Source organism: Pararge aegeria, chromosome 14, assembly GCF_905163445.1.
Source record: "Pararge aegeria chromosome 14, ilParAegt1.1, whole genome shotgun sequence".
Classification (NCBI taxonomy): Eukaryota; Metazoa; Arthropoda; class Insecta; order Lepidoptera; family Nymphalidae; genus Pararge; species Pararge aegeria.
Window position 1 is genome coordinate 945,935 of NC_053193.1, and position 576,716 is coordinate 1,522,650.

At 36.7% G+C, this 576,716-nt stretch overlaps 14 protein-coding genes and 2 non-coding genes across 24 annotated transcripts; 10 read left to right on the forward strand and 6 right to left on the reverse strand.

Annotated features, from left to right (window-relative positions):
* Nucleotides 1-70,146: 70,146 nt before the first annotated feature.
* On the reverse strand, nucleotides 70,147-118,839 carry LOC120629228 (monocarboxylate transporter 4-like). Of its 2 annotated transcripts, none has more exons than XM_039898096.1 (6): nucleotides 118,462-118,839; nucleotides 75,985-76,150; nucleotides 74,050-75,581; nucleotides 73,539-73,772; nucleotides 71,668-71,950; nucleotides 70,147-71,249 (listed from the first exon to the last, which is right to left on the reverse strand). In XM_039898096.1, the coding sequence occupies exons 2-6, from the start codon at nucleotides 76,037-76,039 to the stop codon at nucleotides 70,996-70,998; spliced, it is 2,358 nt and encodes a 785-aa protein (XP_039754030.1). In that variant the 5' UTR covers nucleotides 76,040-76,150; nucleotides 118,462-118,839; the 3' UTR covers nucleotides 70,147-70,995. The 2 variants fall into 2 exon arrangements, with proteins under 2 accessions (XP_039754030.1, XP_039754031.1); XM_039898097.1 differs by lacking the exon at nucleotides 118,462-118,839 and adding an exon at nucleotides 89,899-90,741.
* Nucleotides 112,049-113,385, reverse strand: LOC120629229 (craniofacial development protein 2-like). The gene has a single exon (XM_039898098.1). It carries the CDS (start codon nucleotides 113,064-113,066, stop codon nucleotides 112,122-112,124), a length of 945 nt encoding a protein of 314 aa, XP_039754032.1. The 5' UTR covers nucleotides 113,067-113,385; the 3' UTR covers nucleotides 112,049-112,121.
* A 1,540-nt stretch (nucleotides 118,840-120,379) lies between the features above and the next one.
* LOC120629555 (baculoviral IAP repeat-containing protein 5) lies at nucleotides 120,380-122,225 on the forward strand. Its single transcript, XM_039898515.1, has 2 exons — nucleotides 120,380-120,814; nucleotides 121,746-122,225. Exons 1-2 carry the CDS (start codon nucleotides 120,509-120,511, stop codon nucleotides 121,878-121,880), a joined length of 441 nt encoding a protein of 146 aa, XP_039754449.1. The 5' UTR covers nucleotides 120,380-120,508; the 3' UTR covers nucleotides 121,881-122,225.
* A 188-nt stretch (nucleotides 122,226-122,413) lies between these two features.
* Nucleotides 122,414-146,474, forward strand: LOC120629556 (cilia- and flagella-associated protein 52). Its single transcript, XM_039898517.1, has 16 exons — nucleotides 122,414-122,986; nucleotides 126,469-126,731; nucleotides 127,462-127,666; nucleotides 128,578-128,713; nucleotides 129,316-129,464; nucleotides 130,089-130,234; nucleotides 132,094-132,287; nucleotides 136,200-136,348; nucleotides 137,595-137,740; nucleotides 139,655-139,806; nucleotides 140,600-140,744; nucleotides 141,038-141,130; nucleotides 141,949-142,092; nucleotides 142,932-143,087; nucleotides 143,701-143,842; nucleotides 146,063-146,474. Exons 1-16 carry the CDS (start codon nucleotides 122,941-122,943, stop codon nucleotides 146,122-146,124), a joined length of 2,328 nt encoding a protein of 775 aa, XP_039754451.1. The 5' UTR covers nucleotides 122,414-122,940; the 3' UTR covers nucleotides 146,125-146,474.
* A 1,107-nt stretch (nucleotides 146,475-147,581) lies between these two features.
* On the reverse strand, nucleotides 147,582-152,818 carry LOC120629403 (autophagy protein 12-like). Of its 2 annotated transcripts, none has more exons than XM_039898339.1 (4): nucleotides 152,721-152,818; nucleotides 152,517-152,635; nucleotides 151,840-151,976; nucleotides 147,582-147,905 (listed from the first exon to the last, which is right to left on the reverse strand). In XM_039898339.1, exons 2-4 carry the CDS (start codon nucleotides 152,623-152,625, stop codon nucleotides 147,783-147,785), a joined length of 369 nt encoding a protein of 122 aa, XP_039754273.1. In that variant the 5' UTR covers nucleotides 152,626-152,635; nucleotides 152,721-152,818; the 3' UTR covers nucleotides 147,582-147,782. The 2 variants fall into 2 exon arrangements, with proteins under 2 accessions (XP_039754273.1, XP_039754274.1); XM_039898340.1 differs by having other exon boundaries at nucleotides 152,701-152,782.
* A 1,386-nt stretch (nucleotides 152,819-154,204) lies between these two features.
* On the forward strand, nucleotides 154,205-160,810 carry LOC120629576. Its single transcript, XM_039898545.1, has 4 exons — nucleotides 154,205-154,566; nucleotides 155,864-156,012; nucleotides 158,235-158,335; nucleotides 159,732-160,810. Exons 2-4 carry the CDS (start codon nucleotides 155,868-155,870, stop codon nucleotides 160,779-160,781), a joined length of 1,296 nt encoding a protein of 431 aa, XP_039754479.1. The 5' UTR covers nucleotides 154,205-154,566; nucleotides 155,864-155,867; the 3' UTR covers nucleotides 160,782-160,810.
* A 9,128-nt stretch (nucleotides 160,811-169,938) lies between these two features.
* On the forward strand, nucleotides 169,939-174,938 carry LOC120629432 (monocarboxylate transporter 3-like). The gene is made up of 4 exons (XM_039898375.1): nucleotides 169,939-170,731; nucleotides 172,202-172,420; nucleotides 173,184-173,466; nucleotides 174,729-174,938. Exons 1-4 carry the CDS (start codon nucleotides 169,949-169,951, stop codon nucleotides 174,914-174,916), a joined length of 1,473 nt encoding a protein of 490 aa, XP_039754309.1. The 5' UTR covers nucleotides 169,939-169,948; the 3' UTR covers nucleotides 174,917-174,938.
* A 1,634-nt stretch (nucleotides 174,939-176,572) lies between these two features.
* LOC120629529 lies at nucleotides 176,573-183,885 on the forward strand. Of its 4 annotated transcripts, XM_039898484.1 has the most exons (8): nucleotides 176,573-176,713; nucleotides 177,376-177,432; nucleotides 177,664-177,850; nucleotides 179,902-179,993; nucleotides 180,175-180,316; nucleotides 181,467-181,620; nucleotides 182,385-182,446; nucleotides 182,723-183,885. In XM_039898484.1, exons 3-8 carry the CDS (start codon nucleotides 177,712-177,714, stop codon nucleotides 182,878-182,880), a joined length of 747 nt encoding a protein of 248 aa, XP_039754418.1. In that variant the 5' UTR covers nucleotides 176,573-176,713; nucleotides 177,376-177,432; nucleotides 177,664-177,711; the 3' UTR covers nucleotides 182,881-183,885. The 4 variants fall into 4 exon arrangements, with proteins under 4 accessions (XP_039754418.1, XP_039754419.1, XP_039754420.1 ...); XM_039898485.1 differs by lacking the exon at nucleotides 177,376-177,432; XM_039898486.1 differs by lacking the exon at nucleotides 182,385-182,446 and having other exon boundaries at nucleotides 182,723-182,890.
* Nucleotides 183,886-188,322: 4,437 nt separating this feature from the next.
* Nucleotides 188,323-225,539, forward strand: LOC120629538 (solute carrier family 23 member 2). Of its 2 annotated transcripts, none has more exons than XM_039898495.1 (15): nucleotides 188,323-188,500; nucleotides 190,949-191,006; nucleotides 195,855-195,965; nucleotides 196,754-196,874; nucleotides 199,982-200,215; nucleotides 200,689-200,824; nucleotides 208,341-208,461; nucleotides 210,005-210,146; nucleotides 211,416-211,529; nucleotides 212,700-212,839; nucleotides 216,862-217,009; nucleotides 217,985-218,139; nucleotides 219,767-219,833; nucleotides 224,157-224,274; nucleotides 225,321-225,539. In XM_039898495.1, exons 2-15 carry the CDS (start codon nucleotides 190,956-190,958, stop codon nucleotides 225,406-225,408), a joined length of 1,746 nt encoding a protein of 581 aa, XP_039754429.1. In that variant the 5' UTR covers nucleotides 188,323-188,500; nucleotides 190,949-190,955; the 3' UTR covers nucleotides 225,409-225,539. The 2 variants fall into 2 exon arrangements, with proteins under 2 accessions (XP_039754429.1, XP_039754430.1); XM_039898496.1 differs by lacking the exon at nucleotides 188,323-188,500 and adding an exon at nucleotides 194,941-195,043 and having other exon boundaries at nucleotides 190,973-191,006.
* Trnaa-cgc lies at nucleotides 198,991-199,062 on the reverse strand. The gene has a single exon. It is a non-coding gene; the product is annotated as a tRNA-Ala (tRNA).
* Nucleotides 225,540-237,498: 11,959 nt separating the features above from the next.
* Nucleotides 237,499-346,540, forward strand: LOC120629298. Of its 3 annotated transcripts, none has more exons than XM_039898202.1 (6): nucleotides 237,499-237,630; nucleotides 332,189-332,230; nucleotides 334,175-334,341; nucleotides 337,664-337,830; nucleotides 342,908-343,046; nucleotides 345,197-346,540. In XM_039898202.1, exons 2-6 carry the CDS (start codon nucleotides 332,191-332,193, stop codon nucleotides 345,251-345,253), a joined length of 570 nt encoding a protein of 189 aa, XP_039754136.1. In that variant the 5' UTR covers nucleotides 237,499-237,630; nucleotides 332,189-332,190; the 3' UTR covers nucleotides 345,254-346,540. The 3 variants fall into 3 exon arrangements, with proteins under 3 accessions (XP_039754136.1, XP_039754137.1, XP_039754135.1); XM_039898203.1 differs by having other exon boundaries at nucleotides 334,202-334,341; XM_039898201.1 differs by lacking the exons at nucleotides 332,189-332,230; nucleotides 334,175-334,341; nucleotides 337,664-337,830; nucleotides 342,908-343,046; nucleotides 345,197-346,540 and adding an exon at nucleotides 314,363-315,368.
* Nucleotides 272,208-276,734, forward strand: LOC120629433. The gene has a single exon (XM_039898376.1). The coding sequence runs from the start codon at nucleotides 272,208-272,210 to the stop codon at nucleotides 276,732-276,734; it is 4,527 nt and encodes a 1,508-aa protein (XP_039754310.1).
* A 19,029-nt stretch (nucleotides 346,541-365,569) lies between the features above and the next one.
* On the forward strand, nucleotides 365,570-369,770 carry LOC120629371. The gene is made up of 2 exons (XM_039898301.1): nucleotides 365,570-365,832; nucleotides 369,105-369,770. The coding sequence occupies exons 1-2, from the start codon at nucleotides 365,670-365,672 to the stop codon at nucleotides 369,575-369,577; spliced, it is 636 nt and encodes a 211-aa protein (XP_039754235.1). The 5' UTR covers nucleotides 365,570-365,669; the 3' UTR covers nucleotides 369,578-369,770.
* Nucleotides 369,771-398,400: 28,630 nt separating this feature from the next.
* Nucleotides 398,401-544,611, forward strand: LOC120629103 (protein winged eye). The gene is made up of 14 exons (XM_039897865.1): nucleotides 398,401-399,013; nucleotides 488,627-488,712; nucleotides 490,070-490,141; nucleotides 500,104-500,227; nucleotides 500,995-501,142; nucleotides 502,230-502,428; nucleotides 504,928-505,029; nucleotides 522,373-522,492; nucleotides 536,813-539,316; nucleotides 539,894-540,116; nucleotides 541,124-541,815; nucleotides 542,243-542,434; nucleotides 542,906-543,064; nucleotides 543,890-544,611. The coding sequence occupies exons 2-14, from the start codon at nucleotides 488,655-488,657 to the stop codon at nucleotides 544,121-544,123; spliced, it is 4,827 nt and encodes a 1,608-aa protein (XP_039753799.1). The 5' UTR covers nucleotides 398,401-399,013; nucleotides 488,627-488,654; the 3' UTR covers nucleotides 544,124-544,611.
* LOC120629665 lies at nucleotides 483,200-483,318 on the reverse strand. The gene has a single exon (XR_005658998.1). It is a non-coding gene; the product is annotated as a 5S ribosomal RNA (ribosomal RNA).
* A 6,716-nt stretch (nucleotides 544,612-551,327) lies between the features above and the next one.
* LOC120629230 (senecionine N-oxygenase) lies at nucleotides 551,328-570,421 on the reverse strand. The gene is made up of 8 exons (XM_039898099.1): nucleotides 570,252-570,421; nucleotides 564,656-564,850; nucleotides 561,034-561,172; nucleotides 559,881-560,064; nucleotides 559,247-559,522; nucleotides 558,256-558,419; nucleotides 557,390-557,533; nucleotides 551,328-551,814 (listed from the first exon to the last, which is right to left on the reverse strand). The coding sequence occupies exons 2-8, from the start codon at nucleotides 564,847-564,849 to the stop codon at nucleotides 551,623-551,625; spliced, it is 1,293 nt and encodes a 430-aa protein (XP_039754033.1). The 5' UTR covers nucleotide 564,850; nucleotides 570,252-570,421; the 3' UTR covers nucleotides 551,328-551,622.
* Nucleotides 570,422-576,716: the final 6,295 nt, after the last annotated feature.

Below are 576,716 nucleotides of genomic sequence, written 5' to 3' on the forward strand. Positions count from 1 at the left end.
GAAGGCTCAGAGTCACTCAGCAATGGAGAGAGCTATGCTAGGAGTATCTCTACGTGATCAAATGAGGAGATCCGTAGAAGAACTAGAGTTATCGACATAGCACAGCGAGTCGCGAAGCTGAAGTGGCAATGGGCAGGGCACATAGCTCGGAGAACCGACGGACGTTGGGGTCTTAAGATACTGGAACGGCGACCCCACACCGGTAAACGCAGCGTAGGTCGGCCCCCAACGAGGTAGACGGATGACATCGGGCGAGTCGCTGGGAGCTATGTCCAGCAGTGGACGTCGATTTGTTGACATGATGATGATGATGATGATGAGGTGATACTACGGAAATGCGTACCCATCCACTGACCAAATTTTAATATTTTAGTAATTAACTAAGCAAAAGGTATATAAGTAAAAAAAAACAATCGAAAAAAAAACAGACAAATAATTAAAAATACACCAATAAAACACTAGAATACTACTAAACTAACTAAATAAACCCACAACTATAATAATAATAAAATAAAACTAACATCTTTATCTTGTGTGCGTGTGTATGTCACTGAACTCCTCCTAGACGGCTGGACCGATTTGAATGAATTTTTCGGTATGCGTTTGGGTGGTAATCTGGATGGTTTAGATTCACAGATCAGCCCGACAGATGGCGCTGGGGTCAGCTAGTATATTTATATAAACTTGAAAATAAAAACTTTAACAATGCTGCTTGGCAACAGAAATTAGCATGGCGGTAGTACTTCCCCGGAAGAGTTCCTTCGAAAAATCTCTAGCATTTTTCCATTTAAAAATCTTCCATATTTCAACTGCTTCAGTTGCTCAGTTTCTGCAGGATGAGAGATCCGACCAGGTGAATCGACCGAGGCAGGAATATGTTCGGTACGAATGAATAAATTAGCTCTATCAGCGGTTACTGGGTAATCTCATGATTGCGAATGCAAGCTAGCTAGGACATAGTCTAGAATCCTGCCGCGGTGAGTTCCCATTGTATTTTTTAATATCGGTAAATTATCTATCTCATTTCAGATTTTCATTTTATATTTACACTAGCTTTTGTCCACGACTACGTCTGCATTTGTTTTTGTTTTCAAATAATGTTTTTAAGTTGTACATTGTTGTAAAAAAAATCATAATTCAAATATACGTAAAATTTTAAAATATACATTATAATATTTATATCTAAATATATAGAAGCGGTGATAGCGCATTGGGCAGGAGCTCTACTTTCCTTTAGTGGGGCCGAGTTCGAATCGCACGCACCTCTTTCTTAGTTATGTGCGTTTTGAGTAATAAATTTATCACTTGCTTCAACGGTAAAGGAAAAACGTGAGGAAATCTTTGAGTGCTGGTAAACCAGCGCTAATTCTGAAATCTGAGACCTCCCACTTAAACAAAACTAAAGCGCATAATTGCGCCAGGGAGGTCGAATAAAGACGAATACGATTTAAAAGAAAAATGACAAATTCCGGTAAACTATGATTACTTATCGGAATCCGACAAAGTCACCGGCACTGTGCAGTGAAAACGGGTCGCATTATGCACTAAAACGGCCAGAGTGCGGTATAAATAAGACAAGATATTATCTACTGGAGCCCCGCCAGCCGCACCTGCCTTTAGCGCAACCGGCTTGAAAGATAACCTCCACTGTATCTACCCTTTCAGGGAAATAAACAGCCCGCCTAAATACCTGGGATTTCAGGAAGATCAAATTTGGTCAATAGGCGTGAAATAGAAACGCCGAGGAAGCTTATATGAATGTATGTATGTTGGTTACCCTTTTTTATAGTGGTAATTGACAGACTAAGATGGCCCACGTAGTAAGTGGAAAAACCATCGCCGATAAACAACAAAACTTCGCAGGCCCGACCCGGAGATCGAGTTCAGAGCATCGTGATGTGACAATTAAGTAACAAAATTGAAAGACTCTTTTTATTTTTGATGTTAGGTAAAAACTGAGTTTTTTTTTCAAACCGAATGAGAGGAGAGTACATCTTCTGCCAGCTCACTTTTAACGATGCGCACAAAAAACCGACACCCTGAAGTTAGCTATAAGGTTTGACAGTGTACAGTTTCCATTGTGAAAGTCTGCGGGCCAGTGATTTAATTGATTCAATTGTACAAAAATCTCAAATTTTAAACTTGGTGGTCCGATCATGAGATAACGAGATAATGCGTTATAGTAAAATATCCAATGTATTAAATACCATTTTTCAATTGTTAGTGTCGTTTTCTCTACATATGTAGAATAAGGCGTAACTTAAGGGACCAATCCCCGTTTCGATTAAGACCAATGTCTAGCAGTGGTTGACATGATGATGTTTATATATGGCGGCGTAAGTTGGATGATAGATAGAATAATAGTGATAAGAGTAGAGTGAGTGAGTATTTGTTGGTAAGGGGATACCTATGGTTTAAATACCTAACAAGTGGCAATAAAAGTGCTCCCAAGTAACCAATAGCTTTAAACAAGACAACTGGGTTAATAAGCTACCCGAATATTTAACCCGAGCATCAATCACAAATCGCAAAGCACCCGCGGGACGCAGTTGTGAATTGCTAATATGGAGTTCACAATAATTTATATGCGCCACTCTCCGCGGGGAGCATTCGCTGTTATTTCCAACGGCACTGTTTAAATAATTCGACGTATAATAGCTGTCTGCCGCGGTTGTTTAGTGGTTAGAAGGATTGATAGCTGATCAAGAGGTTCGAATATTGTCGGTCCAGAAATTTTAGGTATATGATTTGTCGGGTACCGTACCCAAAGGAAAAAACGGGACCACATTACCAAAACTCTGTTTTCCGTCCGTCTGAGCGTCCTTCTGTCTGACTGTTCAAAAAAAATCATTTATTTCAAGTAGGCCTAATATAACCACTTTTGAAACGTCAAGTATGTCTGTTTGTAGTGACCGTACCACCGGTTCGGAAGGCAGATTCTACATAGATCATTTTACAATTTAACAAACATTGTTGTATCTTGTGTGAGATGTATGTTATGAACCGTGATGTAAACTGAATTTATTGCCGTTTTAAGAACAAATACAAAAGAACAGAATAAAATAAATACTTGGGGGCCAACTAAAATTGTATGATTAAAACTGGGCGAGCTATAAAGTATTTTGGCAATCAAATAGCCATCCAGGTTTGGAAATAGATCGTCGAATCAAGTAACCCGCTCGTTATACACGGAAGATACATGCGCGGTCGAATCCACAAATCGCACTCGAATGCTTTGCCTTGATTTATCGCTTTGATGTACCGCACTCGCGCATTGTCACATCGTAGTTTAAGAGGTTTACCATTCTCTGTGGGGTAAAAACTTAAATATTATATCCCCCCCTGACGCAGTGGTGATCGCTGAGGTTTAAATTTCGAAGTACCGCGAAAAATAATAAAAAATAAAAGTATCTTAGTTTTTAGGACTTCGGCTTCACCTTCGGGGGAGTTCGAATCTCATCCTCTAAGTTTTCTAAGTTATGTGCGTTTTAAGCGATTGAATTATCACTTGCGTCAACGTTAAAGGCAAACATCGTGAGGAAACCTAAATGCCTGATAGTTCTTCATAATGTTCTCAAAGGTGTGCATTGAACAGTTATATTCAATTTACCACACTTGATTCATAATGTACTATTTCCACCTATTGTACATGTTGCTACGAAAAAAAACATTTATAAAGACAAAAACCCCGCTTACCATGCTGTACTACAAAATTCCACATCGCTACATCCGAGTCAATACAAGTGCAGCGACCGGTTATTTTATCGCTGGTTAACCAAATTCAATTAATTTAAATTACAGACACACAGGCGCCCCGTGTAAATATATATTCAATTAACTACCCGTACTACACAATATTAATAACGATTTGTATTAAAATACATATTAATACAATTTAATTCAGTACTTTGTTCGTAATGATTTTCGACGCAATGGCGTTCGCAAAATAATTTATGATCATCAACGGGATTACATAAGTTATGAAATAGCTTGGAAATTTTTCGACCTACGTACTTTAAAGGCACTTTGTATTAGACCTTCAAATCGTTCTGTGGCCATCCGTTTGTGACGTCATCATCTTTGGGTGGCGCTGTTGTTCAAGACGATGTCCAGCACACTAAAGTATTTTTTTTAGTCCACTACACGTTAGTTCTTGTCTGAAATCTTACCTGGTGCTAAGTAATGATGCAATCTAAGATGGTAGCGGGCTAACTTATTAGGGAGTATGGTCATCCCCTAATCGGTTTCCACGCGACATCGCACCGGAACACTAAATAGCTTAGCGGCACGTCTTTTTCGTAAGCCTCCCATCAGACATCTGTTTTTTACCTCCGACCATGTGTTTTTTAATAGTTTCATAATGCTCACAAAAAATGAAATGAATTTAAAATGAAGATACACTTTGTTGTACACCTTACTTAGTGAAACTAAAAATATGTATATGCAAAAACAAAAGGTACAATCCACAGCTTTATCTTTAAAATGTGACCATCTATTTGCACGGTAATAATTGACGGACTTTTATACCATATAAAAGGCATTAAATTGGTTGGTTTAAAAAGTCAATTATTTTTGATCAAAATTTTTTTTCACGCTTTTTAGTGGTTAGGTTTGTATACCTAAGTTTTCATAACTTTAAACAAAATTTTGCTTTTCCCGAAGCCGGGTTAATGGTACCTTTCTTGTCCATAGCATACATCGCTTACCTACTTATTTACCATAATTTATTGTTATTATTGTATAGGTTCGGTAGCCAAACTAAGCACCATACAAGGTTATTTAGTTCAAGCTATAAAAATTACCCTTTAGTTTTATGTTTTGAATGTTTTGTACATCACATGCCAGTGAGCATGGCAAAATATAGCGTTCATTTTCGTACATACTCTCAAATGACAAAGAGTAGACGTCTTCCAAACAAAGCAATTAAGTACAAACGTTGCAATCAACTAGCTCCACTGCTCTACGGACTCACCTCCTCATAACGAGGACAAACGAAGCCAGTAAATTGCATTTTCTTGTCGTAAAATTGAAATTTTCAAACTGGCGTCAGAAACAGATTGTGGCTCTTAGTTGCATTTACGTCTCCATAAACAAGCATAGTTGAAAAGAGGTTCTATATCTATACAACTTTCCCATTTATCTGTATTCTGAGGTACGGTGTATGAATAACTTTCGTTCTAGAACTTTTCCTGGAGTCACTACTTTTTAAGAGAAACCAGTTTTTGTTGAACTCCCTGGTTAAGTGCTGTCTTATAAATGGAGGTAAGGGGTTGGATACTCGACGGAGGCTTTTCGGGAATTTACAATTTCCGAATTTCCTCTAGTCTGGTCTAAAAAGACGTTCTGCCACGCGTTTCAGTAAGATACGCGTAGAATCCAATTGGGGTACCATACATGTTCATTATATTGTCGACTATTAATAGCAATCTAACGCAAATATCTATTGTATGTTAAATTGTTTAAATATTTATGTATTGTTAATATAAAAACATACTAATATATATATTAGTTTGTTTTTATATTTCTTCATTAAAATTATGTTAAATGTATTTGTGTAAACTAGTTTATGTATAAGAATGTAATTATTCGCAGGTTGTATTTTAATAATTTGTACGTATTTTGTATGTGTGTGCCGTGCTTATTCTCCTGTTTTTTTTCCTAATTCAAAGTTGCCTGGCAGAGATCGCCATTAAGCGATAAGGCCGCCACTTCATGTTTCTGTTTTTATTTTAAGTTTGTATATGTTAATGATGTGGTATACAAATAAAGAGTTAAAGTAAAAGAAAATAAAGAATAAAGCATGGCCCGCTACCATCTTAGACTGCATCATCACTTACTACCAGGTTAAGTTGCAGTGAAAGGCAAACGTGGAATTAAAAATAAAAAGAAAACTAATTACAAATTTTCCATTAAAAATTACTCTGTGATAACCATAACATTAGCTGTGTTTACATTAAAGGTCAAATGGAGTATCTATCTTATCCCACGTTATGTTTGGTTGAAAGTTCAATACTAAAACGTGACGGTTTACGATTTATAAATAATCCTTTAGTTCGAACAGTTTTGAGGGTCTATGACAGCCTAGTAGACGACGTAGATTTATCTAGGCCTCTATCAACCTATTATGTAATTTTTCAGTTACCAAAAAGACTTCTGCTTAAAGAAATAGGTACTTATCCTTAAAGAAGTATTCGTTTGAATGTGGTTGACATGTTAGCTACCTGAAGCGGTGATAGCCCATTCGGCAGGACTTTGACTTACCTTTCGGGGGTGCGAGTTCGAATCCCAGCACGCACCTCTAACTTTTCAAAGTTATGTGTGTTTTAAGTAATCAAGTATCACTTGCTTCAACGGTTAAGGAAAACATCGTGAGGAAACCTGCATGCCTGAGAGTTCTCCATAATGTCCTCAAAGGTGTGTGAAGCCCACTAATCCGCAGTGGCCAGCGTGATGGACCACGGCCTTAATCCCTTCTCATTGTGGGGGGAGACCCGGGCCCTGTAATTGGCCGGTAATATAAGTTGAATCATATGTGTATCATACACCTGTTTTTATTTGGCGTGGTGGAAAAGCTTTATTGCTGCCTCCGATCCTTGGACAGGAAGGAGGTTATGTGGGACTCCCCCCTCTAAGGGGGTATACACAAACTATGTGTATCATATACAAGAAAAAGGCTATTATCATATGTCAATATATTACATGTAATTCTGTTGGTGGTGCTTTGAATAAATAAATACATTGATACATAGTTGTATTAAAATCATTAACCTTACTGCAGGGATATCGGAACACGTCATACAAAGTGCTGTGTCCATCAACCTTAGGCATAGTATAGATCGGTAGAATCTGCCTTCCGAACCGGTGGTAGTGTCGCTACTAACAGACTGAATTGACGTTTCAAAAGAATTTGTAAACTGGGGCTTAATACTTGAGATAAATGAATTTTGAATTCTTTTTAATAGGCGTTAAGTCTCAGTGCAATTAATAACACTGATTCTGCTCTTGGTGCTGTAAAAACACCGGCAACCACGCCTTTCATACTTGTGATAATAATTCTCAGAACGAGCTCTTAGAGAGCCTCCTACGAGTAGTAGCTGTCTCTAAAAGTTAAGCTTGTAAGGTATGCGACTGGCATGAAACGAAATTACCATTGTATTAATGGTAGAAAAAAAACAATGATTTGCAATTCTAATAATACTTTGCAAGTGGAAAAAGTTTTAATTGAATAACTTATCGACAAATGCATTATTCATTTGTGATTCTCATAGTGGTAAATGAGAAAATACAGTTTTAGAGTTTTTCAAAATAGTTTGATTATTATCATATTCTTGAAAATATCAGCCATCTTAGTACCCATAACTAGATGGCGATGTGTGTATTGACGGAATATATTTATTTACCTATATAAAACAAGTTTTGGCCTGACCCGGGATTCGATCCAAGGACTTCGTGATCTGCTGATGCTGACAGCAGCTTAGAGGCAATAAAAGGTATCTAATATTATAATAAAAAGGCATATCTGATATTATAATTGATCGATAAGAACGAATCCAACAAAATCCGCTCGGATTCCACCATCAATCGTGGATTACTGTCGTCCTTAGGGGGAAAGTTATAAATAGGTAATTTTCGCGCTCAAAATTTATGCTCCTGGTTTCCCGCGGGTACGGTGAGTGTACATTTTGAAGCTTAGTCTCTGCATAGACATTCTAAAAGTTTTATAACATCGTATATCAACGCTGCAACTAGCGGTTAAGCGCATTGGGTAGAAACTAAACTTAACTCATCGCTGCATCAATTCACTGGCGCTTAACCGCTAGTGATTGGGTAGGAGCTCAACTTACCTTTCGGGGGTCTGAGTTCGAATCCCAGCAAGCACCTCTAACTTTTCTAAGTTGTGTGCGTTTTAAGTAATTAAAATATCACTTGCTTCAACGGTGAAGGAAAACATCGTGAGGAAACCTGCATGCCTGAGAGTTCTACGTCATTTATCCAAAGGTGAGTGGCGTCGAACAATTCACACTGGGCCAGCGTGGTACGGCCTTAACTCCTTCTCATTGTGGGAGGAGGTCCTTGCTCTGAAGTGGACCGGTAATGGGTTGATGAGATGATGATGATAGCTTAATGGGTAAGGCTTCAGCTTCGCTTTCGGGGGGAGCGGGTTCGTTCCCAGGCACACATAACTTTTCGTATATGTGCTTTTTTTATGAAATATAATTACATCAACAGCTTTTTATAATTACACCACTGCTCTCTCACCACTCTCCCAACACGAGCATTGGCCCATAATCACAACACTGGGCAGGCGGGTTAGTGAACTCAGTAGACGGTAGTAGTAGCATGGAGGACTACCTTATATTCCCTCGCTCTCCCTTATATTCCCTTAATAACCTTGTACGACACATGCGGGTGGTGACAACTATTAAATTTAAAAAAAATACTTGGAATTACACTTTCTACATTCAAACATTTATGCTAAGCAAGGATACTTGTTAAAATAACTTGTCGTCTTTCTAACTCCTTGAAGTAACGATGGCAAACTCTTTTAAAATTTACTTTAAAGATGATTAAACGATCGTATTAACGGTAACATTTTGAAATCCCATCTATAAAGTGTGAAAATAATTTATTACAGGTAAGTCATGAAAACCTCGTTTCTCTTCTTGACTCAATTTACTTCAGTTATTTTCGAACTTTTACGTTGGAAAACTCTTTTGCACCGAGGTTTTGAAGGTATAAGTTAGTACCAACATAAACCAAGGCAAACGTGCCTCTATAAACTTCTAAGTACACCTACCGCCTATTTATTAACCCTATGTGTGTCTTTGCGTCTATGTCTGTGTGTGTGTGTGTCTGTGGCATCGTATTTCCCGAAAAAATTAACCGATTTTGATATGGTATTTTTTTTTTTGAAAGGTGAATCAGTCGGAAATGTTCTGAGCTATGTTTGATGAAATCTTCTTCTCTATCTAAGATGGCCGCCGCAACAAAATGGCGGATTACATTTTTCAGTAAAATAATGTACAGTGTACACTATATTGAATGTCGGGGGTTTTATTTGATTTTTTATACCTATCTCAATTTATGTTAACTACCTTAAAAATACGCATGTAGGTACGTGAAAAAGTATTTTTTTATTTCATCATCATAATTTCAACCAATAGAAATGGATAAGTACTTCCACCAAATGTGTCCAGCGAATCCCTATGACGTTTGTCCACCTAGATTTTAACAATAATCCTCCTAATATTATAAACGTGAATGTAAGTTTGTTTGTTTGTTACGCTTTCGCGCGAAAACTACTAAACCGATCATCATGACACTTTGTACACGTATTGTTCGAGGTATCAGAAGTAATATAGGATACGTTTTATAAAAAAAAATATATTTTTTACGAAAGGTAAAAAAATGTTTGTCGAAAATCTCATGTATGACTATAGGTGTAGACTATGTACGCTGCGTCTTGAAATTTACGCGGGCGAAGCCGCAGGGCATATCTAGTAATCTATATATATATAAATGAATAACTTAAGATAGAGAACAGCTCTATAGATTTAGCTAATTTAGGTACTAAAGTATTCGTGGAAGTGCATGGAAGGTTTAAACGGTTAGATCAATAAAAAAAACATTGTTTACAAAGAATTATTAGCCACACGTTATCCTGTTAATGATATAGTATTTGCTGCCTGTTTTTTAAATCTGAAAGCTAGTGGCACTATTATATACCTATATACATCTATATATATATATCTTTGCTGTCTGTACTATCATAAAGCTGAATAGTATGTTTGTATAATTCAAAATTCAAAATTCAAAATTCATTTATTTCAAGTAGGCCTAATATAATCACTTTGTCAAGTCTGTCTGTAGTGTGTAGTGACTCTACCACCGGTTCGGAAGGCAGATTCTACCGAGAAGAAGCCGGCAAGAAACTCAGCAGTCCTACCTTGGGCGGGACAGTCCCACTTTCAAGCTGTCTCTCAATGTCCCCAGCGAGAACTAAAACGTCCCGCTTTCTTAAACCAACCAGACTATAGCGAAAATTAGGTACTTATTCTTTACCTCGTGGCAGTCCAGAGTTTTTTTCTGTAATCAATATATTATGAACGAGTAACCTTTAAACATAGACAACATATACAGTGTTCAGATTTAAATGTACGCCAGGAGTGAAAAACTCTTACTTGTTATTGAGGTAACTCTAGAAGTTTTATTAAATTTGTATCAACTTATAAATATTGAATAGAAGCAGGTGTTACTTTGCGGAAATCCATGATATATTATGAAAATTAGCTTAGCTTATCAGTCCGCGAAAAGTAGGAGATTTGTATGGTGTACTTTATAATTTCTTCATTCCTCTGTTGACTAAGAAGATGTTGTTTAGTTAACAATTATTCATTTTAAAGTCAACATCTCCTGAGGATGTTCCGGTTTCGGAGCGAAACGTGTGTTAAGGGTACATTACCGAAGATCTGTTTGGTGTGGAGTATACGGATTGAAGGAATTATAAATTACACCATAAAGATTCTCCTGCTGTTCGCGGAGTATAGCAAATTAATCATAATTTTCATAATATACCAACTTATAAGGTTATTTTTAAGAGACTAACTAAGACTAAGAAACCACTAAAAAGAAAGACGAAATATGCATTTTACTAATTATGGCCCGTGACTTCGTCCGCGTCTTTGTGACAAAGTTTATTTTTTTCATCCTACTAGAACGCTTTTATGGTAGATAGATAGATAGATAGATAGTAGTATTCTAAACCAGTCTGCGGAAAGGTAAAAAACAGACACCTTCGCATATATATTAAGGCTTTTAAGGACTGACCCATCGTCATGTCTTTACTTATGCTTTTGCTTTGTAACACCATTTGAAAATTATTTCAGTAGGTGTAGAGGAGTGAAACTATAAAGAAGTGTAATATTGCGCCAGAGTCCACAGAGTCCGGTAATGCTATAAGGTTATTGAGTCAGCGCTCGCAGGCGGCGAGGGGACAATTATTGGAAATCCTGTCTTCAAAGGACATTATATTTAATACCTACTCCACCCAGTTTCATTTCAGCGGCACTCAGTACAAGAAAGTTTACAGTTAGTTGTTAAGAGGATACATTTCAGTACTTTGTAGTTTTGCTTCAAATTTTAACATCAGCCTTACCATTGCCTTCCTGGATAAATGGGCTATCCAACACTGAAAAAAAAATCAAATCGTACGGTTATTCATTATATCATCGCTTTTTTAAGTAATCAAAAAAACAAACTCTATCTTAATATATATAAATCTCCTGTCACGATGTTTGTCCGCGATGGACTCCTAAACAACTTAACCGATTTTAAATTAAATTTGCATACCGTGAACAGTCTGGTCCAACTAAGAGATAGGATAGCTTAGGTCTTTAATTATAGTCGCAATTTTATTTATTGCAAATTATTTATCTATAATAAACCCTCGTAGCTTTAGTTTTAAGTTTACGATTGTAGTTATCGCCATCACTACTCATTGCTATGTACACATTTTGTATATAATAACGCATCAAAAGTGCCATCTATGTGCCTATTTGAATAAAGAAATATTTGACTTTGACTTTAAATTGACAGTCACGTGTTATATATATACTACTATACTCATTTAAGGCTTAGCGATACTGAATACTTTAAAAACATAATCAAACACAGACGAAATCGCGGGCAACAGCTAGTTGCTTTATATATTAATATACAAGATTTTAGCGCATATTTGCAATATTAGATTAGTAGGAGCGATGATAACCTACTGGGTAAAGCTTCGACTTGGCACACACATCTTACTTTCTAGAGTTATGAGCGTTTTTAATGTTCAGCAATTAAATATCATTTGTTATAGTGTGTGTAAGTATAATACAAAAGTATAATACAATAGTGAAGGAACACTTCGTGAGGAAACCTGCATGACGCATTCGACATAATCTTCTCAGCGTGTAGCCTTCCTGTGTTCGGGTCTGAAGTTTTTCCCATAAAAAAGTATATATGAAAAGGTAATGTAATTAACGGGCCCTAAAGATATGATTTCCTCCCAATTAATTATTTATTGGAACTAAAAGTTCAAACAGAAACATTGAATTTTGTTTATCAATATTTGCTTGTTTGTTTTCAGAATTTGTTTTACTTTAATTTAAATTGGTATACCGGCAATGAAATCATTGAAAATGCACTATACTGTATTTAAAAAATTTGTTACATTGAGGTTTCGATCATTTTGTAAAGAGAAGAGGACTCCACTTCTTTGGTTTTTCGGACTCCCTTTTGCAGTGGTAAGCGCATTGATCTTAAAAGTGGGAGGTCCCGGGTTCAAGCCCCGGCAAATTATCTTGCAAATTTTTTTCTTATCTGGTCTGGTGGGAGGTTATTTTTTTTTTCTATATATTCTGATATATGGGAGGCTGTGCCTGGTTACCTGAAGGTTAAAATGAATCCCCAGGTGATTTACCGTTTCGCGTAAACCACCTAGAATCCAGTCATAAGCTATTGTGAATTGAAAATAACTTCACAAAAATTTGTGTTTATTGATGTGAAGCGTTTGTACACCTAATTGTTGGCGTGGCGATACAAGCCGTGGAGACGCATTGCCACGACTACACGTACTCCATACGTAGTAGTATGTATAGTGCAAATAGTATATGTATAGTGTATTGTTTACTTAATCACATATGCGAGGATATTAAGGAATATTTTTATAAGTAGCACACATGTAGGTATAAAAATATTTTTAACCTTGAAACTGCACTTATATTACCTTACTCTACTACTACCTATTCACGCTCCCAAGGTTCTTGCTCCTTTTGCGCCTCATTAGTTCTCGGCAATCATTTTTAATTCGAAATTTTATACTATAAAGGAGCTATGAAGGCTATTTTCCAGGAAAAGCAAGGCTGCGTTGCTCGAAATTTAAAGAAACTAACACAAATCCTATTTCAAGTAGGCCTAATCAAACAGATCTTCGACAATGACCCTCTACGCTGTTTGGTATGGAGTATAAGGATTGAAGAAATTATAAATTACACCATTTAGATTCTCCTGCTTTTCGCGGAGTAAAACAAATAAAGCTTAATTTTCATGGATTTCCGCTAAGTAACGCCTGCTTCTATCCAATATTTGAAGTGAAAAGTATGATGAACAATTTTGTTCTGGCGATCCTTCCTAAAATATATCCTCCCCCGTGCCTTAATGAGCATGTGTAAAAGTCAGTCCTGAATTTCATCACTAACATCTTAAAAGCCAGCCAATCAATTAGAGAAGCATGGGATATCTAATCCCTCAATCCCTTCTTAATGACATCGTTTTATAGATTAGCTTCGCATTTTCAACGCTAACGCGCAAAGCTTCCGAAGAACGCAAGCCTAAATAAAACTTACCTGAATGTAAAGAATAATCAAGATTCGAATCAGCCTGCTTTTCAAAAGAAAAAGGAAAAAGTTTTCTAAGCATTTTCGTATAATAGAGTACCTACATATAAAATCCATATTCCGTCCGGTATCAGGTTAATATATGAATGTGAATCGTAAATCCGACGATATCTTGAGCGAGGAATAAAATTTATGCTTTTTATGAACGGATTCGCTATTTTTAAAACTACCAAGAGGCAAAAATATTTTTATATTACTTGTATCTATTCATCATCATCTTTAACTTCAGAACATTTATATCCAACCAATCTAATTAAGTTCAGCCCACATTATCAAGTCACTACCGGCCCACTACATGGCACTGTATCTGTATCCTGTCAGAATGAGATCAGTTTATGCTTTAGTCAAGTACGGAGACAGGCCTTTTGAGAACATTGTGGAGAACTCTCAGACATGCATGTTTCTTTAATATATTTTCCATCACAGTTATTAAAGCAAGTGTCATTAAATTACTAAAAAGGATAACTCGCAATAAATGAATATCTTTATCATCATAATAATACCAGCCCAGCTCTCAGAATGAGGGTTGGTCCAGTCTTGAAAGGTAGACTTCACGTGGCTTTGAATACATCATTACGGTTTCCTCTCAATGCTTTCCTTCTGCAATAAAGAAAGTTACATTTCGTTTCTCCAAGGTTTATAGTTTAAGGTTTAAATGAATGAGCGTATTAAACAAGACCAACCCAAACTAGACCGGTGCGGCGTGATGGTCTACGGCGTGAATCCTTCTTATGTGTGGGAGACCCGTGCCCAGCAGAGGGCCATGATATGATGATTATGATGATTGAACAAGTGGTAGTTTTGGTAATAGTTAAATATGTATATATTTTTATAGTGCTTCTGAAGTCTGTTACAAGGTCTTTTCCGAGAACTAAGATAAATAAAGTAAATAGATACTAAGTACCAAGTTGAGATAAACATGTGACCGAACAGACAGAATTTAGAATGGCTACTGAATTACGAAATACGTTTCAGCTGCCCCTAGCTTGGCAGTCGGGGGTAGGGGTAGATGGGCAGGGGGTAAACTAGAGAGGGTTGTAAAACTTGAGACTGCAGTTTCCTAAACATTTTATCGTAAATTCGCTGGCTTGCTGTTAACAATATCACTTCGTGACTTAGCTTACGAGTTTTGTTACAGGATTCACAAGGATGCCTTCAATTATTTATTCTATGAGTAACTCAGTTATCGAACCCACAACCTCGAAAGCTGTAGTCTAACATGCTAATTGTTGAGCTAGTGCGTAATTGGCAACCTCACCTGCCCGTGGTGCACCCTGCCAACTTAACAACGAAGCTCTGGCGTACTACCAATGGTAGCATAATTATTCTGAAAAAGTACTCGCAGTGAAGACATTACCTTTTCTAAGAGTATAAGCTGTTGAACGACCCTGGTCCGTTTTTCTCACTTAAATTAAGATTAATTTTCTGCGCGAGATGGAAGCCGATCATTTCGTAGGCTTACAGCTTCCAAGAATTAAAGCATGAAAATACGACGAGATATAATAAGACGTTTCGAAATTTAGGCCTTTATTATTATTATTTATTTATTGGTTTTCTCTTAGTTATTTATTAAACCATCAACATTATTAACCAATTACCAGCAAATGCATGTCACAGATCGCCTCTCAGAAAGAGGAAGTTCCTCCCTGGTGCAGTCGTGAGTGATGTGATTAACTTAAGTTGGAGGTCCGACTTGAAACCGGCAGGGGCAATTTATATTTTCTCTTGTCTGGGCAGATGGGAGGCTTCGGCCGTGGCTAGGTACCACCCTACCGAAAAAGACGTGCCGCTAAGGCCTAACTCCCCATTAGGTTAGCCCGCTAGATCTGGGTCATCAAGAGCACGATAAGATGTCAGTCCAAACCATTGTCATTAGTAGTTGATAAAAAAGGTCGGTCCTAAACCTATAAGGTTAAAGCGTGGTAGGCTTTGGCTCTATATAACTCTCTCCTATTACAGAGACCAGTGCTTAAGTGGAAACAAATGGTTTATATGTCACTCTATGTGACAAAAATACAACTTTTCCCCCTACGATTTTGTAGTAAAATAAATACGTGAGATATTGTAGTACAGTGGTTTGAGGCAGTCGATAAATTCTCAGTTTTTTGGCTCGGCCGCTCGCATAAAACGCAGTCGGCACTCGGTTCCCCGCGGGCCCCGCCGAGCTGGTCGTCCACCGTCCAAAATATAGCGAGCTTCGTGGGGCAATCACTATTGATGATATCTATGAAGTAGCCGCATACCTTGAGGCCTTACCTTTAATAACTCCTATTTTGGTTCATGTGTACACCAGCAAACCTAGCGTCATCATCAACAACCTATTATCGAATCCACCATATCGGTTTAACCATAGTCCACCACGCAGGCCCAGTGCGTGTACTGTACATTTCCTGTACATTTCGACCCATTACAGTTTTATTACAAGGATGTTTGTGCTACACACTCTACTACATACTTGTATCTAATGTTTCACGTAGATGTCCCCCCCCCCCCCCCCCCTCCGCCAGAAGATGGGTACGCTCATGACATGTCACCTTCTTGCGAACTTGTATTTATATATTATTTTTTTATCTCTAATATATATGTATATTTGTATTATGTGTCTTCAAATAATAGTTTTGCCACACCCGTACCCATATTTTCTCGCACGTCTCAAGGTTGGCTGGTAGAGAGTGCTTTAACATTAAGTCCCCCTTTTTTTTCAACCATTTTGGTGTGCAATAAAGAGTAAAAAAAAACTTGGTGTTGAAGACTAAGCGTAAATGCCTGCAGAGATCTGCTTCGTTTTTCTAGTATATTATGTCAAGATATCCTAAACGCGAGCCCATTGTACAAAAATACTACTTCTACACCCGTGCGAGGGCATTTGTCCTAGTTATTAACAACACTTACCTGCGATAGCTATATTAGACCCGGGCGGGCTAAAACGATTATAATCGGAGCAACGTGAAGAGTCTGTGAACATAGTTACACAAAGATTTGACGGCCGACTGGCGCAGTGGGCAGCGAACCTGCTTTCTGAGTCATGGCCGTGGGTTCGATTCCCACAACTACAAAATGTTTGTGTGGTGAACATGAATTGTTTTTCAGTCACTGGATGTTTACCTGTATTTTATAAGTTATTCTGTGTATTATATTCATAGAAATATTCATCACATCAAAAGCTACGCTTACTTTGGGGCTAGGTTGCGATGTGTGTATTGTGTAGTATATTTATTTATTTATTAGATTATATAAAATTTAAAAAAAGAAAACCGATACAAATTTAAAAAAACTTAAGCTTAGACATTGTAGGAGTTATAACAGCCTACCCTTCCGATTTTAGAACTCGTACTGGAGATTTTCTTCATTTCATATAATCTGCACACCCTGCATATTCTCTAAGCACGCCACGGCATAGTTATTGGTGTCACAAAAAGTGACAGTAGATTAATATGCGCCACAGCCGCCCGGTGAACGCTCAGCTTAGCGCGTTCGCGGCCGCAGCTTGGCAACCTTTCACGAATATCCGACTCTTTTGCACTTTGAATGCTTTTAAATTTATGATACGATCCAATGGCATATTATAAGCACGTAAAATACCTATATAGATATTATTTTCATATTTCCATTCTTATTTAGATTTATGTAATTTGACGGCCGATTGGCGCAGTGGGCAGCGATCCTGACTTCTGGGTCCATGGCCGTGGGTTCGATTCCCACAACTGGATAATTTTTGTGTGATGAACATCAATGTTTTTCAGTGGGTGTTTATCTATATGATATAAATACTTATTACCGTATATTATTCATCAGTCATCTTAGTACCCGTAACCCAAGCTACGCTTACTTTGGGACTAGATGGCGATGTGTCTATTGTCGTAGTATATCTATACATATATTAGGTATTGCGAATTGATATGACGCAAACTAGCAACCCCGTGTATCGCGCAATGCACATAATCCATGCAAATTGATTGTACTGACAAATTTAATCCTCGTATAACACATTGGGCTTATTATCGTATCCATGGCTTAATAGGCTTCTGCCAGCAACATAAGCTATATCCACACGTATTTTGAGGGTATTAAACTGTCATTTTTATTTAAAAAAACTAAAATTCGAATACAGTTCTTTATTAGAGAAAAATTAAATTGGAAAAAAAATATTGTGTAGCGTTATAGCATGTAGTTTATTCTTGTTATATGTAGTAATAATATGTATTATACGAGTATGTATATAATAATTGTGCATGTAGTATTAGAATTTATAACCATGTAGTTATTTTTGTAAAAAAATTATTGCCGCACCAACCCGTTCCTCACTAGAATTACGCAATCAATAAAGCAATCTCAATCAATAGCTAATCTCTCTCAGACAACCTTTGCTGAAACCTTTGGTGATTAACAAAAGAATAATGAATATAAAAATAACTAGTACATATTTATATATAGGATAACTACTAAAAGGACAGATTTTAAATTAAGATTAAGATTTGGTTTAAAGATATAAATAAAAAAAGTACCAGTTAGCACGTCTGGATTATGAATCAAAATGATTGGTTGGGTTTTTCTGTTTATTGCTCGGACCCGCCATGTTATCCCAACTCCCATTACCTTCCATAGATAAATGAGAAAAAATAGATATAAAAAAGTATAACATATAATAATACCAAACGCAAAATTGTTTTTTATTATTTTCGTAGCCAGCGACCTTTCTAACCTAACCTAACCTAACCATTCTACTACACTTAAACGACGGTTATGGCCGAGAACATTTGTGTTAGTGGCTATCTAACCTCTATTTTGGAGATGTCTCTTAAAAAGTTCAAAGTTTGGATTAAACGTAAGCTTATAGAAAAGTCCTATTATAGTATTTATACTATAATAGGACTTAGTACTTTAGTACTATGTAATCGATAAAAAAGCTTGGGTGTGAATTATTGCTCTAACCAGTTTGCTTTTGCATTTTAAATGACAATGTGAGATTGTGATAACGAAAAACACCCGGCTAAGTTTGTTGTGGGCTTCTTCTTAGACCAGGACGTATTTGGAACCTTCGTAGCTTTAATTTTACGTTTAATTCTCATCAAAATTATATAATGTAATATACGCATCAAAAGTGCCACCTATGGGGCCTACTTTAATAAAGATATTTTTGACTTTGACTTTAAGCCCGAAAATAGCACAGGCTTTTTAGAATGGGTGGCCACCCACTACATCTTTGTATTATACAAACTTAAACCCTCTATCATTAGTTTTATTTATAAACTTACTAGCTTCGCATTGTTTAGCATTGTTCTTCGACCGCGATTAGAACGGTTTTTTTTACACGCGGGAACCGTTTGTTTTCCCGGGATAAAAATAGCCTATGTTACTCTCCGTCCTTACAAATAACTCAATGTCACAAATCAAATTGATTATTTAATTTGTGAAGAAAGGACAAAATAAACAAACATAAGTATTATTTTTATTGAATGTTTTATTATACACAGACAGACAGACTACAGACTTTACAGAAACTTACAAACTAGTTAAGGTGTGCAAATGCTTTTTTTAAATTTATTTATGTAAAATTTTTTTTTTTGTTTCTCAACTTATTCCTACTTATAATATAATAAAATTAAGAGATCGTCCCAAATCCGGACATAAGACTCTCATCTGTTCTTCCAGGATTTTTTTTTGTGGCTATGCATGCCCAAAGTACCCCAAGGCCATCAATGCTAACTGATATTACTAACGAGGTAATAATATCTTGATTCGTTAATAGCAAATTAAAGCTCAAAGCATCGCTAACTGATGCCAACTCAAGGCTCCCATTACGTGGGTAATTCAAAGGCTGTACGTGTTATTTTAAAAAGCGCTCGCTTCAAAAATTGTAGCAATTTAATTAATTTCATTAAGTGGAAATGCTATGATAAATTAATTTCGTTTAGACGTCACTGGGGGCCGGCCAATGATGTTATACGCAAAAGAGGTTGGTTTGACTTGAGTTGACCTTTGCTGATTAGCCAACCTTTACTTTGCAGTCATAGTCTCTTTTACGGTCAACGAAATACACTCTATCCTATATTCACCAGTTGTAAACCTTTTCATGTCAGTTTTGTAGAGATACAATGTTGTTTTATACAGGATTTAAATAGTTGAAAATTTTGATTATCCCGCTAGATTAGGTACATTTTGTTTCAAAGAGATGATCCTGCATTATTCAGCTATGTGCTAAATTTCGTTAAATTTTTTCAACTGTTGATGCTCGGTCGAGTAACAAAAAAACATTTTAGTATCAAAATAAAAAGTCATTAATGTTGCCATAATTCTTAAGATAAAGATATGATATATAGATATATAAAGTAAAACGTGTTGCTTTGTTAGGTTTATCAGATCATATCTGGCTTTTTCATACTTTTAAAGCATTTAGTACACAACTTTTAGCGAATTGCAAATTTAATAGCGTAAATTTTAGCATTATTACCTATGTATGTGGCATTTCCTTTCACTAATTCAAATTAATAAAAAAATCCCATCTATTCACTTATAACATCATCGGGGTTTGCCACGTTTCTCTTTACTAAGCGGAATTGCGGACAGCTTTTGAATGTATGCTCTAAATATAGTTGCGAATTCCAGCTGGCATCTGGGTCGCGGGGCTCGTAATTAATATTATATTACCCGCGAGCTAGTTTCACCTAGCTGGGAACGTTTTCGAAGATATTTATTCATATACTATCCGATTCATGTCTAAATTTATTATTTAATTTTTTACTAGCGGACCTGCGCGACTTTGTCCGCGAATGCGATTTAAAAAAATAGTCGTATGTCCAATATAAATCCGAGATTCCAATATAAACGAATACTAGCTTGATCAACTTATCGCCCCCGAAACCCCCTGTATACTAAATTTCATGAAAATCGTTGGAGCCGATTCCGAGATTCCATTTATATATATTTATATATACAAGAATTGCTCGTTTAGAGATATAAGATAAGATTTAACCTCTTTGGAGGTTGAATCTCCAATAACACATTTCTAATGTATATCATGGCAAAGCTGTTTACTAAACTACTTGCTAAAGCTTTAATTGAAAGAGACCTAGGCCGTGGGTTCGATTCCCACAACTGGAAAATGTTTGTGTGATAAACGTGATTATTTTTCAGTGTCTGGGTGTTTATGTGTATATTCTAAGTTTTTGTGTGTATTATATTCATAAAAATATTCAACAACTATCTTAGTACCCATAACACAAGCTACGCTTACTTTGGAGCTAGGTGGCGATGTGTGTATTGTCGTAGTATATATATTTATTTATACAGAGAATGTATATTACAGAGATTATGTAAAAACCATAATAAATAATAAATTATATAACATTATCATTTAGCATAGTAACATTAGTACGAATGCGTATATAGCTTCCGTTCAAGCTATTCGTCATCAGAATTCTATTTCAATGCAAATTGGATTCGTAATAAAGCGAGCTGTTATTATTTATGAGCCGACGTCACATATCATATTATATTCATAGCGTTTTTGGAACACTAAATCACATTTGGTTAGTTGATGTAGCGTGAGGCTTAACGGGTGAACTAGTTAAATAATAATAATGGATATTTATTGCTGACGTTTTTACATATTGCATTAGTAAGGGGGCGTTTATAAAATACGTGAGATTTTTAAGGGGGAGAGGGGGTCGAGTCAAATCTCATCTTATCTTACATTGGAGAGAGGAGGGGTCTCGGCAAATATCAAGCATTTTTTCTGATTGAACCAAAAAAATATATACTATTTTGGTCCTTTTAATTTTGAATGCAATCGTAATACGATTAAGATCATTCACTAATTCGTTCGAAAGAAAATAATTTCATTCATACTTCGACGTTATACATCTACTGTCAAACCACCATATTTGATATTATTTCCACTTGTGCGCCAGTGCTCTGAGAGTTAATAAGGCTGTGGAAGGAGATAAATTTTTACACTTTCCCCGGGGGCATAATTGTCCCCTGCCCATTATATCCGTGTTGTTATAACTATTAGAAAAAAAGCAATAAGAGATCTAAGTTCTAAGTAGGCTTTAAGCAATTAATTTAAGATAAATATCGACATTATTAAGATACTTTGGATCTATAAAAGATTTCGTCTTCGCAGAGTGAGGAGGAAGTATTCGTAAGTAATTCATGTTGGGAGGAAAGCCCTTTACCTTTTTGATAGGTATTTTAATATTCTACGAGCGAATGTGAGAGTGAGCAAGATAGTGCGAGAGCTAGTGTCGTTATGAAAACAAAAAGTTTCAATTATCTCTCTGGCGTTGTGGTGGGCGCCAGAAGTGAAAAGTCGCAGGTTCCATCTTTGGCAGGGCCAATTAGGGAACTCACAATTTCGGAATTTCCTCTGAATTTAGCTGTGGTAAACCGTCTCCTTACCGACAAACACGTGTTGCCAAGCAATTATGCGCTCCAGGGGCAATTGTTTCAAGCATACGGGTAGCAATACTCTCGAGATGGTCCTACTTGGCCCTTGTCATCAAGTCAAGATCTGATGAGGGGATCCCAAGAATATTTCTAGCTTTTAATAGATTTGACATTGAGTCTGAAAGTCATTGCAGTTTTCTTTATATATATTTCTATGCTATTTCGTGTGGTGACGAGAGATCAGAATACAGTTGGCAGCACCACTTCTCTTCGGAGAGCGGACAACCGCATCCTCTGTGTTAGTTATACCATCTACTGCGATCTCCGACCTGCCTTCTCAGCTGGATGACCATGGAAAAACCTACCCGTTGGGAGAGTCCTTTAGTCCAGCAGTAGACTTGCATAAGCCATTAATCGAATGATTTATATTTGACGATATTATGGCCTATGCGATGCTTAGCCAACGAGGTTTAGATTTTATTCCATTACTTTTATGAACTGTGTTCAACGCTTCACTTATTTGTTTATGAAATTGGTCTACAACACTTATCTTAGAATAATCATTTAATGGATTTATAATGAAAAATTATTCAAAGACAAAAGGAAAGGAAAAAAAAATTACCTCCTGAACGTATAGACCTTTGCTAAGTTACACTGCAACACTGCATTTGCTAACCGTTACTATTAATAATAAAAGTAAATAATACACCAATTTAAAGTCAAAAGGTGCACTAGACTTCACTTCAAAATAAAGACTTTTAAATGTAGGTTATGCTCTCTTCAAAACGTCGCCAGCTCTTTGACTAGTTGGTGTGAAGCATTGAATAACACTTTGAGTTTTACTACCTAAGGATTGTAATAAGACGGGAAGATAAAGATATTCATTAACAAGTAACATGATTAAAAATTTTGACAAGAAAACTACTACTCCTAAATCCTGCGGGCCTTTAACCTTATAACTTATCGGGCCTTTACCGCCTTTAGCGTATCCGCGAAATCCAAAATATTAGAAAAGAAGGTGTATTTGTATGATTAAATAAAGATTCTTTTGCAATATTTGTTTTTGTGATGGCTTGATGTAGTGCGAATCAACTGTGGAAAAAAAGAGTACAAGTCTAACTTATATAAATATCCTATAAATAGGTTTCGCACACTTTTTATCAAGTTCAGGTAATATTATGACATCCCAGAAATGAGTATAGGATACTATTTAAATAGAAGCAGCCCAGAAGTATAGTTTCCTATAGGATTAAAAAAACACCAGCTCTTTTGTTATAGTAATAATAAGCGGACCAGGCAGATGGCCCACCTGATGGTAATTGGACAACCATCGCAACCAACCACTGCCCTGTGTCCATTAAGCCTCATGTGCCAGTAAATACACCGGCAACCAGCCCAAAAAGCTTTACTACCGATCCTCTCAAATTTTGCTTAGAGATCTTGCATCCTACAGACGTAGAATACTTCTATCCCGGGAAAGCGAGTGGTTCCCGCGGAATTTCCAATCGTCATTAAAACATGAAATATTAATGAGTATTATTAAGACGAGAATGTTATGTAAATAAACCTTGTCCTTTAAAGTATGTTATTTGGCCTCATTGTTTGGAAGATAATGAAATAATTTATATAACGGGTGGAAGTTATCTCTTAAGCGAAGTATCCGCGTTGCGAATATAACATTACGTTACGACCTTTAGTAGAATACGTGCTAGTATGAATTAATTAGTAGCTGAGTTTTTTGTGACAGAGCTCTTCCGGAGAAATACTCTCGCCATGATTATTTCTGCCGTTAACTAAAACTGAAAACCGAAATAATACTTCATAAGCGTATTTACTGTCTCTGAGTCTTATCTGTGAAACCGAAACGCTAATAGTTATTTAGTAAACCACTGCCATAGTTTTTACTAAAAGAACTCAGATACAGTCCAATCATCACATGCTAAAGTAAAATTAAATAAATAAATAAATATACTACGACAATACACACATCGCCATCTAGCCCCAAAGTAAGCTTAGCTTGTGTTATGGGTACTAAGATAGCTGATGGATATTTTTTTTATGAATATAATACACATAAATACTTATAATATACAGATAAACATCCAGACACTGAAAAACATTCATGTTCATCACACAAACATTTTCCAGTTGTGGGAATCGAACCCACGACCTTGGACTCAGAAAGTAGGGTCGCTGCCCACTGCGCCACTCGGCCGTCAGACTCCTCACACTTATTTAATCTATTATTAAGGTATACGTCGCGTAGCGTGTGTCGGTCTTTTATCTTCAATAGAGTTTGCATAAGTAAACATTTAAAGTGTTTTGAATTAATTTGTATGGAATAATAAATTTGCTTCTTTTGATTGAATTTTTTACAGGGTTACTCCTTATGAAATATACTTATCCACCTTTCAACAGTCACTTTGTTACGTACGCATCGCGTAGCGTAGGTTCTATTCAATTGTCGGTCTTTTATCTTCAATAGGATGGTCATAAGTAAACACTTAGAATGTCTTGAATTAGTTTGTATGGTAAAATAAATATGCTTCTATTGAGATTCCTTATGTAATTTACTTATGCACCCTTCAACAGTATTTCGTAATTCCGTTACACGTTGTATGTAATGCATAGACAAACACACACGTCATTTTCAATCCACCCTTGAGCTGACGTACTTTAAAAAGGACGACCAGATTTCAGTTCGTTAGTATAATTCGTCACCGCGCAAAAATTTCTTTGTATCGCATCATTCACGACGAAAAATGCCCGTGTTATTCCTTGTTATCTTTAAACTAACAGCGTAAATAAAAATGTTATGTACCCTACGTTTTGTTAAGCAAAATGCCCAATTACTTAAACTAAACATAAAACTACTTTACGCCAAGTTCTCCAATATTCTTGTCTACAATAGAGAAGTTTCAAAGGTCATAGCAATAGAAACAAATATAAATTCACCATTGACATGAATACGGGCTCGTTGGTCTAGTTATTAGCATGTTCAACTACAGTTCACGAGGTCGTAGGTTCAAATACATGGCGGGACCAATAATTGTTAGGTATTGTGTTTTTTCTGTTAAAGATTTTTGAGTATTTTAATTTCATTTTTATTTATTTTAATTTAATTTTAATATAATTAATATACAAAGTATAAATGAAAACCGAAATATTACTTCACAGGCTTGCGAGGCCTATTTACTGTCTCTGGGTCTGTTTCTGTCAAACAGAAACGCTAAAAGTTTTTGCGTAAACGACTGCCACTGTTTTCACGGAAAAAGTCAGATACAGTCCTAACATCACATGCAAAATTAAAATCAGTGACTCCTTACACTTATTTAATCTATTATGAAGGCACGCGTCGCGTAGCGTAGGTACTATGCGGGTGTCGGTCTTTTATCTTCAATAGGGTTGTCATAAGTAAACATTTAAAATGTTTTGAATTAATTTGTATGGAATAATAAATATGCTTCGTTAGATTTAATTTTTTACATGGCAATTTCTTATGAAATATACTTATGCACCCTTCAACAGTATTTCGTAATCCGGTTACACGTTGTTTTTTGTGAATTTTATGTATACTTTAATAAAAACTTCATTATTATTTTTATAACTAGAACTATTTTTGAAGTACCTAAACATCGCGGACGAAGTCGCGGGCAACAGTCAGTTATTTATAACAACATTTTTAGGTCAATAGGAAAGTTCGCAGCTACAGTAATTCGTAGATAAATGAGTCCCAGCGGCCACAACTTGTGGGCTCCACATCGGACGCCATTCATTATAAAAGCTAACGAAGCGAACGCTTATGCTGTACATTAAACTAATTGAATACAGCACTTACGGGGCAGCCTTTTTTTTAATTCTTCATTAGATCGGACCATTAAACTAGTTGTTATAGTTACAAAATAAATATATATACAAGTTTTGTTAGTGCGTATTTAATATATAAAATCAATATTTAAAAAAATCCCAAATTTCAATAATGTATATTATTGTACTAGTGACGCCCTTTCATATTTGTATGGGCATTTTTGGTGGCATCAATCTTGGATTTGAATTCCCGATTATTTCACCTTTCAAATAATATAAAGTCGAAATCGGTTTATCCGTTCGGGAAAAGTGTAACTTCTGAAAAGTAGCCTACGAGAGATTGAGGTGGATGTATATATAAATGTAAGGTTTATTATTTAGTTTCCATGGTAACTAGAATAGGTAAAAAATGTATAATGTTTTCTATCTCACAATGTCCTATAGGTACATTTATGTGTTTATATCTTTATCTAGATATTATTCGGTTTCCTTGGTAACTTAAATAGGAAAAAAACAGATAAAATAGTATGTATGTTTCTGTCTCATTCTTTGCCGACTTCATCCTACACATTTTTGTATTGGTGTCTCTTCCCTGTCGTTTTTTCCGTTGCATCCGGTTTGTAATCACAACGAAAGTTTCTTAAGTTTCACTTCAAAAGATTGCTTTTTAGCGATAAGCCTGTCTGTTTTGTCGTTAATTTATCTTAAACTAGCTTCTGAGCCCGACTTCGTCTGCATGGCCTTGAGAATTGTCTCTCAACCCTCGCTCGTTAACAATTTTTAGTCCTACCACAGGAAGTATTTGAGAGATAGAGGTAGAGGTATAGGAAGTAAAAATGTTCTTTTCCATAGCACAGGTGGCATGCGTACCAAATTCCAAAGCTGTCTCACCGCGGCTCTTGATAAAAAGTAACCTACGTTCTTTTCCATGTCCATGGCTACATGCATGCCAAATTTATTGAAAATCCGTTCAGCCGTTTTTGTGTGATTAAGTAACAAACATCCACACTTTCACATTTTTAATATTAGTAGGATAGTAGGAAGTAGGATAGTAGGATTGCTAGTACTTATCATTTTCATATCATTTCTAATTGCACCACGAACTCCGAGTGTCAGAACTATAGCTACATCTATACGACCGACCAATGGCTCTTAGTTAACCCCCCGGGAGGTGAGAATAGATGATGTAATATAATCATGAAAGGTCTCTCTTCCCGCAGCGTAATTGAATATTAACACAGTGGGGTACAGCCTGCTATTAATAACAGGCCGGGGTTATGTTTTACGTGTTTTATTTTTGTTTGCGTCGTTCACAACACCCGGCGCTAGATGGCGTCACATTGAAAACGGTGACTGCAATCTGAACACACCACAGAAATAAGAACAAACAGAAACCGTATACACGACTAAAATTGAAGCATCGTATAGTATAGTATGCTGCTATAATGGCTGAATGAGGGTTCTGTTTATGCTTAATTCTGTGGAAGCCACATATTTTTGCCGTAAATTTGAAAAAAGCAGTTCGCGATGGTAAAGCGCAACTGCGGGAATAGACGGGAGACAAGATATTAAATTATCATCTCCACCTGTCAAAGCACGTCAACTGGGAATAGGAGAACTTTACCCCCGTTTATTATACAGCAAGTAGGCCCTTAGACGGCAGTAATGATGCGTACATTATATGAAAAATGTGTATACGGTAGTGAGACGATGGCGATTAATGCAATAGACCTTTTGCATTCAAAAATGATAATTGTTTTCAAACAAATAGAAACAGCAGATCAAAATGATAGTGATTTATTTATTTGTCAACTTTCAACTTACAATATAGACATCTCTATGTAGTGTGATAAGGCTGCCAAATTTTAAGCATTGTGTAAACATATTATTTACTTATTATTTTTATGTGATAATAAAACTGTATCCACATTTTACATTTCAAAAATATATACAACGTGTAAATTAAACTTTACTGGCTTTAGGGGTACCTACATTATGTTGTGTCTCTGAGACTTATCTGTTCTAGATATTTATCTTTATTATAAACCTAATAGTTTTTGAGTAAACCACTGCCATAGTTTTTACTTAAAGAAATCAGACACAGCCCTAACAGCACATGCAAAATTAAAATCAAGTGACTCCTGTCACTTTATAAGGTACGCTCCAATAGGGTTGTCATGAGAAAACTCTTAGAATCTTTTGAATTCGTTTGTAGAGAAAAATAAATGTGCTTCTTTCGATTTAATATTTTTACAGGGTGATTCCTTAGGAAATATACTTATGCATCCTTCAATATTATTTCGTAATTCTGTTACACGTTGTATATAAATATACATATTATATGAGCTGTAGCATGTAGGAATAACAAGTGTAATTACCATTACCATTTAACGTCAAACATATTAATAAAGAAATAAAAGTAAGGATAGGTTTAAAAGTGATAGATGAGACTTTTTGAAGTTATACTTCTTTTGGCGCGTTATGGAAAATTATGAGAGTAAATTTTTACGATGCACAAATTTTTGAAATGAAAAAAATGAGTAATTTTTTTTTTACACCGTCACATAAAACCGACACCATGAAGTTGGCTTTAAGGTTGGACAGTTTACACTTTCAATTGTCAAAGTCTGCGGGCTCATTCCGGTGATTCAATTGTACAAAAATCTCAAATTTAAATGTTGAGTGAAACTTGGTTGTCCGATAATGAGTCTATTAGTATTCCCAATTTAATCCATTTCAGATTATAGACTGAGGCACACGGAATTGAAAGAATCATTTTCTATCCCGTGCACCAATTTTGTGTTAACGTTTTCGGGAACATGTCAGCAATGTGGGGCACGTCGGAAGAAGTAGCTTGAATATTAATAGCTTCCCATTGTCTCGTTGGCTTATTTTTTACAACTTACCTACATCTCCAAGTAAATAATTTGTGAAAGTCATTATTTATGAAGCCGACCAACTTAGAGGCTCCAAATTTGGCATTCACCTTTTCCCCGTGAAAACACAAGGTCCTTATTCCCAGCATCTAAATATTATGATATGAAATCTCTCCTGTTAAACCTAGGAAACGCCTTATTCGGATTCTTAGCGATTAAGGTGATTCCTAGATTGTGATTCGACGTGTAACGACGTTAGGTGCTCTCTATGGTCTAACGCATAAGTAAGTAACGCGTATCAAAAGAAGATTCCTTCATTAAACTTACACAAATCGAGTTACTAGGCAACCTATATAACTATGGTTCTTGTCATGTCAGCAATAAAGCTGTCTTTGTATATGTACAACTATCTGTAAGAGACAAACTTATGTGTTGTTTGTATTAATACGTGTGTTGCGTGTTTATAAAGTCTTATTTTTCTTATTACCTCTTCAAGTGATAGCCTAGTGGGTCAGGCTTCGGCTTTTCTATCGGGCGGACCCAGTTAATCTCCGCCACGTACCTCGAAATTTTCGGAGTTATATGCTTTTATATCTAATCAATCAAATATCAATTGCTTCAACAGTGAGGGTAAACATCGTGCGAAAACTGGCATGCCGGAGAGTTCTCCATATTGTTCTCGAGGACGTGTAAAGTCTCCCAATTTACACTTGGTGGATTACGACCTTTAGTGGATTACCCCTTACAATAATGCTTTACTGTAGGCGGCAATTTCAGTCTAAGACGTGATCGTCACGTGAGAACTTAGCCTAAAATATCATCGGCATCAAATAAAAAAAACGGAATTGATTGCACTCTTGCCACCGAAGCGACTCAGCTCTGACAGTCAATTATGGGAAATGTATGACACGTGAGGGATGCAGCGATGTGTCACTCGAACTATAAATCATGAGGACGTGGGATCCCTGCCTCGTAAATCCACATTCGCCATTTTGTGTCGAACATTCTCATTTTGTGTTGCCGAAGTACCGATTATATTATATTGTTATTAAATTTAAAAATAAAGCCTGGCAGATGTGAAAGATCGAAATTATTTTGTACGAGTAACAGGCACTAAATATGACATGATAAAAAAATACAACATTACTAATTTTGTCCAGAAAATGATGACAGTTTATTTAATATACATTTATTTTCTTCATATACGAAAATTTTAATTCAAAAATTCCTTTAAAATCGCAACAACTCAATTACGTTCATTAGTTACTTCTAACACGCTATTATCAAAAGACATATAGTAAATATATTCCATCATATAACAATCAGGCGACCCACCTCATCTGTGGAAGTACTGCCAATTGATATTTAATTGGTCAAATTTAAAACGCACACAATTTAAAAAATTTGAAAGACGTACGTGCCGGGATTGGAAAGTAGGAAGTATTGTATTTGACGGCTGATTGGCGCAGTTTGAAGCGACCCTGCTTTCTGAGCCCAAGGCCGTGGGTTCGATTCCCACTACTGGAAAATGTTTGTGTGATGAACATGAATGTTTTTCAGTATCTGGGTGTATTTATGTGTATAATTCATAAAAATATTCATCAGGCATCTTATTACCAACACACAAGCTACGCTTACTTTAGGGCTAGATGGCGATGTGTGTATTGTCGTAGTATATTTATTTATTTATTTTATTGTGCCATTTTGCCTGAGGTGACTAGCACTTGCGCTCAATAACTTTTCTCATTTTCCTAATCTATGGTTAATGTTCAGACTTCACACACCTTTGAGAACATTATAGAGAACTCTCAGGCATGCAGGTTTCCTCACGATGTTTTCCTTTACCGTAGAACCAAGTGATATTTGAATGTTAAAAACGCACATTAGTTATGTAAAAGTTAGAGGTGCGTACTAGGATTCTAGCTCGGCCCCCGAAAGTGAAGTCGAGGTCCTACCCTCTTGCCTATCACCACTTCAACTTCTTAATAGATAACTTATGGGCCCGACTTGATTATTGAACTTATGACCTTGTCATCTGTAGTCGAACCTGCTAACAACTAGCCATATAATCAGTAAGCTTATCTTGTCAGACTACGTTACTCTAAGGCTGAGATTAATGAATGAATACACTTTTATTGTACACCACAAAAATACAGAAATACAAATACAACAGAACAATAATGTAGAACGTACAATTTGGCGGCCTTATCGCTAAATAGCGACCTCTACCAAAGGCATAAAAGAAAATGATATACGAAAATAGTAGGTGGTATAACAAACATTAGTGAAATATTAGAATTTGAACTAAATTAACATAAAATAAACATATAACATATTACATATTACAGATCTATATAGGCTTAGTCTTATCTCGAATCTAAGAAAAAGTTAAAAAAAACTAGTTTGCCGCATTAATCTTTCTCGTTTTAACACCAAGTTTGACTGAGCAAAGTCAATGCACGCTCCATAGAACTGTACCTAACAGTAGAAGTCGAATGAAAGAGAATGAGGCAATAATAAAGTTGTTTTTAAAAATGCTCACCCGCCGCGACTTGGTTAAATTAGTCACGAAGCCACAATACGCAGGCGTTTTAACGAGACCGACGTAATTTAATTGTAAACTTCCAGCAGACGTCATAATTAATTTACCGAAATAAAGTAAAGAAACGAGTAAATTAAACTTGACGAATTGTAGCGCGGTCCGCCGGCATATTGAATACAGTTTATTTACGAGATGTCTCTTGGAAAACTACACCGATTTTTTGCAATTTATGCTAATTCAAATTATGCTTTCTTTTGTTTCACTTTTATTTCTTTTAATAATTTATATCAGGGGGCATTTTGGGAATTTATAATTTCTGAATTTTCTCTGTTCTTTTAAGAGGCTTCGGCCGTGGCTAGTTATCACTTTACCGACAAAGTCGTGCCGCTACGCGATTTAACGTCCCGGTATGATGTCGTGTAAAAACCGATTAGAGCTGTGGTTTTTGTATAACTGGCATTCTCCCTAACGGATCTTACACTGCATCATCTATCATCAGCAAAATCAAGGGCTAACTTGTAGTGGAATATTAAAAAAAAATCATCAACAACCCATTACCAGCCCACTACAGAGCACGGGTGTCGTCTCAGAACGAGAAGGGTTTAGGCCGCGTTCCACCAAGCGCGGATTGGTAGACTTCACACGCCCTTGAGAACATTATCGTTGTTTTCCTACACCGTTAAAGCAAGTGATATTTAATTGCTGAAATTAAAAACGCACATAACTACAAAAGGTTACAGAAAGGTACGTGCCGGGATTATATATAACTAGTCAGCGCCATCTGTCGGGCTGATTTGTGAATCTAAACCATCCAGGGTGCCACCCAAACGCATACCAAAAAATTCATTTAAATCGGTCCAGCCGTTTAGGAGGAGTTCTTCAGTGACGACACACGCACACAAGAAATATATATATTAAGCAGTTCAAATGATATATATATATATGGAAAACTGCATAACAACTGCATGAATATATATATATAGTTTTCAAATGATTGTCTCATTAAATTGGGTAAGTGATCTTTAATTAATTTCAAAGCAATTTAGACAGTAAAATGTATAAAAACGTTTTTTGTTTTAAGATATACCGCTGGATATACCTGCCTTTCAAAACTATAAAGAACATTTCAAAAAATTAAGAATATACTTATCCTCATTCAACCGTTATTGCATGAAGTGCATTCAGTTTAAAAACAGTGAAAACACCCCGCGTACGTTTGACGTCAAACCCGTGGAACGTTGCTAGCTCACAAACTTTTCCTCATTTTCCCAATTGATGGTAAATGTTCAGAACATTAGAGGTTAAATAATTACTGTCAACTGCTAAATGGAACGAAGTGACTAAAAGCCTGTTCCACTACTAAAGTGGAGTGGTTTTTTATGATTTAATATTAGCCGTGGACACGGTTTCTGTATGTTCTTAACTATGAGGTCCATCACAAAGATGAAGCTATTCATCGAAATCGCTGCAGTCGGTTACAGAACAAAGATAACAACGAAAAAATAAAAGTAAAATTTAACAGACTTAGTTCTGCAGAATACGCGGTTAATAATTCGTCATATCACAAATATAGAAACTGTTAGGCTTGTGTATTTTAGTAATTTTCACAGCATTATGTCCTACGGCATTTTATTATGGGGTAATGCTGCTCTCGCTGATGTTTCTATTTTCATCCTGCAGAAAAGGGCAGTTTGTGCGATATATAAAATGGGCCCGAGAGAGTCATTAAGGGATAAATAAATAAATATACTACAAAAATACACACATCGCCATCTAGCCCCAAAGTAAGCGTAGCTTGTGTTATGGTACTAAGATGACTGATGAATATTCTTATGAATAATATACATAAATACTTAGAATATACATATAAACACCCAGACACTGATAAACATTCATGCTCATCACACAAACATTATCCAGTATCCAGAATCGAACCGACGGCCTTTGACTCAGAAAGCAGCTGCAAACTGCGCCAATCGGCCGTCAAGTTCGTGCGATATATACTCGTAAAATAGGCCCAAAAGAGTCATTAAGGGATAAATTTAAAGATGTTAAAATAATGACGGTGCATAGTCAACACATATTTGAAAATTTAATTTATGTCCATAAAAATATAACAAAATTTAAAAAGAAAATGGATTGTAACAATATAAATATTAGAAGCAAAAATAAACTTGTTGTGCAGTTTACTAGGCTACATAAAATTGTTAATTCATTTAAGGGCAATTGTATATTTTTAGTAACAAATTACCAAATGAAATCTTTGAGATGTCTCTCAATAAGTTTAAAGTTTATATAAAACGTAAGCTTACAGAAAAATCCTGTTATAACGTTGAGGATTACTTACTTAAACGATAAAAAAGCTTGGGTGTGAATTGCTCTAACAACTTCATAGCTTTATAAAAATTTACTGTGAGATGGTGATAACCAAAAAACAAAATACCCGGCTAAGTTTGTTGTGGGCTCTTCTTAGACCGGGGCGCGTTTGAAACCCTCGTTGCTTTAGGTTGAAGTTGGCGAACGAAGTTATCACCATCCCCTAATAATTATGTAAACATATTATATGTATGAACGCTTCATAAGTGCCTGTGATAGGCCTAAATGAATAAAGAAATTTTGGATTTGGAAATAAACAAACAGACAGACATAGTTACAATATTGTACTAGGGTACCAGATCAAATTGCTAGTTGTGTGCTAGTGTTAAGCGTAGGAAATTAAAATTCAGGTTAGCTGGACCTGAACTTCCATACCTATTTATTCTATGCCACAAAGAAACTGCGCTAGGATTCAGTAAAAGAGACTATGGCTTCGTTTTACGATATTTTTTGTTCAGAAGCGCTGCTATTTCGTAAAATAAAAAAGAAACAAACCGGGAGCGGGAGCTAAGGGTAGGGTAATTACCCTTTCTGGAGCAGGCTTAATTAGACATATCGTTAATGATAATGAAATCCTAATGTAATTAAACAAAACTCTCGCGTTGTTTTGAAACGCGAGAGCTCTGGGGTCTGCCATCTTTTAAATATTACAGTTCCAATTAAGGGGTTGATATTTCTTAATAGTCTTTTAACCCAAGCGTTTGCGGAATATCTTTTTAAAAGGCGTTTAATGTATCGCTTATCTGGCATCTAAAGGCGCGGCTAGACCTGCGCACACACATAAACTGGGCGGTTTTATTTTTACTTTATTGCACAAGAAAAAAAACATTGTGGTAAAGGTGATCCTTATTGGTAGTAGCTGTCTGTGATAGAGCTCGTCGGAGGAAATACTACTACACTGATGGCGAGTGGCGTGCTATGAGTTTCTTACCAGGGTATGCAAACAGCAGGAAAATTGCATAAAACGGCAAAAATACAAGACATATACTCTTACAAGAGTTATATATAAATTTTAGGGTAGGCAGTGCTTTTGTGAATGTATGAAGTGCACGCCACTGTATTGCAATGATGTTTTCCACTGTGAAGGGTGCGGTTGCCGGTGTTATTACAGGCATATTTGGCTTAATACCTACGCCTCAGGTTGATGGACACAGGGCGGCACGTCGCGGGATGTATTTTTTTTCCTGCCCGGTTTATAGAAGATAGTTTTCCACTTACCATAAGGTGAACCATCTGCTTAGTCCGTCAATTATTACTATTAAAAGGCACAAACAGACATTGATTCTCGATTATTTACTGTCTCGTATGCTCATACCTAAAGTTATTGTTCTTCTGATTAAATATTCTCATAGTACGCTGTACCTTATTGTTATACATAATTTTTAAAGCTTCTTTCTGTTTAAAAGATTGTCATCATTATCGTCAGCCCATTTCACCACCAGTCCACTATAGCACGGATCTCCTCTCAGAATGACGATGTTTTAGAGACTTCAAATTTTTTTTTATTAATTCTCTCAACCACACAAAAGTAAGAGGTACCAAAATAACATTAGCTTCACATCATCATATGAACCCATTACTGGTCTCCCACAATGAGAAGGGGTTAAGGCCGTCGTCCACCACACTGGCCCAGTGCGGATTGGTGGACTTCACACGCCATTGAGAACATTATGGAGAACTCATAGGCATGCAGATTTCCTCACGATGTGTTCCTGATGAAGCAAGTGATATCTTAATTGCTTAAAACGCACATAACTTATAAAAGCTGGGATTCGAACTCTGCCCCCCGAAAATGAAGTCGAAGTCCTACCCACTGGGGCCACTGCGCCTATCACCGCTTCAACATATGAACATTAGTTTACCGAGGCGGAAATTAAGCCTTTACAGTTGGAATTACTATTGTATAGTCATAAATTATTTTACGAACTTACCAAATTATATTAATTTACTACTATTTTTACATGTTGATAAAAGACAATTTAGACACATAAATTTATCTATTTATCTTATGATTTTAATTGTAGCCGTTGTTTAATTGTAAAGTAGTAGCTTAATTTACTTTTTTACTGTTATTATTTGGAAGTGGTTAACGACACAATATAAATGTGACTCATGATTGATTAGCTGATTGGTTGGTTTTTCCTTCACCTTTAAAACAAGTGATCTTTAGGTAACTGCGTTGATTAAAAGAATAACTCCGAAAAGTTAGAGGTCCGTGCCGAGGATCGAACTCGTTTCCCCCGAAAGGAAACCCTTAGCCTTACCCTTAGCCTTACCCACTAGGATATTTTTTGGTTATGTTAATACGAATGTAGAAGGCACTCGATCCGACCCGGTTTATTTAAGCTTCAACGTCTTCTATTCGAAATCCTTTGGTCAATATATCACACACTGCACTCAAGGTAGGCTGTAGCGAATACGTGCCTCCTTCGCCCGCCGCCGTGCCAGCTATATCGTAGCGTCACGTAGGCAATGCCTTGCGTCACGGTCCACTTGATTCGCTTTGGAGTTCTACGTAAGGACTAGTCTTGTATAAATAAGCTCCGGCTCAAATGATGGGATGAACCACTTCCAAAATAATTGATCATTAAGATATACATACTTGGGTATTAACACGTTATAATAAAAATATTTTCAAAATAATCTAAATAAAAAGAATAAAATAAATATACTACGACAATACACACATCGCTATCTAGCCCCAAAGTAAGCGTAGCTTGTGCTATGGGTGCTACGATAGTTGATGAATATTTTTATGAATATAATACACGTAAATACTTATAATATACAGATAAACACCCAGACACTGAAAAACATTCAAGTTCATCACAAAAACATTTTTCCAGATGTGGGAATCGAACCCACGGCCTTGGACGCGGAAAGCAGGGTCACTGTCCACTGCGCCAACCGGCTGTCATACAAGCTAGACGCATAATCTTATTTAAATTTTTACACAACCTGTAACCGAATTACTAAGTACTGTAGAAGGCTGCATGAGTATATTTCATAAGGAATCACCCTGTGAAAATATTAAGTCAAAACAATCAAAACAGTCGCTATAAGACTGATGTGAAAGGCATATACTAATTTCGGCATCGATGGTAGGGAGAGGCGTAGCTTAATTGGAGAAAGCGCTCAGGCCGTGATTGCCAGAGAGTCGCAGGTTCAAATTCTGGCGGTTCCGAAAATTTTTATATGCATTTAAATTTATAAAATTAAATCAAAATAAGCATATTGATTTTTTCATACAAAATAATTCAAAATTCTAAGTGTTTACTTGTGACAACCCTACTAAAGATAAAAAACCGACACGCGCAATGTTATGTATCATGTTATGTGATCCTGTTACGAACGGCTTAACAGCTGAACTGATCCTGGCGAAATATTGCTTATAAATAATTTACACCCTGAAGACGGACATCGATAAAAGGATTGAAAAAAAAACTAAATATTGGATATTATGAAAATTAAGCTTCATTTGCTATACTCCGCGAACAGCCGCAGAATCTGTATGGTGTTATTTATAATTACTTCGATCCGTATACTCAACACCAAACAGATCCTCGGCAACCTCTACGCACGTTTCTCTCCGAAAACGGAGCATGTTGACTTTACAATGACAACAATTATTCATTGTAAAGTCAAGATAGTAATTGACGGCTGATTGGTGCAGTTTGCAGCGACCCTGCTTTCTGAGCCCAAGGCCGTGGGTTCGATTCCCACAACTGGAAAATGTTTGTGCGATGAGCATGAATGTTTTTCAGTGTCTGGGTGTTTATATGTATATTCTAAGTATTTATGTATATTATTCATAAAAATATTCATCAGTCGTCTTGGTGCCCATAACACAAGCTACGCTTACTTTGGGGCTAGATGGCGGTGTGTGTATTGTCGTAGTATATTTTATTTTTTATTATTTTATTTTTAATTATAAATTACACCATACAGATTCTGCTGCTGTTCGCGGAGTATAGCAAGTTAAGCTTAATTTTCATAAAAAATAAAACTAAAAAAACACGGGCGCAATCTAGCAACACCTAGTAATAAAATAAATTCTTCAGTTTTCCAAACTTGATTTCTGCTTACGTTTTATTGGCCAGTACCCAGTACAAATCAAGTGAGGTGCGACGCGATACATATTGCTGGCACGCTCACTAGTGGAGACATCACGTACCTACTCCTAAGCTTACTTCATCTTTATTGAGCTCTCTTTGATACATTGGTAAAGGATTTGCAATAAATAATAATAATAATAAAATTTTATTTCAGGCATAGCCCATATACAGTGCACTTAACATATAAAAAAAAAATAACATAAAAAGAAGCACAAATTAAATTAAAAAAAATAATAATAATAATATAAATAATTAAAAATAATAAAATAAAGCAAACGGTACCTTAAATATATCAATTACCGGCTGTCGCGACAATTCTGTGTTGTTTTCGTACCGGTACGATGTCGCGGAGAAACCGATTAGGGGTGTGAGTAAATAACTGCCGTACCTCTCACAGGTTATCCCCTTACCATCTTAGACTGCAGCATCACTTACCAGCTGGTGAGATTGCTGGAAAAACGTCGATCTGTGCCTACGTGACAGAAGGAGCAAAGGTACTTACTTAGGATACTTTTCGTTGGTCAGCAACTTATATCGAGTGACGCGAGACACGAGTACGCGACGCGTATTGCTGGCACGCTCGCTTGTGAAGGAATCACGTTCTCCGAAACTTACTTTGTCGTTGTTACTTACTTCTTAACATTTGCTGTATTATCAATTATTTCTAACCTAGAACTATCTTGTATAAAACCTCTTTCAATATTCGACTAAATTGATATTCTTCCATTTTTCAATATTCACACTTTTTTAAACCTAAAAAGAAATTCATTTCAGAAATAAATATAGCATTTCATTTAATAAATAGAGTAAGTGACAAGTTAAGTGATTAACGTTACCATAATAGAAGATGTAATAAAAAAATATAAGAAATCACATAATCCGTTGCTACGTGAAAGGAGCTCAAGCTAAAGAAACGCTTACTTTTCGTTAAACAGCACCCAGCACAAATCAAGTGAAACAAGGTCGCTAAGCGTTCCGTGTCTCTCGCGTTATTACGGCACGCTCGCTCAGGAAGGAATCCCGTACTCCTGAACTTTAGCACTTTTGCCGTATTGCTAAAAAGAGTTGAAATTTGACCTCCGTCTCAAGACATAATATTTATATCAAATATTTCTGATCTCTACTAATATTATAAATGTGAATGTAAGTTTGTTTGTTACGCTTTCACACGAAAACTACAGAACCGATCTTCATGAAACTTTGTATACATATTCTTGGAGGTATAAGAAATAATATAGTATACATATCATTGAAAAAAAAATTACGTAATATAAAAAAATGTTTGTGAAAAATCTCAATATGACTATTGGTGTCGACTATGTAGCAGTACGCTGCCTCCCAAAATTACGCGGTCGAAGCCGCAGGGCACAATCTAGTAAAGAATAAATTTGCTTCAATTGTTGATAAAATTTATATTGTTCCAATTATAAAACGTCATTCACTTCTGGAATACAAGCAATAAATAGAGCAAGCGACCAGGCTATTGTAAGTAATTACCGAAGCCTATGTATTACACAAGATGCAATCAGAATGCAAGGAATCACTAAATCCGTTCCTACATGAAAGAAGGTCAAGCAAAACGTTAAGAAATGCTTACTTTTCGTTGAACAGCACCCAGCACAAATCAAGTGAGGCGTGACGCGAGGCGGCAGGCACGTGACTCCCGCAATATTGCGGCACGCTCGCGAAGGAATCACGTATTCCTGAGCTTCCTTCGTGCCTCTATTGAGCACTAGTGATATATTGGTAAAGGATTTAGTATAAAAGTTCTGCCACAGAAATATCATTGGTCAACATATATAAACACGTAATGGCGGGTGAAAGGTCAGAAGTAGTTTTAGAATAAATTAGTTTATAGCATTTATTCTTGCATTTGATGATGTCATTTTGCAAATTAAGCTTAATTTGCTCTCCGCGAAAAGCAGTCGAATCAGTATCGTGTAATTTATAATTTCTTCAATCTTTTAAAAAAGGGTGAGCTTGACCTTCTATCCAATATTGATGATGTTATTTTGTTCTGTACATTTGTGGCGTAAAATGCTAATGTCAAGTATATTCGTTCATTCAACAGTCGACGTAGAAAATACAAAGAGGAAAGAGTTTACAATGGAATATATATCTACTATTATAGTCTGAAAGTATCTTTAGTTCACGGACATTACATCGTTTTATATCGGAAGCCCTATAACATAAAATATGTTATGTCCACTTAACGATATTACACTCGCCACAATATCCTTATCACAAACCGACTATCTGGCTATTATGTCAAATTATTCATAGCCGAGTCTTGACCGAAACTTGGCCGAAAGAACATTTTCTTGTATTGCCGAATAAACGGCCGGATACAGGCTTTGTATCGCCGAGTTTTCGTTATGCCATTCATTGTCCTCTGCTCTTTTTCCTTTTCGCAAATAAAATCATATCTAAACAACAATACACATCGACGTTTTTGTTAATATGTCTTTTCTTCAAGCCCTAATAAAAACGGTATTGTATGTCGAAGTGAAGAAAAAGTTGTAATACAAAGGTTTGTTTTTCCCACAACATATACGGTCTGCGGTCAAGATAAGTCGTATGAATTGTATCAGAATTGGCCGTGGTGTTTATATTGTCCGATAGACCTTGATATAGAACCCTAAAACCAAAGATATACAGATGAATAGAAATGGTTTTTGTATTATATCGCGCTATAAAAAGATAAAATTAAATGCAAAAAATTATAAATGTATATTATATCAAACTTATGTACTTTGATATTTTGTTTGCACCAGTCTCCAGAAAGCCCGCATTGGATCAGCGTGGTAGGTGGTAGACTCTAAAACCGTCTTTCCTATGACAAACAAGGTATGTGTGTAGCAAACATTAAGAGGCTCCGGATGATGATGAATCTCCAAATTTGAAAAGAACAAAACTAACCGGACAGCGCGTTAACATATAAATTTTACCTTAGCTTGAGCGAGAGATCCAATTTGCAATGGGGAGAAGTTTCGCACTGCATTTTGCTGTAAATATCTTACACATGGAGAGATCGTATAAGAACCACAGTTCAGTATATCAATGTAGGCGACAGACATTCGCCGGCCATTCGCCAAACAATCACTATTGTTGGGGCGGAATAGCTTTCCCCTCCAAGCAGTTACGTATACGATACTTTTATTTATTGTACTTTTCTTGATATCCCTAATTATTAACTAATAAAACTCCACTCCGAATTGGACGTTATTATGGAAAGAGGATCAACCCTACAGATTTAAATAAATTTAAAGTGGTATTATGGATCCAATCGTCATCATCACCACTGCCCACTACAGAGCACGGGTCTCCTCCCACTGAGAAGAGCCGTATTAAGGCCTTAGTCCACCACGCTGCCCCAGAGTGGATTTGTGGACTCCTCACACCTTTGAGAACATTATGTAGAACTCTCAGGCGTGCAAGTTTCCTCACGATGTTTTCCTTCACGGTTTAAGCAAGTTGTATTTAAATTGCTTAAAACGCACATAACTTTGAAAAGTTAGAGGTGCGTGCTGGGATTCGAACTCGCCACCCCCGAAAGTGAAGTCGAAGTCCTACCCACTGGGATATCGAACTACGTCGTGTGATAGCCCAGTAGGTATATATGTGTGTGTGTAATAGCAGACTTGAAGCCGTGACGTGGGAGGTAAGCCGGTTTCAAGTATCGTAAGATAGAGCAGCCTCCAGGCGGTGTTTGTGTCTCTAGTATTAAGACTTAACACTCGCAGAATGCTTACGCTATAACATTGCAATGTTTAGCAATCATACAGTTCCAATATTGTTGTTTTGGATTGTACACATAATCCGAAACAATAACAGTGGGGTAAAGCTCGGCTGGGGTGTAAGGCGAGCGAGAAGCTTTGCAAAGGATAAAAAAAAACTTATTTAGACCGACTTGGATGTTAACTGAGGGCCCCTAGAGCAAGACTATATTGAGAAATTGTGTTCCTTCTCCGATGAAGCTCGGAACCAGTGCCTGGTTGCAGTTTTGTGGATATGGTTTTAGGCGGTGGATAAGGCCCGGGTGTGGGTAATCTGGGACCTTGTCATTGAAGATGCTGCGCAGAGGTTGCATCCATGTGTCCTTCTTAGGTTTCGTATCTTAAAGAACGTCTCCTAAGTTAAGTGGCATTGAGGTTAGCATTTTGAGAAGGCGTCGTGAGCACAAGCAGATTAGGAAGGTGGTATCCACTGTACAATAATTATACAAATTGACGGCCGACTGGCGCAGTGGCCATAGACTCAGAAAGCAGCGACCCTGGTTTGTCAGTCTACGGCCGTGAGTTTAATTCCAACAACTGCAATATGTTTGTGTGATGATCATGGATGTTTTCCAGTGTCTGGGTGTATATCTGTATATGTATATTATAAGTATTAATATATATTATATACATAAAAATATTCATCAGTCATCTTAGTACCCATAACACAAGCTACGCTTACTTTGGGACTAGATGGCGATGCGTGCACTGTCGTAAAAAAAAATGCATCGCTTGTAGATTACTGAAGTACAACGGAAGATTCGAGGCCCCAATACAGATGCGGTTGCCACAAACCGCATGACACTACTATAAGTACTACACAGCTATAAGTTTTAACTCTATACAAATCAAAACCAACTGTAGTATTACTTAGCTGTGTATATAGTATGGCGCTTGCTTAGTTATAATTAGTTTTGAGCCGCCGCTTAGTTCGGTAAAGAGCTACTACTGGATGCTTTGAATTAAGATTCTATAAGTACCTTATTGGTATACTTACTAGCAAGTTTGACTACGGATCACGAACTCCTAGGTTTGATTCCCAGGTCGGAATAGAAAAATTAATCGGTATTATTAAATAAAAATCTGACTACACACACACACACACGATGATTCATGATTGACTCGTTCAAGTAGTTAGCTTGTAGTTACCAAAAAAAAGGTCTTGACAATTATTCATTGTATAGTCAACTGAGGATGCTCCGAAACTTGCATGGAGAGTACATTGCCCAAGATCTGTTTGGTGATACAGATTCTCCTGCTTTTCGCGAACTATAGCAAATTAAGCTTAATGTTCATAAAAAAACTATATGGCGAGCTTTTAAAATGTCAAGTAATAAAAGGTGAAAATGAAAAAATATTTAATAACTTCAGTAAGAAAAGTTTAGTCGGTCCGCATCCTACGTGTCGGCGCTGGTTTAATACCCGGTTAAACCCGCTGCGGCGGACTAATACCCGGTATTAGGTGCGAGCAATATCTGCTATATTGACTTCTTACACTTCTTAGTCTTAGATGGCACAGCATACAATTATTAAAAGTTTATTAACATAGCTAATGTTATAATTTACCTTATACTGTAATTGTATAAGTTATGTATCTGCGGAATGCCAAGAATGCTCGAGCTAAAGAGCTTTGCGCAAAAAAATAAGCCCTTATTTGAATCGGGCAATCAAACACGCTGTAATGTCTCGCAAGATTTTTTATGCACATGGACTCTACAGTATCTCCATGGCATACAGAACAGATAATTACGTAAGTCTATATTATAGAGTTGTAGGTACATACACCTTTTACCGTTATCAGCCATCTCAGCTACACTACAAGTTAGCCCTTGACTCACGTGGTAAGTGATGATTCCGTCTAAGATGGTAGCGGGTTAACCTGTTTGGGACGATGGTAGTCACCATGGTACCTTTAAGAGGTTTCTACGCGACATCGCACCAGAACACTAAATCGCTTAGCGGCACGTCGCTGTAGGGTGGTAGCCACGGCCAAAGCCTCCCACCAGACCAGACCAGAACAAATTCAGGAATTATAAATTTCCAAATCGTTTGTGTCGGAATCGAACCCCAGACCTCCTACCTACTTGAATTCAAAGCACTCACCGTTGCGCCAGGGAAGTCGTCAATACAATTCCCTGCAGGGCTAGCACTTTTGAAACGTCAAGTCTGTCAAGTGTGTGTAGTGAATCTTCCACCGGTTCGGATTCTACCGAGAAGGAGCCGGCAAGAAACTCAGCAGTTGCTCTTTTCCAATATCAACAATTTACATTTTAAAATTAATTTTTCTATCTTGTGAGAGATGAAAGTGGAGCCTGATGCTTCCAAGCAACCTTGTCATTAAGAAATTCATCAATTGTACAATAACCTCGCTGTAATGAATTCTTTTAACCTATGCATTGGTAGGTCCAAAATTACCTTAGGAATCATATTATAAAAGCGTATACTCAATCCCACAAATGATTTCTGCACCTTTCGCAAACGATATGCAGATGTCACTAATTTATGACTATGATTTACCATCGCTGTACAACAACATCTTAATTGTGTGCGATAAATGCGGAGATTCGTCTTGGTATTGGATAGTCTGGTGTGGTGGTGTTATTTATAATTTCTTCAATCCGTATACTTCACACCAAGCAGTTCCTCGGCAATATACACTCTACGCACTTTTCGCTCCGAAACCGGAGCATGCTCAGGAGATGTTGACTTTACAATGAACTTATATGAACTTATATATCATAAATAAATGGATTAAATCTCCAGTAAGAGTTATAAAAAACTTAAGGATAGGCATTGTAAGAGTTATTAAAAGCCTACCTGTAAGTTTTTATAACTCGTACTCGTTCTTCATTTTATATCATCTGCATACCCTGTGCATACCCTCTATGCACGCCACTGACTATACGGTAAACGCTACGCCGACTTACGAACATTAGAGGTAAAATGATGACTGTCAAATGCTATAGAAAATGAAGTAACTAGTCCGAGTAACACTACTAAAGTGGAGTGGTTTTTGATGCTTCAATATATGTCGCGTACACGATTTCTATCTGTGCTCAATTCTGTGCGTATGAATATACCTACCGATTTAACGTGTATCTGAAGCGACAACCTCCTCAAAGTAATCAAACCCCCAAACCAGCTTATCTGTAATTTGCAGCCGCGAACGTATCCCGTCTATTGGAGGTTCACTAAAAAGTTCATTTATACCTCGGCGTTGCGAAAACCCACTAGCGGCGGCCAAAGTTAACCGATTGCTGAAAATCTAGTTAGTGCCATTGATATAATAAACTTTAAGACAGTGTTACTTTTGACGATCTCCATTTGCGGTTATTGTAAAGTGCGTTTTTGAAGTAAAACTTCGCGCGACTAGGAAGTAACTCAGATTTTTTGACGTAAGCGTTACTTCCGTCAGACATCTGTGTAGTTTCCGCTATTTAAAAATAATAATTTGGATCGGTCGTAATCGTGGCATATACTCCAAAATTCTTGACTTATACGCCAGCTTGTGGCAAATATCATAATCAATTAGGGTTATTTATTTTAAATTTTTTCAAACGGATCATTTGTGAATAAAAATTTTACAGTGTTAAAAAATATTTTAAATTGCAAAGTTTTTTAAAATCTCGGAATATAGTTGTTTATTTATTACTTTTGTAATAAATTAACTATTAATAAATTTTCTGACGATAGGCTATCTCGCTTCACTAGGCTATCACCTTTTCGTTAGGCTATCTCGCTTCACTAGGCTATCACCGCTTCGCTATGTTATCTCGCTTCACTAGGCTATCACCGCTTCGCTATGCTATCTCGCTTTACTAGGCTATCACCGCTTCGCTAGGCTATCACCGCTTTACTAGGCTATCACCGCTTCACTAGGCTATCGCCATTTCGCTAGATCCGCTTCAATATTACGATAATATGTTGTAATTGTGTAAGTTTTAAGAGAACTGACATTATTTTGTATTCTAGTAGTTTAGTAGTTGTGACAGATTTTACAAAGCAAATTCGTTTAGTTGTAGGCTCTACGTCTGGGGCTTAGTAAGATAGATCTATGGTCAGGACGCGATAAGGGTAAAAGTCGAAGTTGGTAAAAATTTAACTTTAAAAGTGCTTCTGCTATAGCAGTTTTCGGTGAATACACCGAATACGCCGGAATTAACTTTGCTGTTTTTGCCAACGACAATATTCGTCATCCGGGCCGGTAATGGATAAAGAATCAACCCATTTGGTAACGGGTCAATGGCCCAAGGAACCGCCAGAAAGGGGCTCCAAATATATTTTGATGCGTACATGAAAAATTTACGTCGTTTTATATTATTCCTATACAAGTTAATCCTAGACGGCAATACCATCTGATAAGTGTCACAGACAGTCGGAGAAGGAAGTTAGACTACCCTATTAGTGGTATAGCAGTTGTATAAAACCAATACTTCTGATCGTATCAAAACGCTTATTCCACCAATGCCCCCCCCCCCCCCCCCCCCAGACAAGCCAAGTGGAAATTCAGAATTAAAAAATTATAACATAACACATGCTACGCTTACTTTGGGGCTAGATGGCGATGTGTGTATTGACGTAGTATATTTATATTTATTTATTTATTCCCACTATAAGACAACAGCGTTCACTTACACAGCGCGAACGAGGTCGCCAAATGACTTAATATAATCAAACTCATAGTCAAGGGGCTGGAGTGATCCCCAAGGCTGGAAAACGCTGTATTGTTAAACACCCGGCAAGGTGGACAGATGACGATAAACAGGGGATTCGCTAGATACAAGCGGGAAAAAAAACGGTAGCGTGTATATTCCATATAATTGTAATAGTAGGCACTTTTGATAAGTACAGACAAATTTTTACGTAGCATTGATGGGTATAGCCCATTAGGTAGGACTTCGATTCACTTTCGTAGGGCGAGTTTGAATCGCAAATCGCAAATCGCAAAATCGAATCACAACTGTAACTTTTCAAAGTATTGTGCAAATTATTAAAATATCACTTAGTTCAACGGTTAAGGAAAACATTGTAAGGAAACATACACGCAACAGTTCTCCATAATATTCTCAAAGGTGCGTGGAGTCCATCAGTCCGCACTGTACGGCCTATACCCCTCCTAATTGTGGAAGGAGACCCGTGTCCTGTAGAAAGCCGGTAATGGGTTGGTATGATGATGATGATGATTAAAGGGTTTGGCATAACCCATAAAGGCTATACTAGACCAAGAAGGGTTCAGAGTGTATTTAAATAAGTAAGTTAATTGATGATCGCGAACTTTTCCGATTGAAGCCATAACGAGAAACAATCCCTTAGAAGAAGTAAAGTGATTATTCAAACGACCATCCATTTGTAAGGGGCTTTTTACACTTACCGTTCCATTGTCTAGATGAGGTGATTAGGCGCCCTATCTGTCAGTTTCACTGAGAATAGGATACCGTCCCATTTTCTGCATATTATTAGTTCGTGAACTGTTGGGTAATTCTAACGTGGTATCTAGGTAACGTGATATCTTCTTCTAGTTATTCGGGTTGGTGGCCATTATTCATCATCATATACACCCTGCACCGGCCCACTATAGTGTACGGGTCTCCTCCCGAAGAGGAGGAGAAGGGTTTAGGCCGTAGTCCACCACGCTGGCCCAGTGTGGATTGGTGGACTTCACAGACCTTTGAGAACATTATGGAAAACTCTCAGGCACGCAGATTTCCTCACGACGTTTTACCGTTTCAGCAAGTGATATTTAAATTGCTAACAAACGCAGATAACTTAGAAAAGTTAGAGGTGCGTGCTGGGATTCCAATTCGTCCCCCGAAAGTGGAGTTGAAGTCCTACCCACTGGCTATCACCACTTCAATCATCATTTTTACAAATGAGTGATAATAACTGGGACACGGGGGTGGAAACCGATAATTTTCTAACTTAAATCTGGTAGGCTGCTTAATTTCTTCAAGCAATTCGTGACCTGGGAATCGTAAGCACGGCCTCGTAATCTGTAGTTAAACACCCTAATTAACAGAACTAGCCAGTCATGAATCAGTCAGTCAACAGGTTTTTATGACTACGACCTAAACCCTTCTACCTCTGAGAGTACGGAAGGACAGAATATAACGAAGAACGTCTGTTTTTGTCATTGAGGTCCCCAAACCGACTCTACAAAATGCGATTGGGAAATCGAAATTCGTTGGAAGATAACGAACCTTAGTTTCAATAAAATAATGCTCACATTAAACGCGTCATGTGTAATGTCCTTAATAGCACAAGCGGAGCGTAAAGTGGAAAAATTGTTTAAACTCGGAAACTCGGTCAGGCTTACACTTGGGACAATGCAATCAATTGTTTACCATTCCGGATATAATAAGGATTCAGGAAAGAATTGCGTATTACGCTAAATTTTAAAGCACGGGGCTCACACGATCGTTTCGAAACGTTTGGTTTTTGAAGTGAAACTTCTTTAGAATCGTTGTGATTTAAACTCGATGAAACGAAAAAATAAGTTCATAGAGGCAAACATACAAATGTATGGGACTAAGGCTAAGCTATCCTAAATAAATAAAATGCTGCCACATTTATGAGGCACATGTCTTTCGAAAAACAAAAACAAGCGCAGACGAAGTCACGGGCAACAGCTAGTACACTATATTTTATACTAAATGCCCGCGTTTGTCATCCGCGTTCATTACGGTTTTTACAAATACAAATGTACTATTGCCAGCCTCTTAGCTTCCACCCCATATAGGGTATATAAGTAGAATAAGCGACCAGGAGTCCAGGTGGTAAGGAAAAAAAAATAGGCCATTATGCGTTTTGAGATGTGTAACTTCTAAATTTAAGACGGTAATTTTGATTTATAATTTTTATTAGTGTTTTTACCTACACTTTGAGGAGTTACCAATTTTTTATAAGCCTTTTATATCAGTCTTAAAGCGACTGTAGCGCCATCTAGTAGGAAACATTGCAGTTTCGATCTACAAAAGTCCATATAACAATGAGACAAGCAGGTTCAAATCCTGTCGGTTCCGAAATTTTTTATATGCATTTTAAAAATGATTTTGTTTGTCATCACTACTGACCAGTTATAATTTTAAAGACCGATAAGTTATCATAAAATATCGTCGGTTTCAACAGTTTTGCCGTGAAATAACTCGCAGTGGGCTCACGTCACAGATAATTGTCGTAAGCGAAGTGCACAATCAGACCCGCGCATTACATCCGGATTCACTCGGCACGTGGCGGAATTAATTTTAATAAGGCCGCCCGGCTTAAGTTATGAGCTTTTGTACCTAAGTGGTAGAAATAACATAAATAAAGAAATAAAGGAAATACATTTATTCTTGTTAAGTGTTACAAACAGTACATCTTATAATAATATAGTAACAACATAGTAACAATGTCTGGTGTTAGTCTGGTGTTGGCTCAGCATTTGCCATGCAATTTAGGTACATGCATGCCGCTGGTTTCTCAGCTGAGACCCAAATGACGACACGGCAAATTAAATATACAGATAAATAAAAATAATTAAATAAATAAATAAAGTGAAGCACAGGTTATTCCCATTAAAGTAATTAAAATAATAAAAGCATCAAAATTATGATTATACTAGCTGACCCCAGCGCCATCTGTCGGGCTGATTAGAGAATCTAAACCATCCAGGGTGCCACCCAAACACATACCGAAAAATTCATTCAAATCGGTCCAGCCGGAGTTCAGTGACATACACACGCACACAAGAAATATATATATATATATAAAGATTAAATAATAATAAAAAATCAGAAATACTGCTAATTACATAATAAATAAATAAAATGTTTCAAGTATATATTTAGTGTTAATATAGTTTAATAGGTATAATAAAGTAGCATACATCATCTATAGACTATAAGTCTACTGCGGAATAAAGGCCTTTCCCATCGGAAGGGTTTGCCCATAATCACTACACTGGACGGGTTGGTGGTAACAGTAAGTTGTAGTAGTAGAACAAAGGATCTTGCTGCTACAGGAGACTTAGGGGATTTAACGGAGAACGCCGTTAAATCCCCTTAGTCGTCTCGTACGACATCCGTAGGAAGAGGTGGTGTCAACTTTATTTTGATGTGCCGTCACAACATGGCAGAAGTACTATACATACTAATATTAAAAATGCACCAGTGGGTCTGTTTGGTTTTTGCCTATATTAAATTCGGCTCAACTAATTTTGAAGAAATTTGGCATAGAGCTTGCATTATGGAAATGGACATTAGAAACTTTTTATCCCGGAAATCCACCAGAGCCTTAACCCCTTCTAAATTCAAAATTTCTTTATTAATGTAGGCCTATCACAGGCACTTATGAAGCGTTCATACATATATGTTTACATAATTGTAAGGGGATAGTGATAACTTCGTTCACCAACTTGAACCTAAAGCTACGAGGGTTCCAAACGCGCCCTGGTCTAAGAAGAGCCCACAACAAACTTAGCCGGGTAATATTTTTTTTGCTATCACCATCTCACAGTTTATTTATATTAAGCTATGAAGCTTCTTGTGCGAGGAGACCCTCTAGTGGGCCGGCAATAGGTGAATATGATGATGATACTTTTAATTATATTTAATTAAGGTGAAACAGCTGTTTACAATATAATAAACAACAGAACCTTCTCATCTCTTTATACTTACACCCCTGGCTTGTATGACACTGGATTACCCTTTTGGGGGTACAAGAGCAGTTTTTGGGGCAGATTTTAATAAGCACTGCCTGGAGGACGATTTAATTTAGCGCTGTCGCCGGCACTGCCACATGTACATAGTCATAAACGAAAATATATTAACAATACGCGCTCGCGGTGCTTTTTATCTGGTTAATTTACTAAAAACTAGCAGTTTAAAATTGTTTATATAAAATAATAGTTTCCTCTCTCAATGGAGAGTTCTAGAACATAGACTCACCACACTGCTGGAATGCGGTTTGGGGGGCTTCAATGATTATTATCATATATTAGTGTTGATAGCCGGGACAGAAGCGTTAACATACACTCTGAGGCACGGTCCGACTTACTAGATATTTGTGATGTCTTTATATCGTATGAGAAAGAATAGAAATCTTTCGTGAGGTAGGATATAAACTTTTTTAACGTGATTACTAAGGTACGAGTAGATGATATAAGATTTAGCTTGTCCTTAGTTAAAACAATGAATTAAAACAATTGTTTTAAAGATCGTCTTCTTGAATGCAGGCCACTTCGGCTTCATCTCTCCTAAGATAGAAAAATGATTGTTAAACTCTGAAATTATTTTGGAAAAGAATAATTGCCGAGTTGCTTGACAGCATATTCTCTGTGGCATCCGAACCTGTGGTATAGTCACAAATGACAAACAGACTTGATTTTCAAAACTGCTTATAAAATAAGCCTTCTTGAAATAAATGTAGTACTGCGAAAATGGTGTAATACTTAACAATTTTTGGCCCATCCCGGGAATCGGACCCAGGACTTCGTGATCCGTATTCGAAAATGCTAACCACTAGATCAAGAAGTTAAGTTTATTTAGTAGCATTGATACTTTTGATATCTGATCCAATGTGATATTTATCTTTCACACTAATATTATAAAGACCGATTACGCAGTGGGCAGCAACCCTGCTTTCTGAGTCCAAGGCCGTGGGTTCGATTCCCACAAGTGGAAAAATGTTTATGTAGAATTGATACTAGTTGCGCCTGTAAAACAATCCATCTTTGGCGCTTTGTCTATGGCATAGACAGGACCTGTATTTTTATAGACAATGAATTCTTCCTTCCGTCTACTTGTTATTATTGCAACCATGTTACTCGTATATACATAATACTTTCAGAGTTTAATAATTAAGTATCTAAATAATTTCTTATTGTGTTTCTCTCCACCACGAGCGATAGAATTCTACAGTTATATACATGTAATTACAGTAAAAAAAATACTTGTAGGCACCTAGAGACTTATTCACCGCAGGCAAACACGGGACGCTAGGTACTAGATAGTAAGGGCGTTCATAAAATACGTGTGATTTTGGGGGGGGGGGGGGGGGGGAGGTGTGTCTCAAATATCACAAAATAAATTATACTATTTTGATCCATTTAATCTAGATTGTACATGCTTAAGACTACATTTTAAATGCAATTAAGATCATTCACTAATTCGTTCGAACGAAAATAATATCATTCATTCTTCGACGTTATACATCTACTGACTGTCAAACCACCATATTTCATTTATACCATTTTTTTTTCTTTTTACAATAAAAATCCAACGAGTTTACGTAAGAAACCTACATTTTGAAAAATCTCACGTGAGATTGGTTGATGTAGGAGGGGGTTGATAAAATCTCACGACATCACGCGCGCGGGGCGCGGTACGCTTCAGATGTATAACTGAGTGCTGTTCCCTAAATAATTAAATTTATGTAGAAAAGTAACGTATTAGTTAGCAAAGTTTTGTATATAAGTGGATATATGTAAAATGAACTACAAATAAGCAAAAGTGTACATGGACGTGGGATAAAAACGTGTAATTATATCAAAAGAGTTTTTAAAATAATCGTTTAAGAGTGTCAATGACCGAGCAGTTTGTGAACAGTGCAAGCGAAGTGATTCATGCGGCACGGATTACTCATCAGCTGATCAATTGCATTTCAAACAAATATTGAAAACGTGAAGAGACTGACTCTTTAATTTGCCTTCAGAATAAAAGCGACTGGTAGCGCAGTTAGAGCATATCAAATATTTACAAAGCTTATGATTGAAAAGCCCCAGTATCGAATCCTATCCCAAACCATCAAACATATATATATTTTATTTATTTATTTTTTTATCTTTTTTTAATTTTTAATTTTTAATTTAATTTTATTTATTATTTTTTTACAACATGGAAAACGACAATATTACTATTCGAAAACCTCTTCAAAAACATAATTCTCAGAGTAATATTTCAAACTTAAATGCAACATTTTTGGATACATCAAGTATGAGTTTACCAGAAACATCGCTGGATGAGACCTTCATCGGCCTACATGGGAAAATAGAGTACTTAAAAGAGGAGCTGCAGAGTGCCCACCAAGAGATTGAGAACGTCTGCTATGAAAACATGCAATTGAAGGCAGAAGTAGAAAAATGTAACAAAATTATACAACTATATAAAAAATTGGGACTTGATTTAGACAAATATGATACCCCAAACGTAGGACGGAAGAAGATTAGAAAGTGTTTGTCAACGAACAATACGCCAATAAAATTAAGTTTCGGAAAAATTGAAAAACATTTGAATAAGTCAACAAGTAATTCTGAAGAACAGAGAAAAAAATAAGATAATAATAAGATTAAAAAATAAACATTTAAATCTAGAATCAGAGGTTAAAAATAAAAGTCGAAGTGTAGTAAATACCACGAACGTCAATCAGGAGATACAAGATATATCGGCAAACTCACCAAACCAAAGACACGATATACACAATGTTACTCACAATAAAACGGACGGGGTGAATTTTGAACATAGGAAAAGAATTGTTATTTTGGCAGACCAACATGGTAGAGGGGCACGAAGCTACCTACAAAATCTAGCGGGGCATATGTATGAAGTAACGGCTTTTATTAAACCAGGGGCAAAATTATCCAACGTTCTTCGCTCGGAATCACCATTACTCAAAACATTTAACAAAAATGATCTTGTAATCATAATAGGCGGTACAAATGAAAATGATCCGTATGAATGTCAATTAGCTTTAAATAGATTTTTCTACAATAACATGCACACAAACATTTTAGTGAGTGAGATTCCATATAATAGAGCCTTAAATGAGAATAAGTTAAATTACGATTTAAGATTCATGTGTGGAAAGTTTGAAAATGTTACATTTGTCAACATGGATTACAGTAGAAAAAAACCGATTCGAAATATGTACTTACGTAATTTGTGCCAATTTCTTTTAAAGGATATTTTACGTCTTGAATACAAAAACAAGATAATAAAGTATAATAATCAATTAAGGGACTTGAAAAGCATTAAAACAGAAGACAGAGGTACACAAACCGAAAATTTAGAAGAAGATGAGGGTAAGGAGAATGTAAGAATACAGGAGAGTGATAATTTTAACGACAACTTACATACAGGCGAGGCAGACAATCAAGATGTTATTGAAGATAAGCTTGAAACAAATAGAGACTTTTTTCGTCTCCCAAAGGTTGCGCATCTTACATCAGAACATTAATGGTCTTTTAACTAAGTCTGAGGAACTAGCGGTACACCTAGAGGACTTAACTAACCAAAAAAATATGGTAGATGTGCTTTGTATTACAGAGCACAATTTAATAAAAGGCGATTGTAAATTTATTAAAATACCTAATTTCACTCTAGCATCTGCGTATTTTCGTAACAATAGAAAGGGAGGGTCGTCAATACTCATACGTAAATGTATCAGGTTTAGGGAATTATCGGATGTTATGAGTTTTAGTGTACCGGGTATTTTAGAATGTTGTGGTTTGGAATTACCAGACCAAAACGCTGTAGTTATTTGTATGTATAGGCCGCCAAAATATGATAAAGGTACAATAGATACATTCTTTAACAAATTGTATGACATACTTAGGAAACATAGTTTTAAGAAAAAGAAACTTATTGTTTGCGGTGACATAAACATTGATATTTTAAAAAATAATAAAATAACACAACAGCTTATGGAAGTATTAGATGGTTTCAACCTCCAATTAGGGCTAAAACAACCAACAAGATTAGCAAGTGGCACTTGCATTGACAATTTTATCAGCAACATTCGTAGTTACAGCTGCGGTATTATAGAGTTAGCATTATCAGACCATACGGCACAATTTTTTGACTTTGCTGTTAAAAAATTTTGCCGTGTAACTCACTGGTACATTATAAGACGAGATTTCTGCAAGGAATATATGACTAAATTTAAAGAATGTATGCGGAATATAACATTTACAGAAGTATATGAAACATCTGAGCCAAACGAGGCTTTCAATAGATTCTTTGAATTGTTTACGTTGTTTTACTACCTCAGCTTTCCGCTCATAAAAGTAAAAATACATTCGCATCAAAAACAAAAATGGATTTCAAAGGGCATAAGGCAATGTTGTAAAAATAAAAGAAAGTTATTGTGGAAATGTAGAGGAAAAGGTAGTTATATACATAAAAAAGAATTTAAAGCATACAGAAGAAGGCTAAAGAATATTATAAAATTAACTCAAAAAGCTCAAAACGATTACAAAATTAAAACTGCTAATAATAAATCTAAAACTACATGGAGCATTATAAATGAATATAAAACTAAAAGTAGTGAAAATAAAATATATCAGATTAAAAAAGAAGGCCTAATTGTAACAAACCCTAAAGATATAGCAGAGGCATTTAACGAGCATTTTCTCAATCGAAAAAATATTAAAACAAATAAAAAAATTAATATTGTTTGGAATAAATATAACTCAATTTTTTTGAAACCTTCATCACCCAAGCAGATACAAAACATTATTAAGCTATTAAAGAATACAAATAGCTGTGGGTATGATGAGATTAATACTAAAGTAGTTAAATATGTGTCAGAGTTAATATCGCCAGTGCTAAGTTACATCACTAATTTATGTGTAGAGCATGGTGTTTATCCGGAAAAACTTAAAGTGTCTATAGTGAAACCGTTATTTAAAAAACACGATACAGAGGATATGGACTGTTATCGACCCGTATCTTTAGTTCCAATTTTTTCCAAAATATTAGAAAAATATATTTATAATTGCTTAAATGATTATTTCGAAAAAAATGGTGTACTCTCCGATGTTCAAATAGGTTTTAGAAAGAATAAATCGATCAATTTGGCTATTTATAACCTTCTTAAGGAGGTTATGGTTAATAGGGATAAAAAGAAGCTCGTATGCGCGTTGTTCATGGACCTTACTAAGGCATTTGACTACGTTGACCATAACATATTAATAGATAAACTTAGTGTATACGGCATTAGAGGGAACGCACTGGCATTGATCAATTCATATCTGACAGGTAGGCAGCAAATGACGCAGATTACAAGTTTAGTCGGGTACAATAAAACTGAAACTGCATATTTATCAGAGTCAAAAACTGTAATAACTGGAGTTCCGCAGGGTAGTATATTGGGTCCACTGCTATTTATAGTATATATTAATGATTTTCCCAGGGTAACCGATCATAAGATGGTTTTATTTGCTGACGATAGCACAGTGATCTTTGTGGGTGAGAATAAAATAGAATTTGAAAATGATATAAATGATACAATATGTAATATTATTAATTGGCTGACATTTAACAATTTAATTATTAATCTTGACAAAACAAAAATTATGACATTCATGAATAAAGGTAATAGTATGGCACTAGACATTAAGTATTTAGGTAAAAAAATTGAGGTAACAACAAACACAAAATTTTTAGGCTTGCAAATTGATGATAGCCTTAATTGGAAGAATCATATTGAGAATTTGTGTTTAAAATTAAACAGATTTTCGTTTGCATTATATATGCTGTCGAAAGTGGTTAATCAGACAGCGGTTATAATTGCATACAATGCGTATGTCACAGCAAGTTTAAGATATGGTATAATATTTTGGGGTATTTCGTCTGATAGAGAGCGAATATTTAAATGTCAAAAGAAGTGTCTAAGAGCTATATGTCACTTGCGTCCCACAGATACGTGTAAACCGTATTTTGAGAAAATGAAAATACTAACTTGTCCTTGTTTGTATATTTATGAAGTTCTGATATTTATCAAAAAAAACAATCACTTGTTTACATATAGTGATAGCGAACGCAGGAAAAATAAATTATTGTATAAGCCACATTCCACAGCGTTATTTGGGAATAGTATTTTCATTATGGCGCCTAAAATATACAACAAATTGCCAGCGTCGCTGGCCAACAGAAGCATGAATCTTGTGGATTTTAAAGATAAGATAAAAAAATTACTTATTGGGAAATGTTATTATACCATCCAAGAATATTTAACAGACACAATATTATAGGTTTGACATTTACAGTGATTATAATTTGACATGAATAATAATATTTGTACTTTTGATATCACTCTTAAATTTTATTCTTATTTTAATAATATCGATTGATTTAAGATAGTATTATTATTGTATAATTATTGTACGATCATATATATTTTTTGCATGCCATCTAAGGCGGATTGTTTGTCCCTTTGTTTTGTGTACTTACCAACAATGTAATACCAATCTGCAAATAAACGATTTGATTTGATTTGATTTGATTTGATCTCACCAGGGGGGAGGGAGAAACACAAAATTAAAAAAAACACCTCACGTAGTTTATCCATGCCCCTAATAAAATAAATGCGTTTTGAATTTGATAATAGTGCCTCCTTACGACCCGTGGATAACGAAGTACCTCTAAAACGGTGTAAAAGTAAACGACATAGGAACGTTTTACGACTCACACAAGTACGTTGGTACACGCAATTTACTATATTGGGGCACTAAAAGTTTTAATACTGATTGCACTCAGACCACATTAAAGCTAGAATGGCATCAATAATTTTTATTAAATTATTTCAATTCTCTATTAAAACGACAGACGGACGGACAACAAACTCCTTAATTCAAAGTGGAAGTTCTTTACCCAAGCCTAACCAATCCCAATTCGGATCTAAGCGTTCAGATAGGGGTTTGGAGCTAAGAACGACCCAAGTAAGTACTCCAAAACTGGGCTTGACTTTGCTGGTTTTACCGATTATTAAATCTGTTGAATTTTTATTTAAAACTTTATTTCGTATCATATAAGCTTTACCTATAAATAATTTTGTTTAGTTTTTAGCAAATAATAATCAATACAAAGTGGTGGCCGATGCCAATTTCCTGACGGTTAGTATCGACGGAGTAGGTATAGGTAGGTATTTCGTGTGAGAAAACCTAATAGTGGCCAACAATTCTGGCCTCCTTACGATAATTGCAATAACTCTGGTTTCAGGCCTCAATTTTTTTGACGGCCGATTGGCGCAGTGGGCGACCCAAGGCTGTGGGTTCTATTCCCACAGATGGAAAATATTTGTGTGATGAACATGAATATTTCAGTGTCTGGGTGTTTATCTGTAGGTAAATTATAAGTATTTATATATTTTATTTAAAAAAAATAATATCATTCATCTTAGTACCCATAACACAAGCTATGCTTACTTTGGAGCTAGGTGGCGATGTGTGTTTTGTCGTAGTATATTTATTCATTTAATTATTTACATGCTGGCAATTAGGCCAAAGAGTCAAAATCAAATTGGGTCTTGTGTGAATTACTAAAAGGTATTTTATTTGCAGTGATCCCCTAGGCGGTAAAGCTTTGGCTTCGCTTTCGGAGGGACCGAGTTCTTTACCCGGCACGAACCTCTAACTTTTCAGAGTTATGTAGGTATGTTTTCAATTAAAGAAATTAAATATATCATGTTTTAAAGGAAAACATCAAGAGAAAATGCCACCATGCCTGAGAGTTCTCCATAATATTTTCAAGGACGTGTGAAGCCTATTATGGGGATTACTGTGTAAGCAAATTTTATATCACACATGTCTTTATATATTCAGTGTAACTACACAGTGCCTCACAGGCGGCGACGTTAACGGGTCGCGCACTTAATAAATATATACGTCGCAATTAGTTTTTAATTTGATTCCAAACGGTCACCCTCTCCAATCTCCAGTTTAGTTTACATTAGTAGAGAAAAGACCCTACATTGGTGACCGCGACGTGATATGAAAACGCAACCTTCTGATATCCGCACTTGGCCAGCGAGGTGGACTACGGCCTTGACCCTTCGCATTCTGACAGGAGACCCGTGCCATAGATGGTTAAGGGCTTAATGATGACGAGGAATTTGAACGCATTACATTCGAATCGCTCCTCCTATCAACATAACCGAAGCTAAAGGGTTAGTCGAAAATGGAAAACCGATACCAACATTACATCCCACACCCGGTATCAAACCATTAAACAAATTAAATATTTTTAATAGAACACGGCGCATTGCAATCAATAATATTATATATAATCATCAAAATTAAGCTTAATTTGCTATACTCCGCGAAAAGCAGGAGAATCCTGTGTGGTGTAATTTATAATTTCTTCAATCCTTATACCCCACACCAAACAGATCTTCGGCAATATACCCTCTACGCACGTTTCGCTCCGAAACCGGAGCATCATCAAGAGATGTTGACTTTACAATGAATAATTGTTAAGTGAAAAATTCGCCAAATGTGTCGCCTTTTATACATTTCTGACCCCCACCTAATCTATCTAAGCCCCTCCCACCTCATTAGTGCCTCTGAATATGTTCAATAGAGGTGAAGTTGATAAATTTATTTGTTCGTTTAGTAATTCGAACCTCCCATTCCTATGTTTAATAATTTCTAATTGTTCCCTCAAATCAAGTCTCAACCCTTTGTCGCAAGCATGTAATATTTCGTATCTGATACGAAATATTACATGCTTGCGACAAAGTCATCAAAGTCAAAATCATCTCTTAGTAGATAATACATAAATACGCGTAATTTTTTTTATTGCATAGCTTTTATCGCGGGCTTTGAGCGCTGCGACCGAATCATGAAATTCTGTAAATAAAACCTAACACCCCCCACTTCGCCTGCCATGTAGCTCGGCCGAGCGTTCGCTAACCGTCGAACGTCGGGGCCGCAGCCGGGCTACTCCGCCTAAAGTGTCGGGCCTCTAAAGGGTAATAATATTTCCGAATACCCTGATCATGAATTCTCTTTATGACGGCTTTGTTTTATAAAATTCGCGTATAAACTGTATATTATTAGAAAGTATATAATATTTCCAATGCACTATTATAACCAAATTAGTCTTTTATCATTTAACTACAACAAAAATAGAGATTGAAGTCAATACCTATTCCAGTTTCTTCTACCTAGTACGCCATCATTATTGTCCCTTTACACATTAAAGAAAACAAAAAGAAAAGTAATACTGCATGAATAAAAAATAAATAAAATATAAATATAATTGAATAGGTTGATAAAAAATGCTATGCAATAGCTTTACCGCGACAGTCCCCGAGCGCTACACGTTTTTTTTTATATTTCTACAGTCCCGACTGTAGAAATATAAAAAAACACAGACAGACAGAGCTCAGAAATGGCAAGCTTATAGGTATAAATTATAGTTAGATATCTATAGTTGATATTCAAAATAGGCACAGTCGTCAACTCCCCTGCTTTCCCCGCGGGTGTCAAAAGTGACTACGAAGGGAATCCTCTGTACTACTACTACCATCTACTGCGGGTTTTTTTATGTTTACAGACGAGCACTTGACTTCAATCACATCTGATGGTAAGTGATGATGCAGCTTAAGGTGGAGCGCGCTTGCCTAGAAGATGCCTATTCACTTTTGATTTGAAGGCACTCATATTGTAGGTACTGGGGAAAATGGAAACTGGAAGGGCATTCCAGATCCTTGCGGTGCGAATCAGAAACGAAGATGCAAAGCGCTTCGTACGCGTCCGCGGTATATCAAACACGTAGGGATGCAGATCCTTACGGAGCCACGCGGGTCGATGGTAAAAAGTTGAGTTGAGTGGGAACAAACAAACAGTTCTTGAGCAAACTCTCCGAAATATATCTAATAGAATACCGCAAGGCAGGCAACCTTGCGATGATGCTCTGATGAAACTCTGAAGTTTTTTTTACCAACTCGTCTCCCCATTATGGCCTTTAGGTCCCAGCAGTGGACTTTTATATTCTATCATGTTAAATGTGCTGTCATTCGTATAGGCTATTGATTTTAACTGTGTGTTATTCGTGTGGTATTAAGTAATCTAACACTATTATGTATACTTGCATTTAACTTGTTATATTTGTTTCTGTATAACATTTTAACCATCCAAATAAAGATTAAAAAAAAAACAATTTAACCACTTTTTTTCGTTAGCCGTTAAACTTGACATTCCACACATTCCTTAGTTACCTCTGTTTGACACACAGACTGACTCAGATGTGTTCCGTTCTTACAACATCTCTCGTTTTCCATTATACTATAACAAATCTTACTTAATCTTGTTCTACGCTCCATTCACAATTCGTTTAAAAACGGACGGACGTCTACTACTGAACATAGGTCTTTTAAAGGGAGTTCCAATTCCACAGAGTAACAGATGTGACTCGTTGGGAAAAGAAAACCACACTAATTTATTTGTATGTCAAGTCAAGTCAAAAATATTTCTTTATTCAAGTAGGCACATACCTAGATGGCACTTTTGATGCGTTCATATGGGTGATGTTGATTACTCGTGGCAGCATTTTTCTACTTATAGTTCCCAATGAGTGACACCAAGGGATAGAGTGACATGATTGGAAAAAAATTCCCAACGAGTCAGTGTGACATGATTGAGTGCGACTCGTTGGGAACTCAACAAAATTTGCAGTGTCAATTGTCAACCCGTGCCTTGGAGACTAACTTGTAATAATGTCGTAAAATCCTACCAGCCCACATTAGATCAGCGTGGTGCCTCTTTACTCTTTAACCCTCTCTCAGGGGAGAAGCCTTTTACCAGCAAGTGATATTGATAATAGCCCACCAGCCCACTTTGGAGCAGTATGGTGGGTTTATCCTCTAAAATCCTCTCTCCTATGAGAGAGGAGGCCAGTGCCTAGCGGTGGGTACAACGTGTATGAGGGAAGTGGATGATGAAGATGTAAATAAAACACCAGCTTAATTTAGTGATAATTTTACTAAACGCACACACGTAATGTAAAGTGCAACAACAAACAGTAATACGTTCACATACCCGTTTTGCGTTGGCGTCGCCATAGCTGCGCAATATTACACAAATTAACATACAAACTAAATATACACGTAGGTATTCATTCCCAACCATTATTTCTATCTTGAGATGAGTGCTGGGGACTTCTACGCTACCATAGTTTATATTAGTAATAGGGCAGTATTAGTTTAATATTGTTAGTGTTTTTTTCTCAGAATTTTAATCCTTATTTTAAGAACGTCAAAGTGCGTCATTTAAACTGTCATATCGAAATGATACTGCTACAGCAATGGTAGGAAGCCCCAGTATTAGATTTGTACTCGCAAATAAATTCTCTTTGGAATATCGAAACATTGAAATTCAAGGTAAAATATATCTTATTCTACTTGCTTTAAAGTTCAATTTCGTCTATGCATAAGTAGTCAGGGGCTCAGGGCGGAACGTTTGTTAATTAGAAATCTGTTGTACAGAATCTCTCAACCGTGTAAAAGAAGGTACATTTTGTTTTGATGCTACAGTGTTCCGATTCTCGAGAACAACCCCACGTTTGTGAACGTGCAATTCTCAAAATTTTGGTATATAGTTATTGTATGTATGTATAGTTGCACATTCTGTAAGACTCAATTTATTCACAAAAGTTCCGTTAAGTGCGCTAAAGTATGAAGGAATTTAAGCTTTAAAGCGGGGCCATTTAGTTCCATTTCACTTTGACGTAGTAGTGTTTAAAAAAATATTTTTTTTGCAAGCGAGTAAATTTCTTTAATACTTAGGTTTACAGGATTCGATTTATTACCAACTGGGAGGCCATTACAACATCGTATCGTTAAAATCGACGCATGTGAGGTGTAACGATATTGTACTAGTTGTATTAATAGTTAGTACGTCTAAGAATTTCTAATTTTATCAAACAATTTTCAAAATCCTGATTCAATAACCTGTGTCGGAATATCCAAATAGTAAAATGGAGCGGATTTTTGTATGGCCTAGTCGCATGACATAAAAATCATTTCTAATTTCAATCGGGTCACAGTGCCAAATGTGAGATTTTGTACCTACGTTCACTTTTTCCAGAAATCCACACTTGGCACTCAGAGTAATATCTTGTGTGAGGGTCGTTAATCTTACATTCAATTAACTTATTCTACATTGTATCACAATAAAACCAGTGTTATTATTTTCTATGAAATGTACAGTCACCATCAAAAAATTCCTAGCAAAAGCATTCCAATCAATGACTAAGGAAAGTTGAGGAACTGGAATAAGAAACAAAACTGTTATATAAAAAAGCGTGCCCACTTTGAATGAAGTTTATAATAAAATGGCGACTTTTGTTAGTGCATCCCATTGCTGCAAATTGTTTTCATACGTCATAAATAAAATTGCACTTATTATAATTATGCTCAGCAATGAGCATTTTTAATTCAAAAGCATTCATAATAACAACAAAACAGTTTAACCTGTGAAGACACTTACTCAGAAAATAGGGATACTTTTATGACGAATGAACACGCTGTAGCTATATGATTATAGTATCTTAGGGCCGTTCCTGAATATTCCTTATCATTGATCCCAATGGAAGAAATAAAACAAAGTTTAAATAAAAAATTAACTTAAACATATAAAAATTATACACAGTTTAATTTTTTGCTCAAACAAGCATGTCAAAAGAAATAAATAAAAAAATGGGCATTTCAACAAACATATTTTTGTATCCTCTTTTGTTAATAAAACATACTCAATATAAGTACTTTTGATGTCGACTATACCTTAGAACATAGGTACATAGTACATACTCGAATGGTGTCGGCTAATTCAATTTTTTTACAAAAAAGAGATAGTTTATTGGAAGATTTTTATTAAATACAAAATGTTTCATGCATCAAACTTACTATATTTTATATTTAACATTACATACGTTATAAATTCAAATACGTAAATATTGAAATACGTAATTAAATTGAAATAATGGGATTATATGTCGAGTTAATTGAAAAATAGTGTGCATTACTTTTAAATTCTGATTCTAGTAAAAACTCAAATTTGTATATACAATTTCAAAATACTAAAAGTTAATATACGTTACCTTACATAATTGAAAGCAGTGAGACCTTATAACCTCTAAAATGTACTAACCCTAAATCAGAGTGCCTAGTGTGAGAGTTTCTAGTAACAATACTAGCACAGTATTAACAATAGATGGCGCTCTTTCGATTTCATATAAAACTTTATAAACTTTCACCCAATCGAAGAAGTAACGGTAGAGAAACTCACACTATGCCCCCAGCACGGCTGGCATAGATAGGAGACATTTTTCTTCAAAATATTTATCTTCTCCTACATATTTCTCGACATCCTAGTCGGCGCGCGAGTGAATATAAAATACAGATCATATACGTTTAATATTAAAGGGGATAAACTTCTACTTGTCTCCCTGCTAGCGCAGGTCTAATCGAAAATAACCTTTTTTGCCTAACTACGCTAGCCGTGTAAAATGTAAGTTTTTTTGAAGTATAGGGTTAAAAGGCTATAAGTTTTAAGCAATATTCTTTGAACAATAGGACACCACAATATAATAACGAATTAAAAAAAATATATATCTAATATCGACTCTACTAAAATGAAAGATTTTTGTTATGTGACATCAAGTAAACCTTTCAATATTTTCGTGGTAGCAGTCTGTGGTATGCACTGCATACATGCGCAAATAAATAGCCTACCCTTTATATAACTCATTTAGGTTTTTTTTTTAATTTTTGTAATTGTTAAAACCCTGCTAGCTATATAAGTGTGGGCCACTTGTTGCCCATACTTCAAACAACTCTTAATGCAACATAAAGCTCACATTTTCCGAAATATCGCTTAAAAAGAATAACCTTTTAACCTATGTATTATTTATAAACCCCAATTATCCCCAAACAATAATATACCCATTTTCTTATGTTATCTTATATTAGTAGAATGAGAATATGGTAGACCTAATAAATATCACACATTAGCCGCAAACATTTTTTAATATCTTATGATTTATTTTTAATAATGTACTAATAAAGAGCAGTGATGTTCAAAGAAATGTACGCGCACGCCAAAAGACACGCGTTTGACAATAATATCGTATTACTTACATATTTTAATGTATTTTCGAGGTTTCTGTACTCAGATATCTCAAAAAATCAATTGGCGTAAGGCATTTTCAAATATAAAGTATTATTAATCATGATTCACTTTACACTCGCAACTAACTCTAGGTACGTTGTACATTATTGCTGTTTCTCTTGAACTTTATAAATCTTAATAAAGGAAAGCTATTCATAAAAAATGCTTCCGAATCAAAAATGCTTTAATTATATATGTTCTTTCTAATACTTAGGTTAATTTAAGGGAAGTAATTTGTATAATGTCACCATTCTTAATCTAATAAATATTCGTAATGTGATCTCAATAAATATTCTAAATTGAATTTGTTTATTGGTTTATAGTTTTAGGCTCGCATCTTAATTGATTATGTCTTATCTAAATTAATTATGGAGTATAGTTAAAGTCTCTAATTTCGGGGAAGACCCACTATAGTATAATACTGGTGCCAATTTTGTCGCACAGAAATCTCTGAACTCAACTACTTTTGGTTAAACTCTAGGCTCGATCTTCGTCGTAAGGTAGTCAGTTTGTCGGTATTTTATAGGATACAAGCGGACCCCAGCGCGATCTGTCGGGCTGATTTGTGAATCTAAACCATCCAGGGTGCCACCCAAAGGCATACCAAAAAATTCATTCAAATCGGTCCAGCCGTTTAGGAGGAGGTCAGTGACATACACACGCACACAAGAATTATATATATAAAGATACTCCGGGGAGTGTTCTCAGGAACTGTGCGATCTCGTTCCCTCTTCATCTTTTAACCATCGCACCGCAAGACAATGGGCGGGTTTACATCCGTATGCTGTCATTATATCAAAAACTCGCACACAGTGACTTGCATCTTATTTAATGTACTAAGATTTGGAACGAGTTCACGAGTTCTGGGTATATTTAAAACAAGACATCTTCTAGGCAAGCGCGTCCCATCTTAGGCACATGTGCACTTTCGATCAGGTGAAGCGCTAATAAAAAAAATTTAGGTAATAAAAAATACAGGTGTAAAAGTAGTACTATCCTTTTCTACAGGGCTCGCAAACGTGGGGTTGCTTTCGCGTATCGAAACATTATACCTTCATAGTAAAATGGGCTTTATGTTACTCGTTTTAGTTTTAGTTAGTTTTAGTTATAGATTTGAGATGCCTGTTCAACAGAATTGGCAACACTGGATAACGTTCGATATGAAATAAGAAACCTTGATACTCTTTCAGCCTAGTCTTTAGACTATTCGTTTTTTACATTGTAGCCTTTAATAATTAATATACAGGTGAGGTGGCCCTTTTTTCGTCTTACAACAAAACCCCCTTATAAACCGCGAAACAAATGTCCAATATCTGCTATAGATTGATAAAAAAATATTAAATTATTACTTTTCTCTAAGTCTGTATAAGAATTATCCGTTATCGGGTGTCAGCGGCGCGGTGCGACGGCGGTATCAATAAATATAAACAATTTCTATCGTTTCTTACAGCGGAAAAAAATTGAATCTGTACTTAATTTGGTTGCAAATATTTAAATGCAGTAATTAATGTTTTATTCTTTTCATTGGTGTAGTAAACTTCAAAATTGTAAATCGCTTAGAGTTTCTGTACATCTGATGGATTAAAGGGCTGTAGATTTAACACCTAATATTATATCCAGGGCAGTCTTTGGTTATTTTATGTCCTTATTATTTTTGTAAATAAGTTTTAAATCGGCTATAAAAAGTCGGTTTCCGAGAATCTAAATATAAAACATCTCTCTCTGTATCCTTCAATAGGCTGATTAAAAAATAAGTCGATTCCCAAGCATTCGGTAGTCAAATCGGTCGTTCGGATCTGTTTACCGTCTAATCGGTCGCATCTACGCGGATTTTAGAATTTGTACTTACATAAAAAGGTTAGTCAAATCAAGCCCTAAATATCTTTTATCACACCATCTTGATTATATAATATTCAAATTCAAAAATTCAAAATTCATTTATTTCAAGTAGGCCTAATACAAGCACTTTTGAAACGTCAAGTCTGTCCGTGTGTAGTGACTCTACCACCGGTTCGGAAGGCAGATTCTACCGAGAAGAAGCCGGCAAGAAACTCAGCAGTTGCTCTTTTCCAACATCAAAAATTTACATTTTATATTTTAACATTCATTTTTCTATCTTGTGAGAGATGAAAGCGGAGCCGGGTGCTTCCAAGCAACCTTGTCATTATTGTCTTATTCTTTATAGTAATATCTAATACAGCTGAAGAGTTAGATTTTTGGTTTGTTTGAACGCGTTAATATCTTGAACTGCCAATCGGATTTGAAAAATGTTTTTTTTTTGCATTTGAAAGCCCAATTAGTTAGAAAGGTTATAAGGCTTTTAAACTCCAGGCTACGACTATTTGAAAGCGAGCAAATTAAGTTGGCCGGGCAGTACGCCTCGGTCGGTCGGTATATTGCGTAATTATGTAGAAAATAAACATATCAGAAATTATATCCGAAATCGCGGGATACCGCTAGGTTGTAATATTCGTGAATACTCTATATACCTGCCAAAGACTATTCTATTCATAAAACTTACGTTAAAATATATAAATATTCTGTACTTTCATAATATTTCATAAATAATTAATTGGACTTAAACCCATCCGTGTTTTGGTCGCGTTCAGTGTTGTCAAAAAAATATAAGTTTCTAATAGTTAAAAAATATTCTTTAGGAGAGCTGAAAATAGTAATCTCACGCTGCCGACACAAAATGGTGGCTAACACCAATGATATACATTCCTTTATACTTGTTTCTATATTTGTAATACAACGACTTGCTATTTCGTTAGAATAGTAACTAGCCACGACCGAAGCTTCCCAACAGACCAATTTTGCCCCCACTGGGTTTCAACCTCATGAAAGGATGTGCCAGTGTTTGTCATAAATGCCCGAATTACGCAAACAGCGGTGAAAACTAGGATTCGTCCGGATCAAGCTATCTCCCTCGGCACTTAACTACTCTTACAGAGCCTCATGCCTCATGCGAACGAGCTCATGACTAAAGTTCCCTGACGGGTTCGGAACTAGTCAAGGCCTTACTCCGACCAAAACACGCAGGAGTTAAGCCAATCTATTCGTTTATTATATCTATTACACCCGAAATGTTACACAAAGCCTTATTTTATTAGAAACTTGCCATAAAATGGCTAAATTCAATCGCATTCAACTAGAGGTGCTGCTAAACAGCATATTGACATTGCAATATTTTGCTGCAGAATATGAAGACAAAATCTTTCGAATAATATACGCTTGTTGCGTATAGCACAAAATGAATATTTTAACATTAACTTTAATATTGAAAAGGAATAAAAAGGAACATGAATTCTTGCTAGCGTAATTGTAAGAAATGTATGTATAATAAAATATACAATAGGTGTATTCTGATAAGCAAAACTTAACATATTATTGCTGGCCATTTTCCTCGCAATACTATTGCAACAATTTATTGCATTGAAACGACAGCGTTTAGAAGCACCATAAGATGTACCTTACAGACAGACTACTCTTCTACTTATATCTAGAATTTTCTATTTAATTCCTGCTCATAGTTTTGATACACAATACTTTCAATTAGATTTAGGTTAGTCTTATACTATAAATTAATATATAACGTTATTATTATATAATCAAAATTACATATAAAAAAGGGTGTAGTCTTGTAGTTTAATTGTATCGTAATATATTCAAACATCGCATCGTGTAACGTATTAATATTGGAGAGTTTTACAATAATTAACTATTGATGTGCTTTGTTTACATAAAGCTAAATGGCTGACTGATTTTAAGTAGATTAAAAACCTATTTACAGTACTACCACTTTTATAAAAGTTATATCGACAAATGTTAGCGCAGAAATGATTAATCTAACGCCATCTATAATTGAGGTAAAAATATTGAGATGTAGGCCTTAATTCTTTTCACCAACAGCTAAAGACACTTGCTAGTTTTAAAAACGCTTAGCATTAGCAGTAAGCCTGTGTGTACCAAATGTCACATGTGTCAATAAAACCGTAAAATTTGATATTCCGTACTATAATCTTTGGAAACACTGATCTGTTTTAAAATAAAAATATATTTATTTTGTTCAGTACTTTAACCGGGGTTAGATACACTACTAACGGACAACACTGGACGTTCCAAAAGTGCTTATAAAGTAAGCTTTACTTTATATCGATAGAATCTTCCTTTCAAACCGGGGTAGATTTTCTGCTATCGGACAAGACTTGACGTTTAAAAAGTGTTTATAAAGAGACTCGAATTAAGTTTTTTAATATAACTTTTGTGAATATAACTTTTGAATAAAACTTTTGTTACATGCAAAAGTGGTAGTATTGTACTGGATGCCCTAATGCTGATTGCACATAATAACCAGGCGGTATGTGACGAATTTAACACACTACATTCGTAATAGATCAGAGTAAAATGTAAAATGAACCTAATACTACTAGTTTTAAAGCCGTATATTTTTTACTACAGGTAATTTTTCATGTTGCTACCAACGTTGGCAGACGAACTTGAGCGTTAAACAATTAGTATAGGGTCCATAACAAATTGTACCGCCACGGTTGCAATCTAGTATTGAGGGTACCGTTAGACATTTTTTATTAATATTTTGTCGAATATTATTAATTATTCCCGTAATTATTAATGGCAGATATTGACTTATGCTATGAAAAGGCTACTCAATGGTTTCAAAGGAATACATATCAATGATAAATAATATACATATTGAGACAGACTAAACTAGTCTTTGTTACTCGCGAGCGTGCAATGTCACAATATGCCTGAACTGTGTTTACTGTAGTGAATCTTTTTTAGTATCGTTGTGATTTGAAACTCGATGAAACGAAAATGCGTCACACTAGAGAAAGAAACACATAAATGCATGGGAGAGAATGAGATAGAATACATTAAACCTTTTTATGTTAGTTGCCATGGAAACTGAATAATCTGTATTTATACTAATATTATTAAGACCAAAGATTAGTTTAGTCTGTTAATTTGGCTATATATACCTGTCTAGATATAAAAAATAAACGTATAAAAACTTAAATTACATAATGAATGTTGACAAAACGCGTCAAAGAATGCGGCATATTCGAAGCACCGCAAGAACTTAATGTTAAAATTAATATTTGTTTCATTGATTTTACATCTTATCTTCGATTTATGAACTCGAGAAAAGAGTTCTTTACATTTGTTTAATGTAAAAAATGTTACTGTGGTGGAAGACCGTAAACTTTTTCTTTTATAACCTATTTAGACAGGTATAATGGTGCGTTTTCGCTGAAATAGTAGAACCCGTGCGTGAAAATACCATTCAGATTATGATGGTCAAAATCTATATGAGAGGTTAGGTGCGATTGGGTAAGAAAATTTTATTCATTTGACAGTTTTATGGGTATTGGTCCATTTGATCGCTAAAACGTATTACCCATTTTCAACGTACAGCTGCATTTACCAACTTAAAACGGAAAGTTAAATTTAATTGCTTTAAAGGTATAGTTTAATTTAACACTTAAACCTTGGCTTCATTTGACACGCTTTGAGGTTAAACGTGTATATTACACTAGCGCCGTATCAGCCGTTATACAGGATAACGGCTGATACGGCGCTAATGTTTAGCTTCGCTTATTGTTTTTAGGGTCAATGTCAATGCACTCGTAGCGTCGCGGCTACGGTATATTATGAAGTCTTATGAAAACAATATTTTTGAACGTAGTACAAAAAAATAAGGAACATTATACTAAAATATTTTCTATATACGGAAATCGGTTTATACAGAACCACTGAAAAAAAAACATTGTGGTCAATTTTTTATCCTGTATTAACGATTAATGAACGACCAGATATAAAAGCCTTGCTGATTGATATTTTCCTATACGGGTTTACATTTTTTTTAAACACACCTTCAAATCCAATGACTGGGATTCATTTACCTTATATCCTATTATACGTAACCTAAAGAAATTTTACTAGAACTTTATAAATATAAAAGTGTATTTTATCACACAAACTTTTTGGAATCGTAAAGTGCTTCATACGGCAGACAATTCTGTCTTTTTCAATATACAAAAAGAGTTTTCTTTAATTGTTCTTATCGAATTTGACTTATAATTTTGACAATTCGCGGGTTTTTTTCCTTTCACTTTTCCAATAAAACGCAATTTCCAAATACAAATGTATGTGTAGGTTATCTTTAATGTGCACAGTGTATTTTACAGAGCCGTTTTGAGGGGAGAAAACAGCCCCAAGTCAAAATTCTACACGAGTGTATTTCGCTTCACAACAAAGTGTCTTTTCGACCTAGCTGTCTAACCATTGTCCTCGTGCTATATAAGTTTTTACTCTGTCTATGTCTAACGCTGTAAACAAGACAGAAATGAAAAGATCCTTAGAAGAATCAGTCACTCCTTACATCAGTTAGGGGGTCACAAATTGAAAGCCTGACCAGGAAATTAGAAAACGTCACCATTTTATTGCGTTATAAGTTAGCCCTTGACTGCAAATCACCTGCTGGTAAGTGATGATGCCTTCTAAGATGGTAACGGCCTAACCTGTTAGGGGTATGGCAGATATATTTAACCCATTCCCGTAACTAGCCACGGCAGAAGATTGTAGATAAAAGTGGAACTAATTTTTTCCATACACTCTGTCGAATGTATTGCCATGCAAAAGTGGCGCCCTCAGAAGAGCTTTTCTTTTCTGGTCAGGTTTCAAGTTGGTTGCGAGGAGACTCTTGTTCTTATGATGGCAGTTGTCGATGTCTACATAATCAACTTTCCATTCTGTTTGACCTCGCCGTTGATATGCTTCTGCTCTGTAGATTTTTCGGCGGTTTTGGTGGACATGTCGGCGGTTATGTCGGTGACATCGGCGGGCTTCCGTTTCCGGTGGCCGTTGTATCGGCGCGCGCAGTTGTACAGCGGCAGTACGATGAGGATCAGCCCGGAGACTCCGATGAACACTCCAGCTAGGTAGAAGGAGAGATCGTAGCTGCCGGTGATGTCGTACCCCCAGCCTGGAAGAGAGTTAAGAGTCAGTCAAGTTCAGTAGCCTTAGTATTATATACGCCCAAAATCGTAATGTCAACCAATGGACGCGCACTGCGTGACATAATATGTATTTTGTAGGGAGGTTTAAATATATAGATAGATAGATATGCAAGGCGGTCTCATCACAAAAAGTGATCTCTGCCAGGCTACTTTAACTAATGAAATAAGGCAATGAGAAAATGTTTATCTATATATTATAAGTATTTATGTATATTTTTCATAAAAATTATTCATCAGTTATCTTAGTACCCATAACACAAGCTACGCGCTTACATTGGAACTAGATGTTGATGTGTGTATTGTCGCAGTAGACATATTTATTTATTTATTTATCTATCTCTCTATGTTCTGAAATTTGTAGTAGAAACACTAGTGAAGACTAACCAGCCAGCGAAGGTCCAATTAAGTTGGCCAGTCCCTGCATCAGCAGGAGCAGGCCGTACGCGTTGGTGAACTTCTCCAGCGTGATCTGCTCCACGAGGATGATGCTGGTGAGCGAGTAGTTGGCCGCGATGAAAGCCCCGAAGGCGCCCGACGCGGCCGCCAGCCCCAGGTACGTCCTCAGCAGCGGCATTATGGTGGTCACTATGCCGCAGAGCACCATGCACACGGCGTACACCAGACTCGGGTTCACGCACTCCCAGTCGCCCACCCAGCCTAGGAGGATCTGGAAGCGAGAGGAATAACATCAAAAACCAGCGTTACTTGTTTTTTTTATACAAGACTTTTACTAGGACGTGTGCATTTTAAGCAATTTGACGCCGATTGGCGCAGGGGGCAGCGACCACGGCCTTGGACTCAGCTTTCTGAGTCCAAGGCCGTGGGTTCGATTCCCACAACTGGAATATGTTTATGTAATGAACATGAATGTTTTTCAGTGTCTGGGTGTTTATCTGTATATTATAAGTATTTATTTATATTATTCATAAAAAAATATTCATCACTTATCTTAGTACCCATAACACAAGCTACTCTTACTTTGGGGTTGGTGTGTGTATTGTCGTAGTATATATTTATATTAATTAAAATATAACTTGCTTTAACGGTGAAGAAAAACGTCGTGAGAAAACCTGCATATCTGTGAGTTCTCGGAACTCACAGATATGCAGGTTTATGCAGGTTATGCAGTGTGCGAATTCCACAAATCTGCACTGGGCCAGAGTGGTGGACTACGGCCTTAACCCCTTCTTATTGCATTCTTATTGCAGTAGGAGACCTGTGCCGACAATGGGTTGATTTGATGATGACGATGATCACGTTCCGCCTGAGCCGAGCGTGCAAGCGAGAGCAGAACGAGCGATTGAGAGGCACGATAAGGCGTACTATAGGCGTTCGGTTTATGACGTATCTATCTCCCTTCTACTAACGTTATCACAAAATTATCGGTTCAAATGCTTTAAAACGAGCTATGAGCGTAAGGATTCCTTATCAATAAATAAGAAATAAACTTTAAAATTCCCTATTGTTTACCTCCTTTTATAATATTATCTACAAATACGTCGCATCACACGTGGATTTATTACATAAGGGAACTGACATGTGGTAAGCTCTATCGGCCAGATCAAAATAGGTCAAGTCACTTCAGAGAGTCTAGAGACTGGACTGATAACATTGTTGCTGTTATCTAGTAAGTACAAAACAATGTATACATACTTTGTACGACACTTCACGTGGTTATTTCCCGTTCTTACTCAGTTGACGTTACTGTGCGTCAAAAGGCGACATCGTGTGCGCAATATCTTGCGATTGACTTAGCTCAGCCAAAATTAGTGTTAAAACGAGACCGATTTATGCCAACATCCAGTCACAAAACTTTGCCTCATTGTTTCTTAAATCAAAATACACTCCTAGTCTAAAATTATACACCACTATAAAGTCAAATTAATAAACATTCGCTGTTTTAGATATACAGTGATAGTTACTTGTGACTTCGGTTATTAAATCTAATGAGGATCACTTAACCAAGCAACAATAAGCAACTTACTTCAAAATTCTCAGCTAATACTGCTTAGCAGAGGCCATTTCTCGCATAGGCGAAAGAGATTTGGAGCTTACACCTGGAGTAATGCTGATATGGCAATATGGACTAATTTGGCGCAAACAGAACCATCTGAGACAGTGTGGAAATCTCTGTAGGAGACCCATAAGTGAGGACAAGCTTATGCAAAATCAGAATAATAGCTATGACTATGATTAAGGAATGTGGATGGGGAAAACGTATTATTTGTCATAAATTCCATGAAAAACTAGCTCACCTCTCCGAACATATTCAGTATCCCGATGACAGATATCAGCATGGACGCCTGCGACTCGTTGAAGCCCATGCCAATGCCGCTGTCAGCGATGTACACGTAGGGCACGTCGTACCACATGTACAGTAGGAAGTTGGATATGCCGAACACGAGGAAAGCCGGGTTGCGGAAGTGCGAGAAGTCAAGCACGTCCACCACCAGGTCCCAGAAGTCCCACAGGCCAGCGTACCATTGCAACTGGAATGTGTACAGATAAAACTATACCCTTAGAACCCGTGAAAACAAACTACGTCCTTATTACCTTGAACATATCTAAGCACCTACTCTGAGAAATGTAATAATGAAGTATTTGGTTAATGCAAAGTTTTGGCCAGGAATTTAGTTCGGAAAATGGTAGTAAGAAATTTATAGCACGGATACAGTGTACATTGAGAACTTTAATGTAGTTTTTCAGGTAAACGCTAAGAAATAAACAAACAACCTCTTACGTCGTAATTTCAAATAATATTCGTACCTTCTCTTTAGCAATAGTAGTCATGGAATTCCTGAAAATGTTAGGACAAGACGACGCTCGAAGCCGGTATCTATTGATATTCAACATAGCACCCCTATATGTTAGAGAGTGCCTATGTATCCTTAAATCTTTGAAGAAAGCTGGTGGCTTCTTCGTCGAACCGTGTCCTTGCCTTCTCATCCATAGCGATAAAGCTGTTTTGTCATTTAATTGTCTTGTCTCATTACTCTCTGGGGCACTTGGAACTGAACTAGGTGACATTGTTCCTGGAGAAGTTGTGCCAGGGGACATAAAGGTCTTTGGTGGGGACTGTTCGTGCAACCGTCCACTATCGCTGAAACTTCGTGAAGGTAACATAACTCCAGGGTAATTTTGGGCTAAAATAGCATAAGCACGACCTCGGGTTGACATGAGTTCGAAAACTTCTAGTGAAACACCTTCTCCTCCAGTCATATAAGTAGGCAAGTCGACCAGGGAGCTAAATTGTGGTACTATCGACGAAGTAACAGCTTCTATATCAACAGTGTCAGTCACCTTCGTAGACCCAACAGCACTACTTTTACTGTCCGAGATACTTTCTACTGATGATCCGAAACGTTTGTTTCTCTTTCTCTCTCTTTTTCGTTTTCTCTCTTTAGCTCTTTCCTCATTCATTGTTGCCGTCCAGGGCAGATCACGGAACAATAAACCGCATACTGCCATGTTCAGGAACAATCCTGCTAATATCAATGTCGTGCCTCTCCATCCATATTCGTCCAGCAAAACATATGTCAAAGGAGCAAATATGAATGTACCAATCCCACTTCCGCACACTGAGATGCCAGTGGCGAGGGAACGTTTCTTCTCGAAGTAATACGCCACGATGACAACTGCTGCTACATAGCATAAGCTAAGGCCAAATCCAGCCATGATTCCGAATGTCAAAAACAACGTTTCCATGTTGTCAACAAAAGCAGAAATGACGAATCCTAACGCTGCTAAAATCGAGCCGAAAATCGTCATTTTCCGGCAACCGTACCTGTCTGTTAAGAAACTAGCGATCGGACCAGACAGAAGTGGCATGGCCATAAATATGCCGGCAATCCAAGCCGTTTTCCCTTTGCCCTCCCCGAAGTATTCTAGAAAATGGGGGAAGAATACTCCAAAACTAAACGTGATTCCATCAGCGATTAGGTTGACCATGAAGGAGGCGAACACGACGACCCAGCCCCACCCTCCGTCGGGCGGTCTCGCTTCCGTGATCGACACGTCCTCGTCGTCGGAGCTCGACGAGCTGGAGCTGGACACGGACACGGGCGCGGGCGGCGACTGCGCGTCGAACTGCACGTGCAGCGGACGCGCATGTCGTCGCGGCACGTCACTGACACTGGCACTGGCGTGGACACTCGCGGCAGCACTGAGGCTGGCGCGGCGCGGGTCTTGGAGCAAGGGCTCGCTCTCGGGGATGGGTGTGAGCGCGCGCGGGGGGCGCATCTCCGGCTCGCCTAGGGTCTCCGGCGCAAGGGGCGCGTCCGGGGCTCCGCTGGGTCCTCCTGAAAATAGCAATTACAACATCATTCATAACTTAGGACATTGGAGGAGGAACAACCAAGACGTTATATATATTAAGAGCAGTGCAAAACAGAATGAAATTTGGAATTATGCTGATCAAACGCGATATTAATTGGTGGTCAGATAATACTTTCTCGCCCACACACCACCGCTGTCTGCTCACTGTCAGTCCAACTTTTATCCACTCCGATAAAGCATGCAGTCTGATGCGCTGCTGATTTAGATTGTGTACTACTATAGGTCCTACTTGATCATCACATAGTGACTAGGAAAGCAAATAGCTTCAAGGCCTCTCCAGGACTCACTCCCAGACAGCGCATTAGCTCTCGCAGAACTAACTTGCCCGGTCAGTTCAGATTGGCTCTGCGAGAGAGCTCCTCGTACCTTGGAGCGGCCGACGCAGCGGGTCCGGCGGCGGCGAGAGGCGCGGGCGGTCCATGCCGGCAGGGAGCGACGGCAGGGGCGGTGTTGCGCTCGCAGCGAGTGCAGCGCGGGGTCACCACTCCGCCGGGCTTCCATGCGTACCCCGCACCGTCGTCGTGACCTCATGCTGCAACAAACAAACAATATTCATTGTTTTGTAGGAAGTAAAATTAATATGGAATGGACGACTTTCTGGAGTTTCTGGTAACAGTGGGAAGCGTCGTGAGAACAACTCTCTGATGGTGGCCGATTCTCGAAGCTAATCTTATTATATAACGTACAACAGCTCTTTGCACTTGAGCGAGAACCCTACTGCGTCGTCCAGCTTGCGACCAATCATATAAGATGGTCGCACGCTGGACTCAGGTTGGATGCTGCGATCTGGCATCGTCTTTACACATCCCTTCGATAAGAGGTGTTATAATTATAATGCTTGCGGAAAAAGGTTCAACTCTTCGTCCATTTCTGAAATTTGAATTAATTTGCGTTATCAGTCACTTCGAACCATACCTGAGCTCCTTATGTGTCGGACCCGTTTTGTGGCGCATTTAATACTGATCACTTTATTTGGCCGAACCATTTTATAGATGAGCTTTAATCACGCGTTCTAAACTAGGAGTTCACGGAGTTCTAAACTAGCAAGCGACATTATAAATTCGTCTAAGAATTCTGGAATGGTTGGTCTGCCAAGTGTGATAAACTCAAACAACAGGATTAAAGAGGTCAAAGGATGTATGCTTGATTATCTAAGCCGCGTCGATTGGTACACAATGACGCCCTGGGATGTTTTCCGGCCGAGTATAAGTGCCTAACCTGCGCTGAATTCGGTAATACATTTATTACTACTTTTTTATAATTAAAATGAAAAAAGAGCGGATATTTTAACGAAAAATATAAGGTTCCGAACGAAGACCCACCCCACATAGATTTGTGTTATTTTAAAATAACGAAAATTGTTAAGATCACGTCTGTTCTGATCCGTTGTCTGGCCTTCCGATCGTGTTTCACCCCCCTTTTTCTGAGATGGCAGATCATATTAAGCCGTATAGATTTTTTGCCAGTTGTGTTTCTTCCTTCGAGGATGGTTATAAGTAATATATTTTAAACTTTAGATAGATATTTATTTAACAATCCTTACTAATTAAAATGCGTTTGTTTGCTTGTTTGTTTGTTTGTTCTTCATAAGCTTTTTATTTACATATATTTTTTATTTTAATTCTTAACCCAGGAAGCCAAATATTTACCACGGTATTTGTAAAAAAGCGAAAAAAAGCTCTGTTTTATTAAAATTAAAACGAAGAAATTAATTAAGGCAGAATATAGTTGCGCAACTGAAATTGTATTAAAAGCTCTTCAAGGTAATGAACTCTAAACGATTCGCTATCAAGTGGCATAAAACAGTAACCACACCCTTGGGGACAATGTGAGCAGCAATTTCCCTTGATCCCGAGGGAAATTAAAAATAGACAATATCAGTGCCGTGTAATAAAATTGGTTTCATTACTTTCTTTACATAAATGCATTGGATTCTGAAGATGATGTTTAACCGTCGACGCTACAAGGGGTTTAAGGGAGGTTCTTAAGTTTTAATGCTAATTACGCCTAAGATTTTATCATTGTGTCGTTTTGGGTGAATTTTCAGACGATTCGAATTATTTATTTCCGAAATAAGTATTCAACTTATTTTCCAGAACATAATCGCAATGTTCTATGCTTAGTTAACATAATTTGTTAAGATATTTATCTATATGTTCCAAGTATGAAATTATTTACTTTCGACTTCAATAATCATTATTCCATGAAGAATATTCAAATTCTTAAATTCGAAAATAAAATAATCGACTCTAATTATAATAGATATCTTTTTTAAAATTTAATATTAGGTCATCATCATCATCATATCAACCCATTACCGGCCCACTACAGGGCACGGGTCTCCTTCCATAATGAGAAGGGGTTAAGGACGTAGTAGATAACTTAGAAAATTTAGAGGTGCATGCTGGAATTTGAACTCGGCCCTCCGAAAGTGAAGTCGAGCTCCTACCCACTGAGCTATCACCGCTTTCAAATTATTTGGTTCTAGTTCTGAAAGTTTAGCCTCATTTAATTTATAACGCCAAGCAATGATTAATGGATAGACAATTCTTGATCTCTTTACCAAGGTTGTAAAGGCGAGGCAATTATAGTAAATTTGAATAATAGTTTCCGCTTGAACGAGCGCTGCTTAATTCTCTTCGACAACTCTCATAAATTAAATTCAGCACGCTTAAAAGAATCATGAGAAACTCCATTTTATTAATAGACCCTGGCGTAATCCTGAACGCTGTGGACTTATTATAGGGCGGTCCCGGATTCTATCTCCTGTAAAGCGTTCTGGACTGGGGGATTCGGGTGTGGGTAGGTACCACCCTACCGACAAAGAGATGACGCCTAGCTATTTTGCGTTCCCGTAGCTACAATGCCGCGTAGAAAGCGATTGGAGATAGTTATGACTTACATAAAAAGAAGGCTCTAGGTTTAGAATGCCGAATCTACAAATATCAACATTATTTTTTTATGTTGTGAGAGATGAAAGCGGAGCCTTGTCATTAAATATAATAACATTAAATATATTTTCTATACGATGTGGTGTACAAATAAAGAGTTAAAATAAATAAATATTTGGTTGCAGAGTTATGAAGATAATAAAAATTAATATGACGGGACGAAGGGGTGGGGTAGACTACTGAATATGGTATCCCCGTGGCCTTTTAGTTAAGGCGAGTGAAACCGCGGGGAATAGCCAGTGATAGGATAATCGTGATTTTTATAATGACGTCAGCGCGTTGTTTGAGCAGTTGGTCTCTCGTAAGCGAGCGTGAAGCGTGTAAATAAATATACTACACAGCGTTGTGCACAGGGTGTTCACTGTTCAACTAGGATAGGCATTACCCATGTAAGTCAAAGTCAAAGTCAAATATTTCTTTATTCAAATAGGCACATAGATGGCACTTTTGATGCGCACATTACATTTAAAATATGACATAGAAATGAGTTGATGGCGATAACTAAATTCGTCAACTTAAAACTAAAGCTACGAGGGTTCCAAAATCCAAACGCGCCCTGGTTTAAGAAGAAGCTGTTAAGTGGATAAATCGTTCTGCAATTGTTCTTAACCGATAACTTTAGGAAGACTTAGTGTTTCTCATGTTTGGTTTGATATTTCTTTAAATCCCGCTATTTATTTTTATATTTTCGGTCTAAAAATATCCTATCACTATCACCGGGAGGCTTATTATATTATTATTCTGTTTTCTGAGCCAAGGCCGTGGGTTCGATTCCCACAACTGGACAATGTTTGTGTGATGAACATGAATGTTTTTAGTGTGTTTATCTATATATTATAAGTATTTATGTATATTATTCATATAATTATTCATCAGTCATCTTAGTACCCATAACACAAGCTATGCTTACTTTGGGGCTAGATGGCGATGTGTGTATTGTCGTAGTGTATTTATATATTATTATTTCACGGAGGCAGATTATATTTTTATTGCTATATGTAAAATTTTATCAATATTGGTTTTTCTGCTTAACTCTGCATAGGAAACAATTTTTGTTATTTTCGTTGGAACGGTTCACGGCCGCTTTTTCAACTGCAGTCAAATGTTTTCCATATATTATATTGTTTTGTTTTAACATACGTAGGTATCAATATTATAAATTTTATGGCATCCCGGCTTACAGTGGCGTGCACTTTTACTATTAACCAAAACGTTTAATTTAACTATTACTATTAAAGGGTTTCGAATAAACGTCACTTCTTAATTCATGCCTTAATACTTGTTTACCCTTTGAGTAATATTATGTTCAAATCAAGACACAATATGCCATGACAAAAGGCCATGGAAACAATGCCACGGTCCACATAAGGCTGATGGTATCTACAATTATGGCTTTATTTGCACTATCACATTATATATCAGAAACTAGTAAAACTATGACAAATATATATATAAGATTAGTTTCTGAATATAGTTTAGTATTTCTTGTGTGCGGTGTGTATGTCACTGAACTCTTCCTAGACGGCTGGGCCGATTTGAATGAATTTTTCTGTATGCGTTTGGGTGGCACCCTGGATGGTTTAGATTCACAAATTGTTCACAACTTGTGATAATAGCCTTTATCCGCATAGGAGCAGAGTCTATAATATAAAAGAGGAGGAGAAGAGCTATATTTCGTGTCGACTGAGATACAAAATCGGCCTGCAGTTCCCACGAATTTTTATTTAATGCTGAAGTTTTCCCACTGAAATTAAAACCGAGAAGTCAGTGTTAATTTGAGTTCTCGGTTAAATCACAATTTGCATCAAATTCATGTTTATGCGATCGAGAATTTTAACTTTGCCTATCAGCGCCTGAAACTTTAAGCCTTATTAAATCGTTTCGGATCTTTAAGAGTTCTCTACAATTTTCCCTAATAAAGTTATGTCTATAACCATAACCATATTCTATACAAAGAAATAAAATTGAAGAGGTATTTCTTAGCAATAACAGAGAGACTAATTTTTAGCATCTACCTCTTATTGATTTTATCATAATTTGATAAACAGCGTTTGCTTTGTTCAAACGTTCTTAAATTTATGTCTGTTCATTTGCCTTTGCGCAAGTAAAAATGCTGTTATTCAACCCCTTTTTTAAACTATTTCTACGCAACTGAAAGTAGTCAATTACTATATTTTGATACCTCGCAAAAAATTATAACATATTTCGTTAGTTTTCGCGCGTGTTTGCAAGACCTTCGTATGCGAAGCGTCGACATACTGTCTAGTAACATTGTTACTAGATTGTAACGTACAACTATTTGTTGCGAGCCTTATCACATAATACGCTGTTTTATTTGAACAATAATTTATTATTTTCTCAAATATTACATGTTTGCACACCAGATTGTGCACGTAAAGTATTAAAATTACAGTATATTGTTTAATTTTTTCCGTATGTCTCCGTGATTTTAGCTTGCGTTGGGTGTTGACCGGGCCCCTTATAAGCATAGGGAAATAAATACCTTAGGTATGATGAATTATGCTTTAACCAAGGCACACCAAAATATTGGCAATAATTTTCATCAATACTTCAATCCTCTAATACGTACCAGGATGACAATATTTACATTTATCATTTTATCATTGTATATTATTGGCATCATTTTATATAGCATAAATGCGGTTTGCATTAGGTTACTACAATATGCTTGTTTTGAAATTAAAAAAAGTATTGATACTTTCTACTTTTTTAATATAAATGTTCAAGAGAAATCAAATTTCTTTAGACAAAGACGAATACACGGCCATCATAAAAAAAAATAAACAAAAACTGAGTGCAAAAATTGCTTAACATCTTATCACTTTGCGAAAGAATGTCTAAAAGGATTTTTTTTTTAATCTATGAAACTCTCCCAATCCAAAACCGAAAATGGCGGATGATAATGGACGAGAAGTCCATTATCATCCGCCATTTTCCGCAGATGTAAGATTATTAGTCATTTACGACACATCCTGTAGAGCTGGCACCCTCATTAGACCGATATTGTTAAACGAAATGTTATGTTTAATCAAGACTGAATCTAGGCAAACGCTTCCACCGTCGAGGCTGATTTTAGTTTTGTTATTTTTTTCATTTTTTAATTTGCGAACATTCCGTTTTTTCCACTCGAATATGCAATTTAATTAAAGCCGCCAAATTGGCAATACCAGTGCAGCAATTTACATAATTCAAGCGATGTCCTTGCCAAAACTCCGCACCAAAATGCAATTTCGGATAAACCGCAACGCACATCGGACAGGCGCAACGCACGTGCGGATGATGGACGCAGTGACGTTTGCACTTTGGCAAGCTTTCAACTTCTTACGTCAACGATAATTTTGTAAGTGATATATTTCTGATATAATATATTTTAGTAATCATATTCGTCCGCGATTGTTTCGGTTTTTTGACAAGGGACCGTTTATTTTATCCATCTCCTATTAATAACGCAACGATTCGCAGGGCAAGCAAAGATCACGTTTTCAAGTGCTGCTCTGTGTGTATCAATAAGCATGCTTATTTCTGCCGCTAAACAGCATTGTCGCATTGCTATGTTCCGGTTTTGAAGGGCGTGGTTGCCGATGTAATTATAGGCACGTGAGGCTTTAGATCTGCGCCTCAGATTGATGGCCACAGCGCGACATGTTGCACGACGTGCTCCTTGCATATCCTGCGAAGTGTGGTCAGCTTGGCGATCTGCTTGGTCAATCAATTATTAATTAATATTAAAAAATAAAGTACGCCTAGCAAGGGCATGATAAATTGTACGTCCCAGGGAAAATAAATAATGTTATCTTCTCCCACAGCTCCAACCATACTCCGAGCAAAGGCGGCAAGTGTGAAACTAATATCCAAATGATATACTCGTAGGTACGTATTTGGGTTTTGTTTATACATGTGACAGACAGAAACTTTAATTTTATTTATCTGTATGGATAGTCTAGTGAAGTACAGCAGACATGTCGGGAGACGTGCCCGAAATAATTTATTACGCGCGTAAGACGTAAGACACTGTAAATACCCGCACCTATTTCTAAACTTCAATGAGACAAAAGTGGAAGATTCTCCAATATCGACCCTGAATACCACAGCTTAGTACTTACACCAATTAAAAAGACGGTTTTTTCTTAACTTGATTGATTCTCGAAAAAATATTTATCTAATAACCAACAGATCAAGGCTGTTGGGGCTACCTGGACAAGGCTGGCGAGAGAGAGAAATAGATGGAAAAGGATGGAGGAGGCCTATGCTCAAAAATGCGCATTCCAATTGACTTAAAATACTTAACATTGACATACAACGATTTTATAAATGACAGCCCGCAGCTTCGCTCACGTTAAGTTCAATTTTTGATTTGGTCAATTATAACTACAAAGGTTAAAAAAAAGTCTTACTGCTAATATAAACGTAAGATACTTGAAAAATTAGAAAATTTCATATAAATTTTTAAAATTTGTTAAACACGTATTTCCTTTATTTTCAATCAAAAACCTAAAATTAAAGTTTCATGGATGTAACTTAAAAAATAAATTGATAAATGAAGGATTTTATATAAACTTTCTTCCCCCATTTAACCTTCTTAGGGTTGGAATTTTCAAAAATCCTTTCTCAGCAGTGCCTACGTTGTAATAACTATCTTTGTGCAAATTTCAGCCCGTACCGTCAATTGGTTAGAGCTGTGCGTTGATAGATCAGTCAGTCAGTCAATCAGTCATCTTTGCCTTTTATACATATATAGACAAACTAAAATAGCAAAAAAATAATTACTGACTGACTGAAATAATAATAAGTAAATGCAGTACAGACAAGCATGGGAATTTCTATCTTTCTACAGTCTTTTTTAGGCCTATCTCCACTATATCTGTACCAAACATCAAGTCAATAGACAGATTTGATAGGACGTGCATGAAGTACGCTGTTTCAGGTAAAAATACGAATATTCCTTGAAAGTTGAAACCACGCTTTGGAATTTCGTGTTTTTCGGAGATCAAAATTAGCCTACGCTACTCTCCATCCTTTAAACTCTATGCATAAAATCTAAGTCGTTTGTTCGCTAAGTTAGGGTGTTAAGGAATGACAAACATCTGTTTGGTGTGGAGTATAAAAATTGATGAAATTATAAATAACACCATACAGATGTTCATGCTTTTCGTGGAGTAGGTAAAGCAAATTAAGCTTATTATTCATAATATAGCTGAACTATTAGGAGTACGACTAACATGCCACCTAGTAGGTTAGCCGTCTAGTATTGTAGACTGCATCATCACTCACCACCAGGTCTGGTGGCAGCTAAGGGCTAACTTGTAGTGCAATAAAAAATATATTAAATAACTTTGAAGTCGATTACCTTCTTTTATTTGTTTACTAAGAAAATCTTAATGAGAATGGGCAGCAGAGTCCACGTGCTAATACTACGATCTACTGTAATTACTGACCCTTCTGCCCAGCAGCGTGGTGATTATGAACAAACCCACCCATTGGCCATTCTAGTCTAGTCTAGCAGTGGACTTTAACGTCTAATAGGTATATCTCTGTCCCTTTAAAACCACGTCAATTTTGATGCCACTAATTGATGCTCAGAACAATGGATAATACATTAATAATTGTTCTTAGAATTGCAGTTACCGAGTAATACGATTTTGTTGTCATCTAAATCCACTCAGATTTTACACGTTAAAAAGATTTAATGATATTGATACAAACTGATAAGATATTGCAACATTTCATCTTATCGCAATGTCAATATTAAATATATATAAGTTTATAACTTATTCAGAATCTCGACATTTAAACAGATAATAATATGTAAACACAATGTCATTAGCCATGGTTCGCTTCGTACTACGATCTCGGGATGTAGGTACCTAAGGCAAAAGAATCTTCTGTATCTATGGCCGATCTATAATCTCAAGGCATGACGTGAGCGCGAAAGTGTGATCGAGTGCGAGATTAGAGTTTTTGAAAATTGAAAAACAAGATACCTCTGAATAGAGCTACTTTGATCGTTCCCCGATTTGATTAATAATGAAGGTAGAATTTAAAAAAGCGCTTTAAAGAGCTTTCCGATGATAAACCAAACTTAAGTAATTTTTTTTATAAAAATTGCATTATATCACTAATCATTTATTCTCTGTTCTTATTTTTAACAACGTAAACATACTTTTCAGCGCCGTCTGTTGGCGTATACCATTAAAACATCAATAAAAACCTAGGTTCTATGCATGCTAGGTTCTAGGTTCTAGGTACCTTCTTATAAAATGCAAAAAACCGCATCTATATTGGCCCATCATTTGAAGCATTACAATATATTCAGACCAACAATAATCTTTTTCTGACAGGAATTGACAATATGGGACGTTAAGAGATTGGTCAGTTTAGTTTGATGATAAACTGCGTCTTGTCGAGCTATCGGATGTCACAAACGATCCATCATGTCCTACTATCGGCCCAATTTGACCGATTATATTTTCATGTAGTGTTTGTTTTGGAACTTGAATGGTTCTTCAGTAGATTACACACGTGCAACTGTATGGAATGTTTACATACTCAACGGATTAGTAAACCATTTTATATAATACAAGATCAAAACCATCTTTTATCTCGGACGTTTATTCAACGAGCCAAAGGCGTAGGTAGTTAGGTTTTGGTAGAAGATAATATAACGTATTTTCTGTCCGATTAATACACAGCATTTCACTTTTATTGGAAATGAAATAGTGAAAAAGGACATCTAAAAAATTCAAGTCTTAGACTCAAATCAGTGAGCTTAAGAGCTTACACATTCTAGTTAAAGACACTCTTACGGGGCTTTACATTTGAGGATTTCCCTCGATTTCTATAGGATCTCCTTATTAGATCATGACTTTGTGACGATGGCACCAACTCTTAAGAGTGCCTACCTACCCAAAAACATAAGAAACGGTCAACAATCGACAAGGAAATCGGTTAACAAATATAAAAAATACCCTTTTTTAATTAAAAGTTCCTGTACGTCTTGTACCTTCTGGTATTAAGAAGTTAAGATATATTTTTTTTTTATATTTTATTTCATTGAAAAGAGCTTTAGTCAACCTAATAACAACAAGACGAGTATACAAATATATAGGTATTTAAAAAAGGAAATCGGCATTAGGTACCGAACATTTTGAAATTTATAAATTTTTCTTGGAAAATTATTCCACCTTTCTGCACTAAGTGGGAATAACCGTGTTTGTATCCTCTGTGGGCATGACTAACGCCGGCGCTAGGCGCGTGTCCCCTACATTGTCTGTGGCCATTATCCATTTATTCAATAACAACAGCTTGTTAAGTCGCGTTAACCTGTTGTTTTGTGGAGCAGAAGTGCCCATTACTACTTGTTAGGAAAATTGGAAATTGTTAGTTAGTATTGCAAGAAGTTTCCTAATGTTTACCACCTTCCTAGTTCGTAAATCATCCTACAGTGCTTTGAGAAAGTTCACATTAGCATAATCCTCTCAGGATTTGGCATAATCTAGCAAATTATTATTCTAAGGATTTCAATATTAATTATCTGTGATAGGCTATTCATAGCCTATAACAATCTACTAAAAGCCTCTTGTCCATGCTGGACTGGCGTGGGTTACTAAGTCGCCTCGTAAGAGACCCGCGGGTGGAGTAAAGGTGGCGACAACTGTTTTCCAATGTGCCGTCAGCAACATTTGTCCAAAAACATTTTTATACCGCTACAAGTTAGCCATGTTACTAAAAGGTCTTCTAAGTGTGATGCAGTCTAAGTTGGTAAAGAGCTAACATATAAGGGATATATATTAAACCCATTCCCCTAATAACCCGAATAATCAGTTTCTAAGCGGCATCGTACTCAAACTTCAAATCGTCTATATCTTTAGGGCGGTAACTAGCCTCAACTGAAGCCTCCCACCAGACAAGACCAGAAAAAAATCAGGAATTATAAATTACCAAATTACCTCCTGCCGGGGATAAAACCCGGGACCAACCCTCATAAGACCACAGCGCTCACCACTACACCAGGGAGTTACTCAATAAAAACGTCAACGTAAGTAATCATCAATTTTGGGAGTACATTGGAAATTGCAGTCCTCAGTGCCAAATCTTAAACTTGACCTGACACCTGCACAATTCACGATATTCTTAGCAAGAGATAAACAACTTTCAACCTTTAAAACTTAACCAGTCAAACTGAACCTTACTACCCGGTAACTTAAGGCTTAACAAGCCAAATCGCCGGAAGTAGACATAAAAGGTAAAACCGACTTTGTAACTAAGATAACAAAGCTTATTCTAGCGGAATCATTCTATGGCAATGTTTCTGTAAAGGTTAGCGGAAAAATCGACTTTGTGACTACAACAATAGGGTATATATGAAAACAAATCGTCTCATGGCAATATTGGCGGTGTGCCAGATACTGCGGAACTGTGTCGTAACAGGGTTACGTATATAAGCTAGTTTGAGGTTCAAGGGTTGTTCTTTTCTGAGCAACGGTGTTCGAACTTTCTGAATATTCCATTAATGCCGCTTTAAATAGGTCATAGTTCTAAATATGTGAGACATCGGCGTGCAGGGTTCAATACTAAAGTAGGCACCAGGCAATAGGCAACAGGCAAAAATTGTTACAGCGTGGAGAGTGTAAGCTCTATCTACGCTCTCTCTCTGTATTTTGCACTACAATAATAATAATTATGTTCTTTTCCTAGCGCTGCTTCCAAAGTATTGGATAGAAAGGGGTAAGAAAGGTATAAAAGGCGACACATTGACTAATTTTTCACTTAACAATTATCCATTGTAAAGTCAACAATTCCTGAGGATGCTCCGGTTTCGGAGCGAAACGTGCGTAGAGGGTACATTAGCGAAGATCTGTTTGGTGTGGAGTACAAGGATTGAAGAAATGATTAATTATACCATACAGATTCTCCTGCTTTTCGCGGAGTATAGAAAATTAAGCTTAATTTTCATAATACTGCTTCCAAAACTTCAAACTGCACAAATTACTTAAACAGTGTAGTACAGAATCGATATCTACGCTTGCAACTTCGCCTGTGAACTATACTAATAGGCTTCCCATAACATATTCTACCTTGTACAATAATTACATTGAATATTTCCGATCAGATCAGATAATGAACCGTGCACTATTGACAACATAAACAGCCAACAGAAACACTTTCGCATTAATAACACTCTATACCATTTGTACGCACTATGTATGATTCATCAGGGGTCCCTGAATGGAGACCCCTGATGAATGGTTAAAAGTAAAAATGTACTAAGCTGTATTTAAATTAATAATAAATTTAAATTTCATCTTACACATAAAATATGTTAAATTAATAAAAACTAAACATACACCATTGAACTTGTATGAACAATGCAAAGGTCATTGTTCAAAGATAAATTATTATCGTCAATGAATAATCATAATTAAATATAAACAATGAAATAACTATAGAAACAAAATTATTGTGATAAGCATACCTTAAAATAAAATAGTGGATATATTCGTTGTAAGTATGGTAAAGTTATATATTGATTTATAATTTATTGAATCATAATCGAATTAAGATAATGACATAAAAAAAAAATTATGGTATGGTAACATTTCATTTTCACTTTTATCCTATTTAATGCTTAAATAAAATTGTAACAATGTAAGCTTCGACTATTACTTCTTCAAGAAAAGGAGGATAGAAAAAGCAATAGGCCTCAGTAATACATTATGATCTCATGTATTTTGTACGTTCTTCGAAAATCGAAGGACCACTAATTTGCTGTCAGTGATATCGGTAAAATAAAGGTTGATTATTCAATCGTCTTTACTGCTATCAATAATCTTTAACTAAGGAATGACGTTTAAGAAAGATTTGCCGTACGAAAATTAAATGAATATTCTTAAAGGTAAACTTCAGATAGATTCCTTAGTAAGTTAAAAAAAAAATCAGCTTAAAAGTGTATCACTGTCAATTGTACATACACCAAAGCTTTTTTTACATACAAGCTAATATAAAATTAAAAGTAGAAAGTATTAGAAGTTGAGACACAGTCCAGTTTCCAACCGATATTCAATGTCTATGATGCACGATGCATATTATTATGTGGTTTTACAGTTAATTGATGGAAACAATTCATAATTTCCAACGTTATTTAATACTCACCGAGATACAGAATACCTAGTGGCCAGACCTCAAGACCTCTTTGTAAGGTAATTATTATTTATTTGTTATAAAACCGCAACGTATATAATCCGAGAAATAGCCAACCGTTTATTATGCCTTCTGTTTACTATTAGTTTGGATTACCTGTCTATTTTTAGCCAATCGTGGAGTTCGTCAACTTTATTAAGTAGAATACCAATATTTGTGTACCGTGCCACTCCATAATCATTCGATAACTACTGTTTATGTTAAATAAACACATTCGTGATATCTAATTCGCTTTGGTATTCGGAGAAGAAAAGTCCTATTCATACTAATATCATAAAGCTGAAGAGTTTGGTTGGTTGAACATGCTGATCTCATACTGATTCAAATTAATAATAATATAATATAATAATATACTACGACAATACACACATCGCCATCTAGCCCCAAAGTAAGCGTAGCTTGTGTTATGGGTACCAAGATAGCTGATGAATATTTTTATGAATATGATGCAAATAAATACTTATAATAAAACAGATAAACACCCAGACACCGAAAAACAATCATGTTCATCACACAAACATTTTCCAGTTCTGGGACTCGAACCCACGGCCTAGGACTCAGTAAGCAGAGTCCATGCCCACTGCGCCAGTCGGCCGCCAAATTGGAAAATGTTTGTGTTGGATAGTCCATTTTTAGAGAAAGGTGGCTAAAAAATGGGCTATATAACATCACCAACCAATAGAAGCCAAATCAAATAAAAATGTTGCAGAACGGCAAAAAAATATTCCTTTTGAGCTGCGTGCGTTGCGTAAACGGTTGAAGTTACGCCGAAACAATCTATGACGAAATTGTTCCTCTTTTAATAAATCTAAGAAAAGTCCGGTACAGCATACTACGTCCTTTCGGTATCTTTAACTGATAACAGTGGTCACCTTGGAAGTATGCAATTTCAAACAAATTAAGATTTTTTTCATATAGGTTAACAATTGAAAAAGTTCTGAATAAACATAAGAAAAAAAATCAACACAATTAAAAAGCACCTTTTTTTTTGAAAATTAAATCCCTAAACCAGCTGGTAAAAACTGATAAGTATAATAAGGTAATATTTGCAAAATTTTGGTTAAACACATGATCACAGATACTGCTCGTTAATAAACAATAACAAATTCACCTGTATTCGTAGCGTCATTTTGGCACGTCTAGTGTTGATCATCCGGTTGCCAAGACTTGACTTGTTGCTCTTCGAATAACACCACCATCGCAGTGTTGATGATAATAATAGTCACAACATATAGAGAGCACTTACTAATGTCACTGAAAACACCACACTTTTGAACGTTTTTTTTGTTTTAATTCAAGATAGTGTTTACTTAAAAAGAATTAAATAGGAGTGTAATAGGAAAGAAATAAACTTCTTAAAGTATAAATCAACGATATGGGAATTCGTGGATAGTGGATACGTTAGAAGAGTTTAAACTTGTTTTAAGAAAGAAATTGCGAAAGCTTACGTAAAATGCACAACAAAAGAGAAATTGACAAGTTTATGTATATAAAACTAAGTATGGAATCAAACTACTGCCATGTTCACTTAAAATTAATTTAACAAAACACTTAACGAGAGAAACACTTTAAACACTTAACATAAGCTAGGCTTGTAATCTAACACAAAGTAGTGTACAATTAGAGAAACGATATAATTAGATACGTTAATTCACTTAAAAGAAAGTTAGTTATAAATGTTATTGAGAAAAATGTCAAAACTCTAACACTACAATAAAACTACACTTGGTAACTACTGAAGAATGCACTCAAACCGATGATCCAGTTAACCACGGTACTTCAATTTAAAGGGAAGTTAATAAATGTTATGGAGAAATTATCAACACATTAAAACACAACTAAAACTACACTTGGGAAAGAACTGGAGAGTATAAAAAAGGTGACGCTATAGTTAAAGAGATAGTGATTCACTATGAAAGTTAATGAACGCATAGGGAAAAGAATGGCCAAAACGTCTTCGAGGAAGACAGTAGCGATATTATGGACAGCACAGTCGTGGAGTGATTGGACACTGAGAGAAGTGGCCGACGCGAGCCGTGGCCGCCTCATTATTTAATAGTCAGATAAAAGATTATCTATTGAGACGGCCTCGGTCAATACGACACTAAATTACGTATTTATCACTGAATGGCGAATTGGTAAGACGATTGTCCGGTTGGAGCGAATTCTTGATAAGGTTATTGAAGTTCATATTCATATGAATCTGCGACAATAAATTCTTAGCTGTACGCATTGAGAGCTACTCGTTAACCTTTCGGACGTCGATATCAAACTATTCCGCATGGAAACACTAGCAGCCGTCAAATATATGTTTATATAACTAAATATGTAAAATCGGGACCATCCAGTCAAAATAGAAGTTCACAAATTAGGGTCCCGTTTTCTTAGTCCCTCGTAGAACAATATCGATTCAGGTTTTCCTAAAATTAACCAGGTTTGGATTTATTGTAATTTTGTTTAACTATAGTCCAAATAATCATATGAGCTTAATTAAAGACAGATATTTCATAATCATAAATAGGCAGACTAACCAGTGTAGAATTTATATGTTATTGGGGTTTAATATAGTCCAAATAATCTCATGATAGATATTTCGATATCAAAGTTATATACAGACAAACCAGAATGAAACTTACATGTAATAGAGTTTTACCCAAATAATCATACTAGCTTAATAAAGGACATATATTTCGAAATCATAGATAGGCAAAATAAACAGTGTAGAATTTATATGTAACTGAGGTTCACTTTAGTCCAAATAATCTCATGAACTTAATACCAGATAAATATTTCGATAACATAGTTATGCAGACAAACCAGGATGAAATTTTTAAATAATAGAGTTTTACTCTATTGCATAGAAGCAGGCGTTACTTTGCGGAAATCCATGAAATATTATGAAAATTAAGCTTATTTTGCTATACTCCGCGAAAAGCAGGAGAATCTGTATGGTGTTATTAATAATTTCTTCAATCCTTATACGCCACACCAAACAGATCTTCGGCAATGTACCCTCTGCGCAAGCTCCGAAACCGGAGCATCCTCATGTTGACTTTACAATGAATAATTGTTGATTCTTAACTTACACCATACAGATTCTCCTGCTTTTCGCGGAGTACAGTAAATTAAGCTTAATTTTCATAAGTTTTACTATAGTCCAAATAACCATGTGAGCTTCAAAAAAGACAGATATTTCGATGTCATAAATTGGCCAGCCTAGCCATTTAATTGTAATTAATTTTTAAATACATAAACAGAGAACAAGAGTCAGCCTAACGTAACCTTTTGTTTTAATAACGAAAATAATTGTGATTAGAACAAAGAAGAAATGGATACTGAAAATGTACTAGCATAAAATAAGGCGTGTTAGTCTGCACTGAGTTTTATCTTCTTTTTGGTACAGTGATAAAGTTTCCGTAGTTATGATAAGTAACAGTCGTTAAACGCTGATATGAACACGGCCAGTGCGTGACGCGTCTAAGGTCTGTAACCGACACACATTCGAGAGATAAAGCCGGCGACAAAGATATAAGAATTATATGAAACTAGTTTCTGCCAGTGTGAAGTTCTGTTTCCTATAACTGTAATACTTATTGGTATACAAAGTATTATTTATTTAGGAAACGACCCCTCTATTTTGATCAATCCTCAAATAATATAAACCTATTAGTTTGAATTCAAACCTATTACTTTATATGAAACTTCAATTCCCCATCACTCTACAGATATCATTTAAGGAAAAAAAAAAAAAAAAAAGACTTGCAAATCATGGCAGATTCTAAGGAGAAGAAGCCACAAGGAAACTGCAGTTGTTCCTTTCCAACAATAATCTACAATTATATTTCTAACTTGTGGGTGACGAAAGCCAAGCCACTTGCTTTGTATAGGGTGGCCCAAAATTAACGAAGGGGTTTTTGTTTTCTTTCCTTTGAGTATTTTGTAAAGAAGACTGGGGGAATTTAAATGGAGCAGTTCTCAATTGAACAACGTGCCCAAATTGTTGAGCTTTATTTTTCAAATCAACGATCCATTGGTTTGAATCAGCGTGCATATCGTCGTTACTTTAATGTGCGGATTGTGGACTCTCACGAGTCAACAATAAACCGTCTGGTTGCAAATTTCCGACAACGTGGGGCAGTAAGGAACCTTCCTGGTGCTGGCAGACGACGAACGGTGCACACGTTATAAATGACTAAGAAATTATCAGTTGTATAGTAGTAATATGGAAACTATATAATAACCTATTATATGATATGCAGCCCTGTGACGGACTGAAGCAGCGTTGGCTTAGTAATAGCGTCCTGTGGTCATTTTTGGGGTACGGAACCTTAAAACACGAGACGAATGAATTAAAATTATAAGTATGAATAAGTTGAGACGTAATCTTATTTCCTTGAATTGAATAGTAACCCGTCACCGCTCACCACATGTTGCTTATCGGGGTAATATTTTAGAAGTGGTCAGTGAGGTGAGAACTCCATCTAATGGTGATAATAAATGTAGTTTCAAGGAAATGTAAAGCTGGGTTAGTTGCCCGTGACTTCGTCTGCGTTTGTTTTTGTTTTTCGAAAGACATGTCGCATTTAATTTAGGTGTAATTCTACTGAAATTTTTAGGTTGTGTATTCTTATATAAAAAAGATTTGGAGTAGTTAAAAAAAACCAAAAAAATCTCATAATAAACAATATCTAAAAAGAACTTCATAATTAATCTCAGCTCCTCCTATCACTTACAAAGAATAGTAATCGTTAAAGGAAGAATTGAAATCGCATTATTAGTTGATTCATATGCTAAACGTAATGAAGAACATTTCTGACAACTTTTATTTAGTCCTAGCACTGAGGGCCTCATAAATGTGGCAGCACTTTGTGTATTTAGAATGGCTAAGCCTTAAGGGCGGGTTTGCTGCTGTCTGCTGAGGAGTTCTGTCCTCTATGATCCCTCTAGATCTGATGAATGTCATCAGAATTAAACAGACATTATAACCTCTAAAGTACAAAAGTTATTATTTAAGTCGGTTATCATTTGACGGCGTTATTGTGTAAAATCGTCAAACACTTTCGTCCCCTCTCCCAAAAGAACTGAGCTTAATGTCGGGATAAAAAGCATCCTATATTACTTCTAATACCTTCAGGAATATGTTTACAAAGTTTCGTGATGAACGGTTTAGTAGTTTTTGCGTGAAAGCGTAACAAGCAAACTTACATTCACATTTATAATATTAGTAGGGATAGGGATAGGGATAGGGATAGGGATAGGGATCGGATTTGACGGAACTAGCAGATAGCCCACTTGATGGTAAATTGAAAACCATCGCCTAAAACAGAACAACCGTTCGCAGGGTATGCAAGGAACACTTCCTATACAGTGCCGCCATGTATCCATAAAACTGAGTCGTCGGTGTTAAGCCTCATGTGCCTGTACATTACATCAGAAATCACTCCCATTTAAGTGGTTAAAATGTTTCCTCCATCACCAGGAAGTAGTTATTGGCATTATATAACGTTCAGCGCAAAAACTTCTTTTAATAAATACTATAACTCGGGCATGTCCAATGCTCGAGTTTCCATGGCATATCTTCGCGATGCGGATGATTTTAAGAGAAATTGCAATAAAAATCATTTTTTTGCTTACTGTCTATTTCAGTGCTGGACACTTGGATAGATTTGTTTTTATAAATACTGTCTGTTATCAACTTTACTGTGTATGTCGACACCGGTAACTGACGTTTCTGGGGCAGTTTACATAGGTACTTAAATGCTGTTCATAATATAGTCAGAGCTGGAATAAGTAAGTATGTTAACACAAAAACGTTGGTTAAAATTGGCAAATTTATACTATTTAACAAATACTCGACCGTAAGTATACCATCGAAATTCTGATGACGTCCGTTTTTTCTGCTACCAACAACTTTAGTATGTACTTTCAAATCAAGAATTGAGAGATTGGCATGGACAAACTTAATTTTATCATGGCTTTCCATCGAACATCATTGTCGATAAGTGTCTTTCTATCTTGAATAAAAGCTTTACAGTTAAACTATGTCGATCATTGTGCCGTGTTGTGGCAGAAGATAAGAATACCGTCGATACCACCCCTTTCTCTTGCGAAGGGTGGCGATTAAGGGAATATAACGGAGACAGGGCAGTAGCGTCCTCTGTGCTAATACTACCATCTACTGCGACGCAATTATTGGCAAACCCACCTGTTAGGAGAAGCTTTAAGTCCATCGGTGGACTGTTATGGGCAATTATTACCTCGATCGTTATACGGCGTTGAAACAATTGTAAAAACAAAACTTGGGAAGTAACCTATCTGGCTTCGGAACCGAACGAAAGTCACTAAAACCACTTTCCCAGAAATACATAAATTTCGAATCTTTAAATCTTTACTGTAAAAGCCACGAAATAAAATCCAATCAATTACTTTCAATATTATTACCATTCGCCGAAATCATCGAACGTGACCAAAATAAATAATTATCGTGTTTGGCTTAAGAGTGAAGGCGACAGGGTGACAGTTACATAACGCCAGGCTAAAGATATTGGAAGGACTAGAGTCGCTAGTAATAAATGCTTTCATTTAACGCATGTTTCAGTAGCCCAGTAGCTGCTGGTAATAACAATGACGTAAACCAGGCATTGAGATCGTATTCCAGTTTCGACAGTGCATCGTATTCAAGTTGTAAATATACACCGTAAACACAGGGGCAAAAGTAAAAAAAAAAAGTATAATTGTTGCAAATGAATAAAAAACTGCTATATTAAGTTTAGTGTGAAAAATAAAATTAAATCATTTGGTTCTTAATCTCCAACCTGCAAAAACATTAGGTTTTCTCGTTGAAGCAGAACTTCAACGTAAAACCGTCTTGCTGACAATCTTTTCATATTATGAAGTTCCTTTGTAAGTATAAGGGCATGTTTCACCACCTTTAGATAAGTGGCGGATAACTTTTTTAAATAATAGGTATGTTGTCTTTTTTAAATGACATAAAGTAAGAAAGTGAAAAAACTTACGTTTAGGCTTTCCAACACTTCTCAGAGGGTGGTGAGACAGGCCCTAAGATAAGTATCCAAAGAGTTGAAACTATTAATCATTTTTGTCATGTCTGTCGGCCATCATTTGTTTTATATAAAATGCGCCCCGGGCATGGTTATATGAAGCTAGCCCGGGGAAGGTCAAGGTCTAACTTAGCGACTGAAGAATGCTCAAAGATTTCCTTAGGCGTACACGTCTAATTACGAAATATGGGACATCTCTAGCTCCCTATTTTTGGACCTCTTTTGTGGTACCTTTTTTTCATACATGCGAACCTACAAATGCAGACTGCTATCGAATTAAAAAAAATGAGTAGTTCGCAGACTGATCTCTGTCTTCATCAGTCGGGCAAACTAAAATCGCGCGTATTGCACACAAGTATAATTTTGTATTATGCCATTTCGAGGCGTGTCTTAATATTTTGAAAGTAAACCTATTTGTATAATATTTTTTGAGTTTGCATTTAAAAATAAAATCTTAATGCTGAACTCGTCCAGACTCTTAATGTAAAGACTTTCCCTCAGGTGTCTCAGGTGTAATCTATTTCGAACGTGGCGTTGTTTTGAATATTTCAAGTTTGTCTTAATACGGCCTTTGATTCAATAAGAGCTTTATTAGTAACTTAACTATTATTAACTAACTGATTTTGTGAAGGAACGTCTAGGCTAAGCAGACTTTTAATTGATTACTATTTGCCAAGTTGGGCAATAAATCACTTGAGCCGTAACAAGTTGCGGGAAGTTTCTCAACAATGTTTAACTTCTATGATGCCGACATTTAATCATGGCATAACTTATAAACAATGACTTTCACTTTGAGAACCACATCTCATGCCTTTCTTTACGCAATGTATGCAAAACAGATGAAATCAAAAATTCTTCATCCATTGGCCTATCACAGGCTCTTGAGAATTGTTTAACTTTAAACATAGGTGCGCTGATGGTAGTAACCACATTCGCTAACTAAAAACTAAACCTAAGACGGTTCCAAACTCCCTTTACGACTAGAATGGGCAGGAGACATTTTTCTCCCCTGGGAAAGAACAAAATATTTATCTCCTGCCATTTTTATCCTATCTCACAGCAAAGGCGCATGGGTCGAAATAATATTAAAATGTTATACGTGTCATATATGTGTACATGTGATAGCCTAGTTAGTGGTCAGGACTTTTAAGGGAGGCTTCCCTTTCGGGGGACCGATTTAGATCCACGGTACGTATCTCTAACATTTCTAAGTTATGTGCGATTAAATAAATTAAATATCACTCGCATTAACGGTGAAGGTAAATCGTGAGGAAACCTGGATGCCTGTGAGTTCTCCATAATGTTCCCAAAGGGTAAAGTTTGATGTGGTTCTCTCTGAGTGGCGACCCGTGCCCTATTTTGGGCCGATTGTGGATCGATATTAACGGTAATGATTATTGAACCGAGGTAAACTTCTCCATTTCTCTTATCGTGGTTTGGCAGGTGGGACGTAAATTTTATCTTTCGTCAATGTATATAATCAGGGTATGAAATGTTGTCTTCTGCCAACTACCAAGGACCCACATTATAGTTAGTTTGTTTTTTTTCGTTCACTATTTCACAGTTTTGCTCTTACGTAGCTACCTTGTTGGGGCCAACTCATACCCAAACTTTTTCTTCGTTTATTTAACCTATTACGCTATACTTAATAGGATTTTAGAGTTTTTTGTAGGCTTCTAAGCCCGCGGATTGATTATTAAATTAATGTCAAAGTGTAAATTTGGGTTAAGCAAACGTTTATCAAAGCTGCACGCTGTAGATTTAAGCTCAGTTATAAGTTTCCTTGCTTATGTTTAATTGATCTTTTATCTATTTAAGTATTCATCGTCATCATGTCAACCAATGGACGTCCACTGCTGGGCATATGTCTTTTGAAGACAGTTCCAAATGTTACGGTCTTGCGCAGCTTGGGTTAAAGGGCTCCCTGCGACTCGCTTGATGTAATCTGTCCACCTCGTCAGGGCTCTACCACCGCTGCGTTTACATTTGCGAGGTCGCCATTGCTGCACCCTGGCACCCCAAACGTCCATCGGTTCTCTGAACTATGTACCCCGCCCATTGCCACTCCAGCATCGAGAGTTGTTGAGCTATGTCAGTAACTCCGGTCCTTCTACGGACCACCCCATTTATAATTTGTTCATGTAGATTTGTTTACTCCAAACATAGCTCTCTCCATCGCTTGTTATTTTGGTAATGTTTAATGAACGGCTACGTAGCATGCTCGCGTTTTAGATAGCTTATTTGGATCTACATATTGTGGGCTTTTTAATCGCTCCACTGCCAAAATTTCCACTATCGTCGAATCTGTTCCACGAATCTCAAACACCGTAACAAGGTTTCGGAAAATCTCCCGGCAATTTCACACTAAACCGTTACACAATCTCGTTTACGAACAATGGTCGTTTTAGCCGCATCGGGTTCTCTTTTCGTGGAAATTGAGTACTGCTACGTTCAAACTCGAGAGAATTCCTGGCGCATTATAACTGAAAGTACATTTTGTAATGTCTTACTTTTTAATCATTTAATTTTAAGAAAGCGAAAACGTTCTTTGTTCACCCCCACAGACATGTCAAAGTCCTTTTACAAGCTCGTGTAAAACTTAACCATGTTTTGCATTACTGAATGAATTAATTAAATACTACAATATAATTTTATTGTACACCAAATTAGAATCGAGGAAAAAATATTTAAAAAAAGACTAGTTTACACGATGTATACGATATTATGAGGTGAAAGAAGAGAACAGCTACAATCTTTAATTTCAAGCAAGTCTACGTGAGTTTTCTGACACTGTGATCGGTTTGCTCTATAGTCGGATTAATACATTTCTTCACAGCTGGTAACTTATCAGTGGTCACTCGTCTACTGTAGATGTCCACAGACAAAGGTAGTCTATTAAGGTGACTTGCTTAAAACCTTGCTCGTCTGCCCGCTATTTATATTTTTAACATCATAAACTCAAAATTTCTAAGAGGCTTATGTTATTGTAAAATTTTAATAAATAAATAAATATACTGCGACAATACACACATCGCCATCTAGCCCCAAAGTAAGCGTAGCTTGTGTTATGGGTACTAAGATGACTGATGAATAATTATATGAATAACATACATAAATACTTATAATATACTAGCTGTTGCCCGCGACTTCGTCTGCGTTTGATTTTGTTTTTAAAGTATTCAGTATCGCTAAGCCTTAAATGAGTATAGTTGTATATACATATAACATGTGACTGTCAATTAATTATAGACAAATAATTTGCAATAAAATAAAATAAAATGTGTGACTTTACTTAAAGATCTAAGCTATCCTATCTCTTAAGTTGGACCAGACTGCTCACGGTGTGCCAATTTAATTTAAAATCGGTTCAGTAGTTTAGGAGTCCATCGCGGACAAACATCGTGACAGGAGATATATATATATTAAGATAGATAAACACCCAGACACTGAAAAACATTCATGTTCATCACACAAACATTGTCCAGTTGTGGGAATCGAACCCACGGCCTTGGCTCAGAAAGCAGGGTCGCTGCCCACTGCGCCAATCGGCCGTCATAAAAACAACATTAAAAAAATAAATAAAAAAACTCAGAAGAAAGAAAGTTTGTTAAAACAACATTAAAAAATAAATAAAAAAACTCAGAAGAACGTAATTCCTCATATCAACTTCATAACCGGTCCACTAAAGTGCACGGGTCTCCTCTCACAATGAGAAGAGCTACGGCCGTAGTCTATCACGCTGGCTAAGTGCGGATTGATAGACTTCACACGCACTTGAGAACATTGTGGAGAACTCTCAGGCATGCAGGTTTCCTCACGATGTTTTCCTTCACCGTTTAAAGCAATTGATATAAAATTTACTTTGAAAAGTTAGATGTGCGTGCTGGCATTAAAACTCGCCCCCGCGAAAGTGAAGCCGAAGTCCTAACCACTGGGTTATCACCGCTTCTCACTGCAATTTGGCGTTCTTTTTCTAAACCAAAGATAGCGAACTTTTAATTAGTTATTACAATAGTTGCATAAATAACTATAAATTAAACTATTTCACGGATTGTTCACCGCTGCACGTTGAGGAGTTAATATGATATCAATTCGGTTTATATACCCACTCTTACGACCCGAACGACTTAAATTCCACCACATTCCACATTCCAATTCACGTCGAATAGAGAACATCCACTTCTGCAAACTTTACACGGTTGCCAGTAATCCAATTACTAATCTGTTTTATGGCGTGCGCGCATTGCAATAAATCTTGCCATTGTAATTATAACTGTTGACATTGCAACCTCGTGTGTATGTGATAACAGGACACGAGTGGAGTCATTGTGTAAGGCAACATTGTTCTCTTCCCATGTATGACTATTGTACCGCGCAACAATGTTTTATTATCTCTTTTTTTTTATTATATAATCACAGAGCATGGCTGGGTAAGGACGAAGGTTTCAATAGCCCGAGCACTATTTACACGCTTTGCTGCGAGCAAGGCTATGTACAACGTTTGATTAAAATTAGTGCTTATGGTCCACGACTGTAAAATAAGCTAAATAGATTAGAGAATATGTCACCTGTTTGCCGTTATCTTTTTTAAAATATTTCAGTCATTTACTACTTACTAACGTATGCACGTACACGATTTCTAGATTTTTTTATGTTACGGGTCGTGTGTAAAGCTGTTTTAAGGTTACGTTATGTAAACTCAGGACGATTGTAATTAAATAAAGTTGATAGCCGCACACTGTTTTCAGAATATGAAAATTTAATACGAAAGAAAACACGTTATCTTAATATTAAAAACGTTGCGGTGCACATTTTCCAGACAGCGTAAGTGCAATGAACTCTATTATAGCAATTTCGAAGCGACGACTGGGGACGATCGTACATTGCCGTAGCAGTTGCATTTGCTTTTTCAATGGCATTAACTAAGGTGGAACGCATTTTACAGATTTCATTCTTTCCAATAGGTAGGAGGCTTTATCAACTCTCAGAGCACTGGCGCACAAGTGGAAATAATAGTGTGGAAACAAGAGTCAGTCGACAAGCAAAGAAAAATAAACAATCAGGCCTGATAAAAAAAAACCTTACGACCATCTTTCCCAGATTGTCCGGTATGATGGCCATAGGAGTTGGGAAGAGATAGACAGTCTCTTTCCTTTTCTCTTTGCCCTTATGTACTTTCAACTCCTTCTTTTTCTAGTTGCCGCAGCACATGTCCTCAAACTCCGTACAATTTTTATACAGCCTGAGCATTAAAAATTACAGTGCAGCTTACTAACATTCGACGAGTCGGATCTCATGATAATTCTCTCCATGACCTCTACAGTTATCTTCTTCTTTGTCTTCGTTCTCTTTTTCAAAAGTATTGCAAAGGGGGAACTTCTTCACAGCTACTGTCTGTGATGGTTCGAATTGCTTTGCTTTTCTAAAAGCTTTTGTTTTCTTTATACTTGTTTTATCTTCTTTGGTTTCTACTCTTACCGTGTGTTTCTTTATGTTATCACATAATTTATTTTTATCTTTTAAGGTTGACTTGACGACGCCGCGAGGGACCTCTAGTTCATATATATACATATTCTATTAGGACCTGTTTAACCATTTTCGATTAGGTAACAGACCCCTCTTTAATCGGTGTCTTGCAAGTGGTCAAAGACATTTCTCAATCAAAAGTTAAAAAAAAAGTATAATTATAAGTCCGCGCGTTCCACACACTTCCTGCATCATCACCTAGATGCTGGGCACAGGTTTAAGAGCTCCACCATGCTGCTCTTACGCCGTTTGGTGGAGTTAAACAATTATTATTATCATATGCTAGTGTTTATAACCGGAGACCGACGAATTAAAGTTCTCTCCAAGCCACGGGGATGGAAACTAACAAATTCCTGCCTATATTTCCTTCCTGAAAATTTATTTCAGGTAAAAATTAATTTATATAATAATAGCTGTCTCGGCGAATTTCGTACCGCGGCTCATTTTTAATGTTTGAATGTTATATTTTAATACTTATTATCCTATTCCGGTCTAAGAGGAATCCAAAAAATTCAATATCTTAAAAATTTGTCCAGCCGTTGTTGAGTTATAAATGGTGTAACTAACACAACTTTCTTTTATATATATATATAGATAGTAGTTATGTAGAACATATTTATTTAAAACTGCGCCAAAAGTTCCAGTTATAATTCTATGCGACACTGAACTATCTTCTTCCCTTCAGTTTAAAATAGCTCGCTCCCAATTGATCACTGTTCCAGATTTTTCTGTCTCCACGAAACAGCTTTTTATTTTCTTAATATAAAAATCAGTGGTTGCAATCACACCTGAGGGTAAGTGATGCGACCAATGATGTATAGCGCACTTGGCTAGAAACGTCTATTCACTCCATATGTTAAGAAACCTAGAGGTTGCCAGGCGGATATGAAAAAACATACCACGCTACTCTAATGTGGGTTTGTGGGCGCTATTATCAAAGTTGGATGAAAAGTGAAAGTTTATAACTTGTTCTCAAAGTTCGTCTGCTTACAGATAACAGAGTGATCCTATTAGGTTTCGATTTTATTTATTTTCGAAAGTCTAAATTAAAAAAAAATACATTCCAGCAAATAAAGATATTCTAGTCTCATACGGAGACATTCCTGCCCCATTACTACAATCGCTTAAAGCAATATTATTTAATATCGTTGACATATTGCTACAGAATCCCCTTTTTCATGAGGTCAAGACACGGTAGGTAAGGTCATGTCAAATAAGTTAACAAAAATACTACATGCGATGGTAGTCCGAGTAACCACGCTAAGCGATATCGCGTAGAAACCGATTAGGGTTATGACTACCATACTCCCTAACATGTGAGCCCGCTAACATCTGTGACTGCATCATCACTTACCACCAGGTGAGATTGCAGTCATGGCTAACTTGTAGTGGAACAAACAAAAAAAAGTCCAAAACTTACGTAACAGAGATAGGTCACGATCGGAAACTATTTGTATAGCTAACAGGTGTGTCTAGGCGCAAAATGCTTAAATTGTATCTATCGTCGGAGACCGGTGACCTAAATATCATGGACTCGGTAACAGAAGCAGACGCTCCGTTTTCATTTACCTGCGCCCGTAAGTTGGATTTACATTACGAAATTATTTGAATACTTGAATTAGTTTGATGACATTTTTTTCATCAACCCAAATATGTACTTGAATTAGTTTGATGACATTTTTTTCATCAACCCAGTACACGCGTTTAACCCTTCACTTTGAATGACATCACGAATGTAGCACGACCGAATTGAATATCTCCATCAAGGCAGTTATGTGAGAACATTGAAAGATTTTTTCATTTGTAAGACACACATTTCCGGGTGGTGACGGCGAAGGACTATCACAGGCAGGAGACTAAAACTATGTGTCCCGATTATATCCCCTTACAGGGAATATTCCTACCCCTTCCTGGAATTGGAGCAGTTTATCCCTGTTTATTTATATATTACTTATTGTTTATACATATATTATTTCCTCTTGTGCGCCAATGCTCAGGAGGAGAGATAAATTGTATTATATCAAAATTACAAAGCGTTTACGTGTAAATTACATACAAACAAAATACGAGGGAAACTCGCTGTAACAATACCTGTAATGTATTAAATTTTGGATGAGTATCTTAAGTGTATTTCAATAATCTGAGGATAAAAACTTCTTTAATAACGTAGACTTAACAACGTATTCCACTGTTATAAAATAAAACGAAAGCCCATGTTCTCTAGATTAAAAGATTATTACTTTTAATCTAGAGAATACAGGCTCAAGCACTCGGTAAGAGAGCCTCGTCTATGTATCGAAAAAAAAAAAAACTCTCGACCGAGATATCTATGAAATGGTCTTCATTAAGTATTTTTCCATTAACTTTAATATTTTTTTCAAATTTTACTGTCCTGAACAAAAGCAAGCGATATTATAGTGTATGCCAGAAAAGTTCGGGCAGCTCATAAATCATTTGTCAGACTCAGTATAAATATGTGCTCTTAATTAAAATAACGATAAAAACGCTTGGCGTTTACGATCCACATGAAATAATATAACATGCATGCCATCCATCCATAATATACTGGGCAGATATTTTGTATGTAGAAACTTCCACATGAGAGACTTGAGGAGGAAGCCATGACGTCAATTTAAGAGAAAAGAAAAACCGCAAAATGAATTTTCGTAATTTTAAAAGCAAAAATTACTAATTACTTTCTGAACTTTCTGAATGAAACTGAAATGAAATGTTCAGAAACTCCACCAGTGAAATAAGAAATTCGGAACGTTCTGAATTCGAAATCCTTTTCTGCACTGCGAGAGAAAAATTTGTTAACTGTTTTTAAAACAAAACAAAGCCGCCTTTTTTTAACTACCGAGGTAAAAAAAGCAACCAATACCGCAACACCGTACAAGTGTATATATGTACTAGCGGTCAATCTTAAAAGATGACATACGCTGTTGCATGATTATACATGATTTTATTAAAACCGTTTACGCAGCGAAGGAAAAAAAACGATTTAGAAACATTATTCAGTGGTGCTATGCTCATTTTGATCTTAGCGTGATGATAACCTATAGATGAGCCTATAGATTTCCTCGATAAATGGGCTATCCATATCCAACACGGAAATAATTTTTCATATCGGACCACATCCTCAGATAGTCGCCTTCAAGAAACCAAACTCTTCAGCTTTATATATTAGTATAAGATATACTTGGTGTGCGACACCGTCTTGCACTTTACGAATTTTATATCTTTATTTCTATATTTGTTAATAAGTAGTTAGTTGGTATAAGTATATATTTATTATTGCGGCAATAGAAACACTGTTTAAACCTTCTTCGTATTATGATTTATGAGATACTGCCCGCTAACAGACTTAGTCATTATGAAAATTAAGTTTAATTTTCTATACTCCGCGAAAAGAAGGATAATCTGTATGGTGTAATTTATAATTTCTTCAATCTTTATACTCATACACCAATCAGATTTTTGGCAATGTACCCTCTACGCACCTTTCGCTCCGAAATTGGAGCATCCTCAGGAGACGTTAACTTTACAATGAATAATTGTTAAGTGAAAAATTCGCAAAATGTTACTTACAGTCACACTTACAGTTAGAAAGATCGATGGATGGACTGACAGACGCACAGAAAGCAAACGTTTAGTAAAAGGGGTCGGTTGGCACCACTCAGGTACGGAAACCTAAAAAGCGGTGTCTCCTCTGTGAGGTATGGCTACATCGCACAGCGGCCACTAGGTTAAAAAGTGACATCTTCATTATGTTTGAAGGTAGCTATGTTAACATTAAAGCTATTGAAGCTAATTGAACGCCCGTGTTATTGCCGAGTATTTCATTTTCTTTGTAATTTAGTCCCTTAAGTTAAACCAATGAGGTTTTATTTTGTTATATTACTGCATACAGTTTTTCTTAAATTTTTTCTTTGTTTCTGACCGACTTCAAAAAGGATGAGGTTATCACATCGGATGGTTTTTTAATTATGTTCAGGCATAACTATGTCATTGCATTTGTAAATTATGTATTGTTCTAAAGGGGGTCCAAATTAATTCCACAACAGTTGGTAAAAAATAAAGTGAGTGCACATAGAATAACCTATGTATTAAATATATTTAACAAGCTTGTATTGATAATAAATTGAAAATGTAAACAGGCCTATTTGAGTAGAGAAAGTTTACCCTTAGACCGATCCATAGACTCTACCGCTAGAAGCGAATGGACGTCTTGTATTAACCTTCGAGGTTATTTCGAAATATCGCAGACAGCTGACGATTGCGACCTAGCGAGCAGCGATCTTTCATAGAGAGTTCCCGGTTTCAATTCCCTACTCGAGTCAAATTGGATGTTAATATTTTATTATTCTTATTTTATTACACTACAATTAGCAAGTGTTAGCGGTTACCCAGCTGGCTGATACCTACGCTACGCTATAAACATGTTGTGACGTCACTACAAGATTCATTAATATAGAATTGCTTTAATAGTAATATTTTGCTTTATATAATTCGTAATAATACTTATTTGAATATTTAATATTTTCCAAATATAATAATAACAATATATTTTGTGATTTAACTTTACGGGAAACTAATATCGTAAAATATTATTATTGGTTCGTTTTGTTGTCAACATTGTAAACGGTACCTGAGCCGTATAAAAGTAGCAGCATTACCTTCTCAAGCATTCATTCTGTATCAAGTAATTATAGGGGAAACTCTGCTCGATTATATGTCAAATGTAATAAGTGAAAACTAGTATTATTCCAAATCCTATCCCCACTTTCTCCAACACAAGTAAGTAACGATGCAGTTTATGATAGTAGCGGGCTAACCTGTTAGGAATGTGGCAGCTATGTTAGAGTTTAAACCTATACTCGTTTCTTTGCGGCATCGTTCCGGAACGCTAAATAACTTGGCTGCACGTGTTTGTCGGTAGGCTGATAAGTCACGGCCGAAGCCTCCCAACAGATAAATAATAAATAAAAAAATAAAAATCGTTTATTTCGTTTCTTACATTGTAAATGATACTTGTTGTGAAGACCTCCTAGTAAGCATCAAAATACCTGTGTCAGGCCTTACTCTTCCATAGCAAAAACAAGATAAAATAAAAATAAAACGATTGAGTAGTGTCTTGGTGTGTATGGTGTGTTTGTTTGTGTGTGTGCGCGCGTGAGTGTGTTTGTGTGAGTGTGTGTGTACATGTTATTAAGTGCGTCTATATCCATTGCATTTTACATAGAAATAAACTGAAGAAGCGCCTCAGTTTCTTCATAGGTTAGTGTCTTCAGCCAGGCTGTCAATGTTTTGTTACATTCATAAAACCTTTTTTGGTATATAGTAAATTAACAGACACCCTTATGACTTCAAACTTATAATTTAGTCTGGGCTGCTATTGCAAAGGTTGTGGTCTGATGCAAAAAGCATATAAAGCTACTTTGGGGTCCCTATTAAAAGAAAACTTATCCATATATATAAAAATGAAATGCTGGTCGTTAGTCTTATTAAAACTCCAGAACGGCTGGACCGATTTGACCAATTTAAATCTTGAAATATACGTAGAAGTCCAGGGTAGGTTTAAACGGAGGGAAAAATACTAAAAGCGACAGCAATATGCATAACTCTAATTGTACTTACATAGCTGGACCGATTTTGATGAAAATGTGCGTGTGTATTTCAAAAGTTTTAAAGTTCGAAATTATTCTCCAAGTGTGTCAGAAGCTCTGGTTTCTAGAATCATATCCGAAGCTTTTCTAGTAATATTAGAGACAGGAAATCAGTCGTAGCCTATAAATAGCTGAATCGCCTGTCCACATCAGTGTACAAAGTACCGCGCGTCCTTTTCTCGAACGTTTCCGAGCCGACCTGAGCAATTGGCCCTAATTACCGCGGACCATCTTGTGACATCGGCGATGATAGCATCATTGATTTTTAACTGGTTTCGAAATACCGCTTCATCGTCTGCCAATTAACTTGCTACAACACGGATGGCATAGGATACCATAGATAGGATACAAAAATTATATCCTTTGAGAAGGCACGTAAATTATTAGGACATTATTTCCGCTTATGCGTTAATTTTCAGAGAGTTCATAAAGCATCCTGTCTCCTACTCATGCTAGCAGTAATATGTGCGGGGTCAAATCTTATACCTTGGATTTTGGGAACCCTCCTTTCGCTTCAACCACTAGCAATCTTATGTAAGGTCTTATGTAAACTAATAACAACGACACCATGGGGTATCTTTGCGCCGTCTGAGGCAAAAAGACTGAGTGTATCGCTAATGCGCCTGTATTAAATCAAAAAACCCACAGATATATTGTCAAGTAGGTTAGCCTAAATCTGTCAATTTTAATACAGGAACGAACATCCAAATTACAGATATTTACTTTAGTCCAACTCTAGAATTGTTAACTTCATACTTTACACCGAACCTGGGCAAATTTACAATCTGTTAATTCCTTAATTAAATTCATTGGAATTCGATCCCATAACAGTGCTCCAGAAAGGTGTTTTTGAATTCTAAAATTACTCCCTAATGCAAGGTTAAACTGACTGAAGCCATATTAACCGCGGGAATCCCATTATGTTAAATTTAACTATTCCCGTTACCGAACCGCACTCACTTCTCGTTTACAGTCGACTATTTACGGGACTGTGCCATGAGCATATATTCATGATCATAAACATCATATCAACCCAATACCGGCCCCCTAAAGGGCAAGGGTCTCCTCCCACTATAACAAGGGTTTTGGCCGTATTGCACTAAGCTGGCCCAGTGCGAATTGGTGGACATCACATGAGAACATTATGAGAAGAAGTAATTGTTTATAAAGGAAAGTAAAACGAACAACCAGTATAATTACGAGTCGTTGAAAAGTTCTTTCTTACAAATCACAAGTTGCGAACGAGATTCGAGATGAGTATATAACATTTACATTAAACCTAGTTGCTAGCACTATAATAAGCGCTACTGTGACTAAATAATAATAAAGGTTAAAGTTTAGGCCTAGTAATTATTTGCTGAAGCTTTAGAAATACCTACCTATTAGATCAACGAAATATGAATAAAAATCTATACAAACCTATTTATGAATGATATTTGCTTCTAGTGTAGGTAAATCACTATTAAACTTTATAAAACTATTCAGACCTATTAAGTCTGCAGGTACTATGATAAATTATAAGTTCCTGCTTTAAATAAATCGAAAGTAAAGTATTAGTATGACAAATGTTTACCTATTAGGTAACTAAAATAAATATAGAGGTTCAAAGTAAATAAATAACTTCTGAACTGTATTTTATTTATGTGAGCCTAACCCAATATTTCTAACAGTAGTGCTTCCCTGGACGAGCTTTATCACAAAAAACTCTACAGATACTAAAATATACTACGACAATACATACATCACTATCTAGCCCCAAAGTAAGCGTAGCTTGTGTTATGGGTCTAAGATGATGGATAATATACATAAATATTTATACATATACTGAAAAACAACACTGAAAAGCCCAGACACTGAAAAACACACTTGTTCATCACACTAACATTTTCCAGTTGTGGTAATCGAACCCAATGCCTTGGACTCAGAAAGCAGGGTCGCTGCCTACTGCGCCAGATGGCTGTCAAATATTATAAATGTGCAGTTTGTTTAGTTTTTTGTTTCGTACCTAGGGTCATTTCGCCTGTTTGCGTCCACTTAGTGGAGTTTTTAGGTTTGAACGTGAAAAAAAAATGTCCGTGCGGTAGTTTTTAATCAAATATGGTTGTAATGTAGTCCCTATATAGTCTTGTCAAGTTTAATGCACAGTTTTGGACAACGCATCTGATGTTTTATTCTACACAGGTACAAATAGCTGAAACAGGCGATTTTCCCATTTTGCGTCCACAAAATCCAGATTGCGTCCGCCTGTGGACCAATTGGCGTCCACCTGTTTAGAAATAATTAGGAAGGGAAATAGGAAATAAAAAGGGAAGCTTGTGATTTTAATCAAAACATTTATTTAATACCTAATTGCTGATATCATAAAAGTTAACATATATTGCACTTCAGGATATTTTTTTTTCTCCTCCAACTAACTCCATTAATAGATTCACTATTATTTCGAATATCATGTCGATGGCTTTATACGATTCTATTTTACCATTTCGGTACAAAGCCTTTAAAATTGGCCAAGTGCGAATCGGACTCGCGCGTTCCGTGTTTTATTTTATTTTTTAATATTTATTGTTATAGCGGCAATAGAAATACATCATCCATGAAAATTTCAACTGTCTTACTATCACGTTTAATGAGCTACAGCCTGGTGACAGACGAACAGCGAAGTCTTAGTACTGGGTTCCTGTTTTAACCCTTTGGGTAAGGAACCCTAAAAATGGAACAAAATTCAAATATTGGCAAATACATAAAATAATTTTCGTATAATAATTGTATATTTTTAGGAAAACTGTGCGTCCAAGTCAGATTTTTGACATTCATTATCTTTTTTTATATTTATAATAATATGGACGCAAATCGGCCATCATATTATGCATGTTAATGTTGTTAAAATTGATAGGAAGTTTATATTGTTTTTCCCATGTTATCGTATTTAATTAAACATCTTACTGAGAAATAGTTAAGAGTAATCTGCGTCCACAGCGGACGCAAAGTGGTTTTTTTATAAATTTTATGTACCAGTTCGCGTCCACCTTATATAAAACTGTCAGTAGAAAAATATAAGCACAAACATCGTTATTCCTATAGTGTGGTTCACAATTAAGGTCTAGGGATAACAAAGTATTCTAAATTTCACATAAATACCTTAAATACTTACCGTGAAAAGTACAGCTGCTCACTTTTTTTTTTACAACACATTCGCGCGTCAGCACTTGTTGGTTGCACACGCAAGATTAGTTTAAATAAAATAAAATAAATAAAATAGCCTTTTATTTCAGAGAAGAGTTACATTAACTTTTTACATTTCATTTTATCATTAAATAAAGTCCCTTAGCTCTGTGTGCCTCACGGCAAAGGCCTCCTCCAGCTCTCGCCAGTGCTTACGATCCTGTGCCACCCTTCTCCATAGTGGACCAGCTGTAAGTTTCAGCTCGTCTTCCCAACGTCTTTGTTGCCGACCCTTTTTTCTTTGTCCATCTCGTGGATACCAATGAGTTACTAGGGTACTCCACTTTCCTTGGTTGTCTCGTAGCATGTGACCCGTCCACCTCCACTTGAGCTGATCCATCCTGGTTAAAATGTCTGTTACCCCGGTTTTGTCTCTAATATCGGAGCTCCGGATTTTATCTCTTCTCTTTACACCCACCATGCTACGTTCCATTGCTCTCTGACATCTCTCAAAACTTTCTCTGTGGGATTTGTTTAGCGCCCAGGTTTCACAGCCATATGTGATGCATGGAAGGATGCATGTATTAAAGACTTTTTTCTTCATGTTTAGATTCATCTCCTTGCTTTTTAAAATTTCCTTAAGCGACCAGTACTTTCTCCAGCCTAGGGCTATTCTTTTGTTTGTTTCCTTAGTTGTTTGATCCTCTGGTGAGATTAATTGCCCCAGGTAGGTGTATTCTTTAACATATTCAATGACTTCTCCTCCTAAAGTGATTGGTGTTGAGACGCTACTTACGTTAGTCAAAACTTTTGTTTTGTTTTTGTTTATTTCTAGGCCAAAATAGCTACTTTCAATCGCCAGCTCTTGTATCATCTTTCCCAGTTTTGATGGTGATTCTTCAAACAGCACTATGTCATCTGCAAATCTAAGATGATGAAGTCTTTGCCCATTTACGTTTAACCCGTTTTCGTTCCAGTTTAGGTTTCGGAAAATACTTTCTAGGACAGCTGAGAATAATTTAGGGGACATCGGGTCACCCTGTCTGACACCTCTGTTTATGGGGAACTCATTTCCCAATACTTCCAGCTGTATTCGTGCCTTGCTATTTGTATAGATACCTTTGATAATATTAATATATGATCTACTTATACCTTGTTGTTCTAGGCTAGTCCATATGCGACAATGGAAGAGACTGTCGAAAGCTTTCGTATAATCGATAAAACCCATATAAAGGCATTTATTATACTCATTATACTTTTCCAGTAGTTGTCTAACCGTATGGATATGGTCGATTGTCGAAAAATTTTTGCGGAAACCTGCCTGTTCATTTGGTTGCTGTTCGTCAAGCTTTGCCTCTATTCTACCAAGAATGACCTTAGAAAAAATCTTGTATACATTTGACATTAAACTTATGGGTCTGTAGTTGCTTATATCCTCTTTTACCCCTTTCTTATGGATCAAGATGATGTGCGATATTCCCCATTGTGTGGGTATTATTCCAGTTGCTAGGATTTCGTTAAATACTGAGGTGAGCACTGGTGCCACCTCATCCATCGTACCCCTTAAGAGATCATTACTTATTTTATCCGGTCCTGGAGCTTTGTCCGTTTTCTGGCTTTTTATTGCTTTCACTATTTCGCTCAATAAGAATTTTGGTTCAGAGTTTGTTTGTATTATTTGTACCGGCTCATTTCTTGAGCAGTTATTTGAAGAGTAAAGTTCGCTGTAGAAGCTTGTAGCAGCCTTGTATATTTCTCTCCTTTTCGTTATGGTTTTGTTATTTTTCTTTATTTTCGCTATCCACTCCTTTCCTGTCTCTCTTAGTTCTTTCAAAGCTTTTCTCATTCCGCCTGTCTTTTTTATGTGGTGCTCTAATCTCTCGAGCCTCCTTATTTTTCTGTCACGTCTCATGCTTTCTCTAATTTTTTTGCTGATTTCGGCCACCTTGCGGAGGTTTTTCTTTTTTGTTTTGGCCTTGTAATGCAATCCTCCTTAATTTTATCAAATTCTTAGTTTTTTCACTTAGACTACTAGTTTTAGCGCTTCTTAACTTTATTGGTATTCCTTTCAGTACTTTCTCTATCTTATTATATTTTTCTGATACACCTAGAGATTGGTACGAAGTCTGAATGATTGTCTCATGTAGTGATTTATTTGTTTCTGTGATTGCATCGTTAGTATTATTTAATTTAATATAGTTCTGGTGACTGAAATTTTTCCTTGACGTTTTTGGTTGTCGTACATTTATTTCCGCTCTAACCATCCGATGGTTTGTGTTAAAGTTTAAGTTTTGTATAACACTTACGTTAGTAAAGGCCTTACGGTAGTTACTTGTAATATAATCAATTTCATTTTTGTATTTTCCGTCAGGTGATACCCAAGTCCATTTGCTCTTAATTTTTTTTTTAAATATGCTATTTAAGAGTATCAGGTTATTTTCTAGTAAGAACTGAATTAATTTCTGCCCGTTCTTACTTCTTTTACCGAAACCATATTTTCCTAAGACAAATTCCTCTGTGCTAATCCTATCTCCCACCTGGGCATTAAAATCTCCCATCATTACTAGATATTTATTTTGATGCCCCTTTAGAATTTCAGATAGGTCATCATAGAATTTATTTATTTCCATTGGGTCTGATTGTTCTGTGGGAGCGTAGACTTGTATTATCATCCAATCTTTCTTGTAGTGAGGTACGTTTATGAGTACTGCGGCTATCCTTTCTGAAATTCCAATGAATTCCTTTATGTTAGGTTTAAGGTGCTTCTTAATCAAGAATCCAACTCCTTTTTGACCCGCGGTTTCTCCTTTATGGTAAAATATGAAGTCATCTCGTTCTTCTATTGTTTCCCCTATTCTTCGCATTTCACTTATGCCTATAATATCCCAGTTTAGGTCTTGTGTTGCTAGTATCAGTTCTTGCAGACTTTCTTCGGTCCTGAGGGTTCGTGTATTGAGTGTTGATATATATAGATGTTTTTTTGTGGTTTGCTTATTTTTGTTTGTGATGATGGAGCTTTTGATTTTAGATTGACCATTTTTCGTGTAGAAGTAGTCAGTTTTTAATGTTGCTGAAGGGTTTTGGTCTTCAGGCACTCTCGCGGGGACCAGCCGTGGTGGGGGCCTTTTGTTTCGTGTAACATGTTCATGTATGACTAAGTTTAGTGTCTGTGGTTTGAGTGTTCGTTGCTCTTGTTCGTTCTGATTTAAGATTCCTCTGTTTTTTTTCAGTTGATCTAGTTTCGCCTGTTTTTTTGTTGGTTTTGTTACATTTTCCTGTGCAGGTGGCGAGAACTGTTGCTTTCTCTTTTCTCTTTGTGTTGGAATGCCTTCCTTTACAATCAATTTATTGAAGTTAAAATAAGCAATTTTTCCCTTTTTTCTTTCCTCTAGTAGTTGATCTTTAAGCGCTTTTCGTTCTTCAATAACTTCCTTTGGGTAATCCTCAGTAATATTAACGTTTCTTGCCTTGAGTGACTTTTTATTTCTTAGGATCTCATTTCTCTTGCTCACTGTAGTAAGTCTCATTAGAAGAGGACTCGATTTGTGATCCCCCAGCTTCCTTATAAAGTCAATTTCCTTCTCTTCCAATACAATATTCATGGATTTTACTAATTCTAAAATGCTTGTTGTTTCTTCCCCTTTCTTGCATTGTAATCCGTGGAAAACAAGGTTTTGTTGTCTGTTTGTTCTCTCAAGCTGAAGTACCTTGTTTTCTAAAGTTGATATTTTTTCCACTGCAAATTCAAGTTTCCCTTGTATTTGTTGTAACTCGGCGTTAACAGCATTGATAACGTTACGTGTTATGCATTCTGTTTGAGTTTCTAATTCTATTTTTAGTTTTCCAAGAATTTTTTCGATCGCATTTTCCGAGATGTCCATGTTAATGGTATACTCAAAGTTTTTTGATACTAGATGTTGTCTATGCTTCTTTTTGAGGTACGACAACACTCTCTATGTGTCAAATTTGAAGTATCGCCGGATGTTTATTTTGCTGTTGACGTTCTTGTCTATTTGAAATGTTCGTTACACATATAAGCATAGGTAGGTACTTAATTATATTTACCAAATCGTGGATTTAGTGAAATTTCCATCCAAATTATAATTATTTGTCTTCTGGTTTGATATTTCTTGTAGCAGGTAAGTTATTCGTTCGTAAAAACGATAGAAACACATTGAAATCACGTTTTTAGTAACTATTTTGGAATTAAAACTGTCGCAGCAAAACAAACGAGTGTTCCCTTGACAGCTGTCAACCACAGACTTTTTAGATTAGTTTATTTTTCATTAAATTTGGGTTGCACGCACAGATCTTTCTTTTGTGTGTGAGTACCTGTCATAGGTCCGAACATCAATAGAAGCGCTCTTGTTTAGATTGGTGTGTCGGTATTGCTATTTTTCACTGTTGTAAAACAGTGTACCGTCGTTTGGACGCGAATTGGGCGTCGGACGCGAAAAGGCGAAAAGACCCTATTTGCTAAACTAACAGCTGTGGTGGAAACTAACCATAACGATTCGACTCCGTCCACGAAGGCAAATAAATATAAACGTCCTACTTAAGCTTTTTCCCAGGCGACAGGTCAGGATTCCGCAGGCTGCGAGCAGACTAGCGGGATAGCGGGATCAGCCGCACTGCGTCACTGAATCGATACCCATTCGTGGCGCCACGACCCTTAGCGTAAGATTTGCTCTTGCAATCGATCTGTCGTTTTCGAATAGTCGGTCATTCTTACTTCCACTTAGTACTGATATAATTGTATACAAAGTTGTAATAGCCTAGTGCTTAGGACTTCAGCTTGACTTTTCAAGCAGCTTTGCTAGTTTCAAGCAATTCAAATATTACTAGCTTTAACGGTGAATGAAAATATCGTAAGGAAGCCTGCATGCCTGAAAGTTCTCCATCGTGTTTTCAAACCGTGTGAATTCCACCATTCCGCACTGGGCCAGCGTGGTGGACTACGGCCTAAACCATGCATTATGGTTTGCCGGTAAGAGAGAGAGTTGATAATTTTACAAACGTTTATAAACCGATTTTACCCAAACCCAAGTTACACAAGTCGAGGTCCAAGCCTCACAGAAGGCCCCCTATGGCGTCTATCAATTGCATGAGGTCACGACCATAGGTGATGTCACCTATGGTCGAGAGGAGTCGACGTGAACGTCACTGGAGGAGGTTTTGTTTGCAAGAAACTAAGTTAAATTACGTAAAACATGTTTCTGTACTTAAGCAGCTAAATCCTACACAATAATATTATTCGCGGTTATGAGGCCACCACAAACTAACAAAATGAATGAATGGAATGATATATTCAGGGTACCGAACCCAAAGGGTAAAAGGGTATGTTGCTTCTATAACAAATACAGAATAAAATAAATATTTAAGGGTTATTTAAAGGTCCCAAAATTACCATCCAACAGACCAGATATTTTTGCGGTTTTTATAGATGCGATAGAGTCCGACTCGCACTTGGACGGATTTTTAAATAAATCAAACACAATCACAGATTATTTATTGAAACATGTCACGTGTGATTAGGGCTCACCAAAATCATCTCACGTAATTAATAGACGCTCTACCCAGTCGACGCTATTGCAAGCTAGCAGCGAAAACGAGAAGTTTTCCGTACTATGGTAGGGTTGCCTGTAGAAAAGTGCTAGTGTGAAAATACGAAATTAGATCATCTAAGTCATAATATTTACGGTGTTTAAAAGCAGGTGCCGGGGGGGCAACCCCTACTCAAAGACGAATCAACGATTGCCATCGTTATCTCACACTAAGGGTTGGTCTACGTAGATACAGGCGCGCCGCTTAATGCCCCTTGATTAATGTGAAATGAGATTTACCGAACATCTACCTTGACGGGCAACATTTTGATTACAAGATGCGGCTTCGATTCCCATTGGTTCCTATCGAAGCCGCATCTTCAAACTTTTTTGACTAAATTTATCTACATATAAATTACGATTTATATGTAGATAAATTTAGTCAAAAAAGTTTGCGTTACTAACTACTACGTTAAGTTTCAAAATAGCGTTAAGCAAATAATTTCCGACTGTTTCGGACCAATGCTTGACAAAACAACTTGTATCAACAGTAAATGACACAATGCGATTTCGGCCAGCAGATCCCAAATCTGTAGGAAAAATTATTATCGCCTTAAGTAGTAACAAAGCTCCCGGAGTAGACAAAATAAAAACTATTGACATCAAAATGTTATGTGATAAGAACAAGAAAGTTCTTTCAAGTTTTAGAAATACTAGTGTAGATACTGGGAAATATCCCACTACAGACCGGCATTGTAAGGCCAATGTATAGTCGAGTGGAATAAGGCAATATCAGGCATAACTATTTTGCCTACTATTAATAACATTGCTGAAAAATACATAAGCAAGCAATTCCTACATACGTTTTATGAAAGTAACAATATTAGGAAAAATAACCAGTATGTATTCACGCAAGCTTTCACAGACAGCATAAATAGCCACATAGACAACAGAGAGCCTGTATTGGCTGTCTTTATAGATTATAGTAGGGCTTTTGACACACTTAGATATACTGGACTACTACAATGTCTATCTGATAGCGGAATTAGAGGGAAACTGCTTGACTGGTGTAAAAATAACCAACAAAACAGATCATACCAGGTGAGTGTTAGCAATTCTGACAGCGACACAGTTCCAGTCACGGAAGGCACAGCCCAAGGCTCAGTTTTGGGGCCTTTGCATTATCTGACTTAAATCAATAGCCTGTCCAGTGCAATTAAGCGTTGTGAAATATACCAGTTTGCTGATGACACTTCTTTAATTGCCGCGGGTTGTAATATAATGGAGGTAATTGTGAGACAATAAAACGATTTTGACGCCTTATGATGACGGATTAGTCCTCAATGGTAACAGAACTAAATTAATGTATATAAGCACTAATCACAATAGAAAGGGGTCAACATAATCTAGACAGTACTCATGATAATTTTTGTATTATTATTTATTTATTCTGATTCAAAGATATGGAGTAACATACTAAATAATATCTTTTAACTTAATGTTATAATGTAAAACTTTAATGAAATATAGTTCTCGAATAGACAGTAGTCTTTTAAGAACTACAATGTCCTCGATAGAAGAAAATATGTACATGTTAGAATGATGTTTTGGCAAACCATCAAGAAGTTTGACATATTTGGTGCCAAAACATGGCTAGTGAACGTGTTTGTGGTTATTTTAGAACTCATTCATACTTAGAAAATTGAGAAATTTAAAACAAAACCTAATCTCTGCACAGCTAGCATGGGCAGGAGACAATTCTCAACCCGGGGAAAGGATAAAATTTTATCTTCTCCCACAACTTGTTCATCTCTCAGAGCACTGGAGCGCAAGTGGCAATAATATACAGATAATATATGTGTTAAATAATAAACAGGGTAAACTACCCTATTGCCTGTTCCCGTGCTTTAGCAGGTGGACCAATTTATTATATTCCTTCATCGCTTGTCAGGGGATATAATGGGGGATAAAACTTTTGTCTCCTGCCTGTAACTAGCCCTGCTCATATAATGCTCTTGTTTCTGACATCAGTATTTACTACTCCGTAAGGTTAACACTTTGTTAGGGCTTGTTCTGCCAACTCAAATACCAGATTTCTTTTTTTTTTTTTTTTGATATACAGTCAAACCTGGGTAACTCTATAAGTGAGAATAATAGCCAGGACCCGTCATTTTAAGCTCCCAAAACCTCTATTAGCGAGAAACAGAAACCGTTTTTCCCTCACGGACCTCCTTAAGTGAGACTACTTATCTATACCTCTATATGCGACAGTCGAGCAAGCAATATTCGACAAAATTTATGAGTTAGAGAAACACATTCAAAATACAAAAACAGAAACCCAAACGAAATTCACGGATTTTTTTAAATGTAAATAAGTTCTAAATAAAATTAAATTACATAGTGTATGAATATGTCTTGTTATTGCTGCGTACCTCTATAAGAGAGAAACGCTACCCATGTACCTGCATTAGCGAGAAACTCGGGTTAGTGAGAAACCTCTATAAGCGAGAATGAGATTGTGCTCCCTTGAACTCTCGCTTATCCAGGTTTGACTGTACTTAGAAAAGTAGTTAAAGTTGCTATTGAAAAGTTAATAAATTTTGTTATTTCTTAGAGCGTGATAAGTACATTTAAATCTAACTAACAAATAGCTTGACAATTTTGGTAATTTAATTACCCTGGATGTAAAATGTAGTTATAAATAAATAAAACTTACCAAAACGTTAAATGTGACTGGAAAATGCTAGAAAACAGCTCGGACCATTGCAGATGCCGCGTAAAACATTAAACACTGGGGGATAATTACGAGACGATTAAATTTAAGAATAACAAAAGACTTGTACTAAATAGGCACTTGTTTCGCTGACTTTGTAATATATATTTTACTTGTACACTTAATACTTTTTGGCACCGTTAAACTAACTTTAATTTTATTTAATAAGGTTACCGTATGTCAATAAAACGGTAGATTAATTGAAATAGGGCATACATAAACTGTAAACACACACACAATAAATACTTTCTAGGTCGAAAACGTGGTGATAGTCTATCATGGAAAGTTGGAATTCGTGTTTCCGACTTTGCTCAAATTCGATTGGTGGAATCGTTATGGGAGGCTATGATAAAAATGAATGAAGAGTGAATGAAAAAAATTAAATGGATGCAGACTATAAAATATAATAGGGCTGTAAAATGTGATTTTATGTGGTAGCAATAAAGCCTTTTAGTTTTACTTCAATTATATCATAAGATTGTTCCTATAAGCTAAACTGAATACCTCGTAAATTTGAACTAAGTTATAAGATTATTTTCTCTCAACTATTGAAATTATTCAAAACTAAACAAATAATAAAATTGAAATTTCCATTCGTTTAAAAAAAACTATGAATAAGGGTTGCAAAGCAATAATTAAAAAGGATTGTTTGTCTGTGATATGGAGGGTAGAGGTAAGGAGAGTCATCTGTGTATATGAAAAAGTGTCGTCAAAATGTATTAAATTAGGATGGCGCCACATTTGCATCAGGGTAACTCTTAAAAGAAGCGCCAAATATAAATATTGTTAGAGTAGGCTTGAAAAATAAACAAGGAAGTATGGAGATAAAAGGAAGTAAGGTTATATTTACCACAATATTTTGTACAACGTAAGTTGTTGAAATTCTCAATAATTAACTACTTTAGTCGATAATGACATTAAATTTTTTAACTCGGTATACTTCAATTCATCTACGATTGCTACATTCATACCATACCCTGTGCATCCACCAGCGCCATTGTGGAGGATTTTTGAACTGTTATTTAGGGCATACACTGGACACTTTTTCAACTTTTCTCCCATATAAGATGACTCTCCTTACCTCTACCCTCCATAGTCTGTGATATGTCAGTTGTCAGTTTTTTCTTTTCATTTTAGTGACACTTGAAAGTTGTTAAGAGCTACCACATCTATCAGAATAGACGAGCAACTGTTCGTTAGAAATTTCATTTTTCGGAAGGACACTTGCCGATAACCACCTGAGGGGTTGCTACGGCGTCATCGGGGGAGTGGGGCGAGCGCGAAAGCTCGCCATGAGAAGAGCCCCAGGGCTCGACGACACCAGAGGACTACTAGCTTTTTTAGTCTATTTAATGACTGCAAAACTACTGACCGAGTGAGAAAATCACAAATGCTTGATTTAATTTTTAAGTTTCAATTTGGCCAGTCCACTGCGGGACCTAGGTCTTTAATCTACAAAAGGATGTTCCAAAACCCACGGTGGGCCGCTTGTTTCCGGTATCTCCCAACGATTCGTTTAATAATGTCGTCCGTTCAACTCGTTAGGGGCCGATGACTCTAGCTTAACCGGTGCGAGGCGCCCTTGCCATTGCAGCATCTTGCATTACGTATATCGATGTTTTAGTTTGACTATTAAAAATATTTATCTAGAGATATATAAACATACAATCTAAAAACAGTATCTCAGAAACTGAAAACACATGAGCCTTGTTATTCTAAACGAGCAAACTTGTTTGATCATATCGGATGGCTAGTGTGGTAGCAACTTTTTTTAGGTTTAAAAAGGCAAAAACCCAGAGCCTGAGCTGTAAGTACCAACCTATCCTATCCTTACAAAAATCTAAAAATTGTCATTTGACACTTGACACGGTCGTTTCGTTTATTTCAAATTCAAAAAGCATCAACTTGAAAACTTTTACAAAACACAAGTAATCATAAAGAACTTTAAAAATAAGCTTCTGTAGTCTTCTGTTTCTTAATTCCAACAAATATGGTTAGAATGGAAAACATACTAGATAATGTTGAAAATCCTCCGCTATTTTTGGTCGAAGAGCGTGTTAAAACATTTAAAAACTGGCCATTTAGTGATAAAGATAAGTGTAACGTGCGTAACATGGCAGAGGCGGGTTTCTATTCCGTGGCCACTGGGGACGAAGACGCGGATGCAGCGAAGTGTTTCCTGTGTGGAAAGGAGTTGGACGGCTGGGAATCGTGTGACGACCCCTGGGCGGAGCATAAGAGCCACGCTGCCAAGTGTGCGTTTGTTCAACTAGGCAAGAGAGAAGATGAATTGCTGGTAAGATAACTTCATATGAACAGTGAATACTTTGTGGGCTTTTGGAACCTTTGTAGAGTAAGTGTTGAGTTGGTTTCTCATCACACAGTAATTAACCAAACATACAATGCAATCTAAAAGAGTATATGAAGCAGGGATTTTGCCTGTGCTAAAGGAGACCAAATGGAAACACATTCAGCACATCCATGGCTCTTATATATGGAACAAAAGTGTGTTCTTTAGTGTACACAAAGATGTTTTTGTTTTACAAATTTACAAGTGTGTTTGTTGTGTTTGTGTCCTTCCTTCACACCATAACTAAGAAACCAATCAACTTTATTTTTGGCATTAAGTTAGTTAAAAAGATGGAGAGTAATATAGGTTTCTCTTTATACCAGAAAATCAAACTGTTCTCACAGGATTTTTAAAAATCTTTAGTTAACATGTAAGGTACGTTGGCAACATCTAGTTACATATTATATTTTAATAAATAACACAGCTTAAAAGACTTACCCTTAATCTGAGTAAGACCGGTTGGATGTGAGAGTTAATCTATATTTGCATTTTATGGTTTACTTATGTACATTTGGCATTTAATTCTTTTTTTATAGGTATATCTTATTATGGTAAGCCTAACACTTATATTTTCTCACAGAAGCTACTTGATAGTTTTTGAGACATGAATTTTGAAAAATGGGATTTTTATTACCATGTAAATTCAGACATAATCGATTATGTGTCATTTGTCCAACCATTAGGTACCCCATACTTGCTCTCACCTAGAAACCAATCTCAGCATAAAGAAACCAATACCTAATATATTATTGTGACTAGGCTATCTGTTATTTATATTCTCAACTGCCAGTCTGCCAATGAGTTATACTTTTACTTCATTCTCTTACTTTGTAATGTACTCCACAAAATATATAACTTTTCTTTTTTTTTGTTACAGCTTTCTGAATTCCTGTCAGTTATTAAACAGTACATGATCAATGACAAGAAACGTGTAGCTGAGTTTGCCAAGGAGCTCATTGATGAAAGAGCAAAAAGAGCAAAACAGTTTAATAGACATCTGGGCAGAAAATAATTTATTTAGTGAAGACTTTTCTATTTTTGAATCATAGTCAACATGTGAAAATGTATGTAACATTGGAATTGATAGTGTTTTATTGATAACTTTAAACTGAAGATCCAAAAGCTGCCCGGTTACAGTCAATATTACTGTCAAAATTTAATACTTCAATTCTTCTATATGCCCTCTACCCAAGCAATATTATGTAGAATATAATAATAGTGTCCTATGGAAAAAAAAACAATTAAATCACCAATAGGATACCAGACCACAGAAAACTTAATTGAGTTTTACTATCATAAAATTTTATTGCATAACTGTTTTTGAGAAGATATACAAAAGTACACCAAAGTGAGATTTGGCTTGTTGTTTTAGTATCAAGTCTGCAATGCAAGGTTTTCTTGTATATTTAATATAATAAATTTGGTCGGTCAGCATTCTCAAGAGATTTTGACTTAACCTGTTGAATTAGTGTTAATTTAGTTTGTAAATAAATATACTATTAATAATATTAAAAATTAAATGTCTGAAATAGATAATAAATTTGATTTGGTATTTTTTTTAAATATGTATTTTCATCACCTATTCATTTTCATTTTCGTAATTTAGAAGAAATCACTTTAAAGTTATACTGCAGCCAAATTGTATACAGTGTTTTGTTATACTTTTCTTTTTTGAATGTAGTAGTTGTGCAATGAAAGTATTTTCATTCATTCATTCAGTACCCTTCAATTAGTGATCCTGATATAACTAAAACCTATTTAAATTATTAATGTCACCACAAAGCTCACACCCACCCTGAAGAATGGTGGGTCTAGTCTCTACAAAAGCAGAGAGCTGTACCCAGCAGTGATTTAGATGATGCATGAAAGATTCAAAACAAATGAAACCTGTTTGATGTTGGTTAAAAAGCTAAGTAAACAAGGAAAACATAGTATATCACCATAGCAACTGTGCTACTTCCTAGCAACAAGTCAAAACAAACAATCCTGTCAAGCATCATCCGAACTGTCACTTATTGTTTTATAAGTTTATATTACGAAATAGAAAGTAAGACTGAGTAATATTAAAAAAAATGGATGTTAAAAACTTGGAACCCTATGCTATTATAGGTTTTGACGGTAAGATAATATTTTTTTCCTTAAAATCTCTTTTAAAGACTTGAGCACGCACCACGCTTAATGCAGGGCCGATTCTAGCGTTTAGAATTCATTAGTTTGCAGTAATGTAATTAGGCATTAAAAATGTGCCCGTTTTCACTAACAACGAACAAGTCAATGCCTTAATGAGTAACGGCCAATCTAAGGAGATTCCTATAGCATACATTAACTTTTTCACCAAATAGTTATCACCTCACATTTGGTGAAACGTTTATTTTTCTATGGACATTGCCTAAATCGCCACCTAAAAAAATTGGCAATTTCTAGGTTTAGTGCAAACGGGCAATAATCAAAATCGATAGGCTGGAACCCTAGATCACGGAACACTAATTCACCTGTAACTGACGATGTATATGAATAATTGGAAAGACGCAGGATAGAAATTAGGCTTAATTTGCTATACTCCGCGAAAATACTTTTCTTTATAATACTCTGAATAAATACTTATTTAAAGACTTTTCCTTTCGAGCAGCATTAAGCAAATTAAGCTTAATTTCCCTAATATATGAATATTATTCATATAGGGTCTTTTCGCCTTTTCGCGTCCGACGCCCAATTCGCGTCCAAACGACGGTACACTGTTTTACAACCGTGAAAAATAACAATACCGACACACCAATCTAAACAAGAGCGCTTCTATTGATGTTCGGACCTATGACAGGTACTCACACACAAACAAAAGATCTGTGCGTGCAACCCAAATTTAATGAAAAATAAACTAATCTTGCGTGTGCAACCAACAAGTGCTGACGCGCGAATCTGTTGTAAAAAAAATAGTGAGCAGCTGTACATTTCACGGTAAGTATTTAAGGTGTTTATGTGAAATTTAGAATACTTTGTTATCCCTAGACCTTAATTGTGAACCACACTATAGGAATAACGATGTTTGTGCTTATATTTTTCTACTGACAGTTTTATATTAGGTGGACGCGAACTGGTACATAAAATTTATAAAAAAACCACTTTGCGTCCGCTGTGGACGCAGATTACTCTAACTATTTCTCAGTAAGATGTTAAATTAAATACGATAACATGGGAAAAACAATATAAACTTCCTATCAATTTTAACAACATTAACATGCATAATATGATGGCCGATTTGCGTCCATATTATTAGAACTATAAAAAAAGATAATGAATGTCAAAAATCAGACTTGGACGCAGTTTTCCTACATAAGAAACCTTTTGCGTCCATCTTTTTATCACACGAAAATAATAGAGTAAAATTTATATAATTTTATTTAAATATACTCTTTATAACCTACCTAACCTAAAAATATACAATTAATATACGAAAATTATTTTATGTATTTGCCAATATTTGAATTTTGTTCCATTTTTAGGGTTCCTTACCCAAAGGGTAAAAACAGGAACCTAGTACTAAGACTTCGCTGTTCGTCTGTCACCAGGCTGTAGCTCATTAATCGTGATAGTAAGACAGTTGAAATTTTCACGGATGATGTATTTCTATTGCCGCTATAACAATAAATATTAAAAAATAAAATAAAACACGGAACGCGCGAGTCCGATTCGCACTTGGCCAATTTTAAAGGCTTTGTACCGAAATGGTAAAATAGAATCGTATAAAGCCATCGACATGATATTCGAAATAATAGTGAATCTATTAATGGAGTTAGTTGGAGGAGAAAAAAAAATATCCTGAAGTGCAATTTATGTTAACTTTTATGATATCAGCAATTAGGTATTAAATAAATGTTTTGATTAAAATCACAAGCTTCCCTTTTTATTTCCTATTTCCCTTCCTAATTATTTCTAAACAGGTGGACGCCAATTGGTCCACAGGCGGACGCAATCTGGATTTTGTGGACGCAAAATGGGAAAATCGCCTGTTTCAGCTATTTGTACCTGTGTAGAATAAAACATCAGATGCGTTGTCCAAAACTGTGCATTAAACTTGACAAGACTATATAGGGACTACATTACAACCATATTTGATTTAAAACTACCGCACGGACATTTTTTTTTCCACGTTCAAACCTAACAACTCCACTAAGTGGACGCAAACAGGCGAAATGACCCTATCATTATTATTATCAACCCAGTATCGGCACACTACATTTCTCAGGTTTCCTCTCGAAATGAGTTTCGGCCGTATTCCACCACGCTGGCCAAAACCCATTATGCCAATAACATTATGAATGACTACGGCATGCAGGTTTCCTCGCGATGATTTCGTTCACGGTTGATGCAAGTGATATTAAATTACTTAAAACACACAACATTTATTCTCTTAAACGCAAGATAACTAATAAACTTTATTTTTTTAGTTTTAATTATTTTATTTGTTCTTGAAATTTGTAATTGTAGTTTGTTGATGTTTATTCAAAATTTAAATTTTAATATTGTTTTTTTTTTTTATTTTGTTTTAATTTCTGTCATTTTTGTCATATGGGTATTTAGCCTGAATTAAAAGCATTTATTTATTATTTACTAGCTGTTGCCCGCGACTTCGTCCGCTTTTGTTTTTGTTTTTCGAAAAACATGTGCCTCATACATGTGGCAGCACTTAATGTATTTAGGATAGCTAAGCCTGGTGTAAAATCATCAAACACTTTCGTCCCCTCTCCCGAGAGAACCAAGCTTAATTTCGGGATAAAAGGCTATCCTATATTACTTCTTATACCTTCAGGAGTATGTGTTTCGTAATGATCGGTTTAGTAGTTTTTGCGAGAAAGCGTAACAAACAAACTTACATTCACATTTATAATATTAGTAGGGATTATTATTATTATAACAAGTTTATGTGCGTTTTAGATAAATGTTAAGAGGTGCGTGCGGAAGTTCGAACTCGGTCCCCGCCTAAAAGTGTCGGAAGCGTTCACCCACTAGGCTATCACCGCTACATACCTACTCATATACCTACATATAAATGTAGGTATATGAGTATTCCTTGTTTGCTTTCTTCGAATAAGCCGTGAATGAATGACGTGGACAGAGTGCGAATTCCAGCACGTACTTCTAACTTTTCTAAGTTATTTAAATATCAGTTGCTCAACGGTGAAGGAAAACATCGTGATGAAACCTGAATGCAAGAGAGTTCTCCATACCGTTCTAAAAGGAGTGTACCAAGTGAGTCCACCAATACGTCCGGGGCCAGCGTTGTGGACTACGGCCTTAACCCCTTCTCATTGTGGGAGCAATGCGACAGGCGTAAATCTTGCAATAACTGCTGTCAAACGTCACTTTTCCATTCAATAAATAAACAAAATTACCGTTTGACAGCAGTAATTGCTAGATTTACACCTGTCGCATTGCTGTCGCGAGATACGTAATCAACCTGCCGTGCTCTGTAGTGGGCTGGCAATATGTTCATATGATGCCATCATCATCAAGCTTTCATCCGGCACTTTACAATATAGTCTAAAGGTCTAACTGCAAGCACGGTAACAAGAAATTGGAACTTGGTTTCATAATAATTACAGGTTCAGCAATAAAAGGCTTAAAAATACACCCCGATGGGGAATACATCGTGTACCCGATGGGGAACAAAGTCTGCGTCCAAGAGTGGAAGACCAAAAAGATGTTTTTTCTCAGCGGTCACACAAACAGCGTGTCTACAGTTGCCGTGTCTCCTAAAGGCACCTTTATAGGTTCCGGTCAGATCAACCACATTGGCTTCAAGGCATCTGCCAAGTTGTGGGACTTTAAGAAAAAGATTTGTATTGGCAGCCATGAACTACATAAGGTATGTTATTTTCATTGTTTTCCATCGTTTTCTACTCATCATCATCCCCAGCCTATCAACAACAAATTGCTGGTCATCATACCTCCTCTCTAGTGGGAGAGACGGTTTTAGAGTAAACACCCACCACTTTGCTTCAATGTGGGTTGGTGGGCTTAAACGACTAATATCTGCAATTGATAATAACCATGACTAACGGCTTATCGTGCTCTGCGAGGCACAGTTGTTGGCACCGCCAATTTCTTAACTCTAGCTGGTAATGAAAATTCTTTAACTGAAAAACAATACCAGAACCTTTTTATTTAAGTATGTATTAGGTTTACTTAGAAACACTTACACTAATACAAACGTTTTTTTACATTTACTATTCTATTTAAGTTTAATGTTTACTTAAAGTAAACACGGCATATGAAAATAAGTATACAATAAGTTAGTTATATTATAAACAAGTAATAATATATATGAGAACATACCTACCTGTGAAAAACAGTAGAGTACTAGTACATATAGGTAGGTCTCTGATCTGGTCGGTCATCTACTAGGTGTATGTAGGTACTCGTACTAGGTGTATGTAGGTGTCGTAGAGGTATTTCTAATTTCTATGGTATCGAGCTCATTGCAACTCGTGTGATGTTGCTTGTGCATCCAGACCGTCTAGAGGGTCGGACCGGTGCGAAGTCACCACCCACTCTAGCCACTCCTTCTGCTGGTGGTTTAAATCTCACGATTTCAGGTGCGCGTAGAAGCTTTAGCGTTCTCATCGGACGAGCGCTACATGATATCGCTGGGCGGCCGCGACGACGGCTGCGTGGTGCTGTGGGACTGCATCGCGGGCTCCGCCACCGGCACCGCCGCCGCCGCTCGCCAGACGACGGGGGACGCGGTGACGCTCTCGCCGCTGAGCTTGAGAGTTAACTCCTTCGTTACTGGCGGCGACTGTGAGTACAGGGCTCACTCCCTCTTACCAACTGTGAGACTGTATAGACTTCATAGCTTAATATTTATTTACTGTGAGATAGATGGTGATAACAAAAAAAAATGTACCCGGCTAAGCTTGTCGTGGGCTCATCTTAGAACAGGGCGCGTTTGGAAGTGAAAATACAAGTATATTAACGTTGTGGCAGCCCAGGTACTTGTTAGTTTGAGGCTGTTTCGTTTGTTTTTAAAGGCCCTTTTTCAAGGCCAGTCGTTGAAATTGTTATTGCTGTTGTTTTTGTTATTTTAATTGTTATTATAGATTTAATAGGGATAGGGGGATAGTCAAAAGGCCCTTTTTAGGGCCACAGGTTGTTACTTCTAAATCTTGTTTTGTTTGCTGTTGGCTGTTGTTACTTTTTGTTGTTAATTGTTAAGTGTTGCTGTCTCTGATTGTTGGCCTGTCTGGCTTTACAGACAGGTGGCCCATTAGAGATGGCGGATGAATTGTCGTCGGGAAGGGGTGAAGCTCCAGGACCGCAGACGCGTTGGCGCCGTAAGGCGGTTGCAGTAAGAGGCGGAGCTTCGGCCTGTACCCCTGTTGTTGCGAGGTACTTTCGCGGGGATGATTCGGTTTCGCCAAGCTCCAGGAACACGTTGATGTCGCGGGGCTCGACGCCGAACGAACGAACTATGGTGTAAGAAACGCTATGGCAGAGTTCAGGGTGGGTCGAAAGGCCAGGGCCAAAAATTCAGCGCTCATACGTATAAGTCTACATTATTATGAGGCGACGGCGTTAACTAAAAATAACATAATCGTAATAAAGCATTTGTCAAGTTAAAAGAAAACTAGCTTCCTAGTAACTTCGCACTCAAATACCCAAAAAAAATTCGCAGAATATAAGGTCTCATTTAAAGTATAAAACAATTGCAGCTAACCTCCGAGTGTGGAACATCCGCGCGGAAAGCAAGAACCTCGACGTGGTGGACGTGTCACTCGGCAAGTTACGTCGCTGCGTGCGGTGCATCGCCGTCAGCAGAGACGACCTGTACGGCTACGCCGGGACCACGTTAGTAGCCTCTAGTGTCTAAACCCCAGCATGGCTAGAACCACCCGCTAAAGCGTGGGAACATGGAATAGGAGAAGTTTATCTCCGTTTATTATCACACACGCCTATATTATTTCCACTTGTGCGCCAGTGCTCTGAGAGTTGACAAAGCTGTGGGATAAGATAAACTTTTATCCTTTCCCCGGGGAGGTAATTGTCTCCAGCCCATGCTAGCCGTGATGCTGGGCTTAGCTAAGTGGATCCGTATCTAGAACAACGTTGCCAGCGTGCTAATCTCGTACTAAGGCTACAAGTACCCTTATTATACGATTCGTATCGAAATGCTTGAACATCAGAGAAAAGTTGATCTTATGCGTATTGTATTAAAGCTCAAATTTGCATATAACTCTTCAGCTCGGACTTTTGACAGAACTGAAGAGCGACTGTAAAAAAAGTAGCATTAGGTCCATTTTACTTTGATGGTAAAGAGTTTGAATTCGAAACGACTCCTCGATTGCGAGAGCAAAAAAATCTTATACTAAAGTTTCAGAAATCAGAAATCATGAACTCCCAAATACTACACGGCAGCTGAAACTTTTATGTATTGTTGTTCTAATTGTCAGTTCGGGCGACATGATAAAGTTCTCCATCAACTACCCGGCGGACCCCGCGGCCTCGGTCGCTGACATCAAGCCCGCGTTACTCGGCTGCCTCGCCAAGTGCGGGCCCTGGAAGAAGGGGAAGCGGCCGGACTCCGTATGCTACAGTCAAGGTGAACATTACTGGCTTGGACGCCACAATCCTTACAATCAATGTACACATACATTACTAGCTCCGACGCCGCAATGCTTATTTCTGCCGCTAAGCAGTGTCTTTTTTTTCCTTTATGTATATAGGAGGACACACTCAGCGGCACTAGGTAGTGCAGGACTTATAGTCGCTAAAACCATGTGACACCTCGTTGAACGTTGACTTTAGGCCTGGAACACGACAATTAAAAAAAATGTCAAGGTCATGTCTTTCTTCTCTTTTCTTCTTTCTCCTTTTACCGTATAATAGTCTCTAAATAGTCAGCCAATTACTTTCTGGCTGTGTTTCGGTCTCAAGGGTGTGTTTGCCGTCGTAATTACACTGAAATTACCGCATGTGCCTAAATAGGTGCAGAAAAACCGGCCGATTGGGGGCCCGAGCTTCCTTACCCACGTCTAATAAATAATTTCCATAGCAATCGTGGTAAAAAAGGTATCGCATCACGATTCAAAGCTAGCCGTCGGAATTCCCTGTTCCAACGTTGGTTAGCAAGCATACTATTGCCATCCCGCTGGTATGCCTACGTAAAATGCGTGTGGGATAGCATGGTTTGTCTAATGATTTATATTGTTTTGTTTTTTATTAGGTGTAGAATCGATACTGATAATGTCGGACGGCTGTCTGATAGTGGGCGCCGGGGATGGAACAGTAGACATTTTGGATGAAATCAACTGGAAGGGAGAATTCCCTAAAGGGAAGATCTTGGATCCGAACCGACCACATTTTAGAGCGGTAAGTGACGATGGGTTAAAATCTTTGTAAGATCGTTTTTCTACGTATACTTAAACTAGACTGGGCTATACTACGTGTAAATAAGAACCGAAATAATACTTCACAGGCTTTAGAGGTACATTATGTACTGTCTCTGAGACTTATCTGTGAAACCGAATATCTAATAGTTTTTGAGTAAAACACTGTCATAGTTTTTTCTGAAAGAAATCGGATACCATAAAACCACATGCAAAATTAATCGTGTAACTCCTGTCTCTTTATAAGTACGCGTCGCGTAGCGTTGGCACTATGCACGTGTCGGTATTTCTTCATCAATAGGGCTGTCATAACTTCAAGACACTTAGAATGTTTTTAAATTTCAGTTTGAATGTTTGCATGGAAAAATAAATATGCTTCTTTTGATTTATTAATTTAAGAAGGTGATTCTCTATTGATGAGGTCTTATGAATAATAATTATGCATTATTCTATATTATTTCGTAATTTTGTTATACTTTGTATATAGAGCTGAAAGTTCTCCACAACTATACACGATAGTCTTCGTTCTAGCCCCAAAGTAGGGTACTAAGATGACTGGGGAATATTGTTATGAATAATTACATTAAAACTTTAAATATACAGATAAACACCAAGAAACTGAAAAATATTCATGTTCACACCGCCCAGACAAATTACAAAATGGTTTTGTTGTAGTTATATATATCTATATATATAAAACAAAGTCGCGTTAGTTACACCATTTATAACTTGAGAACGGATGTACCGATTTTCATTATTTTTGATTTGTTGGGTTTCTTTTAGTCCGGAATAGGATAATAAGTATAGAAAAATAATATTTAAATAAAATATACGATAAAACAATATTTTTAAAATCTAAAGAATAATCCAGCCGTTAGTAACAAAACACAACTGACAGCGCACGTCAGTTTGTCTATAAAACGTAGAACGGTTGATGTGGCCTAAAGAGAGCTACATTAATACGGAGTAAGATGAGCAGTACGTATTGTACTTTACAAAGGAATTGTGATGTACAAAATATTAAGGCGTAATGTAATTCGCGGGGTCAGCTAGTTATATATATATATTTGTTTTAGTAATGAAATATTTTTTACGGGTACCTATATGTATTTATGCACCACCTACCTATTTTCTGTACCTTGAAGTTTTATTTGCTATTGGTTATCTGGAAGAAATTGCTATGAAGCGATAAGGCCACCATATTGTATATATTTTCTTTTTATGTACTTTTGTGGCGTGCGATAAAAGTATATTTATTCATTCATTTATTCAAACATTTTCCAGTGGTAGGAATCGACCCCACAGCCTTGGAATCAGAAAGCAGGGTCCAATTCCCAACCGGGCATATATGGCACTTTTGATGCGTACATAAAGTTGTATATTAAACTCCACGTAGGGCTGCCTGGACGCAGAAATTTTAATTTTTAACTTTTTTTTTATATTGTATATTAATATTTTATAAAAGTTTTTTTTTATTATTTAGTTTTTTTTTTAATTATTCTATTTATGTTATAGTGTAGTGCGTAGTGATGGGTCATAGATACCAAATAAATAAATAAATAAATTACATGTAAAATATCACATATAAGTCAGTTGATAGCGATAACTAAATTCGTCAAATGAAAACTAAAGCTACGAGGGTCGCGCCCTGGTCTAAGAAAAAACTCACAACAAACTTTGTTTTTTTTTTTGTTATTAACATCTCACATTGTCACTTAAAACTTTTAAAGAAGCAAACTGTTACACCACCAATAGTTTTCCCACAAGCATTTTTATCCTAAATACTATAATAGGAATTTTCTATAAGCTTAATTATTGGCAGTTAGCCTTTTCCACTTTCAGCTAAAATCCACTAAGCTCATGGCCTGTATAACCTCTCTGGAGCTGATGGAAACTGCGTTGCTACAAGGTGACAAGAGGATCCTGCTCGTTGGCACCAGAACCAGCGAGATATACGCCATCAACGTGGCTACATTCGACCCCGTGCTCGTGGTCACTTGCCATCGATGCGCCATTAATGATATATCTTTTCCAAGGTACTACTGGCTTTCCGTATACGAGACGTACTTACCTTGCTACAGCGGCACCTGCTTTCTGTATACAATGCGTACTAAACTTGTATATAAGACACTTGCGACCTGCATACCAGACGTACTTAACTTGCATAAACGACACTTGCTTTCCGTATATGAGATGTACTTAGCTTGCTAAAACGACCCTTGCGACCTGCATTCGAGACGTACTAAACATGCATAAAAGACACTTATCTTCCTGAATACGAGACGTACTAAACTTGCATAAAAGACACAGGCTTCCTATATACGAGACGCATTAAAGTTGTATAAAAGACACTTGCGACCTGCATTGGAAACGTACTAAAATGCATAAAAGATACTTGCTTCCTGTATACGAGACGTACTAAACTTATATAAAAGACACTGGCGATCAGTATACGAGACGTACTAAACTTGCATAAACGACACTTGCTTCCTGTATACGAGACGTACTTAACTTGCATAAACGACACTTGCTTTCCGTAAATGAGACGTACTTAACTTGTTAAAACGACACGTGCGACTTGTTTACGAGACGTACTAAACTTGCATAAAAGACACAGGCTTCCTATATACGAGACGTATTAAAGTTGTATAAAAGACACTTGCATGCTGTATACGAGACGTACTAAACTTACATAAAAGACACTGGCGATCAGTATACGAGACGTACTAAACTTGCATAAACGACACTTGCTTCCTGTATACGAGGCGTACTAAACTTGCATAAACGACACTTGCTTTTCGCAAAAGAGACGTACTTGACTTGTTAAAACGAAACCTGCGACCTGTATACGAGACGTACTAAACTTGCATAAAAGACACAGGCTTCTTATATACGAGACGTATTAAAGTTGTATAAAAGACACTTGCGACCTGCATTGGAAACGTACTAAAAATGCATAAACGACACTTGCTTCCTGTATACGAGACGTACTAAACTTGCATAAAAGACACAGGCTTCCTATATACGAGACGTATTAAAGTTGTATAAAAGACACTTGCATGCTGTATACGAGACGTACTAAACTTACATAAAAGACACTGGCGATCAGTATACGAGACGTACTTAACCTGCATAAACGACACTTGCTTCCTGTATACGAGACGTACTAAACTTGCATAAAAGACACAGGCTTCCTATATACGAGACGTATTAAAGTTGTATAAAAGACACTTGCATGCTGTATACGAGACGTACTAAACTTACATAAAAGACACTGGCGATCAGTATACGAGACGTACTAAACCTGCATAAACGACACTTGCTTCCTGTATACGAGACGTACTAAACTTGCATAAAAGACACAGGCTTCCTATATACGAGACGTATTAAAGTTGTATAAAAGACACTTGCATGCTGTATACGAGACGTACTAAACTTACATAAAAGACACTGGCGATCAGTATACGAGACGTACCTAACCTGCATAAACGACACTTGCTTCCTGTATACGAGACGTACTAAACTTGCATAAAAGACACAGGCTTCCTATATACGAGACGTATTAAAGTTGTATAAAAGACACTTGCATGCTGTATACGAGACGTACTAAACTTACATAAAAGACACTGGCGATCAGTATACGAGACGTACTAAACCTGCATAAACGACACTTGCTTCCTGTATACGAGACGTACTAAACTTGCATAAAAGACACAGGCTTCCTATATACGAGACGTATTAAAGTTGTATAAAAGACACTTGCATGCTGTATACGAGACGTACTAAACTTACATAAAAGACACTGGCGATCAGTATACGAGACGTACCTAACCTGCATAAACGACACTTGCTTCCTGTATACGAGACGTACTAAACTTGCATAAAAGACACAGGCTTCCTATATACGAGACGTATTAAAGTTGTATAAAAGACACTTGCATGCTGTATACGAGACGTACTAAACTTACATAAAAGACACTGGCGATCAGTATACGAGACGTACTAAACCTGCATAAACGACACTTGCTTCCTGTATACGAGACGTACTAAACTTGCATAAAAGACACAGGCTTCCTATATACGAGACGTATTAAAGTTGTATAAAAGACACTTGCATGCTGTATACGAGACGTACTAAACTTACATAAAAGACACTGGCGATCAGTATACGAGACGTACTTAACCTGCATAAACGACACTTGCTTCCTGTATACGAGACGTACTAAACGTGCATAAAAGACACAGGCTTCCTATATACGAGACGTATTAAAGTTGTATAAAAGACACTTGCATGCTGTATACGAGACGTACTAAACTTACATAAAAGACACTGGCGATCAGTATACGAGACGTACTAAACTTGCATAAACGACACTTGCTTCCTGTATACGAGACCTACTTAACTTGCATAAACGACACGTGCGACCTGTTTACGAGACGTACTAAACTTGCATAAAAGACACAGGATTCCTATATACGAGACGTATTAAAATTGTATAAAAGACACTTGCGACCTGCATTGGAAACGTACTAAAATGCATAAAAGACACTTGCTTCCTGTATACGAGACGTACTAAACTTACATAAAAGACACTGGCGATCAGTATACGAGACGTACTAAACTTGCATAAACGACACTTGCTTCCTGTATACGAGACGTACTTAACTTGCATAAACGACATTTGCTTTCCGTAAATGAGACGTACTAAACTTGCATAAAAGACACAGGCTTCCTATATACGAGACGTATTAAACTTGTATAAAAGACATTTATCTTCCTGTATACGAGACGTACTCGTACTTAACTTGCGTAAACGACACTTGCTTTCAGACGAATGTTAACTTATTTTGTAAATATATATTAAGTATAATGTATGTTTTACACTTCATTTGTAAAAAACATTATGCGCCCTCAAGACGGAAATAACTTAATGTGGTGTACCCAAGGTATTCCTATGATTATACAACGTTTAACCGCATTACGAAATACTGCTGAAGGGTGCATTATAATAATAATATTTATTTTTCAAAACATTCTAAACGTTTACTTATGACAACCCTATTGAAGATTAAATACCGACACGGGCATAGTACCCACGCTACGCGACGCGTACCATACAAAGTGAGAGGAGTCACTTGGTTTTAATTTTGCATGTGATGTTAGGGTTGTATGTGATTTCTTTCTGTTAGAACTATGGCAGTGGTTAATTAAAACACGATTAGCGTTTCGGTTTTACAGATAAGTCGCAGAGACAGTTAACAATGTATCTTTAAAGCATGTGAAATAAAATTTCGCTTTTTATTTAAATAATTTGAATATCTAAATAAATATACAAACCTACATCGCCATCTAGCCCCTAAGTAAGCATAGCATATGGACGTTTGAAAAAGTAGATCGAAACTGCAACGTTTCCTACTAGATGACGCTACAGTCGCTATAAGACTGATGTGAAGGACCTTTGAAAAAGTAGATCGAAACTGCAACGTTTCCTACTAGATGACGCTACAGTCGCTATAAGACTGATGTGAAGGACCTTTGAAAAAGTAGATCGAAACTGCAACGTTTCCTACTAGATGACGCTACAGTCGCTATAAGACTGATGTGAAAGGCATATACAGATTTCGGCATCGACATCATCCTGTCGGTTCCGAAAATTCCTCCAAGTGTTGGTAAAAACACTAATAAAAATTATAAAATCATAGCTTGTGTTATGCTTAATGTTAGTGCTACTAAAAAGTAATATGACTGATGAATATTTTTATGCACTGGATACATAAATATTTATAAAATACTTATATGTAAAATAAATGTTTGTATACTGTCACCCAGACACTGAAAAACTGTTGGAATCCCACGGCCTTGGACTCAGAAAGCAGGGTCGCTGCCCACTGCGCCAATCAGCCGTCAACTTTACACGTTGTATATACATATGGATGCTCTTTTGTAGGGGTATGTCCGGCGTGTTCGCGACGGCGGGCGGGGGAGACGTGCGTGTGTGGTGCGTGGAAACTGCGCAAGAACTGCTTCGTATCGTGGTGCCCAACTTTTCGTGCTCCGCCGTGCTGTTCTCTGCTGATGGGAAGTCCATTGTTTCCGGTGAGTGCTTCATCATCTCATCAACGACCCATTTCCGGCACACTTAAGGATACATACATTTTCAAGCAATTATAAATAAGTATCACTTGCTTCAACGATAAGGGAAAACATCGTGAGGAAACCTGTACGCCTTTGAGTTCTCCATAATGTTCTCCAACGTGTGTGGAGGACAGCAATCCGCACTGGGCCAGCGTGGTGGACTGCGGCATAAACACTTCACATTAGTGAACTGGTAATGAGTTCAAAATTCAATATTCATTTACTTCATGTAGGCTAGTTTATAAGCACTCTTCAATGCCAAGTCAGTGTTTGTAGTGACTCAACCACCGCGCCGCCGGTTCGGAAGGCAGATTCTACCAAGACGAGCCGGCAAGAAACTCAGCAGTTTGCCCTTTTTAACATCATTTTATAGTTTTAACAATCTTTGGAATTATTCTATCTCGTGAGAGATGAGAGCGGAGTAGCCTGCTTCCAAGCAGCCTTTTCTTGAAGGAATTCATCTACGATGGGTTAAATTTGTTATAATACATTGTTTAAACTTATGCATTGGGTTATGCATAGTTCAGAAATTACCTTCGGAATCATATTATAAAAGCACATACCTACTCAATCTCACAAATGACTTTCGCAAACGATATGCAGATGTCACTTACTTATGTCCATTTCGAGTAAGGCTGTTTTTTATATCCACTTTTCGTTTATAAAGGGTAATGTTTTGTCTTACAAATACTATTACGTTATAAATATATTGCGAAGCTACGGCAACTATGGCTATTTCTTTGAATTTTTCACGGAGTCATTCGCGTGATTTAAGTTTATATATTGACCGTACAGCTCTTTTCTGCGATATGAATATAGTTTCAATATCTGTTGATAGCGATGATGAGAAGGTTTCTTTGATCGTTCGAAGGCCGATTGGCGCAGTGGTCAGCGATCCTGTTTTCTGAGTCCAAGTACGTGGGTTCGATTCCCACATATTTGCGATGAACATATTAGTTTGTCCGTGTCTGGGTCTCTTTATATTAAATGTTTATTATTCAAAAAAACATTGATCAGTTATCTTAGTACTCATAACACAAGCTACGCTTACTTTGGGGCTGGATGGCGATGTGTGTTTTAATAATAAATAAATTAATAAATGTGCTACGACAATACATACGTCGCTATCTAGTCCCAATGTCAGCGTAGCTTATGGATGCTAAGATGACTGATGAATATTTTTTTATTTTATTTATCGTTTGAACAGGTTGGAACGACGGTAACATTCGTGCTTTCACTCCGCTCACCGGCCGACTGATATACTGCATTTACAATACCCACAACAAAGGCACTTCTGCTCTCGATATGACCAAAGATGGACGTACGCTTATATCGGGAGGGTGTGAAGGACAGGTGACTCCAACTATTAGAACATAGAATTGGGTATAAGTAGTACAACTTTTAGTTCTTATTCTATTTATCTCGTTTAATAATTTATTATATTAGTTATTAGTAGTATGTACTTAAGTGTGTAAATTTATGTATTGTTTATTGTAATTGCGATTTCCCGTCTCTCATGTATTATTCGTACAATCGGTAAGGTTACCTGGCACAGATCACTTTTAGTGATAAGGTCGCCTTTTGCTTTTAATTTTTAAAGTATATTTGTAATTTCTCCTTAACTACGCAATAAAGATGTTTAAATAAATAAATAAATAAACTTTTTGAGACAGAGCTCGTCTGGGGAAGTACTATCAAAATTCAAAATTCCAATTCAAATTCATTTATTTCAAGTAGGCCTAATATAAGCACTTTTGAAACGTCAAGTCTGTCTGTTTGTAAAGAAAGAAAGAAAGAAAGAAAGAAACATTTATTTTTTACATTGCGCCACACATTACAATATTCACAACACCACATATGTTATGTGTGGCACAACCTAGAAAAAAATGTAGTGATTCTACCACCGGTTCGGAAGGCAGATTCTACCGAGAAGAAGCCGGCAAGAAACTCAGCAGTTGCTCTTCGAACATCAACGATTTACATTTTGCATTTTAACATTCATTTTGCTATCTTGCGGGAGATGAGAGCGAGGCTGGCTGCTTCCATTCTACCTTGTCATTGAGGAATTCATCAATTGTATAGTAACCTCGCTGTAATAAATGTGTTTTAACAAATTCTTTAAACTTGTGCATTGGCAGGTCCAAAATCACCTTAGGAATCATATTATAAAAGCGTATACTCAATCCCACAAATGATCCCTGTACCTTACGCAGACGATATGCAGATGACACTAATTTATGACCATTCTTGTAAGTCAACTGTTTATGTCCACTTTTTGTTTATAAAGACTAATATGTTGTCTTACAAATACTATATTGTTATAAATATATTGTGAAGCTACAGTAAGTATGCCTATTTCTTTAAACTTCTCACGGAGGGATTCGCGTGATTTAAGTTTATATATTGACCGTACAACTCTTTTCTGCAATATACTTAAATATAGTTTCGATATCAGCTGCTTTACCCCATAACAAGATTCCATAGGACATAACACTATGAAAGTACGGTATCGTCAAGCTTATTTCTGCCGCCAAGCAGAATTGTTGCAAAGCTGTGTTCCGGTCTGAAGGGCGTGTTTGCCCGCACAAGTATAGGCACATGATGCCTCAGATTGATGGACACGGGGCGGGGTGTTGCAGGACGTGCTTCTTGCACGCCCTGTGAAGTGTTGCTCTGTTTATAGGCGATGGTTTATGAAAGTGTTTGTTTGTCCTTTCGTTAAGCCCTAACTAAACTATTGATCAATCTTGATAACATAGAGTTAGTTGAAAGGAAGGAGATGGCTACTATTCATTCCAGGAAACTGCTGGTTTCCACGGGATTAGCAAAAAACCGTATTACACCCGGGCAAATAACACGGGCAACCGCCAGTTTCAAATAAACTGTCATTTCAAAATAATAGGTACAGCTTTAAACAATGGTAGTCAGCCCCCAGATTTTCATAGATAAAATAAATTAATCAATAAAAATGCCATACAAATAAATATAAACGACACTACACACATCACCAACTAGCCCCAAAGTAAGCGTAGCTTGTCTTATGACGAGTTGTTGAATAATTCTTCTGAATAATATACATAAACGCTTACAATGTACATATTATAGGTACAAAACTAAATCTTTATTGATTTTTTTTTATTTTATTGTTTCTCCATTTCCGTCCGTCCGTCTGTAGGTCTGTACGTTTGAGGGCTGGTTGAGAGATTCCAGTACAATCAAAGTTGATAATTTGAGGTAATGAAGATAATATTTAAGTTTCTGTGCTAGGTGCGCGTGTGGGACATTCGCCCGCAATGCCAGAGCTTGAAGAAAGTTCTGAAGGAGCACAAGAGTCCGGTGTCCGCCATCCAAGTGTCGCCCAACGACACCGAAGCTGTCAGCGCGGGAACTGATGGCTCCTGCATTATATGGGATCTTGTGTGAGTAGTGCTGACAACCGCACTCAAATGGAGTCTTGTAAATACTATATTTTATGCAGGTTTACTTAAAATCTATAATACTTATACAATGCGTATATGCTTTTATAACATGATACAGAAGGTAATATTAGATCTACCTTTACCTAAGTTTAAATAATATACCTATTAAAACACATTTAACCAATCGTGGTTACTACGCGATTGATGAGTTCCTTAACGACAAGGCTGCTTGGAAGCAGGCCACTCCGCTCCCATCTCTCACAAAACAGAAAAATTCCAAAGATTGTTAAACTATAATATGATGTTGGAAAAGAGCCGGCAAGATCTGCTGAGTTTCTTGCCGGCTCTTCTCAGTGGAATCTGCCTTCCGAACCGATGGTAGAGTCACAACAAACTTTAACTAGGCCTACTTGAAATAAATGAATTTTGTATATTGTGATAAATGTATAATGCTTATATACTATTTTTTCACACTTATTATACCGATAGCAGTCATGCACACCCATGTCTTAGCAAAAAAAAAGCGCCAAATAGAATTTATTTACAAAAATACTGTTCATATTCGTAATGCAATAAGCTTATTTGGTGTTGACTTCTACAGTGGTTAGCTAAATTTGGCGTCAACTGAGATACAGAGTCGACCTGCCAACGTGTGTTTTGAATCCTCGTAGCTCTAGTTTTAAATTTACGAATGTAGTGATCGCCATAGTTGCGTGCGTTGGGTGCGTCGGGCGTGTGTGCGTTGCGTGCGTAGGTTGCGGTGCTTCGGTAATCGTTTGGGCGACTTTCGCAGCTCGCTGTCCCGCCGTCAAGTGATGTACGCGAACACGTTGTTCATGTGCGTATGCTTCGAGCCGCTCGGCTGCCAGCTGCTGACGGGCGGCACCGACCGGCGCGTGGCCTACTGGGAGGCAGGCAGTGGGAACCTGGCTAGAGAGGTGAGAGAACACTTCTCAAGTTGATGGACTCCTGGTGGCACTTTGTAGGACGTTACTTGCATGCCCTACTACGAGTAAATGTTGCTATGTTTATACGCCATTCTTACACTTGCCTTCAGTCTTCAAGTCGGATCTGATTGGCCCTTGCATTAAGACTATATAATAAGCCATGTAGACAGCCAAGTGTGAAATACATATTCTATTACACAGCAAGGTTAGTGAAAGCGAATGAAAAATTAAATTAGGTACTAGAAGGCGAATGTGTTTAATTAATCTTGAATTTTGTTATTCAGCTAGAAGCTAGCAAGTTGGGAGCAATCAACGGTCTGCATATAACACAGGATGGACAGCTTTTCGTGACGGGAGCCAACGACCAGGTGGTCAAAGTAAGTCGGAAGAAATCGTTCTTATCATTGCACATATACTTAGACGTCAAACTTAATTATAACAACTCGTAGTTTTTGCGTCGGAAGTTAAAAATGAAACTGAACGAAATAGGGGTTTCTTTGTTGTTGTATACTTACTGTGCGAAGTTTTTTTTAACAAAACAGAGGCTTAATACTTTGGGTTGATCAGAAAAGGAAGTTTTACTCTGACTTAATTAAGACGAAATGCAACGAAATCGTATCTCTCACACCGCATATTGCTTCATTCATATCTTCTTGAATGTTTACTCTCCACCCGAAACAGATCAGTCCGCATGGGTGTACCTAGCTTCTGGTCTGGGGGAGAGTGCGATTTTTTCAAGGTCAGATGGGCCGGGGCTGTTTTGTGATTATTTTTTTAGAGGGCCCTTTAGAAACGATACCAAAACTGTTTTTTTTTTTATCTGTCTGTCTATCAGTATTGGCCGACATACATTTTTAAAGAGAGCTTATACATTTTCTGCAAGATTTCTGCCCTCTCGGGAGAGCTTATGTCTGAGCGCAAAGTACGTAAGTAGCTGCGTAGAGAGCGCCATTTCGCTCCGAAACTGAAGCTTCCTCAGGAGATGTTAACTTCACAGAACGGTGACAGAGCGAAACGTGCATAGGATAGAGTAGCAGAAGTTCTGTTTGGTGTGGATTATAAAGATTGTAGAAGTTTAAATAAATCACAACGTGTAATGTCTTTCGTATGTTATGGAATTCCGCAGAATTCCTAGTTCTATTCCACATTCAATAGTACTGTATTGAATATGTTTTTTTTCTGTTGGTTGCTTCAGCTGTGGAAGTACCAGGAGGGCATATACACGCACATGGGGCTCGGGCACGCGGGCGCGGTCACGTGCGCGCGGTTCAGCCCCGACGCGCGCCACATCGTCAGCGCCTGCGCCGCTGGCTCCATCATCATATGGAAAATGCCCGAGGTTTTACACGCCGGAAAAATATTGACTTATCTTTATATATTTATATTTTGACCACAAATAAATGTTTTTTGTTTTTTTATATAGATTATTATGATTTAAAATATCAAACCTGATATTTTAAATCGAAATAATCAATTTTAATATATCGAAAACGTATTAAAAACGATATTCTTACATTGAGTGAAACCCGAGTTTAGTAAAATAAATAATAGCTCTTTTGCGCTAAAGAAAATGGCGTAACGCTCTCTTTTGTGAATGTGCGCGTGTAGCACAGTTATACTTTGTTTATGATATGTTATGACATGGTTGCAGCACTCAGGGTTGACTCCCGACGAAGAACTCCTCAGCGGTTAAGAGCACAGAAAAGCAATTTTGCATACGCGCTCAATTTTGACAGTCAATTTTCATTACGATTATGACATTACTGCTGCACTCAGGGTTGGCTGCCGATGAGGAACTTTTTAACGGCTAAGAACATAGACGAAATTCTACATTAGCATTAAATAATGTCTATTTTAAGTACCGCTATGACTTGGTCGCCGTACTCAGGATTGACTCCCGACAAGAAACTCCTCAAAGGATAACAACACAGGCACAATTCTGCATACTCATCCGAATCATGGCAGTCCATTCTACGTACCACCATTACATGGTTACTGTACTTAGTGCTGGCGCCTGATAAGTAACTCCTCACAGGCTAACAGCACAGACATGGAATTTCGTATGTGCGTTATGTGTTCAATTCCAAGTGCCACCGTGACATGGCTGCAGTCAAAGTTGGCAAGACCCAACGCTCTGAACGCCAGGTCGTCATTGTTCAGGATATTTGTTTGGTTAAGGTGTACCTGCAGAACAGTCAGCCGGCCTCCGGGCGTCAGGGCGCGGTGACGTCACCAAAATTGTTACGAGACGATCTGCGCCTGCAACTCGACGACAGGCCGGTGCGCAGAGCGGCAGGGGACCGGCCCAACAAACTGCCAGCCGCACCTTCCAAGGTAGGCTTACAAATAAAATAGCTACATTTTATAAAGGAATGATTAAGAAAACTTCTATTATACAGCATAAAAAATAGTTAAAACCATCTCGGATTAGGTTCATAGCCCGGGAATTTCCAACGAGAATCGAAAACTGCACACAGATGACGTACAGCGCGATTGCTAGTTTGAATTGTACTTGCAGTTTACTGTTAAATTATTAATTAATAAAGTAAAGTAAAGTAATTCTATGTAGCCACATAGAATTGGTAATTCGTTCAAGGGAAATTTTATATTACTTATTTCATAACAATCAAATTACCATATGAAATCATAGAGATGTCTGACAAAAAGTTCAAAGTTTATATAAATGTAAGCTTATAGCAAAATCCTATTAAAATAATAAGGATACATTAAGGAACGGTAAAAATAATTGGTTATGAATGCTCTAACTTCAAAGCTAAAATATATTATTGGCCTGTTAAATGGTTATAAGAATAAAAACTGCTGCTTTGTTAAGGACTCTTCTACACCAGCGATTGGAACCCTCCTAGCTTTAGTTGTAAGTTAACGAATGCAGTTATCACTATCACCTACCATTAGTGTTAACATGTTAAATGTATGAACGTTCCAGGTGGAAAAAATAGAAGCCATGGACACGACCAGAAGCAGTGTTCACTCTTGCTGCCCCTGCGATACAGCAAAGTCCAAAAAATCGGACAGCTCCAACAAAACCCCGCCCAAGGCCGGCGGCGTCAAGTGTTGCAAGCCGTCTGGTGAATATCAAGTTTCTTTTTGTTTTAATACGGATATAATTATTTTCCAGCACCAGTACGGGGCTGCCATTCCAGCACCTTGGGACCCCAACGTCTATCCTTTCTCCGAACTATGTGCCCGGCCCATTGCCACTTAAGCTTCGCGACTCGTTGAGCTATGTCGGTAACTTTGGTTCTTCTACGAATCTCCACATTTCTGATTCGATCGCGTAGAGATACTCCGAGCATAGCTCTCTCCATCGCCCGCTGAGTGACTCTAAGCCTTCTTATGAGGCCCATAGTTAACGACCATGTTTCAGAGCCATAGGTCATCACTGGCAACACGCACTGTTCGAAGACTTTCGTCTTCAGGCACTGAGGGATTTCTGACGAAAAGATGGCACGGAGTTTCCCGAACGCTGCCCATCCGAGTTGGATTCGGCGGTTCACCTCCTTCTCGAAATTGGACCTACCTAACTGGATCGTGTGTCCTAGGTATACGTATTCGTCAACAATTTCGAGTGCAGTGTTCTCAACGATTACTGGTTGAAGCGGAACATGAGCATTAGACATAATCTTCGTCTTGCTCATGTTCATTCGTAGGCCAACCTGTTGAGAAGCTCTGCTGAGGCCATCGAGCATCGTATTTAGGTCTCCCAGAGTCTCTGCCATTATGACTACATCGTCGGCAAACCGAAGTTGAGTGATGTACTCGCCGTTAATGTTGATGCCAAGTCCGTTCCATTCCAGAAGCTTAAAGACGTCCTCCAACGCAGCGGTAAATAGTTTCGGGGAGATAACATCTCCCTGTCGCACGCCTCGCTGCAATTGGATTGGTCTCGTAGTCTGATCTTGTATACGAACTGACATAGTGGCGTTTTTGTACAAACACTGCAACACTTGGATATACCGGTAGTCAATTCGGCATCTCTGCAGTGACCTAAACACAGCCCAAGTTTCCACCGAATCAAAGGCTTTTTCATAGTCCACAAACGCTAAGCAAAGTGGCCGGTTATACTCTTCAGTCTTCTGTATAACCTGCCGCAGCGTATGAATGTGGTCTATGGTACTAAAGCCCTTACGGAAACCGGCTTGTTCGGGAGGCTGGAAGTCATCAAACCTACGAGCGAGACGATTCGTAATGACTCTCGAAAACAGCTTGTAGATATGACTCAGCAGCGAGATGGGTCTGTAATTCTTCAACAAGGTATTATCACCTTTTTTGAAGAACAGAACCACCACACTCCTGTGCCATGCCTCTGGCGTTGTGCCTTGGTGAATAACGGAATCAAACAATCGCTGAAGGACTCTCAGTATCGGTTTTCCACCTGCCTTCAGGAGTTCTGCCGTTATTCCGTCATCACCCGGCGCCTTGCCATTTTTAAGCTGCTTGAGAGCCACACTAATCTCGTATAGGCTGACGTCTGGGATATCTTCGGTATAGTGTCGAGTTAATTTGGCTCTAGGATCCTTAGCCAAATCTTCAACAGGCGTCTGTAAATGTCTGCTGGAATGGCAGCCCCGTACTGGTAAGCGCAGCGTTGGTCGACCCCCAACGAGGTGGACAGACGACATTAAGCGCGTCGCAGGTAGCCGTTGGATCCAAGCGGCTCAGAATCGTGGAACTTGGAACTCCCTACAAAAGACCTATGTCCAGCAGTGGACGTCTATCGGTTGATGTGATGATGATAATTATTTTAAAACTTTTGCCGAAATCGTTGTTATGGCTTCGAGCTATGTGCCCCGTGCATTGCCATTTCAGCTTCGCGACTCGCTGTCGGTAAATCTAGTTTTTGTAAGGATCTCATGATTTCTGATTTTGTGGGTATATTCCAAACATAGCTCTCTCTATCGCTCGCCGAATGATTCTGAGTTTTCATAGGAGGCCCATAGTTAGAGACCACGTTTAGGAGCCTTAAAACATCACCGTTAACAATCATGCGCAGCAAATAACTGTACTGCACGGTAACCTATAATTAATGGGAAATAGGTGCCGGGTTTGATACTCTGCATGGGTATTTATAATTTCAGAATTTTCTGAATTATCGACAAAAACATGCCACAAAGCGATTTAGCGTTCCGGGACGATGTCACGTAGAAACCGTTTAGGGTTATGGCTTCAATATTACTGCGAAACCCCCAACAGGTTAGCCCGTTACCATCTTAGACTGAATCATCACTTACTACCAGGTGAGATAGCATTCAACGGCTAATAGGAGAATAAAAACTATTATTTTTCAGATAAACTGCCTACAAGGACGACCAGTAAGGACTTCATCAATAGTAGCGGTGATAAGAAGTAACGTTTTCACACCGAAAGGCTCGTTTTCATTGGTTGTTAACTCCCCATTGGGGTATTCCCCGCAAGCGGCCTAACGACCAATGATAATCATCGGTCCAAAAGCGTATGACTTACGAGTGTTATTAATAACTTATAGGTTTACCAGCAGAATAAAATGGCTGATCATTTTACGGAGTTACAAATGACAATATTCCAAACAGAAAATATCTCTCCTTGGTCCTTGCATGGTATCATTATATAAATACATTTCTTGGCCTGCGACATATTTTAATTCGGCGCATATTGAACATTAAGGGCTTAACTATGCCCTCCTACAAGGATTTATATAATGTTATTTCTATTTTTATAACTATTTATAATTAAATTAAATGCTTTTATACAATAAATATCATTTTATTTACATACATTTTATATCATAATATTAAGCAAGTAGTTTAAAAAAACAAACTTAACTAAAGCTAAAGCCCATCTTTATAATATACAGAACAAATACGCTACAAATAGGGCTATGCGAGCCACAAGATAATTATCTCTACCCGTTACTCCGCTTTAACGGGATAATGCGTAGACATAATTTGCGCATGCGCATGCTAGACCGAAAAGGTCGCATTTAAAATTGCTAAATAAATTACTTTTATCGTATTTGTGTACGCTAATCTCCAAAATAGATATGTGTTTTTTATTTTATTTTGCTGTGAACTTGAGCTCACTTTCATTTTAATTTATTGGAAAATAAAAAAACATCGATTTTATATTGCTTAGATGAAAGGAGACGTTAGCGTACTACGAAATCGCAGTTTTGTCCAGCTTTATAATATGTATTTCATTGGGTAATCACTCTTATATTGCATCAGATTATTGTAGATGCGTAAGTCTCTAAATATAATTAAATGAATTGATTTACAACTAGTGCTATCCTTTTCTACATGAAACATTGTAAACTAGTTGTAAACTTTTAGACATGTCAATTCAGTTTACAGATTTGCTTACAACAGAATGGCACCAATTTTGATGTAACTAAAAGTAGTATTATACATTGTGTGCACAGTATTAAAATCTATTCTTGATAAAAAATACATGGCGACTTTTTTGTCGTCTTATCTATGCGATCATATGTATCTCTTAGTGTATGTTTATGTGATTGCATCAGTTATAGAAAATAGGTGAGCACTTCCAACAACAAATGGTTCTCATTACTTATTTATGGTGAAACAGTGATAACCTAGTGGGTCAGACTTGAATCTTCTTATACACCTCTCAACTTTTCAGAGTTACAAGTATGTTACTTTATTGTATAAGGAAAACATTGTGATGCAAACATGCAGCATGTTTGACTGTTCTCAAAGTTGTGCATAGTATACTGATTAACCTCAATCTGAGGAGATTTGTGCCCTATAGTAGGCCAATAATGGCTTTATAAATATGAGCATGACGAGATGTATGGCTGAATGAAATATAGAATGCTACTTGTTCGGAAACTCATTTAGAGTGAATATCAATATTGAGCTAACCTTGAGCTAACCCTTTACAATAAGCACTGTACATATTGAATTAGCTGCTGTCTTGGACGAAAAAAATATCACCATGTAATATATTATTAAAAAAAACTAATATTATTAAAGCCTCATACTTGACTCCTTATAAAATTACCCATAAAATTCAGCCCCATGCTTGGGTCTTGCAGTAATGTAACACCAGTTTGCCGTCCGTACCAAAGCATTCATATAAATTCTTGATTATTTGATCTGGTGATGGAGCAAATGTCTGATTTACATAGAGGAACTGCAAAAGAAATTTATAAATATTAACACACTTTTTATAGCTGTTTAATGCTGTGGAAACAAAATGCACAATATGTTTGGACCATTGGGATCTCTGTTTCATTAAGATTGGTGTAGTGGTTAAGCCTAAACTGATAACATACAAACAGACACATTTCCAAAAGACACAACCTGCTAAATTTTTATTATATTTTTCGGATCATAATCATTTGATTATGATCCGAATTACACAACAGAACATGGTTTTCCTTTCAGAATTGAAAGTATTTAGGCTGTAGTCCACCAGGCTGGCCAAGTGCAAAGTAGTAGACTTCACACACCTTCAAGAAGGTTATGGAGAACTCTCTAGCATGCATGTTTTCTTTTGTTTTGCTTCACCGTTTAAGAAAATGATGTTTAATAAAGAAGAAGAAGCACATAACTTAGAAAATGTAGCATGCCAGGATTTAAACATGGCCCACAAAAGTGAAGCCAAAGACCTAACTGCTAGGCTATTACTGCTTAGATATCCTATACAACCTCAATTTTGTTTTTACTGGTATGGTGTCCTTGGTGTCAATATATCAAAAGTCAAAATATCATAAGTAAATTAGATTCTGATCACTGTGGTCAATTAATCCAGTTCAAAAATTGGGAAAAAACATTGTCTAAACATAAAATAACTTTTGTGCCTGTGACATCAGACCGACTGGAGAAAATGAGAATAGGCCTTGTTAAGGACCTTCCTTTTTTATCATCTACAATTGGCCCTAACGCAATGTACACTACTTTCTTCAGTAAATTTATTACAATATTTAATTCCATTTTCACTAGTAAGTCTGTCATGATTACTGATACACTAGTTTTCAGTGAGTGGGCTACGACTGAATTGCATAAAAGTAGACAAAGGTTATATGATCTGTACGCGATACGAGAATATAACACCAGTGATGAGTTCAAAAAAAATGTGCAATTGTTTTCCAAACAATTTAAACGTGAATGCATTTTGGCTAAATCTATATTCATACAGAATAAAATAAAAAATAGCAGTAATGTTATAAAAACAACTTGGAACATAATTAATCAGGAGACAGGAAGAGTAACACCTCGAACTATTGACATCAAACTTGATGTAGATAACAAGTCAATAACGTCAGCTTTCGAGGTTGCAACTGCTTTTGAAACGTTCTTCACCAACATTCCTGTCTCCACAACAAAATCATTGAAATCATCACCGGACACCGCTCTCTCTTTGTTGAAGTTTAATGTGCCTGAATGTAACGATACTTTTAAGTTCAGACACGTTAGCAGCTCAGACGTTATAAAGGCATTTAAATTATTAAATAATAAGAAAACAAATGACTTGTGGGGCATTTCCGTTAACGTTGTAAAGTCTTTGATTGATTTAATTGCACCTGACCTATCATTCATATTTAATAATTGTATAGACTGTGGTGTGTTTCCTGATTTAATGAAACATAGCAAACTATAGTCGTAAAAATGTAATAGGCCCGTTTTGACATTTGTCATCGCAACGTAACTAGTTATGGAACCATAAGACTGTACTCGATACTCACGATAAATCAATTCAAGTTTGTATCAGTACTTGATTGATATTATTATGTATTGTAAAGTGTTCGTTCGTTCAAAGTATTCCTTTAACTTCACAACCAATACGCGTGACTAGCTGTTGATTATACGTCCACTTTTCAACATGTTGAAACAGAGTTAGTACTATATAACCACAAACACAAAAATCGAGTCAAATCACTATGTTTAAATTAATGTCCAAAATAGAAGAGCCATAGTTAACGTAATAGTAAACAATATATATCAAACTTAAACGAGCGCACAGTCAACTTTACAAGATGAGTAACGAAAAACTGCGCAGTGCGCGCGGGGACGCTTCAATCATGTGCCGATTGGTCAGATACATCATCTCAGACTCATTATTTAGAACCCATTTTGAGAACCAAGCTCATTCTTTGCAGTAAAGATAACTACACAATATTTAATTTCGATATTCAGTAAAAAAATGGTTACAGCTCTAGTATAAAAAAAAAAAGACTGAGAACGTAACTGTTTTCGGAACGTTTCGCAACAATTATAAATTGCATGCTACTATGAAGTAAGCGCAAAAAGAATACTCGCGATATATTCTTTCATATTATTTAACGTACCAAAAAAATTTACGTATTTTTTAAAACACTGTATGTAATTGATTTTTATTTTTTTGTTTCTTTCAGTTTCGTTCCAAGTTACATTCTATGGTCTTGCACAAATGTCAAAACGGGCCTATTACATTTTTCCGACTATAGTTCCGTTGTTCAAATCGGGTAGTACTACCGACCCCTCTAACTTTAGACCAATATCTGTACTACCTACTCTCAGTAAAATCTTTGAAAAACTTATATTAAATCAATTACTTCACTTTTTTAATAAGAACGATTTATTGCACGGGCAGCAATTTGGTTTTACACGGGGTCGCTCAACAACCGATGCTGGTGTTGAGTTAGTAAAAAATATATTTGAAGCCTGGGAGAAGTCACGCGACGCACTTGGCGTCTTCTGTGACTTGTCCAAGGCTTTCGATTGTGTACAACATGAAACATTAATCAGGAAACTACACCACTATGGAATTCGGGGCATAGCTCTAGATTTAATGATTTCCTATCTTAATGATAGAATTCAAAAAGTTGACGTGAACGGAAAGCGGTCTAACGGGTCATTTGTGCAAATTGGTGTACCCCAGGGATCTATATTAGGACCCTTCCTATTCCTCATTTACATGAATGACCTTCCTTACCTAGCTGAGGACAATCACGGGATAGTATTGTTTGCTGATGATACATCATTGATGTTTAAAATTAAACGTCGTGAAAAAAATCTTGACGATGTAAACATATGTCTCGCTAAAGTAGTACAATGGTTTGAGGCTAATAACTTAGCTCTTAACGGAAAAAAAACGAAGAGTATTAAATTCACACTACCGAATGTTAAACAAGTAAAAACCATTGTACAACTTAATAATGAGGAGTTGGATTTGGTGGATACGACAATCTTTTTAGGAATAACTTTAGATGCTAAGCTTCAATGGGGCCCACATATAAATAATTTAGCGAACAGACTTAGTTCTGCAGCATACGCGGTAAAAAAGATTCGTCATATGACAAACATAGAAACTGCTAGGCTTGTTTATTTTAGTTATTTTCACAGCATTATGTCCTATGGCATTTTATTATGGGGTAATGCTGCTGATATAGATTCTATTTTCGTCCTGCAGAAAAGGGCTGTTCGTGCGATATATAAAATGGGCCCAAGAGAGTCATTAAGGGATAAATTTAAAGAAGTTAAAATAATGACGGTGCATAGTCAGTACATATATGAAAATTTAATTTATGTCCATAAAAATATATCAAAATTTAAAAAGAAAATGCACTGTAACAATATAAATATTAGAAGCAAAAATAAACTCGTTGTGCAGTTTACTAGGCTACACAAAATTGCAAATTCATTCAAGGGCAATTGTATATTATTTTATAACAAATTACCAAATGAAATCTTTGAGTTGTCTCTCAATAAGTTCAAAGTTTATATAAAACGTAAGCTTACAGAAAAATCCTATTATAACATTAAGGATTATTTAAACGATAAAAAAGCTTGGGTGTGAATTGCTCTAGCTTCATAGCTTAATTTAAATTTACTGGAAGATGGTGATAACAAAAAAATAAATTTACCCGGCTAAGTTTGTTGTGGGCTCTTCTTAGACCAGGGCGCGTTTGGAACCCTCGTAGCTTTAGATTTAAGTTGGCGAACGAAGTTATCACCATCCCGTTACAATTATGTAAACAATTATGTATGAACGCTTCATAAGTGCCTGTGGTAGGCCTACATGAATAAAGAAATTTTGAATATGAATTTGAATTTGGTGTTCCTTAAATTATAATAATACACACCAGTTTCTCTTCAGGCTCCAGCTTGAGATATTTCTTGACAAACTCCATTATCCAACCTATGGGTTTTTCTGCATCCACCGCCCACTTCTTTTTCTTCATTATAGGTGCATTACCAGTTGCTTTCAGTAAAATGTCAACTGTGAAGACACAAAACAAACAAAATTTGAATTTGATTTTTTACAAGGATTGTTAAATGTAGTACCTCTAATCCTACTTTGGTATTTATAAGAATGGCCAAACTGAAAAAACAAGTCTGCCGTACCACAAACCAAATTTGGATAGAGGGAAGGAGAAGAAAATATAATAGCTAAGTATGGACTTGATAAGAAAGATGAGAGTTAAAACATATTTACAAGTAAACATTACAGTATTATTAATGTTCACAAATAATATATGCTGTCGAACTATTCACATATGTACCCAATATGCTGGCACTATTGCCTCTTTGATTTGCCTAAAAAAGCACCAGCTCTTGGAGACCAATTTTTGGTTCACGACATTTTAATGAAATAATTCGTGTTCGGTGACCGTGGGTTATAAACATAAGCACTGCAAAAACGTAGTCATAAGCAACAACCGTGAATTGCACCCTTTAAACATCTGAGCAAATTTGGGGGCGTACATGGTAACGTACGTGACGCTGCAATATCTTTTAAAAGTGGTAATATAATTCTAACCTTTAACTTTATCTGATTTAACGCTATCTCCATTTTCTTTTTGGTCTACCTCTTTTGTATTATCTGAATCTGCTTGAGAAATGTCGTCAGGTACCTTTTCATCTCCCATTGTGTAAAACCTATTTGTTAATTTTAAAAATAAAAGCAATGAAAACTACAGTACATTTATACAATAAAAACAAACCAATAACATATAAATTGTACGTCAAATGTCACTTTGCGTCTGTGGTAGGTCCTGTGTCTGTCGTGTATTTATGCTTTATTGACTGTGCGGATTTAATTTCTACTTCCTACTTTCTTTGTGAACTATAGTCGGAAAAATGTAATAGGCCCGTTTTGACATTTGTGCAAGACCATAGAATGTAACTTGGAACGAAACTGAAAGAAACAAAAAAATAAAAATCAATTACATACAGTGTTTTAAAAAATACGTAAATTTTTTTGGGACGTTAAATAATATGAAAGAATATATCGCGAGTATTCTTTTTGCGCTTACTTCATAGTAGCATGCAATTTATAATTGTTGCGAAACGTTCCGAAAACAGTTACGTTCTCAGTCTTTTTTTTTTTTATACTAGAGCTGTAACCATTTTTTTACTGAATATCGAAATTAAATATTGTGTAGTTATCTTTACTGCAAAGAATAAGCTTGGTTCTCAAAATGGGTTCTAAATAATGAGTCTGAGATGATGTATCTGACCAAGCGGCACATGACTTAAGCGTCCCCGCGCGCACTGCGCAGTTTTTCGTTCCTCATCTTGTAAAGTTGACTGTGCGCTCGTTTAAGTTTGATATAAATTGTTTACTATTACGTTAACTTTGGCTCTTCTATTTTGGACATTAAATTAAACATAGTGATTTGACTCGATTTTTGTGTTTGTTGTTATATAGTACTAACTCTGTTTCAACATGTTGAAAAGTGGACGTATAATCAACAGCCAGTCACGCGTATTGGTTGTGAAGTTAAAGGAATACTTTGAACGAACGAACACTTTACAATACATAATAATATCAATCAAGTACTGATACAAACTTGAATTGATTTATCGTGAGTATCGAGTACAGAGTCTTATGGTTCCATAACTAGTTACGTCGCGATGACAAATGTCAAAACGGGCCTATTACATTTTTACGACTATAAAGATTGCCTTATGGAGGGTAGAGGTAAGGAGAGTCATCTGTGTATATGAAAAAGTGTCGTCAAAATGTATTAAATTAGGATGGCGCCACATTTGCATCAGGGTAACTCTTAAAAGAAGCGCCAAATATAAATATTGTTAGAGTAGGCTTGAAAAATAAACAAGGAAGTATGGAGATACAAGGAAGTAAGGTTATATTTACCACAATATTTTGTACAACGTAAGTTGTTGAAATTCTCAATAATTAACTACTTTAGTCGATAATGACATTAAATTTTTTAACTCTGCATACTTCAATTCATCTACGATTGCTACATTCATACCATACCCTGTGCATCCACCAGCGCCAATGTGGAGGATTTTTGAACTGTTATTTAGCGCAACAACTGGACACTTTTTCAATTTTTCTTCCATATAAGATGACTCTCCTTACCTCTACCCTCCATAATGTAAACATCATTTTGATCTGTCACTGCTCTGCACAAAATAATGATTTAGAGTATATTTAACGAAATACGTAATAAGTCACTCGTTAATGTGTAGATTCTGTGGTATTGTTTATATTGTAAAACTAATCATTATTCCTTAATCTGTGATCTAAAAAAACCTAAAAAGTACTATTTTGCACAGACCAGTACATTTTGTAGCAGTGATTTTAGTGTGCACTTAAATTAAATTCAATGAACTTTGGTGTACCAACTGTAGTTGTTGCAGCTGTGCACTTGGCACTTAGAAAGTTAGAATTGCTCACTTCAAGTAACGTCATGTTCGATTTGGTTTGGTCACTACATTTGTGATTTTCACACCAAAACTTGAGTGACTTTTTGTGTCGTGAAGAAGTTTATTATTTTTAAAAAGAAGTTTAGGACTAAACACTATTGCATTGAAAATTTAAGACTCTCCTATATAATGTGAGTTGACCTACTTTATTTTCATTTTTCGTGTTTTTTATTACTTTATTTCTGTAAAAATTAAAAAAACTATTCCGTCTTTAGAAGAACCTTCTGATAACACTGATCAAACAGGGTTGGTAAGGGGCATTTTTCGCGCACCGGATGTTTGATGTGACATTCGATTTAAAATAACGAAGTTTAAAATAAATAATTAAGTTATGAATACACACTACCGAATACTCTATGAAAACAGCAAAAGAGGTTTAAACACATATAAAATGAACAAAAACATTTGCTTTGACTTACTTATAATAATGTGTTTAAAAGGAAATTGCATACAATTCTACAATAAACTACCCATTGTCACCTTGAAAATTGTTTTAAACGTAAGCTTATAGTAAAATCTTATTATAGTAATCGATAAAAAAGCTTGGGTGTGAATTATTGCTCTACCCAGGTTGCTCCTCTAATAATTTTAAATGAAAATGACATAGTGATAGCCAAAAAAATAACCAACAACACCTGGCTTAGTTTCTTGTGGGCTTCTTCTTAGACCAGGATGCGTTTGGAACCCTCGTAATTTTAGTTTTCAGTTAACGAATATGGTTATCGCCATCATCTCACTACCGTGTAATTCTCATGTAATGTACAAAAGTGCCACCTATGGGCCCACATGGATGAAGATATTTCTGACTTTACTGGGTGTTAAATAGTAATCCATTTAACCAGATATCAAATCATATTGCAATGCGTTTATGATTGTTAATATGATACACAAGACACAGAGAGACCCTAATTCTTAGAGTGAGAAGGATTGAGGCTGTAGTCCATCACACTGTCCTGGTGCGGAATGTTAGAATGCACTCGCCTAAAGGACTCAGGCATGCTAATGCTAGTTATATTTTAGATAAGCGGTGATAGCCTAGTGGGTAGGAGCTCGACTTCACCAGCATGCACCTCTAACTTTTCTAAGTTATGTGCGTTTTATGTAATCTAAAAATTCCTTGCTTCAACGGTGAAGGAAAACATCATGACGAAATCGGCATGCCTGAGAGTTCTCAATAATGCTCTCATAGGAGTGTGGAGTTCACCAAACCGCATTGAGCCAGCGTAGTGTACTACGGCCGTAACCACTCTCCATTGCGGGAGGAGTCCCGTGTCCTGTAGTGGCCACGGTAACTGGTTTATATGATGATGATGATGATATTTCAATTGCTAAAAACGCGCGTAAGTTAGAAGTGCGTGCCGGATACTGAACTCTGTCCCCAGCAAGCGATATTTGGATGACTATTAAAAAAAAAAAAAACTTTTTCAGCAATATGAGTTACGAAGGATGGTATTCCAAGAAGGATGTACTCAAAGACTTGAGGAAGGCTACCGGCAAACGTGTCCTGGACATTGACGAGAGATCAGTTCTAGTTGGAGAGCAGCCACCACCTCAGCGGTACAACATGCTAGATGAAGGTTAGCTTTTTATGCAATTAAGTAGTTCCTGAGATCATTGCATTGAAACAACCAAACAAACTCTTCAGCTTGATACAACGTGTAGCCGAATTACAAAGTAATGTTGAAGGGTGTATAAGTATATCTAATAAGGAATAACCCTGTAAAAATATTAAATAAGCATTTCCATTTATATTTCCATACAAACAAATTAAAACATTCTTTAGTTTTTAGTTATGACAACCCTATTGAAGACATAAGTCGTCGGCCACAACTTGTTATGTTAAAATAACGTCCAGAGAATTGATCTTTTTGATTAGGTACGCTAAAAATACTTACAGCATTCTTTATAATGCAACATTGTTATGGAATGGGGGAAAATTGCTGACCAATTTGGGTCATCTTACATTGGTATTGGATGAGCAGGATTAATTAAACAATAAACAAATTGTCTTAATTAGCTTATTACTCAAAATATGGGACAGCTTTGCAATCGTACATTTATTATCATAAACCTGTCAATGTTGCACAAATGCAGTTTGGTGGGCTTCAAGATTAATTATTAACTCACGGACCTCTCAGTAGGAGAATTTTAGAGGGTAGACACACCACGCTGCAATAATGCGGGTTGGTGGGCAATACAGATTAATTTTTAACTCGTGTGCGTATTAAAAAACGGGTTTAGGGTGTTCTCAGAGGTAAGGCGTGGAGCTCGCCAATAACGTAACTCCGTGCCCACCACTGCCGTTTTGGAGCAGCGTAGTGGGTCTATGCTCTAAAACCGTTTCTCCTATAAGAGGCCTATGTCCAGCAGTGGGACAATAAAGGGCTGCGGATGATGAAGCTATAATGCTGATGTGCTATTGGGAACTTACCAAACAGTACTTACATTTTATTTTTGGGTATGTAAAGTACAGTACTTTACATGCAATGTACGCATCAATACATATTTGAATAAAGAAATATTTCACTTTAACTTTGACGACGCCTCAGGAGGATGGTATGTCCATGTTGAGAGAAAAAGTTTAAAGATGTTAAAATAATGACAGGTCTATAGCCAAAACATATTTGGAAATTTAATGTATGTTCACAATATATTATATAAATTTAAGAGAAATTGTGACTGCAATAATTTGAACTACAGCAATACATTAGACTACACAAAATAAGCAATTCATTTAAAGGAAATTGTATACAATTTTACAATAAATTACCTGTTGATATCTTAGGGATGTCTCTAAAAAAGTTTAAACTTTGCATTAAGTGAAAGCTTATGGAAAAGTCCTATTATAGTATACTAGCGTACCAGCCCGCGTCGCCGGGCTAGATTTTGCTTTATTTTATTTAAACAATAAACTTACATCATTAAATTTTTAATTTAAGTCTCATAATATATTAAACATATTTATTTCTATCCGTATTCATTCTCTTCTATTCGCTTTTCGAACGGGTGAAGATCATTATCTACACCCATGTACACCCAACAATAGAATATCATCATAGTAAATAAAAGTGTATTTGACAGTTTGACATTTCAAAAATGCTCCGATCGTCACCAAACTTTATAGAATTACTCGCCAGGTCAATCCGGAGATTCCCCGAAAGTTTCATTGAAATCGGTCCAGCCGAGCCTATACGGAACATACCCACACACTTTCTCTTTTATATAATATATAGAAAGGATAAACGTAAACGATAAAATAGCTTGGGTGTGAACTATTGCACTAACCAGGTTGCTTCTTTAATATTTTCAAATGAAAATGAGATTGGGATAACAAAAAGAACACCCGGCTAAGTTTTTTGTGGGCTTCTTAGGTCAGGGCGTAATAATGGTTTCTAACGGGCATGATTGTCGTCAAACGCTGGCCTATCGTGAATAAAAAAAAAAACTATGTACACATTGTGTATGTTATCAATATCAAAAGTGTGCCTATTTGAATAAAGAAATATTTGACTTAAACTTTGACTACGCCTCAGGTTGATGGCAGGGGCGTGCACTTTATACATGCACAAAAGCACTGCCTACCCTAAAATTGACGATTTCTGCCATTTTATGCAATATTCCTGCTGTAGGCATACCCTGGTAAGAAACCCAGTGCACGGCACGGTATTTTGTAGACCGTGTTCTTTACGTGAGTAAGCCTAGTGGTAGTAGGTACCTATTCGGACGAGCTCTGTCTTAATAAGCTCTACGACTATATCTGTGTATTTATTGAGTAAAAGGTTTTTTTTAAATTCTCCAGAAGCAGAGTTGCAGTTGCTGCGGCTCTGCGGTGGGTGCAAGCCGGCCACTGAAGGTGTATGCACGCCCGACCTGGTCGGCATCACGCAAATGCTACGGATGGTAAGTAATAAAATAATAATAGCTATATTTAATCTATAATGGGGAAAATATTACAAAAACCATTTTTATAAAATTTATCTAATTATACAGTTTTAGTGAAGTTTATATAATTGTTAATAATTATCTCTCTCTCTTTTAATTGTGTTTGTTTTAATATTTTAACCGACTTATTAAAAAGGAGGATTTATTAGAAGAAGGTTTTTTTTATGATTGTTAGCTTGGAACTCTGTCATTTATAAATCGATTTGTAAATTTATTTGGGTTGGTTGGTTTGGACGGTATACTTCCCATGTGGTCCCATTTACACAAATCAAGATCTGATGTAAGGATCTTGGAGAAATTGAGGGAACTCTTCAAATATTATATGGACACCTATGAGTATTTATTCAAGTAATTAGAGCATTCGAAAAGCACTACTTGGTTAAGTGAAACTGATGAAGACCACTGATGGCCAACGGAACTACACGATAACAAGTATTACACTGGTTGCGATTCGATTATGGTATAATAGGTAATAATATAAGTAGGTAAGCAATTGCAAAATATCATTAGGATCGCGATTTAGCTGCATAGTTATCTTTATCATTTTGAAATGTACTTAATTCAAAAAAAATCAAAATTCATATATTTCAAGTAGGCCTAAATAATGAGCGCTTTAAAACGTCAAGTCAGTCTGTTTGTAGTGACTCTACCACCGGTTCGGAAGGCAGATTCCACTGAGAAGAGCCGGCAAGAAACTCAGCAGATTGCTCTTTTCCAACATGATTTTAAAGTTTAACAGAGATGAGAGAAGAGTGGCCTGCTTCCAAGCGGCCTTGTCGTTAAGGAATTAATCAATCGTGTAGTAACCACGATTTGTTAAATGTGTTTTAATATATTGTTTAAACTTAGGTAAAGTAAGATCTAATATTACCTTCGGTATCATGTTATAAAAGCATATACCCATCCCCACAAAGGATTTATGTACTTTTCTCAGACGATATGCAGATATCACTAATTTATGTCCGTTTCTAGTTAGTCGACTGTTTATATCGACTTTTTGTTTATAATTACTAATGTTTTGTTTAATAAAGATTGTATTATTATAAATATATTGCGAGGCTACTGTAAGTATACCTATTACTTTAAATTTGGTACGAATGGATTCGCGTGATCTAAGTTTATATATCGATCGCACCGCTCTTTTCCGTAGTATAAATATAGTTTCTGTATCAGCAGCTCTGTCCGATAACAAGATCCCATACGACATTACACTATGGAAGTATGCAAAATAAACAAGCCTAGCAGTTTAAACATCTGTTAACTGCTAATTTTTCTGACAGCATAAGCAGCTGAGCTGAGCTTACCCGCTAGTGTCTCGATACGGGCAATAATGAAAATGTTATCATTGTTTTAGGTTGACGGCTTAAGCGAAGAAGAACCAAAACAAGAAACACTCAAACCAACAAGAGCGTCTAAACATATAATAACTAAAAGCGTGCTAAATCCTGAGGTGGGCGAATTTGTGCCCATTAGTAGTCATATTAAACATGGTACGGAAACAAAGAAGGAAACGAATTCGAAAAAAACGGCTAAGACTGACACTTGTGATACATTAAATTTAAGTCAAGGAGGTATAGACACACATCAACTTACAGAGATAGAGATTAAGGAAATGAGAGATAAGCTCAAAACTAAAATTAGTGAAACATCCAAAGCTGCCTGTGTGAAGGTAAAACGCGACCGAAACATGGCGATAGCGACGCTACTCAAACTGTATTGCCAAGCGCCTAAACCAGCAGACGAGCATATACCCAAATTGATATCACCAGCGTACTTTGAAAACTCTATAGAAAAATTACGCATAGCAAGAAATTCTACGAAACAAAAAGAGATAGAGACAAATACTATTGAAATACATCAAACTTCTACGGAAAAACAGCAAAGTGATTCTATCACAGACGATATAAAAGTGAAAGAACCGCATATATCAAACATAGCAGCCTCTGTGGATAAGGTGCAAAAGTGGTTGCGAGATACGGAGAATGTTGAAATAAAAATTGAAAAACCAAAGTTAACAATGAAAGTAGATGATCTAAATAAGAAAAGCGACGTTAACAAAACGAATGGCCACTTTAAACAAACGGACAAAATGAAAGGCTCTATGTATTTAGGCGCTATAACTTTTAAAAGAAAAGCCTGCAACAGCAAACCAGCCTCGCCTACATCTACCGATTCCGCGGAGCGGAGGAAACCGGAAAATGGGAATGTTCCAAAAGGCGCTGTATACAAACCATCTCCTTACGCCGCGGAGCTCAACAAGAAATATTTAGAGCGCAGTAAAGTACAAGAGTCCCTTAAAGAAGACTTCTGGGCGGTAGTAGAAACTAAGCTTAAAGCCAAAGACGAGGAAATAAAAAACAAGCAAGCGAAGCTGGAAGCACCATCCGAGAATAGCATAAATTAATTGTTATATAATAAGACATTTAGAACATTTCTTTTAATATCACATAAGTCGAGAATTCTTAGACAAAACTATATTGAAAGCACTAATATAGTTAGTGTTTAAATAACGACACCACTACATTGATATCTGCCAGTATAGTTTTGAATTAAGCGCCATTTACATTGAGATAGTGCTCGCGCACGTTTTGCGTTGAGAATTTGCTTTTATAAGAGAAACGCTCGTAGATTATCGCCTAGAGCTATAAAGGATTTACTAAAGTATAAAAAACCCTAAACTCAGCGATATTGAGAGCACTAAAATTAGTTAATGTATTTTAATAAGGAATAGAAGGAAAATAAAATGGCGTTCACGCACCAGTAAACGCAGCGTTGGTAGACCCCCGAAGAGGTGGACGAATGACATAAGGAGAGTCGATGTCCGCTGGACCTAAGCGGCACAAGACCGTGGTATTTGGAACTCCCTACAAAACCTACACCTAAACCTGACCTATGCCCAGCAGTGGACCTCAATCGTTTGACTTGGCTGGGATGCGTAAAATATTAGTCTGGTAAAACTTAACAGTTTGTTAAAAATTTAAACTGTTTAAGACTTCGTAGTGCATTCATTGACTTGAAATTGCCTTATCGCTTGAAAGTTAACTACGATTTATGTGGAATCGAAGGAGCGCCATCTGTTTTCAATTCTGGGAAACAGTACTGTCACTAGATGGCGCTTTTCGAAAGTTTTTTATTATTATAGACTAATTTGACATATTATGATAAGCTCTTGAAGTAGAAGCGATTCGATCATTTATTAGAGGAGAGGTTCTTTACTCTATGTTAGCTTAACATTGACTTAATGTTGACATGTAACGGCCGACTGGCCCAGTGGGCAATGACACTGCTTTCTGAGTCCAAGGCCGTGGGTTATTATATTCCCACAACTTGAAAATGTTTGTGTGATGAACATGTGTGGTTTTCAGTGGCTCGGTGTTCATTTGTATATTATAAGTATTTTTGTATATTATTCATCAGTCATCTTAGTACCTATAACACAAGCTACGCTTACTTTGAGGGTTAGGTGACGATGTGTGCATTGTAGTGTATTTATATGTTATATATTTATTGACACTGTAGTGTTGGTAGTGTCAATCAGCGCGTGAGTAAACTAGTGGTTGTGCCAAATATAATATGGTAATGTAAACAAAGTAAACGTTTCGCAGTTAAAGACTGAGTTACGTCATAGGGCTATATTAATTGTAACTTATAAATAAGTACAATTTCTTATTGTGAAAATTAAGCTTAATTTCCATACTCCGCGAAAAGCAGGAGAATCTTTAAGGTGTAATTTATAATTTTTTAAATCCTTACATTCCACACCAAACAGATCTTCGGCAATGTACCCTCTCCGTTTCGAGAAATAAAGAAAGGTATAAAAGGCGAATTTTACACTTAACAATTTTGCATTGTCATCAAACATCCCGTGGGAATGCTCTGGTTTCGGAGCGAAACGTGTGTAGAGGGTACATTGCCGAAGATCTGTTTGGTGTGGAGTGTAAGGATTGAAAAAATTATAAATTACACCATACAAATTCTCAAAATTAAGCTTAATTTTCATAATATATCATGGAATTCCGCAAAGTAACGCCTGATTCTATCCAATAGTACAATTTTATGACATAAAGTAACTTATTAGTCAAGTTAGTGAGCTGGTTCGTAACCAATGAAGCATCTTACTTGACGGCGACTGGCGCAGTGGGCAGCGAAACTGAGTCGTGGCCGTGGGTTCGATTCCTACAACTGGAAAATGTTTATGTGATGAACATGAATGTTTTTGAGTGTCTGGGTGTTTATTTATCTATATATTATAAGTATTTATGTATATTATTCATAAACAAATATTCATCAGTTATCTTAGTACCCATAACACAAGCTACGCTTACTTTGGGACTAGATGGCGATGTGTGTATTGCCGTAGTATATTTTTTTTTTATCTTACTGATGCTTCTACATATAGCCTATAGCAGTCCACCGCTGGACTTAAGGCCTCTCCATAAAGGAACACCACGCTGGGCAGAGGGGTTGGTGATCGCAATAGATGGTAGTAGTAGAATAGAGGGCGCTACTGCCCGCTCTCCATAACATTCCCTAAGTCGCCTCGTACATTTATTTACACGAGGCGACTAAGGGAATCGTATGTTTGTTTTATATTGTCTTTTATGACATTCATAACGCAGTGGATGGGCCGTGATCCTTATACGTAAAAATCCCTGGGTTCGATCCTCGTCAGGGGAATTTTAAGAATTAAAAATTTTCGGCCGTGGCTACGAGTGCCGCCGCATTGCGAACAATTAGGCTGCCAGTCCACCGGAGCGGAGCGAGGCAGCCGAGCCGAGAAACGGAGAAATATTAACCAATAGTTATATAATGCACAAAATCTCCGCTAATCTTAAGTGAACCAGACACAGTACGCAACTGCGCTTCGCTCGCTCCGCTCTGGTGGACTGGCAGCCTTAGGGACCTATGGGCTTAGTAAAACGGCCATACCACAGTTTAGCCCGCTAGAATCTCAGACTACATCATCAGGTTAGATTGCAGACAAGGGTAACTTGAAGTGGGATAGAAAAAAAAATTCAATTCAAATTCAAAATTCCTTACTTTCAAGTAGGCCTAATATACGTTCTTTTCAAACGTCAAGTATGTCTGTTTGTGGTAACTCTATTACCAGTTCGGAACTCAGATTCTACCGAGAAGAAGCCGGCAAGAAACTCGGCAGTTGCAATATAAGAAAGGATATAGGAAACTAGAACACTTCTTTTTTACTTTATAAGTACTGATTTTAAGATAAATGTCCTACATTCTTTAAGGGAGTGTGTTCGTAACTGATCACTGAGGGAACAATTAATAAACTATTAATATACAAGTTTAAAGTTAATTTTTATTTTAGGCACGCACAGCTGTGGCCAAAAATATGTATGCAAAAAATGTTAGTCTAGTAAGGAAATTGTGACAATACGTGTTACGTAATCGCTTATTAACTAAATAACTATGTCAACGTGATTTTGTATCAATACATATGTGATGTTTGTTTGTTATTGCACACACAAAATAGACATTATACAAAAAAAAATAGCACATTTAATAAGTGAATAACTTCCTACCGCTTCTCTGTTATTGCTATTCTGTTTCGCGTTTCTGTTATTGCATATAAGCGGGACAACGCTTATATGCAATAACAGAAACTTAAGCTGCTATCTTTTCTGTGGCGTTTCATTTATAGTTACAGTTAAATGTAATAATATGGCTATTAAATTTTAATTTGTTACTCAAAGAGTATGTAAACATTAGCTCCACACAGTAATTAATATGAAATTAACAATTTAGCAATTAAGTTTATTTCATTGTTATATGGTAACACTAAATAAGCATGAGACGTGTAAAACTATTCAACTAAGGTATATTTTTGAAGTGTGCGTCCACAGTGACCAGGGCCTACGACAGGCCTCCGCTTACCGGTTTTGTATGAATTCTTAAACTATCTCGTAAGTCCCTGTTTACTTAAGAGCAGCGGAGAGTTTGAGCAATCCTATCGGTTAATATGTCTCCGTTTCTCGGCTCCGCCGCCTCGCTCCGCCCCGGTTCACTGGCAGGCTAAGTCACTACAACGTGAACGGCAACGGCGTTTTTTATCGTCGTCGCAACGCTAGGCTGGCAATGTGGACGCACACAAGTAGAATTTAAACATTTAGTTTAGTATAGCAATTAATATCAAATAAATTATTATCTTTATTTCATAGTTAAAATTAATATGGTAACACTAAATAAGCATGAGACGTGTAAAATTATGCAACTTATGACAGTTTTCACTAACGCAACAGGGCAATGCCTAAATAAATCTAATCTAATGATATTCCTAGGCATTGATCAACTGTTCACGAATAGCTATCACCTTAGAGTTGGTGAAACGAGGGTTGGTGAATCGTAATATTTCTATAGACATAGCCTAAATCATTAGGCATTCGATTAAGGCTATGTCTATGTTTAGTGAAGACGGACATAAGGAATATTCTTGCTCAAAGCTAAAGTGTACATTACACTTTAGCTCCTAAGTATCTAATAGTATTGTGTAGTAGATTTTAAGTACGTAGTAAGATGTTAGAAGTAATATAATCAACGGTAACACTAAATAAGCATGAGACGTGTAAAATTATTTAACCATGGCCCGTTTTCACTAACGACGAAAACGAAATGTCTAAATAAGTAACGCCTGGTCTATGAGCTTCCTAGGCATACACCAACCGTTAACCAATAGTTGGTGAAACGTTCTTTTCTATAGACATCTAAATCATAAGGCATTCGATTAAGACGATGTCTATGTTAAGTGAAAACGGGCATAAGGAAAATTCCTACTCAAAGATTATGTACACTATAGTCGGAAAAATGTAATAGGCCCGTTTTGACATTTGTGCAAGACCATAGAATGTAACTTGGAACGAAACTGAAAGAAACAAAAAAATAAAAATCAATTGCATACAGTGTTTTAAAAAATACGTAAATTTTTTGGGACGTTAAATAATATGAAAGAATATATCGCGAGTATTCTTTTTGCGCTTACTTCATAGTAGCATGCAATTTATAATTGTTGCGAAACGTTCCGAAAACAGTTACGTTCTCAGTCTTTTTTTTTTTTATACTAGAGCTGTAACCATTTTTTTTACTGAATATCGAAATTAAATATTGTGTAGTTATCTTTACTGCAAAGAATAAGCTTGGTTCTCAAAATGGGTTCTAAATAATGAGTCTGAGATGATGTATCTGACCAAGCGGCACATGACTGAAGCGTCCCCGCGCGCACTGCGCAGTTTTTCGTTCCTCATCTTGTAAAGTTGACTGTGCGCTCGTTTAAGTTTGATGTATATTGTTTACTATTACGTTAACTATGGCTCTTCTATTATGGACATTAATTTAAACATAGTGATTTGACTCGATTTTTGTGTTTGTTGTTATATAGTACTAACTCTGTTTCAACATGTTGAAAAGTGGACGTATAATCACGCCAGTCACGCGTATTGGTTGTGAAGTTAAAGGAATACTTTGAACGAACGAACACTTTACAATACATAATAATATCAATCAAGTACTGATACAAACTTGAATTGATTTATCGTGAGTATCGAGTACAGAGTCTTATGGTTCATAACTAGTTACGTCACGATGACAAATGTCAAAACGGGCCTATTACATTTTTACGACTATAATAGTATTTTGTAGAAGATTTTAATTTACATTTTTGTCATTAATTGGGCCTAGCATTCAAATTAATCAATAGTGTGGAAATATAAAATAAAAATAATAATAGTTGTTTTATTATGTTTGAACTCTAGTGTTCAAACATAATAAAACACCTTTTCTAAATAAATATGTCAAATTAAAATACATACATATTCATTATGATAGTTATAACATTTTTCCAAGAGCCATCTATTAAGTTTACTTCGAAACCTGAAATATGCCACATAGATTTTTGGACATCGAGTCGATTTATTTTAGAAGGATTGTGGATGTAGTTAAACAAACATACACATATCTGTTATGTGTATACATGGCAATTGAAGAATCCCTGATCTTTTGAAAAGCGGCTTGCAACTTTCTGAAGGTTCCGCATTACATACATCCCTCATGCATTTTTTTTGAAGTAGTAATGCTCTAATGACTTCAACTGAACCCCCTAAGTGTCAAACCATGTGTAAATCAGATGATACATATAACTGATGAGCTTAAGGCTACATTTATTGAAATCGTCGGCACGAGACGCCATAGCGCTTATGCAAACTTTCAAATTTTTACAAATATGGTCAATATGAGCTTTCCAGTTGCAATTATTGTCATAAATTATACCAAAAAAATTTAATGTATCAGTGTAGTCTATTTTGATATTATCATATTGAACACTTATTTGAAATATTTTAGAATTATAATAACTAATTTGCATACATTTTGTTTTCCTTCAATTTATATTTAGATCATTTTCATTTAACCAATAAATTACATTTTTTAAAGCATCATTTATTTCTTGTTCCTAATATTCTAACATATAACAAGTATAGTTGTATCATTTGCAAAATATACCAAGGATTGGTTATTGCTGCAGTTATGTCATTAATATAGGTTAAAAAGAGAAATGGCCCTAGTATACTGCCTTGTGGCACTCCTTTTTTATTAAATTTGTATTGAGATTATAAATTGTCTTTATATGCATACTTTCATTAAAATAAGATTATTCAGCTATGAGCTGTACCCCTGACACCATAGCTTTCTAACTTGTCCAATAATATACTGTGGTACTAAGACAAACGCCAGACAATAAATTAAATTGAAGTAAAACATTAAATTCGATCACACGAATTTAATGTTTTACTTCAATTGTATAGGAGGGGCGTGTGTATGTTTCTTTATTAGTATAGGAGGGGCGCGCGGGGCACGAGGCTGCGCGCCATTCAGTTCTGCTTCAGCACCAGAGTTAAACGGACGTTATACTTAATTGCTGTCCTTTTGCATATCATTTCATAAGGTTTATAATTATTAAATGTTTTCTTTAGTTTTGTTTTCTTTAGTTTTGTTTAATATTTGTTTCTCTGTTTGTTGTTCTGTTAATAGTTAAAATAAACCGTAATTTCGTACTATATGTTATGTGTTAATATCATAATAGTTTTTTCAATCTGGCCTTCCTGCTTAGTGCAGCATTTCCTTACTCTCAATCGAGAAGTCGATCTCCCAGTCGTGTTAAGAGTCGCAAATCCTGTACTTCTGATTTTCTTTTTCTGTCTGCAAAAGCTAAAGAATTGTAGATAAATTTGAACTTTAACTTAATATAAATGGGATCTATTTTACACTAATGCTTTAGTATTTTGATACTCGAAAAGGACTCCTATATTGCTAGAAACCAAATCGGATTAAAATTGATCTATATTGTTATGATATTAAAACTTAAATTTACTTACGAAGCTTCGTTCAGCTCGGTCTTTCGACAAGACTTGTAAAATGAAAAACAGAATTACAGGATTTTTGACTCTAAAATGATTTGTATTAGGTCCATTGTACGATACAGAGTTTCATATGCAAAAACGACTCATCGATTGTAGGTATTTCGGCTACTGCTCGTTAATTTGGCACGTCTGTCTTTCAATTCTTAATCAAAAGGACAGTTAAAATGCGCTAAAAAATTATTATCATGATTATTATAAAGATAGACCCAGATTCTTATGACTTTAAGCGAAATTCAAAGTTTATGTCGTCCGATTCAAACTTTATGTCGTCGTGGAAGTTAGTCAACTGCACCATCCCGCTGGATTGGCTACCGAATACTGAATTCGGCGCATCCGACAGCACGAAGTTCGAGATGGCATAAAGTTTGATTTTAACTAAACCTTGTTCATAACATTCATAACCAAACATAGAAACAGTGATTGGTCAGTGTTTTCTGTTTTAACTTCAACTCCATTTCTTCTTATATCTCTTATTATGTAAACAATCTATAAAAATTAAAAAAAAAGAGTTTTAACACATATCTCAATGGTACTTTTATTAAAAATCTAATCTGAAACTCCACTGTTGTTTTATTTTTAGACGCCTAAATAACGGGTGTTATCAGTTTCACCTTTGTCGTTTTTTTTGTTTTATCTTTGCTAGCCCGCTTTTAACTCTGTCTTTGCTATTACGTATATATTATTTATGTTTGTTTAAATATATATATATATATATATATATAGACATCGGTGGTTACGCTTGAACAGAACAACGGTCCAGGGAGATCGTCCGATGGAAAACGCCTGAGTTTACGCTAGGATAAGCTTTAGTCTCAAGTCGTACAGCGGTGAGGGAATTTGTGTGTCTGGCGTAGTGGGTCGTCAACGAGTGGGATGTCGTCCCGTGTCAGTGCAGTTGTAGCAGACTGAATACAGGCACCACTACTTGAAAACGCCTGTCTTGTAGAAAAGAGGACAGTCACAGTCAAACATATCTTTATACAAGTAGGCCCATAGGTGGCACTTTTGATGCTTACATAAGAATTACACGGTAGTGAGATGATGGCGATAACCACATTCGTAAACTTAAAACTAAAGCCACGAGGGTTCCAAACGCGTCCTGATCTAAGAAGAAGCCCACAACAAACTTAGCCGGGTGTTTTTTTTTGTTATCACCATCTCACAATGTCATTTATAATTATTAGAAGAGCAACCTGGTTAGAGCAATAATTCACACCCAAGCTTTTTTTATCGATTACGTAGTCCTTTATACGGTGCAGTAGCCTCGGAGTGCAATGGTGGAGTGTTCGGTACGGAAACCAAACTGTTCTTTGAATAGCTTCAGCTGGAGCATGATTGGCAGCAGTAGCAACTCCTCAGAGGCTTTCAGGTCGTCGACAGCAATGTGATAGAGCGATAGCTCCCAGCAGGCATTGTGCAGGCAGAAGACAAAAATTATGTCCCCCGATATTATTTGGATATTATTTCCACTTGTGCGCCAGTGCTCTGAGAATTGATAAAGCTGCGGGAGAAGATACATTTTTATCCTTTTCCCGGGGAGATGTCTCCTGCCCATGCTAGCCGTGCTGGCATCATATCCACATTAGAGTAAATCTGTGATTTATGTGGAGAGCCAAACGTTATAATTTTACACATTTATTTTAAGCTTTAAGCAGTTAATTTAGCTAAAAACTTATTTGGCTAATAACTTGATTAGTTATTATACTATACTACTGATAATGAATTGTAGATAACAAGACGGCCAAACCCGCGGATGACGGCCACTACTCTCAGTGTCCAATCACACAAGGACTGTGCACAGCGTATATAATTAACTCCGTTCTCCACGATCTTCCGTAGTTTTTCATTTCCCTTTTAAGTGCTGCCTTTTTCTAACTATATCGTCATTTTTTATTGAAGACTGCTGTAGTTTTATTTACGTTAAGTGTTGAAAGAGCTATAGTTTAAAAGTAGGTACGTTATGGAAGGATGCGGGCCGCAGGACGCGTCTATCGGGCTGGAGATCCTTGACGATCCGGAGACACGCCTCCCGTGTGCTGCTAAGCCGAACCCGGAGATTAAATCTTTTCCCCAAGGCCAGCCGAATGCCAACACCATTGCCTACGCTATTGCGAGTGCTCCTGCAACTGGCAGTACTAGTGACATGCATGTGCAGTTCGAACCGCAATCCGCACAAGTTTTCGTCTCAAGCTCTGACACAGCGAGACCCCCCGATGGAGGATGGGGCTGGGTAGTAGTTTTCGCTTCGTTCATGGTGAACCTAATATCTGTGGGAATCGTGTCATGTATCGGATTTTACTACCCGTCAATCTTTAGTCACTTTCACGAACGCAGTGGAGTAGTTATGTGGATCCTTCATTTATTTTACGCCATGCCACTTCTATCTGGTCGGATCGCAGTTTTCTTAATAGACAAATACGGTTGCCGGATTATGACCATTATCGGATCTATTTTAGCAGCGCTAGGATTATTTGTTTGTATTAATGTAAACGGTACGGTAACGTTGCTTTTAGCGTTCGTAATCATGACCGGATTTGGCCTGAGCTTATGCAATGTGGCAACAGTTGTCATCGTCGCTTATTACTTCGAGAAGAAGCGTTCGCTGGCCACCGGCATCTCAGCGTGTGGAAGTTTGTTTAGTGGGTATCTTTTTAGTCCTTTGATACATTTTCTGCTGGATCAATGTGAAGTTCATGAAACACTTCTTATACTGGCATTATTGTTGTTAAATCTGGCGATATGTGGTTTGTTCTTCCGTGACCCAGCCTGGACGGCTGCAATGAATGAGGAAAGAACGAATGAACATAAAAGAAGAATAGAGAGGAAAAAGTTCGTATTATCAGTCAGTAAGAGTAGTGCTGCTGAGTCTGCGAAAGTGACGGACAACACTCTTGGGAATTATGAGACTACAATTGTTAAAGAAAAGGTACGAATATTTGTCTTTCTTACAAAAATATTGGTTACTGCGGTTTTACGATTTTGTTATCCGGGATCTAAATCCCTGGAATCGCAATCGAAATACTTGAACATCAGAGTAAAATGGCTTCTTGTTCCTATAGCTTTAAAGTGCAGATATGCCTAAAATTCTATAGGCAGAACAGAGCAGGCTTGTGGCAGAACGTTTGCAGTCTCACCTGGTGGTAAGTGATGATGCAATCTAAGACAGTGGTAGTCAGACCCTTAATCGGTTTCTTTGCGACATACCGGACCGCTAAACAACACGTCTTTGTCGGTAAGGTGACTGCCTAGGCCGAAGCCTCCCACCAGACCAGACCAGAGAAAATTCAGAAACGATAATTTGCTCCTGCTGGGAATCGAAAGTGGGATTTCCAACATTAAACCACAACGCTCACCGCTACTAACTAAAACGAAAACGATGACTCTACAACGCACAATTGCCAAGTAATTTTGACGACCTCCCTGGCGCAACGCTGCGAATTCAAGCAGGAGATCCCGGGTCCGATTCCCAGCTGGGCCAATTTAGGAATTTATGATTTCTGATTTTTTTCCTGTCTGGTCTGGTGGGAGACTTTGTCCGTGGCTAGTTATAACCCTACCGATAACGACGTGCCGCTGACGGTTAAGTGTTCCGTAGAAACCGATTAGGGGTTTGACTTTCACACTCCCTAACATGTAAGCCCGCTACTATCTTAGATTGAAGCATCACTTACCACCAGGTGAGACTGCAGCCAAGGGCTAACTGGTAGAGGAATAAAAAAAAATCACTTATTATACTTGTACAATTGCCTCGTTGGTCTAGTGGTTAGCATGTGCAAATACGGATCACGAGGTCCTGCATTTGTACCCCTGGTCGGGCCAAGACGGATTGTTAGGAATTTGTATTTACTGTTAAAGAATTTTCAGTACCAGCCCTGTGCCTCAGAGAGCAAGTCCCAGGTTATTATTACTTGCTCGTGATGTTAAAGCCCACCAACCCGCATTGGAGCAGTGGGACGTAAATACACAACATAGAACGCTACGGTTTATGATGTTTTTTGAAATATTAATAGCGAGGGGAACGAGCAAGTGGGTCACCTGATGTATGGGGTCCAGTAACATCTGCAGCACCAGAGGAGCCGCCGAAGCGTTGCCGGCTTTTAAGGAATTTATTTATCCGCCCCTTGAATAACCCTAGATTGTAGTTTGGAGGGAACACATCAGATGGGATATTGTTCCAAAATTTGCAAGTGCGCGGTAAAAATGATCTGGAATGAAATGAATGATCAGATGATGAGGATAAAGTTTATTTCTACGGCGTGAGTGCGGTTACAGAACAGGGAAGGAGGGATCAATGCAAACAACTGTTCAGAACACTCTCCGTTATATAGTCGATAGAGCACACAAAGAGAGCTAACATCTCTTCTCTTGATTGTGATGATACTTGTATAACTTTCAGTCACAATGGCTCGCGGGGCTGTGGGAGGTCTTAGTGGAATTGCTGGACTTTTCGCACTTCCGCAAACCGGCGTTCCTCGCGTTCGCCGTGTCCAACTTCCTACTGTACACATGGTTCAACACTTTCTACTCGCACAACGACATTTTACACAAGGGCGTGCCCATGGCAAAGGTGTCGATGCTGCAATTCGTGGTGATGATGATGAATTTGTTTTCGGCGGTGAGTTAATACATTCACAAATTCTTTTTTCATGTAGGCCTATCACAGCGTTCATACATATATGTTTACATATTTGTAAGGGTATGGTGATAACTTAGTTCGCCAACTTAAACCTAAAGCTGCGAGGTTTCAAACGCGCCCAGGTCTAAGAAAAACCTACAACAAAATTAGCCGGGTATTTTTTTGTTATCACCATCTCACAGTAAATTAATATTAAGCTTTGAAGTAAGAGCAATTAATACCTAAGCTTTTTATCGTTTAAGTAATCCTTAACTTTATAATAGGTTTTTCCTGTAAACTTTTCTGTAAGTAAGTAATTCATACGGTAATTTGTTATAAAATAATATAGGTATAGGTAAAATAATTGCCCTTGAATTATTTATTAATTTTATGTAACCTAAAAATATATAAATTTAAAATCTAAAAAACCACCGGCTTTTATAATGAATACAGTATTCTACTAGTGAGTTATTCTAGCCAGCCATATTAAAGGAGTTGTAAAAACTATGGAAGTACTCCGTCATTTTGTGACGGCACGGCGGCCATCTTGGACCCGATATTCATCAAACACAGCTAAGAACACACGGACTTATACCTACAGTTTCGAGGGTTTCGGTACGACAAAATCAACAAAAAAACGGTTCATCCGTGCGGGAGCTACGATGCAAAACACGCACGCGCGCACAATCGCACACACAGAAACGACAAACATATAACATTCCCTCGTTTTGCGGTTGGGGGTGAAAAACTGTCTGTTTTCTAGATCCTTATAGGTTGGGTGGGCGGACAGGAGTGCGTCAACCCGAGTCTACTTAACGCCGTGTGCATGGTGCTGGGCGGGACTGTGTGGGCCATCGTGCCTCTGCTGACCACCAGCCTGGGGCTCACGGTCGCCTTGGCTGCCTTCGAAGCCTTCGCAGCGGTCAACTACACTCTCACGAGCACCATCCTTGTCAAACAAATCACGCTAAAGAAGTTCACTAATGCGTATGGCTTGCTGCTGCTGATTCAAGGACTGGCCCGGCTTATTAGACCTACGCTGGCTGGTAAACAGATTTTTTTTAAATTTCCTCTCATTACACTGCTCAATAAAGTAAGTAGCTCATTTAAAAAGCTGGTATATTATCATCAATAGCCTATAACAGTCCACTACTAATGTCATATGGGAACTTGTTATGGGTCAGAGCTGCTGATATAGAAACTATATTTATACTCCAGAAAAGAGCTCTGCGATCGATATATAAACTTAGATCACGCGAATCCCTTCATGCCAAATTTAAAGAAATAGGTATACTTACAATAGCCTCGCAATATATTTATAATAATATAATCTTTATTAAACAAACCATAAGTATCTAATTATAAACAAAGTCGATATAAACAGTCCACTTACTAGAAACGGACATAAATTAGTGATAGCTGCATATCGTCTGAGAAAATTACAGAAATCCTTTGTGGGGATGGGTATATTCTTTTATAACATGATACCGAAGTTAATATTAGATCTACCTTTACCTAAGTTTAAACAATATATTAAAACACATTTAACAAATCGTGGTTACTACACGATTGATGAATTCCTGAACGACAAGGTTGCTTGGAAGCAGGCCAATCTGCTCTCATCTCTCACAAAACAGAAAAATTCTACAGATTGTTAAACTTTAAAATGATGTTGGAAAAGAGCAATCTGCTGAGTTTCTTGCCGGCTCTTCTTAGTGGAATCTGCCTTCCGGTGGTAGAGTCACTACAAACAAACTGACTTGACGTTTCAAAAGTGCTTATAAATTAGGCCTACTTAAAATAAATGAATTTTGTTTTTTTTTTACTGGTCTAAAGCCCTCTCCTTGTAGGAGTATTTGCCCATAATCACCACGTTGGGTACACGAGTTTATAATCGCAGTAGACAGTAGCAGTAGCACAGAGGAGGCTGCTCCGTTATTTTCCCTTAATCGGCTCGTACGACTCCGCGTGAAGAGAAGGGGTGGTGACAACTGTATTCTGATCTGCTGTCACACAACACAATCCATCTATCTATCTTCAAATCATACAAACCAGTTAGTTCTTACAAGTGCAATATTAAAACGTTAATATCGAGGCAGAAAAATAAGATTTTTTCCAAAGTTTTATAAATGGAAATGTTAGCCAATTTGACCAAAACGAGCGTACATTTTTAATGTTATATTTATAAATAATTAAATATTATGTATATTTTCGTATGTTTACATAATCTGAGAAGCCTTCCGGGACTCTACGAGGCATTATGTTATTTCCAGGCTGTTATTTGACTGACGCTTATTCTTATTTCTAGTCACGATCGCCTGGCTCGACATCAACAGCAGCGACGATTTAGTCTTTTACTTGGGTGGAGTGTCCATTGGGGCTTCTGGGCTTATCCTCATTATTGTGCAGTGTTACAACGTCGTGCGACGATGCTACAACCACCAAACACGATACGACGTAACTATCAACACGTCCACATTCAAAACGACTAACTAACTCAACTAGCTAGATGCTTCAAATATGGTGGTTGACCCACTGACGTAATATAAGAAATATTACGTCAGTGGGTTGACCCTATAGTTGACCAGGCAAGGTTGAACTTGCAGCATTAAGTGTAAATATTAAGAATTCCCGCCGCTACTTATCAATCAAGTTGACGCTAGAAGAGTAAAAAATAAAGCCTACAATTGCGTACTGCGGCTTTATAGTGTTACTATAATAGTAATACTAGCCGTTCGGCTGCAATGGTGTTTTCTTTAGTTTGGCCCACATAATCACAATTGTTACCAATTGTGAATTTGTCAAAACTGTTACAAGTGTATATTATAATAAAATGGATTAAAAGTTTTTCTATTCGTACATAACTCTAAATTATATCATGTAAATAAAAGCAATAAAACAGTAGTGAACATCGAAAATATTTCATTTAACGACATTTCCAAATCCTTTTTAAAACCCTAATTGGTTTGAGACTGACTGGTACATCCTACTTTTGTACAGATTCTAACAGTGCAGTGAACTATATGATTGGTGCTTACATCGTGTTTGAACCAGGTCTGAACCAGTGAGCTTATCGATAATTCATTGGGTTGTACCCTGTGGTCTCATCGCATGAAATCATTTCTGGGTCTGTGATTGAGGGTCTAAGATTATCTGACATAGGTCATTTATCTGAGGCGATCTTATTATTTTAGGGTTCCCTACCTGAAGGTAAATCCTTCTAGGATCAGTTTCTAATTGTCATGGCTCTTTATTTCGGGAACACGTGGAAGTACAGTTGAAATTAAAACGATATTATATTCAGGTCTAAGATTACATTAAAAAAATACGGCCTTTTATACGCCCCAGAGAACGTTTATTTCGACACTCTCAAGGGAATTTTTAAGCTACATTCCTTTGACCTGGAACTATGGAGGGTAGAGGTAAGGAGAGTCATCTTATATGGGGGGAATTTATTTACTTGAAAATTCAGCAAATCCAATGGTTGTTACAGATTGTTTGTAAAAAGAAATGATGTTTATGGTTGTTTATTATTCTATATTACTTTCAGTTACAGGACCCAATTTTACTCTGCCTGCAGGTTCACTTTGCTGATCAGTCACAAACTAATGTCAGTGATTATTAATTTACTGATCTGTAGCTGTGTCACAGACCAGTAAATAAATACTCTGGGTTATGGAGGGTAGAGGTAAGGAGTGTCATCTGTGTATATGAAAAAGTGTCGTCAAAATGTATTAAATTAGGATGGCGCCACATTTGCATCAGGGTAACTCTTAAAAGAAGCGCCAAATATAAATATTGTTAGAGTAGGCTTGAAAAATAAACAAGGAAGTATGGAGATACAAGGAAGTAAGGTTATATTTACCACAATATTTTGTACAACGTAAGTTGTTGAAATTCTCAATAATTAACTACTTTAGTCGATAATGACATTAAATTTTTTAACTCGGCATACTTCAATTCATCTACGATTGCTACATTCATACCATACCCTGTGCATCCACCAGCGCCATTGTGGAGGATTTTTGAACTGTTATTTAGCGCAACAACTGGACACTTTTTCAACTTTTCTCCCATATAAGATGACTCTCCTTATCTCTACCCTCCATACTCTGGGTCAGTGATCAGTTGTAATGTTTACGGCTCCTTGGAGTAATATTGTTCTGTGGTTTACAGAGTAGTAACTTTTAATTATTATCACATAACTTAATTACTTTAGGAGATTATTATCAACTTTAATAACACTGGAATTTGTACTTATTGAAAATTATATTTAAGACAAGCTCATTAAAGGTATGGGTTGAAATGGATAGGTTTTAACTATTTTATTATTGTTTGGTTCCAATAGTAAAATGTGGCTTCGCCCACAATAAAAAAAATCATTATATTATGTAGTTGTAACTAAAGTATATTATTTCCTCACAGGCAGATCTGGGTGCCAAATTTCATTAGAATTCATTGAGATGATTAATTGTGATTTATAACGAAACTTTTAACGATACTAAGTAGCTTATTTTTACCTAATGATTTAATATTAATTTTAATATAGCTTTTCTTTTATACAAGTCTTTGTTATACCTTTTTTTTTAAACTACAAGATAGCCCTTGACTGCAATCTCACCTGATGGTGATGATTCAGTCTAAGATGGTAACATGCTATATATACCTGTTAGGGGTATGGCAGTTATGTTTAACCCATACCTCTAATCAGTTTCTATTAGACATAATACGGGAACACTTAATGGCTATATAATAGCCATAGGGTGGTAACTAGCCATGGCCAAAGCCTCCCACCAAACCAAAGTGGAGAAAATTAAGAAATAATAAATTCCCACTTTTCTTCTGCCGGGTCAAAATAGGACCTTCTATTTATAATCACAGTGCTCACTTCTGCACCAGTGACGTTATCTTTTAAAATTGCTCATGGATTTATATAGCAAATTTGTCTATTGTAGTGACTTTTACCGGTGTGAAATGCATAGTTTACTGAAAAGAAGCAAGCAATACTGCAGGTACCTACTACTATATAAAATCACTATTCCATCTTGTGTTCTGAAGTGAAATAGGGTATAAAACTAATTTGGTTTTTAAATTACAATGTATCAATTAGGTATTTCTAATAGCTTTTAGCTTTGCCCATAGTTTGTGTAGATAATTTCTTAATCTCACAGGACATCAGAAATGATTTTATAGAATTGGAAAACTCGAAGTGGATTTAATATAAACATTGTTGAATTTTGCAGGTTCAAAAGGATTAATTAGGAGATACATAAATATAAGAAACAGTTCAAATGGCCAACCATTGGACAAACAAGTATGCCATATGGCAGGACTTGTCTGTTGCGCAGGGCAGGGAGGTACCAGTAGAGATCGACAACACAGTTATAGTGGCACAGGATGAAAGACCTCCACCTTTGCCCATCATTGAAGGTAAGAAATAGTATTTATAGATCCACTGGAAATCAAGGTTAAGAGGCTTTAATCCCTAATAACTTATATCATGGATATCAGTGTCCTTAAAAGCACTTTCTCAGTAACAGACATCAGTCATCATGTCAAATTATATGATGGATTGTTCCAAATACAGTGTAAACTCTATGTAACGACCCTGAAGGGACTGTGCATTTTATGGCGTTATAAAGAGTTGTCGAGAGTAGAAAAATCTGAAATAAAAAGAAAAAAAAAAATTCAGACAAGTGTTAGTAGTTATGTACATATAAAAAAGAATCTTATTTGAATGCTATTGCGTATAGTCTGTTATTTTTGTCTGACGTCTTTTGCTGCACCAGTAATCTTGTTGAATATTTTTTGATATCTTGCGATATTGAGGCATCTCGCAAGCAATCCCGATTTGTAAACAAAAGAATGAATTTCTTAGAAAGTTCGTATGGATGACGCCGACAATCGAGTTTATTGCGGGCTAGGATAATAAAGCGACAAAAAAAATCGTAGGTACACAGAATCGCAGTTTTTAGTAATTTTAGCAACTTAAAAAGTACTTTATTACTCAATTGTTGTTGTTATTGAGGGTGGGCGTAATGCTATGTAGAGTGTATCATTGTATGGAAGACAAGCTAAACCTACCAAAACCTATTAATTTCGACGCTTTAGGTAGTTCGTCGTTAAATCGAGGGACTTTACATGGAGTTTACACTGTATTATGAATTCAAATATTTATGCCTTCTTATCAGTTTTATAGGTCAATTTGCGCAGTGTGCAACAAACCTGCTTTCTAAGTCAAGGCTGCCGGAAAAAGTTTGTGTGATGCACATGAATGTTTAACATTATCTGGGTGTTTATTTGTATATTATAAGTATTTATGTATACATATTATTCATCAGCTATCTGAGTACCCTTATGGGTACAAGCTACACAAGCTAAGATGGCACACAATCTACGCTTACTTTGAGGATGGTGTGTATTGCTGTGGTATATATATAATAAATATATATATATTACATCTTAATATATATAAATCTCCTGTCACGATGTTTGTCCGCGATGGACTCCTAAACTACTTAACCGATTTTAAATTAAATTGGCACACCGTGAGCAGTCTGGTCCAACTTAAGAGATAGGATAGCTTAGGTCTTTAATTATAAAATTCAAAATTCATTTATTTCAAGTAGGCCTAATATAAGCACTTTATAGTCGCAATTTTATTTTATTGCAAAATATTTGTCTATGATTAATTGACAGTCACAACTCACATGTTATATATAAATACTACTATACTCATTTAAGGCTTAGCGATACTGAATACTTTAAAAACAAAATCAAACGCAGACGAAGTCGCGGGCAACAGCTAGTATATTATATATTGAGAAATTGATCATCTTAATAGGTTCCAAAATTCATTTAATACTATGCATTTTAAATAAGGTAGGTTTTGTATATTATTATTTAATAATTGTTACCCCCATTCTTCTACCGTGTTTATTACGGTTTTGGCAAATCTCTTGAGAACCGTGTGTTTTCTTGGAATAATTAGTAGCCTATGTTACTCTAGGTACTTTTAATTAACTCTATGCCAAAATATTAAGTTAATTGGTGGAATAATTAGTAGCCTATGTTACTCTAGGTACTTTTAATTAACTCTATGCCAAAATATTAAGTTAATTGGTGGAATAATTAGTAGCCTATGTTACTCTAGGTACTTTTAATTAACTCTATGCCAAAATATTAAGTTAATTGGTGGAATAATTAGTAGCCTATGTTACTCTAGGTACTTTTAATTAACTCTATGCCAAAATATTAAGTTAATTGGTGGAATAATTAGTAGCCTATGTTACTCTAGGTACTTTTAATTAACTCTATGCCAAAATATTAAGTTAATTGGTGGAATAATTAGTAGCCTATGTTACTCTAGGTACTTTTAATTAACTCTATGCCAAAATATTAAGTTAATTGGTGGCTTAGTTAGGGTGCAAAGAATCGACAAACAAACATACTTTCGCATTTATAATATTAATATTTTTCAGACACTGAAGATGAATTTTACGCTAACTATGTTGGTGCAGGAGACAGTATCTGTGGACCGGACCTGGATTTAATTTCAAAAATGCTTCAAGAGGTGACATTGATATATCTATGAATACTTATAAATAAGGCTGTAGAGGTTTTATTTCTGTTTGCACACGCTAATTCGATCGCGAGAAAGAGAACTACTAATGTTTGGAATCAATAGAGAGCCATCTAGTTGTAATACTGGTAAACTGTACTGTCACTAGGTGGCGTTTTATGTCTAATGTCAGGTGAGCCGGCCAACAGATGCAACCCTCACTGAAGAACCCCCCACCTTGTGCCCAGTGGGAAATGCAAGCGTGAGCATGTTCAAAAGGAAGGAGAAAAAGAGAGATCTGGAGAATGGCCTAACGTCTACACCTAAACCGTCTGGTACATTTCTTCATATTTATCATCAAGAAATTGCAGTAAAAATACCATAATCATCCTTTTTTTACACGCTTTTTATTAGCTTCACTTGTATGTATGTTTGTATGTTTGTAACCGATTTCTTTGGGCGCGATTTTGTCCTACTTTGAACGATCAGATTTGATTCAAACTTTGTAGACATATCGAGGACCGATGACAATACACTAATCTGAGAAGATTATTCCAATTTTCAATATAAAAAAAATAAGATTTTTTAGTTTTTTTTTTAGTTTACTCTACCTTATGCAGCAGTGATAGCCCAATGGGGCGGACTTCGACTTCACTTGCCGAGGCTGAGTTCGAATCCTAACACGCACCTCTAACTTTTCTAAGTTATGTGCGTTTTAGGCAATTAAAATATGACTTGCTTCAACGGTGAAGGAAAGCATTGTGAGGAAACCTGCATGCCTGAGAGTTCTCTAAAATGTTCTCTCAAGGTGTGTGAAGTCCACCAATCTGCACCGCCAGCGTAGTGGACCAGACCGTGCCCTGTAGTAGGCCATTTATGGGCTGACTTTATTGTAGAGTTGTATTAACTATATAAATATATTGACAGTTTATTTGCGCAATGGGCAACGTTCCTGTTTTCTGAGTCTTTTGATTGGCTGGCTAGGCTGTGGGATCGATTCGCACAGCTGGAAAATGTTTGTAGGACGAACATTTATGCTTTTATAAGTATTTATGTATATTATAAATATCCATCAGTTATCTAAATACTCGTAACAGAAGCTACACTTATGTTATGATGTATGTATTGTCGTAGTATTTTTATTTCTTTATTCATAGAGAGGTAAAGAGATATAGAGTGCTAGATAAGATGATTTTACTTTGATACTACTTTTTTTTATATTGATCATATTAAATTCTAACAAATATTTTTCAATAATATCAGCAATCCTTTTAGATACTAAATTAACTAAGGTAAGGGCTTTATACAAATAAATTAAAATTTTATAGTAAAGGGGGCAAGACTTGATAACAATATAAGGTGATGTCTACCAATCCGCACTTCTCCAGCGTGGTGGACTACGGCCTTAACCCGGTTCCCGGTGGTTTGCCGGTAATGGGTTGATAGTAATGAAGCGATGGTAAGCCCCAGGCTTGTCCCCGTCAGACCCGGAAGCGGAGCAACCCCGTCCGTACGTGCCGTCCGCCCGCGCCGCGGACTACTATAGCAGGTTCCACGAGCAGAACAGAGCCCGCGAGCTCCGAGAGGAGAGTATCTGGACTATAGCGGAGCGTCAGATGAAACAGCTCGACGTAAAAAGGTACAGGTAACAGAATGGTGTAGTAATTTCGTGAAGTGGGTCAATAATTTAACTTTTGAACTGATTCATATAAAAAGAAACAAGAAAAAAATTTGAATAGCTTTTATATTCACTGACTAAAATCAAAATTAAATATTTCTTTATTCAAGTAGCAAGTGCATTTAGACCAATGAGGGACGAATTAATATGCAATTTATTTAGATGTGAGGATTTGGCAAAGTATCGTGGCGGCACCTTATTCAGAGGTAGCCAGAATGCTATTAGATTTTAAGCTAAGATAAGAGAAGTAGGAAGTATTAATTTTCGTAAAGGGAACGATGGGGTTGACATTCTTATTGTTAATAAAAGTCCAGAATAAATAAAGAATTAAAAAAAAAAAAAATTGGCACATAGATGACACTATTGTTCAGTGTCTGTGTGTATGTTTTTCAGTGTCTGGGTGTTTATATGTATATTATAAGTATTTATGTATCCTATTCATAAAAATATTCATCAGTCATCTAGGTCCCATAACACAAGCTACGCTTACTTTGGGGCTGGATGGCGATGTGTGTAGTTTCGTAGTATATTTATTTATTTACTGTTTTATGTGGAGTATAAAGATTGAATGATATAATGATAATAAATTACACCACACAGATTCTCTTGCTTTTCGCGGAGTGTAGCAAATTAAGCTTGATTTTCATAATAATAAATTATGCTGTCTAAGATGGTAGCTGGCTAACTAATCTTAATGAGGTCAAAACTGTGAATCTGATTTCCAGGAAACTTAATGCATTTTCACGTACTGGAAGCGAACCTGACTCAAGCAGCTTCGGGGCACAGGGTATGTGAAGAATGTATCTATCTATACTATAATGATATACAGTGCCTCGGAGAGCACATAACGCTGCCGGACTTGCTGCTAATCTCTTCAGGTCGGAGCTGCCGTCCCATCGGACTATGAAAGCGAGGGAATAGAGAATGCACCTTAAATATTTAAAAATAATAATAATAAAAAATATAACGTCGTTGTCAGTTTTAATGATAGGAACCACAACGCCCAGAGCTTTCTGATAATTTTTTTTTGACCCTGTATAGAAAAATGTTTGTACTTCCTCAGGTATGGATCTGGTCAGACTGCCGATGCATCGCCACGTGTACACAGATGTTTCGGATTGTGTAGTGTGCGAAGTGTTTTGTAAAAATAAAAAAGCTTTTCAAAAAAACATTATAGAGCCCCAAAAGTCTGCTGGTTGTGAACGCCAGTCGGAATCGTAAATTTTATTCGAAATTATTATTTTAAATTATAAATTAGAGAAAAGGGTAAAGTAGAAGTAGAACTTTTCTTAGTAATATATCTACATTTTGTGAGAGAACTCGTAGTAAGGGGAAGTATTACAACCTTGCTTATTTCTGCCGCCTAGCGGTCTGAAAGAAGTGGTTGCTGTTGAATGAATGATTGAATGAATATACTTTTATTGTACACCACAAGTGCATTAAACAAAAAGGCAATCATAGCGATCTCTTCCAGTATTGAATTATAATTTATGGAATTCCAAAAACACCATGCTCGAAGCATGTAAAAAATTATTGTGATAATGTGCGTTAGCGTACACCAAAACATCTTAGATGATAATATATTATTTTAGAAAAAATGTCGTCATAACAAAAGTTCGAAGTAACTTTTTAAAAGCATAACACAAGCGGTTTATTCGGTTTTTTAAACTCCCGCGGCAGCCGTTGGTTTCTTGTTATTTCCTACAGTTTATTTTCACTTGTGTTATCATCATATTATATATGCCCATAACCGGCCCACTACAGAGCACGAGTCTCGAACGATGAGAAGTGTGAAGGCAGTAGTGCAACACCCTGGCTCAGTGCGGATTGGTGGACTCCAAACGCCTTTGAGAACATTATAGAGAAGGCACGCAGGTTTCCTCACGAAGTTTTTCTTCACCGTTGAATCAAGTTAGATATTTAATTACTTAAAACGCACATAACTTTGAAAAGTTAATGGTGCGTATTAGGATTCGAACTCGGCCTCAAGAAAGTAAAGCCGAAGTACTCACCACTAAGTTATTACCGCTTTACTTCCATTGTATTGTAATGTAAACAATCTTTTTGTTAATTTTTACCGACGATTTGTTATCGACTTGTATAGTTTTTAAACAAGTCAGAATGAGCTATAGAATTCTATTAACATACTGTTATTCTAATTAAGAAAATTTGTGTTTACAGAATAAGTGACTGTGGTAATAAAATATATTATATTTTATTTTTATACATTTTTGAGTTTTATTCTGCGTAAAAGTATTGAAAACTTGACCCGCATCTTTGTCCAAACCAAAATTCTATTTGTGATATATGACCAGCCCATAAAGTACCTTTTTAGAAGCTCCATTGAGCAGTGAAAACTTACATTTCTTCCATAACCCACTGCAATTCACCTTCTTTTACCGTTAAAATATGTGATAATGAATTGCTCAAAACATGCGTAACTCCGAAATGTTAAAAGGTACGCGCTGGATATCGAACTTGATACCCCAAAAAGAGAGGCCGAAGATTTAACAACTATAGTCGTAAAAATGTAATAGGCCCGTTTTGACATTTGTGCAAGACCATGGAATGTAACTTGGAACGAAACTGAAAGAAACAATAAAATAAAAATCAATTACATACAGTGTTTTAATAAATTTTTTTGGGACGTTAAATAATATGAAAGAATATATCGCGAGTATTCTTTTTGCGCTTACTTCATAGTAGCATGCAATTTATAATTGTTGCGAAACGTTCCGAAAACAGTTACGTTCTCAGTCTTTTTTTTTTTACACTAGAGCTGTAACCATTTTTTTACTGAATATCGAAATTAAATATTGTGTAGTTATCTTTACTGCAAAGAATGAGCTTGGTTCTCAAAATGGGTTCTAAATAATGAGTCTGAGTTGATGTATCTGACCAAGCGGCACATGACTGAAGCGTCCCCGCGCGCACTGCGCAGTTTTTCGTTCCTCATCTTGTAAAGTTGACTGTGCGCTCGTTTAAGTTTGATGTATATTGTTTACTATTACGTTAACTATGGCTCTTCTATTATGGACATTAATTTAAACATAGTGATTTGACTCGATTTTTGTGTTTGTTGTTATATAGTACTAACTCTGTTTCAACATGTTGAAAAGTGGACGTATAATCAACAGCCAGCGCGTATTGGTTGTGAAGTTAAAGGAATACTTTGAACGAACGAACACTTTACAATACATAATAATATCAATCAAGTACTGATACAAACTTGAATTGATTTATCGTGAGTATCGAGTCCCGAGTCTTATGGTTCCATAACTAGTTACGTCGCGATGACAAATGTCAAAACGGGCCTATTACATTTTTACGACTATAGGCTATAATCCATTCGGCTATGCTATCCTTCATTCTTTTCAGGGTTTAGAATTAGTATATTGTGCAACAAGTGCGACAACGTCGCACTAGTCGCACATAATATTTTGTATTACATATGTGGGCACAAACCGGGGTCCAGTTATTTAATACTATTATTAAATTAAACTGTCAGACGCGTCAACCTCAATTCAGTTTTAATATGTCGATTGTGTTTTTTTTTGTTATTATTTTTTTTTATTTTAGCAATTTTGTCTAAATTTGCGTGTGCCAAGAATAATTTACGTGCGACAAATAAACTTGTCGCACTCAAATAACAGTTTTATTTAAGAAAAATCTCACGCGTAATTTTAAAATGGGCAAACGGTTCTTTTTCAACCGCAACAGCGAGCGTCAAGATACTACTTTCCCCGCATGAGTAATACAAACGTGTATTATGCCAAAGTAGCTATTGTTTTCGGAGGTTGTTATATTTGAACCCTTCAGAAATAATATTTTTTGACGTAGGCCGATATATTGCTGATGCCTAGAAGCCAGTTTTAACTCACAGAAGAAATTGAGGTTTGAACAGGTAGGTATCATGATTTAATTAGTTTTACTAGACATCATAAACATATCAACCCATTACTGGCCCACTACAGGGTACGGGTCTTCTCTCACAATGAGAAGGGTTTAGGCCGTAGTCCACCATGCTGGCCCAGTGCTGATTGGTGGACTTCACACGCCTTTGAAAATATGAAAAACTCTAAGACGTGCAGGGTTCCTCACGATGTTTTTCCTTCACATATAAAGCAAGTTTTAAATTGCATAAAACGCAGATAAATTAGAAAAGTTACAGGTGCGTGCTGGGATTCGAACTCGGCCCCCCGATGTTGAAACCCAGCACGCACTTGTAACTTTTCTAATTCATGTGCGTTTTATGCAATTTTAAACTTGCTCTAAATGTGGCCCCCCGAAGTTGAAACCAAAGTTCTAACCAAAGGCTAGTAGCTAGTTCACTTCGCATCTACTTAAACTTTTCCCAGCAAATCAGGTCCGCCAATCAAGGCTTTACCTGAAAATCAGCGCTGCAGTAGTCAAATACTGCAGCATCATGCTGAGGTAGCAGCCTTTTCAGCTGAAGAACCTTTCGGTAATGCATTTAGTTTGTAATACAGTGTAAAATTAGTTTTTAATGTAATAAGTAAATAGTTTTCATTAGTTTACTTCTGTGTGGAAGCTGTATAAAGTTTATTATTATTATTGACAACGTAAAATGACTCCAGTCCAAATAAAAAATCAATTTCAGAATCATTCACTAACATATAATTTGTCGATTACGCTAACAATATATACTTCCACTTTAAACTCTTAAAATAATTTATCTTTTATTAATATACCTATTCCTTTCCCTTTTTCCTTTTCTCTATTAAAATCTCGCCAAATAATCCCAAACGCCCGATGTCACTTTCCGCGCCATCTTTTTTCTCCTCTCCTCTTTCTTTTTTTCCCCGTGTCGCTTAAGTCGCCAGTCCTACTAAGTTTCCAACGTGGCAGCACCGTCTTATCAAATATTAATACTCCAAATCCAGGACTGTTTTTATTAAAAGGACTAAGTTCTTTTATAACTTCTAGATTCATTTTATTGATTTGCATATCATCTAATATTGATAATCTAGCTTAGAATGGCATTTATCTTTGATGAAAATTCAAGTAACCTTAAAACAGCTATGTTTTAATGTAGAAAGAATATCGACAATAGATAACAGTCAGATTGACGTCGAACCGAGCCGAGGTCAGAGTCCTCGCAGAAGGCATCGTGTCGTCGAGCCCTGGGGCTCTTCTTATGGCGAGCTCTCGCGCTCGCCCCACTCCCCCGGTGACGCCGTAGGAACCCCTCAGGTCGTTATCGGCAAGTGTCAATCCGAAAAAGAAAGAATATCGAAGCATCCCAAACAGTTCTGGATTAGCCAAAACAAATGGAAATATTTATTGTGCATCACGATATATGTGACGTATAGATAGACGGCGACAATAACGGCACCAAAATATTTGCTGTAGGTAGATGAAAGCCAAGGCGTCAAGCAGCTGTAAGTAAGTGAAACAGATTGACCTGATTTTTTAATTAAAATAATCATTAGTCTAAGCTCGGATTGTGAGATAAACTACTGTTTCAACCGACATATAAAAAGGGAGTCGGTTCTCAATTCGGTTTTTACACATCGTCAAGTCGGTGCCAAATAAAATGTAGGAAATTACTGGTACTTTTCTTGCTACTATATAAAAAGGATACGAAATATGATCTGTCCATAGAGAGTGAGACGTGAGAAAATATTTTATTATTTAATTTATTTATGTTTTATTCTTTTTAGTTGTATAATAAAGTCGGTTCTGTCTTTATCTCTGCAAAACACCTACATGGTTCTGCTGAGATTTATTGTTTAATAATATTGAAGCTTTAGATCTAGCCCAGCTAGTTCAACATAAACATAGTTCCTAACTTTACACGCTGAACTGGCTGAACCGATCATGTAGAAATTGGTTACAAGGTGTGTTAAGTTTTGGTATGTATTTCTTTCACGCAGCAACGCTGATGCGCATTAATGATCCAACGGAAGACTCCATTCAATCAAATATATGACATCCATAGCCATCCCGTAGTATGTATTTATAATATAAATATAACAATAAACACACACATACTCTCGCACACCCACAACTCATACACATAAAATACCTACATTAAATCTAGTGGAACATATTATGTATAATTGGTGAATTAATACTCTGAGGTGGGCGGCGGTACATCCAGTTTTTACTTTTGCATTGCCACCCTTGCTAATAATTTAAGTACCAGCCACAGTAATTATACTAAATAAAGATTTTTCATTAAAGTTATACTCATTTGGCACGTTACGGAAAAATGGTGAGACAATTTTTTTACGATGCGCGCGCAAACCGTCACAAAAAATCAACACCATGAAGTTAGCTATACTTAGTCAACATTTTAGTTTTCTAAAAAAGGTTTGATAGTTGACTTTCAATAATTGAAACAATACCTTTTTCTATTGTTAGTGCCATTTTTTCTACAAACGTAGAATAAGGCGAAAGATGAAATTTTTGATAAGATTTCTATCTTGTTACGCCAAAGAAGTATAACTTCTAACGCGTACATAAGTACTTTTTTACTTATTATTATTACCTAAATATAAATTACCATTAGTAGGGATATTAAGGTGGCAGAGTATTTAAATTAAAATACAAATACCTTGGTATTTCCTCAATGATATCTAAGCGATACAAAAATTAAACATGTCAATAAACGAAGGCAAATAGTAATTTGTTAAGAGTTAAAGGACAGTCAATGTTCCAACACAAGTCGCAATAGTCGTGCGTTGTGTTGATACATTCAATTAGATGGCTAGCGGCAATTGTAGGTACATCGCATGGTGTAGTTATAGTGAGACGCTCGCTTGGAATTTGCTCTGATTAACTGGTCTCAGAATACGATAGATAGACAAATTTACCGGTAAGTCAATTAATATACTCAATCGACTTAAGTTTCTTTTTACAGCACAGCTTAGCATGGAGATGAGACATTATTGCTACTCCCAAAAGGCCAAAATGTTTATCTTCTTCCACAGTTTGAACTCTCCGAGGCCAGGGCATTGGTGGAAATAACATCCAAATAATATATTGGATAGAAGCAGGCTTTACTTTGCGGTAAAAAATGATATATATGAAAATTAAGCTTAATTTACTATACTCCGCGAACAGCAGGAGAAATATGTATGGTGTAATTTATAAATTCTTCAATCCTTATACTCCACACCAAACAGATCTTCGACAATGTTCCCTCTACGCACGTTTCGCTCCGAAACCGGAGCATCCTCAGGGGTTGACTTTACAAAGAATAATTGTTAATTATTAAGCTTAATTTTCGTAATCCAAATAATATATCTACACATACATATATTTATAAATATAATAATAATAATAAGCACAATCTATTTTTCGTCTTGAGCAGTGTTTAACACCATCGGTTGCCTGGAAGAGATCGCTATGTAGCTATAAAGCCGCCTAATTGTATACACCTTGTAAACTAGCTTTTTTTCTGTATTTTCATGTGTTGTACAATAAAAGTCATCATCATAATCATCATCATCATCAGCCATTGTGCGTCCACTATAGGCCTCTTTCAAGCAGCGCCAACTTTTCCTATTTTCGGCTTTCCTCATCAAGTCGACGCCTGCCACTTTTCGGAGATCGTCGCTCCATCTAGTTGGGGTCCGACACTCCGTTTACAGACACGCGGTCTCCACTTGAGGACCTTTCGACTCCAACGTCCATCGGTCCTCCGAAATGACCAGCCCACTGCCACTTTAGTATGCTAAAACGGAAGGCTATGTTACTTTAGTTCTATGGCAAATCACTTCGTTACGGATGTTATCCCTCAAAGAAATACCAAGTGTAGCTCTTTCCATAGCACGCTGAGCGACTTGAAATTTGTGAATCAGCCTCGCTGTCAGTGTCCACGTTTCGGCACCGTAAATCATGACCGGCAGGACGCAGAATAAAAGTGTATTCATTCATTCATTATTCATTCCTTTTCCTTGTTGCCACGCTTTGCCAGATGAACAAGTAACTTTTGTCCCTTGTCAGTGGAAATCATCGGGGGATAAAATTGTTGTCTCCTTGTGCTAGCCGTGCAAGAGAGTAATTTATTTAAAGGTAGGTAGGTATACAAACGAACGCGTTGTTAAAGTTGGTACCTACCTACCTACCTTTCGGGGAAACTGAGTCCGCACCTCGGCACGCACCTCAAATTTTTCGCTTAAAGGTGGCTTAGGTTTTGCTTTAAGGTGAAGCAAAACAGCTTGAGGAAACAGGTACAAGGTAATGAGATACTGGCGATAACCATATTCGAAAACTTAAAACTAAAGCTACGAGCGTTCCAAGCGCGCCGTGGTCTAAGAAGAAGCCTACAACAAACTTAGCCGGGTGTTCTTTTTGATGTGAAACATTTACAGGCGAGGGTAAACCTGTTTTCTTGGGTGGCGAGGTTAGGTTTAATATTATATACTTTGAACTTTTTAAGAGACATCTCCAAGGTTATGGGTTGATAATGATAAAATGGCTACCTAATAAAATGAATAAAGACATTCCCTTATGTTCTTATCTCATTAATGCGATGAATCAATAACCTTACTTTTGTTTGGTAGGTAGATTTGTATTCTATACATATAAATCCATGTGTCTGTCTGTATTATAACTAAATCTATCACTTGTGAAGTACGAACTCGCAAACTGTGTTTAGAAAGTCGTGGGTAAATATTATTAAAGTCAAAGTCAAAATTTTTCTTTATTCAAATAGGCACATATATGACACTTTTGATGCGTATATTACATGTTAAATATAACGATGAGTTGATGGCGATAACTAAATTCCTCAACTTAATACTAAAACTACGAGGTTTCCAAACGCGCCCTGGTCTAAGAAGAAGCCCACAACAAACTTAGCCGGTTGTTTTTATTTTGTTATCACCATCTCATATTGTGACTTAAAGCTATTAAAGAAGCAACCTGGTTAGAGCAATAATTAACACCCAAGCATTTTTATCGTTGACATAGTCCTTAATACTATAATAGGACTTTTCTATTAGCTTACTTTTTACACAAACTTTGAACTTTTTCCGAGACATCTCCAAGATATCAAATGGTAGTTTATTGTGAAATTGTATACAATTTCCTTTAAATGAATTACTTATTTTATGTAGTCTAGTATATTGCACTGCAAGTTAGTATTATCAATAGAAATTTGAGTCCCACCTTAGTTGCAGGGCTCAGCATAAAAATGATCGCGTTAGCTATATAGGCATCCTATAACTTATAAAGGTATACAGTCTAGGTATCAGCTTACTTTATGAGCAATCAAGTTTAATGGTCATTTGTAGCTATAACAATATTTTTATTACAGGTAAAAAATGGTGCATCACAATATTCAAATCGGACTTGAAAACGTTATTAGTGATTTGGTAAGTTTAACATTATTTATGCATAAATAAAATAAATTAAAAATCTGTCTTGTTACCACGTGGCTAGTTACCACCTTAAGGAGTACCGACAAAACGTGCCATCAAGCGATTCAGAGTTCCGGTACGATGCTGCGTAGAAATTGTTTACGATTATGGGTTTAATTAAAGCGGTGATAGCGCATTGGGCAGGAGCTCGACCTCCGACTTTTTTTAAGTTATGTGCGTTTTAAGAAATTAAAGTATCACTTGCTTCAATGGTGAAGGAAAGCATGCCTGAGAGTTCTAGATAATGTTCTCAAAGGTGTGTGGAGTCCACCAATCCGTACTAGGCCAGTGTGGTGGACTACGGCTTTAACCCCCTTCTCATTGTGGCAGGAGACCCGTGCTCTGTAGTGGGCCATTATGGGTTGATGTGATGATGATGATGATTGGTTTAATATAACTGCCATACCGCTAACAGGTTAGCCCGCTACCATCTTAGACTGCATCATCGCATACCTTCAGGCTAGAATGCTGCCTAGCTGTTGCTCGTTTCATGGGGAAAAAAGCCTATGTTACTCTCCGTCCTTTCAACTTACTCCGTGCTAAGAATCTTTGTAAAGTAATGACAAGAACGAAAACCGGAGCATCCTCAGTATTCATTGTAAACATCAAAATCTCCTGAGCATGCTCCGATTTCGAAGTGAAACGTGCGTAGCGGGTACATTGCCGAATATCTGTTTGGTGTGGAGCATAAGGATTGAAGAAATTATAAATTATACCACACAGATTCTCCTGCTTTTCGCCGACTATAGCAAATTAAGCTTAATTTTCATAAAGACAATTTCGCATTTAAAATATTATGAAGGATTCCATTCCATTAAGAAGATGACAGTAATTATTTTACCTCTGAAATTCTAAGCGTTTACCATAAAATGGGGAAAATGGGAAAAAGTTTGAGAGCTTGCAACATTCCGCGGGTGTGAAGTGAGACGTGCGCGGGGCGTTTTCACTGTTTTTTGACACAATGCACTGCATACAATAATGGCTGAATTAGGGTTATGTATGTTCTTAATTCTGTGTTATTATCATGTTTTATTGAAAGACTATGGATAGTCAAGAAAACCCTGTAACAATTTGCGTTGGAGCAAACTTTGAAATTTTTATCTGCCGAGAAAAATTATAATATTAGAACAACAAACAAGACAAGACAAGGTTGCTGGTTCGAGCTCGAATAGTGTCCTGAATATGTTAGCGGGAAAGTTTGATTCACCTATCTTGCAACACTTCATGTCTGTGCTTGTACGGTGAAGCAAACTGTCTTGAATTTATCCTAAAATATAATAAAATTCTTTTATATTATTAATTAATACAACTTAAACAGTTGTATTACTAACAAAGGTGGACCTTAGTTGTCTTAATAAAGAGATTATTATTATTATCATTAGTAAGAATAAATTGTAATAGGTACCCCTTCAGTACGTACTTCCTTTCCGGTTAGACTCGTACAAGTTCAGTGTACGATTTAAGTGGTAGCAGCTGGAAAATCGAAACCGCGCTGAATTTAGATTGCCACATTCCCTGCGCGCTGAGCTCAACCGACTCACGAGATGCATATGATAACTGCTTATGCAAAATGCATGGAATTAGTGCCTTTAACGTAAAACAATGTCTTAGCAGAGCGTACCTATAACGCCTTGCAATTAAGATTTTATAGATCACCAAAACGTCTGGCCAGCGAGGAGATAAAGGGCAAAACCTCCCGTGGGGCGAGGCCTTTAGTCCAGCAGAGGACTGCTATAGCCTATTGATGGTTGCTGATAATTAAAGCGGCGATAGCCCACTTTCGGGGGGCCTTGTTTCGTCTTACTTAAAGTATTATGAAAATTAAGCTTAATTTGCCATGAGTACTCCGCGAACAACAGGAGAATCTTTATGGTGTAATTTAAAATTTCACAGACAAACAGATCCTGGGCCGAGGATCTAATTGGTGTGGAGATTCTCCTGCTGTTCGCGGAGTATAGCAAATTAAGCATTATTTGCATAATATATTATGGATTTCCGCAAAGTAACGCCTGCTTCTATTCAATATCTTACTTAAAGGATATATCTGAATCTGTAGGTCGCTCAGGTGAATTCCTTCGTACCTACTGCAAGGAAACTTATCTTACTGCTTACACATAATTCTTCTTTATTGTACAAATATTTCGTGAATCAGGTTTTTAAGCTTTGGAATGCCATGCCTTTAACTATTAGAAAAGCTAAATCAGTTAAAGTTTTATAAGCACCTAACTATCGGTCTCTCGCGAATTTTTTTTACTTTTAAAGGGGAACAACTTTGAAAGCCGACTGGCGCAGTGGGCAATGACCCTGCTTTCCCCTGGACTCACCAAGGCCGTGGGTTCGATTCCCACACCTGGAAAATGTTTGCGTGATGAACATGAATGCTATTCAGTATCTGGGTGTTTATCTGTAGGTAGATTATAAGTTTTTATGTAAAATATTCATTAGTTGTCTTAGTACCCATAACACAAGCTACGCTTACTTTGGGGCTAGATGGCGATGTGTTTATTGTTGTAGTATATTTATTATATTTCACTTTGTCATACATAATTCTATCGAAACTAACCATTTACGCAGCGCACGCAGCGGAAGCTCTCAGGAGGAAAAAATTTTAAAACATTATTCATTGGTGCTATGCTCCTATTGGTCTTAGCGATATAATATATATTACGCAGGACTAGGATTATAAAACACAAACGCAAAATAAAACAAATATTACTTCGGGCAGAGTAGCACCCTGGTTGAATCTCACACGTATAATGTCCGCTTATTTATTCTACTACCCTATTTATAGGTTTTTTCATCAATGTATCAAATCAACATTTAATATTTAGATAGCTCATACTATTTCATTAATTAGTGTAATGATTTTTGAATACATTAATAACCAATTATTGGAATATCAATCAAATAATTAAATGAACATAAAACAGTATCTTGTAATAAATAATAATGATGGGCCAACTACGTCACGGCCGTCGGGTGCCTATTAAGTACTTGTTAACATATACTATAGCCTAAAGCCTGCGTCGGTAAATGGGCTATGTAATACTGAAAGAACTTTTCAAATCAGACCACTAGTTCCTGAGATGATCACGTTCAATTAAACAAACAAACTCTTCAGCTTTATTAATTAGTATAAGATTATATATAGTCAGAATTTCAATATTATTTCCTTGCAATAGATATAGCAAACTACGTCTAATTGTCATTATTAAATTACCATACCGTATCAGAAGGATATTATGTAGGAACAAATACCAATATTACCTTCGCACCGAGATTATTTATGGTGGAGTTGTATGGTTAGTTTTTATTAGCAAGTCTTCTACAATCTCGATTAAGGAGGCAGCGAGTACTATACCTAAACGAATCGTTGATTTTATAGCATTTATTTCTTGGATCTCGGTAAAATCTGCCTTTCGAACCAATATAAATAGAAACTTGACGTTTCAAAAGAGACTTTAAGTTAGCCTACTTGAAATTATCTAACTATTTTATAATTATTATACAATATTATTAGATAATAATAATCTAGCCGCGGCCGAAGCCTCCACCAGACCAGAGAAAATTTGGAAAGAATAAATTCCTAAATTGCCTCGGCCGCGGCCCAAGACCTCCAACTTAAACAACGCTCACCGCGCGCCAAGAAAGGTCACACAAGAAGGCCCAGTAAGGGGCCGAGTTCCAAACCCAACACGCACCTCTTTACTAAGTTATGTGCGTTTTAAGCAATTAAAATATCACTTGCTTCAACGTGGAAGGAAAACATTGTGGGGAAACCTGCATGCCTGAGAGCTCTCCATAATGTTCTCAAAGGTGTGTGGAGTCCACCAGACCGCACAGGGCCAGTGGGGTGGACTACGACTTTAACCCCTTCTCATTGTTTAAGGAGACCCTCTATTGGGCCGGTCATGCTTTGATGTGATGTCGATGATGATATTTTATACGATCTACAGCCGGTCTAAGTTCACGTCTCCTTGGGTATGTTTTTGGTAGGTAGAAAATAACGTTACAACCACATTTTTTTTTTATATACCACGACAATACACACATCGCCATCTAGCCCCAAAGTAAGCGTAGCTTGTGTTGTGGGTACTAAGATGCCTGACGAATATTTTTTATGAATTATAAACATAAATACTTATAATATTCATATAAACACCCAGACATTGAAAAACATTCATGCTCTTCACACAAACATTTTCCAGTAGTGGGAATCGAACCCACGGCCTTGGGCTCAGAAAGCAGAATCACTGCAAACTGCGCCAATCGGCCGTCAAAAAAGGGCCGTATTTCAGTCAATACCATTTAATCGCAAATTCCGTCAGACTCTTTGAGCAACCGCATATCAGAACCCTTCGCACAAGTCCCTCTTCGTATCAAATTCAACAATTAAAAGTATCCCTTATCGTATCAGATAATTTGTGAACATTAAGTTATTATTTTCAATTATTTCATATGAATATAATATTTATAATTGTGAACTACCGCCAATATCTAATTCGTGCAAAGTCGAGGGTAGATGCAGTACTTTGTGTCCAAAAACAGAGAAAAAGCCCCGCGCACGTCTCACTTTACACCCGCGGAATGTTGCTAGCTCACAAACTTTTTCTTATTTGCACATTTTATGGTGAACATTAGAGGTAAAATAATAAGTGTCACCTGCTAAATAGTATGAAGTGACTAACCGTTTGTTCGAGAAATCATTCCAAAGTAGAGTGGTTTTTGATGGTTCTACACGGTTTCTGTATGTTCTTAATTCTGTGGGGACATCATAGCATAATGGAATGTGTTTATGCCCAGAATCCCAACAGCGTGCCCAATGGAGCGGCCCCGGATGAGCGCAAAGGCAACGTCACATACGGCATAGACGATAACCCGTCATGGTACCTCTGTATATTCCTGGCTTTGCAGGTAAATATTATTATTTTTAATAATAGTACATACATTTATTAGCAAGTGTGTTAGTAAACAATACAGTCAGTTTAGAGGGCATAACGTTCTACTAAATTAATAGTGTGCAAATTTGGTTTAAATTGGCGAAATTGTTAAAAATAAAATAAAATAAGAACCTTAATTAAATGTCAAATTATATTAAAATAAACTAACTACAATTAAAACTTGCCATACAATAAAATAAAATAAATTAAAAACCAATCCAATTTAAATTAAGAATGAAAATTATTTACATTATAATAACATTTTTCGAGAAGCATTTTACTTTATGTATTCGTACTATATTAAGATAATGTTTTCGGGATCGGATATTATATTTTTTTTATCGGTGTACAAACACGAATGTGAACCATTTGTTTGGAAACAGAAGAAAGATGTTAGATAGTTAAGAATTAACGCTGATTTCCTAATTGAATTCGGCAATTCAGATGACAGCGTTGGGAAGCGAAACGTTTTAAACCAAGGTATATCAGTGCCTCAAAACTAAACTCTTCGAAACATTTTATTTATACTCTTTATATACACACCACGAGAATGCATTAGGATACAAAAAGCAGCCTTATCGACCAGCGTGGCGGTCTATGGCCTACACCCTTTTAATAAAAAAAAAAAATAAGAACCCATGACATCTGAAATAAGTTTATTAACTATTTCAGTTAGATGTAAGTTTTAATGTATACATTTAATTATAGATTTCTTTGTGTTTAAGAATGTCGAGACCCTAATAACTAGTATTTGTTCCTCAGCATTACCTGACAATGATCGGCGCCATCGTGGCGATCCCTTTCATCCTCTGTCCCGCGCTTTGTATGGAGGAGACGGATCCGGACAGATCAAACATCATCTCCACCATGATATTTGTCACAGGTAATGTATATCTTTGACGGAGAAAGTTCAGACCGATGTTATTCGCCGAATAGCTCTTAGAGCTAGCTGGCTAAAGTGGCGTAGGTCTGGTTTTAGTGGCAGTAGCTCTTAGAGCATTACATTTCGATGCCAAAGAAGTACAGCTTCCCTGACTCTTTACGATATTAAAATGAACCCCGTTGTGCAAACTTTATCTTTTACTGTTACTGGTACCTACTGTTTGTTCCCATGAAAAAGCTAATAAACATTAAACTAAAACGTACAAATATATCTGCCTTAGACACTTTTCTATAGTTTAAAATAATAAGAAATATTCCATGGGTATAGTTTAGTCAATCTGTTACAAAATGAACATGTTTGCTAACACAGATAAAACGTGCGTTTCCGAGATAAATACACATAGCTCTACAGTAACTTATCTGTCATAAAATGATCTCGCCTCAACGTGATCCAGTCATAAAAATCGTTTACTTTTACAACATGTTTACATTAACAACTATAGCAGATATCACAGTGCCAAGTGTAAGATTATCTACCTACGTTTATTTATTCGATCGCGTGAATTTTAACTACGATTTATAATATGGTACTGAAAAAGCGCCATCTAATAACAATACTGGGAAACCGTACCGTCGCTAGATGGCGCGCTTCATACATCATCATCAGTAGCCTTAGTACAATTATTATGAAAATTAAGCTTAATTTTCATAATATATTATGGATTTCCGTATAGTAAAGCCTGCTTCTATCCAGCCTTAGTACAAATTGCTCGCTCGCAAACGAGACCTATCGTCAAAGCACAATTAAAGTCACTCGTTTTAGAGTCGCAAACTTTGTACTACTGATTTTTGTTTTACAAACGATCTGTCAAAGCCCGATCTAAAGAGTCGTAGACAAATTTGAGCTTAGTGGGTAGGACTTCGACTTGACTTTCGAATCCCAGCACGCACTTCTAACTTTTATAAGTTACTAGCTGTTGCTCGCGACTTCGTCTGCGTTTGTTTTTGTTTTTTTCGAAAGACATGTGCCTCATAAATGTGGCAGCACTTTATGTATTTAGTATAGCTTAGCCTTAAGTGACGGGTTTGCTGCCGTCCGCTGAGGAGTTCAGACCTCTATCTCCAATCACATTCATCAGATCTACACGAAATTTGGGCAAAATTAAACAGATATTATAACTCTGAAGTACAAAAGTAATTATTTAAATCGGTTATCATTTGATGGCGTTATGGTGTAAAATCGTCAAACACATTCGTCGCTGCTTCCAAAAGAACAGAGCTGAATTTCGGGATAAAAAGCATTCTACATTACTTCTAATACCTCAGGAATATGTGTACAAAGTTTCGTGATGATCGGTTTAGTAGTTTTTGCGTGAAACAAACTTACATTCACATTTATAATATTAGTAGGGATGTGCGTTTTAAATAATTTAAATATTATCTTTTCATTGCAATAACTTACAGAAATCTTGACGGCTCACACGTTTTTTTATGAATAATTTATATAAAATACAGATAAACACTCTGAAACTGAATAACATTCATGTTCATCACACACACATTTCCCAGTTGTGGGATTACGATTCCGACCACCGCTTGGTGATGTTTTTAGTAGGCTTAGTTTATAAGCACTTTTAAACGTCAAGTCAGTCTGTTTGTAGTGACTCGATCACTGGTTCGGAATGCGGATAGCGTAGTTGTTAGGGCTTCGGCTTCGCCTTCGGGGCGACCTAGTTTCATCCTCCGTTATCGGACGTAGCAATTAAAATATCACTCGCTAAAACAGTGAAGGAAACCTGCATGCTCGAGAGCCTCTACTATAACGTTCTTAAAAGGCGTGCCCACGTCTACCAAACCGCAGTTGGCAAGTGTGGTGGGCTAAGGCCTTCACGTTATGGGAGGAGAACCCTGTCCAGTACAGCGTGGAACCCGACAAAGCCCGAAAACAAAGTCTCCCCCAGTCTCGCGGTTCCACTGGCTGGTCTAGTTTATATTAATATTATATGAAGTCATTTTGAATGGGACTAATATTAAAGTTTTTTTAACATAACATAATTTAAAATTAATAAAATAAAACAAAAACGTTTGATTTGAAAAAAAAAAAAAAAAAGTAGATTTGGAGGTGCTGGGATTTGAACCCAGGACTTTCAGCATGCGAAGCAGACACTCTACCACTGAGTTACACCCCCGATATTAATGTTGTCTAAATTACTTTACGTTCTGTACGTATCTCCAGAGCATAATACGAGATTCTCAAATTCAATCATTTATCCTACTACTACATATTATGATGTTCTTCTCAAATATCTTAATAGTAGATTCTTAACGTTTCAGACAAACAAAATAACAGATTTAAGTCCAGTAACAAGCAAAACTTTAATTTACAAAAAATATAGTTTCCTATTTAAAAAAATAGTTTGTCAGACCCGATGGCCCGGAAGGTCATTTGTGTGGGATGCAACTTGTGTCGATACCCTAGCTGCATCAGACATCCAGGCCACCTCGTCAATGGTGGGCGCGGCTGCTACCAGTGCCGATCAGGGCAGAGCTTCATTTTTGTGCCTTTTGGAGTAGAGACTTTTAGACCGTGGGGTCCGGAGGCACAAGCTCTTTTCAAAGAATATTTGAAAAGGGTTATCTAGTGTACCGGTGATCCTAGAGCGGGCAAGTTACCTTGGCCAACAAAATAGTTTGGCCATCCAAAGGGGCAGTGCTGCCAGCATCTTAGGAACTGTGCCTCGCTGCGGTCGTTTCGAATTAGATTTTATTTAGTTTTACATAGTTTACTTCGGTTTAATTTATAAAACAAATATTTTAAAGAATACTTAAATTTAGTATTTTTATAAAAAAATCGACTTTAAAAATAAACTTCGTTTCTTATCTATATATAAATATATATCTTAATAATAATAGTTTAGAGAAAATTTTAAAAAAAAAATCCGAAATTGCCCCTGCTGGGAATCGAACCGGGAACCTCGTACTTAAATTTAGAGCGCTCACCGTTGCGCTAAGTAGGTCGTCAAGAGGTCTCTTTATCGCCAGCACTGAATCATAGTCAGCGACCACGCTTCGGAGCTATAAGTATCATATACGCTTATTTAATCGCAGGTCTGATAACATGGTTGCAATCCACGTTCGGTTGTCGCCTGCCAATAGTACAAGGTGGTACCATCTCCTTCCTCGTACCGACCTTGGCCATCCTAAATCTGCCGCTATGGAAGTGTCCGGCGCAGGACGTGCTAGCAGCGATGTCCGCGGACGAGAGACGGGCAGTCTGGACCAGTAGGATGTGCGAGTTGTCCGGGGCAATCGCTATCTCTGCTCTGTTTCAAATCATTGGAGGTAAGTACCTTGCGTACAGTATCCGATAGGTAAGTAATTTTGTTCCATACAAACTTTCATCCTACGACCTATCGCGTCGCATCACCCGCCCGTTGGTAGATTGTTAAGAGTGGCCTCTGATGTTTCACCTCCCTCAAGATTGCACAGTAATTAAATGTTATTTTTTTTTTTTTTGATTTGTTTTACAGTTATTTTATAAACTGGATACATAATTAAACTTCGGATCTATAATTTAATTTATGCCAGAAAATTTATTAAATTGATTAGCATTTTAACAAACGTGCCGATATTTCTTATTTAATTAATAAATAGTTTTCAAGAAATGATTAATATTATATTTGATTCACAGCCATGTATATGACATTGTGCTGGTTTGATATAATATATACGGATGCATTTTCGATACACTTTAGTCCTGTATGGAATCGAACGATATTTGGAAAGTAAGCGTACATATTGTTTTCTTTCGCCAGGATATTTCGGCATAATAGGGTCATTACTTCGTTTCGTGACTCCGCTGACCATAGTGCCCACAGTTGCGTTAGTGGGACTGACTCTGTTTGATCACGCGGCCGAGGCGGCTTCCCAGCAGTGGGGTATAGCAGCTGGGTGAGTGAGGTTTTTAATATTTTTTTCTGCTTGTGTTCAAACGCTTAAAGAAAATGTACGTCGTTTTCACTAAAGACGGAAAAGGCTAGGCATACATTAACTTTCACCAATCGATTTTTATTAGTGTTACAGTAATTTTATAATGATTTAATTATTTATTATTTAATTAATAAATAGTTTGCAAGAAACATATGAAATTATATTTGATTAGCAACCAATGTTCACGACATCGAGCTGGTGGGTGTTTTGATATAAATTCGACTGCATTATCAACACACTTAGTCCTGTATCGACTCGAACGATGCAAAGATTTATTTATTAATTAATTAATTTACTTATTTTACTTGTTGTAATTACGGCAGTGCCACTTACACTAACTAGATAGAACTACATAATTTATGGATAACTATAACACAAATGAATGAAAGATGACATTAAACATTATTAAAGAAATTATATTAATGTAGTGTACTAAGATACTTCCCGGTGTCTGAGGCAACTCACAAGGTGTGGTATTTTATATTTGTGTTACTATATTTTCATTTCTCGTATGGATTTAAAGTTATTACAAAACCCGAATTTATATTTTGTGCCGTAAATTTAGACGGCACCTAATGTCGTCAGATCACATAAGAATTCGTGAAACGTTTTCTCTGGGAATCACCTAAATAACTAGACATTCGATTAAGGCGATACCTACTTAGGTTAAGTGGAAACGGGCATAAGTGCACACCAAATTATGTATTAAAAGCACGTTGAATTATTTTGTAGTGTTTTCTTAAAACCAGCTTTGAAGCCTAATTTGGTGACAATTTGCTGCATATAAATACTACACACATTTTTCGACCTCCATAGCACAACAGTGAGTGCTGATTGCTGTGGTCTTATTTAGGTTTCTGATTCGATCTCAGGTAGTTCTGTAGTGGGAGGTTTTGGCCGTGGCTAGTTACCACCCTACCGACAAGGACAGCGATTTAGTCCCGGTGCGATGTCTCGCAGAAACGGATTAGGGGTATGATAACCATAATCCGTAATAGGCTAGTCCGCCACCTTCTTAGACTGCATCGTCACTTACCACCAGGTGAGATTGCAGTCAAGAGCTAACTTGTATTAAAAAAAAAAGAAGTTGATTGGTTGCTAAGTTAAGGCTCACGCCTTAACTTAGCAAGCTTACGCCCACTTTCGCGCTAGTTTCAACTGTGACATCATAGTTCAGAACCTGTCACACTAATTGCTTCCCCCCGCTCTGTATAAACCCCCCCCGGAATCGAACCTAATTGCTCAGTTAACGCTGCAAGATACCTGACCTAATAAGGTTTTAGAATAATTAATACGGAGACGAGAGGCGCGTTTTCGAGCTACAGTTTAGTAATAATATAAAGGATGATGCGGAAGTCATTTGGTGAAGGCAGATCGGAATACAGTTTCCACCACCCACCTTTTTATCGGCTTCGCACGCTCAGGTTGCCTTTAAAAGATAAAGATTCCTTTTGAAGTTATACCTACTTCTTTTGGCGCGTTAGGGAAAAAGGTTGAGAGTAAATTTTTACGATGCGCGCGCACCCCGTCACGAAAAACCGACACCCTGAAGTTAGCTATAGTCAAAAATTTTGTTTTTCAATAAAAGGTTTGACACTGTACATTTTGAATTATCAAAGTCTGCGGGCTCATTCCGGCGATTTCGTTGACAAACAAAAATCTCAAACTTTAATGATAGAACTTGATTTTCCGATATTGAGATAACTAGATAATGCGTAACAATAAATCTTTCAATGTATTCAATACCTTTTTCTACTGTAAGAGTAGTTTTTTCTACAAACGCAGAACAAGGCGAAGGACACAATTTTTGAAAATATTTTTACCCTGTTACGCAAAAGTAGTATAACGTCTATCGCGTGTACATAAGTACACACACTTTTTTTTTAGTGATAAGGCCGCCTTTGCACCCTAGCACTAAGTACTATTACTGTTTTCCTTGTGCTTTTCCTTTTGTATTTTTTTTAATGTACTATGACATTACAAACATCGCCATCTAGCCCCAAAGTAAGCGTAGCTTGTGTTATGGGTACAAAGATGACTGATGAATATTTTTATGAATAATATACATGAATACTTAGAAAATACATATAAACACCCAGACACTGGAAAACATTCATGCTCATCACACAAATATTTTTCAGTTGTGGGAATCGAACCCACGGCGTTTGACTCTCAAGCAGTGTCTTATAGAGCTTGAAAGCAGGGTCACTGTCCACAGCGTCAAACGGCCGTGTTGTGCTGTGATAAAGTTTTTCTATTCTATACCATTCATACAGACCAAATAATTCATTGACGGCCGATTGGCGTAGAACCTAAATAATGTTCAAACTCATAATTTTAATTAATTTTGGTCGAGTGTCGATCTGTGGCCGACCTCTAGTTATTATAAAAGGCAAAGGGAGTTTTGCAAAGGTCGTACGACACCCGCGGGAAGAGGAGTCTTCTTGCGGGTGTCGTACGAGGTGACTAAGGGAATATAACTGAAAACGGGCAGCGTTTTACCAGCTGGTTTCCGCGGCTTCGTACGCTGTTTTCTGTTTTTCATAAATCCTGCTGGAACCGTACATTTTCTCGGGATAAAAATTGCCGTTTTGATAATCCAGCGTATAATCTATCTTCAATCCAAAATTCAGTCAAAATGGTTGAGTAGTTTTTGTGTGAAAGAGTAACAGAAATCCACCTATCCATCCATCCATAAAAACTTTCGCATTTATAATATAAGTAGGATTGATTGATTTATTTGATGCAGTCGTGATAACCTAGCGGTTAGGACTTCGGCCTCCCTTTTGGGAAGGAGTTTGATCCTCAGACGCCACCATATTTAAAAGAGCGATTCAACTTTCTTGGTAGCAATGTTCAGTGCTATTTGAGGGCTAAGGATGACAACAGGTTGCATGTTCCTGCCAGTCACTCGCATGCGTATGGAAATTCTTTTACAGTCAAGGTGGTTATACTCTGGAATGGATTGCCAAGAGACATAAGACAGTCTAAATCATTAAGTAAGCATCTTCAAAAGTCGTTTAAAAGAATATTATTTATCTACGGAGTCATAAACTAATATATTTGCTCTGTATGTATTTGTGTATATTTATATTTATTTATATATATATATATATATATTTATATGTGTATGTATTTATTTCTGTATTATTTGTATTTGTATTAGCTGTTTATGTATTATTGTTATATATAGTAGATGTAGTTTATGTTATATATTTTTAAAATTGCACTATCCCGTTTCTATACTCCTGTTCTTCTTTCATTAAGGGTTGTCTGGAGGAGATCGCTTAAAGCGATAAGACCGCCTTTGCGCATTTTTATTCTTCTTATATTTATGTTTTCAATTTATATTATAAATTGTGTGCAATAAAGAATGTATCTATCTATCTATCCCAGGCAGACTTCCTTAACTTTTCGAAGCTATGTATGTTTTAAGCAATTAAATGTCACTTGCGTTAAACTTTGTGAGGAAACCTGCATAACTGTGAGTACTTCATAATGTTCTCAGCGGCGTTGGAACCTACCAATCCGCTCTAGGCCAGTTGAGTGGACTACGATCTTCACCTTTTTCATTCTAAGAGAAGAACTGTGTGCCTATCGTCCCTATTATAAGTTATAATAATGATGCAAAATGCTGTTTCAATTTGGTGCCATAATATAAATGTTTAAACACAGAGCTTTTGTACGTATTACTAATACAGCCGCCTATGTTCCTGAATACCACAGCCAGTCTCGCACGAATAGTGCGTGTTGCCAGGAATAACTAATGACTCCAAAACAAGATGGTAAGTTATGGCCTTCGTAAGACAGTTCATGCCAATTTTCACTAACGGCTAACAAGGCAATCCTACTGATCCTACTATTCTACTAATCTACTAATATTATAAATGTGAAAATATGGATGTTTGTTAATCAATCACGCAAAAACGGCTGAACGGATTTGGATGAAATTTGGCACTCATGTAGCCTTTGACATAGAAAAGAACATAGTTTACCTATTATCCCGATTCCTTAAGTAGTTCCCGAGGGAAAATTCAAAATTATTTACGAGCTAAGCCGAGGGCAGCATGTGAGATTGTGACTTGACCATCTCATGAGGATGCTCCGTGTCGGAGCGAAACGTGCGTAGAGCGTACATTGCCGGAGATATGTTTGGTGTGGAGTATAGGGATTGAAGAAATTACACCAAACAGATTCTCCTGCTTTACAATTAATGTATCATGGAATTATATATCATGGAATTCCGAAAAGCAACGGCTGCTGCTATCCAATATTCGAAAAACCTTTTGCAACAATGGGATACACTAGCGTAAGTCGCCGTATTTAGCATTGACTTCATGTCTAATTAGTTCAGGTTTTTTCGCTTTTTTCTTAGTTCAGGTCCTCGGATTCCTTCAAGCACTATAAAAGTACTTTTCTGCCTTTGAGTCGGTGTCACGGAATTAGGCACATACAGAACCCTAATTCAGCCATTATTGCATGCAGTGTCGAAAACAGTGAAAACGTCCCGCGCACTTCTCACTTCACACCCGCGGAATGATGGTCACAGACTTTTTCCATTGTGCGCATTTTATGGTTAACGTTTAGAACATCAGAGGTAAAATAATTATCGTCAACTGCTAAACGGAATTAAGTGACTAACCTGTTCGAGAAACACAACTAAAGAGGAGTGGTTTTTGATGCTCCAATAATAGTCGTGTACACGGCTTCTGTATGTTCTTAATTCTGTGGTCGGTGTTGTCTAGTATCGCGTGATCCAATTACGTGTTATCGGTTTGGCCAAGATTTATGGATTCAAGGCATTCAACCTGTGGACGTGTGTAGGACTTTGAATAAAATCAGTTTCCGCATCTGGGACGTGAGGCCGTTGCCATGCCGACCGGGTCGCGCTCAACAAGTGACTATCGATTCATCTGCATCCAGCATCCGGCGTGCATTGCTAACTTTAGATCTTGCCAGTCATTTATATGAAGCTACGAGTAATATTTTAGAGATCTATGTTCAAACGTAGTTTATTTTTAACCGATTTCTTATTTTGGTTACATTTTTTTTATGTTTGTTAGCTCAGAACTCTGTCATTCAGAGTGCGAAATGCGAAATGATTTTTTTTTGTTTGAGACGGTATACTTCCCATGTGGCCTCATTTTCAGCAGTATAACGATGTCGATTTTTTACTGTGAGATGGTGATAACAAAAAAAATACCCGGCTAAGTTTGTTGTGGGCTTTTCTTAGACCAGGGCGCTTTTGGAAACCTAGCTAGCTTAGCTTTATGTTTATGTTATCACTTTAGGTAACCTTACAACTATTACATAAATAAATTACAAATGTTATGCGTTATTTTTTTATTCTTTTCAATTTTAATGTATTTTTTGTGGAGTGGAATAAAAGTACATTCATTCATTCATTATCTAAACATATATGTATGAACGCTTCATAAGTGCCTGTGATAGGCATACATGAATGAATAAATTTTAAATTTTAATTAGAATTTATTCTTTTAGTCAAAACATTAATTTTCCCCCCCGCCCTCAAATTGATCTCACTTACAATGTTATTGATCATTAAGATTTTAGTCATGCAATTGAGGTCTACGCAAACGTTACTTTTTTCCCACTGTAAATTAGCCCTTGACTGCAATCTCACCAGGTGTCTCACCAAGTGATGATGCAGTCTAAGGTAACGGGCTAACCTGTTAGGGAATAATATGGTAGTCACACGCCTAATAACTAGTCTATAAGAAAGTACTCTGTTCATTCCACTTTCAATTTCCTACGTAATACATCAAAAGTAACCACATTATATCAAAGTAGACACTTTTCATTTCACATCGCAGTCTGAAAAATGGCGGCTTTTGTTCGCTCTACAAAGTTCCTTTGTGATGTCAGCCAATCATCCGCTCACTCGCTCGAAGCTCGATACAATGCAGCGGACTCAAAGCGTTCGTTCACTTCATTCAACTGCACAGTGAATTATGTTCAGGGATTTATTGCATTGTGTAACACTTATTTCGCGTATAACATTTTATATACTACGACAATACAAACATCGCCATCTAGCCCCAAAGTAAGCGTGGCTTGTATTATGGGCACTGAGATAGCTGATGATTTTTTTTATGAAAATATTTAATACACATAAATACTTATAATATACAGATAAACACCCAGGCACTGAAAAACATTTATACACATTTTCCACCTAGGTCGTGGGAATCGAACTGTTATCGGGGGTTACACAATTTAAGTTTTAAAAAAAAGATTTATTACTTGCCATAGAAAACTTTAATAAAAAAAAGGAAATAGAAAAATTAAACAATATGGTATTGGTCAATAAAACACGAGTATTTCACTTGAATGCCGGTGGAAGACTAACTGTCCCTTTCCATTATATTTTACATGCAATAGGACTGGGGCATCACTGTCTCAGCATTATTGCTAGCATGGGGAAGGATATAACAGAACCCACGACCTTGGACTCAGAAAGCAGGGTCGTTGCCCACTGCGCCTCTCGGCCTTCATAACCGTCTAATCAAACTTCATGTGAAGCGGCTTTAATTTAATGGAAGCGGTGATAGCGTATTGGGTAGGAGCTCGACTTCCCTTTCGGGGGGCCGAGTTCGAATACCAGCTCGCACCTCTAACTTTATTAATGGTATGTGCGTTTCTAGTAATTAAAATATCACTTGCTACATCGTTAGGAAACCTGCATGACTGAGAGTTCTACATAATGTTCTCAATGGTGTGTGGAGTCCTCCGATCCCCGCTGGACCAGCGTGGTGGACTACGGCCCTAACCCCTTCTCATTGTAGGAGACGTGCTCTTTAATTGATGACTTATTTAACTGTACTGACTGCATTTTAATCTAGTGGTTAATGTTTAACTATTAGTGGCTGTAAGAAGTATTTTTTTTTTTTTTTATAAATAAATATACTACGACAATACACACATCGACATCTAGCCCCAAAGTAAGCGTAGCTTGTGTTATGGGTACTAAGATGACTGATGAAAATTTTTATGAATTATTTATACATAAATACTTAGAAAATACATATAAACACCCAGACACTGAAAAACACTTATTGCTCATCACACAAACATTTCCCAGTTGTGGGAATCGAACCCACGGCCTTGGACTCAGGAAGCAGGGTCGCTGCCCACTGCGCCAGTCGGCCGTTAAATATAGAATATGCTTGTGTAGCATGGCGGCCGCATTACGCAACGCACATATTAACATTAATACGTATCCAAAAGAGATTTCTCTAGTATTTGGACAAGGAAAGGTTTAAAATGCAATACTTTAAAATGTACTCTTTAGAAAAACGCATGGGAGATTCCCCACCGATATCGATCGAGCTATCCACAGATGTGAACGCACTCTTACATGTTACATACGCGATACACCGGTAACATCGTTTGCGCGGAATGTAGCACGACGTAACTTCCAATTAAAGAGCACTTTGAACACGTAATGTTGTTCCAGAACTTTCATCCTGCTCACCATATTCTCCCAGTGCATGGGGGAGGTGAAGATACCCATTCTCGTGTGGAGGCGTGGGGTTGGCTGTACTGTGATATGGTTTCCGCTGTTCAAGCTCTTCCCGGTAAGTTATTAGTTCACTAGGACCAAATGTCCGGCGTTAGGCAAGCTGTATGGTTTTTTACTACTGCAATCTCACCGGGTGGTGGATAATGCAGTCTAAGATGTTAGCGGGCTAACCTGCTAGGGAGTATGGTAGTCATACCCGATGACGCGTTAGACGGTGTCGTGTCGAAACTGATTAGCAGTTCTTAAGTATAGTTCAACGGGTACACACCACCACTTAATATACTAACTACGATATACTTAAGAAATGTTGATTAACCACGACAATTTTAGTTTAAAATCTGATCAGCAGTTTCGACGCGACATCGCACCGGAACATCAAATCGCTTAGCGGCACGTCTTTATCTGTGGTAAACAGCTACGGCCAAAGTCTCCCACCAGTCCAGACCAGAGAAAATTCAGAAATACCAGTGCCTCTGGTATTATCTGCTGAAATTATAACAGAACCCAATTTTTAGCACAGTTTTGTAACTGTCCTGGGCTTAATTACAACCTTGTTGTAAAGACTGAAACTCACTTGCAAGATAAAAATAAAAATAATAAATATACTACGACAAAACACACATCGCCATCTAGCCCCGTAGTAAGCGTAGCTTGTGTTATGGATATTAGATAGATGGCTGATGAATATTTTTTTGAATATAAATACATGAAACTTATAATAAAAATCTAAACACCGTGGAAACCGAACCTACAACTTTGGACTCAGAAAGCAGGGTCGCTGCCCACTGCGCCAATCGGCTGCCAATAGATTGGGAGCCAGTCGAAATAAACCATCAACCCATTTTTAGTATTATTTAAAAATTCCTATAATCGAATACTGCTTGATATAAAAAGGTATCTTGTAGAGTGAGGCAAGATACCTTCTACGCTTAACGTAAGAAGGTGTCTTGCCTCACTCTGCTGTCTAAAGCCAGCGACTTCTTGCCACTCGCTAGATATTGTGAGGGGTTTATCATCAGGATGTTTGCTTTGTGTACAATTTTGAACAACCAAACACATAAGGTAGCTTCAAAATGTATTTATAATAATATTGTGATTGTGAGCCAAAAACTACTCTTTATAAACAATAAGCTGATATTGACACTTGACTTACTACAAACGGGTATAAATTAGTGTGACTTTGTGTGGTAGAGTATACGCTTTAACAACATTATTCCTAAGGTAATTCTGGACCTACCAATGCATACAATCGCTTCATAAGTGCCTGTGATAGGCCTACATGAATAAAGAAATTTTGAATATGAATTTGAATTTGCATTTAAACAATGTGTTATTACAGCGAGGTTACTATACAATTGATGAATTACTAGCTTGGAAGAAGCCAGCAACGCTCTTTTATCCCGAAAGATTGAAAAAGGATCATGAATGTTGATTTTGGAAAAGAGTCTGCTCTTCTCGGTAGATTCTGCTTTCCGAACCGGTAGTAATCAGGCACATTTGACTTTTCAAAAGATCGCCTTATAAAGGAAGCCTTCTTAAAATAAGTGAACTTTGAGTTTTTCAATTTTGATACCTATTACATGACTTTGTTGTTTCAGGTACTCCTCACAATAGCAATAATGTGGGCAATTTGTGGTATACTCACCGCAACTGATGTGTTCACGTCAGGGCACCCAGCGAGGACCGACCTCAAACTGAACATCATCGAAGATGCACCGTGGTTCCGGATACCGTATCCAGGTTTGTTTAATTTATGATGAAGGAATACGGTGAAGGAAAACATCGGCTTACGTGTCTGGTAGATCTTCATTATGTTCTCAAAGACACTATTCTGTAATTGGTCGGAGCCACGTTTCTTATTCTGAGAGGAGAACTGTAACCAGTAGTCAGTGGCGTGCATAGAGCGTAGGCACTGGGTATAAAATGAAGGAAATCTTCAGTATGCGTTTTAAAAAACTTAAGGATAGGCATTGTAAAAGTTATATAAAAAGACAAACTTAAGTGTTTCTAACTCGTACTGGAGACTTTCTCTATTTTATACCATCTGCATACCCTGTGCATACCCTCTACGCACGCCACTACTTGTTTACTAGTTTGTCTCAATTAACTTTTATTAGTAATCCATTTCCATCAAATTCAACTTCTACTTGTCATCTTGTCCCGTTTCCTTCAACGGGATTCTTTCACGACTGGTTGCAAGCTTTTCAGTATTTGTAACCGCTGTCGCAAAAGCGACAGGGTGTTATAAGTTTAACGTGTCTGGGAGTGCGTTTGTGTCTGTCTGTAGCATCGTATATCCCAAACGGATGAACCGTTTTAGATTTAGTTTTTTTTTTGGTTGTACTCCCTCAGTATGGGCATCAAATGAAAGGGCTTCTTGACTAGTAGAACACTATACCTAAACTATACTGTCTGATGAATTCAAATCCAAGATGGCCGCCATCACATAATGGTGAACTAAGGTTTTTTTTGACAATTTCCTCACTATGGTTATGAAATAAAAGGACTTGACTAGTAGAGTCAGTCGGGATATTTTAAATTATAAACTTACACATTTTTATATTATTTTGATCAAAGTATTCGTCTCATGCAAAATTATATGCAACAACCTATACTAACCTACATACCTTATTCTAAGTTTGCAGTCCCGAAGAACTATACCGCTGAGTACTTTGATGTCTTCAAATTCCTTTACTCCAGGGACTTATGCTTCATCACCTGAATATCGGCGTAGATACTTCCCTGACTTCGCAAATAGTCCGTGGGGTATTAACATTGTGTAACGGTGCAGATCCTTGCGATGCCTCGCGGAATAGTTTAGCCAGAGCATTATCGAAAATATATGTATACCTTGTGATTCTATTGATTCTGTTTTTAAAGTAAAAACTTCTATGTTTCTCTGCGTCCTTTGAACTCTAGGTCGAAACTCAAGTTAAAAGGTTACTAAGTTAGAGCGTGAAACAAGGACAAACAAACAGATAAACACACGTTCGATATTTTGTGTCGTAGGTCAATGGGGTCTGCCAACGGTGAGTGTAGCTGGGGTGTTGGGCATGCTGGCGGGCGTGCTGGCGTGCACCGTGGAGTCCATCAGCTATTACCCTACCACCGCGAGGATGTGCGGTAGGTTTCGTTACTGTGAATTCAGGTTTACTTACATCTTCATTAACATTCGTGCTCCTCTCATACATAAGTATCATCAACATCATCATCATATCAACCGATAGACGTCCACTGCTGGACGTTTTTTGTGAAACGCTTAAATCGGATGCCTCTGGATATAGGTGATTCCTAGAGTAGAAAAAACGTTTCACGAAGTCTTATGTGATGTTTAACAACGTTAGACAACAAATAGTCTTAAGTTGCGACACCGATTCGGCGGATCGTAAAGTTAGAGGACTCGTAAACTAACAATTGAAAATCAAAAGCATTTTTTTAAAACTTTAAATTCATACGAAAATGAAAAATATGATAATTCAAACACAAAATACCACACCTTGTGGCAAGAACCATAGACAACTTAGATTACATGAGTTGCCTAGCGAAAATTGATTGGTGAAAAGTAAATGTACTCCTAGAAATCTTCTTTGATAAGCCATTATTTACTTAGGCATTGCCTTGTCCGTCGTAAGTGAAAACAGACATGAGCGTTGCTATGAGGCCCATAGTAAGCGATCACGTTTCACATCTGTAAGTAATAAACTCGTTGTGCAGTTTACTAGGCTACACAAAATTGCAAATTCATTCAAGGGCAATTGTATATTATTTTATAACAAATTACCAAATGAAATCTTTGAGTTGTCTCTCAATAAGTTCAAAGTTTATATAAAAGGTAAGCTTACAGAAAAATCCTATTATAACATTAAGGATTATTTAAACGATAAAAAAGCTTGGGTGTGAATTGCTCTAGCTTCATAGCTTAATTTAAATTTACTGGAAGATGGTGATAACAAAAAAATTAATTTACCCGGCTAAGTTTGTTGTGGGCTCTTCTTAGACCAGGGCGCGTTTGGAACCCTCGTAGCTTTAGATTTAAGTTGGCGAACGAAGTTATCACCATCCCGTTACAATTATGTAAACAAATATGTATGAACGCTTCATAAGTGCCTGTGATAGGCCTACATGAATAAAGAAATTTTGAATTTGAATTTTGAATTAAGTCATCACTGGCAACACGTATTGTTCGAGCTTACTAACTAGCTAACTTTATAACGTACTCGTAGCTAACTGAAAATGCTGTTTATAATATATAATTTCTTGAGAACTAGTTTCTTAAATTCTTACTTATTTCAGCGGCACCACCGCCTCCATTGCATGCTATCAACCGAGGCTTGGGAACTGAAGGCCTGGGCACGATGCTCGCCGGGTTATGGGGTTCCGGTAATGGCACTAACACTTTTGGAGAAAATGTTGGCGCTATTGGAGTTACCAAGGTAAGTTAGTACATGTTAAAGGACAATTTTTTATTTTAAATTGCTGGTAGGGCAGTTCCTCTATCTAACATACATGCCATAGATTTTATGTGTTACTGCTACCAGCAATAAGTACAAGAATTGAAGATATAAAATCAATTTTCAAATCCAATGTTTTAATTTAAAAACTAAATTCTAATGAAACCTTTTCGCAAGCATTATACTGCCAGATAAAAAGTAAAAACGAGAGTGGAGCACTTCAAAAGAGGTGTTCACATTTATGTGTTCCTGGTATAAAGTTATACCAGGAAGAGTTCAATATGAGGATAAAAACCTAGTTAATGCAAATAATTAAATGAATTAGTAACTACATAAATGGTTGGTTGATTTATTTTATTTATTAGATTCGTGCTTGAGAATAATCTCTGTTGATAGAAGCCCTTGCTATGAAGATTCCTACTCACTCTGACTTTGTACGCGGTACGCAGCTTTTAAAAATCAGGAAACATAGAATTCTAAAGGGTTTTAGGGATGTAGGGGTGAAAACCCGCCCTGTGTCTTGCGGTGCGATGGTAAAAATGGCGAAGAAGGAACAAGATCGAATAGTTCCTGAGCACATTCTCTAAAATATATCCTGTTGAACACGGACAAACTGGCTATCTTACGACGATAATCACTTTGGAGTTTAGCCAAAAGTGGTGAATCCTCGCCAATAAATCTGCTAATTCGGCTATCCACAGCATGTAAAGCGATAAACTGGTACATAGCTGACTTTATATAAATAAATAAATCGAACTTTATATAAATAAATCAGTTGGTGTGGTACTATAAGCACAGCTTGATTTAATAAAGAATACCATGAAAGAAGAATTTATTAGCTTCTATGTATCTACCGAAGGTGACGTTAGTTAAGATGTCAAAACCCAGGAGATTCATGTAAGCGATGATTGGTACAGATATACAACGAGAGGTCGGAGTCAGTGTGAATTTACTCCATTTGGATATAAGTAGATATTTTAGTAATGTCCAAGTTCACCAAATTGGCATCACCCCAGATACTTCTTAAAGAGTTGATTGAACGCTTGTTGATGCGTTCATCATCAATGCAGACGGGTTGGTGATCGAAGGAGATCGTGGTAGTAGCACAGATGACGCTGCTTTCCGTTCTTTGTTATATTCCTTTTATCACTTCGTACGACACCCGCGGGAAGAGAAGGGGTGGTGGCAACAGTGGTATTATAAACTGTCGTCACCACACCACGGAATCTTGTAAAAACTCTTATACAGTATGAACTGTCATCGTACCCAAGTATTCCGGTTTCAGCAAATTTTATCATCGAGTATTAAATTAAAGAAGATAACAAAGAAAAATTAAAAATAAATAAGGTTTTTTTAAAAATAATCGGACTGAGAAGTGAAGCAAGTATTTTTTTGTGCAATGTGCCTTTCATAACCATTAGTTCACAGCAATTTGTCAATCGTTGTTCAATATTTATTGTAATTTACGTATTTCCCTTAACGTTCGTTGTTTTGTCGAAATGTTATTTCAGTAGAAATGTTCCCACCGCCGTGCCTCGTGTCATAATATTATTGTTTACGGAATTTATTAGCGAAATAATTGGTAGATTTACGACAAGTACTCATAAACATGGAATAGAAATAATTTCCTCAATAGCCATTCCGGCTAACGGTAATTAGATATTTTGCTAAAGGTTTTGTATTTCAATAATACGCAAGTAGTACTTGTAGGTACTTACCCAAAATAAGTTATTAGGAATAATGTATCATCCATATGACCGATAGTGAACCAAATATATTAATTTGATCTAACTTGATAAATACATGTACATTCCGATAGTAACTTTCGGTGATAAGCTTGAATGACATTTAATTACTTCGCGCCTAGGGTTTGGGTCCCGGTACTTTCGTGTCTCAAAGTCGACTTTTCGTAATTTTAGTGGTCTCGAGTCCAGAGATTTACAGTGACTCGGGACTTTTATTAATAATTGTAGGAGCCTAGCGCTTTCAGTTAGTTTAATGAAGAAACAGATTATCGGGTAAAGCTTTTGACGCTCTGATTTTTTTAAAAGTTTTAGTTGATTATTTAAACCACTGATTTATTTCTATTTATTATTTATACATATTTGGATTATTTAAATATGAAACAAACCTGTGATTTTGAGAATTAACAATGTCGTGATTATGACCAATTATTAAGTAGGTACATATTAGAATTAATAGATACAAGTAAAGTTAGTCAAAGTCAAAGTCAAATATTTCTTTATTCAAATATGCACATAGATGGCACTTTTGATGCGTTATTATATGCAAAATGTGTACATAGCAGTGAGTAGTGATGGCGATAACTACAATCGTAAACTTAAAGCTAAAGCTACGAGGGTTCCAATCGCGCTATAAAGAAGAAATAAAGAATTAGTATGATTTTTTACTAAGTTCGTTTTATAACTATAACATTAAACTGCTTAGAATTATGTAGTTAAAAAAAATAAAAGAAAGCAATTATTAAAACAGAAAAGTTATAAAGATTTTATTTTCTGTTTAGTAATTGTTAATTTTTTTACAAAAATTGCTTACTAAATACGTTTAACCAACAATAAAATCCATTGAAATTCTTAAAAAAAAGATTACTCCTCTTAAAGGTTTATTTAAAAGTATCAAAGTCTCGAGGTCGTGGGAATTCTCGGGACTTTTATTGTAGGCTGTCTCGTGTCTCGGGACTTTGTCGGGAATTCCCAGGCCCGATACGCGCAGTTACCTATTCAACTGTAACATGGCATCTCGCTTTTTTAATTTTAAGACCCAAGTTTTAAATCACAAGAAATACCTATGTCACAACACAATATACAAACAAAATAGTAAAAATTAGAGGAGGTTCTGAATTATTTGGAATATTTGTAAATTTCGCACATAACTCCTTGTTTATAATTAGTAAACAAAAATTTTTTCTCTTTTTTTTCATTTGTCTTCATCTAACTGAAGCGGTGATGTGTGGACGCATTCCGTTCGGTACGAGTTCATCCTCAATTTCGGGGGGTCTAGTTCGAATCCCGGCACGAACCTCTAACTTTTCTAAGTTATGTGCGTTTTAAGTACTTCAAATATCGATTGCTTCAACGCTGAAGGAAAACATCGTAAGGACACCTGCATGCCTAAGAGTTCCACATAATGTTCTCAAAATTTTGCGGAGTACATTAATCTGTACTGGGCCAGCGTGGTCGACTACGGCCTAAATGCCTTCTCATTGTGATAGGAGATCGGTGCTCTATGGTTGATGTGATGATGGTGAGTGTGATTTTTGAAAACTAAGCTATATATTGTGTGTTACCATCAAAAGCCTCCAGTTAACTTGCTTCGTTTATACGTCTGTCTAGCGCATCCGTCGATAACATCTAGTTGGTAGATCGGTTGAAAAAACTGAACTTTTTTACGACGATTAATTTTACGTCTATCTTTCCGCCGGCACGTTTTCTGTGTAAAGGTACTAGGTCTCAAGTTGAAGCTTCTTCTGAATACTAATTTCACTGTTCGTACTACTATGAAAAGTTGAAGTTATACGCAATTAAAAGATACCGCCTGTCAAAGCGAGTTTTCATTAAAAGTCTCACTCATTTACTTAATTCAAAACGAAACTACCCTCCTGGCACAGTGGTAAGCGGTGTGGTCTTCTAAGAGGAATAAAAAAGTGCTCTTACTCTTATTTTTAACGTGATTTGTTAAGTTTATTGTAATTAGAGTAATGAAAAGAAAAGAGCACTGGAAGAGAGGAGTCTTCTGACACACCGTCGACTGGGACCCTTCGTATAATAATTAAATAATTATTTGGTGAAATAATAAATTTTAAAACGATATTTTAACATCATGCGCATTTGCAAAGTAAAAGATTTGCGAATTAAATATTTGTAAAATGTTTAGTTGTGGAATTTGTGATTTGATTAGTTTTTAAAACGCTTTTGGTGAAATGATCATTTGTTTAACGTTTTTGTTAATCATTAGTGAACCGGTTTCTCTGATTTTTTGGCAAGGTGGGCTCCCGGCGCGTCATCCAGTGGGCCGCCGCGCTGATGGTGCTACAAGGTGTGGTGGGCAAGCTGGGTGCCGTGTTCATCATAATCCCGCAACCCATCGTGGGGGGGTTGTTTTGCGTCATGTTCGGCATGATCTCCGCTTTTGGTAAGTTGTGCACGGCATATTTTAGGACCTTCATCAACACCATCATCATATCAACCCATTACTGGCCCAGGAAACGGGTCTCCTCCCATAATGAGAAAGGGTTAAGGCCGTAGTCCACCAAGCAGGCCCAGTGCGGATTGGTGGACTTTACGCACCCTTGAAAACATTGTAGAGAACTCACAGGCACGCTGGTTTCCTCACGATGTTCTCTTTCACCGTTCAAACAAGTGTGTTCCGTTCTCCAGATAACGAAATTATATCTACGACATTCATAAATCACCTCGCTGGCACAGTGGTGACCGCTGTGGATTTATGACTGGAGGTCCCAGGTTAGTTTGTCCGCAGTGGCAATTAATGCAATTAATGTTATCAAAGGTGTGTGGACTACACAGACCTTTGAGAGCATTATGTAGAACTTTAAGATGTAGACCTTAATTACTTGAAACGCACATAACTAAGAAAAGTAAGAGGTGCTTGCTGAGATTCAAACTCGGCTTCTAGAGAGTGAAGGCGATGTCCTAACCACTGGGCTATCACCGCTTCTTCTCTATGACCTTGCGTCTTCGTCACTGCACACTTCCACACTTCCACATTAGCTATATGTATACTTTCCTATGAACACACGTCGATTGCAGTGGCGTGCATAGAGGGTATGCACAGGGTATGCAGATTTTATAAAATGAAGAAAATCTCCAGTACAAGTTATACTCCAGTATATGTTATACTTAAGGGCAGGGTGTTTATAACTCTTAAAATGGCTATCCTTTAGATTTTTTATAACTCGTACTGGAGAATTTCTTCATTTTATATGATCTGCATACCCTGTGCATACCCTCTATGCACGCCACTGGTCGATTGATATGGTAGAAGTGATAATGGAAGCCGAGTTGTAGGCTGGTTGACTACAACACCGAGTGGATCGTCTTACGACAAGTGGACGACTGGTTTACGTAATACACGGATATCTCACACCAGGTCTATCAGCACTCCAGTACGTAAACCTGAACAGCTCGCGGAACCTGTACATCATCGGCTTCAGCCTGTTCTTCCCGCTGGTGCTGACGCGTTGGATGTCGGCGCACAGTGGGCTCATCCACACTGGCGTGGACGCGTTGGACGCTGTGCTACAGGTTTTTTTTTATTTCACTATATCTTACATATACCCCTGACTTCAAGTGATGACGCAGTCTAAGATAGTAGCGGTCTATCCTGTAAGGGAGTATAGCTCAAACAAATCAAAACCAAATCGCTTTCTACGCGACACCGCATCGGAACGGGAAATTGCTAAACAGCTCGTCTTTGTCGGTAGGGTGGCCAATGCCAAATGCCATGGCCGAAGCCTCCTACAAAATAAAACCAGACAAAATTCAGAAGTATTTATGTATATTATATTGTTAGTATTGAAATATTGTTAAGGTATATCCCCAAAGCACAAGCTACGCTTACTTTGTGGCTTGATGGCGCTGTGTGTCTTGCCGTAGTATATTTATTTATTATATACTAGCTGATTTTCGCGACTTCGTTCGCGAGGATTATCATTTTTTATTGCCGCGGTAACTCTCTTATTTCCCGGCATAATGAAACTGCAATCTATTTCTGTAACAAATTTCAGCCAAATTGGTGGTGAAGTGATTGAGTAGCAAAAATCGGCAATCACTAAAGGAATCGGGATAAAATGTTCTTTTCCATGTCAAAAGCTACATGCATACCAAATTTCATCCAAATCCGCTCAGCCGTTTTTGTGTGATTGATTAACAAACATCCACATTTATAATATCAATAGGATTATAAAACTTAATAATTAATTATTTGTATTATATATTAATTTGAACTAAGATACTTAAAATGAACTTAGATTAATTTACAGTTACCTTTGATTTCCAAAACAGTGTATTTTTATATAAAGTTGTTCGTATATATATATACCTGTGGGTCGCAGGGAAAGAAAATACGTCTGCACGTTTGGACTGTCTGTTCTGGTCTGTCTGAGTTTTGGAATGCATCATAGCCACAGACTAATGCACCAAAGACTTGGATTTTTAGTATATTCCAACAAAAATAAAGCTGATATATACTCGTATATACACCCAATGCGTACTTCACGTCTTACATTGGCGAGTATAAATAAATAAATAAATAAATGAATATACTACGACAATACACACATCGCCATCTAGTCCCAAAGTAAGCGTAGCTTGTGTTATGGGTACTAAGATAACTGATGAATAATTTTTATGAATAATATCTTAATATATATAAATCTCCTGTCACGATGTTTGTCCGCGATGGCCTCCTAAACTACTTAACCGATTTTAAATTAAATTGGCACACCGTGAGCAGTCTGGTCCAACTTAAGAGATAGGTTAGATCTTTAATTATAGTCGCAATTTTATTTTATTGAAAATTATTTGTCTTTAATTAATTGACAGTCACATGTTATATACTCATTTAAGGATTAGTGATACTGAATATTTTAAAAACAAAATCAAACGCAGACGAAGTCGCGGGCAACAGCTAGTACATAATATATATTATAATACGAAAAATAAATACTTATAATATATAGATAAACAGCCGGACACTGAAAACATTCATGTTCATCACACAAATATTGTCCAGTTGTGGGAATCGATCCCACGGCCTTTGACTCAGAAAGCAGGGTCGCTGCCCACTGCGCCAATCGGCCGTCGTAATAAATGTATTATACAGTATGTAATAAATGTATACACGACACATTATACCTGCATTGCTTTGCAGGTGCTGTTATCTACATCGATACTTGTCGGAGGTATAATAGGCTGTTTGATGGATAATCTGATACCGGGTAAGATTTTAATCGGATGCATCTTTATGTATCATACACCTCTTTTACCACGCTTTTTATTGGTTTAAAACTTCTCCACGCTCATTTCATAAAGTGTGTATTTTTGCTTATTTCATTACTAGCTTCTGCCCGCGACTTCTTCTACGTGGACTTCAGAATTTGGTCTTACTGGGTTTACAATTTTTAATCCTACCACGGAAACTATTTGAGAGATCGGTATAGAAAGTACATATCATTTTCCATAGCATAGGTGACACGCATGCCAAATTTCAAAGCTGTCTGCCCGCGGCTTAGCTCGTAAACAATTTTCAATTTTTCCTCGGGAACTACTTAAGAAATCGGGATAAGGTAGCCTATGGTCTTTTCCATGTCAAAGGCTACATACATGCCGAATTTCATCCAAATCCGTTTAGCCGTTTTTGCGTGATTGAGTAACAAACATCCACACTTTCACTTTTACAGTACTTTATATTTATATACTAGCTGTAGCCCGTGACTTCGTCTGCGTTTGATTTTGTTTTTTGATGTGGCATTAAATTTAGTTGTAGTTCTAAAAAAATTAAAGTATTCAGTGTCGCTAAGCCTATCGCTGAGGGGTTTTGCTGCTGTCCTCTATCTCCAACCACAATTTGGGCAAAATTAAACACATATTATAACCTCTACAGTACAAAAATAATTATTTAAATCGGTTATAATGTCGGAGTTATGGTGTAAAATCGTCAAACACTCATCCCCTCTCCCAAAGAAACTGAGCTTAATGTCGGGATAAAAAGTATTCTATATTACTTTTAACACTTCCAAGAATATGTGTACAAAGTTTCATGAAGATCGGTCAAGTAGTTTTTGCGTGAAAGCGTAACAAACAAACTTACATTGATATTTATAATATTGGTAGGGATAGGGATGTTTAGTAGGATAAGCAATGTTGCAGGTAATTCAGAAAACAGTTGTCACAACCCTTCCTCTTCCCGCGCGTATCGTACGAGGCGACTAAGGGAATATAACAGATACCGGACAACAGCGAACTTTGTACTACTTCTACCATCTGCTACGATCACCAACCCGTCTCCCGCAAGCAAACCCTCCAGGGGGAGGCCTTTATTCCACCAGTGGACTGTTATAGGCTATTGATGTTAAAGTTGTTAACTCTGTGCATCGAAGCACGTCGAAGTTCGCCATTCGGCTCTCCTACCGTCGCTGCCGAAAATTAGTATATGCCTTTCACATCAGTCTTATAGCGACTTTAGCGTCATCTAGTAGGAAACGTTGCAGTTTCGATCTACTTTTTCAAAGGTCCATATTACAATTAGACACGTTGGAAACAAGAGATGTTCCGAAAATTTTTATAGGCATTTTAAATTTATAAAAAAGCTATTATATAGGCCTCCTTATTAATATTATAAATGCGAAAGTATGTTTGTTTGTCTGCGTTTATTTTCCCGCAGGAATCCTTTATTTACCTTAGATTTGATGTATTCTTTGGGCTGTATCCAGGATACAGTCATCATCATCATCACATCACATCACATCACATCATTCGCACGCTAAATCACACAGTATTTTTTAGGCTCGTCTAAAGAATTATTATTTAACACTATAAGTTTGATTATTATATTCCACATTTACTTTCTGTCCCGATAACATTATTATATATAGTTTTAATATTAGTTATTTTACCATATAGTATTTTATTTTATTTTATATATGTACTGTTTTTGTAATTTTTGTAATTATTAATATGTATGTATAATGTATATTCTTAGAGTTTTGCGCACCGCTATAAGGATTCATATGTGAGCCAATTCCTTATAATGGTTGCCTGGAAGAATTCACTATAAGTGATAAGGCCGCCTTTGTTACACAAATTTAATTGTACCTTTGTTATTTTTGTCTCTTTTATTTTTATTTTTTTTCTTGTGTGCAATAAGATGATCAATCAATCAATTCAAAAGTATTTTTGATTGATTGATTGATCGACCCATTACCGGTCCACTACAGAGCAGGGGCTCCTCCCACAAAGCGAAGTGGTTAAGGCCGTAGTTCACCACGCTGGCCTAGTGCGGATTTGTGGACTCCATGTACATTATGTGAGAATATTATCTACAACTCTCAGGCATGCAGGTTTCCTCACGATGTTTGCCTTCACCGTTGAAGCAAGTGATATTGTAGTTACTTAAAACGCACATAACTTAGAAAAGGTAGAAGTGCGCTCTGGGATTCGAACTCGGTCCCCCGAAAGGGAGGTCGAGCTCCTGCCCAATGCGCTATACATGATACAGTTATTCATAGGTACCTAATTTTTTTTTTAAATCAGGAAGGTAAGTTCTAGCTGCAGCCTTTTCGGGATAAATATTATCCTATGGCCATCTCCAGGTTGCTAGCTATATGTGTGCCAATTTTTTTTATGTTCAACGGTTGAGCCGAACATAGAAAACAAACAAACGAACAGACGCACTCTAATATAATAAAATAAAAATAAATATACTACGACAATACACACATCGCCATATAGCCCCAAAGTAAGCGTAGCTTGTGTTATGGGTACTAAGATGACTGATGAATATTTTTATGAATAATATACATAAATACTTATAAAAAATAGATAAACACCCAGACACTGAAAAACATTCATGTTCATCACACAAACATTTTCCAGTTGTGGGAATCGAACCCACGGCCTTGGACTCAGAAAGCAGGGTGCTGCCCACTGCGCCAGTCGGCCTTCAAACTCTATCCATTTAAAGTATGGATTTTATTTCCCTCAGTAAAATAAATTAATACAATAAAATATTAACTGCATTGGGAATTCCAAAAATGGCGATTAGGTATTTACAATTGGTCACGCTAGTTAATTAGCACTGAAAGCGCCTTTTACATTAAACGCGTCGTACCACAGATGTTTAATAAAATCTTTGGTTTTAGACAGGATAATATAATAACGAATAACAAAGGATGAAAAGCCTTAGTAGAATTATCAATATTTTTTTTACAAAACCATGTTAAATTACAAATGTAAGAAATGCTAAAATATAATGTTTCGGCCCAGTATAACCATTCTTATTTCACACTAGGCTGACGCATCAATTGACCCCAATTGGCTCTTCAGTGACTTCAAAACTGCTATGCATTTAAGACTATAAAAATACATATATTCAATCCGTCATTAAATTTATGCGTGACTTAATGGCCTAGAGTTATTATAAAATGTCTTATCCCCAAAAATAAATTAATTTATATACGCTATGCCATATTTAAATTTTTTTGAAGATTCAGAGAAATTTTCGTGTGATATCCTTAATGGGGTAAAGATTTCCATCGCAGTGTACTTATAACATAACAGCAACAGGGGAATGGACGGTCTATGTTTTAGGAATGGAAATTTATCTCTCGGCCTCATACGCTTTGTTTGCTTTTGTACGGGCTCTGTGAGGGTGGAAACATTCTAATAGCCTTTTAGGGGACCCGAGATACATTTACCTCATACTTAACAATGGGGTGTGGGAATTAGAACAACGCCACAAATGACTCCGTGAAACTTTGAAAAATATAATCCGGTAAATAAATAATATTTACTGTGTTATTTAGTTTAATTAAATAAATAAATAAATAAATAAATAATTAATAAATATACTACGACAAAACAAACATCATGGGCAATATAGCCCCAAAGTAAGAGTAGCTTGTGTTATGGGTACTAAGATAACTGATGAATATTTTTATGAATAATATAGAAAAATACTTATAATATACAAATAAACACCCAGAAACTGAAAAACATTCATGTTCATATAACAAACATTGCAAAAACCAGCTGTAAATTAAATTGTATGTATTCGTTTGACTCCGGTGATAGCTCAGTGGATTAGACTTTGGCTTCACTTTCTGCGTGGCCGAGTTCGATCCCCAGCTATCACCTCTGACTTTTTTGAGTAACGTGCGTTTCTAATTTAAGTTATTTAAAATATCTCATAAAGCTGAATGTCTGAGTGATCCCCATAACGTTTTCAAAATTGCTAAAGTATTAATAAGTGTTTTATTTATCAACAGAAATACTGAGCAAAGCTCATGCGAGTTTAAAATTAATAAAAGCAATATGGGGTGAAATATTGAATTAACGTAATATATTATTTTTTATAATTTACTCGAATATCATAATAACAGAATATAAATACAAAATAAGTAAATATGTGGGAGCGCCGAGGCGCATGAAAGCATAAGAGAGCGTTATGCCAAATGCCGTGACGGCACACGAGTGTGGTTTAATGGTAAGGGACGCCAAAGAAATTTCACATTAAATATTACTTAATGCAATTAAACTTTCAGGTACTGATGAGGAGCGAGGCTTAACCGCTTGGGCCAAGGAAATGTCCTTGGAAGCGATCGGTGCCACCGAGCATGGGGACACGTATGACTTCCCCGTTGGAATGACTTTTATACGAAGGTAATACCCACCTCATTGTTTTATTAGTCTATTTTGATTCGGGGTGACAAAATCATTGTGATATTTAGATCGTTAAAAATAATGACCCAGTCTTGCAAATACATACTGGAAACATGCAAATTTGTAAGAAAACATCCTAAATATTAGAAAAAACTTCAAGACGCGCTCCGGCAGGATGCATTGCGGCGCATGCGCAAACTAAAAGTTAACAGCACCGGCCCAAATCCAATGTGAACAAAAATGTACAACAAAATCCCGGAACAATATGAAAGAAAAAGAAAGTATAAACATATTTAAAAAATCCTTAAAACAATATTTGCTGGAGAATGCTTACTATAAAATAAACGACTTTCTTATTGAGAATATTTAATAATGACAATAATAAGTCCGCCTACCAATCAAAGTCAAAAATATCTTTATTCAAGTGGCACTTTTACACGGTAGTGAAATGATGGCAATAACCATATTCGTAAACTTAAAACTAAAGCTACGAGGGTTCGATACGCGTCCTGGTCTAAGAAGAAGCCCACAACAAACTTAGCCGGGTGTTTGTTTTTGTTGTTATCACCATCTCACATTGTCATTTAAATTATTTGAAGAGCAACCTGGTTAGAGCAGTCATTCACACCCAAGCTTTTTTATCGATTACGTAGTTATTTACACCATAATGGGACTTTTCTATAAGCTTACGTTGAATACAAACTTTGAATTTTTTAAGAGACATCTTCAAGATGTCAATGGGTAGTTTATTGTAGAATTGTCTGGTTACAGCGCCCTCACAGGGTTCTATTTCAAAATGTATACGTTCGATTGACATTCTCTTTTGAAAATATTATAATTAAGTAATTGTAATCGTAATTGAATAAATAAATAATTAAAAAAACCGACTGTGCTCGTATGTTTTTCCAGTACACTCGGCGGTCCCGAGTTCACCCGATCAAGCCTTTTATTCCAGATCGTGACGGTTCTAACTTCCTACATGAGGAAAAAACTGCGTGCGGTGAGCAAAAAGAAGTTTTCACTTGAAAAAAAAACCTTTTTTACAGGTGGAAGTGGACCCAATACCTGCCCTTCATGCCGACCTACCAGGCAGGCAAGTTTACTGCTCTGTTCCAAAGGAAAAAGGACAGCTGAAATATATAATTATCCTACAAGTGCCGTTTCTTATTGTTGTAAAAAAAACAGACTTATTCAAGAAGGTTTACTGCAAGTTATTGTACAAATTGTTATGAATGCTTATATTGAATGTGTAATAAATTATTTTCGTAGACAAAGAAGCATTATAATATTAGCGGACGCCCGCGACATTGTCTTTATTGTGAGGCTCTAAGAAGTTTTTTTGTCCCAGTGGCGTGCATTTCATACATGCACAAAAGCACTGCATACCCAAATTATTTTATATCAGTCGTATTGGAGGGGAATTTTTTCATTTTATGCCATGTACCGGCTTTATGCATACCCTGGTCGAAAACCCTGTGCACGCCACTGGTAGTACCTACCCTGTCTTGCCACCCTGCGCGCCATAACGCGTCCAAAAGTGAAAGTGAAGTCGAGTGAAACTGAGATATCACCGCTTCTTAGAAAAGGTTAATGTGACAAGGCATAATGTTATTAATTTTATTATTATTTATTTAATTAAGAAATGAATAAATATACTACGACAATACACAGATCGCCATCTAGCCCCAAAGTAAGCGTAGCTGGTGTTATGGGTACTAAGATGGCTGATGAATATTGTTACGAATAATATACATAAATATTTACAATATAAGTGCATATAAACACCCAGCCACTGAAAAACATTCATGTTCATCACAAAAACATTTTCCAGCTGTGGGAATCGAACCCACGGCCTTTTACTTAGAAAGCAGGGTCACTGCCCACTTGTTCCTCGGGCGTCTAACAAAGCCAACAAGAGGGACATGCCGTGGTGGTTTTTAGTTTGGGTATACCCCTTTAGAGGAGGGAGTCCCACATAACCTCCGTCCTGCCCAAGGGTCGGAGGTAGCAATAAAGCTTTGACACCACGGCAAAAAAAAAAGGGTCATTGCCCACTGCACTAATCGGCTGTCAATTGTATTATCTTCGTAGAAATGAAATCATGAAGGAATCACTTTCTCAGACAAAATCTTCGACTTTATCTAAGAAAGTGTGATTCATTCATTCATGATTTCATGGAAGTATGTAGGGAATTAAGGGTATTGAGAAGTCACGGAAATTTCTGGAACACTCTGAATAAGTAAATGTATTCCGCAGAAGTTCTTTACATTGAAAGGCGTCTGACGCAATCCTTTTGCAAACGGCAATATGAGAACGACCCTGCATACAGTGGCGTAGGAAGGTAGGCGGTGGGGACGTGCCACCCGCTTGGGGATGGCACCCGTGTGCGAATCAATATGTTATTTTTCATTTTTTTTTAATTAAAAATATCTTGCAATACAACGAGGCTATAATGCCAGCATCTTAACGATTATGTTTATAGATGAATTATATTATATAATATTGGGTATCCTCTATCTATCTATATCAATCCTATATAGTATTGTTTTCTTTGTCCGCATAAAAAAATAAATAAATATTCTATGACAATACACACATCGCCATCTAGCCCCAAAGTAATCGTAGTTTGTGTTATGGTTACTTAGATGACAAATGAATATTTTTATTAATAATATAATACAGATAAACACCCAGATACTCTAAAACATTCATCTTCATCACACAAACATTTTCCAGGCCGACTGGCGCAGTGGGCAGCGAACCTGCTTTCTGAGTCCAAGGCCGTGGGTTCGATTCCCACAACTGGAAAATGTTTATGTGATGAACATGAATGTTTTTCAGTGTCTGGGTGTTTATATCTATATTATAAGTATTTATGTATATTAGTCATAAAAATTATTCATCAGTTATCTCAGTACCCATAACACAAGCGACGCTTACTTTGGGGACTAGATGGCGAAGTGTGTATTGTCGCAGTATATTTTATTATTTTTATTATTATTATATAGATTCCCAACCTGGGAATTGAATTCAGCGCCTCAAGATCGGTATTCGATGTCGGGTGTCAAGGCCGAGAGTAATATAACCCGCGGATTCTATTCATATTTAGTCGACATGGCAGCTCAGGTATGTTTAAATGAACTTCAGCTCTGTGATCGGAATATTATAAAGCCCCATCTACATGCTGATTGTTACGGTCTTAAATTTAATTCAATATGTAACATTACAATAAAACGCAATATTGACCCGCTAGCACTAGATGGCGTTAGTTGTAGGTGCGTGAAATGTAAATCGCGCTAAAGAGATTTTTTTTTCACTAGTACAAGACGGTGCCGCGGCCTACCTACACCTACCTGCTGTGCAGCAAACGCTTTCCAGCAAACGCTTTCCACTCGGAGACACTTGCCGGACGCTGTAGTTAGGAACCTTACTAGTGGAGCCTACAGGACCAGCAATTGCTTCCACTGCGTGGGACGTTAGCCAGGGACACTCTATTTGACTGTCAAGTAACTCTAAGTAAACTCTAAATACAACTTTGTCGCCCCGCCCCTTTTGCTCCGTCACGTAGAATTGGTTACAAATATAATTATAGAGCATTGGAAATTATCAATATATTAATACTAGCTTCTACCCGCGAATTCGACTGCGTGAACTTCGGAAATTTGTCCAAAGATTCGCTCGTTTACAATTTTTATACCGTAATAAAAGCGGACAAAGAACGCGGGCCACAGCTAGTTAAATTTAATTAAAGAACATCGTACAGTGTGATAAAATAGACGTTGGAATATCATTTCATTGAAGTTATCTGAATTTGATTATTGTTTTATTTTTTTAGGTTAGATTTTTCATGACTTTAAATGGGTTCAGAGTTCGTTCCAGTTTTTGAAACTTTAGTAAACACTATAATTTCACATGTTTTTCAAGTTTATGATTATATTTATGATGATGATAACACCACCACAAATAACAAGTAAGTATATTATTTATTATAATTCTATATTTCCATAATGCAATATTACAAAACAATTATCATTACATTATGTACATTCATAAACACATATTACAATTGAAATGTGTATATAAATGTTGGATAGAAGCAGGCGTTACTTTGCGTAAATCCAAGATATATTATGAAAATTAAGCTTAATTTGCTATACTCCGCGAAAATCAGGTGAATCTGTATTGTGTTATTTGAATTTCTTCAATTCTTATACTCCACACCAGACAGCTCTTCGGCAATGTACCGTCTACACACGTTTCGCTCCGAAACCGTAACATCCGCAGGAGATGTTGACTTTACAATAATTAATTGTTAAGAAACAATTATGACTATAATAAATATAATGTATATATTATAAAATATATACGAGTATAATATATATATATATATACAACAACATATTTATATATATAACAATTATTGATTGTAAAGTAATTTAACAATTAGGAAAAGAAATTGTTTGTATTATTAGCAGTGTACGCTTTTTTCTCATATAATTGGTTGGGAAAAACTTACTCACGCAAATTTACTTACCCACGATTACCTAGGGTGTATTATTTAATATTAAAAACAGCTAATTTTTTTATAAGTATGGACTTTTTTGGCATTGATCGACAATTGCAAAAGTCGAATTGGGCCCCTGAATGGTCACACAATCGCGCATCCCAAACATATTATATATTGTCATATGTCCGACATGAACGTTTAAAACAGTAGCAGCTGCCGCTACCTATTTTATTAGTATAATCATTTATTATAAATGTACACCATGAAAGTTACATGAAATTGAATTCCGAATTGCGGTTCATTTACTCGTATATTCGATCAGTTTAAAGGTTTTACCATTCAAATTGTCTGGTAGGCTTTAACCATGGCTTTTTAGCACCCTACCGATAGGCACCAGCCTATAGGCGATTTTGCGTTCCGGTACCATCTTGCGTACATATAGAGTTGCGTGCCGGGTATCGAACTCGGTCCCTCCGAAACGGAGGTCGAAGCCCTAACCACTAGGCTATCACGCTCTTTTTTGATTTTGACGATCTCCCTGGCATAGCGGTGAGCGCTGTGAATTTAAGTTGGAGGTTCCGGGTTCGATTCCCGGAAAGGGCAATTTGCTAATTTATAATTTCTGAATTTTCTCTGGTCTGGTGGTCGGCTTTGGCCGTGGCTAGTTACCACCCTACCGACAAAGACGTGCCGCTAAGCGATTTAGTGTTCTGGTGTGATGTCGCGTAGGAACCTATTACCATACTCCCTAGGAGGTTAGCTCTAAGACTGCATCATCACTTACCACCAAGTGAGATTGCAGTCAAGGGCTAACTTGTAATGGGATTTTTAAAAATACTACTAATGCGAAATACCATGGAATTTTTTATTTTAGAACGCCGCAGCGGCATTTTTCCAGCATCTTAACGCATGGTGTAGAGCGGCCTTAAGAGCAAGAGCTATTAAATATAGCTATACTTGGAATATCCCTGCGAGATTACATCAGAAATAAGAAGAGAGAACTAATTGGGATGGCGTCAGTTGGCATGTGAAATTTTTATGCGAGTCGACTATGCGGCAAGTTGATATATATGCTACAATTCCATTTTCATTGAGCTCGTAATAATAAGGAAAGCGTGGAGAGAAATGTAAGGGAAATCAATCAAATTTCCGTTTTTCCATCCACCCATCCTTTGAGTGGGTGTAATCCGGAATGAAGGGGTGCTCTTCATTGTACTAGGCTAAGGAAGATCGAGCCGGAAACCTACTTGTAACACGCGATATCAAATCAAATCGTTCTACACAATCAGTTAGTGAAAGGTACATCTTATTAAAAGGTATATCGATTATTTTTACAGCCGTTTGGCGCAGTGGTCTGGACCCTGCTTTCTGAGTCCAAGGCCGTTGGTTCGATTCCCACAACTGGACAATGTTTGTGTTATGAACATTAATGTTTTACAGTGTCTGGGTGTTTATCTATATATTAAGTATAAGTATTTATGTTGGTACGAGTATATTATTCATAAAATTATGCATTCCTTATCTTAGTACCCATAACACAAGCTACGGCCATATTGGGACTAGATATGTGATTTTTTTTATTAAATTTCCGCGAGGAAATTCGTTAACGCACTGAGAGAAAAACTTTCGCCGCTTCCTAAAGAGTGTGGGGGACTTTTGGTATGGAAAACCCCGCTGATACTGCCCTACTGTTGCTTTTTTGCAAAATCTTTTTAACACGTTTTTTCATATCCATTAATTTAATATATATCAATTATATCATGCTAATTGTTTGTACAATATTTTGCTTTAATTTTTTTTTGTTTTGTTTTTGTTTATTGCATTATAGGCTACTTGAACTTAGTATAAAAGTAACGAGAATAGAAAACAAGACTTAATCTAAGCTGGCGATTTATGTATTGTCGTAGTGTTTATTTATTCTTAGATTAATTGCTACTTACTTAGTTATTCCCTTGTTCGTCGTTGGTGAAAACGGGCTAATACCTACATAACATTCTTAAAGGGTTCTACGGCCTAAACTCTCATCATTCCAGGAGAGACCCATGCCCTATAGTGGGAAGATAATGGGTTTTTAGTGACTATAATAATGATTATCCCTAGTTTCGACCTACTTAGGTCTAAGGTATATATAAGAGTGAAGCATATAGCGTATTGAGTAGGAGCTTGACTTCACTTGCCGGGGGCCGAGTTCGAATCCCAGCACGCCGAACCTCGTAACCCTTTCTACGTGACGTGCGTTGTACGTAATTGAAATATCACTTGCTTTATGGGTGAAGGAAAACATCTTGAGGAAACCTGCATGCCTGAGAGTTTTACATAATGTTCTCAAAGGTGTGTTAACTCCACCGATCCGCACTAGGCCAGCGTGGTGGACTATGGCCTTTACCCCGTCTCCCTTGCTATTGGTGTGGTGATATAGAAGAGAAGTCTTTTATATCATGACTAGCGGACCCAGCATAAGTCATCCTGCCCGTTAAAGTAGCGCCACCTACCGGCTCCAATTGTATTTCAAACCATACATGTACCCAGTGGCGTGCATACAGGGTATGCACAGGGTATGCAGATGATATTAAATTAAGAATATCTCCAGTACGAGTTTTAAAAAACTTAAGGCATTGTAACTGTTATAAAAAGCCTACCCTTGAGTATTTATAACTCGTACTGGAGATTTTCTTCATTTAATAATGATATTAAATGCAGATGACTGCATACCCTGTGCATTCCCTACCTCTACGAACGCCACTGCATGTACCCATTGAAATATACACACAATATTTCATCTAAATAGATCCAGGGGAGGATTTTTAAGAGGAGTTGGGTGGCAAACACACGTACATAAGAATTATATACTATTACTGACTGTTATGTCAAACGCGCTATCGTTACATGAGAAAAGTTTATATAGTCCTTAATTTTCTGCACAAACGTCTCAATTTTTAAAGTGTTAAAAACTATTCAAAAAGATGAATGAATTTGGTCAATCGTTCTCAAGTTTTGGCGTGACCAAGGGAAATAGGAATTAACTTTTATATATGTAAATATATAGATAATATTATGAATGTTCTTGTTTATATTGTACGTCGGACGCACAAGATAAACAATATAACATCAATATTATCATTTACTTCGTACACATAATGTAACGATGTGTGCAATGCGGTTAAGACAACTGCGAAGTTTCAGCTGTAAAGACCCGTTCATTAGAACGATGTAATGTAACAAAATACCGACTGTTAATGAGCCTACACTCCGACACAGATCGTTGTCGTCGGTGGATTAACATCTTGTTTACAAAATGGAAAGCTTTGTCAGCGGCATGAAATCAACAACTTTCGAAAACACCTCCTTCATTAGAAGTAGCTTTTTGTGACAGAGCTTGTCCGGGGAAGTACTAACGCCATACTTTGTTTTTGCAGCTAAGCAACATAGTTGCAATGCTGCGTTTGGCAAGATGATTACGTATCTCACAACAGGCTTGAGAGAGGCTTATATCTCGCAATCTTTGCCATCAAAGGTCACTTTTGCCTACAAAAAAATACAAAACTCAATCGTGCTTACTATTCTCTCTCTCCTACAGCGTCTACGTCCCAGCCACGGTTCGCTGTGGCACATTGTAATTGATTGGTTGAGAAAAATAGATTTAAAAAAATCCTTGATGCCTATTATATATGATGATAAAATTTCAGCTCGATCGGTGCAGTTTTAAAAGCGTACACAAGTCAACATAATTTTTCTTATATATAATTCAAAAAATTCAAAATTTAAAATTCATTTATATCAAGTTGCTCTTTTCTATCATCATTTTAAAGTTTAACAATCTTTAGAATTTTTCTGTTTTGTGAGAGATGAGAGCGGAGTGGCCTGCTTTCAAGCAGCCTTGTCGTTATAGATTATTATTACTACACAATTTGACAGGAAAGATTGCAAGATATACGCCTCAAGCCTTCCATGAGATACGTAATTTGCCGATCTAAAGGGCGTGGTTCCCGTTGTAATCACAGGCACATGAGGTTTACAACTACGCTTCAGGTTAATGGACGCAAAACAACACGTTGCAGGACGTGTTCATTGATCTGTTTATTAAAGATAGGCCAGCGCTTGACGACAATCATGCCCGTTAGAAAGCAATGATGAGGTCTAGGTTGGAGCACGCTTGCCTAGAAAAAGCCTATTCACTCTAGCCTTGAAGGTGCTCAAATTATACGTGGCAGGAAACACAGTTGCCGGGATGGCGTTCCTTATCTTAGCGGCACGTATCAGAAACGTGTATAAGCTAACCTATACTATCTAACCTAACCTATCATCAGGTGGGCCATCTTCTGAATCCTGCCATTTCGTCGACCTCATTGGTGCAGTGGTGTCTTATAAGTGGGAGGTCCTGGGTCACGCGAATCAATCAATAGCCGATAGCAGCCCACTGTTGGACTAAAAGCCTTGCGCAATCATTTACTCATGGTCACCACGCTGGGCAGACGAGTTGGGGACCGCAGTTGACAATAGTAGTAACACTGAGTACGGTGCTGCCCGCTCTCTGTTATGTTTCCTTGGTCACCTCGTACAACACCCGTGGGAAGAGGGGTGACATATTCCGTTTGCTGTCACGGCACGTTGATACAAATTGAGAATTTATGATTTCAGAATTTTCTCTGGTGTGAACTAGTCTGGTCTCAGGCACTACCCTTCCCACAAAGATGTAATGGAATGTCCCGTAGCGTTGAGTTGGTACGATGTCGCGAAGAAACCGATCAGTGGAATAGGTTTTTAGATGTGGGAAAAGAGCAATCTGCTGAGTTTCTTGCCGCCCTCCGAACCGGCGGTAGAGTCACTACAAACAGACTGACTTGACGTTTCAAAGCCTACTTGAAATAAATGAAAAAAAAAATTAAAATAACTGCCATACAAAGTTACGGCTATCCCGTTGGGTGTGCAAACTTCTTAAAGTGTACATTTCGCCTGGCTTGCGTAAGACAGAGGTACCCAAGACCTACCCAGTTTCCACCCCTTTGAGAGTAAAAATATTCCTTTTGTGCCTTCAACTTTCTTTGTACATTGTTATCATAATAAAAAGCTTACCTTGCTTTAGTAAACCGCTTTGGAAAATTATTTCGTTGCATTTTTCTTTGAAACGTTGTGCTAAACTTTCTAAAACTATATATCTCGTTATAATATACTATGTATCTAGTTATAGCGGTTATCCAAGTCCTCTTACTGTTATTATTTCTGATAATATATTTATTTTGTTAGCACCATCTCACAGTAATTTGATATTAAGCTATGAAGTTAGAGCAGTTCACATGCAAGCTTTTATAGCGCTTAAGTAATCCTTAACACTATAATTGGATTATCTGTAAGCTTACGTTACGTTATATTGTTGCAGTCCATTTTCTTTTTAATTCTGATGTATTTTTATGGACAAAAAATGAAATTTTTAAATATGTACTGACTATGCACCGTCATTATTACGTACTTATGTGCATGTGTGAAATGCACATCACAGGTTAGAGCCCCTCGATATGTCAATATGACGGCCGATAGACGTCATATTGGGTTGGGACGAAGCAATAATCGAAGTCAATGAACTATGTGAAGTGGGGTTGTATTGAATATCTCCTTGATAAAACGTTTCGCAAAAGTATAGCCCATACTTTAGAGGCATGAAATTTGGTCCAAAAGTTCCTTACGTTACTTGAGTGAGCAACTTAAAGAGGGTTTTCAACCAACTTAAGAAAAGGAGGAGGTTCTCGATTCTACTGTGTTGATTTTTATTTTTATGCATATTTATTACGCGATTACTAAGCCAATTATACACCGATTTTGATGATTCTTTTTTGTTAGCTATGTCTTTAGAATCTGCGTTTAGAAAAGGCAGTCTAGGCAGGCAGTCTACTAACAGGCAGAATTGACATTTCAAATGTGTGTATAAACTAAGCCTACTTTAAATAAATCAATTTAGAAATTTTGAATTGTCGTTTCAGAGGAGTTTTATGCCCAAAGTTAAGCACGCCGGGTACATACGTGTTTTTTTATTCATATGTCAGGTTTATTAACTAGTTATCGATTCGTGTGAAATAGGTTGTATCTGAATCTAGGTTAGTTTATTAATCGGACCCCGGTTGAACACTGGGAACGCGCTACATCGGGGTCCAGATTTATGTAGGTCATTCGGCCAATGAACTAGTCTCTTTTCAAGTAAGGGCAGTTTCATACTTATTTGCATGAATAGTCGAATTACGCCTCCTGACGGCAAATAATTGAATTTGAAAAATCTAAGTAAAATTGAGGTTATTACTTGGAAGTTTGTAAAACACTTTCTATGCAACCTACATAAATACGATAATATACCATCACAATTTGGTTAATTTTGTCCTTTATTTAATAAACTATTTTTAATTATGTTGTTTTAAAATTCCAAGCGTTCTAGGTTTTTTTTAGGTCACTGTGTCAACTTTTCGCTCCAACTTGATTTTTGAAATGGTTATTATAAAATACCCTTTTTTACAAGATGGCGACAATGACGCGTTTTTTCTTAACAATTGACAGAATGCAATAAAACAATACTATCGGAAGTCACTCACTATCTCCCGTAAATTGCATACATTCCATTTCGTATTTAATTTTTATATACATCTGGATCACAAATGTGATGTTTCGGAACGTACCTGTCTATATTATTTTATAAAGAATATATTACAGTAGTTGACTTGTTAATTTTTTTTATTATTTTATAGTTTTAATGAAATTGATCATATTAATTCAACATGATATTGTATTTGATATGAGATTGTATGAATATATTATTGTACGCCAGAAATCGTTGGATGTATTTCTAATGTATCTTCAAGAAATAAATAAATAAATAAATTAATTTATTTATTTTTATGATTAATTTATTTATTTATTTCTTGAAGATGGCAGCACATCACTGATTGCTGTTAGGGTAGTGGGTATTAAAAAGTATCTTTTACACTACCAGTGGTGCAAGTCGGTAGTGTCAAGGTGGACCCTTTGATATAGATCCTAAAATATTAGCGACGATTTGACTTTGAATTTAGCACAGAGATCATAAAGAATTAGAGATATTAGTAGAGATTCTACTAACTACGAATCTACTACGTTTCTTTTTTTGAACGTGGGTAAAAAGAGCCTGGATGCCTGAAATAAAGATTATTGTTACTATAAGTTAATAAAGACAATTTGGAAGGATTTGGCCGTAATTACTAACATACCTGGATTAGGGTTATAAGTTTAATACAACTGCCATCTTACCCGTTACCATCTTAGACTACAACATAAATTACCACCAGCAAAGATTACAATCAAGGGCTAACCTATAGTGGAATAAAAAAATAACAGAAAAAGAGACTTTAAAATACAATATAGTGCAACCTTAGATGTTTGATATTTTGCATGTGTTTTAAGACAGTCAGCAGTTAAGGGCTAAAAGCAATCTTACTTGACTAAGCTTAGATCGCTTATTTCTGCCAAGTATTCTTTGGCATCTTCTAGGCATTCCATCTAAGGCTGGGTCATCTGTTACCATTACTGATCGGGTCTGATTAAATTCAGGAACCTGAAAATTATAACGTTGGTGTATTTTCTGCTTAAAGAGTTTTCAGTAACTGCCAGGACTTAGTTAATAGGTGGTGTCAACCCCCGCGCCTCACAGAGCACGTGAAGCCGTTGCTTAACTTGCTGTAAGACCGTTTCTCCTATGATAGAGAAGACCCAGCAGTAGGACGTTAAGGCGTATTATGAAGCCAGGCGCCGGTCTATACAACGTGTAAATTAAAACCGAAATATTACTTCAGGCTTTTGAGACACATTACTGTCTCTGAGACTTATCTATGAAACCGAACCGCTAACAGTTTTTGAGCAAACCACTGCCATAGTTTTTAATCACATGCAAAATAAATTAGATTAAATCAAGTGAGTCTTGTCTCTTATTTAATCTTTTATAAGGGTACGCGTTGCGTAGCATAGGCACTATGCGCGTTTCGGTCTCTTATCTTCAATAGTATTTTATAATTTTTATTAGTGTTTCTACCTACACTTGCGAGGAATCATCAATTTTATAAATTTAAAATGCACATAAAAATATTCGGAACAGGATTTGAACCTGCGACTCTCTGGCAACCGCGGCCTAAGCGTTTTAACCAACTAAGCTACGGCTCCCCGACCGTCGATGCCGAAAATTACCTAGTATATGCCTTTTACATCAGTCTTACAGCGGCTGTAGCACCATCTAGTAGGAAACATTGCACTTTCTATCTACTTTTTCAAAGGTCCATTTTACAATGAGACACATTTGAAACAAGAGATCGGTCGCAGGTCCCAGGTCGCAGGTTCAAATCCAGTCGGTTCAGAAATTTTAATATGCATTTTAAATTTATAAAATTCAATAAGATTCATGAGAAAACACTTAAATCGTTTTGAATTAGTTTGTTTGGAATAACAAATATGTTTCTTTTGATTTAATATTATAACAGGGTAATTTCTTATGAAATATTCTTATGCGCCCTTCAACAGCATTTCGTAATTCGGTTACACGTTGTATATTAAAAGAGGAGCAAAGCTCGCTGCAAGACTTGCGGGGCATTGGACAGTGCAGCGGCCAGGCTGATGTTTACCGGCGGCGCACGCATTTTAACCTGTTGTGTGCTGGAGGGGAAAGGGGGAGGGTATCGATCTCCGGGGCGCGGCAGCAGTCCCGGCCGCGATCCGCCCGCGTACACCCGCGTCCCCAAGTGTTCAGTAGTGTCCGCAAGTGTCCGCGCGTATTCGCAGTGTTCCGTTGCGCTACGGCCAGCAATGCTGCCATCACGCTGGCTGCATTGAATACACATCGCCAGGTAAGCTCAAACAACTGTTACATTCAATTCACGTTCGGTAATGTAATTATTATTTTTTTGTTTTGTCACCTTAGAGTATACATACAGCCTTATATGTATACTGTAAGTGAAACTGCGACGTTTATTAATATATTTTAATTAAAAGTACTCTTTGGCGATAAAGGCTTGAACCAAGAGTATATTTTCTAGGAAGGATTTTTTGCTAATTAAAAACTCGTGAATTTTTAATTCACTAGCTGCGTCTTTCCAGGTTGTAAACTAATCCATTGTAATATTTAAGTTACTCAATAAAATGCCTATTAAAGTACACGCGGGTTATTTTTGGTTAAAAACGCTAAAATAAGAGTGTGTTAAAATAAACTACTTTGTTCTTATAGGGTTTTTTTACACACTTTCCCTACTTTTGTAACTTACTTACAAAAGGTCTTTTCAGGTTTATTTAACCTAAGTAATGAAGTGTTAAGTAACTTAATATTATTTTGGATTGTTTTGTTCTCGCCTGCATTGAAAGTTACACGTGTGTCATGTATGCTAGCTGGAAATGGGTACGCTGTTGTTTTAGGATATTACTTCCACGTGAATGAATTAACATGGCCATTTTTCTGTAAACCTTTTACATTGAAAATGCTTAGTTATTCAGCTTTGTTTAGACTTTTCCCATTCCGTTTCATGTGCGATTCTTTTTTGTTCTAAAACCTTCTTAGGTAAGAAGAAGCCTTAAGGGAAGTAAGAAAAAAACGTAAAAGAATAGACTGTAAATAGAATAAACTTATGATAAATTTCAATGAATAAAACAATACACTTTTATTATACATCTTAATATTATATGTTTTGACACAACGTTCACTACTGTCAATATGTCAATTTCGATTATTTTATATATACTTGCAAAAAATCATATTCATCCTTTACTCCGTTGCTGCGTGTAAGAAAATGAAAATGTATTTCATATATAAGACCGATAAAAGGTTACTAGCACTTGCCAAAAAAGGTAAAGACATCTTCACTTAATAATTTACAAAATAATTCACGAAAATCCCTAATACCTGGTACTCCTACCAGGTATTGGGGAGTTACGCAGACAGTTCGATCACAACTAATTTTCTTGGTTTGAAAATGCGGAGAAAAATGGCGCACAAGTAGGTACTACCAGAAGAGATTCGGAACAAAAGGAAAACAGATAGACGCAGTTCTTCTAACTGTAAATCGATAACAGTGGGTAGTTTGCTAAACAACCGTCCATAAGTAACGTCAGAACGCAAAATATATCGGTATTCGTTGGTTATATGTGAGTGATTGACATTTGTTTACAAAATATTGAGGTAACAGGCCCGATCAAGCTTGCTTTGTTCTCGAGCTTCAGCGAGTTGTGTTTTTAAAATTGGAAATTATAAAATAATGGATGATACGGCGGTTTGTTTTACATACATACATAAAATATTTTTAATCCAAAATCCTACTTTCTATTACTTACTGAGGGCCGGTTGGCGCAGTGATCCTCTCCACGAACGCCGTGGATTCCATTCCCACAAGTGGAAAATGATTCTGTGATGAACATGAATGTTTTTTAGTGTCTGTCTGTATATTATAAGTATTTATTTGGATTATAACCTAAAAAATATTCATTTGCTATCTTATATTATCTACTTTGGGGCTATAGGGCAAAGTATGTGTCTTTTTTATATATGTCTAGTACTCTTTTTATAAAGACAAATTAAAATAACTTTTTTGCAAACAAATGCATTAAAACATTACAAGAAAACAAATATCGTTTATAGTGCTCGAAGGCAATTAATTGACAGAGCAAGCCGATGGCCCACCTGATGGTTAGTGGAACATCATCACCTATTAACAGAACAACACAACGTTATGGGTGACTAACTGATGAACAATAATTGAATACAATGAAACACCCAGACAATGAAAACCATTTAAGTTCATCACAAAAACATTTGCCAGGTGTGCGAGTCGGACCCACAGTCTTGGACTCTGAAAGCAGAGTCGCAGCCCACCGCGTCAGTCGGCTTTCAGTATAATAATAACATAATAAGTATTTATGAAATAAAGCCAATGCAAGGGTGTGTTCTTTGCTTTTATTGTAAGCTTATTGAAGGTCACGAATGGGATTACAAAGTATGTGTAGTCTAACTTACCTCTCTTAACAGTAAAAATAATCTCCTTTAATTTAATTAACTACTTTCGATTTCTTGTTTAATACATAGTAATAATAATAAATATAATACGACAATATACACATCGCCATCTAGCCCCAAAGTAAGCGTAGCTTGTGTTATGGGTACTAAGATGACTGATGAACATTTTTATGAATAATATACATAAATACATATAAACACCCAGACACTGAAAAACATTCATGCTCATCACACAAACATTTTCCAGTAGTGGGAATCGAACACGCGGCATTGGGCTCAGAAAGCAGGGTCGCTGCTAACTGCGCCAATCGGCCGTCAAATGTATAAGGAACAGGTCTCCATAAATTAAGTGTCACTTTAATAAGCGTGGAAACATCTCGAAGGTTTTGATCGCACATTGCCGGTGCCGCGCAGGCTTTTTAATATTTCGCTGTACAGCCTTATTTCATTTAGCTTTAAGATTTCAATCTTAAGCTTGCTGCAAATTATATAATGTTGCCCGCGACTTTGTCAGCCTTTTTTACCCGCCTTTAACATTGTAGTAAATTCCTTGTACCTTTTTAAAAAGGTTCTTGAACACTGCCTTGTAAGTTTTCGTCAATAGTTATCGTTTTAATTATCGTCCGAAGGTTTTAATCAATCTAATCCAAAGTGTTCAACAGGGCTACCACAGCCACTGGAGACCAAAATGATATCCCCCTATTATGACAGGGGATATAATTAACGTGTCCACCTGCTAAAGCACGGGAACATGGTTTTTTTTTTATATATACTACGTCAATACACACATCGCCGTCTAGCCCCAAAGTAAGCGTTGATTGTGTTATGGGTACTAAGATGACTGATGAATATTTTTATGAATAAGTACTTATAATATACAGATAAACACCCAGACACTGGAAAACACTTATGTTGATCACACAAACGTTTTCCAGTTGTGGGAATCGAACCCACGGCCTTGGACTCAGAAAGCAGGGTCGCTGCACACTGCGCCAGTCGGCTGTCAATTGGAGAAGTTTACTCCCGTTTACACACTACACAGATATATATTATTTGAATATTATTTCCACTTGTGCGCCAATGTTCTAAGAGTTGATAAAGTTGTGGGAGAAGATAAATTTTTATCCTTCCCCGGGGAGATAATTGTCTCCAGCCTATGCTAGCCGTGCAGATGTCAGAGTTGTGTATCTATAGGGAATAAAAGTGTAATAAAAAGGATAGCAGCACTAAATTAAATCTGCTATCTGAAGATTTTGGATTTAAACTTTAATTATTACTAGCGTACCCAGTCCGCTTCGCCGGGCTAGATTTTGCTTTATTTTATTTAAACAATAAACTTACATCATTAAATTTTTAATTTAAGTCTCATAATATATTAAATCATTTATTTCTCTTCGTATTCATTCTCTTCTATCCTCTTCTCGAGCGGGTGAAGATCATTACCTTCACCCATGTACACCCAACAATAGAATATCATCATAGTAAATAAAAGCTGTATTCGACAGTTCAAAAATAAGAGTGCTCCGATCGTCACCAAACTTTACAGGATTGCTCGCCAGGTCAATCCGGAGATTCCCTGAAAGTTTCATAGAAGTCAGTCCAGCCGTTTCGGAGCCTATACGGAACATACCCACACACTTTCTCTTTTATATATATAGATAGATTGTTGTAGTCAACGATAACAAAATAATATGATGCAAAAATTTAGTCTTTTAAATATATTTTAAACCAAATGAACCTTAATAGAGGCGAATAAGGTACAGTTTGTAACAACCAGGTAAAAGGTCTAAAGGTCTTTGGGTATTCATAGCATGTTTTACGAGCTTCACCGTTACCCGTAGCTGGTATCTACGCAACGTTGCTACGGCGTAGATAGGCCGTCTACGCGAAGTAAGCAAGTTTAGTATGATTTATTTCTTGACTACGGAACGGTTTTAACGGTTATGGTTTTAGCATTCTTTGCTTTGGTTTAATATGTTAATACGTTACTATGCATCCGTCTGTATACAGATTGAGTAAATAAGACTGGCATCGTACGACAGATAGCCTAACAGTGAAGATTAGTTGTTTGAATAATCACTCTAATCTTAATATTGCCTCACTGTTTTGCGGACCAGCTATTACGTAACCAGTTCAAGCATCTCGGCAAGCTTCATTGGATCAGCGTGGTGGGTTAATGCTCTAGTGTCTATGCGAGCTTCATATAGTGCTTCATATTAAGTGCTTGTGATACAATAAAATGTTGTTGTATCAAAGTTAAATTTTTAATTATACAGATTATGTTTTGCCTTAACAATATTCTAAACAGTTAAAATAACGAATACAAAATCACATTATGAAACTAAAATATACAATCGCAATTTATATAACGATTAAATTAAGTAGTATATTAGTATTTCATGTCACATCTATGTTCTATTTTTTACTATAATATTCTTTAATTATAAATTAATGTCCACCAATCCGCACTGGGCCAGCGTGGTGGACTAAGGCCTTAACCCCTACTGATTTTGGGAGGAGACCCGCACCCTGTAGTGGGCTGGTAATGGGTTTATATGATTATGATAAATCAAAATTCTTTTAATCTACTAAGTATTCATTTAATTACAATTAGAAATTCTTTCAGATTATGTTTTAGCCTCAATATACTAAGTGTTATAACCTGCTAGTTCTCCCGGTAACTTATTATATGTTATAGGCGCCATATTTGGAATACTTTTTTCCGAATTGCGCAGATGAGTACTTAGTGAAGCAAAGTTTATTTTTCCTTCTTACAGTATCACAAAATCTTGTAAGGGTTTCGCTCGTCCTAATGATTACATAATAATTCTGTGCAATGAGGTGTACATAAGAAGTTTTAGTTAGTTAAACCAATGTTAAGTTGCTACGACATCATAAAAATCTCCTATCTCTTTGAAATGCAGTTCCTTTACATACCTTGCAGTTGCGATAGTAAAAAGCGTTACGGGGAAGCTTTGTCCGTGATACAACGGCATAGACGTGCTGCCAAGCAATTTAGAGTTCGTCCGGGGACGTGTACAACCTTATTTCTGCCGCTAAGCAGCATTGATGCAATGTTGTTTTCCTGTCTAAAAAGCGGTGTTGCCGGTTTAATTACACAATATTCGGTCATCTCAACTTATCTCCGCCTCGCCTCAGGTTGGTAGACACCAAACGGCAAGTTGCAGGACGTGTTCCTTGCATGCCCTACGAAGTTTTGCTCTGTTTATAGGCGATGGATTTCCACTTTCCATTAGGTGGGCCATCTGCTTTGTCCGCCAATAATAAGTATAAAAAAATACTGCGATAAAATACACCTCATTACTCAGGACATAATGTAGGAGTAGTTATGGTTTTTCAACGTGGAATTCAATAAAGTGTTACCATCAAACAGACATACTTTTATATTTATAACATTTGCATGGATGAGATATACAGACAAAGTATTGGCAATTATATATTTTAATTATATATTTGGCTTATAGTTCAAAACAACATTCTTAATATTTCCAAAACTTATACATCTAAATAATATAATAAAGGTAAATAATCTGAATACGTTAAATAACGCTATCTCTATATATACTTGATGTAGATAAAAATTAATAAAAACTCGGCGTCATGAAGAGACCCTAGAAGCGAGGTCTCGGGTAAACTGCGCCGCGGAGAGAACAAAGTATACGTTTCATTTGGTAAATAATTGAGGAACGTTGGAAAAGGTATACCGCTACAAAAGGCAACGTTTCCGGCGTTCCGATGTTAAAATAAATGATAATATTTGTACTGCGTAATTTCAGGTAAAGCATTAATATTTATACTTTCATAAATGTTATTGACTTTTTCGGAATTACCAATGAAATAATCTACTTCATAGTTGACCCCATTTAAATTTTATGAGGAAATATTTACATTTAGACAAATGAAGCTGTGATCGCACAGTGTGTAGGACTTCGACTTCACTTTCGTGGCGCCGAGTTCGAATCAAAGCACGCAACTCTAACTTTTGTAAGTTATGTGTGTTTTTAGCAATTAATATATCTCTTGCTTCAATCTGCATACCTGAGAGTTCTCCATAATGTGTTTGGCGGCCGATTGGCGCAGTTTGCAGCGACCTTGATTTCTGAGTCAAAGGCCGTGGGTTCGATTCCCACTACTGGAAAATGTTTGTGTGATGAGCATGAATATTTTTCAGTGTCTGGGTGTTTATATGTATTTTCTAAGTATTTATATATATAAATCATAAAAATATTCATCAGGCATCTTAGTACCCATAACACAAGTGTATTGTCGTAGTATAAAGTAAATTAAAGTAATGTTCTCAGTGGTGTGCGAAGACCACCAAACCGCACTAAGCCTGCGTGGTGGACTACAGTCTTAACACCTTCTCATTGTCGGAGGAGACCCACGCCCTGTAGGGGATGCAGTGGCGAGCATAGAGGGTATGCACAGGGTATGCAGATGATATAAAATGAAGAGAATCTCGAGTACGAGCTATAAATACTTAAGAAGCCTACCCGGCTTTTTATAACTTTTACAATGCATATTCTTAATTTTTTTTATAAATCGTACTGGAGGTTTTTTTTTCAATTTATATCATCTGCATACCCTGTGCATAACCTCTATAATACGCCACTGAGGTAATGGATTGATAAGATAATGATAAAATAAATACCGGCCCACTTCAGGGCATATTATTATATATTCGATGCTAATTTCTTATATTAATGGCCGACCCGGGGATTGAACCCAAGATGTCGTGATCTGCAGTTGAAAATGCTAACCACTACACTAATAAGGCATCTCCTTTATTATTAGTATGGATAGATAGATGTTTTTTTTGTTATTATCTATGCATGACGCCACCTCGGGCCAGTCGGTGAGCCGGCTCGGTCGGTCGCCGGCTCCTTTATAAAACTTTATGAAGCGAACTTAATTGCTAGCGAAAGCCTGTTGTCGTGTCGTATTCTCTGAATTACCTCGTAAAATTTACTTTATCGTACTCATATTCCATAACTTCCTCTTTTTCAAGTTTTGATTAAAGTAAGTGCAAATCATTGTTGGTAAATGAATGAATGAATGAAAAGTATTTATTGCACACAATATAAAGTACATAAAAAAGAAATAGCGATTTCTTTCAAGCAATCAGTGGCGAATACAACAAATATGGAAAATAGATAGGTGGTATCCTATATACATACCCGTAAATATTAGTATATTTATAATATATATATACAAAAATGGCTGCTCGACTTCACTTTCGAGGGGCCGAGTTCGATTCCCAGCGCGCACCTCTAACTTTTCAAAGTTATGTGCTTTTTAAGTAATTAAAAATTATCACTTGCTTCGATGTTGAAGGTAAACATTGTGTGCATGCTTGCACAATGTTCTCAAAGGTATGTGGAGTCCACTAATCCACACTGGGCCAGCGTGGTGGCCTAAACCCCTTCTCATTGTGGGAGGAGATCCGTGCCCTGTAGTGGGCCGGTAATGGGTTGAGATGATGATAAATAAGTGACATCTGAATATAGTCTGAAAGGTAGGTACATAAGTCAAATGTGATATCGAGTATTCACTTTTATAATATGATTCCTAAGGTTATTTTTAGTGTTATAATATAATTAGTGCTGCGTAGCGTTAAGTTGCTACGACGCGTAGACACAATACAATCGATACAATATCTATAGAACATCCCTATCCCTACTAATATTATAAATGTCAATGTAAGTTTGTTTGTTACGCTTTCACGCAAAAACTACTTATCAGACCCTCATGAAACTTTATACATATATTCTTGGAAGTGTTAAAAGTAATATAGGATACTTTTTATCCCGACATTAAGCTCGGTTCCTTTAGGAGAGGGTATGAGTGTTTGACGATTTTACACATTAACTCCAACGAATTATAACCGATTTAAATAATTATTTTTGTACTATAGAGGTTATAATATGAGTTTAAAAAAAAAAGAACTCCTCAGCGGATAGCATCAAACCCCTTATAGCGACACTGAATACTTTAATTTTTTTCAGATCTATAACTGAATTTAATGCCACATCAAAAATCAAAATCATAAGCAGACGAAGTCGCGGGCAACAGCTAGTCAGCTATAGAATAGTGCATACGATGCGTACTCACAACCTTCTCTATGGCATTATAATGACCCTGATCGTTCAAATCAGGCCGTAAATAGAACGAAACTGTTGAAGAACCATAAATTAACATTATTTGTACAAAACGCACTGTTCATTGAAACAGTCAATATTGAAATAAAATAAATAACTTTAATATTCTCATAAGTATTCAAAATCTCTTTAGCTCCCTCATAAAGCAAACATGGCCGATCAAAACTCGATACCGCGAATGATTCATCGAGTAATAACGTACAAAATATCGATAGCGAATACATCAAGCGGAAAACACTTCAGAGTCGCGCTTGTATCGAGTCTCGAGTGGTGGACTAATTGGGAGCTCTTGAACCGTTTCTCTGTCTGTTTGTCTTTACTTCTACTGTTGCGAAACGTTCTATTGACGGAGGTTCTTGAAAAGTCAGTTACTTTGCTTAATGTTGCTTTGAGAGTTATAAGAATTGTCACAGCACATATTTTTGAGTTAAATCAACGCCAGTCTGTTAATCAAAGAATTAAAATCATACAGAACCCTCATTCAGCCATTTTTAAATCGCTTACTTTAAAAAAAAATACAGCGGTGATAGCATAGTGGGTAAGGCTTCGGCATTCTTTTCGTGGAGACCGCGTTCAAGCCCCGGCACACACCAATGACTTTTCAAAGTTACGTGCAGTAATTCATGTCCATAATTAATTTTACGCAACAATTAAAGAGTACTAACATCATAACGAGTATCAGTCTCGTAGAGAACTCATTTAAAAATAAATCTTAAAATATTTCGACTTGGTTTTAGCAATATTCCGACTTGGATTTAGACGAATGTAATCTGGAATTCGCCGGTATATTTGTGCAGCCAAGTTTCAAGTGTAGTCTACCGCACGAACGTATTTGCGGAAAGATGGCGTAATTCGTGCATCCCCGGATTCAATCTTCTATTTTTCCGGCATTTAGTGACTGTTATGTCCGGTTTCACTAACCTTGGGCACCGCCTATATAGAATATGTTATTCTAGCGATGTCTGCTGTAAAAAAAAGTTTCACCAGCTCTTAGGTGATAAGTATTGGTGAACGGTTGATGTTTGCTTAGAAACCTCCTTATATAAGGTGTTACTTTTTTAGGAACTGCCTTTTCCGTTAGTGAAAAGGGCCTTAGATACCTTGAAATTACAACTCAGTTTTTTAAGTGCAAGCTATAGCCTTTGACTGCAATCTTTAACCTGTTGGTAACTTAGTATGGGATAATAAAGTCTACGATTGTAGCGGGATAACCTTTTAGAGGTATGGCAATTATTTTAAACGTACTTAATAAAGAACGTAATTCTTGAACGACGAGGCTGCTTGGCAGCAGGGCACTCCGCGCTCAACTCTCGCAAGATAGAAAAATTCTAAAGATTATAAAACAATAAAATGATGTTGTAAAATAGCAATGTGCTTAGTTTCTTGCCGCCATTTCGCTTTAGAGCCTAGTTTGTGCATAGATCTACCACGCTGTTTCAATGCAGCTTAAATTTTACGTTCCAACTCTTTTGTATACTGAACTGCTTAATAAACACAGATTCATAAAAAGCATCTAACAGGAACTCGAGAGTTGTGTCATTTCCACGCGGCATCGTACTGGTACGCTCAATCACTTCGTGGCACGTTTTTGACGTTAGAGTGATAACTAGCCACTGCCGAAGCCTCCCATCAGATAAAAAACCCCCGATTACTCTTACGAAGACTAAGAATAACTGTATTATGCCCGTTTTTTTTCTAGCCCTTATCGCACGTTATGTGAGCTAGCACTTGGCACAGTATATCTATTTCATACTTGAAGACAGACTAGACTTTCATCCTCATCATCATGTTAAGAAATGGACTTCCACTGCTATATATACATCCATTGTAGAGAGTTCCACATAACATGCCAGAAGGCTCAGTCACTCCGCGGGCAAAGGAGAGAGACCCGAAGAAGAACCAGAAGTATCGAGATAGCTGAGCGAGTCGTGAAGCTTTAGTAGCCTTGGGTGGGTCAAATAGCTCGGGGAAACGATGGGGTTTCAAGATGCTGGGAAGGCGGCCGGTAAACGCAGCGTTGGTAGACGCAAAAATTTGAGACCAACGAGTCACAGGCAGCCGCTGGATCCAAGCGGCACAAGTTTTTAGCGTGGCGGTCGGGAACGGCTTTCACACGTTCATTGATGAGCAAGGAATCGGAACTTTTACTCCCGGATGCAACATAGATTACGGATTGAGATTTTAAACAGCGCTCAAAGAAGAACGTAGGGTCTTCAACTCTTTGTGGAGCATATTCAATGTTCCACAAAGAGTTGATTTAATAGATACGGAACCACTCGGCCCCTTTTACTTCGACTCGTGGTGGGCAAACGCTGGCTGCGTGCTGCAAGTCACTGGAACGTCACATCGACTGTTCTCGACGGTGGGCTTGTGAGACTACCGTCGCAAGTTAGTTTGGTGTTGGCATAATTTGTACGACCGAGAAACTGTCATCAACTTTCATTAGTAATACTCTCGCGATTATCTATGTATCTACGTATTAGCATAGTCAAAGTCGGTGACATCTGCTTGTATAGGATAATCATGAAATTCATGTCATCCTCGACGTCATCTATCACGCAATGTCACCGCAAATTCAATTTGCAGCGTCATGTTATCCAAATGTACATACTTAATCTTCGTAACATTTATTATATCATGCACTTACATTTGCTGTATTCGTTCTGGAGCTTAGTTATATGTACTTTATGTTTATTAACATTTAATCTACCCAATCTAAAAAACCGAAGCGATAATCAAAAACAGAATTGTTTACCTATGTTTTTATTCAGTTTTGTTCCTCTGCTTTGGCCCTACAGAGGGACAGATAAGAATAAGATTTCGATCTGTCCCCCAGCTCCCAACAAGGAGACAGATGAAACGAATTATTTCCGGCTTGTCCCTTTGCTATTTTCTTGTGGGAATGGATTGAAACAATAAGTTCAATCTGTCACCCTGCTACCGAGAATGGGACAGATCAAACTAATTCTCTAAGTCTGAAAATCCAACGAACTAATTGAAAAAATCAGGAGCAAGGGGGTAAGATCGAAGTTTTTATTCATATCTTTCCCCCGAAGGGATACAGGGGGACAGAATGGAATAATCCAAACATTAGCACCAATATTGATAAAAATCGGCACATATATAACGCGGATGTTGCACCAAGAAGCAGCCGGATAACGTGTTTAAAAGCATATGTTTTATGCTAGTCATGTCGAATTTTTACATAGATGTAGGAAATGGTGATTGCGCAGTGGGTTGGAGCTCGACCTCAATTTCGGGGGTCCGAGTTCGAATCCCAGCACACACCTCTAACTTTTTTAAGTTATGTGCGTTTTAAGTAATTAAAAATTTCACTTGCTTCGACGGTGATGGAAAATATCGTTAGGAAACCTGCATGCCTGAGAGTTCTCGCACTAGGCCAGAATGGTGGACTACGGCTTTAACTCCTTCTCATTGTGGGAGGAGACCGGTGCTCTGTATTAAGCCGGTAATGGGTCGAAATTAAGTTCATTGCTTGCTTACTTAGCGCGTAAAGACAAACTAACAAACAAACACACTTACGCATTTCTAAAATAAGCAAGGATGGTAGATTTCATACCAACCTCGTCGCAGCCACTTAATGTTTATAACTTACTCTACCATTGAAATTATATTTACGCTTTTGCGAAGGCAAAGTTAATCCTCACATAACTGTCACGTGACACCCCGACTAGAGACGTAAATGGACGCCATTTGTATCCGTATACGACATCCCGCATTGAGACATCAGCAAATGTTAAATGTATTGTGGCCAAACGGTCCGTTGTGTCGGGATTGTCCCGTTGTCCACGTGACACAGTGTAAAGTAAAAGTCAGAAATGTCTTCTGTGAAAACAGGCCTATAGAAGCAACTTTTGATCAACACACACACACTTTTACATTGTAGTTATATGAGGATGTTAATAAAATCATTCATGATATACAATGATACTTGTGAAATACTTAGTGTAATACGGGAAAGTACAGTGGAGGATAGAGGAGGTTTTGAGGCCGCAGGTCACTTTATAATTAATATAGTGGTAAAGTCAGGCATGGCAGTTAAGGGTATCCATGAGTTTTCTCCTCTTCATATATATTTATATATATATATAAGACAAATTTTAAGCAAAATTTGCTATACTTACTCCGCAGAGCGCGGAGTTTAGCAAATTAAGCTTAATCTTCATAATACTGGAAGACTGAAAAGCAATTAAAATATTACTTGCTTCAACGGTGAAGGAAAACATCGTGAGGAAACCTGCATGCCTGAGAGTTCCATATAATGTTCTTAAAGGTGTGTAAAGTCCACTCCGCGACCTACGAGGCGTATCGTATAGCGTTCTCTGTACTACTACCGCCATCTACTGCGATTATCGATCCGTCTGCCCAGCGTGGTGATTATGGGCAAACCCTCCGTTGGTCTATAGTCCAGCAGTGGACTGTTATATGCTATAGATGTCAACTCTTATCACAAAAGATAAATCTAAAACTAACTAACGAAGAATTAAGTAAGAAGAAGTAGAACGGAGGTTAAAAATAAGAGACTTCCATTCCAAATTTAAAAAAAAATCGAAGAAAAATAATTAAAGTGGCGCCCCCAACGAGGTGAACAGACGACATCAAACAAGTCGCTGGGAGCCATTGGAAACAAGTGGCCCAGGACCTCTAATTTTGGAACTCCCTACAAAAGACCTATGTCCAGCAGTGGACTTTAATCGGTTGAAGTGACGATGATCGTGATGATGAAGTTAAATGGAAAATATAACTTTGCGACCTTGAGGTTCATAGTGAATTTATGTTTCTCAATCAACTTTGTAACCTGCAAGACATTATTTAACCTGTCCTGCTTTGTCTCGGAAAGACCTGGCCACATCATGTACTCACGTGGAACTATAAAGGTTTTATATTCCGTGCGTCCGTGAGTAGTTTACGAGTCCCTTAGGATCGCGTAAAGACTTTGAACTTACCAATGTATCTTACATTTACTGGTTTGAAATATATGGGTATAATTCTTACTAACTATCAAATGTAGGTATACCTACTTAGAGTCCAGAGTACTTCGTTTTCCAAAAATCTGTTGAATGATAAAGTAATAAAGTATTGTATACTTTATTACTTTATCATTATTATCAACCTTAGCCTAATTTCGTACTTATAGGAGAAAGGGTTTAGAGCATTGACCCACCATGCTGTTAACAACTTTTGGACATTGCAAATGCCTTTAACCGAGTATGACATGGTTATGTACTTATTTTAAAGCCCCTATCCTACAGGATATCCAATAGGCTGGATTTGGATTGGCTTAAAATGGATATTGCACGAAAGTCACAACCGATGGCTTGTACTCATAACCTAGGTCCATTAATTCTGGCATTCTTCAGGGCTAAGTGTTGTCGCCTCATCAACAGCGTCCATTGCTAGGTGGCAGAACAGGTGACGTCCTCTCATCTTCTGGATGCCTGGTATTCTTTTACTATATGAAATCATATCTGCCGCGCACGTTGCAAGTTGTGGAGCAATTATTCATCCACTTAAAACTGTGGGCAACAAAATATAGACGCACCTATATTTATAACAAAGAACACTCACGAGGTGTATATTACGTTACTGCATTCCAAAAATAATAAGAAATAAGTTTATTATACGTAGGAACGGTTCAAATGCAACTAATGCGCAAAAAGAATTTGGCCATGTCTTCCGGTAAAACAATAAAATTATTAAGGAGTGATTTTTTATATTTTTATTTTACTAAAAGTTAACTCTTGACTGCAATCTCTCCTGGTCGTAAGTGACGATGCAGATGACGTAGCAGTATGCGCACTGCAACATTTAATCGCTTAGCGGCACGTCTTTCTCGGTAGGGTGGTAACTAGCCACGGCCAAAGCGTCCCACCAGACAATACACATTTATTTTCAATACAATCAGATTAAGTAATTTCTACCTTTCAGATTGTAGGACGAAGATTTTATATAAAACTGTAGTATTTACAATACATTACAATCACTTATAACGTATTTATACGAGTAGGACAGTAAAACTATAATCGTGCAATCAAAACGGATAACAACAGTTATAAATACGAGCGGGAATCCATAGAAAGTCTTTTAATTGATGTCCGTGACCATACACAATACAGTATGATTGAGCTAAGCGAGCTGGGAGTGTTAGAGATTTCATTTGTGAGGCTCGAGTGGCGACGCACAATCAAATTGAATTGCAAAACTGAATTCAGTTGGCTTTTTTATCCCTACTATTCTATACAAATATTATCAAGAGGACAGATTTTTTGTTTGTTTGTACCACATAAGAGGCTCCTAGACCACTACTCCACCACTAGACGGATTTAAACCTTTTTTTTTATATTTTTCCGAATCATAGAGGTCAGGCACTATACTTACGTCTAACTTATTTTAAATTGATTGAACAGAGCCCTACCTTAAATTAATGCTGCAGTCAATGGTGACTGCAGCGCTGATTTTCAGGCATGACTAATGAGACAAGTATAATTTTTAACTCTTATTTATTGCACCACCTACCTCTTTTCTATGTTTTTTCCTTTCACGCCATTGGTTGCCTGGAAGAAATCGCTATGTAGCGATAAGGCTACCAAATTGTACTCTCTTGCTTTGTATTTATATCTCTGTAAGAACTTTCTTTGGTGTACAATAAAAGTGTATTCATTCATTCATGACCCTTGTTAAAATGCGAAAACTTTCAAAAACGGTTTAGCATAATAATTAAGAACTACAAAATCACAGAAAACTTCATAGTTTATAGTTGTTTTAACTCCATCATTACCATTATGATGATTTTTGGCTATCACGTAGCTCGCACGAACGTGGAGACAGTCGTAATAATATCAACAGTGTCAATATAAAATAATGTACCTACCAAGACTACATAACTTTCAAGAGTTAAATGCAGACGCAGTTAACCTTAGACCACAATCTTGTTACTGTAGTTCAAGAGTTAAGTAGATCATAACAGCCAGTGTTCCATTACGTAAATGTTTCGCTCAAATTAAAGAGTCAAGTATTTATTTATTTATTTTATTTTATTACTTAGCTAATAAAGAAGATAGAAGAACAAGTTAAGTATTGACAGCCGACTCGCACAGTGGGCAGCGACCATGCTTTCTGAGTCCAAGGCTATGGGTTTGATTCCCACAACTGTAAAATGTTTGTGTCATGAACATAAATGTTTTTCAGCGTCTGGGTATTAAACTGTATATTATAAGTATTTATGTATATTATTCAAAAAAATATTCATCAGTTATCTTAGTATCCATAACACAAGCTACGCTTACTTTGGGGCTAGATGGCGATGTGTGTATTGTCGTAGTATATTTATTTATTTAGTTTTTTAGGGAATAGAATCAGGCTTTAATATGCGGAATCCCATGCTATATTATGAGAATAAAGCTAATTTGTTATACTCTGCGAGTAGTAGAAGAATCTGTATGGTGTAATTTATTATTTCTGCAATCCTAATACTCCACACCCAACAATTAGGTACATTGCCGAAAACCTGTTCGGTATAGGATTGAAAAATGATAACTAACACCGTTCAGATTCTCGTGCTTTTCTTGGAGTATAGCTAATTACAAGTTTTCACATATAGAAGTTACTTAAATAAAAAAAAGGAACGCTAGAATATATATATATATATATATAGCAGTAATTAGTTTTATGAATAAATAAATACATTAAAGAATTCCAACATTGAGTGATTGAAAAAAAAATATTACAACATTATACTTTTGTATATTTATGTATTTAAGCAGTTATGTATTAGAACCAGTGGTTAGGACTAAGGTTTCACTTTCGGCCGAGTTCGAATCCCAGCACCTCTAACTTTTCTAAGTTATGTGCGTTTTAAGTAATTAAAATACCGCTTGCTTGAACTGGGAATGAAAATATCATAAGGAAACTTGCCTTACCTGAGAGTTCTCCATAATTTTCTCAAAGGTGTGTGAAGTCCACCAACCCGCACTCGCCACGGCCTGGTGGACTACCTACCCACCTAACCTAAACCCTTCTAATTGTGGGAGGAGACCCGTGCTCTACTTAGTCGGTAATGGGTTGATCATGAAGATGATATAATATGATGATGTCACCATGACGTCATCATCATCATCGTCGGTATTAAAAAGTACTTCTTCGGAAAATGATTTACGACCCTTTGATATTTTCCAATTGATAAAATCTTGATACGGTTTTTCTTGACGATTTCTTGATTTTTCCTTTTACGTCGTCTTTTACAACGTCTAAAATATCTGTCGGTGGGCTTGACTGTTTGTCTGTGGGTGTAAGAATGTGGCTGTGTGTTGAGTTAACTCTTTGCGATATGCGAAAAAACCAAAGGAATGTTATATTATTAGTCCATTTTGTGTTTTAATGTTTGCAATAAGCTAACTGTTTCAGAATCATCCGTATAGAGGATTTAAAGCATGTTAGTATATAAAAAAACAACTATCTTTATATCTATATATCACCTAAGCGAAACGCTTATTGTGATAAAGCAACAATACTACTTTTATGGAGTGGGTTACGCTAAACCCACAAACTGAATTTCTGAACTGACATAAGGACTATCGCGTCCAGACTCTACAGTACGTCTAATCCTGTAATCCTGTCGGACGGTCCGTGCGTCTATTTAATCCCTGCACTCGTATGCAGTGGGTCCACTTTGCTCGAGAGTAGCTTATCGGGGCTGACAATTTAAATATAAACAGTCCATAAGCTTTGCTTTGCGCCATATTTGCGGTATTTTATGGACAGAATTTTGCAACAAGTAACAAAACAACAACAAAACTTGACATAAACATAATTTTGTCGACCTCTATGGTTCAGTGGTAAGCGTTTGGTTCAATGGTCTTAAAGCGGATGGTCCCGATTTCGATACCCGGCAGAGGCAATTCGGAAATTTATCTTTTCTGAATTTTCTCTGTTCTATTCTGGTTTGAGGCTTCGGCCGTGGCTATTTATCGTCCTACTGACAAAGACGTGCCGCTTAGCGATTTTAATGTTCTGGTATGATGCCGTTATAGAAACTATAGGGTTTAAAATAACTTTCATACCTTTAACAGGTTAGCCCTGTTTTCATCTTAGACTGCATCATCATTTACCATCAGATGAGTGAGGAGATGAATGAGGAATGCAGTCAAGGACTAACTTAATGATATATATACAGATATATAATAGATGAATACACAGAGAAAAGAAAAACACGACTTCTACTACGTCAAACTCATCGCAAAACCTGCGCAGAAATGATTTCAACCACGGAAAGGAAAGCACGACAGAAAGGTCTTATTTCATAAATTACATTTCTAAGGTTGAAGATTTCTTCCATTATAGAATTTTATAGGCGGAAATTAAGCGGGAATATAGAAGCGTCGCGTTCAACGTGACAAAAGGTTATCGAATATGGCTTCCGCTGCAGGGGATCTTATCGTGATCTTTTTAAACGGATTCTTTTGTAATATTAGTAACGTTATATTGGGATATGAAAAGTGCCTCAAAACTTCTGCCAGCCTAGTACATTTGTTCGGTTGATTTAATCGATGAACGTCTTTAGTATGTACTTTTGTATTCATACAGAGTTATCTCGCTTACACATAGAAACACTAAAATTGTATTTAAATGGATGGATTGAATACATATTAAGTTTTAGTGTTACCTAGTTCGAATTTGCGAACGTTGCTAAGTTGTTTAAACTCGTATCTAAGCAATATGCGCAAATCTAATTTGCGTAAGTGAGTTTTGACAATTCGTTTACAAAAGAAAAAGTTTTGCGCAAGAAGCAGACTGTGCTAAACTAGATGCAAGTTCTGACGTAAATATTGTAAGTGTAAACCATCGGGCAAGACACAACAAGTTATGTAAGTTTATTATTTATTTAGTATCACTTATTTAACAATTCGTTAGCACCGTTAATGATTATTAACCGTTATCAATACCTTATTTATTTAGTCTGAAAAATAACGCAGAGACCTGTATTGAAAGACATGATGGAAACAGCGGATTTATTAACTATTATACTTTGATATAGTAGGTCATACAATATTATATTCTGAAAGCACTAATAGATCGATGCGACTCTCTAATTTACAAGTTGTATATAAAACTCCACGTAGGGCTGCCTGGACGTAGAAATTTTAATTTGTAACTTTTTTTTTTATTTATATTGCATATTAATATTTAATGTAAGTTTTTTATTTTTTTATTTAGTTTAGTTTTTAATTATTCTATTTATGTTATAGTGTAGTGCGTAGTGATGGGTCATAGATACCAAATAAATTAATAAAAATAAAAAATAAATAAATATACAATAGTTCAGATGATCTTACGCCTTATTATAACCTTCTGCAGTTTTATGTGACACAACGTATAATATTTATTTCATTTTTACACCATAAAAAGAAAAAGACATGGACAGGTTAAGGAAAAACTTAAAAATTAAGATACAATAGGCGACCTCGAAGCTTAGTAGCGAATATACTACGTTGCAATCAAAATTCATTATCTGTGCAATTTAACGACACCTAATGCTATAAACCCACGCAAATTTTCAGAAAACGATTCTGTTTTTGATACCAATACGAAAGAAACGTAAATGATACAAGTACGTAAGTCAACGGAATACGGCCATCGGAAACGGCGTCCGTAAACTCGATTTACAGCCTCTATATGATTTCTGATCTCCTGGTAAGCAATTACATATGAGGCCATGACGGTTGTTAAAAATGACTGTCTGTGATGTTTGGAGTTAACTGGACATAATAAAAAGGTTTTAACAATTTATTTACCTACAACAGAACTGAGATATAGCACAAAGTCTTTGGTGTGAAAGGTTGTACGTGTGTTTGCTGTTATTCTCTTTGAAAAAACGCATCAGTTTTTTTACCAGTTTTTGTATTTAACGGGTTCTTAGGTATCTATCAGGCGTTACGAAAGATTCCTATCACTGTGGATTTATTTTAGTTTTAATTTAATTACTGCCGGCTGATTGGCAAAGTAGTCATGGAACGACTTGTTGTCCAGGGAAAAGTGGAAGGCAAACGGTCACGTGGTCGATCACCCACGCGTTGGACCAACATAATTAAAGCTACAACACAAACCTCCATAGTCCAATGTTCCAGAAACGCTGAAGACCGTGACAAGTGGAGGCGCATCGCGGGGGCTGCTGTAGGCAAAGAAAAAGAACGATCGTCAACCGCGACCACTCTGTCAAGAGTGAACGACTAAGGAGGAGGTAAGGAGGATTGGCAAAGTGGGCAGTGAACCTGCTTTCTGAGCCCAATGCTTGTTACTACCCTAAGTTACGTGCCACTAAGCGATTTAGTGTTCCGGTGCGATGTCGCGTGGAAACCGATTATGGGTATTACTACCATGCTCCCTAACAGGTTAGCCCGCTACCATCGTAGACTGCATCATCACTTACCAGGTAATAGTCATTGCATAAAAATGCCTTGATTAAAAAAAAAATCCTCACCATAATCAACCTAATTTATGTCTCTGCTGCTGGGACTACATAGTGTCTTCTCTTTTAGGACCATGTTGCTCCTAAAACAAAATATTTTGTTTTGATTTTGGACTGTCTTCGCTAATTGGGGGGTAGGTAGCTGCGGCTAAAACTACCCTCGTCATAATGGTTAGATCCTAAACTTTTAGAAGACGTCGAATTAAAATTCATACTAGTAGATCAAATAAATTATTTGTAACAGATGGACATACGGTTTTATATCCTCTCGTAACAGTTTGTTTACAAGAAGAACAGAGACACAGTAAATTTGGTTTATGTCCGCCATTTCCGATCGCTATATTCTGTTTATATCTGAGTCACAAAAGAAGGATTGTCAGATTAAATGACGATAAATCTGAGGGAAGGGATTAAGATCGTGATGATCGCAGTCTTTGAATGGTCTCTAACGCACCTTCATGGTTATGATTTTAGAAGATATAATTAAATAGGTAGATAAAAAAAAAACGAACATGTCCTTTATGATTTTGATAAGTTATTAACAATTGCCGCTTAAACTTGAGCACAGTAACGGTCTAAAATGCACAGTAGATTAACAATCTCGAACCGTTACATTTCTTGGGATAAGATACTTTTACGTAAAACGTAAGCTATATCTGTGATCGTGCAGTGGTTGAGCCGAACTTAGACACAAAATAAACAAACAAACACACGTAATATTAAAGTGTGGATAGACAAACTTATTATTTGAGACTTCTAATAAGATCGAACAATCGGCGTTGACCGACCGAGCGGATGTACAAACGGTCAGCTCTGAAAGCACGGAGCTATTTAGGAACACGCCCGTTTTAGTGGCTTGCTATAGATTAGCTTTTCAAAGTTAGCTACTAAAAATTATAAATCATACAGTTGTAAAATATTGGATTTACGGCTTTACGGATATTGGCGTTACTCTGCAGAATTCTATGATTTACAATGAATATAAGCTTAATAATATAAATTTAATAATATAAGCTTAGTATGGGTCTGATTAGATTCGGAGTCACTCAGCAGGCGATTAAAAGAGCTGTGTTACGGGTATCTCTACGTGATCAAACGATTCAGAAGTGAGGAGATCCGTAAAGAACTAGAGTTATCGACATAGCTCAACGAGTCGCAAAGCTAAGTCAATGAGCGTATATCTCGGAGAACCGATGGAAGTTGGCTTATACGCAGCGTTGGTTGATCCTCAACAAGGTCCACAGACGAACGTCCTGAAACGAGTCGTTGAGAGCCGCTGGAAACAAGCGGCCCAGGATCGTGGATTTTGGAACGCAATACAAAAGAATTATGTCCAGCAGTGGACGTCAATCGGTTGAAGTGATCATAATGACAATGATCAAGCCTAATTTACTATATTCCACGAAAAGCATGAGCAGTAATTGTTCAGTTTAAAGCCAACCTCTCCTGAGGATGTACCGGTGTCGAACGAAATGTACTCAACATTTCCCAAGATCTGTTTGGTGTGAAGAAATTTTATTCATTTTTATTTTTTATTTATTTGGGACAGAAAACAATTACATATTAGAACAATAGCTCTTAAATTTAACATATAGAAAAAAATATGGGGTTAATATGTAATCCACAACACTATCCATATAATATGGTAAGGAGCAGTAGGGCGATACGATGTAGATACAAGTAACACTTATATGACAGATAATATTAACTGCAGGTAACTTAAAGTACCTAATCAAAAATTAAAATTAGCTGACATAGCTATTAGCATTAACTTAATGTCCAAAAAAAAAATCTCTAGTGCTACTAAAAAAGATACAAAACAAAAAAAAAACAACAATGGAATAGAAAAACTTATTTATTGATTGATATAAAAGAAAGAGAACAAACATTTAACTTAGAAGACTAAATGACTAATCAGACAAAATAATATTAATAATATATATTAATTAATATTGATTAAGTTCTCGGAAATAATACGAATATTTCAATTAACTTGAAGAGCTTTTTTAATAGTTCTTTTGTAGCTACCTTCAGACAGAATGAAGATGAAATGATGATTACATCGTACGAATCCTCCTGAGTATAGGAAGTTGAGCTTAATATTCTTTGTACATCATCAACACCCCCCCCTCTACAGGGCACGCGTCTCCTCTCAGAGTGACAAGAGTTAAGGCCGTAGTCTACCACGCTGGTCAAGTGCGGATTATTAGACTTCAAACGCCGTTTAGAAAATTGTGGAGAACTCTCAGGCATAATAAATTCAAATTCAAAATTTCTTAATTCATGTAGGCCTATCACAGGCACTTATGAAGCGTTCATACATATTTGTTTACATAATTGTAAGGGCATGGTGATAACTTCGTTCGCCAACTTAAATCTAAAGCTACGAGGGTTCCAAACGCTCCCTGGTCTAAGAAGAGCCCACAACAAACTTAGCAAGGTAAAATATTTGCCTTCACCATTGAAGCAAGAGATATGTAAATTACTTAAAACGCACATAACTTAGAACATTTTGAGGTGCTTGCTGAGACCTGCATGTCTGAGAGTTCTACATAATGTTCTCAAAGGTGTGTGGACTCCACCAATCTTCACTGTGCCAGCGTGGTGGACTACGCCCTTAACACCTTCCCATTGTTGGAGGAAACCAGTGCCCTGTAGTGGGCCGATAATGGGTTGATATGATGATGATGATGAAAACCGTGAAATAACCTGCGTGAGAGCTCTTCATGATGTTTGAGAACATTGGCGTGGAAACTCTACTAATCTGCACAGGGCCAGCGCGGTGGATTACTGCCGAAACACTTTTTGTTTAAGAAGACCCGTGCCTTTCTTGAATATTTTAGATACTTTGCAAAGCTATGCTTCATAACTTTTTTTTTGTTTTTTTTTTAATTCAGTCAATACAGTTAAGACCAATTACACTAATTGAAAGAGAACAAAAGAAAGAAAAATAACATAAAAAACGTAAATATAACATGATCATTAAAATAACGTTACAATAGTTATACCTACTTGTAACTATATTATGTTCTTACACAATCAAGTTAAGTTAAAAACATGGTGCAATTTCTCACAGAACTGTAGGCAATGGTTAATACATTTGCGTTGGCGACATAGACGTAATTGACAGTCATTTCTAGGAGCAGATACGCGGCACAACTTGCTATGAAGCACTGGACAGTCTGTCCTCCCAGTAAAAATCTTACAAACATTAACGAACTATGGGATTTAATTTGGACTTATGTACTTATCCATGGGATACCAATAACGCAGCGATTTAGATTAACGACGCCCCGCTGTTTTATGGTAGAAAGCCATTGGAGGAACAGTTGTATTGTTCTTGCGCATACTTTCCAAAAGTATTCTTTTCGACTTTTGTCATATCTGAAAGATTCAGCATTCTCATTATTATTTGATAAGGGAATAAAATCAGTTTTAATCTGAATGATACTGTTAGGGAAGAAGCATAGAACTCGTGGACTGTAAACATCAAATCATTCGCACCCATTTCGACGCTCGGGCTTTAGTAAACAGTACTAGAAGTTTTCAATGTGTTTATGTAGAGGTATTAGTGAATTGCTGAATCCATTATCATCACTAGGAAAATATAAATTGATTTTGCTACGCATATTAAAACAATTTAGGTTTAAAGACATTGGTAAATTAAAATTAACATGTTATCTAGTAATATATCTATGATACAAAACTAGCAGCTTAAACTTATAACAGCTTTTAGTAGTAAAAACAATAGAAGTGGTGATAGCCCAGTGGGTAGGACTTCACTTTCGAGGGGGGCGAGTTCGAATCCCAGCACGCTTTAACTTTTCTAAGTTATATGCCATTTTAACAATTAAAACATCACTTGCTTTAACGGTGAAGGAAAACATCGTAAGGAAACCAGCACGCAGCATTTATGATTGGCTAGAATGTGGAAAGTAATATTTCGACTAGTTTTATTCTATGTACATATAGGGCTGTCATGATTCATAGTTTATAGTTCAATCAACGTTTGCGGATTAAACCAATTATTGTACGACGATAGCGATGCTGCATTCGCTGCTTGCAGCCAGCAACTACACCCTTTACACCGTAAAACACCAATGCTGTATGGTGTAATTTATACTATCTCCAATCCTTATCAGTATTGAATCCTTATAAGCATTGAAGAAAATATAATTTTTTTTTTAAATTAGCTTAATTTTCACAAGATACTTGTTGTATATAAGTTTAATGAAACTAAATGAGTTCTGACGGTCGATAGGCGCAGTGGGCAGCGACCAGGTTTCTGAGTCCAAGGCCGTGGGTTCGATTCCCAAAACCGGATTATGTTTGTGTGATGAACATGAATGTTTTTCAGTGTCTAGGTGTTTATCTGTATTTAAATAAGAAAATTATTCATCAGTCATCTTAGTACCCATAACACAAGCTATGCTTACTTTGGGACGCTTAGATGGCGATGTGTGTATATTTATTTATTTAATCATGTGTTCCTAATTATGCCATATGTGAATATATTAAATGAAATTTTGTCGGTGGTGCTTTGAATAAATAAATTATAGATAAGAAGAAGGACTGTTTAATTAAAATTCTAACTTAAAACTCTTTTATTTCGAGCAGTTTTATTGACATTTTTAACCTTATTAAAAGTTTTTACTCTGTTTAAACACTGTAAATGGTTACGGACGTTTGGGAGCCGCTGGCTTGCATTGATTGTTTGTTGACTCACAGCTGCGTCGATTTAATGTGGCCACTGGACGCGCTGCCAAACAACACTGTTTGTGCTGACTTCACTGGTGGGATTCGTGTACAAGCCATAAACATTGCCGGGACAAATAAATATCAGGATGCGATTCCGAATGACAATAAAACTCGGTTACAAATAAATAAATCGATGCTAAACATCGGATCAATAAATTACATATTCACTCGTATGAAATAACCCTATACTATCTACTACAATATATAACGTAGACGTTTTAAAAGTGAAATAATATAAATAAATAAATAATAAATAAATATACTACGACAATACACATATCGCCATCTAGCCCCAATTTAAGCGTGTGTACTGTGATGACTGATGAATATTATTTATAAATAATATACATAAATACTTAGAATATACGTATAAACACCCAGACACTGAAAAACATTCATGCTCATCACACAATTTTTTTCCAGTATTGGGAATCGAACCCACGGCCTTGGACTCAGAAAGCAGGGTCGCTGCCCACTGCGCCAATAGGCCGTCGCGAATTCGGCGTCGCTGAATTTAATAAAATATCTCGTCAATATGAATTTATAGTCAACAAAAGTTTAATTATTTACCCACTTTATAAAATTACTGTAACATAAGTGATGATGCAGTCTAAGGTAAAGCGCGCTTGCCTAGAAAAAGTCTATTCACTCATGATTTGAAGGTACTGGGGATATTATAGGTGCTGGGGAAAATGGAAGCTGGAAGGGCATTCCAGATTTTTGCGGTGCAAATCAGAATAAAAAGGTGAGGGGGGAACTAGATCAAACAGTTCTGGAGCACACTCTCGGAAATACATCTTAAAACATACCAAACGGAATTCGAAATTTACATATCGACTTAAGCTGGGAATTGAACCAGGGACCTCCTTAAAGGCCTCAGTTCACACCACCGAGCCAAGGAGGTGGTAACAAAACGTTATTTATTTCCAAATTTCGGTTTACAAGTTTGTACACTAACACAATACTGTTATGTGTTAATCTCTGCTTTAAAGATCTAAAATAGCTGATACACTACATTTTGTTTATCCCGCAAGACCGACGTGGATCTCCTTACGGCGCTTTAAGACTGAATTCTTAATCGCGCGATTTAACAAAGATACCACTATGAAAATATTAATTTTATTTATTCTTCTATAAACTGTAACAGAAGGTAACGCTGGACTGAACGCCTACTAACGAACGGGAGGGTTTCTCCATAACCTATGGTAATCCCAGAAGATGGTAGTAGTAGCGCAAAGGCAGTGGCGTGCACTGAGTTTTACTGAGAAAATTGCATAAAATGGCAAAAACTCTCCGCCTATACGAGGTATATATCAATTCAAGGGTATGCAGTGCTTTTTTGCATGTATGAAGTGCACGCTACTGCACAAAGGACGCGGGTACTCTTACTCCGGTATATTCCCTCAGTTGCCTCGTAAGACACCCACGATAAGAGGACGGTTGTATTCGGATTCGGACCACATGGCACATTTTGTTTTGTGTTTATTACTTCCGCCAAGTAGCATTGATGTATTCCGGTCTCAATGGCGTATTATTATAGACACATGAGGCAACTTGGTAGAACGTGATACACGCATGCCCGGCGAAGTGTTGTTCCGTTTACATTCGATGGTGTTCTTTCTATCATTATAAATATATAAAAATCGTCTATTTCCATCGAAGAATAAGCTTAGTAAGATAGGAAATAAAATTAGACAGTGTGTAGAAAAATTCATTACTGAGCGTTTTTGTGTGTTAAAGAGTTATTAAAGTAAATTAAGTGCTCAAAATCATAAAAAAACAGCGTCTGAGCGTACACTTACAGAATCATGCATTATAAAAGAGCGATTTTGCTAGAGTACAAATAACAATAATAGTAATATATCAACGGATGCATAAACTCCGCGGTCACGTCGTTAATCTGAAAGGGGTCTTATATTAATAAACAATAGCAAGCCTCAAGTGGCCCGAAATAGCTCTGCAACGTGTTCATAAATAGCCACAATGCGTAACTGTGCTGTAATTTATCATTAGCCAACAGTCATATTTTGTGTCAAAGGTGATTCATGTATTAGCTCCATATATCTGGTGGCTTCGGCCATGGCTAGTTACCTCTCTTCCGACAAAGATCTGCCGTTTACCAATTTAGCGTTTCTACGATGTCGCAAAGAACTGATAGTATGTATAAGCCAAATAAAATTATTATATAAAGAAGGCTTTTCTTGGCTTGAATTCAAATTCAGAATTTCTTTATTAATGTAAGCCTATCACAGGCACTGATGAAAATTCATACATATATGTTAACATAATTGTAAGGGGATGGCGATAACTTCTTTGGCCAACTTAAACCTATACCTACGAGGGTTCCAAACGCGCCCTGATCTAAGAAGAGCCCACAACAAACTTAGCCAGGTAATTTTTTGTTATCACCATTTCACAGTAAATTAATATAAAGCTATGAAGTTAGAGCCATTCACAACCAAGCTTTGTTATCGTTTAAGTAATCCTTATCATTGCAATAGGATGTTTTTGTAAGCATACGTTTTATATAAACTTTGAACTTTTCGAGAGACATCTCGAAGATTTCATTCGGTAATTTATTATAAAATAATAAACAATTGCCCTTGAATGAATTAGCAATTTTATGTAGACTAGTGAACTTCACAACAAGTTTATTTTTGTTTATGATAAATATTGTCAATGGCCTGTAACAGTCTACTGCTGGAATGGGCCTCTACCAGTGGGAAATGGGCCGACTGGCGCAGTGGGCAGCGACTCTGCTTTCTGAGTCCAAGGCCGTGGGTTCGATTCCCACAACTAGAAAATGTTTGTGTGATGAACATGAATGTTTTTTTATTGTCTGGGTGTTTATCTATATAGTATAAGAATTTATGTATATTATTCTCAAAAAATTTCATCAGTTATCTTAATACCCATAACACAAGCTACGCTCACTTTGGGGATGGATGGCGGTGTGTGTATTGTCGTAGTATATTTATTTATTTAATTCACAAAAAGTGTACGAAAACGCAGGGAATCCCTAGTTATAAGAGAGAGACATAAGAGATGTAGCCTTATGAAAACACAAAATGTTAAAGTGCTCACCATTCAAATAAATCATAATCGATGAGTAAATAAATAAATAATAACATAAAGAATATTGGTTAACGTTATTCATGTTCAGAGCGATGCCAATCCGACAACACAAACATACATTAATTAAAGTGCAAATTAGTAAGACGTCAGGATGTTATGAATGAAATAAACAGTTTTTAACAATTTACGAGCCCGAGTGAGTCAGGGATCGGGGCTTTTGGTTTATTAGCTAGTGATGTACAAGATATACCGAGTTTAACAAACTCGTTTTCCTCGTTTCATTGGGCTATATTGGTGAAGCTCTTTTATGTTTTCATAGTGTTCTAAGGTTCTTTTTGCATACTACGTGACTCAGTGGCGTGCAGGTTCATTACGATAGTAGACACAATATGGGATAATAGTGTTAAATGTACAAAACATCCTCCTATAGGAGTTACATAAATTTTTTAGGGTAAGCAGTTCTTTTGTATATGTATGAAGTGCACGCAACGAAAGTGACCCTTTGCTTTTTAATGAGGCACATCCATAGATTCAATAAACACATAGGAATGTTTAGAAATTAAGCTAGTCTTTTTACGGTTTTTTATTCCAAGACGTTAATTTTCAGTATTTGAGTACTAAAAATTGCATTAGACCCTTCCAACTGCCAAGGGACATTGGAAGAGATTCTTGTATTTAACTGCGACTCAGTCTTGCACTATAGCAGTATTATCGAATGTGGGTAACTGTTAATTGAAATAAACTTATTATGATTATTTTCCACTTACTTAAGTACAAAATATATACAACAATATACCAGGTTCCAAACGATAAAAAATAAATAATCTCTTAACATCACTAGTCTATTTATTACATATTGTTTCAGCTATATTTCTGGTGATTCCGATTAGTATCCATCATGTTTTATTGAAATCCGAGCGTCTCACGAAGATCAATCAAAAACGCAAGCATACTGTTAAACAAAAATGTTGTTACATAATTTCTGAGATGGATATTTTGATGATTACAAACATTGATTTAATATCTATATTTGATAACAAAATACATGGCTTATCTTACCACATTCAAGTAACATTTATTTAGATTTTGCTAGAAGCTATCGATTTCAAATTTATGCAATGTGTCCAGCGGTTCACTGAGACTTGTTCTACCATCGTTATTTCGTCAGTAGCTTTGGGCCATCCCCTGAGCTATGTGCTACTTTAATCAGTGTTTTCACCGTAACCGTAGTTTAAGATGATGATCTGCATGTCTGAGAGTTCTCTATACTCTATAATATTCTCCAGGGCGTGGAAAGTCTACGAAACTGCACTAAGCCAGCATTGTGGGCTTAACCCTCCTCATCCTGAGAGGAGAACCGTGCCCTGTAGTTGGCCGGTAATATGTTGATAATGATAACGATGATGATCCCACTTCAAGATGGCACTATCCAGCACCGCTTGAGCATTCCTATAAGGCATAAATATATATTATAAGTATTAATGTGTATTATTCATTAAAATATTCATCAGCTATCTCAGTACCCATAACACAAGCTACGCTTACTTTGGGGCTAGATGGCGATATGTGTATTGTCGTAGTATATTTGTCATTATATTTATAAATGGGTTGATGGGCACAATTTTCTTCTTCTTATGCTCACCCCGCGAATGGGATCGGCACAAGATAACTTCTTCGAACACGAAGACAGACTTATCAAATTCAAATATGTTATATTCATGTAGACCTTATCACAGGCACTTATGAAGCGTTCATACATTTAACATGTTACCACTAATGTTAGTGATGGTGATAACTGCATTCGTTAAGTTAAAACTGAAGCTAGGAGGGTTCCAAACGCGCCCTGGTCTAAAACCTGAACAAAAATAACCAGGTTTTTTAATTTTTTTTTTATTTCACCATCTCACAGTTGAGTTAATCTTAAACTATGAATTTAGAGCAATTAATACCCAAGCTTTTTTATCATACATTTTATCGTTAATATTATAATAGGATTTTTCTATAAGCTTAGTTTTTATATAAACTTTGAACTTATTGAGAGACATCTTAGTATTGTTTTTGTTTTGATATATTTTTTACGATCGACCGGCCGCCTGACGACAATCATCTTTGGGATCCTTAGAGTATTGTCGTCAGTCTCAGGGACGGAAATAAGGGTCCAAAAATTATTTCTTTACTATATTTTGCTAAATTGATAACCTTGGTCATAATATGAGAAACGAAAAATACACACAATTTTAGCTCATAATTCTCCAAGGGACCGAAGAAAATTAGCTTAGCTCAAATATTTACGCCGATAATACGGGCTGAATACCCCCTACTCTGCAAGCAGAAGATTTAGTTAAAATCTTTTTTTTTAAATTAATCTACATGGATTTAAAAAGTCAAAAGTCGAAGTCAATAATAACTTTATTCAAGTAGGCCAATAGGTGGCACTTTTGATGCGTACATTAGGATGAGAATTACACGGTAGTGAGATGATGGCGATAACCATATTCGTAAACTTAAAACTAAAGCTACGAGGGTACCAAATGCGTCCTGGTTTAAGAAGAAGCCCAAAACAAACTTAGCCGGGTGTTTTTTTTTGTTATTACCATTTCATATTGTCATTTAAAATTATTAGGGGAGCAACCTGGTTAGATCAATAGTTCACTACCAAGGTTTTTTTTATCGATTACGTAGTCCTTTATACTATTATAGGACTTTTCTATGATGTTACGTTTAATACAAACTTTGAATTTTTTAAGAGACATATATGAAACACGTGTGAAACGATGGAAACGTTAAGACAGATTAATCTGGTTAAGCCTGTCGAGGCAGTTAAGCAGGCGTTCGCTCGGTTATTGCTGTAGCTAAATCCAAGAGAGACTAGTTCGAGGGTGCAAGGAAATATGAGCAAGGATAAGCGATATAATGCGCTGTAAGCCGGTATAACCAAGGAGTTTGAAAATGTATCAGTCGGGTTCCTATTAACGTGCGTTTTCTATATTCAATCTATCTGTAATCTGTTGATAAGTTGCATAGCAAAGTTTTTATTGGGGGGGTGTTTGTTGAGGACTTAATGAGAAATCAAAATTAATGTAGACCCGGGCCCTATATTCACGTAATAAGTCCACAAATGTACACTGCGGGTGTACAGTACGTACCGGGTCTTTGAAGTAGCCGACGAGCGCCATGAGCCGGCGGCCGCATTCCACGCGCCGCATAAAGGCATGCAGTACACGCAAGCGAGACTACGGGCGGATCGAGCTTCCATGTATAAAATATGTAAATGACGAAGCCAGTTGCCTTAGCACACGATTTGCTTGCCCGAATTCGAAAAGTCGTTATCGAGTATGGTTATAATTTAACATTACAGTAAAATGAATCTTACTGGTTTCAAATTAAAGCTCAAATTTGCATAAGATTAGCGTAAGAAGTAAGACTTGCGTAAGATTCATTTTACTCTAATATACTAAGTACTTTTTCTGTTATGCTTATTTCTGCCGCAAAGTAGTTTTGTTGCAATGCTGTGTTAGTGTTGCATCGTTTATAGACGCTGGCTTTTCACCTAGCATCAGGTATGCCACCTGCTTCGTCCGTCAATTATAAAAAAAAATCTTTAGCTCGGGGATTTTTAGAATGTTTGCATAACAGAAATCAGAAGTACAGGATTTGTGACGCTAAAACAATTAATATTAGGTTAGGTAGGTCCATTTTATATTGACGATATAGAGTTTGAAATTCGAAAACGACTCCTCGATTGCGAGCGAGCAAAACTTGCACTAAGATGGTCTGACGAAGCATACGAGTGCAGTGACCCAGTTCGCTCGGCTGGCTGATCCGACGCGGCAGGTCGGAGGCGTTGCGATAATTTTGCCTCATTATTTAGAATTATTCAGCAATTATTTCTCACGTAACATAAATACACTTGTTAAAGTAGAACTTCTAGGGCGACAATTCAATGGTTTTATAGAATAGAATAGAACAGACAAGCTTTATTTGCAAAACATACATTTTAAACCTATTATACTCGTATATATTTTTTGAATAGGTTACAATGTATTACTGGCGTATACCTGGCGTAATAAAATGCAAAGGATATTACAGGCCACAATAATTGAATAGTAAAATTAAAGTCATGAATGTGAAAAGTCTGATGAATGAATGAATGAATATACTTTTATTGCACACCACAAAAAATACATAAAAAAAGAAAAGTTTAACAAAACAACGTATACGCCTTATCGCTTCATAGCGATTTCTTCCTGATTTTGTCTGATGTAACAATGTGATGTAATTTTTTTGTAAAAATCATTAACAGTATAAAAGTTCTTATCTTCTAACCATTTTTTCAGTTTATTATTTGAAGTACTTTTACGTCCGTAGGTAATATATTAAAAAGTTTAATGCACGTAAGAACAGCGAGACATCGTGAGCGGTGGCATCCTTATGTGATTGATATTCCATCAACCCGTACGAAATGTGTTTTATCCACGTATCTGATACGTACCGCTAGGATGTGGAACACCCTCCCGGCAACTCTGTTTCCTGCCACGTTTAACTTGAGTTCCTTAAAGGCAAGAGTGAATAGTCTTTTCTAGGCAAGCGTCCTCCAACCTAGACCTCATTTGCTTTGTAACGGGCATGATTGTCGTCAAGCGATGGCCTATCGTTATTGAAAAAAAAACAGTTTTCTGATATACTCGTAAGACTGTCTTCGAGAGTCTTCTTCTTTCCCTGGGCTTGTCTCCGTACTTGGTCGGCCGGAACCTTCTTTTGTACATAGTGCCACTGGTACGGCTCTCCGCTGGGTCACTCCAGCCAGCCGAAGACTCCAGAAGCTTAGCTGGCTGTCCAGGTCGCCGAGTGCTTCAGGGAGTGATGCTGGGGTGCCAAGGTATGATGCGCGTTGCTCTGCTACTCCTCTACATCGACACAGAGGACTTTCGGTTGTACCTAAAATGAAAAGGTGTTTGTTTAGTTGGCAATGCTCTTTGAGAATCTATGACAGATAATTCTTTTTTGATTTCGATTATTCATTGTGAGAGTATACAGTTGTCACCACCCGACTTCATCCCGCGAGTGTCCTACGAGGCGACTAAGGGAATATAACGGAGAGCTGGCAGCAGCGTCCTCTGTGCTACTACTACTACATATTGCGAGCACCAAGCCGTCTGCGTAATGATAATGTTCAAGCCCTCCCGATGGGAGGAACGTTACTATTAACACGTGAAGCTAAAATTTTTAAACCCCTTTCACGAAAATTTCTTATATATATTTAACGGCCAATTGGCGCATGGAGCAGAGAGCGTGCTTTCTGAGTCCAAGACCGTGGGTTCGATTCCCACAACTGGAAAATGTTTGCGTAATGAACATGAATATTTTTCAGTGACTGGCTGTTTATCTGTACATTGTAAGTATTTATGTGTATTGCTCATAAATATATTCATCATCAATCTTAGTACCCATAACACAAGCTGGGCTAACTTTGGAAAAAGATGGTAATGTATTGACGTAGTACATTTATTTATTTATTTATAAATACTATTTTTTTAACTAAGCATCACTACATAGTATAAAACAAAGTCGCCTTTTCTGTCCCTATATCCCTATGTGCGCTTAAATCTTTAAAACTACGCAACGGATTTTGATGCGGTTTTTTCCAATAGATAGAGTGATTCAAGAGGAAGGTTTATATGTATAATACATGCATCATATACTAAGGCAACATTGCTAATTTTAGAGGTTTCTAACGTGATGTCGTAAATTAACCTATTTTTTTGGGCTTATTAAGCAATTTAGCAAAAACGCTGCCTGAACCCTACGAGTTAGATCAAATTAATGTACTACAGTATTGTACACCATAAAAAGGTCTACAAAAAAGTCCGCGATGGTATGTGTTTATATTTAAGGCAACATTGCTAATTTTAGAGGTTTCTAACGTGATGTCGTAAATTAACCTATTTTTTTGGGCTTATTAAGCAATTTAGCAAAAACGCTGCCTGAACCCTACGAGTTAGATCAAATTAATGTACTACAGTATTGTACACCATAAAAAGGTCTACAAAAAAGTCCGCGATGGTATGTGTTTATATTTTAGGGATAACCCACATTAACCATTTTTATTGTTTAATTTTTACGTGAAAAAAATGGCTTATTTACGAAGCTATTTTAAGCAATACGGCATTAATCCTTATCGAATTAAGTACCTTAAATACAGTGTGCAATTAATATAGATCAATATGGTTCCTTACAGCATGCAAATTAAACAAATATTTTCGGAGATATTACAAATTTAAAATTTGCGTTTGCGGCGGGCGGTACCGGTCGGACGGGGCAGTGCGGGGAGGCATGCCTATAAATAGCGCGTCGGAGGCCGCGGTTCTCCCTATAGCACTTTGAATTTAGCAGCAATCGGACGCGTTTATTATCGGAGCTCTCTAGCGAGGAAAATAACAGTACTAGATAAAAACGTGCTTTTCAGCGCGACAACGTATCAGTTAATAATTATAAGTTACGATAAATAATAATCAATTAATTTAATAATAAGGAAATTATTTTCAAAAATCTTAAGTAAGTTCAGAAAAAAAACTTAATAGAATATAGCTATCTTTTGTTCTTGATGATTGTAGATTATCTTTTGTTTTTAGTCACACGCATGGCAAATTATTTTTTAGGTGGTTTAAATTTAATTAAAATCGTATTTTAAGTTGATTTCATTAAAATCGTAGTTTAAGTTATTTCAGTAAAAAAAAAGAAAAGAATAGAATAAATATCTTTTGTTTTTTATGATTGTTGATTATCATTTGTGTCTAAATGGTAAGTATTTAGATGTTTTTTACTGCGGCACATAGGTACCAATAATATGGCAATTTGTTCATAGGTTCATAGGTAATCATACATAAGTCTAGAACTGAGTCAACTTTGTTCAGAAATTATAAAGTCATGTCTGGAAGACGTCGTCGTTCGAACATAGGTCGTAGTTCAGTGAATGCTAAAAGAGTACGTTCACAAAGAGATGAAGAATCGTCAACAGAACGTGAAGCTCGACTCAGTCAGCTTAGGGATAGATATAGAGCTGAGGGAGAGAGAGAATCTTCAATAGAGCGTGAGGTTCGCCGCAGCCGGGATCGTGATAGGCATTCGGTTCAGAGAGATAGAGAATCGTCAGTAGAGCGTGAGGCTCGACTCAGTCAGCTTAGGGATAGATATAGAGCTGATAGAGAGAGAGAATCTTCAGTAGAGCGTGAGTTTCGCCGCAGTCGAGATAGGGATAGACATCGAATACAGAGAGCCAGAGAATCATCAGCACGAGTTACTAATTCATGGGTAAATAAAGAAAATTCTGCCATGAATTACGATCCTTCGATTTCTTACAAGGACGATCGTATAGTATCAATAGGTACTATGTCAGTAGTATGTGAATATTGCTTGGCATTGAAATTCAAGGACGAATCAAAAGGCATGTGTTGCTTACAAGGAAAAGTCAAATTAGAAGAAATTCTCCCTCCACCTGAACCACTTCACTCTCTTCTTACGGGTGATCATCAGAAATCCAAACAATTCATGCGCAATATACGCCGTTATAATAACGCATTTCAAATGACCTCTTTTAAGAGTAAGCAAGTCGTTGAGCGTGGGTTCATGCCTACATTTAAAATTCAAGGGCAAGTGTACCACTTAGCTGGGAGCTTGCTACCACTTCGAACCGATGATCACAAATTTCTGCAAATATATTTTATTGCAGATCCAGACACACAAGCATCAACGCGGTGTTCAAGTGTTGCACAACCAATTGATAGAGATTTAATTAGATCTCTGCAAGATATGTTACATTCTCATAATTACTATATACAGTCTTTCAAAACTGCGATTGAGAGTATTCCAGCAGATACTCCTGACTTTAATGTCGTAATCCATGCAAATAAAGTTCCTGTTGGAGAACACAGAGGACGATATAACGCGCCTTCTACGAGTGAGGTAGCAGTGGTAATAGCTGGACAGCAATTTGACAAAAGAGATATTGTATTGCATAGTCGTGATGATAATTTGCAAAAAATTTCAGAGTTACACAGATCTTATGACAGCTTACAATATCCTTTGATACTATGTCGTGGAGAAAATGGTTATGCCATTAATATTTCTCAAGTTGATCCAATCGGTGGAACACCTCTGCGTAAAACAGTGTCATGTATGAACTACTATTGCTACCGTATAATGACAAGACGTAACAATTTCAACACTTTGCTTAGATATGGAATGTTAACAAACCAATACTTGGTTGATCAATATGCGAAAATTGAATCTGAGAGATTGGCCTACATCCGTAATAATCAAACTAAATTGAGAGCCGAAAATTACGTTCATCTTCAGGATGCGTTACAGGCGAATGAACATGTCAACGGCATTGGTCAGTTAGTTATACTACCTTCATCATTCACAGGTGGACCTCGATATTTACACGAAAAATCGCAAGACGCCATGACTTACGTCAGAAATTACGGCAAACCTGATTTATTTATAACTGCAACATGTAACCCAAATTGGCCGGAAATTAAAGAAAATATTAACACTAATTTAAGTCCACAAGACAGATATGATATAGTTAACAGAGTCTTCCATTTAAAAGTACAGAAGCTCCTGCACCTCATTAACAAGTCTCATATATTCGGTCCCCCGCGCTGTCATATGTACACAATAGAATGGCAAAAACGTGGGTTGCCACATGTGCACCTTCTGGTGTGGTTAGTGAACAAAATTAGACCAAACCAAATTGACAAGGTCATTTCAGCTGAGTTGCCGGATAAAGATGAAGATCCTATCCTGTACGAAATCGTAAAGAAAAATATGGTACACGGCCCTTGCGGGACTTTAAATCCGAATTCTCCATGTATGCGAGATTCTAAATGCAGCAAAAAATTTCCGAAGTCATTCCAAACTCAAACAATCACTAGCGATGACGGATATCCCAAATATCGTCGACGATCGCCAGAACAAGGCGGGAAAAGTTCTACCGTCCGAAACCGTGATATTGATAACCGATGGATCGTCCCCTATAATCGGCTCCTTTTGAAAATTTTTGATGCCCACATCAACGTAGAGTTGTGCAATTCGATAAAGTCAATCCAATATGTTACTAAGTACATTAATAAAGGTAGTGATCAAGCTACTTTCAGCATACAATCACCAAATGAAGTGGAAAAATATCAGTCTGGACGTTACATCTGCAGCTCTGAAGCTGTATGGAGGATATTATCATTCGAAGTGCACGACCGGGCTCCCACAATTGTCCACCTTGCAGTTCATTTAGAAAATGGACAAAGGGTATATTTCATGGAGAACAATATACAAGAAGTTGTTAAAAATCCGCGGGATACAACATTGACAGCATTTTTCAAGTTATGTGCTCAAGATGATTTCGCTAAAACACTGACATATGACAGAGTTCCAAGTTACTATACATGGAACCAGAGTTCTAAAACTTTTCAACGGCGAAAACAAGGTACTGCGGTTGATGGTTTCCCCGGAGTAAAAAAAACAGATGCTCTTGGCAGAGTCTACACGATTCATCCCAACAACAGTGAATGCTTTTATCTGAGAATGTTACTGCATATTGTAAAAGGCCCGACAACCTTTGCACGCCTAAGAACTGTACAAGGTGTTGTTTACAATACTTATCAAGCAGCATGCAAAACTATGGGGCTCTTGGAAGATGATTCTCACTGGGAAAATACATTATCAGAAGCAGCTGTTTGTAGTTCAGCTACATCATTAAGATATTTATTTGCTGTCATAGTAGCGTTTTGTCAAGTAACTGATTCTGTTAATCTATGGAATAAATTTCAAGAAAACATGGCCAGTGATATTCTGAATCGACGACGGCGAGAGTTAAACCCAGATGATATACAATATGATCAACACATATTTGACGAAGCATTATTTGAATTGAATAAAGTACTGCAATTACTTTCGGGTAAATCGATCAAGGATTTTGGGCTGCCGATGCCAGCTAATACTACTAACTCAGATTTAACTAACAGTGCCGAATACACAAGAGAAATATCATACGATCAAACAAGACTTTTACAAAATATAGCTCAAGATGAGCCACGATTAAACATCGATCAGAAAAAAGTATTCACTGCATTACTATCAACAATTGATAACAATGAAGGGAAATTGTTTTTCCTTGATGCCCCAGGAGGTACAGGAAAAACATTTTTAATCAATCTGCTTTTAAAAAAAGTGAGATCTACCGGAAAAATTGCGTTAGCTGTTGCGTCATCCGGCATTGCCGCTACGCTTTTAGAAGGAGGTCGAACCGCACACTCTACATTCAAGCTCCCGCTGAAAATCGCCACCGATGACAATATCAGCGTCTGTAGTGTTTCTAAACAGAGCAATACAGGAAAATTGATGCGTGACTGCTCATTAATAGTCTGGGACGAAGCTACCATGTCAAACAAGTCGTCTGTGGAAGCACTGGATAGGACAATGCGCGATTTGCGTAACAAAAATTCACCTATGGGTGGATGTACAATTCTGTTTTCAGGAGATTTTCGACAAATCCTACCAGTTGTGACTCGAGGAACACGTGCTGACGAAATAAATGCTTCCCTAAAAAGATCAAACCTTTGGCCACATGTCAATAAATTAGAGCTTAAAACTAATATGAGGGTTTCGTCATCTTCACGTGAGAACAGGCTATTTCCAGAGATGCTGCTAAAAGTTGGCAATGGAGAATTAACACAAAGTGAGGGAAGGATTAACCTTGAAAACCTTTGTGTTTTGATAGACAACATCCAAGAGTTAGTCAACAAAGTCTATCCTGACATTGATGACATAAGTTACAAGACAATATCTTGGTTTAAACAAAGAGCGATTCTATCACCAACTAATGAACAAGTAGATAAGGTAAATAACTTGATTCTTTCAAAGATTGAGGCGCCGACGAAAATATACTACTCGGTGGATACTGTTCTCGATTTGGAAGAAGCTGTTCATTTTCCTACAGAGTTTCTAAACTCTTTGAACCCGTCTGGACTCCCTCCTCACAAAATGGTGTTGAAAGTAGGTTGTCCTGTTATTTTATTAAGAAACCTGAATCCACCTAAACTTTGCAATGGCACGCGTTTGCTGATAAAATCACTGAAAACTTTCATAATAGAGTGCACAATACTCACAGGATGTGGTACCGGAGAAGATGTATTGATTCCCCGAATCCCTCTGATACCATCGGATTTACCCTTCCAATTTAAACGTTTACAGTTTCCGGTAAAGACATCTTTTGCAATGACCATTAATAAATCGCAAGGTCAAACCTTCAACGTTGCAGGCTTAGATTTGAGCGTTGACTGTTTTTCACATGGCCAACTGTATGTCGCTCTTTCAAGAGTAACCTCAAGAGAAAACATGTTTGTATTGTCTAATGACAAGAAAGCTGTGAACGTTGTGTATAAAGACATCCTGTAATATATAATAATTGTTGTAAAAATAAAATAAATACCTTACCTAGGTAAAAATGTAATGTAATAAAAATTGTAATGTAATAAAAATTGTATGAATTTAGATATTCCAAAGATAGCAGGAAATCTTCATAGTAAGTATAGGGAAAGAGGAATTGTTTTACTCCAAATTTAATGCGTGCAGGCCAAGGGCAGTAATGAATGAATCAAAAATACTGGATCGATTTTAATCATGTTTTCATTGAGTGACATAGGCATATATATTTTATGCCCGTGCAAAGTCGGAGCGGGCCGCTATGTTTTTATATACAACGTTCATAGTTTTTCTGTAGTGTATTTAATTTAGTATCAGCATTGCACCCGTGCGAAGCCGGGGCGGGTCGCTAGTAATAAATATATCAAATCAATAAAAATAACATTTCACACACTATCACGTAATAGACACACGCATATATTATATACTCTTTTTAATATTTTTTTTGGATTATATTTTGTTAGAAAAAAAAACATGACCGGGGAAATCTGTAATTAAAGAGGTATTGTAGTCAGTGGCGTGCACATAGTGTATGCAGAGTGTATTCACTAAGCGGGAAAATGATTTAAAATGAAAAAAAATCACCAGTCCGAGTTAATTTTAAGTCTCTGACTATTGAAAATTAATAAAGTTAAATCTTATTATTAAAATTAATTATGGTCTCATTTTGACCCCTACGATAATAAAATTAGAAGCCCGCCAATCAGCACTGGAGCCGCGTGGCGAATAACGCTCCTCCTTCCTTTATATTTTAGTATAAATTCACTCTTATAGTTTAGTATAAAAGCAATAATATGTGAAGTTTTCGCAGTTCAGTCTATTATCGGTTCAACGGGAGGGGAAACAAATGCTCATCAAATCGGTTACGGTATTAAGTTTATTAGTGGATTCCTTGTTTAACGATCGAAACGCGATACTGTAAGAGCGGGTGAACGTCTTGTATATATACAAAGTCAAAAAAATTTATTCAATTAGGCCCATAGTTGGCACTTATGATGCGTACACAACATGAAAAATGTGTACACGGTAGTGAGATTATGGCGATAAACATATTGGTAAAATTTAAACTAAAGCTACGAGGGTTCCAAATGTGTCCTGGTCTAAGAAGAAAAACACTAACACACACAACAAACTTAGCCGGGTGTTTTTTTTTGTTATTACCATCTCACATTGTCATTTAAAATCATTAGAAGAGCAACCTGGTTAGAGCAATAATTCACACCCAAGTTTTTTTGTCGATTACGTAGTCCTTTGAAATGTAATAGGACTAATCTATAAGCTTACTTTTAATATAAACTTTGAACTTTTTAAAAGACATCTCCAAGATATCAATTGATAGTTTATCGTATAATTGTGTTAAATTTTTTTTAAACGAATTATGAATTTTATGTTACCTAGTATATTGCGCTGCAAGTTTATTCTTAATACTAATGTTACAATTATAGCAGTCACATTTTTTCTTAAATTTAAAAATATTTTTACATACATTAAATTTTCAAATATGTAATGACACTGTCATTATTTTAAAATCGAAACGAATATTTATGTACGATTCATAAGTGCCTGCAATAGGGCTATACTTGCAGGCAGACCTCGTCCGGGGGGTACCCCGCCCCCGCCTGCCGCCATGCTTATATCTACTGCCAAGCAGCATTCCGGTGTTTTAATCTGACGGGCATTGTTGATGCACACAAGGTGACATATTGCAGAAGGTGTTCCTTGCATACCCTGCAAAGTTCTGCACTTTTTATCCACTTACCATCAGGTTTGTAGCGTTCGGTGACGATGACGCGAGTTTCATGATCTTTGTGCACGCAAAAAGAGCTCAACGTGCTAAAAGAAGTTATCACTTTAAAAATCCACGGGGTAAAAAAAAATCGACGGGGGTTATGTCCAATACGACGGCTGATTGGCGCAGTGAGCCCTGCTTTCTAAGTCCAAGGCCGTGGATTCGATTCTCACAACTGGAAAATGTTTATGTGTTGAACATAAATATTTTTCAGTGTCTGGTTGTTTATCTGCATTTTATAAGTATTGATGTATACTATTCAATTAGTCAGTCATCTTAGTACCCATAACACAAGCTGCGCTTACTTAGGGGCTAGATGGCGATGTGTGGATTGTCGTAGTACATTTATTTAATAACGTTTCAGCTCTCAAACTATACGTAGGTGTTGTAGAATGTAATGAACGCGATGGTTGGAATTCCATTATCAAGGAGGCTGCCATTAACACCTCAGCCTTCTCAAGCATTTTGTTTGTAATCAATAGACTGTAGAGTCACTTTACTAGACGTGATGCCTCGAATAGCGGTTTTTGCGATTAATCAGTAGGCGATGAATGAGTAGGTATTTGGCATTCCTCACGCATCCATTAGTATATAATTTTCACGAATAATTCTGCCATTTGCGATTACTATAAGGATACTTCTCATCATCACATGACAAAACTCATCAAAAGCCCACTACTCCTTCCGCAATAGGGGCTAGGGCTGTAGTCCACCACGCTAGCTCAGTGCGGATTGGTGGTCTCCAGACACCTTTGAGAACATTATGTAGAACTCTCCGGCAAGCAGGTTTTCTCACGATGTTTTCCTTCACCGTTGAAGCAAGTGATATTTTAATAAAACGCACATAGTTAATTTTATGTTAGATCGGTGGTCGATTTCACGCTCCAAAAAGAAGAGAGCAGAAGCCAGCAATGTCAATGCTGAATGCATGTCTTGCACAATCAACAACAGCCTTAAATAAGACACTTGCGTCCAATTACCAATACCAGTGTTGGCTATTATCTCGCTAAACATACACACATAGGTACGAGTAGTTACAAAAGATACGAGTATAACATTAAGTGTAAACAAAATTCGGCCTAAGCTGGCTGTATTCGGTAATCGCTGAAGCTTGAGATTTGCTTGACCCCATGAAGATAAGTTACTCGTGAAAGCGCCATGTAGGCTTGGCTACAAGGAACATGAAGGTGCCAATGTCCATTAGGGCATTTTTTAGACTTAGACCTTAGCTCTTGTAAATTGTTAGGGCATACACCACACAGATTGGGAATTGTTCTCTGTACACGTATGCCAATAGTAGAAGGGGCATATCATATCTCTAATACGGCTGAGACCAGCTGAGGGTTCTTCATCAGATACTTCAGACCTTCGTTTTTTGACATCAAATGAAGCTTACCAAGTTGAATATTTTATGTAAAAGCGGTATGTCGATCTCTAATAGTTGGTTTGGGCTCTTTTGTTCTCTAATCAGAGTCACCAGGTACTCCAGATCTTCGATTATCCTAGTTTTTTTTGTTTTCCCTTTAAATGCCCATTTATAGAGTTAGGGTTTACCCTAACTCTATAACAAATTTCAGCTCTTCGAGTTTATGGGAAGTACTTGTTCTATTCTGATGATCATGAGTGAGCAAGTGACTGTCATAAATGCGAAACTTTACTTTCGCTTAACTTCGGAACTAAATGACCAACAGACTGGAAATTTTGGATTTTAACGATATGATTTTATCTAACGAAAATTTCTGCGTTCTGGTCCTATCCAGACGTTCTCAAATAGGGGCCTGAAAATGCTGCGAAATGGTTCCAATAAAGGATGGTGTTTGCTACGCGCTCAACTTTTTGAGATTTGCAAATAAATATAAAACGTTAGTTACAGAAGCATCCTATTGTAGCGTTAAGGATAACTTAAACTATAAAAAAGCTCGGGTGTGAATTGATCTAACTTCATAGCTTAATATGAATTTACTGTGAGATGGTGATAACAAAAAAATATTACCCTGCCAAGATTGTTGTGGGGACTTCTTAGATAAGGGCGCGTTTGGAACCGTCATAGCTTTAGGTTTAAGTTGGCGAACGAAGTTATCATCATTTCCTTACAATTAGGTAAACATATATGTATGAACGCTTCATAAGAGCCTGTGACCCATCACAGGCACTTATGAAGCGTGAATATACATGAATACACAATATATATGAATACAAATGAATAAAGAAATTTTGAATTTGAATTTAAAATGTACAAATAAAGATTATTAAGACAGATTGCGTCCCATATCCTGGGGATGACGGAGTCCGCATTGCGGGGTGGTTAAGCCGAAAAGCGCTATAAAATGGCGGCTCATGCTGTGAATATTTATTGGTATCCGTAATTTGCACTATACGAAACTTTACACGCATTTTGGTATGTAGATAAAGCGGAATAAATACTTAATAACAAAATATTCATAAGTCATTTATATGTCTTAGTAAGTTTTTTTTTTCTTTTATTCCACTACAAGTTAGTGATGACGCAGTCTAAGATGGTAGCGGGCTAGCCTGTTAGGGAGTATGGTAGTCAGAACCCTAATCGGTTTCGACGCGACATCGCAACACTTAATCGCTTAGCGGCACGTCTTGTTGGTAGCGTGGTAACTAGCGTAGGCCAAAGCCTCCCACCAACCTAGACCAGAGAAAATTCAGAAATTATAAATTCAAAAAATTTGGAAAATCCAAAATCCTCATAATCTCATTTTTTTCACAATAAAATTGAAATTTTTGAACTGAAACTTGCAATGCTCATTACAAATTTTTTTTTTCATATTAATTATTATTCATTTTTTGTAAACAAGACACGGGAATTTCATAATGATTGCACATTGAAAGTTACAATTAATATTAGCTAGAATAATTAAATGGAAATTTAACGACAGTGAATTGAACGCTCATATTAACTAAGAAATTATGTCGTGTGTTACTTTAGATAATTAAAAAAAAATTATTCCGATACGATCATTTTTTCGACCAATTTTGATGCCACATACACCCGTCCATACACGGACGTCCAGAAAAGATTATGTTTAATGTTATTATTTACTATGTTAAACAAAAAAATTGTTATTGAAATGTATTTTATGTGCCTGACAAATTATTTGACTTGATATTTGTGTACTCAAATTAACCTGTAAGTGCAATATAAATAACAAAAAATCAATTTCAGTTTCGAGAAAACTGCTTTTTTTGAAATGTCGAGAGTAGAGCACAACCTCAACGCTTCGCTTATGAGGCGTGCAATTGGTCCCTGCCAGGAATCGAACCCAGGACCTCTTACTTAAATTCACAGAGCTCACCGTTGCGCCAGGGGGCCGTCAAAAAGTACCTACCTATATTTTGATTACTAAGATGATGGCGATAACCACATTCGTAAATTTAAAACGAAAGCTACGAGGGTTCCAAACGCGTCCTGGTCTAAGAAGAAGCCCACAAACTTACCCGGGTGAAATGTAAACACATGGGTATTAACTTATTGGGTATGGGAAGACGCACCAAAATTCCACAACTCCTTATCAGTGAGGGGTGTGACACTGACAGTGATAAATGACAGTGGTATCAGATAAGGTGGAGTGTTTCGATTGTCTGTTGGGGACGCACTTGTGTGTGTCGGTCGGCACTTCACTCGTGCGACAGGCTTCGCGTATAATAAGCCCCGAGGGTTTATTACAAGGGCGATCGACGAACTTGACTTGACGTACATATAAGTGTATAAGAGGCCCGATGAATAATTTGCAAAAACCAGTTTTTCTGATGCGAACAATAAAGTTTTAAGTTAGGAAATAGAAATTGTGTAACAAACATACTCTCTCGAATATATAGGAAAGGTAGTTGAGAATAGGTTATACTTTCTAATCTTTTGTCAGTAGTAGTTATATAGAAGCGGTGTGGCGCATTGGGTAGGAGCTCGACTTCACTTTCGGGGGGCGGGTGTTCGACTCCCAGCACGCAACTCTAACTTTTCTGAGTTATCTGCGTTTTAAGTAATTAAAATATCACTTGCTCCAACGATGAAGGAAAACATAGTGAGTATAGCTGCATGCCTGAGAGTTCTCTATGACGTTATGTACAGCGTGTTAAGCCCACCAATCCGCACTGGGCCAGCTTAGTGGACTACAGCCTTTACCCCATCTCATTGTGGGAGGAGACTCGTGCCTCTTGTGGTAAGAATAATAGGCAAGCTAGGTTAAGATCATAGACAAGTTAGGTGAATGACAAAGTTGCTTGGAAGCCAACCGCTCCGTTTTCAACTCACACAATATATAACAATGATTGTTAAATTGTAAAATGATGTTGGAAAAGAGCAACTGCTGAGTTTCTTGCCGGCTTTCGAACTCACTCCCTTAACAAATGTAGGAAGGACCTTTATCATAAAATCAGTACTTATAAAGTACAAAAGAAGTATTCTAGTTTCCCATTTCCTTATGTTGGAAAAGAGCAACTGCTGAGTTTCTTGCCGGCTTCTTCTTGGTAGAATCTGCCTTCCGAACCGGTGTTAGAGTCACCTGTCCTGTCGTTTCAAAGGTAATTATGTGAAGACTACTTGTAATTAATGAATTTTGTATTTTGAGTTGCCTAGTTAGAAAAGTAAATATATGCCTTTTCTTTAATGAGGGGTTACTTACTTATTCATTGCCTTGTCCATGGTAAGTGAAAACGGGCCTTAGTGTTCGAGCTATTTAAAGCGTCTGCACATAAAACGCTCATATCGCCGTGAAACGCAAACTATTTCAAAACATTTCTGTTTCCAAATAAAGTTGCTGAAATAATAAGCTTAGCAGTTTTTCAAGTGAATGCAAGTGACCTAAGTCGCTATTGCAAACTGCAAGCCCCGGCTGTAGAGCGGTCCCAGCTGTAGAGTGTCTGGGCCGCAAAGGGGCCTCGGACCGTGAGGGCCGCAAGCAGAGTAAGCCAGAGGCTCTTTATATTTTAGGGTCTGGATGCCGGTGTAATTACAAGCACATGAGGTCTAACACCTGCGTCTCAGGTTGATTGACACATGGCGGTACTTTGTAGGACTAAAAAAAGTGATATTTTAGTTTGCAATAAACTAATATATTGCTATAATACCCCTCATCGGTTTCAATACGTCATCGTACCGGAACGCTTAATCTCTTAGTGGCATGTTTTTATCGGTAGGGTGAATGAATGAATGAATGAAAACCCTTTATTGTACACCAAAGAAAAAAAGTAATTTCAGAGATATAAATACATAGCAAGAGAGTACAATTTGGTGGCCTTATCGCTACATAGCGATTTCTTCCAGGCAACCAATGGCGTAAAAAATATATTTATATATATATATATAACTATAAATAAGTAGGGTGGTAACTAGCCACGGCTGAAGCCTCCAACCAGACCTCCTAGCGACAAAGACGTGCCACTAAGTTAAAGTATAAAGATTTAGTGTTCCGGTACGATGTCGCGTAGATTAGAGGTATGACTACCATACTCCCTAACAGGTTAGCCCGCATCTTAGACATCATCATCACTTACCACCAGGTGAGATTGCAGTCAAGGGCTAACTTTTAAAAATAAAGAGGCTTTAAAAAAAGTGTTGCCTGTTTATAGACCATCGTTTTCATACGGAGGTTCATTTGTTTGGTACATTAATTATTTCTACAAAAAAAAAACAGTCACGCCGCATTTTAGTTTACACGTGAAAACTAATGTCACGCCTTTAATAAAGACTTGCAGTTTATTATCCGCTTTAAGGTTAGGCGGGGTGTTTCCAAGTTTCACAGCACAAAGGCTTTTAATAAACCGACAGTGTAAGTCCAGACCCGACAGTGTTAGCCCAGACGAAACTGGAGTGGTAACTGATCTCTAGCTAAGAGAACATCAATTAGGGCGATCGAGCGATGTTGGCGAGTGGCCACGCCCTGTCTATACACATTTATATATGTACCTCTATGTAGTCTACCTGGAATTGGTATTACATAGGTAGTCGAAGTAATTGCGTTTCTGTAAGCTTTTAAAGGTCTCGTCGACAAACATGGATCCCGTCTAGTTACGTAATGTAATTATATCTGTCCTATCTATAGTTTTCTTGTTATAGGAAATTACTCGAACAAAGAATGTGGACAACAGCTAATCTCTATCAATTACTGACTTAATATTATAAAAGGAAAGACTTTTTTGTTTGCTTGGTTGAACCGATAAGGCTCCGAAAGTACGGGATCGATTTCAACCAATTATCTCTGGGCACTATCCCGTTCTTTTGCTGTAAGTCCTATCTACAAAGGTTGCCTGTAAGAAATTGCTTGCAGCAATAAGGCCGCCTTTGCGTGTCTACATTGTTTACTGTATAAAGAGTCAGTCTCTTTTCCTGTCTGTATGTCTACTGTCTCATTTCCTATATGTTATACGTGCAAGAAAGTGTTTCTCCTTCTTCTTTTTTCTTCATTTAACATAGGCTATAATTTGTTTAAAAAAAATTGGAGATCCTAAGTAAATTGCAATAATGTAACTCAAAGTAGCAAAATTTTGCCTATAAAATTCATTACATAGCGTGCTCTGAGAAAACTATTGGGGTTACGGAAAAATTATGTACTACATAATTAAAGTATATATTATTATCTACAAAAAAGTCCACGATTAAGTATATCTAACTATCACAGTTAAGTTAGAATAGCAGCTAGAATAGAAACTAAATTTGTTTATATTTGTATCGCAGTATTAATTTTTATTTCAAATAAATAGTTTTGTTATCAAGGGTTAAATACCCTTTATTACAGTAAAACAGTAGCCCAGTGGGTAGGACTATAAATATTACCTACTTCACCGGTGAAGGAAAGCATCGTGAGGAAACTCAAAGATGTGTGGAATTCACCAGACCGCATTGGGCCAGCGTGGTGGACTACCTTCCCCTTCCCATTGTGGGAGGAGTCCCGTGCTCTGTAGAGGGGTTGATATAATAATGATGAAAAGATAAAACTAACTGCATTTTTGTAAGATCTGTGCGCTATATTATTTACTGAAGTACCTACTGCGCGGTTTATAAGCTTACTTGTATGAACGATAAATAAATTGTTATTAATCCCTACTAATATTATAAATGTGAATGTCAGTTTGTTTGTTACGCTTTCACGCAAAAACTACTTAACCGAACCTCATGAAACTTTGTACACATATTCTTCGAAGTATTAGAAGTAATATAGGATATTTTTTATCCCGGCATTAAGTTCGGTTCCTTTGAGAGAGGAGATGAGTGCTTGACGATTTTACACCATAACTTCGACATATTATAACCAATTTAAATAACTATTTTTGTACTATAGAGGTTATAATATTTGTTTAATTTTGCCCTAACTGTGGTTGGAGATAGAGGACAGAACTCCTCAGCGGACAGCAGCAAACATCTCATTTAATACTTAGCGATACTGCATACTTTAGTTTTTTTTAGACAACTAAATTTAATGCCACATCAAAAAACAAAAACAAACGCAGACGAAGTCGCGGGCAACAGCTAGTAATACATAATGTTTAGCTAGATTTGGCAAGCAAGCCCGTGCTAAAATGTATGTATATTAAAAGTGCTTAGCTTCTAAGGAAATTATTGTTAGCACGTATGTGCTAAATGAATATGCATCATTTAGTTATTATATTAAAGCAATCTTGTCTCAATACATTCGTGATGGAATTTATGCACAATCAATATATTGTTAGTATGCTAAGAAAATACCTAGATTTGCTACTCGCAAAACTTTTATGTAAACAGCGGTAGAACGAATTTAGGTAGGAATGCCGCTCTAAATCGCCTAAGTCGTATCTATAATGATCTTGCTCGCGGAAATAACAATATTGATCTATTTTGTCAAAAGCTAAATGATTTTAAACGTGCCATTATTTCTGCTTTGTCAAGCAACCCGGACTGAACTTTTGGATTGTAATTTTTAGTTTTTTTTTTGTTATTTTTTAGTTTTTCTTATTGTAATATTACTTTTGTTTAACTTTTTGTATTTTTATTATAGTTTGTAGTGCAATATCGGACATTTTGTAGTAAATGCTGTGCACGCCTAGTCACACTGATTAGAAACAAGATATTTGTAATTTTCCTTTACTATGTATTGTGAACAAGCTGTTGGTGTTCCTTTAATAAATAAACAAATAAATAAAATATATAATAATAATAATAATAATAATAATGTTTATTTCCAAAAATCTTAAGTCTAAACAATATAGTAAAAACATTTTATATATTATTTTTAGCTTAAATATTAAACATGCAGTTATAATAACTTAATAATAATAGGAATATATATATATATATATATATATATATATATATGCTATATATATATATATATATATATATATATATATATATATATATATATATATATATATATATATATATATATATATATAGCATTAATCTAAACCTCTGTACTTCATGCCTCTATTGTCACTTCATAACACTACTTGAAACTAACTACTACGATTCAATATATAACAGTAAATAGTCGGTATTATCTTCACCTACTTCCACGCAAGTACGTAAAACTAGACATCAGTCAGTGAGTGGTCTGAGGCGTGGGTATACGTTAATGAGCGGAAATTGTAAGTAAACTTAGTGAAACATGTATATACGTACTAGTGCGCCTATACGACGGAAGTTAGGAAATTGGCGGTTTTCACCCACGTGTCTCGGCTTGGCGAGCCCCGCTTATATCAGAGCCCTTGTTGGTTTAGAGGTAAACATGTTTGACTGCAGATCACGAGGTCTTAGATACGATCACAGGGTCTGACCAGTGAATTGTATGGGGTTCTTCTATCAAGAAATTCTTAGTAACAGTCTCTGGAGATTGACCGCCGATATCGGTCAGGGAAACTCTCTTGATAACGGTCTGGGATACTTTCTGTTTATCAGTAAGATTAACATAACTATAATACGTATTTAAAATAATTATTTAGCTTTTATAGAGTTAAGATTGGAAGTCACTTACAATTTTATTAATATTTAAGATGTTATATCATGTAATATGGTGGTGGTTGGGACTTGGACTTCACTTTCGGGAGGCCGAGTTCGAATCCCAGCACGCAGCTCAACTTTTCTGTGTTATGCGCGTTTTAAGCAATTAAAATATCACTTGTTTCAACGGTGAAGGAAAAAATCGTGAGGAAACTTGCATGCCTTAGAATTCGCTATATTGTTCTCAGAGGTGTCACGAGTACGCTAATCTGCACTGGGCCAGCGTTTTGGATAACGGCCTTAACCCCTCCTCTTTGTGGAAGGAAACCCGTGCCCTGTAGTTGATATGATGAAAACCTTGCTAGAAAAATAAATAGTGAGAAACGAAGCTCCACAAGATAGTCAGAGCAACAAATTACTGATGTCAATTGATAATCGGTTCAATCTTTTAGTAAACGGGATACAGTTCCAAGTCAGCTTGGATTTTTTCAAAATCCTATTATTAAACAATGGAAAACAAATCCACTGGTGTTTAGCGAAACATCAGTCAATGGCTGATGTGGGTCAGTTAGTGTATGATTCAGATTAAATCGCGTGGGTGTTACGTTTACGCAGAAATCGTATTATCGAAATTACGTTTTCAATATACGAACTATGTATAAAGCATCAGTGTGGTATTGTGTGATCTCCAAGTAAATGCTACTCTCCTGGTAGCTCCTTTTATAACACAGTCGTCAACGTCATCAAACGCATTCAATTTTGAGCGTAAGGGGAAAGAATTTTTTTTTTTAATTTTTAGTAAACCTATTTAAAAATTCAAATGACGTCACAAGTACGATAGTCTGCAATCAACTACTCACTGGTTTTCTTTTATTATCAACTAACATAATCATTTCTACAGTCTTGTGCTGTGGAAAAAAGCAGGCGTAACCTAGTGGTTAGATTTCCAGCCGTTCTATCGGGACAGAGTACGATGTCCGGAACGCCTAGCTTCTCGGATTTATGTGCGTTTAACACTCAAATACCTGTTTTTTTACCGGTGAAGTGGAGCATCGTGAGAGAAAGACGTGTGAAGTCTACAAAACTTTACTTGGCCAGTTTGTCGAACATCGTCAGTCCGATCTACTGTGATTATCATCATTTCAATCGATAGACGTCCACTGCTAGACATAGGTCTTTTGAAGAGAGTTGAGGGTTGACCAACGCTACGCTTACCAATGCAGGGCTGCCATTCCAGCACCTTGGGACCACGACGTCCATCCGTTCTCCAAGCTGTGTGCCCCACCCAATGTTACTTCAGCTTCGCGACTCGCTAGTCGGTAACTCTGGTTCTTCTACGGATTTATTTTTATATGATATAATTTTTGATTTTTAGAGATACTCCGAGTATAGCTTTCTCCATCGCCCGCTGAGTGACTCTGAGCCTTCTTATGAGGTCTATAGTACTACGATTTACTGTACCAGTTAACAATATTAAAAGTAATTGAAGTTTCCTACACCAGTGATAAAAGTAACATTGACTTCTGTATCTAGAAATTCAAAGTCAAATTAAGAACCTATTCGAATATTTGTAACCCCGCCGTACCGCGTCGCTGACACTCGTTGTAGGGTCCTTCTTAAACACCAATTTATTAATTTATTTTTCATAAAATTTACTATTTTAGTTGTACGATGAAAAATATGTCATCTTGTATAGCTGGTAACATTTGGTCTAGTTTAAGATACTAGATAGAACATTTTCTTTTGTAACTCGGTTTTGGCTGGGCGTGAAACTGGCGTGTCATTATGTCTATGACGCCATCAGCCTACGCGTTCCCGTTACCTACTTATCATGAAACTCTTCACGGCACAAAAAGGACACGTTAAGTCCATTAATTTGTCTCCGTCAAACTTGTGACATACTCTTTATGGATTACAGTTCTAGATAATTATCTAGTAATTCTAATTTTTTGGACTTTGTTGGAGTTTACTCCTTAAGAATCGATTTTCATATATAAGGTATGAGAAAAATGTGAGGAGTAAAATCTACTGATGAATGACCTCGTTACGTTTTCGCTTTGCGACGTTGCATGCGCAAACATGCAACGTCGCTTTCGTTTAATTAACTTATTTTTCCTATTTAAGTTACCAAGGAAACCGGTATCTAGGTAAAGAAACAAACATATAAATATGTGGGACAAAGTGAGATAGAAAACATTATACATTTTTTTTTCCTATTCTTGTTACCATGAAAACTAAATAATAAACATTACATTTATCCTAATAGTTCTTATACTCTACATCCACCTCAATCTCCCGTAGGCTACTTTTAAGAAGTTACACTTCCGCTGTGTGTGAATAAATTGCACAGGATTTTTAATATACCCTTTCATATGGTATTAATCTTTATTCAGTTAAATAATCTCTTTTTGTGTATGTTTCGACAATCGTTCTTAAGGAGTAAACTCCAGTCGTGCGTCGGAGCTGACACACACTTTTTTTAATATATTTTTTAAATTAAAAAAAAACTATCTTCACTAAACACAACACTAAACACTAATAAGACAAATATAATAATTATGTTAAAAATGTAAAGAATATCAATAACCTCTTTCCTATGTAAGACGAGGCCTGTGCCCAGAGATGGGCTGAGAAGAGCTCGTGTTTAGTAACTGGGGTTTTACCACTATAATGTTACCACTAAAAAACAGTTGCATAAAAAAGTATTATAATTCAAACAATAGCTTAAGCAACATTTAAAAATGACTGCTTTATGCAATGTAATAGTCAGTAAATTATTCTAAAAATGTATACCCCGATTACATACATTGACGAGGGATAAAATTTAATTGTCCACCTGCCAAAGCACGGGACAGGATAAGTTTACCCCCGTTTTACATTACACTTGTATTATTTGTATATTATTTTAACCAGTTTCGGAAGTAATAAAGGAATAGACTCCATTTTTACATATATATGAAAACAATCATTTAATTAATCTTTACTGTAAAGATTTTTTTGAAAATAATAAAATCATACATTCATAAAGAATACCTCTTTCTATTTTATCTGGTTTTATTAATTTTAAAACATTTGTTTTATTTCTATTTCCGATTCCGAAGTTTCCGCTAAGCGTTGCCATATCGGCCTGTGCGCAGAGCCTGTACAGCGAGATGCTGGGCTGCGCGCGCGGCCTGGGGTGTGTGTGTGTGTGTGTAAAACTGTGTCTGTATAAATCCTTTGAAAACATACATGAGGCACTAGGCAGTCAACAGTACATCTTTACCTAGATCCATACTATGCGTCAGTTTATTCGTCTGTCTGTTTGTCCTCACTATACGACGGAGAGTAAAAAAAAAGGCCACTTATACCAGGAAAACAAACAGTTATCGCGGGACTTGTAAAAAATAAACACGGACAAGAACGCGGGCAAAAGCTTGTAATTTTATAATAGCAAATTTTTGGGGAGAATGACGCTCACGAGCCGTAAATAGTCGCAACCTATACGGGCTTAAAAATAAACGTCGTATTACTAGTGATTAGACAAACAACGATTCTTCTCTTTCTGTCATCAGTAATTTTGCACTCGAATGAAGAAGAATTCAATTAATGCTCGGAGAGTGGATAAAACCATGGGATATTCATTTTGTCCTTCCCCCGTGAAAATAATGTCTCCTGCACTGCACGAGATAAATGCAGTGCGAAAGACCGGTTTGTTTTACCGGCCCACTACAGAGCACGGGTCTCCTCCCACAATGAGAAGGGATTAAGGCCGTAGTCCACCACGCATGTCCAGTGCGGATTGGTGGACTCCTTGAGCCAGCGTGACATATAGACTGATCTTACACTGCCGCAAAAGCCGCAGTTATTGCGGCAGTGTGCGATCAGCTCAAAAGGGAAAAACGAGATCATTCATCCGACAACGCCATTTGAATAAAGTAGGCATTCGGGGAAATAAATTGGGATGTCACAGTTAAGGCCCACAATCATTTCGATTAAATCTATCTCCTTATTTCCTAATCTATACAAATATATAAAATAGTTCGATCTGTGATTTAAAAATAACTTTATATTCATTCATTAATTATAAAAATCCTTATAAAAATCCACTGCTGGACTAAAAGCCTTTTCCAACGGGAGGGTTTGTCCACAATCACCATACAGGGCAGACAGGTTGGTCGAGGAAAATGGTAGTAGCAGCCAGTGGCATGCATTTTTTATAAGCAGAAATGCACTCCCTTCAAATTTCATATAACTCGAATTGGAAGAGGATTTTTCCAGCTTTATGCCTACGCTGGTCAATAATCTTGTGCACGCCACTGGTAGCAGCATAGAGGACGCTGCTGCCCGATCTTCGTTATATTCTCTTAGTCGGCTCGCAACTGTATTCTGATCCACTTTTACCACGCGGCACGTTAAAGTACCACTACCTTAATAATATTATAAATGCCAAAGTGTTTTTTTTAATTATTGCTCTCATTGCGGGAAGACTGGTATCTTTTAAGAAATTTCATACTCTTAAATTCTTCACCAAACTTAACTAAGCTTAACATATTTAATTAAAAAGAATTTATTTAAAATCGCTTCAGTAAAGTCATTATTTTGTTTTGAACTAAGAGATATCATTGGCTCGTTTGCTCGTTTCAGTTTTTGCAAGTTTTATCCCCATCCAAGTCACGAGGATCCGGAACTTGCATTAATAATTTACGTTAATATTTTTTTTTTATTGTAATAATTGATCCCCCTGCGCCTGTTATTACACCGGCAACCACCCCTTCAGACCGGAACACAGCACTGCAACAATACTGCTTAGCGGCAGAAATAAGCACGGTGATAATACTTCCCCGAACGAGCTTTGTCACAAAAAGCTCTAAAACTACTACTAAATGACTAATATGTCGTAACCTCATTCTTTCTTAGAAATTGTTGTCATTATAAGTTACAGAATTAATTAATGAGTCCGACATAGCGCAGGAGACAGTGCCAAGAACAATTTGCCAGTTATTACCCGGAGTCTCGCTGGCGCGGACACTACGTAAGGCAATAAGTTTCGGCTATAGCTGTAAATCTCGCTTTCCATTTATGGGAATTATTTATTGTACTGGCCTGCGACAAAGTAATAAACTATAGTTCCCATCCGCCTCATTTTGATGACTTTTTTTACCGGATTCAAGAAGGAGAGTTCAAGTTTCAAGTGAACATTTTTTGTACTGGTAATCCTTAACGCACGCTTGGAACTTTTTTGGATATATTATATGTAAATAAATAATAAACGTTTCTCACTTAGAGTGGGAGACCCGTAGTGGGTTACTATGATGGGTTAATGATGATGATGAAATAATAAATAAACTACGACATCGCTATCTAGCCCCAAAGTAAGCGTAGATGGTTATTAAGACGACGAATATCTCTATGAATAATTTACATAGACTTATAATATAGAGATAAACACCCAGACACTAAAATACATTCATGTTCAACACAAAACATTTTCCAGTTGATGGAATCGAACCCACAGCCTAAGAGTAGAAAGCAGGGTCGCTGCTCACTGCGTCAATCGGCCGTCAATAGCGGCAATACAATTAATAAGTGAAAAATTCAACTCTGTAGCTATAGCGGTTCATGAGATAAATCTCCCTGTCAGACAGACGGACGGACGGGCAGATGGACGGCGGTCGCTTTGTAATAAAGCCCCATTTAGCAGAACCCTAAAACTATCATTACAGATGTGGCTACGCGATTTGTAGACGACGTTTCGTAGCATGCTGGCTACGAAGAGGCCCTCTACGACCATAGCTATTTACCAAGCAATTTACAATGCTTTAACGTAGTAGTATTATGAAAGTTCAGTTTCTAGACACACTATATATTTACATCAGGTGTTGCACCGATTCTGTTATACTTTTTGAAAGCGCGGGTATTGGCAATTGTTTAATTATGTATAGACTTTTTTTGTTTTTGTATAGTGGTGGTTTTTGTGTAGTGGAAATCCTTCCGCTATAAACACATCAACTTTGTAGGATATGTTCCTTGTATTCCCGGTGAAGTAAGCGAGGAAAAAGTCCCACAAAGGGCCGCCCTGCAACCTTAGGCGTAGGTGTTAAGTTGCTGTAATTACACCGGCAACCACGCTCTTAGGACTGGAACACAACAATGCTGCTTTGTGACAGAAATAAACATAGCTTCCAAGCCGGTCACTACACACATACGAGTATAGTTAGTATTACTTTGCATGCCGTGGATCGCCAAGCCAGGGGACTTATAGGCGAGGATTCACCACTTTTGGCTAAACTGAATAGTCTTGATCATCGCCGTAAGGTATCCAGTCTGTCGGTGTTTTATAGGATACTAGCTGTTTCCCGCGACTTCGTCCGCTTTTGCTTTTGTTATTTCGATAGACATGTGCCCTTTATGTATTTACGAGTAGGATAGCTAAGCCTGGTGTAAAATCGACTCCTCTCCCGGGAGAACTGAGCTTAATTTCGGGATAAAAAGCATCCTTTATTACTTCTAATACTTTCAGGAATATGTGTACAAATTTGGGATGATCGGTTCAGTAGTTTTTGCGTGAAAGCGTAACAAACAAACTTATATTCACATTTATAATATTAGTAGGGATACTTTGGAGATTGTGCTCAGGATCTATTTGATCTCGTACCCTCCGCACCATTCTACCATCGCACTGCAAAGCACCGGGCGGGTTTTCACCTCTATGTTGTTAATATCCCAAAAACTCGCACGAAGCAATTTGCATCTACTTTTCTTCTACGCGTGGCTGGGGTTTTGAACACCCTTCCGAGTTCTGTGTTTCCTAATTCTTACAACCTGGGTATCCTTAAAACAAGAGTGAATTCGCATCTTCTAGGCAAGCGCGTCCCATCTTAGGCTAAGTCTACACTTTCCATCATGTGATATTGTGGTCAAACGCTATTCTATTATAGTCAAAAAATATATATTTATGTATAAAAGTGCCTATAAACTTTCAAAATTAATTTTGATTTCAAGAAGGCCTAGGGCATAAACATTTTTGAAACGACAAGTCTTTATTTTCTAGTGACCGGTTCGGAAGGCAGAACTAGTATAGTTTAAACACGTGCTTTTTAAATATTTCTCTGCAACTTAAAAATTCAAAATTCATTAATCTGGAGTAGCTCTAGGTTATAAATACTTTTGAGACGACAAGTCTGCATTTTCTAGTGACCGGTTTGGAAGGCAGATTTTACCGAGAAGAAGCTGGATACTCTGCTCTTACACCAACAATTAACATTGTAAATGAATTTTGAATTTTGAGCTTGTAGTCAAATATAAAAAAAGCACCCGATAAAACTAAATACACTATTACTAAGTACTAACTTAACCAATTTTACAAGTTTCCTTCACCGAGCAACCCGTACAAACTGCCGCGAAGTAAACCGCAACACACAAGTTCTGTAAGTCGTAACTTTCAAACACGTCTTCTACTGCAACTGCTTAAGGTGTGCCAACAGCAGAAAACTCATTACCGGGACTTTTTGGGACTCTGGAACACTTTATAATGATTCTACACTATCTTTTATTACCGTGAACAAGTTTTATTTTATTTATTTACTGCTATTATGACAGTTAAGCTTAATTTGCTATACTCTGCGAAAAGCAAAAGAATCCGTATATAATAATCTATAATTACTTGAATCGTTAAACTCCACACTAAACAGATATTCGACAATGTACTTTAGACGACGCTTACGTCTTTAGACATAACAAAAGAGTTCGTGAAACATTTTTCTCTACGATTCAACTAAATCGTTTACATTGCAAGCCATTTAGATGTGGAATGCGCTCCCAATACGGCAGTTTCAATTACTCGAGATATTTAAAAAACCTGTTAAAAATCACTATAGTTTACATTAATAACGACTTGTAGAAAAATTTACTGTAATGTATGTTTTTATGATATGTTAAAGTAAATATTAATTATTTTTTTTTTTATATTTTGTTTATTATGTATAATTTTATTTGTGCAATCTTGTTCAGGTTTAAGTATGTAGTTATTCGTATGTTTTTATTTTATTTTTATCATGTTCCTCATCGTAATGTTGCCTGGCAGAGATCGCTACTAAGCGATAAGGCCGCCTTTTTATACTCCTTCTGTCTGTGTTTTTTTTAACTTGTAGTGTGCAAATAAAGTGTATTTATAAATAAAAATAAAATTAATATATCGCTGTGCATGCGATTAAGATGATTTCTTGGCTTAGTGAAAACGTGCATCTGACTCTTATTAAACGACTTGCGGTTTGTCTGCGTGCCATTTCTGATTTCCCGTGAGATAAGGAAATTTTCGCATGGCAAATTTGAATTTTATACAACATTTTAAACCCCATTTGACCTACTTAAGGGTAGATTTCCGGGATAAAGTTAGCCTAAATGGCTCCCTCGTGTCACGTCTACTATCTGTCTCTAAAAACATTCGACTGAATCTAATTAAAAAAGTAAGTGTGGGTTAAGTTTTCCTACATAAAATCTTATGACCGTCGAAATAGTAGTAATACGGGGTTTTTAACCACATACAGCGGTGATAGCACTGTGGGTATGAGCTCGACTTCACTTTTGGGGGGCAGAATTCGAATCCCATCAAGCACCTCTAACTTTTCTAAGTTATGTGCGTTTTAAGTAATTAAAATATCACTTGCTTCAACGGTAAAGGAAAACATCGTGAGGAAACCTGCATGCCTGAGAGTTCTCGACAATGTTCTCAAAGGTGTGTGGAGTCCACCAATCCGCACTGGGCCAGTATGGTGTACTACGGCCTTAACCCCTTCTTAAACCCCTTCTTGTGTGGGTCCCCCACATTAAGAAGGTTCGATAAGGTATATAATATATTTAAGTTAATAACGTACTTAAGTAAATAATGTACTTAAGTAAATAAATAAGTATATAATGTAAGTAAGTCATAGATGTAAATAATGTACGTAAGTAAATAATGTATTTAAGTAAATAAATAAGTATATAATGTAAGTACGTCATAGATGTAAATAATGTATTTAGGTAAATAATGTATTAAAGTAAAAAAATTAAATAAGTAAATGATGTATTCAAGTAAATAATGTAAATAAGTAAATAATTTAAATAAGACCTGTGTCCTGAAGTGCAAGACATGGTCCCAATAAACATGAATATGCATAAACATGTAGACCTGTCATTTTGAAAATATATAGGAGGACAATATGTTAACTTATTCTTTTGAGCGATTGAATAATAGAAATATTAATTTTAAGAACAATACATTTTCCGGCCCAAAAATCGGGACGTAACGCAAAACCCGGTCAGTTGGTAGCCCTACGCGTAACCTACTTGTAATATAATATTTTCCACTCCAACTTGTCTCGGGCAGAGGCTTTGTTAAAATGAAGTATTCGCTGCAGGCTTGTTTAGTTTCTTATTTCCCACTAAGTTCCACAGCAAAATGTCATATGATTTTGTAAAAGTCTGTACTTGGCGTGCCTTGGCTAGATAACTAGCAGTTTATGCTGCGCTAGTACATTACTGCCATAAAAATGGAAGGGAAAAAGGAAATAAAAAATGTATTCTATAAATAATCCGAATTGCTTGAAATATAATTTAATTGGCACTATGAAAACAAAAATAAGAACCTGATTAAAAACTATATAGTTAAAAAGTTATTCTTCTTGGCGTAACAAGATATAAATCTATTCAAAAATTCCGCCCTATTCTACGTTTGTAGAGAAAACGACACTAATAACGACATATATAACGACTTATAAACGACAATAGAAAAAAGGTATTTAATACATTGAAAGTTTTATTATAACGCAATGTCTCGTTATCTCCTCATCAGACCACTTAGTTTCACTGAACATTAAAATTTGAGATTTAAAAAGTAAAGTGTCGACTATATCTAACTTCAGGGTGTCGGTTTTTTGTGACGTAAAGAGTGAACTGGCGGACGATGTATTCCCCTGACACTCGGTTTCGTAACTACCTTCATCCTGTTAAAATTGTGTAACCATGTGCATTTCGTTACATCGTATAATTTCACTTCCATAGATTTTCCTAACGCCACTAAAGAAGTATAACTTCGAAAATCAAATGCCTTTCACAGACAATCAGGTTTTAAACACTATATCGTACCAATTGTTTTATAAAAATCAAATGAATTTTTTCGAACATGTCATTTATTAATATTTATTAATGAAAACGGCGAAACGACAAAAAGCGGCATACACATAACTCACAAATATAATCAACTGTAATAATAATTACTACAACAGTAAAGTGAAGTGTCCAACTAAATATAACTAACTGCTGGCCACAAAGGTTCGCGAGTTGAAAAGAAAACGAATTGTCTGCTCTTGAAGCGCCATTTCTCAACTTGAGATAACGTCTTGCTTTTCATGATTCCTTAGTATAATAAACGAGTGTATAAATATCAAGAAAGGGGTCGTGAGTTTCTTGGGGCTGGGTATTTCTTTTTTTAATTTGAACGTGAGAAGCAAAAATAAACTTCCAGTGCAATACACTAGACTACATAAAATAAGTAATTCATTTAAAGGAAATTGTAAACAATTTTAAAATAAATAACCGGTAGTTAAGTGAAAGCTTATGGAAAAGTCCTATTACAGTATAAAATATTATTTTTACGATACTTTGGTATGAATTATTGCTCTAACCAGGTTGCTTCTAAAATGACAATGTGAGATGGTGCTAACAAAAAGAACAGCCGGCTTAGTTTGTTTTGGGCTTCTTCTTAGACCAGGGCCCATTTGGAACCCTCGTAGCTTTAGTTTTAGGTTCACGAATGTTGGATAGAAGCAGGCGTTACTTTGCGGAAATCCATGATATGTTATGAAAATTAAGCTTAATTTGCTATACTCCGCAAAAAGCTGGAGAATCTGTATGGTGTAATTAATACTCCACACCAAACAGATCTTCGGAAATGTACGCTCTACGCACGTTTCGCTCCGAAACCGGAGCATCCTCAGGAGATTTTGATATTACAATGAATAATTGTTAAGTGTATTGTTAACAATTATTCACTCCGTCTTTTCGGAGTATAGCAAATTAAGCTTAATTTTTATAATATTTACGAATGTTGTTATCGCCATCGCTACTCACTACTATGTACGTATTTTATATGTAATTAACGCATAAAAATTGCCATCTATGTGGCTACTTGAAAAGATAAATATTTGACTTGACCTGAGGAAAGTAGGGGAAGTATAGTCGAGAGAGAAAATGAGATGGATGGGATATTTGTGGAGCTTTTATGTGACAGAGCTCGTCCGAAAAAGTACTTTCACTATGCTTATTTTTGCCGCTAAACTGCATTGTTGCAAAGCTATGTTCACGTTTAAAGGGCGCCTTAGGTTGATGGACACACGCGGTTTTGCGTTTTAAGAAATGTTTTCAAAAGAACAATATTTACTGACATGAAACTATTACATGATTAGAAGGTTTGCTGACATTGCAAGTCAGAGCGTGCTACACAAAAATAAGGAATTAATTCAGCCATCCGTTAAAAGTATACAAAAATATGAGAGTAGTATGGTGCCATTGAAACAAAATCCCACTATCGCTAGACAGACACAAGCCGCAACGTTTTTTAAAGAAGAAATTTTGGCTTTTTTTATTACTTGTGACGTCATTGCAATCACGAGAGCCAAAAGACCACCCTCATTTGGCTCTTTGGCCTCTTTCACTGCAATTTATTTAAAATACTGAATAAATTAACGAAATTAACATATCGTTACGTTAGGCAATACTCTATTATAGATTTCCATTTAGTAGTATAAAACTGGTAAAAGTTTACTACTCTATGAAATGATAAAAGCGAAATTTTAATCGATTTTTATATTTGTCAAACTACAGTTTGGCATGCCATCGTGTGCTTACGAGTATAATAGCTTCCTAGTATCATATCAAAATGTAGTTAAAATCGCACAGTGTCATTATAGCTGTAGTAATTTCAAATCGACCAAGACTTTTTCTTCTTCTGGCTTCGTTGGCACAGTTTATCCAATGTCAGATGTAATCAAGGATTTTAATTCCAGTAACCAAAATGAAACAGAACTTCTTTACTTAATAAAATAAAAAAAAATCTAAATTCGTTTATTTCGAGTATGTCTAATATAAGCACTTTTAAAACGTCAAATCTGTCTGTGTCTCTACCACCGGTTCGGAAGGCAGATTCTACCGAGAAGAAGTCGGCAAGAAACTCAGCAGTTGCTCTTTTCTAACATCAACAATTTACATTTTAACATTCATTTTTCTATCTCCTAATCTTATGATTGGCACATAGAATACAAAATAGTGTATTCAAATCCAAATATGTATAGGATATGTATGTACGCATCGTTCATAAATAATTGTTTAGATAATACTGATAGAGCAAGACTAAACATAAAACGAATTTCATAAGGCGCCGCATGCCCGTTTTCACCAACGGCGAACAAGGCAATTCCTAAATAAGATTCCTAGGCATACATCAACACCAAAAGTTATCACCTTAGAGTTGGTAAAACGTTTTCTTTCTAAAGACACCGCCGAAGTGTGGTTTATGTTAAACGGGCATTTTCAAAGTTAAAACAAAAGTGCCTACTCTAAGTAATTCTCTTCTAAGTACGCCCACGCCCACCATGTTGCTCCAATGCGGGTTGGTGGGCTTTTGCATTTTTATCATATTATAGTCATTGAGACCGATCTCTTAACTGTAAGGCACGGAAGTTGACCCGCTAATTTCCTGACTTCGAGCTAATACTGAAAATTCTTCAACAGAAAATTCTCGATAGCTAACAATTTAAGGGTATGATGGTATTGCTTACTTAGCCAACCCAACCCGGAGTTAGGAAAGCAAGTGGTGTCAATCCTCGTGCCTCGAGAGCACGTTAAGCCTTGCGTCCCAGTTATTATTACTTACTTGTGGTAAGATTTGTTAAAGCCCACCAAGCTGCATTGGAGCAGCGTGGTGGGTATATGCTCTTAAACCTCTCCCCTCAATGAGAGACGAGCCTGTTTCCAACAGGCATAGTCTGCGGATAACGATTTTGATGATGATGATAACAATTATTGCCCGGCCCTGGATTCGATCTAAGGTCCTATTGAACATTCTAACCACAGGTTTAACAGTTTTACTAACTAACATTTTTACTTCGTATTAGTAACACATTGGTCATTTAATTTTAATCCCTAAGTCGCGTCATCGTCTAACGAAAAACTGTCTAACTGACATGAAGTTAATCGATAGCGCCGGCACTCGACAAGCCCTATATTCACTTACAAAGATAAATGGAGGCTCGTCGGCGATGCAGATGCCATAACATAGGATTATCTGGGCGATAAGGAGGCCATCAAATGAAGTACCTAACTACTTAAGCCAGGCTTTTGATATATCATATTTCCTACTAATATTATGAATGTGAAAGAGTGGATATTTGTTACTCAATCCCTCAAAAACGGCTGAACTGATGTGGATAAAATTTTGCATGCATTTGACACGACATCGAAAAGAAAATAGGCTACCTTTTATCCCGATTCCTTAAGAAGTTCTCGAGGGAAAATTTTAAATTGTTTACGAGCTAATCCGCGGGCAGAACATCTTCTTTCTATACCGATCTCTCAAATAGTTCCCGTGGTAGGATTTAAATTTGTCAAAGAACGAAGCTTTAGAAACAATACTTAGGTCCACGAAGACGAAGTCGCGGGCAGAAGTAAGAATTCAATATACTTTTGAATGTCCAGCTTGTGCAGATTTGAGGTCTGTGGCACAGGAAGATTTAAGTTATCCTCAAAATCGTAATAGGATTTTTCTGTAAGCTTACGTTTTATATTAACTTTGAACTTTTAATTCGGTAATTCGATTTTCTTTGTGGTTTTCACTTTTCAACGAAAAATTTCATTCGGTAATAATATACTATAAAATAATATACAATTGCCCTTGAATTAATTATCAATTTTATGTAGCCTAGTAAACTGCAAAACGAGTTTATTTTTGCTTCTAATATTTATATTGTCCATTTTCTTTTTAAATTTCAATACACCGTCATTATTTTAACTTCTTTAAATTTATCCTTTAATGTCTCTCTACGGCCAATTTTATATATTGCAAGAACATCCCTCTTCTGCAGGACAAAAATAGAATCAATATCAGCAGCATTACCCTATAATAAAATGCCGTAGAACATGATGCTGTGTTTTTATTTGAGATTAGGAATCGAACGTTGTCGAATAAAAATCGCACATTATTTATAATAAATTACGTATATACACATACGCTCATACACATACACTCGCAAACATTGATTTTCATCCTATAAATCGTGATGAGTATAAGGTATTTTTTTCCCCCAAGTCAAAAAAGATATCCTTTGGTGTCAAGTGTAAATTAAGGAAAAGTTGTACTTTTTATAAATAGAAACGATTACTTGTTAATATACTAAACGTTCGTACTTCCTAATACTCGTACCAGCACTACATAAATTATTAAGATGCAGCCCGAGACGTAAACAACTTCGCGTGACTGTAAAACTCGCTTCGTGCTAAAGTGCACTCACCCTATTTCTTCTTGTTTATTTCAAATTATTATGTTTACCTAAAAAGCCTGTTTTAAAGAATAAAATTTAGGCATTTGAAAATCCGGGTCCTTAGTATTCTGATATGTTTGTTACGCATGGATATGGAGGTTTGACTCTTTGCTTAAAGCGGTGATAACATAGTTGTTCAAGCCGAAAGACTGAGGACCTCGCCACGCAACTCTTACTTTTTAGGAGCTATGTGGGTGGGTACATATCGTTATCATTTTGTTTTTAAACAAGAATGAATAGGCATTTTTTGGGTAAGCGCGTCCTATCTTATGCCACATCTACACTTTACATACGGTGAGATTGTGGTGAAGCGCTAGTCTTTTACAGTAAAAGAAAATAACCTTAAGTTACTTAATTAAACATCACTTGCTTGATGATGTTTTCCTCCACCTCCGAGGAAAACGTCGCGAAGATATTTGCATGACTCAGAGAGATATTTTTTTCATCAACATCATCATCGTTTAATCGACCCATTACCGGCCCACTACAGGGCACGGGTCTCCTCTCGCAATGAGAAGGGATTAAGGCCGAAGTCCACCACGCTGGCCCAGTGCAGACTGGTGGGCTTTGAGGACATTATGGAGAACTCATGGCATGCAAGTTTTCCTTCACCATTAAAGCAATTGATATTTTAAACGTTTAAATTAATAACGCACATAACTTCGAAAAGTTGCAGATGCCGGGGTATGGTAGACTCCACATACCTTTGAGAACATTATGGAGAACTCTCAGGCATGCAGGTTTCCTCACGATGTTTTCCTTGACCGTCGAAGTGATATTTTATTTGTTTAAAACTATAACTAAGTTATGTGTGTTAGTGCGTGCTGGGACTCGAACTTAGACCCCCTAAAGTGAACCTACCCACTGGGCTATCAACGCTTCAATAATATGCATTATTACATTATTCTTCTATATTATTAAAATAAAGCTTTATTTGCTACACTCCGCGAAAAGCAGAAAATCTGTATGGTGTAATTTAAAACTTCTTCAATATTCATTCCATTTAATTATTCATTCATAATTGTTAACAATTATTCATTGTAAAGTAAAATCTCCTGAGGATACTCCGGTTTTGGAGCGAAACGTGCGAAGAGGATACTTTGGCGAAGATCTCTTTGTTGTGGAAAGATTGTAGAAATTATAAATTACACCTTTCAGATTCCCCTGCTTTCGCGGAGTATTATATCATGGATTTCCGCAAAGTAACGCCAACTGTATTCGGTCAAACGAAACTTTCAGAGCAAGATACTGCTGTTAGCATTTTATGTTGGCTACAAATCATCATTATTACGAACCTACTATGCAGCTATAGTGCTGTAGAGCGACTTAACTAAACAAAACGTTGCGTGGAGTCGATAAACTCATAAAGCATGGGGAAAATGAGAGCACATTGACTGTAACGTCTTAATAACCCGCCGGCTATAGTTTTATAATATACCACTAACCCAATTTTCGCAATATTAATAGTACATTGAGATACAAGTGCGGTATGTTTGCTTTTACCTTAACGATTGTAAATGAGATATGTTAATTTTGGGAGACAACTGGAAAATTAACGAGTAACTTAATTTTCCAAATTATATATTTGGATACATATATTTCAAATATTCTAAATATATATATATATTTAAGAAGTTGACGATATATAATATATATCATCGATCATAATTTTCCTTAGCTTAAGTAACCCACTACACAGGTTCTATACAGTTCTCTGTCATAGGACAGATGAGAGTTTGGACCCTCCACGCTGCTACTATGTGGGTTGGTGGGCGTTGACGATTATTGTCAGCTAATAGCGCCTAGACTAGAATTTTAACCGACATCAAAGGTTTAACGTTCACGGCACAATTTCTTAACTATGCTGGATGGTACTGAGAATTCTACTTAACAGATATTTTAAGTCTGACCTGCGAATCGGATAGTACAACGTTGTCAGGCGTTTTAAGGTTTGAGTGAGTAAGAGTTAGAGTCCAAGCTATTTTTTTTAAGACGGAACCGATTTTAATTCAACTTTTAGAGTTTAATTGAATACGTCCGAAAAGATTAAGTGTTCCGGTGCGATGTCGCGTAGAAACACAATATTATATATGAGAACCATACTCCTTAACAGTTTAGCGTGCTACAATCTCAGGTTGCATCACTCCCCGGCAGGTGAGATAGCTGTCAACGGCTAAACAGCTAGCTTTTTTAAATTAAGAAAAAAAAAATATCTAAAGTACATACATATTTCCTCCCACGAACATAAATTCTGCTCAGACGTGATGGCTGGTAACTGTTACATAAACATTAAATCCCTTTCCAAGAGGACCGGTTGAGCGAACCATAAATCTAAAATTAATTCTAATTTCTAAAGTTAATTTCATACAAGACAGCGGCTGCGCTTGTAAGGTGTAAAGGTCAGCGTAGATCGAGCGGTAAAACTGCGCTAGAATTCCTGAATCTATCTTAAAGTAATTAATCATTTGATGAATTTCCTCATTTTAAGCTCCAGAACTCGGTTATTTGACTTATGTTACGTAAATCGACCTAATTTTGTATGTAGGGTTGCCTGTCTCTCCCGGGAATATTTTCTCTCGGGACGAGCTCTACATGCGCTGTACGAGGGAGGCACCGCTGCGTTCTTAGGAGATTCCGGAGCTTCCCAAATATGTGCCGAGGATGGCCTCAGAGTAAACGAAAAAAAAAATGGTGGTGTACGGGAGCTATCACGTCGGGGTCACCACTGTGCGGGAGCTATGGTGATACGCTCGACCTTAACAATAGGAAGATTTTCCTCCGAGCGGGTGATCGTGCTCGGGGACCGAGGTCCGAACATTCATTTTTGGAAGTTGTATATATATAGGCTTTCTTTGTGAACACTTCGCTAGCGCGATGCAGGATTTTTGTGGCGTCATCTAGTTGTGTAATATGGAGACCGCTACAGTTGCCTGACTGGATAGGTTGCGACTTTTTATTTTGTTAAAATCTCATTATAAAATATTCATATAAATAAATACAGTTCATTTTATTTAACATTATCATCATCATCAGTGTTATAAATTTCCTATATCCTTACCTACTAATAACATAAATGCGAAAAGGGTTTTGTTTGTTTGTTTGTTTGTCCTTCCTTCACGCCCTAACAAAGCAACCAATCAAATGGATTTTTAGCATAGAATTTCTGGAAAGGTCGGAGAATAAGCAAGGTTATATCCCTGGAAAACGAATGGCTCTCACGGAATTTGTAAAAAACGTTATTAACGCGTTTAGCCGAACGTATTTATAAAACAAACAAAATAACATAACTCTCTTTAAATTCGATAAGGACGATATTTTATAACGTCAATGAAATATAAAGGAATACTATATATCACAATAAATAATAACTTAAATATAAATACGTAAAGCATATGCATCTGAACAGAATCTGTACGATTTTCTGCATAATTTCTTCAATATTTATACTCCACATTATTTACATATATTTAATCCGCAATTTAATCTCCTGCTTTTCGCGGATATAGAAATAAATAAAAATATAACTTTTATTTGGGTATACACACACTAAAATTTAAATACAACTTATAGTCTACACAACAATTGCAGGTACAGTGTGATCCCAAAATAGTCTTCACTCAGTATGTTTGCTGTGTCTGTTAAGTCCCAGCGCTGATATTCCGAGACGTGACGTTTGGACGGTAGGCACTGACAGAGCAACGCTTAAAAACTATGGATATGCTTTAAAATAATCTAACTATAGCAAATTAAGCTTAATCATGCAATTCCGCAAAGCTTACATATATACTAATTATTAATGTAAAGAATAAAGAGCATTTACAATTTATTAATGTACAAAACGGTTATACAGTTTTCTTCGGCCTGCGTTGACCCTTATACCAATTGCCTCGAGACAATTCAAACCCTCAATCAAGGAAAATGCAAGATGGCGCCGATCCAATCCGCCCGCGATAAGTGAATGAGCTGTAAACTTCAATTTATTTATATTTAATTTACGCCCGACATTGGAATCTCGGCCTTTGATTAATGATGGCATGCAGAAGTAGGTAACAACTTTTTATTAATACAGAATTTCGTATTTTTATAAACAAGCGAGTTCTTGGCTTTGTGATTGAAATTGCACTTTGTTCTATCCATCCATCTCGAGTAGTTTTACTGACCGATATCGGTCCGCTTGTCAATCTTTATAGAGATCTAACTAAAATATAATATAACAATATGCACAAATGTCTACGCAAACACAGGTGCATTCTCTATTCTCTCACTCTCATATTTTAACGGGATGGCAGTTCCGATTGGACTGGATATTAGAGATCAGGCACATGATCTTACTACTAGATCATTGGATCAGTTGGATCTTTCCGTTTTTCCATTTGTCAAAGTCAAAGTCAAAGTCAAACACATATATGGCACTTTCGATACGTAAATTACATGTAAAATATAACATAGAAGTGAGTTGATGGCGATAACTAAATATGTCAACTTAAAACGACGAGGGTTCCAAACGCTCCCTGGTCGAAAGAAAAAAGAAAGAAATGGGAATCGAACCCACGGCCTTGGACGCGGAAAGCAGGTTCACTGCCCGCTGTGCCAACCTGCTGTCAAATCACGAAATGCATTGCATTTGCAGGGTTTTCCATCACTATGCTACTTCTGATGACCGCTATTTCGTCTGCGTTTGTGTATTTTATTTGCCCGAGCTTGAATACATGCAACCTTCACGATGCAAGCTATATCTATGGCACATTTTTTTAAAACGAAATCCGGAAGCGTATTCTATCTATATATTACTACCTGAAGCAAAAACTTTGTACCCCTTTTTTACGAAAAGACATTTTACGACATTTCGCACACTTATAGTTTAGATAGAGAAGGAGTGCAGATCATGTATTTTTTTTATTTAATTATGCTTAAAAATACTTTAATTGCATTAAAAACATTACACACACTACCATGTATTTGACCCACACGTATATACCCTTTCGATTAGTCACATAAAACAAATTAACAATCAATGAGACTGTAGCGTAATCTGTGGCTAAAGAAGAATAGTCTTTGACAATAGAAACTCATGTTTTTTATTTAAAATAATTATGGTCGAATATCGAATTACGAAATTCTGTTGAACGGTGCATGAGAATATTTCATAAAGAATCACCCTGAAAAATATTAAATCAAAAGAAGAATATTTAGTTTTCCATACAAACGAATTCTTAACATTTTAAGTGTTTACTTATTACAAGGTAAACAAGGTTGAAAATAAAAGACCGACACGCGCATAGTACCTACGCTATGCGACGCGTACCGAATAAAGGGACAGAGGTCAATTGACTTTAATTTTGTGATGTCGCAAGTAAAACTATGGCAGTGGTTTACTCAAAAACTATTAGCGTTTCACAGATAAGTCTCAGAAACAGTGCATAATGTACCTCTAAAGCATGTTTAGTATTATTTCTGTTTGCACGTTGTATAATATAGTATATTGCGACCATGTCCATCACAGATAATCTGTTCTACTGTCCTATTACGAAATGTGACATTTCCATAAATGTATTAATACTTCTCAGGAAAAATAAAAGTCGATTGAACCCCTTTATTTCAAAAGTCGGCTAGATAAACAAGGAAGAGATTCATAACTTTTATAACTCATATTACGAATAATAACCCAGTTGGGAAGTCCAAACAAATACGTTTTAAGTACGCTCGCGCAGAGATACAAGAGCGTTGGTCCAGATTTATGTGATTCATTCTTTGGCCTGATATCTTGATGAAGTGTAATTGGATGGCTGACTGAAAAGTTAACTGCTAAATGACACTGTAATTCCTTAATTCAGATTCAAAAAATCTTTTTTATACCCAAAATAACTTGTATAATCCTTCTTAAAATTATAATTTGTTTGTGACTCTACCACCAGTTTGGAAGGCAGATTCTACCGAGATAAAGCCAGCAACAATCTCAGCAGAGCTTTTTTTCAGCACCATAATTTTTACATTAATTATTTCGTAATACCTAAAGGAACCATAAATTATTTTTGTTGTTTTGTTTTGTTGTTGTTGTTTTGTTTTTCTTGTTTTCGCTTTTAATTTGTGCAATAAAGACTTTATCTATCTATCTATTGTTTGTTTGATTTTAGTTCCTTGCACCCTGTGGCGCGGTAGTATTTGGTTACTTTGTTAGGACGGACAATATTAAGTGTAAAAACACAAATGTTCCTGTAAACCAACCTTAGGAATTTCATGTTCTTTAAGAACGTAAAGAAGCCTATGTTACTCTCCGTCATTTCAACCAACTTTTGCTTAGTTAGGGCGTACAGGACGGACAAACAAATAAACACATTATATACACTTTAACAATGAATACAGTACTAAAACTATTAAACTGGCCAGCCATCAAACTTGAATGGTTTAATAAAATTTTATACATTGCCTACACTGGATATACTTCTATATTGTTGGTCTAGTTCAGTAGTTGTAAGCTAGTTTAACACTATTTGTTGCATGCGGTGTTACCTATAAGTAGCTGAACATTTTGTCTTCATACAAGCTAGTATAAATTGTTTCTTTGAAATGTAAAGCTGTTAGTAAACCAAATAAAAAAAAAAAGTTCACACATAGCATAATTCGGGAAATCTCGAAAAAGTAAATGGAATGCCATGAATGGCTTAAAACTTCCAGCTCGTGATAGAATGTTAGCTACAAACGTTATAACGGTATAACTGTAGTTATTGATAGAGCTTGTTAATTACTTGTAATAAAGAAAACTATCTACATAATTATCTACATTATTATTGGGAAAAAAATCTTGCTTTACATAGCCCGTATATTGAGAAAATTTTAGGCATCTTTGTAAATGGCTTAAAACTTCCAGCTCGTGATAGAATGTAAGCTATAAACGGAATGTAGGTCTTTAAAACTTTCTGTATACGGACCGTAAACTCGTTGCAAGTATAAATAGAAAATCGATAGCGCTGCGCTTCGGTTCCAAAAGATATAAATGGATTTTCTGACCTTTCTAAACCCAGTAATGTGCACCGCAGTCTTATAATGTGTGAGAGGTCCCTGAGGAATGAGTCAATTTGAGTGTTCATCAATCATCTTAAAAAGCGTTGATAGCCAAGTGGTTAATATTTCAGCCCTGCTTTCGGGGTGACCAAGGTTGATCCCCGACATCTGCAACTTTTCGAAGTTATGTGCGTTATTAATTTAAACGTTTAAAATATCACTTGCTTTACCGGTGAAGGAAAACATCGTGAGGAAACTTGAGTCCATGAGTTCTCCATAATGTCCTCAAAGTCCACCAGTCTGCACTGGGCCAGCGTGGTGGACTACGGCCTGAACCCTTCCCATTGTGGGAGGAGACCCGTGCCCTTTAGTGGGACGGTATTTGGTTAATATGATGATTATTATGTTGACCCACTAAAAAACGAGTTGTGGGTACAAAATAATTAAAATTTATCATCTCATCTCTCACTTCGGTCATCTTATCTCGCTAAAAATTAGCAGTTACCCCTGACTACTGTATATTGGATAGAAGCTGGCGTTACTTTGCGGAAATCCATGATATATTATGAAAATTAAGCTTAATTTTCATATCCTCTGACTACTCCCACGCCAAACATTGGTTTTCCCTTTTTTGCATGGAGTGACCATAGAACAATCTCTGCCACATGCCCGTAGTGCTTGCTTTCTCTTTGTATTAAAAACCAAGAACCTTCTCCGTGCAAAATTGTCTACCTGTCTCTGGAAGTCCCATACTTTTTTTTGGGAAATAAGCACACGAAATTTGCATAACAGTCGCTAGATGAAAATGATGGGAGGCTGTGTATGGTAGCCAGCTCTGCAGTCAGTTGATGATCAGTCGTAGCCCCCAAAAGCAATAATTATATGCGCATGAGGCTTAATGTTGGTGGACACAAGGTGGCGCGTTGAAGGACATGTTCCTAGCATTCAAAATACAAAATTTATTTCAAGGCGGCCTAATGTAAGCACTTTTGGAACGTCAAGTATGTCTGTTTGTAGTGACTTTACCACCGGTTCGGAAGGCAGATTCCACCGAGAAGAAGCCATTTCCATTTTCAACATCATTTTACAGTTTACAATCTATAAAATTTTCTATCTTGTGAGAGATGAGAGCGGAAATTCCTGCCCTGCAAATGTGGCTCTGTTTATAAGCACTGGTCTCCTGTTTATCATTAGGTGGGCTATGAGCTTAATCCATCAATTATAGAAAACCAGAGCTGAGTCAATTAAAACAATCATAAGTTCTTAAACTTACCTACCGAGTCTGTATTTTTGCCTGGGCCATTTAACTTGAAAGGTCAAACGTATATGCCCCGATAGTTATAAAACGTTGCACAACAATAAATATGTTTAAGGAAATCGTAAGTTGCCCGTGAGTCAGCGTCCAAATGCCACTTGGCTTGCAGCCAAGTGTTGGCGACTTGTTGAACTCGCCTGCCACCTGGCGCCGCACGTTTGGCGGGTAATACTACTTGGTTAATGAATGATGAAGAAAGCCCATTAGTTTAGCTACACCGTTTGTTTTGCGATCGTTAAGCGTTTTTGTATAGTCTAAAAACTAAATCGTAATTTAGTATACGGAAGCTTTTTAAGGATGGGATAAAATTCAAAAAAATTAAAGTTGATTTCAGTTTATTGTCATACTGGTAACAAACTGGGTACTGCGCTTAGGGAAATATGCTCAGAGCAAAATAACCTCTTTTCGTTGAGAATTTAGCTTTGACCGATCATTTAACAAACCTGGTGTTTGGCTGCATTGTATTGATTAGTCTTTAAATTTAAAATAAAATATAAATGAATAATTAAAAAACCCCTGACTTTTAATATAATGAACATTATTCTACTAGTCCAGTACTTTCATTTGATACCCATATTGAGGGAGTTGTGAAAAATACCTAATCTGCCATTTTGGCAGCATCCATCTTGGACCGATTTTCATCCATCAAATACGTATAGCCAAAAATTCTCCCGACTAATTCAACTTTCAAACAAACGATGACACACACACACACACACGCACACACATACACACAGAAACTCACACACACACACACGCGTCGTTTTTGCCTCGGGGGTTAAAAAGAGGAATCGACTCCGGGACCTACGCACAGCTCTACACCACGGAGGTAAGTTGGGTAGAGTGCTCCTCAAAACTCCGTAATCAAGTATCGCAATCACACAAATCGAGCGCCACTTACAGGCTGTTCGAGTCGAGAGAGCACTTCATTTGGTTAAACCAACATTAAAAGTGGCGTTTTCGTAAATTGTATTCGGTAACCTTAGTACAAACGAAAACGAGGCGTGTCGATCTATTCGAAGTTACTTACGTTTTTAATTTAAACACTTGAAATATCACTTGCTTCAAAGGTAAAGGAAATCGTCGTGAGGAAACCTGCATACCTGAGATTTCTCCATATGTTCTCCAAGGCGTGTGAAGTTCACCAATCCGCACTTGGCCAGCGTAGTGGACGGTCTTTATCTCCTTCTCACTGTGGGAGGAGACCCGTAGTAGGCCAAGAATGGTTTGATATGATGATGATGTCTATCCACTAAAACACGAGTTATGGTATAGAATAATTAAAATTCAATTTCACCTCAAAAAGCTTCACTCTAAAAATTGTTGAACTGAGCACGTAAATGTTCAGCATAACAGCGCAAAATAAAAGGGTGCGGGTGGAATTTAATCCTATCCTAATAAACTTTTACGAAATAACTTTACTGTCGAATTCGTTTTGTACATTAAAATATGAGGTGCACACTCTGGACGTGATGCGACTTAATGTCGCTAACGACATGTGATAAGACAAAAGATCGTATGCGTGTAGTCCACCACGCCGGCCCAGTGCGTATTGGTGGACTCCGCACACCTTTGAGCACATTATGTAGATCTCTCAGGCATACAGGTTTCCTCACGATGTTTTTGACTGCCAATTGGCGCAGTGGGCAGAGACCCTGCTTTCTGAGTCCAAGGCCGTGGGTTCGATTCCCACAACTGGACAATATTTGTGTGATGAACATGAATGTTTTTCAGTGTCTGGGTGTTTATCTATATATTATATGTATTTATGTATATTATTCATAAAAAAATTCATCAGTTATCTTAGTACCCATAACACAAGCTGCGCTTACTTTGGGGCTAGATGGCGATGTGTGTATTGTCGTAGTATATTTATTTATTTATTTAATTTATTTCACCGTTGAAGCAACTGATATTTTAATAACTTAAAACGCACATAACTTAGAGGTGCGTGATGGGATTCAAACTCGGCCCCCCGAAAGTGAAGTCGAGCTCCTAACCCAATGCACTATCCCCGCTTCCATAATATCATACAATACTTCGTCAAAATGTTTCCTATAAGATAGTTTAATATTGTATGCTAAAATACATTATAGAATATCTATATATTCTAAAAATTAATTTAAGTAAAAAATATTATAATCAAAACAACTGTCTGGAACTTTCATCTAGGCGGAATCTCCTTTTCTTCAAAAAACCGAAGAAATGTCCTTTACCATATGGTGGGGGGGCAGTAAAATTCAAATTTTCCCACTATCACTTTGAAATGCCAACGTGTTGGTTGCAAGGTTACAATGGAATATAGCGAACTTGTGCCAAATATACAATTTCCGTGTTTCAATCAAAACTAATATTATGAATGCGTAGTGTATATGTTTTCTTGTTATGTTATCTGTTTTCCCCTAAGCCCCTAGGGCCTCAACCGAACAATCGATTGTGATAAAATGCACTAAGATAGCATAAATTAATTAAAGATTAAGAGAGAAAACATCGTGATATAAGAGTGTTTTCTATCACGTTAAAACGAAAAACTTCTTGAATTTACTCTATCCCAACTTCCATATGATAAACATTTCAAAATAATATAAAAAATAAAATAATCCATAGCAAAAATTATCTTAGGTATCCAGTAATTAAAGTAAGAATTTGGTTGGAAAGACCAACAAACTTATTTTCGCATATTTGTAAAAAAAACCTTGTGTGTACTATGTACACGCGTTAGAAGTTATACTTCTTTGACGTAACGAGATAAAAATCTTTTCAATATTTTAATCTTTCGCCTTATTCTACGTTTGTAGAAAAAACGACACTAACAATAGAAAAAAGTTATTTAATTCATTGAAAGTTTTATGATAACGCATTTTCTATTTAAATTAAGTTTATTTCAATTTCACCAAAACATTATATCTTCATAAAGAAATGGATATAATGAACATAATTAAATTTGGAATACTAATAGACTCATTATCGGGCAACCAAGTTTCACTCAACATTAAAATATGAGATTTTTGTACAATTAAATCACAGGAATGGGCTCGCAGACTTTGACAATCGAAAGTGTACACTGAAAAACCTTGTAGCTAACTTCAGGGTGTCGGTTTTTTGTGACGGTGTGCGCGCGCATCGTAAAAATTTACTCTCATTATTTTTCCATAACAGGCCAAAAGTTGAAAAAATTAGGTTTTTAGAATTATGTTTCAAAACTTTACATAGTAAGTTATATACGACTAACTATATCGACTATTGTAGGTAAGATATGCGGGAACGCGACCGGGCAAAACATCGCGATACATTATGTCTGTACTTGTTGTCTGACGAGGCTCTGAATTTACCTAACTTCAAGAACTTTTGCTTTGTTAATGATATTCCTAATGAGGGGCACGCTTTTCCTTTTTCCTTATTGAGAAGAAAGGTCGCCTGAATAATTTTACAGCGGTATTACTCGAATCTCTGTATCCCTGGTAAAAGATTTGGATATAGTCCAATAATTTTCCAAGTTTATTTACCCAAATCTTTGGAACTTTTAACTTTTGGCGAAAATAATTGGACATTTCCAATTTATTTTAGATTTGTAAGGACTTAAGTTTAACTCATTATTTATTAAGTTACAAAATAGAATATTATGAGCGAAATATATATGATTTCATTTATTTTTGCCGACTCCTAAGTTGTGTTTTGTCGCGGGATTCAACAAACATTACAGTTATAATTAGCTAGCGTTTTAATCAGATTGAGACGAACCGCAATGCAACGCCTGTTTCCTGTCATGCGGATTTCTACCCGCGGTCCTATAATATCATATACCTTTTTCCTATTACACGGGCTGCACTCATGTGGTATGCGTTAAACTAAAGGCGCGCTATCATAGGCACGCGGGCAGACCACCGCGTGACAGGAAAAGGGGCCTTAGTTGGCAACGCAGTCGATACGATGCGGCACGGCACGGGCACGGGTCCCGCGCCTGCGTCGATGTCTCGCGCTAACCCGTGCCCGTGCTTGCAGGATGCACGCTGTGGGCCTGCACTCCGCGCTGGCCATCCGCCGCGAGCGCAAGCGCCGCGCCGAGCAGCAGCGGGCCCGCGAGCGCCGCTACTCCGTGCAGTCCACCGAGTCCGGCGTCACCTCGCCGCACTGCTCCACTGGCAGCCTCGAGCACCGACGCAAGCACCCACACGCGCCCGAGAATGAGGTCGTCTCCTCCGTCGGCATGCTCCACCTCGGGGTCGTATTCCTCGTCCTCGGCGTGTTCCTAGTCGCGTCAGGTTGGTTGCCCGACGACGTCACTTCCTGGAGCAGCATCGGATCCGTCAGCTGGTTCAACGAGCTCGTCTGCTCTGGACTGTTCGCACTCGGAGTCGGCATATTCTTAATAGCGTTGCACAAATACCTGACTAAAAGTGAAGATGATGCTTTGGAAGATTACGTCCAGCGTCAGCTCACGCGGTCTCGTTCGGGACATAGATTGGAGAGAGACGCGGAAACTGGTGGGATGCGAACGAAAGGTGCTCGCAGGGCGAAAGCCACTGAAGTTTTACCGGAGACGGTCACTGAAACTTACACAGAGCCGCCTGACAGAATGCATGGGTTTGTTAATGCACTTGCTTTAAATGGTGATGCGATGAGAGAAACTCCTCTGGAACAAATCGTGGAGGAAGAGATGTCGATAGCGTCCGAGAGCGAGCGGAGGCTGGGCAAGTTTAACAAAGACACGTACTCCACTCCATCCGTCGCTCCGAGCCTGAGTCCAGGGTCTCCGTCTGACACGAAAGAGTTGCTGTCCGACGGCCGCTACATGATCATGTCGAAGATGTGAACGTCCTAGTTCGACAGCTGATTAATTCCGTGCATCTTGCTTCTGCTGGACTTCTCTTTGATTTTATCAAAAATCATATTATTTCATCTTAAATTCTTGGTACATTTAATGTGAATGAAAAATGGTACAACCGATACTTATTCGGAGAAACCAATCAATTAAACAACGAAATATAGTGTCATAGCAATTATAAGGTTCCAATAAAGTCTTAATTCATAATATGAGCTTTTTGTGCTAGTAAGCTTGTATGTAAAGGTCACGGTATTGTATCAATTTTCTGTCTCCTTTGGGCTTACAGTAATCCTTGAGCTTATTGCGAAGTAAATTACTTTGGCTAAATTAATTGTGGCCTTCAGCTATCTGACTTTTGCGGAACCTGTGGAAGTTTAATATTTGAATTCGAATCTACGTTTATGTTGTACTACTTTTCTTTGATTAAAATAATTATTTCTGGGGCATCACCTCCCCGAGCAATGTATATCGATGCCCTTGCTATAAAATTCAATAGTTAGAAACTAATCCTCACACGAAGATATCATTGGACACTAAAACATAAAGATAAATCTACAATATATATAATAACCATCTAAGACTTTAAAGAGAAAAACGACATGGCCTCGACATGATAGTGCCACTTTTCCGCCGAGAGATGCGCCAGTTAGTTCCCATTTGTTTTATAAAACAAAATCATTAAACAAAATCGTTATACATTTTCACCTCTTGTTCCATAAACTGCAAACTAGCTTTTAACCTAAGCTAACTACAGGAGCGTGATGTAACAAAATATTCTATTCTATTTTCAAATTGCCAGTTTAATAATAATCGTTAAAGAGTCTTGATAATTCTTGCAGACTAATAAATTTGTGAAAAATTTTAAAACAAAAACGAAAGAAATGTCATTTCGTCCGATGACATTATAGTCTACAGAACATATAGTACCCGATGATATGAGGATGAAATAGTCATGATAAAAAAGCTCGCGGAGGTTTTGCCTTTTTTTTTGAAAAATATCGTATTAAAACTGAAAATATCCTATCCTCCATCGGGAAACAGGAAGTCCGGCATCAAAGGAATGTCAAAATTGGAAGAGAATCGCCATGCGTTGAAGGCTTTTTGAACGAACAGACATTGTGTGTCGTTGATGTGTCTTTGAACTTTTGTAGTTTCTTTCGTGTTACTAGTAACAGCAGCTACTATGAGTTTTGCAAACGTTTATTCATCTGCGCAAAATGAACGAATGAAAACACTTTTTTGTGGACTTTATTCGTTTATTTATTTATTTGCAAAATTGATAGCTACATCAAAACTAGAACTACAAAAAAAGCAATGGCTTGTTAAAATAAATGTCTTTGTTAAGATAAATTAGGTAAAAGATATTTTAGCACCGCAATATGTAGAGGCAAATTATCCATATATAACGATAACTAAATGATTTCCATTTAGCATATTAGTGTTGGCTTCTTTAGATTTGCAATGAAAATTTTTCACATAAACATCAGAAGTGGGATTCACCGAGTGTCATACGCCTTTAGAACGCTGTGTTGATTTTAATAAAAAAGTGAAATGCTGGAATGTACTATTGTAGGTTTGTGAATAAACAAAGTAATGTCTTGTAAATCTTAAACTTATTTTTTGTTTGACGATTGCGAAACTCATCGTAGCAATATGTAGTTGCATTTCAAGTCGCCACTGCTGCACAACAAACTAAGGCTTTGTGAGTTAAATGTTATTTTTTTTCACTAATGATTTGTACATAAAACAAAGATACATTCAATCTGTGTCCATTAAAGGAATGACAAGCAATCGTTACATAATTAAAAATATAAAAAAAAAAAAAGCGCGCAAATATTTGCTCATAACTTAGAACAATATTCATCACTCCAAAAGCATTGTATTCCCAACTAAAGATTATTGCCCAATTTTCGACATGCTTTACAAAATGCATTAAATTTTAACATATCTAGATTGGATCTTCGCTACGACATATCTGAAGTAAATTTTCGATTTTGGATTCAATAGATAGTTAATTTCGGGCGTGAGCTAGCTACGGATACTTGTATCTTTGGTTTTTAAGAAAGTTTATTTTTCGTTACATTACAGAAGGACCAAGTCATGTTAGTTTTAAGCGGTAAGTTTAGTTCTTTGATCAAATAGAAATTTCCATCAATAAATAAACTACAAGGCTTAAGTGGATGTTTATAATTATAAATTTAAAATTCAACACACGTTTAATGATGCGGATGAAGCCTGTATGGTGTTCTAACTTCTACGTCGAGGCAGTGTTCAAGTATTTTCCTTTCTTCTCGTTTTGCTTCATATATCATTGTAATTTTTCTTTCAATGCTATTGTTTTTCGATTTGTGTGTAGATCGTTGACCATACAGTCTATAAAGAAGTTTTTTTTTTCTTTTATTAACTGGAGTCTTCGAACTCAAATTTAACTTTCCAACTTTTTTAAATTGTTATTGCCAAACTTTTAATGCCAAAAAAACGTAGCGATACATAAAACAGGGCAGTCATGAAATACTCTTGAAATGGCTGGACTGTCAGTATTTACCTTGCACGCACTGCAGACTCAGCCCGTAACTTCGTAAATGTATAACAAAGCCAAGATTTGTTTACAAGAATGGAAATTTGTATTCGAACAAAATCAATCATAAATAATTGGGGATCGAAACAAAGCACAAAGTTTATCGCGCTTTTATTGTGCTGTATCTTAGCAACTGTTTGTATTATGTTCCTAGACCAAGAGCTGGGGAATTATTCGTTCAAACGCTTGTAACTTCGGTAGAAACAACAAATATTTACAATGTTTAAAATTGTTAACCTTGTTTGGCTATCCTTGTATCAACTAACTTGTTAAATGTTATATTCAAGCTATTCGCTAATTTATTACACACAATATAAAAGCTAAAAAATATACGGCCAAAATATCACATTGACAAATATATAATTGCGTAAAAAATAACCAAAATTATTTGTAAGAAAACCCTATTTATTTGGTATTAAGCTTATATTAAAGCTTATATTAATGCAATCTTGGACATAGTTTATTACGATAAGATTTGCATGTCGTAAAAAATATTCGCTATCTAGTTTCTGTATTTATTACACTTTAGCAAAAGTTAATCTGTGTGAACACTTTGAACAAACAGGTTACCAGCTCTCGGTCTACAGTCGTCTATATGCTGTTGATATAAAATATCGGTTACAGCTATAAGCGGCCTGGGCCCTTATTACGAGATGACACGTCGATGGTTTTCGAGTATCGAGACACTAAACCTTAGATTAAAAATAGCCTTATTCAGCTAGTTCTAAAAGCTCGGGTTTATTATTGACCTACAATCAGCGAAGACTTTGTAAAATATAAATTAGTATATACGACTCCAGAATAAGGAGAACAAAGTACAATTTATTTTGACGTCATAGTGTTTCCTCCGTGATGGCTGATTAGTGCGTTACGTTGCGTCGATGCAACGGATCAACGCATTGTAAACACAATTGCGTTACAACGACGCAATGTTTTAATGCGGCATGTAATTTAAAATTCATGGAAAACCAAGCGGCGTCGATGCTACGACAACGCGACACAACGTAACGCAACGCATCAACGAGCCAGAGCTCACTTGAACCAGCGACTATCTCGTACTAAGGGGCAATCTTGTGTATTTTACTAATGAATCGTATTTATTGGCTTGAGACTGATTGGTTGTTACTGTTACTGTTATATTAATACATTCCGTGATTTTGGTAATAATTTTATTATTAGAGTGTGTAATGAAACACGATAGAACGGGACCTCGAGTGTATATTTTAGAGCATTTTCAAACGAATGAATGAACGAATCACATTAATATTTTTTTTTTATATAATATGACCTTTGAAAAGTAGATCGCAACTGCATTTGTGGGAATCGAATCCACGGCCTTGGAGTTAGAATGCAGGGTCACTGACCATTGGCTATTAAAATTAATGGCCTACAATTTGTGACTAGCAAAAACAAGTGAACACTAAGAGTTTTTAGTTTTCTAAAGAATAAAAGTAAAAGGTCATTCGCTTTTCTCAGACAAATAAATATAGAGAGCCAACGATTATGAAATCTGAAGCGAACTGCAAAGTCAATGTTGTACGATAATTCATACAAACCTAAATAGTACACTAAGTTACAGAGCTCACACCACAATTCAATTACAATCACGGCCATGCGATATTGCGAGATCAATAGCGTAGTGCGTTCTTCTTTTATACGTTGAAAATAATTATTACTTTAATCACTATACTTTTTATATATTAGATATTCATTACTGGATTTTATATATACATTTATATTTTAAAAATTTGGTCTACTTGTCCTAGAACACTTGGTGGCCAGGTCACTTCCAATTTATGCATTATGATGCCTTTATCGCCCCACGTAACGTTGCGTAATATTACCTAATTTTCAAAGCAGAGTAACCAACTTAAGTCATTAATTCAACGGCGCCGTATTACATACGAGTCTTATTAAAAGCAACATTTAAAAAAACTTTAATATATAAAATGAATTTTATGACGTAAATTATGACACCGCATCATTCCAGGCCTCACGAATTTTACGTCAAATTTTAGTAAAGATGTGCTTTGATTGAATATAATGGATAATTGTGTTGTCATAAGACAGCTAATTGGCTTGCATTTAAGGTACGGTAAAAGGCATTTAAGGTAAGGCCGTGGATTCGATTCCTACAACTGAAAAATGTTTTTGTGATGAACATGAATGTTGTTCAGTGTCTGGGTGTTTATTTGTATATTATATGTAAGTATTTATGTAAAATATTCATAAATTAATAATTAATATCTTAGTGCCCAAACCACAAACTACGCTTACTTTGGGGCTAGATGGCGATGTGTGCATGGTCGTAATATATTTATTTCTTTATTATTTTATTATTGTTTATTATGTGATATGCATCAATGCTGCCATCTGTGGGTATATGCAAAAATCTACACTCGTGGTTATTCAATAAAATTATTAACTTAATTTGTTATGCTTTTTTTCCTGAAACAGTTGTGCCAAACTTATTTTGTTTGTCGACCATACATATTATAATAAAATAAAAAAGACTTATTATTCATAACCATCTATTTGTATGACCTTTTTGTAATATATTTTTGACAACTTATCAGGAAGAAACTATTTGTAAGACTTAATTTAGTTTGACAGATTCCCTAGGGAAAGGAAGACCCTGGGGATAAAAATTATGACATATAACGTTGATTTGTATGGATGTGTCGATACAAATTCGTATGGATGTGTCGATTATTACATTTTACCATCCTTATATGACAGATTTACGTTGAATCATAAGTCACGTCATTTCTCGGTAACTTACCCTAGGGGCAATACATCTCTAATATAAATTGTTATATTCAATTTCATTCAATGGATAATTATTTAGTTTGCGGCTGTGAAAAAAACTATTTTTAAGGATTTATATTATTTGGCTATAGTTTAGTTTTTATAGTATATTATTCATTATAATTTCTGGTCAATTTATATTTCTCATTCTAAGCTTTCAGTTGGATGGGCAATGTGAAATAAGAACCCGTGAAAGTTTAAATATAAAAACTGATATTACATGTAAACATAAAATAAATTAGTCGTAGAATTTTTTAACACAAGCTAATCTTTGCAATGCAAAAAAAAATTGCAATTTTTATCTCTTTAATATATCTCAACATAACTGATAGCGTTAATTTTACACTGTATCCATACAACTTTAACTGTAGGTATTGTCATATGACTGTTATTCTACTCCGTCTCATTCTAACTCTACATAATGTCATTGTATGAATAAGATTTTATTACAGAATACCTTGAACGCTTACGCAATATTAGCTTTTGGTATTTTAATGTTTCACATTTTGGTCCTGTTTCTATTACAATGTAATCATAATCAAGATTTATATAACGAAGCATATTATGACGTAAATTTTGCCTCCTCTTTATTCTTACGTCAAAAATTGCAGATAAACCTGTGTTATGGTTATTATGTAAAAGATAATCAGCCATTTGGATGTAATTTCTTGTGGTATACATTGTACCTTCTTACATTTAATCGAATTTGCAGATTACTGTAGAATTACTAATTAGGTAATGATGGCTGTATACAACTTCTTAACGAAATTGAAGAGATAAGTCTGAAACTAGTGATATCCTTTTCACGATGATTAAAGTTGAAAAGGATGGCATTACTTTCTTAAAACAATGTATTGGCATTGTTTAGAAAAACTAAGAAATACTATTAGAAACTTTACCGTTAGAAATATATTAGAAAAATTGGAATGCTTTAGACGTTTGCTAACATTGAATAATACTAAAAATGTATGGATAGTATATAATTGAAAAGTTCCTCGTTTTCTAATATTTTCTAACAATTTTTATATTTATAATTGTACTTGTCGCCTCTATGTCTTAGTCATGGCTAGCTTGTGAATATCGTGGGTGTAAGATAAAATGTCGAAGAGATAATGATAAATTAACGCCTACTTACATATTTGCAAAGTAAACGATTCTCCACTTATTAATCCAATATAGTTTTATCTCTTACGCTTAAAAAATTGCTGTGGCATAATGTGTAAGCAAGACTTTCTGAATCGGTTACAGGGACATGATTCTGTATGACATTAAAGTCATTAAAACGTATGGAATACAATTTGTGATGTTGGTTTGTACACTACCTAGAAATACCTTAACTGTCAAAAAATCTAAAATCATATCTGCAAGCTTTTTTTAGTCATATGACAATCAAATAGCCTTTACTAAAATATTGACGTCAATCGTAATAGTAGGAAGAATTGTCAAAATTGACGTCTGAAATTGAATTTTTTGTCAGGTTCTAAACTACAACGTAATTCAGAATCAAGGTCAGGTACCCTCAGCGTAATATTTCAAGTACAAATACAAATTTGTCAGTTCAGACAAAACTTACACAGGGCACCGCAAGGTATCGCAATTTAGGTCATTGGCTACATTTACAAATCTTTGACCAAAATGTGTGTTGAAAACCATTTGGAGAAGTGCGCTAGCCAATCTGAATGATTGTGGCTACCACGTTGATTGTGATTATAGACTTATTATGTACCATATTCGCTTTGTAACTGCCCTGATCCTCTATGAAGTTCGAATCTTAACTTGCGGGTAGCATGCAATTTATGACACAAATTTTGACAGTTATTGTATGAACATGTGTCAAATATCACATCACAACATGCATATTACTCGTCGTTAAAATTTAAATGTCATACAGAAGCTCTGGGCATCAAGTGAAAGTATTTGCTTAAAACCTGTCACCGGACTAATTTGGAAGGGAAGTAGGAGTTCTAAAATTTGCCGCTTGAGTGCCGTAAATTTTTCCATCCCATGGTAATTTTTTCAACGTCAAGTCAGGTTTCACACAAGGAAATTTACTCGACGCTCAGGGTAATCGTAAGTTTTTAAGGTAACAAACGTGACATCATAGTAACTGTCAAGTTTGTATGAATTTTTCAAATAGCGTTGGTCGTCCATACAAAATGACAGATTTACTTTGGAGCTTGGGGTCACGTTTATTTACTTGAAAATTTACACTAGGGGATCAGAAGGATTTAAGACGAGATCTTACAGTCAGCATCAGAATTATATGATGTCATAAAATATATGTTAGTACATAATATTATGATTATTATAAAATACGTATTTTGTTATTAATTAGAAAGACTTTAAGGACAGATTTCCTTATATCCTGCCACTTATAACTGGAGTGCCTTCAAACCTTTATCGTTGCCATAACATCTAGGATCCCAAGAAATTTTGTTAATTTGGGACAATTTCAGCATACCAATTATATAACAAAGAAAAATAATACGCTAAAGTTAATAATTTATTTATATTGTATATATTTCTATATTACACTTTTAAGTAACATTTTCTATTCTTTATTCAAATTCAAAACAGGGTTACTTTATAACTTACATTTGAAACGTCAAGTCTGTCTGTTTGTAGTGACTCTACCATCTAAGCCGGCCAGAAATATCAACATTTTACATTTTAGCATTCATTTTCGGCTCCCACAAGATAAATCTTGTAGAAGCCGAAAACTGAGCCGAATTCTTCCAAGCAACCTTGCAAGCAATCTTTAATCGACTTTGTTTGTGGAACCTTGGTAAATTGTCTGACTGGCTACACTTTGAATTATTAATTAATAACTTTGTGGTCTTTACTCATAGTCAATAGGCTATACTTAGCATGTCATAGAATTTTATTTCATATTTAAAAGAATATTCTATACGAACCCCAGAAATACAACCTTTCGCGACTCAATGTTTTTTGAGGGTTTGAGGCATGATTGTAGCCAATTCCAAGTCTACTGTAAAATAAAATGTCACATAAATCTGGTGCCGATTGTACATTTTTAATTCCCTCGCCTTTGATGACTAAATATGTAAAATGCACTTTAGTAATAAAATGATAGCGTGAATTTGTTTATGCACATATTATAATAATACTATAATTATGAAATTTCTCGTGCCTATACTTTTATAATCAGGTATTTTTGATAGTAAATTTAAGAGTTTAAATTCGTACTCATCACGTGTAAATATGTCACGCGTTTGTTTACTATATTCGATCATTTTATAATAAGAGTCCAAGAGCTAGTGGAAACATTTGAGGAAACACTTGTTGGAAATCGTAAACCAAACGTATCGTAAAAAAATCGAAAAGTGAGCTACAGCTTACTTTAAGCCCAGTATCGAGACTATCTCGAGAGGAGTTGGTTTTTTACAAAGATTGTTCCATAAAAATATTCATTGTGATATACTGTTACAAAAAAATACAGTTCGCAGTGAATCAGTTCTGGCTCCATCTTTGGTTTTAAGTGAATTTTGTAATCAAACTTAATTTTTTTTATTAGAGCCTCTTTTGGAACCCTCAATATATACTCAACAAACATATAGATAGGTAGATGTATATTTTTCAAATACACGAATTTTATCGAGTACCTCCTAAAAATGTCCACCAGCTCTTTGGCTATAAAAGAATGCCTTCATATTTCTAAAATAAATGGCCTGTACTTTTGAAGGCTAAACTAAAAAGTTACATAAAATTCGATTACATATTATTATACGAAAAAGTGAAACTTTAACCGACGTTCAACTTAATACTTTCTCTATTTCGATATAATGAAAGATTTTCAGTGAAATGATTATGATAATTTTCTGTATTTGTTAACTTACGTGGGCTCTAAACGTGCCCTGGGACCCTAGTCTGATTTAAAATTATTTCAGTTTTCATTCAATGACATAATAGTACGAATGAGAAAAAACGCAAAAGTGTGTTAATTCGATTGTTTGTCCTTCCATTACGCCTTAACTAAGCAAACAACCAACTTGGTTTAAAAAAATAATGGTTCCCTCGGGATTCACTAAAAACGCGGATGAAGAAGGCGGGCAACAGCTAGTATTTAAAATAAATGAAACTTTCTTTGGTGCCTACACTGGGCAAGCCTGTACGGTCGGTGTCTATTCAAATTTTGCTTGTACGCTCGGTTACCATCACAACTTGCACACTTATATTCCTAATATACCGTTTCTCATAATAATTGATTAATATCGAAAAAAAATTGTTTATCATCAAAAGTACAGATAGCAATAAAATAGCACAATTCTATTCAAAGCAATACGTAAATACAGGCATGCTTGCTCTAGATTGTAAGAACATTTCTAATCGCACACGGTACTTTTTACACTAGACTAAGAAAAAAAGATAGACGGCAAACTTTGATTATAAATGACAGATATTCGCGGTAGTCATATAAAAAAAATGCCTGATACCTGAACCCTTATTGTTTTATAAACAGGGCATGGGTCCCTACTCAGAATAAAAAAGGCTTAGGCCGATGTCTTACAAGCTGGCCCTGCACGGATTGGTAGACTTTACGCGCCTTTAAGGCGTTATGGAAACTTCAGGTGTGCCGGTTTCCACACGATGTTTTATTCAAATTTTGAAGCAAGTGATATTTTAATTGACATAACATAACACCTAGATGTTAGAGGTGAATGTCGGGGACCAACTCAGTCCCGCCGAAAAGGAGAGCGAAGCCCTATCAGCGCTCCTATAATATAGTGAGTTTCAGACTTTATATATTTATTACTTAGGCATTAAATGTACACTTTTGGATTTACAGAGAACCGCACTGTACGTTGTACCGATATTGCGTGATGGCATTACAGCACGCACAATTTGGTGCACTTAGAAAACAAATTTTGTGTGAGAAGCTTCCGTCTATCGTTTTCACTTCGTCTGTGACATTTTAGCACAAAAAATGAATTTATATATTATACTATATTATGTAAAGAACAAGTTATAGTGTATTTATGTCTAACAATTTAGTTTTTTTAATTAACAATTTTGGTGTCGTGTCGCTCAAAGTTTAGTGTTACCTAGTAATGAATTTTTTTATGCAATTTCGATGTCGTGAAGAGTTTTTATAAACGCTTTTGCGCCTTTTTAAACAATTCTATGCGTGTCGTGCGCACTACTTTAATATATTTGACTGTATTCGCTGTCTTCTGTGGGTTTTGACCTCCTACTTCGATCGATCAATGATAATCATGATCAGCCAATAAATTAAAAATAATAAAATTGGTTGTCTGTTAAGTCGGCTTACTGACGATAGTTGAACGTGACAACGGCGTAAGAAAATACTGATGGAATGGTTGCATTTTTAAAAAGAAAATTTTAATTTTATTTGTTTGATAGATATTATCGTTGCTATAAACAATTACACCACATTCACTTTTCACTGCACTTCATCCTTGCCGAAAACATGTAAATGAATTATTTGTATGGAAGCTGTCAAGTAGGAGAGAGACAGACGTCGAACGCGGAGGCCGACTGTGCCTCTTTATCGCTCGTTCCGCGCTCTCGCTTGCACTTCAAGCCTTGAATGGAACGCCTCAGAGCGAGGTAACTCCGCATACGTCATGTTTTTTCGTGCATGCAGCCGGCTCCATCGAATTATAAGACGTTGTTACGTCAAAATTAAAATAAATTAAGAATTCTTATTATAATCATGAGAATCAAAGCATCAAAAAATTTCCCAAATTGAAATTTAATAATTTTTGGGTAATAATTTCAAAATACTTATGTTAACAGTTAGGAGGCGTCTCACAATTTTTGATTAAGTTTAACATAACCGAAAACCATTATCAAATTAACTAAATTGTTAAAAACTGTTAGGAATTCAGTTCTTAACACAAAAACGAAAAAACAGATAAGTCAATCTGCTATAGGTAATGGGCGAAACCTACGCAAAACAGCGAAAGGTCTTAAGACATTTCAGGTTTGTATTTTTGAATGTGATGTTTGAATCGATATTAATACATTCTCTATAAAAAAACGCTATGAAAATAAAAATGATTTCTTTGTTTTTTTTCGTTCGACATGTCATAAAAGTCTCACATTTTTAATAAGCATTATAGAGTACTAGTATTATTAAATAATAATTCCGAAACTTATTATTCCTATAAATTGTTCTTAATTTTACAATGATTGTGATTTTTAAACTTCATTTGTATATTTTAGTGCATATAATTTATACCTCATTAAAGTACTAACTGCAATGATTTTAAAGTGTCATATAAATAAGGCTACTTTTAGATGACATTTCCCAGTGGGAATACCCACTAGGATATTCGAATTAGCCTTATACACAGACGGTTGGAAAGGATGTAGGGGCTACTGATTGGGTATTCATGATAAAGAAAACATTTACGCGATTGATAATTTTGAGGAAATAACTGCAAAAGTTTTAAGAAAAAACAGGTATAACTGCATATAAATTACGCATCGACATAATCGGTATCTACGCGGCATTGAACCGAAATGCTGCGTAACTTTTGGCAGCATTTTTGTCGATGGGGTGGTATCTATTTACACCGTAAGCATCCCACCGTAACAGCCCAGAGAAAATTAAGAAGAACAAAGAAGAATTTATGAATTCCAAAACTGCCTTCGCCTGCTATTTAACTCGAGACCTTACACTTATATGACGACCGCGCCGGGGAGGTCGCCGTAGCATCTAAAGCCTTGCCGCTGTCTGTCCCAACAGATACATATTTACGTTTCTTTTTGCGGAGTTCTTGTTAGTTTTCTACCTGTTTTTATACCAAGAGTTACTTCCTTTCCATCGTTTTCGGCTATTTCGTAACGTCACTTGAACTCACGAATATTTAAACCTCGCCTTATTTATCAATTGATAAAAACATATTGTAGATAATCGAAGTAGAGTTTATATTTTAATAATCTGAAAACAAAAAGTACGTAGTAACTACAGTAAATAATTTAGAGCATAAATAATTCTCAATAGTTACTGAGTAATAAGATGTGTTTTAAAATATAACATCTACTTCTAAAATAATAAATCCCATTGAGAATAAACTTCACTTATGAAACATGCCCACGTGACGCCACGCGCTTTTTGCAACACATTTGAGGTGGCGTAAAGTGAGGTGGACTGTTGCCACCATGTTTACGACATATAGCTTGAGTACTAAATCCATAGCACAAACCGGTGCCTTCGGAAAACTCTCTTTTCTTAACTCTTCCAAATTTTCTACTTCAATTGTAATTGTACTTAACCATACCTAAACAACGAAAAATTCGTACCTTTTTTAGTGATTATGATAGTAAACATACAATTAAAATATAATATTAATAAAACTTATATGATTCGTAAGCCATGATTGTGTACAAATAAAAATCATGAATGAAATATCGATCATGATTTTTATTAGTACATGACTGCCGCGATAGCAGGTGAAATAAAGTGAACACACGATTTGTCTAAGCATTTATATTCAATTAAATAAAAGCATTTATTTATTACTTTACATTCTCAATTTTTCGCATTACGGCCATTGTTTATACCTAAAAGTTTATATTAATTTTTATTCCTTCTATCTTTTTTCTTGCTATCCTGGATCCTAGTTTCTATACCATTCAAATTGTACGTAATTACTGTGAATCTAAATTGTGATCGCTAATGATTCATGTATGTCCTTCTTAAGAGAGTTAAGTCAGTTAACTCTCTTAAGAAGTCTCTTAATCGTCATACAGGCGTTTGCAATTTGAATGCTATGGATAAATCAACGTGCTCTATATATTTTTCCAGCTTACATTCTATCCCCATTTTTACCTCTTTCCAAGGCATTAAGGTTCTCAAAATAAATGTTGATATAATTACTTCCTACGTTTAAATTGTACGAAATTATCATTTATTGTAAAGTTAAAAATTATTTAAAATAAAATAGATAAATTTATGTAAATTATTTCACTAAAATAAAATAAACTTTTGTAATATTACAATATTTTTACACACGTTTGAGAGAAAATGTTCAACAATTTTTAATTAACATAATAATATTAAAATGCAGTTTAAACATATATTAATAGATCAATTTCTTAAAAACTATAAATAAATAACACTAGACTCTCTTAATAATTTACATTAATATCCAACACAAATAACGATTATCAAATTCATATTTTTTGAATTTTTCTATTATTAAACAACATATACAACGTTTTCTCTGAAACGTGCCTCTTTTGACTTACACCGTTCCACGTTAGAAAATATTTTATTTCACAGAATTTATTACACTTTTTATTATAATAAATTAATAATTACAGAACCTAATTCTTTTATTACCCTTTATTAAAATAACTATCAAAATTTAAAAAGTAGTCAATCTAAACTTAAGTCTACAGATAGCGATTGAGTTATTAGCCTCCCACCAGAACAGACCAGACCCAAATTACCCCAGCCGGGGATTGAACCCATGACCTCCCACTTACAACCACAGCGCCCACCGCCGCGCCAAGGAGGTCGTCCAAAAGGACTAGGTACGTCCTACGGGCTAGACGTAAAAATTAAGGAGTCGAATGCGCAAAAGCGCATGCGAATGATTTGAATCTTTAGTAAGCACTTCAATAAATATAAAAACAGTTCTTTAAATAATTTTCCACGTTTCTGATACGAAACAAATAGTGTCCCACAGCCACAACTACTCCCACTGTCACAGCCATCCCCACTGCAACACCCACTCTCACTGCAACACCCACTCTCACTGCCAAACCCACAACCACTCTCACTGCCACACCCACAGCCACTCTCACTGCCACACCCACAGCCAATCTCACCGCCACACCCACTCTCCCTGCCTCACCCACAGCCATTCCCACTACCGCACCCACTCTCACTGCCACACCCACTTCCACTGCCACACCCACAGCCATTCCCACTGCCACACCCACTACCCTTTTTTTATCTTAAAAGAAGTACTGAATCGTGTGAAACTAGTCAGAAGACATGTGAGAAACTATATAGATAATTATTAATATTTTTAGTTCGTTTATCCTGATTTAGCTGAGAGTGGCACCTAAAATCGGGTTCGAGTTAAACACATCCATATTTGAAGTGATTATAAAAAGAAGCATCAAATTTGGATTACCCTGCAAAGAGTTATTCACATAGAAATATGTAACACGTGAAACCTCGCCTTCTTCGTTGGCTGAAAATGCAAAACAAAAGAGTATTTTCTAAAAATAGGTAATACCGCAGTTTTGCATTCAAAACTTTAGTCTATGCATTAGCGGGAGATGTTTGTTGGCAAAGCACGTTTGGTGTAAAAGCCTAAGTATAATACCTACCTACTGAAGCTGGGAACTAACTTTCAATTTCCATTTTCGACGAATGAAAGCTAAGCCTTTTTTGTCCGATTACAGCTAAGTGTGGTTTTGTATTTAAGAGTTTATTTTTAACTTATTTTCCTTAACTTGTGGTTGGAAACCATGTTGTTCAGAGTATTGATAGATTGTAATATATCCAATACTCTTAATGTTTTTTACCGGACACATCGGTAAGTGTGCTCTGGAACTCCGCAATCTTGTTCTTCCGTCCCCGTTCTACCACAGAGCACCAAGACGGTGTGAGCCATAATGAATATGCTAACCACTAAACCACCGAAGCAGTTCTTTATTTTGGAAGAAACGTTCATAGAATTAAAAACATACAGAGCCCTCATTCAGCCATTATTGCACGCAGTGCATTGTGTCCAAAAACAGTGAAAACACCCTGCATTCGTCTTACACCCGCGTAACGCTCAAAAACTTTTTTCCCATTTCATGGTAATCTTTTAGAACATATGTAATTGTTTATTTTTTACAATTTCAAGCTCTGTCGATTTGTGCGAGCCTAGTAATAAATAATTAAATCCAGAAGCCAAAAAACTCAACCGGAAAGTAAGTCAATATAATTGTACAAAAAGTGCATCACAAGTTTTCATAACGCGCCGCTATAACTCTTCTGGCAGCCATTTTCCGAAAGCCTTCATAAACATCGTGACCCAGTTGACTGTGGGGCTGAATCAACACTCGTTCAGGAACTTTGAATGCGTCCAGGCCATCTTGAAACTACAATTCTATGTGAATGGGATTAAAATAAATATGCTTTTGAAACTGTGAAGGTGATATGATACTTTGACCCCTCTTTTTGTAGGTTTAATTGTGTCAGCGTAGCACCTGGAGGCTGGATGGACCGATACAAATGCGCTTCTTTCCATTACGTGTTAAGGCACATCTAGAAGGCTTGAGGAGCTCAGTTCAGAAACTTAACAATCTAGTCCTTCCATCACCATTCTAGAATAGAACCGTGAGACGCCTTGAGTTGTGGCATCCTTTTTGTTAACTCCACTAAAAGGTCTAAAAGTTAACTTTTTACTGCTATCTCGCGGTGCAGTCAAAGGTGACACGCGGATTACATTAAACGCGGGCTAATCGGCTACTACGCGGCGTATCGTAAGGACAGAGCAGCCCAGAGAAAATTCTTATACGTGCTTGAATATATTATGCCAATAAGGAAACATTTTATAACAAATTACCAAATGAAATCCTTAAGATGTCTGTCAATAAGATCAAAGTTTATATAAATGTAGGCTTATAGAAAAATCCTATTATACTATTGAGATTATACATTTGATAAAAAAGGTTGAGTACGAATTGGTCTTGTGTGATGGTGGTAACAAAAACAACAAGGCTAAGTTTCTTGTGGACACTTCTTGGACAGGGGCGCGTTTTAAGTTAACGAATTATCATATATATATATTTATCACCATCACCTAACATAAGTGTTAGCATGTTAAATGTATGAACGCTTCATAAGTGCCTGTGATAAGGTCTTTTTTGACCTTGATTTGAATTTTCTATGCACGTTTCTGAGAAGTACCGCTCACTTTAGGAACACCCGCCTAGCATCAGTTTTTCCTGCCACGTATAACTCAAGTACCTTCAAGGCAAGAGTGAATAGGCATTTTCAAGGCAAGCGCGCTCTGACCTAGATCTCATCACTGTTTTTCATAAAGATGATGCAATATTTTTGCAGGCGCAAAACTGTCATTTATGAAAAATTACTGGAATTATTTTAAATAAGAATAGAATAGAATAGAATAGAATAGAATTTGTTTATTTATCAGAACAACACAATCAGACTTACATACGGAGTAACTTAAATATTTAGGTAGTACTTATTTAATAATAGCTTAAGTCTAAGATTTGTGTCGTGCCAATAAAAAGGTTCTGACTCAGCTTAATGTTCCGGATACTAATGTACCCACAACGCTGGTATTCTGTTCAAATGTTTCATCATTTTGCTTCCATAGACAAGGACTAGAGAAGACGCTGATTACTTTTGTTTTTTAAATGCAAGTATTAAAGACTGACTAGGAAGGCGGTTCTCTGAATTACTCAGGTATAAATTTAGAGTTTTTGAGTTATGATTTAATGTTCTGATTTCTGGACACCAGCGGTTTAGTTTTGCTATAAACGATATAAAATTCCCGATTTTATTGCTCATAATCTTAAGGTAATATTATGTTGTTGCAATGTATTTAGCGCTAACAATATCAACATAATGATAAAGGAACTTATTTTGTTACAGATATGCTACAGTCTTTATTACAGCCAAGAGAGAATCAACGACGTGAGTAAACTACTTTTAATCAAATCCGTATATTGACGGTGACTTTTAGCGTCTTACATCGGCGATTCGTATCATTTATTCGATAGAAAGCATCATTACCTACTAGTGATAAATAAAGACAATGATTTAATCTACAAAAAGAGAGAGCCAGCGCTTAGCGCTGCTCGCTAACGCGGTAGGGTATACCTTAATTCACTGAATTTTCATTATTATTTAAGATAAAAAATGAAGCTAATATTGTAACTTCAACGGTTTTGGAGCAAATGAGAAAGCCAAAGAGATACCCAAAATGGATGAAAATTGTTTATATTCACTACAGCAGATTAGTGGACTTAACACGCCGTCTAGAACATTATGGAGTACTCTCAGGTCTGCGAGTTTGCTCAGGATATTTTCCTACACCGTTCAGGATAGGTATATTTTTAAAGTATCAGAACGTTGATAATTTTTTAAAAAGAAAATGTTTGTCATTCCTATTTGGCATTCTCTTTTTCTCCAACGAATATTTCCTCATTACATTGCACAACTTTATGAATCGTGCATTAATTAGTTTCAGTAGTTTCCGATTACAGAAAAAGCTTTTGAGTAAAATGGACTTCATATTGTAAAATAATACACTTTATACCATTGTTTTTTTTTTCGCAAATTTTCCGTTACTTGCCTATTTCTGCGGATTTATGTATAACCTCGAGCATTAGCATACGAGAAGAATTAGATCCATTTTACTTGAAATACAATTTTTAACAACATTTTCAAAGCAACAAGTTTCTGATCATCTCTTGAGAGGACAAAGTGCTTCAAAAATGTGGTTATCATTTCGAGTGCGCTTCCATTAGTACAGAGAGTATTCGAGAGTATCGCAGAGCTAGGTATTTGGAGAGAGAGTGGGCTGTGGATGTCACCTCTGCACTTGCGTGAAACCCGCTACTGCACTCTTCTTCTCTACGATCCTCTCCGCATTTGAAGATATCCGCAAAAGGGCCTTACTACAAAGAGGAAGTTAGGACGAGATATGGTTTTCATAACAAAAACGTAATTTTATTTCAAGCGTCTTAAAGGCTAATCTTGTTAGTATCTATTAAAACTTACTTTCTATAATATTATTAAAAACTAAACAAACATATTTAACTTAATTACTAATATAGCTATAGATTATCCTGAATGTACGTGGGTCGAAGATGATCATTCCATTTGCAATGGCACAGCAATGACCCACGTACCTGCAGTCTAACCTACTCAGTATGCTTTTAGTAACGCTCCGCAATCTTCGGACTAGGGATCCACACCTTTCGGGTATAGTGGCTTAAAAGCAGTCGATATGCGCTGTTAAGAACACCCCTCATGCACTGCATCAAGACCCTGAACGCATTGTTAACGCATCTATACATATAAAGGGCAAAGGTGACTGACTGACTGACTGACTGACTGACAGACAGACAGACAGACAGACAGACAGACAGACAGACAGACAGACAGACAGACAGCAACGCACAGCTCTAACCACTTGACGGATCGGGCTGAAATTTTGCACACGGATAGTTATTGCAACGTAGGCATCCGCTAAGAAAGGATTTTTGCAATATCCAACCCTAAGAGGGTTAAATGCGGGTATGATGGAAGTGTCTAAAAAATCCTTCATTTATCAATTTATTTTTCAAGTTGATGAAACATGAAACATTAAAAATAAAGAAATACGTGTTTCACAAATTTTCAAAATTCCATCTCCAAATGCATCAAATAGGGGATGAAAATTTATATGAAAGTTTCTGATTTTTTAAGTAATTTACGTGAAATTAAAGTGAGCGAAGCCGCGGGCAAAAGCTAGTTGTTATTATAAAGATCGCAGTCTCTCTCAGATGAACAACCATATCGGGTCCCTATGCGTCTCCATGCGATGGGAGCGCACCCGAGCTCGAATACCGTTTTGATATCGACCAATTGCAGCGAAAATGATCGGTGCGATGCCAGCAGTAGCGGTCCGGCATGAGCGGCGGCGCAACGAGAAGCGCGGCCGGCGCCCGTCCCAGCTGCCGCTACAGTTGGCGCGCCTGGACGACGCCACGCCCTCGCCCGACCACCGCCTGCGCGACGAGCTATACGTGTGCGGCAAGGTGGGCCATTTTTCTTAATAATCCCTACTTAATATTATAAATGTGATATTATATATTAGTTACGCTTTCACGCGAAAACTAGTCAACCGATCTTCATGAAACTTTCAATACATATTCTTAGAGGTATTAGAAATAATATAGTATACTTTTCATTGAGAAAAAAAATTACGTAAGATAAAAAAATGGTTGTAAAAAAATGACAAAATCTCATATATGACTACAGGTGTAGACTATGTAGTAGTCTGGTAGAAGTACGCTGCCTCCCAAAATTACGCGGGCGAAGCCGCAGGGCACATCTCAGGTTCAAAACTACTTCACCCATAGTTTTATTTTGAAATGCTTAGTTGGAATATTGTTCGGCATACTCAACTACAGATTAAGAGGTCTTGGTTTGAGTCCCAAATCGTTATTGGGATTTTTCTCCCAAGAAATTGTCATTACCACCCCAGAGTATACAAACAGAAGTCAGGGAGTTGCTTTCATAGACATAGATATGTCTTGTGATTTGTCCAGATGCAGCAGTCTATGATTGATAAAAATGGCGATATATTTTGTTACCAACGATGCAGTCAATTGCAGTCATATGTCGGAACTTCGGCAATAAAATTTGAACCACCATTGGGGAGTCAGCTTTACGTGAATCGACATGTGTTTAGACCTTTGTATGCTCGTTCGCGTTATTACTAATATTAATAAATAGTTATAATAATAAAGCCCTTTATGACTGAAAAAAAACTTAATTGTTAAAAACATAAATATTCAAACTATTATTTATTAGAAAATTTTCCTTATACTTTTTGCTACTATTTTTCTTAACCAATTTTTTCATTACGCCCTTTGGAAGAAGGCTCTCCATTCCTTTCCATGCATCTCCATCACGCACCAGTCTTTCCCATCATTTATTCAAAATCATCGCTCCAACTAATTCTCTGCCGTCATCTAGTAATATAAATAATATACATATTATTATAATATTAATATACATAATATTAATAATAAATAGTTAATAGTAATAATTGTGAGGAGGTTCCACACTCTAGAGCCCTGTCCGCTGGTTGCTTGAGCATTCAAAAGCGTCGCAAGCACAAGCAGGAGGGTGCATGATTTTTTTTACCTAAGCATTGTTAAGAATTAAAAAAAATTAAAATCAATAAATTATAGAAATTAATAATACATTGTTTTAAGAACCACAATAAATTACAACCTACAAATAAAGTTAAAAAAAACAAAATTAAAAGAGAACAATTAAAGTATAAGACAGCTTTAAACCATTCTAATAAAATGCAAGCACTCGCTATTTCACTGCCGGTGTATAGGAAGACACAGCTCAATTAGACCGGAGTCTGTGCAGAAGCTAGCACAAAAAAAATCTTATATATATTTAAACAAAGAGAAATAAATTTTAAAAATACCAAAAATATTAAACCCACCACCTTTAGTTAAGTAAGAAACTATATATATATACGTATATATATATGATTGCATTGAATTAAGAACGTGAAGAATTTGCATTCAGCCATTATTTTATGCAGTGCATTGTGGCCAAAAACAGTGAAAACGCGCCGCGCGTTTATACTCGCGTTTAGCTCTATTCACACCCGCGGAATGTTGCTAGCTCACAAACTTTTCCTATTTTCACATTTTATGGTGAACGCTTAGAACATTAGAGGTAAAATGATTACTGTCAACTGCTAAATGGTATGAAGTCACTAACCGCCTTGGTATCAGCAGTGGCGTGCACTTCATATATGTACAAAAGCACTGCATACCCTAATATTGATATATAATCTGTATACGAGGGGAATTTTAGCTGTTACATTCAATTTTCCTGCAGTATGCATACCCTGGTATGGAACCCAATACACGCCACTGGGTATCAGTTATTTCTTTAAGTACCTACTCAGCTACTCTTCAATTTTTCTCACATTTAAGGGCTTCTGAAAGAAATCTCTTAGAGATAAGTTGTCCTTGAGTACTCTGTCCTTTTTATGTTAATTTTTAAATTTCTGGTACTAAATACATAAATAAATAAACTGCTTGGCGGGTAGTCACGAAACTAATAAGTAGTTTTTTTTTTTTAATTCTCAGCTGAAGTACTATTATATGAGATGTGTTTTAGGCCTTTGTAACACAATCTACTGTTGAATATTCTGACTGTGGAAAAGAGAATATTTTAATATTATAAAGCATCGTGATAGGTGGATATTCATATTTTATTGGTCGGTTGATTTCATTGGTCGTTCCAAATGCCCTTTGCCGGCGGCTGAAGTTTATATTTTATGCAAATTGGCCTACGGGCAGTTTGTACAGCCTTTGCACTGACCTTTTACAACATCAAAGAATGTTCCACCAAAAAGTGAACCCACTCATTAAACTTATTAAACATTCACATGTTTATAAATAAAGTGATTAGGAGTACTTTACGATGGCACTGATATAACTGCTTTATTTATTAGCATTCTTAATTATGGATGACGAGTTTCAGTGCATTCTCATTTCAGGCAAAACCTGTAAGATTTCAGAGAAAAATTCTCACGTCGGTTAGAAAACTGGCGATGTTCGCGAACCTTAAAAATTTCAATTATAATCGTACAAAAATTCAATAACAGCTGTGGCCCGCGACTTTGTCCGCATTAATTACGGCTTTTAACAAATCCCGCTGGGACTGTCTTTCTGTCTGTGTGTTCTGACTATTCTCTGAAATGGCCTGACCAATTAAGACGGGATTTTATTGGCAAGTAGCTGATATAATAAGGAGTAATTTTGGCGACGTTTATTTTAGAAATAATATTTTACATCATCGTGAGATTAAAAAAATAGAAAAAAAGGATACCTCAACAAAACTTAATTGAAAAATCCACATCCGATTATTTTACAACAATAGACAACCTTTGCTTCAAGACAAAAACAAAAGCGAAGACGAAGTCGCGGGCAACAGCTAGATTCAAATATAAATAAATATACTACGACAATACATACATTGCCATCTATCCCCAAAGTAAGCATTTTGTAAAGGGTACTAAGATGACTGATGAATATTTCTATTAAGTATTTATGTATATTATAATACATAAATACTTATAATATACAGATAAACTCCCAGACACTGAAAAACATTCATGTTCATCCCACAAACATTTTCCAGTTGTGGAATGCTTAAAAATGGAATGGATATGGCGTAGCTGGAAAGGTGACACGGGGGTTGCTAGCGCGTGTGTTTACATTCATCTTAGTACCTATAACACAAGCTACGCTTACTTTGGGGCTAGATGGCGATGTGTCTATTGTCGTAGTATATTTATTTATTTATTTTATTCCCCAGGTGGCAGGACTGTACGCGATCGTGGGATCTCTCCTCCTGGGCATAGTGGTGCTGGTGGTGGGGCTGGTGCAGCTGTCCCCGGGGGCCGAGGCCGCTCAGCACCGCTACTATCTGATGGGGGCTGGCGCAGCGCTCGTGGGGGCAGGAGTGCTGGGAGCTGTAATGAGGTAACTGAAATTAGCTTGTAAGAATCCTGTTCATTTTTTTTTATTCTACTACAAGTTACACTCCATTTTTTCTAACTTGTCCTAAACTTTTTTCTAACTGTAAGGTATGTTTTAAGCATATAAAGAAACAAGTGTGATAAAACTAATAAGAGCATACAAAATAAAAAGAAATGAAATATAATAAACGTACGCCACCATCGTTGAGCCATAAAACCTTCTCCAAAAAATAGTCTATTTTATCGCAGAATATGTAGTCGTCAAATTCAATAATATACACGTAAGTAGTTGGAAAATGTAGTAAATACTTAAGTAAAACGTACCTAAAATACTAAATCTTGTAAAACGATCAGAAATATATAACATATCCTTCTTTAGCTACGAAAATACTAAGTACATAAATGTTATGAATAGTTTAAAGCCCACATCAACAACTCACCAATAGTTATCACCTAAGAGTTGGTGAAACGTTTTACTCTATAGGAATCGCTTAAACCGTTACGAATTCGATTTAGCCGATGCCTAGGTCAAGATAGGGCATAGCCTCTTTCAATTTCATTTTTAATGATGGAATCCCGCAAAGTTACGCCTGCTTCTATCCAACATTTAAAAAATCTCCTGTGTAAATATTTTAGGTGAGTACAGCTACACGGAGCGTTCCCTAAATATTTAATGCTGGATCGCCGCTTCTCGCGTAATCGCCGTCGGGTTTGCATAAAAGAGCGAATACAGCTCATTTTGCTAATCATGTTATACGCTGCAATGGGCCGCTCGCAAATCCCTGCTTATATTCATCGGTATATTAACGTCATATATACTCGTACCACTGGGCGCAGCTCTCCACTTCAATAGGAGGAAGCATTTAGAGCGTAGACCTACACTGCTCCAATACAGGATTGTCGGTTTTGGAAACTTGTATGTTCAAAACAACAATAAGTTTAAACAATGTGTTAAAACACATTTAATAAATCGTGCTTACTATACGATTGATGATTTTTTTAACGACAAGGCTGCTTGGAAGCTAGCTCCGCTCTCATATCTCACAAGATAGAAAGTTTTGAAGGTTGTAAACTGTAAAATGATGTTGTAAAAGAGCAATCTGCTGAGTTTTGTGCTGGCTCTTCTCGCTGGAATTTGCCTTCCGAACCGGTGCAGTGGTGGAGTCACTATAAACAGACTGACTTGACGTTTCAAAAGTACTTGTAAACTGGGTTAATTTTGAATTTTGTCCGTCCAGCGCAAACCGGTCTTAAATTTTAGGTAGATAGATAGTTTAATATTTTTGTATAGTTCAGAGGTATTTTTAAGTATTTATATAATGGAAGAGGAACGTGCAACGTCCATATAAACTCATAGGAATTTTAAGACTTCAAGATAACGATTGTTTAGTTATAACGATTGATAAATTATAAATAAATAAATAACGATTAATCGGATGGTACGCAATATCGTACCGGTTAGCTTAAACGCCTTTATCGGTGGGGTAGTATCTAGATGCGGTGAAGCCTCCCACTAGTAGTCAAGCCAAAGAGAAGATAACATATGCTGCATCGCTATCTCTACTGTATAATTATAAATGAAAATGAGAAAGTGTGTCTATGTGTGTGTCTGTATGTCCTTCTTTCACGCACTTACTAAACAACCACTCAACTAGATTTTTGGCATAGAGTTAGTTAAAAGGGCGAATAGTAAATAAGTAAAGGCTACTTTGTATCCCTGGAAAACAAACGGTTTCCACGCGGGCGGGGTTTCCACAAACGGTTTTAGACTATGTAGCAGTATGCTGTGGAATGCGTCCTGTACTTTTCGCAGGTGAAACCGCAGGGCATATCTTATTTTGTAATTGTAGGTTTTAAGTTAACTTTTCACATTTCCATTATCTTTATTAATAGTATTCTCTATCAATTATTGATTTTCATTTTTTTGAATTCTTATCAATTCTTAATTATAATAAAAACAACACAATTAAAAACTTATAAAAAAAAAAATATCCACCCTCCGCTTGCGGGGCTTTTGAATGCCAAAGCAACCGGCGGTCAGGGTTCCAGAGTGAGGAACCTCCTCAAAATACGCGCCGTTTCAAGGCCTACTACTAATATATATATTTTTTTTTTACGACAAATTATAACCGATTTAAATAATTATTTTTGTACTATAGAGGTTATAATATGGGTTTAGTTTTGCCCAAACTTGTGTAGATCTGATGGTTGGAGATAGAGAACAGAACTCCTCAGCAGACAGCAGCACCAACACCTCATTTAAGGCTTAGCGATACTGAATACTTAATTTTTTTTAGAACTAATACTAAATTGAATGCCACATCAAAAAACAAAATCAAACGCAGACGAAGTCGCGGGCAACAGCTAGTAAATAAATAAATATAAATATACTACGACAATACACACATCGCTTTCTAACCCCAAAGTAAGCTTGTACTAAGATGAATGAATGAATGAATACACTTTTATTGTACACCAAAGAAAAAAAAGTAGTTACAAAGATATAAATACATATAAAGATAGTACAATTTGGTGGCCTTATCGCTACATAGCTAATAAGATGACTAATGAATACCCTTATAAATAACATACATAAATACTTAGAATAAACATATAAACACCCAGGCACTGAAAAACATTAATGCTCATCACAGAAACACTTTCCAGTTGCGGAAATCGAACCCACGGCCTTGGGCTCAGAAAGCAGGGTCGCTGCAAACTGCGCCACTCGGCCGTCGAATATTATTATACTTTAAAACAAACCCATTCTATGGGATTATTGCCTGAAACTAAAGAATTATTATATAGATATAATATAGATACACAAGGAATGTACACAAAGCCAGTCTGAAATCAAACTGTGGAGCATAATATTTACTTTAGACAAGATGTAAAACGTAAAAACCGCACCATTACATCGATTTGCGCGGCTTTCCAAGTTTTATTGAGATACTTTTATGAGAAAGATTTCTTTTATCTATGAACCGATGCGTGACTTCGTGTGCAAGGAATTTCTGGCTTTACGTCAATCTAAAATAGGTTCCACGTTAATTTCCGCCCATCTCCAATAGACGGCTGATTGGCGCAGCGGCCGGGGATCCTGCCTTCTGAGTCCGAGGATGTGGGTTCGATTCCCAAAAATGGAAAATGTTTGTGTGATGAACACAAATCTTTTTCAGTGTCTAGGTGTTAATCTGTATATTATTATTTATTTATATTATTCACTTCTGCTCGCGAATTCGTCTGCGTGGACTTCAAAATTGGGTCTAAGACTTCGCCCATTAACAATTTTTAATCTTACTACGGGAACTATTTGAGAGATCGGTATATAAAGAACATGCCTTTTTCCATAGCATAGGTGACATGCATACCAAATTAATAACTATATAACTCATCATGGGTGTACGCGCGCTATCTACCTTGCATTTATAGCTATTTTTTGAACCCCGACGCAAAAACTACGGTTTTGTCATCAGCTTGTGTGGCTGTTTGCATGTGTGTGTCTGTGGCATCATATTTCCCGAACAGATGAACCGAGTTTCTTTGCTTTGAGAGTTTAATTAATCGGGACGGTTCTTTGCAATGTTTGATGAAATAGGAGTTCAATATGAGTATCAAATGAAAGGGTGTAACTAGTAGAATAATGTACGCTAGGTATATTTAAGGTCGTCAAGCTGATACTAGGATGACTCTCTCAATCGCCCGCTGAGTGACTCTGAGCCTTCTTACGGTGCCCAGCAACTATACCAATGTTTTATGGGACAACGCTAGGTGTATTTAAGGTACGTTTGAATTTTCAGTTCCTGCGGAAAAATGCGTCGTAGCTTTGTACGCCGCCAATAGCGAACGTTTCATTCCGCTAAAAGTTGGCTTATCTTTTAATTTAGCTAAGTACCGATCGCCCGGGATATACGGTGCCCGGGGACGAGTTACGGCTTGCAACTACTTACTGGGGAACTTTCCGTTACTTGACTTAATGAGAACGACAAGGGCAGTAATGCATATAAAAATAACGGAACTTGTGACTCTCTGAAAACGTGGCCTGAGCGCTTTGACCGCTAAGCTACCGCCGATGCCGAAATCGGTATATGACTTTTTACATCAGTCTTAGCCATCTAGTAGGAAAAATTATAGTTTCGATCTACTTTTCAGAGGTCCATATTACAATGAGACACTTTTGAAACAAAAATTGATACATTGCTTTTTTTTATAATTTTAATTAGTGTTTTTCTATTTTTTTAGTTTTTTTTAATGCATTTATGAACTACGGTACCCAGAGGATTTGAACCTGCGCCTCTCTGGCAATCGCGGCTTAAGCGCTTTGACCACTAAGCTACAACAACTATCACCAATGCCGACATTAGTATATTGCCTTATGCCTTTTTCTTATTATATCAGTCTTATAGAGAATGTAGCGCAATGTACTAGGCGTTATCTAACGACCTATTTGTTTTTTTTTTTGCAATCATAAAAATTTGGGTTCAGTTAATGAATAAAATTTATTGCAATAATGGCGGGCGAAGCAATCAACAAACAATAAACAATGAACATTTTTCTCCACTAAAATTTATACTGCTACAACAGGCACGCACAGGGCTACGGACTAGTGCTAGTGGACGGGGACGGGGCTAGTGGACTACGGCCTGAACCCTTCTCATTCTGAGTGGAGACCCATCCATGCCTGCAGTAGGCTGGGAATGGTTTCATAATGACGATGTTGCAGACTGCAGTATAACTTTTAGTGAAATGTTTATTCTTTATTGTTTGGTAATTGCTTGGCCCCGCTAAATTGGATTCATTTAGTGAACCCTAATTTTTATTATTTTTAACAAAAAGTTGTTTCCTGTTGTTTTGTACCAACCAACCAAATTGTACTCTCTTGATATGTATTTATATCTCTGTAACTACTTTTTTCTTTGGTGTACAATAAAAGTGTATTGCCCTGTAGAGGGCCAGTAATGGGTTGAATGATGATGAAAATGATGATAAGTTGTGAAGTCTTTGATGGTTGATGGTAGTCTGTTAGGGATACAATTGTCACGCTGCCAGCATGTTATAACCGAAACGGTGTCTTGTTCCAGATGTCTCTGCCTGCACTGGTGCAACCTGATGTTCCAGGAGGAGTACGACGTGCGCGTTCGCTCCACGCAGAAGCACTGCGTCAGCGTGGTGGAGAGCCAGCACAACCAGCGGCAGGAAAGGCCTAAGCTGAAGCCGCAGGTACCTAGTAGAAGAACAGCTATTCAAAATTCAAAAATTCATTCATTCAACATTTATTTCAAGTAGGCCTAATATAAGCACTTTTGAAACGTCAAGTCTGTCTGTGTGTAGTGACTCTACCACCAGTTCGGAAGGCAGATTCTACCGAGAAGAAGCCGGCAAGAAACTCAGCAGTTGCTCTTTTCCAACATTAACAATATACATTTTACATTTCAAAATTCATTTTTTTATCTTGTGAGAGATAAAAGCGGAGCCGGATGCTTCCAAGCAACCTTTGCCATTGTGACAGCTTATCCGGGGAAGTACTAAAACCACGCTTATTTCTGTCGCCAAGCAGCCTTAGCGTTATTACAGCACATGATTCTTAACACAATGCACATCGGACGAGCTTAAAATAAAAAGAATGTTCTGCCATACGAGTGCAATCCAGGTTTAAATAAAAAACACCAGAACGCTTTATGCCTGTAGCTGTTTATATTTAATCTAACAGCTATTGTTCTATGACTTTTTTTTACTTTATAGTTTGTGAAATTATGAATTTTCAATATTTTACATAGATACTCTACTTTTTATTTGTTTCTCTGTAATGTAACAGGCCAGCGGTGATGAAACTTCGCCTTCACTTTAGAGGGGCCGAGTTCGAATCCCAGCAACCACCTATAACTTTTCAAAGTGATGTGCGTTTTAATCAATTAAAATATCACTTGCTTCTACGGTGAAGGAAAACATCTTGAGGAAACCTGCTTGCCTAGGAGGTCTCCATAATGTTCTCAAAGGTGTGTGTTCTCATTATGGGAGGAGACCGGTGTCCTGTAGCGGGCCGGTTATGGATTGATATGATGATGAATGTAACATGGGCAACAGCGCGCAAACCACGACTCTATCGTGCGGTCACTGACCCGACTACGCGACTACTTCGATGTCACAGTGTAATGTCACTTTAGAGATCTATTATTATTTTTTGAATGAAATAAATTAATACTGAATTTTGAAAAGTCGTAGAACAAAAGTTGTTATATTTTGTTATAGAAACTACGGGTCAAGAGCTTTCTGGTGTTTTTTATTTAACCCTGTATAACGATTCTATCTGGATACTCATAGGTCTGCCGCGGTATTGCAGCGCGTCTACAATTTCGACGAATCGAAAGTGCCTAACTTGTATTGTATTGTTAGAGCTCATGTAGTATCCTTTTGGGAAAGGCTTCGGAACTCTAACAATTAATACTCAATGTTTTTTGTGAAGGTGCTGACGCTGTGTCCAATTTCAAACTGTAGGCTGTCTGTTCATCGAGACTGAAACAGAAAATAAATTAAGAACCTACTAACGAAAAAACCAACCAAAAAAAAAACCTAACACGCCTTAATAAATTAAGAACACCTACGCCTCAGGTTAATGGAAACAGGGTGATCATTTTTTAGGGCTTGTACCTTGCTTGCCCTGCCTTGCAACCTGCTTGGTGCCTCATTTATAATTATAAGGAAAACTCAGAATTTGAGATTGGAATCGGCTATTTACCTTTATTATTAAAGACGGACCGGCGACTGTCACTTTGCTATTTTCTCCAATAGATTGACGCCATTTTGGCGATGTAAGCGAGACGCAGTAATACGAGCGGAAACCAACATTTAAAATACTACCAGAGACACTCCTATGTCACTTGAGGCATCAATTGGGGAACAAAATTGAAGCTATGATTTGTACATCAGATATATTGAAGCAGTCAGAGTTCTATGTATTTAAATAATCTTGTCCGTTTTGAAGTTGTGTGTTTAAGATATTTCGAAGCAATTCGCATCTTTTTTTCTTGTACGCATGGCTGGGGTCCGGAACTACCTTCCTGTGGGTACAGTGTTTCCATATTCTTACAACCTGGGTGTCCTTAAAAAAAGATTGAGTGGGTATCTTCTTGGCAAGCGGATTCCATCATACACCACATCTACATTTCCATCGGGTGTGATTGTGGTCAAGCGCCAGTCTATTGCCATAAAAAAGTGTAGACTTTTCTCCACGCACCAAGTGTACCTAGCACCAAGCACAAATTTGTTTTTATACTATACCTCGCTCGCTCGTTCCGCTTCTTTTGGGTTTTGTCCGTAAGCGTTATACGAGGGACGAATAATGATTTTTAATGTATCACTATATCTTTCAGATCAGCGTTCAAGATGTGGACCTCATCAGGCAACCCTCAGTCGCAAGCGACACCTAAGCCGACCGACCACTCGTAGCGTAACTAACATCTAGCGATAATATGTCGTGGTACCGCTGGACACAGGGTGTGAATAAAGTTCTTGCTAATTCCAAGAGATTATAATTTAAAATTGTTGGATAAATCGCACAGATAAAAAACTCAACTGCAATTTGTACTACTACGATACTAAATCGTGCCACACTTATAACCTCAACATCTGACAGTTAACTTAAATACAGTTCGCCTATAAATTATAATCAAAATGCACTTTGTGCGTAGTTTGCAATAATAATTCAAATTTGCAATAATAATTCAAATTCAAATTCCATAACCATATTCATAAACCATAGTTTCAGGTGTGATACAATTTGAGTATCATAGTAAAAGTTAGTTTTTGCATATGTCTGTTGTAAGATACTTATTACAACAAAAGTTGCAGGTGAAGATAGTTATCGACTCTTGAAATGATCAAAGAACTTTTAAAACATCCTGTATAATTCGTAGAATTAAAGATATCTCTAGAGTTTTGTTGAATTTATTTTTAATTACTTCTAAATAACTTTGAGAAACATATTGACGTAGAATTTTTTAACATTTACGGACTTTTAGACTTTACCATTGGAAGCTCATAAATTTTGCTTGTATACTTTCGTAACTTTGACCAAATCAACAGGCTATCCCAAACTAATGCAAATTTTCGGCGGGAACACTTGCTTGGTATTTTACATCGATGCATTTAATATTAAATGTCATTGAAACCGTATCACATTGCAATCTATGACTACACTGTTCTTTCAGAACTTTTAGGTTTACTATCACAAATTGCAGTTATAAGTAAATTACTGGTTACCATTTGAATTTCTTAGAATTTCCTAATGAATTCAAATATGATCTGTAGTGTCGCATTACGAAGCATAGTCAAGTTGAATTTTGCACATGTTTGGGTAAGCTCGTCGACTATACTAACTCGCTGAGCCATTTCGAGAAGTAAGTAAAGAATGCCAAGTGTTAGATTTTCTACCTACGTTTACCTTTCGATCGCGTAAAAGTTATCTACGATGTATATGTAATAGAACATCTAGTGACAGTACGGTTTCCCAGTATGGTAACTAGATTTCCTCAGGTAGAATATCTCATACTTGGCACTCAGCTGGCGTCATAAAATTTTAGCGATATCTTATTGACCTACGTAGTTTTTGTGGACAGCGGTCTTTATATTTCGAAGTGATAATTTTATCTCTCTTAAAATATGGAAAATATTTTGTAGTACCTTAATCGTATATTATTGTAGTATCCATACTTGTAAAGGTACGTTTACAACTTTAGGATTTTTATTCAAATCTGTATATTTTATTTTATAGTGAAATATGTTAGGTTAAGTTTCTATTAAATCGATTGTTTTATTTTTAAAAGTAGCTGAGTGCGTTACTGTATGATTGTCTATACTATGTTAGTGTATAATTTGAAATATACATTATTGTATATTTAATGTGTCAAGGGGTATAAGTATTCATTTCATTGTATACATATCTCAAATCCGAATGATATTTTAAACGAAGAATATATATATATCATATAAATAAATTTTGAACATTATAATAGTTTGGTTCGGTACAACTTACCGTTTCTACATATATATTAACGTTTATAAATCATATAATTCATTTACGAAATATCCACATATCATTTTTAATATAACCTTTACCGCAAATCATTCTAGAAGATAACTTATTTTCCGCAAACCATCATACCACCATAATCCTTATCATTATAATATATCAAAATATATCAAGACATATATTATGTTCAATATCATATTTTTGAAGACTTTACAATTGAGATATCCCTAAATATATTTGCTTTAGATAAAAACTATTGAATATATTATTATTATATTACGGAAATTAAAGTTAATATTGTTGAAATATGATTTTAGGTAGCTTTAGAATTATTTCCATTTCAAACAGCATATTGATTATCATTCAGTTTAAATAGTACAACTCAGTATTCATTCTAAAACCTTACCGTCCGATTCATTCAAAACATTATGTACGTATCTAATTCGCTCAAGTAGGTAATACGGGCTTGCAACTGAACTACAAGCATGCAACTACAATACTCGTGTGCAACTAAAATACACGCATGCAACTGAAATATACCAATGCAACTGAAATACCGGTGTGCAACAGAAATACAGATTTGCAACAAAGAATACCCACTCAAACTCATTTTGTGTTAACAAATTTAAATCAATCTGTTTACCGTATAACGAGTTTGAGAATATTTACTGTAAACTCTACTTCAGAGCTTAAATTATATAAAATTGTATTTTTTATACACTTATTTCAAAGTTATTAAAAGATTGAATTCTATTTTTGATTTCTGATTGTAAATTAACCCTCTAAATTCAGTGCTGACTTTGAAAACCCAATTCACGTGGATAAAACGACCCCTCTATGATGTAGTTTTGATTACTTATTTGCTTATAAACTTGTTTAAAATGTATTTAAGTTAGAAAATACCTAGATCTTCATATTTAGGATTAAATCCATGTCAATTTTTTTAAAAATACGACGCTTTATTTTATTAGGTTTCGTGTTTTTTGGTTTGAAAAAAATCAAATTGAACTTGGCATCAATACAAAATATACAATTTTGAATATACAGGTCTAGTCGGGAAGGTCCTGAGAAATATCATCTGCATGCAATAAAATATGTGCGTAGTCGAAGCAAAATAGCAACTATCAACTGACTTAGTTGCTTGTGCAACTATATAGATACAAAAGCAACATTCGTATGAGAAGTGAACACTGATTCAATTAATACAATTGGATACACTAGCGATATAAAAAATTCGTATCAAAAGTATCAATTAAAAAGTTGCGATCAAAACTACTGCAAAAGTTAAGGGTTAAAACACGTTGATGGTTTTTTTAGTTGAAGCATTTTGAGTAGCTACCTTAAACTGCATCCTGTTTATTCCATTACTAAAAAAAAGTATAAACTTATTGTATAAAATGAAATAAAATGACTTCTTTAAATAGGATCTTAAGGCACGTCGCAATCGTAAACACCTTTTCTCAACAGTTTATTTCATAAAATTGATATCAAAACGATCAATTCAAAACTGAATATTAAATATAGGAAACGGGCAACATATTTTACATTACCGGTCAAAAACTAGACAAACATTGATCAAATTTTATATTTTTTAGCGTCTCCGTTTCGCAACGCATGTTTTTTAACACTCTCCATTATATTTTTACCACTCCTAATTACACTTCATTGGGCGACCACAGACTTTAATACGTAGTTTAGATAGGCCGTTTAATTTAACACGATTTAATTTTTCGCACGATTATTGGTTGGCTTCATTGAAAGAGGCCTCCAACTGTCGTATACCATTTGAGCTTAGCACTGAACTTGCATCTGAAATTCCACTTTCCGTTAACGCACGTTAAGAGGAACCTACTGAAATCTGTAAGAACAAATTAATTTTTATTTTATTTATGCAATTTGGTAACTATGACCCATGTACCCTATTACAGAATAATTAAAAACTAAACTAAATCAAAAAAAACTTACATGAAATATTAATATGCAATATACAAAAAGTTACAAATTAGAATTTCTGCGTCCAGGCAGCCCTACGTGGAGTTTAATATACAGCTTGTAAATCGGAGGGTCGTATCGATTTATTAAAATTCGCTTTCAGAATGCCGTTACTGTTTACCCACGTTCTTTTCATCAAGGATGCTGTTTGTTTTCTTAATCACGCTTATCTCACCCAGTCCTAACCCAACTTTTAATCTTTGTTTGAGGAGAAAGGGGTAGTCAAGTTTAAATATCACTCGTAGTGTTCTTTTACTAAAAAAAAAAATTTACGCCACTCCAGTCTACGACCAACAGTAGCCAACTAAAGAACAGTGACAATAAGACCATCGGGTGTCAGCAATAACATGAAGATCGCTGTTTTATGTCTTTGAAATTCGTACTACTCCAAATTTAGACGGGCCCCTAATAACAATGCAATTACTCGAGAGTTAGACTCGCTACATATGTTTAGCATATGGCCTGACACCGACCAATTGTTTAACTGGCCCGTTAAACAATTGATGCTGGGTCTAAATATGCCAGTCTCTGGCAAGTGAGTGAGCTCACTAGCTTCGCAGTGAACACATTTCACCATTATTAGACGAATGTGTGTCTAACTATTTTATTGTCTGCTCGTGAAACACTTAAATCTGAATAGGATTAATCAAATAAATGTGTTAATTAATAAATAAATAAAATAAAAATAATAATCACAGTTTAAAAGTATTTACTACAATATCAGCAAAATTAATAGCTATTGGTGTTTACTAGATGTTGTCTTTTTGGTGTTAAAATAAAGTGTTGTAGACCAATATTAAATGTATTATAGAAAATAATAATTAATAAATTGGATTTATCTCTACCCATTGATACGAGTATATATAAAACTCAATTGCACACAGTGTTTTTTTGTACGGTTAGCCGCAGACTTGTCTAACTTTCTTGGTCAACGTACGTTCACGTTGCGCAATGTGATTCATATACAGTGACCAAAATATACGCAAGTAAAACCAGACTTTTCCTAATTATCTCATGTAAATTATTAAATACCACTCACAAAAGTTGAATTCTGGATTCTGAAACAAAGAACTGTGTGTACTTGGGTTCCCATATCAATGCCTCTACTTCCTAATTTAAGTCCGGAAGTCTTTTAATTACTAGATGGTGTTTACTTTTGATGGAAAAATCGGTACTTTGAAAATTTTAATCATAAGAGACTGACAAGTGTTCTAAAGTACTATTCAAAGAAATAATTATTTAAAGTAATATTTTTTTACTCACACCTCATTTAGTAGATTATTATCCTCTGCATCTTAAGGAATGCTATGAGTTTTGCCAACGACGTCAACAGATTAAAAAAATAAAACGTTTGGTCCATATTATGTAACAGATTAACGGTAACCTCGATGCAATATTATTTTTAGCAAATTTAAAATCTGACTAATCTGAATGACGTAAAAGATCGGTTATAAAATATTGAAATCAAATAGGTGGCAGCCCTGGAATCATCTGTAGGACGACAGCGGTGTGTTGCAGGCTAATAACGGGAGGGGGAGTTCAGGGCATGCACAAAAGAGTTTTTCTTCTATGATACTATAACATTTTTGGTACAACTCATAGTAATCCGAAACATTGGTTACTTTTTATCTCAGTTAACCTATAGTCATTAATTAATCCTTCATACTTAGTCGATTCTATATATATTTTGTATTGACAAATATAATTTTTGTGGGTCCAATATTTTGGACCATGCAAATGAAAACGAAAAAAGTTATTAAAATATAATGGTATAGACAAATTCAATCCGCTAAATGGATAAATTAAATAAAGAGAATTTAAAATGTTTGAGCAAATTTAATTTGGGGTACATTTATTATTAATATAATAATATTTTACTTTTGCGTTTTTGAATAACCGAACAAAAAGTTTTTAATATTAATTATTCAAGTATTTTTTTAATATTTAGCGAATCGACATAACACTGTCTATATCATTTTAGTATCCCTTCTAAAGGACACTTTTAGTCACATAAAAGAAGACAAAATGTATTAAAAAAAACAATATAAATATAGGTAATGAGTATTTCAATAAGTATACAGCATCCGTCACGGAAGTTGAGACATGACAAGCTAAATAATCGTTTAACGTCATTCCCACGAGTCGCAGAAACTTTTATAAAATATAATATGACACTTCATAATAGAACCGTCAAAATTCACGTCACAAATGCAATTAACGGTTGATATGTTTCAATTTGACTGCCATAAGTATATTAACGATTTACATGGAATTGAAATCGTAACAACCCTTGAAATATACTTCATGAAGTCCAATTTGACACCTCTATAGAGAAGAACATTACAAATTTCATTAGAGAGAATTAAAGCTCCCTGATCTCAACTTAAGTGCCGGATACTGTAATAAATCTAAAATATTTACTATTCCATTAAAATATTACGTTATATCCATACGCTAGGTTAAGAATTGATGTCAAAACTTAAATATAATCATAGTTTTAATATGCGACATACGTTTACGTTTAAAAAACGCAGAATATCCTACCCCAGATCTACAATTGTTTAAGGCTGGGGTAAAAAAATACCCTGGCGGTCCACACAACAATCTAAACTGGACAACAACCTCAATTTATCAAATATCAAACTAACAACCGACAGTAGAACGATACTCTAATTATCTATTACATTCTAATCGTACAACTCTCTTCATCTCAATTTGTGAGGCAAAAAATGACAGTCCTTGTATGAAGTGTCGAAACATATGACATATTTTTATTTTTTATTTCATTTATTACGTTGTAATTGGGTAAATTGTAGCAGCGGAAGAAATGCATTTTATGACGTAAATTTCGACACTTCTTCATACCAGCACTGTCAATTTTTTACGTTACTTTTAAGCACATAACAGAAATATGTTTAATCGTTGGATGCAATAGAGAATCAAAGGCCTGAAAATAGTACAATTATTGTTGAGTTGGGTTTATATCAAATCGAACTTTTTTTTTGTATTTACCCTTTGTTTTCGTTATTGCGTTAAAAAATATGATTACTGTGTAGGATTATTTTAGATATAATTCAACGGAATTATTTTAAATGTATTTTCTTTAAAGCCAAAGTTATTTAAGTGCCAAAAGAGTTGTGTGAATTCATGTTTATGTAAGTCTAAGTTATTAAAACTTCATTGGTGCTAATTACGTTGTACACAATTGCTATTCTTTTCCATAAGGAACTATGTAAAAAGAACAGCACTAGCTGTAAAGTTGGTTTAGCAGAGATTTGTGTACAACTTACTAAGGCCACTTCATTGTGCTAATTAGTTCTATATATTTTTCTTTACTGAAATAAATTTTAAATGCACATTTTGGTAATGTGCAAAATTCGTTTAAGTGCCAATTAAACACTGACCTCTTTTGTTACCTCCAGCGGACAAGCCTGTCTAGAAACAAAGTGTCACTTTGTTTATATCTCCAATAGATTGCCGCGATTTTGGCTATGTACACACACACAACTACAATTTGTCCAGTATCTTATATCATATGGGGAGCATGTTATATATGCAAAGACTAATATCATTATAATAGATACTAGTTCCAGAGACACTCGTATGTCAGATGTGGCGTATTCTTTGGAGAAGAGTTTTATTTTTATTTGTAATTTGTGTAGGTTCAGCCAGCAGGCCTAGCACGGGCGGGAGATAAAAATTATATCCCTGACAGGGGATATAATTAACGTGTCCACCAGCTAAAACACCTCGAACATGGAATAGGAGATGTTTACTCCCGTTTATTAATAACACATATATTATTTGGATATTATTTCCATTTGTGCGCCAGTGCTCTGAGAGTTGAAAAAGCTGTGGGAGAAGATAAATAAATATCATTTCCCCGGGGATATAATTGTCTCCTGCCCATGCTAGCCGTGCAGTACAGTGATATTAGGATGAGGAATATAAGAGATCAGTGCAATTAAAGGCTTGCTGTATGTGTAATGTTTAATATGTTACCTTGTTACTTTTGATTAAGTTTAAATTATATTTTACAAGCTGTTATCAGCAGTGTTTTCTCTAAGCTCTGTCTAGTTTTCAATCATTCTTCGAACATAATATTTGACACTTGGTACTTACCCTGTTATTATACTGAGGTCCTATTTCAAATCTTTAGGTTTCTAAGTCATAGATATTTATCATAATAGTGATAGGTAATTTACCGAACAATCTTCAAGGCATTTTAATCACAGAGTATTTGCCTCTGAAGATAGAATATGATTTCTGTCATTTCAGATCATAAATTCAAATTTATGGTCTGACTAAGGGCTGATTTTTCAATCGTCAAATAGTTTTTATTTATGGAATAGACACAAAATAAACAAACTCAATTTTTTCTACCTTGTCTTATAGTATAACAATCTTTTCATTACTCTTTAGTGTTAAAAATGTTTTAAAATATAAAAAAAACAAGTGCGATAAAATAAATAAAAACAAACACAGTAAAAAGTGATTTTCTTCACGCGTCTTAATAACTTACTTAGCGATTTAAAAATAAAATTTACACTAAGAAGTAAGAAATATATTCAATTCAATTCAATTCTTTTATTTGCATAAAACTTTTAGGCATCTTGTTTAGTTAATAATAAGGCAAGTAAGAAAAAATAGGCTTTAGAACTTGTATAATAACTGCCCGAGGTAATATGGTGTGTCAAATTTGTGTCGGCGGTGCAATCTAAGGTTAAGAGCACGGTATTTTAGAGGATAACTCGGCTGTAGTAAATTTGAATTGAAGGTAGAACATCATACTGAATTATCAAACATTCCGCGTTGCTTTGTTTATTATAATTATTATACTCAGACTAAAAGGAAAAACTAAGACAGCCACAGAGTGTGACAAAGGAAGTCGATTGCAGGGAAAGGAAGAGTATGCCCGATGCGATCGAACTTCTGTCCAATACTTGTGGAAGATTTGTAAACGTTTAGATGTTTTCAATAAGTGAAACACTTTTTGGTCTGAGTCAAATTTATCTAAGTATATTGAACGTTCTTTTGAGGGCTATCTTTGTACACATTTCTATAGCTAGCTCTACTATTGAAACTTTTGTAAAAAAAAAAAAACAATATGGACTATGGAGTGTACGGACGAGGTAATATCCATATTTCTTGGGCTCTAAGTGTTTCGATACTCGAGCTATGTTACTTAAGAGAACAGATTGCGTAAAAGAAGCTTTCTCATTTCAAAGGTAAGGTTTTTTTTGGAAATGCGAATCCTGAAGACGCTGGCGATGTAGCTGGAGTCTTAGGACATTTGTGCACTAACTCGTATTCAATTCGTTTTCGATTCCTTTTTTTTTTGAAAATCACATAAAAATCATCATAAAAACTCATCATAAAAATACGAATTGAATAAGTAAGAGCATAAACAACCGTACATTTATCGAGAAGGCTATTTCGAATCTTTGTCGCACGAATTACGAAAACGAATCGAATAAGAGTGCACAAACTACATTATGATATAGTCGCACCCAGAACGAAAACTTAAACGCCACATAAGACGGCAGTGGAATGCCGTGATGTGGTCGTCGTCTTCCAATTTGTATTTCATTCAATAACGGACGCGATGTCTACTGTCGATTGTACTCAGACGCTTCCACCCTCTGCAACTACCGCGTCTATCTTATCCTTTTAGTCTGGATTCTGTATGTATCGAAATAAATGCCAAACGATTTTAAAACGGAACGCATTAAGTTATTAAGTATATAGGCTAGGACGTATATAAATTATTGTAAAATGGATGTGTAAACAATTAATGTTAATACATAATAGGTATGTGTTGTACATCGTTATCATTTGTTCTTTATCTATTCTGGAATTAGGCCCGTGGTTAATGGATATTGTAAGTACTACTATAATCCCAGAAGAACCGGAAACAAGGATATTGGACCAGTTTAATACATGTAACTATTAAGGAAAAGGAGATGAGTTTCTAATGGGACTTATTGTATGACACACAAGATTTTTTTTTTTTTCAATGGCTCTTTTATAAGGACAAGATGTCTGTTTATAAAGACTCTACCATTGTTTTAGATCTAGAAAGGTAGGCGAATGATCTACCCCAAATAATGCTCAAAATATGTATCAGTATTACCTATATGTATAACCTTCTTTGTATTATATTAAATCCTCAGAGGAACTTTGTTTTATGGAGTATGGACTAGATTTCTTCTTGGGTCATTTTGTTCATTTTGAACACAAATAGTTGATTGTTTGCTCAACAGATATATTGCTCAAGCTGCTTTTCGAGCGTAAGAACATTACACATTGAACATGAAGTTGCATTTGATATACTACGCGAAAAGCAGGAGAATCGGTACAGTGTAATTTATAACTTCTTCAAGTTTTATGCTCCACACCAAAACAGATCTACGGCAATGTACTCTATCCATGTGGTGACCAACGGCGGATCCAGGGGGGCGGGGGTCATGGGGGTCATGACCCCCCCCCTGAGCTGGTTCCAGGACTCAGGTGGACCTCTAATTGAACATAATGATTTTATTTATATATTTCGTCACCATACAGATTTTATGTAACTACAAACCTTCAATACTTTATTAATTCCATATAATATAATAACTTTGTATGGTGGCAAAGTTTGGTAATGAGCGCAACGAAAATTTGTATTATCTCGACTACGTAACGTCTAACTAGACCTAACCTCAATCGAAATGACTAAACTTCAACATATTATAACATAGTTCTAAGTTAAAAAACATAAATCTCTTTCTACCTTTAATGTGTTTATAAGTGTACCTTCGTAAGTATTCTTAAAACTTATTGCTGCAAATTCACTAATTACAAGAAATGGAAAGTAGTCACTTTTTCATTATTCCAGTGCGTGTGTTTTAAATGTTAGTTTTGTTAGTACTCTGAATTATTTTATTTGTTATTGTTTGGCAATTGAACTTATACTAAACCTACTTTAAAATTATGTTTTTGTAAATTCAACATCTGTCAAATTAACCTTCATGTTCTTTGTATATCTTGGGATTCCGCAAAGTAAGACCTGATCTATCCTATATTTATGAGCAATTTGTTTGTGAGCAACGTTCACTCATTATGGAGTGACATCGGTATATTAAGTATACCGATGTCACTGGTAGAAATGTACCGTTATAAATCAGAAACCTAATATTATATGTCGGGATTTCTAGGGTTGGCGATCCCTCCGGGCCTTATTCCAGAGTCCCTGTCACCCTATACCTAAGCTCTGTTCACTGTGATAAAATAATATTTATAAGGACTTTTAAATGCTAAAAGAATATTATACCTACCCATCATACGGTTCCCGGATAATGGATCGGTATAAATCAATAACGTTACCGAAATTCAAAAAGAGAATAAAGTTTATTTTTAAAATTATAAAATGTTTTTGCTGTGAGGAGTATTAAGTCCAAAACTGTTCTGGGATAACTCAGGCGTTTGTAAATTCAGATATTCTTGTTTATTATGCACTTTATAAATGCAGATTTGTAAATTTTATCAAGTCGTTTGAAATTAACGTTTCGGACTTTCACAGCAAAAACAATAAATATCACAGTGAATTTATATCCATTTCATCCAAAAAATTTCATCCTGTTATTTTGTTGTATTATAATTTCAAATGCGTCTTTTATGACCGGATTGAATATTAAAATGTAGTTTATTTAAATGTAAATCAACTGGTCTTGACTGACGCATATTTACCTAGTACATACCAACTATGGTCTTTACAGTTAAAATGAAGTTTTTATATTGGTATAGTGAAAAGTTTTAATTTCTTATTACGACTGTGCTGTTTTATATCTCATATATTTTATACCGATGTCTCTAAATAAAATGTGAACGAGAAAAAATTGTTGGTTATTTCATTTTTACCCAGCGTTTGTTCCTGTACCGAGATATTATATAAGAAATATTATATTTTTGTTTTCAATTAATAAATAAATATACTACAGCAATACACACATCGCCATCTAGCCCCAAAGTAAGCGTTGCTTGTGTTATGGGTACTAAGATGACTGATGAATATTTTTATGAAAACTATAATAGATAGATACATTATAGAATAAAGATAAACACTTAGATACTGAACAACTTCCATGTGTACCACACAAACGTTTTCTAGTTATAGGAATCGAACCCACGACCTTTGACTCAGAAAGCAGGGTCGCTGAAAACTGCCAATCGGGCGTGGAATCGACTGTATTATACTGAAACCTGAATGCCGTATGGTGACGGCAGATCAGAATATAGTTGTATACACATCTCCACTTCCCGCGGGTGTTGTACGACAAGACTGAAGAAATATAACGGAGTGCGAGCAAAAGCGTCCTCTTTGCTACTACTACCACATACTGCTACCACCAACCCGTCTGCCCAGAATGGTTATTGTAAGCTGACCACCCGAATGGCGTCGATAAAAAAAGTGAGATTTTTAAGTGAGATTTGACTCGACCCCCTCGGTCGAGTCAAATCTCAACTAATCTTACGTTGGAGAGAGGGGGGTTTCGGCAAATATCACTCAATTTTTTTTTTTATTGAAACTGTAATGTACTTAATAAAACGACGGACTATCGCAGAATGGTTTATTGGTAGAACAACATAATGAAGTGCGGGCTAATTATTAAACTACCTACATTACACTGCTCTTCTCCAAATTTAACTATTGGATTTACATAAAAGCCAATAAAAAAAAAACTAAATATGATGTAATCACTTAATTAATTACAATTTCATCATCTTTTTGACCCGCGGTCTTAATGCCATACGAAGAGGACTATTCGTATTGGGAATCGCTTGAGAAGGTGAAGGTGCCTTTACTAGCTGATTTTCTGTATCTGTTACAGGAGACGAACCGACAACAGAATTATCGAAACTTTTGAACGCTTCATCATTCATCTCTCTTTCTCCCGAGTTTTCATTATCCACCATGCCTGTTAAAGTATACCTAGGTTTTTTATAATTTTTGTCAAGTATTTGATCAACGTGTCTTCTACTAGTACGATTGTCATCGTCTGTTTTGACAACATAGGAGACGGGACCGGTTCTATCCAACACTACACCTTCCTTCCATTTTACTAAATTATTATTATAGTTCCGGACCAGAACCCGGTCTCCAGTGCTCATTTCTCGCAATGAGCCACCGCGACGTTCTTCTTGACTTGATTGTTTATCGCGAATGACATCTCTGATATTCGGTCGTAAAAGATCTAACCTGCCGCGTAACCTGTGTCCCAAAAGTGCCACGGAGGGTTCTTTTTGAGTGGTACAATGTTCTGTATTTCTATATGTAAATAAAAATGTACATAACGCTTTTTCTAAATTCACGTTTTCGATTATAGCCTTCTTTAATACTAGCTTTACAGTTTTAACAACGTTTTCAGCTGCACCGTTACTCGATGGATGATATGGGGCGACTAATATTCGCTTGATTCCATTCTTATTCAAATAATGTAAGTATTCGGATGAAGAAAATGGTGGACCATTGTCGCTCACAATGACCTTGCATAGACCGAACCGGGCAAATATTTTGCGCAGGCAAGATATAACGGTAGCTGCCGAAGTATTTGGCACTGGTTCCACTTCCAACCATTTGGAATGAGCATCTAAAATAACTACATAATATTTATTACGAAACGGACCTAAAAAGTCAACATTCAACCGCGACCAAGGCTCCACCGGCCACTCCCACGAGTGCAGCGGCGCGGGCGGCGGCTGTGCGCGCAGCGCGGCGCATGCGGTGCACTCGCGACACACGCGCTCAATATCGGCGTCCAAGCCGCTCCACCACAGATAGTTCCGAGCCAGCTGTTTCATTTTAACAACGCCTATATGCCCGGAATGTAATTCGTCTAACACAGCGGAGTGCAAACTGGCAGGGATAATTACTCTATATCCCCAAACCAAGCATCCCTGTTCTAAAAAAATATTTTCCCGCCTTAAATGATATTGTTTGTAACGATCCGATTCAATTTGTTCGGGCCATCCGAACTTAACATACCCTACAATTTTGTTTAAAGTAGTGTCTTTAGCAGTTTGATATTTAATTTCGTGAAACGTTATAGGCAATTTGTCCTCTATAAAAAATAAATAACTATTATTTCCGTTATTATTACTTGAAACGATACTTTGACGATTAACGTTTTCTTCTAAAGGCAAACGAGACAACGCATCTGCGAAACAGTTTCTAGCCGAAGAAATAAATTCGATGTCAAAGTTGTACGCAGCTAAGCGAACTGCATATCTCTGTAAACGGCTAGCCGCCGTTTGCGGAATACCTTTGTTTTTACCGAAGATATAGCTTAAAGCCTTATGATCGCTGCGCAAAATGAAATGCCGACCAAACAGATACTTATCATGCCTGCTGACTCCAAACATTATGGCTAAGGCTTCTTTATCTAGCTGCGAATAATTACGCTCGGCCTCATTAAGAGTACGCGAGGCGCAACTGATAAGACGTTCCGATCCGTCGGAGTAGCGGTGCGTGAGAACCGCGCCGAGTCCATACGCGCTACTGTCCACTGACAACAGCAACGGTAACTTGGGATCGTAGTGTGCTAGCACAGGCGAACTACTGAGAATGTTTTTAACTCTTTTGAAGGCACTTTCACATTCGCAACTCCAATACCATTTTACATTTTTCTTTAGTAAATCGTATAAAGGTTTTAATACAGAACTCATGTTAACACAAAATTTATTGTAAAAGTTAACGAGACCAATAAAACTTTTTAATTGCGTTACGTCTTTCGGTGATGGCGCCGAAACAATAGCTTTTATCTTATTTGCATCAGTGTGTAGACCCTTTTTATCAATTTTGTATCCTAAGTATGTTACACTGTCCTTAAAGAATTCACATTTAGACCAATTTACTCGCAATCCGGCCTCTTTTAATCGGGCTAAAACGGCACGTAAATTTTTACAATGAGTCTCTCTGTCTTTGCCAGTCACACAAATATCGTCCTGAAAAGCTACAGTATAGGATAAGCCACACAGAGTTTCTTCGATCAACTTTTCAAAATACTCAGGAACACATTTTATTCCAAAAGGTACTCGCTTGTAAACGAAGGTGCCTATGTGTGTAGTTATAGCGGTCATGGGTTGCGAGTCCTCCGTTAATAACACTTGCTGATAGGCGTGGGACAAGTCTAATTTAGAAAACTGTTCGCCTCCCCCAAGGGTAGCAAATATATCTTCAATTTGTGGAAGAGGATAATGAAAATCTTTTAATAGCGGATTAATAGTGACCTTAAAGTCTCCACAAATACGAATGTCTCCATTTTTTTTTATTATAGGAACAATAGGCGTACCGTAATCAGAACGGTCTACCTTATAAATGACGTCATCTCGCTGCAACCGCTCCAACTCGCGCTCGACCGGCGCGCGAAGTGCGAGGGGAAGCGGGCGCGATTTAACGAAAATTGGAGTCTTGTCAGCTAAATGCAACTGCATTCGAGTTTTAAAAGTCCCAAGCCCATCAGCGAAAACCTCGGGAAATTCTTTCCTTAATAATTCTATAGTATTATCATTTTCGTATCTTTCGGATAAATTATGGCAATTTGTGATATCGATTTGTAAAATTCTTATCCAGGCACGGCCTAGTAAAGGAGGGCCGCCGTTTTCAACAACATACAACGGTAATTTATACAAACGATTTTTACATTGTACATTTACCATAATATATCCGAGAGGTTCAATAACACTACCTGTGTAAGATCTTAACCTTAAATTTTTATGTTGTAAACAAACGCTAGAAAAATGATTATCATAAAAATGCTTTGAAATTACAGAGATCTTACTACCAGTATCTATTTCAAATTTAACTACAGACTTTTCTACGTTTAATTTGATATAATACGGGCCGTCATTACCCTTGCAAATTATATTATAAAAATCTAAAACACTGTCATCGGAATCATTAAAAAACAACTGACCTTTTGTGTTTTTCTGTATAACCGCATCACTACACTTATCAACATTACCGCACACGACCTTCAGGTGGCCCCTCTGCCCACACGAATCACAGCTGTAGAACTTGTAGCGGCACCGGGACGGCGGATGCCCGCTGCGTCCGCAACGCCAGCTACCGCGCCGTGAGCCCTCGAGGCTCAGCGCACCGGCCCTGGCCGCCGCGTCTGCCTGCACGCCACCCGCTCCCTCGCGCCGTTTCATGCGCCCGCGCTCCGCGCGCGCTGGTGAGGATCTGATGCGATGCAGCCCTTCCGAGATGGCGCTGGAACTCGCCCCGGACGCTGCCTCCGCTGCATGTCTCTCCGCTGCCTCGAGCGCCAATGCGAGTTCTATTGCTCGCTTATAATCGATGTTCCGCTCGGCAAACAATCGTGACCTCATATCTTCACTTTGAAGGCCAGAAACAAACTGGTCTCTCAAATTTACCTCCAAAGAATCCCGAAAATTGCAATGTTTGGCGAGATGTTTTAGACTTTTCAAATAATCACTCACTATCTCCCTTTGCCTTTGCTTCCTTTGCCGGAACATATGTCTCTCTGCGATCTCCGACCTTTGTGGCTCCAAGTGGTCTTTGACAATCTTCACTAATTGTTCAAACTTCTTGTCTTCCGGTAAATCCGGGGAACATAAGTCGCACATCAATTCGTAACATGCAATGCCGACATGTGTTACCAACGTGGCCACGTGTAAATCTTCACTGATGTTATTTAACGCAATAAATTGCTTCACCCGACGACAATATGCATCCCAGTTGTGGGAACTAACGTCAAAAGGCTCGATTTTACCAAAAGGCATGATTTTAATTAAAATAACCGACTGCGCCAAAATGTAATGTACTTAATAAAACGACGGACTATCGCAGAATGGTTTATTGGTAGAACAACATAATGAAGTGCGGGCTAATTATTAAACTACCTACATTACAGAAACAAAATGAAAATTATACTATTTTCGCCTATTTAATCTAGATTGTACATGCTTAAGATTTAATTTTAAATGAAATCGTAATACGATTAAGATCATTCACTTATTCGTTCGAAAGAAAATAATTTCATTCATTCTTCGACGTTATACATCTACTGACTGTCAACCACCCATATTTGTACCATTTGTTTTTTTCTTTTCAGGATAACAATCCAACACGTTTACGTAAGAAATCCACATTTTGAAAAATCTCACGTGAGATTGGGGGATGGGGGGATGAGGGTGTTGAACAAAATCTCACGACATCTCACCAGGGGGGGAGGGAGGTACAGAAAATTAAAAAAAAACTCCTCTCGTAAATGGACTTTGAAAACATTCAAAATTCATTATTCTTTTTGCAGTAGGCCTACTTAAGTTTGTCTGTTTTTAACGACTCTAAATGAATGGATACACTTTTATTGTACATCACATTAACATACAGAGAAGTTGTAAATAAAAATTTAACACAAAGTATACAATTTGGCGGCCTTATCGCTACATAGCGATCTCTTCCGGGCAACCAATGGCGTAAAACACAGCTCAAGAAGAGAGGTTTTTTTTTTTATTTAACGATAGGCCAGACGACAATCATGCCCGTTAGAAAGCAAAGTTGAGGTCTAGGTTGGAGCACGCTTGCGTAGAAGATGCCTCACATAGGTAAATAGAAGAACGTAGTTGATGCATATATATATATGTATTTCATATTTGCATATAACTTTACCACGGGTACGGTAAGCAGATCTAGAACTAGTGAGACGTGCCGTCAAGAAAAATCTGTAGCTCTTTTCCAACATCAATATTGACAATTATTTTTCTATCTTTCGGGAGATGAGAGAGGAGCTGGCTGCTTCCAAGCTACGGCTACGGCGTCTTTAAGAAATTCATCAATGTTATAGTAGCCTCGCTGTAGTAATAATAAATGTACATTCATTTATTCATTTATACACTCTATACGTAGTCTACAAAAATAAAAGTGGGCACAATACGAGGAAACAAAAGGCGGCCTTATCGCTTAGTAGCGATCTCTTCCAGGCAACATAATGATTATCAAAACCATGTGAAACCGATTGGTGAGGTGTGTTATTATTATTACATAAACAGTTACGAATATTTACACACTTGAATGAAAGAAAAAAATGTAGTTACAGAGATATAAACATAGAGCACAATTTGGTGGCCTCAACGCTACATAACGATTTCTACCAGGAAACCAACGGCGTAAAAGGAGAAAACATAGAAAAGAGGTAGGTGGTGCAATAAATACAATTTAAATATTACACAAATATATTTATAAAATATATAACGATAATAGGCATATATAATACTTATCCAGATTACACACATCAAAATAATAAACTAATATATCTTACTATAACATACGATTATACAACTTTGTACAACTTAATAATGAGGAGTTGGATTTGGTGGATACGACAATCTTTTTAGGAATAACTTTAGATGCTAAGCTTCAATGGGGCCCACATATAAATAATTTAGCGAACAGACTTAGTTCTGCTATGCTGCAAAAGATAAAAAAGATTCGTCATATGACAAACATAGAAACTGCTAGGCTTGTTTATTTTAGTTATTTTCACAGCATTATGTCCTATGGCATTTTATTATGGGGTAATGCTGCTGATATAGATTCTATTTTCGTCCTGCAGAAAAGGGCTGTTCGTGCGATATATAAAATGGACCCAAGAGAGTCATTAAGGGATAAATTTAAAGAAGTTAAAATAATGACGGTGCATAGTCAGTACATATATGAAAATTTAATTTATGTCCATAAAAATATATCAAAATTTAAAAAGAAAATGCACTGTAACAATATTAATATTAGAAGCAAAAATAAACTCGTTGTGCAGTTTACTAGGCTACACAAAATTGCAAATTCATTCAAGGGCAATTGTATATTATTTTATAACAAATTACCAAATGAAATCTTTGAGTTGTCTCTCAATAAGTTCAAAGTTTATATAAAACGTAAGCTTACAGAAAAATCCTATTATAACATTAAGGATTATTTAAACGATAAAAAAGCTTGGGTGTGAATTGCTCTAGCTTCATAGCTTAATTTAAATTTACTGGAAGATGGTGATAACAAAAAAATAAATTTACCCGGCTAAGTTTGTTGTGGGCTCTTCTTAGACCAGGGCGCGTTTGGAACCCTCGTAGCTTTAGATCTAAGTTGGCGAACGAAGTTATCACCATCCCGTTACAATTATGTAAACAATTATGTATGAACGCTTCATAAGTGCCTGTGATAGGCCTACATGAATAAAGAAATTTTGAATTTGAATTTGATGCATACTTAAATATGAGTAAGAATAAATCACCTAATGTAGTCTTTATTACTTAAGATAATGGGCTTTAACACGTTACATATACCTCTACGCATGTTTCGCTCCGAAACTGGAGAATCCTCAGGAGATGTTGACTTTACAATCTCCTAATCTATGTATGAAACGTGCGTAGAGGGTACATTGCCGAAGATCTGTTTGGTGTGGAGTATAGGGATTGAAGAAATTATAAATTACACAATACATATTCTCCTGCTTTTCGCGGAGTATAGCAAATTAAGCTTAATTTTCATAATATATTATGGGTTACCTCAAAGTAACGCCTGCTCCTTATAATGAATTACCTCTTGTACACATACCTAACACTATTTTAAGTTCGTGTTCTCCAAAAGGGGGTAAGTTGAACAATATGGTAATTTCGATTAGAATCTTTGATTCAGCTCCGCATAGTTTTATATTGTTCTTTCTTATTTTCGTAGCTTGAAAATACGCCCCTTTTAACCCATGGTTCAATAAATACGTGAGACCCTGAGATCCGCTAGCCGAGGTCCACCGGTTTTGGCAGAGTTCCCAGCCTGTAGCGAATAGTCTCCTGGCGTCCAATTAAATAGTTTTACATTACTTATAAGATAGACATAAGTAGGTTTAGTTTGTAATTAAAACTTGTAGGTAGATTATTCGTAAGATGCTCAATTTAGTACAATATAGAAATATTATGGTGATTTGATGTTTAATTTAACCAAACCCGTAACAAAATGGCGCCCAACGTGGGGCACTTGCTTCAACGTTGAAGAAAAACACCGTGAGGAAACCTGCATTCCTGAGAGTTCCAAACGTGTGCGAGGTCCACCAATCCGCACTGGGCCAACGCGGTGGACTACGGCCATAACCCCTCCTCATTGTGGGAGGAGACCCGTGCCCTGTAGTGGGCCGGTAATAGGTTGATATGATGATAATTATCACCGGACGGTTGGTACAGATGGCATACTTTAGTGGAGACGCTGTAACTATATTTTAAAGCGCCATCTATTACAATGTTACTGAACTCTGTTTACTTACAGAATGACATGCTTAGATATGGGAACATTCTGTGTTCACGTAGTTATCATAATAGTCAACAGATGGCACTATTTAGCACGTTTAGAATAAATTTGATATCTCAATTTATTTTTATTTTAAATAATTCATAATTAGAAAATTTGAATGTTTTTATTACGATAAGTATCAATAAAATTTTAGATATGTTCGGGTTAAAAGTTAATTAGTATTTGGAACCACATGATGCGAGATATGAAAAAGTTATAGTTTACTCGCGAGCCGCGACTGCCGATTAGATTAGCGAGCGCAGAGTAGCGAGTGCGAGTGCGAGCGACCAAAGCGCACGAAGCGGCAACATCGCTTGGTCGGTTGACGCGACGACCTACTTCGACATTGATTTTACAAAGTCGCTTGTACGTTAGTCGCCGCGAGTTACTTGTTGCATCTAGTCGCGTTTTAACATAACAAAATGTATGAGAAAACGTAGTCGGTTGCGTCCACGGGCTTGCAACCCCTCCGGTCGCTTTAAAAATGGCAACGAAAACGGTTAGAGTTAATAAGAAAACTTTGTACGAGATAGTGCATGAAGTTCAGCAGCGGCCTTGCCTTTGGAACACTGCTGATGAGTACTACAACAACCGCGGTCGGGTAGCAGTGGCCTGGGAGGAGATCTCCGCGATTTTGAACTTACCAGGTGATCCTTTGACAGCTTTGGTTGCTGGGTGTATCCGATAGATGGCGGCACTACTATTACAGTTAGATTATATATTATATTACTTTATTTCTATACTAGCTGTTGCCCGCGACTTCGTCTCCGTTTGATTTTGTTTTTTGATGTGGCATTAAATTTAGTTGTAGATCTAAAAAAAAAATAAAGTATTCAGTATCGCTAAGCCTTAAATGAGGGGTTTGCTGCTGTCCGCTGAGGAGTTCTGTCCTCTATCTCCAACTAAAGTTTGGGCTAAATTAAACACATATTATAACCTCTATAGTGCAAATAAATTTATTTAAATCGGTTATAGGTAATTTGTCGGAGTTATGGTGTAAAATCGTCAAACCCTCATCCCCTCTCCCAAAGGAACCGAGCTTAATGTCGGGATCAAAAGTATCCTACATTACTTCTAACACTTCCAAGAATATGTGTACAAAGTTTGATGAGGATCGGTTACGTAATTTTTGCGTGAAAGCGTAACAAACAAACTTACATTCACATTTATAATATTAGTAGGGATTTATTAAGATATCTTAACAATTATTAATTGTAAAGTCAACATCTCCTGAGGATGCTCCGGTTTCCGAGCGAAACGTGCGTAGAGGGTACATTGCCGAGGATCTGTTTGGTGTGGAGTATAAGTATTGAAGAAATTATAAATAACACTACACAGATTCTGCTGCTTTTCGCGGAGTATAGCAAATTAAGCTTATTTTTATAATCTATATTTATTAATTATATATTATGTACTTTTGATCTATTTGTGTACACTAGTTTATGTATTAGTACCTATGTAGTTATTCGCATGTTTGTAGTTTATTGGCACTCTATTCTCCTCTTCTTTTTTTTTAATTCAAAGGTTGCCTGGCAGCTATCGCTATTACGCAATAAGGCCGCCTGTTGTATTCTACTTCTTTCTTTATGTCTCTGTTTTTATTACCTATATTTTTGTATATGATAATGTTGTGGTGCAATAAAGAGTTAAATAAAGCCGTTTCGCGCCATAAGTTTATTCTTAGATAGTTAAGTTTATTCAGATAATTCTAATTTTCTCTTGTTAGAGTTACGGTTTAGGATTGACTTTTTAAAAGGATCTAGCTAGGATTCATTTTTAGACAATGACATTTTATTTGTGTTTTCCGGTAATAACCGATTTGGTGCAACTAAGTTGCACGGGTCAGGTAGTAGTAATAACTGACGTACCAAACAGATGGTAAGTGGAAAACCATCGACTATATACAGAGCAACACTCCACAGGGCATGCAAGGAGCACGACCTTTTTTTTTTTATATTTTAATAGCGGGCAAACGAGCAAGTGAGTCACCTGATGGTAAGTAATCACCGCCGCCCACAAACATCTGCAGCACCAGAGGAGCCACCGATGCGTTGCCGGCTTTTAAAGAATTTGTGTTGTTACCCCTTGAATAACCATACATTGAATTTTTGAGGAAACACATCAAATGGGAGATTGTTCCACAGTTTGCAAGTGCGCGGTAGAAATGATCTGGTATTTCGAACAGTAGAAGAATAACCTAACCTAAACTAAACCTGCAACATGTCGCCCTGTGTCCATCAATTTGAGACGTAGGTGTTAAGCCTCATACGCCTGTACACCGGTAACCAAGTCCTTCAGACCGGAACACAGCATTACAACAATGCTGCTTAGCGGCAAAAATAAGCTTGGCGATAGTACTTCCCCGGACGAGCTCTGTCAAAAAAGATAGATAGATAGATAAATACTTTATTGCACACAATTAAGGGATAAAGATAATATATATCGAAATCATAAACACAAGAAAAATAAAAATGCGCAAAGGCGGTCTTTTCTCTTTAAGCGATCTCCTCCAGACAATCCTTAATGAAAGAAAGAAAAAGTAGAAAATAATTATTGAAACGAGATAGTGCAATCCTTAAAAATATGTCATAACATAAACTACATAAATTATATATAACAATAATACATAAATAGCTAATACAAATACAAATAATATAGAAATAAATACATACACATTTAAATATATATACATACACATTCTTAATGACAAGGTTGCTTGGAAGCATCCGGCTCCGCTTTCATCTCTCACAAGATAGAAAAATGAATGTTAAAATGTAAAATGTAAATTTTTGATGTTGGAAAAGAGCAACTGCTGAGTTTCTTGCCGGCTTCTTCTCGGTAGAATCTGCCTTCCGAACCGGTGGTAGAGTCACTACACACGGACAGACTTGACGTTTCAAAAGTGCTTGTATTAGGCCTACTTGAAATAAATGAATTTTGAATTTATATATATATATATACAAATACATCCAGAGCAAATATATAAGTTTATGACTCCGTAGATAAATAATATTACTATAAACAACTTTTGAAGATGCTTTATTATTTAGACGGTCAAATGTCTCTTGGCAATCCATTCCCAAAAAGCTACTATTACCAATTTTCTTGATCTCATATTAAAAATATGTTACCCAATGATAGGATGTTAAAAAAGGGCAACTGCTAAATTTCTTACCAGCATTAGAATCTGCCTTTTGGAATGGTGTAAGACTAACATACTTCGAACAGACAGACTTGTTTCGAAAGAGCTTATAGAGTAAGTCCAATACAAATACATCAATTTCGTTAAGGTATTATAAGAGAATTGTATTACAAAGCGGTGATAGCCTAGAGGGTAACGCTTCTGCTTTCCTTTCGTGGAGACCGACTTCGAGCACGGCACGCACCACTGACTTTTAAGAGTAATGAATGAATGAATGAATACACTTTTATTGTACACCACAAAAACATATAGTAAAATTATAAATAAAAAATTAACAAAAAGTATACAATTTTGCGGCCTTATCGCTACATAGCGATCTCTTCCAGGCAACCAAAGGCGTTAAATACAGCTCAAGAAGAGAGGTAGGTTGTGCATATAAATAAACATATATATTTGCATATATACATATATAATATATATAGAATTAATATCAATATATTTAACTTATGTTATGTATTTGATTTAAGCAATTTAAATATCACTTCCTTTAAACTGTGAAGGAAAACATTGTGAGGGAACCTGCATGCCTGAGAGTTCTCCATAATGTTCTCAACGTCGTGTTGTCGTAGTTGGCCGCTTAGAATAAGAAGGGTTGAGTTACCATTTGGCCAGCGTGGTAGATCACTCAACCCTTCTCATTCTGAGAGAAGACCTGTGCCTTGATGATGATATTGATGATAATGATAGAAATGTACTATTTCTCTTTTCTTTTTCCAGAAGCCCTAATCCGTGCTAAATGGAAGAACATGAGGGACATATTCAAAAGGGAGATGAAAAGGTGCAAATACAACTCGAAGGGCGAGTTCGAATACACAGGCAAATGGCGGCATTTGAAGTTGATGTGGTTTCTCCACAAACCGAAATCCTTACAAGACGAGCACAATCAAAAAGAGAACAGCAGCAGCACTGAAACAGATATTAAAGAAGAAATGCCAATCATAGTCAACAGCCTCAGAGACCAGGAGGAATCGGATGACAATAATATGCAATTTGAGGGTAGTAACATATTTTCAATGGACTTCCAACCGGAGCAAGATCCGTTGCCGCTCAAGAGGCGGAGGTTGTCCGAAGACGATTACGACTTGATGTTCCTGAAGTCTTTGGTGCCGTACCTCAGGTCAATGGATCCAGTCAGGAAGTTGAGGATACGGAACAGGATACAAGATATAATTTTAAATGAAATCAGTTAGTAAGGGACTTTTGGTATGGATTGTGATCGGTGGTTGCTTCAGGATACTGTTAATCCAGGATTTGGAAGTTTGAATTTATTTTTTAGTCGAAGAGAGTCAGTCTCACTGACTCTCTTCGACTCTCATAGGATCTCGGGGCTCATAGAATTAAAAGACAAAAATTCTTTATTCATGATTCATGTAAGACGGTCGAATGGCGCAGTGGGCAGCGACCCACCCTGCTTTCTGAGTCCAAGGCCGTGGGTTCGATTCCCACAACTGGAAAATGTTTGTGTGATGAGCAAGAATTTTTTCAGTGTCTGGGTGTTTATATGAATATTCTAAGTATTTATGTATACTAGTCTATATATAGTTCAGGAAAATATTAATCAGTCACTTTTGTACCCATAACACAAGCTACGCTTACTTTGGGGCTAGATGGCGATTTGTGTAGTGTCGTAGTAAATTTATTTATTTATTTATTACAAGGGGTTTTTAAATCAAAAATAACAAATATCATTTAAATGTACATAGAACTTAGAAGTATGGAGCAACTAAAACGATAGAACACCATCTTTCAAAACTCATTTCTATTATCCTTAAAACAGATAAAGGAAACACTTTTAGTACCGGAACATACTTAGGTGTAAAGGTTAACTCCATATGTGTGTTTTCCTTTTAACAACAGAATTAAGAAGATACAGAAACCGTTTACACCACTTTATTAGTTTTCCTCGAACGCCGGTTAGTCACATAACAGCAGCCACTGTAATGGAAAATTTCATGAAAAAATGGTCTGGTAAGCTTGCCGTGGTGGCTATTTTGCTGATATTGTTTTCCATTATCAATGAAATACCCTTCTAATTACATTTAAATAATCATCCGATCAATTATCTCAGACAATGTATTTTCTTTGAATATCAAAATGACACCTCTTATTGGAAAACATTGATACATATGAGGCGGATCGTAACAACAACGCGGAAGTCGGAAAGAGACAATGTGATGCAGTACTTTCCGATTGTATAACACATCTCCAGTGGCTACAATACACAGTGTTCTCAAGATGAGTAATAGTTTGAGCTTTTGGTGATAGATTTCTTCGGGGGGGGGGGGGGGGGGGGGTACTACCAGTCTACCACTACTACTAATTTCTGCCGCTATGCAGCAGTATGGTTACAAAGCTGTCCGGGCGTGGTTTACGGTGTAATTCCGGTGTGGGTTAACACCTACTACTCAGGATGATGGACACAACGACCGATATACGAGACGTACTAAACTTGCATAAAAAAACACTTGCGATTTGTATACAAGACGTACTAAACTTGCATAAACGACACTTGATTCCTATATACGAGATGTACTAAACTTGCATATAAGACACTTGCGATTTGTATACAAGACGTACTAAACTTGCATAAACGACACTTGCTTCTTATATACGAGACATACTAAGCTTGCATATAAGACACTTGCGCAATTTATAGAAGACGTACTGAACTTGCATATACGACACTTGTTTTCTATACACGAGACGTACTAAACTTGCATAAAAGACACTTAATTCCTATATACGAGACGTACTGAGCTTGTATATAAGACGCTTTCGACCTGTGTACTGGACGTACTAAACTTGCATAAACGACACTTAATTCCTATATACGAGACGTACTGAGCTTGTATATAAGACACTTTCGACCTGTGTACTGGACGTACTAAACTTGCATAAACGACACTAGATTTATATATATGAGACGCACTAAACTTGCATAAAAGTCATTTCCGACCTGCGTACGGGACGTACTAAGCTTGCATAAAAAATACTTCCGACCTGCGTACGGGACGTACTAAACTTGCATAAAAAATACTTCCGACCTGCGTACGGGACGTACTAAACTTGAATAAAAAATACTTCCGACCTGCGTACGGGACGTCCTAAACTTGCATAAAATACACTATCGAGCTGTGTACTGGACTTACTAAGCTTGAATAAACGACAATTGATTCCTACATACAAGACGGACCGATTGATGTCCACCGTAGGACATAGGTCTTTTTTGGGGAGTTCCAAAATCCACTGTCCTGGGGCGCCTGTGTCCTGCGGCTTCCAGCGGCTCGTTTTACGTCGCCGTGGGAGCCGACGAACGCTGCGTTTACCTGTACGAGGTCGCCATTCCAGCACCCTGGGACCCCAACGTGAATTCGTTTCAGCTTCACGAATCGTTGAGCGATGTAGGTAATATCAAGTGCAATTAATTATTATAATGTGATGTTTACACAAACTGTTATTTAATGTTGAGTTATTTTTCTAGATCTTTTTGAATTATCTTCTTATTATTTTGTATTAAGTTTAAAAGTGTACAATATAATTGTATCTACATATTGTAAATGTTTAATTAAATGTTACTTCCTGATTTTATTTTTTCTTGCCTACATCAAAAAAGCGGATGTTGTCAATTCTAAATCGGAAATTTAATTTCTTGTAAAAGTCATCAATTTACAGTATTAAACAGTGTTATTTTTTAAACCGTGGCAATTTTTTTCCCAAATGTGTCAGATTTCTTCGATAATATAATCGTAAAGAATGAATTATAAACCACGTTAATTTCAATTGTTTGAGGTCATTCCCACGCTTAAATACGTAATTTTGGCACCACTAGAAAATTCGTTGTCAAAGGTAGGATACCATGATTAGGTTTAATGCATCGAGCGTTTTGCCTTGCGTCTACCTACCTACACCTAGGTAGACCTAAGAAAGAATTTTTGTGTAAGTTTATAAGTATATTTCCAAAACTACTATTACTTATTATGATATTGTTAAAACACCTTTATACTGATCTTTAAATCCAAATTATAAAATATTGCCAAGGTTCGAAAATTTGCCCAAGAGTAAAAACACAAAATTATGTTTGCTACCTACTAATTGGTAGGTCGTTTTCAGAATATCCATAGATTTAAAACTTATAAATGATAATAAGTACGGCCTACAGCTTCGGTCGTCTTCCGTCGGCAGAAAGCTATTCGAACGTCGCGCCGTAGATACGGAGAAATATTAAAACGAGATAAGTATAAAGTAGCCATTTTGAAGTTTAGAAAAAACATAATTATAACCAATCTCCGGGCTACAACTTTCAACGCACGGTTCACCTCTCAGAATACGGAGGGTTTAGAGCGTCTGCGGTTCTAACGCGCTGGCCAAGAGCGAATTGGTGGTAGACTTCATACACCTTTGACGGCCGAATGGCGCAGTGGGCAGCGTCCCTGCTTTCTGAGTCTAAAGTCGTGGGTTCGATTCCCACAACAGGAAAATGTTTGCGTGATGAACATGAATGTTTTCCAGTGTCTGGGTTTTATCTGTATGTTATAAGTATTTATGTGTATTATATTCATAATAAAATATTCATCAGCTATCTCAGCACCCATAACACAAGCTACGCTTACTTTGGGGCTAGATGGCGATGTGTGTATTGTCGTAGGATATTTATTTATTTACCTTTGGAAAAATTGTGGAGAATCCAGGTGCATGCAGATTTCCTTAGGGCTTTTCTTTAACAGTTAAAGCAAGCGATATTTAAAATCTTCAACTGAAACTTCGGGGTGCGTGCTGGGGATCGAACTCGGTCAAACAAAAAGGGAAGTCGGAGCTCCAGCCTCTAGATTGTCACATATTAGGATCACATAGCCGAAATGTTGTTATAGGGGGATCGTACGTAACTCGGTCCCCCCTAAAAAAGAGGTGGGAGTCCTAACCACTAGGCTATAATCGCTTTGATTTGATTTACAACTGCTAAACGTTGCGAGAAATTAAAGGTGTTGAAGATATAGTACCTAATACCTATATATTTACATGTACCAAGTGTGAGTTGAGTTGAGTGACCCTAAAATTGTTTACAGAATTATCATCATATCAACGCATTACCGGCCCACTACAGAGCACGGGTCTCCTTCCACAATGAGAAGGGTTTAGGTCGTAGTCCAACACGCTTGCCCAGTGCAGATTGGTGGACTCTACACGCCTTTGAGAACATTATTGAGAACTCTCAGTCATGCAGGTTTCCTCACGATGTTTTCCTTCCGCGTTGAAGCAAGTGATAAGCACTTTTGAAACGTCAAGTCAGTCTGTTTGTTGTGACTTTACAGCCGCGCCGGTTCCGCAGGCAGGCAAGAAACTCAGCAGATTGCTCTTTTTCAACATCATTTAGTTTTTTTTTACAATTTTCTATCATGTGAGAGATGAGTGCGGGGCCTGCTTCTAAGCAGCCCTGTCCTTAAGAAATTCATCAATCGTGTAATAACCACGATTTATTAAATGTTACAAAAAGAGATTTCGTACATAATACATAATTGCCCAGTGCGGATTTGTGGACTCTACACGCCTTTGAGAACATTATGGTTTCCTTCCGATGTTTTCCTTAACCGTTGCAGCGACTGATATTTTTATTGCTTAAAACGCACATAACTTAGGAAACTAAGAGGTGCTGGGATTCGAACTCGTCCCCCCGGAAGTGAATCCAAAGTCCTTAGCATAAGGCTATCACCGTTTGATGTGCTAGTAGATATGTGTAATTAAAATAAATAGCCAACATAACGCCAATTTGAAGTAAACGTACAACAATTAAAATTTATTTATGCAAATAGGTCTTTTAACTGCTTTTATTGTAAGATCAGTAGAAAGATCATGATATTCACCAATTTATATGCTAAAGTAACAGGGGTTACGAACGCCCCCTTATCTAAGAAGCCTTCAAAAAGCCAGGTATTATTTTTGTTTTCTAATTACTTGTTAATAAAGCTATTGCTATAAATAATTCCCTAATAGCTAATTGAAGCGGTTATAGCTAGCACCGCTAGTGGGTGGAACTTCAGCTACAGTTTCGGGGGCCAAGTTCGAAACCCAGTGCTTTTGGAAGTGCATTAAATGACCGTCCATGAGTTATCTACCTACCATCATCAAAAGAAAATCACTGTCAATAGATAAACGACTCCATTTAGAAGTGGATTCAATTAAACCATCAATCGCTCTAAGAAACTACGGTAATAGATAAAGGAAGTGGGTTTAAGACTTGAATCAAACCACCCATGAGTTTTTAACTTACATCGCCCAAAGATACCTGCCACGGTAAATAGATTTAAACCTCTTCTTTTATTTTACGACAATACACACACCGCCATCTAGCCATAAAGTAGCTGCGTAGCTTGTGTTATGGGTACAAAGATGACTGATCAATATTTTAATGAATTATATACATAAATACTTATAATACATGAATTCTTATATACAGACACTGAAAAACATTCATGTTCATCGCACAAACATTTTTCCAGTTGTGGGAATCGAACCCACGGCCTTAGACCCAGAAAGCAGGGTCGCTGCCCACTGCGCCATTAAACCATCCATAAGTTAGTATTTATCTGCCATCGCCAAAAGAAAGTATAGTAATAGAATAACTTCTCCGTAGATAAACTTCTCCTTATGGAAATGGGTTGATTCCTTGAACTACATTATCCAACCGATCGTTGCCCAAAGAAACCACAGTAAATAGTTAAACTTCGCCTGCAAGTGAATTGCATTAAACCATCTATGCGTAAGTAGGTACGACAAAAACGTCTATCATGACCAAAAGATACCACGACGAATAGATTAACTTCTACTCCTGGAAGTGGGTTATAAAGAAGGTAAATAAACAAGAACAACCTAAATGGCCATTAGAAGTTATTCAATGCGTCGACCAAAATAAAGAAACGCTAAAACCCAATGGGAAAAGGTCGTGATTTGTTAGAAACTACAAAAAAAAAGAGCGAGGTTAGAACACGTTTTCAATAGATTTTAAATCAGGCCTAACCAGAAATTCGAGGAAATTTAAGGCTGTTTTATTACAAGGCATCGTTTGTGATTAATAGGTGATTAACAGTCAACAGAGTAGGTACAATTAACACCGGCAGTTGTTCTGCAACTATAGTTAGGTAGGTAACCTGTGCACCATCATCATATCAATCTATTACCGGCCCACTTTAATGAGTTTAGGCCGTAGTCCATAACGCTGGACTAGTGCGGATTGGTGGACACCACACGCCATTGAGAACATTATGGATAACTCTCAGTCATGCAGGTTTCCTCACGATGTTTTCCTTCTGCGTTGAAGCAAGTGATAAGCACTTTTGAAACGTCAAGTCAGTCTGTTTGTTGCGACTTTACGGCCGCGCCGGTTCGGCAGAATTCCTTCTAGAAGGCAAAAAACTCATTTAGTTGTTTTTTACAATTTTCTATCTTGTGAGAGATGAGTGCGGGGCCTGCTTTCGTACATAAATTCAAATAAAAATTGAAAATTTCTTTATTCATGAAGGCCTATCACAGGCACTTATGAAGCGTTCATACATATTTGTTTACATAATTGTAACGGGATGGTGATAACTTCGTTCACCAACTTAAATCTAAAGCTACGAGGGTTCCAAGCGCGCCCTGGTCTAAGAAGAGCCCACAACAAACTTAGCCGGGTAGTTCCATAATAGGGGAAATTAAACCTACTCATGAGCGTAAAGTGACCGCCTGTCACGGCGCTTCTTGCAGACATCTTCGTGTTTTACTAAATAGGTCCTATTTCCATGTTTTTGGTCCGAAATTGTGATGGAAAATCATGGCCTAGGTATAATAAGAGCAAAACCTCGCAGGGCATGCAAGGAACGTCCTAAAAGTACCGCCCTGTGTCCATCATGAAGCTTAGGTATTAAGCCTCATTTGCCTGGCAACTACGCCCTTCAGATGATCCCTATCAGAACACACAATTGCTCCCTATCAGAACACACAATTGCTCCCTATCAGAACACACAATTGCTCCCTATCAGAACACACAATTGCTCCCTATCAGAACACACAACTGCTCCCTATCAGAAAACACAACTGCTCCCTATCAGAACACACAATCAACCTCTGCACAGAGTCTTCGCCGGCGAAGACGAGGTCCCCAACTTCTAACGTCACCCGTACGTAGGCTCGCACCTAGTTCTCGGAAGCGTGCGGATTAATCACAGTCCGTAACCCTTTCACTCCAATCGTCGCCTGAGCCGAGGTTCGGCCTCACATGAGGCGCCCCCAGGCCGACGATCGCTCCGCTTCATCGAGCCCTAGGGTTCAAACTCATCCTGGCAGAGCCCCATTCCGAGGCTCGCCAACAAGCCCGCGTTACGCTGTTAAAATCATTAGGGTTAATCAGCTACACACAAGCCAAAAAACAAAAAAAAACGCCCTTCAGACCGGAACACATCAAATCTTCTCGTAACCTGTCACAAAAAGCTCCACTACTACTAAGAAAATCTCTAGCTACGTGTCTTTAAGTAGCTCTAACTCGTTTTTTTCAGTCTTTCCATTTCCGGTTTCCGTGTCTCAGTCAAAACTTAGTCCTCTAACTTTTCCTCTGGGATCGAACTCAGTGCTGACGTAAGGCAACCAATGCTCTAACCACAAGGCTATCGCGTTTAGTTCCATTTGACTGTACATATTAAATGTTCTTAAATCTGTGACCGAAAATGTGACTGCTGTTTATGTTATTAAACTTGCACAGGCCTTTAAAAATGACACAAATATACATCCTGGAGATGAAGTTAAACCAACGCGTTATTTTTTTTTTTTAATTATTTTTTTACACAAGTCTGAGGTAAACATCTTAGATTACAGATATATGGACTTATCAATAGAACCTACCCACCTTCCTACTTGCCTATGGTACTTGAAAAAGATAATTATGATAAGGCATGCCCAACAATAATATTTATTTGGATGAGGTACCTACCTACATACAGAATCCTAGCTAATCCTAATTTATAAGAAGTTAACTAGTTAGAAAATTTTACAAAAACTGGTACCTAGGTAAGTAGGTAGGTGCCTACGTAGGTAAGAATATTTAAAAAATAAACACTAATGCAATAGTCGTATCCGTTTCCTTTCATAGGTAATATACCTACCTAGTTTTACATCGCATCGCAATAATAATAATCTCTATAACGGCAAATTAAATAAAGCGACCACTTTAATTTCTATTCCCATTCGCTCTATTCCAGCAACTTCACAAATTCACAACAACAAATAAGTAATTCAACGTTTTGAAAAGTTTTTATATGACGTTTGGTTTGGCGGTGCGACGTTGCCGCGCGGCGCTGCGGGGCGCGGGCGGCCGGTGCACACAACCCAAACAAAACACGCGCGGAGTGGCAACGTCGCCGCGTAGTGCCCGCATCGATCCCTCGCGCCCGACAGGTTATAGGACCGACGCACATCGTTAATTGGACTGTACCAAACTTTAATGACACTCCATGAATTTAGATAAAAATGTCGCGTTGTAGCTCTTTGATCGTCACCCGATGCCTATTAGTCTCACTGCTGAGCACAGCGTCAGCATAGGAGAAATTTAGTGCTCAGACTTTGTACTGAAAATTGACGAGCTTTTAAAACTTGCGGATAAAAATGTCTAATATCAACTAAATTGACAAGTCTTCTTCCTCAAAGAACATGTGAACATGATAGCATTTAGTTTGGAGATTTCTGTCAGAAACCAAAGACACGCTGCCGGCCGTATTGCAGCTGGCATCTAGGACGTGCACTTTACACGTGCATTACCAGCTAATTTGGCAATAAGTTGTTGGATCAATAGTGTAGTGATAACGTAGCGCAGTGTAAAGGCAGATCAGAATACAGTTGTCGACTAAAGGGAATATAACGAAGAGCAGATAGCAGCTAGAGTCCTCTGTGCTACTACTACAATGTACTGCAATCACTGATAATTATGGGCAAACTCACCCATTTGGAGTGCCGTTAGTCCAGTAGTTGACTGCTGTAGGCTTTTGATAAATATTATGTAGAGTAACAATCAAGTTAAGTTTTGTACGTAAGAAGCGCTTACGTGGTAGGAATATTGTAGTGCAATCCCAAATTGACTTGCTGTTTGGAGTCCCTGGGGCACCGAAGAGATGTTAGCTCCCTTTGTGTGTTATATCGACTCTATAATGGAGAGTGTTCTAAAGAGTTTTTTGCATTGATACCTCACCTCACCTCACGCCGTAGAAATAAATTCCACCCTCATCATCTGAATGCCTGGTATTCTTCTACTATTCGCAATACCAGATCATTTCTCCCGCGCACTTGCAAATTATGGAACAATCTCCCATCTGATGTGTTTCCTCAAAAATACAATGTAGGGTTATTCAAGGGCCGGATAAACAAATTCCTTAAAAGCCGGCAATGCATCGGTGGGTACTTGGGTGCTGCAGATGTTTATAGGCAGCGGTGATCACTTAACATCAGGTGACCCACTTGCTCGTTTGCCCGCTTTAATATAAAAAAAAAAAGTTTATTTAACCGATACCCTTAAGCATCATAGCGGCATATGAATTGGTAAGTATCCTGACAATAATTGTGATGATTATTTTCTTCTCACTTAGTTATTTTTATTATTAATTATATATAAATTACTCGTATATAAAATCTGCAAGTGCAGATTGCCCAAGTTTTCTATAATTTTAGTTTGAATCAAATTAATTCTGCATACAATGAATTAGTTAAGTGTTAAAGAGCCCACAATTATTGTAAGACCTAAATACACATTCCAGCAAATAAAGTAATTCTATGTTATTCTATTCTATTATTGGCCGGACAGCTGAGCATTCAAATGTGACTTTTCGAATAACATTATTTACATCAGTATTTATCACATTGTGGACATGGGACATCGAAATATTAGTGTGGGATTCGGTATCACGTTCCCTACTCAGATAACGTTAACTGGAAAAATTAATCAGATCTTCTTACGTGTAATTATAAATTGGGATTTTTTTAGTAAAGCTGATATAATACAGTGTAAACAACGTAAGTTGCGTCTATCGCAAAGCGTTGTCATCTTAAAATAGCTCCGAAGCTTGTGTAGGTCCGTCGATCGACATGCTTAAGAAACTAAAATAAATCAATAATCACAGGTTTTTAACTTTATAAGTAGGTTTCCGAACCTTACTGACCACACCAAATGTATAAAATAAAAAACTTTTAGGCACTACACTACGTCGTCAGAACACTGGAGTTCTTTATGACGTGTATTTTAGATGTTAAATAGTTTATGTTATTATATTTCTGTAATAAATTGGTGGCTCTTTTGGGGCTGGAGATACTTTATGGGTAGTTTTAGTAATTTATATATTAGCACATACTTGTACAGAGTGACACTATGTTACAGTACGAGCATTTATAGTATTTATAAGATCTTTTTTTTTTATTTATAATTCTAATATTGGATCTAATTATATTTTGTATAGTATTTTATATGATTTATATGCAATGATTATAAGTATAGATTTAGGCAAGTATTTAGATGTAAGAAGCATTTGCCTATAACAATTATCAATAAAAATTGTGTATGAAAAAATGATATAAAATTGTATACGTTGTTTCGTTATACTTTTCTTTTTTTATGTACTTATTGTGGTGTGCAATAAAAGTATATTCATTCATAAAAATCAAGTTTATTACTAATCTTAATAACAAATATCTAAATAAGCGGATCAACAAATTCCTTAAAAGCCGGCAACGCATCGGTGGGTCCTCTGGTGCTGAAGATGTTTATGGGTGGCGGTGATCACTTAACATCAGGCCCCACTTCCTCGTTTGCCCGCTATTGATATTTAGAAAAAAAATCTCTTACAATGGCTAGGCCTATAGAAATCTATGACACACTATTGTGATAACGAGCATGAACTTATACCTGTAATTAATTACCTTTCTGACGATGACGATATCGAAATCACATACAGACACTTAATTTTTCATTACGTAAACTATAGTGTACCGTTATCTGATGTGCGTGCGGCCTTACTTGCAATAGTGAAGCACTAAAAGCTTAATTACCGTAAATTACCGATTTCTTCTTTTTTTTTTTTAATTTTGATGCAACTAGTTTAATCGCTTTGTTGTAATTTTAACGTGTAACCGGTTTTGTGTGTTTTTTATAACTATTTAGTTTCGAACACTGAGAAATAACTTTACTTTTTTATATTATTATTATTGACGGCCGATTGGCGCAGTAGGCAGCGACCCTGCTTTCTGAACCGAAGGCCGTGTGTTCGATTCCCACAACTGGAAAATGTTTGTGTGATGAACATGACTGTTTTTCAGTGTCTGGGTGTTTATATGTATATTATAAGTATTTATGTATATTATTCATTAAAAAAATATTCATCAGTCAACTTAGTACCCATAACACAAGCTACGCTTACTTTGGGGCTGGATGGCGATGTGTGTATTGTCGTGGTATATAAAAAAAAAAGTATATTATATTGAGACTAAGGTTCTCTCAGGCCTGTGCCAGATCTGTGTATACGCAGTTAGTAAGTGTACCTACATCATTGTTGACAGAAAGTTTATAGAGTTAAGTCAATGATAACTGTCGGAAACTGATTGCTCTACGATACAACTATGGGTAGGTAGCAGAGGCATAGAGGGTATGCACAGGGTATACAGATGATATAATAAAGTCAAAGTGAAAGTCTAAAATATCTTTATTCAAGTAGGCCCACAGGTGGCACTTTTGATGCGTACATAAGAATTACACGGTAGTGAGATGATGGCGATAACCACATTCGTAAACTTAGAACTAAAGCTACGAGGGTTTCAAACGCGTCCTGGTCTAAGAAGAAGCCCACAACAAACTTCGCAAGGTGTTTTTTTTTGTTATTACCATCTCACAATGTCATTTTAAATTATTAGAAGAGCAACCTGGTTAGAGCAATAATTTACGTTTAATACAAACTTTGAACTTTTTAAGAGACATCTCCAAGATGTCAATTGGTAGTTTATTGTAGAATTGTATGCAATTTCCTTTAAACGAATTATGAATTTTATGTAACCTAGTATATTGCACTGTAAGTTTATTCCTACTTCTAATGTTTAAATAATTGCAGTCACATTAATATGAAGACCAGTGGCGTGCCTAGAGTTTTTGACCAGGGTAGGTATGCATAAAAAAGAAAAATGCCATAAAATGAAAAAATCCTTCGCACTTATGTGTTATACAAAAATGTTAGGGTAGGCAGAGCTTTTGCGCATGTATGAAGTGCCACTTATGAAGACTAAACTAACTACTTAAAAACTCTTACAAAGCCGATCCTTAAGTTTTTTATAACTCGTACTGGAGATTTACTTCATTTTATATCATCTGCATACCCTGTGTATACCTTCTATGCACACAACTGGTAAGTAGATAGTCGAGCGAGTAAGCCTGTGGCTAGTATCTAGGTATATCCTATAGGCTATTCCATTGCTGGGCTAAAGGTCTCTCCCAACGAGAGCGTTTGCCCAACATCACAACGCTGGCCATTCTACTCTGCGCTACTAGTACCATCTACGGCAATAACCAACCCATCTGCCCAGCGAGGTGAGTATGGGCAAACCCTTTTTTTTTTTTTTGTCGTGGTGGAAAAGCTTTATGGCTACCTCTGTCCTTTTGGGCAGGACAGAGGTTATGTGGGACTCGTTTACCCGAACTAAAAACCACCGCGGCATGTCCCTCTCGTTGGCTTTATTGGACGTCCGGGGAACCCGTTGTATACTTCCCAGACGTCTACCAACCACCCCAACTGATTGCCAGGGCTACTACGCTAAGGAGGAGGGGATCAGGACAGCTTGACCCCCCCTCAGACAGTAGGGAAACTCATATAGGGACGGGTAGCAAGAAGTATGGGCAAACCCTACCGAGGCCTTTAAAAAAAAAATAGTTTATTTCGGTAAGAAAAAAAGTGGTATCAATATATCGCTGAAGCCTTCTTTTAAGAGTCGTATTACTACCCCTGTGTCAGAATACTTCGCTTTTCTATTACAATTAAAATAAACTTAACAAATTACATTAAAATGAAGGTAGGTAAACAAACAAAACAATAGATACAATGATATACCTACCTATACAATGCCTTTAGATCAGCAGTCGTCTGTTATAGGCAATCGATTGAAACAAGTAGCAAGTAGAAAGGTTGTCATAAGATCCTACCATCCATTTTATCAAACAAAGTAAAAACATGTCGATTATAAATAAACGAGCATTAGTAACGTTGGCGCCATTGTTAAAGGTGAAAATTTGAATAAATAATCAATTTTGTGAATAATCAACTCGTTTCAGTTTTTGCTTTTAAAGTTTACACGTTATTTAATATTCGCCTAGAAAAGCTTTTAGCACTGCGAGGTTGAAAAACACATCGAGTAACACGGACATAGGTAGGTATATTTCACCTACGGTATGTCGGTGTCGGGTAAGTACGGATTTTGTTTTAGTGCAAGAGTAGCGACACAGTCTTAAATACCTTAAAGACCCCTGGCTAACTGACTCACTTTAAAATAAACTTTAAGTACACTTAAGAAAGGACAATAGTTTGACCACAGGAGTTACTACATGTTGTCCGAAACATGTAATACAAGAAACAGATTCAAATTCAAATTCAAATTCATTTATTTCAAGTAGGCCTACTTTATAAGCACTTTTAAAACGTCTAGTATGTATGTTTGTGTGACTCTACTACCGGTTCGGAAAGCAGATTCTACCGAGAAGAGCCGGCAAGAAACTCAGTAGTTGCTCTTTTGCCCAACTAGTTGAGTGGACGTCTTACGATTTAAACTGTCAGTAATCAGTTATTACATACTATAAAAGAGGGCTGCAAGTAGTAGATAAATCATGCAAATAAATTAAATTTATTTGAAATTTGAATATAAAAATGTAACGACCAATTTTTTTTTATTTTGTCTGTCTGCTTCGGTTAATTTTCCATACGACTAGACCATTTTTGACAGAATTTTAAAGGTACGAAAACTTATTACTTACCTACTAACCTTTTATGGGATAAAAGTACCTATGGTACCTTAAACCATAATAGGTTAGCAGGAGAATTGGCAGGCAACAGCTACTCTGTAACAAAACCGCATTAAGTCTGCGAACTCTCACAGCCAAGCCTGTATGCATTGAGTTTTTGTGCATTACAGGTCCGACAAACAAACATTGTATGTATATACCTAAGTTAGCACTTAGCTATCTTCATAATTAGTATGCAATAGCGTTCTTTTACTGGTTCGCACATCCCCCCGTTACAACTGGCGCCAAGTGTTTTTTTTTAACTTTTCTCGAAACATTGACTCTGTTTGTATCTTCTTTGATCAACCTACGACCTCGCTGTTGGTGTTCGTGAACTTTACACGTCTTTGAGAACATCATGGAGAATCACTCACACACACATCACTTGGGAATGCAGGTTTCTTCACGATGTTTTCACCGTTGAAGCACGTGTTATTTATTCCGACAGCCAAATGGTGCAGCGACCCTACTTTCTGAGTCCAAGGCTATGGGTTCCCACAACTGGGAAACGTTTATGTGATAAGCATGAATGTTTTTTAGTGTCGATGTTTATCTGTAGGTATATTATATACAAAAAATTCAAAAATCATTCATCCTACTTGAAGGCCTAATAGAAGCACCTTTGAAACGTCAAGTCTGTCTGTTTGTAGTGACTATACCACCGGTTCGGAAGGCCGATTCTACCAAGAAAAAACCGGCAAGAAACTCAGCAGTTGCTCTTTTCCAACATGAAATGTTTTCATTTTAACATTCATTTTTCTATCTTGTGAGAGATGAAAGCGGAGCCGGATGCTTCCAAGCAACCTTGTCATTAACAAATTCATCAATTGTATAATAACCTCGCTGTAATAAATGTGTTTTAACATATTCTTTAAACTTATGCATTGGCAGGTCCAAAATTACGGCGACCTCCCTGGAGCAACGGTGAGCGCTGAGAATTTCAGTACGAGGTCCCGGGTTCGATTCCCGGCAGGGGCAATTTGGGAATTTATAATTTCTGAACTTTCTCTGGTCTGGTCTGGTGGGAGGCTTTGGCTCTGGCTAGTTACCACCCTTCCGACAAACGTGCTGCTAAGCGATTAAGTGTTGCGGTGCGATGTCGCGTAGAAACCGATTAGGGGTATGACCACTCACTACATACTCCTTAAAAGGTTAACCTACTACCATCTTTAAATAGATATTTATGTTATATATTTTATTTGTATTTATATGTAATATATTTATATATATATATATATATATATTTTATTTATATTTATATATTTGTATAATTTTTAAATCTTATTCATTGCACCACCTACCTCTTTTCTGTGTTTTTTCCTTTTACGCCATTGGTTGCCTGGAAGAAATCGCTATGTAGCGATAAGGCCACCAAATTGTACTCTCTTGATATGTATTTATATCTTTGTAACTACTTTTTTTTTTTTTTTCTTTGGTGTACAATAAAAGTGTATTCATTCATCTTAGACTGCATCATCACATACCACCGGGTAAGATTGCAGTCAAGGGCTAATTTGTAGTGGAATAGAAAAAAACCTTGGGAATAATATTATAAAAACGTATACTCAATCCCACAAATGCCTTCTGTACTATTCGCAGAAGATATGCAGATGAAACTAATTTTCGACCATGGGCAATGGTTTGATATGATCAGGAATATTGTTAAAGGGACGAGATAAAAAGTGCCGAATACCTTGCCTTCGAACTAGCCCACGCAAAGGAAGTCAACTGAGATACAGAATCAGCCTGGTTGCCTTAGCCTCCTTCCTGCAAGGCTGGCATGGGCAGGAGACAATTATCTCCCCGGGGAAAAGATAAAAATGTATCTTCTCCCACAGCTTTATCAACTCTCAGAGCACTTGCGCACATGTGGAAATAATATTCAAATAACAAATGTGTAATCAGTGGCATGCATAAAGGGTATGCACTAGGTATACAGATGATATAAAATTAGGCATTGTAAGAGTTATAAAAGCCTACCATTAAGTATTTATAACTCGTACTGGAGATTTTTTTCATTTTCTATCATCTATATACCTCTATGCACGCCACTGTTTGTAATGAAAAACGCGGGTAAACCTCTCCTATTCCATGTAACCGTGCTTAAGTAGGTGTACGTTAATTCAATTCTTTCTCAGGGAATATAATCGGGTGATATAATTTTTGTCTCCGTCTGTGCTAGCCCTGCTTGTGGCGTCGCGTTACGCTCAATGAGTACCTACACGCAGAATATAATTACAGAAACACTACAATCATACGATCAATCAATATGAAAGGCGTGTTTTTTTCCCCGATGACAGGCTTACGCTTGCGCGATCGCACTAGAATAAATAATAACGCTGTCTAAGCTGGATGAGGTATGGCAGTTTTTTTAAAAACTTTCATATAAGCCAGGAGTTGACGAGCAGGCGTCGAGGAAAGCGCTGTGGGAGGTCCCGCGTACAGTTCCCGAAAAATGGGAATTCATTATTTGTGAATTTTCTCTGGTCTGGTCTAGTAACTATTCTACCAGCAATAAGTGTGTAACTTTAGTGGCCTAAAGTGATTTAGCGTTCCAGAACGCGGTCGTGTAGAAATCGATTACGGGTATAGGTTTGACATCATACTAATACGTGAAGCAAATACTTTGTACCCCTTTAATAAATTAATTTACATTTTTTTTTTCATATAGGCACATAGGCACATATATGGAGACGATGGCGATAAATAAATAATAATAAGTAAAAATTAAATATACTACGACCATACACACATAACCATCTAGCCCCAAAGTTCTGAAGTTAGCTATAGTCGACATTTTAGTTTGTCAAAGTCTGCGGGCTCATTCCGGTAATTTAATTCATTCAATTGTACAGAAATCTCAAACTTTAATGTTCAGTGAAACTTGGTGGTCCGATATTGAGATAACTAGATAATGCGATATTGTAAATTTTTTAAATACCTTTCAATTTATTAAATATCTTTTTTCTATTGTTAGTGTAATTTTTTTACAAACGCACAATAAGGCGTAAGATAAAATTTTTGAAAAGATTCTTATCTTGCTACGCCAAAGCAGTATAACTCCTAACTCCTAACTTTCAACAGAAACGCAAAAGCAATTAATGCATACATTTAAGAAGAAGAAGAAGAAGAAGAAGAAGAAATACTTTATTGCACACAAACATCAGAATATACATAAAATATAGAATAAACAACAACAAGAATTGTAGGCATGCAAAGGCGGCCTTATTGCTGCAAGCAATCTCTTACAGGCAACCTCTGACAGAAGGAAAAGCTGCAAGAGAGCGGGATTAATAGTAGGTACCTATCAGATACCTACCTATACTTAACAGATTTTTAAACGGGGATTTACCCGGCGCGCGGGACTGTTTTCCTAGTAGGAAGGTACCGACCATTGAAGCTTCAAGAGGCTGCTATATCATCCTTTGTGCTCGTTTGTCCCCGATCCGTTGGACCCGCGGCCATCTGTCACTCATTGTTAGGTAACATACCTCTTTATCAATAACGTGGCGCAACGTCGGAACACTAGGTAACTTTTATTTTGTAGTAATAGTTGACGGAGTAAGTAGTAGTAGAGCAACTCTTTGCAGGGTATGCGAGGGACATGTACTGCAAAGTGCCAAATGTGTCCATTAACCTACAGCGTGTGGGTGTTAAGCCCAATGGGCCTGTAACTATACCGCCAATGCTGCTTAACGGCTGAAATAAGCATGGCGGTATTTCCCCGGAGCGAAGGAGCTCTGTGACTAAAAGCTTTACTTCTACGCAGTGTTTTGTCATACTTCGACTCACAGCATCTTTTTAATGTGAGAGCGTAAAAAAACTGTTCGTAACAATTCCGACGTTATGCCATGTTTATTAATAAGGTGGTAAAAAAAAAATTTAAATCAATAAATGATAGAATATAATTAGGTGGTAACAGTGATCGGAAAAAATTTTGGTCAACTTAAATAAGGCGCCTGCTCACTTTTGGGGCGGCTAAAAAGATTGGATTAAACTAACTTAGTTACTATAATATCATCATTCATATCAACCTATTACCGGCTCACTACAGAGCACGGGAGAAACGGTTAGGGCCGTAGTCCACCACGCTGGCCTAGTGCGGATTGGTGGACTCCACACACGTTTGAGAACATTACGAAGAACTCTCAGGCATGCAGGTTTCCTTACGATGTTTTCCTTCACCGTTGTAACAAATGATGCGTGCGCGCGCGAACACCGTTGATGCGTGCTGGGATCGAACTCGGCCCCCCGAAAGTGAAGTCGAGCTTCTACCCAATGCGCTATCACCGCTAGTATGTATTATGTAACAATTATCTTTCCAAGCCAACAACTTGCATTGGAGCACCTTGCAGCAGCTAGGTGGGTCTATATTGGATAGAAGCAGGCGTTACTTTGCGGAAATCCATGATATATTATGAAAATTAAGCTTAATTTGCTAAACTCCGCGAAAAGCAGGAGAATCTGTATGGTGTAATTTATAAATTATTCAATCATTGTAATTCAATCGTTTATTGTAGTCAACATCTCCGGAGGATGCTCCAGTTTCGGAGCGAAACGTGCGTAGAGGGTACATTGCCGAAGATCTGTTTGGTGTGGAGTATAAGAATTGAAGGAATTATAAATTACACCATACAGATTCTCTTGCTTTTCGCAGAATATAGCAAATTAAGCTTAATTTTCATAGGTGGGTCTATGCTTTAAAACCATCATCCTAAAGAGAAAGGAGTCTCTGTACCCAGTAGTGGGCCATAAATTTGGTGACGATGGGGTAGTGTACGAAGCGTTTGAACTAATAAACGATGGTAGCCCTATTCCCAGGCGAAATTGGCCCCAACAAAATATAATTACCCGCAGATTTTGTGATTCATTGTTATTCATCGGTTATCCCTAATGTACGGGTGAAAGGAAAACCCTGTTATTATATAAAGAGCGTTTGCCAAAATACTTCATTGTAACGATAGTGGTGACTGGTGGTAATCTCCGCTGTATTTTATTCGGTAATGTGTGTGTGTGTGTGAGATATGTTTTAGGGATTTTGGAACTTTTATCCTATCTATCTAGCAATGTTAAACTCTTCCTAAAATCCTTTCTAAGTAGTTTTTTATGGGTTCGGCAGGTAACTCCACACGTCAAGTTTTTCGTAATTGCTGCAAATAACTTTAAGTATTACTGGTATTAAAAAAAAAACAGTTTGCCTTAACGATTTCCCTCACGGTGGTTAAATTCCATGGAGATTTTATAACTCCGCGGGAGATATTATATTAGCACATAAGTAAAGATAAAGTTGCCAAATTGTATTCTCTATCATCACATAAACCCATGCCCAGTACGGAGCACGGCTCTCCTCCCACAATGAGAAGGGGTTTAGGCCGTAGTCCACATCACCGGCCTAGTGCGGATTGGTGGACACCACCTTTGAAAAAATTATGTAGAACTAACTCCCAGGCATGCAGGTTTCCGATGTTTTTAATTACTTAAAACGCACGTAACTTACAAATGTAAGAGGTAAGGGAGAGGAGCACAGGAGAAACGGTTAGGCCCGTAGTCCACCACGCTGGCCCAGTGCGGATTGGTGGACTCCACACACCTTTGATAACATTATGAGGAATTCTCAGGCTGAGGCGTGTAGGTTTCCTCACGATTTTATCCTTCATCGTTGAAGCTAGTGATATTTTAATTACTTAAAACGCACATAACTTAGAAAAGTTAGAGGTGCGTGCTGAGATTCGAACTGGACCTCCCGAAAGAGAAGTCGGGCTCGTACCTAATGCACTGTCACGTGGGAGTACACTATCTTTTGTGACGTAGCCAAATATATGGGTATTCCGGCCCAAGAGATACCGGTTCAAGTTATTCAAAGTGCAACCGATATTTGAAAGTCAGCTAAGTAAAGCAAACATGCGGTAGGTCGGACACTGCTTGGTTATCACTTCGAATTCCTTGTAATAGTACGAAAGGAAGTAGGTAGGTCAGTTATGTTTGAGAGCGAGACGTTTCAGTTTACTAGGATTAAAATATTAGGCGGAGCGCTGGTGTTTTAAGTTTAAAGTCTCGGGTTCGATTCCCAGCAGGGACAGTTTGGTAATTCGTAATTTATCTGGCCTGGTCTGGTTGGCAATGGCGTGCAAAGCGTTTTTGCTCAGGGTAAGCATAAGCAGGAAGATGGTGTAAAATAGATAAACTCTCATTCTGTACAAGTAATATGAAAAATGTAGGGTAGGTAGAGCACGCCACTGCTGGTGGGAGGCTTCGGCCGTGGGTAGTTACCACCCTACCGGCAAAGACGTGCCGCTAAGCGATTTAGCGTTCCGGTACGATGACGCGTAGAAACTGCCGTACGCTAACCAGTGACGTGCACTGGGTTTCAAATAAAAAAAATTGAAAAATTGTATAAAATGCCAAAAATCCTCCTCTCATACGAGCTGTATATAAATTTAAGGGTTGGCATTGCTTTTGTGCTTATATGAAGTGCACGCCAATGACGCTAACCCGCTACTATTTAAGACAGTTAGACTGCATTATCGCTTACCATCGGGTGAGATTGCAGTCAAGGTCAAGCTTGAAAGGGAATAAAAAAAAAAGACGTGTAGATCATCGATCAGACTAACTTACATCATAGTACTTAAATAAGTTCTCGAGTCAATCTATGCTTAAGACCGGCATTGAGAACCCGCTGTCAGATTGACGTCGGTCTATTAATACACGTGTAATATTTGCCCCGAAACCCGATGTCTTACGTCACCCCTACGTACTCTCCGCCCACAGTCTAGGGGGCGAATGAAATAATCCTCATCCAACCACCCCATTAATTCCAACCCAACGTCACCCTATAAGCCGAGATCAGCGTCTCACAGGGAACTCCATCGGATGACCTCCCTTCTCTTTACTTACTTAGAGCTCCAAAGGTAAAACTCCTTATAGAGCTTCTATCGTGCCGATAACGTTGCAAGAAATATTTATTATACTCTATATATATTTTATTTATACTCTTTATTTGAACACAAATAAAATTACAAAAAAAGAATAAAAGAAAACACAGACAGAAGAAGTATACAAAAGGCGGCCTTATCGCTTTGTAGCGATCACTTCCAGGCAACCTTAGGATAAGGAAAACAAAAGGATAACATACTGCAGGTTGTGCATATAAAAATACATACTAATAACTACATACTAATACTTAAACTAGATTACACAAATAAAATAATACATAATATATTAAATATTAAAAAATAAAAAATAATAATAAACTAATATATACTATAACATATCATAAATACATTAACGACAGTAAATACTATTACAAGTCGTCTTCAATGCAAACTATAGTGGTTTTTGACAGCTTTCTTAAAAATACAAAGTGACTTAGACTGCCTTATGTCTATTGGGAGCGCATTCCACAGCGCTATGGCTTGCACTGTAAACGAGTGCTCATAGAACTTAGTTCTATGAAAAGGCATATTCAGACGCGCGCGACACGATATTAAATCAGATTGCACTCCCAGAAAAGTAAACTTCTCCTTAATATAAGAAGGAGTTTTTAAATGAAATAAAACACAGTACCCTGCAGGCTGCAATGAATGTTTTATAGAAGCTTTATATAGAAGTTACCTTGCGGAATTCCGTATTTTAACATTCAAATTAAAATAGCAGGCCTATAATAGGCACTTAGTTTAAAATTCAAAAAAATTCAAAATTCAATATTCATTTATTTCAAGTAGGCCTAATACAAGCACTTTTGAAACGTCAAGTCTGTCCGTGTGTAGTGACTCTACCACCGGTTCGGAAGGCAGATTCTACCGAGAAGAAGCCGGCAAGAAACTCAGCAGTTGCTCTTTTCCAACATCAAAAATTTACATTTTATATTTTAACATTCATTTTTCTATCTTGTGAGAGATGAAAGCGGAGCCGGATGCTTCCAAGCAACCTTGTCATTTAGAAGCGTTCACACATATATGTTAACATATTGTGAGGTGATAGTGATAACTACGTCCTCAACTTAAACCTAGTTCTAAAAGACGCCAAAACAAACTTAGCCGGGTATTTTTTTTGTTATCACCATCTCACAGTTAATTAATATTTAGCTTTTAGGTTAGAGCAATTCATACCCAAGCTTTTTTATGGATGTGGTGATAGGATTTTTCTATAAGCTTACGTTTTATATAAACTTTGAACTTATTGAGCTTAAAATAACTCCGCGAAAACCGAGGTGCATTATGATTTCCTTCAAACATTTTAATATTAATAATTCTATTGACATCAACGTTCAAACAATAATTATTAACGGCCGACTAAATTTGACGGCCGACTGGCGCAGTGGGCAGCGACCCTGCTTTCTGAGTCGTAGGCCGTGGGTTCGATTCCCACAACTGGAAAATGTTTGTGTGATGAACATGAATGAATGAATGAATGAATACACTTTTATTGTACACCAAAGAAACAAAAAGTAGTTACAAAGATATAAATACAAATCAAGAGAGTACAATTTGGTGGTGATTGACAAACATGATTGTTTTTCAGTGTCTGGGTGTTTATCTGTATATTATAAGTATTAATGTCTATCATATTCATAAAAATATTCATCATCTACCTTGGTACCCATAACACAAGCTACGCTTACTTTGAGGCTAGATGGCGATGTGTGTATTGTCGTAGTATATTCATTTATTTATTTATTTAAAGAATGATAAAAATATTTATGCACCAAAATAACCCACAACTAATATAAATACTTTTACTCGCCCACCCGCATTTGCACAGCGTGGTGGATTTATGCCCTTAAACCCTTCCCAAAATTTAAATAGTCCTATATCAAAATTAGGAAGCAAAAGTAAGTTTTGTAAAGGTGAGTCTTCTTGTGAAGCCATGTATCAGTTACAAAGGTATTATAATTATTATGTATTTTAATATCTTGAAAACTATTGTTGGTATAGAAAGGATTCTAGGTCCGAGGACTAGGCTAATTTCTTGCAGGGTCTTGTCATAAAAGTTTCTTGATCAAAACCCACTACGGAACAATTTTGTTCCCAACAGTAATAAAACCTAGGACCTCACGATATTTATTTCGTCCGTCCGTCAATCCCTATCCCTACTAATATTATAAATGTCAATGTTAGTTTGTTTGTTACGCTTTCACGCAAAAACTTCTAAACCGATCCTCATGAAACTTTGTACACATATTCTTGGAAGTGTTAGAAGTAATGTAGAATATTTTTTATCCCTACATTAAGCTCGGTTTCTTCGGGAGAGGGGATTAGTGTTTGACGATTTTACACCATAACTCCGACAAATTATAACCGATTTAAATAATAATTTTTGTACTATAGAGTTTATAATATGTGTTTAATTTTGCGCAAACTGTGGTTGGGGATAGAGGACAGAACTCCTCAGCGGACAGCATACTTTAATTTTTTTTAGATCTACAACTAAATTTAATGCCACATCAAAAAACAAAATCAAACGCACCCGAAGTCGCGGGCCTAGCTGTTGCCCGCGACTTCGTGTGCGTTTGATTTTGTTTTTTAAAAATTTCCAATATTAGGTTTTGTACCCGGGGCATACTTACAAAACCACAGCGCACAGAGAAGATCTCATTGAACCTGGGGTCTATCGCATCGAACTCGGCTATACGTACCGCTGCGCCAGCGAACTCTCAAAACTTACTAATTCATGGACATGCTGTTAAAAAAAAATAATTGGAAACCTGGATCTGTCAAGCTTTTCTAATTTACAAAATACGCTTGTCTCTTTCACACACCACGTCAGTCACAGTTTATCTAACATGCAGTACGCCGAGTTAAATGTTCACGAAGTTGGCGTCAACTTAACAACTTAGCCTAAAACATCCATACTAATGATATAAACGCGAAGTGTGGTTATTTGTTTGTTTTTCTTTGTTTGTATGAAACCTAACTAAGCAACCAATCGACCATAACTGTTTTTTTGCATACAGTTGAAAGGCCAGAGAGTAACATACGCTGCTTTTGATCCTGGGAAAACATCAATTCGCAGTGGTATTTTTACACAAATATCATTCTCCCTGTACAGTTTTATGAAATGGCCTATATGATAAAGGAATTTTTAAATTTGAATTTCGCTTAGAGATTTGTGCATATCAGATTTGATTGAACATTTTCACAAAGACACATAAAACTTTGCAGTTTTATTTTGTTTTTTTCATGCTAAAATCGGAATTTTATATATTGCTTTATACGGACTAATGATATAATTAACGGTTTATATACCTACTTTCATTTACTTGACTATCGTTTTGTAAAATCTTTTCTCGATTGGCGCCATTACTTTTGGTGGTAGACAATTAAAAAGAGATCGATATGATTAATAAACTACGGCATTGAACCCACGAGGTAACTTGATATGGTAATAAATAAAATATACCGTGCCGTCCCTCTCCAACTCAGCATTCCAACGATCTGGCGTCTCCCTCTAACCCGACGAGGCGCGTTCGGCTCAGTTATCGCTGCTCAAATACTTTTGGAAGTTCCCTTGTAACCTTGAATGTTGGAATTCCATTCTGGTTTCCAGTCCAAATGGGCTTAGGTCAAATGTGACTATTTTTGGAATAAATTAAAAAGAAAGAACACTTGGGCTTTGCATAACTTAGAATCTAAGCTTTATTGGCGTGGATTTTATTTAGCCACCGAGCTTCGCCCACTATTCTGTATTCTGGAACTTTCCTGTTCAGCAACACTAGCGATTAATGAATGAATGAATGAATGGATATACTTTTATTGCACACCACAACATGTACAAAATTATTTTATGTGCATAAAACCATGTTAAGTCAAAAATCTATCTAAAAGTTATGTCCTTCTCTCGCTATAGGAAAATGTATGAAAAGCATGGTGTACACAAAGCCAGTGCTGGCGTTTAATTAATTAAAAGACAAGCCATCGCGGTCCGCGGGCCACTGACCTGAAAAATAGGCGGACACTCTATTCCCGCTAGGACTGGCGGCATTGCCAGCGCTGGCTCGGCTTGGAAAAACGTTTAAACAAGGCCATGCCAGCCACTGGCTTCGTATAAACTATGCTTTATTTATGAATTAGAAACAGAAATTGGTTAGTGACTATAATTAGCTATAATTATTATTTTTTTAAAGTACTTATAAAAATTACAGTTTTTTTGCACTTGGATAGAAGCAGGCGTTACTTTCCATGATATATTATGAAAATTAAGGTTAATTTGCTAAACTACGGGAAAAGCAGGAGAAGCTGTATGGTGAAATTTATAATTTCTTCAATCCTTATACTCCACACCAAACAGATCTTCGGCAATGCACCCAATCGTTAAGTGACTTAAATAATATTTCCTGAGGATGCTCCGGTTTCGGAGCGAAACGTGCGTAGAGGGTACATTGCCGAAGATCAGTTTGTTGTGGAGTATAAGGATTGAAGAAATTACACTTGTTATTTGCAACAATCCGCTCCAGCCTCCACTGGAAGGTTGTAAGGTTGTTATTCAGTCCTAATACATGAATACAGATGGCTTGCAGTCGGTTTGCAGTTTCCATACAATCATTAAATTAACCACACAAAAACTGCTCCATAGCCTCCATTTTGCCTGTATTTCTGGATTTCTGGCTATGTAAAATTCACATTCAAAAATTATTTATTCATCTAGGTCTATAACAGACACGTATAAAGTATTCATAAATATAAATTTTCGTTATTAAGAGATTGTCTAAGCAAGTGGCTTGTCTTCCCGACTATGGCAAAAAGCTGTAGAGTGCAACGCAATGATCTGTTCAGCGAATGAGGTCTCAGCTCGCTCGTTTCACTTCTTACGCCTACATCCCCTTTCTGAAATAGCGCCACGTAAAATTAGTGGACTGCAATGATATAAACTGACTCAGCGATTGTGATTCAGCTGACCACAATTCAAAGAACCGGTTATTGTTTAAAGTATCGTGTGAAACAGATTTGTTTGTTTGTTTGAGTTTTTTTAAACACGTCAATCGGGTCGGAATTGTTAGGTGTTAGGTAGAGGCTTTTTTTAATTTCACTACAAGAACGCACTTGACTGCTATCAGACCTGATGGTAAGTGCTGAAGTCTAAGATGGTAGCGGGTTAACCTGTTAGGAGGATGACAGTTATGTTAAACCCATATCCCTAATCCGTTTCTAAGCTACATCGTACTGGAAAGCTTGGTGGCACGTGTTAGTCGGTAGGGTGGTAGCCAGACACGGCCGAAGCCTCCCACCAGACCAGGGATGTTAATCGACTAATGACGATGACATCATAGACGGTACCCCTAGTACCATATTATGTAGCTCATCGTCATTAAGTCGTTTACGTGTTTTGAAACACTAATGTTAAAGTCAAATCGAACTTATTATTCTTGTTTTAGATTTTAAATTCGTTCGCACCTGTGATTCCTATGAAGCGCCTCTCTAGGTGGATTTTTTTAAAAATTAAATGCCTTACAGTATTTTCGACTGTAACACTAGAAAAACAAGGTTGATTTTTACTTTGATGTAATAGTATTTCGTATAAGATTTGTTCGATTCGTCTATGCTTAGCGAAAGTTTTGCACTCGCAATCGTCGAGTCGTTTGCCAGTATGGCAAAAATTCGGACGTAAAGACAAAACAGCCCTAACGTTTTTCATTTTAGAATTGCAAATTCTGTAATCCTGTTTTTGGTTTACCGAATTGAGCTTGCTGTAGACTTTTGGAATTTGAGCTTTAAAGCAAAGATTATAATTAACATTTTACTCTGATGTTCCTGCCTGAGTCAGTGCCTATACCGTACCCTTATTATAAGATTCATACGCTCGCAATCGTAGAGCGGTTTTCTAGTATCGAGACAATGTAAAGTAAGATTAAACTTATCTATCTTGCACTAAAACTCAAATTCGTCTTCTGGCAGCCTTCCGGGCAGAGTTGTTAGCGACTCTATAACGAGGTAAATAAGGCCTACTTTCCTTCGACGTTTTAAAAAAATAAATGTACTACGAAAATACACACATCGCCTTCTAGTCCCAAAGTAAGCGTAGCTTGTGTTATAGGTACTAAGATGACTGTTGAATATTATTTATGAATAATATACATTAATACTTAGAATATACATATAAATATGATAAACATTCATGCTCATAGCACAAACATTTTCCAGTAGTGGAAATCGAACCCACGGCTTTGGCCTCAGAAAGCAGGGTCGCTGCAAACTGCGCAAATCGGGCGTCAAAATTCAGCTTTTCGATATTCAAAAACGACTCCACAGTTGCGAGCATGGAAAACTAGTACTAAGGGTACATAAAAAACTAGTAGTAACTTCGATTAAAAACATGCAAATCTTACACTAAGGGTCAAGGGTACTGATTGGTTATAGGAAGATACTCACTGAAACCACAGGCCACTGCATTAGTTGTTAAGTCTAAGCCAGTCTTCGTTGACTCGATGTTTTATCGTTGTTTCAACCGATGAACGTCCAATGCTGTAGACAGTATCTCGGTAGGACTCGGTAATAGTGCTTTCCTTGCTAACTTTATCACTTTACTCGATAAGGTATTCAGTATGGCAGTGAGTAATGGAAATCATAATACTATGCTTGATCTCAGCAGAGTATTTTACAGGTGGGCCTGAAAATGAAGCAAGAAACACCAAGAAGTCTTATGTTTATGTTTTGTTCCAAACAGTTGGACACTCTACCGCTTAAAATTGTACACGAATACTAGAAATAAATGGTTAAGTCGTACATGCGTCGAGTGGCGTGCATAGAGGGTATGCACAGGGTATGCAGATGATATAAAATTAAGAAAATCTCCAGTACGAATTATAAAAAACTTAAGGATAGACATTGTAAGAGTTTCAAAAAGCTTTACCGTTGATTATTTTTAACTCGTACTGGAGATTTTCTTCACTTTATATCATCTACATACCCTGGGCATACCCTCTATGCACGCCACTGTTGATGCTTCTGTTGGTTCGGGAAACTCTATGATAATTTAGAAGCTCTATGATAGCTTTTCATTCAAAATCCGATATAGTATCACTAGATAAACAACGGTAGTGCGCGAAAGGGTACACAAGGCTTAGCCACAAGGCAATGTTTTATCACATGGGATTTTACTCAGTACTTCATTACCTCAGCACCTCCTCATATTCTTCAGAATTACCAGGACACCAGGAATCTAGGATCTATCCGAACTTTTAGATATCGCCGCGTAACGATCTCATGTCTTTACTACTAATATCTATACATGCGCTTACAGGAGTTCATTTGAGGTAATTGTAAGTTACATGTGCCATGTACAAGCACCACCTTGACTTAGAAATTTGCCCAAAGATATAGCTTCCATGGATAATGGGTTGCTAAGCCACTGAAGTCTGCTGCCGTTCGCTTGTTTTAGGTTTTGTAAGTAATATACCTATAGCCTATAATATATAGCCCAACTATCCGGGAGTTATAACGCTAATGGCTATATAATTGCTATAAGCCCGGGTTTATTGATATTATAACTTGATGTACGTTCTATAGCGACTATAGAAGTCTTATGAAGTGGTTTTTTGTTCTGTTAATTCTTGATGTTACCCCCTCTGCTACGCCAAGAGTTTTTTTCCGAAAATTTTTAGATAGCCAAACGTGTACGACTAGTACACCTACCAACCTCTAAGCCGTAGGGGTCGTGTCTACTTAACGTTTCTTTGAAAAAGCCTCGCTAAAGGCGAAACCTTATGCCTCGTAAGATAGACCGTTGCCTCGTCGGAAGAATGGCGGAATCCTTACAATGCAGGTTGTATACAAAACTTGTTTGACCAGAATCGAGAGAGAAAAAAAAAAGTGGCGGGCAAGTTCGCCTACAATAGCATTCCGGCGTCGGTCTCGGTAACGCCCTCCGCCTCCCGTCCGCCCGCACCCCGCGTCCCCGCCGCCGTCAGTCCGCGACCAAACGCGACCGCGTGCGTTCAGCCTTATCATGTGGCTAGCAAATAAAAACTATCACAAAAACTTAATCAACCATAACTAGAAATTTTTGCTAGCATTAAAAAAGACAATTATATCTGTAACATAAATTTTAAATAAGATGTATCAGTAATAAAACATAATAGCAGTAGTAGTGAGTAAGCGTTAATTAAAAATTAATAATAATTCATTAATCGTGCGTAAAATAGAAGTTATAAGTGAGGTGTTACGGTGGTTTACGATTCTGTTATCGATTTTCGACGTTACTACTCCCGGACAGCTGTTTTGAGGATCCGAATGGAACACGCTAGAACGCGACTGTTTCGTTAATTTTCCTGTTTAAAATCGATTTCTAGCGTTTAGGGATATGTTAATTTGTCTTTAGAACGAATTTTTGAAGACATAGACTCATTTGGAATACACTTAATTTCGTTTATTTTTAGAAAAAATCGGATTACCAAGTGAAGTGTTGTGAATAACCTGCATAATTTCAGTGTTTACAAAAAATTAAGTGATTTATAATCTGTTTTTAAACAGTGAACGTGAATAATTGGAAAATAATTGGAAAGGGAGGTGTAGTGATATACGAAAAATTAGTTATTACTGTGCCATTATATTTGGATTCTTTTCGTGGATGTGGATTTAAACCTGCTAATAAGGTAAGGGTAGAGTTTAATGAGCAGTATTTACTAGTTATTTTTAAGTTATTTGTTGAAATGTTCCGTTAAATAGCACGCCATGCAATTCTGGTTCCGATAGGCCTAATGCGTTCGACGCCGAAGTCATTGCGCCCGGTAAACTTGGTTCCTATTTCGTAGAACTCCATGCTCTAAATTCAAACCTTTTACGGACTTTACGATTGACTACGTGAACTGTTTTTGATCTTTGCCTTGTTATTAAAATATAAGTGTTTTGAAAAAAACATCAGGACTTTAACTTTTTTGAAGTGAACTTTTGATTGAAATAAAAATCCAGTCTTTGTTAGCTACTTCATTAAATCTACCTCAAAGATTAAGGCAGTTATTACATACAAGATTCAATAAACACATCTTATACTTATCAACTGGAGAGCACAACCAGTATACTATGCAAGTCAGTAGTTCTGATTGTTCAAACATAGAGATAAGAAAATATAAAAATAGAGAAACAACTAACTGCTTCAATATATACTTCAAGCCCAATATAAGCACCTTGTAGGTAGGTAGGTACCTTGCATACTGACAGTCTTTTGCTTATGATATCCATAAAAATCAAGATGATTCGAGAAAAATCGGTAAACAATTAATTACTGTGCATACTGTAATTTTACGAAGGTATAATACCTAAGTCTTATATGGACTAGGAATCCATAAATTTTTAAGTTCTAAAGACAATAAATAAATAATATTGCAATAAATTTAAAAACCATTGCCTCGATAATTTATTGGTGTCTTGAACTTTGGTCACTAGCGCAACTCGAACGTGTTCGCTCTCTTGCTTACTTGGTCATTATTTTGTGAAAAACTTACTGCTTTGAACTCTTAATGACCAAGTAAGCAAGAGAGCGAACATGTTCGAGCGCAACAGTGACAAAAGTTCAGGACACCAAAAAAATTGTGAATGACCAAGTAGAATAGCCATAGGAAGGTTTGGAAGCAAAGCAGAGTGTGTTCTACAAACAATATGGCTTTCGTCAAAACCAAGGACCAGGAGATATTTTAGTACAAGCACAAGCACATTAAAGCGCTTGCTAATTAACTTGATGTGTCATATAGGCTTTTGACCGAGTCTGGCATGAAAGCATTAAGCAATCATGCCGGACCCGGTCAAAAGCACAAGGAAACCCATTAGCCTTATAAACTGGATATCAGATTTCCTTAGGGACCAATCATAAGCCTAGATGGATTCGCGTAAGATCAAATGGTAATCAATTTAGGTGTCTCTCAGAAACCATTTTCCCCATCTTTGCTTTTTCTTCTGTACACGACTGATCTGCTGAAACCCAGTATCTTAGGGTATGTAGAAAAAGCCTCCTATCCTTTGTCCAGTAAGCGTGTGATGAGATTTTTAGAGGTTTTGTTATTGAAATGTATTAATTTGACCTGAAATGTGATTATATGTGAATAGATATACTAAGATAACGTCTTCCGAATCATGTCGAATTTAATTCTACCAAAACGCTAGCCTGTTTACTCAGCGCATAACAGAATCCATCCTTCCTGACTCCGTCTTTCCAAAGTGTCTCCGTTCTGTTGTGTTACTGTTCTAAACATACCGTACACGCTCAACACAGCTGGCAAGAAATGTGGCATCCTCTATGAGATCTAGTGGTACTCCGGAACAGCTTCTCACTTTATATCCAAGCGTACGTTCGATCGTCTCTAGACAAACTGGCTAAACGAAATGGCTCTGCAAAGTACCAGTTCGAAGCATAGGATTCGGTAGATTCATTAGCGACCTAGCAAATCATCAGCTCTGCGAAGAATTTTACCAAATATATTTCGGTGAAAGTATTTGGGCACTAGTTATATGATTTGTTTCTCTTATCACCTTTCCTCTTACAAACTGCGAGACAATGTGCACTGTTATTCTAGCCGAGGCTTGTAAAGAAATAACTTTGTACTTTTTTTTTCATAATGATAGGTTTGCGCTTGACAACTATCATGCCTGATGGAAAGCAATGATGCGGTCTTCATTAACCTTGAATGCGCGAATCTGACTGGCACGAGTGTTTCTCTTCTACATAAGCCTCTCTAGTCTTAGGAATTATAATAAATTAGGGAAATAGGTAGTAATTAAACTAATAGTTACCTTAAATTGTAAGTGGTTTCACGGATACAGTATCCTGTATCCAACTAATAAATAATTGTTAATCACACAAAGTTAACTAAATTAGTTAGGCACTTCCATTCCAAGTACCTAATTAAAAAAAAGGTTATCCTCCCAACTAACAGGTACGATGAATTAATGATAGTACTTAAAAACGTTATTAGAGATGCAGCTGTAGCCAAACTGCCTTACGGCGATGATCAAGACTCTGGAGTTCAGCCAAATGTGGTGAGTCCTCGCCTATAAGTCTCCTGGCTTGACGATCCAAAGCATCTAAAGCGGCCAACTGGTACTTAGCGAAGACATCATGAACACGATTGCAGAACTTCATGCACGACCGAAATTGAGCCTGATATAAAATAACCAGTTTGTGTGGCTTGAAGTACCGCTAGACTTTAATAGACCAAGTTTTTTGGCGGCAATTTGGGTACTGTTTCTGCCGAAGTTTACGTTAGCTGAGATACCAACACCCAGGAAATCAATTTGATTAGATAGTAACGGATATATACCACGAAAGTTGGAGTCAGTTTGAAAGTACTCCGTTTATCTGTAAGCAGACACGCTTGCATTTTAGTAACTTTTAACTTTATCAAATTGGCTTCAAAACAGAAAACATCTTAAAGGATGGAGTTCAAGCGTTCTGTCATCTCTCTGAGATCACGTAGCTTAAGGAAAACTAGGATTAACATCCACTAGATGCGAGCAATGACTATTTCTCGATCGTTTGCTCAAGTAGTTCAATATCCAGTCATGCAGATTCGATAATAGTCTGTTTGCTGGAAGATTGATACGAAGGCTTTCAAGCCATACCCGGTTTTAGAAATATCTAGAGAGGCAGTATAGTGCCTCTCCGTGTCCTCTTCTCCTGTCCTCTCCTTCTCGATGGATTCAGCCCAAACGTTTGAGTTTCACACGAGTAGAACTTAAACAGGCGGAACCGACAATGGCGGCCTGAGAGTAGGTCTTTAGATTCTGCTCTTATTTTCTTTTTTGCTCCGTGCTTTTTGCAGAGTATTGAGGTGATCGTGATTGTCATATAGTTCGCCGAGTCAGTCCGACTCCGTTTTTTGGGTACCGGCTGCACATTAGCTATCTTCTTCTACTCTTAGCAAGAAATGTTATAGGAGTGTCAGAACAGGAGAAATTTTAGGTGTCATATTTAACAGCTTAGCCCACATATTTAACATTCTTCTGCGTATATAATTTTCATCCCTCCTCATTACATTACATATTTACTCATCATTTTTTGTCTCTGGCGCTAATTTCAAACTTTCGCCTATATTTCGTATCTATCTATCCCTTCCTGTCACATCCATATCAACATTATAAGGTCCATTATAATGTCTATTTTTTTTTAATTTAACAAAATTTTGTTTTTGTTTTTATCTTCAATCAAATAGGTACAAATAAATATTTTCCATGCAGAGTAGGTATATTTTTATTTGCGTAGATAATCATAATTTGTAATGTTTGTGGAGGGTTCTTGTTTAAATTGATATTAATTAGTTTATTATTAAAACGACCTGAACCTTGCTAAAACGCGATGCCCTCTTGTTTATGCTACCTTTTGCTGCTCGAAAGCGAATCAATACCGTCTCATATTTCGCTTGAAAGGTCGCTTTAACTTACAGGCATACCTACCATACATAGTAAGTTACTTTTTACTGTATTTACTGCAGGTAAATACTAAGTAACTTACTTACGTACCTCGTAAACTTATGGCTACTTTCACCACCAAAACATTTTGTCTTTATTATATTATCTAGTGAACAATTTACTCGGCACTTGACAGTTGTTGTTTGAGTTTTCGAATAGTTTGCACTTACATTGTCTACCCATGAGTCTAGTTAAAACGACAAAACGAAGAGTCTCTGATATTAAATGTTTTGCTTCATTAATGAATGTCACAGAACTTATTCCTGATATGCAGTGGCGTGCACTTCATACATGCACAAAAGCACTGCTTACCCTTAAATTGAAATATAGCTCGTCTAGGAGGAGGATTTTTGCCACTTTATGTATGAATACCCTGGTAAGAATACTACTGCACGCCACTGCTGTTATGAAGTTGTTGTTTTCATCATTATCAACCCATTTAAGAAGGGTGTAGGTAGAACACTGGCCTAGTGCGGATTGGTAACCAGGTTGCTCTTCTAATAATTATAAATGTGAGATGGTGTTAGCAAAAAAAAAACACCCGGCTAAATTTGTTGTGGGCTTCTTCTTAGACCAGGACGCGACAAGTTCACGAATATGGCTATCGCCATCATTTCACTACCGTGTCATTCTCATGAAATGTACGCATCAAAAGTGCCACCGATGGGCCTACTTGAACAAAGATATTTTTGACTTAGTTGAGAACTCTCAGGCATAAGGGTTTACTCACCATGTTTTCCTTCACCGTATAAGCAAGTGATAATTCATTGCTTAAAATGCACATAACTTAGAAAAGTTAGATGTGCGTGCCGCGGTTCGAACTCGGCCCGCCTCGACAGTGAAGCCACTCCTAACCACGAGGCTATCACAACTTTACTACCTTAAAATAGTATTTAGATATGTCATTCTGCTATCTATCGTTTTATCCTACTATTCTAGTTATAATTATTATTTACTAGTGGCTCCCCGCGTCGTCTACCGTATAGGTACAATTTCTGATAAGTCACCCGTTAAAACTTTTGGCATCACCCGCCTGCGCTACTACTTCGTTTTCTCTGTTCCCTATAGTCGCAGCTTGATGTTTAATAGTGTGTAACCTTTCTTAATTAATTAACTATACTGACATAATACTTAATATCATGCTTTTTAATTTACCTCAATATTTGCAGGTAGATGTGAACGACAAAATATGCGTGAAACACACAAGATGATAACTTCTATAATATAAGTGTTTAGTACCTACCTAGCATATTTTTTCCAAATAAAAAAATTGAATTGAATTGAATTAAGAATTTAAATATCAAATGCAAAAATGATCATTTTAATCCAACAAGTTCTAAAGATTAGCGAGTTCAAACAAAATAAACAAACAAAACAAAAAGCTCTTCATCTTGATTATAAGTGTATACAGATTAATACCTACCTAATATATAACCTAATATAAAAAGGCACCATTAAACCCTAACTAAGCGAACATTTAAATTATTTTTTGGTTTATTGGTTGAAAGAGAGAAGAGAAACAAAGTCTATTTTTTATCCCAGGAAAACTTACGGTTCCTACGGGATTTGTAAAAAACCGTAATAAACGCGGACGAATAACGGATAGCTACAGCAAGATAATAAGAAAACAGATTTTGCATAGAGGTTTTACTTGCATGCCAGAGACTTAGAAACTTTTATCCCGGGAAAACAAGGAAAGAGAACCCGCGGCAAACAGCTAGTCGACTATAAAAGCGGACTCCCACATGACACGGTGCCAGTCCCCGTTTAGACTCGGTGAAATACGAGTTCCTTCCACCGCTCCAGAGCTCGATGACGGAACCATAAACTACAGTCGCGATTAACTGTAACCGTATTTCAATTTTATTGCACTCTACGATTGTCCTGACTCATAGTTATTATAGGTTCAGACAGACATAACATCTGTATATACAACGTGTAACCGAATTACGAAATAATGTTGAAGGATGCATAAGTATGCTTCATAAGGAATCACCATGTAAAAATATCAAATTAAAAGGAGCATTTTTATTTAATATACAAACGAAGTCAAGTGTTTACTTATGACAACCCTATTGAAGATAGAAGACTGACACGCGCATAGTACCTACGCCCAATAAAGTTACAGGAGACATGATTTTAATTTAACATGTGATGCGTGTGGCTGTCTCTGATCTCTTTCAGTAAAAGCTATGGCAGTTTTTTACTCAAAAACTATTAGGTTTTCATTTACACGTTGTATATAAAACAGACAGAAACTGATGGACAACGCTGCCGTTAAGAAAATAATACTTTTTTTTTGTCGTGGTGGAAAAGCTTTATGTAGGACTCGTTTACCCGAACTAAAAACCACCACGGCATGTCCCTCTCGTTGGCTTTATTGGACGTCCGGGGAACCCGTTGTATACTTCCCAGACGTCTACTGTGTGGTGACGGCAGATGAGAACACAATTGTCACCACCCCTCCTCTTCCTGCGGGGGTAGTACGAGGCGAATAGCAGCGTCCTCCGTGCTACCACTACCGTCAACTGCGATCAACAACCATGGGAGAGAGCTTTAATTCTTCGCTCACATAATTAATCACCAAGGTACGGTGAAGTGGTGTGCACTTTATATATGCACAAAAGCACTGCCTATCCTTTTTTTTAATAACACATATTATGAGAAAGGTTTTTGCATATAAGTAATGCACTTTAACTACTATATATACCTGACAATGGACTTTTATAGTCCCTTGATGATGAAAAAGTTTGTAACGGGCTTCTTTAAGACCAGCAGGGCTAAATGTCCAGCCAATATCTCTATCGGCTCTAAAGGCCGCTAAGGTGCAAAACAATTTTTATTTTTTTTTTATTCTGTCTTCGACGGTAGGGTGATAACAACTCACAGCCGAAGCCTCCAACCAGACCAGCCAGAGAAAGTTCAGAAAATAAAAATTCCCAAATTGCCCCTGCCGAATAGTAGAATAGAATAGAATAGTAGAACAATTTCTCGTATTCTTGCGCTTCGTCCAAAACACGGAAAAACCACAGTCTTGCAACTAAGGATGTTTTGGACGCGATTAAAAAGCACGGATTATGAATGACGTTTAAACTGCAAGTGAGTGCAATGACAGAGCAATGTCTGTTGGCCTTAATAGGGTACTGTCAACTAATATATAAACATAGTATGTACAAATAGGCGCTCCACGATACAGATTTATTTTTTACTTATTTGTATCAAGCAAAAAGGCCCGCAAAAAAAACATAAAATACTACTAAGAAACAAAACATTATTAAATAAAAGAACAACATTTACTATGACATACCTACTTAAAAACAAAACAAAAAATACGTACACCTAAAAAAGGTTTTTTTTTTTCAAAGTATATTAAGTGCCTGTCTAGAGGGATTGTATTATTATATGTTACAAAAAGATCAGTGCAGTTGAGGAGAACTTAGGTAACAAACAAACAGACAACCAGACACATTTTCGCACTTAAAATATTAGTACAGATAGATTGAGATTAAAGATACACACTGTATGCGACATTGTACCGGAAGTCGTAAAGCTAAAATAGTTTTTATCCAATATTCTTAAGTTATCAGTTATCAGCAATCTTGAAGTCATTATCACAAGCCGTGTACAGAATAGATACGAAAAAGATATTTACTATTGTATTTGAATTCAATACCGGCAACTACAGAAAAGGAAAAACTGCGAACTGCATTCAAAAGGTATTCAGAAGTTCGCCTGCGATCACTAGGTGGTACGGCTTTGCTCAATGCCTAGACTGTGTCGCAGTTTAGCAATCGTACAGTCAACTAACATGAGTATCACGAGTCGCAGGAAATCGCTTTTTACAGGCCATAGAGAATACACTAATAACATCTAGTACATGCATTCCTCCTTCAGTCGTGCTCCTCATGTCTGAGGGTCATGAATATTAATGACTTTCTTCTTACGATCATTCTATCTCCAGCAACTTTGCGAGCATCGTAGACGGTAGTGTCGAGCAAGCAGCGAATCTGGTCCGACCAACGCATCTGAATGCGGTCGCGTAATCTCTTTCCTTCCACTTTGCCAGAGACTTTACGGGACCATGAGATTTTGAAATCTCTTCATAAGATCAATACCCAGCGATGGATGTCCATTAATTGGAATGATTAGTTTCGTGTCAGCTTATGTACGTTCGCGACTTAGATAACTTGTCTTTGGTCGTGACGTAAGCGACGAGACGGCGCGAAGACGCAATTAGGTCGTGGTCGGCTCAGATCGAGTTTCATTGGAATATTTATTTAAAATAAAAAATACTCACTAGCTTAATTATTTTTGTAGCTGTTCGTTTCCATCAATTGGAAAATGCCACGTGGGTGTGGCTTTCATCACTAAATTGATTTTTACTAAAAAAATATTAATTTAATAAATATTGTAGAAATAATGATGTTATTATTTCTGCAAGATATTGTATTCTCCATACACGCAGCCCGTTTACAATTAGGTGGTTTTAACTTTGATCGGAACTTCTGTGAAATGTATTACATAATTAAGATAGGGTTGGCCACATTATTTTGCGGAATGACGTATTGAAACTTTCGTTTACTACATCTTATTTTAAGTCCGACTGTAAAAGCACCCGGTGAAGCGGGTCGTCACTTACATAATGTGTATTTGTCCTAAAGTTACTTGCTCTACAGTCGTTGCGTTAAGCTTTGCCCTCGCCTTTCTATGTACGCAATCCATAGATATAGTTACATACAGTTTTTTTGTGAGTTGAGGACACTGACCTCTGTTATCAACACACTGAAGTGGTTGTCACTAAACAAATGACGGCTTCAATTTTGCCCCCATTTGAAGCGCCAAATTTGTCATACAGGTGTCTCTGGAAGTAATAATAGTGGTTCAATTCGTATTTGAATTTATTTAACACAATGCATAATGTTAAGTTTAAAATACATGATTTCTAAGTTTAATTATAATGTAACGTATGAATGACAAGTTATTTTTAGAATTAAATACGCGAATTACTAAGACATAAGTAGGACATAGTATAGTAGGTAAACTGATTTGATTGGTGAGGCTCTTCATATCTTAATTAATATCTTTGTTTTTGTTAAAAAGATTAATGTTTATAAGGAGAGCACTGTCGCCTTAAACACAGGTTTATACCTAGCTTAGGGACGGTTGATTTCTGTATATTATGTAAATTATAAGAATTATATAAGTTATACCTTTTGTGCAGAAGTAATGTAAGTTGTATCCATGTTTTATTGAGCAATAAACAATATTATTATTAGTCATTACAATGGTACCACACTACCCTCATATTTTTGTATACTTTTAACGGATAGCTGCATGTGAATTAATTATTTTGGCATGTTGAATTAAGTCTTTTTTTTTTGTATAGCAAGCTCTGACTTGCAATCTCAGCAAACCTTATAATGTAGCTTAAGTTTTCATGTAAGTGAATACTGTTCTTATGAAAACAATAAATTTCTTAAACCGCAATATCATAAAATCATTTATTGAATCAAAACATTTCCCAATCAGGTATATTTTTAATATTTTAATAAATTCATTTTCATTTTTGGTGTTTCTGGTTTCTAGCCATGTTATGTTTAGCAACTTGGTAAGCTTCACGCTGAATGCGCCAATAAATTGGAGGCAAAAACCTAGTGGTTTTAATACGTTGAAGCGAACTTCGGTGCACGCTCGACATTATGTGCAACTCTGCATTTCACATTCGCGTCTGTACTGTACGATTGCTAAGCTAAGGTTTCTGCAGTCTATACATATAGTTAGCTATACCAAGTATTGAAAGCATGACCTCATCGAAGAACGACCTTTTGTCAATTCATTGTACGCTGTATTAATAAATACTAACCTAGTACCTAGTTGACACCGTATAGGTATTAAACATTAAATTAATTTCAAGTAAATAGCTAGGTTTTAAAATTTGATGTGTTTGTTGGTTTGTATGAATGAAAGAATGAATTATATATATGTATATATTTTATTATTATAAAAAAAGAAAAGTATAACAAAACAACGTATACAATCCGGCGGCCTTATCGCTTGATAGCGATTTCTTCCAGGCAACCAATGGAAAATAAAATTAATACAGAAAATATTGTGGTGCATTTATACAGTATATATTATAAGTAAAAAATATTTCATTACCTAAATAAATAAATACATTTTATATTTCAACAATACTTGTTACGAAATAACATAATTTAATCACACGGTCAATTTTTCCATAGAGTCAAAGTCAAATAGGCACAGAGATGGCACTTTTGATGCGTTTATTTTTGATTTCATAGTCGTGAGTAGTAATGGTTATAACTACATTCGTAAACTTAAAACACAAATCTAAGAAGAAGCCCAACAAATTTAGCCGGGTCTTCTTTTTGTTATCACCATCTATCTCACATTGTCACTTGAAAATATTTAAGAAGCAACCTGGTGAGAGCAATAATAGTGTTTTTAATATTAACAGTAAATTGATGTGCCAGAGAGTGATCAAAAAACTCTTTTGCTTCTGGATTTACTTAGACCTACTCTGTTCCTATGCAGTCTGGCTGAATGGAATAGTCAAGATAAGATTCAAAATACGTAGGGTTTTTTTGTCCGTTATTTTTTATTAGCTGAAGCTTTCGGTAGTGTTTTGGTTCTCGGACACAGAACGCAGTCGTCTTTGAAACGGCGAGTTTAGCAAGTGATGATGCTGTCTAAGACGGTAGAGGCTAACTGCCAATCTCGTATTATCGCAGTTATATTAAACCCGTAACCCTAATTAATGACAACCGAAAGTCAAAAACTAAAAAAATATATAATATCGTGGGAATTATTTGTTCATAGTTTCCCACAAATTCTACAATATAGATAGGTATATGAACTATATGTTAATATGTTGTATAAATAGCGGATAACTATGAGCAAGTGTACATAAATAACTTTTTTGCCATTTATATTCGGTGAAATCGCGTAATTGATGGCAAAGAAAGATATATTTATTTTAACATATTCGATTCTAACCTTCTTGAGGTACCCCGGTCATATAGATATTGCCAAATTTCCAAAGCAAATGATAAAAATGATTTCGACTCATGAAAAAGATTTTTATTCGCGCGATATGTTGCGTCGCTTGTTTAATATATTATTGTTCAATCCCGTGTAATTTTTTGGAGCTATATAATATAGGTATATATATATAATACGTTTGCATTAAAGCAATCACTTGCTATAAGAGAGAAGGAAAACATTGCGACGAAACTTGCATGCCTGAGAGGTCTTAATAATGTTCTTAAGACGTGGAGAAGATACCCGTGCAGTGTTAAGTTTATTTATTTGTTTATTTCTTTAATAGGAAGCCAACATCGTATACAATGCCTTATATTATCTAGTATAAATATAATAATAGTATTATAACTTATACCTACTTTGTATACCATACAGGCTAACCCTGCAGTCATTGTGTAATTAAATCGTTCTTTAATAATAAAAAGAGAATACACACTTTAAAAAAATACAAAGGAGGATTACGTAAAAACTGTTTTCTAACACAGAGTGAAAATTATAAAAAAATATCTAAATCCGCTTCTTTAAATGCACAATTCTACGCTGAGGCAATTCTATTAATTTGTTAATAACGATGATGATGATAAATTGAAACGATGTCTTAGAGTCACTAAAACAGACATATTTGCTTTGCAAGTGTTTCTAAAGTAGGCAGTGGCGTGCATAGAGGGTATGCACAGGGTATATAGATGATATAAAATGAAGAAAATCTCCAGTCTAAAAAAACTAAAGGATAGACATTGTAAGAGTTATTAAAAGCCTACCCTTAGTATTTATAACTCGTACTGAAGATTTATTTTATATAATCTGCATACCCTGTGCATTCCCTCTATGCACGCCACTGAACGTAGGCATAGGTACCTACTCAAAATAAAATATTTTTTTTATGCTGAACAAATGTTGTTTTTTTCCTATACACATAAGTGACTACAATTACAAAACTTATTTGACCAAATATTGAATCGATTACGCCAACTCTTGCGTATTCTTTGCCGCATTTTGCCGGCGTCTAGTCTGACCAATCATTAATCTAAGATTGTCTTTTATTAGTGACGCCGACCATAATTGGATATTTCTATTTGACTGGAATATTCTTAGTTATTAAGCAAGGACCGCCCGGGGCTTGAATGGAAATATTTTCGATGGCGCGCAGCAATGTACTTTTGTATGCATAAATTTTGTATAAACATGCAATCTAATGACCCCTCCGTATATTGTTAATAAATTTCTATTAAGACCATTTTTTAAGTGACTTGGAAATAATTTGTCTTATATATTGTTTTATACTACCCTGCTTTATATATGTTCCCGCGATTCGTACGCTTTTGTTTCGGTTTAAAGATCGGTTTTACTGTGAAAATAATAAGAAATATTAAGTTCGCTTGTCGATTAAACTGGTTACCCCGCCCTCATAGGGTTCCGTTTTAAATACATATATATAAATGGGATAGGCATCTTTTTTTAACCGACTTCTAAAACAAGGAGAATATCAGATAGTTTTACATACATATTCGACCCGTATATGTATGTTAAACTATCAAACTTGCATATTTTTCGTACTATTTTGAATCGAAACTTGTGTTGCTAATTTCATAAGTTTATGTTCGTATGTTTGACTACATATCACTAAAGTTTGGTTCGCCATATTATTTTATTCCACTACAAGTTAGCCCTTGACTGCAATTTCACTTGGTAGTTAGTGATTATGCAAATATGGTAGCGGGCTAACCTGTTAGGGTGTATGGTAGTCATACCCCTCACCGGTTTCTACGCGACATTGCACCGGAATACTAAATCGCTTAGCGCTAAGTCTTTTTAGTTTCATTATATATTTACATTTAGTATGTAATCTACATTATGTAATAGTATTTTAACTTACTTAACAAGCCGTCCATAGGTAACAACTAACAAATGAATTAAATCCAGCATAATAAGTTTCCAGATGTTTTCCGACAAAAAACTCAACTTAGGCAGTAGACTTCCTTTCAGATTCGTTGTTACAAACCTTAGAATCCGCGCAATCTTCGATCGTACCCTATCTAATAGAAAAGTCTTATTATAGTATAAAGGACTACGTAATCGATAAATAAGCTTGGGTGCGAATTATTGCTCTTCTAATAATTTTAAATGAAAATGTGAGATGGTGATAACAAAAAATAAACACCCGGCTAAGTTTGTTGTGGGCTTCTTCTTAGACCAGGACGCGTTTGGATCTCTCGTAGCTTTAGTTTTAAGTTTACGAACATGGTTATTACCATCATCACACTACCGTGTAATTCTCATGTAATGTAAGCATCAAAAATGCCACCTATGGGCCCACTTGAATAAAGATATTTTTGACTGTGACTTTGGCTTTTAACAATTCTTGATGCAACCCGGCAATGGAACCCTGGCCTTTATGAACATACGAACCACAAGACCAGTGAGGGTCTAGTTGGGCGTCCATCTTAGAGTCAGATAATTCCATGTATTGCCGCGCGGTGAATGCAACCAAGATCTACCTCGCACGGCCTCCATCCAAGTGAAATGCACAAAATCCATTCGGTTTTATCTCATTAACTTATATTAACACTCAAAAACCTACTCTAACTCAACGCTTTTAAAGTTGAAAATGCTGAATGGCAAACATTTTATTCTGTAGATGACGTGTTTAGTAAAGTTTCAGCGCAAGCAATTTTTAACGTTAACTTGTAAAAGTAGAGTTCAAAATAGTTTAGAGATGCGAAAATAAGGGTCGGATTTGTGTTGCTGTAGTAAAATGGGATGTAGGTGTTGGAAATAAGGTTGTGTTTTGAGTGGAGGGTGTTCTGTAAGGTTTTTTATGGTGTTCGGACGGCAATCAGCTGTTTGGGCACGCGTTGCCCCTCGGGAGCGGATGATGTCAGCTCCCTCCGTAACGTAGCGACGGGTTGTATTAAATTTTCTAAAATTTCACCCCTCGCGGTTTTGCGCTAGATATGGGTACCTACTAGGTACGTACAACCAATGTCAACTATTTATATCTATAATAAAACTGAAGTTTTTTTTTTTGTATGTTTGAACACGCTAATCTCTAAAAGTACCAGTTGGATTTGTAAAATCTTTTTTGCATTTGATAGGCTAATTCTTGAGATAGGTTATTGGGGTATTTTAAATCACAGAACGAGGCTTGGCGTAAGTGGTTTGGGGTAGATTGCGTAGAAGAAAAGACCTATGAGGAATTTATCAAAGTTTGGGTTTCTTTAAAAAAATTATATGATAGGAAATTCACCGGGGCATATTTTTTAAATATCGCACGTATCAAGATCCCATATCTGTACGATATTAAACTCGAAATTCTATATCAAATCGCATTATTACTACAATTCAGAGTTTGTAATTTTAGGAATTCACAATTTATTTATTTATTTATTTATTTAAGGGACAATCAACAGGTTATAACAACAACTCTTAAAAACTAAACAAAAAATGAAAAAACATATAAATGTAATATTGTAGACCCACTTAAAGACTGCCACAACTTGCAAATAAAAACTATATTTTCAGTTATAAGGAGAAAAAACGATTAAGAGAGACATGAGAGTACTTATAAGCTGTAAGATCCATCAGGCTGCGACATAAGCTTGACGAATCTAGCACCGCAAACAAAAACATACATTTAGAATAAATTAAACAAACAAATACCTAAATTATATATAAAATAATATTAAAAATGTTGACAATATATACTATAGAACAAAACTAGCTAAACTAACACAAAAAAGAGTAAAGGAAAAAAAATAAAAAATAATAACTAAGTTTAAACAGTACCACAGTATTGCGATAGGAAGTGGTCCTTTAGTTTTTTTTAAATATAGGAAGACTATCCCCTATTATGTCTATGTCAAGCACTTTATTAGAAAATTACAAACTTACAGTTTCTGTAATTAAATAGACCTATCGCAGGCTTTAACTTAACTTAGCTTAAAACTAAGATGAAGCTACCTAGTAGAGCAATAATATTTCTATTTAATTTTGTGAATTGTTTATATTATGTAGTTAAATGAACTACCTTTATTCATAGCTATGTTCTTCACACATTTAGATCCCGGGAATAGATCGCTATGTAGCGATAAGGCCGCCATATTGCACCCGCTATCTTACCCGTTAACTTGCTCTATGTTTTCTTATTTTCTGTTATTTTTTATCTGTGGTGTACAATATAAGTGTACTCATTCATTCAACGATAGCCAAGCACCTCACTCCCTAAAATTAACAATAAACAGCGTTTGATCGATTTGATAGCGTCCGATAGAACACAAATCATCCCAGAAATGGTGGAGTAATTGTTGTGTGCCGTATACCCACCTCTTAACATAACCTCAATTGCCAGGTATTTTGTTTAACTATCAAGGAATTAACACGGCCCCGATAAGTCGACAATCCTAGCCATAATGTCTAGCATGTAATATGATCATGCATAAAACCCGCCAACCTACGTTGTAGCATCGTGGAGGGTCCAAACCTTAAACTCCTTTCTGCTAAGAGATAGCCGGCCTGTGCCCATCTCTTGACCCACAACTGTACCCCCTGTTCGGATAGCTAAGATCATGACGTAAACTCCTCCTTAAACCCCTTTCTGCTAAGAGGCCTGGGCCCATCACTTGACCCACAACTGCACCCCCTGTTGGGATACAGCTAAGATTATGACGTAGGTAATAACAAAGGAAGCGGTGATAGCGCATTGGGAAGGAGCTCGTCTTCACATTCGGAGACTTCGAATCCCAGCACGCAACTCCGACTTATCAAAGTTATGTGCGTTTGAAGTAATTCACTTGCTTCAACAGAGAAGGAAAACAACGTGAGAAAACCTGCATACCTGAGAGGTCTACATAATATTCCTAAAGGTGTGTGGAGTCCACCAATCCGCACTGAGCCAGTGTGGTGGACTACGGCCTTAAGCCCTTCTCATTGTGGGGGGGAGACTTGGGGACTGTAGTGCGCCGGTAATGGGTAAATAAATAAAATAAACTAAAAGTAACAGACTAACTACCCACAATTATTATAGTGAGTCTCTTTTAAGTATTTCTGTGGCTTATTATGGATACGTCGAGATATTATGGTCATTCGTAACTCCGTACAGGGGATTTTGAATGGCTCTCATTTACCTCGTACACATCATAATGAAACTGCATCCCATTTCTGTAGTTCGCGTACTAATTAGGTGTCTATCTAAACATCTGTACAAAGAAGTCGAGTAGGTTGACATAGACATAAATGTGAATACAGTGTACCTTTTTCTTTGAGACTTTTACTTTTACATTTTAAATATCAAGTAGCTATCTATTGATATGTCAAGTCCGTCTGTTTGTAATGACTCTACCACTAGTTTTGAAAATAAATTATCAGCAGCGGCTCTTTTCGATCAATAAAATACTAGAAGCTCTGTTAGTCGTCAAAACGGTCATACCCAAGCCTGCCAGCCTGTACTCAACGTGCGCAAAAGTGAAAATCATCATAATCATATCAACCCATTACCGGCCCACTACAGGGCACAGGTCTCCTCCCACAATAAGAAGGGGTTAAGGCCGTAGACCACCAAACTGGCAGTGCAGATTGGTGGACTCCACACACCTTGAGAATATTATGGAGAACTCTCCAGCATGCAAATTTTCTCACGTTTTCCTTCACCGTTGAAGCTAGTGATCCCAGCACGCACAGAACTTTAGAGGTGCGTGCTGGGATTCCAACTCGGCTTCTCGAAAGTGAAGTCGAAGTTCTGCCCACTGGGCTATCACCGCTTCAATCCGTCAATTAATACAAAAAAAAACTTATTATGTATAACCGCCGAACGAAAAAAATGTACCTCTGGTTTTGACACTTTGTTTCTTTTATTATTCTATTAAAAGCCCTTGACTGCAATTTCACCTGCTGTTCAGTGATGACGCAGTCTAACATGGTAACGGGATAGATAACCTATTAGAGGATATGGCAGTTATATTAAACCCTTACCCCTAATTTTCGGCTACGCGGCAGCGTACTGGACTTTGTCTGTAGGGTGGAAAGCTACGGCCGTAGCCTCCCACCAGACCAGACCATCTAAATTACCGAAATTCTTAAAAACTGTTTACATGTTACACATATTTTAGTCCGTCCGTGTCGGACACGCTCTGCAGTCATGTAGGTGGTTTTTTTTGAATTCCACTAAAAGTTAGCCCATGACTGCATTCACACCTGGGGGTGAGTGAGGTGATGCAGTCTAAGATGGTAGCCGGCTAACCTGTTACGGAGTATGGTAGTTATACCCCTAATATGTTTCTACGCGACATCGCACCACTAAATCCCTTAGCGGTACGACTTTATCGGTAGGGTGCTAACTAGCCACGGCCAAAACCTCCAACCAGAGCAGACACATAGAAAATTCAGACCCTGGACTTCCCATGTAAAACCACAAAGCTCTCCGCTTTGCCACGGTAGTTAAAAAAGAGCTGCTTAAAAACTGGTCGCATTAGACGGTAACACATGTTTTAGTCCTTGCGAGTCCACACGCCCAGCCATCAGATAGAATTCCGAAGGGATTTTTCCTCAAACGAAAAAAAAGTAGAGGTTACATGTGCTTTACCTACGACACGCGGCCTAATGCATTATGCAACTTACATTCACGGTCTGCCTTTTAACTCCTTTGTCGATCCACTAATTAACTTCCGATGAGCTACGTGCTACAAACCCCCTTTGGATACCCCCACTTAAACATATATTACCTGGCATAATCGTAACAGGTTAGCGCGCTACCGTCTTATACTGCATCATCGCTTACCATCCGGGGAGACTGCAGTCTAGGGCTAACTTGTAGTGGAATAAAAAAATATATATTTTATGGAACTTGTGAACAAAAATAATTAATATAATGTCCTCCTACTATACAATCTGACACAGATAACCCCAAAAATTCCTGCTAGGTTCTAAGATAGGAATGAGTAAAGTCGGTCTTACAATATACCCCTGGCGCAGCGGCTGTGAGGAGGTCTTGGGTTCGATGCCTGGCATAGGCAATTTATGAATTTTCTCTGGTCTGGTCTGGTGGAAGGCTTCGGCAGTGGGTAGACAACACCCTACCGACAATGACATACCGCTAAGCGATTTAGTTTTCTGGTGCGATATCGCGTAGAAACCGATTAGGGTTATGACTACCATACTCCCTAACAACTTAGTCCGCTATATCATCTCTTTCCACAAGGTGAGATTGCAGTCAAGGCCTAAACTGTAGTGGAATTAAAAAAAAAGATTTATATTAAAGTTGTTAAAAAAACATGTTATCAGCCAATGGTAAAACTTTAATGTCATCAATAAACCATAACTTTGACCAACAAACCTATTTTGCCTCTAAACCGGAGTGACGACTTGCCATAAATTCCCGCTTTTACAAGACCCACAGTTTCATATAAATTATTAAGAGCAATAGATCTCGCAATCTGGTTACGTGGGATCGAACCGTCATCCCTTATCCGTAGGAAACGATCCATCATGGTGTTATCTCGCAGGAAACAGGGTTTACTAGTGTTTCCACCTATCTAAGGTTCGCACGCCAATCTAACCCTTATATGATTTGAATAAGGGTGTGTTTTCAGTGGCAGTAACCGACTAAGCACTATTGACATATTAGTTTGAATGACTTGCCAGTTTCAAATTACGAGAACAAATTATATTTTAATATATTTCAGGACTCTATAAACGCGTTAAATGAGACATATTTCTGGCATGATAAAATATTCTTTTTATCTTTATTTTTAGATTAGTTAGGTATCTGTTACGAGTCTATAATCATCATTATCATCATCATATCAACCCATCACCAGCCCACTACAGGGCACGGGTCCCACAATGAGAAGGGGTTAAGGCCCTAGTCCACCACGCTGGTTCAGTGCGGATTGGTGGATACGAATCTATGGCTATGCTTAAATCTGGTGCTTTAATTTACATACTGGTTATTGCCCGCGTTCTTCGTCGGGTTTATTACCGGTTATAAACAAATCCCGTTAATTTCCTGCGATAAAAAGTCAATGTTACTCCCCATCCTTTCAACTAACACTATGCTAAAAATCAAGTCGATCGGTTGCTAATTTAGGGCGTAAAGTAAGGACAAACAAACAAACACACTTTCGCATACAAACACACACAACAGTGCGCGAGCATTGCCTACACACTACTACACCTATTGCATTGCATATAGGTGTATAGTTATGCTATTCGCTTTTCTACTTGGCAGTAAGTACACTTCGTATAACATTTTTTCGTTACTAGTGTTGGGTCAGTTTTGAGTATCGATAAATATTTGTAAAAAAGAGGTTAAGTACAGGAAGACTCCCATGACAAATGTGGCACTTTAAATTAGGACAAATTTAAGCCGTCAGCGACATAACAGCTAGTGTAGTGTTAATAACAAAGACACTACCTCCTTGGTCTAGTAAGAGGTACGAGGTCCTGGCTTCGTATTTCCAGTGTTTAGAAATTGGCGGTGATTCACCTCCGTGCCTCGGAGAGCACGTAAGAAATCTGTCCTGGGCCTGATGCCTTACCGGTCGTGTCAGGGCAAATGAGTGTTGATGATGGTATGAGAGTTAGAGCTAAGAAAGTGCACTTGTCTTATGAGTGTCTGCGCACACACTTGTGCACTAGGTATAATATCTCCCGCGTAGTTGGAAAATCTGTCTGGAGATTGACCGAAACCGAAATCTGTCAGGGAAACTGTTTTTTTTTATAAATATAATAGATGTTAGTGAATAAATCACTATTAAGCGTGGTTGGTGAGAACAGAGGTTATTATTATACGTTGTTGATGCTTTATGTTGACTATATCGTTCTATAACGCGCCGCTCGCGCTTGACTCGTCAATGCGGGCGACTTGATGGGGAAAAGTTTACAGTGCGGCGTAAGTGATAACAGTTAGAGATTTATATTCATTCATTCAATAATAATCCATTATTGAATGAATGAATGAATACACTTTTATTGTACACCAAAGAAAAAGAAGTAGTAAATACACATGCAAGAGCAAGAGAGTTTTTATTGTTTCCTTTTAAAAACCTCGCATCACTAGGTTGATAACATCGTTAGATACTGAGGTTTCCTTTTATGATATTTTCGATACCAGCTAGTTCTTTATTTCTTTTTATTTCATAAAGTACTTATGCAACTTGCTGTTGCCCTCGACTTTGGAGGAGTTTACTAGGGTTATTTACAATCCTAAAAGATAGCGTATGTGCCATTCCAAAATACTTAACCTATTAAATTTATATTAAAAACTAGCTGACCCGTGCACCAAATCGGTTATTACCGAAAAACACGAATAAAATAACATTTTCTAAAAATGAATCCTAGCTAGATCGATTTATCGCCCCCGAAACCCCCTGTATACTAAATTTCATGAAAATCGTTGAAGCCGATTCCGAGATTCCAATTATATATATACAAGAATTGCTCGTAGATATAAAATATATCTCGCCAAATGGTTTAACCAGTTTGTTGGCGAGTTAGCGCTCATCTAATATACATCTTACATGCACCTTAAGCTAATTCTCATCCGTATCTGTCCTGCCGTTCTTGATCTTGAAATCTTTACGCTGAAAATAATAATTTTCCTAATCTTTTTCCACACCACAGATTTTCTTTCTTCAATGTTCTCTCAAGACTCCACGCACCCTTCCATCACCTCATCCTCAGTTGTTGATTTTACAAGTCAGACTTGTATACCGCTATTACCTTAATATAAATATTTAGCTTAATTTGCTATAATCCGACAAAACTTTTTTTTTTTTTTTTGATGATTTCTGCTTCATGGCAATCTGTTTTCCAACAATAAGCCACTTCTTTGTTTGATTTCTCAGTTTATGTTTTCCTCAAGAGCCACACTTGTGTGAAAATTCTTTTCACACGACTCTCTTGTTGTCAAGTGGTAAATCTTTTATGTAGGCTCGGTATGTCACTTCTTTTTAGCCGGGTATACTGAAGAGCATCTTCTCCACTTAGAGCGTGTGCCAGTTTGTTTACATGGACGGTCAGCTTCTCTTGATACTTCAGGCTGTGTTGGGTTATTTCCTGCCGAACTGTTTTTAGGCCGAAGTCGAAGTATATGTATCTATTACTTATACAATGAGGGATGCCAAACATTGTTCTCAGAGCTTTGGTCTGGAATCTTTCCAGGATATCTATATTGCTATTGCTGGCAGTTCCCCACAACTGTATTCCGTAAGTCCAGATAGGTTTTATGGTAGTTTTATACACTAGCATCTTGCTGTTGGGATTTAGTTGTGATTGGCGTCCCAATAACCAGTTCAGTGACCGCAATTTTCCATCTAGTTGTTTCTATCCGACAAAACTAGTTAAATCTTCGGTGAAATTAATAACTTCCTCAAACTTTATACTCCACACCAAACAGATTTTCTAAAAAGCACATTTCGCTACAGCGTAGCATCAGATGTTGACTTCACAATGAACAATTGCTCAGATTTTTTTTATCGCTATTGCTCCTGATTCAAGCCACTCGGCCTTAGTAAATAACTTTAGAGTCCCGGCGGGCAGTAAAAACGACGCGTTGTAAAAACGACTATTCCGCAGCTTTACGACGCTTATTGGCAGCTGCCTTTTGCATATTATTTAGCCACCTCAGCGCTGACGTGTCCGCACTTACTCCCACATGTCCACGGGAGTAAGAACGCTATTCTTTAGTCCCTTTTGTCGTGCTTACGTCATATACTATTCTGTCTCGCTAATGTTATAGGCGACTTTGTGAAAAGATAAAACAGAGTTTCAGAGTTGTCTTGCATTTCCAGACGGAGCTCTACCCACGCATCTAAAATAAATAAAAAAATAAATAGTAAATAAATAAATAAATATACTACGACAATGCACATATTGCCATCTAGCCCCTGATGAATATTTTTATGAATAAAATACATCCGTTTAACATAAATACTTATGTATTACTTAAACGAATAAACACCCAGACACTGATAAACTAAACCATAGCAAAAATGTTTGTGTGTTGAACTCGTATCTAACTCTATTATCTAAATAGTTTCTGTGAGAAAGTGGAAACGGGAACACATAGTAGAGCTTTCTGTGACAGAGTTCGTCTGTGTATATGTTTTAGCCACCTCAGCGCTCACCCGTCCGCACTTATTCCCACACGTCCACGGGAATAAGCACGCTTTTCTTCTTTCGGGTCAATGTCATAAACTATTCTGCCTTGCTAACGATAAAGGCGTCGTTGTGAAATGCTAAAACAGTGCCTCGGTTTTATCCTGCATTTTCAACGGAGCTCTGCCCAGGTATCTCCTAACTTACTCGTTTTTTTCCTGTCTTTCCGTGTCTAGTTCCGAAAAATAATAACTAAGCTTAATTATGCTTTTGCCGAAGCCTGTAACACTGATTTTATTGTTTTATATTTCAGCAAAAAATGAAAAAACGCCTGTTTTTTAATGAGAGGATGCAGTCGTATGATGGTAACGGGCTAACATGTTAAGGGTATGGTTGCTTGAAGTTGAAGTTGTATTGAACCCAAACCCCTAATCGGATTCTACGCGACATAGTACCGAAACGCTAAATACCGCTCGCTTAGCGGCACGCCTTTGTCGGTAGGGTGGTAAATAGCCACGGCAGACGCCTCCCACCAGTCAAAAGCCTAGTATTGAAAAGACGATTCGTCGATCGCGAGCGAGCAAATCTGTAGAAAGAAAAAGTTGATGAAATAAAAGTCAATAGCTAGATTTACGAGGTTTCTTAAATTAATAAAAAAATATATACGTGTAACAGAATTACGAAAAAATGTCGAGATTGCGTAAGTATATGTATTACGTTTTATGTTTTTGCGTGTACTAATGAATTTTTATTATTATATTTAATAAGGAATCACACCGTAAAAGTATTAAATCAAAAGAAACATATTTATTTTTCCATACAAACGAATTTAAAACATTCTAAGTGTACTTATGACAATCCTATTGAAGATAAAAGACCGACACGAGCATAGTACCTAATAAAGTGACAGGAGTCACATAATTTTAATTTTGTTTTATGTTGGTGCTGTATCTGATTTATTTCAGTAAAAACTATGTCACTGGTTTACTCAAAAACTAATAGGTTTTCTAAAGCCTGTGTATTATGTATAAATAATACGATATTGCATAGTAACACGTTTATTGAGCAAGGTAGCAAAACTTGACAGTCTATACATGTGTTAATTAAACTACCCACTTGGTTTTACTTTGTTTAAGAAAAGGTAAACAAATGATGTAGATACTTATAATATGACACTGTGAAGTATTACTTCGGTTTCCATTTATACTTTGTTATACAACAATTTAAGTTAAGTTAAGGTTCAGTAATAAATTTCCTAAATTACCTAAATAAAAACAAATAACTAATATAATCTTGGAATATTTCAAAAAATATTAAATAATAATAATATTGAGTCAATATAAAGATGTATAAAAAGCTGACATGAAAACTTAAGATTTATGTATGTAGGTACTATGTAGATGCATGACAACTGGAAAATAGACATTATATTATACTTATTTACAGTAACCCTATTAATTTAAACTAAATCAATGAAAACTTAATACTTACATTTGTAAAGAGAAATTAAACTTTTTATTTTATTTAAGTATTATTTATTAGTAAAAATTGCGACTCTTTTAAGTACTTTGACGTTGAACTGTTTCGGTTCTCAAAAACTGCTTCTCTTGTAAGACTTAAAGCGTAAACCAACAACGCCGCGCCGCTTAAATGCGGGTTCGTGGGTAAACTTGTTTATTCAAAATTCATTTATTTCAAGTACAAGGCCCAATTTATAAGCACTTTTGAAATGTCGAGACATTATTTTTCTAGTGACTGCCACCGTTTCGGAATGCAGATTCTACCTAGAAGAGCCGGCAAGAAATGCAGCTGTTATATATATATATATTTTTTTTTTTTTTTATTTATTGGGCAGAAAACAATTACATATATTACAACAACAATAGCACTTAAATTTAACAAAAAGAAAAATATGGGGTTAATATGAAATCCACAACACTATCCATATAATATGGTAAGGAGCAATAGGGCGATACGATGTAGATACAAGTAACACTTACTATGACAGATAATATTAACTGCAGGTAACTTAAAGTACCTAATCAAAAATTAAAATTAGCTGACATAGCTATTAGCATTAACTTAATGTCCAAAAAAAAAATCTCTAGTGCTACTAAAAAAGATACAAATCAAAAAAAAAACAACAACAAAGGAATAGAAAAACTAATTGATTGATTGATATAAAAGAAAGGAAAGAAAGAGAACACACATTTAACTTAGAAGACTAAATGAATAATCAGAGAAAATAATATTAATAAATATTGATTAAGTTCTCGGAAATAATACGAATATTTAAATTAGCATGAAGAGCTTTTTTAATAGTTCTTTTGTAGCTGTTTGAGAAACATTGACATCTTCATTCTGTCTGAAGGTATAACTAACTATACCTGTTCTTATTGTGCTTTGAGTTATATATATCATCATAGTCGTAACAATTGTCTAGATACTTATTCCCTTTCACTTTTTACAAGATATCGTTTTAGGTATCCATGTATTTTGTAACTTATAATTAACAGTAATAGTCTTTATCATCTAGTCTTGCTGTCGACTCTTCACTCGCTGGCACGTTAATAATCAGTCTGGGCGTCCTAGACAAAACGTTTCGTAACAGTGCCGTTTGCATAGTAGTACGGAGTTTAAACTTCTCGAAAACTTTAAGGGTAACGTAAAGTTTTCGTAAGTAGGTAACTGTTCAGTTATCATCAACCCTTTACGGGCCCACTACAGGGTACGGGTCCCCTCTCTGAATGAGAAGAGTTTAGGCCGTAGTCTACCAAGCTGGCCAAGTGCTGATTGGTAGACTTACCACGCCGTTGAAAACGTTATGGAGAATTCTCAGGCATGCAGGTTTCCTCACGATGTTTTCCTTCACCGTTTAAAGCAAGTGATATTCAAATTACTTAAATTAAAAACGCACATAACTCCGAAAAGTCGGTTCGTGCCGGGGCTCGAACTCGGTGTCCACGAAAGGAAAGCCGAAGCTTGACCCACTAGGCTATCACCATTAATTGTTCACTACACACGCCGCACACGCCAGCTGTTGCCAAACTAGCTGTCTTTGTGTTATTTTTTGGGCTTTAATAATTCCCAGGTTAAAATCTATCTTACAACCGGTCCAGAATGCAAAAATGTCACCAAGATAAGCGACCAAGTTATGCAAAGGCACTAGTTTTAATTACCGCGGGTAGCTTTACAAGCTATTTTTACGAGATAAAATGACAATCTCCGGCATGCAAGTTACATGTGTAACAAATTTCGTCAATATAGGTTCAACGGTTAAGTTTCCTATTTATACATTACTAGTAGTCCCTAGCGACTTCGACCGCGTTGAAGTCAATTAATTGGCTATGCAAAAAATTTTCGAGAAGTTCCTGAAATTATCGCGCTCAAGTAAACAAACAAACACAAACAAACACTAAAACTTTATATGTTAGTATAAGATTAGTGTGGAATATATATAGCCAGGAAGTATGGATGATTCAGATCAGCAGTTTCATGTTCCGTGGGATACCCTTGACCTTTGTGACTGTGGAACCATTTCGACAGTTAGTATTTTAAAATAATGAAAGAGTTTTCAAAATCCTTTCACAACTGAGTGAAAAATCAGTAATAAAAATATATAACTATAGCCAAACATAGAACCTGCTTTTTCTGAAGTCTGTTAAATTTATTATTTATTTATTCAAACAAAAATATAACATATTGTATAGGTTTTTCGCACCCTTAAACCTTGTCAACTTGTCGTGGTACTGTTAGATGAGTATTATACAAGGCACCATCAAATGGTGATTTCGATCCCAACACACAACTTTAACTAAATATCACTTCAATTTCAATGTATTTTGAATGATATTTGAATGAAGATCAATAACTATCTACAATAACTACCCAATCTACCTAGATTAACTTAAGTAGACCTATCTACGAGTATATCTAGCTATGACTTACGAGGGACGGAAGACCGCCTGTGACCCGTCGGCGGTCTTCCGTCTGGGAGGGTGGCATCTCAGACTAGGTACACAAACAGACAAACATTGACGTTTATATAGACAACGTGATCCATACTTCCGTACTATTCCATATTAACCCGCGCAATTAAAGAATAGATTGCACGACATGCCTATGATTAGCTCAACCATTAAACCGATCTTTATGAAATTTGGCACATAGCTAGAATTGAATTTATTTTTGTCCCAAAAGAGCACCCGTTAAGCTGTTGCCCGCGACTTCGTCTGCGTTTGATTTTATTTTTTCATGTGGCATTAAATTTAGTAGCAGTTCTAAAAAAACATTAAAGTATTCATTATAGCTAAGCCTTAAATGAGGGGTTCTTTTCTCTATCTCCAACCACAGTTTGGGCAAAATGAAACACATATTATAACCTCTATAGTATCTCAGTAGTCTCTATAGTAAAAAAATAATTATTTAAATCTGTTATAATTGGTCGGAGTTATGCTGTATATGTATGTAAAATCGTCAAGCACTTTCATCCCCTCTCCCAAAGGAACCGAGCTTAATGTCGGGATAAAAAGTATCCTATATTACTTCTAACACTTCCAAGAATATGTTTCATGAGGATTGGTGTAGTAGATTTGCGTGAAAGCGTATCAAACAAACATTGACATTTATAATATTAGTAGGGATAGGGATATACGCCTAAATTGTCAAAGCGCTATAAGCGAAATTTTGACATACTTTCAATCCTGTATAAACGAACAGTTCTTGAGGGGTTTTTAACAAAAGCGAAACTAGCATTGTATATGTATAATTTTTAATTTTTAATTCGATGTATATTAGCTAATTCTAATTTTTGCTTTTAATGTATTAATATGGGCTTTGCCTGAAATAAAGAAATTATTATTATTATTATTTTAAATAAAATCATATTTTATCTATATGCATATCTTAATTTCATTTTACCACACGGAATTTATAAAACTGACATTGTAATTCAAAAGCTTCGTTTTACAAACTTTCTCGAAGAAATCCTTTAGCCAAGACGTGCACCATTTCGAGCACCAATCAAATTACTGACAGGTGACGTGATGTTATCACGTTATATCCCAATAATCTGACTGGTCTACAACTACATAACGATCCACCCCCCTCCCCCAATCGTATCTGCTTCAGTAGAACGGCAATCTAGTTGTATGAACGACCGATATTGATGCTGCAGGTAGGCAACACATTATTTCAAGTATTGAGTAAAAAGTTCAAACCAATCTATTGACTCCTACATCTTATTATACTTTCCGAGCAAGCAGACAATAGCAAGTTAGCGGATCGCTGTAACTTTTTCCACATACACCACTTCTGATGAGGAAATATATCGCATATTAAGTTATATATACACATAATACCGAGGTATAGGGATACATAATTTCACTCTACGACTAACCGTACCGCATCACCCACCCCTTGCTCGACTACTAAGGGTCGTAACGAGCTGTTAATAAACCTATAACTTTCCTCAAGAACAAGGCATTCGAAGGCAAAAATTATTTCTGTAATCCGACTTGAAGATCCAGATATATTTGAATACTGATAACAGGACCTATATAAGGACATTACACCTAGGTCTTTAAAGAAAATGATACTGAATAAGAGAGAAAAAAAAATGTGAAAAGTAGAGAAAAGAGAGAAAAAAGGGAAGAAAACTTATGTTATTTAGTCTAAGTTATTTGTAAACTATAAATGGTGGCAATTAACAAATAACACATACACTGCATTTGTAATAGTCGACCTAAATCAGTCTCCGTTCACCATGTCGGAAGAAAAAGGAAGGAACACAAAAAAAATGATTTTTGATAGAGGTTTTTTTTAATATAACTATAAGCTTGTAGCCCTGTTAAGGATAGGTTGTAAGGGACATCTACATTGTATAAAATCACTCAGTCAGCCAGTCCTGATATACAACGTGTAACAGAATTACGAAATAATATTGAAGGATGCCATAAGAATATTTCATAAGGGTTTTCAGGGTGATTCCCTGTAAACATATTAAATCAAAATAGGTATATTTATTTTTCCATACAAATGAATTCAAAACATTCTAAGTGATTACTTGTGGCAACCCTATTGAAGATAAGTGACCGACACGCTCATAGTACCTACGCTACGCGACGGGTTCCTAATAAAGTGACGGTAGTCATATGATTTTAATTTTTCATATGATGGCTCTATCGGATTTATTTCAGTATAAACTATGGCAGTGGTTTACTCAAAAGGTATTAGCTTCTGTTTCACAGATAAGTCGTAAAGACAGAACATAATGTAAGCCTGCGAAGTATTATTTCGGTTTTCATTTACACGTTGTAAATACTTGTTTGGATAGATAAATTAGGAGCTTATGCGTCACAAGGAAATAAAAGTATTACCATGTGAAGAATACAGTATTACTTATATATGATAAATTTTACTTCTAAGTTTCATGTTTATACAACTTAACTGAGAAGTTAACGTCCAAGTTAAAATTAACTTTTCGTTACTTCACATCGGTTCTAATTAGCGCTGTGGTTAGTCGTAAAATTTCATTGTTTATTACTACTGTAAATCTGGTTTAATAATTATTACTTTTGCTCGGTGTGGCGGTGAAATCAAAGTTGATTGTTCCTCACATCACCGCCTATGTAGAAAACTATAATAAAGTTCGAGCATATAAAGAGCATTCAATATAATTTAGTTATAAATATTGTTTACACCCGTTAAAGTTACTCCATTTATTATTATCTCTGTTGGCTTAGTTTCGCCTTGTGTAACAGTTATTTTGTAAAGTGGCTAAATAGTTAAACTTCTGATGACTATTATTTGAAAATGGACCACATTTTTATATAAATAATAATAATAAATATACTACGTCAATACACACATCGTCATCTCGCCCCAAAGTAAGCGTCAGCTTTTGTTATGGGTACTATGATGACTGATGAATTATATACATAAATACTCATTATATACATATAAACACCCAGACACTGAAAATCTTTCATGTTCATCTCACAAACATTTTCCAGTTACGGGAATCGGGCCTTGAACATTTGACAAATGCTGTTTATTTATATAAAATTGTTTGCAAGAAATTAAAATTATATATTCACAAAGAATGCTCATTCCAATGTGTCTGTTTGGATTTGTGTATAAATAAAGGTGCATGAGCGATACAGTCTATTATAGAGACTTAGACGGCACAAATATACTTTCCGGTGCCTTAGTAGAGGGTATCGGTTGTTTATAATTGGATCACTCCTAACAGGTTAGCCTTCTACCATTTTAGACTGTATCGTCATTTACCTCCAGATGATATTGCAGTCAAGACTTTACTTGCAGAATAGAGCTGTTTTATGTTGCGCATACGTCGATGACGTCATAGTTACGCTTTGGATTATCGTCTGCGACCTGACGCGGACGCACCTATCGCCTCACATCTATTCTCTAGCTTTGTGCTAGTCACTGCTGCATAGAACAGAATATTAATAGACATAGCACAAAACAATTATTTGTGCCTAGCATTTAGAATCGCAGACAGGGAGTCTGGCAGAGGATTTTTTGGATGGATTATTGGATGAGCTTGCATATATATTACGTACTACGAGCTGTGTTCCTGAGAATTTATATCGCGTTAATTTTTTTATGTATTTGTTTTTCTTTCATAAACGAGCTATTTAAAATTGAACCGTCAGCTTCTGAGATTATCAGCTCGTTACAATAATTTCACTTCATATATATTATAACATGGGCTGGAATAAAATTGCCTTCTCTCTGATGACTTCGGCCAGTTCTAGTTAATTTACACCCTACCGACAAACACGTGTTGCCAAGCGATTTAGCACTTTAATACTATTTATAGTATTGTTTAGTGTACTAAATTAGGTACACCGATAGGTATATATCTAGGTTTTCTTTTGTTGCTTTTATTAATTTTAATTAAAAAGTTGTTATGAAAGCATGGTCACAACAATATGCTAATACTAATCACAAAGGTCAGCGAAGAACAACGTATAGAATCCCCGGGCGCATTAAACACTGAGGCATAAACATTGTACCTTCTGCGGGGCCGATTAATCACTGCCACATTACCATACAATGGCCTCTGACGAGCTCCGGCACGCTCGGCTGGCCTGATAGTGATGAAGCTTACACAGTTGCCACACTTTGCCAATCGCCGAGACGTCGCCAGGTCGACGGACTGTTGCGTCATTTGTTTTTGAACTTTAGACATCGCTTTCAGTTTGTTACGTCCCTAGGCCGGACACAGGCGTTTTCTGTCTTTGACGGAACGGATTGTGAGCTTAGACTAGACCCACCATGCTGTTCCAATGCGGATTGGCGAGCTTTTATACTTTTATACTTTACTCTACTGCTAGGAACATACCTCTCTTATAGGATTAAAACCCTATATATAACATAGCATACATATAACTACCATGATAGTAGGCTATGACGTGACACCGGATTTATGTCTGGCAATTTTAGCCCAACCCGGTAGTCTTGCCTTGTGCTCTGTAGTTTTATGTGCTATTCACTAGAGCAGGGAGGTTATCATATCATTATCTACGTAGTATGTATTAAATTAAGCGGAGGTAACCATATTTAAAACTGTAATAATTAAGAAAATAATACGCAGTAATGTGTTTTTTTTTTGTGCGAGCAATCTTATTTTGTTGTAAAACATGCAAGTAACGCAGCCTGGTAACAATTTGAACAAAAAATCCTCTTTATCTCAAGAAGTAGGTATGTCCGCACATGTTTTTGTTTGTTTCTACGTTTTATCACATTAATATAAATCATATTAACGAGATACAGCGGCTGGTTAAGACCGGTTGCTGCTAGGGTTTCCAACTTTAATTCACGTAATAATTAACTTACTAATACGTTCAATATAATAATAATTATATATAATATACAAATATTATATTATTAGAGCTATATGAAGCGGTGGCAGCCAAGTAGTTAGGACTTCGGCTTCACTTTCGGGGGGCCGTGATCGAATCCCAGTAACGCACCTCTCTAAGTTATGTGCGTTTTTTTAAGGAATTAAAAATATCACTTCCTTCAACGGCGAAGGAAAACATCTTGAGGAAAACTGCATGCCTGAGAGTTTTCCATAATGTCCTTAAAGGCGTGTGAAGTGACGACCTCTCTGGCGCGATTGTGAGCGCTGTGAATTCAAGTAGGAGGTCTCGGGTTTGATTCCCGGAGGGGCAATTTCTGAAGTTTCTCTGGTCTAGTCTGGTGGGAGACTTTGGCAGTGGCTAGTTACGACCCTACCGAAACCGATTAGGGGTATGGCTACCGAACCCCCTAACAAGTAAGCTCGCTATCGCTATCGCTAGGTGAGATTGCAGTCAAGGGCTTACTTGTAATGGAATTAAAAAAATAAAAAAAAGGCCACCAATCCGCATTGGGTCAGCGTGGTGGACTACGGTCTAAACCCTACTCAATGTGGGTGGAGGCCTGTACCCTGTATTAGGCCGGTAATTGGTAGAGCTATATGCTTGGAGTATCTCTACGTGATCACATCAGGAATGAGGTGATCCGTAGCAGAACCAGGGTCAACGACATTGCTCAAACAGTAGCTAAGCTAAAGTGGCAATAGGCGGAGCTTTCATTGTATATATTGGAATTCCGCCTGAAAAGTTACGCCTGATTCTATACAGCATAAGTATTCCGACGCTATGCCACGTTTATAAATAAGGCCCTAGGGGTTTGTATCGTCGAAATCACGCTTGGAGTTCGTGCTTGAAGGCAAAGGGTTACATGTCCCGTTAATAATTTGAACGCGAACGTATGCACATAATCTTTGCGATAAAAATGAGCGAACGCAAAAAGTCCATTAATAAAATTGACATCCGTCCGAACGAGCGCGTGACTCAGTGATAATACAAGCTACACCTGCCGCCGTGCAACTAGCGTACAGTGCACCTTTTAAAGCAAAGATTTAAAAACGGTGTGTTCGAGTAAAGAAACTTTAACCTTAGCTTCCGAAAATCACTTTCAACCAATTTTTAGATCAAATAAAAATATTAGCTTTCATACTAAAATTGTGTTCATTTACATCCAAGTTGATTATAGCTTAATACAAACGACCCAAACGAAAGTATTTTTATTATTATTCTTTCGTTCTGAACTTACAACGAGTGAGTCTTTTCAATACACCACCCTCTTACAACACTTTTACAATTCGAAGCCTAAACAACTAAAAATATTGTTAACCAAAAATAAATTCTCTATTATTAAACAAAATCTTACCAATTTGTCATGTTGTAAGAAATAAATGCAAATTAAAATTAAGTTGCAGGTTTAATAATCGGCATATCCTGAGAGTAACAGGAGGTAATCTCTTCCACAGATCTTGCTATTTAGTACCTAGTCTAGTGGACTATCAGACCCCATGCCGGAAAAATCAACAATCTTCTTTATTAAACAATCCTTGCTTTATCGATTTGCATAGCTTAGCTCCTTTGCGCGTCACAATTTTAATGTATATCTTTGAAACCACTGTTTAAATGTAAAATAGTTTCACAGTACTTCACCTCCCTCGGTCACTTAGTCTAACTCTCATACATACGTGTTTACAAACTGACAAGAACGAAAGGTCCTATGAAAAACGTCATAATCAACATTCCGATAACTGTAAGATTGCTAACGGGAGGTAAGCCCACAACACATTACCCAGTGCGCAGGCGCAATCGCCGACACTTTCCGCATACGAATGTGGGTATCTAATACCTACACCTCACAAAAACACGGGGTATAGAGCCTGCAGATTAGATCGTACTAGACAGGTTTTGCGCCTGGCTGCGTTTTCACCTGTATGTCTAGCACGGGTGATTATCGTTTTCGAAAAGCCATTAGCACGAACTATACTATACTATACTTACGCAATTGATATTCTATGCGGTTTGCTTTCAACATATATAGCGAGGCGACGATTTTGTAAAATAAAAAATGATCATTAATACCCCAAATTAATGTTGTGCAAACGTTCCCTATAACATTTTAGGTTCTCTCAATAGCGAAAGAGATATTACAACGTGTAACAGAATTACGAAATAATATTTAAGTATGCATAAGTATATTTCATAAGGAATCACATCTCACATCTTTACAGGGTAAAGATATGAAATCAGAAGTAGTATATTTATTTCTCCATACAAACTAATTCAAAACATTCTAAGTGTTTAGTTATGACAACCCTATCGGTCATAAAATACCGACACGCGTATAGGGCGCTACCTACGCTACGCGACGCCTACCTAATAAAGTTAGTTTGGGGCTAGATGGCTATAGATAAGTCTCAGAGACAGTACTTAATGTACCTCTATAGCCTGTGAAGTATTTTTTCAGTTTTTATTTACACGTTGTATAATAAAGTTAAGGTCCACAATGCTGCATACATGCGAGTCTTTAAGCATTGCCGTGGTCTTAGTGATCATGAAGTGTCTGATTTTGGAGCAGATGTTATTCGCTTCACGAGAATAAGCCTCTAAACCCTAGAACCTATTGGCAGATAGCCTGGTAAACTCATACAGGGTGCCTTCCACCTTGCCGCGCACAACAAGGTGCTTTATAGAATGGTTTTCTTGCCGAGACACATTAAGTCATTTTAGACTTGAATAGAGAGACTTGAATTTATTCCAAGTTCTAGGTAATTAAAATTAAGAAAACTCTAATGCCCACTAACGAACTAGGCAATGCCCTAATAAGAATTGCTTAATCCAAGAAGATTCATAGGCATAGATTTACCTTTCACCAATTGACTTTCACTAAGCAACTCATAATTTAACCTAACTTTATAAATTTAAAACGCATATAAAAATTTTAAGAACCGACAGGATTTGAACCTGCGGCTCTGGGGCCTTCTCTCTTCTTCCAAGTGTAGGTAAAAACACTATAAAAATTATAATACAACCTAACTTTTCTATAAATCTTGGATTTGGTACAAGGTTTGGTATTTTGTGTTTGTATTATCATATTTCACTTTTCAAAAAAAAAATTTATATTTTTTCGTCAGTGTCTGTTTACGCGTTCCCTTAAAATAACGCCCCGCCAACTTTGTATCGTAACTTTAATTGGCGCTTAACGTCGTAAATAATGATGTAAGCGTTAGTGAAATGTTTTCTTTCTCTACGTATCACCCGTAATGATTAAGCATTCAATTTAAGCTTTTCGCAGGTTTCGTTAAAACTGGTATAAGTGTACGTGAGTTGATTGATCCTGTATGACCGGAATCTCTTACTTAGAGATACAAAGTGAAAGGCAAAAAGCTCAGAAGTCATTCATTCGAAAAACTAGACTTGCAGACTTGTGCTAGGATACACAGTTCCAGATGGTTAATACTGATGTTGGTTTGGTTTAAGTAGTCTAGACCCCCGCTGTTCTCACCATATACGCTCTAACCCAGGGGTTCCCAACCTTATTGAGCTAGCGGCGCAGTTGCAAGTTAAGAACTTTGTAACGGGGCCTGCGCCCTAACCTTGATAGTTGAAATAGACCGGTACCTACTTGTTAATTATACAGCTATCTGCCTAACTACCAAGCAAAATAAAGTAACAAGCAAGTCTGGGTCTAGGTACCCGAAAAGATAAAACATCTGCATTATGAAACTAATAAAATCATGATAAATAATAAATTTTATCAAAAAATTAAGAAAAATAAAACTGCACCAACAACCAACTGTTGGTTGGTTGCTTAGTGATATACGACTAAGACATCGGGACTTTGCATCGATATTGCATTCGTATTTATATCGAATTACCCACCAACTGAATGTCATGCACGTTGGTTGTTTATCAAATATAATTTTAATTGTTTCTTGAAAACTATCTACCTAATTCAATAACAATTATTAGCGTATTTGTAAAAATTATAATCAATTTAATAAATTATCTTGCCAACATGAATTTATAGTTATCTAAAGTTTAATTATTAACTGTAATATTAGCTTGGTGATCTCCACACAATTTTGTGTGGGACACTCAAAGACTATCGAAAATTATTTTTCTTGACTTTTTGAAGTTGCGCCTCGTGGTGCACGTCTGTACGTTCTACGGCGCCCCAGGTTGGGAAGCCCTGCTCTAACCTATTTGCTGAATTATTTATTAATAGATATAAGTCTATAAGACTTTCAATTCAAAATCATAAATCTTTAAAACAACCTTCCGACACTCATTTTACCCTAGATTTTCATATACATCCGCACCTATGAATTCATTTATTAACTTTCTCAAAATTCTATCTTAACGGATGCCTATGTCCCAAAGGGAGTATACATTCCAAACTATGTACTACATCATTATATACTCATTTTTTCGGTCCAGGGCACAGATCTCCTCTCAGAATGAGAAGAAGGTTTTAGGTTGTAGTCCGAATTGAGTAGAGTAGAGTAGTGTGTGAATTAGTGGACTTTACACGCTCTTGAGGACATGGAGGCATGCACGAAACGTTTTTATCCACGTTTCTGATACGTACCGCTAGGATGTGGAGCGACCTCCCGGCAACTGTGTTTCTTGACACGTATAACTTAAGTAGGCCCATTCAAGGCAAGGTTCAATAGGCATTTTGTAGGCAAGTGACCTTTCTAACAGGCATGATTGTCGTAAAGCGATAGCCTTGCGTTTAAAAAAAAAAAGAAAGTGATTCTTAAATTAAAACTCCGATAAGTTGAAGGTCTGTCAGGTGTCGATGTCTGTCCCCCAATAAGAGAGTATTAAAAATTAGTTTGTGTGTTCCATAAAAAAAAAACAGCTTTATTACTAATAGTATAGAAAAGGTAGAATTAAGTCAAGTCCCTAATTGTGATAAGAAGGCCGTTAAAAAGAAATGTACTTTTAGTGCACGTCCGTAGCGGTAACTAAACCCACCTAGCTAACTTTGTAAAGAGGAGTGAAACTCTAAACTCGCTCCAACTTTGTTGTCGCCGCAACTTGGCCGCAAAGTAGCACTTTATATCGCTGCTGCCGCGAAGATGCTACTTTTACCGTAAACTTTCACAAGCTTCTAAATGTTTATCATTTGTTGTCAACTAAGTAACACTTTAGAAGGAAAACCACTGTAGGATATTACTAAAATAGTCAGCGAGGAGGTCTACACTTTACGAACTAGATGGCGCCACAAGATCTTACATCGCGCTGTCGATGTTTTCATAAAACTCTGCACAACACCAGCACAGCACGGCTAGCATGGGCGGGAGACAATTATATCCCGGGGGAAGGATACAAATAAATCAACTCCCAGAGCACTGGCGCACAAGTGTAAATAATATCCAAATAATATTATGTGTAATAATAAAGAAGAAGTTGACCCCCGAAACTTCTCCTATTCCATGTTCACTTGCTTTAGTACACGTTAATTATATCTCTAGGTATTTATTACAATAACTGCGTTGTAGTAATTTATTTCCGACAACTATCAGAAACTTCTCTTTCGATTGTTCGAAAACCTCTCTATTTCCAAGTCGTTTAAAAGCAGAAGGTAAGCAGGTATATTTTTTATTTATACCTGAACATGAGTGAAAGCGGCAGGTGTACCGCGGCGAATTAAGCGCGAGCGATCGCGACACTACGCACACTAATGTTATTTTTAATACCAATTCATATGCTAATTAAACATGTGAGTGGGCGGGTGTAATAAGCATGAGTCTAGTTAAGTTGCCCACCATCCCTCATTGGTGGGTCTATGCTCTTAAACTATCTCGATATGCAATCGCCTTTATCTAAACTTTCTAAAACAATATTTTTAAAAAAAGATGTCCATTTTAACATATCAACCTCCGCTACTCATCTGTTATATATATTTAACGGACCTATACACCAGCAATTAACTTTAGCGGCCCGTCAGGAGAGATGACTTGTTAGCGCGTGGTGGGACACTCATTTACACCAACAGTCCGTTAAAGCACTTAATGGGTCGCTAAAGTATCAAACATTGATTGGTGAAATCGGCCCTTAAAGCTCTCTCTTCTATGAGCTAAAAGGTCTGTTACCAGCAGTTAAATGGCTGATGATGATGATGCAGCTGGGCCTACGTTATTGACCTCAGCAGAGTTGCCCAACAGGTGGGCCTACGTATTAACATGTCACCGTCATTATCAATTCAAACAATTGAGGTCCACTGCTGGACATAGGTCTTTGGCAGTAAGTTACACAATCCACGGTGGTTGCCTCCAGTGGCACCCAGCGGTTCGCCTGATGTCGTCGGTCCACCTCGTTGGGGGCCGAACTATGCTGCGTTTATTAGTGCGGGGTATAATATTTCTTTTTTCGAATTCTATCTGTAGAAAAACAACGAGAACCGAAATTGCTCCCGCCGGGGATAAAACCCGATTCCTAGCGCTGACCACTGCGCCAGGGACGTCGAAATGTTGGCAGTGGCGTGCTTAGAGGTTATGCACAGGGTATGCAGATGATATAAAATGAGTTATATTAATCCAGTAAGAGTTGTAAAAACTTAGGGGTAGGCTTTATATAACTCTTGCAATGCCTACCCTTAAGTTTTATATAACTCGCACTGGAGATTTTTATCATTTTATGTAATCTGCATACCCTGTGCAACGCCACTGAGTGTTGGTACATGGTTTTGCGATGATAGTTTTTTAAGAATAATCCCAAAAACTTAACCGGGTGTTATCGATATCGATCGTAACTAACTAGACTTACGTTCCACTCGTGGGTCACGCGGACAAGATCATGAATACGGACACCGGAACGGTTCAAGTCCTGTGCTTTGAAGGATATTCCCGTAAGTTCTGCCGTTTATATAATTGACAATGAATTACGTCCGCCATTATTTGATTAATGGCACAGCTATCGCGTGCAGCTTTGCCGATAGATTGGGCGCGAGATATGCCCGTAATCGAAGCTGTACTCCGGTCGCACAGAAACATCCAATCACGTGAACGATTTGGGCCGAGTTCGTACCCTAGCAGGCACCTCTAAGTTATGTGTGTGTTATTTAAAACATAACTTGCTTCAACGTTGAAGGAAAAACATTGTGAGGAAACTTGCGTGCCTGAGAGTTCTCCGTAATGTTCTCAAAGGCGTGTGAAGCCAACCAATCCGTATTGGGCCAGCGTGGTGGTCTACGGCCTAAACCCTTCTCATTCTCTCTTTCGTGGTGCGGCTATGGGTTGATGTGATGATTATCCGGTACACGTAAATATACACTATATCTTCCTCTTCTTCAGCATTCTTCATCCATATTGGTGTCGTGTAGGCCTGCTTCAACTCCTTTAATTTCACGCGACAATTAATTGTGTATAGGCACATGAAGCTTTACACCAGGCCTTTCTTTTTGTTGACGGGGAGATGATCTTTTGGATACCCGATTCAGGAGAATTTGGGTTATGTGGGATTTCCACCCACTAAAACCCCCTCGGTAGCCAGCCTCAGCATAATTGGGAGGCTCCGGGATCTCCTAGGAACGCACTGGTCAACACTTGTATCTCGTCCCGGGAAGATTAATGATTCCAGACTTCATTTAGGTTGGGAGGCAAGGCAACACAGCTGGCTTTGCTTTAGCATTTAGTAGTAAGCGGCTGTCTTTCTGGGGTCGTAAGTAGAGGTGATGACGTGAATGCTATTCCCCGTCGGACCATTCGCGACCTTCGTCTGGGAGTATTGGGCAGGTGAATGAGCGCGGTTAGCACCAGCTCTCCGGCGCTGTCTTCTCCGAACGGGATTGAAAATAAAGAGTTTAAATAAATAAATAAAATAAAATCTCACGCCAGGCATCATCATGTACTTGAGCATGCCAACTGGACCAACGGGGCCGTAACAGTTAACCTGGATTTACAATATCCGACATCGGAATTTTCTAAGTGAGCGGAGCGTACTTCGTAATAATGATCGGCAATAATGGCGCAGTAATTCGGCGCGGCGCAATGTTTCATGCTACGTGAATCGGTATAACGCTTTTAATTGAATCGCGGCGCTTTGTTTGAAGAACACCTCAACTTGCACACCTCATAGGTAGCAACACACAGCAGCCATTGTGGGGCGCCACTGTTACCATTACGGCCGACTGGCGCGGTGGGCAGCGATCCTGCTTTCTGAGTCCAAGGCCGTGTTCGATTCCCACAACTGTAAAATGTTTGTGTGATGATCATGAATGTTTTTCACTGTCTGGGTGTTTATCTGTATATGTTTTAATGTATATTATTCATATATTCAGTCATCTAAGTACCCATAACGTAGTCATTTATTTATTTATTAGTAAGTAACCATTACTTGTAACTAGTGTTATTCGTTATTCATGTAATTCATATCCTTACTAGTCCTTACTCGCTTATAAATGCGAAAGTGTGTTTGTTTGTTTTCCCTTTACCCCCTAACTAAGCAGTCAAATTAATAGATTTTTGGGATAAAGGTAGTTAGAAGGAAGGAGAGTAACATAGGCTGTTTTTTAACCTCCGACGCAAAAACGTCGGGTGTTTTAAGTTTGACTTGTGATAACGAGGAAGACACCGTGAGGTATCTCTGCATCGTCTGGAGTCTCCTACAAGACTGATGAGTATCGTAAGGTCGAATTTATATCACAATGTCATGAACATTGACTGTGAATCAAATATAATTTATATTATTTCTTGAAAACTATTTATTAATTAAATAATTATCAACAAGCTGTGATAGCGGATTGGGCAGGAGCTTGATTTCCCGTTCGGGGGACCAAGTTCGAATCCCAGCTGGGACCTCTAACTTTTCTAAGTTATGTACGTTTTAAGTAATTAAAATATCATAATGTGAGGAAAACTCCATGCCTGAGAATTCTACATAATGTTCTCAAAGGTGTGTGGAGTCCACCAATCCGAACAAGGTTAGCGTGGTGGACTACAGCTTGAACTCCTTTTCATTGTGGGAGGAGACCCGTGCTCTGTTGTGGGTTAATATGATGACGCTGATGATGAATTATCAAAACATATTTTAAAATGCTAATCAATTTTATAAAGTATCTGACATAAATCAAATAATAGTTATCCAAAGTTTAATTACTTACCCACTTTGTAAAATTACTGTAACACTCGTCTGTGTGTGTATGTCTGTCTGTAGTATCTATCTAATCGAAGGGGTGAGTATGGGGAGGTGCGGGGTTAGTAAAAGTACCCTTTCGTTCTTCAGTATGACGTTGTCTGGACGGTGTCGGCATTTACTATAAGATTAAAGCCGTCATACTACTGTATGTCTTATTTCTACTGGTTTAGTGTGATACTCGTCAGCTATTACTATTTACAACCGCAGATCCAATGGGTTATGCAGCATAACAACCCTTACTTGAGTTGAATACCGTACATTTGGCAACCCTAACAACAATTCGAATTTCGAACTCGATCGAGGCCAAACCGGCTCATATCTGAATTTTGCATACCGCATCAACGGAGAGATGTGCAAACTTACTTTTGCCGTCCCGAAACTAATATTACATCAACAACTACCCTTATCACTTAGTTTTAAAGGTGATAATCGAGTGGCTTTCCACCAAGGGTCTGCTTGTGTTATCGATGTTTTGTGGGTAATAGAGCGCATGCGTGTTGAACCTAGAATCGCCACCTGCGACCTTCTCGCACCAGTGACGTTTTAGAAGCTGATGAGGAAACACGTATTTTTTTTCTACGAGTTTTTCTGCCTCTTTTCCCGATACGAAATAGGAAATTGGGCGGAAATGATTCCATCCAGAGTCTTTTATTATTAAGGTCAAATATAATAAAATAGATGAATTCAGAAAAGTAACGAGCATTTGATTTTATATATTTGAGAATTTAAAATTAGAAAGATGGCATTTTATGGCACGGATTACGGTCTACCTACCTAGTTCCAATTTCCTGGCAGTGTTATACTAATAAAACATTTGCCTTTTTTGTCATCATTACCAGCCCACTACAGGGGTGGACAGGTTTCCTCCCACAATAAGAAGCGGTTACGGCCGTAGTCCATTACGCTGGCCTAGTTCAGATTGGTGGACTCCACACACCTTTGAGAACATTATGGAGAACTCTCAGGCATGCAGGTTTCTCCACGATGTTTTCCTTCACAGTTGAAGCGACTGATATTTTAATAAATTAAAACGCACCTAACTTAGTAAAGTTAGGGGATTCAAAATTGCCCCTTCGAAAGTGAAGTCGAGCTCCTACCTATTTGGCTTTTACCGCTTTCAGTATGGACGCGTAATTGCAATAATAAAAACACGTGTAGTAGTATAGACTAACTTGAGGATTTCATGTTTTTCGAGGACTAAAAGTAGCTGTTCCTCTTTTCTTTCATCTAACTCTATGCCAAGTCGATTGATTAGTAAGGGCGCAACATACGAAGACGCTTTCGTATTTATAATATTAGTTAGGATTGTTTTTTTTTCTATCGTTGTTCCTAGTATCAGCTCGGAGTTCCTAAATGAACGCTGTCCTCGTGCATTGTAGAGCACGTTAAGCTGTGTTTCCCGTTATTATAACTTATATAAATGAATGTATTAAAATAATTCGACTATACACACATCGCCATCCAGCCACAAAGTAAACGTTACTTATGCTATGGGTACTAAGATGACTGATTAATATTTTTATGAATAATATAAATAAATACTTACAATATACTAATAAACATGCAAATACTATAAAAACATTGATGTTCATTACACTAACATTTTCCAGGCCTTGGACTCAGAAAGCGGGGTCGCTGACCACTGCGCTAGACGGCCGTTAATATATGACAATAAATCATTTTAAGCCCACCAACCTTCATTAGAACATTGGATCTAAGCTTTTAATCTCATAACTGCCTAATCAGGAACAGGGTTTTCAGAGTAATTTTTAGAACCCTCCCTCCTCTGACTTTACCCTTACCCTGTCCCACCGGTCGGTGTAAAAAGATACGTCTCCCGTTGGCTAGCGCTCCCGTCCTCTGATAGCACTCAGGACGAGGTTATTAAATCAGCGCTGTTTTATAAGCAAAGCAGATTGCTTTGACTCGGCCGCCGCCGCCGCGTGTCTCCCGACCGTCTGTAATTAGCCTAATAGCTATTATAAATGCCATATGGGGCTGGAGGTATCTGCTCTTTGTTTACAATGTATATACAACGTGTAACCGAATTACGAAATAATGTTGAAGGATGCATAAGTGTATTTCATAAGGAATCTTCTAACCGGTGGTAGGGTCACTACAACCAGACATACTTGACGTTTCAAAAGTGCTTATATTAGGTCTACTAGAAACTAATGAATTTTGAATTTTGAATCACCTGTAAAAATATTATAAATATTATACTGTATAAATATCAACCTACCATTTTACCATACAAACGAATTCAAAACTTGCCGATTGTTTACTTGTGGCAACCCTATTGACGATAAAAGACTGACACGATCATAGTACCTACGCTACGCGACGCGTACTTAATAAAGTGGCAGGAGTCACGTGATTTTAATTTTAATTAAAAACTATGGTTTACTGAAAAACTATTAGGTTTTCAGTTTCACAGATAAGTCTCAGAGACAGTACATAATGTTCCTCTAAAATCTGTGAAGTATTATTTCGGTTTTCATTTACACGTTGTATATAATTTACGAGAAACATAATTACGAGTATATTACTTGCGATCCGCTCAGTATAAGGCCGTGCGAGTTGGTGAGGAAAAACGCAACTATGAATTGTCATGTTGGTACATAACACATTAGTATTATGTACAAGTCCTCTTAACTATTATAATATTTATATTATATTATAGATGAAATTACACATATTATATATAATATGTGTAATCATTAAATAAACAAAACACAATAAAGAAACAAAAAAAGTTAAAGAATTTCACTTTTATTAATGTTTCTTTATTTTTTCCTAACTTAACTGAGTGCTGTTTGGTAAAGGTCTCCTCCATTTCTTTCCATTCTTTTATGAATATTTCGAACGCGTCAGTGCGAGTAGACTGAGCATAGGAAAAAGCGAAGCGGTGATAGCGCATTGGGTAGGAGCTCAACTTCACTTCCGGGGGCCCGAGTTCGAATCCGAGCACTTGTTAGAATTTAATGAAAGTAACAACTTGATAATTATCATATTTAATTATGATTTATTGTAAAAGTAAATTTAAAGTTAATATTAATATCCTCACATTAAATATACGGAACATTGTTATATGTCAACATACAATGATGTCACTGTACTTGAAGAATTAATAACCAGGTTGCTTCTTTAATGGTTTTTAAATGACAATGTGAGATGGTGATAACAAACAAAAATAACAACCGGCTAAGTTTGTTGTGAGCTTCTTCTTAGACCAGGGCGCGTTTGGAACACTCGTAGCTTTAGTTTTAAGTTGACGAATTTATTTATGGCCATCAACTCACTCCTTTGTCATATTTTACATGTAATGTACGCATCAAAAGTGCTATCTATGTGCCTATTTGAATAAAGAAATATTTGACTTTGACTTTGGCAATCCGCACTGGACCAACGTGTTGGACTACGGCCTTAACCCCTTGTGCCTAGCTGAATTTGATGTAAACTAAGATACAGAATCGGCCTGCAGTGCCTGTAGTTCACGCTAAACAGATATTAAAACGTCTAGGCGTCCACTAAAAAAGTATTTATGACAATTCATCCTATATAGGTGCTTAATAAATTAAATTTAGAATTACCAATCTAAATATCGAACCTAACGTGTGCGAAGCTGCGGTCAAAAGCTCGAATTTACATACATTCATCAATAGGCTTTCAATCAAGCATAACCGTATTCGGTCACAGCGACTGTTTCGGATTCCGGCTAAGAGCGCCGCTGGTGAGGTCTTAGATGACTCGAATAACCTGACTTTGTGCTAAACGTGCGCCTGCATTCGCTACACGTCAACACACCGGCATTGTAGTTATATTATACGGCCGCTGGTGGTCGTATATATAGTACTCTTGCTCCAGTTTATAGGTATTCAAAACGGTAATGATGCCAACCAAAATGTAGATGATCGATTTAATATAACTTAAAACTTCTAGAAGTTTTTTGGACAATAAATCATAAATATACTTACTCCTAAAACAATGTATCCGGGATGTAAAATAAGCAACAAGTTTGCGTTTGATATTTTTGTATTGGAAAAGCATGAACACGTACAGAATACAATATTTACTCTAGTTCAAGATCTAGTTCAGAGGCTAATACTGAAGTTTTGTTCTGACACCCGTTGTGTCACTCTTGATGTCAGACAACCAATTTCTTGCACTTTAGAAACTGCTCGCGCAGTTCTTGCTCGGCTTATGTTATATCATTGATCTGCTCCTTTCATATTCATGCCCCACGGCAAGAGTCTAAGGTCCGAAGGTCTAGTCTATCTGGTTACTTGTCATCCTGTGGATATAAAGAAGCGAAGCACGACAAGTAGCACAATCACGCGGTAACACAAATAGCCTATACAAGTCTACTGGCCTCAGTACAGGCCTCTCCCAACGCCCTCCCGTTGGGGAGGCCTGTACTTTGCCAATAATCACCACGCTAGGGACGGATTGGTGATCGCAGTATACGGTAGTAGTAGTACAGAAAACGCTGCTGCCCTTTCTCCGTTACATTCGTTTAGTCGCCTCGTACAACACCCGTGGTACGAGGGATGGTGGTGAACACTGTATTCGGATCTGCCGTCACCACACGGAACAAATAAATACATTAAAATCTATAAACTGTTTACGACCGCTTAAAGCGGATATGGCGTAGTGTTTGCTAGATAAGTACGCAAGCATGGATAAACACTTCAGCTGATTATGTTTTTGAAATGATATCGAAAAGTTTCTACGAATTGCGCAAGGCGGTTTACATTTGCGACATCAGCTGTGAGGCGCGTGTACGAATATGTACTTAACGTTATGTATATAATAAATAAATATACTATGATAATACACACGTCGCCATCGTGCCCCAAAGAAAGCGTAGCTTGTGTACGGGTACTAAGACAACTGATCAATACTTTAATGAATAATATACACAAATACTTATAATTTGCATATAAACACCTAGACACTAAAAAACTGTAATGTTCATCACCCAAACATTTCCAGCTGGGAATCGAACCCACGGCCTTGGACTCAGAATGCATGGTCGCCGCCCACTGCGCCATTCGGCCGTCAATGCGTGATGTTGAGGGTAATTTCTGAACATCAGGTGATCCGCCTGCGAGCCTCCTTAGTCGTTCACTCTTGACAGATTGGTCGTGGTTGACGATGGTACATTTTCTTTTGCTACAGCAGCTTCCGCGATGGGCCTCCACTTGTTACAGTCTTCAGCGTTTCAGGAACACTGGACATTGGACTGTCGTTAAAGCAAGTGATATTTTAATCGTTTTTATGCGCACATTACATTACATACATATGTACTCGTGTAGTTAAGTTAGGTAGTGAGTTAATGGCGATAACCATATTCGTAAAATTAAAACTAAAGCCACCGGGGTTCTAAGCGCGTCCTGGTTTAAAAAGAAGCTCACAATAAACTTAGCCGGGTATTATTTTTTGTTATCACCATCTCACATAGTCATTTTAAGTTATTAGAAGAGAAACCTGCTTAGAGCAATAATAAGACACCCAAGCTTTTTATCGATTACTTAGTCCTTTGTACTCTAATAGGACTATATTTTGTAATGTAATAGCTAACGTTTAATACAAACCTTGAACTTTTTTTGAGTTTGTCCAAGATGTCGATGTGTAGTTTATTGTAAATATGTATGCAATTTCCTTTAAACGAATTATGAATTTTATGTAATCTAGTATATTGATAATATATTAAAATGATACACTAAAGATATTACTAGGCTTGACGTATATGTAGCTACATTAAGTTCAGTGGCGTGCACTTCATACAAGCACAAAAGCAATGCCTACCCTAAATCTTTTGTATATCTCATAAATGCAAAGGATTTTCCCATTTTAAGGTATATTCCTTCTATTTGCATACCCTGGTCTAAAATCCTGTGCACGCCATTGATTAAATTATATGTAAATGATAAAGTGTCAGACAATTAGACGTAAACCTGCCTCAGCCAGCCACCTGACCTTTATTCGTAATAGATTACAATAATTTACAAACACCAACAATTACTTCTATAATTCACGGCCCGGCGGCTTTCGCAACGGACCTTAACCCCGATTAACTTTAACTTCGGTATATTTATCCGTGATATAGGTAGGTGTTAGCTACCTGCCTATTATGTAGATTATACCCACAGAATTAAGAACGTGTTGCACGACGTTTTGAAGCATCAAAAACCATTCCACTTTAGTAGTGTTTCTTGAATAGGAGGTTTGTAACTTCATTCCATTGAGCAGTTGACATTAATTTACCTTTAATGTTTTAAACGTTAACATAAAATGGGGAAACCAATTGTCCCAGTTTGTAAGCCATTCTGCGGGTGTGAAGTGAGACGTGCGCGGGGCGTCAACCTGTGAGAAGTATATCCGAGATCCCAACCCTCTCATAGTTGCGGCTTCTTTTTACTCTCAACAAGAGGAGGCCTAAACACGACCCTGACGATCAGATTATTACTGACAATGCTCCCTATCAGGACACTTAATCAACTTCTATTCAGCGTCTTCGTGGGAGAAGACGAGGTCCCCGAGGTCTGACGCCATAAAGATGTGGGCTCACACTACGGCCTCGGAGCCGTGAGAGCTTCACATGATGTTCCCTCAGGCCGACGATCCTTTCGCTTCTTCGAGCTCTAGGGTTCAAACTCTTTTTCCTGACATGCCCGCGTTACGCTGTTAAAATGATTATTAATCAGCTTCACACAATCCGAAAAAAAAACCGGGCGTGTTCACACAGAGCACTGCATGCAATAATGGCTAAAGAAGGGGTTCTGTATTTTCTTAATTCTATGATTATACCAATCATTTATTGTTGGTGTAAAGATTAAGTTGAATTGAGTTGTGGCGAAATGCGTTGGGATATTTAATCGCCTTGAATACAAGATAGAAAAGAAAAACGTACTTCTGTAATTATTGTTATACCTACCAACTAAAAGGAGATCAGGTGTGATTGCAGTAAAGCGCTCGTCTGTAAACATAAAAATAAAAAATAGTTGTTACAAATTACCAAGTTAACTGAAGACAAAGCAAAAGCCCGAAATATTCCGTTACAACTCAAAGAGTATCGCCTAGGCTGTGCATACGATTGTGGAAGCAGCGAGGGTGCTGGTCGGCAGCAATCACAATGACACATGGCCCATTTTATTCCCCGCGGCCCGTCTTAAGCGCCGCAATCATTTCTACTCTTTTCTCACTACGGGAGGCGGCGCAAGCTATAAGCGAAGCGAGGAATACAATTATTCGAAGCGAGGAATACAATTATTTAAACCTGACCCGGACAGTAAACCTCAACATCATGCGGATTATAATTAAACTATTTTAACTTCACACTTACTCTGTCAAACTACCGTGCAATAGTAGCGTCCCCAGACCAGGTTTTTTTTTTCTTAGTTTAGGCGTTAAAAATTATTCTTTCTATTACTACTAATATAAAGCGGAAGAGTTTGGTTTTTGTTTTAACTCTCTTTTGTGCCGTCGTTCTTTATGGCTGTCCAACTAAAATTTCAATTAAATTTCAATTTCAATTTCTTTATTTGCAGATTGAGTTACATAGTTGGTGGGTACAATAATATAATAGTGCTACAATCGCCATCGATTGGCATGCAAATTTGATTTCTTAAAAACTATGTCTTTACAATTCTTTTAAATAGTTTCAGCACCGGCATTATTTGGCAGCCTATTTAGTGTCCAAACAATTTGGTCAAATTTGCACAATTATATACCTATTATGAGAGTAGTTAAAAACAACTGCTTAGCCCAAATTTATGAAATTTTAATGAGACAGATTCGAGAATATCGTGAGAAGTCGTTAAAATCGAAACGTTATTATACAATCTAATGGTTGAAAAGAATACTTCTTACATTAATATTTACACCGTTCTGAACCTTGGTACTGTGTTAACATTATATTCTGAGGCGTAAACATTGACAATCCATATTTCAGGTGACGGTAAATTTACGCCACTACAATATTACAATGCATTTTGCATTTCTTGTATCAAACAATATAAAAATTATTATTTTAACTGCAGAATGGTAAATGCTCTAAATCTTAGACCAAACATGGAAATTAAGCAGACATGGAAAATAGAAAGTGATACATTACAAATTTGAGTTCCCATGTCCCGTGTCCCTTTAAGAACAAGTGAAGAACGTTCTGTAATTACCTTAATATAATACCGATGGACGGGCAGCTTTAAAGCCAAACCTAAAAGAAATGTGGAGTAAAGAACAGAAATACCTGTGAAAGTGGGACAAAGGATCTGTCAGATTATCAAGAAACCTCAGAGAGTGTACAAATTTATAAATTCAAATTTAGAAATAGAAATGCTTCGATTTTCAATGATTTTATTCTAGGCGAGTCGACGTTGCTAGCTATAAATAGGCGACCTCGAGACGACACCGGCAGTTTATAGTACGAAAGCAAATACAGTGGATACTGAGAAGATACAGTGGAGGAATTAGTGTTCGAGGATATTGGTGAAATTGGTTCCTTGTCCAGTACAGTGTGGAAGTCTGTGACGCGTACATCGTACATATATCTACCCAAGTTTATGTTGCATGGGATTCCTACATTCTAAACACTAAAACCTTCATCCACCACAGTATAGTAAGAAGCTTTAAGTTAAGAAGGCATCAAAGGACATCCCTCTTATGCAGCCTTTTAATCCGCCCAAAGATAGAAAAGCGAACCACCTATACTCTGATAGATTTATCTACTTCTACCTACTGATTCTTATCGATCCATCACTTGTTATCAAGTAAGCGCGTTGGGAATTTCTGCGACTTATAATGATTCACATCGAAACTTGAGGAGAGGACTCTTATCAAGTTTTGAAGTTGATCGAGAGATAGACCATATTTTTATAATGCTTCATTTAAGCTTGCTATGTTACCAACACTTTCTCTCGTATTTCGGGCACATAATGCTTCAGGGAAATGATAGCCTGGAGGAAATTATAGTAACAGCACGGCTAGCATGGGCAGGAGACAATTATATCCCCGGGGAAAGGATAAAAATTTATCTTCTCCCACAGCTTTATCAACTCTCAGAGCACAAGTGGAAATAATATCCAAATAATACATGTGTAATAATAAAACGGGGGTAAACATCTCCTATTCCGATTATATCCCCTGTTTGGGGATATGATCGGGGGATATAAATTTTGCTTCCTGCCTGTGCTAGCTCTGCAGGCAACACCGAAGGCAAAAGATTAGAGATCGGTCCCTACCGAGATGGGCTGACCAGTTGAATTAGTCAAACTCGTGCCGGTTCTATCAAATGACTCAAATTGCCTCCAACAGAAGCCGATGGAGACAATAAAACCAGGACCCCGATCTTCAGTGATAAAGTCTCTACTGTAGAGAGAGAGAGAGAGAGAGAGAAGCTTGCTAGCCCATTGGTGCTGGTGTGGTGGAAGGTTCTTTCTTTGAACATGTAATTCGTTTATAACGTGAACCGTAAAATATTGTGCAAGTGCATAATTAGAGTTACTCGATTCCTTCCTTTGTGCCAACCCTTGCATATTTGCGTAGGACGGCGTAAATAAATACGCGAGCGGCGGCATCGCCCGACTTCAAAGGCGTTGCGCAACTGTAGGGATCGTAAAACAGTGGTACCTACTAACCTTTTCGAGCCTACGTAAACAAATCAAACATAGATAATAGATAGATACGGTCTTTCGTCATGATGGATATAGAACAGTAGGTATAGCTGACGGCCGATGGGCGCAGTTGACCGCGACCCTGCTCACTGAGTCCTGTGGGTTCGATTCCCACATCTGTATAATGTTTGTGTGATATAGGAATGTTTTTAAGTGTTTAGGTGTTTATGTGTATTTTATATGTATTTATGTATATTATTCATCAGTCATATTAGTGCCCATAACACAAGCTACACTTACTTTGGGCTAGATGGCGATATGTTACGATGTTTTGCGAAAAGTTCAGTACAGTAAAAAATCCCACTAGGTACCCCACTTATAATTTGCTTGCTTTTATCCTACGCTGTGTTGGTCGGTTCAACTTGCACATAACTAACTACACAATTCATAAAAATATTGCACAGAAGCTATGCGGAATTCCATGATATATTATGAAAATTAAGCTTAATTTGCTATACTCCGCGAAAAGCAGGAGAATTCGGTTTCGGAGTGAAACCTGCGTAGATGTAGAATGTACACATTGCCGAAGATTTGTTTGGTATGGAGTATAAAGATAAAAGAAATTATAAATTAAACTATACAGATTTCCCTGCTTTTCGCGCAGTACCTAAAGCAAATTAAGCTTAATTTTCACTTATAATACCACAGAGCAACTGAACATTTCGTCTCATGGTGCAATTCTATTGGTCGATATTTGGGTCGGAAAAATAATCATAATAATTCATTCACTTTGACTTTGACAAAAATATATATCTTATTTAAGCAGTGAGCTTACAAATATTAATCAACGTATTTAAGCATAATGGACATCCGAAATTTATTGTTTCCTTTTTGGAATTCTGCTTATCTATACTTTCTATACTATGTGTATACTATATTCTATCTATACTAATTTTACAAAGAGGTAAAGTTAGTAAGTTTGTGAGATTGGGGGTAATCTCTGGACAGATTTTGAAAATTCTTTCACCAATATGAAGCTAAATTATTTTTGAGTGCCATAGGCTGTATATATTAAACTAAAAGCTAAAAAGAACTTTTCATGGTAGTCGGATTTGCGAAATAAGTAAGTTGGAGAAAAAACGGTCGAACGAAAACTTTACTTACGAACGCGGCCTTATTATTATTAAAGTAATATGAAAAATTAACCTTAATGCCCACAAACCGGCTTTCTAGTGGCGTGAAGGGCCGAAGCACTATATTCCCCTGAGTTTCTTACCGGATTCTCAGTAGAATCTGCCTTCAGTACTGGCGGTAGAGTCATGACAGACAGACTTAAAGTTTAAGAATCGTTTATATTACCTTATTACCTACTTGAATAATAAATAAATATACTGTGAGAATACACACATCGCCCTCTAGCCCCAAAGTAAGCATAGCTTGTGTTATTGGTGCTAATAAACTGATGAATGATGAATTTTTATGAATAATATACATAAATATTTATAAAATTTATATAAACATGCAGACACTGAAAAACATATTTATCACACCGACATTTTGTAGTTCTGGGAATCGAAAATACAGCCTTGAACTCAGAAAGCAGGGTCGCTGCCCACTGGGCCAATCGGCCGTCCAAATAACTTGAAATATATAAATTTAAAATTTGAATTTGAATTGTGTTGAGCATCTGCCTTATCAGGGCAGCATAAGCTTGTAACTAGTACCACACAGCTCCTGAACGGCAGTCAGCTCGGGGACAAGGCAGCATTACTCATCGGTCAAACGCTCCCTGGGGTGGAGCGAGAAGGCATAGCATCTGTCTCTGTCTGCTTCGTCTGTGTTAGTGTTTTTTTCGATTTAGAGATCGAATTCCAATATCCCCCGCATTGTCTTTCGGACGGGAGCGAAGTGATTTTTGTGTTAAGTTTTTGTTACAATGTTTCATATTGCGTGCTCGAACCGGCACGCCTTATCGACAATGTATGCATTGATCTAAATTCAAAATTCATTTATTTCAAGTAGGCCTAGCTTATTAGCACTTTTGAAACGTCAGGTCTGTCTGTTTATTCATTGGTAAGTCCAAAATGACCTTAGGAATCATATTATAAAAGCGTATACTCAATCCCACAAATGACTTCTGCACCTTTCGCAGACGATTTGTATAGTTGCAATGAACTTTCTCTTTAATCGGGTTAAACTTTAATCCGATTATAATAGGAATACGATAATACCCCATCGGTTCAGTAGTTATTACTCCGGCTTACTTGTTTGCAAATAGCCTTGTATAACAGTCGGAACGCGAAATCAATCAATGATGGGAAAACGTGTTTGTTAAAAAAAAGGACTACTACCTTAAGATTTGTCAGCTGTCTTGTCAGTGTTACTTCAGAGATCCGTATACGGTTGAATATCATCATATCAACCCATAACCGGCCCTCTACAGGGCACGCGTATCCTCTCACAATGAGATGTGGTTTCGGCTGTAGTCCAACACGCTAGCTCAGTGCGGATTGGTGGACACCACACGTCTTTGAGAACATTATGAAGTACACAGGTATGCAGGTTTCCTCACGATGTTTTCCTTTACATTTAAAGCAAGTGATATTTTAATTGTTTAAAACGCAGATAGTTAGAAAAGTTAGAGCTGCGTGCTGGGATTCCAACTCAGCCCACCGAAAGTGAAACCGAAGTCCTAACCACTTAGCTATTACTGCTGTTGAATATCGTAGCCTATTAATGTCCCACTGCTGGGCACAGGCCTCCACTGTCATAGGAGAGACGGCTTTAGAGCGTAGACCCACCACGCTGCTCCAATACGGGTTGGTGGGCTTTAACGATTGTTATCACAAGATAATAATAGTAATCGGGACGGACGGCTTAAATTGCTCTCCGAGGAACGGGGAACGCTACTTCTTAACTCCGCATTGGTAAAATCAATATAGCTACAGCAATTTTTGGCCCGACCTGGGATACGAAACCAGGACCTCTTGTTCCGTAATTGAAGATTCTAACCATTACACCGACGCAGCGAGGCAGCTAAATTAATACTAATGTAATATCACGCATTTGTCGTTATTGCCGCAGCCGACGCCGGGTGTAAAAATAAATGCCGCCATAACGTGCGGGGAATTGTGACCGCCACATGTTGTCGTGAGAATGGCGCGAGCAACAAAACAACAGTCTTCAAATGGCGTCCATTATTTCATTACTTTGCTGTCACTTTCGTTTTCAGTAAATTTTTATAGCTGCTGCCTGCGACTACGTCCGCGGTAACGAGATTATTTATTTAATTTGCCCTTTTTTTTCAAACAAATTATAATCCAAAAAAATATTCAAAAAGTTTATTATATATACGCTGTGGTAAATATTATGTGGTTTAACGTTTTTTTATTGATTTAATGTACATATTTTTATTATGCATAATTTATAAAATAAATATTAGTTTTTCTTAACTGCTATATAAACTACTAGTTGTACCCTGCCACGCTTCGCTGTGGCACATTGTGATTGAATGGTTGAGAAAAATAGATAAAAACAATCCTTGATGGGTATTATATATATCATGCTAAAATTTCAGGCCGATAACTTTTTGAGTTTTTGAAGCGTACACAAAGCAACATAACATTTATATATATATATAGATATGTGTTTTAGCACTAAAGATGTCCCTCCTACTTCCAGAGGCAACCAGTATTATTTGGAAATTATAGATAGTTGCAATCATTGACTGCAAATCTCTCTTCCGCACTTAAAGTTTTAGTAGTAGTACCTATTAAAGCATTTTGTGGCCAAGCTTGTCCAGGGAAGTCCCTACTACCCCCTGCGTCCCAGTCCGAAGGGTGTCATTTCATAGGATGTGTTCCTTGCATGGCATTCAAAGTGTTCCTCTGTTTATGTAACAAATTATGGTTTTTCACTAACCATTAGGTTACCACAGCTTGGTCCATTTATTACTATAAAAAAACCTTTAGGATGTTATCAACAATTATAATTATATAAATAATTTGAACGCCCCCACAATCTCCTCTAGGGCTAAAATTGATCGAAATCGGATAGTAAGTGACCTTAATTTAACAAACATGAAACTTTTAATGAAATTTTTTTTCTTTTTTTTCATCAGCACCCCCCGTAACCGATTTTGTGATTTAAACTTCATTCAATACATTCTTGTTTGCTCGTAACATAGCCCTAAAGTTTTTTATGATTTTTTCTAATCATTAACGCCCCCGCTATACACTTTGGAGATTTAACACTTATAAAAAAGTTAGCCTATCCATTAAGTCAACGTATCCTCTGTAGAGGATGCAAAATTTCAATTCAATAATATTAATAGTTTTAACGGAACAACCGTAAAAAACTCTGAAGATTTATATATTTATATAAGTGTGCGAAATGTCATACTCCTCAACAATTTTCGTAAAAAACGGTACAAAGTTTTAGCTTCTCGTATTATTGTATAGATAATCTATCTCTGTGCTAATTTTCATCCAGATCGGTCCAATTGTTCTGGCGTGATTGAATAGGTACCTAACGATATCCATCCAACCATCCAAACAGTCGCATTTTATACTAGCTGACCCGGTTATAACGGTTTAATATCTTAAAAAACCTAAAACCTATTTGCAGCGCCACCTACCGGGTCCAGTTTTACTTCCAAACTATATAATACGCTCGCGATTATAGTTCCAATTTGAATAATTTAGAAAGGAATTTGCAGGTACATAAACAATCTTAATTATAAAACTATTTATTTTTATAAGGTTGCTTGGAAGCTTCCGGCTCCGCTTTCAGCTCACACAAGATAGAAAAATGAATGTTAAAATGCAAAATGTAAATTGTTGATGTTGGAAAAGAGCAACTGCTGAGTTTCTTGCCGGCTTCTTCTCGGTAGAATCTGCCTTCCGAACCGGTGGTAGAATCACTACAAACAGACAGACTTGACGTTTCAAAAGTGCTTATATTAGGCCTACTTGAAATAAATAAATTTTGAATTTTGAATAAATTTTGAATTTTGAATTTTGAAGGATTAATATCATGATAGGAATGTCACCATCTTTCCATTGTACCCGTGTTTTGATTAACAAATTATAACAAAAAGCGGGTATTGGAAGGTCGACGTATTGCTTTGAATCCACGTCCCAAGTCAAGAACTTATAATGTCGATCCGTTTCATACATTATCGTGATTCCAACGAGTAGGCAGTGAAGTAGGTATTGTCGTAGGGATGTTTAAGTAATGTCGAGCCAGTCAAAACATCCGTCGCTGATTCAAGCGAATTTTTAAAGGCGTGCTCTATCGCTGCATGAAGTCTTAGTACAAACAGCGGAGTTGTTTTGGTACGACAATATTTATTTAACTGTATTTATAAACTGCTCAGCAAATCGGGTACTTGTAATTACTACTCACCTGATTTCGAAAGTGATATGATTCTAGTAGAATTAGAATTATAAACTTAGTAGGTAAGAGTTCGATTCCTGCCACCTCTAACTTTTCGGAATTATGTGCGTTTTAAGATATTCAAATAATTCATTAGTTTTTGATGGTCCCAAGATGGATAAAAAATGAGTTATTGTCATATGGTAAATTTACCAACAACCCATTCTATATATTTTTCGAAACTGAGAGAAAACTGTGTCACATACTTATAATATTATTTGATAATTTTGATGTATATGTAAGTGTATATATACAATATATATATATATATCTGACTTTGTCACAATTTAAACTTCTAAAGAGTAACGACATTAAGCATTTGAACATGCTATGATATTAACTATTAAAAATCACGGGTTATGTTTTTTTTAAATAAAAAACATTAATAATTCATTATTCAAGTAGGCCCATAGGTGGCCCTTTTGATGCGTTCATTACATGAGAATTACACGGTAGTGAGATAAAGGCGATAACCTTATTCATAAACTTAAAACTAAACCTAAAGGATCCAAATACGACCTCGCCCACACCAAACTTGACCGGGTGTTTTTTTTTTAATTCCAATCGGCCCAATCAAATCGGCCATAGACTAACAAACAAATCGGCTTTAAATCTCAAGTCAGCGTGTCTATAGACTCCATTTACCGGTTAGCAGCGGTTTTCGACCACAAAACTAAAGCGGATCGTTTAAACTTTTTCTATTCGTAAAAGAATGCTCTAAAAAGCAACCATTACAAAGGGTGCTGTTCAAAGACAAGGCAACAAAACAGCTCTACGAAACCGCAGGGTAACAATTGACCATTCAGACCGTTTGAAACTAAACAATTGCTTTTCTTTTTGCAGGTAAACAACTGAAAGCTGTTTGTTTGGAGTCTTCGGTGAGAGATAAGATGAAACGATGTCGTGAAAAATGACAATTTAAACCTATTTTTATATATTTTTCGCTCATTTGCGATGTATATGATATTCGATGGAATAACTAAAATCCTTACCTACTAATATTATAAATGCGAAAGTGTGTTTGTTACAATCCACTGGATTTTTGGCATAGAGATAGTTGGAAAATCGGAGAGTAACTTTGGCTAAGTTTTCCCAGGAAAACATTTCCCATGGGATTTGTATAAAACAGTAACTAACGCGGACGTAGTCGCGGGCAACAGCTAGTGATATATAAATTAACAATTTAAATACCTCAGAATTTTAATATGGGTGCATTATTCTACCAGTCAAGCCCTTTTATTTGAAAAACATAGTTTTGAAAAAAAAAAAAATTGCCATTATGTTGTGGCAATTTTTTGGTTGTGGCAAAGTGTATGGTATTCTACTAGTCAAGCCCTTTCATTTGATATAGAGAGTTGTGAAAAAATACGTAAATCGCCATTTTGTAGCGGCGACCATCTTTGACCGATTTTCATCGAACATAGCTAAGAACACTCCCGACTTTCACGTTTCCAAAAAAAACAAAATTCAAGTCGGTTCATCCGTTCGGGATATAAAATGCCACAGACAGACAGACACACAAACACATCATAAACCTAGCTTACAGAATAACTTAATGCAGAGGAAACCGCCGAAGACAGCTGGTATTTTCAAAACTCTTTTTTAATCGTAACATATGTTATACGTTCCACACAAGATAATTGCAGCGGGTAACGCGAGGCATCCATAGAAAAAGCCGAAGAAATTCCGAGTTAATTTTTCCGCGTAGCACATATAATGTAATGCAAGCGTAATGAGTTTCCAAGAAGCGAGAACTGGTCTGAGTCAGCTGCGACCTTAGACCGGTGCAATGTGACACATTTCCGCTGTGTGTTTGGCTGTCCCCTCTAATACCTAACTGGTGTGCGATTCAGTAACTTTAACACCTTGCCAATGGCTTATTATTACTCAAACGCATATAATTGCCAAATATAACTTACAATAAACATTGAACCTTGATTTACCTAATCCTCGAAAAGCAGGGTACGGTGCAATTTAAGATTTCTTCAATACTTATTTTAATAATTTTTTTTTTATTTACAAATATTTAGTATCAATTTCATATATTAACCCACTGGTTGGGCGAAGGCCCTCTCGTTCCCTTTTTCCATTTTTTTGTTATGTTTTCCTATTATTATTTATTTATTATTTATTCGTGTCCTAATAATTTCTTTCATCTTTATTCTTCACACCAAACAAATCGGGCAATGTACTTTACGCACGTTTCGCTTCGACACTGGAGCATTCTCAGGATATTTTGACTTTACAATTACCAATTTCTCAATGACAAATTCGCCAAATTCTCCTTTTATACCTTTAAGTAAAAGTTTCAAATGCACATGATTTTACAGACACATTTGGCGGTGGTAGAGCGATTAACACTGCGGAAAATCTGTTTGGTGTGGAGTATAAAGATGGAAGTATGTTATTGTAAAATGCACCTTACACATCCAGATTTTCACGGAGTCATCATCATCATCATATCAACCAATTACCGGCTCCATACAGGGCACGGGTTGATATGATGATGGTGATGAAAATAAGAAGGGGTTAAGACCGTAGTCCACCACACTGGCCCGGATTGGTGGTCTCCTCACACCGTGGAGAACATAATGTAGAACTCTCAGGCATGCAGGTTATGCCGTGGCTAGTTACCACCCTACTGACAAAGACGTGCTTGATTTAGCGTTCCGGTACGCTTGTGCGTAAAAACCGATTAGGGGTGCGTTTTATAACCGCCATACCAGGTTAGCCCGCTACCATCGTACATGATCACCCACCAAAGATTAAAGTCAAGGGCTAACTTAAAGATGAATAAAAAAAGTTATAAACATGGTGGTACTAGTTTCCCGGACGAGCTCTGCTACAAAAATACCTACCATCATACTACTATACTTCCATCACCTCAGTTCCACAGAAAAAAGTCGCGTTGAATTCATAACTTCTTCCTTTTGGAAGCTGTATGATAAAATGGCTATACCTACATTTATGAATGCTTTATAAGTTACCACCAACGCAATATCCTGATGCCCTAGTCTGAGACTGTCGCCGGGGGCGGCGGGCGGAGGGCGGAGAGCGGGGAGGGGGTAGCAAAGGTTATTGCAATTTATTGCTTTATGACTCGCTCATTTTGCTTAGGGCGGCCGAGCGCGGGGCGTTTCTTAGGAGACTTAGGGCACAGTTGTAATTATAATACAACCAGTGGTATATATAATTGGAGGCAGCCGGCTCGTTACCGTGCCGCCAAGCGATTTAGCGTTTCGGTACGATCGTCGTACGCTCTCGTGGAAACCTATTTGGGGTATGGGGTTCATATAGTTGTCAATGTGAGCTGGTAACGGGTTGATGGTGATGAGGATAATATATCAACTAACTATTTGTTTCTTGGTAATGATAATTGATGAACCAAGCAGATGGCCCACCTGATGATAAGTGAACCATCGCTTATAAACAGAGCAACACTTTATGGGCACATAAGGTGCACGTTCTGGAACATGCAGCCCTATGTCCATTAAATTGATGTGTAGGTGTTAAGCATACTAACTAATTAACTTTCCATATTCTTATATCAGATATTTCTCTCTTGTTTGATCTGGTGGGAAAGATTTAGCTTTCCGGTACGATGTCACGTGGAAACCGATGACAAGAAGTATATCGATAATGCCCCCGCTTTTAATACCCACCGGCACAATGTCAGAAATATTGGCTTTGAATCAAATATAATTTCATTATTTCTCCAAAACTATTTATATTATGAAAATTAAGCTTAATTTGCCATATTCCGCGAAAAGCAGGAGAATCTTTACGGTGTAATAAATATTTTTTTCTGTCTTTATACAAACTTCGCACCAAAGAAGAAGAAGATTTGTTTGGTGTGGAGTATAAGAAGAAATTATAAATTACACCATACCGATTCTCCTGCTTTTCGCGGAGTATAGCAAATTAAGCTCAATTTTCATAATATATCATGGAATTCCGCAAAGAAAAGCCGATTTCTATCCAATAGTCAAAACGATTTATTAAGAATTATCAGCACATTTGTTGAAATTGAATAAAATATCAGGCATAAATCAAATTATAATAAGGTATCCAAAGTGTAATTATTTACCAACTTTATAAAATTACTGTACCAACTATAAGTAATTAATGGATTTCAGTTTCTATGCAACACTTTATATTTATAATTGTTAGGTTAGTTGCCTGCTTATGGAAACCTAGATATGAACCCAACGAGAACACCCAAGCAACGATATGATTTTTTTTTGCATAGAGTCAGTTACACGATAAACTTTCGCATTTGTAACATGACCTTGGTATTTGTATTAGCAGTGAAGCGGACAAAGCTGAGAGCATACAAACGCTTAAGTGTAAATGGCCTTATATGATTAAATACATTCAAAGTGTATTTATTTCTCATAAAGCATAGTTTACTCAGCGTTTTATTAACAATTTTCCACGTATTAAAATACCTTAAGCGTAATATATTGTGTTATTCCGATTACGAGTGTGGTGCAAAGATCATAGTCGCGGTGCTTGCAATCTTTACAATCTGTATAATAACATTGCACAGCTAAAATTACTGACTACACGAACCTTACACGTACTGACGCCCACGAGAGGTGTGAGGAGGCGTTTACCCAGCATTGGGATGTTATAAGGCTTTTTTTTATTCCACTACCAGTTAGCACGTGACTGCAATCTCACCTGTTATAAGTGATGATGCGGGCTAACTTATATATTCCATAACAAGTAAGTCCGCTATAATCTGCATCATTTATTAATAAAATTAAAATTTTATTTATTACCCATTATAATTCGTAATTTGAAATTCGACTGATGAATATTTTTATAAATAATATACATAAATACTTATAATATATATATAAACACGCAGACACTGAAAAACATTCATACTCATCACGCAAACATTTTCCAGTTGTGGGAATCGAACCCACGGCCATGGACTCAGAAAGCAGGCTCGCTGCCTACTGCGCCAGTCGGCCGTAATGCAATAGTATTGAGTTTATTTAAGTGCATTGGCCCGAGCCGGGGATCGAACCGAAGACATCGTGATCTGCAGTCGAACATGCTCACCACTTTGCCAACGAGGCAGTTAAAACATAAACATCCGTATCAAAACCAAACATCCACTTTAATTAAAGATTAAGTTTCTTTACAATGTTATCAGCCATTCCTGAACGTGGGGCATTATACATTATGGGATACACGTAGAGCAGCCTTAGTGCGAAACACACCACACACCTCGAAAACGTAGATCGTTTTCGAGAAACGTTAATGAACGCTGCTTTGTTTTAAAGCTCTCATCCAAATCAAAGTGCATGGTTGCTGAGAGTCAGTGGCGTTCCTAGGGTCTTGAACTTGACCAAGCCCAGTTACCTAAAGGACAAATTTAACTCGTCTTGATCTCTAAGTCTCCGTTCTTGTTGTGCTAAATGACATACAATATCAACTTATCTTTGTAAAACACTACGATTAGGGACAACACGCGAATTATGGTTGGGAATTTCGATTGATAATTGGTTGGATAAAGAAGTTTCTATGCGCTGTTTTATCTAAATAAAAAAAAAATAACAGAACTCCAAGTGTTTCTGTGAATTCTGGTCTGGAAACATAATTGTTTAAAGCAATCGGATATACTACCTCACGTCAATATCTATAGCCAGCGCCTTTTACCTTAACTTTTGTAAATACAAATCAACTCTACTTACATAAACTTATACGAAAATTCAAAAATAGGAGCTTTTTTTTTGGTCAGTTACTAGTTAAGTCAGTTAGCCTAATTAGGTCCCACTGCTGGGCAAATATCTCCTGTATATATATTTTTCCTTAGATAAAGTCCCACACGCACGTGATACAATACAATCTAGCCTTAAGACCAATTAATATTTTTTTTTTAGTTTATATTTAAGAACAAGGTCCAAAGATTTATCTTTGGTGTTCATAATATGGAAGACACTTTGTTCTTGTAATCTTAAAATTAATCCTTTGTCATGAGAGAGGCATTTTGAGAAATAGACCCTCCCCACTGCTTAACCCTTGAGTGGACGCGCTATGGGCATACTGCCGCCAACACAGAACGGAAAATCAATCACAACGCAGCGTATATAAAAATAGGTATATAGAGATTGACAACGCCTATTTCCTCACTCAGGCTTGTTAAAACCTATAATACTTTAAAGTTATACGATAACATTTTATCACTCAAAAACGCTCCACGCTTGCGAAGTTTACCTACAGCTGTACTAAGGGTCTATAATAAAAAATACGATACTATTCGTGGGACGCGCACTGGAGTGGAGGAATAAAGGCAAAAAGTGCGGCAAAGGACGGGAAGCGCGGCCGATAGGCGCGGAAATGAGATGAAATTGAGTTATCGATGTTTCTTGGAACAGATAAATTGTGGGACAAATCGTGGGCAATACATAATAAACTATAATTAGCTTTCTGTAACTTTGAGGCGATTTTGTAACAAAATTATATTAATTTGTCGAACAGTTATTTCGTGTTTCTTAACAACACGAAACAACAGTTAAAGTCGTTTACAATCACTGTCCTATTAATGATGGTTATAAAAAACGACTTCAATAAAATTCAAGGAATTTTTAATAGTTCTAAATATATTATACATTTGCTTATGGAAAAATCCTATTATAATAATATTACGGATTACTTAAACGATATAAATATTAATTATCTATGGGATGGCGATAACAAAAAAATACCCGGCTAAGTTTTTGTGGTCGGTGGGTTTTCATCAGGGCGCGTTTGCAAACCTCGTAGCTTTAGGTTTAAGTTGGCGAACGAAGTTATCATTCCGTCACAATTACGTAAACATATGTATATGTATGAAGGCTTCATAAGTGCCTGTGATAGCATGAATAAATAATATATGAATTTGAATATACCTATGGTAGGTATACTTAAGTTATTATAAATACTAATACTATAAAGCTGAAAAGCTTGTTTGTGTTTTTGGTTGAAAGCGCTAATCAACAGCAACTACAGGTTCAAAATATTGTATTTAGGCAGAGCACGCAACGGAAGCTCCCAAAGAGAAAAAAAAATCACGTTTTTTCAATATTCTTCATTGAAGCATATTGAAAATACGTGAAATTTTTTTCTCTGTGAGAGCTTCCGTTGCGTGCTCTGCCTAAACGGTTTAAGTTACGCAATAATCTTGTATTACGGAATTGTTCCCCTTTAAAAGTTGTAAAAACATATTGCGACGGTAAAATTCTATATTTTAAGGCTAACTGTAACCTTCTTTATAAATGAATGCATTATTTTCTAAGGTGTTTTAATAAATAGATATTACATTAATCCTTATGCAAGGAAACATCATGATATTTTAAAAACCGAAACAATATTCGTTTTCGTTTATTACGCCACTGTTCTTATTAAGATACCCAAGACCCCTTTACTAACATCAACACTCGCTACCAGCTCACATTCTTGATATATCGATACGTATCAGCTCATCGCATCTCTATGTGCCACGTAAGTGCGAGGTAAAAGATACCCTAAACATTCGGCTGTCACTCGACAACGCAATCCCCAATCTCTTGAAAGATCTATACCTTTCCGAATTTGAACATCGACAACGATCCAATGGCAAGGAACAGTTATTTATCGATGTTTTATTAATCGATTAATATAAATAGTTTTTATAACAATAAATATTATTTCTAATTACAGCAATCACTTTGATTAGCTTTCTGCGCATAAAATAAAAGAAAAGTACAAAATTTCATTCTAGTTTTTATCGCTTCGACTGTACATTTCGATCATTCTTTCGTATACATAAATATACCTTGGCTTCAATATTGCTTCTATAGTAACTATTATATGTGAATTGCGCTAAAAATTCAACTTGGTGTCGTTACAAATAAGGTATATTATTGTTTGTACAGAGAATTAATCAGCGTTTTTAATAACCACGATTGCTGTTGTTTTGATTTGATACGCTCTGATCATTGTTGGCATTTAGATATTGAAGTGAAATAAAGCGAAGAAGTAAATAAGCAATAATTTAATGTTATAAATAATACAAAACTGTCTGATTGATTGTTTTTCTTTGAAAATCGATGTTGTGATCGGCTACGCAACACTAGTTGAGCGTGTCACGATTATGATTTGTGATACGGCCAATAAATATCGATATTGCTCTGTACGATACGGTACCTATGTATTAATAATGATAGAAGACTATGGAGCAAAAACCAATAAAGTAGTCATTCTTTTCTTAAGGGTACTCTAAGCAGACAGATTGACAATCATATTTATATAATAGCGCCCCGCAGTTTCAGCCGCTTTAGCTAAGCGTGATTTTATTATAGCATATAGCTTTATTCTATAAACGGTGTAGAGATTAGAGCAAATACAAATAGAGATTATTGGCGGCCGATTGACGCAGTGGGCAGCTACCCCGCTTTTTGAGTGCTAGGCCGTGGGTTCGATTCCGACAGCTGGCAAATGTTTCTGTGATGCAAATGAATGTTTTTCAGTGTCTGAGTGTTTATCTGTATTTATGTATATTATTCATAAAATTATTTATCAGTTATTATTTACTAAGTAGTAATGAGTTAAGATTTGTAACACATGATATTCCTCAAAAAGTTTAAAATTATTTTTTAAGTAGTTATTGTAAAATATATATAAATATATCAAAGTACCGCGGCAGTTCATGGCATGTAAAGCTATCTATGACGTCAATCTTGACAGTTCTAATATGATATCTTGGTTCAAATTCCAACCTTCTTGTACAATTGACGAAAAAAGAACATTGTCATGTGTTAATATGACGACATTCTTTAAAAAAAGAGTTTGTACAATTGACCACAACAACAGTGAAACTCCTGAAAAGTAGCATAATGTATTAATAATGTAAGGATAAATATAAGGTTTATTTTTACACTATTAACTATTTTTTATTTTCAAATGTAGAAACTATATAACATGGTATTTTATATAATAGTCAGTTTCCATGGTAGGTAACTTAAACATAATTTGTAATATTGTATTCTCTCGCCGACTTAATCCTATTCATTTATGTGTTTGTTTCTTTATCGTAACGCATTTTCGTAATATCGAGTTTTAAATCGCAATTCCAAAGAGTTTTACTTAAAAAGTGATCGATATCGATGTTTTGTGTCACGATAGCTTTGCCCCTCACTAGCCGTCGCTACCTGAGCTCTAGGTAGATGTTTCTGGGAACAACCGTCACTTGATAACACGATAGTGAGTGAATAGCTCTCATTTACGACGAAATAGGGACCTACCTACCAAAATATGTATAACATCAGCTATGTGACTGTTTGTTTATACAACTGTTAGTCATCAATTATAGATAAGAGTAAATGCTTTTATATTATGACTAGTTGTTCCCCGCAGTTTCATCCGCGTGAACTTAAGGTCGTTCAAGTGATGTTATATGACCACCTCTTAAAACTGCTATTGTGGCTTAGCTTTGATCATCATCATCATCATCAAATCAACCGATTGATGTACACTGCTGGACATAGGTCTTTTGTAGGTTGTTCCAAACACCACGATTCTGGGCCGCTTGTATCCAGGCTCCCCGCGACTCGTTTGATGGCATCTGTCCACCTGGTAGGGGGTCGACCAACGCTGCGTTTAACGGTGCGGGGTTGCCATTCCAACACCTTGGAACCCCAACGTCCCTCGGTTCTCCCAGCTATGCGCCCCGTCCATTGCCACTTCAGCTTCGCTACTCGCTGAACTATGTCGGTAACTCTAGTTCTTCTACCGATCTCATCATTTCTGATTTGATCACAAATCAATATCAATATGAAAACGTAACATAAAATACATAAAATTCAGAACTTAAAAACTAAAAAAAACGCATTTTATAGAAAACCGAACAAAAAAAAATATAAAATAAATTTAAATTAAGAATAGTGTTAAAAATTTCAATAAATATAAATTACATAATAATAGTGTGAATAAAAAAAAAAAATAAAGCGTGGGGTGCTTTTTAAGATATTATCAAAATAATAATCACTCTACTCATATCTGTCAATAAAATTTTTATAACTATTGACACCATGCACTCCACGATTTTTTTACAATAAAATATTTTTTTTTTTATTCACACTATGTATTATTAATTTATATTTATTGAAATTTTTAACACTATTCTTAATTTAAATTTATTAAAATTTATTTTCTATTTTTTAGTTCGGTTTTCTATAAAATGTGTGTTTTTTAGTTTTTAAGTTCTGAATTTTATGTATTTTATGTTACGTTTTCTCAGCGCGCGCCAAATTATAATTTTTATAGGCAAAATTTTGGCCACTTTGGGTTACACTATTGCAATTTTCTTAAGAATCTCTAGATATTTTGAATGCATAAGCTTAAGCGAGGCTAGGTACTTTGCATTTGATGATATTTAATATTTCCTCATGACTAAGATTCTTTTATCTCCAACAAGCAGTGGCGTGCATTGGATTTCTTACCAGGGTATGCATACACCAGGAAAATTGCATAAAAGGGCACAGATTGTCCTCCTAATCGAGTTATATATATATACATATATCAATGTTAGGGTAGGCAGTGCTTTTGTGCATGTATGGAGTGCGTGCCACTGCCAACAAGGTAGAAAAAATTGAATGTTGAAATGTAAATTGTTAATGATAAAAAAGAGCAACTGCTGAGTTTCGTGACGACTTCTCAATTAGTTCCGAACGTGTCGTTGGTAAGTTACTACAAACAAACAGACTTTTCTTTTTAAAAGTGCTGCCAGTAAGCCTACTTGAAACAAATGATCTTTGAATTTAGGGGTAAAAAAGGAAGGGAAACCTTTGCCTAATGGCTGCAAGTTACAGTAAAAAAATACTGGGAACAATTAGTAGCTACCTACATTTAGGTTACAAGACCGCTTTCATTAACGGCGGTCAAGGCTATACCTAAGTAAATAACGCCTAATCAAAGAAGATGTCTAGGCATGCATTTACCTTAGACCAATCGATTTTCACTTTTTAACTCAAATAACTTAACTTGTCTATGGTTCCTGTGATTGGTGTCGTATTTTGTGTATGTACTGTAATTTTTTTTATTTTTCGTAGATTTAAGGTTATTAGAAAAAACCGAATTTATATTTTTTTCATCTGTCAAGTGTCTAGGATAATTTACGATCCGCGGAATCGGAGTCGTAACTTTAGACGGTGCCTAACATCGTTAGATATCACAAAAGAGGACGTGAAAGGTTTTGTTTTTCAGGGATTACCTAAATTACTATGCATCTAATTAAGGGCATTCCTAAGTTTAGTGAAAATGGGACTGATGAGTAAAGAACTCTCTTATAGGATAGAGAGATTTGAGTACCCATCAAGCTGCAACGGCAGATGGCGGGCTTATAGCGATGGTTAGGAATCTAGACGCCTTAAATAACTAACTTAACAAGATCTGTTCGGGTGTTTTAGACTTCTTCCGTTGTACAAACGTACTAATAACATCTTTCCGCTTTAAAATATGCATAGATAAAATGAACACAAAAAAACTACACCAGGCGTTCAGAACTCTCAAGCAGTCGTGCGTGGGTAGACACATGCAAACCCATCATTACTACTAATAAGTAATAATATCCAATGACAGTGATTACAAGTTGTAGACCAACAAATGGCGGAGTACCAGCTGTCCAAGTTATCGCCAACACTCAATTACGCTGAGCCGTGCGCGCCGCGGGCGGAGACGTGCTGCAGAGCTAGTTTATAAACTGTTTATGTATCTCTTTAGAAAAATATTTATGTTTAAGTTACCTTTAGATTATCTTTAGATTAACTTATTTATTAGGTTCAGAAGAACCTTTAATTTTCTCGCGAAGTGAAAAGTAATAAGTATAGATAATAGATATGATGACTAATTCTTAAAAACTGCCCTGTGTGTTCGAAAGCATCTATTACATACAAAATATACCTTATTTTCTACAAATGAAAGCTTTTCAAATTCAAGTTAAAATTTTCTTCATTATGTAAGCCTATCATAGGCACTTATGAAGCGTTCATACATATATGTTTACATAATTGTAAGGGGATGGTGATAACTTTGTTCGCCAACTTAAACCAGAAGCTACGAGGGTTCCAAACGCGCCCTGGTCTAAGAAGAGTCAACAACAAACTTAGCCTTTTAATCTTTTTTTGTTATCACCATCCACGCTGTGAAGTTCGAGCAATTCTCACCCAAGCTTTTTTATCGTTTAAGTAATCCTTAACATTATAATAGAATTTTTCTGTAAGTTTACGTTTTATATTAACTTTGCACTTATTGAGAGACATCTCAAAGATTTTATTCGGTAACTTGTTAAAAAATAATTAAAGCTATTTTATCTAGCGTAACTGCACAACGAGATTTGATGAAGTAGCAGATTATAATTTTAGCAAAATTATTTTCCGCGAAAACGTTTGCCGGGTGTCTCGGCTCGTGACGTCGTAGGAGCAATTAGAGCTCACAGTCAAATCGAACAAGTTCACCACGTGGGCTAGACTTTTTGTATCATCCCACTTCTGAGTGATAACGACTTAGGCACCGGGAAGTATCTTTGCATCGTTCGAGTCCATATAGGACTGAAGTGTAAATGCACCCGTTTTATATCGAAATACCCACCAACTCAATATCATGAACATTGGTTTTTATCAATCTATTAAAATATCTGGCAAATATAAATTGATAGCTATCAAAAGTTTAATTATTTACCCTCTTTTTAAATTTACTGTAACATGTTTCCTCTTTTCCATTTTTTCTATTTGTTGTGTACAAATAAAGTGCATAAATAAAAATCGTCTTACCAAAACATATATGAGACTCCCTCTGACGAGGTATACACGAGTTCACGCACCGACGTTTTTTTTTTAATTAGGGTGGGCAAAGTGCATACTTTTTAATTTGCTTAGCATCCACTCCATCCCCTATCATTTTACCCCTCTTCCCTGAAATTAGAGCCTAGGCGAGAGATAATTACATCTGCGTGTACTAGGGCGGCATGACGTAACCGAAGGGTGCGCCTGGCCCTAAATAAACATTAGAAGGTACCTACGACGCACGCTATGTGTACTTCTAAATAACAGATATTTAATTTTTTTTATCTTTATTCGTAAAGCGGTGATAACCCAGTGGGTAGGACATTCGGTGGGCCGAATTGGAATCTCAGCACGCACCTCTTATTTTTCTTAAACAAGTAATTAAAATATCACTTGCTTCAACGGTTAAAGAAAACGTCATGAGGAAACCAGTTTGCCAGAGAGTTCTCCATAATGTTCTCAAAGGCGTGTGAAGTCCAGTTGTGAAAAATGATTTTAGTGTTGTTTTGCCCATTTATCGAGGAAGACTCTATTATATCATTACGCTAAGACCAATGAAGAATGTTTCAAAATTGGGGTTTTTTTCTTCCTGAGAGCTTCCGTTGCGTGCGCTGCGTAAACGGTTAGGTTTTGATAAAATCATGTATGACAAAGTTGCTCCCCTTTAAAACTTCTAAAAAATAGTCCGCGACAGGATATGTCGTATCTTTTGAGGCTGACTTATATGCGGACGAAGTCGCGAGGGACCGCTAGTAAGTCATAAAAGTAATAAACTGCTGTAAATATATTACTGCGTCCGTGAACAAACGACAAACGGTTTCCTAACGACTTTTGTAAACCATGTTTCATGCAGTTTTAGAAAAAAATCTAAATAATTAACGCTGAATAAAAGTTAAAGTGCATTGACTTATCTCGCAATATTAAGCTCTATTACAAGGGTCATAGAGAACATAATTTCGCTTTAAAATGTTACTGTAAATTACTTTTCAAACGCTGCACTTTTGTAACTATATAATGTCTTTCCACTTGCAGAACTTGTGTATTAAATGTGAAGTTAAACATTGTAGAGTCAGCATACTAAAGAAAATATCAAATTTATAATTTTAGAGACAATACCGTACAAGTCAAATTGGCATAGTTTTAAGGTACAAAATATAAACAGCTCTCTAACAACTTTATACATATACAACGTGTAAATGAAAACCGAAATTATACTTCACAGCTGTAGAGATATATTATGTATTGTCTCTGAGACTTATCTGTGAAACCAAAAACCGAATATTTTTGAGTAAACCACTGCTATAGTTTACTAAAACAAATCAGATTCAGCCCTAACATACCATGCAAAAGTAATATCAGGTGGCTCCTGTCACTTTATTGGTTACGCGGCGCTTAGTGTAGGAACTATGCGAGTGTCGGTATTTTATATTCAATAGGGTTGTCATAGGTGAACACTAACAATATTTTGAATTTGTTTGTATAGAAAAATAAATATACTTCTTCTGATCAAATTTTTTTACAGGGTGATTCCTTATGAAATATACTTATGCATCCTTAAATATTATTTCTTAATTCTGTTACACGCTGTATACGTATTTTTTTTTTCAGAAATATTGATTTGTTTACTACTGATCTATTGGTGCATATTGGAAGTAAAACAATTCCGTATGGCGTCACGGAAAACAGCATGACGCTCTCTTATTATCGCTGTTTACTTCTTTACAAGATAAGATACAAATATCAATTATGCCCCCATTTTACCCCTTGTTTATAACACAGACCAAATGGAAAAGGTATTCATATAAACGTCATGGCAGTGCTAAAAGCTATTCGTTTACACGGAGGAAGTGAGCGATTTATTTTATTCATGTTCAATAAACATTTTTAATGGCAATTACAAAAAATACTTCAGCCATCATCTTCTGTAGAATATGAGGTGTTTCATATTTTTTTGCTGTTTTATTTATGAAGCTTTATATTGCTAACGGTGTAATAAAATATATATGTACCCAATGATACGTTTAATTTATTTATCCGTTGACGTTACTTATAAGTTGTTTTCTATTTAAATATTGGTAAGTACCTACTAATCTAAGATGAAGGGGACAGGGTAGGAAGTAAATGAAATGTAACTAGGTACTTGTATTATAACTTACTGTACTGTACTGTACTGTAAATCTTACTTTTTTTTTAACTTTTATCCTCTTCACAATAAAGGTATAATAAGTTCAACTCACCGCATCGCACAGTCCGTCCGCATTATTACTTAAACGAAGTATCTTAGCGTTTTGTCTTCTTTTGCATCCGTAATTTTGATTCTTCGTCTATATTCCAGGCACTGTTCAAACATCGATGAACTGATATAAGGCTTACAGGAAAGCTTTTAAAACTGAATACCTCCGGTGGTTCTTAGTTCGGGTATACGAGCCCCACAGCCTCTGTCCTGCCCAAAAGGACTGAAGTTGGTACCTAGCCATAAAGCTTATGCACCACTCCAAAAAAGAGGGTATAGAGCAGTGGCGTGCACTTAGTTATTTACCAGGGTATATACAGTTATATAAAAATTTTAGGGTAGGCAGTGCTTTTGTAAAAAGAACAAATATTTGTAAAGTAACAATTAACTAATGAGACCCGTATCATGTATGCCTGAGAGTTCTCCATAACGTTCTTAAAGGCGTGTGAAGTGTACCAATACTTTACACGAGCAGTTGGCCAGCGTGGTGGACTACGAAACAAATACTTCTCATTCTGCTAATAGTGTAATATGAATTGTATTACAAGCAAATAGGTGCACTGTTGATTTCGAAGCGGTGATAGCGCATTGGGTACGAGCGCGACCTCACTTTCGCGGGGGCCAGTTCCAATCCCAGCACGCACCTCTAACTTTTCCAAGTTACGTGCGTTTTAAGTAATTAAAATATAACTTGCTTCAACGGTGTAGGAAAACATCGTGAGGAAACCTGCATGCCTGAGAGCCAGTGGCGTGCACAGGAACTTGAACCAGGGTAAGCATAACGGAGTAAAATGGCAGAAAATGGCAAAATCCTCTTCCGTTGGCAGTTATATGAAAATGTTTGGGTATGCAGTGCTTTTGTGCATGTATGAAGTGCACGCTCCTGCTGAGAGTTCTACATAATAGTGTGTGGAGTACAACATACCGCATTGGCCCAGCGTGCAGGACTACGGTCTTTACCAGTGGCGTGCACTTCATACATGCACAAAAGCACTGCATACCCTAAAAAATTTGTATTACTCATAAAGGGGAGGATTTTTCCATTTTATGCCATTTTCCTTCTTTATGCATACCCTGGTCAAGAACCCTGTGCACGCCACTGGTCTTTACCCCTTCTCATTGTGGGAGGAAACCTGTGCTCTGTAGTTGGCCGGTTGTGCGTTGATGTGATAATGATGATTAAACGTAATTGCATACTAAGAAACACATAAAAAACAAACAAACGACACATTGAATTAAACTTGCACATTGACGCCCTTATCGCTAAAAAGCGATCTCTGTCATTAAATATATTTTTCATTCAACTTCTTGCAGGCGTGTAACACATACAATAATAGATGTAGCAGAAGCAGAAATTAGAAGTGAAATAAAAAGCTCATGTGTACCAGTGGTGCGGCCAGCATAGTTAGGTTGACAACACGTCGAAAGGTCAGACCAACGTAAAATGAATGACTGTTTCTTTTTACTACAAACAAGAAACGTTTAAGAAAGTTTTGTTTAAGAAACCTGCATAATCCTTTCAAAATTTTGACGGCCGACTGGCTCAGCGGGCTTTCTGAGTCCTAGGCCGTGGGTTCGATTCCCACAACTGGAAAATGTTTGTGTGATGAATGAAAAAACCATCATGGTTTTTCAGTGTCTGGGTGTTTATCTATTTATTATAAGTATTTATGTGTATTATATTTATAAAAATATTGTTGTTGTTTGTATTTTTAATATTATAAAAACGAAGGTGTGCTAGTCAATCCATCCTTTTGCCCTAACTAAGCAACCAACTTATTTAAGCCGGCAACGCATCGGTGGCTCCTCCGGTGTTGCAAATGCTTATGGGGGCGGTGATCAATTTACATCTGGTGACCCACTTGCAAGTTTGCCCGCTATTTTTTTAAATATTAATTTAAAAAAAAAAAAAACTTCATTTTGTGACTCCAAAACGAGTGACGTAAGGCCATTTTACTTTGACGGTAGGTATAGAGTCTGATATTATGCGAAATATCATTAAATTCGAAGAAGACAATATGGTGTGGCAACACCACATACTGTGGGATAAATGGAATGGGAAGAAGAAGAGTTTAATAAAATAAAATATGATAAAATAAGTATGAGAATATTCATAATGTTATTTACAAGCTTTTATTTATCTTGCATCATGGAATAACGGAGCAGCAAAGCGTAAAAGATTAATTACTACGATGTTTGCCTACCTACATTATACCTAACTATTTATAATGCCAAAAAAACTTTAATTAAGTACATTTAATCGGACGTTATGTTTAATCATTATGTTTAGTTAATATTCGTATACATAATTAAAGCTATAAAGATATGCACATAATTAGTAAACAATAGGTTGTTTTGTTTAATACTCGCGAGGATAAAATGCAATCGAATAAATATTGGAATCGAATGATTAAAGACACATTATATTTGTATATAAGTAGTATAAAAGTATGCCGTGCTCGTCTGAGTTCGTAACCCGTTATGTGCGTTTTTAGTAGATAGATAAATAGAATAGATCAAGTCTTCATTGCACAAATTAAAAGCGATAACAAGAAATAACAAAACAATAAAAATATATATATAAAATGCGCAAAGGCGGTCTTATCGCTTTAAGCGATCTCCTCCAGACAAACCTTTATGGTAAATTAAAATATCACTTGCTTCAACGGTGAAGGAAAACATCGTGACCTGCATGCCTGAGAGTTCTACATACCGCTCTTAAAGGTGTGTGGAGTCCACCAATCCGCACTGGGCCAGCGTGGTGGACTACGGCCTTAATCCCTTCTCATTGTGGGAGGAGACTCGTGCCCTTTAGTGGGCCGGTAATGGGTTGATATGATGCTGATGGTAGCCCGGTGGGTATTACCGCGACATCACTTTCCGCGCGACGGCCGATTGGCGCAGTTTGCAGCGACCTTGCATTCTGAGCCGAAGGCCGTGGGTTCGATTCCCACAACTGGAAAATGTTTGTGTGATGAGCATGAATGTTTGCCAGTGTCTGGGTGTTTATATGTAGATTCTAATTATTAATGTATATGTAATATATTATTCATGAAGATATTCATCAGTCATCTTAGTAACCATAACACAAGCTACGCTTACTTTGGGGCTAGGTGGCGATGTGTGTATTGTAGTAGTATATTTATATTTACATTATTTACTTTCGGGGGGCCGAGTTCGTATCCCAGCACGCCTCTAACTTTTCTTATTTATGTGCGTTTCAAGTAATTAAGGTCTACATCTTAGGATTCTACATTATGCTCACAAAGGTCTGTGTAGTCCACACACCTTTGATAAAATTAATTGCATTAATTGCCACTGCGGACAAACTAACCCGCGACCTCCAGTCATAAATCCACAGCGGTCACCACTGTGCCAGCGAGGTGATTTATGAATGTCGTAGATATAATTTCGTTATCTGGAGAACGGAACTCACTATCTGCTCGGAAGTTGATCTATGCCAAATGTCAAGTCAAAATATACTCGCTGGCTGAATGATTTGTTCAAAGCATTCTAATGAGTACTGCTTTTAGTTAAAGGCGGTATTTGCGTGCTATTCCATGTCAGATGTCATAAATGAGCAAACGACGATTCACGTTAATTATTCAGGGATCAAATGTACTGGACCAATGGGTCAAGAAAAAATAACGATTAATAACAGGTGTCATGGAAGTGTGTGTGAAAATGGGCTTTAAGATAAGCATCTCATCAATTGATGAATTCTCGTGACAAATTTCTCACTCCGCGCTCGTTTCGTTTTGTGTCCGTCCGCCTATATACTCTAACCGAAACTTCGTTTTCCTGTACAGAATAATCATCGGGTTGGCACCTTTGATCCTGAAATTTATCGGTCCCTAACAGATCAAAAAAAAAACATTTATTTCAAGTAGTGGATAGAAGTAGGCGTTACTTTGCGGTAATCCATGATAAATTATGAAAATTAAGCTTAATTTGCTATACTCCGCGAAAAGCAGGAGAATTTGTATGGTGTAATTTATAACTTCTTCAATCCTTATGCTCCATACAGATCTGTGGCAATCTACCCTCTACGCACGTTTCGTACCGAAACCGGAGCATCCTCAGAAGATGTTGACTTTAACACGAATAATTGTTAAGTCAACTTCTTAACAATTATTAGTTGTAAGACTGAGGTTTTGAAATATAAAGTGAAAAAAAGGCAAATTAATATAAAGTAGCCAATGCACATAGCTCGGAGAGCCGATGGGCGTTGGGGTCTTAAGGTGCTGGAATGGCGACCCCGCACCGGTAAACGCAGCGTAGGTCGGCCCCCAACGCGGTGGACAGATGACATCGGGCGAGTCGTTGGGAGCCGCTGGAGGCAAGCGGCCCAGGACCGTGTATTGTGGAACTCCCTACAAAAGACCTATGTCCAGCAGTGCACGTCAATTGGTTGAGATGAAGATGATGAGTCAATGCACTGATCTGATAGTGTCGCATTGCGATAATGGCAGATGTTGGAATTGGCTGAATGTATAAAATTTCCATCCCACTTAAATTTTCACGCATTGATCAAATTATTCGCTGTCTAAGTTCCGTGCTGGGTTCTTTTGATGTTAAGTGATTACCGCCTCCGATTAATCTGCTGCACCAAAAGCAAATGGAACTTGTTTACCAGCCCATTGAATAACTATCGAAGCTTTGAGAGGACACCGCAGCAGGAGCTGGTGTAACATTTCGATATTTATTTTAAACATAATATTGCGTTTTAAATTTACCAAAGTGCGCTAATAGTCCAAATTGCAGCAACCGGCGAGACTCTCGTCTTTTTGGCTGTCATGGTTGGAGATTTAGCCGAATCTCTTCTTCTTCTTTCTCTTCTTTACCACCGAATATAAACCTATATGAACACACTATTTTGACTACCTCAGTAACGCAATCGTGAGAGCTGTGGTCTTATAAATGGAGGATGCAGGGCAAATTGGGAATTTATAATTTCTGAGTTTCCTCTGGTTTGGCCGTCGGCCGTGGGAAGTTACAGCCCTGCCGATGAATACGTATCGCTATGCAATTAAGCGTTCCAGTACGCTGCGTGTAGGAATCGATTAGTCGTATGGGTTTGGAACTGGCATACCACTAACAGGTTAGCCCGCTTCTATTTTAGGCGACATCATCACCCACAATCAGGTGAGATTGCATTCAAGGACTGAAAAAATAATAATATACTACGACAATGCACATATCCCCATCCACTCACAAAGTAAGCGTAGCTTATGTTATGGATTCTAAGGTGAGTTATGAATAATAAACATAAATACAAACTCAACACTGAAAAAAAATCATGCTCATAACACAAACATTTTCCAGTTGCGGAAACCGAACCCACAGCCTTGTATTCGGAAATCATGGTCGCTGCTCACTGCGCCAATCGACCGTCAAATTCGGCATTTATCACATTTTCTTGAGTAATTTGCAGTACCTAGTACAATAGTTTTTCTCACTCTGTAGCGTACGGCTCATTGGCTGTCATAAACCTGTCCGGAAAACATTAATATTGTTGTATGATTTGTTGAGCCGAGCCGCGCCCACTCCAGGCTAATTGAATATATTACTGTAATGGCGACCGTGTAAGCAATAACGCTTTCTCTTATTGCCCGCGCTTACAGTGTCCGTTTTATGTCGTTACAGTCGATTTAGGTGTAGCTCTATGATGTTTTTAAACGACTTCAAAAAGAAGGCCGAGGTGTTTATAATGATTGCTACTATTTTTCTTTTGTTTTGTGGACGATTATTGTACTACGTTTTTATTATGGGATGTTCTAGAATACACGTCTCAAGTAATAGTAGCTTACTGTGACAGAGCTATTTGTATTGCATAAAAGCAGGCGTTACGTAATCTGTACGAAACGTGCGTAGAGGTTACATTGTCGAGGATCTGTTATACTGTTTGTGGAGTATTAGGATTGAAGAAATTACAAATTAGACCATACAGACTCTCCTGATTTTCGCGGAGTATAGCAAATTAAGCTTAATTTTGATAATAGAGCTAGAGTACAGTACAATACTACCACTATAATAATTTCTACTGCTTAGCAGCATTGCTGTTATCCGGTCTAAAGAGTGTGGTTGCTGGTGTAACGGTGAAAAGATAGATTACATATTAAAAAAAAAAAAAGGTTTTATAATACATCACTGCAAGTTAACCTAGTAAGTGATGATACAGTCTAACATGGTAGAGGGCTAACCTTTTTCAGGTATGGCAGTTATATTTATTACTAATTACTACCCCTTATTGGTTTCTACGCGGCAAAGTATCGGAACGCTAAATCTAAAACTAAAACTTTGTCGGTACCAGTGAAAATTTAGAAATTATTAATTTCCAAATTGCTCTCACTTAAAAGACCGTTGCGCTCACCACTGTGCCGGGAGGTGGTCATAAGTCGTCGATTAGACCTATAGATTAACTACTTTTTATTTGTTATAAATATTAAAAATCCTCCATTTATAAGAACATTGCCTTTATCATTGGAGGATGCAGGTAATCTAAAAATTCTTGAATGCTTCATAAGTGCCTGTGATATGCACTTATGAAGCACTCACATTCACCGTGATCGTGGGTCTCATCCCACAATGAGAATAGTTTAGGCTGTGGTCTACCACGGTCAAGCGGGGATTGGTAGACTTCACACTCCGTTGAGAACATTATGGAGAACACTCCAACAGGTTTCCTTACGATGTTGTCCTTTATCGTTAAAGCAAGTGATATTTAAATTGCTTAAATTAAAAACGCACATAACTCCGAAAAGTTAGTGGTGCGTGCCGGGGATCGAACTCGATCTCTACGAACGGAAAGCCGTAGCCTTACCCACTGGGCAGTGGCGTGCATAGAGGATATGCACAGGGTATATAGATGATAAAAATTTAAGAAAATAAAGTAGTTACGTAATACGTAAGGGAAGGCTTTTTATAACTCTTACAATACCTATCCTTAAGTTTTTTATAACTTGTACTGGAGATTTTCTTAATTTCGTATCATCTGTATACCCTGTGTATACCCTCTATGCACGCCACTGCCACTAAGCTATCACTGCATTCATATTATACATAGGTATATAAGTTTGCGTAATTGTGAAGGTGATAACTACGCTAGGTTAGGTTCGATAGCTAGGAAGGTTCCGAATACCCTGGCCTAAGAAGAGCCCACAATGTACTTAGAATATAAATAGTTATTTAGTTTGTTTGCTAACGCTACGAAGGTACATACGTTTACGTGAGCGCGGTTCAGCTCAAACGCACTTGTGTGTAGAACCTAGATATAGGTTAGCTCGCACGCCGCCCTAGGCTTTCTTGCTTACGCACAGCCACAGTCAAGCAAGTGTACAGTTAAGAACTAATCTTATTACGCTGACCGCACAGGTTTTTCTAATAGAATCTTGATGTTATATGGATTTAGTAATGATACCTATTTATATTATTGTATTTTATTTACTAGCCGTGGCCCGCGTTCTTCGTCCAGTTTTTTACAAATCTCGTGAAAACCGCTTGTTTTCCTACGATTATGTAGCCTAGCAAAAATACTACGTACCTTCTCAAAAAGACGCTGCCACGGCACCACCACGGCAACTTCGTCTGCCGGCTAAAACGCTGTAGGTCTTACTTGCGATGGATGCGTTATGTTTTTTCGTAGGAGGCGTTCCTTTGCGAATTTCATGATATATTTCCAACAAGTTTAATTTATGAAAAACTGAAAAGTATTACTCGTAGGTCGGCAGTGAAAAAATTCTAAACAAAGTCCTTGTAGGAGTTAATATAAGATTCGAAACGCGAGCCGTAATGTTTATTAAAAAATAGCAACATTGTCAAAGATAATACAAAAAATATATATGGGGTTATTTTTTAACCAAAAAGCCGGAGCCAATACATCTTTAGAAAAAAAAAAAAGAAAGGGGAAGGCCAGGAAGGTTAAGGAGTGGAAAGTGTATTGTTGGATCACTTCTTAGTTCTAAGAGCATTATTAACTTAAGGACTTTGACCAAGTAATTGAATACTGGAGTTGAATAAACGAAGTAATATCAATAGAGCAGTGTAATATTACCATAAATATAAAGCTTAATTTGCTCTACTCCGCGAAAAGCTAAATAGCTTAGCAATTGTTTGGTGTGGAGTATAAGAATTGAAGAAATTATTAATGGTACTGTACATCTTCTCCTGCTTAGCTTAATAGCTTGATATCTGCTTTTGTATATCGAATCCCGAACGGAACTTGCGCATGAACTAATCCCGGAAGACTTGGAGGCTCTATTCAGTGTTGTGAGGATAATGTCCCAGACTTGCCTATCTGTATGGTAGCTGCACTGCGGCACGCATTAGCGACGCACCTCTCAGACATGCGACGCGTTAGCGGCAAATGTAATTGCTCTCTTGCTGCGTGTGTCGATGTACATCAAAGCAAATACTTCAAATGTTTGCTTGTTTACTTTGTTGGGTACCGCTGGCAGGACAAGAACGGATGTACTCAATTTTTGTAAGCATTTTTTTTTAATTCATGCAAGTATAGGCTATGGGGCTATGCCATGTTAGTCATGCTAAAACACACAACCAACAAAGGTTTTAATTTGAAAAAGTCATTTAACAGGACGTTTTTTTCCCATTTTAGTACCTACTTAGGTAGCCGAAATGAAGAGTTTGTATGTTCTAGCATACAGACCTCGTTTTTTATTTCCAGCACCTTGACCTTACTCTTTACTGTGACGTGTTTCTTGCATGTCCTGCGATTGCATGTTCTGTTTTTTTTATTCCACTACAAGTTAGCCTTTGACTGCAATCACACCTGGTAGTAAGTGATAATGCAGTCTGAGATGGTAGCGGGCTAACCTATTAGGGAGTTTGGTAGTCATAATATAATCGGTATCTACGCCATCGCACATCGCGACATCGCATCGGAACGTTTAGCGGCACGTCTTTGTCGCTAGGGTGGTAACCAGACCAGATCAGAGATTCAGAAATTATAAATTACCAAAATTACCTATATTAGACCACAGCGCTAACCATAGCCAATTCATATAGGTTGATATTCTGTGGCATCTTATTCAACTGGTAGGGATTCGGTCGAAATCTCCAATCCACGTTAATTCCTCCAAACAAATTATTCTCCTACTTAAATTCACAGCGCTCACCGTTGCGCCAGAGAGGTATTTAAAATTGTTTGATTACACACATCGCCATCTAGCCCCAAAGTAAGCGTAGCTTGTGTTATGGGTACTAAGATGACTGATGAATAATTATATGAATAACATACATAAATACTTATAATATATAGATAAACACCCAGACACTGAAAAACATTCATGTTCATCACACAAACATTGTCCAGTTGTGGGAATCGAACCCACGGCCTTGGCTCAGAAAGCAGGGTCGCTGCCCACTGCGCCAATCGGCCGTCAAACCTTTTAAAAAACCCATTTAAAAAATAGGCACATACAAATAAATAAAACAATATACTACCACAACACACACATCGATGAATGATGAATATTTTTATGAATAATATACCTACACAAATACTTATTCATGATCATCACACAATCATTTGCCAGTTGTGGGAATCGAACCCACAGCCTTGGACTCAGAAAGCATGGTCGCTGCCCACTGCGCCAGTCGGCCGTCAATATGTTTATCCGCTTCAGGTAAGCAATTTGCTTGGTCTGTATTAGTACTATAAAATACTTTTATTGTATACGTGAGATATATGAAGTAAGATACTTTTTTCTGGGCACAACTACACGAGGTGTCCGGTATCGCAGCGGTTGGTAAACCCTGGCTGCGATAACCTATCACCCAGTTCCGGCAGCGATAATGCTGTGGGAGAAACGCCGACGTCCGTATCTTGCGACTCTTAAACATGGGTTATTAGTACTTTCAAAGAACGCAGTCATTTAGTCGACGGATTCACTCATCTTTATATCGTCGTCATATAGGTAGGTAGATACACTTTATTGCACACAAATTCATTAAAAACAATACAAATACAATTAATATTTATACAAACATCTCTAGCTTCTCTTCCCAGCTTCGCACGGGTGCACGTTACATACGTTATTTGTTTGAGCGTATGTTATTTGTTTTTCGGGAGGGGGCCTGCCCCCCGCTTTTTAAATCTCTGATATCTTCTAAGATATTAATTTTAAAGAACCGTTAGACGGCTAATGTTTTTTGTAAATGTTACTTAATTTGCAATTTTTTTTATTTTTATCCAAATATTTTTCATAGAGAGGTCTACTTAACATTATCATATCCACCCTTTACCGGCCCACTACAGGCAGTGGCATGCATAGAGGCAGTGGCGTGCACTTCATACATGCACAAAAGCACTACCTACCCTAAATGTTATATATAACTCGTAAAAGAGGAGGATTTTTGCCGTTTTATGCAGTTTTCCTGCTGTATGCATACCCTTGTAAGAAATCCAGTGCACGCCACTGCAAAGAGGGTATGCAGATGATCTAAAATGAAGAAAATCTCCAGTATCCCTACTAATATTATAAATGTGAATGTAAGTTTGTTTGTTACGCTTTCACGCATAAACTACTTAACCGATCCTCATGAAACTTTGTACACATATTCTTAGAAGTGTTAGAAGTAATATAGGGCACTTATTATCCCGACATTAAGCTCGGTTGCTTTGGGAGAGGGGATGAGTATTTGACGATTTTACACCATAATTCCGACAAATTATAACCGATTTAAATATGTATAAACGCAGACGAAGTCGCGGGCAACAGCTAGTTAGTTATAAATACTTGAGGGTAGGCATAACTCTTACAATGCCTATCCTTAAGTTTTTTATAGCTCGTACTGGAGATTTTCTTCATTTTATATCATCTGCGTACCCTGTACATACCCTCTATGCACGCCACTGACTACACGGGCCTTTATATATTATACGGATCTTCTGCGACAATAAGAGGGCCGTATTCCACCACGCTGGCCCATATGACTTCTGTACCTTTCACAAACGATATGCAAATGACACTAATTTGTCATGTCCATTTCGATTATGACGGTTATTTATTTCCACTTTTCGTTTATGAAGAGTAATGTTATGTCTTACAAACACTACATTGTTATAAATATATTGTGAAGCTAACTTTTTAAGACAATCATTCAGTGCTGCCATCTCTGGAAAAAAAACAATAAACATACCGATGTTGATATAAATTTTGGAAGTCACAAAGTACTAGGCCTGCAACACATTGAAGATGTCGTTGGAATTGTCACCATCACATCACGCAATCCCACATTCAGTCATATTAAAACGGTGACAAGTAATAATTATATATAATTTTCTGTCGCACCGTCAATAGCTTAATTTACACTTCGGTGCAATTGTTCATTAAATACAATTAGTTAATTGCGCGGACCACTGCGCCATCGCAGACGACGCGGTTAGGGAGAAACTGACAGCCAGTTAAGTTAATCTTAATTAAAGATGATAATTCTGGGGTTTCAACCGTTGCGGACGTCATATTTTCAACTGACTTCCTAAATGAAATAGGCGGAGGTATTAAATTCGTTCGTGTAGCGGTGATAGCCCAGTGGGTAGGAGCTCGACTTCACTTTCGGGGGGGCGAGTTCGAATCCCAGCACGCATCTCTAACTTTTATAAGTTTTGTGCGTAGTTAAAATATCACTTGCTTCAACGGTGAAGGAAAACATCGTGAGGAAATCTGCATGCCTGAGAGTTCTACATATTGTTCTCAAAGGTGTTTGGAGTCCACCAATTCGCACTGGACAAGCGTGGTGAACTACGGCCTTAACCCCTTTTCATCGTGGGAGCCGACCCGTGCCCTGTAGTGGGCTGGTAATGGGTTGATATGATGATGATGATGATTAAATTCGTTGGGTTCTGTTTTCTTATTTATCGTATTATAAATAACATATGAATAACTTCACTCGCCTATGTTGCGTTAACAATATAATATAACTAATACCTTTATTTTTCTATAGTACCTAGGTGTGTAATTGCTCGTAAAACTTCATTAATAACTAAAGAGTATAACTCCTATACAAGAGTGTCAATATTAAAACAATACTGTTTTAAGCGATGGTAGTGAGCTTCCAAAAAGTCGTGTAACTGTTTTTAATTGGAGCGTAGAGTTAACAGTACGAGTCAAAGCGCTTTTAAAGCTTGTAAATGGCCTCTCGTGTGGTCCTCAGATCTGATAAAGTACACTTCTAACATGAAATCCTGTGCGAAAAATAGTATACAATTTGTATATCTATTAGTTTACGATCATAGACATTCTATCAATAACAAAATATCAATCAATAACCGTTTTATTAGGTGTTTAAGCAAGAATTTTTCAAATCGTTAAGGTAAACAAACAAACAAACTCTTCAGCTTTATATATTAGTATAAGATTTCCATGGACTAAGTGTGGATTTGTGGTCTTCACACGCCTTTTGGAACATAGCACAAATCTCTCAGACACACAGCTTTCTTTACGATGCTTTTCAAGTGATCTTCAATTACTCAAAATCCGCTCCGAAAAGTTATAGGATCTGGGCATCAAACTCGCTGCCCCTGAAAGGGCACTGAAGACCTAACCGTTGGACCTAACCTAAATATTACCGCTACATAATATAGATAACTAATTACTGGTGTAGCATATAATTGTAGAGGTATTGATAGATAATAAGGAAGTCTTTATTATTAAACCCGATATCGGAATAGTCCTATGGTTTCCTGGTACACGTGAGGCGAGTTGCGGGAGATTATAGGAGGGCGCTGCTTAGCAACCAGCCCTCCGGCGAATGTCAATACTATCTGTACCCCTACTCCACGGGGCAAGGGGCAAGGGCCCTCTTGACAGGTAGGTATTAAGGGTACGAAAGTTCTCGTTTTACCCTCGACAGAACGGAGCCTTGATTTGATTATGTTTAATTTAGTTTTCAGGTCGGTGACGGTTATCAGGAAAATACGTAGGTACTTTGCTCTGACCTAAGTTTGACGGCCGACTGGCGCAGTGGGCAGTGACCTTTTGAGTCAAAGGCCGTTGGTTCGATTCCCACGACTGAAAAATGTTGGTGTTATGAACATGAATGTTATACACTGTCTGACAATATAAGTATTTATGTATATTATTCTTACAAATATTCATCAGTCATCTAAGTAACCATATTACAAGCTAACGCTTAATTTTCAGCGCTGAAAAAGCCCGAGTATAGTTTTCATGAAAATGGGAATAAGCAAACGAACACCCCTACAAAACTTATACTTCCACCATTAGGCTCGTAACGTTTTCAAAAGCTTGAAACAGTATATAATCAAGAGACAATCTGTATTTAAGAGACTTGTTATTATTATCCTTACTTCCTTAGTTAATAAATGCGTAAGGGTGTATGTTTGTTATTTTTGGATATATAATTATTGATGGGATATATATATTTAGTTTAAAATATTACTAATCTTAAGTTGGTATAGTACGGTGCTGATACCATGCGTCTTAAACTTTGCCAGAACATTAACCATGTTGCATCCGTAACGCAATAAACTCACAACACACACACACGCACATTAAAGCCACATAAAAATATCTTTTCAGTTCCGTAAAAGCTAATAAAATATGAGAAGGGAAAATAAAACTCGTCCCAGTGGAAGTTGGCAGCTAGTTAAGAAGTCTGGGGTCTGGAACTCGAGGCGATTGAAGTTACCAGTCGCGGAGGTCCAGCATTGAATCGGGCAGCTCATAAAAGCTAACAACCTATTCTTCGTTGGCTTGCCGGTGTTACTTTACTGAATTGCGTGGGCAGGTACACTTCAGTAGGATTCTGTGTATTCTATAACAAATTTGTTATAGACTTGTGCTTTGACTGGGGGAGTTTACTTTACCCGATTGGAATATGAGGAAACTTATATGTTTGTAACAAATATTATATTGCTCATATGATCCCCTGGTAGTTAAAGCTTGTATCCTGATTAAAAGGTAAATAAAAAAGTATTTGTGTTGTGTTATTACTACACACGTAAGAAGTGAAACTTCTTTATTACATAAGTAATTCTTTTTTTCTATTTTCATTATATTTAAAACCATAAAAATGACTTCCTTATTTATTTTAGAATCTATTCAAAACAAAGCCAAAAAGCCAACATCACGCGGTGTTCCCAGGCGGTCACCCATCCAAGTACTGACCGCGCCCGATGTTGCTTAACTTCGGTGATTGGACGAGAACCGGTGTATTCAACATGGTATGGACGTTGGCGACAGTTATATTGAATAAGAATATGGCAACCTGTCAGATAATATAAATATCCATCAATGGTAGCGTTAAACGTTTAACGCAACCTTGTTGGAAGTCGCATTAGAAGTTTCACTTTAATAAAACCTTATTAAGTTTGGATCGTGTTTGAGACCTTTACAGGACTAATACAGGAATTATATACTACTTAGGCTATGATCTCCTGGTAGTTTTAAAGCTTTAGTCGATATTGAAAGGTCGTTCGTTCGAATTCCAAATGGACCTTCACTAACCTCTATATATATATCTCTTATATACATATACATAAAAAGCTGAAATTTTTTTTACTTGAACGCCATGATCTCAAGAACCGATTTTAAAAATTATTTCAACGTTGCATAGCCCATTTATCGAGCAAGGCTGATATATCATCACGCTAAGACCAATAGTTAGCACCTATGAATTTTTCGAAGTTGCGTTTTTTTTGGACAAAGCCGCGAGGGATCGCTAGTTAGTTATATTCTTATTCAATCGAGATTCGAATGAATGCGCCTTTAGACCACAAGGAGTGACTACGTTCCGTCTAACCTCATGTCATCTTCCAACGCCATCTAGTATCGGGTAGCTGCCGCATTACTTTTGACAACTGTGATAAAAATATATATGTACTTAATAGAATCTAAACTTCTAGCGAGTCTCTAGCTAAAAATTACTAGTCTCCTAGAATGTCAAAATAGCAATCATCTCTATTTATGTATCATCATCATCATCATCATCGTCACATCAACTCATTACCGGCCCACTACAGAGCACGGGTCTCCAACCACAATGAGAAGGGGTTAAGGCCGTAGTCCACCACGCTGGCCCAGTGCGAATTGGTGGACTCCACACACCTTTGAGAACATAATGTAGGATTCTCAGCCATGCACGTTTCCTGCCTCACGATGCTCCGTCACGATGTTTTCAAGTGATATTTTATTACTTTAAACACGCATAACTTAGAAAAGTTAGAGGGATTCGAACTCGGCCCCCCGAAAGTGAGGCCGAGCTTCTACCCAATACGCTATCACTGCTTACCGGTTATATATGTATACTAGTATGGAATTGAATAGTATACTTTATGTTTGTTTCAACGCGTTAATCTGTGCAACTACCAGTCAGTTAAGATTTTTTTTTTGCATTTGGTGTCCTACTTCTTGAGGAAGGTTATAGGTTATTTAACACTACGCTACGACCCTTAGGAGACGAGTAACGGGAGGGTGATAAGACGCGGTGGTTCGCAAAATAAATTGGCATACACTAATAGGATATAGTAGGTACTGATTGGAAAGCAAGATCAAACGCAATGTCGGTGGGTTTTAAATCACGTCTTTTAATTTTCTTTCGTCCTAATTTCATACTCCAATAAATTAACTACTCGATCTTCGAAAGTTCATAAGTTAACTTCGAATTATAACCAGCCAGCTAATTGGAAAACATAATTCAAAAATTAGAACCCCATTTGCTTTAACTTTTGGACGTGTAATAAAAAAAACACTTCTTAACGCGTTTATTTCGGAATACAAGCTTTATTGTTTATGAAGTTTGGGGTCAGAATTGGTTGTAAGCCTTGTTTGGTAGGAAATCAAAGCAATCTTTGTGCGTGGCAATATGCGGTCGGAACAGACAGACGGACAGACAAAAAACGTCATTGTTCCCTGCTCTATACGGAGGTGCGAGTGGGAATAAATTAAGTTAACCCATTTCAAAGTTTTTTATGCAGGTAACCAACAAGCAATACGCCTGGGAGAAGACATAGCGTAGCTTAGGCGGGGTGTACAGAAAGACATATACGTTGTTCGTCGTCTGCCTTGAACGTTGGGGATTTCTATTGTTACATAATATAAGCCTCTCTAACAATTAATGTATGAAATAATAAAACTGCAATTTTTACAAACCTAGTACTTGCAATCCCCTTCAAACGATGATTTCCTTTCGTATATATATATATATACGTATTTAGAGCATTTATCTAAAATATTAATAATGACACACATTATGCTGTAACAACTAAAGAGGTATGGGCACAACTCTCTTTAATTTGATTATTTGTATCTATAAGCTTATTTATGTGAGGATCGATCTGAAATATATTTCTTTACTCTGTCAGGAAGTCGAATTTGTTAAGTGATTTCGCTCTTTGGAACAATTCTGCTATTTTAGCTTTAATTTAAAAACAAACTTTATAATCATACTGGATGTTTGTGTAGTTAGTTGGTGCGTGTTTTGAAATAAGAAACGAAGATTTTTTTTATTGAATTTAGTTTCAGAGCGCGTTCCGAACCGGTAAGAGTTTTTTTGCAATAATGTAAACTTGACAAACGTACAACTTTCACTTTATTTTATCAAAGACATACATTACAGACGGCCATTAAGTTACTTGCACTGACTATCCTAAACTGTCCTAATAAATCGTATTCACATTTGTTGCCTTAACCTAATAGCTTGATGTTAGCCCTAGTCGGTCAGTGTTTGCTTCCGAGCTCCATATCTGAATTGGGCCGAGTGGTCCGATACTTTAACAGATGAGGTTTGAGTAAAGCTCTTCAACTCGAGGAGGGGTCGCGTTGCTTTTTGGCAGGTAGGGATGGGGCCCACTGCGGGACTGCCTTCTAAGAATTCCAAAGTAGATTATGCTTAGATAGAAACCGTCATGTAGAAATTCCATTTAGAATAATTTTGAAAAGGTTTCTACCCTTCTGGTGCAGCGACGTGAATATATTTACCAAACAAGGTCTAGATTCATTCAAGGTTAAATATTTATAACAAACGAATGCAGTAATAGCCCAGTGGGTAGGAACTCGACTTCACTTTCAGGGGGCAGAGTTCAAATCCCAGCACGCACCTGTAACTTTTTTAAGTTATGTGCGTTTTAAGTGATTAAAATATCACTTCAACGGTGAAGGAAGATATCGTAAGGAAACCTACATGCCTGAGAGTTCAACATAATGTTCTCAAAGGTGTGTAGTCTATCAATCCGCACTGGGCCAGCGTGGTGGACTACGGTCTCATTGCGGGAGGAAACCCGTACCGTAGTGGGCCGGTAATGGGTTTATATGGTAAATGCAGTACCTAGGTAGCGGAGCCGAATAAAGTAACAAACAAAAAGACAAGCTTTTATAATATTAATATGGATATTTATTATATTTATATTTATCGATAGTTGATTATAGTTGTATTAATTAAATATACCCTCAATAATTGTTAAGTCGTATATGCGACAATAACAATTATACATTGTAAAGTCAACATCTCCTGAGGATGCTCCGGTTTCGGAGCGAAACGTGCGTAGAGGGAACATTGCCGAAGATCTGTTTGGTGTGGAGTATAAGGATTGAAGAAGTTATAAATTACACCAAACAGATTCTCCTGCTTTTCGCGGAGTATACCAAATTAAGCTTAATTTTGATAATATATCATGGATTTTCGCAAAGAAACGCCTGCTTCTATCCAACGATTATAGTTGTTTATATTTGTATTATAATAGTTTGATTTATATTTATCAATAGTTTTATTGTATTTGTGTAGTCAGCTTTAAGTATTAGTATTTAGTTACTCGTATGTATGTTATAAACAGTGTACATATTTCCATTTTTCTTTTCCTAAGGTGACCTGGCAGAGATCGCTACTTAGTGATAAGACTTTTGTATCCTACTACATACTTGAAGATTTTGTTCTATTTTTTTGGTTTTCTGAACTTGACGTGCGATACAAATAAAGAGTATTAATAAATTAAAAAAAAAACCTAATAATAAATAACCTGTATCAGCGAAAAGTTTGCTTAAGTTACACTACAGCGACTGGTTAGAAAACATAGACACTTAGTAAACAAAGGTGAAACCGCGGGGTATAGCATCAAAATATGCAAAACAGGGTCTTAATTTAGAACCCCGCGTTATTAATTAACTCGCAAATTATTTAGTTTATTTTTATTTTTAAACCGTTATATTAATTTATTTGAATGACTAGGACTAAATGAATTGCTAAAAGCTTTCAAATCAATTTACATACATATAGTCAAAGAGTGGAGTGTAAACAATGGGACGCAAATGGGCTAACTTAAAAGCCTTTGCATGTAGTGTGTAATAGGTATGGAACTACACTATTTTGTTAACAATGTCATTTGATGTGGTGGTTTACCGGGTCAAGCTGCTAAACCGTGATGGCTCAACGGTTACTCACTTTCATCTCTTTAAGTAAGCATACCTTGTATCTACATTTCCTATCCCTACTAATATTATAAATGTGAATGTAAGTTTGTTTGTTACGCTTTCAAGCAAAAACTACTGAACCGATCATCACGAAACTTTGTACATATATTCCTGAAGGTATTAGAAGTAATATAGTATAATTTTTATCCCGAAATTAAGCTCAGTTCTCTTGGGAGAGGGGACGAAAGTGTTTGACGACTTTTAAACCAGGCTTAGCTTATCCTAAATATATAAAGTGCTGCCACATTTATGAGGCACATGTCTTTCGAAAAACCAAAACAAAAGCGTTCGAAGTCGCGGGCAACAGCTAGTAATTAATAAAACAATTAATAATTATAATACGACAATGCGCACATCGCCTTCTAGTCCCAAGTAAGCGTAGCTCGTGTTATGGGTACTGTTGTTTTTTTTATGAATAATATACGAAAATACTTATATTATAGATATAAACACCCAGACACTGAACAAAACTCATGTTCATCACACAAACATTTTCCAGTTGTGGGAATCGAACCCACGGCCTTGTACTCAGAAAGCAGGGTCACTGTTCACTGCGCCAATCATTTGCCCATTGCCCAATCAATGGGCAGTTATTGACGTATTTTCTATTGCTGTCAAGATTTTTTAAATATCTTTTTCATTCGTTATTAATTTTCCATTCCTTTGTGTTTTCTTCCTTATTAGCACTAAGAAAATTTTGCATTAATTTGCTACGAGAGCTAATTTTATTGACCTCTCAAATTAGCTCTCATAGCAAATAAAAGACCTATGTCCAGCTGTGGACTTCAATTGTTGTGGATTATTTAGATTAGATTTAACCCACTCTTTCTATTTATATTTAAGTGCTATTGTTATAATATGAAATTGTGTTCTGCCCGAAGTTCTACTGGAGTTGTAAGTACCTCTTTGCCTGGGAGAGGAAACCGCGCGTTTATATCATCTTAAATAAGATATAGTGATAAAAAGGTTTATGACGATGATGATAATAAATGCTTTTCAGTACGCCTACTTGTTAAATAATCCATTTCAGAAATTCTACCCACTACGTTATTTCGCTAACATAGTATTTGCATTGTTCGCAGGTGGTGAGGTGGTTCATCACGTGGGGCGATGCTGGGCGGGGCGGCGGGGGGCGCCCGCTCCCGCCCGCCCACTGACCTGCACCAAGGTATGTTTTCCTGGTACATCGCGCGGAATTACATTTGTTTTGCTAACTGGACTCGTTAGTCTTTTTAGTTTATTGGAAACTCCTCATTCATGCTTTCGGTTTATCATGTAGTTAGATTAGTTAGAAAAAACAGCTTGTCAATATAAAAAATGACTATTGACCCCGTTTAGTTCGGGCCTACAAGGAATAAGTTTTCGAATTAAAACTGTAATTGCAACAGTTCAAAATGGATGGATACGCCTAAATATAAAATTACAGATAAGCGCTAACCTTTACGTTAGTTTACTTGACAACACTAGGGATACAGTACTAGCTGGTCGTACTTGATAGCAAGGTCTTGGGTTCGATTCCCGGGTCTGGCCAAGAAGTATTGTGTAGGTATTGATATTAAAGTGGAGAAATTCTTGCGAAGAAATTCAAGCGTTGTTCCAACCGGTCACTAATTTCTGATAATAATTAAAAACCAGTATTAGATCAGGTGAAGCGGTGATTCGGGGGGCCGAATTCGTATCCCAACACGCACCTCTAACTTTTGTGCGTTTTAAATAATATAAAATATCACTTGCTTCAACGGTGTAGGAAATGCCCGATAGTTCTACATAATGTTCTCAAAAGAGTGTGGAGTCCACCAATCCGCGCTAAGCCAGCCTGGTGGGCTACAGCCTTAACCCCTTGTCATTGTTGGAGGAGACCCGTGCTCCGTAGTGGGCCGGTAACGGGTTGATGTGATGATGATTGGATCAGGTTGGTGATCAGGATGCTCTAAATCCGTGTGAGAGAGGTGACATGTACCCTGTAATGGGACTCTAAAGTCAAGGCCACTTAGCGTGCTTGCGAGCAATCAAACATTAAGACGCGCGCACGAAAACCCGAATTTCAACGCTATGATCTGGACTAAAGAATACAATTTCCAATCATCAGAGCTAGGAAGATCAAATCTGACATTTTACGTGTCAACGTTTTTCATAATTATTGTTATAATTGTTGGAACCAAGCTTATAACTTGCTCAGTTGCCACCAAATAACCTGTTAAATCAATATTTTGCATTCTGAAAAATTACGTAATGTTTAAAAATGGTTTGGGCGTTATTTGATGGCAACTTTCCAGAGCGGCTAGCTTGATGTGGTGTCGACTGAGATACAGAATAGCACTGCTGATGGTAGTTGGGTGACCATCGCCTATGAACAGAGCAACACTTCACAGTGACACTTTGTGTGCAATACCACCAGTATCGACGCCCTGGCGTAGTTCTCACCCGGATGAGCTATGTCACAAAAAGCTCAGTCAGAGGCAGTCTACCTCTATTTTTTGGCTTTTCGTTGAGTTTTAGGGTTTTAATTAACCTGTTTGTTCCAGGTGTCACGAGATTTCCGCTCTATTCCTTATTTCCTACGCACCAGGGTGGCAGATCTACACAAATACATAAAGGTGAGATATTTATGCATTACTGAATAATTTCCGCATGCGATTGCATCTGCGTGTAGTTTCTTTTCGCGCCATTTAGCGACAGTACGGTTTCCCAGTATGGTGACTAGAGGGCGCTGCTTCGTTACCATAAAAAAGAATAAGTAAACGAAGGTAGAACTTCCACTTGGCACTCAGAACGCATGTGGCCGGGCGTTAACTCCGTATTGGCGTGACAAGCGAAATTTGTGACGTCATGACGTGAGAGTGGCGTGCGTGAAATCTAACATCGCTTCTCGGATTTGCCGCTAAGACGCGAAACGTTGCGGCTATCATTGTGACACCGGAGAAAGGAAACAAAAATAAACATAACCATTACTTATTTTGATACGAGAGGGTGTGAGAGATTTTAAGGGGGTGTTTAATAAAGCCGTTAAGAAGAGACTTTCTGTATAGGGGTATTGGAAAGTTCCAACGGGGCTAAGCTGTCCGTCTGTCTATCCGTTCGTTCGCCTGTCTGTCCGCAAACTGTATTTCATGAATCTTAATAGGTAAACAGTTGAATTATGCATAGAATGTATATATCCGTCATAACAAAAATAATATAAAAAGTTTCCAACTTTCTATTTTTCTATGTTTTTCTTTTTTCTCGCAAAATCAACCTTATGTTCATTGTCAGAGCTAAGACCATACAGAGAAAATCAGCGCTCTGTGATCTGTACACTGTTAGAGACTTTGTTTACATAGTATCGCTAATAACCGACGTCGTTGACTGCGAAAAAGTGGTTGTAAGAAGGGTGCTTATGGCTAAAGTTGCAGTAAATCGTCTCGAGAAAATCAGGAGGCATCGAAACATACACCGCAAGACTAAAGTGTAATTTTGCACGCCTCCGAAACCAGAACTCTACAATCTCGTAAGCTCTCTAGAAATGATGCGTCGAAATGTGGTGCTGGCGTAAAATGTTAGGAGTCCAATGGACTGCGCTAAACACAAACGTGCCGATCCTGGAGGAGCTGAAGATCCAGATCCGTCTGTGTAGTCTATTAGCTCGAGGACAGCTCGCATTTTGCGGTAACGTCGCAACGAAACGCCTGATTGCTTAGCACGCCTTATTATTATTGGCCGCGTGGAGTTGAAAGAGAAACAGAGGAGGAGTACCGACCCGTAGGATCGACTGCATTTGTAAATGCACCCACGAGAATCCAAGGCTCATTCAGAATGGATCAAGATCGTACCTGGCGAGCCTTAATAAGTAAAGCTGGTATACACGGTACGGTACGGTAGTCACGGTCCTCAGCCATGAGGTCACGACGAAAATGAGTGAGAGAAATTTATGATTTATAAAAATGTTATTTTATATCGGGCCTCTCTTATTAATAATAAGCCTATGTGTCAGCGAAGATTAAGTTGGTGTCATATTCGGGGAAAGTACCGAATTACAAACTGCACACCTTTGTTCTACCACCCCTTCAGAACAGCGTACGCGCTCTCGTAACATAAGTTTGATTGACGCGGGCTTTATCAATACTTCAATCTTTTTATGGTTTAAGCGAACTTAAGAGGGATCTTAAGAATACATGAAATAAAATATTAAAGACATTGGATACGCTCACGGCTTAATTTCATGGCAATGGCAATATATGTCTCATGTGGCATGGGGTGGTTTATGTTTTGGTAACTTTTACCAAAAAAAATCATGTCACAGTTTTTTTTTCGCGATTGCTCTGGTAACCAGAGCTTGTCTATCGATATATTTTTTTAGTAAGTTAGCAAAGTTTTTTTTCATACAATTTAGCTCTGGTAGCGGACTAACCTTTTAGAGAGGCAGTTATATTAAACCGATACCTCTACTCGGTTTCTGCGGGGCAACGTACCGGAACGCTATATCGCTTGGCCGCACCTCTTTGTCAGTCGGTTGGTTACTAGCCACGACCAAAGCCTCTCAGCAGACCAGACCACAGAAGTAATAAACTCCTTCATTTCTCCGCCGGGGACCAAACCGTTTGTGAGGTCCCGCATCACAGTTTTAAAACCAAACCACCACTGCGTTAGGTCGTTAAAAAAATCCCATCTTGTCAGTTAACTGCTCCAACTCAGAACCTGAACTCGCTGGCTAAAGTTTTATACCTTACTAACTAGCGGTGATATAGCCCAGTGGGTAATAGCTCGAATCCCAGCAACACCTCCAACTTTTCAAAGTTATGTGCGTTTTAAGTAATTAAAATATCACTTGCTTCAACGGTGAAGGAAAACATCGTGAGGAAACCTGCATGCCTGAGAGCTCTACATAATCTTCTCAAAGGTGTGTGGAGTCCACCGATCCGCACTGGGCCAGCGTGGTGGACTACAACGTCTTCGTATTGTTTGAGGAGACCAGTGCCGTGAAGGGGACCGGTAATGGGTTGATATGATGATCATGACATATTGTTTAATGAATTGCTTAGTTAGAGCATGATGGAAACACAACCAACACACCAACACACCCTTCTACTAATATAATAAATAAATAATTAATTTCAATGTTGGATAGCCCATATATAGATGAAGGCTTTAAGTAATATATCATCACGCTAAGACTAATATGAGCATAGCACCAATTAACTATGAAGAATGTTTATAAAATTAGTAAAGAATCATAACTAGTAAACGAACATAGAATCTGTATGTTCTATATTAGCATAGCTTCCAGTTCCATGGAACAAAAACGTGGAAAAAATCATCACATGTTTAACCCTCGACGCAATAATGACGGGGTGTTATAAGTTTGACGTGTCTGTTGTATGTGTATGTGTGTGTGTGTGTTTGTTTTGTTTGAAAGGTAAATAAATCGTGGGTGTTCTTAGTAATGTTTGATGAATATTGGTCCAAGATGGCCGCCGCCACAAAATGGCGAATAACATACTTTTTCACATCTTCAATGTGAGTATAAAATTAAAGAGCTCGACTAGTTGCATTATGTACGCTATATTGAAAGTCGGGGGTTCTTTTTTGTGTTCTATGACGTCATGGCGTATATCCATAGAGCATAGAAACAAACCGGTGAGTGATGTAATCGTGGTTAACATACTCCACGTGTGCGAGACGCGGGAGTCGCAGTGTGGAGTGACGCGAGAGTCATTAGGGCCTCTTGGAGACGGCAGCGCTGGTGTAATGACTTACAACTGTGGAGGATATAAATACTTTTTAATTTTTATCTACTCTCGTATCGTAAAATTTGAATTGTGAATTTCAAATCTTATTTATATTGACATACTTTAAAACACAATAGCGATTATTTTTGTAATTATTAATTAGTAGCTGATACCTGCGACTTCGTTCGCGTGGATTAAGGTTTTTTTATTTCCACGGGAAATCTTTTATTTCCCGTGACAAAAGGTATCCTATGTTCATTTCCATGTCAAACGCTACATGCATGCCAAATTTCATACAAATACGTTCAGTCGTTTTTGCGTAGTTGATTAAAAATCATTTATAACATTAGTAAGTATACCTTAACATTTATAGCATTAGTAAGATTATGATTTACCTACGAGATGGCTATCTCCTTGGTATGTCGATTAGGCAACAGTTTTCAACAAGCTTGGCCAATTACTTGGTCCGTCAATTAATACTATAAAAGGTAAAAACTCTCCTACACAGTGTTGGCCATTGATTTAAAATGTTACTAGGTTTTGGCCTACGGATTTCAAAAAGGTAATTGACCGATAGCCTACGGGAGTCTCCTGTGAAGCCGACATACCGACCCACGTTCAGCGCACGGCGGACGGCGACTGCCGCGTAATCGTAAACATTGCTATGGCGACTATTCACGAAGCTAATTCTCACAGGTCTCTTTATTCTTTATGGCACCCTGGTACTTTGCGACGCGCGGTTAACTAGAGTTCCAAAGGTGTTCCAGAGGAAGGAGGAAACGCAACAAAATCAGACCTAATACATTAATTATGCTTTCTAACGTAATCTACTCCTGAATTCGAATCATAACTAAAAAAAAAAAATAACAATTTCACCTATGTGAAATGATTTATGATAATAGCTTTCCTTAGCTTACAATTACATTGTAAAATATCAAAATTGAAACCTTTTTCTTAGGTTTATTTTATTTACGATTTATTATTCGTTCATTAAAATAATAACCTACCATAATAAAACTAAATAATTATATCTAAAACATCTTCTGTACCGTTTTGAGTAAGCGAGAACTATTTGAACTGTTTACATACTTAATAAGAATATGTTTGAACAAATACGATTTTACACTAGGATGTGAAGTTTTATCATTAACATTATTGCAAAAAATAGTTAATTAAAAAAGGTTATTTAATTCTGAATTATAACGATGTAAAATTTGTTACCGAAGCTTACAATATAAAACTGAGTTCCTACATGTCCGAAATATTTATTCATGAAGTATTGATAAGATATTATTAAAACTGTTGTCAGGTTTGTCATCTTCTGTAATATAATAGTAAAGTTTATCAATCATCTAGATAAGATGATTGAAAATAACTTTTAGTTGAAAAATAAAATACATAAAACGCGTTATTGTGGGCTTATCTTAAAGAGAACATTTAGTATTGCATACGCGAATAAAACAATACGTTAGCGCGTTTTAATATAAGGAGTAAAGATTGTTTGTTTGTTTATTTGTTTGTACCCAATAGGCTTCGAAAGCACTGGACCAATTTAAGAAATTTCTAATCCAAATGAAAGCTACACGAAGTAAATTAGGTTATAATTTATTAAATGGAGAGTTTTAAGAAAATATAATGCAACACCAAGTAGCAAAATTATGCCTCTTGATGATAAAAACGTATATACCAAAATGATCAACGAACTCGTACCTACCAAAAAGTCCGGGAGCGTGTCATATATAAGTCGATATAGCTTTTGCGTTCTAAATTTTACAATTTTTCCTTTCCTCGTGAAGTAGTCCGTTAATAGGTAAGATGCATTAAGTAATCTCTCTCTCTCACAGTCTGAGAACGAGTCCTCACGTAATACTGTGAGTCGAATAGTACCAGGCTGCCATAACATATAAAGATATTATACGAAGCACGCGGGACTGCCAACGCAGGCCTTGATCCGAGAGAATAGATAATGAAGTAGGTGGCAGTACTCGTAGTACCTACCTCGTAACCCTAAGCGCCTTTTGTTTTTTAACAATGCAATTTCGTTGTAATTATTGTTAAATCATTACTAGGCAACGCTAATGTCAAGAGAAGAGTGAATAAGGGATATTGTAGTTAAACCCTTCGGATTCCATTTCCATTTATCGCTCTGGACTTTTATAAATTATTGTTTAGAGTAGAGCATAAAAAATATTGTTAAATCAATCTGCGAATAGTTGGCTACAGTGGTCTCACCTTCTTAACGGAGTATAATATTTTTATTTTTGTACTTGATATCAATTTAACCATAATAACATAACATTTTAAAGTTTGTGATTAATTGACATCTTCCATGGAACAAGCAAATCAATAACCGCATTCAGAGTAAAGTTTACCTATATTTTTAAAAACAGATATTGACTAGTTAGGTATAAATTTAACAGTCTGTTATTTGGAAATAAACGATGACGGTGAGTTAAAGTATCACGTAATACTGCGCGTCGCTAAGTACCAGGCTGCCATAGAGTCTTAAGAGATTTAAGAACAACTGCACGGTGAATAATAAAGGCACAACACGTGGGCGGGAGTTATCAACCACAGAATAGATAATACCTACTTTGCATCATTTAGGGAGTAACTAACTAAATAACCAAATAATTAAAAGACAGGTATAGGCTACATATAGAGTCATCATCCGCAGCCTTTTTTCTTCCCACTGCTGGGCACAGGATTCCTTTCACATAGGAGGGCAAAGACCCACCAGGCTGCTCCAATGTGGGTTGACGATATTATCCCAGTGATCATAACCGGGACAACGGCATAACGTGCTCTCCGAGGCACGGGGTATGCTACTAAAAATTCTTAACCTCCAACAGGTTACCATGATATCTTAGACTGCATCATAAAATATCACGCTGGAGCCAAGCTGTAAAACCATACAATTTCTCATCTGCATTTTTTCATATTATTACAAAACTACGTTCCCCGTTCCCCGTTCCCTCGTACGACTGTTTGTCTGATTGCGATTAACTCAAAAAGCCTCGTAACTCATTTTATTCATGAATACAAAAATAATTTAATTTGTCTATCTATGGTCACAAGTTGTTCAAAAAAAAGTTAACTCTATCACAAAAAATGTGGTTAGGGCTCGTTGCGGTGAGAGCGTGCGTATTGGTAGTATTAATTATTTGTACCCGAGCCGCCTAGGTAGGGCTCGCTGTGCATAACCACGTAATACTGCGCGTCGCTAAGTACCAGGCTGCCATAGCGTCTAAAGAGATTTAAGAACGACTGCACGGTGAATAGGTGGCGACGTTAATCATTCATTACGGTTTTCTGTAAATTGGCTGAAATATAAAAATAATCGTCAAAGAGAAATGAAGACGTCAAGCTGAAAGGACGCTATACTAATTATTGATAATAAATTATTATACTACAAGTTTATAGTACTCATAATTAGTTTATAGTACCACAAATAATAAATTAATAGTTCAAAGAAACTAATAAACACGCAAAACCGAACAAAGTTCTACCTTTTAGTTTGGTTTATTTATAAAAGCATGATTTTATTTCTTCTTATACTATTATTCCTATTAGAGAGAAAATTAATCAATAACCCATTTACCATACAATATGTTAATATTATATAAATCGGGTAAATAAATATAAATTAACATCATTCCTGAATTATCGACTATAGATGAAAATTATATATATACATATATATATTAACAAAAATGTTTCTTATAAAATTAGTGTATTGTCATCGGTCCTCGATATATCTACAAAGTTTGAATAAATTCATACAAACACAAACAGACATACACACAAAAATAATAAAAAGCGTGTGAAAAATCCCCCAGGATATTAAGTCTTATTATAACAGTTAAGTAACGAAATTTGTTCAAATTAGTCAATCAAGACGAGGGTGTCGAAAGATGATAACATTGGTATCGTATTAATAATCCTTATCCAAATAAAAAGTTTCTTAATTATGTACGTAATTACTCTTTTTTACGAGAGAGAGTTACGAGGGGCACAAAAATGCTGAAACTAATATACTTCCGAACGTTGTTCACAGAAATCGTAAAGAAACGCTGCGGATGCATTTGGAATTGTTAAAATTCTGCTTTGATACGTAACTCAACTGTCCATAGGAATCGAAAAATATGCGATGGAAGGATTTCTTAAAACAGCATTTGCATTTCTTTCAATACTTTTTTGGTTATTAATCTTTCCTGGAACTGGAGTTAATTGAGATTATAGCACATAGTACGTCAATGATATATAATATTAACTTAATAATATGACTCCAAACATAAAACAAAACAACTGACCAATATATTGGGCGTACCAACATTCATTGAGTTACGATATTTTGTTACGCATGTTCCAACTTCAATTTTATGGGCATATAAATAAAGTTGAAAATGGTCCATAGCTAGGATCACTCAGTAGTTTGCAACGTTATATTACGCGTCGCAAAGTACCAGGCTACCATAACGAATAGAGAGTCTCACGGCCGCCGTTTCAGTTTTAGTATTGAACTGTTGACGAATGCATTTTGTGACGTCATCAAATATTATTAATATCTTGATAGAGAGAAACTATGCTATGATAAGAACTTAAAGGCGTTTCACATTTGAAAACTTTAGTTTTAGAGCCATAATGATTCCGCGGGACAACATTATAAGGTATATAGAATGCTTACCACTTACCTTCATCATCATCATCATCATCATCATATAAACTAATTACCGGCCCCGGACACGACTCTTCTCCTACAATGACAAGGGTTTAGGCTGTGGACCACCCAGTGCAGATTGGTGGACTCCACACGCCTTTGAGAACATTATGGAGAACTCCCAGGCATGCAGCCTTCCTCACGATGTTTTTTTCTTACCGTTAAAGCAAGTGATGTTTAATTGCTTAAAACGCTCATAACTTTAAAAAAGATACAGGTGCGGGCTGGGATCCGAACTCTGCCTCCCGAAAGTCAAGCCGAATTATTTATATTATTAATCTTGCTTTACAGGAAGAGATCTGAAACAAGAAGTAGCCAATGTGCGATAATAACATAATAAAACCATTGAGCTAATCTTATTTAATAATCCGATTAGCTCAGTACGGTTTTTTTAAATAATATTTCGCAGTAAACCTTAAACATATTATTTTCTTTTTAATTAATAGGTACATACAGTTCGTTGTTATTATAAAGATTTTAAAAATAAAGATATTTTATTCTTTCTATTCTATAAGTTGTGTTTATAAAATATGAAAACAACCAAACGGTCGATAACGGCGCGCGGCTGGGTGGGCTTGCCTGGTGGGTGTTTCGAACGCGGGACGGTAACGTAACACTGCGCGTCGCAAAATACCAGGCAACTATAACGCATTAAGACATTTGAAAACTGACCCAGTGAGTAAACCTCGCGGGAGACACCGAACGAAGGCAACTTCCCAGCTCACTTTTGATCCCGTACAATAGCAGATTTGACTAATATAATTTAAATGTGTAAAATTAATCATATTTGAATTCTAGAGTTAGTTGGAGAGCTCGCCAATCTATTCCGGCTATTTGTTATCTACCTACTTTTCCGGCCTCGAAAAATAATATAGGTAGTATTTATGGTTTGTAACATGGTGCGTGGCAGCAGTTTGTTCGACTAACAACTTTGTGGTTCTTATCTTGTCCTTTAATGTTCTTGAAAGTATACTTACTTATATTTTGAATTCCAAGAAAACCATATTATGACTTAGTCGGTAGGTAAGCTACAACACACCTACAACAATATTTTTACGTCCGCAGTACTAATTAATTTTCCTTACAAAGCTTGAAAAGAAAAAAGTAGGTATACAGAAATATTTTTGTAAGTATGTTTACATAATAATTAGGATCGATAAGACGAGGAGAAAATCAATAAATTTTTAATACAAAACGGTGCATAGATGGCACTTTTGATGCGTACATTTACATAAAATATGTACAATAAATAGTAGTAAGATGATGATGGTGGTAACTATAATCGTAATCTTGTCCGGGTCTGCTTTTTATTATCACCATCTCTCATTGCCTGATGTGAGATACTCTGACATTTAGGTAAAACTAATTTAAAGGCTTCCTGCTCAGAGCCAATCACATCCAAGCATTTTTATCGTTTATATGCTTTAATCCTTTATGCTCAATAGGACTTTTCTGCTTACGTTATACTAAGTTTAACTAAGACATCTCCAAGATGTCAACCGGTATTTTATTGTAAAATTTTACTTTAAATTGATTAATTGTGTCTTCTTAGTTTAGTATATCCACAGACAGTTTGTTTTTGCTTCTACATCGGTGGGTAACATATATTCATTCATATTGAAAGAGCGACGCGATTGGGCCATGTTTGGAATACCGTTGGTTCGTCACGTAATACCGCGCGTCGCAAAATACCAGGCTGCCATAACGCGTAAAGAGCTCTGAGGGCACACTGGAGATAATATTGTAATTTATTTTGAAGGTGATTCGTCTGATACATATCAGGGATTCTGCTTTTAGTTGAACTTAAACTAGGATTGTGCTGTCCATTTATAACTATACGATTCTTATAAGTATGATAGCCTAGTGTTTAGAGCTTTTGTCTCCCGGAGTTGCATTTTTATTTAAACAATTAAAATATCACTTTGCTTCAACGGTAAAGGAAAAAAAACATCGTAAGAAAACCTGCATGCCTAAGAGTTTTTCATAATGTTTTCAAAGGCGTGTGACTTCCATTCCGCACTTTGTCAGCTTGGTGGACTACGGCCTAACTGTGGAGTCGTGCCCTGAAGTGGGCCGGTAATGAGTTGATGATATGATATTAATGAATGATACTGATTGAACCGTTTGTCCTCAGTAACGGAGAGTTTGTATTCCACATCGCTGTCGACGTTCGGCGTGCCAACGCCGCCCCCCAACTCTCCTTACTCTCCGCTGCAGTTGGAGCTGCTCAACTGCGCGCAACGCGTGCTTCTCTCCGAGTAAGTTAACCTTTTTTTAAATCCAGATGTTCACATTTTATTTAGGGTTTCTGTCTCACAGTGGCTATCCACGCCATGTCGGGCTTTTGACCAGGTAAGACATAAATCATGAATGCCTATGTTTTTTAGATGCACATTAATTAAGCATGTAGTCAATGCATGATCTGACGTCTAAAATATTAATTGTAGAACTGTAAAGTGTTGCTAAAAATAAATAAAGCAAGATATATGAAAAAAAATCTTCCCGCTATACGACTTAAGAACAAACAGTCCTAACTTATTATTTATAACTAACTTATTATATATATATTACTAGCGTACCCAGCCCGCTTCGCCGGGCTAGATTTTGGCTAGATTTTGGGCAAAGAGATGTCTTAAATAGTTCAAAGTTTGTATAACGTAAGCAGAAAAGTCCTATTAAGCATAAAGTATTAGGTATATAAACGATAAAAAAGCTTGTGAATTATTGCTCTAACCAGGAAGCTTTTAAATTAGTTTTACCTAAATGTCAGTATCTCACATTAGGCAATGAGAGATGGTGATAATAAAAAGCAGACCCGGACAAGATTACGATTATAGCTACCACCATCATCATCTCCTTAATTACGCTTCTTTATACATATAACCCATCTGTGAAAATTGTCTAAATTTGTGAAAACCGGTTTTCGGAGGAGTTAGCAAATAAACAGACAGAGACGGTTGTGTTTTTTATAGTTCTATATTTGTTTTAAATATACATATTTTATTATTTTAATAATGTTGTACAGGGAGTCCAGCAGAATGGAAGAGGCTAAACTGGGCAAGTGTCTCTCCGAACAACTCTGCTGCCCAGACGCGATGATGCAACCACTCACAATCAAGACTGAGCAAGCCAAGCGGTCATGCAACACTTGCCTCACTAACTCGCCAAAAAAGGTGAGTTTTCTCAAAGTCAAACCCTTAACAATGACTTGCATTTATGCAGACAGGAGATTTAAAACTGGTTAAAAGTTGTTGCTTGTATCTATATACCTAATGAAATCATTGAACGTGATTTTCACCCCCTGATTTAATTTGCAACTTTACACACTTGTCAACGACCGATGACACAATAATTTTAGTGGTTTGTCCCGTTATGCTGATAAGGAAACTCAGGATTAGTCTACTTTTAGTTCTACAAAATAAAATATATCTAGGTAGTATAACAAACTGCCATAACACAATAAAAAAACTATTTTTAACTGTTTAAAGCAGTTTACTTTGAATTCAGATGGCGCTGAAGGGTATCTACTTCCTTACTTCCATATTAGTATTATAAATGCGAACGTGGGTTTCTTTGTTTGTTTGTCCTTACTTTACGCCCTAACTAAGCAAACAATCGACTTGATTTTTACACGCTTTTTATTAGCTTCACCTGTATTTTTGTAACAGACTCCCTTGAGCTTGATTTTGACCCTCTTCAAACGGTCTGATTTCGTTCAAACTTTGTAGATATATCGAGGACCGGTGACAATTACTAGTTTGAAAAAAAAAACCTTTTTTAAGATTGCAAAATAAGATTTTTGTTAATTTATTTAATTTTTATATAGTCTATAAGGCAGGAATTATGTTCAATTTAATATCCAACCATTATCTTCAGTCGATTTCTCTAATATTAACAAATTTTATGGTTAATGGGTTACCGATTGATTTGGTTCTAATGAAAAAAAATAGTTTAAGAATATCTTTTATAAATAAACTAAACTATAAGGTAGAAATAAGTTTGGTTTTTTATACTAAGCGTGTTATTCAATTTTTTTGATATATTAATTTTGGCATTTGGCTTTGGGCTTACTTTAAAAACTATTATTGGGCAATTTTTTTTCATATGGAAACAAAAGATTCCCACGGGATTTGTAAATAACCGTGGACTCAGAACGCGGGCAACATATAGTCAGCAAATAAGACCGTTGACAGTAGCTGTTCTTTTTATTTATTTATTTATGGTGATTCGATTCTAAATTACGATACTTTTGTGTCATAGGTGATGCACACAGACGGCGGCTGTAGTCGAACTAACCCCGTGACTTGGGTGGGTGTCGCCGGCCAGAACGTTCAGGTGCAGGTCAAACGTGAACCACAGCACATGCACGTCTCCGAACTAGTGGCTGTGAAGCTAGAGCAAGCTTCACCCGGGAATAAGCCGGAACCGCCGCCCGGTATACCTACAAGTATGAACAATGGTGAGCCTCTTGAATTTATGTTATCCTGGTAGTTGCGAGTCCATTAAAATGTCTCAAAATTAAAAATTAATTTATTTTAAATAAGCTCTCCTTAGAACTTGACTTTTGAAACGTCAAGTCTGTCTGTTTGCAATCTCTCCACCACCGATTAGGAAGGCGACAAGAAACTTAGCATTTACTCTTTTCCAACATTAAAATTTTACAGTCATATTTCTATCTTGCAGGAGATAAGATTGATTGATATTGATAAGAGTTGCTTCCAAGCTAAATTTTCATTGCAAATGAATCAATTGCATAGTATTAGTAACCTCGCTGTAATAGGTTTGATTTAACTCATTGCCTTATGGCAGGTCCAAAATTATCTTCGGAATTATGTTATAAAAACATCCCTGTTTAATAGTATCTTAATCATTGTTTATTTTGTATAATTAGTCTCTTTAGTATGTAGAGTAGTTAAACATAGTTCTAATTTTAATTTTAATCATAACTTCTTTTATAATAATAATTTAGTTTTTTTCCGTTTGTAACTGTTTCGGCTTTTGTTGTTGTTCTTTTTATTAGTTTTTATTGATTCTCTTTGAAAATTGTTATATCGAGGCGAAATTAGCATGTAGTGTTTACCTTTATATGGTTTTGCATACTCTGTGTAATATTTATATGATAAGTAATATTATTTTTATTTATGTAAAATCGCTGGTATAATAAATAAATAAATAAATATTGAAACCCAATTAGTATTTCTGCACTTTTCACAGACAATAATATAAAGATAGCACTAATTCAAGTAGATTGATAAAATCAGCTTTTCGTTAAAAATAAGGAAAATTTTGTTTTAGAAGCACTAAATTATTTTTAATGTATTCCGAAGTTACTGTAAGCGTATACCTATTTCTTTCAATTTTTCACGAAGCGATTCGCGTGATGTAATTAGTATTAGTAGACCGTAGACCGACAGAGGTCTTTAGAAACCATCTTCAGAACATACTTTGAGTCACCGTCGTCCGATTTTATTTTAAATACAGTGAGAGCTACTTCGATTTATGTAACCTTAGTAATCATGACCCACAGTAGATGCATGTCTCCAAACTAAGTTAGGAGGTAAATAAATATAGTAAGTAGTATGTATATACGTAAACAACTAGGGTAGACTTTACCCTGGACACTATATCGATTTCTCGGGTTGGATTCCCTGACTTGGGAATTTGTGCCCTCAAGCGGCAAAAATTCCCAAGCGTATATATATAGCGTTCCATAGCGTACCAGAACGATATCGCTTGAAAACCGATTAGGAGTATACCCCCTTACAGGTTAGTGAGCTACTATAAATAAATAAATATTAGTAGTGAAATAAAAAAAAGTCTATTATATACATACCTAACAACTACCAAACATTAACCAACATGTAAAGTTTAAGGAATGATCTTCTTTCTATTCTTTATATTGTCATAAAAGTCATTACGGGAGCTTTGGATTCAATCAGTATCCAGGAGGGACACTGATTGGATACAAAGCTCTCGTAACATTATAAATTCCTAAACTTCTGGACCAGTGAGCCGGACTCTTTCACGCAAAGGACCACATCACTAACAACTGAGCTAGGAAGGTTTATTAAGAGATTTATTAAAGAGGTCTATTCCGAAAAAATAATTTCAATAATTGACAGACTTAACAACTCTGTTGATAAGGCATAATAAAGATAGTTAGTAGTCCGACCGACCGCTCAAACAATAAATTATGACGTAAGTTACAACTGTAGGTTTCTTCCAATTTATGTTGTCCTAGTAATAAAAGAGACTCAGCTGTTTGCAACAAATTTCGCAATCGCTTTTGTTATAATGGACGTAACGTCCGCAAATACCTCTTGGGGTATTCTGAAAGCGAGAGTGTTCTCTCAGGTATGGAGGAAATAGACTTGTTATATTTACAATTTGCATGAAGTTCTCAAACTTTTTTTCCGAACAGGCAGACAGACGTCTATTTGTAACCCTGACTTAATGCTCCCCAAGGACTTTAATTATAATCGATGGTGTTCCCATTCAGTGCTATCTTTATAGTTTGTAAGAACGTATAATTTGTAAAAGTTAGTCCTGTGCCTTTAACCTGACGAATAGGTTTTTAAAAATATTTGCTGTTTGTGTTAGTAGAAATGAGATTAGGCTATATATAGGTGGATGTATAGTGTGGAATAAAACAAATAGTTCGTTATAATTGTTATACAAAATATACCGATAGCCAACACATTGTTGTAATCTACCTACAACCAACTTAGAAGTTATATGTCCCTGGTACTTGTAGGCAGTAAGATGCAGGTAAAGGTGTGTAAATTAAGGTAGGGAGGAGTTAAATAGACAGGTAGGTTTAGCACTAAGTTAAATAATAATTAATAATATGCCTAGGCATAGATTCTATGCCGATAATTATATACTATTGATGATTATTGGTTACTGAAGGTTTTCTCTTGTCTAAAGTGAATTTACAAGTATTTTTTTGTGTATACAGGTTCGATTCCCGTCGGAATAGCGGTGGCTCGGCAAAGGGTAGGCGACGCGGGCCTCCTTGCTGCGCTTTCACAGAAGGACAGTCAAAGGTTACACGATTTAGGTAAGTGTAGTTGGCATACTATATAATAGTTACTTACGATTATATCATATCCACTAGCTTTGCGCTGCGGTTTCAACTGCCGTAAATTAAAAAAAAGTAGATAAACCTTCCCCAATATCTAAAGGAAGAAAAAATATTTTTATAAATGGACTTCCTAAGATCAGATAATGAATAGACATTCAAACCCTTATTAGTACTCGGTATGGAAAGAAGATTTCCATATTAACTGACGTCTTCGGTAAATTATAGGTCAGAAGACGTGTTATCAACGGATAATCTAACGGACCACGGACAAATCAGTATTTTTTCTAAGCTTTGTTTTTTTCTGAGATAGATGCTAGCCCGTTTAAATATAAGCATTCGTACCTATAAGCTCTTTATCGGGCATTCTTTGAGTAATTAAAAGAAAATAACTTCGGAACACAAAATGTAATAAATAATGAAATTACAAATATTGGACACTTTCAAGTCGCAAAGAATATAGTATTCATTTTTCTCCTATTATTTATAGTTTCCTAGTAATGTAGTCTTCTTATTCATAGAACAAATAAAACCAGAATGGTTAAAGTTGAATATAATCAAATCAGAAATATTTATGGGAATTAAGGTAACTAAAATGACTGACTAATATTTAGAATAACTATTTCTAAAAATATACACTGTACAAAGGTCAAAACTGTTAAAAGTAAGCATCTAAAATTCTGATCTACGTCACTGTAACACTATTCCAATACATAATGTAAATAAATAACTGTATTGTATATATTTTATGTCGACACGGTTATGTGCGGTCACTCTACGTAATTGGTGACCTTATACGGTCCGCGCTGATAATTCATACGTCGCCAATGTTGCGTACAATCTCTCTGACTCTTCTGTAAACCTGGTACCACTATGTATAGACAACCGTTCGATGAATGAAAAACAACATACTAATCTCGCAAAAAGAAATGTAATATATAAAATATAGTATATTATGCATGTATCCATTTAAAACTATACTTTGGGTTGTTGGACAGAAGAACTAAAAGAGGTTGCTCCTTTTTTATTCGCATTACATTTATTTCCTTCTCATTCGCATTTTTATCGTCCGTTACTTTACGTCAGTTTTCATTGATGTAATTTAGATTGACAAAGCGTTATCTTTTCTGGGTACCTATCGAAAATAAACTAAAACATATTTAGGCATACAAAGTTAGTTAATGTTGTGTAATAACTAACTTAAAAAAAATTTGTAAATATAGGTTATTATTATTATATTAAAAATTCTGTTGTTTTATCTAAGACAACGCTATACGACTGTCTATAACCAGCCTGTATCTCTTGAACCGTGATAGTTAGACAGTTGAAATTTTCATATATGATGCATTTACGTGGCCGGTACAAGTTACAACAACAAATAGGTACTAAAGAACCGAATAAAGTAAATATTTAAGGGTGCTCCAATACAGCTAATGATTTGTTTGCCGTTTTTATAGATAGCTGTTGCCCTCGGCTTCTTTTGTCCTTTTTTCTGATTGCTAATAATATTTTGGGATGGTAAATCATATGAAAATAAAAATTTTAAGTGTGGGTCACCCTTATTAATCAGGGATTGAAAAAAAGATTATAACAGATTCGCAGACCTACCAAATATGCAAAAAAAAAATCACAAGAATCGCTATCTCGGAGGAGTGTGACCCCGAACACTATGACACGAGATTTTTATACACCTAGGGGGTCGGTTTTTATTGAGAATAATATTTGATTTTTTTTAATGACATGGATATTCGCAGCTACTTAAAACGATGATATAAACACACCTGTTAAAATATTCTTAATGCGAACCTCTATTGCAAAAGGTGCAATAGTTAGTTAAGTACATACTGGTTAACATTATTAATAGTATTAATAATACATTATTATGTAATAAAGTACCATTAACGGGAGTCCGCCGGGTGTTTCCATGATACATAAAGGTAAATAAGCATATAATTGCGGTTTTCCTCCACGTTTCCTTTAGCCTAGCTGTTAGGGCTGCCAAATACAAACATTATTCATGGGCATGCATGTTTTTAATTTTAGAGAGGAAGCTAAAATATATTATCAAATATCTAATATTTAGATAGTATAAAATCACGGAATGTGCAATCTTATACAAGGTATAGTAAAGTATTTACGGTAACCAAATTCTATGACATGCAAAAGAAACCACAGATACCTAATCTAACGACTGGCCGCGACATCTGCCTTTTAAAGTTTTTCGCCCATTAATATCCTAATAGCGAATTCTTATTTATTTTGCAACGCCATGGACACACAGCTTGATCTTTGCACCAACACTGCACAACTCGAATTAGAGCTCCAGAGGCCTGATGTCAATCTCGTTGGGGCCCGAAGTACGCTACGTTTACCGGGTCGCCATTCCAGCACCTTAAGACCCCAACGTCTATCGGTTCCCCGTGCTATGTGCCCTGCCCATTGCCACTTTAGCTTCGCGACTCGCTGAGCTGTCGGTAACTCTAGTTCTTCTACGGATCTTCACATATCTGATTTGTTCACGCAGAGATACTCTTAGCATAGCTCTCTCCATCGCCCATAGTGAGCGACCACGTTTAGGTTCCGTAAGTCATAACTGGCAACCAGTGGCGTGCACTTCATACATGCACAAAAGCATTGCCTACCCAAATTATTTAACTTTTATTTGAAGGGAATTTTTCCATTGATTTTTTCCATGTACCTGCCTTACGCATACCCTGGTCGAAGACCCTGTGCACGCCACTGCTGGCAACACGCACTGTTCTAAGAGTTTAGTCTTCAGCCACTGAGGGATTATGGACGAGAAGTTGTCACGAAGTTTCCCGAACGCTGCCCATCCGAGTTGGATTCGGCGATTCACCTCTTTCTCGAGCGAACATAGTTACACCAAATATAACTGGCTTTTTCCTATCAAAAAAAATGTCTTCCGCCCTTGCAGTTCAATGTCAGCATCACGATTGCGGTCTTTTTGCTATTGTGATTGTATTAACCCCAAGTTACGTGAACACAGGACTGTCCTGAAAGTGCCACCCATTTGGCAACACCGAGTGATCATTAATTCTGAATGTAAAAAGATCGTTAATGTACACGTCCGGCGCTCTTCCGAATGGGATTTATTGCTAAACAGCTGGAACAAACAATTATATGCTAATCGTGGCTTCGCATGGCGAGTGAATGTATGATACGTTGGATCCCGAGACCCGTGCCCTGTAATGGGTTGATATGATGACGCTATAAAGCGATAAGGCCGCCAAATTGTATATTTTATGTACTTTTTGTGGTGTACGATAAAAGTATATTCATTCATTCATTCACTCATATTTCGTAATGATACTAGCAAATTTCGTTTAGTTTAGGCATTTACAATAGTCTTGTAAAACAAGGAATAATCTAGTAAAATAAGAGTCACGTCATTACTTAGTCTGTACGAAATCGTCTTACGATGAGTATATTTGTGTACTAAGCTACCTACCTACTAATAGATCTTAAATAGGACAAAAATTAATCAAATTATTCAAAATTCATTTTTTTCAAGTAGGCCTAATTTATAAGCACTTTTGAAATGTCAAGTCAGTTTGTTTGTAGTGACTCTACCACCGGTTCGGATGGCAGATTCCACTGAGAAGAGCCGGTAAGAAACTCAGCAGATTGCTCTTTTCCAACATCATTTTAAAGTTTTTCTGTTTTGTGAGAGATGAGAGCGGAGTGGCCTGCTTCCAAGCAGCCTTGTCGTTAAGGAATTCATTAATCGTGTAGTAACCACGATTTGTTAAATGTGTTTTAATATATTGTTTAAACTTAGGTAAAGGTAGATCTAATATTACCTTCGGTAACATGTTATAAAAGCATATACCCATCCCCACAAAGGATTTTTGTACTATTCACAGACGATATGCAGATATCACTAACTTATGTCCGTTTCTAGTTAGTCGACTGTTTATATCGACTTTTTGTTTATAATTATGTACTTATGTTTTGTTTAATAAAACAATTATATTTATTTAAATTTTGCACGAAGGGATTCGCGTGATCTAAGTTTATATTTCGATCGCAGAGCTCTTTTCTGTAGAATAAATATAGTTTCTATATCAGCAGCTCTGCCCCAAAACAAGATCCCATACGACATTACACTATGGAAGTATGCAAAATAAACAAGCCTAGCAGTTTCAACATCTGTTAACTGCTCATTTTTCTGACAGCATAAGCAGCTGAGCTAAGCTTACCCGCTAGTGTCTCGATATGGGAACCCCACTGTAGCTTACAATCCAAGGTAACTCCTAAAAAAACTATGGAATTCTCCATTTTTAATGATTCTCCATTTATCATTACTTTTTTATCAAGTTTCTTTAGTTCAGTAATTTAACATAGATTCCTCGTGACAGACTTGCTATCTATTGCTCGTAGCTTTTGTTTGAAACATATTATCTACTAGCTGTTGCCCGCGACTTCGTCTGCGTTTGATTTTGTTTTTAAAATATTCTGTATCGCTAAGCCTTCAATGAGTATAGTAGTATATATATATATATATAACATGTGACTCAACTAATCATAGACAAATAATTTGCAACAAAAAAAAATTGCGACTATAATTAAAGGTAAGCTATCCTATCTCTTAAGTTGGACCAGACTGCTCACGGTGTACCAATTTAATTTGAAATCGGTTAAGTAGTTTAGGAGGTCATCGCGGACAAACATCGTGACAGGAGATTTATATATATTAAGATAGGGTTAAAAATTGTTCGTGAACTAGTTTACGTAATAACTATTACATACAAATTATTTTAATCGTTTCAGGTATGTAACATTTTTCTCCAAATCATATTTCGTTTCTATATCAAACATCACAAAACGAACTTTTGACGAAGTTATGTCGGTCACTAACTTTCGCTGAGCATACCTACTTTAAACTACGCTTGGCTTGCTTAAAACTTGTTTCAGCTTAAACAAATGACAGTTTGAGATGCTGATAACAAAAATAACACCCAGTATGTGGGCTTTACCAGGGAGCTTTTGGAACTCTCGTAGCTTACTATGTACCTGAATATTTTTTATGTAAAACAAGCTTCGAAATATTTGACTTTGACTTAGCAACCATGTTTTACAAAGCAAGGTCCTATTTTATTTTATAAGACTTCGACTTCACTTTTGGGTCGAGTTCGAATCCCAGCACGCACCTCTTAACTTTTCTTAGTTATGTGCGTTTAACCAATTAAAAAAGTTACAGATGTGTATTGGTATCAGTCCCCCGAAAGTGAAGTCGAGGTCCTACCCACTGGGCTATCACCGTTTCGGGTGGTATATAAATAAAATATATATATATATATATCTGCATGTAAGTCTGTCTGTGGCAGCGTATTCCCCGAACGAATCGGTCAAAGATGGCCACTATCATAAAATGGTGAATTACTTTTTTTCCACAACTCCCTCTTTTATAAGACTGTTCGCTAGAAGCGTGTTTACTTTGGCATACATTGCGTGTTTACATTAAAAATAGCTTAGCTTGAAATCCTCTTAAATTAGTTCGTTACGATAGTTCTAGTCGAGCATTACCCTGTTTCATTCGGGTATCGCGCAATCGTGACTGTATAGTGCACTAGTGGTTTTTATTATCCGCTTTATAAAATTAATTGAATCCGGAGAGCTTTACAATCCTCTCATTGCCCTTGCCGCTCTGGCTGAACACCCCTAGTGCGAGGTATCATCGTTTCCGTAAACGACGTTCGATATCGAGTTACTCTGCATCCTTACCATGAGATTTGTAATCCGGCAATTGAAGGTCATCTTCCATCTATATCCTCATATTTTACCATTACCGGCGCAATACAGGGCACAGGTCCGCAAAGAGAAGGGTAAGGTCGTAGTCGTAGTGTATCACTTGTTAAAGTGCTACAATATTGACATTACAAGTCGACATCGAAGAAAATAAAAATATATACGAGTCTTCACAAGACGTCGTCTGGCCGATGTGGCCGAAATAATTACAACAGGAATCAGATGTTGCATAATGAAAAGATAACGCATTTCAATCATAGTATGATTTTGCTTTCTTTGTAGGAGGCTGCACACTTTCACTTCCTGAATTAACTGTCAGACATATTTTATTGTTAAAAATAGTAACGTAGTAAACAATACTGTATACACACGTATGGACTACGTATAGTACATATAGCGTGGCGATGCGTCGCCACGGCATGTTTACATCAGGTTTACCCTCGCCTACAAATGTTTTACATCGAAAATACAGTTAGACACTAACTCAAATATATTTGAACTAAAAATTAATTTGTTGATTTAATTTGTTTACTAGCAAATACGTTTTAATTTCGTTGAAGGATGATGTAGCAGATGCTAACGTAATGCAAACTGCAAAGAAAACGCCACTCAGATTTTGGATGGATGTAGACTTATCGAGTCGTAGAGACTCAGAGACTCGCACTAGGCGAGAGCACAGATAACATCGTGAAAGCGGGCGGATGTACCTATCTAGCTCGAATTTATTTACACGGCAAAAACACCGGCCCGACCAATTACATGCTAATCAGAGTTTTACAATTACTATAAATTGCGCCAGCGGCCGCTTTTATGGCTTCATGAATATACACCGTCGCGTCGCGTCGCGCAAAATACGCATTTTTTAATTTTAATTATTTTGGAGCACGCTGTATGTGCGTGGTGTTAGATGACAATTGGACACGCAACGTGTTTCTACATAACTTGAAGAAGAACAGATTAAACCTTTGTTTTTCGGCAATAGTTAGGTACCTATCTATCTAGCAACTTAGACAATCTGCCCACTCTCCACTCAACTTTTGTTTTTCTTTAACGTAATTAGGAAAGGGGGGGGGGGGGGGGGGATGTCATAAAATAATTCTTAAAAAAATAATATAATTAGAAGAAGTAGGTCCCAAAGGAGAAGAAGCCAGTACGACAATAATCAAAGATCTTATAGTCTTGATTTCTTGATACTACAGCTACATTTTACATCACAACAGATGATCACAACGTTGTTGGTTCATTCCATACATAACATCCATAATTCCGTAAAAATCTACTCATCAGAAAGAAATAATATTATTGCAGTTAAGAACATAACATTATTATCTACAGAAAAAGAAAAATCGTTAATCTATCAAGGTCTACGTATCGCTCACCCTAAGCGACCCTCCTTTGTCATACTTGAACACTGCAATAAACACATAATTATTATTATATCGCTCAGTCCCTCCCTCCACTTCCTCCCTTCCTTTTCAATATACTTGTCAAAGCAATCTCTACCTAAATGAAGTTGACTTTCAAGTACTAGGGTGATATGAGTTAGAGAAGTATACTCGTTACTTCACTGAAACAGTGCATCACCATGTAGTTATCAAAGAAAAGTTATATTTAGAACAGTAGAGGTTTATATTGCTTGTATAACAACTAAACAAAAGTGAGTCCGATAGATAACAACGCAGCAAGTGGTCTAAAACATTTGGGGGCTTTTGACAGAAAAATAAATTATTGTTTGATTTATTTAGATACATTGTCTTTGAAATTGCTTTTTATATTGGAGCTACTTCAGCGTATGTCAAAGATAAATGTGAATTAAATATAGGTATGTTTACCTAGTTAGCTTAAAAATTATCTGCATTGACTGACACTACATAAGATAGTGCAATCTTTACGACAATTACGAACTATTTCAACCTACTTTCAAGATAAATATTGATTAGTATAGCATCGTATTGACCAATAATAATAAAATATTTTACTCGTAATCGTAAGTATAGGAAAGATATGCTAACGGACTACTTGACACATTAGGTAAATGTATCTAAAAAACTTTCACAACTGTTTGAATATTATTTTTAAACCAGGTAGGTATATGTGACAGGTATTGCGTAAATACCTATAGTCGCGCATATTTCGGACCAAAAATTAAAAAAAAAACACCTTACGTAATTTATTGACACACAGTTATTTCTCGTAAATTATATCGATCTCAGGAAAAAGTTTTGTATAATTTTTATGAGTATTGTAAAACACTATCTCAAAGTCATATCGTCTTTCGATGTAGTCTTGTTTTTTCCTACTTAGTAGTTATAATTGACGTACCAAGCACATGGCTCACCTGATGATACTCGTAAGTGGAAAACCATCACGTATATGAGAGAGATGCAAGAAACAGATTCTGCAACGTGCCGCACTGTCGTATTTTAATAATGCTGCTTTGGGGCAGAAATATTCATAGTGTAGTAGAACTTCTCCGGACGAGCTCTGTCACAAAAAGCTCTACTACTAAAACATACATTGTTTTGTATAGGTAGGTGGGTAAGTCCGTGGTTTAGTTGATATTTGATCGTTTTTTGTTCCATACAAAATGCACAAGCAAGCATTTGCATAAATTAACATGCGCATGTCACTTCGGGCAAACAGACTGAGATAAAAGATCAGCGTGTTGAATGAATCCAAATAGAGACAAGATGATGTCAGAAGCTGTTTTTCTTTTTTGACTTGTATGTCATAAAAGTTTTGTTGATTGACTAATATTGTCTTGGAGTATAATACTTGGTCAACTTTTAGTGTAACATTTAAAGTTATATTGAAAATACTTTGGCATACTGTAGTATAATAATAAATTCTATATCGTTACACATTAGTTTTCTGTAAAGTAATTTTTATTAGTAGAGGCTCCTAGAAGATTATTTCTAAGACTTTTTAGGGGTCACATACATGCATGCATACTAATATTATAAATGCGAAAGTGTGTTTGTCTGTTTGTTTGTCCACGCTATACGCCTTAACTAAACAACCGGTCCACTTTGTTTTTGTCAAAGATTTAGTTGGAAAACAAATTGTTCCACGAGATTTGTAAAAAAACCTCAATAAACGCGGCCAAAGAACTCGGGCAACACGAGTCGTAAAATAAATGAATACCGTAATAATGAATGCACACAGTATTGTAGTTCAATCCCGGTTTACTATCCCGCCTCACATTTTTTAATCTTCCACAACGAAACGGCACGGGAATGTGTAAAGCTACACAGACACCAGTGAGGACAGTGAAGCATTGTGTTATGAAAACATTGTAACCCACAAAGACAATTACGGTGGCCATTATTAAAAGTTATGAGTGGAGACCCCTACTACATTTCCAGTTGTTGCAAACATTTCTGCTAACTAAACCATGATATTATGCACCATTTACAAAAACATGTAGGCATTGATTAGGTACTTTTTTGTTTTCACCATGTTTGCAAATTGCACTTTGTCCAACGATATGTGAATATATGTAAATTTTTATTTCCTTTTTTTTTTAATAAATAAGTTTAATAAAAAATATACTAAGCCAATACACACATCGGCATATAGCCGAAAAGCGTAGCTTGTGTTATAGTACCTATAACTATAGAACACTGATGAATATTTTAATGAATAATACATAAATACTAATAATATACAGATAGACACCCATACACTGAAATGCATTCATGTTCATCACACAAACATTCTCCAGTTGTGGGAATCGAACCAACAGCCTTGGGCTCAGAAAGCAGGGTCGCTGCCCACTGCGCCAGTCGGCCGTCAATAGGTATGCCGATTCGCTAATATGTTTCATCGGCTATCTCAACTCTTTGTATAATATTTTCATTCATAACCTGCGTGTTTAGCAAACTAATAACTCAAGAAATAGTGTTATTCTCTTTAAAGAAATAGTTTTATATTACAATTTGAAATCCTTGCTAGGGACGAATCATTATCTATGTACTCATGCACACACATGTAACTTTTACGCCGAATACAGTGGTGTGTGCGGAGGGCCCGGCAGTGGCCGGTGCAGCGTAGAGTATTTCTAATCACGTCGCGCCAATTCAGGCCCGGCCGCCCGTCACAAACATTTGGCGTACTTCCCGCCGCAGGGCTGACTCTTAACTCCTTTTAAACGTTGTACCTATTTAATTAATTATTTTTGTTCGTTTTTCCATAATGCCCTCCACCTTATTTACAATTCAGTGCGAATTTTCGATACATGTACCACGATTCCATGATGGCCGATTTTCGATACGTTAGTTTAATATATAATAGCACGTTAGACCTTCAATTAAGTTTTGCATGTCATAGACTGTGACATAAACAAAACAAAAAATACATAAATACATAAACAAGACAAAAAGTATGTTACTATAAACGTGCATAATATGTTTTCAACATTACGGCAAATAAATGAATTTAAATTACTGGAATGTTATTGACATTTTGAATAAAGTGCTTTACTTGTGGAGATATTGACTTAGAGGTATTTAGTCTAACTTACTTTACTCCTGAATTATAAGTCATAACGCGACGCGACACAGAATTGCGTCGATAGTCGATACCTGTCAAATATCGTGTAAACAAACAGCCTAAGATAATTTATGTAAAATAGTAAATGTATATTATTCTAACCAAATCGTACGGTATGATAACATCATTATAGGAATTCGACAACCCTAACTAATCACAGGCAAGAGCTACAAGACAAAATTCTCCCTCAACGATGCGGCGACCCTCGGCCTGACGAGGGAGCGCGCTCTTCGCGTCGCTGCGCCTTTGGTACATGCCTTGATGTTTCTATCCACCCCACGAAGAAAATAGAAAGAAATAGGGTACAGGAAATCAAACTATAAATAATAAGAAGTGAGTGCTGACACAGCAGTCGTTATCTTTCCATAAGTGGTTAATACTTCGATCCACGCCTGGATCAACTTTGTTTTTCATAATTACTAAATTCAATTAGCTCTGGTCAGCTAGTTTCCGCCATGCGTCTTAACAGCAAGCCAGACTAAAGTTTGCCCTAAAGCAATTTTCGGGGATTAATATAACTGCCATATGCCTATCAAGTTACAGCACTTTCATCTTAGAATGCACTGTCACCTTACCACCGGTAAAGATACCGGATAAGAGGATATTTTTACGAAACGATATAAAACAAAATACAGAGTGTAAGCACTATTCAACGCTTACTTGTCACAGATTTTTCAAAAGTCACCTGGCGGAGTGTTATTTTCAAAATATAAGTAAATGAACATATAGGATCGGAAAAGTATAATTCGTAAAAACTGAACAGCTGCCTTGTCTATTATAATCAACCCTAACTATATTTTTTGCCGAGAACCATAACGGGGTTATCCGTAAAGGCGTTTATAACCTTACAGTACTAACATATAAAATCAATGTAACCTTACAACTTTACGAATTTGTTAATTAAAGTTTACAGAAACCACAATTCACGTGTAGACATCGAACTAACTGCCTTACAGGATTAGTTTTAGATCTACATCTACGTAATTAATGCATATCATTGTCATTAGTCATAGGTAACTCATGAAAACTTTATTTTATATGATATTCGCCAAAGAACAATTGAGAATTAAATTAAATTTAATCGTGATTATGTAAACACCAAAATAATTGAAACGTTTAGTTAAGGTTTGCTGCATACAATACGCGTTACCAGATATCTTACTGTTAACTGTAAAAACATTACCGCCTTCGGTAAACAATTTGCTTTACAAAATGTGCGCTGTAAAGTTTTCAATTTTGTAAATGCACATCTGAAATTTAGAAAATGAGCAGGGGCTGTAAATATTATTCCAATTTCCATCTTATTTCTTTGCATTAAGAGTGATTTTTGGTTAAAGGGGAAATGCTTGAGGGCAAATAGCGGCTTAGCTCACCCCATGAATGTTTGCGTAAAGAATTTACTATGATGTAGATTGTAGGTATGCATTGCATGTCGACATGTATTGGTGCAGATAAATTATTTTTCATATATATTGCCGGACTCGCAAATTTAATGATTATTTCGTAGTCACAGACCACTAAATAACGCCTAAATGGAAAACAAAAAACCGCGAACCGCAAAACTATAAAACATCATTTTGGGTAAAAATTATACATATACCTATTGTAGTAAAAAAGTGCTATACCCCTGGAATAAGTTACCCCAGAATAATAATTTGTGTTTGTTAATAAAACAAATGCTTTGCTGTTGAACTATCGCGCACGACATCCGTTCAAACAACGGCACCTCTCTTTCTCTGTTGCCTTGGTATTTTTTTTCGTGGCCCTCTCGCTTTTTATAAATAAAAATTTCACTTCCTTCAATATCCAAACTAACTTTCAACGATAAACTTCTAGTCATAGAGTTGAATGTTATTTAACAACATCACGGAATACAAACAAAATGTTAACGAATTAAATTCGTATGCCATCTCTCTCATATTATCAAAAACTCCACAACGCGCACGAATTTCATATATAGGTACATGTATTTATCATGCTATTTCGGCATAAAACATTTCTAGTAATACGATAGGTGAAATGTAAAATTAATAATAATTATTTTGATAAGTAATTTTAATGTTGCTATCGAATAGGATCGTTGCAGATATTGTATCAGTAACGCTATACTGGTTCGCAAGCGGCCGTCATTCTATTTACGCTACGCCTCGCTACACTGACCACGCAACGCGACGTAATTCTATTCTAGGATAGGGACGCTATTTATCTGACCTAGAATAATTCTCAGCGTGAAAATATTAAAACGATTCGCGCCGTATTGTAGATAAATAAACAAACTTCAAACGATTGAAAAACACAAAAGTGCAACAATTGTATTTTATCGATTTTTTTACCTATTTTTTCAGTACATTTTATTGGTTGATTTATCTAATTTATGTGGAAAACTAGCCTAGTTTTGTTTGGTCGGAAAATCTAGGGGCACGGAATGTCATTCGGCGTCGGATAAACCCTTTTCTTCAGCGCGCGTGATACTAGGCTGTCAGCGGTTACTAGGAGATATTACGAGTCGTCGTGAACGCTTACTTGCGAGTGCGAGCGAGATAGACTTATGCTTGGAATGCTGTTGCTGGAACGGTACCACGCAGTGAAGGTCAACTGATACGATACACAGTGTAGTTGAAATCAGAGAGCTTTGTAATTAATATATAATTTAGCTTACAGTGAAATAACAAAGCGTTCCTACTAGAATTATAATATTGGTCGAGCATAGCACCTTATTTATACATTATTGAATTTAAATTTGCTAGTAAATATTTTATTTGTTTAAGGAAAACCAATTTTAATGTCTAAAACTGCGATTCGATTCAGTTTATCATTAATGAGCTCTGTATTAACCCTGCTCTGTGGGATTACGTAGAAATAACAGAGACGGAGCGCTGAGTTAGAGAGAGATCGACATACCAGCACGTGCTTCTAGTTTCGTAATCATCTTTTTGCCTCCTCGCGCGCCTGCCGGCCGCTCCGATATTACATCTCATTGTGGGAATTTGTTTCGTGAGAAAACTTTTTTGTTTTTGTTTATTTTATTTGATCCGTATGCAAATTTCGTTAATCAAGGAAGCGTTTTGTCGCTGTGTTCATTTTATGCCTTTTAATAGCTTTCAAAATACTTAAGAAGTCACTTTCAATTGAAAAAAAAGCTTTGTTTATTTACTTCGTTTCCTAGAAATACGTATTCGTCATGAATAAAATAAGTTTTTCTTAATAACTTTTTGTAGAATTTGTGGTATTTATTTTTATGCAATATGATGTTTAATAGGTTATTTACCTATGTTGCATCTTACATCTGTCGCCTGTAATACAGGTTTTTAGCTAAATCAGGGACAGTTTTTAAATTGCACCTTTTCATACATTTATTGCATACTCATCAAAAGAATATATATGATACTAGCTGTTGCCCGCGACTTCGTCTGCGTTTGATTTTGTTTTTAAAGTATTCAGTATCGCTAAGCCTTAAATGAGTATAGTAGTATATATATAACATGTGACTGTCAATCAATTACAGACAAATAATTTGCAATAAAATAAAATTGCGACTATAATTAAAGATCTAAGTTATCCTATCTCTTAAGTTGGACCAGACTGCTCACGGTGTGCCAATTTAATTTAAAATCGGTTAAGTAGTTTAGGAGTCCATCGCGGACAAACATCGTGACAGGAGATTTATATATATTAAGATTGTACTGTGTAGGTGGGTAACTTTTTGTGAAAGGTATGTAACTACCTAAATTATTTATAACCATCGATGGTAAAAGTTTAAATCGTAAAACTATTTTTGAGGAATTTATTATTACTGTTAGCATCTTAGACTGCACCCACACGTCTTGGAACTAACTTGTAGTGGAATAAAAAAACGTGTTCACTTCTTGAGAATATTACCTATGTGCATGATGCAATAGTGACATCACACATAACAATATCACACAAAATTTACAATAGATATTCTAAATAGGTTTTCAATAAAAATTTGAAAATCGAAGACCATTACGAATTTTTCTTGATGACTTGTATTTTATCTATAATAAATAGGTACTTTTTAGTTTATTAACATGAATTATTTATTCTTCGCTAATTACATTAGCCATTTAGAATTTCGATTTCGTAACTTATATGAACTCGCTCATTTCAATTTATTATACATACCACCGACGTGTGTCAAGTAAAGTAGCGTGTGAAGCATGTGCATGTAGGACGGTTCTAATTTAAATCTTAACCGACATCGGGTTAGCATCGTGTCCGGAAATAAAACCGGTCCGGTCCGGTCACATTTCAAACCGGCGCAAATTGCTGTACCCGCGGGATTACGAATTACGACTCACGGCAACTGTACCAGGGTACCAGAATATGTGAATGATGTCTTATTTTTGAATAATCGGCCTATTAAGGTCGTCGCCGGGCGGAAAGTCAATGACGTCCCACAGACAATATAGTTTCCTACACACCATGCTGCCCGAGTGAAGTATTGTGACTTACTGTAGAGTGTTTTAATTCCATGTATTTTAGTTATCTTGAAATGAAGCTAGATTATCTTACAATAAATAAGTGGCGATGGATTAAGGCTAGAAAATATTAGTAACCCATCCCCAAAAAAAAAACACTAGTAAACCCTGCAATCTTAGAAAAGGCAAGATTCGAAGTCACAGTAAACTGGAACCTATGTTCTTCGATTTAAAGTCGAAAATTTTACTACTAATAGATATTTAATTTACGAATATCCCACTAGGAATGTGTGCGAACTTCAAGCTTTATAATACAAGGTGGATTTGTTTCATTTTACAGTGACGTTAAAGTGATTTTAATACAATAAATCGACTCCACAATTGCGTTACGAAACTCGTACTGAGGGCATTGTTTGCTACAAGAATCCGTTTCCACTCGCAGAAGTAGCCCTAAGGATGACGTTTCCTCGATGTAATCGAGTCCTTACAACATAAATCTTTATCAGAGCTTAAATTTTTCCCCCTTTGACATATATATAGTACCTAAGTAGTAAAAACAACGTCTCGTTCCCATTACACGGTTTGAAATCGTTATCGTTTTCGAATATCGAAACCATAGATTTAAGAACATACAGAAAACGTGTACACGACTAACTGTTGTCCGTTTGTTCGCGCAACCAATCTAAAGTGGAGATTTTAGATTTCGTACTATTTAGCAGTTGACAGTTATTAATTTAACTCTAATGCTCTAAGCGTTCACCATAAAATGGTAAAAAAATTGGGAGCAACATTCTGCGGGTGTTGAGTGGCGTTTTCACTGTTTTTGGACACAATGCACTGCATGCAATAATGGCTGAATGAGGATTCTGTACGCTCTTAATTCAATGATAATAACATTCTAGCTGAACACTGAAAAATATATCAAATAACGCTCGTTTTAAAGTCTGAGTTCCTTTACTAGCGCACAGGTAACATTTTATATCTACAGTCAATTCTCTCTCACACTACAGTCAGTCTCTGTAAATTTTCTAGAAATTAACTTAATCCAATTAATTTGGCAGCTTTAAGGTTTGCCAATATCGATTTATAAGGTAGATAAGGATAGGGTAGTTAGACGGCCGATTGGCGCAGTGGGCAGCGACCCTGCTATCTGAGTCCAAGGCCGTGGGTTCGATTCCCACAACTGGAAAATGGTTGTGTGATGAACATGAATGTTTTTGAGTGTCTTGGTGTTTATATGTATATTATAAGTATTTATGTATGTTATTCATAAAAATATTCATCAGTCACCTTAGTACCCATAACACAAGCTACGCTTACTTTGGGGCGATGTGTGTATTGTCGTAATATATTACATATTGTCGTAATATATTACATTACATTACATATTAGAGTTCTTAATAAAAATAATTACTTTAGCAGGTAAGAGTGTAGCCAACAACAAAAAATTACATTGCATAAATTGTTTTTTAAATATGGGATAGAAGTAGGCGTTACTTTGCGGAAATCCATAATATATTATGAAAATTAAGCTTAATTTGCTGTACTCATAATTGTTTTTTATTTAGTTATTTTCTCATTGAGCTAGAAAAGCCCATTTGGCCTCAATAAAGAAAGTATCGGATCGTAAGTGTGAGGCAATTTGATCTTTATAACAAGTAGCATAGGTTCGATTTTACTCTGAATTCCAATACTCAAAAGCAACGCCAGGGTAAGTTGTTAGAGCACCAAATCTTAGTGTGCAAACACTCATTAATCCCGACACTTCCAGGGTTGCCAATATCTATTATACAAAGTCACTGGTTAAAATAATTTGCTTTTGCTGGAGAGGAAAGTAGTAGGTACCTACGTATAGTATGTTACCACTTTTATCTAAACATACCTATAATGAAATTGAAGTGTCTGTTTGTACATAATCGTTTTTTACTATATGTATACGAATATATATACGATACAAACACCAAAATTACATTTATCACACCTTTGAGAGAGAGCAATGGCGTGCACTGAGTTTCTAACCAGGGTATGCATACGGCAGGAAGATTACATATTAATTTTCGGGTAGGCAGTGCTTTTGCGCATGTATGAAGTGCACGCCACTGAGAGAGAGGTGTGTTATTTTATTATATGGTGTGTATATTTCAGCGCACGGGTTTCCTTCCAATGAGAAGGGGTTAAGGCAGTAGTCCACCACGCTGGCCCAGTGCGGATTGGGGGACTTCACACACCTTTGAGAACATTATGTAGAACTCTCAGGCATGCAGATTCCCTCACGATGTTTTTCTTCACGATATTTTTATTGCTTAAAACGCACATAACTTAGAAAGTTAGAGGTGCGTGCTGGGATTCGAACTCGGCCGCCCGAAAGTGAAGCGAGCTCCTCCCCACTGCGCTATCACAGCTTAGCTGCCACATTAATACAGACCTACATTATTGATCTATATTATTAAATAGTAAAATGCCTTTGCCACAGTTTCCCCATAAAACGAAGTGTTATATATTTTTAATGAGCGGTTCACAGCGCGTTCAATGCAGATATAAAACCTCATTGTTGTGATTGCAGACGCGGCGCAGGCGGCCATGACGGTGGGCGTGGCCAACGTGCTCTGCGACGACCGCCCCGCCCCGCTGGCGTGGCCGACCCCCGCGCCCGCACCCGCGCCGCCCCTCTGGCAGTACCCCGGTAAGACACACCTCCTACAGACTCATGCGAGCCTGGTAACTACGCGCCAACTGCATTGCGAGAGCGGCGTTTTAGCGTTGCCAGCGCTCCGCTCAAATGGAATACACCTCCTGCGGTGTCATGCTGCTTTGGTAGCGGCATTGCAACTGAGTTTGTCCGTTGGGCCTTTTTGCTTGTTTTTTTTTCAGACAGTGACAACACAGTATCTAGTATGAGACAGCCTGTTTTATTTGTACCGGTTATTAAAATTATTTAATGAATTTATTTGTAACGGTTTTTAATGTAACGTTATTTTTTTACAATCGCGGGTATACTTTGCATACATTAAAATTTTATTGCTTTCTTACTATAAAGAAAAAATAGTGTCTCATTTATATTGGTCGTTAGAGTGATGTCAGGCAAAAAACTTGTAACCCAGAATAACTTGAGCTGTTACGCACATTCGGACCCAAATACCGATTGGCGCTTGCAATTTAGCCGTCTGCTAAAATGATGTAATCAGCCTCCCACCACTTTGGGTCTAATTTGTTTTTTAAAAGGTTCAAATTCTCTTTTTGGGCCGACACTCGATACCGTTTATTACGGCCACCGGTTTCTTTCATCGAATCGTTTTATTTTCGTTTCGTAATGAACTAGCCGAGTGCCCACGCCTGCGGTTTTTTCCGTGACTTGTTTTTACGTTTTTTTGTGCATAAATTGTCGTTTTCTATGTTCAATTCAATAACGCCTTGTTAAGTTTTTGTCGCTTATTAGGTTATTATGGAATACGTGTTTGGAATAGAAATTTGAACACAGCTTGCTCGGACGCGTTTATTTATGATTCGATCAATTGAAAAATTTAAGTTTTTTATTTTTAATCATCTAATAGACTGTTAAAGTTATCGGGTTACGATGATTATTTTCTGTTGATTAATTTCTATCACGGTACAAATACCTTGAATTGGGTTTCGTTTAGTGCAACTAACTTCTTTATGTACGTGAATTTTTATTACATATTGTACTAATGTAGCAGTAGATTTATGGTGAATACTCTTATCTTAATTATGGGTTACATAAATAAATATAAAAACAATAGGTTGATATATTTATTTATGTAAAATTTTACATTTCTTTATTAAATAACAATAAATAACATGTCAGTTCATTAAAAAGTTTGGAATTTGACGTACCAACTTTGAAAAAATTAATGTGATACCCATGTAAAAAGTCTTTTAAAACTAGAGACTTTGCAGTTGGCACAGAATATAGTTAATGGTTGGCTCAGATTTAATAGTTTGTTTACGGTATAACGTTTAAGTCTAAATAACCTTTGTTTATTAAATCCAAAACTGAGGCCACTGCAGTCTCTATCATTTAAGGGTTTCTATCACAAAATCTTGAACTGCGCATAAATTAGACAATTTTGACAGACAGAAATATTTTTAAGAATTAATTATTTTTTTAAGTATAAATAATCTGTCTTTTAAAATAACTGAATCAAATAAAATAAAAACTCTTTTTGCTATAAGATTATTATTAGGTAGGTACTATTAGATTATTTAGAATTTAGTAAACCAAAATATTTCCATCGGCCAATGATTGTGACTGAATTTGTTATTGATGTCCGATGAGGAATCATCTATCGCCAAAGATAAATCATCTCTCAATGTCTACTGACTACAAAAGCGTACCGCTACACGATTCAGTGCGGTGCGTTGTCGCGTAGAAAATGATTAGGGGTATGACTACCATACTCCCTAACAGGTTAGCCCGCTACCATCTTATACTGCATCAGTACTTACTACCAGGTAAGATTGCAGTACCAGGGCTAACGTGTAGTGAAAAAAATAAAGTGTGTTTATTACTTCGTCCATCTTTAGCGCAGCAACAGCAACAAATTCAGGTTTTGTGTTTATTTTTTTGGAAAAAATGTATTGTTATACCTAAACGGTTAATTTCGGGATCGGGAAAGTTGACAGAATAATATCTTATTCTATTTTTTTGAAGCTGGTTTGAACATCTAAATAATTGACCCTCTTCTTGGTTAGGATATCATCATCATCATCATCTTCTTCTTCTATAGCCTATAACAGTCCAATGCTGGACTAAAGGTCTCTCACAACGGGAGGGTTTGCCCAAAATCACCACGCTGGGCTGAAGCAGTTATAGAAGTAACCAGTATCACAGAGAACTGCTTCCCGTTCTCCGTTATATTCCCATAATTGCTTGTTAATACACCCGTTTGAAGATAAGTGGTGGTAACAACTGTATTCAGATTTGCTTTTACCACACTTTAGGACATGAAAATGATGAGTGAGAAACTGTGAAAACTGTGTTTACAAATCAAAATGGTGAATTTCAAGTTCATTAAATATCAGCACCAATGTATCGATAACTGTATCTAATTTACCTAAGTATACCATGCGTTGAAAATTATAAAAAAACACATGAAATTTAAAAAAAAAGCACATGAAAATTATAAAAAAAACTGTTTGCTAATTATAATGGTGAATTTCAGTTCATTAAAGATCTGCCTTTAGTAGATACTATTCTGTATATAGTGTCACACTAATGTGATTGTATTGAACAGGTATTTTTTTACCATTGAGGTAAACACAAAATTTGGTATACTAATTTGCTAGTTCATTCATAAAGATGTGTCAAAACAAAACTACAAGGCATTTAAGATTTCCATTCTAATCAATAAGGCTAAATAAATCTGTTTGTTCCTGTTTGTTTGTTATGTTGTATTTTATGGACTATCTGGCGCAATGGTCTTATAAGTTAGAGGTTTGATCTTCGGAGTTAGGAGATTATCTTTGGTCATAGGAGTACTAATTACTGTTGACGAATGGAATCTTTGATGCAGAAAATTAACCTAATTAACTTAGAATATCTATCTATTGTTATTATTTCGTTAAAAGTAAGCACATAAGAAAAGTCTATTAGATACGTTACTCCTATAACCTAAGCGACCTACTTCAATCCCGAGCTTAGGACCGTTTAAATCGCTTATTTTGATATCCGCTACACTTTATGAAGCTCAGGTTATTCACCGAAATATTTAGCTACTAACTGTTGCCCGCGACTTAGTCAGCGTTAATTACTTTTTTTACAAATCCCGTGGGAACTGATTTTTCTGGGAAAAATAAGCTCTCCATCTTTCCATTTAACTCTATGCCAACAAATAAGTGGATTGGTTTAGTTAGGGCGCTAAGCAAGGACAAACAAACGTACTTTCGCATTTATGATATTAGTAAGGAATTAACCGAAAAACAAAATTTATCGATAAGTCCTGTTGTTGTAATACCCCATCTAATATCTATTATAGTTCTCTGTAGACAGTGGCGTGCAACGCGTGGTAAGGAACCCGTAAATTGCATAAACAGGACAATCATTCTCCTTCTATAAGAGTTACATATAAATTTTAGGGTATGCAGTGCTTTTGTGCATCATGAAGTGCACGCCACTGTTTATAGACATACGCTTTTTTGCAGCAAAATAAAGTGGCAATTTGAATTAGACATAAAGTTCGATAAAACAATATCTTCTCGCTTTGGATTTTACTGTAATATAGAAACACCAAACAACTGCCTATTTAACCAATTAACTATTAAGATACCATACAGCATGGTGGCTTCATGCTCGACGCAAAAAACTCATTGATAGCTGCTCTTTTGCTGCGTGAACAAACTAATAACAAATCAACACACTCTCGTACATTAAGAAGATTAATTAAAAAACCCACTATGAATTGTTATAAAGCAGATATTTAGGTACTTTAAACAATAGCAGTGAAGAATTTTCTGCTGTCTTTTGAGGATAAATTCTCCCAAATAAGCAATCAAAATAACCTCATCAATATTTCTATTAAATAATGTAATAAACCTAGACGGTACTCTGCTAAAGTTTAATACATATGGCGTGACATACCAAAAATATTCATGGAATTGCCTACTTAAAAAAAAAAAAAATTTTAACATTAAACTGTATTTACAATGTAGTTCAGTAACTCCTAATCCCATAAAACCCAAGAAACCATAGTCAACCCGCGCAGGGCTAATTCCATCGCTCACCACAATATCGCTTCCCACACGCCAAGCGGAACTCGTGTCACTCCCAACCCATAAATTATCCATCATCCGAAAAACAACATGCAAAAAATAACCGTAAAAAAACTCATTTATCGATAACTCTTGAACTAGGGACAGCCCTAAAACGTGTCTCCCGCCTTCTAAGCTCCGCCTTTGAAACGTCTCAGCCAATCAGGAGCTCGCTCGCTCCAAAGGCCGCACCTAATCAGTGACGTCCTCTCACGTTTTTAGTGTTGTGATTAGTTGTTGTTTTTTTAAACGATTATCGTAGTGAACGGTTCACGGTTAAGAATTTGACACCTCACGCGATAATATCGGGGATTAAAAAGTTAGTTTTTCGAATTATTAGCCCATTTTTATCGATAACATAATGCCTCGATAATTGTTGAGTTTGGATTGTCGATCTTGGGTTGAGGGATTGGATTAATTAGTGGGACGTGTGTGAATTTTTACTAGGGTATAAGAAGGGTTTTGGAAGTTACACTTCTTTAGCGGCGTTAGGAAAAATCATGGGAATGAAATTATACGATGTAACGAAATCAGCGCGCACAATGGCTACACGATTTAAACAAGATGAAGGTAGTTGCGAAACCAAGTGAGTGGGGAATACATCGTCCGCCAGCTCGCTTTTTACGATGCGCGCGCACACCGTCACAAAAATCCGACACCCTGAAGTTAGCTATACGGTTTGACAGTGTACACTTTCAATTGTCAGTCTGTGGACTCATTCCGGTGATTTAATTGATTCAATTGAACAAAAATCTCAAATTCTCAGTGCAACTCGGTGGTCCGATAAAACTTTCAATGTTTTAAATACATTTTTTCTATTGTTAGTGTCGTTTTCGACACAAACGTGGAATGAGGCGTAAGATAAATTTTTGGAAAAGATTTTTATCTTGTTACGCCAAAGAAGTATAACTTCTAACGCGTGTACATAAGTACCTGATGTACCACACATGATTTTAATTTTTCATGTGATGTTAGAACCTGTGTAGTATCTGATTTATTCAACTAAAAACTATGGCAGTGGTTTACTCAAAAACTATTAAGTTTTCGGTCTCACAGTTAGTCTCAGAGACGGTACGTAATCTACCTCTGAAGCCTGTGAAGTATTATTTTGGTGTTCATTTACACACTTATATTTATGGTATCATAAAGTTACAATATTTTTGATGGACAATTTATTACGTACGTACGTACTTAGTAGCAGTTATACCGAAAGCTAGTGTTTCAGGTGTAGGTACCTAACAGAACGCAATAATACGAGTATCATCATGTCTTCTGGACACAATTCTTCTGAAGGGGGTTTCAAATACCACGGTCTAGGGCTCAAAGCGACTCGCCTGATGTCATCTGTTCACCTTACTGGGGTCTAACACAGCTGTTCTTACCGGTGCGGGGTCGCCATTCCAGTATTTATGGACCCTAGAGACTTTACGATATATGACGCCTAACGTCGTAAGACATCACAGAAGAGTTTGTGAAACCTGTGTGTTTTGAAGGCCGCTTGGCGCAGTGGACAGCGCCCTGCTTTCCGAGTTCAAGGCCCCGCAAATCGAAAATTTTTGTGTGTTGAACTTGAATGCTACGGCGATCTAATTAAATTTTAGAACACAAGCGCTACTATTGTGAACTAAATATGGTAGTTAAATATATTCCCTCGCGAAATTTTTTGTAGGTTATAATGAGTCGGTACTTCAATCACGTAGTAGGTACATATTTTTTATGTATCATCAATACATTTTTCAGCGCACGCCAAGTAATGAACTTTATTACTTTAGGTTACATTATTGTTGATTTTTTAATAACAGCTTGACCGATTTCGATAAAACTTAAATGGGACCATCTGGAAAGTATGCCCTTTTAAACAAAAAAAATAACTATTCAAATCGGTTCATGCGTCTTCAAGTAATCGGGTAACATACCTACATAAAAAGAAAAAAAAGTTTCCGACGAATTGAGAACCTAATTTTTGAAGTCGGTTATAAAAGGCTCCACGATTGCGAGCGTGCAAACCTTGTGCTAAGCTAGCTCAACCTGTATATATTAAGTGGATTGCTGTAATTTGCTGAGTCGGCATCCCCTCATCCAAGAACCACTCAGTCAGCTCGCCCAAACATAGATTATGTCATATTATATGCTGTATTTAGGTAGGGCTTCTTAAGCTGTAGGAATTGGGTTTTTTTTTTAATATACTCCGACAATACACACTTCGCACTCTAGCCCCAAAGTAATTGTAGCTTGTGTTATGGGTACTAAGATTATTGATGAATTATTTTAATAATAATATACAGAAATACTTATAATATGTAAATAAACACCCAGATAAACACCCAGACACTGAGTATTTTTATTTGTCTCGACGTTGTCTGACGGCCGACTGGCGCAGTGGGCAGCGACCCTGCTTTCTTAGTCCTAGGCCGTGGGTTCGATTCCAACAACTGGAAAATATTTGTGTGATGAACATGATTGTTTTTTAGTGTCTGGGTGTTTATCTTTATATTATAAGTATTTACATGTATTATATTCATAAAAATATTCAACAGCTATCTTAGTACCCATAACACAAGCTACGCTTACTTTGGGGCTAGCTGGCGATGTGTGTATTGTCGTAGTATATTTATATATTTAGTATTTAATTTGTAATGAAATTTGTGTTTTTTATTTTTTCCTTTTAAACATTTGCACACTGTCTTTGGCAGTTGTTTGTGAAGGGGCTGTTTAATTAGGTAAATGTTTACTCACGATATTATCACTCACCGTCAGGTAAGTATGATTACAGTGTAGGGCTTACATGAAGGGAAATAAAAAAGGGGCCAAAGCCCACCAGACAATTTGAAAATTTTGAAATTATAAATTCCCAAATGTCGTTCGAATCCGAGACCTCCCACTTACCTATATGTCCACAGTGCTCACCTCTGCGTCAGGGAGGATACCTACCTACCTTCTGCTTGTAGACTTGGGTCTTTGCATTCCCGATTCATGAATAATCTGATTTAAAACTTCCCTAAATTCGTGGATAACGTATTCCTTACAACCCGTAGATAATGAGAACGCTAAATTATTCGATTAAACTGGAATCGGACTAAACAAGGGGCATTAATAAATAATTAATCGAGAAAACAATCCATACAAACATCGATTCGTATGCGACGCCGGCACATTACAAAACGCTTTCGGGCCGCTCTATGACTAAGCTGTACATATATTCGAGATTTACGGGAATGTCTCGGAACCTCTCGTATAGCTACTATATATATACGAGTATAATATATATACTACTACGATATCGCCATCTAGCCCCAAAGTCAGCGTAGCTTGTGTTATATGCACTAAGATGACTGTTATGAAATAAAATATCATAACACTAACAGTCATCGGTGAAGGAAACATCGTGAGGAAACTTCCATACCTGAGAGTTCTATACAATGTTCCCAGAGACGTGTAGGACGTGTGAGACGTGTGGGCACTGGGCCAGTGTGAGACTACGACCCCAACCCTAGTATGCGGGAGACCCGTGCCCTGAAGCGGGCTGTTACTATGATGTTGATATGATGATGATGATATGTCATGGCTGTTGCTCAAATCGGCGTAAAACCTATGAAATGTAACTGAATACGGGAGCTGTTAATTAAAAATTCAAAAAATTCAAAAAATTCAAAATTACAAAAGTTCTTTATTCATGTTGGCCTATCACAGGCACTTATGAAGCGATCTTCGATCGATTTCTTAAACTGCATCGTTTCGTATAGGAAAAATCATCATCACCTCGACCGATTGACGTCCGCTGCTGGACGCAGGTCTAATCCACGGTCCTGGGCCGCTAGTTTCCAGCAGCTTGTCTCTTTAACGTACATCTGACACAGCAAATATATTAAAGCAGTATAGAAAGTACAAACAAACGTACGTAGCAGCACTGTCACACGTACGCACCAAAGAGGCCCCGAAGCTAGTACCCCCGACTAAAAACCTGCGAGAATAGCTTATCATAATGCTATAATGTATTTGTAATGTGTATATAATGCTATAATGTGTTTTTTCTGAGCTATGTGCCCGCCCACTTCAGCTTGCCAACTCGTTGAGGTACGTCGATAACTCTAGTTCTTCTACGGATCTACAAACGGTCCCAGGGACTCCAGAACAAACATTAAAACAAATGGTTTAGAAAAGTCCTGAAAATTGAGGTAAAATATATATAAACCCTATCAGTAGTGTTGTCTCCTTTTAGCACACGTCGGGTTTAATTTAACTCTTTCACTCGTATCAAATATGGACGTGGGCGGAATAACCGGCCGTCTCGTATAGTAAGAGACAGACGTCAGATATCTCACTGAGTTAATACAATTCGAAACCAACTTTTTTTCAATTTGAAGCAGCTGGATTATGAGATTGTGGGAATAGAAAATGCGCCTATGTTTGCGAATACACTTTTTCACTATAATATCCACTCCACCTCCGTGGCCGAAATCATACATATTCATATACTTAACAATTGTAATTATAATTCTTCAAGGGCAACCTTACAGAATTTTAGACTAAAATAACTTTATCAGTGAGAATGTTGCGTGGGGTAAGAATCTGGGTTGTCATCTACGTACAAGTTGTAATCGTAAACTTGCTATGTGGTGTGCCGACTACTGATAGGGTTGTGATTACAACTTAGATAAAAAAAAATATAACTAATCTAAACCTTGTCACATAAACTCTTAAGTTGATCAAAAAAAATAAAAAATCTTGACATTCATCTGCGAGCTTTGGGGATTATGAGCGTGTGATGTAAGGATGTAATAGCATCACAGTCTTTATTTTTTTTATTCCACTACAAGTTAGCCCTGCAACCTCATCTGCTGTTAAGTGATGATGCAGTCATGAGATGGTAACGGGCTAACCTGTTAAGGGTATGGCAGTTATATGAAACTTATACCCTGATCAGTTGGTACCGAAACGTTAAATCGCTTAGCGGTACATCTTTGTTGGCAGCCTCCCACCAGACCATCCTATCCGGTAAGATGCTGCGATTATTTTGACGAATTATTGTTTTACCCATTAGAATTGTTACCCAGACTGGCTCTTGGACTAAGAATTTTAATTTTAAATGTTATAAGTATAACGGTTCAGTAATATAATATATAATCATCTTGTCAATTCGTAAGCAAATATTTTAGTAATAAACGGGAATTTAATCGTGATATTAGAGTTTTAAAGTAGCTAATACAGGCACGATTTTGTTTGGTACATAAGTTTTTTCTGAAAGATATCTACGGAAATCCAGCATGACGGTCCAACAGTATTTAATCCCAAGTCATTAGTCTTAGTAATATGACAATATATTTGGTCTGGTGTGAGGCTTTGGCCGTGGCTAGTTACCACCCTACCGACAAAGACGTGCCGCTAAGCGATTTAGTGTTCCGGTGCGATGTCGCGTAGAAAGGGCTAACTTGTAATGGAATAAAAAAAATAAATTTAATTGTGTGTGTGTGTTTGTTTTGTCCTTACTTTACTCCACATCTAAGCAATACACTTTATTTTTGGCACAGAGTTAGTTGGAATAACGGAGAGTAACATAGGCGACTTTGTATCCCAGGAAAAACGTCGGTTCCCACGGGATTTGCATAAAACCTTTATAAACGGCTACATTTATCCGCGTCAAATATTTATAAACGCGTTACAAATAGTAAAATATATACAGTAATAATGAAATACACTTTATTGTACACCAAATAAAAAAAAAAAAACCAGCATTAAAAAAATACACAATTAAAATAAACTTCTTAAATTTTTTAAAGCGATACCTACCAAATCAAATTCAATACATGAAGTTAAGAAGAAGGGTTAGGTGTACACAAAGTAATACTTAAATAATAAACATAAAAGACAAAAAGAAGTAAATAATAACAATAAATAAAACAAAATATACATACTTCATGAAAAAAATATATAATAGAATATTAAAACTAGACGACACCTACATGAAATATCATTATTCAAATACGAAATACAGCTGAATGGTTCCGATAATAGTGACGCGACACTTGTCCGTGGCATCAACTCGATGTATTCACTGGGCTGGAAAAAGTACGGCTGTCTCTTTACCTATAGAGGGTATTAGCGCACGATTATCGCGTTTCGTGTTTTGTTTTCACGCCTTGGTGATTTTTTCGGTCGGTGAGGACTCCGTGCTCGCGTGCTTTAATAATAATTGGTGGGTTTTAGGTATCATTCCTTAAATCTCTCAGTGCCTGAAGTGTAAAGTACTCGAACAGTGCGTGTTGCCAGTGGCCTCATAAGAAGGCTCAGAGTCACTCAGCGGGCGATGGAGAGAAATATGCTAGTATGCAAATAAGAAATGAGGATATCCGTAGGAGAACTAGAGTTAACGACATAGCTCAGCGAGTCGCGAAGCTGAAGTGGCAATGGGCAGGGCACATGGCTCGGAGAACTGATGGACGTCGGGGTCTTAAGGTGCTGGAATGGCGACCCCGCACCGGTAAACTCAGCGTTGGTCGGCCCCCAACGCGGTGGACAGATGACATCGGGCGAGTCGTTGGGAGCCGCTGGAGGCAAGCGGCCCAGGACCGTGTATTGTGGAACTCCCTACAAAAGACCTATGTCCAACAGTGGACGTCGATTGGTTGAAATGATGATGATGACGATCAGGTTTTATTTTACGCACATTCGTAAAGTGGCTCTTATTTCACTGTTGACATAACTTTAAAGTGTACCATTACTGCAGACTTTGCTATAGCGGTTTTACAATACTGGCTGGCAACGTGATATTTTTGTGTATTGTGTTACAGTGACTTTATAAAATGGGTAAATAATTAAACTTTAGATAACTAGAAGTTCACATTGGCCAGATATTTTATTGAATTGGTTAGGATTTATACAAATACGCTGATTATTATTATTTAATTATTAAATAGTTTCCAACAAACAATTCAAATTATATTTGATTAACAACCAATGTTCATGACATTGAGTTGGTGGGTATTTTTATATAAATACGGTTGCATTTTCGATACACCTCAGTCCTACATGGACTCGAACGATACAAAGATACCTCCCGGTGTCTTAGTCGTTTATCAATTGTCATCGGATATTTTTGGGCATAAGACCGATCGGCGCAGTGGGAAGCGACCCTGCTTTAAACAAATTTTTATCTTTAAGTATAGACAGATTTTCCGGAGTACAGTTGCGTCTAAAATTACCTAGAGCTAGGCGGCGCGGTGTTCAGCAGGAAAATTACATAAAATCAGCAGTGGCGTGCATTGGGTTTCTTGCCAGGGTATGCATACAGCAAGAAAATTGCATAAAATGGAAAAAAATCGTGGGCTATATTTAAATTTTAGGGTATGCAGTGCTTTTGTGCGTGTATGAAGTGCACGCCACTGGCGTTCAGCTTTGACAGGCTTATCTTCTCCCACAGCTTTATCAACTCCCAGAGGATTGGTGCACAAGTGGAAATAATATCTAAATTATATGTGTGTATTAATAAACGGGGGTAAACTTCTACTATTCCATGTTCAAGGTGATTTAGCCGGTGGACACGTTAATTATATCCCCTTATCAGGAGATATAATCAGGGGATATAATTTTTATCTCCCGCCCGTGCTAGCCTTGCTTATCAATTTGACTCTTATAAAACTATGTAATAGTTTAAGAAAAACTAAAAAAAAAAAGCTTTTGTACCTAAATAAACTAAACTGAAAGGTAGGCTTTTTTGCCCAAGCGTGTTTTTTATTTTGTGCAACTATTATTTTTCAATATACTCCTTAAGCTGTAGCTATTAAGTCTTTATAGCCATTGATCGAAGGAACCAGTTTAGTATCTCGAAGCATTAAGTAAAGTGTAGCCGATTACAAATAACTTAATAGGGAATGAGCTGGTATCAAGCTGGAATCCACCTTTCTTATTCCCATGCGTGCATTAGCATTCCACCTGGCTACCACCGGAAGCATGGTGGTGGAATACTAATGACGCGATCTTATGCGATGTTTATACGCAAGTGGTGTTCATAGTAGATAGAAGCAGGAACACTGAATTCCATGATAAACTATGAAAGTCAAGCTTATGATAAACGCCTAAGACACCGGGCGGTATCGTTGCATGGTTCGAGTCCATGTAGGACTGCGGTGCATCGATAATGATAAAATAATATCAAAATACCCACAAACACAATGTCATGAACATAAATATCTGGCAAATATGAATCTATGGTTATCAAAAGTTTAATTATTTACCCACTTTATAAATTTACTGTTACACTTAATTTGCTATCGGTACTCCGCGAAAAGCAGGAGAATCTGTATGGTGTAATTTATAGTTTCTTCAATCTTTATACTCCACAACAAACAGATGTTCGGCGATGTTCTACAAAGACCGTACAGATTGTCCTGCTTTTAGCGGGGTATAGAAAATTAAAATTAATTTTTATAGTACACAAGTGGTGTAGACGTGGCGCTGGTATGTGCCCAATCAATAAAGTTTTATTGAGAATTCGCCGTACGCGTCAAACGGATTTTTTGTAACCGTGCTACGAAGTATCCACAGTGGCGTGCACCAGGTTCCTTTCCAGGGTATGCATTCAGCAGGTCAATTGCATAAAAAGGGCAAAATTCACCTTATATACGAGTTATATATTAATTTCAGGGTAGGCAGTGCTTTTGTGCTTATATGAAGTGCACGCCACTGAGTATCCAAGTGACCCCTACATGCCGTGACAAAGCCGTGGTCTGTCAAAAATATTTATAAACTCTACTATACAAATTCTAAATCCAAAAAATTCTAAATTCATTAATTTAAAGTATGGTTAACCTATAACGCTATAAGCACTTTTGAAAAGTCAAGTATGTCTGTTTGTATTGAGTCTATCACCGTTTCGGAAGACAAATTGCCAAAAAGAAGCCGACAAGAAACTCAGCACTTTGCTCTTTTCTAACATTAACAAGTTGCAATTTAACATTCATTTTACCACTTTTTTTATCAACGTTTCTGATACGTACCGCTAAGATGTGGATCGCCCTCCCAGCAACTGTGTTTCCTGCCACGTGTTATTTGAGTACCTTCAAGGCTAGAGTGAATCGACTTCATCTAGACAAACGTGCTCCAACTTCATTATTGCTTTCTAACGGGCATGATTGTCGTCAAGGGTAAAAAAAAAACTGACTTAAGAAATAACATTATTCTTCCTTGCAACAAAGTCATTAAGAAATTAATTGTATAGTCACCTCGCTCTACTAAATGTGTATTAACTTGTTATTTAAACAAATTTCAAAGGTCCAAAATTACCTTACGAATCATATTATAAAGGTATATATGCCTACTCAAGCCAACGTTGATCGCAACCAAAGTAATTGCAGCTTTTGCGGCTCGTAGGAATGCATTAGATGGTATATAATTTACTACAAACGATAAAAAGTATTATTTTAGTATAAAGTATTAATATAGAAAAGTCCTATTATAGTATAAAGGACTACGTAATCGATAAAAAAGCTTGGGTGCAAATTATTGCTCTAACCAGGTTGCTCTTCTAATAATTTAAAATGACTTTGTGAGATGGTGATAACAAAAATAAACACCCGGCTAAGTTTTTTTGTGGGCTTCTTCTGTGACCAGGACGCGTTTGGAACCCTCGTAGCTTTAGTTTTAAGTTTACGAATTTGGTTATCGCCGTCATCTCACTACCGTGTAATTCTTATGTACGCATCAAAAGTGCCACCTATGGGTGGTGCCTACTTGAATAAAGATATTTTTGACTTTGACTTTTGACTATTTATGTCGGATCAGAACCCGATCAAGTAAGTGCCTGACGCGTTCCTAGTTGGCCTCAGTGCTATGTAAATGCTCCCTTAAGAACATGTTTTATGCACCTTGTTACTAGGAATTCATAATTTGCGTACATAGTATTTTTAAATCTACCAATACAAATGAATTTAAACTTTATTAAAAAGGTATAATGTTGATATTTCGTTGCCGCTGTTATTATAACACGTGATAATAATGAAATTCTTTTATTTTGTAGTGTAAATGGATTGTTTGTTTGTAGTTTCGAATTACTCGGCTTTGAATTGGTTAGTCACGGTTATGGTATTATTGATGAAATACTTGTACCCGGTGTACGGAAAGTATTTTAATAAAACAATGATTATTCCAAAGCATATGTCTTATATAACCACACTATGTTACCCCTAAAAAGTGCTAAAGTGAGTTTTTCCTGTTTATAAACTAAAATAATTGTTTCTTTCCAGCCCAAATGTCAATGGAAAGCATGATGGTTGGTGGTGTGGGCGGCGTGGGCGTTGGTTCCGTGGGCGGAGGTGTGTCATCCATGGGCGGCTTCCAGCTCGTCCGCGAACCTTCATCGGGTGCCCTATTGCTGCTACCCGCGCCTCCAGACCTGCCACACGCCGTTGTTTGGGGTGGAGTACCATACTCCTCCGGGCCTCTGCTCTTACCACCCGCTCCGCACCCATCACACCATCTACAACTTCTACCAGGCGACCTCCTCGCGTCTACTGCGACACTGCAACACACGCACACCCATTCAACGCGTCTCGTCACTTTAGCCCCAGCTCCTCAACCTCAACAGCATCCCCCGCATCAAGTAGACAAAAGAAAATCGATGCAACCACTTATAATGCCACACACGTTAATAAAAATCGAACCGGAGCCCCCGCAGGAGAAACCGCCGCCATTCGTACCCGAACCCGTTCAACAGCCAATTCTAACTACTCATCTTTACTACCAGCCCGATTACAACGACCAGGGGTGCAGAAGTCAAGCAACTTCTCCCGCGGCTCCGCCGACGCCACCTCCTGAGGCTTCTGAACTCCCGGCCCACAGAGATGCGTCCAACCAGACGGATCATGTAGACGATGAAGACGATTCCCCAAATCACGCAGATGAAGATGAAAGGGATGTAGCATGCGTTGGCGTTGCGCATTTTCCAGAAGAATCACATGTCATGCAGATGTCATGTCAATCACTACATCCGCAATTGATAGACAGTGCAGAAGAATCATCTTTAGAAGGTCTCGGTGGTTCGGTCAGTGCCGTGGAGAAAGCAATTGACGCAATGGAAAGAGATGAAACAATAGATAACTCGAGTAGCGTTGGTTCACATGACTTGGTTATAGATACGGCCAGGACGTCTACACCGACTCCGACGTTGACGCAACCGCAAACGAGAATGCCCGTCGATGTCAGTGGTTTGGAGCTTTTATCGAACAGCATTGAACAATTCGAACGAACTACACCCGGGAATATTAGTATGCCCAGCTTAGATCCTATGCCTTTAACGATTGATACGAGGACATCTAGCAAGTTAAATATTTTAATCAAAATGTCGCCAAAATCCCCTCCACGCATGGATCTAGAACAGCATAGAAGGTTCGAGTTCCCGGTTGTAGAACAATTGAATGAACAACAGAAACCTTCGCTCGATGGACTTGGACTGCTGTGTGCTTTAGCCGAACAGAGGTTTATGGAGGAAGTTGAGGAAAGTCCACAAACTAATCTGCCTTCCACCTCACGGCCGTTTATCAAATCCGAACTACTGAGTCCTACTACTGACAGAGAGAGGTCGTTGGAATCTAAAAAAGACAAACACAGACACAGAGACGACTCTTCTAGTGAACGGAGGAGAAAGAGAAGCGGTGATAGGGAGGAAAGATTGCGGCACAAATTAGAAAAAATGCGGCGGCATAAACGCGAAAGGAAGGACACTGACGAAGACGGCGGTGAGCTGGAAGCGAGTTTACGACGTGTGACAGCATGCACTTGTGGATTACCAGACTGCACTCACGGGCATGCAGTTCCTTCGGCTCAAGCACTCGTCAATGCTATTGAGAAAGACATGCGAGAACGATTACAGGACTTGCAACGCCAATGTGACGAAAAACGAGCCCAATTAAACGCCCTAACACCACCTTTACCACCAATTTCGACACCTCCAACGCCGTGCACTCCCGCTCTCTCCCCAGATTCAGATAGAGGGTCATCGAAAAAACGGAAGGTTGGCCGACCGAGGAAAGTTTCAAGCCCAGACTCAACCGAAACAATCGTGGCTAAGAAGCCCAAATCCAAAAGCACCTTAGTTGGCTACTTGTTAGCAAAAGGCAAACTGAAAGGCAATATTCTTTACTCGAAAGGCGAACCCTCGAGGGAAGAAATAAACAGAACAAGTAAAGTTCGTCCCAAATTGAAAGCCGAACCTATTGTGAAGACGTATTCAGAAGAAGAGGAACATGATTGGGGCCTTAATAGATCAGCAAGTTCTTCAATGGAGAGTTTAAATGAAGTTCGGCAGAAAAATCGGGAGAAAGTAGACCGACTGGCAAGAAAGCATTCTAGAGACGATATGTCTGAGATAGAACTGGCGATTAGAAGAGCGAGTGCGTCGAGTGATAGCGATAAGGAGCGACGGCGTGCGAAAAAGAGACGGAAGAGCACTAAATCTAAAGAAAGACCTGAAGAGGAAAATAAGGAAACGCCACCCGAACCCGCTCCGCAAACTCAACCTACAGCACAAACTCAACCTCAACCGCAACCGCAACCTCAACCAATTTCTAACTGTACTCTGACCGAAGACAAATTAGATTCATCCCCTAGGGTACTGACCGCGCGGGGTGGTTTGTTCTACGCGGGTAAACTGAGCGCAGTGCAGGCGCCGGATGTGTATGCTATAACTCTTGATGGCGAGAGAGGAAATAAACCGCACATATTGTCCAGAGAGGAGACTTTGAAAGACGCTGTAAGTATTCAAATAATTTAGTTAATTTTTAATAGAAATATCTTCCCAGAACGTTAGTATAGAACCAAAAATAGGCTGACTGAAAATATGTTGATAACGTACTTAGTTTGATGATACATAAGATTGAAATCGTTAGACACTTATTTTCTTATTGGATCATTTATAAAATGTATGTAAATTAGTTAGGTTCAATGAATATTATATGTCGGTCTGTGACATGCGGCTGTACTCAATGACTTTGAATACTTTAACTGATCAATGCCATTCACGGTAGTAAATAGTACCTTACCATTGCAGCTAACTATCATAAACCTAAACAAATCATAAGGTATCATTGTAGTATATACGATATCATATATTGATTATCAATACATAAACACGATAAACGCGATTTTTGGAGCATATAGCTCCAAAAATCATGTTTACGACCACTAACTCAGGATATAAAATCGAGCCTCTATCCAGCTAAATTCGACTTGCTCATCAAAGTCATGCGATTTAAATATACACAGCCAGTTTTAGGCTATGTTAATTAGTAAATCTGTGACAATTTTTCTGACCTTTTATTTTTTTTTAGATCCTGGAAGTGACTCCATCTTCGGTATCTGAACTACCATCTGGTGCCCGGGTCTGCGCATACTGGTCTCAGCAATACCGCTGCTTGTATCCTGGTACTGTCGCTGTGTCATCCCCAGACCCTCACGACGAGAAGTTTGTTGCCGTGGAGTTTGATGACGGAGACTCGGGGAGGATAGCTATCGAGGATATTCGATTTTTGGAGCCAAATTATCCCGTTGTTGGTAAGTTGGAAAAATGCTCCGCTTAAAATTCAGTTTTTAGCGACCAACTGCCCTGGGTTTAGGTGAGGCTTGGTGTAAGTTTTCAAAATAAAAACTGGAATTGAGCTGAAATTTAATCCAATTGGATTGTTGACCTTCCGCGGTATCAGTAGACGCTTACGTCTTTCGTAGGGATATCCAACAACTTGGTCATGTCTTTGGTGCTGTACGAGTCCAAGATCTTTTAGCAAATCGTTATAACATTGCGTTCGTCCACTTGGTAGCTGGGTCTACCAATAGCTTCCAAAGTATGAACTTGTCAAACCACCACTTTTTGCCGTTCATACATAATTAGTCGTTAAAGTTAACTCCAATGTCACGATTTTCATGAAAACTTACACTAAGAGGTTTGGTCTCTGTAATGCTGGTGCTTATACCCTGGTACTGTCGCCGTCTCATCCTCAGAGCCTCACGATGATAAGTTCCCTGCTGTGAAATTTGATGGTGGAGACTCGGGAAGGATAACTATTGAGGATATTAGTATGGAACCTAATTATCCTTTTGGTAAGTATGAATTGTTTAATTATTTTAAGCACAGCCGAAATCCGCTGTGGGACATCTTAAGCGTGAAAAATTAACCAAAAAGTGTAAATGATATCATAAGATTATAAGATCAAGTTATGAACTTAAAATTCGGTGACGGATTTCAAGGTCATAGAGAATTAGGCTCATGATCTGAAAGCCTATCATGACTTGCCTTTTGAAACGCCCAACACAAAAGGCTAAGCGATGCGTTATTAATTGTACTCTTTTATGATTTTGTCGATTGTTATATTGATGGTCATAGTGTCAGTTTAATTAATCCGTACTTTAATTTATTGCTGAATAAAATCGCAACAAATAGCGAAACGTAATCAAGCGTACTTTATCCTTATATCAAAATCACAAACTTCAATATTAAATATAGTAGCTTTATAGTATCTACTTCATATTATGTGACTTATTCAATTTTTCCTGTTTAATTACAGAATACGAAAACACATTGTTCACACTCGGCAAGCGAAGAAGGAACACAAGCGTTACAGAAGAGAAGAAGACAGCTCCTTCAACAAGCACTGAAGTTAAAACGGAACCTCTACCAAATCCACCGTCCCAGACGGAGAGCCAGAACGAGGAAGAGAGACATAGAGATAGGAAGAAACTAAAGAAGCTCCGTAAAGAGAAAATGAGAAGACTAACGAGCGAAGAAGACCCAGCATCGATGGAGTACGTGAAAAAGAAAAAGAAAAAACATAAATGCTGCGAGGAACACTGCAAGCATAGAAAGCATCATAAGAAACACCACAGAAAACACAAGAAGAGACACCATTCTGGATGCAAAGACCACTCATCATCGTCTGGTGATGATCAAAGACAAAAATCGTCATCCGATTACATAGACTCGAATAAATCTAATGAAGATTCCGTGGATTCAAATGATAGGTTATCAACTTTAATAGCAGTCGAAAAATCGCCAGAGGAGAAGATGAAAACAGTTATTAAGAAAGCAGTTTTGTCAAAGAAGAGTTTGGTTAAGAATGCAGTGTTAGATTTCAGCAATTTGAGCAAGATCGCTTTAAAGAAGGACACAGAAAATAAGGATAATTTGAAGGACAGTGGGATTGGGCTAGAAGAGGAAACACCGGCACCGTCTACTTCTGCCGTTGAAGCATCTAAAAAGGTGAATAGATTTTTTGGATTATTTTTAATATCTAGCCTAATTTTTATTTGCTTTATTGAGCTTCCTACTGATAACGCATATGCTATTTCTGTCGTAGTAAAAGGATATATAAAGCTTATTGTCAGTTCAATTATTCCGTACCGTAATTGATTGCATATAGATCTACAAGGACATAATAAATTCATACCTCTTATGTAATACTAAAATCTAGTTACCGGTTTTAAATCAACGTTGTTTAACTCAACGAAACTCCGTTTGCTGATAAAGTAGATTTATCTGCGGGGTCTCAAGGCCACACATTTCATAATCCTCAGAAAGTTTGACATTGTTTCAGAGCACTTAGAATTTAAAACAAATTGCCAGCCAATCGATTTATTTGTCCTTAAGCTGGACTCAATGATAATTACGAGTCTTTTAATTTCTCCAGAAGACAAAAAGGCGGACGGTTTCTTCGACATCATCCGACGGTGGTGGCGGTGGTGGGGTCAGCAAAATGGCGGCCTTCCTACCAGGAGGCGCGTTGTGGCGGTGGCACGGACCTGCCTACCGGCGTACCGCTAAACCAAGACTACGCAAGCTCTTCTATAGGGCTATACAACGTGGAGAGGAGGTTTTGAATGTAAGTTACTCTTGTATGTTTATAGGTTCCTAGTAATAGAAGGAGGTGGTAGGATAGGTTTATGGACGGGCGTCGAATAAGACAAGTTGAGGTTTCTGCCTCGTTCCATTACGAAAGTGCAAAACTTCTTGCATTTTAGTTAGGTACCTACTCTTTTTTTATATGATCCTTAATACGATATGAGTAGGTCATATTGGTGGAGTGATAAAATGACTTAACGCCTTTTTACATTAATAACGATATCCGTATATCCGTGTATGAATGGCCGGTTAGGGGAAAAATAATACAAATCGCTGCAACAAGCTTATGAGCTCCTAGTACTGCATTACTAGAACATCCGGTGAAACTGAGGTGGGAGAAATGGGCAAAATGGATGGTGGACCTGTCTCTAATCTTTGTTTGTTGGTTAGATTGGAACCTACCTTAGCGTTAGAGCAAGTTTTAATTAATTGTTTGTCACTCTTGATACAGGTGGGCGATGCTGCAGTATTCCTTTCAACGGGGCGTGCTGATCGGCCGTATATCGGTCGTATAGCGGCGCTGTGGGAAGCGCGTGGTGCCATGGCGGTGCGAGTGCACTGGTTCTATCACCCTGAGGAGACAGCTGGCTGCGAAAAACTACACTACCCTGTGAGTTATCATTTACTGTATATTTTGGACATTTTGAAATTAAAACATAAATCACTATACATCCTTATAGTTAATATTATAAAGCTGTTAGTTCGGTAGAACGCGCTAATCTCAGGAACTACTGGTTAAAATTGAATAAATCTTTTTGTGTTGGACAGTCCATTTATCGAGTAAGGTTTTATAATAATACGCGATTGAAGTTTAACTTTTATTATTTATTGATGAACGCCGCCATTTCATTTAATATTAACTATTTCATTTTATATTCTTTTTAAAATTGATTAATATTTCATTCAAATTTTATAAATGTAGTAGAAAGTTGAATGTTAGATCAGCACCACATGTCAATATAACCTTGTCATTGAATATTGTAGAATGTGGCAGTCGTCAGAAAATTTATTAATAATTTATTTATTACAAAAGTAATAAATAAACAACTATATTTAGAGATCTTCAAAACACTTTAGATTTTTTTTTATCTGTTGAATTTTTATTCCCTTTTGAATACAATTGATCCCTTTGAAAATATTGGAAATAAATAATCCTAACTGATTATGATATTTGCCACTAGCTGGCGTATAATTCAAGAAGCGTGGAGTATATGACATACTTACGACCAATCCAAATTATAATTTTTAAATAGCGGAAACTACACAGACGTCTGACGTGAGCGTTATTTCCGTCAGAAAAAAATCTGAGTTACTCGCTAGGCGCGCCTAAAGAAGTTTTACTTTAAAAATATATGTTTGTTCGTTTTTGTATATGCATCAGATAACAATGAAAATTTGTTTGTTTGTTCATTTTTTAATTTTCCGTCTCTTTCAGGGTGGTCTCTTTGAATCTCCACACACGGACGAGAACGACGTACAGACGATATCACACAAATGCGAGGTGCTACCGCTTCTGCAGTACAAGGAGCGCATGGGTGACGACCCGGTCAAGTACAGTACCGTGTACGACAACAACGACGTGTACTACCTCGCGGGACACTACGATCCAACGCAGCAATCCCTGAGAATGGAGTCAGACATACCGTTCGCGACAAATCCCACCTCTTAAGGAGTTATTGTTGCCTGGTACTGTGAATGCGTGTCGCACACGACTCACGAATCGCATGGCTGCATTTTTATACGAATGACGTCATTAGTCAAGGTGTCTTTTAAATTTTTATATCGGTAAACGTAGCACGGTGTTAAAATAAAATTATTTTGTATGTATATCATACAAAATGGAGACTTTGCACTGCAATGACACCCATTGTTGCCATAATGCAGTTGTGATACATAAACATCGTGTACACGTTTTTTGGCTAATAATCCCATAGAAATAACACCTAAGAAAAATTTTAGTCCGTGCGATCCGTGCTTGTGCGAATAGTTGGATTAAAGTGTTAAACTTTACACTATTATGAACGAATAAAACGTTTTGTGAATATGAATTTACATTACAAAACTTACAGTGCATTTGAACTGTCTTGATCATTGATCATTTTCTTAATTATTATATGAACTAGTAGTATTAGATTTCTATATTTTATATTAACGCAACTTATTAGTGTGTACATTGAATTAAATTTTAATTTAAAAATACGATATTGATGTAATTTGAGCTGCATTGATGTGTATTTAAATATTGAAAAGCAATAGTGTTTCAACTTTTTCATAAATCTCAGTGTTAGAGTGTTCGTCCCCGTAGATTTGTTTGTACACCACTTATATCGGATGTAGCTTTGAGAATCACTTATACAGGTCTTAAAGTACAATGTAGGTTTTTGAGGCTCAATACAATGTGACAATTTTTTTCATTGGCTCAGGCCGCACCGCATAACGCACGATACGTTTTGTACTGATCCTCTGATGTAATGTATTACGTAACGCGTTACGGCGCGGCCCGCCCCTTTTACGCGAGCATTTATCGTCACCTGCGACGATCTTTACAAACGTAGGTACGTGTTGAAGTTACCCTTGTTACGTTTTAGCGTGTCCTTTTTGGAATGTTACGTTTTCTTCTCCTCGATTTTAAAGCTCCTACACACGGTAGCAACTTCCACTCCAACTGTCGCTCCAATCTAGTTAAAGAAGCCTTTGTTTCCAAACTCAAATGTAGTTCAGTAATACAAGTTGTTTGGATTATCTTTATAACTAGAATTATATGCAATTGCTAACTGTTCTGTACTATTTTCCACACTAGTTAGTAATAACAAATAAGTTGGTGGACGTTTAAGGGCTATCAACACCTTCAACTTACGAGACATGAAGACTTGAAGATCGCGTTGTTTTCAGTAAAGTTAGTTCTGATTTGGGAGTCGACTAGTACATTAACTTAATTATTATTATTAACTAGGGAAGTAAGTAACTATAATGATAACTTTTGAGAATCACATTTCGTGTAACTAATGATGGACTGGCTAGAAAATCAATGCTTCTTCTAGGGGTAGCATATAGCTACCGATAGTTTTCTGTGCCTCAATCTTAAAAGTGCCACTGTTACTAGTTAAGAATAGTGTTTTTTTATCCACTTTATAAACTATTTCCAAACGTGCGATTGCATCCGCACAAGTGGGTCACGAATAACAATAACTAGGTTGGATCAAGTTGCATTGGATGTTGGTCCAGTGTGTAGTGGCTGTTGCACGGGCCGAGTTAGTGTGTGCAGTGGCGACAATATGTCGGGATGTGTGTCGTGGTTGACCACGTGATGCGACCGGATCGGTGATGATATGTGATTTATTCTTATACATGAAACGGTGTAATCTCAGTGTATAGCTAGTTATATATTTGATGTTTATTTTTAATTTAGATTCTATATGTATACCTGCTTAGGTTCTTCTTCATACGTAATATGTCTTGGAATGCAATACTACTACAGCTAGTCTCTCGTTTTGTTCAAAATTGACCAGTGATGATATTAGTCGTGTTGTCTAAATTCGGCAAAAATTTGACTAATATATAAACAGAGGTGAACGAAATTGGACCCAACTTACTATTAGGATCTGGAGGTAATAAATTTGGAAAAAATTCAAATTCTATCTAAATTCTAACTTAAAATATTAAGTATGAAACATGCCCTGTCCAACACGGGCCAGATTTGTTAAAAAACCACGTCCATCGCTTTTGTTTAAAAAAATCGGATCTGTTTGTTATATTATTGTTTTTCTTTAGTTTTTTATATTTTGGTTGATAATATTATGTTACTTGATGTATACCTTATATCGAAATGGTGCTAGATGCTTGACACAGTTCTTATAATTTTGCTATATTATGTAAGCTAAGATTGTAAATACATTTATTTCCAGTGTAGTGAGGTGTAGGTTTTGCCCCGTCTATGGCGATATTCTAAAGTTAATTTTAAGTATGCTTGCTCTGTTGCCATTTTTTTCACTCTATTCATATAAAGTATGTTCATTCAGCATATAATTTCAACAGGGTATGTTCGGAACCCGGTTTTAGTGGTAGACACGTATATGCAACGATATTTTAGAACACGTGCCGAAATCCCAGATGAACCAAGCATTCAGAAATAGCATTTCTGAATTTCAGATTAAAAATGGCGTCCGGAATTCCCATAAATCGCTTTAAGCCACGCTTACCTGGATGTTTGTTACTAAAATATCATTTGAAGCATCATATGTGGCGTGGTGTTTCGTGGCGTGGGGTGTGTTGCATATGTTTCTACCATTCTCTTTTTTTATATCGAGGTTGTATATGGAGGGACTGAAAAGACAGGGATATAGCTAGGTCGACCAAGGATAGGAATGTAGATAGGTTTTGTACGAATGGCCAAACAGTTTGTAATAAAATGTTTAAAAAAAAATTCAGCCGTTAAGATATCAGGCCCTTATTTTCAAACTGCAATTGCCGCCAAATCTCGATCCTTATTCTATATGACATAAAAGGTATCTATAAATGACGTCAAATTTGACAGTTCTTGACACTACAAAGGTTAAAGTCTTCAATTTCTGCAAAATTATGATTTTAATACGAGAGTTAGAGCGTTTATGCTGTATAGTATTAAACTTCATTACCAGGCGCAAGATTCATTTTCTGACGTCAAATTCTACATCTTTTGATACAAGAACTGTTAAGTTTGCAATAACGCGTCTCAATGAAATAGCGCGTAAGGATCTAGAATTGGTAACAATATAATTTTTTCTTAGTAATTTCTTATAGATTTTCTACGACAGCGTTATTTTAATAAAATGCAATAATTGTTTTTAATACATGCTTAAATAAATAATTTAATTATATATTGATTGAAATTATTGAAAAGAATGCGTGCTTTATAGCCCGGGTGCTTTGCGACATGTCACCCAGGCAGGCTTGTAACGCCACGCGTGTTGATTCAAATCAAGTTTTTGCAAATAAGCAAGCAAAACTAACACCCCCATGTAGCGAGTTGACGGATTTGAAATGCCGTATCAACCGTTGCGACGAATATGTTGGCGTGGCGTGATTATTGCATGGCGTGGCGTGTAACTAATGAGACCCGGCTTTACTTTGAAGTTATGAATGTTGGTAAAATAATTTGTTAAATATATAAGTAGAACTAGTAACCCCGCCCAACTCTTCCTTCTTCCAAGAAATGAAATGAAAATATAAAATAGAATATGAAAGGCTAAGCTCTCGACTAAATATTGTTAAGATTAAATAGATTTTCAGTTTTAAAATGACGTAAAACTTTTTAATTATGGATAGGATATAAATTTCTCCTTCCAATGTGAATAATTACGAAGAACGTGAAAAACTGATGAATAATCATTTGTCTATTATAAAATAATTTATGTGCGTCGTACTTTGTCTATATTAGTTTAGTTTTAAGTTTGATAAGTTTTGGTGTAAGTTAATTTGATTCTATTCACAAAATATTATTGGAAAAAAAAAATTATATGAAAGAGAAAAAAAAACAAAATTCAAATTTGAAAACACTATTCAGAGAATGTGGTATTTTTATATAACGGTAAATGTATCGATTTTAATTTTGAAAGTTGTATGAAATAAGTACAAATTTGTTGATGAGCGAGTCTGTACTCGGCCCCGAGTGTGTACTAACAGTTTGTTTATAATTCATCAAAATTGATACAGCCTTAGCGTGCGGTGAAATTTGATAGTTACTTCGCTAAGAGACTTGTTAATTTTATGAATTATCCTCAATTAGAGTGTAATCAGAAGGGAAAGCCATACAAATAATTATTAGATTTAAAGAGTAATAATATATCAGCATTGATAATATAAAGATTATAAATACGCTTAAATAAAATATTTTTGGCTGAACTTACGTGTTTTATTTATATTCACAATAAAAATAAAATAGTAACATAATATTATAACACCCCTTTAGATATAAATTAACAGTACGAAAAAATATTTAACAGTCAGTTGTATTTAGCCATTTTTATTCCGATAACAATGGCCAAATACAACCTGCCGGTTATAGTATATAATAAAATAAAATATGATATACAAAATATTAACAGAAAAAGAAATAATATTTATAGAAATAAGTACATTTAACCGTTTTCGTACAATGATATTAAAATATTAAATCTTAATCACCATCAAGTCAACCAATGAACGTCCAGCGCTGGACATATTATGTGTCATGCACGGAGTTCACAATACAATGCGCTTGCGCGGCTTGATGTCATCTGTCCACCTATTGGGGGTCTACCAACGCCCAGAATTAAGAACCTCCAGAAACCGTATACACGTCTATATATTTAAGCATCAAAAACCACTCTATTTTAGAATGATTTCTCGAAAAAACGGTAAGTCTCTTCATAGCATTTAGCAGCAGACAGTAATTATTACATAAAATGGGAAAGTGTGAAAAAAATTGTCCGCTACGTGTGCGGGGCGTTTTCACCGTTTTCACAATAATGGCTGAATGAGGATTCTGTATGTTATTAAGTCAATGAAGCACCTTGGGAACCCAACGTACATCAGTTCTCAGAGCTTTTTGCGCCACTCAATGCCATATCAGCTTCATCACTGTGGAGGTATGTTGGTAACTCTAGTTACTTCTGCGGATCTTATTTCTGATTTGATATTGTAGATACACCGAGCATATCGCATTTCCTCGCCCGCAGTGACCCTGAGTCTTTTTAAGATGCCCATGGAGAAATCCTTAAAATATCATCACCATCAGCGTATAATTAGTAATAGCCCACTTTTGGGCACAGATGCTTTTACAGAATCCCAGATTTATCCCAGGTTTATACGCATTTGGGTAGCTCTGCAGAGCTACCCAAATGCGTATAAACTTACAACTAAACATATTAAATATCTCTATTTATTCATTAACATTTTAGGAAGATAATTAAGTATTAATGGCGTAGACTATTTAAGTTTCACAATTACGAAATAAACTAAGGTATAATGTATGGAGGGCAGAGGTAAGGAGAGTCATCTGTGTATATGAAAAAGTGTCGTCAAAATGTATTAAATTAGGATGGCGCCACATTTGCATCAGGGTAACTCTTAAAAGAAGCGCCAAATATAAATATTGTTAGAGTAGGCTTGAAAAATAAACAAGGAAGTATGGAGATACAAGGAAGTAATAATACCTAAGAATATAACCTATATTTACCACAATATTTTGTACAACGTAAGTTGTTGAAATTCTCAATAATTAACTACTTTAGTCGATAATGACATTAAATTTTTTTAACTCGGCATACTTTAATTCATCTACGAATGCTACCTACATTCATACCATACCCTGTGCATCCACCAGCGCCATTGTGGAGGATTTTTGAACTGTTATTTAGCGCATACACTGGACACTTTTTCAACTTTTCTCCCATATAAGATGACTCTCCTTACCTCTACCCGCCATAGTATAATGTAAACACTAAATTTAATATTCTGGCAAACATTGACATCGTAGGTATGCCATTACATTTTCCATATTTACTTAATCTGTAAGTAGGTAGGTATACGTTATCTTTAGTACTTTTTTTTACACTTTCATTTAGACTTAACTAAAATGAATTAGAATGTAAATTGGCCCTTGACTGCAAGCTCACCTGATGATAAGTAATGTTACAGTCTAAGAGATAGAAGCAGTCTTAGGTTAGGTTAGGTTATACAGTTATATTGATCCCATACCATAATTGGTTTCTACGCGGCATTGTAGCGAAACGCTAAATCGCTAGGCGGCACGTCATTGTCTGTAGGGTGGTAACTAGCCACAGACGAATCCTCCCACCAGGACAATGCCAGATCGTGACCCAGCACTGAACAGATAATATAAATTGATCAAAAATATTCTACTATTGAATGATTTGAAAAAAATGAACATTATAATCGTCGAACGAGGGAAAAAACAACTGCATTAAAATATTACCCGATAATCTGCGACATATTTGCATGCGTTTTTTACCACAGATCCGAACGTATTCCGTCGCTTTTAAGCAATGACACAACCAACCACAAAGGTAATTTAATAAGAACTGGGCTGTCGGTAGCAACATTTATGTTTGTATACTCCTAGTATACTCTTTGTGATTATAGTCGTAAAAATGTAATAGGCCCGTTTTGACATTTGTCATCGTGACGTAACTAGTTATGAACCATAAGACTCTGTACTCGATACTCACGATAAATCAATTCAAGTTTGTATCAGTACTTGATAGATATTATTATGTATTGTAAAGTGTTCGTTCGTTCAAAGTATTCCTTTAACTTCACAACCAATACGCGTGACTGGCTGTTGATTAAACGTCCACTTTTCAACATGTTGAAACAGAGTTAGTACTATATAACAACAAACACAAAAATCGAGTCAAATCACTATGTTTAAATTAATGTCCAAAATAGAAGAGCCATAGTTAACGTAATAGTAAACAATAAACGATAAACGAGCGCACAGTCAACTTTACAAGATGAGGAACGAAAAACTGCGCAGTACGCGCGGGGACGCTTCAGTCATGTGCCGCTTGGTCAGATACATCAACTCAGACTCATTATTTAGAACCCATTTTGAGAATCAAGCTCATTCTTTGCAGTAAAGATAACTACACAATATTTAATTTCGATATTCAGTAAAAAATGGTTACAGCTCTAGTATAAAAAAAAAAGACTGAGAACGTAACTGTTTTCGGAACGTTTCTTAACAATTATAAATTGCATGCTACTATGAAGTAAGCGCAAAAAGAATACTCGCGATATATTCTTTCATATTATTTAACGTCCCAAAAAAATTTACGTATTTTTTAAAACACTGTATCTAATTGATTTTTATTTTTTTGTTTCTTTCAGTTTCGTTCCAAGTTACATTCTATGGTCTTGCACAAATGTCAAAACGGGCCTATTACATTTTTCCGACTATAAGACATGTTAGGAGTGTGGGCAGATAGAGTAACAATGTTTGGACGTGGAGGTGTGATCATTTTTACATTAATGTGAATATAAAACTAATGTGGGTTTAATTAATATAATACTACAATGACAAGGGTGAAGTTTCAAACATTTCTGGCGTTGTCCTTTAGGCACTATTACAATTTACAGACCGGTTTAAACAGGGCATATCTACAATCGAAATCTTTGCATCCCGCCATTTCAACACAATATCTCCCGTTTGCCATTGCTTATAATTTCATAGGTGTCGTCATCGATGACCTTGTAGACGTCTTGCCGGTAGCTCTGCAGGTTGTGCAGGAACCTGATGGAGCTCTCCTCCCTTATTTTGGTGATGACTGAAGGCAGGTTGGAGGTGTTCGCTTCAGTGGCCAGCGACGCGTAATACTTTTCCTGTAAGTAAGAATTTTTTTATTATTAAACAAAATTGTCCGAAAAAAGTAAATTACTTAACCTATAAATAAAAATATCGAAAGTAAGTTTGTTACTTGTATATCTGCACGCAGCAACGGAACAACGTATTTTACGTTCAAACTAGATTATGAGCTGGAGAGTGACATAAGCTACTTAAAAAAGAATAGGTTCATAGCAGGACCGATTTAAAGCGCAATTAATTACGAATTTTGGTGAAAATAGGGTTAAAGCAATCTTAGGTCTTGAAATTATTTTGTGGCGAACCGTTTAATGTACTTTGCACAGCCCTTCCCTCTCTTGTGAGCGTGGAATTTAGAGCTTAGACGACTCCAGGCTGCCACATTGCTGGTTGACGGGTTTTACCGTCTTTTTATTACATACTAGCGACTACAACATATGTCTATTTTTTAAGTATTTCGTCCGCGTAGTTTGACTTAACCTTAAAAACTAGACATATGTTGTAGCAGACTCTTTTTTAAACTTTTGAAGGGGTTTTTTTTTATTTATGATTTTATTGAAACTTGAACCGTTTTCCGCACACAGCGGAAGCTCTCTAAAGGAAAAATGGGGCTATGATCCTATTGATCTTAACGTGATAATATATAGCCTATAGCCTTCCTCGATAACTGGGCTATCAGAAACTGAAAGAATTTTTCTAATCGGACCAGTAGTTCCTGAGATCATCGCGTTCAAGTAAAAACACAAACTCTTCAGCTTTATATATTAGTATAAGATTATTAATGTACCCAATGAATGTACCAGGTATAAAAATTCTTGACGGAGACTAATTTCTAAAAACGTAAATTGTTAACGACGCTGTCTAAAAAACGGCGTTTATTTAATAAATAAAAGACCATCTCGTTTATTCTAAAGTTAATTAAATGAATTTATTGTTGAATGGGTTATCGAGTGCAATTCAGAAATAAACCAAAACAATATTTAATCTTGGACGCCTATTAAATACATATAAAATATTTTTATTTCTGCTTTAATTGATATAATGAACAGGGCACGATTGGAGGGCAATAGGTACATAACATTTCCACAAGGCTGGTATTTAATGATAACCCCTTTAGAAGCAATTGATCTTGAATGAGCCGTAAAAAGAACACTTGTTACAGTATAAACGTACTTGCTTATAAATAATGTACATAATATACCGATACATTGACTTACTGCAAAATGCAGTTACACGCTTTATATGAAAGGATCAAGACGTAGTGAGCGCAGCAATGGTGCGATATTGAATAGAAACAGTTTCGTGCGCTTTATGATTGCCTAGTACTTTGTTAAATTGAAGTTAAATATATATAACGTTATTTAGTAATTTTAGTATTTTAGTACATAAAAATTAATTATGTTACAATATTTTTTTTCCATAGATGTTTATGGGTACTTACAGAATGGGTATGTTTTATTTATATGAAAGATTTTGTTTTATTTATTTATTAAAAATGCTTTATTGTTGGATGTTTTATTTAGAACCCATACATTTAGTAAGTTAGGGTTTTTTATATAATTCCCACTGACGTTATATTTCTTATTACGTCAGTAATCATTCCTTAAATTTTAATAGAACTTAGGTTGCGTGCAGACCGAGCTAGGAACTGCTAAAGCTGAATTTTGAAACCAATGGATAATGCAGTACCTATACAGTACAAAAATAACTGAAAATTATTAAAACTTTATCCAATAATTATACTCATTATTTGGAGTAAGGTCTTTGGGACCATGTGAAAAGGGGTCTCTAGCGCTTTATAAAGAATCGTCAAAAGAGTTATAGAATCTACCGGTGATCAAAGGGGCAATGCTGACGGCATCTTAAGTACTACGACTCGCTGCGGTTATTTCGAAGACGTTTAAGATTTTATTTAGTTTTATTTTTGTACATAAGTTATTTTAGGTTAATTTTATATAGCTCTATTTGGATTGAATAAGATCGAAATTTATGCATCCGTGGCCGCTTTAGAGGTTAAGAATAACAAATCATTTAATGGCCGGCGCACACTGGACATTTTATATTTACGCGAAGTAAATTTATACGAAACTAGTGGTAACAATACAGAGATCGACGCAAAATCGTCAGAGGGATTTTCCCAAGTCAATAACTAAAGTTTGGAATCTGTATCTTACTATCATGTTACCACCAGTTACGTCCGAATTTAAGTTGCGTTGAAATAGCTGCCGTCGCCATGGTGCGTTTCAGTTTGCCCTAAACTCAATTTATACCATAGATCAAACGTAGTCATTTCTATAATAAAAGAACTGTAAATTTTAAAGTGTGTGACGACGACAGACAACATTTATTGACACGAGTGCCACGACACAATGCCATTCTCTCGTCTTAGCAGTTAGCTCATACAAATAGGAGGAGAAAATAGTAGAGATAATTATCTCTTGGCACGCTTACTAGCCCTGCCTGTTGCTATAAATTACGTTAACTCTGTTATAAATAATATATCAGTTAGTTACCGTAAACCCTATAGATATATTAGCTAGGTTGTTTTTTAAAATGTCACACGAAAATGGAGACAAACAAATAGAACGGAATAGTCTGTTTCCAAATACTGCCTGATAATTTTTCTAGATGATTCGAGCAATAGCATATTTAAAACACTTCGTTCTGCCAAGAGCTCTAGCTGTAAATTCTCTATAGAATATCTATAGAATAGCGTTATATAAAACATTCAATTTACTATGAAGTTTCAGCATTTCGATGCATGCTAATCTCGTACTAAGGCCACGCCAGTAACTTTCTTTGAAGTTCTTCACAGAAAGTTACTCCTTGTTCTACAAAATTTAGTTTTTTTAACTATCAATTTAAACTCAAACCTAATGATAAAGCTATGGTAGACAGAGCGTTGTTTAAACAAAAATGGCGAGTGGAGGGGATGTGGCATGGACATACTCGCAAATCGCAATATATGGATTAAATTGATTAAGTATTCATTTCGTTTCGATAATTGATTCTGGTATACGCGGATGTTATTGAAGCGGTAAGGAACAATTGTTTTTATATGTAAGTAATTTTTTGATTCATAAAGCATGATTTCAATAAATTCTCTATGTGATCTAAATTATAATGTAAACTTTTGATTATTGTTTATATTATGAGAGTTATTTATTTTACGCATGGTTGAAGATATTTGTTATTAAGGTATTGGAATAAATTCAATAAAAATAGAAAAACATTTTATTTTGTGGGTTGTACAATAATTCACAGAAAATACCTAATAGAACGAAACTTTTATGTCATAGGATAATTAGGTTAATAGGATTTAGGATAATTCCTATGGCAGTGTTTGTAAACTTCAATATTATTGTTAATCCTGAACTTTTTAACGTGATAAAATTACTTCAAGAAGTTAAAAAATAATTGAAGAATAATATTTTGTTTAAAGACAATAAATATAGAAGCGTCTATGAATTTTTTATTTACGCACATGGCAGGGATATATACTCAGTAGATAAGTATAGCTTGATAAAATTATATATTTTTTAGCTAAATAAAAGGTAATTAAATCATATGTATCTACGTATTTTTTTAACCGATTTTTAGTTCTTCTTGTTAGGAAAGTCAAGCAAAAGAATATTAAAATACAACTTTTGGACAGCCTCACTTTGTTTTTGTCTACATTATATTTGCACCGTTTTTGCGCTGTACGTGTTACGTATTATACGCATAAGAAACAAAAAATCTATAATATCTATTATACTTTCAATTTTTTATACTTTATGATTTCCTAGTACTTTTTTAAAATAAAAATTCGCTGTTGAATGAATGGTTTAAGCTCGATAACACTCGAAACGTTCGTGGTCGATGAGCTGATATACATCGTTCCTGAAGCTGGAGAGGTGGTCGAGGAACCGTTGGCTGCTGTCATTGTGCACTGCTGTGAAGACAGGGGGCAGGGGTGCGGCGCCGCTCTCACTTGCCAACGAAACGTAATACCCGGCCTACGTTTCCAATCATATTTCTAAGATGAAGTCACAGTACGACAGTGCTAAAACGGGTATTTTAAAGCACTGCATCTTTGAAGTGAAGGCATATTGATACTTGTAAAACATATATGATATTTTTGAGACCTTGAATAAGTTCTTGTCGCAGTTCAAAACACCATTTAAGCATTTTCGAGGCATAAAAATAAATTCAAATAAATCTGTACTTCATATTCCAAAGCAGTGTCCCTTTCTATGAAAAGTACAAGTTTTTTTATGATTTAATTTCATTTTTCCGACACGCTCTTCCTTGATTTCTTTTATGGATCAGTGCAACGTGAAAATTGCGGGCAAAACGAGCAGTCTTTAGTTTGCTCTTTGATGCTCTAGTATGTTTACGAGAGAAAATACGAACGAAACGAAGTAAGTTTTTTTGCGAAATTTCAAGACAAATTTGAAAATAGTTGTTACGGTAGTAAATGATGGCTCTTTTGGTGTAGGAGAAAACAAATAAAGAACGCATGATTACATACAAATCTCGTGAGGTAAAATGAACACAAAGTTAGTTTTTCTTTCATTACTATGAAATACAGTAATGCAAAATTTGTAATTAGAATTACCAAAAACGAATATCGCTGATTCCTTTTTTTTATAGATTATCTAACTCTCTTCTCTAACTCTTCGCAATGCTGCTAGCTTGGTGTAGATACAGCTAAAAAGTTTTAATTATGTTAAAAGTCGACAGATAAATAATGCAATATGTTAAGCATCCTCATAGCTCAAGTAACTAGTCCGAGCACATAAAACTGTCGTATACATCTAATACCGGAACTTGCAGCTAGCCTGTATATGGAACTAGGAAAAGTTCACTGTTCCATGCAACTAGTTAACATTGGTGATGAGAAAACCTGTAGCTAACGTTTCCTTTTACGTCATAGTTTTAAACGTCGTTTGTCTGTTTGCCTTCTTTGGATCTCATCAGTTCCGCATAGCTTTTGATTTGCAATTATTATCACATTAAGTTCACTTACGAGTACACTTAAGACCTCCCTCCGTTTTCATAAAACTAGGATCGAATGAAGAAGAAAGAAGTAGAGTACAGACAGATATTAGTTATACAACGTGTAGCAGAATTACGAAATAATATTGTTGGATGCATAAGTATATTTTATAAGGAATCACCCTGTAAAATTTTAAATCAAAAGAAGCATATTTATTTTTCGATACAAACGAATTCAAAACATTCTAAGTGTTTACTTATGGCAACCCTATTGAAGATAAAAGACCAACCCGCACATAGTACCTACGCTAAGCGACGCGTACTTAATAAAGTGACAGGAGTTACATGATTCTAATTTTGCACGTGATGTTAGAGCTGTATCTGATTTCTTTCAGTAAAAACTATGGCAGTGGTTTACTCGAAAACTATTAGGTTTTCGGTTTCACAGATAAATCTCAGATACAGTACATAATGTACCGCTAAAGCCTGTGAAAATAATACTTATTTCGGTTTTCATTTACAAGTATATAACTTGTTTTTCTTTTTGCAGACTTCACATGCATTTTGTAGCCTCCAGTCAAAGTACTAGGAATACATAAGTAATAAGAAGTATACCTGATCAGGCCCCATCATATGTGCCTGGCGCTTAGTGAAGCCTCGCGCCGCTCGGTCCTGTTTCTCATCCTCCCAATGCGCAGTCATTTCTTCCCGGGACGGTAGTTTGAAGGTCCCGTTCATGGATCGCAGGTAATATCGGACCTGAACAAGGAAATATATAGTTTCAAAAGGGTTTTTCTTAATGAGTTCTTAGGGTTAAGAACAAAAATACACTGGTTATTTAAAGGAAACAAGAAGAAGAAGGACATCATGAAAATTTTCGCTGAATGGTCAGTTATTTTGTGAGTTAACAACTGGATCGAGTACCATCATCAGGGATAATCTCAGCCTCACCAAGCGAATGTGTTATATGTCTTGGACATATCCAGATGTTATTTTGCAGAAGACCATGATATGCAGAAGGAGGGGGTGATAATGTTTGTGAACCTTTACGATCAATTCAGGTGAAGGGTTGATAGAGACAATACCATGTAGGCAGTATTGGTTGTGATAAGAAAGCGAAACTCCAAGCAAAACTAAATCACTTCACAACATTTATGATGGAGTACTTCGGTTAAAGTGATAGCCAAGTGGTTAGGACTTCAGCCTCCCTTTCGAGAACACCGAGTTCAATCCGTTTTAAGCTATTAAATAATACTTGCTTTAACGGTGACGAAAACAGCTTGAGGAAACCCCTATACTTGAGAGTTTTCCACAAGGTTCTAAAAGAACTGTAAATTTGAAAAAATCCGCACTTGGCCAGACTTGTCTTCCAATTCTGAGAGGACACTGTCCTGTAGTGGGCCGGTAATGGGTTGATGGAAGATGATGATAATTTGAGCTTTACCAGGAAGTTATAAAATGAAGAACAGGTAATACTTTACCTGAAGGTCAAACATCGAGTAGGCGCACACATAGTAGGGCACCCCGATGAAGCACATGGTGGGGTGTGAGATGTTGACGAGGTGCTTGTACAGCGGTTCAACACAGTTATCTTCTACCACAATGTCGCACGAAGCGTGGAGGAACGGAAAGTTGTAGAGGTAGCCTATAAAAAGTGGAGGTTTAGATATCTTCAGTTGTTCTGCTACACAAAATTGAAATACAAATGTTTTAATAAGCTTTAAATGTATGTAGAACTCCCTTGCGACTTGGTGAGCCTTGTGGTCTGACATGTGGGAATTAAGGAATGCATAATTTCTGAATTTTCCCATTCCTTTGTTCTGTTTTAGTCTTGGCTTCGACCTTGACTAGTTACTACCCTACCAAAAATTACAAACCGATTAGGGGTTTAGATAATATAACTAGCATACCTCAAACAGGTTAGCACGCTACCGTCGAATGCATCATCAATGTAGAATAAAAAATAATAATAAGCGGTGACATGGATTGAGTTTATTCCATTTCATGACAGAATACATGTGCGTGAATGTGGAAGACTCTAAACTAAGATTTTTATGTCAAACTAGCTGTTGCCTACGACTTCAAGCATAAGTTGTATATTGTTGTAAAAAAAATCGGGTGTAGTTTTTGAATAGAACTTTTCGATTAAGTTTTGTTCAGGTGTCCTTAATTTTTTTTAAACTAACGATTATATAACAAAAAAATTCTGAAATAAATGTAGCCTAAGTTACTCTTTATTACATCAGCTACCTGCCAATAAAAGTCCCGTCAAAATCGGTCCAGCCATTTCAGAATTTAGCCGGAACAAACAGACAGACAGACCAAAAATTGTATTTTGGTGTGTGTACTGTGTATTTATTCATACTTGTATATATGTTAAAACAAACGGTTATTTAAATGTTATTAATTTTACTATATGTATGTAGATAGAACTACAGTAGGTGAATACAAAATTACAAACGTCGAACTCACCAGTGCTAAGGAATACAACGTCGATATCTTCTTGACTGCCATCTTGGAATACGGCTGTTTTGCCCTGAAGTTTCTTTACGTCCGGCTTCTGCACTAGATTGTCCGGGAACACTGACCGCGGCTGCTCCTTGAGATGATGACTCAGGATAACCTTCTTGGTGACGCTGGTGATTTCGTACGCGATGTCCATGCCGGACGGACCGGCTCCCACCACCAGAACCCGCTTGCCGGCGAAGATATCCGGGACTCGATAGTCGTGGCTGTGCATCACATCACCTGGCGGTGAAATCGATAATGAGAGTAGGTTACAACAAGAAGTTTACAAAATGACTACAGTTACCAGAGACCCTAGCTTAACTTATCAAGTTAACAAACTTAGTTTTGGAATAACATAGTATGCAACTATATTTTTACGTTAGGTCCTTCATATAAAATTACGGAGCTACGCTAACCTGGGTATTTCCTTAGTTTACATGAAGAGATACAATCTAAGGCAACAGAAAATAAAAGTAAACGAAAGAATTTTTTTGGCAAGTAAAAACCGGCTTCGATTATAATTATACTGAGCTTTTTCGCAACGTCAAAGTTTAATAATCTTGGCCAGCCTACAGAAAATATGGATATAAATTCATACCTTCAAATTCCTTGAGGCCTGGTATACTGGGTATAAACGGTGTGTTGTAATGACCGTTACATACAAACAAATAGTCATACTCCTTGGTTTTGCTCAGCCCACTGGTGAGGTCCTTGAATGTGACGTCCCAAAGTTCACCGATTGGCCCTTGTTTGGGTATTATCAACTGGACATGGTGATTGAACTGAAAGAGATAGCAAGAGTCAAAAAGTCTGAATACGTATCTAATGTCCGTAGCTTATAACTCCCTAGTACCGAGATAACCTTTAAAAATCATCACTATCTTTGGGTTTTAGAACATATAATCACCACGCTGCATCAAAGCGGGTTGATGGGTTCTAAAAATAAGATATTATTACTCGAGAAATTATGAATAGAATGAAATAACTCTAATGTAATAATAACTACGAAGATCATCATTATTTTATGCAGTGCTTGGGTAAATAGGTTATGGAGCTATAAAATCACAAAATACGATCTTCTAGAATTTCTAGCAGCGACGGGCTTTTCTTCTCAGAGTAAATTCTAGGACATAGCCCAATTTAAAATTGAAATTTTCCGCGTTTTTATTTGTGTTTTTTTTTTAATTTGTAATTAAGTTATACCTACTAGTATTATCTATAACTAGTCTATACCTATCCCACATTTTAATGCGACGGCATTGGGTTGGGAAAGAATGTCGCACTATTTTACCATTTGGTAACGCAACACGATTTTCGCTTTCAATTATTATATACCTATAGATACTTGAATAAATATACTACGATAATGCACACATCGCCATCAAGCCCCAAAATAAGCGTAGCTTGTGTTATGGGTACTAAGATAAGTGATGAATATTTAAAAAAATACTAAATACAGATAAATACCCAGTCACTGAAAAACATTCATGCTCATCACACAAACATTTTCCAGTTGCGGGAATCGAACCCACAGCTTTGGACTCAGAAAGCAGGGTCGCTGCCCACTGCGCCAATCGGTCGTCACTTATGTCTTAAATAGGTAGTCTACAGTACTTTTTCAAGCCCGCATGTTCGTGAATTGTGAAAAAGAAATGGCGAACGTTATGCCATGTTTGAAAAAAGAATAAAGTTCTTCCTAGTAGTAGTAGTATATAACACATTTTTAATGCATAGTAGTATTGAGCACTTACTCGGATGTGCCTTGTGACTCCGTGCTTGTCGGAGTACAGCTGTAGGAATGCAAGCATGTCTTTCGCTGGCAAGTATGACTTCTCGCTATCAGGGATCGGGAAATCCGGAAAACCCATTATCTCCTTCGGGAGGTTCGTTCTGAAAGGAATAAAATATCAACTGTTTAGTTTTAAATTTTAATAGAGATAGTATTGAAACTGACTTCTCCGAGCTATGTGCCCCGCCCATTGCCACTTCAGCATCGTGACTTGTTGAGCTATGCCGGTAACTCTTTTTCTTCTACGGATCTTTTTATTTATGATTTGATCACGTTAAGAAAATTCCATAAGCTCGGAGGATCGATGGTCGTTGGGGTTTTAAGGTGACGGAATGGCGCAGCGTTGGACTTATCCCAACGAAGTGGACAGACGACATGAAGCGAGTCGCTGGGACAGCGACGTGAATCTTTAGGAAAACAATCGTCTACTTCGTACTAGACAGTTTTTTCATGTATAATCTAGCTAATCTTGTTATTGTAGCGCCGATAACGCGCTGAAGAGATGCCATGGGGTCACAGGCTATCAGAAACGTAAAGGCGTTATATCAAGCTCATTCTAAAAATGTTTGTTTGTTCTAGGAAGTCCATTTTTTTCTCTATCCACTACAAGTTAGCCCTTGACTGAAATCTCACCAGTGACGATGCAGTCGCAAGATGGTAACGGCCAAACCTGTTAGGGAGTATCGTAGTCATACCCCCTAATCAAGTTTCTACGCGATATCGCACCGGAACACTAAATCGCTTAGCGGCACGCCTTTGTCGGTAAGTTGGTAACTAGCCACGGCCAAAGCCTCCCACCAGACCAGACCAGAGAACCCGGGACCTCCTACTTAAATTCAAAGACCTCACATAAACACACTGCGCTAGGGACTCGACTCTTCGCATTTCCCTGTTTTGTCATCCAAATTGAGCCAATAAAAATACGGAGACGCGTACTGATATCAATATACTTTAAGATATAGAACTTAGAACAGGTTAATATCAACAGAATTAGCGACTTTTATATATATATATGTCTGTGTATATGCATGTGTTGTATATACAACGTGAAACCCAATTACGAAATAATGTTGAAGGATGTTTTAGTATATTCCATAAGGAATCACGCTTTAAAAACATTAAATCAAAATAATCATAGGTTGGGTTAGGTTAGGTTTATGTTGTTTTTTTAGGTTTTATGTTGTTAATCATATTTATATCTATATATATTTATAGGTTGTATTCAGAATAATTTTGAAGACTTGCATAGTGTTACATTAATTTTATAAAATGGATAAATAATTAAATAATCATATTTATTTTTCCCTACAAACGAATTCGAAATTTTTTTAAGTGTTTACTTATGACAACTCTATTAAAGTAGCCCCAAAGTAAGTGTAGCTTTTGTTATGGTTACTAAGATGACTGATGAATAATTTTATGAATAATATACATAAATTCATATAAAATACAGATAAACACCCAGACACTGAAAAAAATTCATGTTCATCACAGAAACATTTTCCAGTTGTGGGAATCGGACCCACGGCCTTGGACTCAGAAAGCAGGGTAGCTGCCCACTGCGCAATTGGCTGTCAAGTAACAAGAGTCACATGATTTTAATTTACCACCACTATCTACTATTCGATCTATTATCACTTTCCGTGGCTACCAATTTTATTTTGCTTTTTCTGTTTAACTTTTGTTTGAATTATAATAAAATAAAATATAAAAAATAATAATACAATAATAACTGTCACGAAATATATCGGTCTCAGATAAAATACTAACATTAGGCAGTTTACAGATAATCAAAACATCTGCTCTAATTTTGTGGCGATGTGAAAGATCATGTCGTTATTGAAGGACCAAAGTACAATTTCTATCAACACGTTTAAGAACGATGATAAATCTTTATGTTAAGTAGGTAACTACCTACTTTTAATCCACTAGAATAAGCTCGCGACTTTATCCACGTGAATTCTTATTTACCCAGAGGACTACCAATTTTCGCCAAAACCAAAATATTCTATTTATGTGTTTATTCAGTACAATATAGTATATCTCTAAAAAGCGACCACGGATTATACATGTATTAATTAGCTAGCTTCTGCCGCGACTTTGTGCGTGGACTTCAGAATTTTTTCTAAAGCTTCGTTCATTAACAGTTTTTAATCTTACCACGGGAAGTATTAAACTTATTAGAGAGATCGGTATAGAAATTACATGTCCTTTTCCATAGCATAGGTAAGATGCATACCAAATTTCAAAGTCTGCCCGAGGTTTTTATCGTAAACAATTTTCAATTTCCCCTCGGGAACTTCTGAAGGAATCGGGTTAACAGGTAGCCTATGTTCAATGCATGCCGAATTTCATCCCAATCCGTTGAGCCATTTTTGCGTGATTGAGTAACTAACATCTACGCGTTCACATTCATAATATTAAGTAGGATAGTAGGATAAATTGTTTTCATGACCATTGGGCTCGATTCTAACAGCTGGAAAATATTTGTTTGTTGAACAGAAATATTGCGTATGTGTGATTATCGGTATAAGTATTATAAGTATTTATGTATATTATTCATCATTCATCTTAGTACCCATAACACAAGCTACGCTTACTTTGGGTCAAGATGGCGATGTGTGTATTGTCGTAGTATATATTTATATTTAAGATATCAACATTGTGTAAGTGCATGCAGTTGAATCACTGCATTTACAGAAATAAATGAATATCTAGCCAGCCCGAAAAACAGGTAAATAACGGAGTTTCGAACGATCTGTTGCGTCACAATTACTTAATTAAGTACCAGTGCTGTTCTCTCGTTTGAACACATATTATCTGATGATATCACGTGCTGGTTGTTACTATGTATCGACTGTTGTTCAACACGTGTCTAAAGAATACAACTATGCAAAATAATGTATGTACTTATGCAATTATAAATATTAACGATATCAATAATTGCACTATTAAATAAATACTGGCCATTTTCCAGAAATATACGCAAGAAACTATAAATGAATAGAGCGAACGTAGTGATGGTAAATATTTTGCTAAATTAGCGGCAGAAGTCAGATTTTTTACTCTGTTACGGCTAAAGTTCGGTTAGTGATGCCTGAGGTTTTAAATGCTTACTTTCTATGAAGGTAGGTACAAAAAGTTCTTGGTCATCTGGAGAATGAAACCACACCAAGGCTAAGTTAATAGAATGTGGAATGACCGGGAGACCGTGGACTGAGAAAAGAAAAAAGCCCCCAAGCAGGAAAGGAACCAAGCATCCTTAACGAAGAAGAAAGTTTACTTATCCCGCTATTCCTATTTCTGCTAAATAATGGAACTGCAAAGGACATGTTTTAGTGAATTTTTTATACGGCTGTCTTTTGTTTACAGTTCTCAACTAGACTTTGTGATGAGATGAGTTGCGGCGTCTAGATGTCTAGCAGGACTTAATAAATTCCGTGGAGCTTTACCCATGTTGGAACACCCAGCAGCCTGACGGCACCTGCGCGTGCACATCTGTGGCGCAGGGCTCGACAATGAGGTGACGCGCGGCGCATAGTACTAGGACAATAGATATCCGTGGCGTTATTATTAATACTAACCTCAGGCTCTTGTACATGCTGGTGTGTATAGGCAGGCCGAAGTCATCATAGCCCACGTTCTCCGTGTACACCCAGGTGCCGCCCAGCTGGCCTGACTGTTCCAGCACGTCAACCTCTGTGACGCTGGGTTCTGCGATGAGGTGACGCGCCGCGCAGAGACCGGCCGCACCAGCTCCGATCACACACACACGCATGCTGGAAAGAAAACATGGTCGTAAATTACATTTAATATTTATGTAGTATCTAACGCAACCTTCGATAAATAATATTCTAGATTTATACGAAAAATACGCCGCGTGGTGACGGCAGATCAGAATATGGTTGTACCCACCAAGGGAATATAGCAGAGAACGCACTACTACCATCTACTTCGAACACCAACCGACCTGACCGTGATGAGTATGGACATACCCTCCCGTCCGGAGAGGCCGTTAGTCCAGCAGTGTACTGTTGAAGGCTACAAAGCATTAAAAATCAACAATTTGGAAACCTTTTTTTATTAATTGGCTAGTCAATCCAAATCAAATCGAAAATAGTTTATTTTCAAACTTTTCGTACAGTTTTCAAGATCAATCGACCAAGATTGGGTGTGTTAGACCGGAAAATAAGATGGAATATACATAAGGTGAAATCTAGATATCACAATTTACTTTAAGAACCGTCAAATACTTTTTCTCTTAGATGTATGGCTATATGTATGGACACATCTAGGACAATCATTGATGGAAGATTGTAACTGACTGACGCAGGAGACAGAAACGAGAAATTTGGACAAGGTATAAGGATGCTGTATTTGGGGTTAGTTCGATCGATCGATCCATTCCAAATAAGCGAAGGCAAAAGCCTAGGGGTGTTCGTATTTAGGAGATGCGACGATATGGCGAGGATACTGTATGAGCGAAAAATTTACAGCTTTCTGCCGATATACTCCAGTAGGTAGGGACACAAGAAATAGATGCATACGGTGGCAACTTCGTTATGTGCGGCTTCTCTACAGTTGGCGAACGTATTTATTGCCATCACCTCACAATTATGTATATATGTATGTATGAATCCTTCTGATCTATTTGTGTACACTAGTTTATGTATTAGTATGTAGTTATTCGCAGTCTATTCTCCTCTTCTTTTTTTCCTAATTCAAAGGTTGCCTGGCAGAGATCGCTATCGCTATCGAGAGCGATAAGACCGCCATTTGTATTTTACTTCTTTCTATATGTTTCCTTTTATATTATATTTTGTATATGTTAATGTTGGGGTATACAAATAAAGAGTTTAATAATAAACCTTCATAAGTGCCTGTGATAGACCTACACGAATGCATCAATTTTTACAGCATGTAAACTACAATATTCACAAAATTCTCTCTGCATGCATGTGCATGCATTTCATACAAGCACAAAAGCGCTGCCTACCCTAACATTTCCATATAACTGGCAACAGTGGAGGATTTTGTAATTTTATGCCATTTTTAAGCTTTATATATTCCTACCCTATTCCAAATTCCTGTACACGCCATTGTGCTAGTGGCAACAACCCGAACCGACGTTAACGACATGGAATAAAACTAAAACTAATGACACAACACACAACCCCAACTTTCGAGCTTTTTATTTTTTGGGACATGCTCATAACATTTTTTCACAGAAAATTCATATACACATATCAATGAATGGCAGAGTTCGTTTATCGAAAAAAAAAGGTGCCGTATATTATGAAAATTAAGCTTAATTTGCTATACTCCGCGAACAGCAGGAGAATCTGCATGGTGTAATTTATAATTTCTTCAATCCGTATACTCCACACCAAACAGATCCTCGGCAATGTACCCTCTACGCACGTTTCGCTCCGAAACCGGAGCGTCCTCAGGAGATGTTGTCTTAACAATTATTCATTGTAAACACCATACAGGTTCTCCTGCTGTTCGCGGAGTATAGCAAATTAAGCTAAATTTTCATAATATATTAAGGATTTCCGCAAAGTAACGCCTGCTTCTATCCAAAAAAAGGTGCCGAAATTACATTGCTTGCCAACAGCGGTCGTGCGACAGACGTACATTGAGGAAATGTTCGTAAAGATCTTTAACCTTCAATTACAAACAATACAATACAGATAAACTTATCTAAAAATGAATGTATTTTAAATTATATAAACAATAAACAATTGTTTAGGAAAGTCAACGCACTCTAACGCTATCGTTTTAATAGTTTAATATAATAATTCACGGATAATTAGAATGTTTATTTCATTGACCAAAATGTTATTGAAACCCGAATTCTGAAACGCTGATCTAATCAAACTGTTAAGTATTTAATGACCATAAAAAAAATTAAGAGTCTGTCTGTAACTACAATATAACCGCTTTCCACTAAATGTAATAGAATAGGTAAAGGATAACAGGAATATATCATTTTATAGACTACTTTTATTTTGAAAATCTACGCCTAAGCCTGCCTTGTTTATCGTAGTTAAGTCGATCGTCCTAGTAGGAGCAAAAATCGTTTTTTCTAAAATCAACAAGGGGTAAAACAGGGGTTAAAGTTAGTATGAAAGTTATTGAAGTTACGGCATTAAACTTACAATGGAAATTCAACAATATCTACACCTAATATTACTTCGTTGACTGGATAGTTTAACGTACGTGATACGTAGTAAAAACGTATTACGTGTCAGATGATAATTTCTTGAAGTAATCAACGGGTAGGTATAATCGGGTAGGTATCTGAGAAAACTCGCTAGATTTGCAGTACATGTACCCGTAATGAGATAACTATTATTGTCTACTGGAAAATTTTATTAATCAGTCCGTAATCATTTTAAAATAATTAAAATTCATTTACATATACTTCTTAAGTATATTAAATAGCTTTTTTAAGTTGGAACGCTGGATCTTGAGAGAACGAGTTTTTGAGATTAGTGATTTCAAATAAACAAAAACTAGTAAAATTCGAAAAGAAATTTTATCGCGAATATAACTTAGAACTTATAATGGAGAATGCCGGAACACGGTTTCGTGTCTCATTCAAATTGGTATCAAAAATGAAGTTTTTATTTTTAAAAAAAACCTCTCAAATCGCAAGCCTTAACTTCGACGGTTAAAAAAACTTTTAATGAAATAGATTAGTGGTTCTAATATATTGTGAACAGTACCATCAATAGGTAGATACAATAATCGCGTGTGTCAAAAATAACCTTAATTCTCGAAATTCATTTGCATGTAACTCCGAAATCCGGCGAACTAGAGTTTTAAAGTTTTTGGTAAAGTATTGTAATTATTAAACCCTTCAAAGGAAGATAAATTCCAAGAAGGCACCTTATAAGTACTATGTCAAACCAAATCCCATACTACAACCGGCATTCTCCTTTAACTTTACTTCATCCCGCAGCCTGTTAACACAGGTCTCGCCTCTTATAGGATTGAACTCGTCCCAAAACAGGTTGGTGGGCTATAAATTTGACGACTTCCCTGGCGCAACGGTGAGCCCTATGAAGTAGGAGGTCCTGGGTTCGATTCCTGGCAGGGGCTATTCGGGAATTTATAATTATTGTATTTTCTCTGGTCTGCTCTGGGGGGAGACTTTGGCCGTGGCTAGTTACCGAAAAGACGTGCCGCTAAGCGATTTAGTGTTCCGGTGCGATGTCGTATAGAAACCGATTAGTTTTATGACTAGGTACCATAGTCCATAACAGGTTAGCCAGCTACCATCTTAGCATCATAAATTACCAGGTGAGATTGCAGGGCTAACTAGTAGTGGCCTAACAGGTTAGCCCGCTACCATCTTAGACTGCATCATAAATTACCAGGTGGGATTGCAGGGCTAACTATTAGTGGAATAATATAATAAATAACTTTAGGTACTTATCGCGAAAGAGTATTACTTAGAACTTTGGTTAGCATTAAGGTTACCTATATATATCAAATATCTAGATACATTTCAAGAGGAAAGACATGCATTTTGGAACTGTGGAAGATAAGAAACTAGGTACAGTTAAGCATAATAACTATGTTTATCCGGATTTCATCAGAGGTCAGCCTATTGGTTATAAAATATAAAAAAAACATAATCACCACTGAAACTACTTTGTAAATCTCAGGACCGCAGTCTCAACATATTTATTACAACTTCAAGTAAATGGAGGAAGTAAGAAAAGAAAGTTGAATTTTCTTATCACACCAAACACTTAATGGACGGAAGCCCTGGGCTCAGGGTATATCCAGGATTATCTACCTCGTCCTTCTGATGGAAAGGATACTAAACTCGATCACGAATTATTTAGCTACTGGTTTTAATACTCTGTTTTCCGATTTCTATTATGAATTTCTCAGAACCACGGCTCACCTCGGAATTGTTGATATCGTGCCTCGGATAGCAAGTTAAGCTATCGTTTCCGGTTACTATCACTAATTTATGTTATTATACGTGAAAACAGACCACTACGCATTTGAGCAGATTGTTGGGTCAATGCTCTAAAACATTCCCTCTTCTGAAATGCCTGTACCAAGTAGGGGCTTCTACATCAAGGTAGTAAGCACCCACTGAACTTATACCGTCACTTCTATTCCCTGTATAAGTAGGGACACTTCTACTGGCAAATTTATGCTATTTCCTATTTCGCGCTAGCTGTTGTTTTATTAAGGTTATCACAAATCTCGTGAAAACCGTTTGTTTACCTGGGATACGTTACTCTCATTTTTAAAACATGTGACATTCACAATGAAAAAAAAAAATGTTTCTTTTTGTTTAACCACCTTTTTGATATTATGAAAATTAAGCTTAATTTGCTATACTCCGCGAAAAGCAGGAGAGTCTGTATGGTGTTAGTTATAATTACTTCAATCCGAATACTCCACACCAAACAGATCTTCGGCAATGTACCCTCTACGCACGTTTCGCTCCGAAACTGGAGCATCCTCAGGAGATGTCAACATCTAAGTAATTAAAAATTACAACACACATATTCTCCTGCTGTTCGCGGAGTACAGCAAATTAAGCTTAATTTTCATAAAATACTATGGATTTCCGCAAAGTAACGCTGCCATCCAACCTTTTTGATAGTTTAAATATACCCACAGCGTTGTCTACTAGTAAATTAACTGAACTATATTATAGTAGGTCCGTGCCTAAATGAGGTCATTGACCCTATGTAAGTTGTATAAACTATTGCGTGATTTTGGCTAAGCGTCAAAACGACGATCAATTAATATTTTTCTCACTTAATCACATCAACTGTTTTAAAATAATTTTCCCAGTTCAAATTTTAAATATTTTTCTCAGTATTACATTACTTAATTTTATTAAAAAAATCCCGTAAATCGAGCTTTTTCTTGCATATAAAAAAATAACTACTCATACTAAAAAAGATGAAAGAATGAATAGAAATAATAATTATTAAAATAGGTGGTTTAATATTGTATATGTGCAAATTTTTCTTAATATTAAAAAATTAAAAGCTTCATATTTAGAAAACAGAAAAAACTAAGTTAATAAATTATTAAGTTACTTACTTACTTAAAGTAAAAGCACACAAATAAAACAACTGAAAACTTTTTAAAATAAGATGTACCTGTCTAAACTTTGAATAAGCATTTATCACTTACTTGTTTTTTTAATTCCAATTAACTGAAGAAACTAAATAAGCACTTACACTAAGTAAATTCAATAACTAACTATTAACGAATGAATGAATTTATAACACTTGAATCAGTTAATCCCTTAGACGTACTAAGACTGCAGAACAGCACGTAACTTGTTTTGTTGACTTTATGAATGTAAATGATCGGTCGAGGTGCGCTCCCGCCGTTTTATGTTTGCCGTGCTAAATGCTACGCAAGAGTTTTCCTATTATATATAATATATATTATTATAAATATTTTTATACATAACTATGTTAATTTGTTTGTATTATAAATATTATTAAAAGTACAGTGTAACACTGTACTTTTAATTGTAATAAATAAACCCCAACGTTTTTGCTGTTTAAGAAAGGTGTTTTCCGAAAGGTCATAGTTTCAAAGCTATGCCTGTGATCGCGTGGACCAATGTCACATCGCTTAAACCTCATTTTATAGAGACGACCAAATATAATGACTCTAAACCAAATATGATGTAAGTAGGTAAAGTGGAATTTTAGCAACTTTTCATTCGACTATGAAAATCATCAACGCCATCATCTTTATCAACCCATAAGCGGCCTGTAACCCACTACCCCTGTAGTGGGTTACGGGTCTCCTCCCACAATGAAAGGCTTTGGCCGTCATCTGCTACGCTGGCCAAGTTTTGATACGGTTATGGAGAACTCTCAGGCATGCAGGTTTCTCCAAGACGTTTTGCTTTACTGTTAAAGCAAGTGATACTTAGATTAAAAACGCACATAACTCGTAAAAGTTGGGATTTCGTGACGGGGAAAGTACTCTGTCCCTTCGAAAGGGAAGCCGAATCCCTGACCACTAGGCTATCACGCTTCTCCCTCTTGACAGTAATTAATTGTATTCATTACGTTAACAAATAATAACTATCCAAAGAAATAAGTAATATATATGGGCATGAAAATAATAATACGAATTTATAACGATATTTACAGTATTATCAACCTGCGCCCTTGTACAAGGTTTATTATATTAATGAACTTACCGTCTTGGTTATATTATGTAGGTAGAACTAACAATGTATTATAAAAGCTCTTTATTCGCGGGGTATATGTACCGTAACTTTGCCGAGAAACCGTAAAAATAGTTTAATTTATATGTAAATAAATAAATAAATAAATATACTACGACAATACACACATCGCCATCTAGCCCCAAAGTAAGCGTAGCTTGTGTTATGGGTACTAAGATGACTGATGAATATATTTTTATGAATAATATACATAAATACTTATAATATACAGATAAACACCCAGACACTGAAACACACTTATGTTCACCACACAAACATTTTCCAGTTGTGGGAATCGAACCCACGGTCTTGGACTCAGAAAGCAGGGTCGCTGCCCACTGCGCCAGTCAGCCGTCAAATATGTATCTCAATAAATACTATATTGTACACTACGTACACTTATAATTATGACATAAAAATACTAAACTTAAATCTAGGTAAGTATGCACAAAAAGGCGGTTCTTATCGCTAAAGAGCGATCATTTCCAGACAAACTTTAGGCTAGGGAGATTTTTTTTTTTTATTCCACTATAATTTAGCCTACAAGGTAAAAAGTCTAATACGCCGTCTGTACAAACGACAGAAATAAAGTACGGCCCTGCTACTATAGTGTTTTTCACACACAAACGCATACGGAAAAATAACTGTTTCTTAGAATAGCATCATTAATGTTGATTTAAGAACTATACATTTTTTTGATAATAGTACCGTGGGCGATGGGGAGTGCGCTGGCGTGGGATCCAACCTGCGTTGATATGGGATGGGATCCAACCGAGTACGTCCCAAAAATTCACGGGTACAGCTGCGGAGTCTGCTCAAATTCTTAAGCGTAAATAGTCCGTTATTTGGAATGAGTACGTTTGAGACTCTGGGCCCATGGACACGAAAACTTTTATTAACATCGTGTCCCAAAAATTGGTTTTGACGTCTAGTGACCCAAGAGCTGGCGCTTATTGAGCCCAACGGCTAGTCTATCAATTTATACGGGCAATAGCGCCAGCATTTTGGATACCATGCTTATCTTATTTATTGCACCGCCTACCTCATTTCTATGTTTTTTCCTTTTACACCATTGGTTGCCTGGAAGAAATCGCTATGTAGCGATAAGGCCACCAAATTGTATTCTCTTGATATGTATTTATATCTCTGTAACAACTTTTTTTCTTTGGTGTACAATAAAAGTGTATTCATTCATTTATTCATTCATACCATGCCCATAAGTAAACAGTTATACGGCTTATATTTATTGTAAATGTGAAACACTGTACCATCTTTTACTGGAACTATTTAGCCGCATTTTCAGGCCCCTATTTGACGACCTGTGGATAAGACACATAAAACTGGAGTAGAATATATATACTGGAGTATATCCTTGCAATTTATATCCTTTCCCCGGGGAGATAATTGTCTCCTGCCCATGCTTGCCGTGCAGAACGCAGAAGTTTTCGTCATCCAGTAAGCTATAATCACATACTTAAAATCCAAAAATTCAAGTCTTTTGGTCATTGATGACGGCCGATTGGCGCAGTTTGCAGCGACCCTGCTTTCTGAGTCCAAGTTTGTGTGATGAGCATGAGTGTTTTTCAGTGTCTGGGTGTTTATATGTATATTGCTATTATTTATGTATATTATTCATAAAAATATTCATCAGTCATCTTAGTACCCATAACACAAGCTACGCTTACTTTGGGGCCAGATGGCGATGTGTGAATTGTCGTAGTATATTTATTTATTTATTTTATTTATTTATTTAGTTCCGAAGTTCAACCATAAAAGCGAAAGCAAAGTTTCGCATTTATGATTATGTGTTTACTAATTGGAATTCTATATGACCTAAATAAAGTTTCAGTTGAAGTTATTAACCGAATTGATTAATTATTATAAATGGCAGGTTTAAAGAATTTAGTAATTTTTTCTTGCTTGGCAGTTTTAAGGTTCGTAGGTTCGGACATATATTCAGCAGGGGCATTAGTAATTTGCCTCTTAAAAATAATACTTATTTCCACACATACGAGTAGATCAATTTTCATGAAGAAATCTAGTAGCTCATTAGCAATTCTCAAAACCTTCACAAAGATTTTTCAAATTAAATGTCACGTTTACAGAGCTACCGATATACCGTTGAGATCCGCGAACGAAGAACTCTTTTTCCGCGGGAATTGGGTCGCATTTTTTTTATCCGCGTATAGGGAAAGCGCGAATAAGGAGTTTTTACTGTATAGTTTTTTTTTAATCAATAATAGACGGATTAAGATGATACTGTAATTGCAAAGCCATCGCCTATAAAGGAGCAATAATTCACAGGTCATCGACACATTACCGGCCCACTACAAAGCACGGGTCTCCCTCACAATGGGGAGGGGTTAAGACCGTAGTCCATCACGCTGGCCCAGTGCGGATTGGTGTACTCCACGCACCTCTGAAAATATAACGTAGAACTCTCAGGCAAGCAGGTTGCCTCACAATGTTTTCCTTCACCCTTGAAGCAAGTGTTGTTTTAATGACTTAAAACGCACATAACTTAGAAAATTTAGAGGTGCGTGTTGGGATTCGAACTCGGCCCCCCGAAAGTAAAGTTGAGCTCCTACCCATGCGCTATAACCGCTAAAGTTGTTTACTGTAGATTAATTGCATCAAGGTCTGCTAAGAATTATACATATATGTAGCTACTAAAAATTATATAGGCTTTAGTAGTACCTACGTCTTCTCTGGGAGAAAAATACATTCAAGCACCTACAGAACTGGCCCTGTTCAATGCCTTTCCATTTTTTAGGGTTCCGTAGACGTAGTCTGTAGGGTAGACTCTATTATCTTTGAGGGTAGACCCTCAAAGATAATAGAAAGCTGCCGATTTTTCTTCCAAGGTCACTCTAAACGATTTCAAACACACACTTGACCTGTTGTGTTGTCACGCCAGGGTACGGAACCCTCTAGAGATAGCAGTATCGTTTGCTTCCGAGGTCGCTATACAGTCGTTGCACTGTAAGTATAAATGTTGCTGCTTCATATGAATTTCAGTGAGTTCGGGAATTGCCTAAGGTTGTGCCTAAGGTCATCACAAAATCACGAATGAGCTAATCATATAATTCTCTAAGCGGGCTACGAATAGAATAACAGGGAATCTAGTAAAGTGAAGAAATAAAAAATGTTATTTTGTTGATATTGACATGTTTTTATGCTTGTCTGGGCTGAAACTACGTCCAATTTTTCAGTTTCTCATAGTATGTCTGTTCTGAAATGAGATCAACCGAACTAATATTTATTAAGTAAATAAATATTTTTTCTATTTTTTTTATTTTTTTTTTTTTCTTGCCTGTGTATGTTTCATTGTTTGCACTGTCCCTCTTGTTTTCTATTATTACTTTCACCAAGGGTTGTCTGTAAGAGATTGCTTTTGCAATAAGGCCGCCTTTGCACACAACTGTATTTAACTTTTTTATTATTATTTTCTTTAAATAGTTTTTAATTTTACTTTTTTTTTTTGTTTTCTTGTGTGTTTCTTGTATTGTTTCTAAGTTAAATTATGAGTATTTTAAATAAAATAAAAATAAATACTCGTATACTACGACAATACACACATCGCCACCTAGCCCCAAATTAAGCGTAGCTTGTGTTATGGTAACTAAGATGACTGATGAATATTTTTATGAATAACTTTATGTGTAAATACTTATAATATACATATAAACACCCAGACACTGAAAAACATTCATATTCATAACACAAACATTTGCCAGTTGTGGGAATAGAACACACGGCCTTTGACTAAGAAAGCAGGGTCGCTGCCCACTGCGCCAATCGGCCGTTAAAATACACAATTATTCTAGTTATCTATTTACATACAGTTTCTTTCGTCGTGTTTTACAAATGCCGTGGGAATAGTTTCAATTTCAATTTCAACTTAATCAGCACAATACATAATTTTAAATTTATCATATAATATTTTAAAGAACGTATGTACACCTAGTTTGGGCGCAGCCATTTTTAAAATTAAATAATTCTATGAATTTCTAAAACACAAGTAAGACGTCTTAGAGTAGGGAAACCGAGTTTATTGCTGATGCTCAATATCATTCTCATAATTTATTTCCTGGGACAAAAAGTAAGCTATGTTACTCTTATTTTTTTCAGCTGACTATAATGTCTAAATTCAAGTTGATTGATTGCTTATGGCGTGAAGATAGCACAAACAAACACACTTTTACATTAATAATATTAGTTAGGATTTGGGAAACGAACGGCCTCAATAAAATTATTTCAATATGAATTGTTTATTTTTATTAGGTACACAAAACAGGTAATAACTAAAGGTCTAAATCTAAATATAAGTAATTACAAGTTTTGTTCTAAGCTACAACAAAAGGATGTGTACACAACTTAAACAAAAAGTAAAGATAAAAATTAAAGTTCAAACAAAAGATAATATATATATAAAATTTCCCTAAAGTTATGTGGAATAGTGCTTAATAATTTGATTTTTAAAAATATTTATAAATGAATACTATACCTGTATGTTAGACTCTTAAAACATTATGTGAATTAGGCGACAGTAGCCCAGCATGTTTTTCCTAGAAATGTCTCGAAAACAATGAAACCCCCATTTCCATGTAACTTAAATACAATTTGTTTAAGAAGACGTCCTTACTTGTCGTAAATATTGATTAACTATTGTTTTTAATTAAAAAGCTTATCGAATTCACTATGTTTTGTACGTTAGGGACGAAAACAAGTTGTTTTGAATCAAGTTACAAAAAGGTTAAGGTTCTTTATGAATTACATATGTACGTATTTCATACATACACTTTTCCTTCGTTTTTTAACCGATTTGCGTAAATGTTTTTCAACATTTTAAGGCATATTTTTATAGTTATAACTGTCGATTTCAAATAAAATAGCAGACTTTTATAGATACCAATAGTTTTAAGACGCAAAGCTAAAAGTAAAATTTTTGTGTCCCTATGCCAGACATCTGTCTGTTTGATGTTAAATTAATAATAATAATAAATGCTTTTATTTCGGGCAATGTATGACAAAAATTAAAACAAAAATACTGTAAGCATAAGCAAACAAATACTACGATATACTCGTAACTTCTGTGTGTGCCAAGAATGTTTAAATATGTACATAAATACCAAAATGTATTGATACAAATACATAGATAATTTAAATAAATAAACTTAATATATAAATATAAAATTATATAAATTGTGCTCTCTTGCTATGTATTTATATCTCTGTAACTACTTTTTTTCTTTGGTGTACAATAAAAGTGTATTCATTCATTCATTCATTCATTCATAAAATATACATAATATATATAAATATATAACATACATAATATATGAAAGTAGATTTTAATACAGAATTTACAGACAATAATAAAGCAATAACTTCAAATGCCATCA

Bases quoted from the DNA above. Each gene is read 5' to 3' on its own strand.
- LOC120629228 (XM_039898096.1), bottom strand. From the start codon at position 76,039: ATGGACCGCCCGCGCCTCTCGCCGCCGCCGGACCCGCTGCGTCGGCCG. The intron at 73,773-74,049 runs GTACGAATATTA...TACACATTCCAG, and splicing joins CTACTATTGCTAAAGAGAAG to TTGCAATGGTACGCTGGCCT. The intron at 71,951-73,538 runs GTGAGCTAGTTT...TCTCGCTTCCAG, and splicing joins TACTGAATATGTTCGGAGAG to ATCCTCCTAGGCTGGGTGGG.
- LOC120629229 (XM_039898098.1), bottom strand. From the start codon at position 113,066: ATGCGAAGAATAGGGGAAACAATAGAAGAACGAGATGACTTCATATTT.
- LOC120629555 (XM_039898515.1), top strand. From the start codon at position 120,509: ATGGTTAGAATGGAAAACATACTAGATAATGTTGAAAATCCTCCGCTA. The intron at 120,815-121,745 runs GTAAGATAACTT...TTTTTGTTACAG, and splicing joins AGAGAGAAGATGAATTGCTG to CTTTCTGAATTCCTGTCAGT.
- LOC120629556 (XM_039898517.1), top strand. From the start codon at position 122,941: ATGGATGTTAAAAACTTGGAACCCTATGCTATTATAGGTTTTGACG. The intron at 130,235-132,093 runs GTAAGTGACGAT...TTCCACTTTCAG, and splicing joins ACCGACCACATTTTAGAGCG to CTAAAATCCACTAAGCTCAT. The intron at 143,088-143,700 runs GTAGGCTTACAA...TGAACGTTCCAG, and splicing joins TGCCAGCCGCACCTTCCAAG to GTGGAAAAAATAGAAGCCAT.
- LOC120629403 (XM_039898339.1), bottom strand. From the start codon at position 152,625: ATGGGAGATGAAAAGGTACCTGACGACATTTCTCAAGCAGATTCAGAT. The intron at 151,977-152,516 runs GTTAGAATTATA...GTGTCTTCACAG, and splicing joins TAAATCAGATAAAGTTAAAG to TTGACATTTTACTGAAAGCA. The intron at 147,906-151,839 runs GTGTGTATTATT...TTTCTTTTGCAG, and splicing joins TGGAGCCTGAAGAGAAACTG to TTCCTCTATGTAAATCAGAC.
- LOC120629576 (XM_039898545.1), top strand. From the start codon at position 155,868: ATGAGTTACGAAGGATGGTATTCCAAGAAGGATGTACTCAAAGACTTG. The intron at 156,013-158,234 runs GTTAGCTTTTTA...TAAATTCTCCAG, and splicing joins GTACAACATGCTAGATGAAG to AAGCAGAGTTGCAGTTGCTG. The intron at 158,336-159,731 runs GTAAGTAATAAA...TCATTGTTTTAG, and splicing joins TCACGCAAATGCTACGGATG to GTTGACGGCTTAAGCGAAGA.
- LOC120629432 (XM_039898375.1), top strand. From the start codon at position 169,949: ATGCATGTGCAGTTCGAACCGCAATCCGCACAAGTTTTCGTCTCAAGC. The intron at 170,732-172,201 runs GTACGAATATTT...TATAACTTTCAG, and splicing joins CTACAATTGTTAAAGAAAAG to TCACAATGGCTCGCGGGGCT. The intron at 172,421-173,183 runs GTGAGTTAATAC...TCTGTTTTCTAG, and splicing joins TGATGAATTTGTTTTCGGCG to ATCCTTATAGGTTGGGTGGG.
- LOC120629529 (XM_039898484.1), top strand. From the start codon at position 177,712: ATGGCCAACCATTGGACAAACAAGTATGCCATATGGCAGGACTTGTCT. The intron at 177,851-179,901 runs GTAAGAAATAGT...AATATTTTTCAG, and splicing joins ACCTTTGCCCATCATTGAAG to ACACTGAAGATGAATTTTAC. The intron at 182,447-182,722 runs GTATGTGAAGAA...GTACTTCCTCAG, and splicing joins AAGCAGCTTCGGGGCACAGG to GTATGGATCTGGTCAGACTG.
- LOC120629538 (XM_039898495.1), top strand. From the start codon at position 190,956: ATGGTGCATCACAATATTCAAATCGGACTTGAAAACGTTATTAGTGAT. The intron at 195,966-196,753 runs GTAAATATTATT...TTTGTTCCTCAG, and splicing joins GTATATTCCTGGCTTTGCAG to CATTACCTGACAATGATCGG. The intron at 212,840-216,861 runs GTAAGTTAGTAC...TTTTTTGGCAAG, and splicing joins GCGCTATTGGAGTTACCAAG to GTGGGCTCCCGGCGCGTCAT.
- LOC120629433 (XM_039898376.1), top strand. From the start codon at position 272,208: ATGTCTGGAAGACGTCGTCGTTCGAACATAGGTCGTAGTTCAGTGAAT.
- LOC120629298 (XM_039898201.1), top strand. From the start codon at position 314,364: ATGCACGCTGTGGGCCTGCACTCCGCGCTGGCCATCCGCCGCGAGCGC.
- LOC120629371 (XM_039898301.1), top strand. From the start codon at position 365,670: ATGGCAACGAAAACGGTTAGAGTTAATAAGAAAACTTTGTACGAGATA. The intron at 365,833-369,104 runs GTGATCCTTTGA...TTCTTTTTCCAG, and splicing joins CGCGATTTTGAACTTACCAG to AAGCCCTAATCCGTGCTAAA.
- LOC120629103 (XM_039897865.1), top strand. From the start codon at position 488,655: ATGCTGGGCGGGGCGGCGGGGGGCGCCCGCTCCCGCCCGCCCACTGAC. The intron at 488,713-490,069 runs GTATGTTTTCCT...TGTTTGTTCCAG, and splicing joins GCCCACTGACCTGCACCAAG to GTGTCACGAGATTTCCGCTC. The intron at 542,435-542,905 runs GTAAGTTACTCT...CTCTTGATACAG, and splicing joins GTGGAGAGGAGGTTTTGAAT to GTGGGCGATGCTGCAGTATT.
- LOC120629230 (XM_039898099.1), bottom strand. From the start codon at position 564,849: ATGCGTGTGTGTGTGATCGGAGCTGGTGCGGCCGGTCTCTGCGCGGCG. The intron at 559,523-559,880 runs GTATGAATTTAT...TTTCACCGCCAG, and splicing joins AGGCCTCAAGGAATTTGAAG to GTGATGTGATGCACAGCCAC. The intron at 558,420-559,246 runs GTGAGTTCGACG...CACTTTTTATAG, and splicing joins CGTTGTATTCCTTAGCACTG to GCTACCTCTACAACTTTCCG.